Below are 528,761 nucleotides of genomic sequence, written 5' to 3'. Positions count from 1 at the left end.
TGTTTATCTTGGTGGTATATTTCTCCCCCTCTTTGCTTTGCTTTGTTTGAGAGAGGATCTCACTACGTAGCCCAGGCTGACCCTGAACTAGTGGCAATCCTCCTGCCTCAGCCTCCCGAGTGCTAGGGTTACAGGCGTGTGTCATCCCTGCGCCCTCTCCCCATCCCAAGCTCTTTCCTTCAGGAAAACATTTCCTGCCATCAGGAGGGCCCGAGGAACGGAGGACAGTGATTCCCAATCCCTGCCGCACACAAAGCACCTCCTCACCTGGCCCTGTGAGCTTGCCTGTAGGCAGGAGGCTGAGGCAGGAGAACTGATGGACCACGGGAGTTTGAGGGCAGCTTAAACAATGGAGTGAGACTCTTCTCAAGAAAACAAACCCTAAACCACATCAAACCCACCTGCTTCTCACATGCTTCCTGTAGAAGGACTCTGCCTCCCAGTCAAAGGGTCCTGACCCCTACTTCTCCAGGGTGATGGGACCCGCCCAGCTGCGGCACCCAGCCCAGCCACTGGCCTCCGTCCAGGACAGGAAGTGAGGGGGATCTGTCCATGCAGGGGGCAGCAGCTAGGGTGGGCCGGGCACCAGCTGGAGGAGAGCTGGGCTGGTGAGCCCCATGCTTGGACCCAGTGTGCAGGCGACCAGAAGGGCGCTGGGGCGGGGACTGGGGGCAAGCCTTAGGGAGGGGATAGCACTGCGCTGGGAGTCTGGACACCGGAGCTCCAGGTGAGCTTCCTGCTCGCTCACTGCATGCCTCGGGTTAGCTGCTCCCCACCTCTGGCCTCGGTTTCCCCACTTGAAACCTGGAATTCGCACTGCGCTCTCTGTGCGGAGACTTCTGGCCAATCAATGCACTGGAGCAGTCTGCACCACATGTGTAAGCTGGGGGGTTGGGGGGTCTACAGAGAGCGAGGGGTCCCTGGTGGCTGCACTGAGCTGGTGACAGAAGGGGAGGGAACGAGGGAAAGGAAAACAATTTCCCCTGCAATCCATTTTAAATCATAAATATAGCTCAGCGGCCCAGCACCTACCCAGGAAGCACAAGGTCTTGAGTTCAATTCCTGGTACCCCCCCAAAAAAGTCAAAATTCAGGTCTAGAAAGTACATGAGAAACAAAATGCCAACATTTTGTTTATTTATTTGGGGAGTATTGAGACAGGGTCTCACTACGTAGTCCAGGCAGGCTTTAAACTCACTATGTAGCTTTAAACTCATGATGATCCTCTTGCCTCAGCCTCCTAAGTGCTAGGGTTACAGGGCGGCAATGACACACCTGGCCACCAAATAAAGCTTTCTTTACAAAACACAAAGCTGGCCCACCAAACTAGTTTGCTTACTTGGTTCTTAAAATACTGCCTTAAAACAGATGCAGGGGCACACACCTGTAATGCCTGCTCTGTGGGAGGTGAGGCAGGAGGACTGCAAATTCCAGGCCAGCCTGGGCACCTTAGTAAGTTAAAAGGGCAGAGGATATAGCTCAGTAGTAGAGAACTTGCCTACTATGTGCGAGGGAGTGGGTTCAATCCTAAAAAAAAGAAAAAAAAATGCCTTAAAATAGTATGTACCTGACATGGATGCAACTTGAGACCATACTCATAAGTGAACTAAATCAGACACATGTGTAAACATTGTATTGTCTCACTAGTGTGAGAAGTTGAAAGAAACAACATATGTGTGTATATTATACACACACACACAATATGCAATGTATATACCATTGTTACTCCTTAATTTTTTGGTACCAGGGATCGATTTTTTGGTATCACGACCTCATGCTTGCCAGGCAGACTTTTATGCCACTGAGCTACATCCCTGGCTCACCCCCTAATTATTTTGAAATTTTTTTCTCTTTAAAATAGATTTGAAAAAAATAAAGTTATTAGAAGAGTCAAAAAAATAATAACATGTATCTGGGCACCCTCTAAAGTGATCACACAGTCAAGTGCTTCAATGAATCTTTTGGGGTACACACTGGATGCCCCAGTGGTCGTCCCTCCTGAGGCTCAGGGGCAGCGGGATCTTCCTCAAGACACACAGACTCGGTTCCATGCAAGGACCATGGCCCCTGCCCCCATCTTGAGATGCAGATTCTAACAAGAGCTGGTTTTTAAAACACTTTTATCCGAGTAGGACAGGACCCCAAACCGTGTAGCACCTCGGAGGTAACCCTGGCACACCCAGGGAAGCAGCGTGCAGAGTCAATCTGAAAGCAGTTCCCTTCGCCACCCAAGCAGACTTTAGTCCTGGGCTGGCTCCGAGGGTTTCTGAGATTCCACAGGCGACTTGAGACCCAGCCAGGGTTTAGGGGTCCAGGACTGAGCCTGCGAAGCTAAGGACGAGGGCTCGGAGCCGAGATCTGGGTCCCGGGCGGGCGGCCTGGCTCTGCAGGGCGGACGCAGGGAGGAGCGAGGCCCAGCCCGGGCCAGGTGAGGATGCGGCGGCCGCCAGGCCCGCATGGGCGCGTCCAGGTGACTCAGCCCGGCCGGGAAGGGGTGCGAGCACAGGCTCCCCAGCGTCCCCAGACCCAGGCCTGGTCCAGAGCGGGCTCCCGGGCACCAGGCCAGACCCCCGCGGAGCCTCAGAGCGGGACCCCTGCTCTCTGCCTGCCCGGCTCCTCTGGACGCCACCACCGACGTCGGAGACGTGGGGGCCCGGGGCGACAGGGCTGTGGAGGCCACGCGGGGCCCGGGCCCAGCCGCACCCCAGGACCCGGCGAGCGCTGTAAGTAGCCACTTCGAGGACTGAGGTGGGGGGAGCCCCGAGTTCCCGGCCGGCCCCGCCCCCTCCACCTTGGCTGTAGCGCGGGACCCGGAGAGGTGGCCGGGCATCGCCAAGCACCCTGCGGTGGAGACGGAGGCCAGTGCGACCTCCTCGAGACAAGGGTGGCCCGCACTGTCCTCTCCCCACCGGGCCACCCGACCTGCGAGCATCCATGGGCCGACCTGGCCCACTCGGCAGCCACAGGTCCGCGTCCTCCTCGGTTCTCAGGACCTGGTCGCGAGGTTACCCGAGGGTTCCCGAACCCCACCCCCGCAGCTCCAGTCCCGGCGTGGACGCCCCTGTTAGCCTTCTGCTCGCACCTCCATTGTAGGAGCTCTGCGTCTCTGCCTGGCTCCAAAGCTGGGGCGCGAACTGCCTTCCCACGCTGTGGGTGGGTGGGGACCCGGGCGTTCAGCGTTACGCACAGGATGGGGGGGGTGCTGGGGAGTCGGGGGTCAGGTTTCCCAGAGCCACGACTTCTGCGGGCTGGGTTCTGAGGGTCACAGAGCACCAGGCCCCAAGGACCCAGTTTAGGACCCAGATGGAGACGGGGGATGTGCAAAGGGTACCCGAGAAGCCAGACTGCCCCGTCTTTGGAGCGAGATTTGGGGGTGCGGTTGCTCCCACCGTTGGCCGGGTGTTTTTTTCTCTGTGTTCTCTGACTCTGCAAACTTTTAACACAGTTTTAGACAAAGGGAAAAATGTAGCCCCTGCACAGTCCGCGGAGCTTGGGCCTGGGGCGGGGACTGGGGGAACCGGGGCCCCGCTCGGGGCGCGCGCGGAGGAAACGCGCCGGACTGGCTTCCTGTGGGGGCGCGGGCCTCGGCGCCCCGCGGACAGACGTGTCCGGCCCGGGGGGAGGGGACGTGGAGGCGGGGAGCCGAGGAGGGGCGGGGACAGGGTGGGGGGCGGGAGGGGAGGAGCCGGGGGCCGGGGCGCGGGGATCGAGGAAGGGGCGCGCGGCGGGTGAGCGAGAGGAGGGGGCGCGGGCGGCACCGGGCTGTGGCGCTCGGCGGGGCGCGCAACGAGGGAGTCCAGCCGGGTACAGGGCACGAGCCCCCGCCACCCGCTGAGCCTCGTCCCATACAGGTCCCGGGCCGATGTCCCAGGTGAGCAGCCAAAGCCACTCTCGCCACGACGCGCCCCATGGAGCCCCCGGCGCAGCCCCGGAGCCAGGTAGGAGCGGGAAGGAGCGCGAGGGGCGGCCGGTTCGGTCTCTGCACCGGAGGAGCGAGGAGACGGCCTAGGAGCGCGGCGGGGTTGGGGCGAGAAGTCCGGGTGTCAGGGACCCGGTCCAGGAGTAGTGGAGGGCAGGGTGGGAAGGCCTGGCCAGAACCGAGGCGGCCGCGCCAAGTTGGCTCCGACTCCCCCCAGCCCATAGGCGCACACGCAGCGGACACACAGACGTAGCACACCCACAGCACGCACACACATGCGCACGCACGCACGCGTGCACACACAGCAGACACAAAGCAGCACACAGCAGACACACAGACGTAGCACACCCACGGCAGACACACTCCGAGGCGTCTCTGTCCTGGTGTGTCCCCACCGTTTCTGCCCAGTGTGTAAATATTTACGGGGTCTTTGGGCTGGCCGGAGTGGGGGAATCTTGGTCTCCCTCTCCTTCCCTTCCCCCAGCCCTGGGAGAGACCGGCGCTTCCCGAAAACTTTTGTCTGCCCGGGGCTGCTGCGGCGGGCCCTCCCCTCCTCCTGCCCTCCCTTCCCTGCTTTCTGTCCTGCCTGAGCCCCACTGCCCCGGCCTGCAGACCTGGTAAACAGCCCCTTCCCCACCTCGGAACCCAAGCTCCCGGATGTCCATCAGGAGGACTCTCCAGACCAAGTCAGGTCGCCATCCCACAGGGTCTGTCTTGGAGTCCCAGCCCCTCACTGTCCCTAGGTACACCTTAGGCTTCTGGGGGATGTCGGGAGCTCTAGGATTTGTGCAGGAGATGGGTGCAGAGTGTTGCTCTGGGTCACCCAGGCTCTGCCGCCCTGCACCCCTCTTTCCCCTCTGCCTCCACTTCTCTGTTCCCCCTCTCCCAGCCTCCAAGTCTGGCTGGGGAAGTGGCTCAGCTCCTGTCTTCCCGAGATGGACCCCCCTAGACTGTGGTGCTGCCGGAGTCTTCTACACCAGAGTGGGGACAGAAGGACACCGACTGGGTGACAGCCAGCACACAGATGAGACCAGTGTACCTGTCCCCACCTCTATTCCCCCAGGGTCCCTGCTCCTTCTGCAGAAGGAGCCTGTCCAGTATCAGGGGCCCCCAGGCTGCAAGGACAGCTGGGCGGGGCTGCGAGCCTTCTCCTTCCTTGGCCACCTCCCTCCCCCCACTTCCCTCCTCTCCCACCCCCATACTTTTTTCTCCTTTATCTACTTTCTCCTCCTCCTCCTCCTACCTCCTCCTCCTCCAAGACCCACCCTTATGTGACCTGTGCCCAGTGCAGTGTGCTCCAGGCAGGGCCACTTCCTGGGCAGTACCCTGAGGCCCCCAGTACCCCAGCGTGCCCCCTCCCCATGGCAGCCCAAGCCAGACAATGCGGCTTTCATAACACAGGCCTCTTTCTGCCTTTCTGCCATGGCCTTGGGAGTCTGAGCCTGCTGCCCAGGAAGCCCAAACCACAAGCGACCCAGCCAAAACCCCACAGACGCCTGAAGCTGAGACGGAGTCCCCCACATTCCCACGGGCCAGGACAGGACGGCAAGGCCAGGGACCCTTCCTTAGCCACCCAAGATGTGGAGGGGACACAGGGAACTCAGAGCAAGCCTAGCCAGGGCAGGTGGCCAAGCCCACACCCTTGGCTCCCCCAGTGGCCGCCTCCTTACCCATCCCCAGAGCCCCAGGAGCCTGGCTCCCAACCCGGCACACAGATTTCTGCCCAGCGCTTTGGCGTCACATTCCTGCACCAGATTCTAAATCGAATTTCCTGGGGATCAGAGCCTTCAGACCTAAAATAAAACCAAGGCGACCCCGCCTAGCTGAGAGCTTAGTTTGGTGGCCTAGGACTACATGTCCATCAAAGGAGTCCACTCTCTCCAGCCTCCTTGGGGCTCAAGGCCAGAGGTCAGTCCTAAGACTCAACCCTCTCTATCTCTCTCTCTCCCCTGACCTGAGGCACCCCAAACTCCAGGACTCAGCACTCACCCAGACCTGTGTTGAGCGCCCTCCAGCATGTGGCAAATTCAGCTGCCCTGGCGGAGGGCAAGGACAGGGCTACAGTCCCCTCAAACAGCCAGGTGTCCAGGCTATGACCAGCAAGGGGGCCACAGGCACTAAGTCCCCAGCTGCTGAACCGCCTGGAGGAGGCACTGCGGGCCCGGGGTCAGCTTTCTGGAGGAAGAGAGGTTCCAGCTGGGTCAGGAAGGATGGGCTGGGTTTGGACAGTGGTCAAGAGGCACCATGTAAGCCCTGGTAGACTGCTCAGCAGGCTGGTGATGGCCAAGAGCCATGGGGAGGCCTGTCCGCCTGGAGCCCAGGACCTTTATACGCTGACTCCATTAAAGATGTTGGCAAGAATGTGATGCAGGGCCAAGCAGAGACAGTGCAGGGTTCTGGATCAGAAGAGTCCTGGCTTTCTCTTCAGAGCAGATCAGAGCTCCAAGGGGAAGCGCAGGCCACTGTCCACAGAGCCAGGAGGGGCTGGATTTGAGGGACCAGGCACTGGGGCTCTGGAGCTCAAACTCCTCCCAAGCCACTGCTCACGGGCGTGGAGGGAAGAAAAGCCACAGGGCAGGGTCCACAGGGCTGCAGGCCCCGGGTTTCTGCTCCAAGGTGCCACAGGCATGCTGGTGCCACCCGGCCAGATGAGAAGGGACAGCCCCAGCCCCACCCATCAGCCCCTGAGCACTTCACCCCACCCTCCAGCCGCTCTGCACACACCCCCTCCAGGAGACGCTCCTCAGAGAGCTCTGCAGGTCTCTCTGGGACAGTGGTGTCCCTGTTCGCAAAGGGACAGCTAGTCCTGTGGCCTTTCGGTGTGTGTGCCGGTCACACCGCCTCATGTCTGGCTTTCCTGCCCTTCCTTTGCCAAGGGCTGTCCTCTCCATGTTGGGGTGTCTCTGGGGTGACAGCCCTTCCAGCCCAGGTTTCTCTACTGCTGCTGCTTCTCTTCCCTCTGATTCTTTTGTCTTTATTTTTTGTTATTGTGTTTTTGTGGGGTTTTTTGTTTGTTTTGAGACAAGGTCCCACTGTGTAGCTCAGGCTGGCCTGCAACTCTTGGTGATTCTCCTGCCTCAGCCTCCCTAGTGCTGGGGTGACAGGTGTACACCACCGTACCCCACTTTCCCTCTGATTCTGATGCCTGTCCCCGAGCATGTGATTGGTCCTATCTGCTCTTGGTTCTTGGTTGTGCTAAGTCCCCATTGGGACCTCTGCTGCCCTGTGTGTCCAGGTCCAGACCACAAACTGCTTTCTGTCCTGCCTCGCTTTCCCTAGGTCTGAGGCTCTGGTGAATGCCCAGCTGCTGCAGGCCCCCACTCTGGGCTTCCTAATCCAGAGGGGTGGAGAGGAGGGGCCCGGACAGGCGGGACTTCTGCCTCCTCCAGTCCTTCTCACCTTCCTCCTCTCTAACCCTGGGCACCAGGAGGGCAGAAATCTGGGCCCTGTCTACTTCAGTACTGACAGTGTCTCCCTGTGCACCCCAAGGCCTCGGGACAGAGCCTCAAGGTGTCCAACTGGAAGACCTGCTGCGCTCCTGGAAACCCTGGGGGCCCGGCCTTCCAATCCCCTTTGCACACAAGCTGACCGCACTGAGGGGACCTGCCCCAGCTTGTGGCCCGTGGGGAACAGGACTTGGTGCTCCTCTCTGCCGGTAGGAGAGGCAGCCCCCAGGGTCAGATCCTGGGGCCATGGCAGCTTCCCTTGAAGTCGGGGGTGGGGCTGGCAGGCCCCCACCCCCGGGAATTAGGATGGGGCTCGAAGCTCCTGGGCTGCCCGCACGTCTGCTGTCTCCCTCTGTCCTGCTGGGACCTTCCCAAATCTGCCTGACCTGTCCGTGGTCAGTCCTGGTGGCAAGGACAGTTCTGGACAGGCCCCAGGTGCCGGCGGGGGTGGGGCAGGAGTGGCTGTGGACAGGAAGGGCCCCCAGTGGAGACCCAGGCGCCACGCCCTTCCCACCCTGCCCCCACTCCGGGCTCCAGCAGGATCTGTGGTTTACCCTGGGCAAGTCACGGCCTGCCCACCGGGGCTGTTATACTCTGTGCCACTCACATAGGTCCCTCGGGCCCCGAGGGGCCAGGGTATTTGGGACAAGAATTTCCCAGGTTCAAGGCTCAGGGTCAGCCTGTGTCCAGCCCCACCGAGTCCTGGAGTCCTGCGTGCGCAGCCTCAGCTGGTCCCTCCCTGTCCCCTCCTCTGTCCTCACACCCGCCTGCCCTCTTGCTGGTGACAGACCCATGCGGAAGCCCTCAGCTCTCCAAGCCAGGCTGCCGTTCCACCTCCATCCGGTCTCTGTCCCTGCACCCCTCTGCCATCTGCAGTATGTGTGTGGCGGGGGTCTGTCTTCACCCTTGGGTTGGACTGCTGTCTCCCTGTCTTCCTCCCCCCCTCCGTGTGGCCATGTCACCCTTGGGTGTCTCAATCTCCGCTCCCTGCATCGTGTGTGGCGTGGTGCCAGAGGCAGGGGTGTGCTCCAGGTGTGGGGTCCCACCGTGACTGCCCCGGGCAGCCTGGCCCAGGCTGTGACCTGAGCTTCCTCTGTTTTGCCCTCTGTCCCCAGAGCCCCTGCCCTGTCACCTTGGACTGTGGCTTTGGAGATGGCTCTGTGTCTGCATCCTGCCCGCCCTGTGTGGACACTGTAATTACCACGAGGCTGCGGTTCGCCTCTCTCCCTGCCTCTCGGCCTAGCTGCTCCTGCCGGGCCAGGGTCCTGCTCTCTGACCCAGTTCCTGCGGTCCCTCCTCCCTGGCCTCTGCCGGTCTTCTCTGTCCCTCGCTGCCTGCTTTCATGCCATCAGTCTGACGCCTGTCCCTGTCTCTCCTGCCCCTTCTGCTGGGTACCGGGCCCTCCTCACACCACATGCATGCACACAGCACAAACGCCCTTGCGCACGCGCAGATGGGGATTAGGAACTGTGGGAGTCTGTAGCTGTGCCGGATAAGAAATGGGCTGCGTACCTGGCATAGGGCCAAGAGTGCAGCTCAGTGGGCACCCGAGCTGCAAGCTGAGGCCAGGCTGGGCAGTCGGGAAGGCACCCTGGAAATACACCTTGGCCCTCTGCTTTTTCCCCAGCCCAGACCGAGTGGCTCCTGCCTGAGCTGGAGGTAGGAGCAGTACCTGCTCGCCCAGTGGAGGCAGCGTCGGAGGCGGGCTCCCTGGAGGAGGTGGCACCTCCCATGCCCCAAGGCAATGACCCTGGGGCTCCAAAGGCCCTGGACAGTACTGACCTTGATGTCCCCACGGAAGCTGTGACGCGTGAGTTCCAGGGGACTACAGGCTGGGGTGGTAACATGTAGGGGTGGAAGGCCACTCAGATGAATTGACTCTCCTCTCAGCATGCGGAGGGCACCTGGCTTCCCACTTAGACAAGCCTGCCAGTGTGGACAGCCCTGAGAGCAGTGCTCGGGCCAGAGGGAGGCCAGCGCTGGTGAGACCGGAGCAGGGATGGCTGCATCTTCCTGTGGACCCAGGGTTATCTTTGGCCAAGCTCATTTTACAGACAGGAAAGTGAGGCTCAGAAACCAGTCACCCTGGTCCCTGCCCAGGCTGTGGGCTCTGTGCCATGCTGCCTGCCCAGCTGGCCAGGGCAGTAGAAGTCACCTCCAGCCAGGACCTCTGGAGCCAGGCCGGCTGGCACTACACCCGCAGCCACCACCAGACATACCGCTGCTGGCAGCGTGGAGAGGAGGTCAGCACAGCGGCCATGGAGCAGGACCCCCAGCGGGCGTGGGCCAGGCACTTCCATGTCTGTGGCCCCAGTGTTTGCTCTGTGACTCAGGCCCACACTGTTCCACAGCCAAGGCCACAGGCGGGCTCTTGTGCCTGAACCTCCCAGGCCCAGCTTACCACACACTCTGCCCCAGCTGCCCACTGTACCCGTGTTTAGGCAGCAGGGCAAGGGGCACCACAGCTGGCTAAGGCTTGGCCAGTCCCCGTCCATGGGGCCAGGAGGCAGGCAGAATGATTCAGGTCTGGCCACTTCTCCTGGCCTTGCCCCTGTTTACCCAGATGCAGGCCCAGCCACACCTTTGGCCAGAGGCTCCCCTCCTTTCTCCTCCTTGTCCTGGGCTCCTTTCTAACAAACACAAGGCCCTATCTCCTCCACTTCTGGGCTGATGGAACTTTAGCAAGTTTTGCCCTCTCTGGGTCTCAGTTTTTTCATCTGTGAAATGGGATTACTGAGCGATCTCTTGCAATGCTTAAAGAAGCAGCAACACGAAAAGCTCTTGATACTGTTCCTGGTGCAGAGTAACTACTCAGATTCATAAACTGCTCCAGCAATCCCAGCTGCTTGGGCGGCTGAGGCAGGCCTCGAAAGTTCAAGTCCTACCTGGGCACCTGTTTAAAATTAACAATAAGGAACACGTGTTAGCATAGTGGTAGCAACCTGGGATCTGATCCTCTGTGCCTTGCTTGCCTGTCTGCCTGCTAAGTGCCAGCTCCTAACCCAGGCTGGTTCCCTCTTCCGTGAAAAGCAGGGCTCCCCTGTGGAGAACTCAGTGTAAGAATACTCAGCAAGTGCCTAGGTGGGTGGCTGGTGTGCAGGAGGCTCTCGGTCAAGTGCTCTGTGCTAGCTCAGGCCCCTCCTCTCCATCCCTGTCTGTGCATTCCAGCGTCAGGGGTCTGCAACCCGGGACGAATAGGAGTACCTGGCATTTACAGAGGGCCTGGCCGGGTCTCTGGCTGGGGGGTCCCTGGCGCCCATGGCCCCTTCTGAGTCCCCATGCCTGCCGTCACTGCCACCCCGGCCAGCCTGAGTGAAGTCCAGGAAGAAACCCGGTGCTGGCTAGAGGTCAGCTTCTTGGACTTCAATGATAGGACTGAGGTTTGGTGCCCGGCCTGGGAGGGAGCCGGGGCCTCCCCATCAGCTCCCTCTCCTTCTCTCCCAGACTCCATGGCCCCCACTCCACTCTTTCTGCCGCCTGCCTTAGAGGTGGGGGCCAAGGCTTGAGCGGGAGCTTGGTGGGGAAGGAGCAGAGGCGGGGGCTGCCTGAGGAAACCCTGGGTTCCGGGCCCAGGCTGCATCTCCAAACAGATGTTTCCAATAAGTCACCCAGTGCACGGAGGGCAAAAACAGCTGGGGGCTTGGCAGCAGCGGAGGGAAGGTTAACTGCTTCGCTGCTGCCCCGTCCACCCCGTCCCCATAGTCCAAGTCCCAACGCCAAGAACAGGAGAGCGGGTTTCAGGTGGAGTAAGAAAGCGGGGTCTTAAACCAGATGTGGCGGTGCTGGGGAAACTGAGGCAGAAGAATCACTGCTAGATCAAGGCGAGCCTGATCTGGTGGTGAATTCAAAACCAGCTTGAGTTTAGGCATAAAGAGACCAGTTTCGGGGGCTGGGGATTTAGCTCAGCTGCATAAGCACCTGCCTTGCAAGCAGGCAGTCGTGAGTTCGATCCCTGGTACCGATTAAAAAAAAAAAAAAAACCAGTTTCAACCAAACCGGAAGTGGGGTCCTCTCTGAGCGCCCCTTGGCCTTGCACCTGTGTCTCTGTGGGATGGACACCGACTGGGAGTCAGGAGCTGGGATCCAGCCTGCTGCTATGTCACGGTGTGACTCTGGGCTTGTCCATCCTAGCAGTTTCCTCTCTGCAGAAGACAGTCTGGCTCGATGCCCTGTGGTGCATCAGGCAGAACTGGGAGTTGCCGGGGGCCTCCACACTTCCCCCCAACATCCTTTCTCTTCACCTCTCCAGGCCAGCCTCAGGGGAACCCCTTGGGCTGCACCCCACTACTGCCGAATGGCTCTAGCCACCCCTCAGAGCTGGGCAGTGCCAAGCCGGCGGGGAATGGTGCTCTTGGGGGTCCCAAGGCCCACCGGAAGCTGCAGACACACCCCTCTCTGGCCAGCCAGGGCAGCAAGAAGAGCAAGGCCAGCGCGAAGTCGGCCTCCTCCCAGATCCCCCTGCAGGCGCAGGAAGGTAAGCGCCCTGCATGGTTTCCAGGTGCTGGCCAGAAATGCAGAACCCCAGGCCTGAACTGCATGGGGCCCGGGGGCTGGGTTCCCAAAGCCCTTCACGCCCACTCAGATCCACCAGCCCTGCAGAGCGCACCTGTTGGGTAAATTGAGGATGCGCACATTCCTGAGGCTGAGCCCTTCGGCCCCTGCTCTCTGAGAAGAGCTGGACACCACCAAGACAACCATTCTATTGCTGGAATCAGGAATTCTCCTGGAGGGGGTGGGGGTGCGGCTCAGTGGTAGAGCTTGCCCCATGCAAAACCTGGGGTTCCCTGAGTTGGATCACCCGCACCAGAAACAGAAAAAGAAAGAAATTTTCCTAGAGGCGCGGACTATGTGGCTAGTGAAGGCAGAGCACTTGGCTGAATGTGATGCCGCTTAATGGGCTGGGGGTTCAAAGGACCCCGCAGTACCACCTGCTGTTCTCGAAACACAGGTCCCTGCCACCCAGCCCTAGTTCTACTGCCTGTGCTCAGGCCTGCCTGACCCCTAGCGCCTTCCATCTTGGGGGACCCTGGCCTGGATTCAGTGTGCACGACTGTAGGGAGCAGGTTGTGGTCCAGGTCGCATTCCCACCTGTGACAAGTGCCGAGAGAAAGAGGCTTGGAGTGACATGGGGACACCCCTGCCACCCACACTGGGCAGGGAAGGCCATAGGCTCTGCAGGCTTTGCCAATGGGAGGGCCCAGCCAGGGAGGTGACAGGTGCCACTCCAGGCAGTCAGGGGCTAGGGAGCGGCCAGGCGGACCTGCAGTGCATCTGGAGAGCCCCAAGGCAGTGACTTCCCAGGGTGCATGTGGGGGCCATGACCCAGCCAGGCCAGGAGTACCCTCCCCCTTCAGCTGGAAGGCAGGGGACGGGGGAGGGGGCTCTCCAGCCGAGGAAGACCCTGGGGTGACGCTGTGTAGGAGGAGGGGTGGGTAATGGGAGAGCAGGCTTGCGGGGTCCTGGGGATGGAGGAGGAGGTGTGTGGGTTTGCATTCCCCGGGGTTAAAGACTCCAGGCTGGGAGTCTAGGTGCCATTCCCGGTTCCTGAACCTCACACCTCAGTTCCTACATCTAGGGAGAGGGCACTCTGCAGCCCGAGCTCAGAATCACAGAGGCTCTAGACGAGATTACTCCCACACAGCAGCTGGGACAGTGGGTACCAGGGACCTGTCACCCCCAGAGTGTTTCTTAAGCCAGTAAACCAAGGGAGGCCAAGGCCTGCTCAGATGGGCTTGAGTCCCTGCACCTGGGGTCATCATTTGACCTAAATGTGCTGGCCTGGGCACCGAGCCTGGCCACCAGGGGTCCCCATAGTGGCCTCTCCTCTGCCCCCCACCCCACCCCAGACTGCTGCGTGCACTGCGTGCTGTCCTGCCTGTTCTGTGAGTTCCTGACCCTCTGCAACCTGGTTCTGGACTGCGCCACCTGCGGCTCCTGCGGCTCGGAGGACTCATGTCTGTGCTGCTGCTGCTGTGGCTCCGGCGAGTGCGCCGACTGCGACCTGCCCTGCGACCTGGACTGCGGCATCCTGGATGCCTGCTGCGAGTCGGCCGACTGCCTGGAGATCTGCATGGAGTGCTGTGGCCTCTGCTTCTCCTCCTGACCAGCGAGGGACACGTGGGGATGGACAGACACACGCCCGGGCCTGCCTGGCTTCTCCCAGCCCCCTCCCCGGGACTGGCCGGGTGGGGCTGCAGAACACTGTGACCACAGGGAGGGAAGGGACGGGTCTGCCGGCTTCTCTACCTCTCTCCCCGAGTCTCCTCTCCTGCTGCCCTGGCCAGAGGACAGCAAAATGTGAAAGAGCCTCTTCCCAGCCTGCCAAACCCAGCCAGTACTTCCCTGACCCGCGCAGTGACCTGGAGGCCAGGCCTGGGGCGGGACAGCATGGCACAGCACGGCAAAGCCTGGAAGGGCACAGGGCGGGCGCAGAGGGAGGGTCTTCTATTCGTCACTGTAAATAAAGATATTTGTTCATCTCCACGTCCTCCCACCTGCCCCAGCTGCAAACTCCACCTGTGACTGCACCCCGTGGGGATGGCCCCCCCAGACCTGGCCCCTCACCTCCTCCTTCCTCATTCATGTCCCCTACAAGGAAAGGAGGCAAGGAAGGGCTGCCACCTCCCCCTCCCCAGGGAAGGGCACCAAAGACCCGGAAGAGTTAACCTTGGCACACCGGGATTAATGAGAAGCACATGTGCTCAAGTTTTGATTGATTAATCCGCTGCTGCCTGCAGCCCTCCAGGGCGCCTCTGTGAAGTTACTCGAAGGCCCAGGACGCCGCCCATGTCATGGCACAGGCCTGGCAGGGGCCCAGTGTGTACCAGGCCTTGCTGGGAGGCCAGCTGGGCCCTGATTGGGAGTCATGCACCAGCCTCAGTTGCCCTGTCACCAGGGGCTGAGAAAGCAGGGCACCTCGTGGGCACTAGGGAAGCCCCTGAAGCCAGCTGTCCCGTGCCCGTGGGTGCAGGGAGGAGGGGAGACCTGAGTACGGAAAAGCTGGGTGGGGAGGTGTGGACCCCAGTGGGGGCAGGGTCAGTGCACACACTAGGCCTCCAGGAAGCCAGGAGTCAGAAGAGCAGAGATGTCGCAGGGGAGGGACTTGGGTGGCTCTGAGGGGGACCTTGGAGAGTGGGGCATTGCCCTCAGGGCTGATGTCAGCTGTGATTCAGGCAATGCTAAAGGGAAGAAGGGGACTCGGTAGGGGTCAGACTGCCCCAGAATGTCGCCAGGTGTGGCAGCCCGGGCCAAGGGCATGAGTTTCTGGGGAATACCCCGGGCCTCAGTTGGCCCACTTCAGGTCTTCTGACCCCTGGAACACACCCTAAACAGAGGACAGGAAGGGACCTGCCCCGGGTCACCCGCTCAGGACCCCACCTCGCTCCCTGTGTTCTTGTATTCCTCCCTCGAACACGGGGTGCAGAGTTCCCGGCCCCATCTGGGTGCATGTGTAGCACCTACACCAGCTTCCCCTTTATACAGTGCGAGGACAGTGCACACAGCATGGGCCACACCTCAGCTTTGTCAGCTCTCTGTGCATCTGGGGAACTTGAATATGACAAGCATGAGACCCGGTGTATGACTAGGTGGCCAGGCCGCTGCTCAGTGTGAAGGGCCCTGTCCCGCCCCCTGGTCCCAGTGCTGTGACACAGCCCGTCATGACCCAGCTGGCTCGGAGTGCACTTGGAGTTTCCCCTCCTCTTGGGGACCGAGGATGGGAAGGAGGCCGGGGCGACAGGGAGTGGGGTTCCTGGCACAGGTGGGCAGGAAGAGGCCCTCACGCAGTCCAAACACTGGCTTCCTGCCTCGGCTGCCTGAGGTGTTTGCTTTAGGACAGTGGCTGGAACCTGAGACCTGGGGTGCCGGGATGGGGGTAGTGGTGGCAGGATTTAGCAGGCCCCCAACACGCGTGCACTTATGCACACATGCATACACTCCATGCGGTCATGCATGTATATTTCACACAGCCACATGCGACCAGCCCACACACCATGTATGCACACCCTCCATATGTGCCCCTCACACATGGCACAAATATGTCAGGGCCCGGGCTGAACCACAGAGCCCCAGGCCTACCCTGGTGCCCCATGGCCGCCCTGCCTCCCAACCTCCTCACTTAGGCCCAGGAGAATGCCGAGGGGCTGCCCGTCCCCTGGTTGTCCATGCCAAGGAGGGCATTGACAGCACGGAGGGAAGATGAAGAGGAGTGAGGCCAAGCCAGGGCGCCCCCACCCCAGACAACAAGTCACCAAACCAGGAGACAGTGTGTGAGGGAGGCCAGCTCCATTCCCCCACAATCCCCACTGCCCTGCATTGTCAGGGACGTCCCCTGTTTCACTGCTGAAAGTGGGCAACACGGAGCCTCAGGATGCCACCTTCCTGGGACCCCAGAGGTACCAGCTTGGGGAAACTTTAAGCAGTCCACCAGTCCCACAGACACAAAGTTGGGGGATCAGGCATCCCCGAGGCTCAGGACAACCGCAGACATTCTGTGACAGCTAGGAAAGCAGTGTGGCTCCTTAGAATGGCCCTATGCTGAGGGACAGGAGCCCTGCATGAGAGTAGAGACAGTGGACCCAGCCCTGTCCACCATGTTGATGCTCCTCCCCATGCACGGCTTTCCTGCTGAGGAGGGCCACGAGCCACCACAGTAAAGGCCAGGGAAGGACTCAGCTTGGCTTGGGCTGAGTTACAGGCCCACCACTGGCCAATCACTGTGCCTGGGAATGGAGGGCTATGATTGGTCAGGCCAAAGTCAGGTGACATCACTGTGCCTGGGAATGGAGGGCTATGATTGGTCAGGCCAAAGTCAGGGAGGGTCAGTTACCTGGCTGCCCATTCAGAACCAGAATGCATAATTGGAGGGGAGGAGCTCCCCAAAGAAGTAGGGGGGCTGTATGTAACTTTAAAAGGGGGAAGATTGGCAGATTAAAACATCGGGAGCTGGCCAGGCGTGGTGGCCCATGCCTATAATCCCATTCTGGGAGGCTGAGGCAGGAGGATGGCAAATTCAATCTTTTTTTTTTTTTTTTTTTTTTTTTTGTATTTTTACCAGTACCAGGGATTGAACTCACAACTGCCTGCTTGCAAGGCAGGCGCTTATGCCGCTAAGCTAAATCTCCAGCCCAGCAAATTTAGTCTTAAGGAGAGCCCAAGAGAAGGGACTGCCACTGCCGGGGTATAGATGGAGTCCTTACCTGGATGTGACAGGTGGTCCCATGACTTACTCTAACTCAGATCTTCCTGCCTCAGTGGCATCCGATGAGAGGGAGGACACCTCAGCTTAGTAGACAGGGAAAGGAAGCAGAAGCAGCAACATGGCAAGGACAGGGCAGCCACAGTGGGCCCAGGAGACAGGACAGGCACTTGTCCCCCGCTCCTCCCAAGGTCACCCACAGTGGGCTGTGGGGGCAGCTGTGCCCTCAACTGGGGTCCCTCCCAGTCGTGGAGCCCCCGCAGAGCTGGGCAGCTCAGCATTAATTAGGGGCCCAGCTAATGGCTCGGAAGATTGGCCGGTTTCAAGGATGCTGATGGATAGAGGCCGCGGTGAGATTTATTCCTAATTATCTCATTTGTGTCTCCTCATTACTCTTTATGGCCGGGATTTATGGGGCCATTCAGGCCCGGCCAGACCAGCACGAAGGCCAGCCTTGAGACACTGCATAACATAACAATAATAACACACACCCGGCCCAGACAGAGGGGCGATTTGCCTTCCTCTACTCTGCCCTGGGCACCCTGGATACCTGCACCTCCCTGTCCCTTCTCTTCCCAGATCTGGCCCCCTCCACCTGTGGAGTGCAAGCCTGTGGCTCCTTCTGCCTGCACCCCAGCCCAAGCTGGGTGCCCAAGCCTCTCTTGCCCTCTCTGCTACTCCTAACTGGAGGCTCAGGAGCCAATTTCAGAGGACAAGGACCAGCAGGGTGTGGTGGCACACGCCTGTCATCTCAAAACTCTGTAGGCTGAGGCAAGAGGATAACCTTCGTCCCAAGGCTCTGCCATCCAGTGCCAGCAGCCCATGTGCCAGCTGGAGGGGGCTGCCCACTCTCAGGGGGTCCTATGCTGGGACCCTCACACATCGACACCAGGGAGTAAACTGGGCATGCACTGAAGTGACCCATGAGTGTCATGTGGCACAGGGGTTCCTGGCTAGGTTCGTACAAAAAGGCACAGGCAAGGGGCTGGGTGCAGCGCAGGGTCAGAGCCAAGCACCGGAAGACAAAATAGCACCGCCTGGAATTCACACAATGAAGCTCTGCCCCATGGCCCCAGATGCCCAGGGCCTGCTCAGATGCACCAGGCAGAGCGATTGATCTGTGACCGCACAGTGTCAGGGCTGACCTGACAACCCAGGTGCCCCTCACCTGCGCTGTGAGACTCTCAGTGTCGGTGTCACCCGCAGGAGCAGTGGTCTGCAGGGGGCGTGGGAGGGGGCAGGAAGGACTTCTGTTCCATTTGTTTATTTAGGATTTTGGGGAAAGGGTCTGGCTGTGTGTTCCAGGCTCACACGGCCGCAGGTTGCTCCCTGGGGTGCGGGTGTGGCCTCTGGCAGTGCAGCTCCCTGAAGGAGCACAGTCAGGGACGGACTGCTCTGGCCTGGCCGAAGTCCCACGCCAGGCAGCCCCAGTCAGTGTGCAAGAGACGCAAGGGGGTGACACCTGAGTAGGGAGTCAGATCGGGGGGCCACCTGCGAGCTGGCCCCAGGCTTACTGCTTTGTTTTCCTTTTCTTTTCTTTTTTTGAGTCAGGATCTTATTATGTAGCACAAGCTGGCCTTGAACTTATGTAGCCCAGGCTGGCCTGGAACTCACAGTGATCTTCTACCTCAGCCTCCCAAGTGCTAGGATTACAGGCATGTGCCACCACACCCAGCTGCTATGTTTATTTCAAACCAGATCTGTTCTTTTCTTTTTTCTTTTTTTTTTTTTTTTCTTTCTAGTGTTGAGTATTGAGCCAGAACCCCTGTACGGCACTATTTCGTCAGCCCTTCTTAAACTTTTATTTTGACAAGATCTCACCAAGTCACTATGTAGCTAGGCTCGAACTTGGAATCCTCCTGCCTCAGCCTCCCTACATACTGAGATTATAGGGGTGCACCACCACACTGGGCCCACAGCTTATTCATTCAATTTCACCCTCACCCGTTTGCTGTTAGACATTTGCATTAAGTTCTGTAATGTGCTATGCATACCTAGGCAGCTGGGTGGTGGGAGTCATTATACCCATTTCCTGGATGAAGAGACTGACTTGGATAGGCTGACTAACTTTGTCCAGTGGCATCTAACAAGGGTACTGTTCTGAGTCTGGGCCCTTTTTCCTGGCTTCCCCAGGGTACTGATCTAGGCTGTGGCTCCCCATGGTCCATTCCTTCGACTTGGTTGTCCAACTGCACCCATTAGGGTCAGGTCTACTCTGGGGCAAGTTGGAAGTGTGGACACAGAGGGACAGGTGCTGCCCCTGTCCCTGAGTCCCAGCACAGCGCAGCCCCATTCTCATGGTCCAGTGTGGGGCATCCACAATCCAGACAGCAGATGACAGCAGAGGGCTCCTGTCGGGGGCATTGAAGAAGATTCCGGAACTGGCTGACATCTGCTGACCTCCACTGCCCAGAACCTAGACTGCTAAGGAGGCTGGGGAGGTTAATCTTCATTCTGGGTGACCGTGTGCTCAACCAAGACTCCCATTATTATGGGAGAAATGAAGACTGATATTGGGGAACAGCTGCTCTACCCAAGAGTTACTCACCTCTTCATTTTTCTTAAGGGACCCCAGTAGATTCTGCACCCCTCCAGCCAGCCATGAACTCAACACCAGCAGGCCCCATTCCAGACCATGAATTGGGATTGGTTGAAGCCAGTCATGTGGCCTCGTAGATCTTGACAATGATTGGTTTAGTGAATGATCATGTGACATCACCTTGTCCAATGAGGACAGAAGATAAGTCTCCATTGCTTCTAGAAGTCGCATTTCCGCACTATCATTTCCGCCTTTTGTAGTTGTCTATCAGTGATTTAGAATGAGCCTCCTTGGACTATGAAGGGACCCCACCTAGGACATCAAGAGAAGTCCCCAAGGATTCCAGAGCAGGATAAAAAATCTGTTCCTTATGACATTTCCACCTGTGGACTAATCAACCCTGGAACCACCCTACCTCTGATATGCGATCATTCTTAAACCACTTTAATTAGATTTTCTACTTTTGTAGCTGAAAGCATCTGCCTGTCTTGACACCTGCATCTCTGTGAAAGGAACAGACATGTGACCCCCAAAGCCTCACTCTCCCAGTGAGGAATCCGGAGAGCTCGGTACCCACAGTGCCTGTGACAGAAATCCTGTGCAAACCAATTTAAGCAAAAGAGGAATTTATTGGCTCCCATAGCTGGAAGGAACATGCTGGTATTTGAAAAATTAAAGGAAGAGCTTCTGTAATCATGTTGGGAGCTGGGGAGCCGAGGCTACCAGGATTCTCTTTCCTGCCTTCTCTCTGTGAACCTCCTCTTTCGCGGCTCAGACTCAGTGTACACTGGTGAATCTTTCCACGTTGGTAGATGGGGTGGAAAGCAATCAGCCATGCCCCCGAGTCCACTGGGAAAATAGTCCATAGTTCATCAACCCCACGACAGGGAAAGGCAACAGCTCCCCAAGAGCAGGGGGTGAGGTTTCAAAAGAAGCAGAGGACAAAAGGAAATGGATGCTTAAGATGAACCCATCCCAGGGGATCCAAGTGAAATTTTTAAATCACCATGTATTGGGTGCTGTAGCTCAGTGGTAGAGTGCATGCCTAGCAGGAATGAGGCATAGGTTCCACGCCAGCACTTCGATAAATCAATCAACAGTTGCCACACATCTTGCCAGGACATTAAATGAAACCAAGCCAGCTATCTAGGGCCTGGTAGGGTTTTCCCACGGAAAGCCTCAGGGGCACCAATCACATTGCTTCTGAGAACGCTCTCATGGCTGCGCTGTATTGATCACACCCTGAATTTGGTTCACAAATAACTGTATGAACTGTGACAGAAGACAGGTACTTCTTAGGCTTAAAACCCCAGCCTGAACCATCGGGGTGCTGCATGCCTGTAGTCCCAGCCCTCTGGGCAAGTGAGGCAGGGAATTGTAAATCCCAGCATGGGCAACTTAGTGGCAGAAGACCCTGTCTCAAAATAAAAAATAAAAACTGGCCTGGGGTTGTAGCTCAGTGTGAAGGGCCTGGATTGAATCCCCACCTCCCCCTACACACCCACGTGCACACACACACACATGCATGTGTGTGTACAAAGGACTTAGCATAAGGGGACGCTCAGTTACACTGTCGGTGGGGATCAGTTTGGAAAATTCAAAATATTCCAGATTGTGGGCGGAGGATGGGAATGTTACAAGGAATGGACACAGGGCTGACGAAAGAGCAAAGGAGTCAACGGGGTGAACTGGTGCAAAGAGGCGTCCCCACTGGTCGCCCCATCAGAGGCAGAGCCCTCAAAGGGCTTAGCATCCATATGAGAGAAGAAAAGAGCTGGCTGTCCCTGCCGTCCACCAGGTGAGGGCAGGAGAGGTGGCCTTCTGTGAGCTGCAAGGGCTCCGTGCCCTGGGAGCCCAACTGGGAGCCTGGCCTCCCGGCATCCACTCTCTCAGGACTCGCTTCCATCCTGTGCAAGCCCCGGCCTGTGAGGATTTGTTACAGGGTCCGAGCTCACTGAGACTTGGGCCCATCCATTCCCCACTGGGGAGAATGAGGCCACCAGATCAGGTTCACGTCTGCCCGCGGAACCCCAGTTCTGGAAGCAGGGGGTCCTGAATCACGGACAACCTAACTGTGTCTGCACATTGCTGAAAGCCCCACGGTGACCTCTGAAAATCCTTGCTGGTCACCTTCTCAGTCCTGTAGCTCTGGGTGCCTGAGATGCTGCTTCTTATAGATCCAAGGGCAGTGACCAAGGCAGAGCATCTGAGTGTGCGGACAAGGAGGATGTACAGGAGATGGGTGTGTGTGTGTGTGTGTGTGGAGTGGGGTGCAGGCAGGGCGGAAGGAGGGCCCATACGGCTTCCTACCCTCCCCCACCACCACAGCCACAGGCCTAGAAATACTGTGGACACAGAGAAAATGAAAATACAATTTATAGAAGTTTGTAGACTGTTGCCTGCATGGTGGCACACACCCGTAATCCCAGAATTTGTGAGGCTGAGGCTGAGTTTGAGGTCCGCCTGGACTCCATAATGAGTTCAAGGCCAGCCTGAGCTACATGGCAAGACCCTGTCTCAAAAAAAATCTGTAGGATGCAGCTAACACAGAACTTAGAGGGAAATTTATACCATTAACACCTCTAGGGGCTGGGGATTTAGCGGCATAAGTGCCTGCTTTGCAAGTGCACGGTCGTGAGTTCGATCCCTGGTACAGATTTAAAAAAAAAAAAATAGATGATCACAAGTCAAAGATCACAACTGCTCCCGAGGGAACTAGAAAAGTGTAAGGAGAAGAAAAGAAATTAGAAAGCAGAAGCACAAACTGGAGAGACAAAGAGAAGCAACAGAGAATATGAATGATGATAAAAGCTGATTCTTTGCGGAAAACCAATCAAATCGAGAAACTTCTATTCAACCCAAATCACCAGTAACAAGTTTTACATTAGCATTGGAAACTGTGAGATGAATCTGACAAGACGTTTAAGACTGGTGCCCGGAAAAGATCAAAAGTCATCACTGAGAGAAATTCAAGGAAGAAAGATGCTCACGGAGGAGAAAACTCAGCGTTATTAAAATGTCAGTTCTGTCCGAAATTGATCCATGCAACACTGACTCTCAAGTCCCGTCAGAATTCCCACTGGCGCTGTGTGGAAATCAATCTGATTCTGTGCTTCCCACGAAAACACAAAAGACCTAAAGTCACCAGAATAACCCAAAACAGAACACATCTGGATAACGCGCACTTCCTGGTTACTAAAGCAACAGTAGTCGAGACAAACATGTCGCCAGACTGGACAGTCCTGAATTAGGCCTATCCATAAAGGATCAGCTCCCTGTGATAGGCACCAGGGTAATTCCAAGGGCCAGGAGGATCATCATAAATTCAAGGCCAGCCTGAGCTACATGATGAGACCCAGTCTGAAAAAAAAACACCCCCAAAACAGTATTTTAAAAATTGAATGGATAAACACATTCCATACAACGAAATCCACACAACAGAATATTACTCATCCCTGAAAAGAGATGAACTCCTGATGCATGCAACAGTGTAAAAGTCTCAGTACTCACCCTCACGTGGGTCTCGGGTGACTCTAATGATGCTTCCTGAAAGAAGCCAGAGAGGGAGGGTCCAGGGCTCTGACTCCATTTATGTACAAGTCAAGAGAGGGCAGGGAGCAAGTTCAGAGGACCCAAGTGTCACATGAGGACCTGCAGCAGGTCCTCGGAGACCACTGGGCGTCTTGGAGATGTGGCTCCAGGCACTTGCCCTCCTGGCTGTGGCCATAGCTTCAGGGTGGACACATATATGAACCCACAACCAGTCTCACATTCGAAACAAGTGCTAGCAATTCCTTAAAAAAGCCATTATAATAAATGGAGATGATTTGCCCGAGGGAAACTGAGGCAGGCAGCACCACTTGGTGGCAAGGTACGGGATAAGGTAGTGCCAGGGCCCCCGGCCTAGAGAGCCGCCGCCCTGGTGTCCTGCCCTGGCCATACTGGACGCCCTCCAAACACCTGTAGGTGAGTTCCCATCTGTTAACCCCTGCGAGGCTCAGTCTCCCCATCTGTCAAGCAGGAATGAGGGTGACTCCCCCTCCAGGGGCGGTGGGACTGAACAGGTCACGCGTGTCTGTGCAGTCTCGGGCAGTCACTCTGCGCTACTGGAGCTGGGCGACTAAAACCACAGATGTCCCTGTCATGGCCCCGTTGGCCACGGTTTCCATGGAGATGCCAGCCAGCTCGGGGTGAACAGGGGGCCCTGGAGCAGAGCAAACTGGGGAAGGGGGGTGCTGGGCAAGTTCCCTTACCCCCACCCTCAAAGACAAAACCTAAATATTGTGATAATTCGGTTCTTCCCCAAATTCCACGCCTTGGCCAGTAATTACCTAGCAAATGAGAAAATCTACCAGGACCCCAATTAGGTACCTGAGGACATAATTGGTCCCTAATTAGAAAAAGTTGTCAAACGGGAACAATTATCTGGCTCTCATTTCCTCCCCTCCTCCAGCCCAGAAAGCCTCTGCTTCCTGCCCACGTGGGCCTCCTGCTGGCCTGCTGGGGGAGGGGAGGCCAGGTCACCAGCACTGACGCTGGCACAGCCATGGAGGTGGCATCAGGGGCCCTGACAGGTCCCAGGAGCCCCTGGGCCACAGGTGTTCCCACGGGGCCCGCTGACTAACCCAGAGACCAGGGCTGTCTTTGTCCTGTCTCTGGCCTACACCAGGGCCTGGCATCCCGAAATGCTTAGAAACCACTGGTCCGCAGGGGTGACGGTGGCCGCCTCTTACCTACCGGGTGTGGGTGCGGCGTGACTTAACCTCTCCGGGTCCCAGGTTCCCCCTCCCGGCATGAAAGTCACCTGAAGGCAGACATAGGCATCAGGGCACAGCGGCTCCAGGTGCCGCCCATCAGGAGGAAAACTGGTGGCCAGGGAGCTCCCCCCAAGTCTCCAAGTCCAGGGCCCGTAGTGGGGTTCAGGGGGTACACTAAATCACTGACCCTAGAAAGGAGGGGACAGAAAGGGCCACACCCGACCTCCCTCCTCCCATGCCAGCAGCTTTGGTCTTCCAGGCTTCTCCGTGAGCGTACTAATTAAACCTTAATTGACACAGCACTAATTAACTTCTTAATTACATGGAACTGCGGCCCTGCCCGCAGACGCTGACCGTGTGAGGAAGCAGCCTGCTCTCCTGCCCCTTCCCAGGACCCCACCCACCCACCTACTCACCCAGTGAAGGGCCTGGCAGGTCTCATGGACAGCGGGGGACAGTGGGAGACATGACCCTGCCTGGCCCCCCAGAATCCACTGGCCTGGGGCAGTTGGATGAATACACTTGCCCAGCCTGGTGACATCCACTTAGGATGTGTTTGTTTTGAGGTGGCTCAAAGCATCCTGTGCTCAGGAGACGCTGTCCTGCACTGCCCTGTGTGTTGACTGAGTATTAGAATATGCTGCGTTTTGAATCTTGTCCCCTGCCGCTGGGTCCCTGACTCCCGCGCTGGCCAGAGACAGCCAGACCATGGCTGGGTACAGAGTGGGGCACAGAAGGCCTGGGAAGCAGAGGGGCAGGGTGCAGGGGATGGGGACAGAGGGGCAAGGGCAGGATGCTCTCGTTCTCCTCCCCAGCAAGTCCCAGAGGCCTTTGGGCCAGGATCAGTGTGCCACTCGTGGCTTTGTGCCTTTGTGGATTAGGACTCATTCTCATCCCGGAAATCCTCACCTAGAATTCGGGGTATCTTTCCCACTTCACAGAAATAGGCACAGAGAGGCTGATGGAAGCCCCCTGAGTTGCTGCCACTGAAAGGGGGTGTTGGCCCTCACCAGAGCGTGGGGAGCCCTGACCTCTGATGGGCCTATGGAACACCTTTTGTGCCAGTTCCAGGGTGCTTTGGGATGGACGCATATTCAGGGAGTGTATGTTGACTGAGTATTAGAACACGCTGCAAGTGGGAACAGCCCTCACAAATACACACAGTGCTGTAGCGGACAGAGCAGTTGGCCAGGCCCTGGGAAGTCTGCAGCCGAGTCCGCACCTCAGTCTCAGGGAGACCATGGGGTGTACCCTGCCAGGGATGGCGACATTGGCCTGCTGCCCCCTCACACTGCCTGCCCCCTGTCCTCTTCGGGGTCCTTCCAGAGCACCAGGCTGGGCTCTGTAGCCCCCAGCAGGGCCAGAAACCGCTCCTGGGGGAGGGGCAGCAGAGCAGGATAGGGGTGCCAGGCACCTCGCCCCAGGCCCTGGCACCCTCGAGAGCCAGCAGGCTGGGGAGCCCTCTGGTTCCCCGGTGCCTTCCCGGCCCATGCTGCTCCTTACACCTTTGTCCCTGGCTCTGCCTCGGCCTTCCTGTCCTCGCCCAGGTCACCTCTCTCTGTGCCCTCTCTCCTTGCCTGTGCCGTGGACACCCCGCAGTCCCCTCCGGAGCTGGCAAAGGCTCTCTGGAATGATTCCCTTTGCACAGAGCTCAGCATACGACAGGCACTCGGTGAGCACTGCCTGTGTCCTTCCCGGAGGCCGCCTCCTCCAGGAGGCTCTCCCTGACCACCCCCCGGGACGGGGACTGTCTCCCCGGGCTTCCACTGCCCTGTCCGCAGGGCCTGTCACACTCCAATGGCACTTTTGTCATCGCACACACTGTCTGCACACTCATCAGGCTTCCTGCGTGCGGGGACGCAGTGCTCCACGGCAGAACACCCACTCGATCCTCACCTCCATCTGGGTCGGGGCCACTTTACCGCCACCCTTTTCCAGAGGACAGAACTAAGGCCGGGGGTTAAGGACAGCAAACAGTGGTGGACCTGGGACCAAGAGCCCGGGAGGCCAAACTGTGCTGTCCCTGCTTTCGCCTCCTCTGTGTCTCGAGGAGGGTAGGTGAGCACCCTGGGCCAGGCCAGAGGCACAGGAGACAGGTGACCCCGGCTGAGGCCAGTTGGGGCCCATGGCAGCACCACACTGTGTGTCCACCATGCGTGCAGTGTGCACCTGTGTGCTCCACGTGTGTGTGAGGCTTCAGGGCTCTCGGGGACACACGTTACGCTCCTCAGTGCAGCTGTGACGCTGCTGTAACTCCAGCGAGGGCCGAGATGCAGCCGGGTGGTGGGCCACGGCTTCTTGTGAGCCAGGCCTGGGGTTCCACCCAGCAGCCAGAGCAGGGGTCTTCAGGCTTGTGTCCTGCAGTCCCCACGCACTGTCAGGCTCCTTTTCCTGCGCACAGCACGGGACGGTGTGACCTGGGCGTGCATCACACTTCCCAGCTGTGAGTGTGCACGTGGGTGTGTGTGTGTGTAAAATACCCACAGGTGCTTCTGTGTGCATTTCAGGTGCGCAGGGGGCACGTGTGACCTGCTGTGGTTAGCACATGAGTGTGGCGTTGTGTTCACATGGCGAGCTGCCGTGTTTATGCGGGCACACAGAAGGGGAAAGCAGGGACAGCACAGTTTGGCCTCCCGGGCTCTTGGTCCCAGGTCCACCACTGTTTGCTGTCCTTAACCCCCGGCCTTAGTTCTGTCCTCTGGGGAAGCCTGCAGAATCAAGCAGACCCCAATTCTGGTCCCAGCCCGGCTCTGCCAGCTGTGCGATCCAGGCAGTGTTGAGTACCGGGAGCTGCTTGTATACGGGGGACACATGAGCGTGCACATGTGAATCTGTGCATGCATGGTGTGTGTGCAGGCTGGCGGTCACACTCAGGGCACACATTTGGGGTGCGCACCATGGAGGGGCGGCTGTGCCCCAGAGGCCTACCCTGGGGGACCCTGGTCCAGAGCCCTGGCTGCGGGGAGGGGCTCTCTGGCTGTCAGGCCTGCGGTGAGTGAGGGGCGCCCCCCACCTGCGGTGATGGAGCCCGGCTCCCCCACCAGAGCTGCCAAAATAGGCCGAGACAGGGTGTAATTACCGGCACTTACCAGGGCCATTACCCCCCTTGCCGCTGCGCGTGACACACGACCCGTCAGCCTGGCGTTCGCACCATTAAGGGCCCTCATTAGCATCCCGGCTCAGAAGCAAAATTACCCTCACTGCTCATTTCAAGATGTCATCAATTTTAATTTAGGGCCCAAAGATAGCACAATGGGAAGGCCCTGCCTGCCGGGCAGGCGCTGCACAGAGCAGGGGGCGGGAGGCCGGGGGAGGGGAGACGCAGAGGAGGCCGGGGAGGGGGGCGAGGGGAACGTCCACCCAGGATCCTTTAACCCTGGGAGGTCCACATCGCCATCCCTCTTACAGCTGGAGAAACTGAGGCAGAGGGGCCCAAGCACACAGCATGCCCACATGAAGTACAGGTCTGGCTGGTTTTGCTGTTCTCCGCCCTCCTGGACCATGAGCTATGGCCCTGGGAAAAGAAAGAAGGGGCTCCCGGGTACCCTGGCTTGCACACTGCAACCCAGGCCAGCCCCAAAATTGGGCACTTCCAGCCTGGCTGGGCACTGCTACCCTCAGATTGAGGACTCTGTCTGGGCTCAGAGGGACCCTGAGAGACTTCGGTTGGACAGAGGCTCCAGTCGGCTATTTCAGTCAGTCTTCAAGAGCACAAGAGTGAGTGTGCCACGAATGTTTGTTGAGTGACTGCATGACTGAGTATATAAACAAACGAGCTGTGTCCGGACCCCTCCAGGAGCAGAAATCCAAGAGCTTTGCAACCCCCAGCAGCTGCATCCACACTCCCGGTGCATTCTGCACCCTGACACGGAGGGGAACTTCACAGGCCTCTGGCTGCGGGGGAGTTTGCAGACCTGGGGGGAGGGATGCCCCTCTCCAGTAGTGGATGGCACGGTCTTCCTCATCACCTCGGGATCTCCAGCCAGCCTGGCCAGTCTGTCCTAACTCACAGTGGGGTTCAAGCAAGACCCTGCATGCAGCCCACGGACCTCAGTTTCCCCAAATGTAAAGGAGGGGGCTTGTGACAGGCAAACTGGAAGAGGGCCAGGCCCAGGCTGGAAAGGGGGCACTGCCAGCCATGGAGCCGCCCTCGGCCTCCAGTCTGGTCTCCCAGCCACTGGGCAAGAAGACAGGGGGCTCCATCCCGAGCCAAGACGGGGGTCCTCACCAGCGCCAGGCGCCGCCGCTGGCCGCCCCAAAGACGGATGGCTCCCTTAATCACTCTGGAAAAGAACCCCAAGCCGCTATAATATTATAATTAATTAATTCACTAAAAAGGTATTAAATTCCTCTCCCCCCTGTGGATATTATCTGAATTCATTGACCTTTAGAAAAATCACACTCTAATTGTAACCAGGTCCAAAAGCATTTGCAGCCAGTCCCTTTTACATTAATAATATCTGCCCAGGCTCAGCTCCGGTGGCTTAAATATTGTATAAATTCCACTGGCCGTGGAAGAGAGAGCCAAGGAAGCAGCCCGGGCTGGGAAGCAGAGATGGAGACAGGCCAGAGGAGGGGGCCGGCGTCGGGGGCTCTGAGCAGCCATGGCCCACTGGGGGCCCCAGGGCAGCGGGAGCGGTGAAGCTGGGGTGGGTTTTAGGAGGCCGGCTGTGGCAGGAGCACCCAGGCACAGACAGAGGCAGACAGACAGAGAGAAGGACAGAGAGACTGAGAGAGAAAGGAGCAGAGGCTTGCAATGGGAAAGGGTCCGCTCCAGGGAGAGGAGGGGGAAGGGAGGAGAGAGGAACCACCACTGTGTGACTTGTGAGCCAGCTCCCAGGGGTGAGTGCAGGGACCACGTGCTGCAAACACAGGCTAATAAAAATAAAAACGGGGGGCGGGGGGAGGGCTGGGATTTAGCTCAGCGGCATAAGTGCCTGACTGGCAAGCAGGTCTTGAGTTCGATCCCCGGTACCAAGAAGTAAAAAATTAAATTAAAAACCAGGTCAGGGATTTAGCTCAGCGACATGAGCGCCTGGCAAGCGCTAGGTCGTGAGTTCAATCCCCGGTACCAATAAATAAAAAAATAAATAAAAATTCTTAAAGTCTCCATCTCAAAAACAAATAAAAAATAAAACACCGTGGCATGGAGGGACCAATGAAGCTCTGAGCGGGGTGATCTGAGGTCTCCTGTCCATTGTGGGGCAGACACAAGGGAATCCGGACCCCCTGCCAGGAAATGGGTCCTAAGTGAGTAACAGTGCAGACAGACAGACAGACAGACCCAGGACCCAGAGCCCAGCACAGTGAGGCCAGGGGGAACTCTGCCTCCTCCACCTCCTTCCCCCAGACCCTGGCTCCTGCACGGGGGGAGGGGGACATACAGGCTTGTCCCCCTGCATCTCACCTGGACCCCTCTCCCACCCCCACTCCTACCTGTGCCTCAGTCTATCCTGGAGGCCTAGAGCCGGGGGTTTCCTCACTGAAAGAAAGGGCCCTGGCAGGACGCCCGCTTCTCAGCCTTTTACTCCCATTTCACCTTTTTAAAAGGAGTCTCAGGTGGGTGGACAGTGGACGACAGTCCTCAGTCCCAGCCTCTGGGTGGCTGAGGCAGGAAGGTTGCCAATCAGAGCCCAGCCTGGGCAATTTGCCAAGACCTTGTCTAAAATGAAAAGGAAAAGGTCTGGGGGTGCGGCTGGGTTCAGTCCTCTAGGTGAGGAAGAAAAGCCAAAGAGAAGCAGAAAGTGAGGCAGGGGGCGGGCGGGCACCCCCCAGGGACCATCTGGAAAGGTGCCTCCCTCCCAAGGCCAGAGCGTCATGGAGGACGCATCCACCATGTGACTGACTGGGACTTCTCTCCAGCCAAGGTGAGGGTCTCTCGGTCGGCCAGCCGCCACCGACACATCTCTGGGTGCTAAGCGCTGGAAGGAGCCCTAGGGTCATCCTGATACAGCTTGGCAGGACCCAGAACCCGCAGGGTGGACCCCACCAGGCACAGCCCAAGGTTTGGGGAAGCGGTGCCCCTCCACACCTCCAGCCGGCCTGGCCTCCTGGCCCTGGCCTGGGGCGCCCTCTTGTGGACAGGACTCCACTCATGTCCTGAGTCCCGGCCACAGCGGGTCCCACTGAGGACAAGGGAGCCAGTCAGCAGTTGGCGGTGGGGTGAGGCCCCGAGTGGCCTGGGGGGACCTCAGGGTGAAGAAGCCCAGCAAGGCAGGGAGAGATCTCTGCACACCTGGAGGACCCTACCCCTCGCCCCACCACAGGGAGCCACACGTGGGCATCTGGGGCCCCAGGCCTCCATCCAGGGCTGCTCAGTGACTGGGGGTGGGGGACCGGCGGCCCGAAGAGGGTGCCAGCATCCGGGCTGGCTCAGGCGTGCAAGGTCATCCTCGGCTCCATCTGACCTTGACACTAATCCTGAGTCCTCGGCAGCCGGCCGCCCTGGCGCCCACATCCCCAGGCCCAGTCCTTCTCTCCCCTTGCTCGCTCGTTAATTGCTTGACGTTGATCTGATCTCTGGGCCGCACAGAGGAAATTGCCCTCTAGGCCACTTTCAGTTGGGATCTTTCTTTTTTAATTAGGTTTCTTTGGCCTCCCAGGTCCCTGCAAGGTGAAGTCACTTTGGTGAAAGTCAGTGGGACAGGTGAAGCCCACAAGACTGCTGCCTCCATCCTCCTTGGGGCTCAGGTGGCTCCATGGGACACTTTCCTGCCTAGGCCCAGGTCCCCCCATCCTGGGCGGGGCCCTGACCCCCATTTCCCAGCCAGGTCCCAGGCAAGTGAGCGGCCCACAGCCCACAAGAGCAAAGGATCCGCCGGCAGTGGCGGGGAGGCTCTGCCACCAGACAGAGCCCAGCAGCCACCACGCCCTGCCCTCCTAACCCTCCGAAGCTCCCGTGGATCCCTTCCCGGCACAGGCGCCAGGCCACATTACAGCACAGGGACCACACGGAAGGAGCTGGAGTTCCAGGACAGAGGCAGCTGGCCGAGGCGTCCCGGAGAGGCCATAGGTACAGTGGGGCTGGCTCCGGAGCAAGGCGGTCCCTGCCTTCCTCTGGCCCGCCAGGCTCAGGCCACAGTGGGAGGTGTGGGACCAGCGTGGTGGCAGCGCCACCTTGTGGCCTCGAGGAGGGACAATGCCCTGGTTGGCACCTGAATCTGTCACTTCTCTTGCTGAAGAGCTGTGGGGTTCTGGGGGACCTCCGTGTTTGTCTCATCCTCTGTACCCACTAACACTCCAGGAAGCACCCAAGGTCTTCAAGCTGGACATCTGAATCCCTGCCACCTGCCCTAGGCCAGCGCTGAAGAGACAGGACCAGAAGGTACAAAGCACAGTGTTTACTAAAGGCACAAAGTGGGGGTCCGGAGAGAGGGGAGCTGCTCTGCTGGCAGCGATCCCACTCAGCTCCGAACCCAGCCCGCTCTTCCAGCCACACCACCCTCACCCCATAGGGAGAGCTGTTAGCACCAAAGGCGGGTAGGTGCCCACCTGCGGGGTGACCAGGCTGGGGGCTGGCTTATGGCCAGGGAGGCCCCAGAAAGTGAGCCTGAGTGCCCCGGCAGATGCCGCTACACAGAAGCCCCCCGAACCTCCCTGCTGCCCAGCACCTGGCACCCAGGGCCGGGACAGGGCTGTTGCTACCCAGGCCGCTCCGTCTCTCCTCCCCACCCCTCTAGTCCAGTGACAGGGCTGCCCCTGGGGGTGCTGTGTCCGGACCCCTGGGCTGCCGGGTGGGCACGAAGTCCAAAGAGGGGCCACGGGGGCACAGTGGGCAGGCAAGCGGCTGCTTCACACAGGAGTGCGGCCGGGTAAGAAGGGAAGGAGGGAGGGACAAGGCCCGTCCCCCACCATGTGCGGGGCCACTGGGGTCACAGCACATCGCCCTCCTCCATGCTGAAGCTGCTGCGGCGGCTGCTGGCCTTGGAGGCCTCGGGGGACATGGTGGAGAACAGGGGGTCGGAGGCCAGCGGCAGCAGGGAGTCGTCGAGCAGCATGAGGTCCAGATCCTTCTTGGACAGGTTGGGGAAGCCATGCTCGGGCCCCAGGGGGTCGGGGTAGCCCGAGGGGCCCTCATCACCCCCGTCCCCAAAGCTCAGGCTGTGGCTAAAGTCCAGGTGATGGAACGGGGACGGGGGCTCGGCGGGAGGGGGCAGCGGGGCCTGGGGAGGCAGCGACGGCAGTGGCTCGGGCTCGGGCACCTCGGCCCCCAGCATCAGCGTCTCCCCAGGGGCCTCCTCGCCGGGCAGCTCCTGCTTCACCACCTGCTGGGCCAGCTCGGCCATGTTCACGCCCGACGGCGAGGTGGTGGGGAGACCGTGCACCCGCGCCTGCATCTCCAGCTCCTGTGGGCCGGGACAGGGGACAGAGGGCTGGGCACAGCTGTGGGGCGCTCTCCCCGGGCCCACACGGCATCCCCCAGCCCCCCAGCCCTGGACAGCTGCGCTGGCGTCCAGACCAGACTATGGCTGGTTCAGGCTACAAGTTGCAGCTCATTAGCGGTTGGGAAACCGCGCTGGGTCTTGGAGCTTGACTGGCTCTCTCACGCTCACATTGAAAGAGACGTGTCTAGACTGGACTCGAATAGAAATGATCACAATGCGCTGCCCCGATTCAGGGTAGGTTTCGTTTCAGGATACTGGGATGTTTCACTGGGAGCCTGGCCCAGTGTGCTGGGCGCTAACGGGAATTGTAGCATCTCCCGTGAGTTAAAAAGCTGCGGTCCAGGTGCCCTCCGCATAGAGGACCAGCCCGGGGCCCACGGTAACAAGCGGCCCTCTGACTCAAACCAGAGCCCAGGGGTGGGGCTGACACTCGGAAGTCTGGTACTTTGGTTGAGCCCCGCCTTGGCATCTTAGGGGGACTGTGGGATCACCTGTCACTGAAGCCCCACGCCCTGCCTCCTCTCTCCACTGCAGGGGTGTGGGCCCCGCGCTGGGGTCTGCGTCCGCCCGCTACCCAGGAAGCCCCGGCAGAGGGCCGGACCTGGATGCGCAGCCAGAGCTGCTTGTTGGTCATCTCCAGGCGCCGCGAGTGGCTCTCCAGCTCCCGAGACTTCTGCAGGTCTTTCTGCATCCGCCGGATGTAGTCCACGGACGCCTTGAGGATGGTGCCCTTGTTCCAGCGCACGTCCCTGCGGCGAGGCCAGCCGGGCAGTCAGCGGTCAATGCCCAGACCTGAGTCCTCGCACCCCGCCTCCTCCAGGAAGCCCCTGGGACCCGGCCTGGCTTCCCCACACAGCCTGTGGGTCCTGACTTGGGAAGCAGGCGGGCCCCTGGAAGGGTCCCTCTCCCGGTACCCGTCCCTACCCCCAGCCCACTCACAGGTCGTTGGCCTTGGGAATCAGCATTCCTAGCTCCTTGATGCGGTCATTGATGTTGAACCTCCGCCTCCTTTCAACTACAGGTGGCAGATTCCAGAGGCAGCAGTTAGCGGGTGGGGATCCCCTTTGGGCAGCCCCAGCCCAGGGAGAGGAAGGGGGGACCCGGCAGACTGGGACTCCCCAGGGTCTAGGGCTCAGGGTTCAGGCCAGTCACAATGAGAGCACTGCAAGCAGCAGCAGCTCCAGACAGCTGCCAGCCCAGCCCTGTGCCTGCAGTAAACTCCTACCCCTCCCTCAATAGCCCCAGGGTCTTCGCTCTGAAGGTCACTATGAATAAATGGGATTTCAGGAACAGCCAGCCTCCCAGCCCTTCCTAAAAAGGACCAGGCTTCGAAGAGGGCAGGATGGGGTTCCCCACAGGGAGAGCAGAGGCAGCTACAAGGGTTTGGAGCTAGGGAAGGACCCGAGTGTGGCCCTTACGGGTGACGGCGTGGGAGGGCAGGACTCACTGAGGTTGTGATTGTCCTTCTTCTGCCGCTCCTTGGCCAGCGCCCGGCTCTCAGCATCTGGAGGCCACGGTAGGAGAGGAGAGAACTGTGGGATCGTGGGATGGACAGGGAAAACCAGGGCACGAGATAGGAGGTGGGGACACGGTACCTGTGAGCTCCTGCTTCTGGGTCAGGTCAGCGGGGCAGGAGCTGCTGGTGACCCCCACCAGGGAGGCTGTGACCTGGGGGTCGCTGCTGTACACGTTCAGGTGGCTGCTGGACAGGGGCAGCTGTGGGGCAGAGCCAGGGGGGCCTCGGTGAGCCATGGGGCGTCCCCTCCAGGCCCGGGGTCCCAGGAGCTGCCCAGAGGAAGCCCTAGGCCCCTTCCCCGGAAGTGCAGCCCTGCCCTCCGGAGCCAGGATGGGAGAGGGAGGGGCCTGGCTGACCCCGAAGGCTCCAGGTTTCCTGGAGGGCATGGAGTCCCACTGAGTCCTGAACAGGGAGGAGGGAGGGCAGCGTGCGAGCAGCCCGGGTGCGGGTGCCAGCAGCTCAGGGCCAAGTTGCTGGGATGACGGGCGAGGCAGGGACACGGGAGGCAGCCCGCTCCTGGAGCGATGTGGTCTGTTTTTGTTTTTGTTGTTTTGTGACAGGGTCTTGCTATGCAGTCCAGGCTGACCTTGAACTTGCTGCAATCCTCCTGCCTCAGCTTCCCGAATACTGGGATCCCAGGCATGTGCCATCATGCCTGGTTTATGTTTTGGTTTTTCGTTTTGTAGTACTGGGGACTGAACCCAGGGCCTCCACATGCAGCTACCCCCTCAAGTCTTTATAACATCTTTTTATTCTGAGACAGGGTCAAGCTAAAACACTAATTTGCCCAGTATGGTCTTCAATTTGTAATCCTCCTGCCTCAGTCTCCCAGAGTGCTGGGATGACAGCCATGTGCTACCAAGCCAGGGTATTAACAAGGGCAGCCAGCAAAGGTTTAGGCAGAGGCAAATCTGGGAAGACCTCCCCAGCTCCAGCCATGGAGACAAATCCGGGCAGCGACACTCAGCACAATGCATGTAGCTACTCTGGGGATTGGTCGAGCACTTCCCCCCACCTCCCTTGGCCCCTGCCAGCTGCAGCTCTGGCCCAGCCGGTCCTGGCCAGCTCTCCCCAAGCCACTGGCATAGTCACCAGGGCTGTGGGGCCTGGGGCCTGATTCCTGGGCAGGATGGGGAGAAGGTCCTGGCAGAAGCAGCTGGGCCTTCACCATGAGGGGGCTCTGCACCTCAGGCACCTCAGCCTTTGGTTTCTCGCTCATCTGCTGTGGGCAGATGCCCCACTCTGCAGCTGAGGACACTAGGACCTCTGGATCCCAAGCCCAGCCTCTCCCCACCATCACCCTTCCCTGTCTGGGAGACCCCAAGTGTCGCATGGCCAGGGTGCAGCCAGAGGAGGGGTCCTGGGCCTGGGGACACCCACCCCCCGTAGTGAGAGACACAACGCTGGCCCTTGGTGTCTAGGCCCTGACTTGGTGGGGTGTGGAACTCCAGATCGGCACAAGGGCTTCCTGCGGACTCGCTGTGGCGACTCGCTGTGGCCCTGATTGTGCCCAGTCTGGTCACCCTCGGCCTGGCTCTCCTACTCCATCAGGTACCCAGAGCAGCCTGGGTGGCAGGGACTCTGGTCTCCACAGACAGATGCCAGTGGGCCCCGTCAGCTTTGTCACTCAGCTACTGGGGTTGCCCATGCCCGGTGCCCACCCGGCCTGTCCACGGGTACCGTGTTGGGCATCTGGAGCTCCGGGTTCATGTAGCCCAGCACGTTGTCCAGCCGCATGATGTTGTCGATGACGTCATCAAACTGGAAAAGGGGAAAGGTGTCTGGAGGGGATCCGGAAAGGGGACGGGGATGGGGACAGCAGGGACAGCGCTCCCCTGAGGGGCCAGGAGCCCTGGGCCCAACCGCTCACCTACAAGAGGACCCCAAGTGGCACCTGACCCCAGGCCAAGTAGGGCCCTTTCTTAGGAACCGACCTGCCCAGGAGGCCACTCAATCCCACACCAGAGCTCAGCGAGCACAGTGGTCCCCGTGAGCCTGCCGGGGCGGCCCCAGCAGGGTGGTGCACACCGAGGATGGAATTGTTTCTCCACACTGAGGCAGGGCTGCAGCCCTCCACCCTGGGCTCCTGGGCACCCCGTACTCTGCCTCCCCACCATGCTCACCTCCTTCTCGGGGTTGGAGCCTATGTGGAGCATGGCCATGGGGCTGTTGGGTGCACTGTTGCCAGCCGAGGTGGACAGCACATGCCCAGCATGCACCCCTGGGGAGGCGGCAGGCGGGGGCTTTGGGGAACCCTGGGCCGGGCTGATCCGGGCTGCGAACTTGTTCCCGTAGGTCTCGGACAGGTACTCTCGCACCTTCTGATGCTGGGACTGCTGCAGGTGGTAGGAGGTGGGGTTCTCCAGATAGGACTGCACCTGGGGGAGGCGACAGCTGCTGTGGGGCCGCTGTGAGGGGCGGGAGGCTGGGCCCGGGGGCCTGTGTGGGGCCGGGTGGGAGGACCTACCTTGAGCACCTCACCGGGCACAGGTGGCGGCGCCTGGAAGGGCACAGGGGTGCTGATGGCGGGCGAGGGGGAGGCCCCGAGCTGCTGCTGCTGCAGGAACTGGACCATGGCCGCCTGCTGCTGCCGCTCACGCTGCTCCTCCTGCTGCGCCTGCTCCCGCATGAGCTGCATACGCAGCCCGATACGCGATGCCATGGTGGCCGGCGGCTCCCTGAGGACGCAGGGACAGGATCCAGTGAGGCACGGCTGCCCCTCGCAGTCCAGGGGCTCCTCCAGGAGCTGGTACATGTGTGGGGACTCCCATGGCCCCGGAGGGGACACAGAGCCTTCAGAGGGCAAGGGCCCTGGCCACAGCCACGGGGCCGGCTGGCTGCTGAGCTGGGCCATCCACACCGAGACCTGAGCACTCTGCTGCACTGGGTCCGGTGTCAGCTTTGACTCCTCTGGGTCTGTCCCTATCCTGAGAGCTCTGGCCGCGCCCAGGTCCCCAGGGCCTGGTGGGCGTGGCCCTGCCGCCTTCTCCAAGCCCTCACAGCTCCCCTCCCACTGTTCAGTGACTCCACAGAGGTTGTCTAAATCCAAGCCAGCTCCTGCCCTGCTCTCTGCCCTGAACCTTCCATGGCTCCCACTTGCCCCAGTATCATCACCAAAGTCCTCACCATGGTCACAACAGCCTTCTGGGATCTGCTTCCGCCCATGCTACCCCATCCTCACCACCTGGTTCCCTCCACCATCCCCAGTACCTCCTAGCATGTCCCCGCCGTGGGCCTCTGCACTTGTGGCTCCTGTAGCCAGAAATGGCCAGGAATGCTCTCCCCCTGATACCATCACGGCTCCCTCCTTCACCTCCTCCAAGGCACAAACGTTACCTTACCACACTGATCAATGCTCCCTGGGTGAACTGCACCCCCACCCAGCACCCCACACACCCTCGGCCCTCGGTTTCCCCTATCGCTCTCTGCCATCTGAAATGCTATGCGTTTGGCAGAGTGATCCCCTGCGCAGTCCCCAGAGGAATGCACACGTCCCCAGGCGAAGGCATGCTGTGTTCCCTGCTCCGCCTCCGGCCCACAGCCCAGGTCGGATGGAGACGTGAGGGCCACTCAGAAGAGAATGCACATCATTCATTAGACAGGAACTGGGGAGCAAGTCTAGCGCCAGGAGGCAAGGTAGGGCCGTGGGAAGCACAGCCCTGAGCTGGGGCTGCATTGCAGGGGGAGGGCACCAGGGCCGGGCCACCTCCCCCACCTAGCTCAACTCAGCTCCAGCTTGGATGGGGCAGGGGTGATAGAGGCCCCCAAGCCTGGCTGGGAGGGGAGGGCGGGGCGGAGGACCCACAGCTGGGCGTAGCTGACACTGCTCACTCCGACCCTGGGCAAGTCCCTCCCCCTTGAGGAGCCTCCAGGGCCTGCGCACAGAACAGGAGCTGGGCGCAGGGTTCCTGGGGCCCTGTCCAGCGGGGATGGGTGGAGACAGCACAGGGTCCCTGGGTGGAGTGGCCAGAGGGTCTTGTTCTCGCAACCTCACGTTGAGCAAAGCCTCTGTTGTTGTTGTTGTTATTGTTGTTGTTATTGTCTGAGACAGGGTCTCACTATGTACGTCAGGCTGGCCTAGAACTCACTATGGAGCCCAGGCTGCCCTCGAACATGGGGTGATCCTCCCGCTTCAGCCTCCTGAGCACTGGGATTACAGGCACGCACCACTATGCCCAGCATGAGTGAGGGCTTTCCAACAGGACAGATATGGGCTTGAATCTCGGGTCTGCCATTTCTTTGCTGTGTGCCCTTGAGCAAAGTCACTTAACCTTTCTGAACCTGTTTCCTCTCCTAAAAACAGTTCCACTTAAGATAAGAATCTAGTGAAAATAATGTCCCACATGGTGGGGGGCTCTGGGCCGCTGCATGAGTGACACCCGAATAAGTACCAGCCTGCAGGGACCAAAGCGGGCAACAGCACAGGTGTGGACTTATTTGAATACCTACTGTGGGTCAGGGCCGGTTCCCAGGACTTGCACATCTGAGGCCCTGGGAAGAGCTGAACGTAGTGCACACCCATAATCCCAGCACTCAGGAGGCTGAGGCAGGAGGATGGCAGAGAGTTAAAGGCCAGCCTGGGCAACATAGCAAGACTATCACAAAACGGAGGGACAGAGCCCGGGATGGCACCCCCCCCCGCCCCTGCTCTGCACCCTACAGTGGGGCGCCCTGTCCGCACAGCCCGCTGACCACAGCTGCACCAGGCAGCCCTCCTGGGACAGGCCAGCTTCAGTAGCCAGGCGGGGGCTGCGGGGCTGGCTGTGCCAGCCGGCTTGGGCGGACGGGCGGGCGGGGGAGAAGGAGGCCCTTGTTTCCTGGACAAAGGGCTAGGCGCCTTGTCGGGTCTGCTGGGGCGGCTGCCACTACACAGGACGTCCCCACTCCTGCACTACGTGCCCAGCCTGGGATGGCAGGTGGCAGGGCAGAAGGACCCTGGCCCGGCCCCAGCCTGGGCCTTGGTACGCAGGAACGTGCAGGGTGAAGGCTGGGACACAGGGACCTGGGGCGGACAGCATGGTCCGTGGGAAACCCAAGCACATGAACCCCACCTTCGACCCCACGGGTTCACCCCCTAAGCCCACATCTAGTGCTCCAAGCCTAGAAAGTGACCACTGAGCATGCTCAGGACCGACTATCTGCCACCAGGGCGGACCTCTCCCCAGGCAGCACCTCCTTCAACAGGACGGGGCCTGTCCATCCCTCCCAGAGCCACGGCAGGGAGACACAGAGGATGCCTGGAACTCACTGGGGGGTGGTCCTGGTCTCTTCAGTCAGGGTCAGAGTTGGTTTCCCCCACTCCGTGTATGCATTGCCCCATCAGTCATTTATACCTTAGTAAAAACAAGCTGACCAGAACCTTCCCTAAAGTAAGTGGACAGAGTAGTTGGAAGCTGAGGAGAAATCACTGGACTGCAGGAGGGCAAAAGAGGACCCTGGAACAGGAAAGTCTCAGCAAGAGGAAGGGGTAGGAAAGAAGCTATCAAAGACACAGGGTGAAAATGAAATACACAGCCTGGGCCCTTTTGGCAGAAAGCAGGTTCACAGTAGAGGCAAGAACCAGGACTCCAGGGCTTTACCAAACACAAATTCACTTATTCTTCACCTCAACCCCACAAGGAGAGGACAGGCAGTGCCCCCATTTTCTAGTGGGGAAACTAAGCCACAAAGAGCTGAAGTAACTTGTCCCAGATGCTGCCGCTGACCGTAACGGCCAGTTCCTGGTCACTCTTTGGGGCTCCCAGCACCTCCCAGTGTCTGCTCTGGGTCTGGGGTTCCTGAATACCTTATCTTTCCACTTAGGAAGCAGCTGACTCCCCACCACCGATGTGTGTGGCTGTTTCCTGTACTGGGGATTTGCACCGAGTCAAATCCCTGGCCCTTTTAGACAGGTGCTTAGCAATAAACTGCCCAGACTGGATTCAAAAGTATGATCCTCCTGCCTCAGCCTCCCAGAGGGCTGGGATTACAGATGCATGCTTGGGTTGGGAGGTGCCTCTGCAGGGGAAGGGACCCCAGCGCTCATGCCTGGTTCCCATTCTGCTCTGCTCCACACCATGGTCACCAGGCCCCCTGAGGACCCTGGGTGAGGACACGACACAGCCACCAATCTGGGTCAGCAACTCGCACCCACCCGTGGGAACCGGCAGCCCAAGACCCACGAGGGGACACAGCTCGGCGCTCAGCGCCCTCAGGTGGCGGGGCCTGACCCATCCTGAGGGCTTTCCTGCCTTCCAGGTAGGGGACCTTCGGAAACGGGAGCAGGAAGCCGAGGCTCAGCTGCACCGTGACCCCGTGCCGGTGCTCCCACATCGAGGCAGGGCTGGCGTGCTCACCACCGGGCGTCCAGCAGACCGTGCCCGGAAGGCGGCGGCCTGGGTGAGAGCCCCAACCGGGAACCGCCCAGATGGCCAGGGAGGAGAGAGGAGAGAAGTGGCCCAGGATGGAATGCAACTCGGCCAGGAGCGCAGCCAGCTGCAGCCGCAGCGGACACGACAGAAGCCAGACGCAGAGGGGCCCGCACAGGCGGCTCAGAACCGGGCCAGACAAACCCACTGTGTGGGGAGGCGGGACCAGGCGAGCCCTGGGGACACCCAGAGGGCTGAGGACTGGGGAGCTGCTCTGTGACCAGCGCAGGTGTTGGCGAGGTGATTATCCTGTTTGTGGCTGTTCATCCAGCTGCTCCCTCCACGTTTTCTTTTTTATTTTTTTTAAAAAAAATCACATGAGAGAGAGGAGGGGGGAGGGAAAGGGGTGCAAAAAGGATTAAGATGTGGCATGCACAGGTAGCAGCTGCCCACAGGGCATGTGAGCATCACGTTGGCCAAACGTGTCCCAGAAAGCATAATGTTATTTTTCAAGAATCATACAAGAATGAAGACATATGTTAAAGAGTTTAAATGGGAGTGAAGCAAGTGGCCTCCCGGGCCGCCCCTCCCCGGGTGTATGCGAGACTTTCAAAGCTCCCACCTCGACTCTCAGTCACTACCTTGGTGTCACTTCTTGGAAAAATCAGCTTGGCGTTAGGCATCCAAGTCTTAAAAAATACTCACAGCCCGAGACTCTAAATGCAAAAAGCATCTGTGCACTGAAAGACACGCTCTACCCGACACAGAGAAAGGTAAACACTGGCCTTGAGTCCAGCAATGGGAGAGTTCAGTGAGTGACAGCGGCCCGCCCCCGGTGGCAGGAGGCTGTTTACAGTAAACACCGCGGGGACAAAGAGAAGGACACACAGGGAGATTAATACAGAATCTACGCAACTCCATGTGAAAAATTAGGTGATAGGAAACACCACTGACTTCTGGGTGGCGACCAGGAGCGCGTTCATCTCCGGGACCGTGGCTCACCCTCTGCGCCCGTGCGTGGCTCTCTCTCTCTCCTAGCGCACACTGACGGCTTGGCCCGAGTCTTGGCACCGGGTACTGTTCAGAGCACCTTACATTCACCGTTTCTTTTGCCACCCGAGTACCATTGTTGTCCCCACCTCCCAGACATGGAAGGCAGGCCCAGAGAGGCCACAGCTCTGTATGTAAAGGTCACACAGCTAATGTGTAGGAGGCCGGATCTGGTTCCTGGCCTGGACCCCGGGGCTAAGATTTCAGCCCCGCTCCTGTACTTGGGCCCAGGGCTGCCAGGCTTTTAATTTCAGGGTTCCCCTCGAAGAAGTCTTTCAGCACCTGATCCCTTTCATCCAGCAGTGATGAAACTGCTTACAATCCCCATGCTCAGGAGGAGAAAAACAAACAAACAAACAAAAAGCCCACAAAGCTCAAAGAGGAGGGACATTTCCTGCATTCCCAGGAAAGCACATGGCCGGCGGCTGGAACCACAGCCAGAGCGTGCCGGCGGCAGGACGGGTGCCTGCTGAAGCCATTTGCTGGGTCCCGTGCCTCCACAGGCAGAAGAATTCCTCAGATGGAGTTTGCTGCCTCTGAACCTGGTGAGGAACCGGCCACCAAAGGAGGTCCAAGCAGGCACTGGACAGGGACAACCCCGAGCCTCAGACAGCCTCTGTACCTCGGGAGGGGAAACCAGGTTTGGGGTCCACCCTGCCTTCTCTGAGTCCCCTCTGCAGAGAAGCAGAGCCTGCAAGGCTAGGAAACAGGACAGGAATGTCCATGTCATCCCTGTGCCTCAGGACAAGGCCTCTCCACATTACCAAAGCAGCCACAGGTCCTCAAGAGTTACTGGGGAGCCGGCCTCACCCCAAAAGACACTGGGAGTGAGGTGGTGTCGTGTGACCTCCCCCCCCCCCCAGGGCCCGGCAGCCACCCCTGAGGAAAGGACAGAAAGACCTGCCTGGCTGAGGTCCCCACCTCGAGCCGGACTCTGTGGCTGGTGTGGCCTCAGTCTCCGTATCTGATGGCCGCTTTCTCTCACAGAGCTGTGACCCCTAGGTGGGCAAGGTGGGGGTCCCCATTCCAGGCACAGTGCACTGTCACTGCAGGCCCACTGAGGACCTCCCTGCACGAGCCCTCTCTTTCTGCACTTCTAACTTCCTTTGGGGAAAGGGGCCCTTCGAGCTACCCTCCCCCACTCACCCCTCCATCAGAGGCAGATGGTCAGAGCCCCTCCCCCCTCCTTGCAGCACACACGCAGGCAGGCCTGGGCTACACAGTGAGCTCGAAGCCAGCCCAGGCACGGGCACTCATCTGCAGGCCCGGCACCGCAGTGGCGAGGGGGCGCCCTCAGTGCGCGCTGACCGGACCTGCTTGCAACAAGTACAGCCAGGAAACGGCAGGAAAATCCTGTGCAGCGGAGACTCGGACCCAGGACGCCGCACGCTCTGCCCCCCCAGCGCAGGAGGCTGCAGAGTTGAGCGGGACTCAGGGCCTGTGTTCCAACCGGAGCATCACAGCAGGTGGGGCAAGGGGAGGCTCCAGTTCCCTCAGCCCAGGTCCCAGCTTGGGTCCCCCAGGAATGGGTGGGCAGTGAGGGAAAAGGTACGGCTTCGGCAGGCATGGGGGGCAGAGGCAGAAAGGCCTGGGGGCGTCCGGCCCCGCCACACGCTGGACTGCTGTCTCTCCCCTCCTGGGCCCTCTGTCCCCTGCAGGGTCGTGCCTGTGTCCACTCTGCTTTGCTTTCTAGCTGTTTCCTGGACACTGACCAGCCCCTTGGCTTCAAGGAGATGACACTGTAGGAGAGCACAGGGAGCCTTAGAAGGGTGACTTCACACGCCACAGTCACACCGTGGGAGCACAGGGCCGGGCACTCCAGCCTGGGGTTTCCAGATGACCAACAGCAGCCCTGGCTGGGACAGGAAAGCTGGGGACACAGGAAGATCCCACATCACTCCACCCTTGCAGAGAGGCCTATGCACCCCCTGGCCCTCCTAGATACCCCAGGACTTGAGGCGACCTCATTCTCCTGCTAAACAGCCACATGGATCTGGGCCTCAGAGCCCAGGGACCACAGAACTATGGATCCACTGGACAGAGGACTGGTGCTGGCCCAGTGTGGTAGTGGAGTGCAGAGTAGCCCAGGCCGGAGAGCTCCCTGGTCTTCCTCTTGCAGAAGGGGCCACTCCTGTGGACCTGCGCAGCCCTGCCTGACAGGCCACCCTGTGGTCACAGAGCCTACTCCGCAGAGAAGATAAGGCCGAAGACCCCCACAGAGCACTCAGCTCCTTTGGAATAAGCCTGTCCCCAGGGTCTTGCGCTGCCTCCTCAGCAGGAACACCTGCCCACAGCTGGAGTGCGCTTAGGGGACCCGCATTGGTGGGGCCTCCGCCAACCTTAGGCCACAGGACTGCAAAGGTGCAGGTCCCTTCCAGCCCTGTCTGAGGGGCCGAGAGGCTCTGGTACATGGTCCCACGCTCAGTGCAAGCTTTCATCAGGAAGCCCTAGGGCTGTGGGGACTTTGGGGCCTCAGGTTGTTTCCCCCACCCTCAGGCAGGAGAGTCTGCATCCAAGCCTCTTGTGCCCCAAACCCAGCCTCAGGCCCAGATCTCCCTGTCTGTCACCCTGAGTCAGCTGCTGACTACCTCAGGGTCCCAGTACCTCTGTGACCCCACCTGTCCCTCCCTGGCCGGGGAACAGAGCACCCCTGGTCCCACCAGCGCCTGCCTCCCTCTCCTGCTCCTGGGGCTCCTCCACCTTCGCTTCCCACTGACCCTGTGCCTGCCCAGCCTCCGCCCCGTGTCCCCGGACCTCGGTCACCGCCTAGCTCCATCATGCAGAATCTCTGCGACCTCCATACTGGAGACAGGATGGCCTCCTGACCGCAGTGTGAAAGAGGGACCGGAGGACAGAAAGAACATAAAGTTCACAGTCCTCTCTCAGACTTGAACCAACAGCCTCAACTCACACTCCTGGCTGGGGCCCCAGCCCCTGGGAGCCTGCTCACCCTGGCCTGAGGAGGCCGAGGTGTCTCAAGCCCAGCAGAAAGGAGGAAGGATCCCAGCCCACCCAGCACAGCCACCTCCCGGCTCCTCTCCCTTCTGTCCCTCCTCCTCTGCTTCCTCCTCTGAGGCCTCAGTCCCACCCACGAGCCAGCCAGGACCACGCCCCGAGGCCCCTGACCTCAGCATTTGACCCCCAACACTTGCTGCCTCATGTTTCTGAGTCTGGAACACAGTGGGGTTCAGCGTTACATACAAACCTCTGGACCCCAATATCCCGAGCTCGGATGCGGCTTTGCCTCTTACCGGTTATCGTGTGACTGCGAGCAGGTGCTCAACCTCTCTGAGCCTCGGTTTCCCCACGGGGCCACAGTGGCAGTAGTGCCCACCCTTCCATGTAGAGGTGGGGAGGTGCTGTGCCCAGACTCAGCAGGTGCCTAGAGCGTCAGTTCCTGTGGGTTCCCGCCGACCCTGTCCATCCGGGCCGCGGGAGATGAAAGGGGCCTTTTAAGGCTCCGCTGCTCAGAGCACAAGCCCGCCACGAACCCAGCTGCTGGTTAGAACTGCAGACTCTTGGGCCCCAGCCCGGAGCCAGGGAGCCAGAGACGCCCTTTCGAGAGTCACCCTGGGAGACTTGTGGGCACAGCAAAGGAACTTGTAGCCTCCTGGGGACTCGGTCACCAAGTTGCAAGCATGAAATTGGTGACAGGTGGGGGGGGGGCGGCAGGGAGGAGAGAGACTTTAAACCACCTCGACTTGAGAAGTGGCCCTGACTTTTCAGCCGGACCAGAGAGGGACCAGATTGTGGGGTGTAGGGTGGGAGAAGGGTCAGCATCCCATGCAGAAGACTCTTGGGCCTGGCACAGGGGCACAGTCAGAAACTGAGATGCTGCCCCTGGGAAAATAAGCTCAGCTGGACCTGAGAGACACACCCACCCCTGCACACACACACTCAGGCACACACGCACTTCTCAGCACACTCGTGCTGTCCAGCAGCCAGAGCACCTTCAGCTGGGAGCTGGCCACCTTGAGGACACACGTGCCTGGCCACGCGGGAGGCTGGCTCACGGGGCCCACTCTCCCCCCATGCCTGCCCTCTCCCTCCTGAGTAATGATGAACCTGCATCCCTCGTCCAAGCCTGGGGAGGACCCAACTTTTCATCAGTCACCTGCCTGAGGACTCCAGCACCGGACACAAACATTCACCACATGGGTGCTGACATTGGGGTCCCCAAGACACAGCCACATGCAGTAGACGCTACACCTAACTCCCAGGTGCACATACAGGTCTGCAGCAAAACCCCTGGTCACCAACCACACAGCTTCAGGAGAGGAAGGGACCCTGGTCCACTCCATCGTGGACAAGTGACGCTCTTCCCTCTACCCTCTCTCCAGCTCACGCCCCACTGACCTCCGTCCCCACTGCCAGGGGGCTGCCGGCCACCAGAGAGACCCTGAGGTGTGGACTGAACCCCAAACAGCCCAAGATGCCCGAGAAGGAGTCCTTTGTTGGGGCCCTGTGGGGCTGTGGGAGGGTGTGTGATTTCACGGGTTCTGGAAAGGCCCTTGTCCCGAAATATCTTCCTCCGGGCCCGGAAATCCCTCCCAGCCTCGGGATTCACTGCCGGGAGAGGTCCCACCTGAATACAGCCCTGGGGACAGCTGACAGCTGGCCTGAGAGTGGCGAAAGATGGGCAGGGAGAGGGTGGTGCTTGGGCCAGGGCACAATGCTGGGAGCCCGCGGGCATCTGCCAGGGCTCCTGCCTGCCAGCTCCCACTGGGTGGAGGCTGGGCCCCCTACACTCACCCAGGGAGACCCCGAGAAAAGAGGGAGAGGAGTCCAGCGAGGGGCGACATCAGTGTCCCCTGCACACTCTGCTGGGAGACGTGGGGTCCCATCCCGGCTGTCCCTTGAGGAAGGCAGGGTGGAAGACTAAGGGGGGTGGGGTGGGAGCCCAGAGACAGAGGAGGTGGAGGGGAATTAACCGGGTTCCAAAATAGCACAGGCGGTTCTGCCTCACCTCACCCGGCGAGGAGCCCAGCAGCTTCTGCTTTCGATCTGACTCATGCCGGGTGGGGGCAGGACCAGTGGGCTCTCGGCCGAGCCCTGGACACCACAGCAGCGGTCCAGAACTGCTGTGACCTGAGCTGGAGGCTGCTCTCCCTCCTCCTGGCCCACCCTCCTGCTGGCCCAGGAGCTGACTTCGGGAAGGTCCAGGTGGCACTTGGCCCAGGGAGCCCCTGGTGATGTCACTGCTCCGACCCGGAGCCCAGCTTTGCTCCCGCCATCCTCGGACCCCTTGGCACTCACTGGGGAGGCTGGACACACTGGCCCTGAAAGCCACCCTGGAAATGACCTGCAGAGCTCCCGCTGCATCCCCCCAGGCCACACGCAGGAATGAGAGCAAGACCAGGATTTGTGCAAAATCCCCATAAACACTTCCACCCCCTCTCCATCCTTTAACATCACAAGAAGCCCATGACAGAGAGGAATGCCACCCCGGGCCACGTGCTCACAGGGCAGGGTGTCCCTGCCTCTGTCTCCCTGTCCCTCTGCCCAAAGCTCCAAGGCTTCCTGCACAGGTGAAACCCGGCCACAGGTGCCCAGCCCTCCTCCCTGGACCGCAGATGCTGAGGGGGAAGCCCCACCTTACACACGGATGGAGCCTCCCACCCCACATCTGTACCTGCAGGGAAAGTGTGGCCACTTTCGATGCAGATGGGGTTCGGGGAGGTGGGGTGGGGCTCACTCTGACCCCCAGAGGGAACGGATGCTCCTAGCACAGGGGAGAAGGTCGGAGGTGACAGGCTTGGCCGGCCCAGGCACACACACTTCCGCCCTACCGCCTTGGCCCGCTCACTCTTTTTGGAAGTGAAAGCCAGGGGGTGGAGGGGCTGCAGGCACAGGTCCCCAGAGAGACGTCAGAGCCTCTGGGATGCGGCGTGGCTGCGGCTGCGGCTGCGGGGCCCAGTGATTTCCAGCAGGAACGCACAGCCAGGCCCGCCCTGCCCAGCCCCTCGAAGGGCCCAACCTCACACCACTTCCCTCTTCTAACCCCTGCCATTGCCTTGAAGGGCCCCGGGGGCCACGCGGGGGTCAGGGGCCTGCACGGCCTTTGCTGAGGGTGTCCCTGTCTGCACAACTTGCCCCCTGGAGCCCGAGAACTGCACGCTTCTCTGATGGAGGTGGGGTGGGGGGAGGGCGGCACCAGGAAGTCAGTCCGTGACCAATGGGCAGCCACGTGGCAGCCACAGGACCAGAGAAGAGGAGGGGGAAAAGGAAGTCAGCCACTGCCGCAATCACAGCCCGGGGTGCCGGGGTGGGGCGGAGCCATGCCCGGGCCACGTGCCACCCGGCACATCCAGGAGCAGAGGCAGGCGAGGCCGGCAGCACATCCAGGGACCACGACCGACTGCCGCACCTCTCCTCAGGCTCCTGAGTGTCTGCTGGACAGCGGGGCTGTCAGCTCCTCCCTCTGCCTGCCCACAACCCCCCACAACAGTATCCTGGTCCCCTCCCAGTAGGCACCCACACTGGAGTCCCTGCATCAGCCAACAGGGCCGGGGAGATGGTCTGGCCTGAAGTCGGGCAGCCAAGTGTACGGCTTAGGCAGAGCCCCAAAAGGGCCGGCGTGAAGGCAGCTGCCCCTCAGCCCCCGGCAGGCGTCTGGAGTCTCTCTGGGGAGACAGGGGAGGGGACAAAGGAGAAGCTGGAACTTCTTCCCATGGGAAGCAGCAGAGCCATGAAGCCAGTGATGAGGATCCCAAGTGGAAGAGAACCCCATGCCTGGGGTGGAGGTGCGGATGGCATCAGGACTAGGGGCAGCTCTGTCTCCCATGCCAGGCTGCCGCTACAGGAGGACCCCCGAGCTCGGTACCCTGGGCACTGGGGTGCTGTTCCACTTGGGAAGGCATGGGGACAGCAGGGGGGCTGTGAGATCCAGCATTAAGAGCATGTGTCTGGGGGCAGGTCCCTCGCTTCCTGGCTGTGTGGCCCTCATCAATATACATAACTGCCTGGGGTCTTAAGTGTCCTCCTGGGTAAGAGGAGGATAACGTCCACCTTGGAGTTTCAAGAAGGATCACATGTAAAGGATCTAGTCCAGTGCCTGGCACAGGATGGACCCAATAAATATTTAGGAGATAAATGTAATGGACGCATGGATGGATGGATGGATGGATGGATGGATGGATGGATGGTTGGATGGCCAAACAGACAGACGGATGGGTGGATGGGCACAATCAGTGGACGGATAGGTGGCTATGAATAATGGATAGACGAGGGAATGAGGGAGGGTCACATGGATGGAACCAGTGGATAGATGGATGGCTGTATGTAATGACGGATGGATGATGGGTAGATGAATGGACCGGAGAGGTGGACGGCTTGGTGGACATTTGGAAGGAGAAAAAAGAGACACAACAGTTGCCTGTGGTCTGGTTTCCCTCAGGTCAACGTCCCTTCCCACTAAGTTTACAAACAAGAAAACGAGACAGCACCACTTCCTGATTTATCGCTTATGCAACCTGTATTTCCATTTGTCATCCTGAGAGCTGCAAAGTGAGATCCTTCTCATGAGCATGACAGGGCTGCAAGAGCAAGGGTGGCCCCTCTGCCACCACACCAGTTCCTTCCGAGTGGTGGTCACAGCACGCCAGGACCCCTCTCCCCTCACACCGGCTCCACCAGCTCCTACTGTGGGAAGCCAGTCCAGAGCCGGAGAGAGGAAGGGAAGCCAGATGAAAACAGCGGGATGCCCGGGGCACGGTCATGCACACTATCCTGTCAGCACTCAGGAGGCTGAAGCAGGAGGATCGAGGCCAACCTGGGCTACTGAGCACGACACTGTCTCAAACAAACAAGCAAACACGGACCAGGATGTCAGGGAGTGGAATCTGAAAGAGTGTGGGTACCGGGGTGCAGACGGCTGAGGGGACAGTCCGCTTTAAACAGAAGAACACAGATGCGCAGGGAGGATTTGCTGCCTCTGAGAAGTGGGGGAAAGAAATGGCACCAAAAGAGCAAAGAGCAGAAACAAGACACCAAGTAACCAGGAGAGGTCACTTCCATGGCTCCAGTGCCATCCCGATCAAGGCCACACTACGGGCCCCAAGGTGCCACCAGCAACCTCCCCTCCAAGCAAGTAGTCCTGGGCGCAGCCCAGGGGTCCCTCACTCCACCCCAGCCGGCCTCAGCCTCCAGCCATTCCGGGTCCTCCGCCCAGCGGGGCCTGCCTCCTCTCTCTCTCTCTCTCTCTCTGTCTCTGTCTCTGTCTCTCTCTCTCTGTCTCTCTCTCTCTCTCTCTCTCTCTCTCTCTCTCTCTCTGTCTCTCTCTCTCTCTCTGTCTCTGTCTCTCTCTCAGCAGCCACCCTGCACCACCACTGAGAACATCTTCTAATCTGCTTGGGTCCAGGCTGACAAAGCCACAGGGCATGAGTGTGGGAAGCCATCACTAACTGATGTCACCTACTGTGTGTGCTCTTTCCACAACTGAGACGCCCCCACAATTGCCACCAAAGCTGGTACGGGGGACTGTCATGCATTCACTCATGTGACCCCCTCAGTGTGACAGGAAGTGGGGGGTTAAGTGAGAGGACCCACTTTGCAAATGAGAAACAGAGGCACTAAGAGGTGCCTGCCTGCTCTCCTGGCTAGGAGGGGGCTCCCCCAGGGCTGTCCCGGGCCTTTTCTTCCTAGGAACCCCCAAGTAGCAGATGCTCAGAAGGGACTTCCTGGCTCACACCCTGGGCTAGGCATGACCCCGCTGTGCCCTCAAGCAAAGGTGGCTCACTGCTGGTGGGGAGGGTGTGAACCAGGAGGAGAGGCCCAGCAGTGCGGGACCAGTCGAGGCTCGAGCAGGGTAAGAGGGGCGAGCCTCGGTATCCACTTCCGGCCAGCCCTGAGGTCTCACATCGTGGTGGCCCCAGAAGGCCCTTTCTGTTGCTAAGAGGACCGAGAGTATACAAGAAGGAGCAGGATTCTGTGTGGGCCAGGCTGGGCAGGGGGGCATCGAGGGGTGAGGGAGGAGCGGACTCCCGCTGACCCCAGGACCAGGGCTGTTGAGGGAAGTTGAACCAGAAAGCCAGTAGCAGGACAGACCCCACGGGGTCACGCCTGGGCACCCTCGCCTTGGGCATGAGACACAGGCAGGATGTCCCAGCCAGAACTCAGCTGCCCCCAGCAGGCTCGCCAGGCCCCAGGCAACCTGAGGAGAGAGCAGCACAGGCCAAATGCTCGGAATAGGAGCACAGAGAGGCCTGAACCGGGTGTGATGGTACACACCTGCAGTCCAGCCCCCTGGCTGCGGGCAGGAGGATCACAAATTCTATTCCCACCTAGAGAACATAGAAGTTCTTGTCTCAATGTAAACAGTAAACGGGCCGGGGGCAGTAGCTCAGTGTGAAGGCCTGGGTTCAGCCCCCATATGGAAAAGGAAGGAAGGAAGGAGGGAAGGGAAAAGAGGCCTCTCCGGGTCTTGGGCTGGCACAGGGCGCTCCCAGCCAGGCTCTGGCATTCAGGAGAGGGGTCCCAGCCCCAACCTAGGCCACACCCATCGCTCCATTGCTGTCCCCTTCCCGAAGGCACAGGGCAATTTTATGCAAGTACAGCACAGAAACTGAGGCACACAACCGCCCTTCCAGCTTTGCAGCCCCGCTCTGCCTGCCCAGTCCCCAACATAGCCCCTGAGCATCACCCCACTCTACCTAAGGACACAGGGACCCGCCCTGAGTGCTGGGTCCCCTGGACTCCGAGGAGGACCTGCACTCTGCAGAGGGAAGCCTGTCCCGCTTTCCCAGCCAGGCTGCAGAAAGGAGCCCAGTGTTTCCTGCAGCCCTGGTGTGGGGTGATGGAGGGCCCCAAGGCTCAGCTTCCCCTCTGAGAAGGGGGGGTCTCCTGCCACCAGCAGCCCCTCCCCCAGCCATCTCTCCCTTGCTCAGGCCCGGTGGGGGCTGCTGAGGAGTCCGTGGAGCCACGGCTGCTGGTAGAGCCAGTGCCAGGCCCGCAGTGGGCACGGAGCCCAGGCACACAATGGGCTGTGTGTGCACCCCTCGCTTCCCCAGAGCAGAGCTGGGCAGCCGGCATCTGGGGTCAGGCCAAGAATTCATGTCCCAGGAGAGAACCTGGCCTCCCCCGTCCCGGGCAGCAGCCAGCACAGGGTGACCATGAAGTGCCAGTGCCTGAGAAGAGCAGGCCAGGGTGGGAGTGATGGGGCTCCCCAGTCCAGGTCTGGCCAGGTGGCCCCCTGAGAGCATGGTGTACCATTAGTGGCCAGGCCCACAGGAAGGAAGCTGCAGGAGAAGGTGCAGGGGTCTGAGCTCAACCGCTTCCCCCGCGCTTCCCTCCTCCATGTAGCAGGGCCAGGGCTCAGCACAGGTCTCCTGAGAACCAGGGCCTGGGGTGCCCAGGAGAGGTGCTGGCTCCCACCCCAGGGATGAGTCACCGGCCGGCAGGATGGTGGCAGGTGGAGGTGTCCTGTTCACCCTGGGCAGGTCGACTCCCAATGGGCCTCAGCCGCCTCGGTGGGCCACTCTCTGCAGGCAGGGACTGGCTGGCCCCAGCATCTGGGATGGGGCTGCCCAGCCCCCAGAAGAGTGTGGGTGCTCTGGCCTGCAGGAGGGAAGCAGGGGCTGAGGTCAGGGAGAGACGAGAAAGGACACTAGGGCACCTGTGGGCAGCAGGGAAAGCTGGGCATCCACACCTCAGCTGGTGGCCGAGTCATTTCCACCCCTTCAGAGCCGGGGCACTGTCCGTGGCTGGTCACACAACCCCTCCCAGGCATACCTAGCACGTGCCCCACCACCACCCTTGCTCCCCAAAGGCCACACACAAGTCACAGTGGCGGCCCCACCCCAGGGCACACAGTTGGATGGCCTCTGTCCCCAGACACCCACAGACCTCCAGGCTCCCCGCACAGCAATAGGCCACCCTGGCTCTGAGGACTCAGCCTGGGGACCCACCAGGCTAGGAGCCCTTCCCCAGGCCCAGCACGCCCACCTCCCCACTGAGAAACCCCTGCACCCTGGGAACGGCTGTCACCCCTGTCTCAGGAGGGGCAAGCTGAGGCTTGGGCCGGGAGGTGTCCCTGTGCAAGGTTCCCAGCAAGGCCGAGTCCAGCCCCAAGGCTCTGGCTTAGGCTAATTCCACTGTGCAGAGGACAGGAAAGGGGCACGGCAGGGACAAGAGGGCAGAGGAGGGAGGACACAAAGGCCTCACTACGTGAGAGGTTCCGTCTCATTCATTTCCAACATTCCTGAGCGCCAGGTCCTGCCAGTGCCACACGGGGAATGGCTGCCCGCAGTGCCCCTCCTCCCATGAGCATGCGTCCAGGCTACTGTCCCCAGCATGCCTGGTCCTCAAGGGCCATACTCACAGGGGCCACATCCGGGCCCTGAACCCAGTGGCTGGCACAGCAGAGCCTGGCAGAAAGGGCACTGCATTTAGGATGACAGCACCCCAGTTGACGCTCAGAGCCAACAAGACCATGGTTTCAGACAAAACACAGGAGGAACCAAGGGCCAGGCCCCCCGCTCACTGGCCAGGGTCCAGGGGCTCAGGGAGTGGAGGAGGCCTCCTCCAGTCATAGCCCTGGCCAAGCAGGTGAGGGCCTGGGGATGCAGGCCAAGCTGTCCTCCAGGACACTGAATCCCGGCCCACATGGTGCCACACTCACATCATGCCCCACGGCCCAGGCAGTACCACCTCCACACGTAAGGGAAAGGACACTCAGCCTGTGAGCAGTGCGGCCCAGATTCCCACCCACCTGTGGCTTTTGCTTCAGGGGTTTTGCTGTTTTGTTTTCTTTTGTTTGCTAGGACTGGAGACTGAACCCAGGGCCTCTGCACTGAGACCTATCCCCAGCCCCTCTTTATTTTTTGTTTTGAGAAAAGGTCTCACTAAGTCACTCAATTGCCCAGGCTCCCCTCAAACTTGAGATCTCCCTGCCTCAGCATCCCACGGTACTGGGATTACAAGTGCTCAACCCCAGGCAGCCGCTTTGTGCAAATTTCCACTGTGTCTATTCCAGAGAAGAGCTGAGAAGTCTCCTGCCCAGCTTACCCTGCCACAGACAGGGCCTTCCTTAATAATGATACTGCTCCTGAAGCCACCACCTCCAGACCCCAGGGCACCTGCTGCCTAGATGTTTTAATTCCCACAACGTTGCCCTCCCATCACACAGATGACGAAACAGAGATACAGAGGCGGATATCAGAGGCCCGGTGTCAGCTGCCCCAGATGTTGGCAGCACTTAGAAACACGGCTAAAAACAGCCTTGCTCTGGAGTCAGCGCTAAGAATACCACGGGCACAGCCGGGGCAGGCGCTGCCAGGGGCCTCGACCTCCTCTCCCTACCCGTCCTCGGGGCCTGGTGGGCAGCAGCGGGCCGGGATCCTGCCCCTGGGACCGCTGGGCACTCAGCCCTCCTGGCAACAGCTGTATGTGCAGCACTGCGACTCGAGGGCATGGCAGGCAGGAGCCAGGGAAGACCAACCCGGCCTCCTGGGCAGAGCTGGCCCAGATGCTTTTTTTTTTTCCAGACACTTTTTAAAAATTTTGCCCAATCTTTTTTTATTTTTGGGTAGAGGGCTGTACGACGAATCGAACCCAGGGCCTTCGTTTTGAGCTCCATCCCCAGCCCCTTTTTACTTTTCATTTTGACACAGGGTCTCATGAATTTGCTAAGTTCCCTAGCTTGGGCACAGACTTCCAATCCTCCTGCCTCCGCCTCCCAGAGTGCTGGAACACCAGGTCATGCCTCTCCCCACTCCTATAGGACATCTCGGCAGGAAGCGAGGCAAACCTCAGCATAGCTCCCCTGGAGCCCCATCTGGGAAGTGGGACCCCAGAGTCGGTGGTGACCCAGAACAGACAGCGCAGAGGGGCATCGACATACTAAAGGGCAGAGCCACACGCGGGGCAAAGGGGACCCACAGCAGGAGTCTCCCAGGAATCATAAAAATATCAGGCTCATGGACACCTGGATGGGGATTGGACACCAACAGCACGTTCTCACAGGGCCAGGGCTACACTTCCCAGCCCAGCAGACACACACTGACCAGACAGGGGCCAGAAAACAACTACCTCGAGGGCCCCTGGGCTGGAGGAGTCAGCCTCCAGGGTCTCCCAGAGCCATTGCCAGCACTGCCCGAGGGACCAGGACATTCATACGGGAGCTGGAAGAGGAGCCTTCGGGAAATGGGGCAGCTGCACAAGGCGCCCGGAGAACTGGGGCTCTGCTATGAGAAGCCGCCCAATCTAAGAAAACCTTTTCTTAGGATCCCCTGCAGGCCTCAGTTTCTCCATCTGGAAATGGGACTGTAAGCCTCAGTTCTTTGAGACCCTTGGGGCAGCACACTGGAGATGGAGGAACGAATATTAGCAAATCAAAGGCTCAACCAGTGCTGCTGCGGAGACAAGATGCCTATTTTGGTGTGTTTACTTTTCTTCTTGGTACTGAGGATGGAACCCAGGAACTTACGCGCACCAGGCAATTACCCTCCTCCTGGGCTACACCCCAGCCTGCACTGTGCTTCACAAAAAAATAGTTGTAAATCCAGTGCAGTCATGGTTGTCTGTAATCCAAACACTCCAGGAGGCTGAGGCAGGATTACACATTCTGAGCCCAGGATGAGCACTTAAGCAAAATCCTGCCTCAAAAAAAAAAGTTGTATAGCTGTGTATATTTATGCGCTACAAATGTTATGATCTACAGACACAATGTGGAATATGTAATTAAATCAAGATAACACACCGGTCACCTCAAATGCTTATGGATTCTGGTGTGAGAACATTCAAAATGTACTAGCTTAGCAATTTTGAAATGTACAACACAACAGTATTCACTATATTTACAATGTCATGCAACACATTTTAAAAACCCCACAACGGGCTGGGTGTGGTGGTACCCACTTGTAATCCTGGCACACAAGAGGCTGAGGCAAGAGGATCACAGAAAATCTGAGGTCAGTCTGGGCTCCATAGTGAGTTCAAGGCCAGCCTGAAACACACAGGAAAACCCTGTCTCAGAAAACCTAACAGAAGAAAAAGAAGAGGAGAAGGAGGAGGAGGAGAAGAAAGAAAGAAAGAAAGAAAGAAAGAAAGAAAGAAAGAAAGAAAGAAAGAAAGGAAGAGAGAGTAGCCAGATGGTGCCTCACACCTGTAATCCCAGCACTCAGGAAGCTGAGGCAGGAGGATTATTACGAGTTCGAGACCAGCCTGGGCTACTAAGTGAGCTCAAGGCCAGCCTGAACTGCACAGAGAGACCCTGCTTCAAAAAGACAAAACAAAAAACATGAAATAAACAAACAAAAAACCCCCGAAAACCACGAAACAGTATCCACGTGTCCAACCAAGGCTTCGCACATTGGGATTTTTATCTCCCACTCACCTATTTTAGTTCAGGCTTGGTTTTATCCCCACTCTCCCATACATGTGACCCTGCCATAGATTTGGGGTCACCAGTTAGAATCCTTGAGGCATCAACAGGAGACAGGGAAACAGGAAGCAGTGCAAACCGCGGCAGTTGCATCCTGGGGTGACCTGACTCCACCTGATCCTCACCAGAGGGGGGGCAGCTCATCTCCCAGTGTCACACAGCTGGGGCCAGGCCCTAGAAGCCCCCAAAATCAGCCCAGGCCATGGGTGCGGGCAGGATGACACAGGGGCTCACTGTGCCCAAAGTGCTTCCCAGCCACACGCTCCTCACGGAGCAAGACCAAGGGCCGGAGAAACTGTCTAGCAGCCCACAGCTCGGAAGCGTGCCACCCCTATCTGAACCCCGGCAGACAGAATCCAGAACCCAGGTCTGCTCCTGGCTCTGCCAGTCACAAGCTGGGTAACCCTGGGGACAGACTCAGCCTCTCTGGGCCTCTGCTGACCTATGTGTTAGGTTTCTGTGAAGATTAAGTTTGCAAATACACAAAGTCTCGGCACAGAGCTGGCACACAGTAGGCGCTCCCGCTATGTGAGCTCCCCTTCCGTCATGAGAGGTAACATTTTAGCCACTGGGCTGTGTGCTCTGCAGGCTGGAAGCCACCTGCAACTTCCTGGAATTGGCCTCTTGAATCAGTCCCTCCTCTTGCCTTCCTGCACCCAACTTGGAGGTCACAGGGAATGTGTGTGACCCCAGCCCCAGCCTCCATGCAAGCATCCCACACGCAGCTAAGCATTCACCTGGACAGGGCCTCACCGTGGGCTCTGATCCAAGCGCAGCTGGAGTTTAGCTTTCTAATCCTCACAATGAGCCCACTAGGTGCACACACACTTGTCAACCCCATTTTACAGATGGAGAAACTGAGGCAAGTGGCTTGCCAGGCCCACACAGTTAGGGGGATGCAGGGTTGGGCTGAGACCCTGATAGGGAGGCTCTCAGCCCTTGATGTTAATGGGCTTCTGGGAGACTCTGCCAACTCCTGACTCTCGGGTCCTATGCTTTCTTCGGGAGTCCTGAGCGTCTTCCCTCAGTCCCGCACCCCCTCTTGCCTCCCCACCTGAGACCCTGCTCACACCTGCGCATGCACACACACTTGCGCAGGGGGCGGAGCTGGGCTTGGGCCGGGCCACGACGCCACCAGTGTTTCCTCATCTTCCCCAGCCCTGCTTCTCACCCAGCCCGCCCACCTCGGTGGAGAGGAAGTTACACAATCCCTCGGGGGCTGCAAATGTGGCCGGAGGATTCACACCCACCCACAGCCCGCCTGAGGCTCGCCAGCCCGGTGTCCCAGCCACCAACCAACCAGACGGGCCTTCTCCCCGCTGCCCAGGGCCTGAGACACCAGGAAGTGCCTACGAGCAGCATGGATGTCACCAGAAAAGAGTCCTCTAGCCCAGTGGGACCTAACCCACACTCAGGTCTCCTCCAGCCCCTTGGCGAACCCCACCATTACCCGCTTCCTGACACCTGCCCTTGGCATCAGGCTTCAGGCACCTGTTCCACAATCTCACTGCAGCGCCCTCCAAATGGGGGAGCACATGTCACCTGGGGCCTCTGCGCAGGTTCAGGCCACTGTGACCTGGCTACCTGTGCACGCCACACAGGTCCCCAGCCACCACGATGCTTCTCCCCCAGTCTGGGTGGGAGGCACTGGGTTTAAGCATCTTTTCCAGCACCTCTGATCCACTAGGTAAGCACCTCTGCTCCAGAAAGGCAGGCAGGCGACGCAGCCCTCCCAGGGATTACTGGGTTTACTGGGCCTCTCCAGGGAACCTGTTTCAGGAAGGAAGGGTGCGTGCAGAGGAGGTCAGTCTCATGGCTCCTGGAGAAACGCAGAGGCCAAGGAGGGGGCATCAGCCCTGGACCATGAAGGCAAAGAGGCCTGGACTCCAGCCCAGCCTGTGCGGTCCCCGGGACAGAGACTGGAGGGGCACGAAGGGCGGGGGAGGCCCAGCGCCGACCTCCAGCTCCCAGCCTGCTGTCCTGACCTGCAGTGGGGCCTAGGATAAGGGCCCGATAAGCACCTCTTATCACCCCACAAACCTTGGACTCACATCCAGCTCAGGACAAAGTCAGAGGTGGCTCTGCCTGGGCCCCAGGGCGCTTGGGGCTGGCTATCGGGGAGCCCTTGATTTCTGCAGCCCTCATCAAAAGGCGCTGCCTTAGGGAGCAGAAGGACCAAGGAGGGGGCTGAGACCTCCAGTTCAGGAGGGGACAGGGAAACCAAGCAGGAGGAAGCCCGCCACCCTGGACAGCACTCCAGGGCTCTCTGCAAACACTTGGCTCCCGCCCTGCCCCGCTGTGCCCTGAAGCTCACACTAGGACGGTGGATCATGGTCAGCTCATGGCCAATCTCACCCTCCCGCCTCATTTTCTACATCAGCTTCTCAATCTCCACGCCACACACACCTGGGCCAGATAGCTCGTTGTGGTGCTGACTACACTGTGTGTTTTAGGGTGCTTATTGGTACCCCCAGCCAACCCTCAGGCTCTGTCAGATGTCCCTTGGGGGAAGTAAGTCACCACTCGATGAGAACTACCACCCTGGAAAGCAGCTTAAAGCTAGGCGCCTGCCTGCCAAACTAACAGGCGCTCGGCTAAGAGTTCCAGACGTTCCGGGCAGGAGGCCTGCAGGCTGGGGGCTGCTCTGTGGGTGCTGTGCCCTCTGGGAAGAGGCTGCACCCCTGCCCAGCACCATCACTCGGGTTTCCTCCCAGTATCACCCGGTCACTCTAAGGTGACATGCCAGCCATTCTCTCACATTTAATATTACAGTGGTTTTTCAACTACTTTAATCATGAACTCTTATCAGTAAAAATTTTTCAGCACTCCCAATATATACCTCTTTCTTCAGAAATTGGGGGAGCAATCAGGGCTTGATATTTCCAGAGGATGGGTTCTAGGGCTCCTTGTGGACACTGAAATCCGTGGGTGCCTACATCCCTCATATAAAATGGCGTAGTATTTGCATATTATCCGTGTGCTTTCTCCCATACACTTCACATTATGGCTAGGTGACTGACAATACCTGGTACAACTGTAACTCTGTATCCTTCAGAATAGAAAGTGGTTACACTGCATGGCTGTTACACTGTATCAGTAGGACATGAATTTGTTACACTGTATTGCTACATTGTATCATTTGGGACACAAAGAAAAAGTCAGTGTTAATAAGATGTAACTTTGTTTTCAATCTGAAATTGGTTGAATCCTAGACCCAGAGACCATGGGCAAAGAGGGTCAACTGAGTACACTAACACACAAATGCTTTATGCAGGTTTGCGAATACATACAAAAATACATCTCTTAAAAAGATAAGAATGGAAAAGGAAATTACATCCATGATGAGATACTGCTTCTCACCAGCATAGCAGAAATTAAATAGACTAACAACACCCAGTGCTGACAAGGATCTAGGGCAAGCGTCACCAGGGAGGAGCAAATTGGTACAACCACTTAAAATATTTCCTGATACTGAGCTATGCATGCCTTGTGCCTGAGCAATTCCACAGCTAATTATATACACTCAGAAAGGAATCTAATGCACTGGGAAGCCCATGCGAGCACACACACACACACACACACACACACACACACACAAATGTCAAAGCTACACTAGTGAGTGGAGAAGGCATAATCCTGGTATGAACACATCCTGTGTCTTTCATCTACATTAAATTCAAAGTCAATCCCAGCACAACCAAAATGGAGACACAGCTGGCGGGGTGATAAGGAGCACCAGGGAGTTGATTACTGTAAAGATAAGGATACTGGTTACCTCTGTTCCCACGATAGAGATGTCCTGAGCCCGATTATCACAGAAGTCAGGATAGTGGTTATTGCTGGGGAGGGCACACATATTGTTAGAGATCAAAATACATCCTGCTTCTTCATCTGGGAGGTGGTTATCTGGGGGTTCACTTTTATGCACATATATTTAGGCTCTTTTCAGCAACTATGCTAGATTTCACACACACAAAAAAGAGGAGATGTAAACATACAGAAGCTCTAATATTTTCTTCCCACACCTGGCTTTGAAAAACACTGTAATTAGGCCCAAAAGGCTGGATGATAACCTATAATTAGTCACAGGTATGGAGAATGTGGGGATGCTCGGGGCTCTGTGGAGGCCTCCTCCCCCGCTGCTGGCCCTGTTCCTCAGTAAGAGTTGGAAATTGATTCCCGGAAGGCCCCTCAGGCATCCCCTACACACAACAAAAGCAGGAGAGGGACAGAAAAAGAAAAAGGAGGATGGTGAGAAGACAGAGAGCAGGAAGAAGACACAAACATGCGCTGGAGGCTGGGGAATCCGAGGCCGCAGGACCCAGGGCCGTCCCCTGTGGCTGCCCAGGGTTCTGCACCCAGGGCCAGGCGCTGTGTGTTTCTGCTCCGTGTGTCATTCCTCTCTGTCCCTGCCGCTTGGTGTCTCTGTCCTCTGCAGAGTCCCTGGCTGGGCTGAGCCCTGCGATTATTCCCACCCGCCCTGCTTGGCTAGCAGAGCTCTGTGTGCCCGCAAGGCCAGGGGGACATGCCTGCTGACTGGAGTGCTGCCGAGGACCACAGGTCTCTGGGTTGCTGGGTCCCTAGGCCTGGGCACCACCCTCCTCTCCCTGCTCCGGACAGCACAGGCAGGTGGCCAAAAGTCCCAGCTCCACCACTCCAAGCCACCCGGGGAGAGCCAGCCCACGCCGCCCAGCCCTGGCAGGCAGCTGAGCACACCTGGCTAGAGCCAGGAGGGGACTTGAGACGTGGGGGTGGACAGTATAGGGTGTCACCTCCTGGGCACTGCACACCCTTCAGGGACTCCAGGGGGCTGAGCAGGTGCTGTCCCCGGACTAATTCTAAACAAGGCTGAGGACAGGCTGTGACTTCCCTTAGCAAGCAGGCGCAAACATGCCGGGCCCCACCCTGCAGACCCGGAGTGGGGGGTGGGGTGCTGGCAACCTTGCCTCGGGAGGAAGGGACTGAGCCCACGATGCCACCAGCAGAGGCCAGGCTTACATCATGAGGTGGGTAGGGGGCTGGGTGGGGACAGCAGGAGGCTGGGGGCCGGGCCTCTGCTGAGCTCTGTGTGAGGTCCTGGGCAGTAATTCGACTGCGATGCCCTCAAAGGGAGCCTGGGGAGCTCTTCGTGCCCTCCGTGCTGGGTGCACCAGGGGGCCATCTTCACCTACTCACTGCAAAAAGACTAGCGCATGTGCTGTATTTGAGGCTCTTTTTGGACCAAAAACAACCAATCCCCGCATGGAGGGCACATACTAGAGAGCACACGGTCTCCCCGCTGTACCCCAAGGTGGAAAGACCACTCCCCTCCCTTCCTCACCTCCTACCGTGCTTCTCCCCGACTCCTCCAGGCTTCCCGGGTCAGATGGGACTCCAGGTTTCCCAGCCAGTCAGTGCCCTCAAGGCCCAGGACCACTGGTGGGTGATGAAGATGGGGGGGCGCCCTGGGGGACCCCCTGCCTGCCCTCACAGCACCTAACTGGGCAGGGACAGGAGAGGATCGCTTCTCTCCTTGGGTAACAAGAATCGGGATTCACACAGCGATCCAGCTCTGGCCCTCGACAGGGCAGGGGAAAAACCACGAAGGACGGACGCCTAATCGCTTCACTGGCTCAAGTCAAGGCCACCCCAGGCCCGCCCTCCCACTGCAGCTCGGTTCTTGTGGGTCCTCCACCCCGCTGTCCTCCGCTGGACTCAAGCAGCCCTTCTTTCCTTCTTCCTTTCTTCCTCTTGCTCCCTTCGCCTGGGGACTGAAACTGATCCTCTGCACTGAGCTACATCCTCAGCTCCCCTCGTGTTTTATTTTAGAACAAGGTCTTGCTAAGTCTCACAGGTTGGGCTCACACTTGTGATCCTCCTGCCTCAGCCTCCCAGCTTCAGACAGGCTCTACTGCACCCAGCTAAGCAGGACAGTCCCTTAAGCACTGTCTCCAAGAGAGGGCCCAAGAACCATCCAACTCCACAACCATCAGCGTCACAGGAGACTGCAGTCAGGAATCAGTTTGAGCATCCCAAGGTTCCATTTTGACTTTTATTTATTTATTTTGTCTTTTTGAAACAGGGTCTCACTATGCAGTTCAAACTGGCCTTGAACTCACTTTGTAGCCCAGGCTGGCCTTGAAGTCAGTGATCCTCCTGCCTCAGCCCCCTGAGCACAGGGATTACCACACCTGACCCTATGTTGATTTTTGATCCCCACTGTGAGGGCGAGGGGTACAGTTCAGCAGCACAGTGCCTGCCTGGCAAGCAAGTAGGTCCTGAGTTTGATTCCCAGTATCAAAAAAAAGATCCCCACCAAGAGATATTATGAGGGTAGAAACTTTTCCCCACCATGGCATTCAGTGATGACTGACACAGACAAGGTCCTCAGGGTAGGATCCTATGACTGAATACTAGTGGCTTCTAAGAAAAAAATGGGCCAGGAGTGGGGTACATGCCTGTAGTCTCAGTACTCTGGAGGCTGAGGCAGGAGGATCACTGTGAATTGACTTTTTTGAGGCAACTCTGGTCTATAAAGATCTTTTCTAAAACAAAGAAAGAAAAGGGGAGGAGGAGAAGGTGACGGGGAGACACCAGAGGGACACACATACTCCTGTCTCTGGCCAGGTGAAGCCCCACACCATCTCAGGACTCTGCCAGCAAGATGTCTGTCCCCAGATATGGCCTCTTGCTTTCCAATCACAACTGTGAGCTAAAACAAACCTTACTTTATAAATGTTTCTGCTTCTGGTATTTTGTTACAGCAATACAAAACAGACTAACCCACAGAACTGTAGGCAGAAGCTGGAGGGGGACCCTAATGGCCTCAGAAGAGGGCCTTTCCCCGAAGGCAAAAGGCCTGACAGGACGCCAGCAATCTAAGACACCACCATGCCAGGGCGCTCGGGTAACTGTGGGTGGCTGTCCTGGGGCGGGCTGCATTCTGGACCCAGCAAGTGCAGATCCCAGCCTTGTGGACCAGCAGGAGCCTTCGTGGGGCCCACTCTGCACCAGGCAGCTCCCCACTCATGAGAACCATGCTCTGCAGAACTGGCATTGGGTTGCCCGGCTTTGCCTTTAGACACCAATGCCAGGGGCTGGGGTGCGAACGCGTTTTGTAAGATTCCCAGGAGGAAGGGGGAAGGACAGCGCCATGGGCCCCTGGAAGGCAGGGCCTCGGTGGGGAGACTGAGCCGCGGGGCTGCCGCACTGAGGCGTCTGTGTGAGCAAGGGGCAGGGAGCGGACACACTATGGGTGAGTCGGACTCCAGGGTCACCACACATCACGCCCCATTTGGGACCTCAGTCATCTGCACAATAGCTGACAGAGCAGCCCCCAGAAAGTGGACAGGGCAGACGACTGGGCATGTTTCCTTCCCTTCGTGCCCAGGGCCAGCAGGGCACAGGCTGGTGCTGTGACCCTGCACGCTGCTCCTGCCCTCTGACCTTACCCACAGCCTGGCCGCCCCACAGCAAAGCATTTCCTGTGGGTGAGATAATTCTCAAATCCTCCCTATCGGAGAGATTTCATCTGCCCGGTGACATCACGGCTGAGAAGATGGTATCTCTCAGGAGGAGGAGGGGCGGGGGACAGCCACAGCTGGGAGGGGGTGGCAAGTGGCCAGGCCAGATACTCCCCAAGGGAAGCTGGGGTCAAGGTAGGGCACTGGAAATGCCCCAAGCATCACCAAGTGTCCAGAGGCATCTCATGAGACCAGGGCACCCAGCCAGGGTCGGGGACAGGGAGCTGGGGTGGGATGTGAGGACGGCGGCCGTTGAGTCAGCAGCGCGGTAGACGGTGCTGCTCTCCAGGACTTCAGGCTCAAGCCCGCAGCGCCTCACCCTTCCCTCTCTTGACCACAGGAAACGCAGGTATCAGTGGGCTGCAAGCTGGCGGGAACACACCTGGCTCTCACCGCAGCACTGCGTGGCGGGCCGCAAGGACCCACGCTTGGCAGGGATAGAAACTGAGGCAGGTGGGTGAAGCAGCTTACCCAGCTCACACAGTGCTGGGCAGCAGAGCTGAAGTTCCCAGCAGCCTGCCCCCAAAGCCCACAGGGTCAGCCTCGCACCCTGACTGGGTTACACTCGGCTCGGTACACAGAGCCTTTCGGTCCCAAGAAAAACTCCTCAGGGGCTCCGTCAGCTGAAGGTACATTCCACAGACTCCAGCAGCACCCCCAAAAGCCCCCCGACCCACATCTTCCCCGTGCTGAAGCCCGGAGCTTGTCCTGGTGCCCCAGGGAAAGGTCAGTAGAAGGTCTGCACTGGAGGAGGCCCTGTGAACGATCAGGGTTCATAGATTCAGGAACTGAGGCCAGGCAGAGGGACCTGCCCGGGCACAGAGCTGGCCAAGGCAGCATGAGGCCGTCCTGACTTTGCTGGTCCCCTTTCTTACCCTAAGATGCCACATCTGACTAAGTAAGTGTCTACTGGCACCATCACCATAGGTTACCTGACATGGGAACATGGCACAAAGCTAGGTACCCCCAAGTTCTCAGCAAGGGATGCATTTTGCCTCCTGGGCTGTTTGGGCTCCAAAGAGGCCCTGAAAGCTCTCTCTGAACCCAATCCCTCCCTGGACAGGCAGGACCATGGTCTCACCAGGCTCTTCAGTCCCCTGTGTCAGCAGCTGCAAAGAGAGGCCAGAAGCCAGGTGTGGCTTTGGACCGAGAAAAGAAGGCCCCACCCACCTCTTACAGTGGTCCTTGCTAGGGACACTAAGGGCATCCATGGCCTTCAAAGTCAGCTGGACTTGGGTTAAGAATCCCATTCCTGGGGCTGGGGATTTAGCTCAGCGGCATAAGCGTCTGCCTTGCAAGCAGGCGGTCGTGAGTTCGATCCCTGGTACCGACAAAAACCGAAAAAGACAAAAAAAAAAAAAGAATCCCATTCCTGCCACTTCCCGCTGTGTGGATCGGCTATAACAAAAACAGGCATTCCTATCTTGACTTAAACAGTATTCTGTTAATACAATACCGGGTCACTGTTCATTCCCAGAGATACACATCTATCTACACAAAGAGACCTAGGTATCAACCATCTCTTAATCACACAACAAACTAGCACCACCATGGCGGTCACCACCTACCTGGCGCTGCCACCCTGAATCCTCACTACAGTCTGGGAGGCCAACACACTCCATTCCCTCCTTCCAGACAGGACACAAGGTCCACCAGCAGGGCCCACTGCCTGCTGGCTCCCTGACACTTCTGCAGCTCCAGGAATCTGAACTCCCTCCCTGTCCCCGCCAGGGAGGTCACCTCCCAGGCAGCCCCCACCTGGCCCTAAGCCCCAAGCCCTCCATCCCGGGGACAAAGGCCCAACCTAGTATCCAGGCCAGTTGTGTTGGGGAACCCCTGCTGCCTACAAAAATCAGTTGACTTTGAAAAGGAAGAGACAGAAGCTGGGGGGCTGGGCCACTCCCTTGGGGGCAGGTGCTAAGTAACTCTATAAACTCTGGCTAATAATGCAATTAGGGCCATAAACAGAGCCCCGGGAGAGACCAGGGGCAGGTGCGAGACCCCTGCCCCAGGCTTCCAGGAAACAGGCTGAGCAGGCAGGTGGGCTTCTGCCTCCCTGGCCCCTGGGACTGTGCATCCCCAGGCCTTCAGCCCTCCAAAGCCCTTCTGGCTCTCCTAGGATTCAGGGTCTGTCCCCAGCTCCATCCCCTCACCCTTCCAAGGCACCCGGAACCAAGACTGGGTCTGCGTTTGGCTCCAGCTCCAGGTCTGGTTAGGGACAAAACAACTCGCAGCTGTGGGCTGTATACACTATGCAAGCTGGCTCCCCTCCGGGAAACGGCTTTACACACTCACCCCAAAGAGCCGGCCCTGCCAAGCCCTCTTCTGAGTCCCAGCCCTCCTGCTTCAGCAGCCAGCAGGCAGCAGAAAGAAGGCTCCCAGTGAGTCACTAGCTTCCCCCAGGGACGGGGAGACTGAGGCATGGGAGCCCCTCCGACTACCAGGCAGTGCCCCCAAGGCGGCCCACTCTCCCCTTCACGCCTCTGCGGGCCAGCAGCAAGGCTGGCTGTCACTCCGCAGACGAGCTCCCCCCGGGCAGGGCCCGGGGTGCGTCCCGCCCTGACCCTGGGTCTGTCTGGAGGGGCTGGGCCAAAGAGCCGGGCCTGCGCCCGCCGCCCTGGAGGACACCAGGGCCTGCCCCTCCTCACCCCAACGATCCGGGAGTGGGGCCTGGGTAGCTGGAATCCGGCCGGGCGGGTGCAGGGGCCCGGGGCCGCGCCCCAGAGGCCTTGTCCCCGGCCGGATCGAGCGCGCCCTGTGGAGCGGGAGCCGCAGGTCATGAGCCGACACTTCGCGGGGAGCAAGCGTGACGCCGGAGCGCAGCGCTCAAGTTTAGTCCAGAAACTGTCGGCGCGGAACCAAGCCCGGCACGGACCGGCGCGGACGGCGGGGCCCGGCAGGGCGGGGCCGGGCCGGGGCGGGGCCCGGACCCCCCTTCCTCCGGGCCGCGCAAGGCGGCTGCGGCGCGAACCTGCTCGCGCAGCCCGGGGCGGCTCGGGGCAGCCGTGCGTAAACCCGGGCCCGGGCGGGAAGGGGGAGGCGGGGACCCAGGCGGCCTCGGCCCGATCCGGGGAGGAACCGCGGCCCGGCGAGAGCTCCGAGGTCGCCAGGGGGGCGCGGTGGGGGCGCCCGGGTGGACGGCGCGGCTCGGGCCCTGGAGGGGGCGCGCTTTGCTGGACTCAGGGTCGCGATCGAGGGGCTTGAGTGGGATGGGGGGCCGGGAGCCCCGACAGAGGTCAGAAGAGGGGCGCGCGGAGGGTGCGCTCCGGGGCCGGGGCTCCTGAGGTCCCGGGAGCCCCGAGGGGGAGAAAAGTCCGCGCCGGGGCGCAGGGCTGGGGGGGCCTCTCGGAGTTGGGACCGGTAGGGGGTCCCCAGCCCGCCCCGGGGCGTGGCCATCCAGCCCCGAGCCCCGCGGCCCGCGCGCTCCCTGTCCCCTCCCACGCGCCGCCCTCGCGGGTTACATAAGGGCGCGCGGCCGCCCCCGGCCCGGCCCGCAGGGGGAGGACAAGGCGGAGGCGAGAAGGGAGGAGGAGGGGCGCCGGCCGGGCGGATGCGGGGCGGCGGCGCGCTCCGCGCCCCCTCCACCCGCGCCCCCCCACCTGTCCCCGGGGCCGCGCACGGTGGCCGGGCCCGGCCTGGGGGGTCCTGGGCCCGGCGCGCGCCCTGGCCCAGCCCGCTCACCTCGCTCTGAAGGTCAATCCGTCCGCCGCCTGCGCCCCGTGGTTCCGGCAACTTCTCCCAAGTTCGGGTGCCCGACCCGCACACTGCGCGCGCCGCCCGTTCCCGGGCTTCTGGGGCTCCGCGCCACCAGAGAGGCCCAATCCCGGCAGCACGCCCTTCCCTTCCCGCTGCCGTCGGCGCCGCCGCTCCCTGTGTCCCGCCCGCCGCCGCCGCCGCCTCGGCTGTCACCTAGCCCCGCGCCGGGCGCCGGGCCTCCGGCTGTCACTGCGCGCCTACTTCCCGCCGCGCCCGGCAGAGGGCAGCACCCGCCCAGCGGCCCGCCCCGCCCACACCCGCGGTGCACGCAGGGGAGTGTAGTCCTCTCCGCCCTGCGCTAGGCACGTCGGGATTTGTAGTCCCATCCTGTGGCCCATGGGCTACAGAGACTGCGTTTGACTAAGAGGTTCTGTTCCACTTCTGCTCTTTTACAAGTTTTCTCTCTTCTCATTCAGTAATGTCGTGAACCACGACTCTGTTACCACCCATGGCCTGTCTGATCCCCAAGCAGGGACTTGCATGCCTCAGCATACCTTGTTTATCAGTGCTTAGGCTGGCGGTAAACCTGAGTTCCTCCTCTGGTTTCGGGGAAAAGTGCGGGACCCGGTGTCCTTTATCCCTGCCTTTTCATATAAGAGGTCAGGCTGTGAAATATAAATGCAGATAGAGCCTGCCACCCGCACACACAGGCCCTGCTGTGGGATCTTCACACACACACACACACACACACACACAGTTTCCTGGTGCCCCACTGCCATGTTCCTGGTCGAAATTTTTCTGATCGCCTTTCCTGTCACCTTCCCTTGTTGGAAAACAAGAATGCAAAGCCATAACCTCTGTTTCTGTTCCTTCTCTTTGTCTTTCCTCCCCTCCTCCTCCTCATCATTCTCCTCCTCCCTAGTATGCTGCTCCTGGTTTCTGAGGTTTTGAGAAGAAGCTCCTAAGGAGGACCTGAGCAGGACTCTTGCTGAGTCAGTTAGAACAAGAGATTTCTGTATGAATGCAAATCTCTCTCATTGCCTCTGTCTCCGTCTGTCTCTGTCTCTTTCTCTCCCTCTGCTATCCACAGATGAGGGCCAGACATCCTTGAAACACAAGTCCTTGGACCTAGGTGTCTGGGTCAGAGTGCAGTGAGCCTCCCTCAGCCCTGGCCTTCTGAAGCTCTCCTGCACCTGGTTTCTGGCAACATCTTTCCTCTCCAAAGACCCTGTGTCTGTGCCAAACACATAAAGGCACGTAGCATTCTTCAGGAAATCCCAGCCCAAACTGGTGACTAGTGAGGGTACAGACTCTTGTCTCCAGTGCTCTATAAGTGGACACAAATGTCCTGGTGGAGTCTGACAGAGTAGGTGGGCAGAGCATTTCAGTTAAGTGGGGTCCTTTTCCACCACAACCCCCCTGCCATGCTATTACCCTGCCTTGCCTTTCCGCAGGGGAGCAGAGAGCACACACCAAGCTCTAAGAGGTACGGGGCCACCCCGACACTGTGCCCACCACAGGGAAACTCCCAGCCACGAGAATTGTCCTGACTCTCACCAACCCTGTCCCCGGGCCCCTAACTCCCCTCCAAAAACTATACACTGGTCAACCAATGTGGAGAACTATTTATTAAGAGAGAAAGTTCAGGGTCCAGGAAAGGTGGGGGCTGAACCCAGGAAGGAGAGCCGCACAAGCTGGGGGCCCACGGGGGAAGGTATCCGGGGTCCAGGCAGCTCGTCTAGGCAGCAGTGGCGAAGCCCACCCTGTTGTTGGCCAAGTCGTAGACAGAGTAGTAGGACCTCAGGAAGACGTCTCCAAGGATCCAGACGGGCTCGCCACCCCCAGGGGACACATAGGTGCTCTCGAGCCCCACCATGCAGTAGTTTTCACCCTGCTCAACAGAAAGGCAGCTCTTGGTCACTGGCTGCCTCTCGAACTGGGCAGGGAACAAGTTCCGGGCTGGGAGGGCTGTGGGCCAGCTGATAGCCAGCACCCTGGCTGGGAGCAGATTTATTCTGCAGATGTTTGCAGGCTGCAGTGACCCTCGGCCACTCCCCACATGGGAACCTTCTCTTCCCCGCGTGTCCCCTCCTGATGGTCAGGCTTGGAGTCAGACCAACCTGCATTCCAACTTCAGCTTTGCCCAGAGGAGCTGTGCCGGGGGGCTCAGTTACTTCACCTCTCTGAAGCCCTGGGGTTTCATCTGCACCCTCTTCCCACCCCAGGGGCCGGGACTTACACTGAGGATGTAGGCTGATGGCGACAGAGGGAACTCCACGCCACTGATGACGAAGGTCAGGGTGGGGAGGTCCTGGATGCTGCTGCAGCTCACGAAATACTGCAGGGAAGAACAGGCCCAGGTCACTTTATAGACCCAGGAGCACCCACCAAGCCCACCTCAGCACCCCAACCCAAGCCCTGATTGTGCATGGTGCCTTGAGGACAATCCTACACAGATAACCTGGATACACAAGTGGGGTTCTGTACAGGGGCATGGAATGAGGGGAGCCCTGAGGATCTGCTCCGCCCCAAAATGTTCCTGAATTTCTCCTCTGAGAGGCTGAATCACTGTACAGAACTGAAGCCAGTGTTCTGGTGCACACCCGTAATCCCAGCACTTTTGAGGCCGAGGCAGGAGGACCACCATTTTGGTAGCCTGGATATATATTGAGTTCAAGGCCAGACTGGACCACACAGCAAGACCTCCTCTCAAAAACAAACAAAGCAAAACAAAAGTACTGTACAGATCTGAGCTGGGTATCGTGGTGCATACCTGTAATCTCAGCACTCAGGAGGCTGAGGCAGGAAGATCGCCAGCCTGAGCTACATAGTCAGTTCAAGGGTAGCTTAAACTACATAGCAAAACCCTATCTTTAAAAAAAAATAAATTGGGGCTGGGGATTTAGCTCAGCGGCATAAGCATCTGCCTTGCAAGCAGGCAGTCGTGAGTTCGATCCCCGGTACCGACAAAAAGGAAAAAGACAAAATAAATAAATAAAAAATAAACTGCAGATCTGGCCGGCCATGATGGCATTCGCCTGTCATCCCAGTGCTCAGGAGGCTGAGGCAGGAGTTTAAGCCCAGCCTGGGCTGCAAAATGAGTTCAAGTCCAGTCTGAACTACATAGTGAAACTTTATCTCAAGAAAGACAAAAAAAAAAAAAAAAAAAAAAAAAAAAAACAACCAAATGGCCCATGGCTCCCCTAAAGTGGGTGGGGGTTGCAGTAAGGGAGCAGATGCCTGCTCTGTGGGACTCGGGGGCAGGTGTGGGTCTGTGGAGGTGTTGGGGAGGTGTGGGGGAGGGGGGAACATGTTAAGAGGTGTGTCCCACGTCACTCACCTCCTGCACCCCACATTTCCGCTACTTTGCCTTCACCCCAAAGTCCAGCAACATTCATTCAGCACCAAGGTGCCTGGCAGGAGCCTCTTGTGCCCCAATACTAGCATCTGGCCCACCCCAACAGGGACCCGGTACCCCAGGTTCCCCCATCTCCAGAGCACGGGTACCTGGGACCACCAGCGTGAAGAATGAGGCTGCTCTTGTGTCCCCAGCAGAAACCCTAAATGCCTCTGAGCGCCCCCTGCCCCCTCCCCCACAAAACAGGTCATCCCCAGACGCACCTCTCCGTATTCGTTCTCCTCGGCCCCTATGGCCTGGACCAGGGTGCTCAGGTAGTCCGAGGGCACGGTGAGCAGGGAGGTGCCTGTGTCCACAATACCCTGGCAGCCTCGGGAGCACCAGCCGGAGGCTGAGCCGTCAATGAGGAAGCTGGATGGAGGGCAGACGGCAGCCTCAGGTCCACCTGCCAGGGCGGCGGGGCAGGCAGCCCACCACCAAGAGCCCCGGCTCCAGCCCCAGCTAGGGGGGCTAGGATCCTGCACAGACCATCCCCCTGGCCCTGTCTCAAGTCCCGGAGGCTACCGAGGCCACCTAGAGTTAGTTTTCAAAAGTGGGCCAGGCTTGGGGGCACTCACTGTCATCCCAGCCCTCAGGAGGCTGAGGCAGGAGGATCAGGCCAACCCTGGGCTACGTAGTGTGTTCAAAACCAGCCTTACTACATAGTGAGACTACACAGTGAGACCCTGTCTCCGAAGACAACACAACGCAAAACCCCAGAAAACAAAAGCTTCAAGCTGCAAACCAACGCCTCCGATTCATTATAAGACCTTGAACAAATCAGTCCCCCAACTTTCAGCTTCTCACGTGGGCCCGGTGCCCTAGCGGCACCACATCACCCCTGCCCACCCCATCCTCCCAGCCAAGCTGGGCTCTGGGGCTCCCCTCTGTGTCCCTGCGAGTCCTCTGTATCCTCTATGCCCTCCCCGTCCCCAGCAGTGCCGATGCCCACTCCAAGGAGGACCGCGTCCCAGCCACTGCAGACTCACCCCTCAATGCCAATCTGCCAGTACAGCTCCTGGGTGACGGGTGTCCAGTAGATGTCCCCTGTGTACAGGCTCTCGTCCACACCGCCCAAGATGAGCTGGCCCTCATCAGAACCCTGCTGGCTGCAGGGACAGGGTGGGGCAGTCAGGGAGAGGCAGTCATGTGCAAGGGACTCAGGGCTCCTTCCCGCTTCCCAGGGGGTCCCCATGGGGGACTGTGCCCCCTCAGACTGGGGCTGCCTGTCCAGGCCTCTCAGCACTCCAGTGCTCCAGGCTCCTGAATGTCACTGCTTCTGGGGAGCTGAAGGCGGGGACACTGTGCATCCTGGGGTCCCCACCCCACATCCTGTGCCTGTCATTTCATGCTGCTGTGAGCCCCTCAGTTCAGGAGGAGACAGAGCTAGCTCTGTGGGAGGGGAGGGAAGGCATTGGCATCTCTGTGCCCCGGGCAGCACTCCTACAGGTTAGGAGCAGGGCCACTGCAAACAGAGGCACGGGTGACAATGTTGAGAGTCCCTCCAGGAGGAGAGGAGGCCGGCTGGTGGCTACCTCTGAAGAGGAAGAAAGAAAGCGAGTCCCTTGGCACCGTGCGACCCGGCCTGCCTGTGTTCTCCAGCCCGGGCACTGGTGAGGGCTCAGTCCCCGACGTGGCCCTGGAGACTCCAGGACTGCGGGGGCCACAGATCAAAGGAGATGAAGCCGCAGATTACCACACAGAGAGGCAGGTGGCGGCGGGCGCGGCCAGAGCCGGCCCAGGAGCGCTGGGCCAGGGCAGGCTCAAAGTACAGAGGAAGTGGGGACCGGCCCAGGGCTGAGTGGCCGGACACCGCGTGGGGCGGGGCGGGACCACGTGCCACTGCTGGGAGGCCCGGGCCCCCAGCCCCAGCCTCCACCCCGGGGTGACTGGCACGTGGGTCGGGCGCTGGGGACACAGGGCGGCCGCTCACCTGCCCAGGTAGACGCTGAAGAGGGATTGGGAGAGGGCGCCCTCTCGCAGCAGCCCCTGCATGGCGGTGGTGGCGCCCCCTTCCGACAGGCCGGGGTAGCCCAGGCCGAGGATGCCGTCGAACTCAGCGTACACAAAATCGCTGCCTGGCTCTGTCTCACTGAGGCCAAACTCCTGCTTGGGGACCTGGATGTCTTGGATCTGGGGGTGGGGGGCACATGACAGAGGAGGTGACAAGCCTGATGGCACCCACCCCCTCCAGCCCATCTGGCAGAGCCCCTTCCAAGGCTGTTCTTCCTCTCCGTGGCGCAGCCCATTCTGTCTGTCTGTCTGTCTGTCTGTCTGTCTGCTGTTTTCTTGAGACAGGGTCTCGCTATGCAGTTCAGGCTGGCCTTGAGCTCACTATGTGGCCCAAGCTGGCCTCAGACTCACAGCAGTCCTGCTCTTGAGTGCTGGGACAGCGGGGCATACCGCCATGCCCCATCTGGTTATTTTCGGAGACAGGTCCCACTGTGTAGCCCACGCTCGGATTCTCCATCCTCCTGCCTCAGCCTCCTGAGTGCTGCCCTTACAGGTGATGCCACACCTGGCAGCCCCGCCCTTTCTTAAGGGAGCTCCCTCTTCCACCTGGCCTTCCCTGCCTGCCTCAGGGCCATGCCTCCGTCTCCTTCCCCCCGGAACCTCCAGATTCAAGCTTGTGAAAGGAAACGACCACATCAGCCACTTCTTCACGGTGTCCCCAGGGCCAGGCCCAAAGTGGCCCTCAGAGTGTGAGAGCAGTGTGGCCTTGTCACACCATCTTCCTGTCCATGGCATTTCAGGGGCTCCCTGAGGCCCAGTCCCCACGCAGCCCTGTCGCACTCACGGTCATGGTATCATAGCCAAAGACGCCGGTGAGGCTCCCAGTGCCGTACTCCAGGGAGAAGGACTGGTCAGTGGCGACGTAGGTGGAGGAATCTCTGGGGTTGAAGCGGGTGTGAGTGGCTGTGGGCAGCGGGGTATAAGTTCAGGTGCTGGCGCTCTCAGGCATGCTGGTGTCCCCTCCTTCTCCTCAGTGGTCCCTCCCGGGCTACCAAGTCAGGGGGTAGCTGGGGTTCCCACATCAGATGAGGGGCCAGGCCGGCTTACAGAGCCTGGGACTCTTGGGCTGGATGCCCTGGACTCAGGGCCTGTGTCCCTGACCCCAGCAGACTCCTGATAAACTGCGCACACCCTGAAGGAGGGATCGGGCCTCAGGGTGTCCCCTCACCCCCCACTCTGCATCCAGCAAGAAGCTGGGTCCCCATATTTCATGGGCTGTGCCCAAGGAGGGGCCTTATACCAGAGATGTCAGAACCCAGACCCCAAGGCCCTGCAGGGGCAGCACAGAAGCGGCCACCATCTGTCTTGAAAGCCACAACAGGACAGGACCAGTGCTGTTCTGTTCTCTGAAGACACTCAGGGAATTAAGCAGAGGCATGGAATGGGTGGCTGCCTCAGGGGCACAGCAGAGTGGCACAGAAATTATCTACAAGGAACCAAGTGGCCTCGTGGGTGGATGAGGTGGCCGGCATCCATACCGGGATCCATAGTGGTCAGCACACGTCCCAGTCCTCCTGGGAGTGGGACCCCGCCCAGCATACCCACGGGGTACTCACTGCAGGCCAGGCTGCTGCAGTAGACAGATGGCACCCACAGGTTGGAGGAGCCGGTGTCGAACAGGACCTGGAAGCTCTGGGGTGGTGTCCCGAGGCTGATCTGGCCAAAGTAGGCAGCCTGGGAACCACAGAGTGGCTGTCAGCTCCTGAGCAACCCGGGACCCAGGCAGCTTCGCAGGTGGAACAATTGAGGGAGCCTGCATGAAACCTGGGTCCCCCCTGAGTCTCCCTCTGCACCCACTGGGGATGGCCATGGGGGCTCTGGGGGTTCGGCCACAGGCAGCCAGAGAGCGGCCACAAGCTGCGGGCTGGAAGGCAGAGACAGGGACACCCGGGAGGGTGAGGACTCACATCCATGTAGGACATGGGCTCATACAACACGCTGAAGTCCCCAGTCTTGGCCAAGCGGTTCCTGAAGAACTTGCGGGCATGCTGCGGCTTGTGGTTCTTCAGGAAGTCCCCCAGCAGGCCCTTCTCCCGCAGGACTTCCCGGATAGACTTGATCTTCTTCAGGGGGACCCTGCGGCGGCGGCCATGTGTCAGGGCGCCCCTCCCCTTCCTTTTCTCTGTGTCCATCTCCAGCCATGGGCTGCCACCTCTCTGCCACTCCGTGCCCTCTGCCTCTCTTTCCTCCCCTCTCCTCTCACTTGCAAAGATCTCTGTGATGGCTCCAAGATTTAGAAGATTTAGAGAGCCGTGTCCTTCTCCTGTGCCTACCTTGCCCCATCCCCAGCCCCCCGCATCCTCTGATACCCTATAAGTTCCTTCCCAGAAGGGGTTTTGGACATTCTGCAGCTTTTCAGAATAAATATCTTTTCTTCTTCTTCTTCTTCTTTTTTGGTACTGGGGTTCGAACTCTTGACCTTGCAGTTGCCAGGCAGGTGCTTACACTGCTAAGCTAAATCCTCAGCATTATCTTATTTATGTATTTACTTATTTATTTTGAGACAAGGCCTTGCCATGTAGCCCAGGCCAAGCTCAAACTTATGGCAATCCTCCTGCCTCAGCCTCCTGAGGGCTGGGATTACAGGCATGGACTGCCACATCCAGCTCAGGATAAGTGTGTTTTTCTATGTTTTTTTTTTTTTTTTTTTTTTTTTTTTTTTTTTTTTTTTTTTTGTCTTTATCAGTACCAGCGATCGAACTCACGACTGCCTGCTTGCAAGGCAGGCGCTTATGACACTGAGCTAAATCCCCAGCCCCAGGATAAGTGTGTTTTGTTTTGTTTTGTTTTGTTTTGTTTTTTGAGACAGAGTCTCACTCTGTAGCCAGACTGGCTTCAAACTAGCAATCCTCCTGCCTCGGCCTCCTGAATGCTAAGATGACAGGCATGTCCAGCTACCAGGAAAAGTGTGCATTTGAAAAAAAAAAAAACAATTCTCAAAGATGGCAAAGTTCACCCCCAAAGATTGCCCCTTGCTCCTGTGGCCTCTGGCACTGGTGCCAGCTAATGTGACCTGGGCTGGAGTAAGGGGGACAGCACTTGTTCTGTCCCTGCTGTGAACCTATGGCCTGGGACTGTTGCTTCGCTTCTCAGGCTGCCGTGTCCACTGGGAAGGTGGCCTGGGAGCTCCAGAGTGGCCACCTTTGAGTCCTGGCCTCTGCCCATGTCCCCGAGGGCTCCGTCTCCGGAGGCTGGTCTCCCTCCCAGCCCAGTGGCTGTCATCACCCGGCCCTACTCCAGGACCCATGATTCTCCATGCTTTTTATCTTCGCCCACCGTACTCCAGATTCTCCCACAGGTTCCAACAGTTTTAAGCTAAACCCTTCCCTCAAGCTGTGAAGACTGCGACTGGCTTGGTGCCAGCCACTTCTGCCGAATTTGCCTAGCAGGTGACATTTCTGCCGGCAGCCGGTTGTTCAGCTAAGGAATCGCCACCTTTCCTGGGTGTCTGTGGGTCCCATGAGCCCCTACAGGTGCCAAGATCTGGATGCTCAAGGTGGCAGATGTGCCCAGCTGTGTCATCCGTGCCCTCCCACACCTGTGCATACTGGGAGTCAACTCTAGGTTAAACACCCGCTACAGTCCCAGCCCTCGGAAGTACTCATGACCCTCCAGGCACGGTGGTGCATGCCTGTAATCCCAGGGCTCAGGAGGCTGAGGCAGAAAGCTCGCCCATGAGTTTGAAGCAAGCCAGTTTGAGGACTGCCTAAACTACATAGCAAGACCTTGTCTCAAAAAAACCCAAAAAATGAAAACAAAAAATACCACTCCTAACATTGCATTGTTTAGGGGATAATGACCCCAAAGTGTGTACATGTTCAATGACATGCCAGCTTTTTTCAGTCTGAGGCTGACTGTGTGGCTGGAGGCAGAACCCACAGATACCAGAGGCCATGGTGGAGCAGGAGGCAGGTGGCAGGAGCCCTCCTGATGGCCCAGCCATGCCAGCTCAGGTATCTGCCTGACACTTCACAACGTGGAGATGCACATTGGCTTGTGGTTCTGCCTACATAATTTGGGCATTTGCTGGTAATTTGAGGCCTCTAGAAAATTTTTTGTCTCTGTGGGGTGGCACACATCTGTCTCTGGGAGGCTGAGGCAGGAGGATCACAAGATTGAGCCCAGCCTAGGCAATTTAGCAACTTAGAGAGTTTTGAAACAAAACATTTAAAGGGGCTGGGGATGTAGTAAGTTGTGACAGCCCTGGGTTCTGTTCCCACTACCACACAAAGGGGAAAAAAAGAAAGAACATTTTAGAAAAGACTATCTTGCTCCTTATCCAAAAAAGGATACGAATAAACTACAGTCACCATTCAGGGGTGGCTTAGGCGGGTGTCACCTCTCTTCCGTTTCAGATCCCTTTTCCTCAGCTTGGGGCACCGTTCTGTCCCGTGGCTAGCAGCTTTCTGGTGGCAGGGCCACTTTGCCCCCACCCCTCGGATCTCCACAAGCCCGGCTAAGCGAGCCCTCCATCCCCGGGAACTTGGGAGCAGAGCCGGGGGCCCTGGCCCTGCGCCCCTGCGGGCTGGGCTCCCACCCTCGCTCCTGCACCGGTCCAGGCCCCAGACTTACTTGATCTGCGTCGCCTCCAAGAGCGGCAGGCAGAGCAGGACCACTACCATCCACTTCATGATGCCGGTTCCCAGACGGTCAGAGAAACCACCCGAATCCCACAGCGACTGTGCAGTGCAGACCGAGTCCAAGTCCTTTATACCCCAGGGCCCAGCCCAGGCCCCACCCCCTGTCCTGTGCAAGCGTGACCCTGTACCTGGGGGTCCGCGGGGCGCCCGTATCAGCGGTTTCTGTGTGTCTTTCCCTCTGGAGCGTGGCCACCAATAGACTTTTCATCTTATTGACTTTCAATTCAAGCAACTGGAGGCCAGGAGGCCCAGCGATAAGAGGGAACAAAGTGGCCGTAGGCCCGAGCAGCAGAGATTGCTTTTCTTCCAGGAACTTCTCGTCCACTGTACGGAGCCATGAATTGGGCGTTTTGGGGAAAGGGCCAGACAGAGATAGGCAGAGCCAGAGAGAGGGGCGTTGGGTCATCTGACATCTGGGGACAGAGGATGCTTTGTCCTGGGCACTGTCCATGTGCTGTGGACTCTAGGCAGCATCACTGGTCCAGAGCAGCCCCCAGGGTGTCGCAACCGTAAGCATCTCCAGGTGTTGCCTGTTGTCCCCTAACAGGTACGAAGTTGTTGAGAGCAGCTGGTCCATAGGTGACACCCTCACAGGGCTGACTCAAGTCCTGGGCCCCAGCACCCCACGCTCTTGGGATGCCTGGGGATGGTGGGTACAGCAATGGTGGCGGTGAGGGCAGTGCTGATGATGACAGCAGTGGTCCTGCTGCCCCCTGAGGGGTACAGCTGGTGGGAAGACGGCAGAGGGCAGAGGCTGAAGTCAGAGGTTTGGGGGCAGCTTTGGAGACTTCCGAGGTCAAACGGGGTATTGGGGTGATCCCTGTTCCAACCCAGCCCACATGCAACACACACAGTCAGCCACGCTGGCTTCAGTTAGGCCTGGAGCAGAGGCCTGAAGAGACACTGTCACCTCGCCTCCTTCTCCCCCTCCTCCTCCCCAGATCCCTCCCCACCCTGCCACCCATGCCTGGGGTGACCTGGAGCGGGGGCCACCAACTTGGCCAGCAACGTCTCCATTTTGGGGGTAGTAGAAAAAGTGTCCCGCCAGCACCTTGTGTGCCATCTTATGCCCACATCCAGATTTATCATTCCCTCGGGCCCCAGGCAGAGAGCCAGGACCAGACCTGCCAGCCACCTCGCTCCTCTGGCCAGTGGGGGATTTTCCACTCTGGCCACGCTGCCCCTGTCCAGCCAGGGCACTGGAGCCTCCTGGGCCCTAGGATGGGCAGGGAGGGAGGATCTAAAGTTGCCTGGGCTTGACATGGTGAGAGAGGTCCCTGCCTGTCAGGTCTCTGCTGTCCCCAGAAACACAGTGAAGTCTGGGGATGGGGGAGAGGTAGAAGGTGTCTTCCTGGGAGTGGGGGACCCCAGATTGGAATAGCAAGAAAAAGAAAATTACATAATTCTTGGAATCTTCCACAGAACCCATAAGTCATGGGACTTCTAGGGGCCAGGTTAGCTGTCCCCAGACCCACGTCCCGCCCTGCCCCAGCCCTTGCCCACCTGACCTGACCTTCTAACAACTCGAGCAGGTTCCTCAGAGACCCCAGACTTCCCAAGTTCTCTCCCACTGTCCCTACCCCTCTCCCCCACATATCTAGGACACCCGCTTTCCTACTTGTCAAGAATCTGAAGAGCCTGGGGAACCTTGGAAGTCATCCAGGGCCACCTACTACCTGATATAGGAGTTCCCTGAAGCCTAGCTGTCTGGCTTTCATCCAAGGTCATCTTCTCCTCCGACACAGACACCGGGCCTCACACTGTTCAGTTGCTTCCCTGGGGTATTTGCTTCCTCCTTGGACCACAACCCCAGGGGACACAGACCAAGGTTCTGTACCCCTATGCCTGGCCTTGAGCTTCAGAAATCATGAGTGGCCGATGGAGCCCTTCGGGCTCTCAGAGGGGGCCTGGCTGTACCCCCACCCCATTATGCCAGCCCTCGGATTTCCACCCTGTATCACAAGGGACCTCTTGGGAGACCCCTGACAGGAAGGACCTCAGGCTCTGTCTCATTCTCTCTGAGCTTCACCTTCGCGGAGACTCGAAGGCTCCTGGGAGCAAGTGGATAAATCCAAGCGTATCTAGGATACACTTTAGTTGGTCTCTTCAGCATTTCCATGCTCACCTTGCACCACTAGCCTGTGCTGGCGCCTTGCTTTGTCCCGGGGGACAAGGTCCTCCATTGTCTATGTCTTTATCCAGGCCACACCCACTATCTGAAGGACCTTTCCAAGCATGTTCACCCCAGACCACACCACTGCCCTCCAGTGTGGAGAACTCTGACCTTCTTCCCTTAATGGTATTGTATATCTCTATCCCAGTGATTTGCCCAAGATCCTACAACTTATAATTTAAAGAAGAGATGTCTTCTTGATCTTTAAATAGCACAAAGACTTCTTTCAGAGGGTTCACAGAGTGACACTGGGAAGTGGAACTGACAGCAGCATAGCACATTACTCCACTCATGGCAGACATCACTAGTTTATCCTGTCACTCTTTCCTACCTTCCACCCATGGCAGACATAACTAATCTATCTTGTTGCTCTTTCCCACCCTCCACTCATGGCACACAGACATCACAAGTCTATTCTGTCAATCTTTCCCACAATGCTCAAATGGGGCTCTGGAATCTGTCCCAACCCAGCACCATTTACAGCCTTCCCCAGTCCATGAGGAAATGGTCATCTCTCATTTCTTCAGTGTAGGATTTTTTAAAATTTCTGGATGCTAAATTTTATTTAAAATTCTAAAGTCAGGCATGATGGCACACTCCTGTTATCCCACCATTTGGGAGGCTGAGGCAGGAAGATCACTGCAAGTTTGAGGCCAGCCTGGGCTCCATAGTAAGTTCAACAACACACTGTAATATATGATGAAACCCTGTCTCAAGAAAACAATGACCAGACATGGTGGTGCATGCTTATAATCCCAGCACTGAGGAGGCTGAGGCAGGAAGATTGCCTTGAGTTCGAGGCCAATTTGCACTACAAAGTGAGCTCAAAGACAGCCTGAACTATGTAGTGAGACCCTGTTTCAAAAAGACCAAAAAAAAAAAAAAATCTATACAGATTGCATTTCAAAAAAATCAAGGTGGGGTTGGGTTGGGAATGTAACTCAGTGGTAGAGTGTTTGCCTAGCATGTGTGAGGTCCCAGGTTTGATCTCCAGTACTACAAAAAAAAAAAAAAAAAAATCAATGCAAACTTGAAAGCATAGCTGTTTGCACTTCCCAAATTATCTTCCAGCCGGTACCATACGCACTTCGATTTTAAGGTAACCGTGACCTATGTGTAAATGCAACTTCTGTTCTGCTCTTATCGTGTGAAGTACGGTGCACACACTTTTCCATGCATTAAGATAGGCGCCTTCTTATCACGGTCCAGGTTATGTGGGGAGCCATCATCTTGGTATCTAGGTCTACTTGGCCCGATTCATTTGGGTTATTTCCAGTTTCTCACCGCTATCAGTAGCACCAGGGCTCAAAAATGAAAACTCACCTCAAGGAGCAGAGTAGCACCCCTCCCGTGACCAGGATGGTGGGCAGAGCACTTTCCGAGGAATCCTGGGCAGGGGGTCTCTTGCAGGAGGTGTGAGATGGGGCCAGCAAGTGTGTGCTTTCTGTGTGTTCTAAGCCCTGAGCGCGTCAGCTCTGGTGACAAGTACTCCATGAACCTGAAGTCTTTGGCAGGTGTCATTAGGAATCTTTAGTTATGGTTTCAGCTATTTTTTTCTGAGCCAGGGTCTTGCTATGTAGCCCAAGCTGGCCTCCAACTCATGGCAACCCTCCTGCCTCAGCTTCCCGAGTGCTGGGATTACAGATGCGCACTACCACACCTGGCTGAGATTTACTTTTACAAATTCAAGAGATTATGCTGGGTTTTTTTTTTTTAAAGTTTGACACATGATCTGGGGATTGTGTTTCCTGATCTTTGTTAGTTTCCTTCTCTTCATTTTTGGAGTCATTCTGTCTTTTAATTTCTCAGGGAAAGATATGGGCGTGTTTTGTCACTTTCTTCCTTTCTGATAGATGTACTTGGTGTTGAAAAGATAAATAAAATAAACAAACAAATAAGTAAATAAATGTTGACCTAACTGTAGACTTCCAGAGAAGTCTCATAGTACAGAGGCTAACGTCTCAAATAACCATGGGAAATGGTCAAACCCAGGAAATCAACCTTGACACTGTTAAGAGACCCACAAACTTCACTTAAATGTCACCAACTGCCACACTAATGCCCTTTCTTCTGGTCCAGGGTCCGAGCAAGGCTCTCACATTGCATTTAGCTTTCATTCCCATTTCTTCCCCTCTGAGACCACTCCTTATTTCCATGGCCTTGCTTTTTTTTATTTTTGATAGTGGGGATTGAACCCAGCACCTTTGCACTGAACTACATCTTCAACCCTTTTATTTCTTTTGAGACAGAGCCTCCCTAAATTGTTAAGCTGCTCAGACTGAGCTTCAGCTTGCAACCTTCCCGCCTCAGCCTCCCAGAGTCCTGGGATACAGGCGTGCACCACCAAGCCTAGAATTCCGTTTTTTTTTTAAAGTATTTTGAGAGAGTGCCTACCCATGTAGTTCAGCAGGCCTGGACTGACTATGTAGTCCAGGCTGGCCTCGAACTCCTGGCAATCCTCCTGCCTCAGTTTCCAGAGTGCTGGGGTTACAGGTGTGCACCACCACACCCAGCTAACATTTCTACTTCTAAACCATCCTAGCCAGTTACTTTGTAGCCTGCAGCTGACTTCATTCATGCTGATGTTGTCACGTGGCCAGCGAGCCAGCGTGCATCCTGGGGAGCAGTATGCAGAGGCGAGGTGCCTGTCTCAGTGCCCTGGTCAGCACGTAGCACCGTGGATGCGTTTTATTACCAGTGATCTAACCTGGATCCCTCGGTTAAGGTGAGGCCCACCAGGTTCCCGTTGTCGTTGGTAACTAGTCAGTATCTTCCTGGACCATCGATTGGGATTGTGCGGGTCCCTGGTTCTTGTCCTTCTGCCCACTGATTTCAACACTGCAATGTGTCTGCGGGCAGCGGCCTCTGCATGACGTCTGCCTTGCTTCTGTTATTCCTCTGTGCCTGTGGGCTGGGGTCTACTGTGGGGAAGCCTGGGCTTGAGGCTTTAAAACGAGCTCTTCCTCCCCTGCCCACCACCCCGTTACAGGGCGGTCACGTGGTGCCCTGCAGGACAACTCCCAGGCAGGCTGTCCTGTCCCCTCCTGCAGAGAAGTGCGTTTATTCGTGTGTGTCTCAGACTTCTGGAAATCCACAGGTGTAAAGGGTAAGAAGTGAGAAGCTTGCTTCTTCTCTGGTCTATTGACCAACCTACCCTTGCTTGGGGTGCATGTGTCGTGTTCTGGGCAAGGGTGAGAGGGAGTGTGGTACAGAGCAGCCAGCTGCAGGAAGAGGTGGAATGGGGGGCACCTCAGGATCAAACAGACCCAGTCAAACACTCCGAGGACCCTTTCTCTGCTTCTCAAAACTGGCCAGCGGCGGCTGAGTTGTGCATTCCCAGAGGAAGAATGAAATCGGTGTTCCTAGGATTGCTCTCAGATTGGCCCACCTTGGGTCAGGTTCCCACTCCGGGGCCCAGCCAGCTGTGGCCAGAGGTAGGATGGGGTGCGTGTTGAACAGTTGGGCAAAAGTAAGTCCCCAGGAGGCCAGGGTGTTTCTGGACACGCCCCGTCAGTGATGGACACATCAGTTTGTTTCTGGTGACACATGGGCCTTCTATCTAGCTCTTCATCCACCAACCTTTGCTCATATAAGTAGGTGGCATGTGACACACAAGTCACTTGACTATGGGACACCGATGTCCACCGCTACTTGGGTTGGTTTTTTTGTTTTGCAGTATGAGGACTGAACCCAGGGCCTTTGCACTGAGCTACACCCCAACACTTTTTATTTTTTACTTTGAGACAGGGTCTCACTAAGTTGTTAAATGGCCCATGTTGGACTTGAACTTTCGATCCTCCTGCCTCAGCCTCCAACACCACTGAGATTACACGTGTCCTCATGCCCAGAACGGAGGCACTTTGATCTCAACAGCGCATTTCCCTTCCTGAGTGTAAGTTTTCTCTGTAAATGGAGACATAATCCCTGTCCCGCCACTGTGCTATGTAATTCAGTCTTTTCCACAGTTCCAGAATTGTCAACGCAGAGCTGGCAGAGTCTGAATCGTATTCTTTATACTGGGCTGAGGGCAACATGACACAGGACCTGTGGGGAGTGCCAATGCTGTTCCTTGATCCAAGCGCTGGTGACAGCGACACAGGCTGCTCAGTTTGTGGGACGTCAGTGAACCGAGTTTCTGCTAGGTGCACCTAGTTGTATATTTGACTTCCATAAAGAGTTGCACACAATCGCAGTTTTCACAGAAGTACTGGATGTGGTGGCACACACCTGTGATCGCAGCGCTCTGGGAGGCTGAGGCAGAAAGATGGCAAATTCAAGCCCAGCCTGGGCAAGTTAGCAATGTAGTGAAACCCTGTCTCAAAAGGAAGACTGTTTAAAAAGGGTGGGAGGTTGGGGCTGGGGATTTAGCTCAGCGGCATAAGCGCCTGCCTTGCAAGCAGGTAGTCGTGAGTTCGATCCCCGGTACCGATAAAAAATGAAAAAGACAAAAAAAAAAAGGGGTGGGAGGTGGAGGGCAGTGCTGAGTTCCATCCCAGGAGGAGGAGAAAAACGGAAGACAGAGAGGAAAAGACACAGCACAGCTGCCCCCCAAAATCTCCAAAGCGAGGGGAGAAGGCAGCAGCCGCCTCACCCAACGATGCAGCCGCAGGGTCAGTGCCTTGGAGACTGGCGCAAGGGTGGACTTGTGATCCCCAGTAACCGCAGGCATCTCACGCTGCCCTTGGCACAGATGCACACCGAGGGGCACATCCGGGGTTTCACGGATGCCGTGGGGCAAGATCAGGGCTGGGCTCCTCCCTGAGGAGCTGCACCCTGAAACCCTAGGCAGACACCACAGGGACAGGCTAAGCCTGCAGTGACCGCGACCTGGCAGCCTCTTCTTCCTCCTCCTCGTCCTCTTCCTCTCCAGCCCTGGGCTCCTCAGGAAGCCAGGACCACCAGCCTGTCCTCAACAAGACACTGACCATGGGGGATCCTGTCCCGTTGACCAGCAGGATGGCTGTGAGCACAAGTCCATTGATGCCCTCCCAGATGCCCTCCCAGCACTGAAAAGTGGTATTTGGTCAAATTTGGGCCCCGACCTATACAGAGTGGACGTGCATATGCAGCTGACCTGAGCCCCTGTTCAGCAGCCTGCTCTGAGCCCACAGAACCATCTCATTGCACCCCCAGATCTCTGGCCCCAGCAACAGGATGTGGCTGGCATGAATGACAGATAGAGCCCAGCTTCTGGGGAACCCAGAATGGAAGGCACAGGCCATGTTTGTTGGTTTATTTTGAGATAGGGTCTTGCTGTATAGTTTGGGTTGGCCTTGAACTCACTATGTAGCCCAGGCTGGTTTTAAATTCACAAGGATCTTCCTGCCTTGGCCTCCAGAGTGCTGAGATTACAGGTGAGCACCATCACACTCAATTTAAATTTTATTTTGACACAGGTTTTTCTTAAATCCTTAGGTTGCCTAGACTGGGCTTGAACTTACAATCTTCCTGCCTCAGCCTCCCAGAGTGCTGTGACTGGTTTACTGTGTTCCCTCTGCTCCTTCCTCTCCTTCGTTCCTCCTCCCCTGCCGAGGACACTGGGTTGCTCAGGCCTCTGCCTCCTCAGATGACAGCCCAGAATCTCCTCCCACCACAGGGACAGACATAGGAAAGCACGGTGACTGCATTTCTGGGGTGGGTAGGGGATATGAGGACAAGTGGCCTGAGTTGAGCACAAGACAGGTGACATCAGGCCACCCTGGCTCACAGTGGCTACATATGGCTCCCACTGTTACTCTTCGGGGAGCCAAGTGGCAGTGGAGGCTGATGTGTGGGGACCCCCTTCTGTTCGTGGCCAGCGTCCCGCTTAAAGCCCAGGATCCAGATTCTATACCCTGTGTCCCCCAGGCCTGCCAGGGCTCCGTGGAGCAGCAGGAGGCCACATAAGCAACAGAGGCCACGGGAAGGAATGGGGATGGAGCTGGCCCTGGCCCAGCCTGGGTCTCCCTGGGTGGGGGAAGGGGGCTGAGGTTTGGGGATTGGGTGGCAGGGAGGGGAGGGCCCCTTGTCAGGCTGCGACACATCAAAGAACAAAGAATCTAATCACCAGGACCTGGATAAGGAGCAGGATCCAGGCCTGGTCCAGAGCCCCGAACCAAACACTGATAATGAACCCAAGAGGCTCTGGGCCCAGCCTTCCCCTGCCCCCGTGACCCCTCATTGTGCCTGGGTGGATGTGGTCACTGTCCCGGGCCCAGGGCCCCCCAAGCTACCTCAGGGTCTGGAGAGGCAGCTCATACGCAGGGCATGCGGTCTGCAAGGGATCTCCCAGGGGACACCTCGGGAGGTGGGCTCTGGACTGAGAGCTGTGGATGGGCAGCTGCTCACTCTCACCACAGTCGGGAGGCCCGGACGTCTCATTCCGCGCTCACTGGGCAGTGGGAAGCAGGCCTGGAGCAGCAGAGGACCCACACCCAGGACCTCTGAGCATTCTGTGGTGTAGGGAAAAGGGAGGGGCCGAGGCCTTGGAAGACGCCCAGGGATTTGCTGTAGGAAACACCTTGAACTTGTCCAGATCCTGGGGGTCTCTGGAGATGCTGACCAACTGTGGCTGTACTTTCTTTTTTTTTTTTACACTTTTTTTTTGTCTTTTTCGTTTTTATCGGTACCAGGGATCGAACTCATGACTGCCTGCTTGCAAGGCAGGCGCTTATGCCGCTGAGCTAAATCCCCAGCCCCTTGTGGCTGTACTTTCTGCCAAATCCAGGCACCCTCTAGCCCTTCACAGTTCCCAGGAAGCTGAGATGGTGGTCCCAAGAGTCTGCGAGGAGCTCTGCGGGTCTCATGTTTGTCCCTTTGCAGGAGAATTTGCTGCTACCACACACAGGGTGTAGCAAACGCTACAGTGAATGCTTGTGCTTTAAATAAAGTTATTACCATAAAAGACACACTGCTAGGAATCCCTCCACACTCTCCCTTGCTTCAAACACACCCGTTGTCCTTGCCATCCACGGCAGGGTGCTGGACCTTCCTTCCCGGGTCTGTAGTTTTGGTGCTCTGACTGCCTCAATGTCCTGAATTGATTCAAAATGTCTCCGTGTCCTGGTCGTTTTGACTTTTAGGAGAGAGCTAGAAGTCACAGAATGCCAGATACAGTGAATAAGGTGACTGAAGACACAGTGTCATGTTTTTATAATTTATTGACTTATTATTTATCTGTGTGTTGTTGGTACCAGGGATTGAACGCATGACCTCGAGTTTGCCAACCAGGCACTTAAGCTGCTGAGCTAAACCCCCGGCCCTGCTTAGTTTTTCTGAGACAGGGTCTTGCTATGTAGCTCAGGCCAGACTTGAACTCACTATGCAGCCTAGGCTGGTTTCAAACTCACAGTGAGACTCCTGCCTCAGCCTCCTGAGTGCTGGGATTAGCGGCGTGCGCCACCACACCCAGCCAGCTAGTGTCACATTTTTAGGCCCCTGCCTTTCTGGTACCTGGCACTGGGCACAGTCTTCACTGTATTTTTGATCATGTCGTGAAGACGCTCAGGAAGCAGGACTTCAGAGCTGCTGCCGAAAGCAGTGTGAGCCGTGGGACTCGTGTGTGGGGATCGAGGGGGGATATGGAGGGCAGTTCGAGGCAATGTCCCTTCCTGTGGTCCACACTCGCTGCACATCTTGGCCGCACCTTTCTTGCAGCACCAGATCCAAGGTCCTCATGGCTTTGTCTCGCCTGGGCTGGGCCCTGTCCACACTGGTGACCCCAGGTGCCCTCCTAATGAGAGCCCAGCCTCCAGCTGGAATCTGTCCCCTCCCATTTCGGCGGTCACCTTTCCTCCACTCGTGAGCCTCAGACCCCACAGCCTCCTCAGTCCCTCATTTGCTGTCCCACATTCATTGCCAACACCCTAAAAATGCAAATCAAATCTGGGGGTGCAGACGATAAAGCCATCTCCTGTAGTTCTGGAGGCCAAGGCGCTGGCAGCTGGAGTCGGGAAGGCTCCCTGTGGTAGGCAGCAGAAGGGGTCTCCCTGCCCCCTTTGGGGGCTCTGTCCAGTGACTGGCTCCGTAGGGTGGTGGCCACATCTGTCCCCATCTCCGCCTGGTCCCTGGACCTGCTCTTCCCTCTGCCCACAGTGGGCCCTGCTCACCTAGGGGACATGGCTTCCATCTTCCCACCCATCCTGGGTTACTTATTGTTTTCCATTTCTGGGAGCTGAACCCAGGGCCTCCGCATGGGGTTAAGCTATATCCCCAGCCCTTTTTTACTTTTATTTTTTTTATCGGTACCGGGGATCGAACTCACGACTGCCTGCTTGCAAGGCAGATGCTTATGCGCTGAGCTAAATCCCCAGCCCCTACTTTTTTTATTTTGAGACAGGGTCTTGCTAAGTTGCTGCGTTGTTCAGGCTGGGTTCAACCTTGGGATCCTCCTGTCTCAGCCTCCCAGGGGGCTGGGGTGACAGGTGTGCACTCCCAAGCTCAGCTCTCAGCCTACTCCTGCCATCCCTGTCCCTAGCTGCTCCTCAGTCCTCTCCCTTTCAAAAGGTTAATAGCTTCTCCTGCTCCTAACCCTCCTCACAGTCCGCCTCCTGCAGGAAGCGTCCCAAAACTGCTGCCAGGGCTGTGTCAACTGTCAGATTAAGTGCACACCAAGCGTTCTATGTAATGGGGTAAATATCCTTAATCCCCTTACTAGACAGACAAGGAGACCAGTTCCGAGAGGTGAAGCCACCTGCCTGAGGTCACCTGGCATCAAACGGGAGAAGCCCCCATCCCGTGATCCTGCCTGCTGGCAGCCTGACCACCTGGGGTGTGGGGCTTGGTCGGGACCTGACTGGGCCACCAGACCTTGTGCCTGGAACATCTGTGCCGTGTTTTCTGGGAAACCAAGGCCCCGGTGCCTGTGTACACTGACCCTCCCCACCCTGGGTATCGGAGCACTGATATGGCCCTCAGTGAGGGTGACCAGGAACTTCCAAGAACACCTGGCACCTCTGTGTGCCCCAGGTGCCACCACCACTCCCGAGAATGGTCAGGAGGAGGCAGATTTGACTGGCTTCTACCCCTTCTCCCCAGAGTCACAGCCAAGGCCCCATCCTTCACTCACGCTCTTTTGGGGGCTTCCCAGCCCTGGGGACACCAGCCTGAGTGCCAGACGGCAGCTGCACCCTTGTGACCGTTGCGGTGGTGGGAACCTTCCTCTCAGCCCCTTCTCCAAGATCCCCTTCCCCACCCTCCCATCACCTCCTGTCCCCACCAAGAGCTGGCACTTCTGAAGACCAGGGCAGACCCTGTGTGCCAAGAAGAACTGTTGCCAGGATGAATGAACCATTCGGATTTGAACTTAACAAGCCAAAGGAGCTGGGCGTGGGGAATCCCAGCGCTTTGGAAGGCTGAGGCAGGAGGATCACAAGATCAAGCCCAACCTGGGCGACAGCCAGGCCCAGTCGCTAAATGCATACACACATGCACGCACACACCAAGCCAGAGACTGCAGTGTTGGAGGGCTGTGGCAAGGAAGCTGAGGGTGTTTATGTGGCACAGATGCTGTCATTTTAGGGCAGGTTTAAGACCCCAGGAGCGGACAGGGTAAACACTCACACGGGTCACGTCAGAGAGGCATGATGTTCAGAAGGAGGAGGGCACTAGCTGGAAGGAGCTGAGGGTCAGGTCAGGCCTGGGCGCTGCCCTAAGGATGCTGGGAGGAGCCTGGTGCAGGTGCGAATAGCAGTGGACCCTTACAACCTGTCCACAGGTGGCATCGTGCATGCCCTGTGTGGGAGGCACAGTGGCTGCATGGCTGGGAGATGCCAGTGTGTCCTGCACCCTGGCCGTGTTGGGCACCAGGAAAGCATGGGGGTTTCTAGGAACCAAGCAGAGGGTGGGCTTCTCAGGTAGTGAGTCCCCCGGCCCTGGCAGTGTGTGAGTAGACTAGATCAGCATTTCCTGGAACTGCGGCAGGGATTCCTGAGTCGGTCCTGGCTTTGCGGACCAACAGGACCTAAGTGTCCCTCCTAGACTCTGCCACCATCCACAGGACCTGCCGCCCCAGCCCAGTTTCTCCTCCAAGTCTCTTCCCATGGCTTTCCTAGAGGCTCAGGGACTCTGGTCTCCAGCCCATCTGCCTCAGAGAAGTGTTCTGCTCAGGGCTCGGAGACCTGACCCTGCCTGACCTGGGAGGCCGGAAGAGACAGGCTAGGAGAGGACAGGGCTTGACAGGCCAAGCCTCCTTCTGCAGCCAGAGGGGAACTGCAGAGCCAGTTGCTTCTTAGGCTTCAAGCTGCAAAGAGGCAGGACAGGTGGGCATCGGGCAGCCTGGATCAGGGCTACCCCCATAGTTAGCAGCTTGGAATTCAGAAGGATTCCTGAGGAGGAAGAGCTGGAATGTGGCTCTGCTGGCACCCAACCGACCCACTTGGGTAGGGGGAGCCCCACAGTCTTCATGGCCCCCTGTCCAGGGCAGCGGGTGCCCGCAGGCCGGGCCCAGAGCTGGCGGGGGGCAGACACGCCTGGCATCCAGCCCCAGTGCAAGCTGCTCATTAACTCCTGGCCTCAGGCAGGCCACTTCCCCTCCTGGCCCACTTCCTCTTCTGTGCAGGGGTGATAACAATCCTGTCCAGGGAGGCCGGGTGGAGATAAATGGTCTACACCTCTGTGAAAAGCCGCCTGCGTCCATATCCTGCAAAGTGCTGCAGTTACCCAGGCGTGGGCTCAGGAGGCCGACAGGTCACCCCATACAGGATGCTGGGCCTGTCCTTTCCCAAGCGCTGCCCAGGGTGTGGGCAGGGTCCTGCTCTAAACTGGAACAGAGAGTACCGGGCAAACACACTCTGATGTTGGTGGCTGATTCCATCTACACGCAGGCAGGGCAGGCTCTCTTGCAGGGGCGGCCATCGCCCCATGGGCACCTCAACCACCCCCCTCTACCCACCAGGAAAGCTGTCTGCTCTCCCCTGCCCTTCCTGAGGGAGGAAAATCCCTGCTGGGCCAGGGGAGGGGACAGAAGGTTGGCTGCTGACTGTGGCGATGACAACGTGGTGTGGGGTGCCCTGGGATCAGAGTCAGCTCCATGACCTGGAGAATGAGGGCAATGGCTTTGCAAGCCTGAGGCCTGGGCCCTGAGGACAGCCGGCTGGGCCTGTCCTGACACGGCTGACACCAGGGCGCACGGAGGAAGTACATGCTTGTGACAGCAAGAGTGGGGTGTCGGCTAGTGCCTGTCTCTGACTTCCGCCAGCCCCAGGCTGGCCATGGCCACCATTGTCCCTCAGCAAGGTGAAGCCCTTGCATGGCTGCCTGCGGGCTGGGACCATGCAGGCCACAGGGAGGAACAGGGTGTCAGAGGGCTGGGAGCTGAGGAGGCCACCACTGCCTGGCTTCCAGGACGTGGGACAGGCACTGAGTCCCACTGTGGTGACCGATCCATCAGGGCTGGCAAGGGGAGACGGGCTGGTGGCGGCTACAGCCGTGGGACTCAGCGTGGGGCCTCTTGGTCCTGCTGTGAGCAATCCTCCCTGACAACGTGGGGACTGCCACCCACTGCTGGGAGGCTGCAGCCGTGCCCTGACTGCTGCTGTGGGGAGCAACAAGACACAGAGCAGGAACTGGGCACAAACGGGGCTGAGGAAGGCTTGTCCCCAAGTGGAGGACGAAGGCCAGCCTTACTCCTTTCCTGCGCCCCGCGGTCATCACACTGAATTCTCCCACATTAACCTCACGGCTTCAATGGCAATGGCCCCGCGGAGGCCAGGCAGACAGGAGGGAAGCAGCAGGAAGAGCAGCGCAGGAGAGAGAAGGGGCTGCTGGGCATGCTAGGGTGTGGGGCCCCGCTGGCCAGTCTCCAGGAAAGCCACTCTGCAAGGCCGGCGCTGGGTGACACGGTACACTGTGTTCTCTTAAGTCCTGTTTAAGGGTCTCATCAAGACTCAACCATGTTGGTGTGCTTAAAGATGCCCCATGGCTACCTCAGAGCCAGGGCCTCAGAGGATCGTAGTGGCCCCTGCCACTCGCCAGGCAGGGGGGTCAGGGAGGGCTCCCTCCTGGAGACACCGCACAGGCCAGCCTCGGCCTCAGGGGTCAGTCTTACCCTGGGGCGGTCACCCTCCCAAGTCCTCTCTGTCACTTACTTCAATAAGTTCTGTTCTGGACCAGGGCTCGTTGAAGGACACGAACAAACGATCACAGACTTGTCACAAAAGCCACAGCCACCCCAGACTCCTGTCCCCTCCCAGAGAAGACTCCATAAGATGACTCCACCCGCTGGGCCAGAATTTAAAAATAATTATATTAATAATAAATATGTTAAATTACATTTAAAACAATAAATAGAAAAATAAACTGATAAATAAAATCAACAGGTACAAAATGTTTCAAAATTCCAACCAAAAAAAACACACACAAATGGATGGATGGACAGACAGCCAACAAGACGCATGGACGGAAGGGGACTGAGGGAAACGCAATCACGAGGACCTTCACAGTTGGCGTGGTGGCTCCCTCCTCAGCTGGCCACCCTTTCCCGCCTCGGCCTGGGGAGCCCGCAGTGCCCCAAGCCTCCCACAGCAGGCCCGGTGGTGGCCACAGACAGCAGAGGTGACTGCGAGGTGCACCTAGAGAGGCAGGTCGGTGCTGTTGTGCCGCGTCTTGCGGGCAGTGCCATCGTCACGGGGTAGTGCCCGCTGCAGGCTGGACATGGCCGCAGTCTTCTTAAGGTCGATCACGGCATAGGAGTCCGAGCTGGGCCCTGTGGCCCGGGGCGTTGAGGGGGTCTGGGCCCCCTTGGGCCGCTCCCCACCCCAGCCCTTGAGTTCCACCTGAATGTAATTGAGCTGCCGTGGGGGCTCAGGGCCCGGGCGGCGGAAGTCGAAGCTGAAGACCCTCGGGGAGCCTCGGCGGCGGGTCAGTGGCACGGGGAAGCTGCCATGGCTGCGGGCAGAGGCTCGGGAGCCTGTGGGCTTCTGCAGCGGGGTCTCGTCCTCCTCCCCCTCAGGGAAGCCATTGGAGGAGGGCGTGAGCCCATCCCTCAGGTCCCCGTCATCACCAGGCTCCCCGGCCCGCAGCTGCCCGTGGCTCTCCCACACTGGGGGCAGTGGGGGCAGGTTCTCATAGTGCAGCAGCGCAGCACGGCGGTAGGCCAGGCTGCCCCAACCCGGCTCCTTGGGGCTCAGTTTCCAACTGGGGCTGCGCCGCAACCCCCCGCCCACATTCTCGTAGGTGCACTTGGGCTGCTCGGGGCACTCAGAGGGGCCCTCGTTGTTGTTGTTGTGGGGGGGCGCGTCCTGAAGGCTCTGGCATTTGAGCACGTGCCGCCGGGCGGGTGTGGGGCCCAGCACGAACTTCACCTGGCCCGGCTGCAGGAAGACCTGCGGGTCCCTGGGGCCAGGCTCCCGGGCCTGCGAGGGGAAGGGCGTCCGCGCCTCGGGCAGTGGCTGCAGGCAGTGCCGGGTTCTGCGCTGGTCAACCTCGCTGGCCGGAGTGTTGACATAGGTGTGTGACTGCAGGACGGTCCACGTGGGGCAGGGCCCGGAGGAAGGAAGAGCAGGAGGGAGAAGGCAGGACAGAGGCTCAGGGGCAAAAAGCCACAGCTCCCCCTCCTCCCCAGCCTCCAACTCTTCCTGACATCTCCCTTCTCTTCCTTTTCCCATGATCCTTCTTGGCAGGAGGTGGCCGTGGTCCCAAACCCTGTCCCCACCCAGACACTGGTGGGCCTGCTGCTGCTCACCTGCTCATCAGGGGCAATGAGGGCACTCGTGGACTCCTCCCCGAGCGAGGGGTGTCGCAGGCTGCTTGAGGATGGCCGCCGGGGAGCGGAGAGCCGTGGGCCTTCTCCAGGGCAGCTGGGGAAGCCATTGGAGAAGCTGGACACGGTGTACCCTAGAGCTGGGCCAGGAGACAGGCGAGGTGACAGGCGTTTAAACCAGCAACTGCAGGCGAGGACCCTTCCAATGTGGGGGACACTCAGTGCTGAGCTTCTTCCTGCCCTTCCCTCCTCCCCGCCGTCTGAGCTCAGTCCGAGCCAGTGCCCCACTCCCTCTAGGAGGGCCTTCCTTGGCCACCCTCAGCACCCTGGTCACCCTCCACTGCCAGTGAGCCCCAAGAGAGCGCCTCAAAAGCGAACCCTTTGGTTCCATCCTCTGTCCCTGACAGGCCTGAGAGCACCGAGCAGTGGCTGCACGTGGCCAGCAGCTGTGGCTCCCCTGTGGCCGAGCATTGGCGGAGACAACAGAGCTGGCTCCAGGAAAGGTGTGTGTGACCCAGCACACGGAAGGAAGGAGGCAGGAAGCTCCAGACTGCCGTTTCCATGGAAACCCAACATCTTCCTGCCAACCATGAGTGGATCCAAGGCCCAGAATGCCACAGCCTCAGCCAAGTCACCTGACCAGCCCAGCACAGGCCCCAGCTACCCTCAGGGCGGCTCTGACAAAGGTGACTATCCCGGAAGGCTGGCTCCTAGCGCTCTCCACTCCCCACTCGTCTGTGCCTCCAGTCCATGCTGGTGTCCTCACTGGGTGCCCAGGGTGGGGGGCGCCTCACCGTTGGGCTGCTGGGGCGTCCGAGGGAGGTCGAGCTCAGCAGGGTGGCTGCTGCGGGTGACGATGACTGGCTCTTCTGTCACGTTGATGCTGTTGCATTGCATCAGATCCTGAAGGAGGCTGAAGATTTCCTCAGCCCTGGAGCACTTGAACGCAAAGATCCCTGGATAAGGAGAGGAGGAGATGGGCACCCTGCATGCCAGGCCCGTGCAGAGGGCCATGGAGCTGGACAAGTGTGCATGTGCAGATGTCGGCGAGCCACAAGCCTGCGCCTCCTCATCCTCCCACCCTCCAGGGACACTCCAGAAGCCTGAGTAACTGCAGCAGCTGGGCCCGGGGGTCGCCCCCACAGCCACGCTCTCTGGCATTTTTCAGGTTGCTGGGGCCCAAGGCCTTGTACATGGTAGGTAAGGGCTCTGCCCATGGGCTGCCCCCCAGTCCAACCGTATCTACTACCTCAGGCCCAAAACATCCTGCAGCTATATCCTGTCTGAGACACTGTCACGGACACTGATGGCACAAGATGAGTGAATGTGTCACTGCACAGCCCGTGCTGCTTTTTCCTGCTGGCCACCCCTGTTCCCCAGAAAAACAAGCCCTACCAGTCCCCAGCCTTTAGCCCAATGCATCTGCCCAGCAGCGTGGCCACAGCAGGAGTGTCTGTGTTCTTCACGGCTGTCACTGGACACACAGCCTGGCCAGAGGGAGGGCTGCCTCCACATGGGTCCCTGGCTCCTGGAGCATGAACTCGGGCAGGAAGGAGGAAGGACAGGCACAGCTGAAGGCCAATCTGGCAGGGCAGGCAAGGGCCTAGGTGCCTCACTTTGCTGCCCTTCCATCTCCAGCTTGGCCACTCAGTGTCCCAGGAGTGGCAGGACTGGGCCTAGAGCACACTGGACTCAGGACCATAAGATGTCCCTGGCATGGGCACACCTGCAATTGTGCCATGATGGGACCTGGGATTTGGGGAGGCCATGGGGGGCGCATCTGGGGAGACAGCCCAGGCTGGAGATCGGGCAACAATTACAATATTAAACGCCATGTCGCAGACAGTACGGACCAGTGTGGTTTGCAAGAACAGGATGGGAGGGAAAAAAGAAAGCAGAGGTGGGGAGACCCAGCAGAGGCCTGAAATTTGGAAGAGGCCTGTGCTGAGGCTTGGGGAGCCAGGCACAGATGACACTGCCCTCGGGACAGGGACGAGGCAGCCTCTTCTCCCCTCTGCTCAGCCAGCATCACTGCTCTGCCCATGAGCTCCCAGGCCGGGCACGTGGAGGGGGCAATGTGACCTCTGGGTCTGTTTCCCTACATGTCCCTCTGCAGTCACAGTGCCCTTCTGGGCAGGGCACCCTCTGCAGGGCTTACCCCTGCAACCTCACAGTCAAGACCAGAGCTGGGGCAGCTGGGGCCCTGACCCCGCAGAACAGCCACCAGCCCATGGCTGGCCGCAAGGAGGGAAGGGGGGCACTGCACGGTGCTGGCCCCCTCAGTCATGGGCAAAGGCGAACTCCTGAGGGTTCTCCTGCCCCATGGAGACCCAGATGCTCCCCCATCTCACTCCCCAGAGCCAGTGTCCCTCGTCTGCTCTGTCCACCTCCTTACTCACAGGTTCAGGTCACAGGTCCTAGAAGTTCAGGAAAGTGTACTCCCACTGGGGGTGGGGGGTAGCAAGGACCTTGGGAGCTGGGCCAACAGGGCAAGAGCCATGTGTGGTTGGGGCAAGGCCTGGCCTAGGAACAACCACTTGGTCCTGGGTCCTGCCAGGCTGTGCCACTCAGGGACCCAGCTGGAGCGCCTGTGAGTGAAAGGACCAAGAGCCCTGGCCTGGGAGTCCATGAAGTCTTGCAGTACCAGGCCGTGTGCCCTGGGCCAGGACCCCTGTCCCTGGGCAACACCTGCCAAGTCTAGGGCTGGGCTGAGTGTGGAGCCCACTGCCACGTCCTTGTCAAACTACCCAGCCCAGCCCGGCCCGGATGGCACACTCACCCTGGCCGGTCTGGCAGCGGCGGCCACTCTCAAAGGAGAAGAGGTTGGAGTCGTAGCCATAGCGCCGCAGGCAGAGGTAGGGCCAGCGCACTGCCTCGCGCCGCTGTAAGTGCAGCACCAGCTCGTTCTGGGTCAGCTCCATTATCCCCACTCCCAGCTCTACCCCCTCGTCGTCCACGTTCGTCACCTGAGGAGACAGGGGTCACGGACGAGACCTGAGCCCCCCGAAGGCAGCACCACATGGGGCTGGGCTGGACGCTGACGCTCACGTGCCCACCCGGACACCATGAACTCCTGCCAGATCCACCCGAGTTCTCCGGGCAAATCCTCCTCTGGGCCTCAATCTCATCATCTGGGTACAGAGGGAAGAGGCAGACAGCTGACTTCCACGGCCAGGCCATTAGATGATCAATGTTAAGCGACCTGTGACAGCCCAGGGCTTAGTATCTGAGGACCAGATGTTAATGAGGAAGGGAATCAACCGTAAATACACAACTGTGCCGAGTCTGGTGGTACAAGCCTGTAATCCCAGCACACTGGGAGGCTGAAGCAGGAGAATCACAAGTTCCAGCTCCACTCTGTAATTTAGTGATCTTGTAAAACCTTGTCATAAAACTTCAAAAAGTTATCTGAGTCTGGTGGCACATGCCTGGCTGAAGCAGGAGCCTGGTTAACTATCTAGTCTCAAACACTTTTAAAAAAAATCAAAAAGGCTGGGGATACTCAGCGCAAAGGTCCTGGGTTCAACCCCCAGTACCCTGTTCTTTCCCTTTCGGAACAAGTCAAAATTAAACGCTGTGTGAAATCACAACCAATACATACTGCTGCCACTTCCCACAAGGCTGCGCTCCTGAGGACCCCCTCTTCTGGTGGGCAAGACAACTACAACTCAACACAGCCAACGTAGTGGGGTGGTGCCCCCTACAGGACAGGCCCTGCCTCCGCTTCCCAAAGCAAACCATGCACAGAGACAGGACTCGCTAAGCACTGAACCAAGCACAACTGAGAACACCCAGTGCACCGGAACTGACAAATATATATTTTTGTTCTTTTTCTCCAAAAAAGAGGTGTACACAGAGTGACAAAACGCAGGCAGGAGTGAACATTCTAAAAGCACCATTGTGTTGCGCGGTGCAGCATTTCCTTTTGGTGCCAATGAGAAGTAAAAAGTGGCAGTGGCTCGGGCCTCTCTTGCCCAGGCCACCATCCTATGCTCTGGCCTGTCCTCTAACTTTCCCCAGAGAAGCTGTGGTACTCGGGGGCCTGGTACCTTGAACTTGGTGGGGTGGTTGTCTGGGACGCTGTCTCTATTCAGGCAGCCGCAACAGCTCCCCATGGTGTCAGAGCAGCCAGCCCACCCTAGGAGGAAACGGAACGAGCAGGTTACCGTAGCTCCAAGAAGCCCTGCTCCCGCGATCCATCACAGACTCTGTCCGGCAGACTGGAAGACACGGACCCTCTGTCAAACAATTCACCCTTGTCCGGGGCAGACACTTTGGCTAAACATTAATTCAAGCTGGATGGTGCTGAGCGTTCTGGTGGGTGGATGGACAAGCCTTCTCAGAAGCATCCATCTGGACCTTGGAAAGTATGCAGGACTCTGACCCACACGATGGGAGGGAGAGGCGCCCAGAAGTGACCAGGCCCTCACTCAGACTGGGCTAAGACACTGTCACTTGCGAGTCCCAGATACTCTGGCCTGTACCCTTCCCCCTAACCCATTTCTCCATCTTGGTTCTCTCTTTTCTTCCTTTATCATCATGGCCAACATCTACCTCGAATCTTTTTGATGTCTTCTTCAAATGAACTGTTACAGTACGACTGTAAAGACATATTTAAAAGACTGAACACTTAAAACAGCACATTTTATAACCACGATTACCAGGGGCTGATTAAACTCCTGGGTTTCCTGCTGGAGGGGGGGGTATAGCGAGGAATAGAGAAAGACAAAGAGAAATCTGCATGTTCAGGGGGGCCAGGAGGCCACGGCCTCAGACTGGGCTGGTCTACTCTTATTAGCCAGTGAGAGAAGTGGAGGGCACAGAACCTGCTTTTCCTGGAACAGCTACAGTAAGAACCAGGCAGCAGAATGAGGAACAAGTTTGGCATCACAAAGGCAACAAGTTAAGGTCTTTCCCCACATCTGGGTATTTGCCTTTTTATCCTCAGCAGATGTTACCCTGCCTCAGCAGCGAAGGGGTTAGGGTTATGGGTTAAGCCCTACCCAGCTGGGAAGTCTGCAGCCTTTGGCAAAAACTTCCCCATTTCTGAAGCACTTCTGCCTCCTGATGGCAGGGTGGCAGGGCTGTCTTTCACACAGCCTGGGCCCCAACACATGACTGGATTAAAAAAGAATATAGGCTGGGACTGAGAAACAGCTCAGGAATAGTGCATGCACCTTGTATGCACGAGGCCCAGGGTTGGATCCCCAGCACCAAGAAACACAAAAAGTCTAGGTATGCTGGGGGGGGTGGTGACACACGCCTGTAATTCAAGCATTCGGGAGGCTGAGGCAGAAAAGCTCCAGCAAGGTCTACATGGTAAAACCCTATCTCAAAACAAAAACAAAGGGCCAGGGATATGGCTCAGGGGCACAGCGCCTGCCTGGCAAGCTCGAGGTCCTGAGTTCGATGCCTGATACCAAAACAAACAAAAAACCCACGAAAACAAAATGCTGGCTTTGCTCCCCACTGACCAAAGGGGAGACTACAGGCCTATTTCGCTCCTCCCTCCAGGCCTGTGGCACATAGATTACATCACAACAATCAAGGTGGTGCCCAAGATGGACAGGACACCAGGTGGGCCTGAGTGACAGACAGGAACAAGAAACCCATGGACGCAGCCAGGCACAGTGGTGTGTGTCTGTCATCCTGGCATTCAGGAGGCTGAGGCAGGGGGGCCACAAGTTTGGGGCTGGCCTGGGCTGCACAGGGAGCTCCTCTCCCAAAAAAGAGAAAAGAGAAACACATCTTTCAGCCAGAACCGCCATCTTCCGGTCATTTGCCAAAATGATGAACACCAAGGGAAAGAGGAGGGAACCTATGTACGTTCTCTAGGTCTCTCAGAAGACAGGGGGTTGGTCCTTTGGCCGCAGACATGCGACCCTAACCCTGTCTGATATTGCAGACATCAAGGGAATGGGCTCTGTGCAAAAAAAGAATCTTACACAAATGTTACCACGGCAAACCAGGAAAAGTCTACAGTGTTACCCAGCACGCTGCTGGCACTGCTGTAAACTAGCAAGTTAGGGGCAAGATGCTCGCCACGAGGATTAATGCGTGTATTGGGCATATTAAGTACTCAAAGGGTCACAATAGCTTCCTGAAACGAAGGGAAGGAAAATGATGAGAAAATGAAGGAGGTCAAAGAGAAAGGTACCTGGGTTCAACCAGAGCACCATCCGGCCCTGCCCAGAGAAGCGCACTCCAGTGAGGGGACCAATGGAAAGGAAGGCCTAAGTAGGTGGAGTCTGTTCCCTATGAACTCATGGCACAGGTCTTACTTAAAAATAAAAAAATGGTCAACTCAGATGTGGTGGCACACGCCTGTGATCCCAGAGAAGCTGAGGCAGAAGGATCTTTGCAAGCATGAGACCACCTTGGGCTACAAAGTGAGCTCAAGGTCAGCTTGAACTGCAGAGTGAGACCCTGCCTCCAAAAGACAAAAATAAATAAATAAATAAATGAATATTAAAAAATTGTCCTGTGTTGTAAAGATGGTTTCCTTAATTGAACAGGTATATGGTACCTTTACCTCACAGAAACAAATATTTGTGCAGATTCTCACTGTACCTAGTTAACCGTGTTAGGTCTTTCCTTGTAAGTGCTTTTCTTGCCGAAAGATGCGAGGTATTGTGCAGGTGTACACTCACATGGCCAAATATCTGTCTATAAAGTATCTATTTTGGCTTGAAGATCTGTAAATCACCATGGGGGAAAGAGGCATCAAAATAAATGGAAATCAGTGTATGGCACTTCAGTTAAAGAAATTGTTTAAAGCACCCCAGAGAGAGAGAGAGAGATAAGAGAGAGAGAGAGAGAGAGAGAGAGAGAGAGAGAGAGAGAGAGAGAGAGACAGAGACAGAGACAGAGACAGAGAGAGACTGAGAGACGGGGAAAAAGGGAAACACATGGACTGGCTCTAATCTACGGTTTTAAAGGGTTAACTTGCTGTGAAATGAGTCAGTGGGCTGAGCTGTCTCTAACATTTCTGCTGAGTGTAGAAAGGCTGAGCAATCCAATGACTCCTACCCTCCATGCCTCCCAACTCAAGACACCTCAGAAAACATGCCAACGTGCAGCTCTCACCTTACCCAGGCCATCGGGGACCTGACCATGGGAAGGGCATGGAGAAGGGTGTCCACTTTATCCCCCACGTCCTTGGCGGGGTGTCATGGCAAACAATCTGTAGAGAAGTCACCTGGATCCCTCTGGGGCACACCTGGGGCTCACCTAGTACAGGAGACAGAGACCACAGATTAACAGAAACCTTCTGGCCACACTCCCAACTGTTAGTGAAACTGACCTGCTGACCTTTCATCTCCCCACCCCAGGATATCTGTTCTGGGTTCAACAATGAAGAAAGTAAGATCAGGGACAAAGAGACCACAGATTTCAAGGTATCTCCCTAACTCTCCAGCATCAATAAAAACCCAAGATCTACCAAGTCTCCTTCATATCCTGTCTGAATCCTGTTACACAAGCAACGATCAAAATACCACCCTACCTTTGCAAAAATTTTAACTACAAGCTTTCTCAAAAGGATACTGGAATGAACTAGATATTCAGGACACCAGCATTTGTGTTTCTGCTTGTTTGTTTTTGTTTCAGGCAGGGTCTCCCTGTCACCACCACTCCCAATTGGACACCAATATTCTATTCTACGTTGTTGCCCCTTAGTATCTGGGAGACTCTGGTGTCAATCTCTCCCACCATGCCTGATTCCCCTTAGAGGAACCTAAGGCCTTCGTCTTTTAAGGGAAACATCTATATACCGACGGACTTCTAGCTAAAGTAACTGCCAGAAGTAGATATGGAAGACCAACATTACAAAAAAACTCCCAAAACACAGTTTCCTTTTCCAGAATTGGCTCTTTCAATCTTAAATGTGGAGGCTGGACAGACCCTCTGTTCCCCAAGCTTGGAGAGGCCCAATTTTAACATAAACATTACTAACAAAGCCACATTTTGAGGGCATCGAGTCCCAGATAGACGAGTCAATACAACGGGCTCTGGAAACCCTTTAAAAAATCCAACTTCCTGCTCTGGAAAAATAATCCCCAGGGACCCCAGTACCTTGCACCCTTGCACAACTCCCAAGTAAAAGGATCACCACTCTTGTGGTCTGACTTGTTCTTTAGAGGGAGCAGGTTCTTTAGAAAGTGCAGTCTAAAGCTGGGTGCCTACGAAAACGCGGGGGCTTAAGCTGCCTGGCAATGAATGGGATGCGAACCTAGAACTACCGGGTAGGCTTGGGGAGGGGTCACCCGTCGAATCTCCAACTCTTTTTCTGTAAGATATGGGGTCACATCTTCAGATAACCCCTCGAAGAGGATTATGCTGGACAGGAGAAAGAGAGGAGAGCGCTGACCTGGGACAGGTACGGACTGGGGACGGGAAGCACAGACCCTTAGAGGAACTGAAAATGTGTTCGATGGCTTCGGAGGAAGGAATGTGGGCAAGAATTTTGGATTTAGGTATAGTGCAAAGACAGCGGTGGGGGAGGATCAAAAGGGACCCCAGGAATTCCAGGACGGTGGAGGCACCTGGGAGGCACCCCAGAGAGTGTGGGCGTCCCGGGTCTGCGGAGGCTCCTGGGTGGGGGAGGGAGGGGTCTGGGCGGAGAAGCTGCTCGGGTTCGGGGCTGTAGGAGGTGGTTTTCTGGACGCCCGCAGGGAACGGGAAAGTCGGGGCCGCGCATCCAGCCTGGATCCCCGCCCCCAGGCCCGGGGCTCCGCCGCCCGCCCGCCCGGGCTTCCTAGGGAAAGAGCGGAGACTGCGGCGCGGCGCGACGCGGTCTCGCTGGAGCCGCCTCGTCCCCGCCCCGCCGCGCCCTGACTCACATCGCCCCGCGGCCCGGGCGGCGCCGGGCCCCGCACCCGGGTCCCGCTGCAGCAGCCGCCACCGCCCGCCCGGAGCTGAGGCCTCCCCGCCCCGCCCCGCAGTCGCGGGGTCGGAGGTCACCGGCAGCACCAACGAGACGCTGCGGGCGGGCGGACCCAAGCGGGGGCGGCCGGCGCGTTGCCTAGAAGGTCCCCTTGGAGGACTTTCCAGTCGGGTACAGGGAGCATGCGCAGACGCCAGAGGGCGCTCCCGGGCAGTGGCTTGGACTCCAGGCGGGAGTGGGCGGGGCGGGGTTCTGGTGGAGGGGCGGGGCCGCGGGAAGGAGTAGAGGGCGGTCGGGGAGCCAGAAAGGAAAGTGAAAGCTTTGGGGAGAGGGTCTGGGGGGACAGAGGGTAGGATCCACGTCCCAGGGGTGGGCTGAGGAGAGGGGTCCCGGGGAGGGTCCAGCCGAGCCTAGGGAAAGAACGGACGAGCAACCTAAAGTGGGTCTGTCCCGAACTCAGGGACAGAACTCAGGGCTGCGGGGACCCAGTGGAGACCCGGTCCTGTCCCCTGGATCCACAACCGGACGGCGCCCCGAGAACTGAGACCACGCCTATCCCCACCGCCAGGTGCGTCCTGCGCACTCCGGGAAGACGTGGGCACCGGGGACCATGCTCCTCCTGCCCCTCCCTTCTGCTGTCCTGGGAAATCTTCCTGCCTCTTAGTGTCCAGGCTACTGAAGGGAAGGGAGGCGCCCCCGAGCTTGCGCGGGGTTGGGGGGGGGTTCCATCGGCTCCCCACCTGGCAGGGAGGAAGGAGTTGGGGAGCAATTGAACAGATTAGTAAGGTGGAGGTGGAGTGAAATGAGGGGCTGTCAGACTAGCTAGAGTTGACCTGGGAGAAGGTACCAGTCCCCCTTTAGGGGCTCCAGATCACCTCTCCTTCCTTACTGCCTGGAGCAGGGACCCAGATGTTAGAGGGAGTGGCTGCTCTTGGCCCTGAGGCTGAACAGCCCATCCTGGCCACCTTCCACAGGAAACCTGACCTGGGGGACAGAACAGGAAGGAAATAGGTGGGTGTGGGGCTGGGAAGGAGGAAGGGTGGCACAGGACATCTCAAGGGAGGGTGGTGAGGGTGCAGGGCTGGGCAGCACCATAACTGTTAGGGGCCAAACCTGGGCCCAAATAAGAGCTGGGCCAGAGGTTTGGTGATCACTCTCTTTTGCCAACTGACCCAACTCTAAGGCCTCCTCTTAAAGCTTCCTGTAGCCTTCTGGTGTGATCTTGGGTGAGTTAATTAATCAAGCTCAACTGTAAAACGGGATAATGGACACTTTCATAAGATCATTCTAAGCAATGAACCATATGATCTAAGACTCTAGAATAGTCTCTGACAGAGTAAACAAGTTTGCTGTGATTAATTTTCCCCCAACCGTGTGTGTGTATTTGCTCAGAGCTTGGCTCTGTCCTGTCTGGTTTCTTGTCTTCCACTAGCCTATGAGCTCCTGGAGTGCACTGCTCATCTCTTCTCTGATCTGGCAGTCACTTGCCCTCCTGAGGCTACTATAGTCCCATCAGGATTTAAGGAGAGGAAAGCTTTAGAAACCAAGGTTATCCTGTGAAACTGCACCATAAGGGCTGAGGACATAGTTCACAGTAGTGCTCACCTAACATGTGCAGGGTCCTGAGGTTATTGCCAGCACAGCAAAGGAGAAGAAATGCTCTTGGCAGAAGCCAGAACCTTTCTGTCTTTGGGGAGCTTGTGGGATAAGGGAGGAGCTGGGAGAGATTCAGAGCAGAGGAAGAACAGGTGTGAAATCTTGGGCACTGGTTGTTCCTGTGGGGCTCAGGGGAACCAGAACTAGTGTGGGTCAGACAGTCTGCAAAGGATCCTGGGGAGAGGGGCCTGAAGCAGCATTGTTGGGGTGGGGTATACAGAGGAATGGTGCCTTCCGGGTTGAAGGCTGGTGAGGTAAGGAGGAAAGGTAGCTCCTCAAAGCCTCACCAGAAAGGCAGAACATCCTAGCTGCCTCCCTTAGGGCCCAATTTTGGGAGACTCCAGTCTTTGAATTTTAGGAACTGTAGCTAAGAGGCCCAGCTTTGACATCTGGCTCTGCCACTTACTGTTTGACCTTGGGTTTGCCATTTGTATGCATAGAGCCTCAGCTTGGCCATCAGTAAAATGGGGACAGTGGCACCCAAGTCCCTGGCTGTTGGCAGGCCTGAGACAATACTGTAAAACACTTTGCGGTGCCTAGCACACTGGGACACCCCATGAATGGAGGTGTTTGTACTGCTTCGGGCTGATTTTGCCGACAGTGCTGGCGTTGGTCCCTGGCTGGCTTGACCCAGAGGAGAGTCCAAGGAGCTGGGCCCACCAGTGCACTCAGTGACTGAGGCCAGCTGCCAGAGCAGGACCCTGTGGATATAACTGCTCAGGTAGTAAGCGTGCTACCCTCCGGCCGGTGACCTGCCTCCCTTCCCCATCTGCAAGTAGTTTGCCTTGTATCTAAGTTCTTGTGGCCCTTTTCTGGATTGCCTGTCCCCAAAGACATGCTTTAAACTCATTCATATGAATCTACTTTACCTCTCCTAAGGGGTCTTTGTTGTTAAAACACAGGGAGGGGGTTTGGCTCCAGGAGAGAAGGGAATAGACTCACATATAAAGTTTGGGGGTTCCCTCCAGGTGTACCACAGATGCAGAAGTCCACCTACTGCCCTTGACCTCGGTGTGGATCTGGAAGGAATATGGTATCTACCTTCTAAGCAGAGGGGCTGAGAAATTGCTCTAGATTGGAGGAGCGGGCGGCGATGAGGGAGTAAAGGAGAAGGAATAGGAAACCGTAGCTCCTCTTCCCCTTCTGCCATCTCTCTTCAGGTTCCTGCAGCTCCACGCATGTACCCATCTCTCCAGGACACCAGCCTGCCCGCCAGCTGGCCTGGGGTTTGGACCCTCTTGCAGCAGCTCCCTCCGCAGGACAGTGATGTGCGCCTCCCTGCCCAGCTTCCCTCTGTCCTTCTTTCTGTACAATGAGAAGGGCCTTGGTCCCAGTTAGGTGACATGGATTTAAGGACTAGCTCTGCCACTAGCTGGGGGAAGTCACTCCTCTCAGCCGAGTTCTCACATCTATATGATGGGCCCAGTACCATCTGGTCTGCCTATCAAAGCTTTCTTCACGAGCCAATGAGAAATGGAGGACTGAAATCAATAATGGAATGGACAAATGTAAAGCATGGTTGCTTCATATTTATTGAGGCCCTGTGTGTCCCAGCCTAAAGGCAAACAGTTCAGTTGGGGTGGAAGACAGGAGCATGAGAGATTAAACAAACACCTAGGCAGAAAGTAACAGGGCAGTGCCGTGGGCTATCAGGGCTCTGAGGGGCTGTTGGGGGGGACTGAGGCTGGCTTTACTGCACCCCTCTCCTGTGTCTATGCTATTTTCTCCCATGTTCCTCCACCTCCACCGAGCAGCTAAGTCTTTCAGAATTCTCCAGCCAACTTTTCTGCCTTGCCTGTGGGACTGTCTCTGTCACAGCGGAAGCCTCTTTTTGCAGGAGCGCTACTACCTGGCCCTGGGGGAGGAGGAGCTGGTGGAGCTGCGACTCTTCTGTGCCCAGCGGAAGCAGAAGGCCCTGGGACAGGGGGTGGCCCATTTAGTACCCCCTGAGCTTAAAGGAGACACCTGTGAGAAGGTGTGTGGTCCCCTGTCCACCAAGCCTGCCCTTTCCCCTATTCCTTGACCTCTCACCTCTACCAAAGGGGCAGTTCCTAGGGCTCTGAGGATTTGGCAAATGTCAAGTTTGGGAGTCTTGGTGGAGACTGCAGTGGCAATGGGCCTCCACAGTACCAGAGAACAAGGTGGGGTTGCTAGGAAGGAACTGGGAGGGTGGTCAGGACTCAGACCAGTCCCACACCTGGCTCAGCAGTGCAGGCAGCAGCTGAAGCCAGGAGAAGTTGGAGTGTTTGCCACCCCTGAGGGCAAGCAGCGCTGTTGGCACCCGCACTGCTTTGCCTGCCAGGCCTGCAGCCAGGTCCTGATGCACCTCATCTACTTCTACCACGATGGGCATCTCTACTGTGGCCGTCATCATGCTGAATTGCTGCGGCCGCGCTGCCCAGCTTGTGATCAGGTAGAGAGCCCCAAGGAGGAGGGCAGGGAGGTTTGCCTAGGGCCCACTGTGGGAAGTGGCAGGCCATCACCCTCCTGAGCTAGTTTCTCCCACTAAATGGGGAAAGGAGCATAGGAACCAGCCAGGATAATCTTGTTCCCTGTCTCCTGACTGAGCACTGGGCATGTGGGTATTGCTGCATTTTATCTGTGCCATCCCCAACCACAAGCAAAACCCCTCACATTTCTTAGGTCTGGAGCTGGGGTTCTTGGACAGAGTTCACCTTAGTATGCTGAAAGCTATGTGTGGTGCCTGCACATGCTGGAAAGACCCTTAAGGTCTGCATGGGAGGTAGAACGGAGCTTTGGATTCAAGAGCAGGTCGGGACTTTGACTTCTGGCTGTGTCACCTGCTAGTCCAGGGAACCTAAGCCACTAGGGAGGTTCCTGTGGATGAGCTTCTGCGTTAACTGGTTGCAAGGCAGGGTATCTGTTGGATAAATGAGGGAATGAATGAATGAACCAAAACACTTCCTGTCCTTCTCCCAGCTGATTTTCTCTCAGCGCTACACCGAGGCAGAGGGAAGACACTGGCATGAGAATCACTTCTGCTGCCAAGACTGCTCCGGGCCTTTGTCTGGGGGGCGCTATGCCCTGACCGGGGGCAGTCCTTGCTGCCCCAGGTGTTTCAAGAGTCGCTATCCAGACACGGGCTCTAGCCCACAGAGGGCACCCGAGGGGTGGGCATCCCCAGGTAAGGAAGCAGAAGCTGCGGATTGAGGCGTGATGAGTGGCGGCTGGAGCGGGGCTTAAGGGGCTTATTCTGAGTACGGGCCCGATCCCTGTCCCTTGCCGGCTCACCCCTCCAACAGGGTCCCTGACCTCGCGAACCTAACCTCGCACCTCGGGAGCCCGCAGCTCTCACCGTTCCGAGGGTGATGCTGTCGGGTGGCGGCGCCGGGGAGCACCGGGGGTGCGCGGGAGGCAGGGAAGCGCACGGGAGTTGGGGACTCAAACCTGCGTTTCTGTCCCCGGTCCGGTACAGGGGCGCCCGGACCCGACCGCAGCAGAGGAAGCGCCCAAGCCCTTGGGAGAGCCGTGGCTCAAGTCCCCCGCAGCAGCCCGGACATCCTGAGAGGGCGAGTCCGCCCGAATGCGTCCCGGGACCCCGAGGAGCGCACCCCCTGTCCCACCTGCTCCTCGTCCTCAGATTCAGAACCCGAGGGCTTCTTCCTAGGCCGGCGCCTTCTCCGGCCCCGGAAGATCCCGGAGGACAGCGCCGCCTCTGAGAAGCGCTGCTCTGTGTGCTAGCGGCGCGGCGCAGCCTGACAGTGCGGGCGGCGTGTGGCCGACCGAGTCTAAACGCAACCGGGCACCCTGGGGGAAGCGGCCAGGTGGCAAGCGTTAGCACTGCGCGCCCTGTGACTTCTGGAGACTTTTCGGGAAGCCCAGTTCCCTGAAGATGCGCTTCCCTGCGGGACAGCCCACCTCCACAGGCTCCCTGGTCCGGAGCCAATGTAATGATTTTACTCAGCGTGGGTGACGGCGGGCGGCGGCGGAACCGGCGGCCTGGAGGTACCCGCAGGTGGACCAGCGGCAGGGGACTGGAAAGCCGGATTGCGCTCCTCTCCTCGCGGAGCTCGTGGGCGCGCAGACGGCCCGGCCCTCTCTGCTGAGCACCTCTAGGCCGGTGGCGGAAGTGCTCACCGGAAGTGCGTCATCCGAGCGCGCCGCCGTGGGGCGTCGCGTGAACCGGTGCGGAGGTCTGAGGTGCTGGTATGGCTTCCAGCGGGGTCCCGGTGGGCGCTGCTAGCTCTGCAAACGAAACCCCCGAAATTCCGGACAACGTGGGAGATTGGCTCCGGGGCGTCTACCGTTTTGCCACCGATAGGAATGACTTCCGGAGGTAAATGAGCCCAGGAGCTTGGTCCCGCTGGGCCTCGTGTGGATCCCCCCAGTATTCTCCTTCGTAGAGTGAGTGCGCGTGTGGTACCAATAGAGTGGCCTCTTTCTGGCTCTTATGCTTTGCTGAGGTTCCTGACCGGGAAAATTCCCTTGTGGCAAAGTCGGTGTGATGTGCCTTTGTCTGTATAAGAACGTCGCCGGAACCTGGGAGCCCCGGGAGGAGGAGGCCCCAACACAAATAGGCCTTTCAGCTCCGCACGAATCCTTAGCGGGCATTGGCGTTGGATTCTACCCTTATTAGTTGGAGTTAACTCCAAATTCCCATGCGAGTACTGGGTAACATGCCCCGTAACCATTATGGTCGCCTCAGAAGTAATAGGTGGTGATGGGAAGCGTTTTCCTAGTTTTTTCATTAAATATACAAGTAACTCGGTGACCACGAGGTTAATGAAATACATTCTGTGCCCAGGAACTTGATCCTCAATTTGGGACTGTTCGCTGCAGGAGTTTGGCTGGCCAGGAACTTGAGTGACATTGATCTAATGGCACCTCAGCCAGGGGTGTAGCCCTCTAGGTAAGCACTTAACCACTGATCTGCCTGTCTCAGCAGTTCCGGGGGCTGAGAGAAGCCATGATTTATGTCAGCTATTCCATGAAACAGCAAAGAGACTCGATGTAAAAACTCTTGGTTCTCTTATATTTCTATATGTTCAGGTGATTTAATTTTGTAGCATTTTTTTTCCCATTCCTAATGCCAGCTGTTTTCATCTGATTGCAGCCAGTGAAATTCTTACACTGTACCCAAACCTTCCAAAACCAGAACCTACCGTCTGTGACCAGCACGAGATATGCTCTAATGGCAGCTGAAGTTGATTCACAGGGGCCCTTCCTCTTCTCCTCCCTCCTTGAACTGTGTTCTCTGCGTAGCAGCTAGTGCTGCCTCTGTTCTGTAACGTTCTGTACATAGCCTGTTTGTGTAGGGGGCAATCACTGCTGTGTCCTAAGGAGCACTAATGGTGCTTTAACAAATATTTGAAATAAAGACTGTACACAAAGACGGCATTTTATTCTTTTAATAAGAAACTTCTGCATACAAAACAAGGTGTAAAAAAGTCAAGATTTACAAAAATCATAAAAACATGATTTATATTTCACACTGGAAAGACAGGAACAAGTGCCAACATGGATTGTAATGGAGGTGGCTTGCCTCATTTTAAACGAAAAACAAGTAAACACTGGGACCACGCACACTACACTGACACAGACATAACAGGAAGCTTATTATTAAGAAATGTGTATTGTTGACCAGTAAAGAGGGAGAAGCCATTTGGTGTTGCATAGCATTTTAAGTGCACCAGGTGGGTTTTCCAGGCACCAGAGAGGCATTGTTGGAAAAGAATGAGGCTTGGTGGCAGAAAGAGCACGATGGTGTGTAGGTGGAACAAGCCAGAAGTAAGCATGGTGTAGACACTAAAGTGATACTGCTCAGGAAGCCGCTCCTTCACAAGGAGAAATGTTTTGTGACCTTAAAATCTATAGTCATGCCACCAGACAAGAGCGTGGGGCTCTTTGGAACTGGAATATTTAAAGAACTGACATGGAAAGCTCATGTGGCCATACAAAGAGGGGGAAATATAAAAGGTTCTTCACAATAATTTTTCTTTAGTCAATTTCTTAGCATTTAGAAATATATTGCTTTTATGGGCCAAGTCTATGGGCTGTGTAGCATTAAGGACATGAATCTGAAAGGTGATCAGTGTAACTGGACCTTAATGACTTAACTGTCACAGTTGACAGGTGTTGCCTGACAATTTATTCACTAATGGTAAACAGGGCAGAACAGTCTTGGTCCTTCAGGCATAAGTCTGATTAAGAAAGCTGATTGAGGGCTGAGGATTTAACTCTGAGGCATAAGTGCTGAATTCGATCCCTGGTACCAAAAAAGGAAAAAAAGCTGACTGAGGGTGGGGTGTTGTTCAGTGATAGTGAATGCTCTCCATGCCCAAGGCCCTGGGTTTCACTCCAGCACCAGAAGACAGTAGAAGCTCTTTAAGAGTGATTCTTTTTATATGTTTTTTTTTTTAAAGCACCATTCTTTTGTAAATTGTTCTTACTTTTTTGAGACAGGGTTTTACTGTGTAATTTAGGCTGGCCTTGAACTCACTATGTAGGGAGTGCAGACTGGCCTGCAAACTCTCAGCCATTCTCCTGTCTCAGCTTCCTGAGTGCTAGGATTACAAGTATGTGCCACCACGCCCCATTCTCTTTGGAATGTCAAAAGATAGATCCTGTCCACAAGAGCAACAAATTGACAAGAGGTTGGCTTAATATGAAAACCAGGACCCTTCAGAGTCTGTGTTCTGGGATCACAGCTTCTCTGCAAGGTTTATGTCTTAACTGATTATCAAGATGAAGAATGGTGACATGCGAGAGAGCAGGGCTTAGGTCTGAAACCATCACAGCCACGCAGTGACCAGGAAGAGATATTTTTAAGCCTTTCCTTAGGTGCTAAACCCCATCTGGCTGACATCAGGGCAATGCTAAGACAAAAAAAATACCAGCACCTGATCCTTACAGGAATGAGTTATATCCTTAATTTCCTACCTGATGTCACCATTGTGTGTGGTTCTATTTGATTAAAAATTTCCAAAGTTGAAAATCAAAATCCAGCAAGAATTAACACATGGCAGTTTCTAAACATAATTTAAATTTCATTCAAATTTTATTTCATTTTATTTTCTTGAGACAGGGTCTCACTATGTAGTCCAGGTTGGTCTTGAACTTAAAGTGATTTTCCTGCCTCAGCCTCCTGTGTGCTAGGATGTCAGGCATGTGCCACCATGCCCAGCTTTCTACTTAAAATTTAATGTTTCGTTTCAAGTACTTGTATTTATTGTTGGGTAGTTTTTAAAGCCATAATGCTGGTTAGGTAAAGTTTCATTTAAACTGGCTTACTTCCTCAGAGTGGTAACAACTTAGTAAATAAAACCACCACATCTACAATTTCAAAATAAATTTTTTAAGTTTATATATATATTTTTGGAGACAGGGTTTTACTCTGTAGCCCAGGCAAACCTCAGTCTTATGATCCTTTTCCTGCCTCAGCCTCCTGAGTTACTGGAGGATAGTAATTCTGTGAAAATGCTGGCTTTCCTCTTTGTCGTACACTGGATTTTAAATGAAACACACCAACATGTAAGTATGGAAAGAGCCCACAAAGATGCCAGCTTGCTTTAATGCCAGAGCAGCTATGCTGCATTAAGAATATAAGTTGATGGCCAGGGATTTAGCTCAGTGGTATAACAGCTTGTGTGGCAAGTGTGAGGTCATGAGTTTGATACCTGGTATCAAAAAAAAAAAAAAATATATATATATATATATATATATAGGTTGGAGTACATGAAGGATAAAGCCACAGCCCTAGACCAAGGAATGGCTGCTACATGTGTAAGACACAAACTGACTTCACAGTCCTATTAGAAGGCGCTTCCTTAGTGCTGATTTTAATCTGCACCAATCTTACTGGGTAAAAAATTAAGTGGCAATGAGAAGTTTTATCCCAGAGGCAGAGCTGTCTGCTTAGTGAGTCCAGAAACCAGGCCGAGAGAGCCAGTTATCAAGTGTGCTTAGAAAAGTGACCTTTGGTGAAGTCTCATGAGCCAGTGGAAACTTTACGTGTGGATGGATAAGAGAACGGGCTGTGCACAGCCCTGCAGTGAGCCGCCTGGGCCTTAGGCTTCCTCCGGACACTCAGGCCAGCCCAGTCAGTGCCTGCCCTGGGAAGGGGCACGGAGAGCTGGTGAAGGGCTTCTCTTTTCTGCCTTGCCCTCTGCATATTACACAGTGCACTGGCTGGCCTTATGACAGGAAGGTTCACAGAGGGGCTTGTTTTCACACTGCTTCCTGGGGTCTTGTGCAAAAGAACTTAAAACCAATGAAGGGACCATTTTGTTTGACTTCTACTGTAAGTTGCCCAGCATCAGTTGTTTTGATAAAAACTAAAAGGCCTTTTTGATCATTTGTGCTCTCCAACTGGCTGGAAAAGCAACCCTTCCACTCCTAACTATAACCCTAGACAGGGACACGGTAGGGGCCGCCTTCCGGCCTGATGTGAAAAGGCCAGCGTTCATGCTTGTAACACACAGGGGAGGGAACAGCAAGGACAGTCTGCCTTGAAAGGCGGCATTTGACGAGCAATCACAGACAGACAATTTGGACACTACAGTAATATTTCAGAACTTGCTGGTAAGAATAATTTGCACTCACACAAGATATGAAATGCTTTAAAAAGTCTGATACCATGTCCTTTAAACACTACATAGACCCATTGGCAACTTGGAATGACAAGAAGGAATCCTTTCCCTTAATCTTCAATCTCATGCAAACCATAACTGAATACAAGGCACCAAATTTTATGAATTGTATAAAATTAGTTCACAAAGCTTTATCAATAAACTCCATTTCTCCCTCCCTGGCTCACCCCCACCCCAGCCCCACCTACCCCCCACCCCAACCAAGTTTTCCTTCCAAGCTACTGTCACCTCTCTTGGGCTCATGCTAGGGGACACCCCACTGCCAGCCAAGCCACCGCATGGGTCCTTCCTTTGTACTTGGATGGAGCTGCGAGCTCTGCCAGAGCAGGGAACTGATACAATCATTGACTCTAGAAGCCTCGCAGTTAACAGCAAAAATAAACTCTGCTATTGAGTCCATAGGACACATTAACACTTGCACAGTCTCTACTTTTACTCGTGACACTTGAAGAGATGTCTCTAAGTTCTTTACAGTGTGTGGCACTGCCCCCGCCCCAGCCCGGGAGGGGCTGGACCAAAGCTGGTCCACCGAGGCCGAGCACTTTGCTGCCACTGCTGAGGGTATCCCTAACAGCTTTCGTGCTAGTGCAGGTGCTGCTGTCAGGCAAACACTTGCCTGAGGGCAGGCTGGACTGAGGTAAGAAATCTTTTCTGAGGGCCAGGGTGCGCTCATCTGGCTGGCTGGAGCAGCAGGTAAACACGGCAGCCAGTGGCCAGGGTTCCTGGAGCGGGACTTTCACTGCTCACCCTGGGAGAGAGGCAGGCCCCTGAGGAAGGTTCACAAGGAGATCCTGGGCTTCACTTGCAGCAGCTATTCAACTTCTACCTGCTCTGGTTTTTCTTCTTTTTAGAATGTTTCAACATAAGACGCAACAGACATTCATCTACTTCAATGTGTAAGTAAAGGCAGCAGGACATTTCCCTCCCAAAGCCACTGGCTGAAGCAGCAGTCAACTGTGCTGTTATACCAATCTCCCTAAGCGCTCACCCAACAGCAAAGTCCAGCACTGCTGCTTCTCGTACCTGAGGGTTGGGTTGCAGGAGCCGCCTTCACAAGGGCATAGTCAGGGATCTGATGTTGGTTTCTGTTCCAACTCATTGTAAATGGTTTTGTCAGTTTCATAAGGGGTGCTCAGCTGTGTTAAGCACTTACTTTACAAAATCAACCTGCTTAATAATCCTATCTAGTATTTGGTATAAGACTTTTAAAATTAGATTTGGAGGGCTGGGGATAGCTCAATGGCACAGCGCCTGCCAGGCAAGCAAAGGTTGTGAGTTTGATTCCTGGTACCAAAAAACAAAACAAAAATTAAATTGGAAGATCTTTTAATTATGTTTTTACGATAATAAGTATTTCTCTCTGGGCAGCTGCAGGGGCAAGGTAGGTGCTCTATTAGTTCTTACCTAGCTTGGAGGTTCTCTTTCTAGAATTATAGACAGCATTCAAGATGAGGCACGATTTGTGCTTCCCTTTCTACTTTCATGTTCATGGCTCTCCTAGCCCGATTCACTGCCAGCCAGATTAACCTAGAAACGTGGTTCGAGTACAGCTTTGCACCCAGCCTCTGGCTGTGCAGCAGCTGTGACACTTTAAAACAGTGTCCAGAAGAGGGCAACCCTAGGTAGCACTTACACAAAGAAGCCTGCGGCAAACAGTCTAAACCCAACAGCATAAAAATGCCATACGCTATCGCTTCCAAATAAAAGCTAATATTACAGAAACCTCACAGTGTTGGGGAAAGCAAGTTTAATTTAAAACACAGTCACTCCTTCCCCATCAGGGTGAGCCATTTTCTGTCTGAATTTCCTCCATGCCTCAGTGCTGCTAGCAGGTCCCATGGTAGAGTTTGTCACAAAAGAGGTCAACAGCAAATGCTATGATCTGTTAGGGAAATGCGGCTCAGTAGCACCGCCAGAGCTATAACCTTGTAGCCTTGCTTTCCCACTTCCTGGCCCTTCCGAGTCTCTCATGCCTGCCTCCATCTGAATTCAGACATTAAGGTGATACATACACCTTTCCGCTGGAGTCGGCCTCACCATCCCCTGCGAGGCTGAGTGAGAAGGGAGAGTGCAGCCTGGCAGCAAGGAAGGTTTTCTTCACTCTATTCAGAATGGACCAATTTAAAAGAGAGAAGTACAGGGTGGGCACTTTGTTTTTTTTTCTGAGGCACTGAGGACAGGTGGGCATAGCACAGTAGGAGCAGGAGCTTCAGGACGGAGCCAGTGCTATCAGCAGTAAGGTGGACACCTATGGGTAGATTCGTAAGCAATTTCCCCTGGAGGCAAAGCTCCTAAATCTTACAGCACCAGTGTTCTTGCTCTCAGGTACAAGCAGGACCTGCTGTGCTAGAGAAAAATAAGCTGGGAACAGATGTGGAGAGGGCCTGGCCCACCCTTCGCACTCTCTGAAAGCCTCAGACAGTGGACCCCCAGGTAGGTGTAAATGCAACCACAAGCATGCCCTAGACCTGAGCCAGGGACCCGCTGCCGAGCTGGAACAGCCACTGGTGGCTTGGCTCAGCGTACAATGGAGAACACACTCTAGCCCTTCAGTTCCTTCTATGAACTGTCTCAAGTGTGGAGCAACTGATGACAGCAGCAGCGGGCAGGGTATAACACTGAAACCCGCACTCTGCACCCTCCCTCCACTCCACTGCCAGCCCCAAGAGAACTACCCTGCAAGTTTTCAACGCTGGAAGGGTACTACTTTTGGGAATAAACCCTTAGACTTTGCCTCCCACTTTGGAACCAACCCCCTCCAGCACCCGCCTGGCTGGCCCCAGCTCGAGGGCACTCCTCCCATGCTGTAGGCGGGGCCTGCATAGCAGGAGACTCTCAGAAGGGAGAGAAGCCCTGCTCTCTTCCTGGCTGGACCATCAACTTACCCCTCTTCTCTCCTCCCGGATCCCTCTCTACTCAGAAGCAACTGATGAAACACTCTTCACCTCACTGAAGTCACTCCTTTTGTTTCAGGCAAGGAGGACATTTCCAAACACATTCAAAAGCAAGTGACTCCAAGTGTTCTGGCAGGACACAAGACACCTGGCACCTCCTACTCTAGACCCAGTATGGCAAACCTAGCAATCTGTTCCTGCATAACCCTTCTGTCCTGTGCAAGGACAGATGAACGGACACCAACAGATGGACAGCCAGCCAGTCTACGATGCTGCCTTGGCTCAGGGGAGGCTCTGAGGTTGGCCTTCATCCTTGGTGCTGGGCTGCACCTGAGCTTGGAGTTGGGTTTCTGAGATTCTTGAATTGCCCTGCACTGTTCTTTGAGTGTAAAAAAGAATGTAGGCCTGGGTTTTGCACACCTCCTCCACACTGCATACATTCAGCTTTGAGTCATTGCAGTGGACCCAAAAACCTAGGAGACCAAAGGAGAGAGAGAGAAAATGACTACCCAATGCACATTTCCAGTCCGACACAGAACCAGGAGCACAAAAAGGCACAGAGGCCCCTTTGATTCCTGGTGGCGAGGGAAGGGACAGGTGAATGGCACCAGGCTTCCTTGCAACCATGGGCTTTAATTCCACACACCCAACACCAATACTGATGGGCTAATTTTTGTCTCATTTTACTAAGGCACTTTCATTATCCATTAGTGTCTTCTGCAGAGCCAGTCAGGATATTGGGCACTAAGCAGTGGGAAAAGGAAAAAAGGAACAGAAACAGAAAGGAAGAATACAAGAAACATTCTACAGATGCAAGAGTCTGTTCACAAGCTGAGGGGCTCAAAATGGGGCCTGGCTGAAACCACATCTGCTGCCCTCTGTCAGAGAGCAGTAGCTGGAGGGCCTACCTGGGGACCCTTGCATCCCACACTTTCCTGGGTACAAGGTAGTGAGGACACACAAAGTGCTCAGACATTTCCCCAGGTTTATTATAAGTGAGGCTGGTAAGAGTCACAGGATAGCTGCATGAGGTTACACAGGTCCCACTATTTGTGCATAACCAAGAAGGAACTTGGGGTCTGCAGAAGGAGCATTGCCAGAGCAACCATAGCAACACTGCCAGTACCCAGCACCATGGATAACACTGTAATAACCCCATACTAGCCAAGCAAGCACAGTGTGCTCGGCACTGCCCCAGCCTTCTATGTGTGTCAGTTCCTTTGCATTCTTAGAACAAGCTCATGTTGGTAGGTGGCATAGATCCCAAATGTGAAGCCAACTTCCTAATTCTTTCCACGGAGCTTTACTGTATGTAATTCCCCCCCAGGTGGCCCATGGATGGAAATAAAAGGAAAGCAATCGAATGTGGACAGGCCAACCCTCTTCCGTGTCCCCACCCCGCAGAGCAAAGCGCACGCACCTCCCTCTGTGTTGTAGCAATAGGCTGTGTAGTGTCCTGAGCCAAACCCTTTCCCGTGATGCATGACCACTGCGGAGAGATCATAGGCAAAGGTCTCTTTGTCAAGAGAGGAGAGCATGTCCCTGCAGCAGTAAGGTTCCATGGTTAATACCTGCTCAAAGGCGACATGGACCCCAATCTTCTCACGGTGATTACGGCCAGACCACCTAGAACATGGGCACAAACTTCTTACTATTGAAAACTGGCACGCACGGTCACAGAAGAGAGAGGCATAAAGGAGAGCTGCTGGCTTTGCTTTCCCGTTAAAAACTGGCACTCAGGGGCTGGGGATTTAGCTCAGTGGCATAAGCACCTGCCTTGCAAGCAGGCGGTCGTGAGTTCGATCCCCGGTACCGATAAAAAGGAAAAAAACTAAACAAAACTGGCACTCATCAGCGTCCACACAGATTCACTGTGACTTTGAACCTAAAAATGGCTTAAAGGCAACTCAGGCACCAGTCTTTTCAGAGTTTGCTGCTGCCCTTTTTTTCACATTATTTTATACTTCATCCTGAAGAAGGGTCCACGTGAATGCAAGCAAACTTGGAGGGTTTGCAAGCAGACAGCAGTGCAGGCCAGACAGAGATGGCTGCAGAACAGGAGCTGACTTGCCTTGATGGACCGGAACCATTTACCCTCTCGGAGATGGGCTTCTCCTCCCAACACAGAAGACACCTGCCCTCACCAAGCCTTCAAGGCCACCACCCCACAGCTCCCAGCCCAGGCCCTCCCTCCCAGAACATGCTCACCTGAATCTCTTAAGGTGCAGCCGGAGGACCTGAGGTAGTGTGTAGATCATTAACTGCTTCCTAGCTTCGCTCAGAACAAGGGGTTTGGGGTTGGATTTTCGCCGCTTGCCTATATGGTTTGGGAGGCATAAGACAGAGGTTGAGAGTAGTCTCATTCTTTCTCCGAGATGGCAGCCAGTGACTTGCCACTAAGTATACATCCCCTCATGTCTCAAGACTTGACTCAGAATGTTACTGGGGGCAGCAATGTGACCCAGTTAGTTTCACAGGCCTGCGTGGTGTGGCTCTGAGCTTTCGGTAGGATGAAAGGTATGACTGTGTGACTCTTGGGATGGCTGCTGAAAGAGACAGCTGACTCAGGGATATAGCAGATGGTCACTGCAACAGTGTGACAGAGTTGTCCCTTGTCCTCCCCAGTTTGACATGATTCCTGTGGGACCCTGAAGTCACCTTGATGGAATCCTGCACCACTTTAACAGAAGAAAGGAGCTTGCATTCCTGATGACCATGTGGCTACTGGGCCAGCATCTGACTTCTTTTATATAACAGAAAAAAAAAATGTCACTTCTTTTTAAGCCGTTGGTACTTGGATTAATATCACAAGCTACCAGACCTAACCTGGATATATCTCTGTTCAAATTTTTTTATTTTTTTATTTTTTGGCTTTTTCCTTTTTATTGGTACCAGGGATCGAATTCATGACTGCCTGCTTGCAAGACAGGCGCTTATGTCGCTGAGCTAAATCCCCAGCCCCTCTGTTCAAATTTTTGCCAACAGCAACTCCACGACTGGTATGACTCTAGGATGGCAAATTCCAGCTGCCAAGGATTTACTGATGTCATATAACAGACCGTCACTACAACAGCTTGACAGTGTTGACTATGCCAAGGTTGCATGCGTTCCTACACTGATAAGGGAAACTGTGATGCACTGTAACTTTAAAAGGCTTTTTGTTTCCACTAGATACGTCTAACTCCATTTCCTGCTCCCAGCAGGTTGTGTGCTAAACAAGTTCAGAGGAACTGAACCTCAGTTTCCTCATTAGTAAAATGGGGAACAATGCATATACTTGAGACTTAGGAAAAAGATAGAAAGGATGACTAGCACAGCACAAAATATTGAACAGATGTTGTCAGCATGATTTGTGCATGGCATGTACTAAGTATAAAATAAGCTTTACTGGTTCTGTGATTTTAGCCATACCTAGTTTTGAAACATAGCTCGTGGATAGATGCACAGGACCAGCCACCAGGACAAAGGTGGGAGGCCAGCTAAGGTCAGCCAGCCCAACACACCATCAGTGCTCTGGCTCTTAGTTTGTTTCCAAAGCTGAATTATGGAGGAAACACAGTTCTAAATTTTTAGCACATCAGCAATGGAAAGAAAGTCCTCTAATTTTCACTAGAAGCCTTCTGGAGTGTCTGCTGAGATTACAAAGGCACAGGGACGCAAATACAAAGAGAGGGCCTGCTAACTGCCTCTGAGCTGTGGCTGTCCTGGACTCAGGGGATGCAAAGCTTTCCAGCTGGTTCCAAAGCCGCTCTGCAGCACTCAAGGAAGGTGGCAACGCACAGCTGAGTGACGGTTCACAGCTTTCTGTGACAATAGGCTGTGGAGGTGTAACCACTCATGATGGACAGCATTAGGACGAATGTGCCCAGTGGCAGCTTTCACAGTGGTCAAGGCACGTGGGGCAGGAGCAGAAATGGCATTCAGAACAGAAGCTGAGCCCTATTTCCATCCTGTTCCCAGATTTTTGAAATTACTGCAGCTCTGCTTGGCACCCTCAGCAAAGGGAGGATGTGAGCTAAGTAAAGACAAAGGAGAGTCCAACTTTGTTTCTCTACAATGAAATTAACAAAGAAAAAGAAATTATGATTCAACTGAGATCACCAGTTCTACCTCCATTTGATGGAGATGGCTACACATTGAAGGAGAGGGCTTGCAATTCTGAAGCCTCACAAGCAACCGATCAGTGCATCTCACCCCCTCACCTCAGCTTTCCTTCCCTGCCACCATGTGTGCCTGCCTGGAGAAATCCTGATAAGCTGGCACATCTGGCAGTCAGAAAAAGCAACTGTTTCTGGCAAAAATAAATGGAAGTATTGCTTGTCTCTCCCACCATATCCAGAATGGTAGCATTAAAGCTGTTCATACTCTTTTGTTCCTTACAAGTAAAAAGCTTTATGGGTCACCATTTAAGAAATAAACGAAAACAGATACTACTCTAATAAAACAATTTAACTCACCTATCTCTATAGGGTAAAATTAAACAGCCAAGCACAATATTTCAAATTTGAAAATGGCAAAAATGCTATCAAGTATGATTTTTTACTTTTGTCCTGATTCTTCAACAAGCAGATGAGGTTTCCACAACTTGCCATTTTAAAAGACCGTGGCCCAGGCTGGGGATGCAGCTCAGGGGTAGAGCACTTGCCTGGGATGTATGAGTTCCTGAGTTCAGTCCTCAGTATCACAACAATGTTTTCAACACTTTCACAGTCTCAACTACTACCTGGCTGCAAACTGATTTCTAGGTCTTTGTACAGTCCATGAATGATATTCTTTCAGTGGAGTTTTTTTGTTTTGTTTTGTTTTTGTTTTTTGAGAGAGGGTATCGCTATGCACTTCAGGATGGCCTTGAACTTACTTAGTAGCTCACACTGGCCTTGCACTTGCAGTAATCCTCCTGTCTTGGGAGGCTGTGATTACAGGTGTGAGCCACCACACCCGGCTGTACTTTTAGTTTTTAAATCTTTATGAGCTTCCCTATATATTTGCTCTGCATTTCCTATGTACCTGCTGAGTTGACAGAAGCATTATCTGTCAGTGTGGCAAGATATAAGATGTCCATATTGCCAAATGGAAAAAGCCCTAATTTAGAATGAAAGAAATTATACAAAGACACTTTCTTGTGACTTCTTTGAAATGTGAACCTTTCAAGCATATGAAGAAACAACTGCTGAAAATAGGAAGTTGCCACTGGGCACCTTTACACATGCTATCTTCGTCTTTAGCATCACTGCTGACAGATTTAAACCTACCAATTAGGCACAAAAACAATGCTGTTGTGATATGATAGCTCTTAAAGAGGCTATGCCACCTGAATTTAGATTACAAAAGAACTGCCACACTCTACCAGGACATTCATGAATTTAAGTAGGGCCCCTGTAGTTCTCTGAAGCTAAGTACTAACATCCCCAGAGCTCCTTTTTTAGGATCCACTTCCAAATACATCAAGATGACAAAGTCAACTGTGAGGAATAAAAGGCACACCATGTAGGCCTTTATTTTTAATACCAAAAGTCCATATTGCTTATCCTCAGAAACATAAGAAAGGGATGGATAAATGATTGATTAGGACCACTCACTATCATCAGTGTTATTTTGACCAAAGGGCCAAAAGAAGTACCTTAAACTGCTTTCCCATGTTACCCTCCCGAGCCCTCCACAGAGCACTCACCGTTACACTGGTCACAAGCATAGATTCTTCCTTCCAGAGCCTCTGTCTCAGTGAACTTGGCCAGCATCTCCGTAAGCAGGCACTCTGTCTGATTCAAAGGGACAAATCCCTTCTCGATGCAGTGATAGCGTTCAGGGAATTCCAGGGACAGATCCCAAAAGGGCTCAATGGTATTGGATTTGTAATTACATGATATACATGTGACCTGGGAGGAAAAGATTACAGATTATATAAATTTTCAAGGTTCCCACATACATTTTTTTCTTGTTCTGTACAACCTAACTACCAAGACCAAGTATAAATTTTCAAAAAATAAAATTTTAAAAAACCACAGAAGTTTAACGACAGCAACTAGAACAGATGACATTTGGTAACATTTCTGATTACTATGTGGTACACAGCTGAACTATGTGTTATGCTATGTGTCACAAAGCTCAACTCCAGAGCAGACATTCCCCTAGCGCTGTCCCGCCCGCTCTCGCAGCAGCTTTGCCACCTAACGCCCAGCACTCTGCTGCAGGTTAGTGTGGAGCCATCCAAGCTGTCAATCTAAACAGAGAATTTGCAACTGTTGTCTGCATCTCGCACCTCATATCTCTCCTTCTGACTTTGGTTCTTTCGTGCAGCCACCTTCCCGCTCTTTTGCCCTGTTTCTTGGTCCCCCTCTACCCAGATCATCTGTCCACACAGCCTCAGAGTACTGATCGGATGTTCTCTCCCACTTTCCCTTCCAGTGCATTTCCTATGCTTTCAAAAAGCCTCAGTGATGTCTTCCCCCTTCTCACTAACAGTCTTTCAAAACCCTGAAGATAGGGACACAAAACCTCAGTAGTTCACAGCTTTTGCCTGAATCTGCTAAATCTCCTCATCTGAAAATTCTTTCTGCATGTTCTTACAAGGCCTCATCTATGAACCTTTGCTTAGGTCCCTATACAGCTAAAGACTGGGAAAATAAAAAGCCATGAGGAAAAAGGCTTGCCTAGGTCTTCTGCATGCTCCCAGGCATCTCTCCTTCCTCCAGATAAAGGAGGAAGAATGCTCTTTCAAACTACTATGCAACCAGGGTTATGCACAGACCTATTCAGTTTCCCACAAGTGATCAAAGAATGGAATAGCAGTCATGCATACTTAATGATAACAAAGAACATACTGGGTTACCCAGGTCTTCACTGACAGTAATCTGACCAGAGAGTGGACAAGCTTTCCAGCAAGGCCAGCACCGTGAACAACACGACGACAGGCACGAGGGCCACCCTCACTTCTGGCCCTGGGTGGCACATCCCTACCTGGCTGAGCAGCTGCCCGTGGAAGATGGTGTTCACCACCTTTAAGACCTGCTTGGTGAGCTTCCTCTGGGAGAAGGGGATGAGGATCCGGCGCGTAGAACCCTCGGCCTCAAGCTCCTGCTGCACCTTGTGTAGCAGCTCACACAGGAACTCCTGCGCATCCTGCTGGTCGTAGCCACGGAAGGCGGGGATCAGGCTCCACACGGAGTGCAGCATGGCAAAGGGCGACACCAGGGCCCACCTCCCAGACCACATGACTCGGAAGAGTGTGTGCAGCTCATGGCAAAGCGAGATGTGCCTGGAGCTGGGCTCCTTGTTCTGGATGAGTTCCAGGCTCCTGCTGAGAGAGGCCCCGCCGGTCCAGCAGAGGTCGTGGCGCCTGCAAGCCTCAGCTCTGTCGCTGCTGGCCTGTGGCTCCGTGGCTGAGAGCCGGGCCTTCCGGTGTGCGAACAAGTGCTCTGTGGTGCAGGGGTCGAGCTTCAGGAAGCACTCTCGGAACTTGCGGAGGTGGCTGAGCACCTGCAGGATGGAGTTCATGTAGCAAGTGTTGCCCAGGTTACGTAGGCCCGTGACACCCGGGGCCACGGCGGGCTGGCGACGCAACTTGAGAGCGGCAGGCGTGGGCGCGGGGGGCCGTGGCGTGTGCAGCAGCAAGCGTGCACTCTTGCGCGGCGGTGCGCTTGCCACCTCCTCCAGCAGCCGCTGCTTTTCCTCCCGCCGCCGCGCCCGTGCTGCCTCCCTGCTGCGCTCTCGGGCCTCCTCGCGCCGCCGCTGCTCCAGCTTCGCCCGGCCCCGAGAGCTGCGCTCAAACCACAGCCGCAACGTCCTGGCCAGCAGGCGCTGGCGCCGGTGCCACAGCGCCGCGAGCATTTGCGGCTGCCCCCGGGGCGCGTGCAGCGGTAGGGCGGCGTCCTCACCTGGGGCGGTGGCCGGGGTGGTAGCAGTGGAGCGCAGCGTGCGCCCGCGCCGCGCCGGCTGGTCCTGCTGCTGGCCACGCACAGCCAGCAGCGAGCTCCGAAGCAGCTTCAGGTCCCCCTCGGGGTTGTCATTGAGCACATAGTCCTGGCACAGGTAGCAGAACACGTAGAGATCCCGGACTTCCATTGCCAGCGGGTGTCCGGTCTCCACAAAGTGCTCCCGGGCGTGGTCTTCGATGTAGCGGCCGCAGGCCACGTGTGAGCACTTAAGGCAGGCCCACACCGACTCGGTGGTGGCGCACTCCAGGCAGCGCCACTTCTGGGGGTTCAGGATGGAGTGGTCCTGGGCCAGCCGCAAGCGCCCTACATGCTTGCATCTATCCATGTCTCAGCGCAGTGGCCACTCCCTCAACCTGCACCGCCGGCCCAAGCGGAGGGAGGCGGGTAGAGAGAAAGAAAACGCCTTTGAGCAGTCTTTCAAAGGATGACCTCGCAACTGGCGTTTCAACTCGACTCCCTCATTTTCAGTTCAAAACTGGTTCCTTTGGAAGTTCCAACTTCGTAACATATCAGTTGCCAAGGGGCCGATGAAGAGTCTCAAATAAAAAGGAAATCTCAGGTTGATTTCAATGCAGAGGTACAGCATTAGGTAAAGGTAAGAGACAGAAAGTGTACTCTTAGGAGGCTGAGGTAGAAGGACTGAGATCCAGGCTGACCTGGCTATAGAGTGAGACCCTGTCCCAAAAACAGGAAAGGAAAGAGGAGGGGAGAAAAGAGAAAAAGGAATAGAAAAAGGAAAGGAAGAATCTTATACAAAGCATCCTTAGTGATACACAAAGAGGCTTCAACTTCAATGATGTTTTACATGGTTTTTTTTTTTTTTGTACTAGAAATCAAACTGAGGACCTTGCCCCGCAGGAGCTGTGCCTGAGATACATCTCCCGCCCCTATATGTATCTTTTTAAAAACAACATTGATACCTTGTAGAAAGGGTGGGGAAACTTCCACTTACTGCTCTGGAAAGGTTGTGTAATAGAGAATCAGATCAATCTGATTTCGGAGAGGCTGCCCGGCTGCTGGAAGGACAGCATTTAACTCAACCTCTGAGACAAAAGAAATACAACAATAAATCTGCCAGACAATGGATATGGACATACTGTGCTAATGAACCAAGCACATCTCTCCTTCTCATACTGCTTCTTCCATATTGCTCACAGAAGCCTAAAGGTAACTTCTCCAAGGAAAGAAGCTGATTGACTATCCTGCAAGAAAATAATTACACCCCACTCCCTGATTTTCAATTCCTAAAGACAGTTCCTCTTATAAACTACCTTCACCTCCTTTTCTTTTCTATTTTGCATTTCTGTGAGCGACAGTCCTAGCTGATAGGGCCAGCCCAGAAAAGCCCTAAGTCCAGCACACTCTGAGCAGTCCCTTTAGCTTTCTGCGTGCCCTTTTGGCCTAGTTGCTTTGTCATAACTGAGGAATAAATAAGTATACCTAAAGACCAGCTTAGTGATCCTTCCCTTTCTTAACTGTCCATTCCAGATGGCAGAGGCTAGGTCATCACATAAGAAACCCTCAGCTTGTACCAGGCACACAAGCTAAAAGCTCCTCAGCTGTACCAGGTCTTACTTTTTCTTTGATTACTGTCAGGATTTAGATTCTGCTGTACTATTTTTCTAGTTATTACTTATTTTTTCTTTCTGATTATTATTATTTTCCTGGTTTACTGCTGGTGTCCTTTAAGTCATTTCCCTGGCTGAGTCTGTCTGTTTTCTAATTCAATAACTAGTCTCTAGAAGAGATCATATGTTATTTTTCCTTTTCACTTCTTTATAATGACAAGATCTAGAAAGAAAAGAAGAAAAAAGAAGGAAAAAATAACAAAGCTTTTGTAAATGGGGAAGGGAGGAGGGGTTAAAGGGAGGATGGGGAATGGAAAAAAAAGAATCAAGTTATATCATGTACAAGTACAAATTCTCTATGATGAATGTGTGTATCTAAAATGTACCAATAACATCTGATTTAAAAAGTATAATGACAAGGTCTGAGTGCTTAGCTCTTAGTGGTCTAAAATGCTGTCAGAATTCCCCTCCCAGGAGCTGGAAGTACAGCCTATGGATGCCTGCTTACCATGTGTGGGGCCCTGGATTTGTTCCCCAACACTCCATACCACCACTACCACCACCACCACCACCAAAGGATGAAGAGTCTGGGAGCCTCAACCAGAAGAAAGGGAAAGTCAAGCCCAGCTGGAGAACTTAGTGGCTTAACAAAGCTATGTCTCAAAATTAAAAAAAAAAAAAAGTGCTGGGGATGTAACTCAGTGTGTAGGCGCTGAGTTTAATCCCCAGTACTGGGGAAAAAATTAAAGGGTAAATAAAGGAATTTGTTTTTTGCTAACTAATACAAATTGAGAATACAAGTTGGGTACACATGATTCTCTCAACCAGTTTACTAAGGGCACAAAGGAGTTCATGATTAAAGAATGAAGGAAGAAAATATCAAGAGACAAGCAATTCCAAATTTTTTCACTATTTTTCAAAATGTAGTCCCTGAACTACCTACCAGCATCCAAATTCCCTAGGCAACTTCCTGTTTCCTCCTCCAGATCTGATGAATCGAAATTTGGGAAGGGGTCTCAAGTCTCCATTTTAAACAAACTCTAGAGATGAGTCTTTTGCACATTAAAGCCCTAGATCCTACATTAATCTAATAAATTATATGGGGATGAAGAATTCATAGAAATCAAAGTCTTTTACTCAGACCCACATGGTCTAATAGGACACTTAGCAGTCCCAGAATATTCTCTCTGTGCTATGCAACATGCAGTAACTAGTTATATGTGACTGCCGACTGCTGGAAATGTGGCAGGTGAGACCAGGGAACTGCATGTTAAATTAATTACAACTGAAATAATCCTATGAGATTAGTGGCTGCAGTATTAGGACAGCACACAGGTTTGAACATATCAGGACAAACTAGCTTTACCCTGCTTTTCTTTCTTTTGAAAGATAAGTAATTGCTGAATCTCTCTCTCTCTCTCTCTCTCTCTCTCTCTCTCTCTCTCTCTCTCTCTCTCTCTCTCTTTTTGTACTGGGGCTCCAACTCATGACCTTGCACTTGCAAGACAGGTGCTGTGCCACTGAGCTAAATCTCCAGCCCCCTGAGTCGTATTTGAATAGCTTTCTCTTACAACCAAAAATCTGGTACATGGCCAACCCCATTTTTGCCTAGATGTCTTCAGGAATTTAATTACCACCAAGATCTTACCCTATGAAACAGCATAGCTTCACACCCTCCAGAGAGGGAGCATGTCCATAAGCAGAAGTTCAGCAGCGCAACAGCCAGTAACACTGATGCCTCACTCCTGTGCTAGGAAAAAATATAATGGAAAACCAAAAGCCAAAACCGAAATCTACCAAAAACCACTTCACATCCTTACTCTGCAGAACACTTGTCAAATGGCAAAGGCACTTGGGAAATTCTCTTCTCCTTTCATTTTCTGACCTATAAATCACATACATCCCCTTCTCCACAGCCCTCTTCCCATTACAAGTTCGTTGTGGTGGCTCATTCATCTGCCATAGGGCAGGCAGAACCCATTCTGAAACACAGTGCCACTTTGCACCTCAGAGAAGCAGACTGCCTTCTCCAGAGGAAGCCGTATCTGATCAGGAAATGGCATCTCCCAGACGGGACTCAAAACAAACATGCACCCTTATCCAGCATATAACAGAGAATAAAAAGAACACAACTGCAGGCAGGCCTCACCCAAGCACGACTGTCCAATCCACCTGCCGTACCATCCTGCTTTGCTTCAGAACCAAGCTTCATGCCCTCTGCTAGAAAGAAGGATTCTGTTTTATGCTTTTCTGCAGCGAACAGCTTTCCTTTCATATTCTCAGAGGTCACAATAATTCTAACATTTCCATGTAAAATATACATCATCCAGTGTGACAGACCGTCAATATCTAAAACAGGCAAAGCTGCTGTATAACTGAAAAGAACGTGAAACACCGGACCGGACCTACATCGTTGAGTGTATCAGCCACATGATAAATGCCCCGCACAACCTGGACCCATCTGCACACAGGGAAAGGCAGCCTGGAAAACACTGGTGATTGCTTTTTTTTTTTTTTAATCGGTACCGGGGATTGAACTCATGACTGCCTGCTTGCAAGGCAGGCGCTTATGCCACTGAGCTAAATCCCCAACCCTGGCGATTGCTTTTTAAAATTACTGTCGTTTTATTTCAAAAATTGAAATCAAGTGAGCTTAACCTCATAATCAATACTTTACATAATTCCATAGGTAAATGTCACTAAGTAGAAAATTACAAGACTAAATCTAACTTTTGCCTTTTTTTCTAATGAGAAACTTCTAGATTTATCAAATTTTTTTAAAGTCTCCATAAGAGAGATGACAGCACATTATAATCACAGTCATCTTTCAAAAAAATCTACACCTTGAAAATATTATGTCTTTTAATTGGACTATTCCAATGATTTTCAGAAATGTCTTAACAGATCTCAAATGCATAATTGCATCACTAGAAAACAATTTTTGAGGGTGAAAGAAACCAATAAAAATGAAATGGGAGAAAACAGGAATCTATGTTAGGGAAGCTGCCCCATAATACTGATGTTTCCCCCTCTATTCTTAACTAAAATCCGTGGAATAATCCTGGTTGGTCTTGGTGAGACAGAGTGGCATAAATTCCAGTTTCAGAGCGAGGAGACACTATGGTAACATGCTGACAGCCTTCATTTACATAAAAGAATACTAATTACGTGGTATCATCAACATCTGCGATTGTGCTCACAGCCATATGCGACAGTGCCGGGTATTTTAACCCTTCCACTCACTGACTGTACCCAGACTTGCACCCACCATAAAACCCACAGAGACTGCCTGAGGAGACATGTGGAAGGCATGTTAATAAATAAAGTGTTAAAAATGAATCTTACCTTTTGCTAACATTTCATTTCTAAGAGATATGAAAAATCTAATTTATTATCAATAGATAGCTAAGAAAACAGGTTTTAAAAAAAAGCAAAGTGGAAATCACAGTAAGATCCAATAAAAACAACCCAGCAAGGAAGAGGGCCACATTCTCAAGTATTACTGTGGGCTTAAAGGGCTATGTGTGCAGTGATACCAGCCTTTTGGATTTTTATATTTATGGCTAAACCAAGAACTACAAAGTATGGGCAGACCCTGGGAGGGGTGGGCCTTGGGAGTTCGATGGCACATGGAGGGGCAGGGGCAGCATGAGCAGGTGGGGGCCAGCAGGTTGCTCTGCTTCCCTACCCCAGCACCAGTCCTGGTGGGAGTGGCCAGGTAAATGACAAGGTCTCCTCTACATCAGAGCATGGCTCAGAGACCCTGCAGGGGCTAAACTGTCTGTGAGAGTCAGGAGCTCACAGACCTCGTGTGCTGAGTGGGCTGGAGCCTTCACAAGATGTGTTATTGCTGGTTGCTGTCAGTAGTCAGGAGCTGATGTTCAAGGTCGGGTTTGTCTAACCCCAGGTAACAGTGGGCTTATAAGCTTCTGTCAGCCTTGATCTAATGTCTCCTTTGTATTAGATCTGCTTTCTTCAGTGGCAAAGGAAGATCCTCCAGATAAGGATCCCATGGGAAGCAGTCATCCAGGCCGCTGTGCCGGAAAATGACAGAGATGGATGCTTCGGCATCTGTCACCAATGACAATACAAATACTTTGCTCCACTCCAAGCACTGTCTTCTCCAGGCACAGTGAGAGAGCTGGGTCTTCGCCCTCCTTCACTTTCATATCTGCTCTTCTGTTTGCCCCTTTTCCTCCTTTGTCAAATGGTGAAACCCACGATGATGCCACTGAGAAAGTTGGAATTTGCCCTCCAAGAATCTAATCAAAGGAATCATCGTTTGTCCCTGCAGCACTCTTGTCATACACCATATCCTCTACAGCACTGGACAGTCAACATAAACATGTATATGCACATCCATACCCATGCTGGCGTGTAAGTATGTCAATCCTTCTTGAATTATACCCTTTAATACGTACAGCTTGTTGGATGTAAATTACTTTCCTATAAAGCTGTTAAAAATCACACACACACACGCACATACAATTTATCCCTAATGAAATAACAGATTTAGACAGTAATGCTTTAAATTATTCAGTGAAATTTAACATGATTTTTCTTTAAAGTTTTTTGAGACAAGGTCTTCCCCTGTAGTTCAAGCTGGCCCCCAACTTGTGGCAATCCTCCTGCCTTGGCCTCCCTAGTGCCAGGATTACAGATGTGAGCCGCCACATTTGGCCTTTTAACAGCAAGTTTTATAACTGGTGAATAAATTGATGACCACTCTGACCAAGTTTACAGTAGGCTACTCTAGACACAGTCAGAAATCACAGCAGCACCACTTACCAGATCCTCTTACTAAAAGAATAAGGCTAAGGCAGGAAAGCCTTGAGGTTATCTAGTTATGGGATACACTGGAAGTAGGAGCTGCTACCACTGAGCACATCACCAAGAAAGCATGTGGCAAGCTAGGCATGGTGACACATGCCCATAATCCCAGAACTCTGGGAGGCTGAGGCAGGAAGATCACAAGTTTGAGCCCACCCTGGGCAATTCAGCCTGTCTCAGAATAATGGGCTTGGTTGGGCAAGGCATGGTGGCACACACCTGTAATCCCAGCACTCGGGAGCTGAGGCAGGATGATCACTGTAATTTTGAGGCCAGCCTAGGCTATAGAGTGAGTTCAAGCCTGCCTGAACTGCATAGAGACCCTGCCTCAAAACGATTAAAAGAAAAAAAAAAAGAAAAAAGGCCAGGCTTGGTGATGTAGCTCATTTACGGGGTATTTGTCTTGTATGACTGAGGTCTTGGGTTCAACTGTCAGTTCCACCGATATACAAAGTGTGTGTGCTATGTATACAACATAACGGGGAACAATGTTTCTAGCTACACTAGTTTTTAAACTGAAATGTGACACAGAATGAAGTGAGTAGCTGACCTATACAATCTGGTGCATTCTGACATATGGTACATACTCATGCTTGTGAAATCACTACAATTAAAATAATGAACATGGCTAACGACTCACAAGTTTCCCTCTGCCCCTTGCAGCCCCTTTCTCAGCTTCCCTCCTAATGCCCCTAGTCCACAACTAGAGACACTAAAACATAGAGTCCACAGGACGAATTCATTTATTCGTTGGATGTGATATTGGTACAATGATCCCATTTTTAAGATCCTTATGTGGTTAGTATACCTCTAAATTATTTATAGTAAAATATTATGACCTTTAGAAGTTGTTTTAAAATATCTATTGGAGGTGGCAGAAAAACAGACAAGATTTTAATTGTGAATAATTGGGCTGGTTGATGGTTATATAGAATTCATTATATCATTCTCTTTATTTTGGGGCATGTTTGAAAAGTTCATATACATATATATATATATATATATATATATATATATATATATATATAATTTTGGTGGGGTTTTTTTGAAGACAGAATCTTGTTATGTAGCCCAGACTAGCCTCAAACTTCTGGCAATCCTCCTGCCTCAGCCTCCTGAGTGCCGGGCTTAGAGGTGTATAAATTTTATTTTTTTTTTCACACAGGGTCTCATTATATAGTTCTGGCTATCTTTAAACTCATTATCTTTTTTTTTTGTCTTTTTCGTTTTTACTGGTACCAGGGATCGAACTCACGACTGCCTGCTTCCAAGGCAGGCACTTATGCCGCTGAGCTAAATCCCCAGCCCCAAACTCATTATCTTTTTAAAAAGTCAAATATTTTTTCTCACAGTCAGATTACCATTACCTCCAGTCTATGTAATGCTTTGTTTGATAAAACAAAATTTGGCCACGAATCCAACACAATATTCACAAGCACCAACCAACAGGCTTTTTTGTGCTGAGCTCTGGAATATACTTTCCCACAGAAACAATGTTATAAACAACATTTGGTCTATTTAAATCCCTTGGGTCCCAGTGTAGCGGTAACAGCAAGGGAACACCAGTGCTGCCAATGGAAGCGGACTATCAAGTGTTTCTTCTGAGAAAATGAATTTGAACTTGCAGCTCAAGAGGCTGGGAGCTCCCCCACCCCACCTGCAGCTGCATCCCCAGGAGTAGAACCGGGAACCTCCCTGCTTCCACATGCTCCACAAGGCGGCAGGGGCTCTCGCAGGGCTGTGTGCACAGGAGGCCAGCCGCCTGCAGAGGAGGACAGGAGTAGGTTCTAAGAGAACAGAATCTGACCAGTTTCCAGGTTCGCCTACTGAAAAGGTTCTGAGGATATTCTTCAAAACAGTACATGTATACTAAATACTAATGACCTGCACACTTGAAAATGATTATGATGGTAAATTTTATTAATTAATTTATTGTATTTTAATTAATTAATTGTTATTGATTAATTTATTGTATTTTTCCAAAATACAAATGAGAAAGCATTAAAACGAACCCATGGCTTGATACTGATAACTATATACCCAGCTCTTCTTATATTGCATTTCATATGTTTTTAAATTTTATTTTTTAATTATTTGAGACAGGGTCTTGGTAAGTTGCCCTGGGTGAGCTTGAACTTGTGACCTTCCTGCTTAGCATCCCAGAGTGCTGGAATTATAGGGACGTGTGCCAGGTCCAGCTGCATTAAAACATTTGTGCAACACAAATAACACATGACCTGAAAAAAAAAAGATATAAAGTCCAGCATGGTGCCTCACGCCTGTAATCCCAGCACTTGGGAGGCTGAGGCAGGAGGATTGTTGCAAGTTCGAGACCAGCCTGAACTACAAAGTGAGCTCAAGGCCAACCTGCTCTGCATACAGAGACCCTGTCTCAGAGACAAAAAAAAAAAACAAAAAACAAAAAAAAAAAAAACCAGGTGACCTTAGCAGTTACAATCTCATATGGAGGACGAAACATAAAAACAGAGATTCTGGGTGGGTGGAGAAGGCCATCTCAGAGTGCCAAGGCAGGCTCAGATAGTCTTACCAGGAAGCTGGGTAGGCTCAGATTGCCCACTATGTCCCTGAACATGCGTCTGACCAACAGCACGGTGTTACACTTGGGGGGTCACTCATTTCCAAGGTGATTTATCCCAACCCAGAATAGAATCTAATCCAACAGTTCAGATGAATGACTTCTCTAACAACCAAACTTCAGGCTAATAATCTCACTGGTATATGATTCCTATCTCTTTTGTTCTTGAAAAACACTGGTTCTTTTTGAGAGATCATATGTCTCCAACATTCTTATGAAAAAGACAGGCAGACTGAAGTATAAATTGGGGTGTGTTTGTGTATGCACACATATATTTTAAAGCTCTATGAAGTCAAAAATATCTGGAAACAACTGTTTCAGGTCAAGTCCTCTTAAAAAAAGACTCAGCTTTTCCATCTTAATGGTTCTATGATTCTAAACATCATGATCTTGTAGGCAGGGGCTTCCCATAGTAATTGCCAGCATTAGTATTGGGCTCTTCTGCTTCATGAAAGTACTTTCCTTTCATTCCTTACTGAAAGACCTTTTAGTATTCATTCTGTGCTCTCTACAACTCTGTAAAATGTTATGGTAGACAGCCTGGCATTGATGATGCATGCCTATGATCCCAGCATTTGCAAAGCTGAGGCAGGAAGATCATCAAGATCAGCCTGAGGTACATAATGAGTTCAAGGTCAGCATAAATTACATGGTCAGACCCTGTCTCTAAACACACACACAAAAAAAAGTTATGGTAGAAATCTTTAATCTCTCATTTACAAGTAAAATGGGTGACAGTGTAGCATAGTGGTTACAAAGTCAAACCAAGCTGCCTGCATTGGAATTTGAATTCTCTTCTTTTTTTTTTTGGTACCGGGGATCGAACTCACGACCTCATGCTTAGTAGGCAAGCACATGAGCCACTGAGCTAAATCTGTGGCAGAATTCTCTTCTTATTAGCTGTAGATGATGGGCAAATGGTCTCACAGGATCTCAGTTTCCATAAACCACAGACTATAATATTTCTTCTACACAGAGTGGTTGTAAGGATCCAACTAGCTAATACATGTAAAATGCCAAAGCAATGCCCGCCCCAGAGGGTCACCACAGACCCTTGGGATCACAGGGTGGTAATGCTAACAGAGCTGATGAAGTTGAGGTCATAACCTTTCTCCTTGCTGAGATCCTTACAGACTCTCCTTGCTGATATCAAATACTATACAGGGAATTCCTGGGCTCCTGTCACTTCAGATAAAACCAACTGCTTAGTTCCACACTCTGATTCTATGGCTTGAACACTACATCTTGGTGAGTTAAAACTACCCTCTCTCAGAAGCTTTTCTTGCTTGTACAACTGGAACCTTAGCACATTCAAGACTTTAGGAGTTTGTGATAGTGTAAGTTCCAATACTGTAGCATCTTCTCTCTCAAGCATGCTTTCTGCAAATCCTGCTCTGCATTCCCAAATAGCTGCTGGGCAGTAGGTGAACAGAGATGAATCAAGCAGAATTTGCAAAAGAAACACTTTGAAGGGATTAAAGGTGCAACTTCCAACAATGCAACACCACTGGGGACTCAGAGAATCACAGGAGCAGATGCAGCCGGGGGCCTGATGGGTACCTGGAGGTACCTCTTCTGAGGACAGGATGGCAGGTATTTATGCCAGCTCAGTACAGGGTCTGCAGCACAATCAGACCAGGGTGTGTGGCTGGTGGGGCTCTGCCTCTCAGCAGTAAGTGCTGGCCAGTGATTGTCACCCTCACCTACAAAGGGTAAGGCACAGCTCTCTACACCTGCATTCTCCAGCTAATTGTTTATCTCAGTGCAGCAGAGACAGCTGACCTCAAGGCACATCTGCCTATGCCTAAAAATTAAAAACTGAAAGAATCAAACACAAGAGGAAAACACCCAAAGGGCTGGAAGAGAAACTTGTACCTTGCCACCTGCCACCAGCCATCTTTGCACCTCAATATACAAAGGTTCCTTAAATCCAAACACTCTGGTTGCAAAGTGGAGTCTTGAAAGAGTCTGAGAGCAGGAACCCCTCCTCCTCCTCCTGCACAGGCCGTGGGCCAGCAGCAACCTCTGGTGGGTCCCAAGAAAGCCAAGGCCATCTCAACGTGCTTCCACCTAGTTCTGCCTGGCTGCAGTCACCCATCCACGGAGGCCCTGATGTGCCTCTGGCTTGCCAAGCAGGGAAGGAAGGACAAGATCTATGACATCAAAGGCTGTTGACATCACAGGAGTTAATTGTTCTGGTTCTTTGTAGGCTACATAATTTTTGAATGTTGTGTATTTTTTACATACAAGTCTTGGCCAGGCATGGTAGCACACAACTATAATCCTAGCACTTGGAAGGCTGAGGCAGGCAGACTGCTACAAGTTTGAGGCCAACCTGGACTACACAGTAAGTTCGAGGCCAGCTTAAACTACTTAGCAAGAGTCTGTCTTAACACACACACACACACACACACACACACACACACATCAAAGGAATGATTTTAAATGAAGAATCAACCAGTTGCATTCACGTCACAGGTCCTACCAACCCTTGGATGTGACTTGAATCTCAGCTCTGTATTAGAACTGAGCAGAGCTTGCTCCGGCTTCGATGAGCACTACCTAGTGGCCACGCGGACTGGCCGTGACTGGTCTCACAGTCATTCAATCCTCAAGTCCTGGGGGACACTGCTCAGGAGTGGGCTCTGAGCTCAGAAGCTGCTTCATGGTGTTTCCTTCCTCTCCCCATTTTCTCCTGGGTACTTTTTACTTCCCTGGGACACCCCTGTCCTATCTACCATGCCAAAAGCTGGAGCCTTAGTTCCCTCACTTTAAAACAGGAGCCCCAGGCCCTGGTCTAGATGATTCATTCCAATGATTCATCTAAGAGGATGGATGTAACTGTCCCTCTCCAGCAGCACCTCACCGCCTTCTTGAACCTATACACCCTCATTTCCATCACTTCCCTGGCCCTGAATCTGAGCCTACCTTAGTACTGCTCTACCTGCTAGCTGATCTCCATGCCTTCTACCTTTCTGGATCTGTTATAGTGAATCATAAGTATTCATTAAAATGGAACACAGTTATGTATGTGACTTACAGAGCTGATGTAATGATATGTAATAATACCCATGGCAGCTCTGAGCATTTAGAAGGTGCTCAAAACATTAGGTGAATAACACTAACATGAATGTACTTTCCAAAACTCCACAGAATTTGAAAGGATTCACTTTTTCAGAAGGGGTCCTGCTGGGTAGTCCAGGCAGGTCTCAATTCTTGAACTCAAGGGATTCTCCTGTCTCAGCTTCCTGAGTAGCTGGGACTGTAAGCATGTGTCACTGCGAAGAGATTTTTAAATTAAAGGAAAAACGAAGTGTTTAATACAATTCCTGCATGTTGCATGTATGTTAAACCTTGGGCTATCAGTAAAACACAGCAGGACATATATTGCACATGTTTACTTTCTCTCTCTCTCTGTCTCTGTCTGTCTGTATGTCTGTCTGTCTCTCTCTCTTTCCTTTTTGAGACAGGATTTCATTATACAGTTTAGGCTGGCCTTAAACTCTTTTTGTAGCCCAGGCCACCCTCAATTCGTAGAGGTGGTCCTGCCATGGCTGCCTGAGTACTGGGATTATAGGTGGGTATCACTCGGCCCAACCTTCTCTGCCTCTTTAAACACTAGCAAAATCAGAATAAAGTAGTAAAAGGGGGGGGGGCATAAATTCATAAAAACCAAAAGTATGAAAGCGGTCGTGGTGGCACATGCCTGCAATTCTAGCACTCAGGAGGCTGGGGTAGGAGGAAGACTGCCAAGAGTTCAAGGCCAGCCTGAGCTACATAGTGAGTTCAAAGCCACACCTAAACCTCACAGTGAGATGCTGTATAATAAAAAGGATGGGAGAAGTAAGGCAAGGTGGCACACACCTGTAATCTTGGCTGCTACTCAGAAGCTGGAGGAGGATTAAAACAAAAAATAAAAAAGAATGAAGACAGCCCAGTGGTAGAACAATGGCCTAGCAGGCACAACTCCTGGGTTCAAACCCAGGCACGAAGAAAGCAAAAAGAAAAAATGAAAGGAGATGAAATAACAGATGAGCGTTCCATGAAAATTTTGGAAATCAGCAAGTAAATAGGACTGGAAACTATACCAGATACGAGGGCATGGAGCAACTTACACACTGGATCGACCACGGAAGTAAGCAGCAAAACAAGCTGGTTACAGCCCCAAACCTGAGAAGGCTCCGGAGCAGGAGGGTCCACCTATCTCTGAAAGTGGGGATGAGGCAGGGGAAGGGGGAAAAACCCCAAAACCACAGAGAGTGGGTGAAGCCCTGCCTGAGGATCCCTGGCACCTCCCCCTACTCCCTTTGCAGGCAAATGATGGCACCTCTCTCACTCAGGAGGAAAGAGGGCTTATGTGTGTGGGGGGGAGGTCCTTGGGCATCCCAGTCTACACCAGGCTTGGCTGAAGGCATCAGCCATTTGATCTTTCTGATTAAAAAGTTCCTCTCATACTTCAAGCAAAGGAAGTCCAGAATGACCATTATAAAAAAAAAAACAAACAGTTATAGGCTGGTCTGATGGCAGTGGGTTATCAGAACTTACTAACATTAGTGTCACTAAAGTTAGTATACCACCCCCCCCACCGCTAAGTTTGACTGGCTTTAAAAAAAAAAAGTTATAAAAAACATTATAAAAAAAAAAACAGTTGCTGTGCCACATGGTGGCACATGGCTACAGTCCCAGCACTCAGAAGGCTGAGGTAGGAGGATTGTTGTAAGTTCAAGACCAGCCTGTGCTACAAAGTGAGCTCAGAGCCAGCCCGAACTGCATAGTGAGATCCTGTCTCAAAAAGCCAAGAAAAAAAAAACAATTGCTATGAAAGTGTATCTTAAGATTATTCTCTTTTTTTTGTCTTTTTCCTTTTTATCGGTACTGGGGATTGAACTCACGACTGCCTGCTTGCAAGGCAGGCACTTATGCCACTGAGCTAAATCCCCAGTCCCCTTTAAGATTATTCTTTAGAGAATATTCTTGGCCATTCAGAGTCTGCAGGTCACTTCAGCTCCATTACTAGTCTCACAGTGTCCCCACTGTCTGTCCTGCATTTGGAAGTGGCTGGGGTGAGCATGTGATAGGGAGACAGCCAGCCAGGCAGCAGTAACAGTTAACCTTCTCATCAGGAGACTCAATCTAATGAGCCAAGTGAGCACTTTCTATACTGAAGTCATTCTAACAAACTACAGGCTCATGGGAACAGCTCACAGGAAAAGAAAACCTCACACAATACAAAGATTTTTTTCTTTATATAATAATATAATAAAAACAATCAAATTTAAAATCAGTTCGTATTTTTCTATGAAGTCAAAATTTCTTGACAGAACTGCACTAACCTTAAAAATGAAACCAGGTTAAATCCACCACAATGACTGGGTAGATCCATTTTTAGTGCTACACTGTGGCATGTAAGGTAGAAAAAAAATCTCTATCATTCAATGCCTTTTTAGTATTTTTGTTTGTTTCATTTCCTTGAGATAGTGACCTGGTTGGCCTCAAACTCACAGTGATCCTCCTGCCTCAGCCTCCCCAAGTGCTGGAATTAAAGGTGTGTGCCACCATGCCCAACTCTGGTGTCTTATTAAAAAAAATCAGAAATCACAAAATGTCAAAGTATGGTGCCAAGAGCTCACAGCTACTGGGAAACACAAATCAGTGCCCAGGACCAACCACAGCCATCAACTCTGAGGGTCCCCTGTAGAAGGTGCTCTACAACAGGTACGGGATGGCAGGGAAGCAAGGGCCTGAGCTGCAGGAAGGCAGACATTGTTTGCTTTCTTTCTGCTCTCTGCCTTGTGTGCATCCCCTTGAGCTGGGCTGGCACATAACACTTCAGTTAGCACTGTAAAATAAATATAGCTCACTGGCCTAAGTGCCTGCCTGGCAAGTGTGAGGCCGTGGTGCCAAGCAAACAAACAAATAAAATAAAAATGCAGGGAACAAACCATTGTAATGTCCTGATACAGAAACAAACCACAGCGATGGTCAAGTCAAATTCGGGAAGACGAGTGGCCTTATTTTACGTTTTCACTTTTACTTTTTTTTGGAGGCAGGTTCTCAGTATGCACGCAGCTCAGGCTGGCCTCGGAGTCCACATTGAAGCCCAAGCTGCTCTCAGACTCACAGTGATCCTCCTGCCTCAGCCTCCCAAGACCTGGGATTTCAAGTTTGTGCCTTCATGACTAGTGCAACCGTTTTAATGTCCAATATTAATTAAGAAAGACAGCTGGATTCCCTATCTGCTTTGGCATCCAGTCAGTTTCCCACTAAACAGCTTTTGGCCACTCCAGAGTGAATAAGCGGCAGCCAATCAAGTTGTGGTATTGTTATGAAAATAGTTTTGACCTCATCAGCCTCTCAAAGCCTTTGCACTGCCTGGACTGCCCTTGAAGACATTGTTTTGAAAAGATACGTATTCTAAGACTCATAACTTTGATCAGCATTTGAAAGGGATTCTCAAACGAGGGAAAGGAGTAAAAAATGGTGGAAATAGGAAAACACCACCAATGCCATGCAGCTACATTCATGGGAGGCTAAAACATCTGCTCCTTTAAATATCACCTGCTCTTTGTACTTCAACATTAATTTCAACAGGAAGCGAAGTGCTATTTGAAGAAAAGAATAGTCAGTGCTTCTCCTTGACATGGTCACCAGAACAAAAAATATGTATTCGGACTCCTTCTAGTTCACGTATAAATGTCAACCATCAGTGTACATTTACTTTTTAGACAATCACTTATAAGTGACATTCTAATTATAAGACCCATAAGTCACCTTTCTCCTGGCTTTTCTTCTCTTGCACAACTTTCTGCTGACTGTCATTCAAATACTATTTAACTGGACAAAAGAGCAATTTCTCATTACCAATCAGTGCCAAGCTGCCGCATGTTTCTGTGAATACCAGCAAGAAGGTAATCTACAAACCAGCCGTTCCCATCCTGTCTAAACAGGTGCTGCTCCCCAGGTAGGCAGCTGCGTGTACCATTACAAACAATTCTCATTCTAATTCTAAATTCTCACCTCCTCATTTTTCTCACACTGAGAAGACATATGGTTTTAAACATTCATCCCACAGATAGACAAAAACAGAATGGTGACAGTAAATTTCCCAGGAGATAGCTGGGTTTTGTGTCTTATTTAAATTCATACCCCTTAGCGGACCTTAAAGAATTTATTAACGAGGCTAGGATGTCCCTGGTCAATAACACAGGCCTACACTAGAATTCTGCAGGTGATTTTTGGAATATAGCTTCAGACATGTTACTTAATCTGTACCTTGCTTTTCTATCTTTAAAATGAAATAAACCAAGCATGGTGGCACACACCTTTAATGCCAGCACCAGGCAGCTGAGGCAGGAGGATCACATGAGTTTGAGGTCAGCCTGGGCTACATAGTGAGTTCAAGGCCAGCTACATAGTGAGACCCTGTCTCAAAATAACATAAAATAAACATAAATAGATAAAATATAAATAATAACAATTATCTATTCCTTAAGTAGGAATGGTGTTCACTGAGATAATGAGTTTGAAAAGTACTTCCAACTCTGCATGACAACATGCAATACTCAGCACCTGCTGACTTCAGTTTTTGTGTAAGGTCTATTAAAACAGCGTCACCCTAATCACAGTGGATCCCAGAGTTTATAATAATCAGACAAGCCCCAGGGACACACAAAAGGGAAGTGCTAAGAAAGAGATGTTTACTACAATGTCCTTCTCTCTCAACACAGGCAAGTGTCTGTGTCCCCTAAGAAAGTGCTGGATAAGCCATGAGCAAGGCATTGACGGCATTTTCAGTGCTGCTATGATAGTGTGCTGCTAACAAGAAGAAGAGAAACTCCAGACTTGTCCTTCCAAACAGACTGACAGACACTCAACAGAAAGCTTGCCATGGCTCTCTGGGCACAAAAGAACTGTGCTTCCTGCTTCAAAACAGATATTTTTGCAGGCACAGTAAAACCAGTCTGGCTCCAAAGCCACGTTTCTAACCACTAGACAGAGAGACAGGCTGCATAAATACACATTATACTTATTGATCATGTAAGGGAACTAAGATTCAGGAAGAGGAACTTGCTTATCTGTGATAGTTAAATCTTAACAATAAGAATGTATAGACTTGAGTAAATGTTTTTGTATCTCATAAACTTAGTCACACTCTTTATGGGGGCCTGTGTGGAATTCTATTTGCTTACCACCTGACACACATCTCAACTTGCTCAAGTGCACAAGCTCCCCCATGGCGAGACTACACTTGCAGCAGCTGGCAGCATCTGGAGAGAAAGAAGGGTGGATAAAGACTCCTGACTGTCAGGACAGACACAAGCTCCATCCACCCACCAGCAAACTCCGAGACCTACTTGATTTAATACGTTTGCTGACCTCTATGCCCCATTTTATCTTCACATATGACTCTGCCCCCTTAGCTTAAATTAATTCATCATACTAAAAATTTTACAAGGTTAAGATGGAAGCAGTACTCAAAGTACGAACAGGAAGAAGACAAAGGTTGTGATTAATTCCTTATCTTAGCAGGCTTTTAATATTACAACTGGCCATACATAATACTCTTATGAATAGTTTTTACAAAGAAGGTTTCTTTTATTTCTTACCCATTAAACAAGCTCTTCCCATCTTCTTCCATATTACTCCACAATAATTGGTTAGGTTTCCTCTTCTTTATTACCTATGAGGGGGAACAATCTGTAAGTCTAGGCTAATGCATAACGAGAAAAAAATAAATTTTCATGAATCTCACCTATAAATTCAGAAGATGATCAGTTTACAACATAGTGAACTCCCTACAAATCCTCAAAACTGACATAAAATTGAAAAAAAATCTGATCCTTCTTTTAGCAAAGATAAAGATTCAGTGACTTTATGGGTACATTGATCCATAAATAGAAATATTAAAGTTCTACTTCCTGGGGAAAAATGCACTTTCACACTGTTTTAGATTTTAAGAATTACAATTTGTCTGCATACAAGATGAAAGGGAAAAAAAGTATGCTGGCACACACCTGTATTCCCAGATGCATGGGAGGCCGAGGCAGAGGATCGAGAGTGAGAGGGCAGCCTGCGCGACTCAGTAAGACTGTGGCTCAAATCACAGAGAAGGGCTGATGACACAGCACACAGCACTTGCCTAGTGTGCCCGAAGCCCTGGGTTCCAACCCTACTACCAAAAAAATTTAAAAAAAAAAAAAAAGAAGAAGAAGGAAAGAAATAAAGAGTGAAATAAAAAAGTTGTCCCTTGGGGGGGGGGGCTGTCCTCAGAGGGAAAAAAAAGTAAAATATAATAATGCAAGATGACATGAAGAGACTCGTGTTAATTCGATTTGTGACCTTTATGGAAGCAGCATGCTTCTTTAAAAGCAGAATATATTCCCAAGGACATTATCCTAACCAAAAATTGAAGTTTATGATTTGGACAAAATATTTATATAGTAATTTTTCACATTTCTAATACTTCATTTGAGTCTTAACTCAATTAATCTTGAGATTGGTATTCTTGGCTACCATGTGACAGGATGGAATATTCTCTATTTTGTCACCCTAACGGCTAACACAAGAATTCCTCTTGGAAGAAACTTCTTTTGTGAAAATGTCTTCCCTCAGTATGGCCCCCTGCCTCTCCTGTCCAGTCCCCTGGAGTGGGTGGCCCTCTACAGAATGGCTGTCAAGATCCCAGAATGGTTGTCAAGAAAGGGAAATTGCTCTGCATTAGACAAGGGGCAGAATGTGTTGTTTTATCTCTGAAGCGAATGGGGAGAAGAATAATGAGGAGAATGAAAGGGAGAGAAGAAAAGAAGCGTCAGAATAATGGAGCAAAGCTGGGATTAGGTAGGGGTGAAGCACTCAGGTCAAGGGAGCTCTGAAAACATTTTAAGAATGGGAGGCCTTACTAGGAAAGTGGTCTGCCTTCCTGCAGAGCAAGGCTCACCCATCTCTATTTCCCCACCTTCAGTTTAGTCTACAAAATCTGCAAACGCTGCGGTTAGGGCCTCCCGAAATCAGAGACAAGTCTGGTACACTGTGGTAAAAACCAGTGGCACAGGCAAGAAAGAGTGGTCCGGAAGGCAGAAGACGCCCTGTGATCATGAAGTGCAGGAGACACACAAAGAGAGCTCAGCTCTTCCACATTCTAGGTTGAGAGGTCTCGGGCAAACTCTAGGAAAACTGAACTGGCGCTGTACAAATGGAAAACTTTCCTATCCAAACAATCTCACTTTCAATGTAAGAGCACCAAAGTAAGTTGAAAGTTAATTTAATTGTACTTAAAACTAAGTTACGTTATACGTTACTTATTTTTGAGATAGGGTCGTGCTATGTAGCCCAGGCTGGCCTTGAACTCTTGATCCTCCTGCCTCAACCTCCCAAGTACTGGAATTACAGGTGTGCACCATCATGCCTGGTAAAAATCAATTTTTGAAATCTAATCTGACGTGGCTGGGGATTTAGCTCAGTGGTATAAGCGCCTGCCTTGTAAGCAGGCAGTCGTGAGTTCGATCCCTGGTACCGATAAAAATGAAAAAGAAGAAAAAAAAAGAAATCTAATCTGACTAAATTTTATCTCACAAATAATAGCAATCACAACAATTATTAAGATGGCCATCAACAACTCACAGCCTTTAATGTATGGCAGGCATTCATCTCAGTGCTTTATAGATTTTAGCTCATTTAATCCTTACAACTATAACGTAGGTATTGTTATTTTCCATTGTGCCGACACGGAGACTGAGGCACAAATAAGTCCCATAGAACCCATACGTGGCAGAGCTACAATTCAAGTCTGGGTTTCTGCTCTGAAGAAAGGCAAGCCCCAAGGCCTGGTGTCAGCAGTAATCCACCTCCTTTGATCACTCACTGTGTTAATGGAGGCAGACAGGGCATGTTCAGATGGCTAACCAAGTAGAAGAGGTGTTATCTTTAAAATACATATAATCTGTATCTTAAAATGTGGCTTAAATATTTCAAAATATATATCTCAAAAGACTTTAATATATTTTATATTTCTGAGGAGGGATCTCAACTTGTAATTAATAGGAAAGTTAAATGTAATACTCCTCAAGAAAACTGTAAATTGCATGTACTGCAAACAAGTACTAATTTTTAAAAAAGTTTAAAAAATAATATATTTTTGAGTGGGTTTTTGTTTTGTTTTTTGTTTTTTGTTTTTTTTTTTTTTTGGTACCGAGGACTGAACTCACAACCTCACATTTGCCAGGCAGGTGCTTACACCACTGAGCTAAATCTATGGCCCTATTACTATATTTTTAAAAGTTCAAAAAGTTAACTGAGCCAGATGTGGTGGTGCATGGCTGTAATCCTAGCACTTGAAAGGCTGAGGAAGGAGGGTCATTGCAAGTTTGAGGCCACCCTGGGCTACAAAGTGAGCTCAAGGCCAGTCGGAACTGCATAGTGAAACCTTGCCTCAGAAGACAAAAAAAAACGTTAACTGGGAATATTAATAAATTTAAATCAGAAAATAAATTTGACCAACATGTACCTTTTTCAACAAACTCAGTTACGTGGCACATTTCAAAATACAAATATTATGCCATGTTCAATGTGTGGCTGCCTTCTCCTTTCAGCTCCTAGTGGTCAGCAACAGCTCCTTGTCTTATTGAGCATCTGTGATGTCTAAAAAATGCCTGAATCAATCCTGATGAAGGACTGCAGAGGCTGGAGAAACACAAAAACATCTGAAGTCCACCTGCTATTTCCATTCACATTCTAAGGCTCTAAGACACCAGGCTTACTTCCCACCACTCAATCACTTTCTGATTTTATCAGCGGGGCCTTGTAGGACTGAAGCACGTCCTCGGTCCAGCCACACAGTCTACCTATCCCAATCTGTAAGTGCAAATAGTAGAAAGCCTTATGACAAACGGTCAAAGAAGACTGGCATGTAAGCATGAATGTATTACTATAGTACTGTACACACATCTGTTGGGCATCTCAGGCCAGCCCCAAGAGTGAGTGAGGCAGGGTGACAATCTAGGGAGCTGTATCTAATGCTGTATGTTTTGGAGTCACTACCAAAGAGGCAAAGGCTCAAAATTCAAGTTAGGATTAGATGCTTTTTCTGCATTTGGTTAGAAAGTTTACAAGAATGACATATTTTAAATTAACATTATGAATTAATTTATATCATAAATGATTTGGGCATATCTTATCCAAATTAAAACTGGTCAAAAATCTTGGACAATACAAAGGTAAAGGAAATTCAGACAGTTAAGTAGAGGAAGAAAGTTCACATAACTAAACAAAGAAAAAATTTACATTTACCCATATTAGACAAGGAAACTTCATATGAAAATTTAAGGAGACCACAGTCAGAAACCAATGTCTCTGGGCTGCCTAGTTAAAGCCCCACTGTAGCTTGCGGGGAAAAGAACTAGTATTAGGCAGCCTGGAGTTCAGTCCACACACACTGCCCCGATGAGCTGCATCATCTCTAGGGCAACTCAAATTTTTAAATTCTAAGACTTTGTTCTTATCACACGCAGAGTAAATAATGCGAAAAGAAATACGTAATGCTTTACATTTCAGTGTGCACCAGGACAGCATGAAGAGAGAGTCACAACCTTCTGGTTTCACTGTTCTAAGATTCAGAGTTATTAGTTTGTCCCATAGGTTTAAGTTCAGGTCTTCTGCATAGAAACTGCAAAACAGAGACTGATAGATTTCTGTAAAATACAAAGGATGCTAGGATGTACTCACACGCTCTGATGGAGTGTGGAATAACCTAGGTGGGAACACTGCAGCTCATTTCTCTAATATGTTGATTTCTTTTATACTCTTTGTTAAATTGCTTCCTTACATGAAACAGAAATGTGGCCCATGGGTTTGGGAAGCTGTGCTATACTACACACCAGCCTAGCCTTCCCAGGGCAGGGCTTCTTATTCACAATTGCATCCTGTTGACACAGCACACCACCAAAACAAAGGACATATTAATGTATTGCTGGGCAAATGAGTTACTGGTAGAGGACTCCATTTTTTTATATGTGTCTTAAATTTCATTCCTCATGCAAAATGCTTTCTCATATTTATAAAGTATTTATCGTCAATTTAAAATGTCACATATTTGGGCCAGGGATTTAGCTCAGTGGCTCAAGAGCTTGCCTGGTAAGTGCAAGGTTGTAAGTTTGATCCCTGGTACCAAAATAAAATAAAATGTCACACATTCTCGTACCATTGCAAATTTGAACTTTATCACCTCTGTATAAGCACACTGTTGTATCAGAACAAAACATTTCATATTGGTTTGGCCTCTCTAAGCAAAAACCATCTGGAATCAATACAGTGATATGGTAAGAGAGCCGGAGTCTCAGACTGAAATATGGTCACGCTCCACATTAGAAGTTTTGCCCAAATGTTACAGAGCAGATTAGGATCAAAAAGGCTTTAGGAACCTACCTGCCCTGCCAACTTCAGGTTCAATACAACACTAGAAGATGGAACCCAAGAACATGGGAGAGTAAAAAGGCCTGAACTTTAGAATCCAACTTGAAGGCTTGAGTCTAAGACCCAGCTTATTCGCAGTGCAACTTGGGGAACTCAGTAACACCTTCAGACCCCTACTTCTGAGCTTGTAGACAGACAGAACATCAGTTCTACCCCTTTCAAGGGTGCTGCAAAGGTTAGAGGAAAACGTGTGCACGTGTGTTATAAACTGTCAACAGCTGTACATGTGCTAGTTAGTTGTCTTCTGCTACCAAAGAAAGGAAAGATTTTAGATCACTGTTCTGCCAAGAAGAGAGACCAATACACAAACCTGCCAGGGGAGCTGAGGGAAGTGAGGATAAAACAGCCAGACGAGCCAGGCAGAATTTAAAGAATACTAAACTGCCTCTGGCTTCCGGTTCTCTATTTCAGTTAAATAACATCTAGTCTGAACTGACAGCTTAATAAGGATGCAGGGCATTAGCTCTCAGCCAGACTGCGAATCCCTTCTCACCACAAACAAAGTGACCTGGGAGCCATGGCCTCACGCGCCTGCTCGGTGCCCACTCGGCCAGCTAAGAGCAAACAAAAGCAACACCAAATCCGCTTTAGTTTGAACAGCAGCAGTGTCAGGCACAAAATCAAAGAGCGTCTAGCAGAGCTGCTCTTTCAATGCACAGGTCAACTCCAATCTTGACTGTAACGCATTCTGTATCTAACAGATATTAGTTGCTAAGATTCAACTGCCCGCATACATCATACATTCAAACCATTGTGAAACAGGAACACCATCACTGCCGAGAACTTCCTACAAATGCTACCCAACAGTTTCGTCTGTACAGGGTAGCAACTTTAATGGAGAGGACGTTTGTAAACATTTATTCTCCTCCTACTACACGAGCACACATGCGCTTGCTCAATTCATTCTCACGGGAGAAGGATGTCGGCGGTGCTTTACAGATGAAGGATGAAGAGTCCTACTGGGTGGCAGAGGACTGGCCCAGGATCACCCCACCACGCACATGGCAGCCTGCACACCTGAGACTGCTCTGTGCTGGTCTAGACCCAGTAATCCCACATCAGTGACTGACGGCGAGGTTCAGTCATTGTCTGCCCATGGTAAACTTAGCTGGCGATGGGCCTTTTTTTCAGTACTGGGAATCAAACGCACGACCTCGCATTTACCAGACAAGCAGTTGAGTCAAGGAGCTAAGCCACTGTCCTGACTCTGTACTTCCTTCACAAAAAAGATTTCTAACCCAATTTCCCCCATATTGGATATTGAACCCAAGGCTTTCTCACTGAACTCCCTCCACCCTGTCTCTTATCTTTGAGACAGGGGTTCCTAAATTGCCAAGGCTAGGTTTGAACTTGCAGTGTTCCTGCCTCACCCTCCCAGAGTGCTGGCATTATAGGCATGCACCACCGCACTCTCCTCTAACTTTAGAATTTAAACATAAAGACTTGTCAGGGCAGCTAATTGTTTTCACAGAAAACTCTGAAAAGAATCAGTAGTTGTTTTATAAAGATTATTTCTTGGGGCTGGGGATTTAGTTCAGTGGTTCAAGTGCATGCCTGGTAAGTGTGAGGTCATAAGTTTGATCCCTGGTACCAAAAAAAAAAAGGATTATCCTTTGGAATCCTTTTTTTTTTTGGTGCTGGGGATCGAACTCACGACCTCGCACTTGCCAGACAAGCGCTTATGCCATTGAGCTAAATCCCCATTCCTAGAATCATTTCTAAATAACTTAGAAAATTACTTGTGTCTCACAAATAGGAAATTTTGGGCCGGGGATTTAGCTCAGTGGCATAAGCACCTGCCTGGCAAGTTCGTGGTTGTGAGTTCAATCCCCAGTACCCCCTGCCATAAAAAAGAACAAAAACAAACAAAAAATAAACCCCAAACAGGAAAAAAATTTTTTGGTCTTTTTGAGACAGGGCTTCACTATGTAGTTCAGGCTGGCCTTGAACTCACTGTGTAACCCAGGCTGACCTCACTTGCAGTGATCCTCCTGCCTCAGCCTCCTGAGTACTGGTATTTCAGGTGTGTACCACCCCACCCAATTGAAAATATTTCAAATAAAAACTTTAAGCACTGCATTTTTAATATGTTTCTAATATTCCTGCCTGAGGCAGGAGTACCACACTTCCTTTACAATTAAATAAGTTAACTCTAACCTAACCTAAATATCACTATTCACTATAGTATAAGTATAAATTGTTTTCCCCTGAAAATCTCCATTAAAAACCATCCTAGTACTGGTAAAATTGAAATGGATAACTCTAAAGTTATTATAGCATTTAGATAAAATGCTGAAGTACCTACCTGAGCCAGGGAAGTCAGGAGTATTTAGACAAGACCTATAATCTGTAGAAGCCAGGCATGGTGGCACATGCATGTAATGTCAGCACTTTAGGAGGCTGAAGCAGGAAGATCACAAGTTTGAGCCCAGTCTGGGATGTTACTAGGGATGCAGCTCAGTGTGAAGACCCACTGTTTGATCTCTAGTACTTAAGAGTCTGTGGAGCTCTCCAAGTCACCTATGCTAGGAAAAACAATATCATGCCTAACAGCTACACTGCTGGCTGGGGATTTAGCTCAGCTACCAATCGCGTGCCTGGCAAGTGCAGATCCTGAGTTCGATTTCCAGTACAAAAAAATAAAATTTTGGGCTGAGAATGTAGCCTAGCAGCACAGCATCTGCCAAGCATGCATGAGGCCAAGGGTTCAATATCCAGCAATGCAGGGAGAAAAGACAGAGCATACAACTACATTTTAGGGGCAATGTTTAAGAGGTATGGTTAGAGAGAAGCTGGGAGCACCGCTCAGTGACAGAGCACTTGAGTGGCATGCATGAAGCTCTGGGTCAGATGCCTAGCACCAAATAAATAAATAATACATATAAATATGGGTTTGTTTTGAAATTCTGTGTCACACTGGTTTGTTTTGATTGGCATTATTTTGTTTTATTTTGCTTAGTTTTATTTTCAATAAAATAACATAAATAAAATAAAATATGGGTTTATGGTGGTATGGTAGCATATGCCTATAAACCCAGTACTGAGCCTGAGGCAGGAGGGTTGCCAGCTTAGGCTACATAGTGAGTTTCAGGCCACCCTAAACTACATAGCAAGCCCTCATCTCAAAAAAAAAAAAAAGGATGGGGCAGAGGTGGCTTTTATTTCCAATTAGTGTAATGAGAAGATGGAGATATACTGGTAAGGTGAAGAATACTAGAGAAGATAAGTTTTTAGTGGCTTACTCCTGAACATAAGACATTCAAAACTATGTAGATAAGGAAATTCCTAAATGAAATACACACATACAGAATAAAAGTGTTTTAAGGAAACCAAGATGGTAAAGGAAGCTGAATAAATTATTTTGTTTAAAAAAAAAGTATAACTAAGAAGAACTATTCCATCTATGAAACAAAAAAATAGAAAACTATTAAAAAGCAATATTCAAAGGAAAAAGTTCTTTTTGTTGCTGTTGTTTTGTTTGAACAACATGATTTATTATCTCGCAATTCTGGAGGCCAAAGACCGAGGCAGGCTGCACCAGACTAAAACTAAGGCGGCTCCGGAGAAGCCAGGCCAGAGCAGCCCTTGCTTTCCCCTCCCCTGAGAGCGCTGCTCTGGCCTTGGCTCATGGCCCCTTCCTGCGTCTCCAGCAAGGGCAGGCTGGGTCCTTCTCACACCAAACCACTTTTCTGTCAAAACAGTTCTTAAAATTAAAACTATGTCAGCAGAAATATAAAACTAATTAGGATATTCTGGAGATGAAGACTAAGACACTTTTCAAGATCAGAAAGACAAAAAGAAGAAAAATAACAAAAATGAAAAAAATTAAAGGGCCACCTGTCTGAAACTTTTAACAAAAGTAGTAAGAGTCTTAGAGAAAACTGAGGGCATGAGGGTAGACGTAAAGGTTGGGAAGAATTTTAAAAGTTGGTTAAAATATTTAAAAATTAAAAAACTCTCAGAACTTAAAAATGTATTTCCAAATTGAAAAGGCCTCCATAGAGGTTGGCACAAAAAATACAACAAGGCCAAAAGTGAGGCAGATTATTGTAAAATTTCAGCATATCTCAAAGGAGGAAAAAAGAACTGAGAATCCAAAGCTGGTGGTACATGCTTATAATCCCAGCACTCTGAAGGCTGAGGCAGGAGTATTGAAAATTCCAACCTACCCAGAGGACTTCAGGGACTTAGCAAGACCCTGTCCCAGTATAAAAATGGGTTGGGGGTGAAAGGGGCAGGGATGTAACTCAGTGGCACAACACCTGCCTGGCCAAGTGCAAGGTTATGAATTTGATTCCCAGTATTTAAAAAAATAAAAATGGGATGGGGATACTGCTCGGTTAAAAACACAGTACTGATAAAATAAAATAAAATAACAGCATAACATCAACAGAATTAGACTTCTTGCCAGGTTTGGTGGTGCATACCTGTAATCCCAGCACTCAGTAGGCTGATGGATTGCTATGAATTTGAAGCCAGACTGGGATTCATAATGAGGCCAGCATGAAATACAGTGGAGGGCTGGGGATTTACCTCAGCGGCATAAGCGCCTGCCTTGTAAGCAGGCAGTCGTGAGTTTGATTCCCGGTACCAATAAAAAGGAAAAAGACCAAAATAATAATAATAATAATATTGGGTAAAATAAAGCCAAAAGAAGAAGCCCTGAGGAGATGATCTGGGAGACTCATGTCTAAGAAGTGCTAATAAGGCAAATATAATGTGTTAGTGATTTTTTAAAAAATTATAGATCTGAGCTGAGCATGGGGGCACACATCTGTGATCCCAGCAGTTGGTAAGCTGAGGCAGGAGGCTCACTGAGTTCACTATACAAGCCCAGATATACAAGTAGTTCGAGACCAGCCTGAACTACATACTGAGACCCTGTCTCAAAACAAACAAACAAACAAAAACAAAACCATTAGATCTATGTAAAAATCAAGCATTTGTGTTCAGTAAAGACCACTACAGATAGCCAGGTTCAGTAGCATACATTTGTAATTCTAACTACTTAGGAGGCTGTGGGAGGAGAATCACATGTTCCAGGCCAGCCTGAGCAACTCAGTGACACCTTGTCTCAAACCAAAGTAAAATTTTATTTATCAAAACGAAATGTAGCTCAGTGATACAGCACTTGCTCAGCATGCATGAGGCTCTGAGTTCAATCCCCAGTCCTGGAGGGAGTAGGGAAACACACAAAAAAAATAATAGGTGATTTCCCAGGAGATGATATTAGTACGGTTCAAAACCAAACAGGAACAAACGTGTGTGTGTGTGTGTGTGTGTGTGTGTGTACTGATTTTTGATTTCTATAAATCAAGAAAAATACAGGAAACAAAGGATATGAAAAGGTAATTCACAGAAGGAAAACAGCTAACCAGAATATGAAGAAATGCTAAAACTTACTAGTAATTAGAAATGTAAATTAAAATGAGACATCATCAAATGGCAACAATTAGAAATGTGGACAAGAGCGCTGGGGGAGGTTCCAGGAACACAGTGCTGATGGGGAGATGGTGGCACAGCTGTCCAGCACTGAACAGCACTCGTTCTACTTCGGCACTCCTGGATCTGGATTCTAGAAACTCTCAAACATGTCCAAGATGGTGGCATTGTTTGTAGTAGCCTAGGTGCCCAGCGCTATGGGAATGATACACACGATGGGATCCTATGCTGCACATAGGAGCCATTAGCTGGATCTACATCCAGCCTTAATTTTAAAATACAGTGCTGAGTGAAAAAAGCAAAACCAGATTGAGATCCATAGTATTCTGACAGGAGATGCGTACAGTCAAATGCTACAGCAGTGTGATATGATAAGCTATTATCTAATTAAAGATACCTATACAAAAAAAATCATCAAACATTTTATAAAAATACACATAGAATCAAGACACATCAGACACAGTAGAGAGCTGGCTGTGGGTGTGAGGGCTGACTGAAGGCCTTTGTGCACCAGTGTTAGACTGCCCAGGTCACAGGGAGAAAGGTGGACTAATGCTTTTTATTCATGCATACATTAATTTACATAATTTACAATGTATTAAATACTTACAAGGTGCCAAGAACTGGGTTTAAACAGAAATTTTCCTTATTTACGCAGGTGTGTTTTTACAACCTCAGAAAATACTCTTCTTGTTTTGTTTTGTTTTTTGAGACAGGTTTCACCATGCAGTGCAGGGTGGCCTTGAACTCATTTTGTAGCCCAGGCTGGCTCCAACCTCACAGTGATCCTCCTGCCTCAGGCTCCTGAGTGTTGGGATTATAGGCGTGTGCCACCACACTTGGCCTTACACCTTCAGATTCTTTGAAGGACAAGCCCCAGTATTAAAAAAGCACTAACAGCTCTACATAAATAACACGGGCATGTCTCAGTCCTTGGCTCACACACCTCTTCTCAGAGCTTTCAGTGGTGAAACAATTACTTTATGAAAGAGAATTTTTTTGGCTTCATTTGTTCTATTAAATACCCACTGCAACAAGATATTTTAACTGCTTAGGAACCTTCTCACCAGATTTCAGTTTTCTAAAAGATTTCACAAACAAAATGCTGGCTGCCAATCTAGGTGTTGTACTAATGTGCTCATTACACCACACTGCTAACAAAACACATGTTCCGTGCAAAGCAACGCATCTACCTCACATCCCCTGAGCACAGAAAATGACATTTAAGAAAGGTTTCCTTTCTTTTTTAAATGTCTCATAATGAAATGACATAAAACTCAGATGCTAACTGGCATACATAATAATACTGGCAAAGGAAACTAACGGGACATGTAGGACCTTATATGCCTAATTTTGCTTTAAAATTGCAATACTTTAGTATTTCAGCGTTTGACACTAAGTGCCTGTAGGTGGAAGGATGAAGAAACAGTGTGATGTCTGTGGGTTCTGTGAAATCATCACTGTGTTAGCAAGAGCAATCGCAGTAGTCCAGAGAGGCTAATAGAAGACAGTGTGCACCTCACTCAGTGATGAAGGCTAACTCTGGGCGTTCGCCATGTGCCGCAATGCTCCGTACGCTGTAAGCGCACTACCTGGTTTAGCCGTGAGGAGACACTTCTGCTGTCCCAGCTCACAAAACAAATGCAGGCTCTGCATCACTGCCTCAGTCTCAACCTCCACGCTATGCTCTTCCTGCCAGTCCAGTCCTCACTTCTCACTCGAAACCTTGAGGAGCGCGGCTCATAGCAACGGAACAGTTCTTATCTTTGCCGACCTCTTTTCCTTCCCCACTACAGGATAATTCTCAGAAATAGGTTCTCAGCACCCAAAGTGTACAGATTAAAAATTAAATATCTCCCCCACCCCAAAAAAAACTCCAGTCCTTGCGTTTTACAAAAGTATAGTCTATAGTGACCTATAATGAGACTTTATAACGTAACAATGAACACCTAACATATTTCCACAGGAGCAAACAGAGACCTATGCTTGCTTGCTTGTTTGTTTGGTTGTTTGCTTTTCGGAGACAGGGTCTTGCTATGTAGTTCAGCTTGGCCTTGAACTATGTAGCCCAGGCTAGCCTCAAACTCCTAGCAATCCTCCTGCTTCCAAGTGCTGGGATACAGGTATGTGTCATCACACCTGGCACGAGCTGTGCGTTTTGACAGCTAAGCATTATTCTATGGTGTGGACTCATCACCACACATTAGCTAATCAGCCTCTGACAGGTGTCATTTTCCCCATAACAAACAATGCTGGGAAGAAAAACTCTTCTCAGATTTTTCATGCAAGAATATGACTATCTATTGGACAAATTGCTAGAAGTGGATACAAACATTTTACACTCCAACAGAAACCCTCAAATTACCTCAAAAAAACCTGACATGCCTGCCAATGGTCTATGAGACTCCAACTTTCCCGAATCTCCATCCATGACTGCTTATCATCAGCTTTTTACATCTCTGTCAGTCTGGTAAGTAAAAAAGTGGTAATTACATGTTTCACTGTATATTTATTCAAACAATGAAGATTACAGAATCTAGAGTTTAGGTACATTTTGAGTTTACTATTAGTTCTAGACTAAACTGAACTACTTCTGGAGAAAAACATTTAAGAATCACACTAGCTGTGTAAGTAGGGACACTGGTCATGTTTATCTGATTGGCCAGTTCAACCACATTGCAAGGACAATGACATGCATAAAGGACAGTGACCTCTTCGCTCTCTACAGCATACTCACCTTTTGCTTACAGTACATTGTTACAGGCTCTTCCCGCCATACTACACATTTTAGAAACATCGAGAATATATTCAATTCCATAATCATATGTACTTTCTCATCTTTGTATCATCTCTTTGATCAGTTCACTTTGGCAATATTTTACCTTTTTATATGCAGCATTAGTAATCTGATCTTTGACTCCTTTAGGATTCATAAGGTCAAAATGAAGATGGAAGTGGCTGTAGCCAGGGATAGCCGTGAATGTAATCTCAACACAGGGAGGTTGAGGCTGAAGCATTACAAGTCTGAAGCCAACCGGGGCCGCAATGGTGGATTCAAAGCCAGTGTGGACTACACAGTAAGACACTGCCTCAAAAACCAATAAAGAAACAGGAGCTGCAGCACAGCTGCAATCTCAGAGACTCGGCAGGCTGCGGTAGTAGGGTCACAATTTCCCAACCAGTTTGGGATTATTCCTGTCTTAGAATTAAAAGTGATGGGGATGTAGCTCAGTGTTTTTTTCAACCCTGGGCTCAAGGGTTGAAAAAAAAAAGATACAGGGGCTGGGGACTTAGCTCAGTGGCTAAAGCACATGCCTAGTAAGCATGAAGTTGTGAATTTGATCCCTGGTACAAAAAAAAAAAAAGGCTGCTTCTATTAGAACAGAGAAAAAGAAGAGTAACAAGAAAGATTGGCAGTGGCCATCCAGAGGGATGTTCCAGGGACTCTGGTTTATAAAACTGAAACAGTTGGACAAGGGCATATGTAAATGAGATGCAGGAGCCTGAGCAGGGTGGCAACACTCAGGAGGCCAAGGCAAGAGGATCACTGTGAGTTCAAGACCGGTCTCGGCTACAAAGTGAATTCAAGGCCAGCCTGAACTGTACAGTGAAACCCTGTTGAAGAAAAGAGAAAGAAATACATACGTGAGATGACCTGTGGTCTTGAGTGCTAATCGGCTGTCAATATCTCAAGGTCTATGACTGTAATGTCACTGTCAGTGATGCCTAAGCTGAGCTATTCATAAATTTTTCATATATGATTTTCTTTGTGCCGCCCCCCCCCCAGGTAACAATTTTTGCCAAAGAGAGTCTAATTATTTCTGACAGGGACCTTGACCTTATTATCTTAATAAATTAGTGTCCATAACTGCGAAATAAGTACCACAAATTATCTGGCATTTTGGAAAGGTTTTGGTTCAAATCATTTATCTCTACATGTCCTTTCTTTAATTTTCAACTAAAATTTGTATTCATAAAACAAACTGATCCAAAATGATTTCAGAGTCACACACTTGCTGCTGTAACACATCCACATGGCCTATCCAAATGAACACAGGACAGGTCCTGCAGGTCTTTCCCATGTCAGAGACTAAAGAAAGACAGCAAGGGGCCGGAAAGAGCAAAACAGTCATGTGACAAAATGCTCAAACCAAGCCATGAAGTCTCTTTTGGTCCCTCTTGGCTGCCTTTTGAAAAGGCTACTACAAAGCTAAGGCTGTCCTTCCTTTGGAGAGAAGAGAGCATCATGTCAAAGCATCTTCCTTGTCTCACAGTGCTGCCCCCTCCCGCCCCCACCCACCTGCCCAGCAGCACCACTGGGTGGGTTCTAGGGGCCATGCCCTGAAGCTCCGGATTCAGAAGATGGGTGGACGGAGGCTCTCTGGGCTCTGCCCTGCCAGACTGCGGGCTAATCCTCCCCAAATCCCACATTGCAGGAAGGGGGATTTGGTACCAGAAGAGAAAATCCCACACTGAATCAAGGGCAGTAGTTCTAAGCTACAGAAGATCCTAACGTTCCTATTATATGAAGGGGTTGTGCAGAGCAGGAAAGATACATACAAAAGCCTTTAAAAATATGACATGAAAAAATGGATTTCAGCCCTGATCCTTCTGATGTTCTCACCAACATCTGCCCCAATCGTTCGCCAGCCTGGCTGCATGGAAGGCTCGGAGTGGCAGGCATTTTCACACAGTGAGGCTGGGAAAGATGCTACTAGAGTGTAAATTACTAATTAGCTCCAGAGAAGACAAAGAGAGAAAATACCTGTCAAGGAATGCTGTTTACAACTTGACATATAATAAAAACAACCCCGAACATTTCCGAAGAGTGCCTTACTTTCCAGATTTCTATTAACATGTGAATGTAAAAGAACAGTATTGTAGTCTTTCAAAACTGCCCATGTCTCAGAAACAATAAGGCATGACTAGAAACAATGCTTTCCAAATAATTTGTAATTTTCTCATCCTTAAGAAAGGGAAGTGTTTTTAATTATTATAATCAGCTTTAATAAGAAGCCATATTTCATAGTTTTGATAACGGCTTAAAAGTGGGGGAAGGAGAAGCAGCCCACAAGTCCTATATCTTACATTTGTCAGAATATAGCTAATATTCTTCTCTCCTAAATTGGACAGGCGTTTTTACAGGTTTTGCCTTTATCAAATGGATATGCTAATCATTTTAATGAAGACTGGAGACAACTGGGGATGGAAGGGGCTCATGTAATTTCCCTTTATGACAATGATCAAAATTAGGTTTACTTTGGGGGAGGTAATGAAATGTTAATGTTTCCATTGATCTTTTTAGCATAAGGCATATTTGTTTGTATTAGTCCTAACCAACATTCTTTTTGGTAAAGCAATTGGCGTCATTATTAACAAATAAAATACACATAGTTTTAGAACCAGCAAATTTATGAATTCATGTTACACAGATTCCTGTTAATATGTATATAGGTCTAACCAACATTCTTAAAGCACTTTGAATCTTTCAGCTCCTTGAAGCCACATCAAGATCTTCAAATCACATATTCCACCTGAACATCTTGGCTGTGGCGTGGAAAGGCCCCATGTCTCCTGTTTTTCACAATGGTCACCCATACATCAATGGCCAGCATGTCCTGAGGATGTACCACACTGGTGGGGAGGTTTCCAGCAGAAGCTAAGCGACAATACAATTTTTGCTGATGAGGGTGGTCCACCCACTCTCAGGGGTGGACAACAGGGGAAAGACTCTTTCTCAGAATATACTAAAGAGAAAAGACCACAACAGAAAAATCCACTCTAATCTTGACATTCCCTAGTGTTAAGCTGTCTGACTAAAATCAAATATCACTAACCCAGACACACAGCACTCAAATATCCTTCCTTTTTCTTTTTAAAAATTGAGGGCTTCATACACATTTTTTCCAATTTTACATATTTAAATATGTACAAGTAAAAGAAAACGATAAAGCAAATGAATCACAATGAAAATTGGTAATTTTGAGTAAGTATAGCAGTTCATTTGTGCAGATTTTCTAAAGTTTAAAACGTTGTAATAAGATCATGTGATCAAGAGATAGTACTAGGGGTTGGGGACTTAGCCTAGTGGCATAAGCACCTGCCTGGCAAGTGTGAGGTCCTGAGTTTGGATCCTGGGAATCAAAAAAAAAAAAAAAAAAAAGAGAAAAAGAGAAACAGAGAGAGAGAGAGAGAGAGAGAGAGAGAGAGAGAGAACGAACATAGTACTAATAACAGAAGCTCCCTTTTAGGGTTGTTTTCCATTTCAAACAATTGACACACTTAGCTAATTTGAACATTTAGGGAAAAAAAATTGTTTGGTGTCCCAGGAATCAAACTCATGACCTTGTGCTTGCCAGGCAGATGCTGTTAGATTTTTTTTTTTAAAGACTAGACTGATTTCAAACTAAATCAAATTAAAGCATGAGTAAATATGCAGTGCCATAAATTACTTAGGCACACAGAAAAACAAAACAGTAAAAAACTCAGTAAGGGTCTGAGTGAACTTTGCTTATGGACACCTGCTCTGAAATCTAAGCTCCGTTTCACTTCAATGGCAATACTCTTTCAACTGCAGCCCTATCAGAAAATGTGCAGAGCTTCAAGAGTAGGCAGGCAATGTACACACAGTAAGGCATTTTTAAATTGATTGAAGTTTGTTTTATAAATACAATTTTGGAGAAAAAAATAAAAGCATGTAATCTGTGCACTATACATGACCCTCAGATATTTGTCCAGGCTCCCAATTTACACAGGGAAAAGATTAAGATCACAACTGCAGTGATAATTTAAAAGCTGGAAAAAACACCCATTAATTGCCCGGGGATTTACTCAGTGGCATAAATGCCTGCTTGGCAAGCACAAAGTCCTGAGTTCAATCCCTGGCACAAAAAACAAACAAACACCCATTAAGAAATGAACTAAACTAGCACTACTGACCCTGGAGAGGACCAGGGATGGCCCCAGTGGTCAGGTGGAGAGGACCCCAGAAAACAGACTGGGCCAGGAGAAGGCCAAGGCTGGGCGCCCAGCCCCACCACATGGCGAAGTCCAGTTTTAAACTAAAATAAAGATTAACAGGTTAGGGATGTAGCTGTGTAGTAGGCCACATGCTCAGCAGATATAAGGCCCTGGATTTCATCCTCAGCACCACAGTAAAATAAAATCAATACTGACCATATCACTGATACTTGACACCAATAGAGTTTACATAAAAAGACCATTAACTTGTGAACAAGCAGTAGTAGACATGTCAGAGGTATAACCTTGGGCAAGTCATTTAATCTCCAGGACTCTATCCCATCACAAAGTAACAGCATCCACTTTGTAGGACCGGTGGGGGAAATAATGAGTTACAACTTGTAAAGTGCTTATAATAGGGCCTCCCATTAAAGCAGTATACAAAAAAAAAAAAAAAATGCATTATACAAAGGTTAGCTATTAGCATTCAGAGTATCAAGAACTTAGGTGTTACAAATACTAAGTAAAAAGTAAGCAGACTTCTATCATCAAAATTTGACAATAGGGAAATTGGGAAAAGGAAACAAATACAAATATAGCATTAAGTGTTGCTGGTTAGACAGAAGACACACTATTCTGATAGGGAAAAATAATTAAGTGCGGAACAGATTATCTACAAGGGTTGCCACATTGCCATTTTAGATTTAAGATTATAACTAAAATAAAGTCAAGTAAACTTCTATTTGACAGGGCCAGGGATTCAGCTCAGCGGCATAAGTGCCTGCCTTGCAAACGCAGTTGTGAGTTTGATCCCTGGTACAAAAAAAAATTCTATTTGACAAACAAAAGAAAATATAGCTCATATTATAACTTGTATTACCTAGATGAAAAGAATGTCGATTTCCACTGTTAGAAAAGTCAAGTAAGACGTAAGTATTCAATATTAATCAGTGGTTTAGCACAGTATAGTAGCACACAAAAAAAACAATGAACTTTCTCTGGGGTAGACTTTTTTTTTCCATTGTGATTGATCTTACAGTTTGTTTTCTTCTTTGCTGATATCAAATAAGCCTTAAAATATTTAAAACAGGCTGGTCTGATGGCAGTGGGTTATCAGAACTTATTAATATTAGTGTCACTAAAGTTGGTATACCACCCCCCCCACTGCTAAATTTGACTGGCTTAAAAAAAATATTTAAAACAATGTTTTAAAAATACTAATACCATACAGAGAGTCCAACCTACTAATGCTAAGCCCACACATCTACAAAGGAAGGAAACACTCACATACAACTCATACAAACAGGGGCCCTGTACCAAAGCTAGTCTTCATCTTAACAGTTAACATCTTCAGATGAATTGTCTTAAAACTTAGCAGCAAAAATAGTACCTTTTTTTTTGTTTGTTTTTTTGTACTGGAGATTGAACTCATGACCTTGCACTTGCCAGGTAGGCAAAAGTAGTACCTTATAAAAATCTTCTCTAGTGGGGGTATAACCCCAGTGGCACAAGCACCTGCCTGACAAGCACAAGGTCCTGAGTTCAATCCGAGTATCAAAAATAAATAAATACATACATACATACATAAAAAAACTTCTCTAGCCAGCATGGTGGTACATGCCTATAATCCCAGCACTCAGGAGGCTGAGGCAGGAGGATCACTGCAAGTTCCAGACCAGCTTCTACTACGAAGTGAATTCAAGGCCAGTCTGAACTGCATAGTGAAACCCTATCTCAAAAAAACCTTAAAAGGGGCTGGGGATTTAGCTCAGCGGCATAAGTGCCTGCCTTGCAAGCAGGCAGTTGTGAGTTCCATCCCGGTACCGATGAAAAAGACCCCCCCCCAAAAAAAAAAACCTGAAAAAAAAAACATTAAAAAAAAAAAAGCCTAATACTAACTCTTACAAAGACCATAATTTAATTTTCAGTATTTTTGCAAATAGCCACAAAACAGTAGCAATCCAAAAGTTACATAACTTTGTAATAAAGCTTTACTTTGCATCATTTGATTTTTAAAAATTTCTAAACATTTCATTTCATTTCTTGGCATTTTTGGTTTGTTTTTGTCTTGTGGTGCCAGGAATCAAACCAAAGCCTTATCCTAGGCACATGCTCTGCCAATGGGCTACTCTCACTGCTCCTATACACCCTGGGGAAATTTACCTTTGTATATCTGAATGTATATTAATGAAGTAACACCAAATAAGATTCCAAAAACAGTTTGCATTCTTTCTTAAGTAAATTACACACTATCCTTTGGCACCACTAAAACAAATATTCACACATTTTCTTAGCTAAATGTAAAAGGTTCAGGACAAAAATGACTAAGTATAATCTGAATTTTGTCCCAAATTTCTTATCTTCCTTTTAATTTCCAAAAGTGTTTTCAAATCTAGAAGATTAACGTTAACATGACCTTCTTTACTCAGTCATAAAGCAAGGGAGAACGTGGAGCTGTCCAAGACTTCAGTTCAATGTTATCTACAGATATTATATGAGAAATTACTCAAAAATCCATTATTTAATCTAAAAGTTAGGTCCACCACTCTAAAGTGCTCCATAGAGCTACAATCTTCCCTTTCTTTATTTCACTTCATTAAACTGGAGATTTATTTACTACACTATGAAAGTCCTATACAAAGCTAAAGACAGCCTAAATTTAAGTTTAAATCAGAGCCCTGATTTAAATCTCCCTCCCAATAAACTTCCCTGGCTGTTTATTTATCTTTACGTGAAATGCAGTCACTGAAAACCACTAAGCAGAAATCTAGTTGAAACAAAAAGACTCTCCTCTTCAACCTAACAAAAGTGGACCATACGTTAAAAATGAAAACGCTGGCCATTAAAAACCCTGCCCCCTGCGCAACACCAGCACCCCACAACCATCACAACTCTCACATTTCACAGGTACTTAAATAAACACCACCCGTTCCCCGTTATCTCCGCATCAGTAAAATGCAGGTTCTCAGAACCGGCCCTGCAGCCTTCACCCGTGCCCGAAGCCAAGTCAAAGTGGACAGAAAGTCGAACGCAAAGCAATGAAAGGTGGAAGCGGGGTTCAAGATTCCTTGAAGACAGAAAGAGGTTTCTGCAATTTCCTACTTTGGGGGACAAAAGGACTCACAGTTTCTACACGCATTTCTCTTCCAACAAAGAATTCCCTTGCAGCGTCCCCGCCTCGGCCCCTACTTTGCAGTTTCCACCCCTGTCCGGGACCCCTTGTACTCACCATAGCTCCCGCTGGTCCGCACCACAGGCCCGTGCCCCGGGTCCTCGGCTACCGCGGCGGTGCGGTTGCCCTGCGGCCTCCTGGAGCTCCGTCCCCGGCGCAGGCTGGCCCGGCCCCGCGCCCAACCCTGCACCCAGCATCCCCGGCCTCACATCCCGGGCCCGCCGCTCCCTGCCTGGCCCCGTCTCTTCGCCTCGCTGCTCTCCCTTTGGATCCAGCAGAGCCGCCTCAGCGAGCACCGCTCACCGGCGCCCGTGTCCCGGCTCGCCATCCTCCCTTCCGCCCCGCGCCGCACTCGCTCCGGCTCCACCTGGAGGGGCGAGGGTCTCTCCCCGCTTTCCGGGTCCGCCCCGCCGCCCCGCTATTCGCACCCTCGTCACGTCTGCGCCCACCGCGCTCCCCTCCGACTCTAGCCGGGGACCCTGCCTGCCGCCGGTCTCCGCCGCGCCCCACGCCCACCCGGCTGCCCCTCGCACCGCACCGCCCGCCAGCTCCTCCCTTCCCGCTAACCTGGCCTCCCCCTCAGCGCCTCCGCGCCCCGGGCCCGCCGCCCTCGGCGCCCCGCGCGGCCCCGCCCCCCCGCCTCCCGCCCGCCCGGCTCGCGCCGCCTTTGTCGCCCCTCACCCGGGTGCGAAGAGTCCGGCTTCTTTAAAGGGGAGGGCTCCAGCGCCGGGGCCTGCCCGTCCCCGCCTCCGGGCCTCGGAGCGGGTTCCCGGCCGCCGTGGCTGCCGAGCCCCGGTATCCCACCCTGGGCGGCCCTCAGCGGCCTCAGCCTCCGCCCCCGCCCGGCCCCCCTCTATTTACCGCCATTCTCCGCACGCGCGAGCTGTCACCGGGGCGCGAGCTCGCCCGGTCGGCCCCTCCTCCTGCAAGCCCACTGGCCCGTCCCCCGGCCATGCCCCGCCCTCCACCCGCCCATTGGCCCGCCCCCCGAAGCTCCGCCCTCGGTCCCGCATTGCGCCAACAGCGCGGCGCGGGCTAGCGACCCTGGCCCTAGCGAGTTCCTCGCGGGTTTGTGTCACGGGCACCGTCTCGGGTCCGCAGTCGTCGCGCGGTCCCCTGGAGCCTGGATCGAGAGACAGCAGCGTAGAGGCACACCAAGAATCCCTGGTCGAAGTTTGGTTGACGCACGTGAGGGTAAATAAGGTGTCCAGACAAAGAGACTTAAAGGTACAGACTCTCGGGTCTGTCCCTCCTCCTTAAAGGGCCAGGGACTCCCCGCCCTCGCCGCCCTTCTCCCAATGCACACCTCCCCGGACCCGGGGAGTTTAGGTTGAGTTCCTTGTAGTCCTGAAGGTTCATCTTCGACTTCGCTGCCCACTGCGAAGAGGCAGTTTTCTCACTCTCGGTCTCTGTTTTTGTTGTTTTCCTTATCGTGCCGTTCCTAAAGCAACAGCAGCCTGGCTTCGGAGGCAGCGTTCGCAGAAGTTACTCGGCTCTCAGAACCTGGCATGCAGCTGACTAGGACACGGATGGCCCAGGCGGGAACAGCGGCCACCCTGGACTGAAGAGGCTCGGCACGTGGGAGCCTTAAGGGCCCGGGCGATGGCGGGGGCGGGGATCTGGACAAGAAAGCCGCCTGAGCGGGGTCCTGGGCATACTGTCCTGACCTAACAGGTTGGCTTTACCTCATATTCTCCAACCAAAACAACATATTGTAGTAGATTGAATTCAAAAGCAGGTAGGAAAAGCCGAATGTCTATTACACCAGCCCTTCGAGGGTTTTGCAGAAAGAAGAAAGTGACACTTAACAAAAGTTTGTTTGGAACATATTTTTCATTGAAAACTTTTAGGTTAACATGTGCTGAGTGTACACTCATTTAAAATGAGCTAATTATTTACTATATTTATTTATAGTGCTAGGCATGCAATCCAGGCATTTTGCACTAAGCTACATCCCCAGACCTTTTTATTTTGAGACAGTCACACTAAATCTCTTAAGTTGAACAGGTTGGACTCAAAATCCTCCTGCCTCAGCTTCCCAGAGTGCTGGGATTATAAGGGTTTGCCACCATGCCTGGCAAATTGTTAACTATTCCAATTTTTTTAAAGTTAATAAGGTAGACATCAGTAGCCGGGGTATGTACACCTTACATAAACACAGCTTTTTAAGGTTCTCGATACTATTTAAGAATGTCATGGGTCCTGAGATAAAAAGGTTTAAAAATTATTAAGAGGAAAGAATAGCAAGGCTATTGTAAGTAATTCAAATCGGACAAGTCTGGGGCTTATTAATAATTTTATTGTCACCTCAGAGTTAAGAGACTAAGCAGGGCATGGTGGTGCACATGGTAGTGGTAATCTCAGCCCTGGAGAGGCTAAGGTAGGATCACTGCAAGTATGAGGCCAGCTTGGACCACATAGTTTGAGGTCACCCTGAATGAACAGCAAGACTCTGTCTCAAAAAATAAGTTAAAATAAATAAATAGGGCTGGGAACTGTAGCTTACTTAGTAGGAAGGCCATAGTTCAATCCCCAGTTTAAAAAAAAAAAAGTTTATCAAACAGAAATAAGAAACAAGAGCACACTTTAAAAATACAACTGATTAACAGTCATACTTGTGTTTAAAAACACTCAGGGACAGGTACAACTCAGGCTGAAGGGCTGAGGAGAAATAAAGGATTTACTTTACACATAAAGCTATCACATTTCTACTTTTTGTGTAGTCCAGCCCTTTAGGATGAATGTCATACCTATGGATAAAAATGTATTTCCAGCTGGGGATTTAGCTCAGTGACACAGCACCTGCCTGGCAAGTGTGAGGTCCTGAGTTCAGTTCCCAGTAACCAAAAATAAATAAAGTAAAAACATATTTCCTGTTGGGCATGGTGGTACATACCTGTAATCCCGGCATTCTGGAGGATGAGGCAGGAGGGTACTGAGTTTCAGGCCAGCCTGGACTACACAGTGAGTTCAATGTCAGCGTGAACTACATAGTGAGACCTTGCCTCAAAAAAAAAAACCCAAAACATTATTTTTCTTTTTTTTTTTTTTTATTTTTCTTTTTTTTATCGGTACCGGGGCATCGAACTCACGACTGCCTGCTTGCAAGGCAGGTGCTTATGCCGCTGAGCTAAATCTCTAGCCCTTTTTTTTTTAAAAACTTTTTTTTTAACATTATTTTTCATAACCCAGCAATGGTCATGCAGCTGTGCCACTGGTTACAGAAAACACACTGGTGCAACAAACAGTTCCTCGAGGCTCTGTACACCGCTGTCACAAAAGTCTTTGTGTTGCAGATTACAGCCTAGTTCCAGGAAGCCTTACGTCTGCAACCTCTTAAACATGCTCACCATACTCCAGTGTCCTCAGTGCCGTGAAGACAAGCAGGGACAAGGCACCCTTGCCTACAGTGCTCTTCCTAGCCATTCTCTGAACTGCTCAACAACTCAAATCGGGAAAGCGGACACCAGTATCCCACTGTGGAGATGGGACCCAGAGACCTGGGCCTAACTTCCTTCATCTGGTACCTGAGGGCCAGTGCTCTGGCTAGCACCCAGCCATCTGTCAAAGGCCGCGGTCACAGAAGGCCACTTGTCACCTCCACATCTCCAGCCTTGCCTTCCCTGTACAGATTTCCAATACTCAATTTTGGCTTCAGGACGACTTAGGCTCCATACCGTGAGATCCCTAAACGCTTTTCCAAAGCTTCCACAGGAAATTCAGAATTTATTATTAACCTTAAAAACACCTATGCTATGGGACCAGAAGGTATGTGTTGGAACTGAAACATAAATTGCAGAATTACAGGAATCTGCCCTGATGATTCCAACATATTTGTTTGATTTTGGTTTTGTTTTGCAATGTTGGAGACTTAGCGTAGGATCTTGCACATGCTAGGCAAGAGCTCTTATCACTGAGGTACTGCGCAGTTATTTTTTTACTAGCTAATTTCATCATAGAGGGTAGAAACTATTTCTGTCTCATCAACCACATCATACTGTAAAACAAAAAAATATATATATTGTGAGCGGGCTAAGTCTGCTCCACATGCATTCACCATTCACTCCTGCTGATTTCTTAACTTTTTTTTTTTTTTCCTTTTTATCGGTACTGAGGATGGAACTCATGACTGCCTGCTTGCAAGGCAGGCGCTTATACTGCTGAGCTAAATCCCTAGCCCCACTCCTGCTAATTTCTAAAAGGAAGGAGAAACTTACAGTAAGGAAAACAAATGAACAGCACACCTTCCCACTCCCTGAGTGGCCTGCAGGACTGAAGTCAAGTGGATGACTACAGTGAGGAGCCCAGATGTGGGGTTCAAATGGCAGGGGAGGCAGCGGTAACAAAGCACTGGTTGGACCTATCTGATACGTGCTTCACTCTGCATGCTGTTTCCCGTTGGGGATCTGTTTCCCCTTTAGAGACTCCTGGTTCTATTTTAATTACAGATATTTCAGATAGCCTAGTGAAACATATATCCTATTCCAAAAAGAAGGAACACAGGTCCACAAAATTCTTTCGAGTTTCAGGACATCTTAGTCATCTTGAAACTCCAATGTGAAACAGCTGGACCATTAAGAACCATGGTCCAGCCAGGAACAGTGACACATGCCTGTAGTCCCAGCTTCTCAGGCGGTTAATGCAGGAGAATCGCTGAAGCCCAGGAGTTCAGGGCCAACCTGGACAGGGGGAAAAAAAGGAAGCCTTGCTGCAGAGTCAAGTGCCGCTCAATGGCAGCTTGAGCACACATAGAATGGGCACTGAACACAAATACGTCCGTGCACACACACACACACCTTTAGAGTCGCCATCCTCTCACCCTCCGGGAGGACCTAACAAATTCTCTCTTTAAGCACAGTCCAGTCCTGTGATCTGGGGCACTTAGGACAGGTGTGGTGGGTGTTTGTCTCTGAGATGACAAAAGAATTAAATACAAGGCAAAGGATGTCCCTAGATAAGGCAACTCAAGATCAGTGGGCTCAGTGGAGGGCACAGGGAGACTTAAGTAAGCATCAGAGACTGACTTGGGATGCTCCATGCGGTGGTAGAAAGTCCTGATGGGGGAAATGTCCCCCTCTTGAGAAGTGAGGCTCCAAGGCAAAGACACCAAACCCCGGACTTGTCACTCAAGTGGTGTCCACTGTGCCACAGGCAGTAGTGATTAGAGTCCACAGCCTACAGTGGCCAGTTACAGATGCAGAGAGCTCAGCTGTGAGGGGGCACTGTAGAGTAACAGGCATTGCCTTGGAGAAGGGGCCTGGACACCCGTCCTGCCTGCTTCTACAGCAACCGAAGGGCTTCAAAATGTCCTGCCCTTTGGCTCCCGACCTATTGTACCTGTACTTCAAGTGTGACTTTACACCCAAAACATGTGCAGAGCCAGGAATTTCCTACCATAAGTCTCATGCTTGAGGACTGGGAGAGAGAAAAACGTGGCCACCTCCCTTCCCACTGCAGCCTCAAGACACATAGGTGGGGCAAGCTCTGGTGACAGGAAGGCAGGGCCAGGCTCTAACAATTATCCTTCAGGCAGCACTGACACCAGTAGGTGGCAGGAGCACCGTGATGGCTTGGTGCACAGTATCTGAGGACACCAGCAGGAGGCAGCATGGGCAGGGACAGTGACAGCAGCAGCAACAGTGACAGTGAATGGAACAGCAGGAGGCTCTAAGGGACACACACAACCAGCATCTGCCTTCCACAGCGACACATTCTGGAGTCTCCATGCACTGCCTGTCCCGAAGCCAGAGATCCCTTTAAAATGACTTAAAAATGAGCCTCCTCCTGCGGAATAAAGTACTGGGTGGTTAGAATGAGACCCTGAGCTAGTCTAAAATGTGGCCAATTCCACCTAACAGTACCCAGCCCCCCAGTGGTCCAGGCGCCACTCGTGGCCCTGCTGGCAGCCAGGGGTCCTGAGCAGAAAGAAGCCGGGCTCTGCCTCCACCATCATTCACTGAGACCTCCGGGAGGCACAGCCCCCAAGAGGAGCTCAAAGCTGCCTGCTCGGCACTTCCGCCAAGGCTGGCAATGTCCCCACCAACTCCACATGAGAGGAGAAGTTTCTGATCCTGCTCTCTAGGGTACTGCAGGTGGGGAGAGGCTGCAGCATCTCCAAACAGAGGATGGAGGGGTGGGAAGGAAGTGGAAAAGGAGGGGCCCCAGAGGTGAAGCAAAAATACAGCATTTTCATGTATTGAGTTTAGGATTTTTTATTTATAAAATGGGTGTAACTATCCTCTTCCCCCCTTAAATTTATACAAACAGCACCCAATTTTCATTAAACCTAAACTTTCAGAAATGACACACTGACAACTGTCCCCTAAACTACTCATGAAAGCCCCTTTCAGACTTTCCCACCAATCATGAGTTCACCTGGCAACCTCGGGTGGAACCACTCTCAGTGCACATGGAAAATGGAACAATTCACATCTTTTAGTACATTTCCTTTCATTGACACAAAACGACAAAGACAGACAAAAGTACCCACATGCTAGTTCAAACTTCACTTGTCAGTCTCTGGCTTCAAGGCTGGCCAAACGTGCTCCAGAGTGTGGCATGCCTGAGATCCTAGTGCTTGGGAGACCGAGGCAGTAACCACAGCAAGTTCAAGGCCAGCCTGAACTACACAGCAAGACCCTCAAAAACAGAAAACAAAACGGAAAACATGTATGTGCTTAAACACAAGCAAACAAGAGTCAAAAAAGCTGGACATGTGTAAATAAAGACTATGCCTAAAAAGCAAAATACAAACAATTTTATATTGTGCATATTTTTCAGTTGCAGGGAACCAAGCCTCTTCTTATAGTAAGTACCTTATTTCCCACATTCAATTTGTAAGAACATGTAGCTCACAAAATCCAGCCTCCCCAGTGTCTCAAGTCTTGAGGCTCCCTAAAGTAAAAAACAAATAGACCTGGACAAGAGCAAATATAAATCAGAAGACTAAAAACATAAAATTGGAGCATTTGTTGTATACAAATGATGCCTAAAACATACCTCAAGATTTAAAGAGTAAAGACAAAATAACAAAAACAGGGAAGGGACAAAAAAGGCAAATAACAGATCCTGCAATGAGGAAGAGGAACTGAGCTTCCTGCCAAAGCGAGACGGGAAACATGACCAGTGCCTGACTCGGGTCCCAGGTATGTGCCCTGAAAACAATTTCTCTTCAGATGCCTGCAAGGATGGATGGTATCCTTGATAACGACTGCACCAGGTACATCAACAATTTTGCAATGGGCGTGGTGGCGTGTGACTATAATTCCAGCCACCTGGGAGGCTGAAGCAGGAGGGTGGCAAAATTCAAACCCAGCCTGGGCAACTTAGCAAGGTTCTGTCTAAAACTACAAAAGGGCTAAGGCTTGATCCCCAGAACTGTGTAAGACAAACAACCCCTAACCCATGAAAAAAGCTTTGACAAGACCATTTGTATATTCCAAATGTTTGGCCAGACATTTCTGCAGCAGGAGACAAGGAGATGAGCATGGAAGCCAAGGGAGTCGTTTGGAGGCTCAAAGGACGCCTGCAGAAAGAACCCAAGAAACCACAAATCCTGGTGCAGGGGTCAAGCTCAGCCACTCTTCTGAGCTGTGAGGGCTGCAGAGAGCTTAGGCTGGGTGCAGAGCCAACTCCCCACTGTGACTAATCCTGCTAAGCTCACAGTGGCTCTGGGCTCGGTCCTTATCCCAGCCCGGCTAACAAGACTGCAGAATGGCTGCCAATGCATTCCTGGGTGTGTCTGCTGAGTTCCACGGAGCAGAGGTCACTCACTGGGCCTCCGTTCCTAGAGTCTCATCTTTTTTGTTGTTGCTGAGACAAGGTCTCATTATGCACTTTAAGCTGGCCTCAAACTTGCAGCCATCCTCCTGCCTCAGCCTCCCCAATGCTGGGATTACAAGCCTGCATCACCACACCCTGCTTGTCCTTCATCTTTTAGTCACAGCACCCCTCAAGTTTCACCTGGCACATGGCTGCCCAGACCAGGGCATACCTTTCACCAAAGTGTGGCCACAATGATTTGAGCACTCTAGGTCACACGCCATTAGAAAAGAAATGCTAGCTGGGTACACTGAAATCCAGCACTTTGAGGGTCAAGCCCAGCCTGGGCAACTTAACAGTTTAGCAAGACCCTGTCCCAAAATAAAAATATTTAAAAAGGGCTGGGGATGTAGCTCAGTGGGAAGGTCTTGGTTTCAATCTCTAGCATGAGAAGAAGGGAAGGGAGGAGTGGAACAGGGGCAGAAGTGAGCTTTTCTATTTCTGCAGTGGAATGCGGACATGGAACTTGTATGCCTGCTCTGGCTTTGTGCGTAAGGCCAGTGTCCTAGGGGAGGTTGAGTAAGAAAACAGAGCACCTGATAACCGTGCAGAATTAAATTTACCTTGGCCTCTTGCTAACCTCTGAACTGTCAACAAGAGAAGCTAAACTGGGCACATTGTTAACAGGCATGGTGACACACACATGTAATCCCTGCACTCTGGAGGCTGCAGCAGAGGGATCACTGCAAATTCAGAGACTAGCCTGGGCTACAAAGTGAGCTCAAGGCTGGCCTGAACTGCGCTGTCTCAAAAAGACATTTAAAAAAAAGAGAGAGGGGGGAAAGCTAAACTTCTATCTAGTGAGAAGCCACTTTCTTCTGATTCTGTTACGATAATTTAGCCTGTGGATTCACATAATTCAAAACCACAGGGAAAGGTATCAGGAGAGCTCAAAGAACTCAGGCCACACCTCTGGAAAGTCAGTTCCCCCAATCACTGCAGCAAGCAGGTCACAAAATGAGAACCACCCTATCAGTTGGGCCCCCCTCTACCTCCAGGAGGGGCTCAGCACAGCACGGCCACACACGTAGTGGAGCACAGCGCAGCCCCGGGCCCAGGCCAAACCCTCCAAGCTGGGGCAGGGAGGTCCTGTCCTACCTTTCCCCTAAAGCAGCAAAGGGCCAAGTGTCTCCACACCTTCTAATTACTATTCTTGAGGACAGGCCAAATCCCATTCAGCAGCTGCTGGAGGCTTTGGGGAAGCGCCCAAGGGGAGGGAGGCTGTGCAGAGCCCATAACATAGCCCAGGCTGGGGCACAGAGGGAGAGGAGGTCCCGCATCTCTCTGGTCCTGGGCCCTGGGCCCTGAGGGAGGCCTCGGCTCCTCGGTAGGACCCTGGCATGGCTCAGCTGGCACTGCCAGTCACTACCGAATCCCAGCTACCGGCACCTGCTGCTGCTTGCGGATCTTGTTGAAGAGCTCCATGTACTGCACCATGGTGTCTGCTGGGCCATAGACAGCGTCATGTTTGTTCCCAAACACGGCAGGAGCCGCTGGCGTGTGGCTGCCTAGAAAGCTCTGCAGGAACTCGAGCAGCAGGCTCCAGCAGTCACTGGCCACCACACAGGGGCCATACTCCACCTGGGACCAAGGAGACAGAGGGAAGGTGAGCCAGGGCAAGGATCAGGGCTGCTTCTCCTCTATTTTTGCCAACTTCTCCAGTCCTGGTCGAAGACATGCCTCCAGAAGTAGGTGTGGTAGTGAAGTCTATAATCCCTGCACTTGAGAGGTTGAGGCAGGAGGATACATAGTGAAACCAAGGCCAGCCTGAAGGATATAGGAAAACTCTGTCTCAAAAAGAACCTAAAAGGGCCAGGGATGTAGGTCAGTGGCACAGTGCCTCAGGGCAAGCGTGAGGCCCCGAGCTCCACTCCTGTATCAAAAATGAAAACAACAAAAAACCCAAAAACACCAAAGTAAAAAAAGAAAAGACACCCCTTCTAACCCAGTGTTGGCCAGGGAAAATACTCAACTGCCCCAGCCCACAGCCTTCCCACTGGCATCTGATGTTCTCCTCCTGCAGCTGGGCCTGGCCACAGCCCCAGAGGTGGACCCTGGACTGAGCATCCTGGGTGACATCTGAGGAGAGCCCAGGGGAATGCTGAGAGAACAGAAGAGGAAGGAAAAGCAAGGAAGAGAGAAGGAAGGAGTGGGGAAGGAAAGAGGAGGAGGGAGGGAGGGAGGAAGGAAAGGGAGGAAGGAGGAAAGGAAACTAAACGTGGAGTAAGACTCCTATGGGTCCCCAAGGCCATGCTCAAGACTCGAGGGCCACCCAGGCTCGGCTCCAACCCTGAGAATGAGTGTCCCAGCCCATGTGGCAGAGGCCGAAGGACACATGCTTAGGTTTTCACAGTCTAATTTCCTTGAGAGCAGCCACAAGGAAACGTAAGGAAGAAACCCGGGGTGTGTATTACCACCAGCTGGAAACTCGGAGGCTGACGGGAACCCCGGGGCTCAGCATGTCCAGGCACACCATAACTGACATGGCTTGGGAAGTCTCGGCTCTGAAATTCCTGAGCGGAAACTCCCCCAGGCTCCTTCTGGCTCCTCCACTCATCTTCTCTAGGTCTCTTATGGCTTAAGCCCCTGCCTAACATGGAAGCTTCCCAACCAGTCAGCAGGGCTCTTGCCAGCTGAATTCCCAGAACCACTGTGCCCCTTTTATGGTGTTTCTTAGACTAACTTCAAACACTGCGTGGTGCTAGGCGCACTTGTCATCCCAGCATACCGGGAGGCAGAAGCAGGAGGATCGCTTGGGCGATTCAGTGAATTACTGAGACTCTGTCTCAAAGTAAAAAGTTAAAAGGATGTAGCCCAGTGTGAAGGCCCCGGGTTCAAGCTCCAATACTGGAAAAAAAAGAAATCGCTCTTGTGTTTCAGTCTTAATCTTATGCTAACTGATTTTTCAAAACAAGCCTTGTAAGATTACTTCTGTAAGTCTCTCCTCCAGTGCTGAGCGTGTGGCAGGGTGTGGACTGTCACTGACCCCGACATCAGCTACTGCCCATCTCCCTCTTTGCCTCTCACACAAGAGGAAGCAGACAGCATACCAAGAGGCAAGACACATTTCTTCTTCACACCCACGATGTGCGGACACACGCGGCAGAAAGCGTGCCTCGAGTCCTCCTCGGAAGGGCTGGCTAGTCCTTCGTGCCTAAGTTCCTCTTCTGGACGACCCAACCCTTCTCCAGCGATCCAGGCTTCCCACACGTTCTACCTGGTGTGGCCACTTCCCCTTCCAATCCCGGGTGAGAAGAAGGATTAAAGAAAAGATAAAAGATCCTGGCAGGGAAGCACAGGTCCTCGGGAGAAAGGGACCAGGCATGCACCCATCCAGGCCAGGCTGAACTGGGCAAGACTGGGGAACATTTTGGGGCCTTTCTGTGGTATGAGGATTTGAACTGGGGTGCTCTACCACTGAGCTACATCGTCAGCACCCACCTTTCTTTTGAGTCTGGACCTTACTAACTTGCTTTTGGAGCCTCCTGCCTCAGCCTCTCTCAGTATAGGAATTACAGGCCTGGGCTGCCATACCCCCTGCTGGGGTCAGATCTTCAGAGCCCTCTGCTAAGCCGAACCCTGCGCACCCTGCTCTAGCTCCCCAAGGTCTTACCTCCACGGAGATGCCCCGTGCACTGGGCCCCATCGTGACTGTCCCCACCTTCACCAGGAAGTCACAGTACTGGTAGCGGGTACCCCGGGTCTCGATCTTGCTGGCCTTGGCGCTCTGGAAGAAGCCCTTGAGCTTCACCATGAGCACATCAAAATTGGTGTCAGCGGTGAGGCAAGGGCCGTTTTCAAAGAGGGCGAAGCAGCTCAGTGGGTACTCAGAGTTGTGCATCACATACATCAGCTTCCCAGCCTGACCTGCGGGGACAGAGCCCTACGCGTTACAGGGCTGTCACGGGCACACCCCACAACAGTCATGGGCAGAGAGGACAGCCAGAGGGCAAATGTGTCACCTTGGCAGTGTGAGAGGGAAGACTTTGCAATTAAAGGCCTTTTCCAGAAGGGCAGTAGAGGTCAGTGGGGTGGGGCACCTGGAACTCTGAGCGGGTTGATGACTGCTTCACTGTTAAACTGTATGGGGAGCTTGGAGACAGATGCCTAATTCTGATCATCACTAGCACACATTTTAGTAATTGTCACATATGCGCTGATAAGTAAAATCACAGCATGTAGGCAGGTCAGTGAGGCAGCTGCACCCCCTCCTACCTTGGCTCTTCCCCTTAGATATCCGGGACAAAGTCCTGGAGCAGCAGGGAGAAAAAGCGGAGAATGCCAGCACGGGACTATGAGGCAGGCCAGGGCCAACCTGTGATGAAGCCTGTGCGCCAGGCCTCTGGAAGGTGAGGTCTCATCTGAAGGCAAGCGGGGACCCCTAGAGTATTCTAAGAAGGCCTGCAGATCTAAGCAGCAACCGGCACTCTACAGCAGAGGGAACCAGGATCTAGGATAATAAGACCCAGTTCAAAGCTGCAGCTCAGTCCTTTTAGTTTCTGAGAAAGGACTTTTTTGTTCGTTCTTTCCTTTCTATAGGTTTTTTTGCAAGGAATAAAAGTTATGTCAATGGAAAGTAAGATTCCTTTAATAAACCGTAAGAGGTAATGGACAGGCTGTCACAATCGCAAGTGTTTGGTGTGTTCTTAAACCTCCCCATACCGTGCCAGGCCTCAAAGACCTCCCTGGAGACAACTTAGTCCCCAGACTAAAGAAGCTGACAATCTCATGGAGGGTCAGGGGTGAAATGTTCTGAGAGAAGGCCAAAAGAGCACAAAGTAAAACAAGTCATCAGCTGGGAAACATAGAAGTCGCTAAAAGGACAGAAAGCCACAGGCTAGGAAGAGACAGAAGTGGGAAAGAGTCAGCAGGGGAACAGGCCGTGCAGGGGGATATGAAGAGGGACACAGCCACATGCAGCCACATCCAGGGAAGGGTGACACTCAGGGCAGGAAGAAGCACGCGGCAAGGGAGCTGGGAGAGGACAGCAGGCCTAGGGCCCAGCAGGGCTGAGGGACTTTCCTGGACTGCAGAGCTCAGCTCTGCTGCCACCTCCTGACACACGGCAGGCCCTGCAGACAGCCTGCAGCCCATCTCCTGCACGCAGACCTCCAAACCACACCCTGCCCTTCCTCCAGAACCAGTTCAAAACACCCCTAAGAAAAGCCCCTCAAACTGGTGCACATCTGTCCTCAGGGCCCCTCCCTGTAGTCATGCACTTAATCCATGCTGTGTGGCATGATGGTCTTGGAAGTACTTTAAAAGCAATTAAAGCGATTTTTCAATGAAAAGGCATTTCACACTTTTTTTAAAAATCGCAACAGCCAGGTATGGTGACCATGCCTATAACCCCAGCATTTGACAGCCTGACCCAGGAGGACTGATGTGAGTTCGAGGCCATTCTGGACTACATAGTGAGTTCAGGGCTAGCCTGGACTGCAGGACCAGACCCTGTTCCAAAAAACAAAAAACAAACAAACAAAAAAGAAAAACAGAGCCATGCCAGAGTTTCAGTAGAAGCAATTATTTAGGAAACAAAAACAGGGTTAAGAGAATAGAAAGCCCAACAGGATGATGAAGTAACACAAAGATTAGTAACACAGGAAGTCACTCCACCCTTAGGCCTGGAAGGAGAAAGAAAAGATGAGCCAGGAAGGAGGGCTACTGAGCAGGGGCCAGAACCACATAGACGATGCAGCGTGGCCGGTGGCACTGCCCAAAGCAGAGACAGGAATACAGTGGTTACCCCTCCCGCCATGCACCAGTCTTCCCCAATGCCTCCCACGCCTGAAGGGAGCGAGGAGGGCAAGTGCAGGGAGTGACCAAGGGCAACAGCCACACACAGGCATTGGGACCTGCCTACTGCTGAAGTTAGTATGCAGGGCTCCAGCCCCCTGGCCTCTGCCCCATGAACAAGGGCTCTCTGTATTACGACACTGTCCTAGGCCGTTACTGTAGAGCCGAGGCTAAGAAAACCAGGTTCCCTAACTCACATGCAAAGATTCTCTTTCCCTTTTTGTCATCACAAGCACCATCTACACCCGTCTCATCACTCTAGCCCAAAAACCCAAAACTTGACTCATCTGTCAAGATCATGCTAATGAGGTGGCCAAGAACACCGGCCAGTTGGGGGAAACAGGAAGCCTTTACATAGATCTACAGACTCTACAGCTCAGAGTCAGATACAAAGATTCTTGGCTCTAAGAGGAATGTGGGGGTGCACACCCATAATCTCAGCACTTGGGAGGCTGAGATGGGGGAACTGCTGTAAGTCTGAGGCCAGCCAGCGCTAATTAGTGAGTTCAAGGCCAGTCTGACCTACACAGCAAAACCCTGTCTCCAAAAACAAAAATATTGCACACCTGTAATCTCAGCATCTGGGAGGCTGAGGCAAGAGGATCACTGCAAGTTGAAGACCAGCCTGGGCTACAAAGTGAGTTCAAGGCCAGCCTGAACTGCATAGCGAGACCCTGTCTCAAAAAGACAATAAATAAATAAATATAGAGGGCCTAAATAAAATCTTGAAACTTCAGAGCATATAAGGATTATCTGGGGAGTTTAAAATATGCATTATGACATCTAGAGTCACCTGGTAAGCAGGGACAGAAAGATACATCATTAGGAGTAACCTAGGTATTTCTGATGCAGTTTTTTAACAATTCTTCAAAAACCACTGTTTTTCGGGGGTTTTGTTTGTTTGGTTTGGTTTTGTTTTTGGTACCAGGGATCGAACTCATGACCTCACAACCTCACGTTTGCTAGGCAGGTGCTTATGCCACTGAGCCAAATCCCCAGCCCCTTGTTTTTGAGACAGGGTCTTACTATGTAGTAAGTCCTGGGATTATAGGTATATACCAACACTGTCGGCAAAAACCCTGCTTTAAGAATTCAAACCGTACAAAAGAAAACCTGCAGAACTTTTTTGATATGATGGGTTTATTGTCTGGGTTCTGATGATGGCATCATAGATCTGTCCCTATGTCGTATGAAGTTTAGAGTCAACTCAAGATGCATTAAATGTGTATGACTGTTTATACTTTAGTTATGCCTCCATAAAGCTTTAAAAAAAAAAAGTTTCAGCTGTAAAAAGATCACAATAGGCCAGGTCTAAAAGACAAATTCTTTCATTACTAAGAAGTAATGAATTCAGAAGTCTTGCCAGACAGCCAGCCATGTGCGGTGGTGCATGCCTGTAAACCCAGCACTCTGGAAGCCCGAGTGAAGGATTACAATGAGTTCAAAGGCCAGCCTGGGCTACACAGTGAGACCCATCTCAAAACGAAGCAAAACAAACAAAACAAAACCCCAACCTAGCCACATGTTCAAAACACCACCCTTAGCAGAAAGGACAAAGTCAATGGACACGAATGTCCATGAAGACCATTCCCATAGCCACCCCACAGGCCCATCTCACTGACCTTGGCTGCCGAGAGTGGAGGCAGCCGTGTGGTATGTCTCACAGTCCACACAGAACGTCCCCTGCTTCTCTGCCCCCAGCATCTCCAGTTTCCGGGTGAGGAGCTCCACTGTCTGCTGGACACTCTTGCCCTCAGCCACAGGCATCTGGGACACACTGGAAAGGAGAGCACCAAGTCATGGGTGTCCAGAGACACTTGCACTGGCTGAGCCACTTACCTGTGCCCTGAATGTGAATGACGGCTCAGCAGGGACGTGTACCTGGACCCAGCTCCTTAAGGACAAAAAAGTAGAGACCCTGTCCCTGGGAGTCCCTCTGAGAACCAAAGCACAGATCTCAGGCCTCACCAAGGCAATGAACTCCCTAACACACTAGCACCTCTCAGGTATGGGATGTATAATGAAGCTCAAGTAAAGTTCCACGTGATATACTTTTATAACAAAGCGTCATAAAATAGGAAAGGGAAGCCAGGTGTGGTGGCTCATGCCTATAACATGGGAAGCTGAGGCAGAAGGGTCATAAGTTCAAACACAGCCAGACAAGTTGGCAAGACCCTGTTCAAAATTTTTAAAATAACTTCTTTTCCCCAGTACCAGGAATGGAACTCATGATCTCATCCTTGCCAGGAAGGTGCTTATGCCACTGACCTACACAGTCGGCCACTAAAATAACTTTTAAAAAGGCTGGGAATGTGGCTCTGTGGGAAGGCCCTGGTTGAATCCCCAGTAACACCTAAATGGCGTTACTTGTAAGCCGTCCCCTTGCAATCCGTTCAGTTCTGTCTGTATTAGGGAGAATGCTGCTTGGGGTTAGCATGTCTTTACTAACCCTCAGAACCTGAGGTTTCCAGTACAGCAGCCACAAGCCACATGGGGCTGGCAGATAACATACTGGGTAATGTTGATATGGAACATTTCTATCACAGAAAGTCCCGTTCCATGGCCTAGGAACAAAGAGAAAAGAGGCTCAGATTTACAATCTTGGGGAAAGAGAAGCCTCAATATTTACAAGAATTTAATTAAAATAATGGAACAAAGAATTGCCAAGATTTCCTTCTCATTGTGTGGCTCCCCCTTAAAAGTAGGTAACAACCACCAAACGTCAAATATCTGAAAAGCAGGGTGCTAAGGCCTTTAGAGGAACTAACTCTGAGTCTTTACAACAGCCCCACGAAAGGTACTGTTTATCTATAAACATTATAAAAGGGAACACTGAAATACAGAAAAGCTTTACAAACTCGCATAAGAGCACAAAGTTAATGTGAGGTGTAACCAAGACTCGAAGCCAGGCAACCAGACTTCAGGTCCATGCTCTTATCTACTCCATTATACTGTCTCTCAGAGATGTGTTTGCTTGTTAAGACAGATTTTTTTTTCTTTTTCATTTTTATCGGTACCGGAGATCGAACTCACGACCGCCTGCTTGCAAGGCAGGTGCTTATGCCGTTGAGCTAAATCCCCAGCTCCGTTAAGACGGATTAAAAATAAGGAAAAACTGGGCGTGGAGGCGAATGCCTCTAACATAATTTACGTACACGTTTCGTTCCTGTTCCCTTAGCCTCTCTGGCCCTGTCTGCTGGTAGGTCCTGGTGAGGAGATTGTGTATTCTCAAGTGCCACTCCCGAGGAGTATTTTGAGGTCTCAGGGCAGGAAAATGTTCCACAAAAGGGAAAAAAAGATACTAAACAATGATTAGATCCTGGGATAAAATCTCTCTGGCGCCTTCTAAAAAAAAGGGACACATGTTCCAGGAAAAAGGGGGGAAAGCCTCCTATCCACGCAAGCCGAGAACATCTTGCTCAGCTCCTGGGGGACAGCAGACCTCGGTCCCCAATCTCCTCCCGGGCTTAGTGCGGCCTCCAAAGATGCTCACAACTCCAGGCCCCACCCCACAAGGCCCCTGAAATCCTACCAAGTCACTCCCATGGCGCTAGGCTCAAAGGCTGGCACTATCAGATCGCTGATCGAGGATACAGTTATAGCACCCACAAGCACTGAAGCCCCCCGCAACACAGAGCACTGGCGTAGAAGCTCCGGAAATACGTCAAAACCGAGCGCCGGAACGTGAGCGCACAAGGAACGGGGCGTGTCTCCTTCGGTGACGTATCCAGCGACGCCGACGCTCAGGCCCCGCCCCCTAGCTTTGCAACTCTGGAAATGGCGATTTGCCTGAGCACCTAAGCTTAGCTTCAAGAGGCTTGAGAAACACGGCTATGAACTGCATCAGCTAAAGAATTCAACTTTAAAGGCGATGAATTTATCTGGGAATCCCAATTCTCGTTCTAGGACCCAGAGCTCTTGGAGAGGTGGGACCGTCCTAGTACGTTTCCGACCTCCGAACGCTGGGGGCGCTGTGAAGTTGAGTAGCCTCTTGCACGCTTAGGAGTTCATCGCACAAGCGCACTCAGTGCTTTTCGGCGTACCCACGTGTAAACCTTCTCGGCAACTTTTCGGAGTAAAATGCCCAAGTTTAAGCCGGCCCGTGGGGCCGGGAGTCAAGAAAAGCATGCACCCCTGGCCGAGCAGATCTTGGCTGGAGATGCGGTGCGGGCAGGGGCCCGGGAAAAGCGCCGGGGTCGCGGAACCGAAGAGGAGGAAGAGTACGTGGGGCCGCGGCTCAGCCGGCGGATTCTACAGCAAGCCCGGCAGCAACAGGAGGAGCTCGAGGCGGAGCACGGGAGTGGGGACCGACCCGCCAGGCCACGGGATCGCGCCACGCAACTGGGTGAGCTCGGGGCCCCTGGGCGAGCGAGGGGGAAGTGAGTTGCGTTTGGGTGGTGCTTTAAAAGGAGCCCAGCCCCAGAATCGCTTGGAATGTGAGGGGTCTACATTACACTCTTGGAGTAAGTGGGAGCTGGGCCCTGGCCAGAGCCTTTCACGCCCACTCCAAGGTTCCGGCATCCCACAGTCAAGCCAACCGAAAGTGAGCGCTGGCGCCCCTGAGTTCTAGCATTGTGTCCATTGGCTTACTGTTTATGGAATTCCTGCCTGCATAGCACTTCGCACCGTGCTGGGAGTTTAGATGGTTTTGATACAGAAACCAGCAAGATAGACGTGTGTGGATTTAAGGCCTGAAGTCTAGCCCAGGAGAAAACAAATGGACTATTTCATTCAGAAAAATCAGTGTTGTTTCAGGGACAAGGAGGAGTAGAGATTAGTTGAATGACGTTCGCTGTCTTTAGGGAGGGAGTGTTTTTCTCATCCTCCAACCTCATCTTACTTGTCCTGAAATCAGTGTTGTACTCAGTTGAGTGCACCCTTTTGGTTAGTGTCTCTTTGCTTTCTGAGACGACACACACCTGTCTCACAGTCACCTAACCTCTTAGTGTCTTTTGTTCACTCTTCTTTTGTCCTTGGCCTTTTTGTTTGTTTCTGTTTTGTTTTTTATGTTTGTTTTTTGAGATCAGGTCTTACTATGTAGTTCAGGCTGGCCTTGAACTCCCTACATAGCCCAGGCTGGTCTCTAACTGAGGAATCCTCTTCCCGCAGCCTCTCAATTGCTGAATTACAGGCGTTCACTAGCACCACAGGCGGCTGGTCCTGCACTGGGGAGGCTGAGACAGGAGGCTCATCTGGAGTTTGAGGCCAGCCTGCACTACAAAGTGAGACCCTGTCTCAAAAAGAATGACCACAAAATTGAGTCTTTGGGGCTTGCTTAGATACATTGTGTTCTCTGTTGCTGTCATCAAATTTCATGGTGTAAATAGCAGCTGTTTGCTGTACTATATATTCCAGACCTCATCTCTTCATGAAAGCCAAATTATATATTCAGGTACCTATATGGTGTTTCCAGTTTGAAGTCTATTATTTATTCCAAACTTAACACATCAAAACAGAAATCCTAAGGGCCAGGGATTTAGGTCAGTGGCATAACCGCATGCCTGGCAATCGGGAAGTCATGAGTTCCATCCCCAGTACCAGAAAAAAAGAAATCCTGACCTTTTCCACAAACCTAATCCTTCTCCTGTCTTTCCCCTATCTCTAGGCAGAACCCTGGAACTCCTTTCTTTCTCACTCCGTATCTATCTGTGCAAAAATCCTGAGGGCGTTACCTCCAAAATCGGTCCACCATCAGACCACTTCTCACCACCTTGAACGGTGTTCAAGCTACTGTGATCCCGAACTTGGATTATTCCAGTAGCTTCCTAATTAGTGTACTGTAAACTTTACCATCCACTCAGCAGCTGGAGATTGCTGCAGTGTCCTATGACATTCCTCCAGTGTGACCTCTTGTCCGAGTCCACCTATATAGACTTCCTTGTTGCTCAAACATGGAAGGTCAGGGTCTTCACGGGGGCTTGTCCTTCTGCCTGGGGTAGTCTATTCTCACACACCTGTAGGTTTGCTTCCTCAGCTTTTCACCTTCTTAGAGCGGCCTGCCCTGACCATGCCATTTATTTTTTTTAAAGCAGAAATGCTTTACTTATACAAACACACACAAACTATAAAGCACTAAGAAATTTAAGTATTCTGTCATAACAAGCAGATAGAAATTCAACCTCCAGGATAGAAAGAATGCCTCTATGAGACCACAGCAGATCAGCTTCCCATGGGGAATGCATCTTCACAGGTGAAGAGGGCCCACAGCAGCAGCCTTTGGAGCCCTCTTCCCCTGGGCATCATGAAGGCAGCTCTGCTCTGGTGCTGCCCATCCAGGTCCAAGCTTGCAAAATCTAGAGGATCAAAGGGAAAGAATTTTTGTCTTTCTGGATCATCAGAGGCAGGGACAGAGCTTGTTGCTAGGTCTCTCAGTCATCTTTTTTGGCAGGAAAATTTGATTTTTGATTGAGGGATCCATTATTCTTTACTGACTTTTCTGTAGCTCTGTTGAGTTCCCAAAACCTATCTGGCAATTTTAGGTAAGGCTGGTGGAACATTGAACATTTCACTGATGTGCAGTAATGAAACCTGAGCTCTCCCATCTAAAACTGACAGGCCTAGACATCAGCCTCAGCGTCACCTGAGGCGCCACAAGGGCACCTGGTTCTCCATTTTCCTTGTTCACAAAGATCAGAATTGTCATCCTGGACTGCACTGAGACACTGTCCAACCATGCCATTTAAAATTGCAGTACCCTACCTGTCTCCATATGCCTGTCGGGCATAGTTTCTCATAGCACTTCCATATGTTACTGCTCCCCAGCACTGTGCAAAGAAAATAAGAGTTAAAAGGCTGGAACACCATGTCTCTCTCTGTTCATCAGAATGTAGACTCTCCAAGGGCAGAACGTTTTATATTCCCGTATAGCGCTCCTGGCGGTGCCTCACACAGAGCAGGCGCGCAGTGTTTGCAGCAGGGATGGATCTTTGGGTGGTGGCGAGGAGGGTAGGAGTCAAGTCTCAGAGCCTCGCCGGGGTGTAAAGCCAACCTCACAGTAGTGGGAAACTATCGGAGAGTTTTGAGGATGGACCAGATGGCACGGGTGTTTCTGGAAGCTTATTCTGGATGGTGATGCAGGCTTTGCTGAAGCTGTGAAGGATATTTGAAACACTGGACCAGCAGAGTCAAATGGGACGTAGTAGTTGATTGGCTGTTGAAGGCAGGTGCAGAGGACAAGGTAGGACTGCTTCCCAGGGTGGGCGTTGGATGGATGAGCCAGGAGATGGGGCAAGTAGACCCAGGAGGGGAGGAGAATGAGGTTAGCTGATAACACGTAAAGCTGGAAGTGCCTGTGGGCTCATTCAGGAGCAGTGACCCAAGAGGCCTCCGGAATTAGGGTCTGGAGCTAAGAAGGGAAATCACCTTCAACATACATTCAAGCTGGTAGTGGCATGTGGAGGCTAAATGCCCAACCCCTCTCCCTCTTTTAGCCTTTGTTACACTCTGCCTCAAAGTGTTGGTGTTCTTCGTCTAGTGTTTGGTGTGCTGGGACTCGAATCCAGGGCCTCACACATGCTAAGCGTGTGCCTTGCTGAGCTGCACCCCCAGCACACCTCTGTCCTAAATGACCCCCGCTGAGTGTGTGACTAGCAGAGAAGGACACAGTGAAACCTGGTCTGCCTTGGGGCCAATCACTTTGCAGAGCTTCAGGGTGCTTCTTCACAGCTGGGGATAGTACCAGCATCTCCTTGTTTATCGGAGTTAACCAAGTAATGCACACGTACAAAACAGAGCAGTTCTTGCTGCCAAATGGAGGGTGATGTGTTCACCATTATTTACTGACATTGCTATCTCACTGTTTCACGTGTTGTGCTGTTTTTTTTTTTTTTAAAGCAAGATTGCAAGCCCTGAAGAGGAAGATAGCATGCGCCCCATCTGTGTCTATGCGTACATCCGTATCTGCCCCCAGCACACCAGTCCTGCACCACTGGTTAAAGTTCAATTGACTCTGAATCCTTTGGCCTCTCCTTCCTGCTCATCCCTTAATCTGCCCTCTTTTAGGCCCAGGAGCACCACAGGATGGATCAGATGATGAGGACGAGGAGTGGCCCAGCCTGGAAAAGGCCGCCAAAATGACAGGGGTGAGCCACCATGCAGAGGTGGTTGTGGACCCTGAAGATGAACGTGCCATTGAAATGTTCATGAACAAGAACCCTCCTGCCAGGTAGCGCTGCGGCTTCGGGGAGCAGACCCTGTGGAAAGCATTGCAGAGAAGCAAGTGCCCAGGTCCTGTGCCTCAGGGAAGGGCCTGAGGTTGCTAGTTGTGGGGGATCATCTTGGCCAAAGTGGCCCAAACTCCAGATTCCTCTCCCCTTCTGTCCCTTGCATCAGGGTAGACCCCTCACTCCATTGCCTTAGGTCATGGTGTGTTCAGCGATCTCTTCGAGCAATCTCTTTCACACCTACAGTATAGTTAACCCAGGACTTTGGTCCTCAGCCTTAGTGGCATTTGAGGCTAAGTAACTCTAAACACATGGATATTTAGCAGCAGTCTGTGACACATACCCTCTACTATCAGTAGCTATATTCCCTCTAGTTGTGATAACCAAAAGTGAGCCCAGACAATGCCAAATGTCTCCGGGTGGCTTAGGGCTCAGAGTGGGGAGTTGCCTCCAGTTAAGAGTTTGGTTTTGGTCTTGGTTTTGGTTTTGGAGACAAAACCTTGCTATATAGTCTAGGCTGGCCTTGAACTGGAGATTCTCAAGTCTCAGTCTCCTTGAATGTGGGATTACAAGAGTGCACCATTCCTGGCTTACTCCTACCTATAGAAATGCCAGCTCCAGAGTGCATGTGATCAGATTCCAGGCAGGGACTGTAGGGCAAGGGCCTTGGGCCAGTTTGTTCTACTCTGCAATGGTGGTGACACACTGTTGTCCTCTGGTCTTTGGGGTAGTTTGGGTTAGTGCATCTCGTTGCTGTGACACCATGAAAAGATAGGAGGGGGTGACCCATACAGCTAAAGAGCACAGGGGGGACACCTCCCTCCCCCATACACTGATGCCCAGTGGTGGCTGCAGGTGTCACAGAGTGCACATTCAGGGTGTGGGCTTGTCCCTGGCCTCAGTCCCGCCCACTGCCTCATGACACCTGCTCCATAGATGACCCTCATTAGCTTAGCAGGAAAAAAGGGATGAGCTACTAGGAGCAGGACTCCTGGCACTCTGCAAGAAAGCAAGACTAGAGCTACAGAGCTCAGCAATCACTGGGGTCTGGGGACACACTGGAGGAGACTGTAAAACCCGGAGCTTTAGAATTTAATTAATAAGTTTGAGATGCTGGGGTTGGAGCCCAGGCCCTGCACATGCCAGGCAAGTGTTGTCCCACCAAGCTGCACCCCAGTTACACATGTGAGGAGGCGCTGAAGATAACTGTCATACCACAGCCCCCAGACAGAATAGGGGACTGTGCTTGCGCAGTGGCCCTGCCGTGGCCCAGTACTCTTAAGCCTTGCATCCAGAAGTCTGAGCCAAGAGGATGTGAGTTGAATTCAAGGCCAGCCTAGAGTGCCTATCAAGACTTTCCTCCGGGGATAGGGAGGGTTATGTTTGATATCCTTTGTTTAGGGAAGCTGAGGAGAATGGGGAGAATATACTCAGTCTTGGCAATATAGAATATTCTATAGATTTTTTTTTTTCTATAATACTGGGGATTGAACCCAGGGCCTTCCCATTGAACTGAATCACCATGGCTTAAACTTCTTGAGATAGGATCTGGCTCAGTTGCTGAGACTGACCCCTAAACTTAGAAAATTCAAATAGGGAAAAGTTCGTATCATAATCTCTCTCTGGTGATCATGGCAGCCTATAATCTCAGCAGGTAATCACGATGTGTGTGACAGTAAAGAGGTCAGGCGGAGAGCTGGTGTTAGCAGCGTCCCCAGTTTTGCCAGCACATGATGGGTGTATTTGAAGCGTCACACTTGCTAGGTACTAGCAGTCCCACGCAGCATGTGTGTGTGCAGGCCTGTAGTCCTCGGGTTTCACACAGCAGGACCGTCACTACCTCTGTTTCACTGCAGAGGAAACCGTCATAGAGGGGCAGAGTGATGTGCCCACAGTCATTTGGGGCTGAAGAGCCAGGACGGAAGCCTGAGCAGTTTGCCCTGCCAGCCTTGTCTGGTGGTGGAAGGGCTTCCGTCCCCTCACTGTGCAGGAATTTGTGGTAGGTGGTGCAGAGGGAGACTAGGCCTCACTGTCCTGCAGGATCCCTGTTTATGGGTGCTCACAGGGACCGTGAGAGGGCTCTGGAGCTCCAGGACAGTGACCCCAGCTCTCCCTTCGCCTCCGCAGACGCACTCTGGCCGACATCATCATGGAGAAACTAACGGAGAAGCAGACTGAGGTCGAGACGGTCATGTCAGAGGTGTCAGGCTTCCCTGTGCCACAGCTGGACCCCCGAGTGCTGGGCGTCTACAGAGGCGTCCGGGAGGTAAAAGCTGGGAGGGTAGCTGCGGTGCCTCAGCCTCAGCCTCATGCAGATGGGGTGGAGGACACCTTGAGTGTCTCCAGTGGTGCGTGGTAGCCAAGAGCAGGCTCACAGCAGATGTGGGTTCAGGTTTCCACTCCAGGCACGGAGGCAAGGGTGTGGTAAAGGGCCTCCTTGCAGAGCTGGCACTGGGATCACACGTAACCACATGGGAAGGCACCCTGCTGAGGCCTTGGCACATGGCACATGCCATGGGTCTTAACAGAGATGGTGACTTTGCCCCCTGACCCCAGGTGTTATCTAAGTACCGCAGTGGAAAGCTGCCCAAGGCCTTTAAAATCATCCCTGCACTCTCCAACTGGGAACAGATCCTCTACGTCACGGAGCCTGAAGCCTGGACTGCGGCTGCCATGTACCAGGCCACCAGGTAGTGCAGCAGGATGGGGTGGCCACGTCTGCATGCGGGTGAGGACCAGGGCAGAAGGTGGCAGCTGTCCCTGCCATGGCTATTACTCTGGGGCTCTGTCCCTTGCTGCCTTGTCACTTCTTTCCTAGCTTTTCCTCTTGCATTTTGGGGGTCAAGGCCCAGCTTGACTGTCCCAAAGACTGGGCTAGGGATGTTGTTCGGGGGTAGGGCACTTGCCTAGGTTGCATGCATGAGGACCTAGGTTCGATTCCCCAGCAATGCACAAAGAAAAACAAGGCAGTCAGTGCACACTTTGTTTCGGGTACATCTTGCTGCCCTCGTGTCCCTTCTAAGCTCACCTGTGGGTTGCATGCACATGGCCCCCACACACCCCTCTCTGAAAGGCTGGATCCTCTTACACGCTCACGTGCACACAGTGATGTCTGAAGGCCCAGGGCCAGGCTGTCCCGTGACCTGGGGACCTGGGAACTCCCGCCCCACTAGGATCTTCGCCTCTAACCTGAAGGAACGCATGGCCCAGCGCTTCTACAACCTCGTCCTGCTGCCCCGGGTGCGTGATGACATCGCAGAGTACAAACGACTCAACTTCCACCTCTACATGGCCCTGAAGAAGGCCCTGTTCAAGCCTGGGGCCTGGTTCAAAGGTAGGTAGCCCAGCACTGGGTGCTTCCCACTGTAACCCCTCTCGCTCACCCCACTACAACTGCCCGCCCTCTGCTCTCCAGGGATCCTGATCCCGCTGTGCGAGTCGGGCACTTGTACGCTCCGGGAAGCCATCATCGTGGGCAGCATCATAACCAAGTGCTCCATCCCCGTGCTGCACTCCAGGTAACGGTGGTGGCACGGTGGAGCAGGGCAGTCACTAGGCACTTGTGTCAGGAGGTTGCCAGGACCTGGGTGTGGGGCAGGCGTGGGAGGGAGCTGAGAACGCAGCCCTGGGTTTATGGCAGAAGCCAGTGAGTGATGGAGCCCACTGATAGGTCAGTGCTAGGGAACAAGACCCCAGGAAGCAGTCTGCAGGTGAGTGAGCACGTGAGGGGAAGAAGCTGGTCAGGTAGAGATGGTGACACATTTGGACACCGGGAGGCTTTCGGGCCAAGCCAGCACAGGGGTGTGGAGTGGCTGTGCGCAGAGGTGATACCTGGAGGCCAGGGATTCTAATAATGTGTACTTTTTTTTATCCCCTATTTGGTACTGGGAATTGAAGTCAGGACCTTGTGCCTGCCAGGCAGGTGCTTATACTGCTGAGCTATATCCTCAGCCCAGTAATAAGGTCGAGTCGGTGAGAAAGGGCCCGCTGCCTCTTGTGGCCCTTGGGAATACCATAGTTGGGGCCCCTAGAGGAGAAGGCTCCCCGGCCTCACTGACCCCTCCCCTCCCCCAGTGCCGCCATGCTGAAGATCGCCGAGATGGAGTACAGCGGGGCCAACAGCATCTTCCTGCGGCTGCTGCTGGATAAGAAGTACGCGCTGCCCTACAGGGTGCTGGATGCCCTGGTCTTCCACTTCCTGGGCTTCCGGACAGAGAAGCGGGAGCTGCCCGTGCTCTGGCACCAGTGCCTGCTGACCCTGGCCCAGCGCTACAAAGCTGACTTGGCCTCGGACCAGAAGGAGGCCCTCCTAGAACTGCTCCGGCTGCAGCCCCACCCACAGCTGTCCCCTGAGATCAGGCGCGAGCTTCAGAGTGCTGTCCCTCGAGATGTAGAAGATGTTCCCGCTGCCATGGAGTGAGGACAGCAGTTGCCTGGCCTAGTCCCCTCTTGGTGACTAAAGATGGCACTATTTATGGCTAAGGACGCCAGATGGAAGAGAACAGGGCACGGGTGTTTGTTGCTCCCAGTCCTGGGCAGGGAAGACTGAGACCTCTGGGTTCCCCTTACATTCTGAGCCTTCCTCCCTGCTCACTCAGCGGCGGGGGGAGGGGGGGTGTCAGTGTGGCCCACACAGCACTGGAACGCGGGTACAAACAAACGCAGGTATTTATTGAAACATTTGGTGTCACTGCTAGATCTTTCTCCTGCCCTCTGACCCCAGACGGGCATTAGGCTGTCCCACTCCTGTCTTGGGGTGGATTCTGACCCAGTCACTCAGGAGTCACCAACCCCTAATCTCCAGGGTTCCTCTCCTAGGCTGCTTGGAGCAGCCATGGATAGAGGACATCCACCATCGGAGGGCACCCCTCATCCGGGAAGGAGACCCAGAGGCAGGAAAGGGGAGCAGTTATATCCGGGTCAGCACCAAACAGGTTCTTCGGTTTCTTGGCCAATGACACTTCAGACCAGCTGTGGGCAGACTAGGGCCAAATAGCTGTTTTGTGGCCAATAAACCAAGAGTGATATTTTGTATTTTTAAGTGACTGGGAGAAAATAGTATTTTTGTGCTGTGTCCACAGCAAGCTGTTGGGCTGGCAGTGTCACTCAGTGGCAGAACTGTGCTTGTTGGGGCACAGTGGTACTCAGCTCCACCCTGGGCACTGCCCAAGGCTGGCAGTGGCACACACTCCCCCACTGCCTAACATGTGACTTTTGGAGGTTAACGCCACAACACAAGCTGTTTATCACAGCATTTAGGATCCTTAGCATTTTTCTAAACTGAGTCCCGTTTTGTCAGGTTTTGGTTTTCAGAGTATGGCTGTGTAGTCCAGGCTACCCTTGAACTCACTGCATAGTATGGATCTCAAACTCAAAGGAATCCTCCAGCCTTAGCCTGCTAAGTGCTGGGATCACGGGTGTGTACCACCGCACTCAGCTGTGCTAGCTTTCATCATTTTATAAATCTAAAGTGTCTTCTTGAGATGCTGGGGAAGCAGTCTGCCACTGAGCCACGTTATTAAACCCCGTTCTCCCATAAGCCTGAGGGGTCTGCTCTGCAGTTCTCAGCTGGCCCTTGTAGGAATGTCATGTCACACGGGGCATGGCTGCCAGGGCAGAGACCCTGCAGCCCATAAAGCCTTTTTTTTTTTTTTTGGCATCAGGAATGAAACTGACAAACTCACGCTGTGCTGCTGAGCTGTATCCTCAGCTAGGAATAGGCTTTTACCCACAGCACTGAGCATACCCAGAGGCCAAAAGCAGTCTTCTTCCAGAATCTTTATTAAGGCAGTGTGGTGGTCCCAGGCCACCAGCCTGAACCTTGTGGCGCTGGAAAGGCCTGTGTCTAGAGCTTGCCTCCCTCTCCAGTGGGGGCTTGGCCACTCTGGTGTCCTTCCTGCTGTAGGAAGGGACAGGGCACAAAGGGGAGAGGAGGGCACAGACCCGCCCCAGGCTGTAGCAGCTCCTGGGCCACAAAGCTCATGTAGTCGGCAGCAAAAGGGAAAGAAGCAGCAACCGCCAGGGTTACCACCTCCATGGGGCGGGCACGCCCACTGCACCCCTTACAGTTATACTCTAGCAATAATAAATTAACACGGCCACTTGAGCACCAAACTCCAGCACACAGGAGCAGCTGAGCAGGAAGCAAAGCGAGGAGGATGCCTGTGGCTGAAGCTAGGCCTTCTCTAGGAGCAGCAGACTGTATCCCTCTGTGTGCAGCAGGGTACCCGCAGCAACCATCCAAACGCAGTGGCCCCAGGTCGGAGCAGCATCTTAGAAGGCACAGGGCATTTTAGTTAAGAATGAGAGGGCCAGAGGTGCAGCCTCAAGAAGACGCTGGTGCAGAGACTCACCCGCTCCCATCCCATCTGAGCAGAGCGGCCCAAGCCAGGAAGGGGCCGAGCTGGTCAGACACAGGAGGGGGGCTGGACCCCATGCCGGCATGGCTGGACAGCCTTTAGTGCAGATAGGGAAAGGCAGGACCCAGCCCCTTGGGCTTGAGGACGTAGTACTTGTTCCAGAGGCAGGGAGGAGTGGTGGGGGCCCATCTGCTGCATGGTGGCCACTCGGGTCCTGTCAGGGCTACAGGTGGATGGCAGTGACCTCTGTGGGCGTGCTGGTCTGGCTGGGCCCTTGGCTGCTGGAGCCCCGGGGAGTTTTGAGCTCCGGGGTGGGGGTCGGCTGGGAGGCTTCCCGCAGGCTCTCTCTGAGCGCAGCTTCAATCTGCTCCTGGCAGGCCCGTAGACAGTCCTGGGGGCAACAGGATAGTGAGGCCCATTCTTCCCATGGCATAGGCAGCAGGTGCAGGGGATGGGTGCCTCCCTTGCCAGGGAAGGCCAGGGAGGTTAGGCCACAGCCCAGCCCCAGGAATTGGGGCTTCATTTCTCAGAAACTGGCGAGAGGATGTGGCAAAGAGGGTGTGACAGCAGCCTGCATCTGACACGGGGTCCGCCACCCCCACCACAACACACACTTGGCAAGCAAGGGCACCCTGGGCCAGTGCCCTTTACTCCACCCTGACACCCCCTCTTCACAGCAGGGCATGAGATAAAGGGCTTTGGGCCCACAGAGTGTAAAACATGGAGCTGGGCTTGGGGTGGGGACGCCCACCGCCCTCTACTGGAGGCTCTGGGAACAGTGCTGCCTGGTGACGGGCTCCCAGCACTCACCACATCGGTGCCAGTGATGCCGGCGAGCAGCTCAGTGAGCTCATCGCCGGATGTGGAGCAAGCGCCCAGGCCCTGCACTGCAGCCCCAATGCTGCCTGTTGCGATCATGGATGGTGGGTACATGGCGAAAGTATAATCTAGGAAAGGAGGCGAGGGAGCCATGAGAAGCCTGCAGGAGCACAGCCATCCTGGCCTTCCAGCCCTCAGACAGTGCAGGCAGGGACACACTGGGGACCCCACTGTGGGAGCAGTGAGACGTGGTTACGGGAGAGAAGCACGAAAGCCTTTTCTAGAGAGGACCAGCAGTTTTGGTTTGGTTTGGTTTTGGTTTTTTGCTGCACTAGAGATGGCATCAGGGCTCCTGTAGGGGATACACAAGCATGGTGCCTCGGGGTTACCCCACCCAGCCACGAGCATCAGCGTGAACAGGAAATTCCGCAGGGTGCGGGGTGGACCTGGCCAGGGACCAAAGTATTTGTGCAACCCCCTTGGTGTGGAAACCCAGCTGTCATCACCCCCCCCACAAGACACAGATCCCACACAGCTAGGATTAGCATCTGCTTTAGTCCTGCCACCAGGGGCTCCCAGGGGACAGCATTCTCAGCTTTCTGAGAGTGCCAACTGGAATTTCCTAGGCAGTTCTCACCCTTCCAAGTCTTCTGATTTCCCATTTGGGCAACATGTGTGCAGGGCACTTACCTGTGGCACAGAGGGCCAAAAAGGTCTGGGCGTGCTTTTTGACCAAGGCCTGTCGATCACTGGGCAGAGACAGCCGGTGCAGAATCAGGGCCAGGAAATCATGCGCGATCACAGCTGCCAGATCCCACTTGAGCTTCCCCAGGACCAGCACCTCCCATTCCTGGGGTGGGGAGACAGGGCATAGTCACTGGCTAGTGAGGGCAAGGTGGGGGAAACAGGGTGGAAGGAAGCCCAGCAAGATTCACAAGTTCAGGACCCACGCGTGCTGCTGGTCAGGGACTGGCGCTGCAGACTGGCTGCTCAGGTACCTGGGGCACCCAGTATCAGTCGCTAGGTGCTGCCACCATGTCCGCTACATGAATTATCCCTTTTGATTCTCATGCCACCACCACAAACTTCAGGTCCCTCTGAGATGAGGCAGATTTTTCCAAACCTCAAAGACAGGGAGACATCACTGCCAGCCGCCCCTCCGAGCCCTGTATCCCAAACTGCCACCTCTTGAAGGAGCAGCAGACATGGAACCACTCCTTATGACACAGCCACTGAGACTCTGAGGTTCCTCAAAGGGGAGGTTACCCAACCCAACCCACATCCCCTTGGTGGGACACCAGGGCTGGGTCCTGGGGTACAGCACCCACCCCATTCCAGTACCACCTACTTGGGGGAGGGGTGGGCCAAAGCGTGCACCCACATAACCTCAGAGGGGCCAAGCCCTGTCCCCCGACCTGTCGGGCCAACTCCAATGCTGGGTCTTATGGAGCCTCACCCCAGTCCACTTGACGGGGCTTCCCAGGCCTGGCCCCGTTTCCGAGTTGCACACTTGAGGATTTCTTCATTGTTTTATCTCAGGAAGGAACTAGTGGGTTTGACTCCTTACTGAGGCAGCCATGGTGGCCCCACCCTACTTCTTCCAGGCCCCAGCCACAGCTGTCCCTCTCTTGGTGCGCACCTTGGTGCAACCCCAAGCCTCTCCAGCACCCAGAGAGACAGGCTGGGATGCAGCCAGAAAGGAGCAAAGAACCAGCGTTCTGCGCTCAGAACCCTTCCCAAGCTCTTCACCCAGGGGTGCAGAGGAATCACTGAGGGTCCCAGAGAAGGCAAGTGGGGGTGGGAGGTGGAGATCCGGTGGAGAAGTGGATCCCAGCCACCTCTGAGAAGCCCAGCCCTGCTTGGTGGAGCACACTCCCTGGGAGGGAAGAGCTGCAGGGGCCACCACTCCCGGGCTGCAAGGCAACCTGGCCTCCCTCCTTTGCTGGGTGTTAACCTTCTCCCTGCCAAGGCTGACCTTCTAGGAACCATCTGTCTCCACCCCCAGCACAGCAAGGACTGAGCCTATTCTAAATGAAGAAAAAAAAACCCTCACGCAGAGGCGCATCCACCGCTCAATCTTGTCACCAAGAGGAAGTCCCTTTCTGCCTCCTAGCTCCAAACACTCCAAAAACTTGCTCCCTGGTCCTGGAAACCAGCTCCACTTTCAGATCCTACCAGATTCATCACAGAGCCTGGTGGGGCCTCCCAGATTCCCAACTCCGGCCTCCTACTCCCATCTCTGAGAGCTACTTGGCAGGAAGAGGAATCCAGTTCCTCCACTCCCAGCAGCTAGGGGCCCCAGTACCCTCATCCCCGCCAGCCAATCACAGCGCCCGCTTGCTGCCCTCCTCCCTGGGAGCTGGGCCCCAGCCGTCTCTGGGGTCAGGAGCAGGCTCAGCCACCACCGAGCAAGGTGAAGGGAGGTGCCAGCTCACCCACCCTCTCCCCAACCCTGGAAAAATGACGCATTTGCGCCCCGCCGCGTGCTCCTAGCGCCAGAGGGCTCCAGCCTCCCGGGGGACAGGCAGAACTGTGACTCTCCGGCCTGCCTGGAGGAACCCAGGCCCCAGTTCCCAGCAAGAGGCCCAAGGAGCCACTTCCCAAACCACAGGAGTGACGGCAGCTCCCCGCAGGGTTATGAAAGCCTTCGGTCAGAGTGGGCGGGCAGGGGGAGGGGGCGCTGTGCTCCCCAGCTCCAGCCAGGCTAAGGGTGAAAGGGACAGACCTGGGGCAGAGGCAGGAAAGGGGGTGCGTGTTGGAGATGGCAGGGAAAGGAGAGCAGTGGGTGGGTTGAAATACCTCTGCACTTCCGCAGGGCAATCGGGGCCGGGCTTTAACCTGCTAGGGAGCTTTTCCATCCCAAAGTCCACTCGCGGATACTTGGGGAGGGAGCCCCTCCCTCAGGGACGTGCATTCCACTCCCAATACGGCGGGGGTGTGCAGGCTTATGCCCTTCTGCTGCCAATAAATAACTCAGGGTAGCTGTGCAAACCCAGAGGCAAAGTACTGGTGAGTGTAGACAGGGCAGCTCGACTCGCTGCTGCTGGGGGAAAGACCAGGAAGGAGGGGCGTCACCAGAGGTCGTGGGTGGGGCTGAGTCCAGGCCTGCAGCTCTACGCTGACCACCACACCGCACTGCTCCATCTTTGTGCCATGAACAAGTCTCTTCCCCCTAAAAAACCCTTGGCTTTCTTGAATCCCTTCCCAGGAGGGCAGAAAGCCTCCGATGTCGTCGCTGTTTGCCTCTTCCCAGGAAGCAGGGAGCGGGTGCGCGGGGGTGGGGGCCAGCGTTACCCACGCACCCGCATCTGGCGGGGAGACACCGCGTGGTCCGTGTAGATGCAAAGTTTTTCGATGGTCAGGGGCGTGGTCTCGCGCAGTTTGGAGGCCAGCAGCATGCAGACCGCGCCCAAGAGCTGCAACTGCGCCTTTCGGGTGGGGACACAGGACAGGTAGCGATCCAGGTAGTTCATGGCCAGCGGGAAGACTTCCTCCTCGCAGCGCTGCTCCTCACACACCTGGGGAGGGCGCAAGGTCAGGGCTGGGGCTGGGGCAGGGACTCGGGGAGCAACAGCAGCGATGGAGGTGGAGGCATGAAATGGGGTGAAGACTTGGAGCTCCCTACAGGGACAAGACCCGACCACGGAGGAGGATGCGAACCCTCCAACTGGCCACTTCCTCTGCGCGGCCTCCCCACTGCCCTGCGCAGGGGCCCGGCCGAGATGCCTTCCCTGGGAGGATTCCAAGCCGAGGCTCCCCTCCTCCAGTTCGAGGAGCAAGGGTCTCCCTTGGCAGCCGAGGCGCAGGACCGCACCCCGGCCACCCCCCCCCCCCGCACACACCCAAGGGGAAGGGAGGAGCTGCGCTGCTGTCTCCCGCACTTTTCATTTCCCGGTCCACCGGAACCGCGCGCGCCGCCCCCACCCCCACCCCCACCCCCAGCTTCCTCGCCGGACCCCGCGACAGCACCCGAACCGTGACACTGGGGGGCGGGGGGGCCGGGATGGGAGCACCCGGGGCGTAAATGACAGGCGGCACCGATCGCGCCGAGGAGGGCAGGGGATCCCGCGGGGCGCGCGAGCGAGGCCGGGCCCGGTGCGGCAGGGCCGGGTCGGTACCTCCAGCATCCAGTAGGCCAGCATGCGCCGCATGTGCGGCTGGATCTCCTTCTGCACGCACTGGAAGTAGGAGGCGCGCGGCACGTAGCGCTCCTCCAGGCGCAGCAGGCTGCGCAGCACGCGCGCGTCGCCCAGCAGCCGCGGGTCGGGCCGGGCGCGGGGCGCGTGCCGGGGGCCCTCGCAGCACAGCAGCTCCATGCTCGGCCCGGGTGCGGCGCGGCGTGGCCTGGAGGCGCGGGCGGCGACGCGGCGGCCGGAGAGCGCGGGCGACTCTGGCGCGGTCGCAGTGCGCGCAGCCCGGTCTCCGCCCGCGCCCGCCGTGGCCCTGACAGCCGCGCGCCCCGCCCCGCGCGACACGGAGCAGCCGCGGACGCCGGCGGCACAGGGGCGGGGCGGGGCGGGCGGCGGAAGGGGCTGGAGCGCGCTCCTCCCTCCCCGCTGCGGCCCCAGGGTCGGCGGGCGGGGACCCACTGCTTCCGGGCTGAGGAGAAGCTTCTGGGAGCTGGGCCGTGTCCCCGTGTACAGCCCTTCCAGGTCCCCGCTTCTGGCTCTGTGACCACCCGAGAAAGGATATGCCCCCAGGACTGGATTCGTTCGTGTATTCACTCGTCAAACTTTAAAATGTACAACAAATATAGCGAAAATGCTATAGGCGCTGTCATAAAGGCTTTCTAGTGACTGCTGTTCTAATATGTAGAACTTGTAAAATCTTCACAAAACCCTTAAATTTTAGGTGTTATTCTTGTTTTACAAAAGAGGAAACTGAGGCCTGGAAACTAACAATCACTGAGTTGACAGACTGGGAAGTGTCTTCCAGAATCTGTGCTGTCTTGCATTGCTACTTTTCTTGGGGGTGGGGGTGGCTTTTTGAGACAGGGTCTATATAGCCCAGGCTGGCCTCAAACTCGCGGCCACCCTCGTGCCTGTCTCTGGCGTGCTGGGGTCTCAGGTGCGCACCAGCACCATCAGGCCCCATTGCTACTTAAACGGAGGCCCCAGACCAGGAAGCAAGAACATCGCCCTCCTCTCCCCTTCCTTGCCTTCCTGCCCCCTCCCTTACTACTCCCAACACGCCCCCCCCCCAAAAGAACTGGGGATTGAGCCAAAGGCTTCACAGTGCGCAGCATCCCCAGCCCTTCTTATTTGGAGGAAAGGTTTGAACCTGGAATCATCCTGCTTCAGCCTCCGGAGTATTTTTCTCATTTTCATTCCAGGAATAGCCACTTTTTAAATGGGTGTCCTCATAAATTTTCCACTAAAAAAAAAAAATACTCTGAACACTTTTCCGTGTAAATATTCTGTGGCTCCGTTTTCACTGGCTACACAGCATCCCACCAGTCAGTGTCACCAGGCATGCATTTTACTGAACCTGCAGCCACCTCCTTCCGTTAGGAAAATGTACTACGCGGCCCATGTACAGCATGATCTCTGCAAACTCGTGATTATTTCTAGAAGGGAATTAATTTCTCGAAGTGGAAATTCTCAATGGGAGATGACAAAACCACCTAAGGCTTGATTCAATTCTTAGGACCCAATTTTCCTGCTGATAGGCTGGATCAGCCAACAGCAGACAACCCTAGATACCTATTTTTAAAAACAATTCTGCCAAAAAGACTGACAATCATTTACTAATAACAACTTTCTTTTGGCGTAGTAGGAGACATTTGTGTAAATTAGCTACCCACATCTGCTCATTGACTTAGGAGATGCCTGTTTTAGTGACTTAGAATTGTGTGTGTGTTGCGAAGGATAAATCCAAAGTGCACTATCTGTAAGCTGTAGCTCCAGCTCAGTAACTGCCCAGAGCCAAGTATGCTGGCACATCCCTGATCCCAGCACTCGGGAGGCTGAGGCAGGAGGATCTTACAAATTTGAGGCCAGCCTGGGCTACACAGTGAGGTCAAGTCCAGCCTAAACTACATAGTAAAGCCTTGACTCCAAAAAAATGATAGGAATAATAAAAAGAGCTCAATATATTTTAAGAGTACTTATCGTTTTTTCATATTTTTACTTCGTCATATATTTTGCAAAAACAAAATTTTAGTTATTGTTTAGTCATTGTTAGACTTTTCTGATTCCTATTAGAGTTCTTGGTTTCAACAAATAGATTCTCTAAATAGATTTGTTTTTTTCTTTCTTGAGACAGCGTTTTGCTATGTAGTTCAGGCTGCCCTTCAATTCACTTTGCTGCCCAGGGTGGCCTCAAGCTCAAGGTAATCCTCCTGCCTCTGCCTCCGGAGTGCTGGGATTACCATGTGTGCCACCATGCCTGGCTTCTTAACAGACATTTTTTAATATTTATTTTTATATACCTTATTTTTATATACCTTCTTTATCAATATTTTCTTTTTTTTTTTTTCTGAGACAGGGTCTCTCTCTGCAGTTCAGGCTGACCTTGAGCTCACTTTGTAGCCCAGGCTGGTCTCAGATTTGCAAGGATCTTGCTGCTTCAGCCTCCCGAGTGCTGGGATTACAGGCGTGAGCCACCACACCCAGCATACCAATATTTTTGTAAATGATTTTTGCTCTTGTACCCTGCCCTCCCCATCCTAAACTGACACAAATGTTATAATAAAACATAAGAAAGATCTGGGTTTACACCACCCAGAGCAGCTGTGGAAATGAGGATTCCTTGGCCCTGACTTGGGGATTCTGATGTAGGATATATACATGTAGGTAAGGTGTGGTACATGCACGATGCATGAATGATGCATGTATGAAGTCTGAAACTGCATTTCCAGGAGTACAAACATAGTATTTTAGTTTTGGGGTTTTGTTTCTTGGTATTGGGAATTGAACTCAGGCCCTTCTACTTACCAGGCAGGGCACTGTGCCACTGAGCTAAATCTCCGGCCAACAGTGGTTTTTGTTTTGTTTTGTTTTGGGTTTTTTTTGTCTTTTTCATTTTTTATCGGTACCGGGGATCGAACTCACGACCGCCTGCTAGCAGGGCAGGTGCTTATACCGCTGAGCTAAATTCCCAGCCCCCAGTGTTTTTATTTTTATGTATTCATTTATTTTTGCTGTGCTGCATGGACCCAGGACTTTGAACAAACCCCAGACAAATGCTCTTCCCTGCCCTTACATATTTTTAAAAAGTGTAAATCATTTTTGTTTTTTTGAGGCAGTTCCTGGCAGTGCACATATCTGACAATGGTCAGTCACAACAATGTCGGAGAAAGATACTGTCCTCCCCCCACCTTTTTGAGACACAGTCTGAGTAACCTATGTTAGCCTCCAATTCACAATGATCCTCCTGCCTCAGCCTCCCGAGTGCTGGGATTACAGGCATGTGCCATCACACTGGGCTGGGCTATTTTGCCCCCTTGCAGGAAGGTGCCCAGTCCTGAAGAGTGGCTCAGTACCCACGATCACGATCACGATCACGATCACGATCACGATCTCATAGCTAGGAAATGTCCGAAGCAGACTCGACCCAACCCATCCCAGCTCTTAACTGCTTTGTTCTGCTACTTCTTGTGCTAGCCCATTTAATTTGTGGCACTGAGAATAGAACGAGAACTTTCACACTGATTCACAGCCCTAGCCCACCGCCCTTTTTAAATTTTGAGTCAGGGATTAAGTAAGTTGCCCAGGGACTTGCCATCCCCGAGTGCTGGAATGCTCCTGCCTCCGTCTCCTGAGTGTTAGGACTATAGACATGAACGACCAAGCCTAGCTGAATTCATTTATTAATTGTTGAATTGGGGCTGGGGATTTAGCTCAGCGGCATAAACGCCTGCCTTGTCAGCAGGCAGTCGTGAGTTCGATCCCCGGTACCGATAAAAAGGAAAAAGACCAAAAAAAAAAAAAATTTAAAAAATTAAAAAAAAAAAAAAAAAAAACTGTTGAATTGTTTGTTGAAGATGGAACACACAGAAACTGACCCTAGAAGCCAGAATGTGAGCCAGGGAGAGGGCCCCAGTGTGCAGTGCCTCCGAGAGCCAGTCCTGGGGCATGAGCCATTGGTTTACAGACTTCACCAATCACTTCTCCTCAAAGGAAGAGCGGTTCCCCTTGTTTATTCCTCAGTGAGTGGGAGGCCAGGTGTGGTAGTGCATATCTGTAATCCCAGCCCTCAGGAGGCTGAGGCAGGAGGACTGCCAGTGTGGACTTCATAGTGCCTCAAGGCCAGCCTGAACTACACAGCAAGAGCCTATTTCAAAAATAGAGAAAAGGGGCTGGGGATTTAGCTCAGCAGCATAAAGCATCTGCATGGCAAGCATGAGGTCGTACCAAAAAAACAAAAACAAAATAAAGAGAGAAAAGGGGGGGGATACCAAGAAAGAAAAAAAAACAAAGCAAACTGGGTATGGTGGTGCACGCCTATAATCCCACTATTCAGGAGGCTGAGGCAGGAGGATTGCTGCAAGTTTGAGACCAGCCCGAGCTACAAAGTTTAAATTCAAGGCCATCCTGAACTGCATAGCAAGACTCTGTCTCAAAAAGACCAAAAACAAACAAAAAAGGCAAAGCAAGGACCGGGGCTGGGCATGGCAGGCAAAAAAGTTACTGAGTGAAACGGCACTTGGCAGAGGGAGGGCAGGAGTGGACTGTCACGGCCAGGGGAACCCCAGAAGACTGAGACAGCCCTTACTCCGCACTGAGAAGTCCCCATCTGACAGCGAGAGAGTAACAGGTGACAGGTGACACCCCGCACCCCACAGTCCACCTCCGCTTTTTATCTGATACCACTTCAACACCGATTCGTTTTTCTCCTTATTTGTTTTCTTTTTTTCTTATCAGAATACGTTTGGGACACACACTGACCACATCTGTTTTGGGAACTGGCACATGGACAGATGGCCTCATGGTCACTGTCTGAAAGTCTGTGTTCTGTGGCTTCTGCCACTACAGAGACTCTAGGGAAGCCAGGCATGCTGGCATACTTGGGAGGCTGAGGCAGGAGGATCGCTGAGAATTCAAGGCCAGCCTGGGCTACATAGTGAGACCCTGTCTCAAAAAACAAGGGAGACTAAGGAGCACCAAGGTAAGGCTGGGGTGTGGGTCCCCAACACAGAGACTCTGTTTTCAGCCCAAAACCTGGCTCTGTGCCTTCGCACTGAGGAAATTACCAGAACCTCTGTTTCCTTTTTTTTTGTCCAATCAGGAAAACAACAGTCCTTACCCTATCCTGCGGGTATTCTGGGTACTCTGAGGACTCCATGGGCAGCGAACAGCTAGAGCAGAACAAACACTCAGAGACGGTAGTTTGTGTAATAATTATTCTATTTACTCTCTGCTTTGTTTTTGGAGACAAGGGTCTCACTACTACGTAGTTCAGGCTGGCCTTAAACTCACAGTGATCCTCTTGACTCTGCCTCATGAGGGCCAGGATTATGGGGTACACACCCCATGTCCAGACTAGAGGGCATCATCTCCTGCCTAGGTCCCAATGGTGTCCCCCATGGGCCCAGCCAGCCCTCCCCATGGTGGGCAGTGAGAGAGGGGAGCCACCCTCACGGACTCTCTGGGACACCCCAGTGACTGCTGGAAACCATGCGGCCTGCAGCCCCCTCCCCCCTACCTTCCCCTCTGCCCAAGTTCCGAGCCCTCTAGTCCTAGGTGCTCCCCTCGGCCTATGGGGCCAGCTCCTCGCTGCCTTCAGGGACCCAGAGCCCCCTCCTTCCTCCTTCTCCCAGCCTTTCCTGGCCCCTCCCCCGGGCCTCGATTTCTCCCTACCCCGACTTCTAAAACACGGCCGCCTTCCCGCGCATGTCTTGTTTTGCTGTACTGGGGACAGCCGTGGGCGCCGGCCCGTGCTAGGTGAGCTCCCTGCCACTTAGCTTCATCTCAGCCTCTCACTTACAGTCTCCCTAAATTGCTCAGGCTGACCTTGCATTTGTGATCCTCCTGCCTCAGCCTCTGGAGCAGCTGGGATCCCCACGGTCCCCTCTCTCACTGCAGGGCCACAATGGAGTGAGGCTCCTGGTTCACAGATGTTCCGTTAATCTAGTTTTTGGAGGCGGGGGCGGGGGACAGGATCTCTCTATGTGGACCAGGCTGGTGCTGATATCACTGTGTCACCCAGGCTGGCCTACATCTCACCACGCTCTTCCTGCCTCGGCCTCTCTCCAGGGATCACAGGGATACAGGGATCACAGGTGTGCACCCCACACCTGGATGAAATATTTATGAATATTTATTCAGTACAAATTAGATGACAAAGCCCACAGAAGTGGCTGCTGTGAGGGTGGCAGCTAAGTGACAACTGGAAACTGTTTTTTCTTGGCCTTTTTGAGTCAGGGTCTCCCTATACAGTTCAGGCCGATCTTGAACTCACTTTGTAGACCAGGCTGGTCTCAAACTCACAATGATCCTCCTGCCTCAGCCTCCCTGCGATTACTGGAAATTTTTGAGACAGAAATAACTCTTGTTTTGTTTTGTTTTGTTTTGTTTTTGAGTCTGAAGATTTCAGCCCAAGGCCAGGACTGGTGGGCTCCTGACTGTCCAGAGGAGACCACAGCGCAGGAGCCTCTGCACAGCCTGCTTCAGGGACCGTGTCCTATACTGGCAGAGGTAACAGAGTCCTGAGCACTAAGCACCACCCAGGAGCCCCACAGAGGACCAGGAGGATTGGGGACCCTGCTCTGCTGACCCCACTGAGCACACCTTCACCAGCCCAGCATTTTCCCTGTGAACAGAACAAGGTTGGGGCGGCCTTGAGTTTCACGGGAAGCCGAGATGCCCCAGCCCCAGGGGTGGATCGCTGCTCCTCCAAGCGGAGCCATAACAATTCCAAGGCTGGGCCAGGAATAGCCCAGGAGGTGTAAGAGCACAAGGGGCTTCTAGAGACAGGCACAAAAGAAACATGTTCTGCCTGGTGGTGCCTGCCTGTAACTCCAGCACTCAGAACACTGAGGCAGCAGGACTGCTGTGAGTTCAAGGCCAGCCTGGCATACAAAGCGAGACTGTGTCTCAAAAAACAAAAGAAAGAAAGAACGAATGAACAGTTTCTTTCCTGGCCTGCCTGAGGAAGGAGTAAGACAGGCTGATATTTATTGAATGCTTCATATGTTACAGGCACTATTCCAAGAGTTTCAAAAAGAAAACCTCATTTAATCCACACCATACCAAGCTCCTAAAGCACCCCACCAACTTTTTTGTAGAGCTACCAGTGAAGCCATTTACCCAACTGTCACATAGCTCTGGGCTTTCTGGCTAAATTGGGATGGCATTCATTCTTTCCCCTTCAAGGCTGGGATTGAGCCCATGGCCTCAGGCCATGCAAGGAAAGTGTGCTATGACCAAGCTACACCGAAAGTGCATTCTTCAGCACTGTGCTGTGATGCCTGGAGCAGCTGCAGCCACCTTGCAGTGATAAAGAGGCTGACACCTGAGAATGACTGGCCTGGCCTTCATTCCCTCCTCAGGGACATTGCTGGGCTACTGATTCATCAGTCCTGAGCCCACATCTGGACTTGTGTGACGTGCGAACGAACTATCTTCCTTAGCACTCAAGCTACAATCTTTCCTCAAATAAAAGTTTCTCTACTCTCACAGCAACTTTCAGCGGCGGACAGGGCACAGTCTTGTACAGTTTTGTACAAGCTCAGAGAGCATGAGAAGGGGTCACTTCTGCGCCCATTTTTAACATAACATTCAGGTCAGAACTCAGCAGGAACCATGAAAAATCTCATTTTTGAGCAGGGAGATAAACTTCTAAGCAAGAGATCAGCAAACTGATCCCCAGTAAGCTAGAAAATAACCCACTGCCATGAAGTTGGCTTTAGATCACATTGCCAGGCAAGTTTAGGACCTGGAAAAAAAAAAATCAGTATAATTCATCACACAGATTAAAGGAGGGATCACTTGGTCACAACAATGGATAACAAAAAAGCATTTGACAAAAGTCAGCATCCACTCATAAAACAAAACAAACAGACAAACAAAGAACCTCTTGCCAAGCCGAGCATGGTGGTACACAGCTGCAGTCCTGGCACTTGGGAGGCTGAGGCAGGAGGATGGCTGGGAGAGTTTGAGGGCAGCCTGGGCTGTATAGTGAGACCCTGTCTTAAGAACTAAAAACAAAAAAAACATGGTTTCAAGTATTTCTGCTTAAGGAACAGAAGATGGAGGGAAGTGGCCTGTAGCACTGGACCAGCAGGAGGAGCTCAGAGGAGGCTGAGCCCACACTGCAATTGCAAAAGCCTCCCGGGGGAGCAGGCCAGTGTCTTCACACGGGGCCAAGACAGATCCGAATCAGGGCCCACGGCCACCAGATTAATCTCCACCAGACACTACTTTCATCTCCAGGCCAAGGACCTGCTTATCAGGTCAAATTGAAAGTCAGGCAGCCTGGCTTTTAAAGTCCTCCATCCGGGCCCCAGCGGCCCTGTGGCTTTATCTCTGTCCACACGCCACCACCCCTATCTTGGGGCTGGTGCTGATGCTGGCATCCCTCTCACTCCTAACCCTGCCTCCCTGGGCCTTGCTCCTGCCTCCTTTGTCCCAAGCCCCCAGTTGTGGACAGCCAGTTAGTGGCTGACCTATCCTGAGCCGCGCTCAGGGTCTCCTGTGAGTAAACCCTCTCTCATCCTTCAAAGGCCAGAGTGGGCACCCATCTCTTCTGTCCTAGTGGGATTAGCGCCCCTGGGCGGGGCTTTGATTCTCCACTCCCTGCTTGGCTGAGCACCTGGCCATAAGGGACTTTTTTCTGCCTGGTTCCAGCCATCTGGACTTGCAAACTCCAGATCAAGATTCCTGACTGTCAACCTGGTGTGGGGCACATGCCTATCGTGCCAGCATTCAGAGGGCTGAGGCAGGAGGATCACCAATGAGTTCCAGGCCAGCTTGGGCTCCAGGGTGACTTCAGGACCAGCCTAAACTATATAGCGAGACCCTGTGTCCAAAAAAAAAAATTTTTTTTTAACCATTTCCCAGATCCCCATGGAGACCCTTCCCACAGAAGGCACTCCTGGAGCCACCAATCGTACCAAGGCAAAACAGCTCTTTTATCTTTTTTTTTTTTTTCCTCCAGTTGAGGTTTCAGTTTTGTCATCCAGGCTGACCTCAAACTCCTGAGCTCAAATGAGTTTATGGTGATCCTCCTGCTTCAGCCTCCAGTGCTAGGATTACAGGCATGTGCCGCTAACCCATTTTAAAACTGCTTTGAGAGAAGATTTTGGTTTGGAGGATAAACACAGTGGCCAGCTTCTCTCCCAGGAGGGACCTGCACTAACAGATCTGGGTTGAATCGCCTTTACCCTGATTCGTATATGCCCCGGAGGAAATTCTCTGGGCCTTTACCGCAAATTATGGTAGTAATGCCTGCCTCTGAGGTTGCTGTAATGAAAGATAAGGCATGAAATGTGCTGGGAGCCAGAGGAGGGCCTCGATGAGCCTCGCACTCTGGGAGGCTGAGGCAGGCTGACTGCAAGTTGGAGCTTGGTTTGGGAATTGAGCGACTTTGCAAGAACTTACTTCAAAAAAAAAAAAAAAAAAAAAAATGGCAGTAGCTCAGAGTGAGGGCTGCGGGTCCAAGCCCCAGCCAAAAAGGGAAAAGAAAGTGCCAGCAGCTCCCTAATGTTTGTGTTGAAAGTGATCAACTTTTAGACATTTACACCAGCAAAGCTCTGATACCAATGGACACAGTGAGCCTAAAGCAACTCAAGACTCAGAGAATAAATTATACCAAATCATTTTTTTTTCTTTGTACTGAGGATCGAACCCATGACCTCACACTTGCCAGCCAGGCGCTGTGCCGTTGAGCTAAATCCCCGGCCCTGTATCCCTTCCTTAAAACAAGATGTTTCCCTGGTGTGGTGGCGCACGCCTGTGATCCCAGCACTCAGGAAGTTGATGCAGGAGTATTGCTGTGATTTCAAGGCCAGGCCTGGCTACACAGTAAGACCCTGTCTCAAAAAACCAAAACAAAACAAAGCAACCCCTCTTCCAAGAAACAAAAGCAAAAGCCCGTTCTCCTTTGTAAACCCGCAGTTCAGTGGTAGCCTGCAGTGCGCGGGAGCTAAACATGCCTGGCTCTTTCTTCGTTAGCTTCCCCTTTGCCAACAGTGCCACATCAACCTCTAAGCCCTGTCACCAACCTTCCCCAGAGGCCCCCAGGACCTGGGCCCTCCTGTCCCTACCCCATGCTTGGGCCTTTGCAGTAGCCTCTCTCCCTTGTTCATTCCCTAACCTCTGCACCCCACTGCGCTGTGACCTGAGCAGCCTTTCAAAACCTTCGGGAATGGAATGCACATTCTTTGCTCCTTGAATCTTGAAACTCCTGTGTCTGCAGGATAAAATCCAGACATTTATCTGAAACTACAACAGGCAAAGTAAGCCATTATAAAAAACAAAAAGAGCTTGTAGTCCTAACGCTCCAGAGGCTGAGGCAGGAGGATCACTCTGAGTCTGAGGCCAGCCTGGGCTACACAGTGAGTTCAAAGCCAGCCTGAAATACCTAGTGGGACCCTAGCTCAAAAATAAATAAGTACATAAATAAAATTTTAAAAATAAAATGAGAAACTCTGAACTTGCTCAGCATGGTGACACACGTCTGCAATCCCATCATTCTGGGAGACTAAGGCAGGAGGAGCCCAAGTTTAAGCCCAAGCTGTGCAATTTAGCAAAACTCTGCCCCCAAAAAACTAAAACTGCACCTGTAAAGAGCTATGATGTCGGGGTTGGGGATTTAGCTCAGCAGCATAGCGCCTGCCTTGCAAGCAGGCAGTCGTGAATTCGATCCCTGGTACCGATAAAAATGAAAAAGACCAAAAAAAAAAAAAAGAGCTATGATGTCTCCTGCCCAAGTGTGAAGGGAGGTGTGAGAGCTCGAAGGGGACACAGGGGCCAACCCATGACTTCCTGACAATGGGGACCTGCCTTGGCCAAGTCCCCAGGGTCAGGAGCCGCTCTCAGGGTGCAGGAGAGGCACGCTTCTCACAGCTTCCTGAACTGTGGGCCAATCCGCCTGCCTACACTAAAGGCACAGAAACCGAGGCCCAAGCATCGGGCCAGCCGAACCTCTGAGCCAGCAAGAGCCCTGGACATGGGAAGCCAGACCAGCTCAGGCGGGGTTAGGTACAGAGCTAGCTGCTCCTCCAGGACAGAGTTTGGGCAGAGTGAGTGACTGCCAGGCTCCCCAGTCTGTGATGCTGGGTGACTTCCCCAGCCCTGGCATCCCTGTCCACCTGTGGGGCCAGGTCCAGCTGCCATCTCCCCTCCGCCCTGATGGTTCTGCCTCCGAGCTTCACGGGCCCTGCCTGGCCACATACACAGGGACGTCCCTGCTCCCGGCACCTCAGCTGTCCCATGCCGGTGCCCTCGCAGGGCCAAAAGAGGGAAGAGTCAATCACCACCCGTAGGACATAGGCGTGGGCCGCCCACCTCCCAGCTAGGTGCAGGTGAGGGCTGTTCTGGGCTCATGCTCGGGGGACACTGCCTTCCCAGAGTGGGGACACACATGGCCTCAGCAGGAGCCAGCCAGGGTGAGAAGTGCTATGAAAACAGACAAATGCTACAGGCCAAGGCACCTGCTCCAGCGTGAGTGTGAGAGTAAGTATATGTGTGTGTGCAGTGGGAAGCTGTAGCCCAGCAGGCAGCGGCAATGGGTGCCAGCAGGCTCAAGGTGCCCATCCATGCTGCCAGAGCAGATCGAGTAGGATGTCAGCCAGGAAGGCGGCCTCTGCAGCTGAACGCCCCCCAAGCCAGGAGGGCTGTTAAGGGCCTGCTTTTTCTTTTTCATTAAAATACGTTTTCTTTTTAGTATTAGGGAATGAACCGAGGGTCTTCATGCTGGGCTGCATCCCCAGCCTGCTTATTTTTATTCCAAGACAGGGTCTCACTAACATTGCCCGAACTGGATACAAACTTGTGATCCTCTTGCCTCAGTCTCCTGGGTGCTGGGATTACAGCACTTGGTGTGCGCCACCACACCATGCTCCACGGTGGCTCTGAAAGTGCCCAGGGACACCAGTGAAGCTCCACCCAGGTGGGCAGCTACACATACAGGCTCCACTTGCAGGGTCTGGCTGTATTCTTGGCTTGGCTGTAGTATCTCTTCGTCTTCCCAACGATGTGTGCCCATTTCACAGGCAAACAAACTGAGACCAAGAAACAAACTCCAGTGACTCCTGCGTCCACAGGCAGCCGGGACCTGGATGTGCATTACCCTGACTCAGGATAGCCGTGCTCCCCACTGGAACTAGGTGGGGGGTGGCAGTGCCATTGGGGGCCTGAGGAGAGTGAATGGAGGGGTGGGGAATAAGGGCACAGAAAGAGAAAAGCCAAGGAGGTCACAGAAGGTCTGAAGGTCACAAGGCCACCAGAGGTGTCCAGGTCAGTGTTAGATTCTCTGGGGGAACCAGCCCACCCCAAGTCATTTCTGTTTTGGAGACGCTAATAGAGATCAAAGGGCAAAGGTCAAGGCTTCTTGCTCTGAGGCTTTGGGGTCCAATGGGTCCCATTATGTCCAGAGCCCAGTCTGTAATTTACACTCGGTTTAGCATCTTAATGTCTGTTTCTGGGCCAAAAGAGGGAAGAGTCAGATTCCTCCAGGCTGACCTCCCAGAGTGGGACATGGCAAGATAAATATGGACTTAGACTCAGCACTAGATTACCAGAGGGGCTGGACTGGGTGGCCTCGGCTAGGCTCCCCAAACCTTGGCATTATTGTCTTATAAAGTGGGGGTAGAGCCAGGTACTGTACCACGACTTCTAGTCCCAGCAGGAAGACTGTGAGCTTGAGGCCTCGGAGAATGACCCTGTGTCAGACAAATGATGTACCAGAGGGGTCATCTCTCTGAGTGGTGCACATCTGTAATCCCTGCACCGGGAGGCCGAGACAGGAGGATCGCTATGAGTTTGAGGCCAGCCTGGGCTACAGTGAGTTCAAGTCCAGCCTGAGATACATTGAAAGACCCCCCTCCCCTCACCTCCCGCCAAAACCAGGAACAAACAGAGCTGCTGCACGCGCGGGGCAGTAAGGCCCTCTCCGGCTGCTGCTCTGGGCCAAGCCCGGGATTCCCCTCGGGCCGCAGCTATTCCCAATCAACAGTCCATTGAGCCAGACCTCCAGTTCCGAACAATAATCTCATTTTCAGAGGCCGAACCAAACCTCCTAATTCATTAATTTATTCCCCCCACGCCCTCCACAGTGTGAATAATCGAGAATTCACCAAAATCCTGGGGTGAATCTAAGAGCAAAGAAGGAGAGAGGTTCAGCACAAGTCCCTCCAGGGCTCCACCAGGTACTAACAACATGTACAGCTAGTTACAGTGAAGCCAGGCTGGGCGGTCACCTGCAATCCCCGCACTCTGGGAGGCTGAGGCAAGAGGATCCCGAGTTCCAGCTCAGCGTGAGCAACTGAGCAAGACCCTGAGTCGGAACAGGGGCTGGAGGTTATTGCAAAGGGCCCTGAGTGCAGTGCCTGGTACTGCAAATAAGTTAAATACTAAATCATATGGATGATAACCACAGCCGTTACAAACCATTGCATCAGGGGTGTCCTAATGCTTTATACAGAAGGATTATCTTCATCCTCAAATGTATCACTGTCCCCACGTTACAGAGGAGAAAACGAAGGCTCCAAGAGGGGAGGCGATGGCCAAGGTCCACCCCTAGGCAGCAGCGCCAGTACCTCCTATCTGGGCTGGGCTGCGCAGCCCCTGCAGCCTGGGCTCGGAGACCCCTGGAAGGAAGGCTCTGGGGTCCTCAGGCCCAGAGAGGTGCGGGCTGAGCCCTGGAACTGGGACCTGGCACTAGCTGACCACAGCCAAGACTTCCTGCATTCCCTGGCAGAGGGATGAATGACATGAAAGGGAAATTCCTCCAGGAAAAGAACGGCATTTTTGAGGGTTTTGGCCTGGGCTCTGATTTCAGGGCCGTGGCATCTCTGCTGAGTCACAGGACAGACGTCCGGGGATGGGGGTGGGGGGCTTGGCGAGTGTCAGCCCCATGGCTAGCACTGAGTCATACCCGCTTTTCTGTGTTTTGGTGCTGGGGGTGAACCCTGGGTATCTGCACTGAGCGACTTCCCAGGCCTTTGTTATTTTGTTCTTTCTTTGTGACAAGTTCTTCCCAAGAGGCTGTGTCGCCCTGGCTCAGTTTGAGCTTGCCACCCTCCTGCCTCAGCCTCCCAGAGTGCTGGAATTACAGGAGAGCACCACTACACCCACTTTGGAGCCCAGTTCTGAAGAGAGCAGGCCAAGCAGGAGCCACTCCCCTCCCTCAGCCAACTCCAAGTCTCCTCCCAGAGTACATGATATCCTTAGTGAGGGCTTGAATGAAGTTAAGCACATAAGTCATTCAACAAATATTTACTGAGCCTGGTTCAAGGCTTTGCAATCAGACACTCCTGGGTTTCATTCCAGCCGCACCACTTAGGAATCCAGGAATCGGAGAAGGGACAACACCTCTGTTTTGTCGTCTATAGAATGGGTGGATTTGTTTCAGATTGAAAGCCAGGGCAAGGCCACAGGCAGCGAGGGAGTGGGCACAAGGCTGGTATCAAAGAGACAGTGGTTCCTGTGTGCCAGGGAATCGAAAGACAGTCTGGCCCCTGGGGTTTACTGTCCCTTGGAGGGGGAAAATGAACCAACAAAGGCAATTCCAGTTCCCAAGGCCACAGACACAGAGGAAAACAACCCAAGTTCCCAACTGGAGCTGGGCCCATCAGAAGGTCCTGTGCCAGGCTTCTTCAAGACCTTGCAACCAACATAGATCTGTTAAAATGCAGGCTCCATGCCAGGTGTGGTGGCGCATGCCTCTAATCATGGCACACATGGGAGGCTGAGGCAGGAGGATTGCTGTGAGCTGGAGGCCAGCCTGGCCTACATAGTGAGACCTTGTCTCAACAAACAAACAATGTACAGAAAATGCAAACTGCCCTTCAACATTCTGGTGGGGCCTAAGAGCCATATGTATTTCTTTTTTTTTTTTTTTTTTTTGAGACAAGGTCTCACTATGGAACACAGAGGGGCCTTGAGCTCACAGCAACCCCTCCCCAGCTCAGCCTCCCCTGTGTATGATCCCAGCTGTGTGCCACCACGCCCGCAGGAGACCTGGTTTTGCTGGGTTTCACACGGAGCTCAGAGGAGGATGGTGCCAAAGGGTAACCCAGCAGAACCTGGTGATGGGACAGGACGCAGGTGCAGGATGGCAAGGTGACCAGACATGGGGGCCACTCAGACCAAGCCTGGGCTGATCCTGGCCTGGCTATGGGACCGTGGACAGAAGAGTCCTGCTGCTCTGAAACTCCCTCCCTCCCCTGCAGCATCCCATGATAGGAAGTCGTGAGGGTGATGGAGCCCAAGCCAGAAAGCACTGGGTCTCATGCCACGGCCCTGGGTGGTCAAGGCCATTGTGGCCACCACCAGGTGTCTGCAGCCCCGGCTGGGACACATCAAAGGGATACCAAGTTAGAGAGGCGGCGTGTGGGGCAGGCCATGTCTGGTGGGCAGCGTCTGTGAGGGCTCTGCAGGGATACAGTGTCTGCTGGCCTGGCACAGCTCCTGCAGCAGCGGTCAGGTCCCGGTGACACAAGGCCCACGCTGCACCGCCGCCGCCCATGATGCCCTCTGCTCAAGCAGCCCTGAAAGCTGATAAACCAGAGCCACACACACTGCCACTTATTTACAATAGTAAACACAAGTCCAGGGCTGGGGATTTAGCTCAGCAGCATAAGCACCTGCTTGGCAAGCACAAGGTCATAAGTTCAATGCCCCGCACCAAAAAACAAAAACAACAAACAAAAAAACAAGTCTAAGCATAAAGAACTGGGTAAGAAGGCACACACCTGTAACCCCAGCACTCAGGAGGCTGAGGCAGGAGGATTACAAGTTTGAGGCCGACCTGGGTTACAGAGTGAGTTCAGGCCTGCCTGGACTATATAGTGAGATCCTGTCTCAAAAAAAAATAAAAAACCAAACCAAAACCAAAAAAACAGAAACAAGCAAAAAAGAACATTAAATAGATTGTGGTCTTATAATGGAAAACACAACATAGAACACTGAAACAGTAATCATGACATACTGCATCTCCTCCTATGCTATAATAACATTATGTATTATTGAACATTAAAAGCAACACAAGCTGGGCCTGATGCTGAAAGCTGGGTGTGGTAGTGCTCGCCTGTAATTCCAGCTCACAGGAGGCCGAGGCAGGAAGATCGCCACAAGTTCAAGGCCAGCCTGGGTACATAGTGACACTTTGTCTCAAACAAACAAACAAACCACCCAAGGAGTGGTGGGGAATTCAGGGCTCATTTCTGGCGGGAAAACAGCCAGGTCTGCCCCATGAGCCCCGAGGCCCACAGCTTGAGGGGAAACTCACTGCTTCCGCCAGCAGGCTCCTGACGGGTCCCAGGCGCCCCCTTCCACTCAACGGCAGCTCTGGTCACAGACAGGCAGCCACCCGAGAACCACAGCACGCCTGGGCGCCCAGCCAGGTGAGGGCTGCACTGAATCCATTTAACCCTGAGACGGGGAGCAGGCTTTTCTCTTGGCCTGCCCATTTTTCACAGTCCTTGGTCATGGCACGATCAGGGTAACTCACACCACGGCCATCAGGATTCGCATGCCTATGACGCTCACCGTTTTATTACGATTATTTTACATGTTACAGGTAAGCTGTTGCCCCGGCTGGCCTTGAAATTCTGGGCTCAGGTGATCCTCTGCCTCAGCCTCCTAGGTAGCTGGTGTTACAGGCCGGGCCGGGCCCCACCTCGATGAGCTGTTTTTTTTAGAAGCACTTTCTCCTCACCACTGATTCCTCCTCCCGGGGACAGTGGCAGGTGCCAGCTGCAAAACTCACGTGAGGCTAATAGTACAAAGCGGAATAAACATCGCAGTGTATCAAAAACCGCACTTTTGACAACATACTACTGAATAAAGGAACTCAAACAAGGGCCAGCCGGGCCCTACCCAGGAGGCGGCTGGGTCCCCAGGGCTGGCGCGCTGTGAGGGAGGCACCTGAGGTTCTGAATCCACCCCTCTGCCCCACAGGCTCCGGACAGTGGGACGGGAGGACTCCGGTCCAGCTGCTAGGCTCTCATTTTGTTCATTTGTTGGTTTGGGTTTTCTGAGACACGATCTCTCTTTAGAGCCCAGGCTGGCCTGGAACTTGCGGCAACCCTCCTGCCTCAGCCTCTGGAGTGCTGGGATGTCAGCAAGCGTGTCTACCATGCGCGGCCTTCCATTCTGTCTCTCTGCAGTGACTCTGCACATCTCCACCCCAGCCATTCTGCATCAATTCTCTATTCCTCAAAGTGTGATGCAGAGGTGAGATCTGACGACGTAAACAGGTCAGATTTTGGGTTTTCAGATGAGGGACGCCCAGCCTGTATTTGCTGTTTTACGTATGAGGCGGCAGAGGCTCTGGGAAACTGTGAAGTGAGGCTATTCTGTGAGCAGGGTGTTGGGGCACACGTCAGTCATCCCAGTACTTGGGAGGCTGAGGCAGGAGGATCCCAAGTGTCAACCCATCCTGCACATTATATTCACTTAGCAAGATCCTGAGAACAGAAAGGACTGCAGGCAGAGCTCAATGTGAAGGCCCTGGATTCAACCCCAGAGCTGCAAAAACACAAAACAGAAGACCCGTTCGTGTCTGTGAAGGGCATCATATGCAAGGTGTGTCAGGGGTACCATCCCTCAGGTCCCCGGGTCACACCCTCCACAGCTCAGCCCGGGTGCTTCCCATCACGTGAGTGATAATTTGCATGTTCGTCAGAGCCCAGGGCTGCAGGCCCTAAGGCAGCCAGGAGGTTCATGCAAAGGGCCCGTCACCAGGCCATCGAACTCATGTTTATTGATGACTCACTGAGGGACAAGGACCCCGTTCAAGGCCCCATGAGGAAAGAATCTCAGGTACTGAACTCAGCTTGACTGAATTATTCACTTTCCCCACAACTCTAGTTCCCAGAAATGTACACTTCAGAGACCAATAAAATTTCCCCCGAAATTTTGGGGGCCAAAAACTGAGGGTGTTACCAAGTACGGTGACTAGGGAAAGAACCTAGAGTCTCCTCTGCTGCCTTTCATGAGTAGAGACTCCCTAAGCGCCACCCACGGGGAGGACACAGCCAAGGCTGTGCTCCGAGAGAAGGAACTGTCTTCCCTAAAAACCTGCATGCTGGGCTTGGCGGTGCAGGCCTGAGATCCCAGCACTCCGGAGGCTGAGGCGGGAGGACTGCAGCAAGTCTGAAGCCAGTGTGGGCTACATAGTGAGCTCAAGGTCAGCCTGAACTACAGAGGGACCTTACATCAAAAAAATAAATAATAAGTTGGGGACTGAGCTCAGTGGCATAAGTGCCTGCCTGGCAAGTGCAAGGTCCTGAGTTCAATACCCAGCACAAAAAAAAAAAAAAAAAAAAAAAAAAAAACCAGAAAATAAATAAGTAAAACAAATACATCTATATATACATATGGATATGTGTTGTGTACATCTCAGTACAAGAGAGTACAAATGTTTTTAAGCATACAAATTTACCGCATACTAGATCATAAAGCAAAATTTAAAAGTGTTTTCTTTTGAGGATTTGTTTTTTGAGACAGGGTTTTCCTATGTAATTCAGGCTGGCCTTGACCTCACTATGTAACCCAGCTTGGCCCTGAATTCAGGGCGATCCTCCTGCCTCAACCTCCTGAGTGCTGGGATAACAGGTGCGTGTGACCACACCCAGTTCGAAACACTTTTTTTAAAATAGTCAGTGTTGGCTGAGGGGTGGCTCAGTGGTAGAACCGATGCTTAGCATGCACAAAGCCCTGGGTTCCATTCCCAGCACACATACACCCACACCCACACACACACACACAACACACATGCACACACACACAGTGCAGTGTTGTAAACGCTACGCTATGTACGCGCTGGCCAAAATGTAAATTAAAAATAATCAGCAAAGCCCACACACTTGGAAATTTTAAAACATTCTTTTAACTAACTTACAAGTCAAACAAGGAAATCTTAATGGAAACTTTTTAAGAACTAGAACTAACTGGTAATGAAAATACCACACACTGAAACTTAGAAAATGGCTGGAAACCAGGGGTAAATGCACACACCTGTAATCCCAGCTCTCTGGAGGCTGAGGCAGGAGGATTGCCATAAATTTGAGGCCAATCTGGGCCACACAGTGAATTCAAGTGCTGGCTGGACTACTGAGTGACAGCCTGTCTCAAAAGAATACATAAACAAAATAAAAATAAATTTATGAGATGTCTTTTATTTATTTATGTCTTTTTTTCCTTTTTATCGGTACCGGGGATCAAACTCACGACTACCTGCTTACAAGGCAGGCGCTTATGCTGCTGAGCTAAATCCCCAGCCCCTGTCTTTTATTTATTTATTTTTGTCTTTTTGAAACAAGAGTTTCAGTAGGGAGTCCAGGCTGGCCTTGAACTCACAGGGATCCTCCTGCCTCAGCCTCTCCAGTGTTGGGATTACAGGCATGGAGAATCAGAAGAAAATGGACAGGAGGGTGACAGATGGCCCCTGGGCAGCCAAGAGGGTAAATGTCCATCTAGGTCGAGAGCCGGGACAAGGGCTTCACAAAGGCCTGAGAAGGTGGGACGCGGTGGAGGAGCGGTCACCTTCGGCGGGCAGGTCTCACAGCGGTGGCAAGGCGGCTAGAGCGAGGCCTAGGGCAGCGCCCAGAGGCTGACAATGGGACCTGGCCAGACAACCATGGGGCCATTCTTGGGGGAGGTGGCGCTGGGCCATGCTTGGCCAGGCTGAGCTCCGTGACGTCGATCTCCAGGCACAGAGGATGAAGGGGCACACGCTGCAGGGAGCGGGGAGCCCAGACCCCCCGGGGGGGGGAGGGCAGCGGCAGCAGACCCCGCATCAAAGCCTCCGGGGTTCTCTTTTGAGATGCTGGCGATTGACTGACAAAAACGTGCAATGTCTCTTTAAAATAAAAAGAGGGAGAAATGGAGCCCGCACAAGGCCACTGCAGGGACTTGACAGGGACAGGAAGGAGGGAGCAGCTGGGGGCGCCGAGGCCTGGGCAGCAGCTGGCAGCGGAGCCAGGGCTGGTGGCAGGGAACAGGGGCTGCCTGTTTCCCCGCGGCACCTAGATCGCTATCTTTTAAACGTTTTTTTTTTGTTTTGTTTTTTGGGGAGTTTTGGTGCTGAGGGTCGAGTCTTTGCACTCAGCTCCAACTCTAGCTCTTTTTTTTGGGTCACCAAGTCGCCCAGGATAGGGTCAAACTTCTGGGGCTCCTCCTGCCTCAGCCTTCTGAGTGCTGGAATTACAGGCGTGCACCGCAGTACCTGGGCCCATCTTTTTTTTTTTTTTTAAAGTAAGGGTGGGGCTGTAGCTCAACAGTGTGAGTGCCTGCCTGGCAAGCATGAGGTCCTGAATTCAAATCCCAGTAACAAAAATAAATTAAATTAAATCTAAAAAAGTTAAAAACGAGGAAAGGGGAAAGTCTCTCTTAGGAGGCAGAGACAGGAGGGTTTCCCCTGACTTCTCCTAGGCCCAGCACCCGCAGGCCAGGGGAGCCCAGAGCAGGCTGTACAGGGGTCTGGGTGGTAGAAGCTTCACCTCTGGGACGCGGCCTCCTGAGGCACCTGTCCTCCCGCAAGGTGCCAAGTGCTGGAGCTGCAGGACAGCAGTGTTGTCACCGGTGCTCCTGTTCCAGCAGGATGAATCAGAAATGCAGACAATGGGGCGATGGGCACCTGCTGGCCCGGAGCTGTGAGCTCAGTGCAGGACGCAGTGGTCAGGGCCTCCCCGGCCTCAAAGCTACAGAAACAGTTTGGCTCTGAGAACCTTGGTACTGGGCCCGGGCTGAGTCCAGTCCCCCCTGCCAGCTCTCATAATCACATATTCTCTCTCTCTGTCCCTCTCTCCTTCTCTCTGCATTCTGGGTACTGAACCCAGGCCCTCTGCACTGAGCTACATCCCCAAACCTTTTTGCTTTTGAGTCAGGGTCCCACTGAGTTGCCCAGACTGGGCTGGAACTTAGGATCCTCCTGCCTCAGCCTCTCGGAGCTGGAGTTCCAGGCCTGTACCACCAAGCCCATCTTCCTAGGGCACAGGAGCCCATCCCAAACCCCTTCAGATCCACCTGCTTTGTGCCACACAGGCTGCAGCCAGAGTCACTGCCCTGGGGAGCTGGGGACCACTTCTCCCACACCCCAGCCTGTGCTGTGTGAGCACCGGACGGTGGCAGTGGAACCCCAGGCCCCTCACTTTCCCTTTACCTCGTCCGCTCCTGGGGCAGGGGACAGGGGGAGGGGAGCGGCTGAGTGGGGGAGGAAATGGGATGTGGCTTCCGGGGGCGCAGAGGGAGGAGGCCACTGTCCTCATTTCACCCAGCTGCGCAGCACCTGGCCCCACCAGGGAGGGGCCCTGCCGCCCAGGCCGCCAGGCTAACGGACAGGAAAACTCTGGAGCTCAGGTGGCCAGGGCAGGGCAGGGGCAGCCGGGCTCCTGGAGCAGCGCGACTGTCCTTGGTCTTCCCAGCTCTCCATCCAGGCAAAAAGCTTCGTTTGAAGGTCAGGGACGTGCCTGTCCCTGTCCCTGTCCCCTTCAGCTATGAGTGGACATCAGCACCTGCAGCTCGAGGCCTCTTCCCCCCCCCCTGCTTCTCAGGGACTGTTTTTGTCATTTTGAGACAACGTCTTGCTGTGCAGTTCAGGCCGGCCTTGACTGAGCTCACTTTGTAGCCCAAGCTGGTCTCAAACTCACAACGATCCTCCTGCCTCAGCCTTCTGAGACCTGAGATTTGAAGTGTGCACCACCATGTCTGGCTCCACAAGAGATTTTGATTCCAGAGGTGTGGAGTGGGGCCCAAGACTGTATAGTTTTGACTCACCCCCCCCCCCCCGCCATCAGTAGAAACCTGACCCCGTTTCCCCACTCTGAGAAAGCCAGTGAGGTACAAAGTTCCAGCATCTGTTGCTGTGGTGGCCAGGGAGGAAGCAGGGGGATAAGGGACAGGAATTCTGTCCCCTAGAAATCAGGACATTAACGACAAAACCTGAAAGGATGACACCAAGCCCACCACCTAGAAAAGCAGATGGCCAGGGTATATCACGGGAAACTGAGGCAGTGGGCCAAGGGGCACTCAGAGCCACTGACAAGATCCCTCCGGTAACCTGCAGGGGTTATGGGGAGGGGACAGCTGAGGAGGTGTCACAAGCCCCACCAGCAGTGGTGAGCACTGGGGCCAGGCTGGGATGGCAAGGCAGGGTTCCGGGATCTGAACTGTGTCCCCCAGAAGAGACCCCGAGGCTCGAGGCCCTCATCGGATTCCAGCAGATGCCTTATCTGGAACAAGGCCCAGGCAGACCCAGCAGGGTGAGGCAGGCCTGGAGCAGCCTCATCTGATAGGGCCGGAGCCATCCAGACATAGCCTGGGGCCACCAGGCACCAGGCCACAGGGGGCACAGCGGGGGACAAGGCCAGGACGCCACCCGGGCTCCTGATGTCAGTGCTGTGGGTATGCGGGTCTTGGGCGACAAGGGACAGGAGTCTGCCGCACCTCTGATGGGGAAGTTCAGCTCAAGTCATGAAACCCTTGCCCGGTCTTTGCTAGTTTCTACAAAGATTCCTCAAAAGTTCTTTGCCTCTTCAAAAATTTCAAAACTACTCACTACGTAGTCTAGGGTGGCCTTGGAACTGGAGATTCTCCTGCCTCAGCCCCCAGAGTGCAGGGATTACCGGTGTGCCACCACCACACCCGGCTAATGTCCTAGTTTTTAATCACTGTGTTAGGATCCGATAAGAAAAAACCTGCTGCTTGTGGTGGCACATGCCTGTAATCTCAGCACACAGGAGGCTGGAGCAGGAGGGTCACTGTACATCCGAGGTCAGCCTGGGCTGCATAGCAAGACCCTCTTCTCAAAAAGTTGAAGGTTGGTGGGGAGCAGAGCCTCATCCTGTCCTGTGGTCCCCGATGAAGTTCCTTGGACCCCCTGAGGTTTCTGGAGCCCACATCTGGACACCGGGCTGAAGCAAGAGGTGAAGGAGTTCCAGGAACTTCTGGGCGCTGTGTGCCGGGATTCTGCATAGTGCCTGACGGCTGGCGGCTACACGTGTGGTTACTGTGGGGCCATGTGCGGCACCTGTTATTCGCAGAAAGGCCCTTTTCCCTCTCCTATAAGTGTGGGAACAGAGGAAGCCACACAGATCACTTAGTCTGGGCTCCTACCAGACTCCCATATCCCTGAGACCAGTGACAGGTGACTCAGGTCTCAGGTGACGGCTCCCCACTGCCCATCTGGGATTGAACCCAGGAGCATAGGCCCTCAGCCGTTTTCATAGCTGAGACAGCGTCTCATTGAACTGTGCGGGCTCCCTGGTTCCTCCTGCCTCAGCCTCCTGGGTAGCTAAGATCATGGGCATGCACGCCTCAAGCAGTCAGGTTTCCCTCTTAAATCCATCCTGAGAGGGGAAAGCTGCGCCCTCGAGTTCTCAAACATTCCCTGGCTCTTCCCAAACAGAGCTGTCCGTCTGGGGCCTTGGCCATCCACCCTGAGCCTGACTTCATAGTGTCACCCAGGCCAGAGGGCTCGGGATCCTCCTGAGTAGCTTCTGGGTGCGCTGAGCCTTGGGAGAGAAACACAGCCTCACGAAAGACACTGACCTCGAAGTCACACAGCCTACAATGGAGCGAAGACCTCAGGGACTTTGTCATAGCAGGCTTGGAATGAGCTGGGACCCACCCACAACCACGATGGACTTCAGGAACCATGGGGGCAGCAGCTGACCCCAAAAGGACAGCCTGGTTAGGTCTGTTTGCTCCTGAATCTGCATCACTCACACAGATGAGTCCTGGTGGATATTAAAACCTTTGATTTGCTGGGTGTGGCGAAGCAGCCCTAGAACCTGACCATTTGGAAGATGAAGCAAGAATATCGCCATGATTTGAGGCCAGTCTGATCTACACAGCGAGACTCATGCTGGCATTACAGGCATGAGGGCCCATGCCTGCTGTCCATTCTGTCTGTCTGCCTCTCTTTTTTTTTTCTTTTTGAGACACGGACTCACTGTGTAGCCCAGGCTGGCCTCAAACTTGGAGTGATCCTCCTGCTTCAGCCTCCCAAGTGATGGATTACAAATGTGTACCACCGTGCCTGGTTTAAAAAATATTTTAATGGCCTTGGAAAATGGGCATGCTCTTCACACTTACAAAAAAGTCAATGGGGAATACGAAACTTTACATAGCACATGGTCCCAGCTATAGGAAAAAGGCTACCTATAAAGAAAAACAGCAGTAAATACATATGGAAAATAATTCTTTTTGAGGTGGGGCTCACTCTGTAACTCACACTGGCCCTAAACTCACTGTGTAGCCCGCTGGCCTTGAACTCATGGCAATCTTCCTGCCTCAGCCTTCTGAGGCTGGAATTAGAGGTGTGTGCTACCATGCCTGGCATGAAAATATTAATAGTGACTGTGTCTGAATAATGGAATTATAGTTCCACTTCATATTTTTCAAAGTTTCTACAAGAAAAATTATTTCTCTGAGCAGGTGGAGCCTGCCTGTAACTCCAGCCCGCTGGGAGGCCAAGACAGGAATCCAGCTGGACAATTTAGCCAGACCCTGGTTTGTTTGGGTTAAGATTTTTTGTTTTCGGTACCGCGCACTTGCAAGGCAGGCACGTATGCCGCTGAGCTAAATCCCCAGTGAGATCCTGTTTTAAAATTTAAAAATTTAAAAAGGGCTGGGATGTAGCTCAGCGTGAAGGGCCTGGGTTTCATTCCCAGGACCATGAAGAGGAGGAGGAGGAGGAGCAGCAGCAGCAGGGAATCCTCTGCGTTCTGCCCAAGGCCGCTGAGGCCCCACCGGGCTGTGTGGCTCATGTCCTAGCCCTTCTGGCCTCTGGGTCATAGGCTGCTCTGAAGCCCCAGCTCATGCACGGAGCATCAGGTGACAAAAGGGCCTCAGAGGCCCCTGGCGCATCCGCGTCCAGCGCACGGAACACAGGGCTCTCTGCGCCCGGACTCCACAGCTCCCCAGCCGCCATCGAACCCTGGCAGGGCACGACACGGGCCCAGGGCAGGTGCCCCTCAGGGGCCTGGAGGTCCGTGTCCCCCTGCTGGGCGGGCCTAGGGCGAGGCTGCGCCCTCCATAGGCGCCGCCCCTGCTCCTCTCCAGGGCCGGGCTGTCCCCCGCCCGCCCCACCCCTCAGCCGGTCCCTGTCACCTAATCAGAGCACCGCAGCCTCTCCAGCAGGGAATGGGCGCCCCTGACGCAGGGCGGGGAGCCCCCTGATAAACAGACCTCTGACACTTCTGCAGTGCTCCAGCCTCCATCTTCTGTCCTGCTGACCTTCAAGGTCCCACACAAAGGCATCTGCGGTCCACCAGGCCTCCTGTGCGTACCCCAGTTCCCACGCTGCCACTGCACCCAGATAGGACCCACTACTGCCATGCATTATGGGAAATGGCCACTGCATTAGGTGTTGGGATATTTGGGGTTCCAAGCAACCACAAAGCTCACAGCCAGAAACAAGTTATCACGTTTTGGAGCCCAGCACAGACCTTAAATAAAACTGGGGGCCTGGCATAGCGCTGCATGTCTGTAACCCTAGCACTTGGCAGGAAGATTCTCAAGAGTCTGTGGTCAGCCTGGGCTACATAGTGATCTCAGGCCAGCCTGCAATAAATAGTGAGACCCTGTCTCAAACAAAACAAGACAAAATAAAACAAAGGACTAGAAAATACCTGTAGAAATTGTGCAATGATAGAGAAAGCTCTATGTGGACACAAGTGTTACAAATTCCGTATATTGACAGAAAAAAATAAATTTTCTTTTATCAGTACCGGAGATCGAACTCACAACCACCTGCTTGCAAGGCAGGTGCTTATGCCGCTGAGCCCCGTAATTTTTGCTTTTAAGAATAGAAACCTTGGGGCTGGGGATTTAGCTTAATGGCATAAGTGCCTGCCTGGCAAGCGTGAGGTCATGAATTCGATCCCCGGTACCAAAATAAAAAAGAATAGAAACATTGGCCAGGGATATAGCTCAGTGGCATAAGTGCCTGCTTAGCATACACAAGGTCATGAGTTCGATTCCAGATATATACATATACAAAAACAAAACAGGAAAATTTCCTGGGGAATTGGAATCTCTCCTGAGAGACAAGGGGGTCCCAAACAGGTTGCTCTATTTTTGTTTCCTTGAGACAGGGTCTTGCTATGTAGTACAGGCCAGCTTGGAACTGGTTTATCTAGCCCAGGTGGCCTTGAACTCATGGAGATCCTCCTGTTTCATCCTCCCGAGTGCTGGGATTACAAGCATGAGCCACCATACCTGATGAGAAGAGTTTGTTAAAGTATTGTGTAGACAGAATGCAAAACCTTAGATTTTTTTCAAGCATCAGCATTTTATGTTTTTGCAATAAAATGTTCACTTGAGAAGCCACTTTCATGTCACTCAAGACATCTAAGGGTGACACCGCTTTCCTTTGCCCCTCTACGTTGCAAGGTTCGAACAGGCAGCTCTTCCCCTGCTCTCGGTTCTCTTGCTCGTTCCGTCCCACCTTACGTGTTAAAGTCTGCAAACCACTGTGACTGATTCCTGCGACGCTTCAGTCATGCTCTCAAATGCGCAAATTAGATATTCTTGTGTCTTTAGGCAAATCGTGACACATTTTTAAATTCACTACAAACTGCAGTCTATCATGGCCAATGGACCAGTGGTATGGACCCATCTTGGAAAACAACAAATACTTAAGTAAATTTGCATAGCACAAAAAGTTATGTTAAAAAAAAGACAGAAATGACCTTGAACATATACAATGATCCTAATTTAGAGGGAAAAAATGAGCCAGGCATGGTGATGCATGCCTGTAATTCCAGCACTCAGGGAGGCTGAGGCAGGAGGATTGCCTCAAATTCAAGGCCAGCCTGAACTACTTACTTAGCATAGCCCTGACTCAAAAAATCCAAACAAACAAATAAAAAAAATTTTTTTAAAGATGTAAGACCGAGGGCCAGGGATTTAGCTCAATGGCATAAGCTCCTGCCTGGCAAGCATGTGGTCATGAGCTCAATCCCCAATACCAAAAAAAAAAAAGATGTAAGACTAGAAGGAAATTATAAAAAGCAGTCAGTCCTATTTTTGGATGATAGTAAGTATAAGAGAGGTTCTTTTATTTTTTTTCTTGGTAGTGAACTCACAACCTTGCACTTGCCAGGCAACCACCTAATGACACTGAGCTGGTTTTTCCCACTTTTTTTTTTAAGAGTCTGAATTTCTTGAATGAGTAGGTACTTGGGGTTTTGGGGGGTTTTCTTCCCCTTTGTGCTGGGGATAGAACCCAGGACCTTGAGCTTGGTAGGCCAGCTCTCTACCACTGAGCTAGATCCCTAATCCCTGATTTGATGACTTCTTAAAGACAATGGGCATGTGGTACACATATGTAATCCCAGTGCCCTGGGAGGCTGAGATAGAAGGATCGCAAGTTCAAGACCAGCCTGGGTAATACAAGGAGACCCTTGCCTGCCATCCCTCCAGATGCTACCTGCATACCCCAAAGAACACCTGCACCCCACTCCAACCTCGGAAGGCCACAGTAAACGGGCCACACCCAGGACACCTCACATCCGTTGTGTCTGTCCCTGGTGGCTGGGGTCCGTTTTCTAAGAGCACCAAAGGACCACACAAGAGGCCGCAGGCGTGGGGCCACACTGGATCCCGGGACCCTCCTGCCCTTGGAGAGAGGGTAAAGGCTGGCTGCCTTTGTGGTCCAGATCCCAGGAGACTGATGAGGACGACAGGAGCAGCTGAACTCAGCACTGCAGAGGCCGTGGAGCCTCCGAGCCCTGAGCAGCAGGTGCCTGGGAGTCCAAGCCCGAGCTTCCAGCTGCAGTAGGCGGTGGCACAGGCAGGGTTAGGGTTAGGGGCAGGGAAACTGCCAGCCTTGCTCTCTCCTTACTATCTTTCGAGGAGGAGGTGCCGGGAATTGAACCCAGCACCTCCGGTGTGCTAAGCGCGTACTCCACTACAGAGCTGTATCCCTGGTTCCCTGCCATTCTATTTATGTATGTTTTTTAAGGTTTGGTTTGTTCTGTTGTTGCAACCGTTGTTGTTCTCACTGTTCTCTGTTGTTATTGTCACTGAGTTACAACCCCATCCCTTTTTAAAATTTTCAGACAAGGTCTCACTAAGCCATTCAGCTGTCCACGGTGGGCTTGCGAGAACTTGTGACCCTCCTGCCTCAGCCTCCCGAGAGCTGGGATCACAGGCATGAGCCACCACACCTGGCTGCCTATGGTCACCTCATTAGGAAGCAGTCCCAGGGAACCCGAAGCCCTCTCATCTTCCGAGTCTGGCAGCACCCAGCACCACAAGGGCACCGTCCACACCGCCCTGTGTGGGTGAAGAAATGAACGAACACAGGATTGGCTCCCAGGCTGCCAAGAAAACCTCTGGGCATGCAGGAAGGGCCCGAGGAGCAGGAGCGTGAGGCTGAGTGGAAAATAAAACAGCAATCGTTGTGTCACCACTTCCTCCGGGCCGCCATGGTTCCAACGTGCGAGTGAGCTGCACCGGGCGTCTGGTGCCCACCTGTCCGCAGGAACCCACCACGAACTATTTATTTACTTCCTCTGTGAGAGGTAAATAAAGCTCAGCCAAAACAGGCTCCCCCAAACCGCTGGGGTCTCCCCCAGGTGTTGATGAGGCGCTGGGCTCAGGGAGGTCACAGGTGGCCGGCTGCCTGCTCCTGTTGTCCCCACCCTCTTCATGCATGTGTGGGTCACAGGAGGCCCTGTGCAGGAGGAGTGGGCAGGGCTTCCTTCCCCTCCCCGGGGGCCCAGAGAGTGGCACCCCACCCACCTGTGCCCTGCCCTGCCCCGCCCCACCCCATGGGAGCCTTGCAAATAGGCCCATGGGAGTAGAGGGCTGGGTAGTGCTGCTGGGCCCCCTGCTGGGTTGCTGATTGGTGACAGGGTAGAACCAACTAATGGGGCATCTCTGGGCAGCAGGTGGGTGGACAGGTAGCCCTCAGCTGTCAGATATTTTGGGGGGGGGGTCTTTTGAGACAGGGTCTCACTATGCAGTTTGGGCTGGCCTTGAAATCACTTTGTAGCCCAGGATGGTCTTGAATTCATAAGGATCCTCCTGCCTCAGCCTCCCAAACACTGGGATTACTGGCATGTGCCACTGTGCCCAACAGTAGTCAGATCTTGTTAGAATTTACTTGCAACCCCAGATCAATACAGTACTTGTGAGGCTGGGCATGGTGGTACATACCTATGAGCCTAGCACTCAGGAGGCTGAGGCAGGAGGTCCCTGTGAGTTCCAGTCCAGCCTGAACTGCACAGTAAGACCCTGCTGCAAAATAACAAAAGAAATGCAGCTTCGGGCCCCTCCCTGTCTTCTCTCTGCCGCCTCACCCCACCTTGGAGTAGTGGTTTTGCTTCCCTCTCACACCAGACATAGGAATGGATTTTCTTTGTGGGGAGGTTTGTAACCTCCGACAGGCCTGAGGAGGTGCCTTCTGTCACCCTCTTAACCCTCACTCTGTCCCTCAGGTGTCTACGACCCACAGCCCCAGGGCACCAGCTGTGCACCAGAGGTTCCAGGAAGAGCTACCAGGGAGGTTGCAGTCTACACTCCATAAGGCACTGGTGATCACCTCAAACAGTGCCCCAGCCCTGAGTGTGGGACTCATTTTAAACAGGAAAATTCACCGGCATAGTGGCTCTCTCCTGTGATCCCAGCATTTGGGAGGCTGAGGCAGGAGAGTCGTTTGCAAGTTCAAGACCACCTGAGCTACAAAGTGAGCCCAAGGCCAGCCTGAACTGCATATGGAGACCCTGTCTCAAAGAGACAAAAGAAAAGAAAAAAACACAAAGAGATAAACAGGAAAATCCCCAGGTGGGGTGGCACATAGTAGATGCTCACTAAGTCACATCCAGCATGACCTGGGATACGGAGGGCGTGGCTAGAAGACACCAGTGGCCTCCTAGTGAGAGCTGGGCAAAGGACCAATCGGAAGATGGGAGAGAAAACTGGACATCAGAAGGCAGGGACAGAGGGAGGTGGCATGGGGACAGCTGTGGCATCAGCCAGCTACCTGAAGCCCATTGCCACCCCTTTCCCACATTCTGCCTGCATTGCCACCTGCACCATGACGACTATGGCTGCTCATGGCCACCTACTGTCCCTGGCCTCTTGGTCCTCCCGCCCTAGATGGCAGCAAATGGGAAGCCGCCGCCCTGCCCAGTGCCTCTGCCTGCCAGGGGCTGGCGCTGCCCAGAGGGTGGCCAGTGCTCAGGCTGCGGCCATGGGAGCCTCAGAGCTGGGGATCCTAACAAAGGGGCGACCCGTGTCCCGCCCACACAGTGGGGACAGGCGGCCAAGGCACACAGCACCACGCCATGGTCAGACTTGGACGCGGGGAGGTCCTGGCAGTGACGGCACTCGGGGTTTCCGATGCTGGCGGCAGAGGCCACACACACAGGGGCGGGGGGCGCTGTCCAGCCACAGATTAGAGCGGGCGTGGGGCATCAATGAACTCTGGGGGTGCCAGGGAGTCGCTGAAGTGCCCTGATGCTGGGTCACGCAGGGGACACCCGAAGGACGAGCGGCCCTGTCTCCACTGCCTGGGCCCCGCCCTGCTGCTGGGGGTAGGGACACAGTATCTGGCGGCAGCTGGTGCTGCCACAGCAGTAGGCACAGAGGGTCCACCGAGGCTCAGGCGAGGTGGCCCTGGGCAGCCAGCAAGTGGTGGCAGAGGAGGGGTCAGCTCCAGGGTGGCCCGGGCGGCCTTGGAAAGTGTCTGACACCTGAAACCAGGCAGGGGTGAGGACAGTGAGAGCTCATGGTTATACGGGCCCTCGTGTGAACCCAGGAGCCATGAGTCTTGCAGGGAATGGGCAGGGGGTTGGCCTTAGATGCCATGCTGTACAGCTGTGTGCAAACCGGCCCCAGCACTACTGCAATCCTGGCCCGGCCCGGCCCGTCTTGTCTCGGCTTCCCAGACTGGCCCCACAGCCTGGCTCTTCCTGGACAGCCTCAGAGAGTCTGAGGGTGGCCTCTCTCTAGCCACCTGTCCTGAGTGCTCACTGGACCCAGACAGCTGGGGACAGCCGGAGCCTGGGCAAAGCGAGAGAGCCTGGTCCTGGGAGAGGGCCCGCGGTGGTGGGGAGGGGGGGGAGGGGGGCCTGCATGCGCATGCGCGGAAGGGGGGCTGGGCCAGGGGAGCGGGTGCGACAGGCCGCAATGTAGCGCTCACTCCCCTTCATGCACTGCTGTTTATTGATCTCCCCTGGCAGCTGCAACTCACCCCTTATCTTGGGGCTCAATCCAGACTCCACCCCTTTGCTGTTGCCAAGCCAGAGAGGCAGACAGGCCCTGCTTCCTGCTCAGGCGGCCTCAGTCTCCCCCACTGCGGCTCAGAGGGACCAAAGGAGCCTCAAGAAGAAAGGCCCCAGCTGGGCGGAAGCTGAGGCAGGAGAATTACCTAGAGATCAAGGCTAGCCTGGGCCACGTAGCAAGACCCTGCCCCAGACAAATAAACGGCCCTGCCACTGGAGACCAACTTTGTGTGCCCCTCTGTGGGTGACTGGGGTTTGGCCCCCTCATGAGTCCCCGGACCAGTGCAGTGACACCCCAAGCTGCTCACTCCAGAGCTCCTTACATGCATCACAGTTCCAACTGCAGCTGTAACCCCCCCCAGGCACCCCAAATCTTTTAGCACCTAGAAAAACACTTGCTCACCATGAGGTCCACTCATGATTAAACCCATTTGTCCCTTGACTCTTTTTTGGGGGGTGGGGCACTGAGGATCCAACCCAGAGCTTTCGCACTGAGCTACATCCCAAGCCCTTTGTATTTTCTTATTTTGAGCCAGTGTCTCACTAAATAAGCTGCGTAGGCTGGGCTGGAACTTGAGATTCTCCTGCCTCAGCCTCCCAGAGCTCAGTCTGGAGTGTGTTCTTCCCAGGACTCGGGAACAGTGCATGGCGTGGGGTGGATGCGACAGTGGGCGTGGCATCTCCTGCCCTAGAAGTCCTCACTTCTTTTTGCTGATGACTAAGTCCTTGGGCCTCCATCCTTTGCCAGGTGTCCCCTCCCTTCCATTCCCACTGTGTCACCGTCCTTTCAGTCCCCTGTGTGGTGTGTGCCACGTCCCTGGCCAATGCCATTGGCTACTTCCTCCCCAGAGCGCCCCCCACTGAAGCTCTGGTCTAGGTGCTTCCTCCCTCCAAAGCCTTCCATGGCTCCCTCTTACCCCCAACATCAAGTCCAGACCCCTGACGAGGCTTCCTCAACACTGCCCTGATGTCCCTGTCACCTCAACTGCCACCACACTGTGTGTCCACACGGCCCCCTCCCACTGCCACATCTGCAGGGCCAGGTCTTTGCAACCACCAACAAAGTCTGCTGAAGTCACAACAGACACCAGCAGAGACCCTCGGAAATGGATGCCCGCAGCGGCTTCTCACTAGGTTATGGTTCTGGAAGACACAGTTACCACTTTATAAAAATATAACCCTAGGTTACCATGTGCTGAGTCTCCCGTTATCTTAAAGGAATAAATATTTTGGAAATATCGCATATTCAAAATTCTTTTCAATCCTGGAGATTGGACCTGGGGAGCTCAGAGCCACAGCCCGGCCCGCTGTTATTTTTTGTTTGAGCTCTGCAGGCTTCTGGGCCACTCCTCAGGGTTCTGCCCTTGAAAAGCGCATCTGCTGGGGCCTGGTATTTGACAGCGGGCCCTTAGGGAAAGCTGAAAGCTGACCTTGAGCTTGCTGTTTTCCTGTCTCAGCCTCCTGAGTACTGGGATTACAGGCGTGCACCACCACGGCCGGCCATAATGAGCTTTGTATCAGAAATTCAATATTCACATCTATGGCCCATAAAGAAGAGAAAGGTCTTTAAGAATCTCAGTAACCTCGCAGGTGTGAAGTGTCGTTGGGACTGGAAGGTTTGGCACTGGCTATGTCCGGATGCCCTGGTCTGCAGCATGCTTTTCTCACCCTGCTCCCCTTTTCTGTTTTCCCTGTTTGTTGCTGGGAAAGTAACTTCTTAATTAAAAAGCAAGAGAGTGCCAGGGATGTAGCTCAGTGGTATAAGCGCCTGCCTGGCGTTGCTGGTGAGCGCAGCACACGGTTGTGAGTTCGATCACTGTTACCAAAAAAAAAAAGGCAAGAGATTGCATTGTAATGATCATTATAAAACAGTGACTAGCTCCAACTTTCAACCCTCCTGCCTCAGCCTCACAGAGCGCTAGGGTTACAGGCGTGTGCCATCATGCCCAGCTGAGAAATGAATGAACAAATATACATATTTATTAGAAGTTTATTTACAATTGGCACACAGCACAGCAAGGCACAACACATGAAAGTGTGCAAAGATTTGCTCTTACACCAATCAGATTGTGCCCACATGTCCGGAAACCTCACGGGGAAGATGGAGGTGGTCGGGGCAGGAGGTGCGGCCAGTGCTGGGAAGGCAGGGGAGGAAGGGATGGGGCCAGGGCAGCCGGAGCGTCCCAGGTCTGCCACTGGGGCGATGCGGGGCACAGCCCAGGGCCTGCTCTCAGGGTCACAGACTCAGCATTAGAGGACTCGACTCACACTGCCCAGGAGGACTGGCCAGAGCCTGCTGCTGGGAGGGGACAGCACTGTCACCCACAGAGAGGGGACAGACCCTGTTCGGTCCCATCCACAACTGATGTCCCCCAGAGGGAGCCAGTAAATCAGAACGCAGGAAGGATTTGGCGAGGGCCATGAGGACGCCTTCTTGGCCCTGACTCCGTCGACCTCTGCCCTATGGCTGCAGCCCCCAGGACCCAGGGAGCCCAGGGAGAGAGAGACGGGACCTGATGGGGCCAGGGACACCAGGGCTAGGCTTGGAGCTCCCAGACATTCCACATCTTCAAGGGTTGCACCCCGCCTTAAGAACCCCAGCCAGCAGGGAGGCCGAGGAAAGCAGGAAGCCAGGGCTTGCAGGGTGTTTTCAGTACTAGAGACTGAACCCAGCGCCTCAGCACTGAACTGCATCCCACCTGTCTTTTTTGAAACAGGGTCCCACTAAGTCACTAAATTGCCCAGGATGGACTCCCAACTTGGAATCCTTCTGCCTCAGCTTCCCAGAGTAGTGGGATGATGCCCATGCACCACCACAGCCAGTCCTTGGGGTAGTGGACTGTCCCCACGGCTGCCCCAGGGGCAAGTCTGAGAGACAGTTATGCCACTGTTACAAAGCTGTGACAGATGTCATTTATAAGGACTTATGTTCTGCCTGGAAGTTAACTACTCAGGCAGAATGTACTTGCTACCACCCCATACCTCAGTTTCCCTGTCTATAAGGGCATCAGAAGGAGGCCTCTCTTGCTGTGGGGATAGATCAGAGACAGAGAGCTTGCCTGGCGAGCATAGCCCTGAGTTCCATTCCTGGCAGGCAAAAAACCAAAAACAACAAACAACAACAAAACCCTTATAAGGATCTGGTCAGCTGGGCTCAGTGGCACACGCCTATAATCCCAGCACTAGGGAGGCTGAGGCAGGAGGATCACTGCAAATTCAAGATCACCCTGGGCTACAAAGTGAGCTCAAGCCCAGCCTGAACTGCACAGCGAGCCCCTGTCTCAAAGCAAAACAAAAACAAACAAACAAAAAAACCAATAAAAGTCAAAGGCCAAGGAAAATCAGGAAGGGAAAAGAGTAAGGGGGTAGGGGCTGGGGGTTTAGCTCAGCGGCATAAGCACCTGCCTTGCAAGCAGGTGGTTGTGAGTTCGATCCCCGGTACCGATAAAAATGAAAAAGACAAAAAAAAAAAAAAAAAGAGTAAGGGGGTGATGCATGTGGCTGCCCTGGGAGAGGAGCCTGTCCCATTGGCCGAGTGCGCAACCTCCGGCTGGAGCCACAGTGTACATTTTATGGAGGCTCTCAGAGTCCAAAGCAGCTCTCAGTGCTCCTGTGCTAACAGCTGGGGACGGGTCCAGGCGGCCGCAGAGGACCAGGTGGCAGCCTTACCCAGCCAGCACCGGAGACGCGCTGAGCAACAGCGCCACCTGGTGGACGACTTGGCGACCTCGGGAGGAGGTAGGGCAGGTGGCTCGTCACAGAGCAGGGACTTCGAGCCACTTCCGAAGCCCACTCCGGGCACCTCTAGACGCCCCTGCACCGCACTGCCTCCTGCAGGCGTGATCAGGCAGCTGTTTAACAGAAAGTTCAGCCAGATGCATTGATTGATTGATCTCCTGATTGACTGAAGGAACGCAGGCGTTTGCACTGAGCTACATCCCCGGGCTTTTTTTTAAAATTTTAGACAGGGTTTCAAAGTCGCTAAATTGCCTAGGCTGGGCTCCAATTTAAGATATTCCTGCCTCAGCCTCCCAGAGTGTTGGGATTACTGAAATGCATGGCCACCATGTTGAGGAGTTCTTCTTCATTTTAGAACTCTGACTCCAGAGGTTCTCCCCATCTTCTTCCTCAACCTTTCACCTAAGACTTTTTTTTTTCCTTTTGTCTTTTTGAGACGGGGTCTCACTATGCAGTTCTGGCTGGCCTTGAGCTCACTTTGTAGCCCAGGTTGGTCTCGAACTTGCAACACTCCTCCTGCCTCAGCCTCCCATGTGCTGGGAGGGATTACAGGCGTGAGCCACCATGTCTGGCTTCTTTTCCATCCTTGATTTCACTTCCTTTTTAAAAATACATTCACGCCGGGCATGGTGGCTCATGCCTGTAATCCCAGCACTTGGGAGGCTGAGGCAAGAGGATCTTTGGGAGTTCAAGACCAGCCTGGGCTACAAAGTGAGCTCAAGACCGGCCTGAACTGCATAGTGAGACCCTGTCTCAAAAAGACAAAAAAATAAATAAATAAAAATACATTCACTTCCAGAAACTGCGCATGGTGGGATACACCTATAATCCCAGCACTGAGAAGGCTCAGGCAGGAGAATCTTAGAGGGCTCTAAACCAGTTTGAGAGGTTGAGGGAAGAGGATGGGTTGCAAGTTGGAGACCAGCCTGGGCTGCAAAGTGAGCTCAAGGACAGCCTGAACTGCGTAGCAAGACCCTGTCTCAAAAAGACAAAAAACCAAAATAACAAAACACTGGGCTACACAGTGAGTTCAAGGCCAGCCTGCACTCAGTGAGACACTCTCTCAAAAAACAGACAACCTGGGGCTAGGATTTAGCTCAGCGGCATAAGCGCCTGCCTTGCAAGCAGGCAGTCGTGAGTTTGATCCCTGGTACCGATAAAAAGGAAAAAGACCAAAAAAAAAAAAAAAAAAAAAAACAGACAACCCCCAAAACAAAAACAGAAACCAAAAACTTTAGATCTCAGCCTCCATTACTGGTTCATTTTGAAGATCACAGGCACGCCTTGAAACCAGACACCGCCTCATTGCGGCCACATGGTCTGGGCAGGTCTCCACCTCCCCGAATCCGTAAGCTGGGGCTGGAGGTCTTCACCACCTGGAGTTCTGGTCAGCACCAGGTGAGGCAGTGCAGGCCAAAGCCCAGGACAGCGCCTGTGATATCACTGGGCTCCTAAGTGGTCACCAAAGCCACGTTCCTTTCCAGGGAGTGCTTAGACAGAGACCGGAAGGGGTGAGGAGAGGAGGCAGCAGGATGAGCCTTTATCACCCCCCACACACCAGGGGGAGGGCAGGAGAGGACAGAGGGACCAGCTCCTGGAAACTGGAGGCTTTAACATTTAAATGGCTTCCCAGGCGAGATAAACAGAGTCCCAGTGCCCAGCAAGGAAACAGGACTTGGCAAGGGCCCCAGAACTTTCTCCACCCCAGCCCTCCCTAGATTTCCTCTTGTGGTTTCTCAAAAGTACAACCTGTTCTTCACACACTCAAGAGACAGGACCGCAGGGGAGGGGACAGCAGGGGGCAGGGTCGCTGAGAGGGAGGGGGAGGGGCGGGGAACAGCCTGATTCGCTCTTAAAGTCAAGTCCTATCATCTGGCCCTGCCCTCTGCCCTGGAGTCCTGCCATGACACCCCTCCCCCTCACAACCCTCTTACAAGGTGGCTTGGCCCTTCCCCCCAGGCACAGGTCCCCCATGGAAAACTGAGGTTCCAGAAAGGAAGTGGAAAAATAGCCAGATCCAGGCTCACACCAGCGGCACTGCTCCAGCCCGCCCCAGGGAATGGGCTGCTTGGAAGTCGGAAAGCGAAGCTTTCAGTTGCCCACATTCCCAGATCCCAGCACCCGGCACCCCCTTGGAGCAATGCTTTCAAGCCGGGAGAAGTGGCCCATGGGTGTAATCCCAGCACTTGGGAGGCTGAGGCAGGAGGATCAAAGCAAGTCTGAGGACAACTAGGGCTACATAATAAGTTTGAGACTAACCTAAATTATATACTGAGACCCCTATCTCAAAAGATAAAAAAACCCAGGATTTTAGCTCAGCAGCACAAGCACCTGCCTGGCAAGCATGAGGTTATAAGTTCCATCCCTGGTACCAAAAAACAAAAAACAACAAAGTCATTCTTTCCCGCACTCACCCTTGTGTCATCTATGCCCCCCCCTTCCTCTGGAGGAGTGAACCTTACATGCCAACACACACAAACACATACCACCAGTTAGTTCTGTACCATCGTCGGAGTCCTGCTCCAGGCCAGCTGGGGCCCTGGGACCAGCTTGAGCCCCAAGCTGGGCTAACAGACAAAAGCTCACATCTCCACATCACCTGCGACAGGGCACTGTCCAAGACAGGGGCAGTGACCCTTCAAGACCCCAATGCCAGGCTCGCACACTCAGCCTGCCCAGGAGGCAGGTGGCTGGGTGCCCAGGAGCAGGGTCTCCTGAGTCATGTGACTCTGGGTTGGATCCCAGCTCTGCCACTGACTTCCACTCCCCCTTCAAGAAGACTGGTCCTCCCTCTGTCTGTGTTCCACAAGACAGCGATGTTCCCATGACTCTTCCTAGGACTGTGAGGAGGATCCCATGAGATGTGACATCGAAGCCATCAACTGAGACCTGACCAACTGTGCCATGTAACGGTCAGCTAGCATACATGTGGGACCACGGATGTCGTGGGCACAAGGAACCAGCACAGACAGGGACCCCCTGGACCAATCAGAATCTCCAACCCATCCACCACAACTACACAGACCATGCATGACCACAGTGAATGGTGTCAAACTAAGAAACCACTGTGCAAGTGACAAGTCTCAACTCAGAGCCAGCAGGGAAAGAAGAGGACACAGGACCCCACGCAACAGCCAGCCACTTCTCCACCCACGTCAGGTCCCAGAGGAAACGGGTGAGCCCTTGTTAGAGAAAGCAGTACCGGAGCCCTGGATGGGGGAGAGCCCCAGGATGGTGTGGAACTCTCGTTGAGCCCCGGGGGGACCACTGTCTGCCCCTGGAGAATAGGGGACTCTCAGGGCTGGTACATCTAGTTGGTCTCCTCCTCCCTTTCTCACCTGCATGGTGGGTGAAACAGCAGGATTGCTTTGGAATCACCATGTGGTGGACACTACAGCCAGGGTTCAGCCCAGTTCTGGGGGCCACAAAGACTGGCCCCCAGATCCCCTGCTTGGTGACTTGTTCTTCCTTTTCTGGGAAAGCCCACCCAGCCCCCTGGCCCCTCATCACTGCTGTGTGTGACCTGACAGACCAGAGGGGGACCACAGCTCTCCAAACCCTCAGCATCCGTACAAACTGAGGCACTTGATCCATCCAAAGAAATCAGTCCCTCCCTTAGGGACAGCAGCCAGCGTCTTCCACACTGACAGACACAGGCAGTGAGGGTGGCACCTGCGTGCCCACTGGGGGACACCACCGAGGGTCCCTCCTTGGCCTGGTACCAAGCTCACAAGCGCACCCAAGGACTCTATATATCCAGGGCCCCTGCTTTAGGAGACTTCTCTGTCCTCGTGGACAGGACGGCTCGTGGACAGAAAGCTGCGCTCTGGCGACCATCGGGGCGGTGATGAGGCGCGTGACACCTTCACCAGCTCCTGGCTCCCAGCTCCAGGTCCCCGTTGAGGCCCCGCTTGAGCGACACCCGGAGAGGGTCGCGGGGTCACGCACCTCGGCCCCAACCTACCTGGTCCCGGAGCCTGCGGTGGCCGCCGCAGTCGGGCCGGTCACTGGGGAGCGGGCGGCATCTCCCCGGGAGGGGGCGGCCTGCCCTCGCTCCCGGCGCCCAAACAACCCAGCGGGCTCCCCCGCGGGCGGACGTGTTTACACAGCCCGCGCAGCCCGGCAAGTTTGAAGCTGGGCAGGAAGTGGGGAACGGGGGAGGAGGGGGGCGCGGTCCTCAGGACGTAAACAACCACGCGGATTCCAACCCGCTGCGCCGCAGGCAGGGCAGGCCGCGTGCGCTCCTTGCCTTGCACCCAAAGGGAAAATTGAGGCAGGTGCGGCGAGGTGAAGTGTCCAGAGTCCCACAACCGGGGAGGAGTTGGGTTTAAACCCTTGTCTGAGACCCCAAGGGCCCCCGAGACCCAGGTACTGGGCGCTCCGAGACCCAGGAGGATAAGGGGGCGTGGCGTGGCTAGCACTCACCTGGGACGCGCCTCGCCTCCAGCGACGTCACGGGCCCAAAGCAGCCCCGCCCCTCGCCTCCGCCACATCGATCGCGACTACAAGTCCCATCCCGCCCCGCGCTGACGCTCACGACGCCACAGCAAGATGGCCGACACTGCGTCCACAACCGGGGCTGGCGGCTCTGGAACGGTAAGGGAAGGAAGCGCGGGGCCGGGACCTAGAGAATTTGGGTGTCCTCTAACTTCTCTGTGGCCTAGGCAATACGCTCTTCCCCAGAAGCCCAGCCCCACCATGAGCCCTGAGTGGAGGAGGGTCTTTCAGGTCGTACGTGCCCCCCTTCTTGGACTTGGCCAAGGCCTCCAGAGTTGATGGACCTACATCCTGATTGGCTCGTCCCTTTTGCGTGTGGGGGGTGGGAACCCGGAACACCTTGTGATTGGTCCAAAGAGGCCGCTTTTACCTTCTTATTGGCCAACCCAGGTTAGGAGGGATTCCCTTTTCAAAATATTTAGCTCCTCTACGTTTTTTGTGCCGTTACCCTTTGCCCTCTTCTAGACATCATGGATTATTTTAATTTTTTTTGTTAATGTAATGGTGTAGAGAAGGGAGGAACAAAAGAGAGTTCCTTTTTCTTGTGAAATAGATTTATTCAGTCCTATCAAGTGTGTTCAGCTATACGTTCTGCTAACCTGCTAAAGTAGAAAGTGAAAAACAGCCATTTTGTCCTGTGGGAATGTTTTAGATTATTAAAAAGTTTTCTCTGTATTTAGCTCATCCTCAGTGCTCAATTATTACTCAGTTGGCCAAGATCTATGAATCTAGACATTAGCCAGGCATGATGGTGCATGCATGTAATCCCAAGATTTAGGAGGCTGGGGCAGGAGAATCATTGTGAGTTCGAGGCCAACCTGGGTTAACTCAAGGCCAGCTAGAACTGGATTGCAAGACCCCGTCTCAAAAAAAAAAAAAAAAAAAAAAAAAAAAGAAAAAGAAAAAAAGTAAAGATCTGAACATTAAATACCCATAAGGTGGTATTTAGCAAGAGAACTTTTGGTAAACTATGTGATTGCATAGATTCCTGTGGTTGGAAAATCTGTCTCTTTGCCCTTCCTCCTCCTTGACAATTCACAGAGATCAGGAAGTAAACAGTCCACTAACCCTGCTGATAACTACTATCTGGCCCGGAGGAGAACCTTGCAAGTGGTGGTGAGCTCCTTGCTGACCGAGGCAGGATTTGAGAGTGCTGAGAAAGCTTCTGTGGAAACGCTGACTGAAATGCTGCAGAGCTGTGAGTACTGGGAAGCATCGAGCCTTTTTTAAGTCGATCCCAATGTTTGTACCCTGCCCTGCATGGTGATGGTGGTAGAGAGCATTTGAAGGGAAAACTGGGCACAGTGAGGTGATTTACAGACTTCAGAATCAGATGGATGTAAATATAAATCATCTTTCTGCCACTAGTAGTTTGGGTTGGTCACTAAATTGCAATTTTCTTGCTTGAAATGGAACAATAATTTGTTCCTGGGGGAGATGTGAGTATAAGTTAGAGGTATATGCAGAATGTTTAGTGCAGGGGAGATTGTAAACTCCTGATGATTGATAGATGCCCTTCTTACTGGTTTCCCCTCTATTCTCCAAGGACTTATACTTTTGCTAAGGAAGCAGGATTATGTAATCAGCTACTAGACTGTGACACAAAGAATGAGAATGGGTAAGTTTTAAGGAATGGAAAAAATTATATTTGAAAGAACAAGTCTTAGCCAGGCATAGTACCACATACTTAGAAGCCCAGCTATTCAGGAGGCTGAGGCAGAAATATCTTAAGTTTGAGCCAACCCTGGTCAACTTAGTGTGATGTTACTTCAAAATAAAATTAAAAAGTGTTGGAGAGCCTGGGATTTAGCTCAGTGGCCTAAGCATCTGCCTGCCAAGTGTGAGGTTGTGAGTTTGATCTCCGGTACCCCTCCAAAAAAAGTGTTGGGGGTACAGCTCAGTGATAGGGTGCACTGATGTTTTTGAGGGATTCTCTCTGAAAGTAAATAGGAGGAAGGTTCGGTTATAGAGAAATGTTTGATTGCACATCTGTGTTGTAGCAGTTTCTTTCCTTTTGGAGGAATGAAATCCTCTGTGTAGAATGGATAAATGTGTGTGTGTGTGTGTGTGTGTGTGTGTGTGTGTGTGTGTCTGTCTGTCTCCTTTCCAGGCGCCTTCAGTTCTTCCCACCTTTTCATTATTTTGAACAGTGCTGACCACAGCATTCAGGGGGGAGTCCATTTTCATTCCGTTTGGATATGGACCATTGCCGGGGCACTGTGGCAAATCCACATTTTGCTTTTGAGGAACTGTGACAGACCCTATGGCTTTAATCCCCCCACAGACATTTCCGAAATTGGAAGGAGCGCCAAGTCGTACTGCGAGCACACAGCCAGGACCCAGCCCACGCTGTCGGATATCGTGGTCACACTGGTTGAGATGGGTGAGTGCATCCCCACACCCCTCATGGTTCCCTGATCTGCATTTAGCTTCCGGTTATCACCAGAGGGCTCCTCTGTGCCCACATCAGAGGCTCCTGACCCCTCCCTTGGGGTTCATGCTGGCACTTTTTCCGAGGGCTCACACCGTGGTTGTTTTAGGAGTTGTAGCCCTTTCCGTGTTTACCGTCCAGTGGTCCAGGCAGGACTGTGTTTTCTCGTCTCGTAGGTTTCAACGTGGACACTCTGCCTGCATATGCAAAGCGGTCTCAGAGGATGGTCATCACTGCTCGTAAGTGACCCCATGGAATATTCAGGGAGCGCTCAGGGAACGCTTGTGAGGGAGCTAAGTGTTGAACTGGGGCGGGACTGCATTGGGAGCACTTCCTCCATTGCCAGCCCCCTTCCAATATCTGGGGCCGCCCTTAGCCTGCTCTTCCTCTGGGCTCATGGGATTAGCACGTGGAGTTCAGTCCCCACTGTGGAAAGCCATCCCGAGACACTGCCCTGAGCTTTAGCCCAGAAGTGTGAAGGGTGCTGGGTGAAGAAAGAGGACGTTCATGTTGCTCCTTAGATCAGGGCCGCTGAACAGTGGCCCCCAGGCCCATTGCTGCCCACTGCCCGCTTTGTTTGTTTGTTTTGTTTTGTGTTTTTGTTTTTTGAGACAGAGTCTCACTATACAGTCCTGGCTAACCTTGAACTCACTGTGTAGCCCCCGCTGGCCTCAAACTTGCAGTGATCCTGCTGCCTCAGCCTCCTGAGTGCTGGGATCATATAGCATGTGCCATCACATCCGACCTAAAGTCACTTCTTCCTTCCTTCCTTCTTTCCTTCCTTCCTTCATATTCAGTAATTCTTCTCAAAGTAGCAGTGCAGGATGCTGTTTTCCTTTTGGCTTGTTTTTGAGACAGGGTCTCACTGTGTAGTTCAGACTGGTCATGAACTCACTATATTGCCTAGGCTGGCCTTGAACTCTTGGGGATCCTCCTGCCTCTGCCTCTTGAGTGCTAGGATTATAAGTGTGCACCACCACACTTGGCAGAGGATGCTATTTTCCTGTCCCTCTTGTAATCTTTAAACCCACACTTGCTTTCCCCAGCTCCACACACACCTTTGTAATTTGGAGCCTGAACATTTTGGGGGTGCAATGATTGAGCCCAGGGTCTTTTTGGTAACTAGTGTGCTGTACTGTTGAGCCACACCACCAGTCCTGGGGTCTCTGGACAGAGAATCTGAAGCCTCCTAACTTCTGTAGTTCTGCACACTCTTTCCTGTAACTGCTTTGGTTACAGCCACACACCTAGCAACCTGACAGGTTTTCGGCATGTCGTCACAGATGGGAAGGTCAGCTGAGGCCACAGGGCAGGCTCTACAGACACGGCCTTCTCTAGTCCTTAAGACCTCGAAGGCCCCTACCCTTTTTTTTTTTTTTTTTTTAACTAAGGATGAACTCATGCCCTCGAACTTGCCAGGCAGGTGCTGAGCTGCTGAGCTACATCCCCTGCCCTCAAAGGCCTTTTATTGATAGACATACGAAGTGCCTGCTGTGTAGAAAACTGTGGTCTAGGTGGGGGATGTAGCTCACTGGTGCAGAGCCTGCCCAGCAAGTGTGAGGTCCTGAGTTCGATTCCCAGTACCAAAAGAAAAAATAGAACACTGTGGTCTAGTGAGAGGAGAGGGATTTAGACCGACAGCAGGAACAGGGCAATGCTGGAGGAGTGACCAGCTGTGATTCTCTTGCAGCTCCGGTGACCAATCAGCCAGTGACCCCCAAGGCCCTCACAGCGGGGCAGAACCGACCCCACCCGCCGCACATCCCCAGCCACTTCCCAGAGTTCCCGGACCCCCACACCTACATCAAAACCCCGGTGAGTGGCGGAGCCAGGCTGCACTGCCCAGTTGCTTCTGTTGGCTGTTGCTGGCCAGGAGCCCAGGGCCAGAGGTGGTCAGGGGAGGAGGGCTTTAGGTCCACAATGCCTCTGCCCACCCACAGCAAGGCAGCACGGCAAGTGAAAAATATGTCAAAAGCTGCCACCGAGGAAGTGGAGGCCAGAAATTTGCCTGTCCCACCTAAACACAAAAGATCTTAGCCACATAGCAGCAAAGCCAGAAGGATATCCCACAGAGGCAATGTGTGTGCTGACGCCAGGGAGAGCAGAGGCAGTTCCGGTCATTCCGTGTGTACTTGTCTGGGTTTTCACATTTTCTATTGTAGCAAAGTTATTTTCTATCTATTGGTTAATTTTTTGTGGTCAGTACTGAGGGTGGAGCTGAAGGCCTTCACTCTGAGCTGCATCCCTAGCCCTTTTTGGGTTTCTTTCTTTGAGTGGGATCTCTCTTGAGTCGCTAAATTATCCAGGTGGGGTTCAATTCACAGTCCTCCTGTCTCAGCCTCTCAAAGTGCTAGGGGTTACAGGTATAGCACACCTGGTTGTTTTTTTGGTGACGTGGTCTCCGTACGTAGTCCAGATCAGCCTTGAGCTCAGTGTATAGCCCAAGCTGGCTTCAAATTTGTGACCTTTCTGCCTCAGCCTCCTGAGTGCTGGAATGACGCATTTTTCTTAATTTTTAAGATTAAAAATAAAGACAGCTGTATTTCCACCATTTTCTTTCTGCCTTTTCAGTGCGTTCTGGAGAGCTCAGCTCGGAAGGGTGATGGAGGCCAGCATAGGAGGTGGAGACCTTGTGGCAGCAGGGCAGGGACCGGGGAGAGCAGGGAACATCGCTCACTGGGCGTCCTCACCGCTGTCTTTGCAGACATACCGGGAGCCCGTGTCCGACTACCAGGTCCTGCGGGAGAAGGCTGCGTCCCAAAGGCGTGACGTGGAGCGGGCGCTCACCCGCTTCATGGCCAAGACAGGCGAGACCCAGAGCCTTTTCAAAGACGATGTCAGCACCTTCCCATGTGAGCGCCACCCCCTGAAGCCCCAGATTGTCATTGGCGATCACCACCCCGCTTCCGCTGCTCTCAGCTCGGGCAAAAGAATAAGGTTCCGTCCCTGCTGCAGCATATTCTTCTGGTTTTAGGCCCCTTTCCCAGTCAGTCTCTGAGCCTGCAGGATTGGCTGCTAGGGACAGGTCAGATTCCGCTCACCACAAGGATGGCTGAGCCCAGGGCAGAGACTCACACAGAAGTGGTGGCCCGTGGAGCCACCGGTGGGTGCTGGTGCCGAGGCTGGCTGCTGTCACAAGGTCCCTCCCTGGTGCCATCTCTGAACCGTGCGTCTCTGTGCCATCTGGCCAGTGTGGCCCAGGTCTCTCCTCTCCATAGCAGTCTTGGTCCTGTGGTCACCAAATGCCAGACCCCTGCTGCTGGCTTCCCACCTGCTGTGGTCCTCTGTGAGTCTGTGAGTGAGGACTGTCATTGTCACCTTTGGGGGAAACAAGGCTCACAGAGCAACGAGGTCACCGGCCCAGGGTCACAGGCTGCATGGTACATTCAGGCCTCGATCCTCCTGGTGCCCGAGCCTGCCTCAATCCACAGTGAAGATGATCCAGTTGTCTCCTGAGACCAGAGTCTCCAGAGAGGAACGTGCAGATGTGTTTCCCTTTGTAAGACAGGGTCTTACAAAGCAAGACCCTGTCTCAAAAAACAAAACATTTTATAAAAGAGGAGAAACAAAGCGAAATGGATATCTCAGCAGCAGAGCAGTTGTTAGTACACAGGAGGCCCTGGGTTCCATCCCACCTGATAGGTATTGCACCGAAGGAAAGGAAGGGAGAAAAGTGGGAGGAGGAGGAGGGAGGAGAGAGAGAGAAATGAAGCCTTGAGGGGCTGACTGGCCTTGGGAGAGAGGTCACACAGCTACTGCATCCCTGCATTCCAGCTGTCGCCCGATCATCCTGTGTGAGCAGTCTCTCTTGCTGAACATGGGGCTGGTGTGTCATTACCCATGTTCGAAACCCTCTCTGCCGTTTCCTGTGTGCTTGAGAAGCTTGCTGACCACTGTGCCCCACGCCCCTTGTCTGTGTGTGGGGTGACACCTGCATCACTGAGCAGGGTGGGTGAGGGCCGGGGGTGGCGCGTGGGGAGCTGGGGACCATGCCTGGCCCGCCGTGCTGTGCGGGAGTTCTGGTGCTGAGCGCTGCCTGCTGCAATGCTCAGTGCAGCCATGAGGACCTGCAGCAGTCCCCGTGCCTCCCTTCCCGTCCCCAGTGATCGCCGCCCGGCCCTTCACCATCCCCTACCTGACTGCCCTTCTGCCCTCGGAGCTGGAGATGCAGCAGATGGAGGAGACAGACTCCTCGGAGCAGGAAGAGCAGCCGGACGCGGAGAACCTGGCCCTGCACATCAGCACGGTGGGTCCCTTCCCACGCCTGGGGACAGAAGTCCTGCCCCAGTGTGCAGGGGAGCAGTGATGATGATCTGATTGGGACCGGCCTGGCGCCCAGCATGGGTGACATCCAGGTCCCGGGGAGTCTCCCATTCATTCCCCTAATGATGCTGCCAGGAACGGGCACAGCACCAGGGGCGGGAACAGGTGGGAGGGGAGGGAAGGAGGAGTAAGAGGTTAGAAGAGCCGGGTGTAGTGGTGAACACCTGTAATCCCAGCACTCAGGAGGCTGAGGCAGGAGGGCCACTGTGACTTTGAGGCCAGCCTAGGCTACAAAGTGAGTTTGTGGTCAACCTGAACTACATAGTAAGACCCTGCTCAAAAAAACAAAAAATAAACCAAAAAAAAAAAAAAGTCAGGAGAAAGGGAGGCAGAAATGAGGATGGGAGGGCTGGGGAATAGAAGGTGACATTTGTGCAGTCCTGTATCCCCCACAACAGCCTCTTCTAGTCGACTTCAGCGAGGGCTTCTCTTGCTGATAGCTGTAAAACACGAATCTCAGTGACCTTCCTCCGCTCACCCAGTCCCAGTCCCAAGCCTGAGCTCTTGGGTGACATTTTTGGGGTTGTGATCCCCCCCACCTCTGTACCCTCTGCTCACTTTAAAGCACTTAGAAAGTAGAGGAAAATATCAGCAAGCAAGGGGCTGGGGATTTAGCTGAGTGGCATAAGCACCTTCCTTGCAAGCAGGCAGTCATGAGTTTGATCCCTGGTACCTATAAAAAAATTTTTAAAAAAAGAAAATATCAGCAAGCAAAGAGAATCACATATTCCAGGGCAGATTTTAAAATCCCAATGCGTTGCTTTTTTCCTAAGTCCACACAACTGTGATATTTTTAAAAATTTTAATTGTGATCACACTGAATATATATGAACTAAAGATTTCTCCAGAATCACATTGTCCTCAGATAAACAGTAGAAGTCCCAAGGTCACAGGTAGGTGGTACTGGCCGTGGGAACACGGTGGTCCCTGCATGTGAGCTGGGCCATGTGCAGACCCCAGGATCCCAGAAGTTTCCAGCTGTGCTGAAATATGATCATTGTTACCGTCCTGCAAGCACAGGAAGTTGGAGAATCTGGGGCAGATGTGTTCTGAGTGGTTAGGTTTGGCCTAGATGACCCCTGAGGACTTGGTCTGCTCCAGCGTGTTTTCTGGTGTCACGAGACACCTGCTGTTCCTGATCCCATACTGGACCGGGCTCCCCCGGCAAGCGTCTGAATTGTGGCCTCTGCTCCCTGCTGAGCCGGACGCGGGGCCCTGTCCTGGTGCTGCACTGTGACAGCCGGAGTCCCGTGCTCTTGCAGCAGCTGCCGCCTGCACAAGCCCAAAACAGCGCTGTGACGCATGAGACTCCCAGCTCCTCCTCTCCCAGTGCAGGCCGCCCATGGCCATTCTGGGTATGGGCGTCGTCTCCTTCTCAGAGGTTGATACTTTGCTTTGTCTTCTGCTCAAAGGACGAGTCTGGGGCAGAGAAGGAGAACACATCCGTCCTGCAGCAGAACCCTTCCCTGACAGGCAGCCGAAACGGGGAGGAGACCGTCATCGACAACCCCTACCTGCGCCCCGTGAAGAAACCCAAGATCCGCAGGAAGAAGTGAGTGGGGGCCGGGCTCCCGGGCGCCCCTGTGGCCCACCGGGCTGCTCCTCCTGGGGGAGAGTGGGCTTGGGCCCGGGGACCACCCCTCACGCCCCACTGGCTTCCCCTCAAGGGCTGCTGCTGCTGCTTCTCTGCAGGTCTCTGTCCTGAGCTGACAAGAAAGCCTGGCTCACAGAGGGACACAGATGCAACCTTCCCAGGAGAGTTGAAGCCACTCGGGGAAGAAGCGGGTGACCTGGTGACTGAGCAGAGGCAGGGTGTGATTGCGCAAGATTTTAATAGCAAACCACATCAGGATCACTGGTTTGCAAGCGCAAGGTCCTGAGTTCAATTCCCAGTACCAAAAAAAAAAAAAAAAACCAAGCTGGGCGTGGTGGCTCATGCCTATAATCTCAGCGCTCGGGAGGCTGAGGTGGGAGGATTGTTTCGAGTTTGAGACCAGCCTGGGCTACAAAGTGAACTCAAGGCCAGCCTGAACTGCATAGTGAGACCCCATCTCAAAAAAGACAAAAAAAAACCACAAAAAACACTGGCTTTCACCACCGGTCTGAATGGAGGAGGAAGTGATGGGAATGACGAGACTTCCCACATCAGCTGGCCTCGGAGCTGTGTGCTGGGCCCAGGGATAGCTGGGACTTCGTTTAGCATCACAGGCCTGGATTCCGTGGAAAGCCCAGGAGGACTGTGCTGGGGCTGTGCTTTCCTCCAGCAAGTCTGTGCCCGGTGTGGGTTCCGGGCTCAGGGACCCCCTCTCACTGACTCACAAACAGTTGTGGCACCAGTGTGACCACCAGAACCTCATGCTTGTTTTCCTCCCTGCTCTGAGCTGCAAGAGCCCTGTGAAGCTGCTGGAAAAGTCCCTTGTCCCTTGTCATGTTGGGCGCAGGAAATCCTATGTCATAGCTTTGGCCTGGCACTGGCTGGCATCCGGCCCCACGGGCAGAAGTGTTAAGGTGGGGGACAGAGATGGCAGGGCAGCGCTCTTCCAGGTAGGGGCAGCCTGAGAAAGTGTCATTTGCTGTCCTACCATGGAATGTGTACTTGGGAACCACCGGGACCTCCCCCTCCAGAGATTTCCCCAGCCTGGCACAGTGGACATGTGGTGCTGTGACTCTCTCAGAAGGGAGCAGCTGAAGGTTTTAAAGAAGACACAAAGTAGTCAGAGGTCAGGCTGGCGTTCTGCAGACTGGGCCTGACTTTGTGTTCGGAAGCCCAGAAGCCTGGCTGCTCTGCGCAGGGCTGGAGTGGGCAGGAGCTGCGGGGCAGGGGATGACCAGAGCCCTGGGCCGAGCCAGGGTTTCTCCACAAAGCAGGTCCCTCTTGGGTGAGGGTACATTCATCCCTGATGTACCCTGCACACCGGAAACCAAGGGTTTAAGGGCGCTGTCAGGCTCGCTGATGTCCCTTGACTGGGATGGGAAGAAGAGATTTTAAAATGGGGTCCATGCAGAAAGAGTGCCGTGGTGACCAGAAGTGAGCGTGGTTAGACGGCTTTGCTCCTGGGTTGGGCTCCTGCCGGTCTTGTTATCAGAGCTGCCCCCCGCTGTCATTTCCCTGTGTGGACACTTGCCAACATCTGCCCAGTGACCGTCGTGAAGGAACTGCATAGTTCTCCATGTGTATTTATAACTTTTTTTTGGTACCGGGGATCAAACTCATGACCTCGCGCTTGCCAGAGGCAGGCACTTGTGCCACTGAGCTACATCCCCAGCCCTCCATGTGTATTTATAAATTTCTATTTTTGTAACTTTTGGAGGTCTTCTTAGAGGAAGGGAATATAACGTGTGATTTATGCTGGGCATGGTGTCGCTCGCCTATAATCCCAGCACTCAGGAGGCTGAGGCAGGTGGATCCTCATGAATTCCAGGCCAGCCTGGACTGCTTAGTGAGACCCTGTCTCAAAAAAAAAAAAAAAGAGGGGGCTGGGGATTTAGCTCAGTGGCGTAAGTGTCTGCCTTGCAAGCAGGCAATTGTGAGTTCCATCCCTGGTACCGATAAAAAAGGAAAAAGACAAAAAAAAAAAAAAAGATTTATGAAAGACCCATAATAGAAATTGATAACTTTGGAAACAAAGTTATAGTAAACACTTTAAGCAGAGCTGTTAAGCGTTAAACTTAATTTGTTTTTGTAACAGCATTTGTGTGAGGCTGTGCTCAAGCACAGGCACAGGAGTGTGTGGCCTTCCCAATGGGCAACGTGTTCTGGGCTCAGCTGGGCACAGGGAACCCTGTGTCTCCCTCGATCCACTGCAGTACAACATCCGGGCATTTCTATTACATCGCTCTTTTCCATTGTTTTCTTCCTAGAATAGTCTCCTTTCTTTGCTTTTTTTTTAGTGGGAGGATATTTTTGAGGCAGGGTTTCCCTTTGTAGTACTGGCCAGCCTTGGAAAGATCTTCCTGCCTCAGCCTCAAGAGTGCTGGGATTACAGGTGTTTACCACCATACCTGGCCTCTTTGCCTTTTCTTTTGGTGCAAGGATCAAATGAGAGGCCTGTGCATCTGAGCGGTGCTGTACCCACTGGAGTATACTTTGGTAGCATTTTTTGAGACAGGGTCCTGCTATGTAGGAAAAGAAACAATCAAACTGCTCCGTTGTGTGTCCTTTGGGCTGGGACCTGCACACTGATCTTGCCTCCCAGCCTCTGGATGGGAGGGATACTCCGGGTCATCCAGGTCACCCAGAACCCTGCGCTGTCCTGTCCCTGTCTGGAGCCACTTCACCCTGTGCTTGTGGCAGCTACTCTGTCCTGTTCCCCGGCCCCCCACCAGCCTCCTCATCCTCGAAGCCCTGATTGGCCGATTCTGCCCTCAGCAGTGGGATTTCCAGGTCCATCCCCCCCGCCCCCCGGGTTGGCTCGGCTGCCATGGTTTCTGCCTGCTCACTGTCTTGGGTCACTTGCTTTCCTTTACTCTTTTACTTGTTTTGTTTGTTTGTTTGTTTGTTTGTTTGTCTTTTTGATTTTTATCGGTACCAGGGATCAAACTCACGACTGCCTGCTTGCAAGGCAGGCGCTACCAGGGATCAAACTCACAACCTCATACTTGCCAGGCAGGCAGTTGTGCCACTGAGCTAAAGCCCCAGTCCAGAGTCACTTGCTTTCTATCCGCTCCACAAGTAAGGCCCGAGCTTCTATGTAAGCCCGGCACCCTGCCAGCCTAGGAGACTGTGCTGAAGGGGCCGGGTGTGGTCCCTGCCTTGGGGAACTCATTCTAAGGGGAAGATTTACAAAGAAAACAAAAACAAAACCAGACGGGGAGGCGGGATCACTTTGGTTCCTCAGCCAGATGACAGCCAACTGCGGCCTTCTGGAAAGTAAGTCCTTCCACCACCCTGGAGGATGTGGCCTCCTTGGGGGGGGCCAGGCCCACAGCCATGTCCCCTGAAGTCCACCTCCCAGAGCACCCATGGGGCAGGCATGGCCTCACTCTCAGCTGTCCTCAGGCTTCACCGAATGCCTTGGAACTGAGCCTGTCACAGGGAGCCTGCGTCTCTCCCAAGCTCTTAGCTGTACCCAGGGGCCAGTCCTGGGGCCTCTCCCGGACAGGACCCACGGACCGTGTCATACTTAATCCAACCCCACACACCTGACTCAGTCCTCCCTCTGTCTGTCCCTAAAACATAAACTTTGCATGATCTTTGAGGCATAAGAGTTTTGCTGTGTAAGGTCACTATGTAGCCCAGGCTGGCATCACACTCATGTCGATCTTCTGAGTGCTGGAATTTCAGAGTGAGAACATACATCTACGTAGCACTTGCCATGTGCTGTGGAGGGCCCCTGGACAACTCACTAAACACAGAGCAAGCATCTCCACTGGCTAAACCTGGCCCTGTCTCCATGTACTGATGGGTACAGAGCTGGCCTTCTCCCTTCAGTGGGCTGCAGGCAACATAAACAGGCCTGGCTGAGGTTGGTGACGGTCACTGTTTCCTGCCCCGGTGTCTCCCTAAACATGGTTGGTGGAAGGGACAGATGAAGAGCCAGGGCTTCAGGGATCAACCTCGAGCTAAGAGGCTGTGACTTCCCAGGGCAGAGAAACTTTGCCCATCAGAAGGGCTGCTGTGGCTATGTATGTACACGCTTTTCTCACGGATGGCAGAGGGGCTTTCAGGCCTCCCACCCAGCCCGGCTCACAGCGCTCACACACTTCCTGCCATTCTCATGGCCGCTCATCCTCAAGCCCCTCCCTTCTCCATGGATTAATAAGATCTGGGCCTTCGTTCCCGTGAACCGCTGTCTTGCTGGACCTAGGACCCCTTGGCTCCCCATAACTATAAATATATCTTAGTGTCTCTGTTCTCGTCATGGGTTGCACAGGAAGTGGTAGATTGGAATTAACTTATTGGGATTCCAATAACTTTCTCCTGGGATTACAAATATAAATCTCCTGGATCCGAACAAGTTTGGGGAAGACCACTCGATAATGTGTCAGGTATTATTTTAAACCTTTATGTCAACTCTCATAATAAGTAGACACTGTACCAAGAGCTCAGACGACACAGAAGGATAAACAGCAGTAACTTGGACCCCCCTCCCACCCTGTTTCTTTAGTCACCCCTCCCTACCCGAGACAGCTCTTCCTGGTCCCCTGGGCACCCTTCAGAGCTGTCGCCAAGCACAGGTGAGTGGTCCTGTTCACTGTCCTCACACAGGTTGTGGCCTGGAAACGCCACTGCCCATGTCTGTGCGTGAGCCCCGGGCTGGTGGTAGAGCCCAGTGAGCCCTCCCCACTGAGCTGTACTGAGCCTCCCCTGTTTTGGGGACCCTCTCTTCCTGCTCTCTCTGTTCCCTCCCCCAAGACTCCGACACTTATCCCCACCTGGCCCCAGTGCGGAGTCCCATGACAATGAGAGGAGACAGCTGGGGATTGATCGGCTGCCTCGGAGCCTGGTGGCTGCAGCCAGGCCCCGGCTGCCACCCTGTGAGCTACAAGTCACTAGATTGCGGGGAGTCAGAGCCACACCATGCAGCGAGTTTGTGATGTCTCCACAGTGTCACTGAGTAGTGTGGCAATAGAGACCTGTCACACTCGCAGTTGGTGATAATCTTACTCAAAGAGGGTCTGCTTCCTTCCCCAGAGATGCAGTCACCTGCAGCGACAGCCAGGGAGCAGGAGGTGTGCAGGGACCCAGGGCCACCCTCTGCCCTGTCTCACACAACTGTCTAGGCAGAAGGGCTATCCCTGGGCCTTGCTTCAGGCCAAGGCTCTGTCCTCTGGGAGCTCCAACCCCAGGTCAGGACCCCAGGCCCTCTCTGAGGGGCCCAAGGCCACCACACAGGGGCCACACCCCAGGGCCCCTCCTCCTCCTGCCACCTGCAGCCCAGCCTGCCCCAGGCCCAGCAGGCATCTCTCAGCCCCATCCCTCTGTCTCTTCCTGCAGCCATCTATCTCCACACTCTGCAGCTTCCTCCTCGACACAGTGGTCAGAAGCTGTCAAAGCTGGGCACGGTGCACACCTGTAATCCCACCCCTCAAGAGGCTGAGGCAGGATGGGGCTGGGGATTTAGCTCAGCAGCATAAGCACCTGCCTTGAAAGCAGGCAGTCGTGAGTTCGATCCCTGGTACCGATAAAAACGAAAAAAAGCCAAAAAAAAAAAAAAAAAAAAAAAAAAGAGGCTGAGGCAGGAAGATGGCTGTGAGTTTGAGGCCAACCTGGACTACAGAGTGAGCTCAGCTTCTGGGGCTGCCAGCAGCTGTGTGACCTTCTCATGAGGCACCCTTGAATAAGACATCCCCCCTAGGTGTGCCAACCAATGTCCCCAGATGTTGCCAGCTGTCCCCCTGGGAGTGGGGTTGGCCGGATGAGAAGCACTGAGTGGGACTGCAGTGACTTTTCCCCTCCAGCCGGAACGCCTGTCACCGGTTCCCCTCTCCAGTCCAGGAACGTTCTGGAAGGTGGCATCCAGCGCACCACAGAGCCTGAGGCTGACCACCTGCTAGGAGGTCCAGGCTGCTCTGTGATGTGGGGGGAGGTCCCCAGCCTCCTGGGACTGTGGGTGTCACAGAGACTAATCGCAGAATGAACGGGGGACACTGGAGACACCCGGGCCCCGCCTGAGTGGGCATCTGTGGGAAAAAGGAGGGCCCGAGAGCAGGGCCCCGAGACGCCACCCTGCCAGGTTCTGAGTGAGCAGGCGGCCCTCAGGGAGGATTGGCTGCCACAACCTCCGCAAGGCGGCTACTGAGCAGGACGGGCCCACGGAAGGGCTTGGCTGAGCGCCATCAGGTGCCCTGTCCCAGGCACGGGTGTGTGTGTGTGTGTATGTGTGTGACAGCCCCGGCCTGGCCAGGAGGGGTCGCAGCTACCAAGCAAGTGCTCAGGGCGTTGGTGTGGGGCAGACTTTAAAGGCAGCAGAGCAGGCTCAGGAGTCCCTCCCAGATTTACAGTGGCCCTGCAGCCATTTCCACGGTATCCCAGGCTTGTTGTCTCTTCTGTCCTTCTCAGAGCAGGAATCCAAGAGGCCTGCACACCACCCCCAGTCTGGGGGCATAGGCTTTAGTTTAGAGAAAACAACTCCCACGTTAACTTTTTTTTTAAAAAAAAAGAAAAACAAATAGCACAAATTTGACACCACTGCCCTAGAGCCCTGTCTAAGCACCAGACATCTGGGTGTGGTGGGGCACACTGTAATCCCAGTACTCAGGAGGCTGCAGTAGGAGGATTCTCCCAAGTTCAAGGCCAGCCTGAACTGCATAGCAAGAGATCCTCTCTCGAAAAATAATAAAAGTGTTAGGGATGTAGCTCAGCGAGAAGGCCCCAGGTTCAATTCCCCGTATCACAAAAACAACAGGAAAAACAAAAACCTCTGATGCCCTCGCCTGGTACCATCTATTCCTACCTCTTAGGTCTCCATCGGAGGGCACTGGATTCTGGTCCCCCAGGCAGGAGTCCGACGTCCAGGCACCCTGATGCCTTTGTGATGAAACCTTAGGAACCTACCCTTAAAACTGTGCTTTTAGGGGCTGGGGATTTAGCTCAATGGCATAAGCGCCTGCCTTGCAAGCAGGCAGTCGTGAGTTCGATCTCTGGTACCAATAAAAATGAAAAAAACAAAAACAAAAAAAAACCCAAAAAACAAAAAACTGTGCTTTTAGCTGGGGACTTAGCTCAATGGCACAGCACCTGCCTGGTAACTGCGAGGTTGAGAGTTAGATTCTTAGTACCAAAAACAAAAAACTGCTTTCATGCCACCTACAAATTCAGCAGTAGATGAGGTGACACACATATGGAAACTGCAGGGTAGGGACTGGGGATTTAGCTCAGCGACAGAAGCGCCTGCCCTGCAAGCCTGTGGTCATGAGTTCCATGCCTGGTACCGATAAAAATATATATATAAAAAAAAGAAACTGCAGGGTCAGATGTTCACAGGTCACTGGGAGACAGACCTGTACAGCTCCTGAAGTGTGCTTGACAATAATTAAGCACTAACATGCATTAGCCAGGGATGGTGGCAAACGCTGCAACTGAAGCTTCCCAGGAGGCTGAGGCAGGAGGATCGCAAATTCCAGGCTATGCTGGGGAAATTACTTAAGAACCAATCACAAAATAAAAAGCAGCTGGCAATGCAGTTCAGAATTAAAAAGTTTGCTCGTTATGGCTGTGTAAACCTGTAATTCCAGCACTGGAGAGGCTAAGACAAGAGGATCACTGTGAGTTCAAGGCCAGCCTGAGCTACATAATCACTTTAAGGCCAACCTGAACTACATAGCAAGTCCCTGTCTTTAAAAAAAAAAAAAAAAAAATCCTGTAATCCCAGCACTTGGGAGACTGAGAGACAAGAGAATCATTTGCAAGACAGCCTGGGCTACAAAGTGAGCCCAAGGCCAGCCTGAACTATATCATGAGACCCTGTCTTGTTGCCTTTTTTTTTTTTTTTATCAGTACCAGGGATCGAACTCAGAACATGCTTGCAAGGCAGGCACTTATGCCACTGAGCTAAATCCCCAGCCCAAGACCCTGTCTTAAAAAGACTAAAAAAAAAAAAAAAAAAGTTTTGTTTAGTGTGTGTAAGGTCTGGGTTTAATTTCCAGTACCATCACCACCAAAACAAAGTACTAACAGGCATTCAGTCGACAAACATGTTGAGTATCTGCTTGGGCCAGGAACAGCTCTAAGCATTAGAGGAGGGGGACAAGGAGCCCCTGAGTTGTGATGCATATAAATTGCTGTGGAGACAGCAGTGTCACATCAGTGCATGGGGCACAGCAGGAGCCTCTCACAGGCGCTGTGGGTCCATCAGGCAAGGGATTCTGCTGCTGAGCACAGGTCAGAGGTGTGACGGGACTGGGAGAGCCGGGAGCCAGACAGCCAGGTGGGCGCTCAGGGATTCCCTGGCTGCACAGGAAGACGGGAGGGAAGGGCCCCAACCTGAGCCTAGGGCTGAGCTACACCCTGGCCCTTTCTTTCTGTGAGGCTAGGTCTCCTAAATGGCTGAAGTTTCAAGCAGCGAGAAGGGCCAGTCAGCAGTGCCAAACCGGAAGCCCACAGGACCGAGATTGCCTGTGGGATTGATCTCAGGCAGACTAGGTGTTCTTGGAGGACAGGCGCACCATGGACCACCCCAGGCAGGTCTGCAGCCCCAGACATCCTTGGGCCCCAGGGGGAAGCCAGGTAGGCTGGACACCGCCCCGGTGGTCACGTCCCTCATGACTAATGATGGGACGTGGAGATGAAAGAGTAGAGGGTGGGGCCAGCAGGTCAGGGCCAGCCTGACAGCACAGCTCTGCAGTCACCCTGCCCTGCGGCTGCACCTGGCAGGGAGCCCAGGGCCGGCCTTCAGTGGGGACACTCCGGGAGCGACCAACGGGCCCTTTCCATGTGGCTGTCTGGGTGCAGCTTTGGGCTGGGCCAGGTCCAGCCAGAGGGTGGGGGTTCTGGCCTGTGGGGTTGGGCCCACCCGGGAGGCTGCAGAAACCAGGGTGCAGCCAGGTGTGGTAGTGCCACCCAGGAATTCCCAGGCGGCCCAGCAGTCTCCACCGTCCCTGCCCTGAAGTCTGGGCCGTCCAACCGGGACGGGGCAAATGCGTGCAGGGCAGCGTAGGATCAGTGGACTCTTCTGAACCTCAGCGCCCTCCTGGGGCTTACACCCTTCTTCCCCAACGACACGGACTCGGTGCTGAGATCACAGGCAGCACCAGCTTCACTTGTGATGCTGCCATCCCATCTTTTTATTCTCTCCTCCACTATTGCTGAGACAGGAGCCAGGTCTGTGCCATGGCCAGTGTCCGGTGCCCAGCAGCCACCGAATCCTCGTCAGGAGTGTGCCACCGTCGTCTCCCATCCTCACAGCCTTCGGAGGTGAACTTGGCTGTCGGGTCCGGAAGAAACGAGGCTTCCCACAGTCCAAGAGCCTCGCTGAAGGACACGGTTGTTATACCCACCCTTTGGCTCTCCTTATTTGGAGAACAGGGAAACCTGGGGTGAGAGACAGCACAACTGACTGCATCTCCCACACCCAGGAGCTCTGATCAGCACTCAGCCGCAGAGCGGGAGGCCAGTCTCAACTGGCTCATGTTTCCCAAGTGAGAGCAAGCCTCCCCGCGCCCACCCCAGGGCGACCTGGAGTTGGGCGGCCACACCTCTCTCCTCAAGTCCCAACAGAGCAGATGAATTAGTGAACTCTTTTATGAAATGCAGGCATATTCTACAGCAAGGGCCAGCACTGGGTCGAGCTGCCTGCTGTCCTCTCCCTGGCTGGCCGGAGCCACTCAGGCGCTTTCTCCCCAGAAGTGGCTCATCTACTGTCTGTCTCTGCAGCCCACGACCTTGGCTAAAGCACCCACGTCTTGCTCCAAGGGAAGCTGCTGCCTGGCTGCCCCTGTGACAGGCCACTCCTCGCCCTTCCTCCTGATCCCTGGTCCCCAACCTGGAGATGACACTGGGAGCAAACATGATTGTTCCTGATGTCAGGCCAAGCTGGACTTCATAAGTGGTTCTAATTCACTGGAAAACAGGCATCAGCCTGGGCTTTCAGGGCAAAGGACAAGTGTTCACCACACAGATAGGTCACCTTTGCTCTGAACGGGCCAGTCCTGCCACTCGTGACTTCCCGAAATGCCTTCCCTGCCAGCAGCGACCTCTCTGCCTATCTTCTGAGGCTGGCCAGCATCGTGGCCTGCACAAGTAACACTGGGGCCTGGAAGGAAGGTTACTCAGGCTTCGGTGGTCAGGCCCCAGCCCTCCTGGCTCCTTGGGCCCAATCCCAAGTGCTGCTCGGGTCTAAACAGCAAAGCAGCCTTCATGCTCAGTCTCCTGTCTGTGCACACCAAGTCTCCTACCCTGGGCCTCCATGGAGCTAGAGGTTGGGAATTGATCCCTGTCATGCCCGGCACCCCATTGTTCAGTAGGCCAGCTCCAAGAACTGTTCTCAGTGACTCTGACTCACTATAGCAAACAGTACCAGAGTGGAAGCTCAGGGCCAGCAGGACTTGTCCTCTCCTCCCTCTGCACCCTCCCCACCCCTATCTGCAGGATCCACAGCTGCACCCACACCGAGCTTTGAGAAGCGCAGCCCTCCAGCTGCCTTGTCGTCCTGTCGTCTGACTGTCTTCAGAATGAAGACTTGTCTGTGTCTGGATCAGGCTGTCTGACACCTGCTTGGACCCTCCCACCCCCCAACAGCGACAGATTCCCAGGCCCAACCCCTCAGAGTGGAGCCCAGAGCCAAAGGCTCAGGACATGGCTTTCCGGTGGGCGCAGGGGTAGGCATAGGAGATGGGATGGCGCGTCCCAGGCCTCACGGTGAACGTGTTGACGTGCGACCTGGAGGGAGGGGAGAGAGCTGTGAGGTTCATGTGCTGCCATGTGCCCCAGGGCACCAGCCCAGGTGCCCTCCTGTCCCTCTGGACTTAGAGGCCGATGGCCTGAAGCATTGCCTCCCCAGTCCTCCCACCCTGCCCCTGCCAGCCTAGCCCCAGCTTACCTGCCTGTGGCGGGTGCCAGGGGGTGCTCTCCTGCTGTGTCCCCAGGTACTCTGTACTTGGCATCACTGGTGCCACGTGCCACAGTGCCCTCCAGAGACACCCGCGGCCGGCCGTGGATTGCAGCAGGGTGTGGGCACCCGCCCGAGGGGATGCGGCGTGGTGCTGGGCCGTTGGGGGTGCCCTGGATGCGGCCAGGCCCAGGGGCACGGGGTGCCTCACCCACATACAACCGCTTCTTGATGAGTGAGCGGCCCCCAGGCGAGCTGCGCTCTGGGACACGGGGGAAGGCCAGAGCGCGTGGGAAGGCCAGAGCCGGCGGGTGCCCCGGGTCTCTGGGCGGTGAGGGAACGGGGTCGTTGCTGAACTCAGGAGGCGGTGGAATGACCTCGAAAGTGAACTCCTCCTCGCTCTCATCCTGCCTCCTGCAGAAAGGGGAAGGCGGGGATGACAGAGACCGGGGAAACAAGGGGTCCTGCGGGAGGCTGGAGGGGACAGGTCTGTCCCAGGTCTCCCGGGAGGCACGGGGCTGCATGGCTGTCCACCGAGGCGGTGAGGTTGGCTCTGTGCTCTCCGGGGGCTTTGGCTCACTGGGCACCTCAGGCCGTGCTGACGTGGGCAACAGGATGGCCTTCTCCGCCACCCTCGGCGACTTGGGGACCACTGTGAACGAGTGGGGCTTGCAGTCTGTGTAGAAGATGCTGTCTGACCTGGGCTCTGGTGGGCCAATGTGTCCTCGAAGGCTCCCGGGCAAGGAGGATCGACCCTGGGCCAGCCCGCCAGGCCGCCCCTTCTGGGCCCTCTGCCTGGCTGCCAGGAGCAGGGCCATTGGGGACCCACGCTCCACCACCTCCCCAGTCACCGGGTGCCGAAGCAGCTGGTCAGCAGGTCGGAGTGGGCCTTGGGATGCGGCTGGCCGGTCCTGAGGTTCCCTCAACTCTGCAGGCCCTGCTGGACCTGTGACCGTTCCTCCGGCCGGCGTGGGCATCTCTGTGGCAACCTCGCGGCTGGGGCTGCTCTGGTGGCTGTGGGGCTTGTAGAGGAGTGGCACTTCTTCCTGACCTGGGGACATCTTGGGTGCTGGTGGCCCGGTGGTGACCAATACTGTAGGCTGGTCTGCCCCTGGCTGGGAGGGCGCTTCACCTTCCTGAGGTTCTGGCTGTGCCCGCTGCCCACCTCGCTCAGCTGGGCCTGGCTCTTTCTCTGCTGTCAGGCGGGATGTTATGGTGGGCTTCGAAGTGCTCGTGCATGACATGGCTGACCCAGGGGTCCCCTTGGGGGCAGTGGCTGGCCCAGGGGTGGCCGTGGACTGCAGTGGTGTGGCCCGCTGAGGGGTGGTAGACAGAGGTAGTGGCTCCTTGGCCACAGGCCTGGGGAATTTGCCATGATCGGTCCCATTGGTCAAGCTGCGCCCCACTTCCAGCCGAGGTTTGGGAGGCAGAGAGCCCACACCCAGCTTGGTGTCCTTCTCTGCAGATGCAGACAGCCGAGCCTCCAGCTCCTTCCGGATCTGTTGGACGCTGGGCATGGGGGTGTCCTGAGGGTCATAGTCTACTGGGGGCAGAGGCAGGCTGAGACCCTTGTCAGGGCCACCCAGGAGTGTCTTGTCAGGCAGGCTCCGGGAGGTCGCCTCTGCTGGGGCACTTGGGTCCTTCTTGGCCTCCTTGTCCTGAGTGACCCCCGCAGGGCCTGGCCTGGGACCGAGGGCTCTGTCCTCCCTCTTGGGCCCGCAGAGATAGGCAGCCAGCTGGCTCCGCAGCTGCTCCAGCTGCCCGGGATCGCGCCAGTCTTTGGGCTCTGAGGAGGCCACAGGCTCTGGAGTTGGGAGTTTAGGTTTGGATTTGGGGGTGGGTTTGAGAGGTGGGAAGCTAGATTTGGGGTGCTTTGGCAGTCCGGTGGCTGGAGGGACTGCCTGCTCAGCAGAAGGCAGTGGAGGGGGAAGCGGGGGTGCAGGTGGGGGGAGTGCAGGAGGGGATGGGGGAGGGGCAGGGGGCGGAGGCCCAGGTGGTTCATTTGTGGGGGACTCCGCCTGCCTGAGGCTTGGGCTGGGTGGAGCCCTGGGCTGGGACTCCCTAGAATGGTCTGGCTCAGGGTCTCTGTCAGAGTACACCTGGGATGCAGGGCAGATATGGAAGCTGGGGGGCAGTGGGAGGCGGCTGGGGGCCTTCTTGATGGCTCCCTCTTCCTCTGGGGGAGCCCACTGGGCTTCCAGAGCTGGGATAGATGAAGTCCGCACTGGGGCCGGGGGAGGCACCTTGGATGAACGGGGGACAGTGAGGTGGGTCTCAGGGTGCTGTCTCTTCGGCTCGGCAGGGCTCCTGGGGGGGCTGGTTCTGGGGGTCTCAGGCTGTCTGCCATTCAAGGCCACCTCTGATGTCCACTTGGTGACCCCCCCAGAGGGGAAGAGGTTAGTCTCCTGTGTCTGTGTTTGAGGAGACGCGGGGACTGGGGGGGGTGGGGCTGGCACAGAGGGTGGTGGTGGGGTCAGAGTCACTGAGGGAGGTGCGGGAGGGATGAAGTCGGGCAAGCTGGGTGTGGACGGTGGGGAGAGGGTGTCCAGGCCAGGGGGTGGCGGGGGTGCCATGGTGGGTGGTGGTGGTGGCAGAGGTTCCACCAGCAGCGGGGGAGGTGGGGGAGCTGTGGAAGGGGGTGGTGGTGGCGAGGACTCCTCTGCAGGCTGTGGCAAGTCCTGGGGTGGCCTTGGGGCCGGGCCTGGGGGAGGAGGGGGGATGAGAGTGTCCTGGCCATAGGGCTCGGGCCTCAGGTCCCCCACAGAGCTGTAGAGCCGAAGGCTGCCATTGACCAGCGAGCTGCCACCTGAAAGAAGAGAGAGAGGCAGTAATGGGAGGGGAGGCAGCACCATCCCTGTCAGCAGCTCACATGGGTCCCCTCCCTCGGCCTGGGGCCTAGCAGAGCGAGGATCTGAGGAAGGGCTGCTGCTGACAGCCACAGGGAACCCAGACTGTTGGATGCTGAGTTAGGAGCTGGGATATAGCAGTACACAAAGCACCAGCTGGGCACGGCGGTATACACCTTTGACCCAGCACTCAGGAAGCTGAGGCAGGACGATCCCCTTGAGTTGGAGGCCAGGTTGGGCTACACAGTGAGACTGTGTCAAAAACAAACAAAATGGAAACAAAACAAAACAAAAAGACAGTAACAAAGCACCAGACAAGATGAAATGCTGGCACTCTCTCAAGTGGATGCCTTCAGGGGACGATGAGACGCAGACCCGTTAGAAATGATCACCACGAGGGTGTGTGCTGCAGGAAGACCGACAGGACAGACGGGAGCCAGAGCATTCGGGGATCCCTGACAGGGACACAGGGAGGGAGGGAGGGAATGACAAGGTGTCCAGCGGAGCCTTCTGGGCAGAGGTAGCAGGCCAACTCCTGGAGCACCTTAAGGGTGCTGAGGGACAGGGTCAGACCCTGGGGCCCTCACAAGGCCTTTCCTGTGAGTGACACGGGAAGTTCCCAGCCAGTCCTGAGCAGCTGTGTGACTTACATTCCCTCCAATATTCACTGATGCCCCAAAAGGAAACAGAGCCGTGAGGGTTTGGGGGACTTGCCCAGGAAAGCAGAGCCCAGGTGGGGGGCGCTGGGCTCAAAGCCAGGATTGTCTAGTGACACTGGTTCTGTCACTGAACTTTTTTTTTTTTTGGTCTTTTTCGTTTTTATCGGTACCAGGGATCGAACTCACAATTGCCTGCTTGCAAGGCAGGCGCTTATGCCGCTGAGCTAAATCCCCAGCCCCTTGTCACTGAACTTTTAAAAAACATTTTTCACTTTTTATTTTGAGACAGATTCTGTATCACTAAGTTGCCTAGGCTAGGCTTACATTAGGGATCCTCCTGCCTCAGCCTCCCAGAGCGCATGCTGGGGTTACAGGTATACATCACCACGCGCAACTCCATGCTTGGCTTTTGAATTCGGAGCCAAAGGAGGAAAGAAAGATGGGACGAGCCCCAGCCCCAGAGTCCTCTTACCTGTCACATATTTACCTGCAAAGTCTTCAGGGACAGAGGGTGTGGGCACAGCCAGTCCATGGTTCTCCTGGGCATTCTGAAAGGGACCAGAGAGAGAACAGGGACAAGGAGAGGACAGATAATTAATTTCTAAGTCACTGCATTGGGGCCACCAATGCCTGAAGCTCACAGGGTGTCGCGGGTGTAATCTCGGTCTCAAGCTCACTGAAACCAGAACAGGTGGCTTGGAGAAGGTGGATATGGGGCACGGTGGACTTCGTCCCTCCTGGTGGCCCTGCTCTGCAGGCTGCAGCCAGTGTGGGGCCCCTGCCCTTCAGAGGGACACAGGGCAGCGCTCCCAGTGCATAACCGGGTCTCGTGCTTGTGTTTAAAGACAGACACGGCGTCCTGCTTGACCCCACTGAGGACACGTCCACCCCATCCACTAGGCCAGCCTGCGGGCACGGGGTCTGCAAGCGGCGAAGGACCCTACCTCAACTAAGCGTGCACACAGAGGCACCCACCATCGTGAAAGGTGCCAGCCCCTCAGCACCTCCTCCCCCTGCCAGTTTTCATTAGGTTTTCACAGAACAGATGATGAAATCCAGCTGGGCCGGGTGCCACCCCTGCCACAGAGCCCCTGGCTCTCTAACGGCAGTGCCCGGCCCACACACTTTGCATCCCACTGCTCCCCAGATGGACGTCTCCATGCCACTGAGGTCCGCACACCTGGCCCTGTGGGGAGTGGCAGTGCCTTTCCTGGCTCTCGATGACCAGACCTCCGGTCCCAGCCAGCGCGTCTCCCTCGGACACCTGTCACATCCACCTTGCGCTCCAGCCTGGCCTCTCCCTTGGTGTAGCACTGGATTCTGCAAGCACCAGACCCATTTCTGGTTCCTGGCTTCTGACCTACATCCCCAGCCCTTCTTAAACGTCCCTGTCCTTATTTTAGTTCATTTTGTTTTGGTGAGGTTTGGTGCGACTGGGTCTCCCTGGGTAGCTCAGACATCCTCCCGCCTCAGCCTCCTGAGTGTTGGGATTACAGATGCACACCTCCTTGCTCAACCCTTTCCTTTCTTTTGTCTTTTTCCTTTTTATCGGTACCAGGGATTGAACTCACGACTGCCTGCTTGGCAAGGCAGGTGCTTATGCTGCTGAGCTAAATCCCCAGCCCCCTCCCTTTCCTTTCTTAAACAACCCTGGAGCCTGGATGGCCTCGCTCCATCACCTCATCCTTCTGTGCCTCTGCTTGTCCCACCCAGGAGCAGAGCACAGGGCCTGTGCCATCCAAAACCCCAATGCCACAGGCATGCAGGTCACCACTGAGTGACCCTCACGGGGCCTTGTGTCCTGGTTCTGACCTGAAGCAAACTGGGCCTTCAGGATCCGGATGGGGATGGTGACGTCAGAAACAGTCATGTGTGTGCCATGTGCCAGCACAACCCAACAGCTTGACCGATGTCGCCTCATCTCTCCTGTGTGCCCCTCACCAGTTGCCCACCCCCCTTGTGAAAACAGAACAGGGCATGGTGATCCCAGCGCTTGAAAGGCTGAGGCAGGAGGATCACTTTGAGTTCAAGGCCAGCCTGGGCTACATAGCAAGACCCTGTCTCGAAAAACCAAAACATAAGAATAGAGACGCAATTAGGGACAAACAACCTAACATCTCCAGCCCAGGAGCAGGGTCAGTCCATCAATTTTTTTTTTAAATATATTTGAGACAGGTTCTCGCTACGCAATTCAAGCTGGCCTTGAGCTACTTGGTAGCCCAGGCTGGCCTGGAACTCGGTGCGATCCTCCTGCCTCAGCCTCCACACCCAGCTCATCAACTCTTTGTACTCTGTCCCCTAGAAGGTTGAGATCCTAGCATCAAAGCTAGGATCCTGAACCCTAAAAGGCCCTCCCTGGCTCCCGGCAGTAATTATGTGCCCAGGAAGGTGTGGGAGGAGCTCACAGCCCATGCAGACTTTCCTCTCTTTTGATTTTGTTTTCCTTGCTTGTTTCTGCAGAGCTGAGGGTTGAACCCAGCCTGCTCTCCCGCCGAGTTACAATCCTCATCCCCGCCTTTTACATCTTGAGATAGGGCCTCAACACACTGCCCAGGCTGGCTTCCAACTCAAGATCCTCCTGCCTCAGCTTTCTGAGCAGCTGGGATTGTACCACCTCCCCTAGCCTTGACTGATGGTTTTGTTTTTATTCATGGTGTGCTGGGGATGGGGCCCAGGACCTTGCACGTGCTTGATCTTAAAGCACTCTGCAAACACAGGACGGAAGTCTGGCTCTAAGTGGCTGTCATCAGCGCAGGCAGAGCTCTGGCATTTTAGGTGACTCAACCCACAAGAGGGGCCCCAGGCCATACCCAGCATCGCACTCAGAACCTCTGGGAAGCTCTGTGGCCCCTAGCAGCCCCTTCTGTGGGGAACGGGAGGCAAACACCAAGGCCTTTAAGCCTTCCTCTCAGAAAAACTTTGGGAAGCAGGTGGCATCCAGTGGGCCAGCCTGGGAGCGACACAGTAGATGTGACAGTGGTATCCACAGGTGCCGAAATTCCTGCCCTTCGCCTTTAGCTCCAAGAACCCAAGAGAAACCTCATTAAGAGGCCTTGGCCAGCGAGTTCAAGGCCAGCCTCCGCTCCACAGCTCTGTGTTAAAAACAGCAATTTAAAAAAGAAAAACAGCACTAAATAACACTAAACTAAGAGGAGGATTTTCCCAGGTGTGGTGGCACATGCCTGTGACCCCAGCACTCAAGAGGCCGAGGCAGGAGGACCACTGTTATATGGATGTCAGCCTAACTAAATGGGGAAAAACCAAAAACGGTAAAGAGGGCTCTGTGGGGTACGGGTGTACCAGGAAGGGCATTCCTGCGGCAACTGGCAATAATGAACATAAACAGTACCTCAGGTAACCACGCTGTTGTATCAACACTAACTTCCAGAATGTTCCAGATCTCCAATCCTACAGAATGGAAATAGCCCCTAAACTATGGGGAATGAAGGGACACAGTGTCTCAACTTGCTCTTCAACAGCTCAGAAAGAAACAAAATGTAGGGGCTGGAGATTTAGCTCAGCGGCATAAGCACCTGCCTTGCAAGCAGGCGGTCGTGAGTTCCATTCCCGGTACCAGGAAAAAAAAAAAGAAACAAAATGTATATACACACACACACACAAAGAGAAGGAAGAAAGAAAAAATTTAACAAAATGTGGTCATAATCCCCCCAGGCTCCTAGGGGATTCCGGAAGAAAGAAAAAATTTAACAAAATGTGGTCATAATCCCCCCAGGCTCCTAGGGGATTCCTTGTAACTCTGCTGCAAGGTTTCTGCATACTAGGGTTTGTCAGAAAGGAAGTTACACACTTAATGCCATTTTAAAATGCTTCAAATGATACATTTGATGGATGTGGTGACCCATGCCTTAGGAGGCTGAGGTAGGAGGATCTCCATGGGTTCAAGGTCAGCCTGGGCTGCACAGTGAGCTCAAGGTCAGACTGAACTACATAATAACTGAATTTCCCTGTCTAAAAAAAAAAAAAAGATAAATTTTACATGTTTTATAGTTTTTTAAAAACTGGGGTGGGGCTGTAGCTGAATGGTAGAGCACTTGCCTAGTATGTGTAAGGCCCTGAACTCAGCCCCCAGCACTCTAAGATGCTGAGGCAGGAAGATCCTAAGTCTGAACCCAACCTGAGCAGCTTAGCAACTTAGAGATGCTGCCCAAAATGAAACAAAGGGCTGGGGATGTAGCTCAGTGCAAAAGCCCTGGGTTCAATCCCCAGGGCAGAAAAGCAAAAATAAAAAAGTAAAAAGTTAAGAACATCCACAGGAAAACTGTGAGGCACTCAGGCAGGTGTGGCCTCTGAGGGTGGCGGCCACGTCAAGAGCAGGTGGACCCTAATCAGGACAGCAGAGCACAGGGCAGGGGATGAGCACTGAGTGGCCACTGTCAGGGCCGCTTCGCCCTCTGTGCTGGCCCAGGGGACAGAGCCTGGCGACACTGGGCCTCAGCACTTCCTGGTCCCCACACCCAGAAGATGCCCAGAGCTAAGGTGGCCACACGGGGTTCACATGCAAATCTCCCACGGCGGACATAAGCTCAATCTCTGTCTGGTCCTCAACACTGAAGAATTCCACTCATCATCTAAAGAAAAACCACCCAGTGCAGTTATAATTTTTTAAAATTTTGGGTGGCTGAATGGGAAGACGTGCATTTCAGAGTTAGTCGCTGGCCTTGTTCTCCAGGGGTGCTCTGTCCGTGTCTGCCTGGCTGGCCTGAGCAGATGGGCGTCTCCAGGGCCTCTGCATCAGTAAGGTTTTCAGGCTGAGAGGAGGGTGGGGCAAAGCACTGGCCTGTGGGGGAGGGGCTCATCTTCCTGGTGTAATGGATGGGGGTGGAGCCTGCTGTTCATCCCACTGGGAGCTGGGGGCGGGGTCACACCCCCATGGTCCCTGCATACCCTGCTGGCCTCCTCACACACACATCCTCATGCCTGCGATTCCTTGGAGCCCAGCCAAGCCGAGAAGGGCCGGAGCAGTTGGGCGCTGAGATAGCTGCACATCACAGAATACAGACCTCCCTCCCATCGGGGCCAGAGCCAGGCTGTAGTCTGGGGAGGGGCCTTCAATTCCCCTACCTCCCCACCCCGAACCCCAGGTCTTCAGCTGGTGCAGCCTACAGAGAAGGGCTGTGCTCCCCAGGGAGCTCCTAGGAAGTGTTTTTTAATTAAAGAACCCCAGGGCCCCCAAGCCTCCCTGGTTCTTCAGCCGCATTGGATCCTCGCAAGGTGCCATGCTTCTGCCATGCAGAGGGACCCTCAGACCCAGGCTCCTGGGACCCCTGCTAGGTCCTGTGCTGTGGGGCCCAGCCATGCCCTTCTCCAGTGCAGGAGCCAGAAGGATCAAGGGAGATGACCTTGGAGACCCGCCCCTTCTAGCCTGGACTCCAGAAGTCCCTGTTCAAACCCTCCAGACCCTTTTGGGGCTCCCTCCCTGGTCCTCACCTCAGAGCTCCCTGGGGTCCTCGCTTGAGCCCCAGGGTGGCCAAGGGGCAGCTGTTTGTAGGCTAGGACAGGGGTGCAGATGGCCTGGGAGGCTCAGACTGAAGCCTCACTGTAAGGGGCCAGGCAAAGGGGCTGGGGCCCGATGCATGCTCTTAGGCAGGCCTCTGGACTGCTGTAACCCACAACCCCTCCTCCAACACCAACCACCCAGATCAGCCAAAAGCCTACAGACACAGTCTCATAGCCGGGCACACACCTCTGATTTCAGCACTCGGGAGGCTGAGGCAGGAGGATTGCCAAGTTTGATGCCACCCTGGGCTACACAGTAAATTCAAGGTTGTTCTGAGCTACACAGTGAGACACTGTCTCAAAAAAAAAAAAAAGGAATAAAATAAAATCACGTCCTTGCCTGGTTCACCCGGAAGGATGGGAGGAGGAAGGGAGGTGCTGACTTAAACTTGTGCTCTAACTCCTTGGCAGTGGGGGGGGGGGAGGGAGACTCCCTGGGCAGAGCCAGAGCCAGGCTCAGCTGACTCAGAGGGTGGGGTGACCCAGGGAACTCTCATGGCCCCGGGCACCCTGGGGACCCGTCTAGCCAGTTTCCCTATCTGCCACATGGGTATTTAGCTTGCAACTCCTAGCTGGGTCCTGACAGGGGAGCCCCAGAAAGAGAAGATGGTGACACAGGCCAGGTCCCCTCCCCCAGCTGCTCCCACCCTGGGCCTGTGTCCACCAGCTCTCAAGCCTGGGGATGCAGGAAGGTGGGTGGCCTTTGTGGGGGGAAGGGCGCCAGGCCGAGTCAACAGGGCTTCCCCCCTTTTCAACAGGGAGTTGCTGCTGGGGACTGTGGAGGACCCTCTGGTGCACCCCATGATGGCCTGGTCCTCGGTTACCCCAAAATCACAGGCCGAGCTGGGGAGGGGTCGCATCTTCCAGAGGGCTGATGCTTCCATGGCTACTACTATGCTCCGAGGGGGAATGAAATTCATGGGGTCATTCTGTGGCACAGTTTTGGCATCTCTGGAACCACAGTTAGAGGCCCACTACGCCTCCTGGTGTTGGGATTCTTTTGTTTTCTTTTGTTTGTTTGCTGTTTGGAGACAGGTTCTTGTTAGGAAGCCCAGGCTGGCAGTGAACTCACAGGGATCCTCCTTCCCCAGCCTCCAAAGGGCAGGAATGGCAGGTGTGTGTCACGGTACCCTGCGTGGTGTTGTACTTCTATACTGGTCCATAACGTCCAGGAGTTGCTTTGTAAGCAGAAAATACAGGGTTTCGAGTTTTACCCCCCAGGGCCCTGGGGGAAGTGGAGGTGCGGCCAAAGTCACACTTGGTCAGCCTCGTGTGGAATCTTGGCTTCCGGCGGGCAGTGATGGGCAGTGGTGAGACGGCTGTGTCCTGCAGTGTTGGGCACAATGTGTGACTCCTGGGCTCCAAGTGTCGCCACTGTGAGGTCCACCAGGTGCCCTGTACTCAGCGGCACTGCTGTCCTCCAAGCCTAGGCCTGGGACACCTGCGAGGCTGACTGTCCACACTGCAGTCTGGGCCCCCTACAAGGCAGTCCCTGGCCCCATAGGGCCACTCGTGGGTCATGCAATGTGCTATCCAGGCAGTGGTCTGGATTATGAAGACACAGGATAAAAAGAGAATGTAAATCTATCTCTTGACTCTTTTATATTGGCTGAATCCTGAAATGATAATCCTTTAAATCTATTGGGTTAATAAGTAAGATGTATGATTAAAGTTAATTTCAGCTAGGTATGGTGGCATTCTGGGAGGCTGAGGCAGGAGGATCACAAGTTGGAGTCCAACCTGGGCAACCTATTTCTTTTTCTCTTTTTTTTAACTTTTTATTTTTTTTATTATCAGTACCGGGGATCGAACTCACGACCGTGCGCTTGCAAGGCAAGCACTTATGCCTGCTGAGCTAAATCCCCAGCCCCCTATTTCTTTTTCTTATTTATTTAATTTTGTGTGCTAGGGTCAGAAGCCAGGGCCTAACACAGGCAGGACAAGTGTCCTGCCACTGAGTGACCACAGCAATTGCCCCTCAGCTATGTCTTTTAACTTTTTAACAAAGCCACTAGGAAATGTGGAGGTGTCCCACAGTTTCTGCTCACGCCCCATCTAGGGAACTCTGCACACTTTAACTAGAAGCTGTCACAGGGTATCTGTCTTGGTCTTTTTTATCCAGAACCAAAGCCTTGCCCTGTCTCTCCCCTCACCTCTCATTTCCTGTGATTTTAGACCCACAGAGATAATTTGTTTCAAATGCCCCTCCCTAAGGTTCACTGCTGTGTGGCAGCTCAGATGCCCCCTCTTCCAAGAAGTCCTCCAGGACCACCTCACAGCTACGTTAGCCGCCCTGCTGGCCCATCTCTAACGGTGTCCCTCGCCCACCTTTGCCACAGGCTGGGACGCCAGGCTCAGTCAGCACCCATGCAGGGCCCGGCAGGCTCAGGTGCCATCCCTGGGGTTCCACCAGGGAGGAGCTGTCACCCCAATTCCAGCCTTCTTCCTGGGAGAGCCACCTAATTGGTATCAGGGAGGGAGAGAGGGCCACAGGGGGCATCCGGGGCCCAGGCCAGGTTAAGAGCCTCTTTACTCACCAGCGGAAGGAAGGTGAGCAGGGGCCGCACACGTGGCCGGGCCTTCAGCGTGGCAGTTCCTGACTCACTGACGGTGTCGAAGCGGGCGTCTCCGTAACAGATCCCATCTGTTGGGCAGAGCAAGGGGACTCCGTGAGCCACAGGACAAAGCAGGCCTCTGGTCACTAACTGAATCCATCCTGCAGTCCGCAGCAAGAAAGCCAGACCCCACGGACCCCCACCCCCGATCCGCTGAGCCCCTCTGACACAGGAAGGTTCTATGGATGGAGCCGGGTGTGGTCGTCCTAGCACTTGGAAGGCTGAGGCAGGAGGATCCCAGAGAGTTCGAGGCCAGCCTGGGCTCCCTTGTGAGACTGTCTCTCACACACAAAAAGGGTCCTACGGAGGGTATGTGTGCAAACAGGGCCGCTGGAGTGCACTGTGGGAGGGACATGGGGTTCTTCCTGGGGTCACCTCCAGAGTCCTGGGGCTTCCAGAACCAGCAGCCACCTCCCTCCTGACCTCCCTAGACAGGTCGGAGCCTGCTTCCCTTGGCAAACTGGCCTGGGGGAGCCAGAGCTGAGGCTTATCTCAGATAGGGAGGAAAGGAGCAGAACAGCCGCAGGCCTGGTGGTCCCTAACCCTAAACACCCCTCCCCGTGGGCGCGAGACAGGAGGAGACTTCAGAGGGCCCCTCTGGGTGGGAGTAGGGGGTGGCCACGGCAGGCAGCAGGGACAGGACTGCAAGGGCAGGGGAGGAGGGAGGGGAAGAGGAGGGAGGCGGTGGACTGGGAGGAGGGGAAGAACAAAGGGGGTGGGAGTAGGGGGGAGGGGAGGGGAGGCCGAGGGCTTTCTTCCCCAAGGGACTTTCTCCTCTGCAGCCAGGGCAGATCCTGAGCCCAGAGGAACCACCCAGATGTGCCCCCTTCCGGAAACTGTGAGGAAACCATAGAACTCCTCACCCAAGAGATGGGCTTGACCTGGTTTTCCTGAGCCTCCGGCCCTGCCCTTGGGAGGAACGGAGTCTGGGATGTGACTGGAGGCTCTGAGGAGCACCCAGTGTGAGATGCAGGGCCCTTGGGTGCTGCCTCCCAAGGGACATCAGGGCGCCACCTCTACAAAGGCCGTGCAGCAGGCTGTGGGAGCACCACCAAGGCTGGCCTGAGTCTGGACTGGACTGGACGGGAGGGGAGGGGAAGGGGAGGGGATGGGTTAGGCCTGATCAGAAAAAAGGATCCCAGAGAGGAGTGTCCTCCAGGACAGGTCAGATCTGAGGACACACGTGGGCTGGGTGGGGTCGTGGCAGGGACAGCATCGAGATGGCCTGGGCACTGGCAGGCCATCCGCCTGTCTCTTCTCATCTCAGTGTCTGCAGGGGCCTGGTCCTCCCGCCTGCTGCTGAGTTACAGCCATGCCGATGCCCACTACCTAGGACCTAGGACCCCCGGAAAGCCACACAGCTGAGCAACCCAGCAAGGAGGAGACGCTAAGGAAATAATGAGCCATTCCAGGCAGAGGAAACCGCCTGGGATTCTGGCACTCGGGAGGCTGAGGCGAGAGGGTCGCCATGAGTTTAAGGCCGCTGTAGGCTACATAGTGAGACCCTGTCTCAAAAAACAAAGAACACCAGGTGTGGTGGTGCATGCCTGTAATCCCAGCGCTTGGGAGGCTGAGGCAGGAGGCTTGCTGTGATTTTGAGGCCAGCCTGGGCTACAAAGTGAGTTCAAGGCTAAACTGAACTGCAGAGTGAAACCCTGTCTCATAAAACCAACAAAACAAAAGCCCTGGGCTGGGGATTTAACACCTGCCAGACAAGCACAAGGTCATGAGTTCGATTTCCAATACCAAAAACCAACAACAACAACAAAAAAAACGCCAAATCACACAACTCCAGGCCCTGATGCCAACAGATCAGACCCACTAATAATGCGGATACAACAGGTAAACCCAGCTCTGCGCCCAGCTGCCCAAACCTGAAAAAACAGCGCCAGTCTCCGCCCCCACCAGGACCCCACACCACAGGACCTGCGAAGGGCGCTCAGGTGTTCCTAAAACTCTCCGCCAAACCCTACAGGAAGATTTTCACTTACCACCCTCAGGGACCAGGGCTGGCAGAAATGTCACCCAACATCCAAACAGATCTGCTTCCAAAGTAATTGTGGGTCCCCAGCAAGAGGTTGTCACCTCCGGTTTCCACCTGGAGAGCACAGCTCCCCCCTGCCCTGGGGACTGGAGAGGATAGGGAGGACTTGGGGTCCCAGCTCTCGGGGGCCACTAGGAGGCCACTTAGGTCCCTGTCTCTGCTCTGTCACTTAGCCCTGTACCCCGGGAGTGCTCCCAGGGGTCTGAGCCCGCTTCCGCATCTCTGTCATCGTGATCGTGGTCCCAGTGGGTGTACAGCTGTGGGATGATGAGACAAACCCCAGAGTATGTTAGCAATGCCCCTGGCAGACACTGGTGCTCGGCAATGGCAGGTGGCTTTTGTCATTGTCATCCATGTCCTCATTGCTGTCTTGCCACACCCTGCCTCCCTCCCAGGGTTTGGGCTTCTGGCTTGAATCAGCTTATGCCACTTGCAAATTATGAGGAACACCTACCCATACTCATAGTGACAGCCACAGGGATCATCCTGAATCCTTACACAGGGGACACAGAGGCTCAAAGGGGGAGGGGCTGGACCTCCGCCCCAGCTCCTCTCCTGGACAAGCAGATCCAGTTCTTTAAGAGCCCATGTAAATAGCCCAGGATGGGTTTGGACTTGCAATCTTCCTGCTTCAGCCTCCTGTGTGTCTGGGATTACAAGCACGCACCACCGTGCCCAGCAGGGAAATAGCATTTTCATTCCCAATGTACAGATAAGGAAATCGAGGCACAGAGAGGTTTTGCAGCCTACCCAAGCGATCTGACTCTAGAATTCAATTCCCTGCGGACACAGCTTGCACAGCAAGGGGACAAGGGAGCCCATCTCTTCCCTATCTCCTGTGATTGCAGCATGAACCCGCAGAGGGAGGTGAGGGTCTCGGGTTTCTACCAGCGCACACCCGATCCTGTCTGCAGAGCCTGGCAAGCGTGGGCTCTCTTTCAGGCTTGGTTTCCCCACCTGCAAAGCGGGCCAATCACCCCCTACTATGCAAGAGAGGAAAGGAAGCCAGCTGGGCAGAAGGTGGAAGTCAGGGTGGGGAACACTGCCTCACCAGGGACCCCCAAACACCAGCCTCAGGTCTTACTGGATTTCGAGGGTTGAGAGGCAGAGGCCTCACTCAGTGTGGGGGTCCGATATCCTGATCAGGAGGAACCCAGGACCCCGCAGAGACTGGCTCCTGCTCCTCCCTCACCGTGGTCCATGCAGAAGGGCAAGGCCGGGGTACCAAGGGGGAGCCCCTTCTGCACTGCATGCAGAGGAGCAGCAGGGTGGCCCGTGTGAATGTAACCCAAAAATGACCTTAATGAGGCCCTTCCTTGCTAATTAGCAGGTCCACAGGGTGAGACCGGCAAAGGCCAGTTTGTACCAGCAAGCCCTGGCAGGCCTGACCCAAGCTCAGAGAGAGGCCTTTGTCTAAGGGCAGAGGGGACACTGAAGATTGGGCGGGGGTGCCAAGGTGGGTCTAGGGGGAGGAGGGGAGGACAGCAAGAGAGGAGGCCCGAGGTGGGCAGCTGAAAGGGCCCTGTGTGGGGTGGACAGTAGGGGCACAGCACACTGGCCCCTGCTTCCTGGCTAGGCCTGCTGTCCAGTGTCCAGGGCATCGGGACGACTGCCTCATGCCCAATCTGCCAATCGGATCTTTGCAGGAGAGCCTGACATGTTGGCGTATGTCCGTGGGAGGCTGAGGCAGTCACTGTGAGTTTGAGGTCAGTCTGGATGAGCCACCAAGATCCCGTCTCAAAAAACAAAAGTCAAACAATCCCAGAAGAGGGGCTAGGGGACATGCAGCTGAGTGGCAGAGTCCTGGCCTAGCAGAGGTAGGTGCTGGGTTCCAGCCCCCGTTCTGTGAAAAAAAAAAAAAAAAAAAAGTTGGGGGAGGGGAGGGTGGTGGCCAGGCTTGGGGGACACTTAAATAAATGTAGAGCCACCATTGGCTCAGGTGACTTTGAGCCACTTAATGCTTCTGAGCTTTCAGAGCTTTCCATGGTTACAGCCCGAGGCTGCATGCACAGAGGCCACAGATTCGCCCCAAGGTCCTAGGTGGTCTTTAGCACAGGGCCTAGGTCACGAAATGGTAAACACTAATAATGATACTGTTGTCGTTATTTTATTGGCAGCGTGAGAACGGGCAGCTCAAGCTGGTCTGCAGGGTGAAGCAGGTGACCACAGCGAGACTGGCACTTACATAATGGGCCGCGGGAGGGCGTGTGCGCATGCGTGTACCCCAGTGGCCAAGAAGCACCTCCCCCGGCCAGGAGTAAACCGGGGTCACCTTCCTGCCCCTCCAAAGCACGGGTCCGCTGCTTGCCAGGCGGAAGTGGGTGGTCAGCTCTGGGCTTCACGGTTTCCTAGGCTTTTGCTGGGCTTGCGACGCGGGAAGGGGAACCCTGGGACTGGAACAGCAGAACCAGCGCCCACCTCTGAGAGAACCGGGTTTTCCTGGTGAGGAGCTGTCGCTTTCCCTACCCTGCTGTTTTCAGGGTGTCCGCATTGTCCTTACAGGAGTGTGTTCCCAGTGCCCCGGTGCCACTGGGGAAGGAAACCCAGGACTGTCCACCCTGGCTTCACAACGAATCTCCCCTGCAGTTGGGTGGACTCTCAGGGCCTGGGCCCTGACTTGTGGGCCTGAGGAGGGACTCCTGAAACCTGCATTTTATTTTATTTTATTTTTGTCTTTTTCCTTTTTATCGGTACCAGGGATCGAACTCATGACTGCCTGCTTGCAAGGCAGGCGCTTATGCTGCTGAGCTAAATCCCCAGCCAAGGAACCTGCATTTTAAAGAAGTATCCTAGATGGGTGTGGTGGGTCCCAGCACTCAGGAGGCCAAGGCAGGATTGCCACACACTTTCGAGGCCAGCCTGGGCTACACAGTGAGTTCCATAGGAAATCCTGTCTCAAATCAGAGCAAAACAAAGCAAAACAATTGTCATGAGCTAGGTTTGATGCCCTAAGCCTATATAACCCCAGTACTTGAGAGGCTGAGGCAGAAGGATCTCAAATTCAAGGCCGGCCAGGCTGTACAGCAAGACTTTGTTTTTTTAAAAAAAAAAAAAAGAAGCCCTAAGTGGTTGTGAGGAAACCACTTTGACTGGAGAGGCACAGAGGGGCAGGCCCAGTGCTCCAGCCAATAAGAGCATCCCCAGGAAGGGGCCAGGAGGAGCCCCCATCTGGCCACAGCCCAGCAGCTTATCAGAGATTCTCAGAGATCCACATCTCTGCTTTCCCAGGCATTTGCAGCACAATTATGTGCCTCTACGGAGCCCCGTTTGGTTTGTGGGAGGAAGAAAGCTTCATCTGGACGGTGCCTGCGTTCATGAGGCCTCCTCATCCCTTCAGTGCATGCGGAAGAGATGCTTCACTTTTTCCGAGACAAAGTCCCACTAGTCCAGGCTGGCCTGGAATGCCGACAGTCCTCCCACCCCAGCCCCTCAAGGCCCCAGAATTCAGGTGAACCAGGCCTGGCTGCGAAATTCTTTGAAGGAAGCTTCCCTGGCACCACCTTCGCACCTCACCTGCTGTTGGAAGCCCATCCTGGGCAGAGACCATTACAGGGCCGCAGCACAGGGCTCCCACTTACTCTAACCCCCGACGTGCCCCTGTCTGATGCCCCCGTTCCCCCCACAGCCTGTTTTCCAAGACCCGCCAGCATCTCATCCCACAATGTCACAGACTCCAGGGCCCCTGGGAACCCAGATCCCCACCCCTCTGAATCTGTAGAGGCTCCTCACACAAGGCCATGGTGGTAGAGAAGCACCAGGGCTGGGGCGGGGGACCCAACCCACTCTCCCTGAGGGCCGGGCGGGGACATGTCCAGGGCTGTTGTGCCAGTCTCTCCCTGCTCCTTGATGGCGCCAGGTGGACACCATCCCCATAGAACAGAAGCAGCGGCCCTGAGGTACAGACAGACAGGACCCCAAGGCGGGTGTACCTCTCCAGCCCAAACTCCCTGAGTGGTGGCCTCTGCCCTGCCCACTGGCACCCCAGGGAACACCCAACTGGTCTGAGTGTCCACACCCCTGTCCATGTGCAGGCTCAGCGGCTGAGTCAGCTGAAGCCCAGCCTTGCCTGGGGGTCCGGCGGGGGGAGGGGAGGTCCACCCTGGGCTGCAGCCTGTCCGACTGGTGACAGGGCACAGAGTCTGTCTTCTCTCACTGGGGCACTGAATCCAGCAGTAAAACAGAGGAAGGACAGGGCAGCTGGCTGGAGCCCCTCCCCCCAGGCAGGCACCCCACCAGGCACCCTTGTGTCACTGCCCCCGCAAAACTCGGCTAGGAGCTGGGCCCCTGCCTCAGTTCGGATGGGGGCCTCTGGGGTCACCACTTGTCCTCAGGTTGCGTTACAATGACTGCACGGCTCCACTAGTCTCCTAAAACCACTGAGCTGTGCAGGGGTGATGGGAAACACAGAGCCTGCTTACATTTAAAAAGTTTTAAATTCCTCCCCCTGGCTTCGAACTCAGGCATCCCACAGCTCTTGCAGCCTCCTGCAGTCACTTCTCTGAGGTCCTCTTCATCACTAGTGTTTTGTGGTTCGCTGCTGTGGCTGCTTTGATGCCCTAAATTGATTTCTGTTTCACGATCATCTTGACTTTGGGGAACAGACACAAGTCACACCATGCCAGAGCCCATGAACAAGGTGGGTGAGGACAGAGTGTCGTGTGTTTGCCAGCCTGCCTTTCTATTGGGTGGCACCTGGCATGATAACACTATTTTTTTTTTTTTTTGGTCCTGGGAATTGAACTTAGGCTCCTATGCTTGCCAGGCAGGCGCTGTGCCACCGAGCTGTACCCCTTCTAACGACACTTAGGAAAAAGAACTTCCACACCCACTTCAGAAAGTGACAAGGATGGGGATAGCCAGGTGGCGGCAAATGCCTGTAATCCCAGAGCTCAGGAGGCTGAGGCAGGAGGATCAATCTGAGCTCAAGGCCAGCCTGGGCTACATAGCAAGAACTCTCTCAAAAAAGCCAACAAAAACAGCAACAACCAATGAATGAGCTAAGTGTGTTCAAAGCCAGACGCAGTATCTGAGGGGGGCTCCTGGCGATGTCTTTTACTGCAGTGAACTATTTTAAACATAAATACACACTGCATTGCTGGCTGGGGACATCCTCTGACACACCTCGCGCTCTGGGGAAGGCCCTGCCTCAGCCATTTAAAGTCTGTGCCGTGGGGTTGTCACTTAACCGCCCTGAGCCTGCTTCTCCTCCTTCTTCAAATAAAAACTAATAAGAATGCCAGACTCTAGATAAAGATTCCTAAATCAACAGCACAAAGATTTGAGAGTGGAACCTTGCACCCAGGAGCACTACCTGGGTGTTTGCTGTGTGACGTTTCCTTTCTGCCTGGGGAGGTGACCGGGCCTTGCTGTGAGGCCCTGCACATTCCCAGCTCGGCTTGTCCCAGTACTGCCGGCTTGTCCCAGTACTGCCGTCCCACCAGGGTGGCCTTGCCCTCCTCTGGCCCTGGTGCTCCGAAGATCGCTCGAACAGGGGCTGGGAAGGCGCACAGCCACCGAGTATCCCTGCTGGGCAGGGGTGGGGGTGGAGTCCTCCTGGTTCCGCGTGCTCTTGTCCCTGTGCCCCTACTTGACTGCAACCCGTGTGCCAAGGCCGACGTTTGCCACCACTCCACCCCTCAACCACGAGCCACACACCAGGAGTGAATTCCTGTCCCCACCCCTCCTGGAGTGCAACTGCAGAAATACACAGGGGCCTGGTGACCCCAGCCAGACCCAGGCAGGACGGGTGTGTGCTCAGGCGCCTGCTGGGACACTCGCTACCTTCTGGGGCCTGCAGCAGCCGGGGTCACAGGGGGGACACCTCGGCCAAAGCTGTCCCATCTGCAGCCCCTCAGATGGCGCTGGGCGGGGTGCTGCATGAGCGGGGTCACAGCAGGCTGGGAACCCTTCTGCAGGGGCTCCTCCTGACTTTGCCCAGGTCTGATCAGTTGGTAGCCAAAGGTGGGGTGCCGGGGATCCCCAGTCTCTGCCCTGGGAGATTCCAGCCGGGGAGCCAGGCACCCTGGCCTTAGACCTGGGGCGCAGCCCTGACCCAGCAGCGTGCGGACTTGCCCGGGAGGCTGAGGGCGCAGCAGTGTCGGGGAGCAGAGGCCGGCGGGGACGGGGGACAGCTCGGGGCCCAGGAGCCGAGCGAGTGTGGGCGGCGGCTCCTCCCCGCCCGGCCGCGGCCGCGCTCACCGAAGTCCCGGGTGTCCTGGTCGGGGGCCTCCTGGGTGAAGATCCAGGGCGGGTTGGTGGCGTAGAGGGACGTGGAGGTGGAGCTGGGGTGCTTCCTCCCGAAGAGCTTGCTGAGGGTGCCGGGCACCGCCGGGCTCTTCTTCATGGTGCCGCGGGGCGCCGGCTCGCCCTACCCGGCCATGTCGCTGTCCCTGTGCCTGTGCCTGTCCCCGCCCGGCCGCGCTCCCGGGAAATGCGAGCCACCTGGCCAGGTGAGGGCGGCGCCTGCCCAGCCCCGCCCGCCGCCCGACTCCCCGGGCCGCATTCCTCCGAGCCTTCCCACTGCAGGCCTTTGTGGCACCAGGCCGGGACCTCGCCCAGCCCTGGCCCTGCCCCTGCCCCTGCCCTGCCCTGGGAAGCCGCCCCTCCCCCAGGTTCCCGCCCCTACCCCTGGGCCCCGGCAGGCCGGGGACTCCCCTCCCGCAGGCGGTTCGAGACCAGGTCCATCTGAGCGCTTGGGAAACTACCGGTACGCCAGCTCCAGGACAGGCCTGGCCAGAGCTGCCCAGCGTGGGCTGGGCTCAGGCCTGTAACCCCAGCACTCTGGGAGGCCCAGGACGGTCCCAGCAGGATCACAAGTTCCAGCCCGCTAGGGGCAGTTTAGCTATTTAGCAAGAACCAGTCTCAAAATAAAAAATGAAGGTTAGGTGTGGTGGCACACGCCTGTGAGCCTGGCACACAGGAGGCTGAGACAGGAGGGTTGCCAGGAGTTCAGGGCCAACCTGGACTATGTTGTGAGTTCAAGACCACCAGCTTGAATCACGAGACCCTGTAAATATAAAGAGTTGAGCATGAAGTTCAGTGTGAAGGCCCTGGTCTGGTCCAGCCCAGTACAGAAAAAAAAAAAAAAAAAAAAAAAAGCCAAGAGGAAATGCCCATAGGGAAAAAGAACCAACAGTGACATAGCAAACTGCTGACGGTGAAGGTGGGGACTCCCCTCCCTGAGAGGCCTGGAGAGGACGCAGGGTGACTAACTTGGCATTTTGCGGTCATCTAAAACCAGAAAGGGCGTGGTAGTGCACTCCTGTAATCCCGGCACTTGGAAGCTGAGGCCGGAGGATCACCACGAGTGAGAGGCCAACATGGGTTCCAAAGTGAGTTCAGGACCAGACTGAACTACCTAGTAAAACCCTGTCACAAAAAAGGGAAAAAAGCAGAGACGGGGAGGGCCCACGGAGGGTCAGGTGGTGCTCCAGAAAGACGCCCAGTGTTCTACAGGTGGCCAAGCCAGGTCCCAGAACTCTGGGAGGCTGAGGCAGGAGGATCTCTATTTCCAGCCCAGCCTAGACAACTCGGTGACTTAGTGAGATCTTGATAATCCTTACCCTAATTTTTCTACACAGAGCGTTTTGGGGTCTCACCAGGAAGCTGGGGTACATAGGAATGGGGTAGCAGACTACAAATGACTAAACCATCGTCAGTGCACCCCACAGAAAGTAAGAGGAGGGGAGACAGGAGGAGTCCAGCGAGGCTTCTGGGAAGGAGCCAGGACTGGAGGTGACCCATGAAGAGGGTGGTCAGAGAGGCTTCTAGAACCAGTCCGTCCATCTTCTCTATGATCTCTGGAGGACGCAGGGATGCCCTATGATACCTGGGCACCAGCTACCCATGCCCTAGGCATTCGCTGCTCTTTCCATGGGGTACGGGGCAGCTCCTGGTGCAGCGCTGCCCAGCACTGTGGGCAGCAGAGGCCCCGGTCACCAGCAGCCCCCCACTCAGTGTGGACAGGACCCCAGAAGTTCAACACTAGGTTCCCAGTGCCTACGTGGCCAGCGGAGTCACAGACCTGGTCCTCGAGTCCCAGTCACCACAGTCTGTCTGGGAAGACAAGGCAGGGACATCTGCGGGGGTTTGAGATGGTGGCAGCGACTGGGGGACCCTGCACAGCAAGGCGGGGCCAAGCATGGAGGCCTGAGAGCAACAGCTGGGAAAGTCAGGGAGGACTAAGTGTCCCTAGGGGTTGGCGGGGACACAATGGTGAGGTGTCCTCATGCTGAGTCTGACACTGCTCTGAGCAGGACCGCGCCACCATCCACCCAGCCATTTCCAAGATGAACTGATAGGCAGGGACCCAAGCCTCATGGCAGCATCCTGAGTCCTGGGCGAAGCCGGGCTGGTAACTATGGTCTCACTTGTTTGTTTTGTTACAGAGAGTCATTAAAAAGTTAATGAAAGTGCTTACTGGAGGGATGTGGAGAGATAAAGAGGTGAAAAATAAAACTCCTTTTTTTTTTTATGGCACTGGGGACTGAACCCAGGGCCTTTGCACTGACTGAAACGCACCTGCTTCCCTTTTAAATTAGGACACAGCATCTCACTCAGTCCATGAATCACTAATTTGAATTTGAGATCCTCCTGCCTCAGCCCCCTCCCAGGCTATAGGATCACAGATATGTGCCATCACACCCTTTTACAGTATCAAATAATGTAAATATATTTAAGATGAAAGAAATACGCAGGCAGGAGAGTTTGGCACAGACCCCTGCTGCCTAGTGCAGTCCCTGACCAGTGTGTATTGAGTTCTGTCCTACACAGCTGGTGGGAGGGCCAGTGGGCAGAGGAAGGGCTGGGGGAAGGGAAGCCTCAATTTATTTTTCCAGGCAGGGTCTTACTCTGTAGCCAGGCTGGCCTTGAACTCATGGTGATATTCCTGCCTCAGCTTCCCAGATGCTGGGATTACAGGTGTGCATCACAGTGCCCAGCTGGAAGCTTCTTGATTACTCATTAATCATCTGATTGGTTGATCCAGCAGGAGAGGAAGGGACCAGGACTTGTTGCTCAAACTGGAACCAGACAGCTCTGTTGGCGTGGTGACTGTGTCTTAGAGACACAGAGGGGCTTGGGAATGAGTGGGAGCGGAGAGGGTCCTCAGGGTGCCTTTGTCTGTGTGTGGCACAAGGCTGCCAGCAACAACCTCTCCTGGCTCCTCATGAAGAATTAGTAAGCTAGTGGAGGCTGAGGCAGGAGGATTGCTGTGAGCTCAAGGCCAAGCCTCGCCTTACACAGTAAGACCCTGTGTCAAAAAGGCAACTCACACAAACAAAGTAAGATAAGAAATGTAAGGACTGGAGATTTAGCTCAGCAACATAAGCACCTGCCTTGCAAGCACGTGGCCATGATTTGGATCCTCAGTACCAAAGACAAAAACCCAAAACAAAACAAAAAGTGTAAAGCATCCAGCCCAGAGGGCTGCAGGGGAGGTGGGCTCAGCAGGGAGCACCCCTACGAGCCCCTCCAGTTTCTGCCTATGTGGCAGGTTTAGGGGTCCTATCTCCCTGGGGCCCCAGGAATGAGGGCCCCAAGAGCTGGCACTGCCTCACCAAGACCTGTCACCTAACCACACCTGCTCCTCCAGGAAAGGAAACAGCAAAATGGCAGAGAGCCTGGGCCTGTAATTAATTACATCCCGCTCAGCAGTGACTCAGGGGCCTGGTCAGTTCCGGAATGTGGGTGGGCCGGGCCCTGTCAGCACACCTTCCCCTCCCCCCGGAGCCCAGGCCAGGCTCTGAATGGGGACACCTTTGTCCCCACAAGGGTATCTGCAGCTGGGGACACGAGTGACAGGCTGTGAACCCACCCCGCAGATGACGATGACGTTGGCTTCTGACACCTTGATCCACGTCCTGTGCCTGCCCGGGCCAGCAGGCAGGGGTCCCAGTGCCCACCGCTCTGCTGCTCTTGATGCTGTCCTGAAGGGGCTGGGCGGCTCGCCTAAGGGCCTCACATCTGAGGTGAGCCTGGCTGGGGACTGCTGTGTCTAGTGGGCTGGACACCTGGAGGACACTGTATTTTCCTCTCAGGTTCTTCTCTTGTGGTGGGGATGGTTTGAGACAGGGTCTCACTATGCAGTTCAGGCTGACCTTGAACTCACAGCCATCCTCCTGCCTCAGCCTCCCAAGTGCTGGGACCAGAGCTGTGCACCATCAGTGAGACTGTGGGCCCGATTCCTGGCTCTGCCCATTCCGAGTATGTGACCTTGGCCACAGTTTCCCTACCCCAAGCCCCGCCTTGCAGGCTGGGCTGCTGGACGAGGTTGTTAGGGGCTCTGTGAGGGTGAGAACTAGGCAGCCCACAGAGGGGTTGGCACAGGCAGTGCCCAGTTCTGAGCCCCCTCCCCTCCCCTGCGCAACTCTGGCAGTGCTGAGCTGAGGCCAGGTTGCCAGAGGCTGCAGGAGGCCAGCAGGATCTGCCAAGGACTCCTGACAGAGAGGTCCAGGCACCAAGCGGGTGCCTAAAAGTCACCTTGGCTCCAGCACGAAATACTCCGTTCTGAGATGCACCCCACATTGTGGAACAGTACTGGACTTGCATACATTTTTTAAAAATACATTGTTATATCCAGAAAGCAAAACTAAAACATCTAAACTGGGTGTGGTGCGTTACACCCACAGTCCCCAGCCACTCAGGGAGGCTGAGGCAGGAGGATTACAAATTTGAGCCCAGCCTGGACAATTTAGTGACTTATCAAGAACCCCTCTCAAAAAAAAAAAAAAAAAAACGAGCAGACACTTTTCAGACAGTTTCTGTTATGCATTTTAGGTTGACCTTGAACTCACTTTGTAGCCCGGGCTGGCCTTGAACTCACAGTTATCCTCCTGCCTCAGCCTTCCCAGTGCTAGGATTACAAGGTATATGATACCATGGCCAGAAAAAAAATTTTTTTAAAGGGCTGGTGTATAACCACTGCAAGGGTCTTGGGCTTGATTTCCAGTATGAAAAAGAAAGAAAAAATCTAAGGAATATATGTAGCTCAGTGGTAGCCCACTTACCTAGTATTCCTGAGGCCCTTAGTTCCATCCAGCAATGAAAAATGTAGTTTGAAAGAGCCATGACCCCTTTCAAGCATGGCATCATGAGACTGAGGCAGGAGTATCACTTTGAGCCCAGGAGTTTGAGGCCAGTTTTGGCAATCCAGGAAGAAGCTGTCTTCAAAATAAAGGGGTGGGGGGGGGACCACAAAGACCTGGCCATGAGGCCCCGGAGCATGGTTTGTGGGGACAGGAAGTCGGAGCACTTGGGGCCCATCCCAGGGAGCAGAGAGGTAAGACAGAGACCCCGTCTGGAGGGCAAGGTGATGGTCCAGCAGAAACCGGAAGTTCGCCCAGGTCCGCGGACACGGAACAATCTTCCAAAAACAGGGATGGAACCTTCAAGAAAAAGCCTGAGCAATGGAAGGAAATCAAGGCGCTGGAAAGCATGCCGGCCACGGTGCCCGTGCCAGCCACCCAGAAGCTGCTCCTTGCCTGGCTGGGATGCGGCTGAGCACGGAGGCCACAGGGGCGAGGTGGAGGTAGCTGATCTTCCCGTGCCGCGGCTGCCAGAGGCACGCTGGTCCCCTCATCCTGAGCCCTGCAGTATGGACCAAGCCTCTCTCTTGTTTTTCGGGGTGCAGGGACTGAACCTACTGAGCTGCAACCTCACTAAATCGCTAAATTTTATTTTTTACTTTGAGACAGAGTCTCACTAAATCGCCAAATTACCCAGGCTGGACTTGAATTTGTCATCTTCCTGCCTCAGCCTGTCAGAGTGCTGGGGTTCCAGGCGTGTGCCACCACAGGCAGCTCTCAGCTGCAGTCTCCATCTTCCAGGAGCTTCGTGGACCGGGAAAATAAGGTGGGACGAGCGGCTTCCCAGGCGGCTGCACTGAAGCAGCGCTGTCCGGATTTCAGACCCGGCACTGCTGTAACTCCCGGCCCTCCCGCAGCAGTTCCTCCATGGAAGCCGGCAGCAGAGCCTGGGCTGTCCTCACGCCCTCACTCGTCACAGAGGGTGGAGACTCAGAGCGCTGAAATCGCTTGTGTACTGGCACAGCTGAGAAGCAGCAGCAGCTCTGGGATTTGTTCTCTGTTTCTGTTTTGTTTTGTCATGTGACAGCGTCTCCCAACGTAGCCCAGGCTGGCCTCAAATCCATGACAGTCCTCCTGCCTCAGCCTCCTAAATGCAAGCATTACAGGTCTGCACTGCTCCATCTGGCTCAGAGCTGAGATCTGAACCAAAGTTCAGTGAGGTCAAAGGTGAGAACCTCAACGCACTTTATAAATGAAATAAGGTAAGGATCACCAGGCCAGGATTTCCTACCTGCTCTGGGGTCCCTGCAGTGAGGGAGGCGTGGTCTGCACGTGGGTGGGGGAGGATACTGCTGGCAGGACCTCTAAGGTGGAGGACCCAGGATCCTCGTGGCCCTGTGCTGACACAGACAGGACCAGTGTGAGGTCTCCGGGCCTCGGGCCCCCAGCCCAGACTCACCCCTACTTGTGCTCCCTGCCTGGTTCCTCCCCGCCTCCCAGAAATGAGGGGTCACTGCCCTCAGGCGCAGTAGGAACTGTGGGCCCCTCAGCTGCAGCTCCCAGTGTGCCTGTCACCTGCAGTCCCATCCTGCTGATGCGGCATCAGGAAGGAAGCAAATAAGGCCCAGGCAGAGCTGGCACAGTGCAGGGCAGCGCCCCTCCCCCGCCTCCAGCTGCCACCCCCTGCTCTGTCCTTCCTCCCTACACGGGGTGGATACACGGTCCGGGAAGGTACCCGCCAAGAACTCTGTTGGGGACCGTGGGGCATAGGGGGCTGGATTTTGAAGATGGTGACACCAATCCATGCCACTACCCAGCCACACCTGGAAACTCGAGGTGGGGCACACGCCCTGGTCACCAGAGGCCTGGCAGGGGTGGGAAGGGTACATTAGGGCTTTCGGGTTACAGCAATAGCTAGGAGCTCGCCCTCTACCTTCCTGCTGCCCACAGTTTGGGGGTCCTCCGGTGTGTCGGAGGCTGGGACAGCAGAGCAGGTGAGTGTCAAAATTAAAGACACTCACAGAGCTGGGTGTGGTGACATGTATTCGTAATCCCAGCGTTTGGGAGCCTGGAGCAGCAGGATCATTTCAAGTTTCAGGCCAGTTTGGGCTACATAATGAGTTCAAGGTCAGCCTGAACTATGTAACAAAACCCCGTGTTCAAAAACAATACAAAATAATACATCTCAAAACCTCAATAAAACAGAAAAACAGACAAAACTCCCGTCATGGTCCTGACCTTGTGTCCCCTTAGGAAGAGAGAGGGGACCATGCTGTGAGGAGACGTCACAATGCCTCACCTTGCAAGTGCCCCTCACCTGCCCCCCCCAAGAGGTCTGGGAGCCTCTGCCCCCACAGAGTTTCATCTCAGTATCACGGAGGCCCTTTCCAGGATGATCAAGGTGGGTGACGTCACAGGGATCGACCAGCAGCCTGAGGTCTCAGGACGGTGGTAGAGGCCACTGTGGTTGGCGCCAGGCCGCTGTGAAAGGCTCAGGGGCTGGGGTCATGGCCACCAGCGAACTCTGGACCCCGTGATCTTCCTCCTCAGCTGCTTCCTGAGCCCCTCAGGAGGTTGATCTAGTCTTTCCAGAGCGATCTCACTGCAAGGGTTATTAAATGCTAGGTAGGGATTATTTGGGGGGAGTGTATGCTAAGGATGGGACCCAGGACCACTCCCAGACCTTTTTAAAGTTTTATTTTTGAGACAAGGTTGCCCAGAGTGGGTATCAGCATTCCATCCTCCTGCCTCAGCCTCCCAGAGCAGCAGAGACACAGACAGGTGTAGTCCCCCACCCAGCCATGAGGAGGTAGTGTACTGAGCGTTTAAATCGAGGTAGTTTACAGAGACAGCTATTGGGTCCTCGATGAAATACCAGGAGAGTCTTCCTCTGTTTTTCCCACTTTCTAGATGGGGAAACTGAGGTACATGGTATAGTTTACCCAAAGATTTAGCAGCCAGTGAGGAGACACTCGGGCAGACTCACTCTCCCACAGGTCCCGGCGAGCCGTGCAAGGCCCCTGAGGACTTGTGCTCCCTGTCCCCATCTTCACAAGCCTGTGGGTCCGGAAGCCTTGTCACCCCGTTTTGCAGAGGAGGCTTCGAGGTGTAAAGGCGTCCAAGGTGGCCTGACCAGAAGGTGGGGCAGTGCAGAGGGCAGCCCCTCAGACCCCCTGTAGCCTCCCCAGCTGCCCAGGCCCATGGAGTTTCACAAGCAGCCTGGGTGTCACGGCAGCGGCTGGCTGCGTCCAGTCGAGGTGGCCCGTACTAATGCTGCCCATGCACGGCAGCTCTCTGGGCACCCTCCAACCGCGTGGAGTCCTGGAAGAAGGGACAAACATGCTTTGGCCTGTGTGTGGATCCCTTGAACTGGGTGTGGTGGTGCACACCTGTAATCCCAGCTACCTAGGAGGCTGAGGCTGGAAGACTGGAAGTTGGAAAGCAGCCTGGGCAATGTGGAGAGAGCCTGCCTCTAAAAAGGCCTGCGCAAGTCGCTTAGTCATGCAGCAAGCCCTCTGGGTTGATCCCCATTACTGGGGAAGACAGCTGTTGGGCTTGGGAGGATAAGCACGATTTTGAAATGTGCTGTGCAAACATCATACTGCTCTTGCCTGAACTAAGATGGCTACAAAAGGTGGTGTCACAGAGGAATCTTACTGGGTTTCTCCTTGAATGCTGTGATTGTGCAGTGCACAAGAACCACAGGGGCAAAGACGGCTGCCTTGCAGGGGGTGGGCGTGAGGGAAACCCTGGCAAGGTTGGACTGGACAAATGGTTTGCAAATCAAATGCAAGTGAGGTGTCTTAGGCCAGGAGCCCCTGGGCCTTCTTTTGTAAGTGGGCAGAGATTCCCCAGGGGTAGGCAGAGAGGAACAGGGTTCCTTCCCGCTGGGGCAGAAACCTGGGGGAATGGAGTGGAGCTGGCCCGGTCACTTGCAGCTGGATGGCCACAGTCAGGCCCGGGGCCCTCATACAATGACATCCAGTACCTGGGAGATGGGGTTGAGCTCAGAGTGACTAGACAGTCGTTCACAGGTCTGTCCAGAGGGCCTGACAGAGCAGGAGGTAAGTGTCAGGGGCAATGGGGCCCACAGGGGAGTGGACAGCAAGGCGGGGGAGGGACATGAAGTCACAATGACCGGTGTTCTAAAGTGGAATGGTGGGTGGAGGACGGCCAGGCACTGGGACGGGAACCCCGGTGAGCCCACACTTGGAGGGCACCCCTCTCTCAATGCCTCGGTGTGCTAGGCCGCTATGTCCAGGGTAAGGAGAGGGTGCTGACTGTGTCCCTGGGAGACTCGGTGTCCCCAATGAGCTAGAGAAGGGTGACGGGGATGCTTTGGGCTCCCCTTTATGGGTTGCAGGGAGCAGAAGAGCTTGGGAGAGGAACAGGTCCAAGGGCTGGGTCCATTTATACAGGAAGATTAGCCAGGTGTTAGGGTGCAGGCCTGTTATCCCAGCAGGAGGCTGAGGCAGGAAGATCAGAAATTCCAGGCCAGCCTGGGGGTATTTAGTGACTTTATGAGATCTATCTGAAAATTTAAAAGGCTGAGGACATAGCTCAGTGGGAAGGCCCTGGGTTCAATCTCCAGTGTGGCATAAAAAAAGAAAAGAAAAGAAAGAGATAGATAGATAGATAGATAGATAGATAGTCAGACAGACAGACAGACAGACAGACAGACAGGTGATAAATAGATAAACTGGAGTAAGCAGAAAGGCAAGCCAGGAAGGCAAGAGACTGAAGGGAGGAGGAGACCTGCTAGGAAGGGGGGTGACAGGAAGAGGGGTGAGGGGCAGGGAAGCAGAGGCTACTACTCCCCAGCAGTAGGGGTCAGGCAGAGGGCCGCTGCAGGGTGGGCGGTGGACACCCAGCCTCCCTGTGCTGCTTGTGCAGGCCGGGGGGTCTGCAGCCTGGGACAGCCAGGGGACCCCAGGCCGGGCGGCCTGTGCTGGGGGAGGAGGGCTCCTGTCCCCGCCTAACCCTGCGGGACCCAACTGCGGCTTCTGTCCTGCCCCAGAATCCCTCCACGCCCGCCCATGGATCGAAGACGCCGTCGGGCTGGAAGGTGAAGCCCCCGAGTGCCCCGCTGGCCCGGGCCTGGATGCGGGAGCGGGAGCAGTCGCTGGCGGCCGCCTACGTACCCGTGGCCATGGATGCCCAGGGGCAGCCCCTGGGCCCGCTGCGGGCCTCCTTCTACACGGCCCAGTACTCCAACTCCCTGAGCCCCTTCTACACCTTGCAGAAGCCCACCTGCGGCTACCTGTACCGCAGGGACACCGACCACACCCGCAAGCGCTTCGACGTGCCCCCTGCCAACGTGGCCCTGTGGCAGTCCTAGACGGCGGCCTCGCCTGTGCCCAGCACGCTGTCTCCCCTCAGCAGCGATTAAACGTTGTCCTCCTCTGCCCTGGCGTCCGAGTGGGTGGCTGCGGGTGGGTAAACTGAGGCCCTGGCTGTGTCTGGAGGCCTGGACGGATAGGTCCCCAGGCGCCCCCTGGAGGCGTACCTAGGTAGTGCTGCTTGCTCTGTAGGAAGCGCTCGCGTGTCCCCCTGGACAGGGACAGAGTGGGGTCGCGAAACACGAGGCAAAAGAGCCTGCCTGAGCCCCGTGGTGTTGCTGGGGGTGAGCGGACAGCCAGTGGTCCTGGAGGAGGAGCCAGGCTACGGTCACAGCCCACTACACCCACTCCCTACCCTGGGTCCTCCCACCCCAGTGTTCTGCTCTGGTGTCCAGCCCGGGAGGGGACCCTGCAGCCAGGCATCCGCGGAGGCCGCAGGACCTCTCCCGCAGGCTCCTCCTGGGGATCCACACTCCCGCCCTCCATGGGTACCGAGGCTGGGTTGGACCTCCGCCTCTCTGACCTGGCCTCCTGGAGGTCCACCCCCCAGGCCCTCTCAGGAGCTGGGCTTTGGTGCCAACACCTAGAAGTGGTGTGAACTGGGGCTGGGGATCCTTATTCTGCTACAATTCTTGTATCTCATGTAGAGTGGGGTGAGCCCCGCACATGGGACTGGGGAGGCCCCTTGTGTGACCCCATCCCACTGCTCTGTCTTGGCCCTGGTGGGAGACCACAGGATTCTGCCACACCTTCCCTTGGGCACTGTGTTATGATGTTCAAGCCCCCATCAGCCAAATGATCTCTCTCTCTCTCTCCCCTCTCCCTGCAGTCCCGGGGACTGAACCCAGGGCCTTCACACTGAGCTGCGTCCCTTGGCTTTTTCTTATTTTTTATTTTGAAATGAGGCTTTGCAAAGTTGTCCAGACTGTGCTTTAACTCATACTTCTCCTGCTTCAGCCTCCCAGGATCCTGGGATCACATGCATGCACCACCATGCCCATTGTGAGTGGTTGATGAGCTGTGAGACTCGGCCAATTAGAGACTCAATGGACCAGGAAGGCACGTAACTGTGAGGTCACAGGAGGCTGCAGGAAAGGGCTCTGCCACCTGCCACAGTGAGCAGGGAGAGTTTCTCCCTTGGCTGAGGGTCCAGACACAAATGCTGCTCAGGAGATGCCATGGAGGCAGCTGTAGGAGTCTCTGGCCAGGAAGACATGAGGTGACAAGTGTCTGGGTCTAAGCAGCTGGCCCAGGTCACTGGTTTCGTGGGACGCAGAACCAGTACAACTGGTATACAATGAAGCTGTGTGGAGGAGAGAGACAGGGGGCTTCCTGGGGAGAGGCAATGCTCCGGAAGAGGGCTGGGGTAACCAGAGGGGGACTGAGCAGGAGCTGCCCCCAGACCCTCTTACATCTGGAACCTGGGAGGGCTCCATAGGGGACAAGCCACAGCTAGGCCCAGGCAAGTCCCTCAATGTGGGTCCCAGCTCCGGCCCTGGAATCCTACATCCATGTCCAGGAGAGTACAGGTGAAACAGCCCTGGATGGTTTCTTTTTCAAAAATTCTCCTCTCTGATTATATGAGCAATGTATGTTGTTTAGGAACCACTAAAAAATAACTTTTTGGGGCTAGGGATTTAGCTCAGCGGCATAAGCACCTGCCTTGCAAGCAGGCAGTTGTGAGTTCGATCCCTGGTACTGATAAAAAGGAAAAAGAAAAAAAAAAATTAAAAAATAACTTTTTTTTTTGAGACAGATGTAGTTTTTTTTTTTTTTTTTTTTTTTTTTACCAGTACCAGGGATTGAACTCATGACCACACGCTTGCAAGGCAGGCGCTTATGTGTCTGAGCTACATCCCCAGCCCCAACAGATGTAGTTTTATCTGGCTTTGAGCTCACAATGTAACCCAGGCTGGCTTCAAACTCACAGTGATCCTTCTGCCTCAGCCTTCCAAATGCTGGTATTATAGACATGTGCTACTTTATCTGACAATTTTTTTTGTGGGGAGAGACAAGGTCTCATGTTGCAGTTCAGGCTGGTCTTCAACTCACTAAGTAACCCAGGTTGGCCTTGAACTGGCAGGGATCCTCCTGCCTTAGCCTCCCAAGTGTTGGAATTACAAGCGTGTGCCACCATGCTTGGCTGTAAGCAGATCTATCTACTGCATCTGGGAGTAGGATCAGAAACATCATGAACCCAAAAAACAGGATAATCAGGGCACAGAGGCCACAGGATCAGAGCTGCTGCTGGCTGGCCACCCATGGGCGCTAAGTAGGATTAGGAGATCTCCATCTGGGTGGGGAAAGCTGCTCACCTAGCTCAAGGCCATAATCCCAGGAGCTGCTGCTCCAGATATAGACCCTGCTGCCAGGGCTTAGCGGAGACTTTTAACACTGGGCCCTGGTGTCACCTGACTCGGGCGCGAGCCACCCCTCTCCTCTGGTGGCTCCTTTGGTCCTCTGAGTGCAGAGGTCCCGGCCACGCCACCCTCAAGCGGCCACCTCTGTCCACCTTGGGCACCAGCCTCCGAGGCCAGGCCATGGGCAACGTGGTGGAGGGCAAGTCGGTGGAGGAGCTGAGTAGCACTGAGTGTCACCAGTGGTACAAGAAGTTCATGACCGAGTGCCCCTCGGGCCAGCTCACCTTCTATGAGTTCCGCCAGTTCTTCGGCCTCAAGAACCTGAGCCCCTCGGCCACGGAGTACGTGGAGCAGATGTTCGAGACCTTTGACTTCAACAAGGTGTGGTGAGGAAGAGCTTCTGAAGAGCAGCTCTGGACCCGGTCCCCCATCCTTCCTTCTTTCCTTTCTTCCTTCCTTCCTTCCTTCCTTCCTTCCTTCTTTCTTTCCAGTACTAGGGATTGAACCTGAGGTCTTTTGACACTAGATTTACTAAGTCATTAAGATGCACAGGCAGGGCGAAACTCGCAATCCTCCTGCCTCAGCCTCCCAGACGGCTGAGATTACAGGAGTTCAACACCACCCTTGGCTAGGTAGGCTGACTTTGGAAGGCAGGGATTTGATTTATCCAATGTTCGTGGAGCGATTGCTCTGCTCAGCAAAGAATCAGACCCTAGCCCTGCCCTTGATTCTAGGGGGGGACAGAGAGACCCACAAAGCGGATGGATCGGGGGCTGAACTCAGGGGGCTCCCCTTCCCCTTCCACAAGGTGTGTGTCCAGATCTTTCTGAAACAAGTGTGACTCTTCCATGGGGATTGCTGAGCCCTGGTGCTGGTGCAAAGGCCCAGCAGCTCTAGAGGGTGGAGGAGGAGGGCAGAGAGCCATGCTGGGCCGGCCTGGGCAGGGTCACCTTACCTGGGTCACCTACGACATTCTATGGATGCTAAGACTGGGAGTGCACGGGGTTGCATGGTCACTGAGGAGCAGGACACCCAAGTGCAAACACCTAGGGTCCTCATGGGAGTCTGAAGCCACACAGCGGGCAGGCTGTGTGACCCCGTCATGTTGGGTGTGTTGTCTTGAGGAGCTGGAGGGGATAGGCCAGGGGAGTTTGAACCCCTGTCCTCTCTCAGTCACAGTTTAGTGCCCAGGGTCTACCCTGGGTGGTGGCACATAGATTATGAAACTGAGTTTCAGTAACAAATGTTCCATTTACTTGGAGCAATTTGGGCAGATACTGTGGCAAAAGAATCCTTATCCACAAGCCCAGTTCCCAACCTGCTGCCGCCTCACCTGGAAGCTGACACCAAGTGGTACCTGGCCTTGTGCCTCTGGGGACAGCTGGGGGCCACATAGCTATTTAAAACTCTCTAATATGTGGGGCTTAGGAGCCAAAGCAGATTATGGGTTTGGAGGTTTGGAGTCCTCACTTCAAGGGCAGCATCCGGGTCCCCAGGGCTTTCCTGAAGGGGAGCAGGGCGGGCAGAGACCCGGAGGGGTAGTGTCACCATTTTGGATGCCAGTGCCCTCGAAGGAACACATGCCTCTAATCCTAGCTACTCTGGAGGCTGAGGCAGGAGGACTGCAAGTTCAAAGCCAGTCAGGGCAACATGGTGAGGCCATCTCAAAACAACAAAAAGCACTGGGCCTGTAGCTCAGTGTAGGGATCCCTCATGTCACAGACAACAAGAGGTAGGTCTGGTCCCTACCTCTGCATTTCTTTCTCTCCCCAACCTCCAAAACTTCTCATCTTCTGCTTCTATATGTTCTTTAAAAATTTTTTTGCAGTCCAAACTCAGTCACCATGCAGTCCAAACTCAGCTGACTACATAGCTCAGGCTGGCCCGAAATCTGTGGTGATCCTCTTGCCTCAGCCTCCCGAGTATTGTGATTAAAAACATGTGCCACCATGCCTGGTCTGATAGCAGATTTTAAGTGACAGTTAACTTTTATGGTCATAATCTGCCTTCCCTTGGGAGGACTGGGAGTCCCACCAAGACAGGGATTTTTATTTTTGCTCCACCACACATGACAACCATGCAGTCATTACAAAGCAGAGCATCCTCTTGACTCCCTTTGCAGTGACACTGATTTGACTTGTTGACATCAGCCCTGGGACCCGTGGTGCAGAGTTAAGAGACAGGCTGGGTGCCAGGCCCCGGCAGTGGCCTCTGAGCACAGGTGTGCGGTTCCCGAGAACAGAGATCCCCACCTGCTGGGAGGAGCTGCCAGATTCAGCAAAGACAGTGTGCAAAAGCACAGAAGAAGGCCGCCTGCCTGGGATGGCCACTGGATCTAAAAGCGTGGACTGATGGCCCCGATTCAGAGCTGACAGTGTGGAGGCTCAAGGAGGCCTCGTGATGGGCCAAAGTCAAGCCTCTCCTCAAAGGTTTAGGTCTTTTTGGTGCAAAACTCCTTAATTTTACCATTACCACCTTGCAGTCATTACTTTTTTAGTTAGAAAAATAATACAGCTCGTTAAAACTCTCAGCACTCTAGGGAGATAAAAAAGACAGGTGAAAGCAATCACCCTGCGTCCCCTGCCTGAGCGGGACTGTCCTGGCAGTTTCCTTGCTTTTCCAACCCTTTTGGAAGCCCTTGACCATGGGAAACCCACACGGATACGCTCACTGGGACCCACATCAGGCACTCTCGGAGGCCGGCCAGCCCTGGCCCCGCCACCTCCCTGCCAACCTCTGCTTGTGTGCGTTCGGTGACAGGGAGGCTCCACCTCCCTGTTATGAAAGGGCCTTTCCTATGGGCTCCAAACAGGCCTCGTGGTGACCTCCTGTTTGTCTCGGTGCCAAGCGCTTTGTATACCAGGACCCACATCCCACAGCAGCGTGACCCTTAGGACTACTGCACATGAGAGAGTTCAGGACAGAGTGTCCTTTGCCCCAGATCCTACAGCTTAGAAGGGTGGAGCCAGGATTCAAACTGCACCCTAACACTACCGACCCAGGGCCTCACGGCCAGCCCCAGGCTTCCGGCATGGCAAGCAGGAGAAAGAGACAGTGGCTCCTTGCTCCGCCATCAGCCTCCTGCCCCTCCCACTCCTGCCAGCACCCACCCAAAGTGCCCCACCGACATAGCCCGTATACACCCCCCCCCCTCCCGCGTCCCTAACCAGAAGGGCTGGAGCTGAGACTGGCAGAGAAGCAACCATGACAGACCCCCAAAGCCTGCCAAGGGACAGCGCCCTCGGCTCACACGCACTAGGGGTAGTTTACTGGACCTCACGAAGCCTGGTGTGCAGGGGCTGAGCTATGCAGGACATCCAGGAGGACAGATAGGGGTGGCACCAAAGGGGAGAGGATCACAGGAGGACTCCAGGAGTCCCCGCCTCTCATAAGAATAAGGGGGATCAGGACGCAAGGGCGTGGCCTGGACGGGGCGTGGCCTGGGTGGGGGCGTAGCCCTGGATGATAGTGGTTGAGCCTGCAGGCCAGGACTGGGGTGGACATGGCCAGGACTGAAAGGGGTGGCCGGCAGTGTTTGATGTGACCGGGTAGGCGTGAACTTGATAGGTGGGCGTGGTCCGGGATGACCATGACCTGGATGAACCCTGACTGGGGCTGGATGGGTGAAGGCAGGACCAGAGTGGGCGTGCCCTGCGGGTGTGGGTGTGGCTTGTGGTGGGCGTGGCCAGACTCAAACCCCGCCCACAGGATGGCTACATAGACTTCATGGAGTACGTGGCGGCGCTCAGCCTGGTCCTCAAGGGCAAGGTGGAGCAGAAGCTACGCTGGTACTTCAAGCTCTACGACGTCGATGGCAATGGCTGCATCGACCGGGAGGAGCTGCTCACCATCATCCAGGTAACTCCAGGTGCAGAAGGCCAGCGGGGCGGGGCCACCTTGGGGAGGAGATGGGAACCGCGGTGTGAGCCCTCCTCATGGCCTCAGTGTCCCTGCTGGACTGTGTCCTTCACTCTGCTCTTCTCCCCAGGCCATCCGCACCATCAACCCCTGGAGCGACTCGGGCATGAGCGCTGAGGAGTTCACGAACACCGTGTTTGCCAAGATCGACGTCAATGGGGACGGTGAGGACACAGAGACGGGGCTGGGAGGTGATGGGACACAGGACAGGTCAGCGGAGGTGGGAGGGGAGGAGGCACAGGGCAGGGTCAGCAGCGGTGGAGGTCACGGCGAGCGTGCAGGACCCACTACTGGTCACTGGCCCACCCATTCCTGCCCCCGCCCTCTTCACCCATCTGTGTGCGCTGGATGGCAGGTATGACCCCGGCCCGCGGGCCCTCTTTACTCCAGGGGAGCTCTCGTTGGAGGAGTTCATCGAGGGAGTCCAGAAGGACCAGATGCTGCTGGACACGCTGACCCGCAGCCTGGACCTCACTCGCATCGTGCGCAGGCTGCAGAACGGCGAGCAGGACGAGGCTCCGGGCGAGGGAGCAGGGGCAGCGGGCTGAGCCAGCTCCTGTGTGGGGTGGAACAGAGGCCCAGGCGGTGCCCGGTGTCACTTCTTAATATTACAGAGGACCCACAGGCTCACAGGCTCAGCTCGCCTCTTTGGGGCCCATGGGGGCAGCAGCGGACCTGGAGCTGGAGTCCAGGGTGGGTGCTGTAGGAAGGATCCTGGGGCCTCCAGGGCCTTGTTCTGCATCCCTGCGCCACGGGACTCCCCACCCCAGCCCCTTCTAGACTTGGGCCTCTCTGGGTCTCTGGAGAGTCCTGCAGAGCTGCAGCCGAAACCTCAACCGAGGGGTAGCAGCACATTCTCCCCTGACCTGGAGCCTACCTGTGCAGTTGGCATTGATTTATCCTCCCTGAAACAAGCATTTATTGAACACCTGCTGTGTACAATGCAGATGTCAGTAGACAAAAAAGATAGCTCTGCTGCTATCATTTTTGGATACCCAAGGAACCCAGAATTCAGTGGGAAGGATACCCACTGAACCCAGATTCAGTGGGAAGAGCCATTCTGATAGAATATCTGGAGGGAAGTTGTGAAGTTAGGGCTCTGTATAAGAAGCAGCCTCACAGCAGTGACCTTTGACCTGGAAATGGTTGAAGGTTTCTCTCCAAGCCTTGGGAGCATTCTCCGTGATGTGAGCATCACATGGGGGTGCTGTGTGGTGCAGCAGGAGAAGTTCTAGGTGCAAGAGGGAAGGATTCCTTTGGATTTCAGTTTTACTAAGCCAGGTGTGGTGGCACATGCCTGTCATCCCAGCACTTGGGAGGTTGAGGCAGGAGGACTGCCATGAGTTCAAGGCCAGCCTAAACTACAATAGGGAGACTCTGTCTCAAAAAATAAAATGGTTTTTCAGGGTTGGAGATTTAACTCAGTGGCTCAAGCACTTGCCTGGTAAGCACAAGGTCGTGAATTTGACCCCTGCTAACAACAAAAAAATCTTTTCAGTTTTACCAAATTTGAAACAATAGGAGTCATCATGTTCAATTGTAGGAGCTCCTCCTAGGGACTGCTAGGAAAAACCCACATCTCTGAGAAATGTGTGACCCTACCAGGGAAACAAGGATGGGTATCTGGAGGGCAGTGCAGCTCTGGGGGGGGGGTACGGAGAGCACTGTGGGGTGTGTGTGTGTGTGTGTGTGTTTACACGCATGGGCACCCAGACACACACCGAGCGTTTGCTCCAGTTTGGCATCGTCCTCAAGTGAAAGCAGATAGGAGGCTCCCACTGATTCCAGAGGTTCCTGCGTCCACTCTTGGTGGCCTGCAGTGCCACATGGGCACCGTGGGTCAGCAGCCCATTGCTCATTCCACATAACCTGGTGCCCCCTCTCTGACCTAAATCTCATGCCACGGTGACACCGCACACTCCCAGGGAAGCAGGACAGCCCACTGCAGCTGGGTGCTGAGCCAGGGCCCTGCACAGCTCAGCCCAAGGCCAGGCTTATCGGCTCCACCCAGTTACAGCCGCCTGGCTGCCAGGGGAGCGTCCAGGTAGTGTGGGCTGGAGCGGCTGTGATCCTGTTTGTAGAAATGTCCTTTCTTCTGGGCTTCAGACTAGGAAGGCAGGGAAGTGAATACAAACCCAGGGCTGAGGGGGCTGGGGATTTAGCTCAGCGGCATAAGCGCCTGCCTTCAAGCAGGCAGTCGTGAGTTCAATCCCTGGTACCGATAAAAAAAATGAAAAAAAAAAAAAAAAAAAAAAGAAAAAAAATGAAAAAACCCAGGGCTGGGAGAGCAGGAGAGGGGAGCAGAATGCAGCTCAGTGAGTGCCCTGAGAGGGGACAAGCAGGTGGCTGCCCAGGACAGGATGTCAGCCGGGCCCAGGGGGCAGGGAGCTGAGCTGTTGGGTCCTTCTCTTACTGTGGCCTCGTGGGAACTCCTAGGGCTCAGAGTTGAGAGGGTGTCCGCCTGTCCCCAGAGCAGCAGCCCCCAGCCCCATCTGCAGGCTACCTGCATGGTTCGGGGCATATTTCTGTCCCACCTGGCATAGAATTAGCATTTGTGTATGTGTGTGTGTGTTTTTTACAGTTTTATTGGTACATTTTATATACACATAATGGTAACACTCATAGGGGACTTGCACCTGTACATGGTATAACTTGCTTCTCCTCCTCCTCCTCCTCCTTCTCCTCCTCCTCCTCCTCCTCCTTCACCATTCTGCTCCCCTGCTTTCAACCCCTTCCGTTAGAATTAGTTTTCATATTTTTCCCTTTATTTTATTGTCTTTTTGAGACGGGGTTTCATTCTGAAGCTCAGGCTGGTCTTGAACTCACTTTGTAGCCCAGGCTGGCCTCAAATTTGCAGTGATTTTCCTGCCTCAGCCTCCCGAGTGTTAGGATTATAGGCGTGCACACCACATCTGGCCTAGAATTAGTATTTTAATCATTTTCAATCTACAATTGATGTCTAAATGAAGATCATAAGAAAATCATATCTATGAGGCCTTGGGTTCTATACACAAGTTTTATATTTATGCTTTAATATAAAAATGTATCTAGGCTGGGGATTTAGCTCAGCGGCACAGCACCTGCCTGGCAAGCATGATGATGTCCTGAGTTTTATTTCTGGTACCAAGGAAAAAACTATCTGTGTTGAAGGAAAGCAAACACTATTCCAGATCCCACAGGAAACTGGGGTAACCCTGATTTCTACTTCCTGGCTGGGAGGGGTCTGAATGTCTCAGCCCCCCTTCAGGTGGAAGGGATTTCTTTTAATCTGGTTTTTATATTGGGATTGCACAAAATAGTTTGTATAACAACAACAAAGAAGCCCACACCTAAAAGCAATCATTTAAAAGCTGCTCATGGAGTCCAATCTGCAAAATCCAGGGGAACGATGGCGGGGGGGAGGGGTCCCACAGCCACTGGAGGCAAAGCCTGGTTCTGAACCCAGGTCAACAGACCCCTGACTTCCTCCATCCTTCAAGGGAGGGGCGAAGGTCCCTGGCTGAAGTGGAGGGGCTGGCAGGCGGTGGTGGGAGCCACGGGAAGGCGGAGCTGACAGCCCCCTTCGCAGAGCCTCCCTGCTCAGACATCCCAGCTGTCTTGCTTTAGCATCCCCTTGGTGACACCTCCAGGAAGCTGCCTCGAGGGGAGCCGGGAGGGTCCTCCCCATGGGCACTGCTGCGGAGACTGGGGGTTTGTGACTGTGACCCCCCAGTGTACCCCCTATCTTCAGCACTTCCAGCCCCTGCTTCCTGGGTCTTTGCTTCCCAAAACCTGAGCGCTCACTTTGCTGATCCAGCTTAGGGACCCCATTTCCCCAGCTGGGCCCTACTTTCCACAGAGGACTAGAATTGTGCAGGACCCTGTGTCCTCCAGCAAGGCACAGTTCTCCTGGGAGCAGCTTAGGGACGGAGCAGTCAACTCCTGTTTGGACCCCAGCAGGCCCTGCATGGGGACTGAACCCCCTGATCGGCTTGGGGACTCGATGCGGGGTGTGGGGATCAGAACATGGCACTTTTCCGCCTCTGCTGGGTGATCCAGCTGCCAGGGTTCACGTCTATCTGCAACATCTTCATCACCCACTGGTCACGACGGGCACCTTTGATGAACTCATCCAGGGACAGCTGGCCTGGGGGAGGGGGAGATGGTCACAGGTGCTGGGAAGACCTGAGGTGGGGGTGGGGGCGGGGGCGGGGGCAGAGACCTCTCCTGGGACCAGTCGGCAGTCTCAGCCTTAAGGTTGTGGTTGGTCGGACTTCCCAGGAGTCCCTGAAGCCTTGGGACTTCTTGTTACCCACAAGACCTCTGAAATGGAGCTAGGGATTTAGCTCAGCAGCATAAGTGCCTGCCTTGCAAGTGTGCGGTTGTGAGTTTGATCCCCAATCCTGATTAAAAAAAAAAAAAAGAACCAAGCAAAAGACCTCTGAAATGCTGAGACTCCCCAGAAGGCTTAAAGGTGGTCTCTGTTTTGTTTTTTTTTTTTTTTTTTGGTCTTTTTATCGGTACCGGGGATCAAACTCACGACTGCCTGCTTGCAAGGCAGGTGCTTATGCCGCTGAGCTAAATCCCCTGCCCCTCTCTGTTTTTTTTTTTTTTTTTTTTTTTTAAACACTGGGGATTGAACCCAGGGCCTTTGCACTGACCTACAGTCCCAGCCTTTATTTAAAAAAAATATATTGTTTGGGGCTGGGGATATAGCTCAGTGGCATAAATGCCTGCCTTGCAAACCTGTGGTTGTGAGTTTGATCCCTGGTACCAGTAAAAATACTATATTCCATATATATATATATATATATATTTTGTTTGAGACAGGGTCTCACTATGTAGCCCAGGCTGGCCTCACACTTCAGTTGATCTCCTGCCTCAGCCTCTCTAGTGCGAGGGTTACAGGTCTATATTACCACACCTGCTTTGTTCCTGAATACACCCCCATCAGTCCTTTCGGCCACTCTCGTCATCCCCACCTTCCCAGTGGGCACAGGGGACACAGAGAACAGGCTGAGGCCAAAAATCGTCCCTGTTTTCTCCTTGCAGCCCGACCCCAGTGGCTGCCTGGGCGCCCTTGCTATTTCTTTCTTTCTTTCTTTTTTTTTTTTAAAGCCAGTCAAATTTAGCAGTGTGTGGGGGGGTGGTATACCAACTTTAGTGACACTAATGTTAGTAAGTTCTGACAACCCACTGCCATCGGACCAGCCTGCCCCTCCTCTGGGTCAGCGGTAGGAAGGAAGGTGGGGGCCGGGGGTGCCGTGGCTCAGACAGCCCGCCCTACCCCTCCCGCTCACCATCCCCGTTCTCGTCCACCAGGAGGAAGATCCTGTCCACCACCTCCTCGGGGCTGAGCAGCTGCCCGTCCTTGGCCATGTCCGTCTCCATCCGGCAGGCTTTCTTCAGCCTGTAAATGGACTGCGAGAGGGGGACCGGCTGTCCTGAGCCGCCAGCCCCATCCCGCTCGCCCCAAGGCCGGTCCCCCGGGGCCTCTCCCAGGCCCGGCCGCCAGCCACCCAGATCCGAGTCCTCACAAGCAAGCGTCCTGCGGCGGCCGGACGCCCTGCCCTGCCCTGCCCAGCCGCGCCCACCTCCACGATGTCCAGCAGCTCCGCGCGGTCGATGCAGCCGTTGCGGTCCTTGTCGTAGATCTTGAAGGTCCAGCGGAGCTTGTGCTCCAGCGAGCCCCGCAGCACGAGGTTCAGGGCCGCCACGTACTCCAGGAAGTCGATGGTATTGTCCTGCGTGGGGTGAGGTGGGCTGAGGGCTGGCGCACGCGAGCCCCCGTGCAGCCGCGCACAGAGCCTGTGAGCCGGGCCGCCTCTGCGGCCCAGCGGAAACTTCCGATCCCTGCTCAAGTCTATTTCTCTCCTTCCTTTCCTCCTCCCCTCTTCTGTTCCTTGTCTTTCTTTTCTTTTCTTTTCTTTTCTTTTCTTTTCTTTTCTTTCTTTCTTTCTTTCTTTCTTTCTTTCTTTCTTTCTTTCTTTCTTTCTTTCTTTTTCTAGGTCTCACTATATACTTCAGGCTAACCTTGAATTCACTATGCAGCCTAGGCTGACCTTGCAGTGAGCCTCCTGCCTCAGCCTCCCGAGTGCTGGGATTGCAAGTGTGTTCCACCCACCTAGAGCTACAAACTTGTCCAAAAATGAAACTCCCTGCTACAAAGATTGCATCCAAGTGAGGAGTGGGGAGGGTGTGGGTTTGGAGATGTCTAAATTGGAGAGAGAAAGCTCAGTGGCTGGCACAGGATGGAACACCTTCCGAAGCTTTTCCTTACCGCAGATTGCTGGCTAAAGGACAGAGAGGGTGGTGGCATTAGAGGACTATCAAATTTGGAGCCGGGCGCAGTGGTGCACCCCTGTAATCCTAGCACTCAGGAGGTTGAGGCAGAAGGATTGCTGTGAGTTCAAGGCCAGCCTGGGCTGCATAGTAAGTTCATTGCCAGCCTGCACTACATGGAGAGACCCTGCCTCAAACACAAACAAAGAAAAAAATTAAAAAATCATTTTTTAGATCTCGACTGCCCCTGCCTCACCTTCTAAGGTAGGAGCACCTGAGTATACGGCTTTGGGCAAATCAATTTCGTTTGTTTTGCCCTGGCTTTTGCTGCCCTGTCTCGCGATGGGCTGCAGCCTGGGGAGGGGCCGAGGAGAGGAAAAGGGGGGCTCTGAGCCCTGGAGGTCCATCTCCATGGGCGATTCTGCGTGGTTCTGCGGCACTGAAGACATCGGCTGCCCTTCCTCCCTGACTGGGACCAGGACAGACACAGACCCCAGTGGTATTCCAAGTTCTCCAGCTTGACTCTCAGGGTCCAACCCATGCCCTCAAAGCAGCAGGCAGACAAAGAAGTTGGAGATAAACCTAAAGGCCTCGGCTGGATAAACCAGGATAGCCAAGGGGTTTTCACTGAGTTGAATTTACACATTTCCCCAGAAATTAGTATCTGCTTTTTCTCTTTCTTTCTTTTCTTCCTTCCTTTCTTTCTTTCTTTTTTCAAGTCAGGGTCTTGCTCTATAGCTCAGGCTGACTTTAAACTCATGAGGATCTTCCTGCCTCAGCCTCTGGAGCACTGGATTATAGGCTTATACCACCACGCTGGGCCAGAAATTAGTATCTTTTTAGCTATGGGTGTCATTGAAAGGTTTCAGGAAACCCTGCTCAATTTTATGAAAGCCTGAGTGGAAAAGCATCCCTGCAGCCATCCACCCACTGTGCTCCTCTGGAACCTGCAGCAGGAACAGCTGGCCCATCTGTTGGAAGGACCGAGACCCCCTCTGCTTGGAGTGACCGGTGGGTGTGAAAGCCAGGTCCTTGGGCTGCACAGTCTGGGCCAAAAATCCCCATAGAGAAGCTAGGCCTGCTTGCCGCCACCTCCAGCCATGGAGAAGAAGGGTAGGGACCTCTCAGTGACAACGCTAGGACAGAGGGACAGGATGAAGGGAGGACAGGAGGGCAGGATGAGAGGGGAGTTTGGGGAAGGAGCGGCGTAGGGATGAGGTGGGATGTGTGCGCACTGGGTGGCCTGGCTGTAGGTCCCCCTGGCAAGCCTTACCCCGTTCTTGTCGAAGGCCCGGAACATGCCCTCCACGTACTGGCTGGCATCGTCGTCGCCTGTGACCTTGAAAAGGCGCTTGAACTCGTGCATGAAGAGCGTGCCGCTGGGACACTCCATCAGAAACCGCTTGTACCACTCCTGGAGCTCGGCCACGTCCATCTCGCAGGCCCGCCCCTCCTCCCAGCTGAACTGCTGTCCCATCTCCGCCTGGATGTCGGCAGTGGTCTCCTTGGGGGCCTCTGCTCGCTGGTTCCTTGGACCAAGGCTCTGTGCCTCTCTCCTCTGCTGGCCCAGCCTCTGCGTGGTGCCCCGGAGACAATGCTGTGGGCAATGTGAACGGGGACAGGGAGGCGCGTGTCCCCACACCTAAGCTGCTCTAAGGCCATTAGAAGAATCTCCTGCAGGGCTGAGCTCCCCCGCAGGTCACGCTCTCCCCTGAGCACCCTGCCTGCCCCATCCCAAGATGGTGAAGGGGAAAGCAGTGAGACACAGGCAGAGGAGCAGAGTGAGGGTCGCGGGGATGACAGCTGTGCCACTGCCCCTCACCTTGCCCTGCAGTGGGCACCGGGCATCTCCACAGAAGCCCATCCTGAGATGCAGATTTGGACCTAGAGAGGAAGGAGACTGAGTCCTGGGGTGCACAGTAGAATCTGGGGTCACCCGGGCCTCAGCCTGCATCTAGTGAGACAGGCGGGGTCTCTGGTGGGAAGCAGGTCCTGGAGCCGCTGGAGCCCTGGCCTGTGTCAGAAGCTCCCTGTTTTTCAGTTTCAAACATAAGTGAGGGGCTTGTTTCTCCTGCTGCCCTCTGTCCTGGGCAGCCTGCACTGACCCCTTTTGCATGGGGTGTTTCCACTTGCATGCAGACTGGCTTTAATGTTGCCTGTGTTTTTTTTTTTTTTTTAATTTTTTTTATGGGTTTTTTGTTTTTCAGGTTTGGTGCTGAGGACCGAACCCAGGGCTTCCAGCTTGCTAGGCAAGTGTTCTACCACTGAGCCAAATCCCCAGCCCCATGTTGCCTGTATTAAAACAGAACAAGTTCGGGTAATCCCAACACTCAGGAGGCTGAGGCAGGAGGATTGAAGGTTTGAGCCCTGGGTGACTGGGGTTTAGTGAGACCTTGTCTCAGAATAAAAAGTTTGTAAAGGACTGGAGGATGTAGCGGAATGTAAAAGCCCTGGGTTTAATCTTTAGGGCTGATAAAACAAAACAAAACAAAACAAAAAAACCAAACAAAGGGATAGGTTTCTGCCTGCCTGTCTCAGGACCTCCTGGGAACACAGGCTCTGGGTATGAGAAGGAGCACCATAGAGCCCCTGCAGCTGACACCAGGCAGAGTGGGCACAGTCTCCTGAGGGTCCTGCAGAGCTGTGTGTGCAGGGTGGACGTTGTCACTGTTTTAGGCCACTAGGCAGCACTCCCAAACCTCCCTGTGTCCTCCGTTACCTGGCCTTCTCCTCAGCCTGCTGGCAGTGCTGTGCTGCCCCGTCCCTCCTGTGGCCTTCTCCTCTTACACTCCTGGCTTCCAGGTCTGCCACCCTGGCCGCACCAATGGCCCCTGTCCTCTGCTGGCCTCTCTTTCCATCAGTCTCTGAGAGCTCAGGGTCCCCACTTGTCCTGAGTCTTCCTGTCTACCTCGCTCTGTCCCTTACATCGCATTCACTGTCATGGCGATACAGGACACTGAGAGGCTGAGCAGTGCACCCCCAGGCTGGCCTGCTGCCCAGCACCCCCTGTGCCCAGCTGTGGAGTGACGAGGCCGAAGCCTAACTAGTCCACTTCCAAGGTCCTCCAGAAGGCTCTCCCAGGCCGCGGTGGGGTCACCATTTCTGTAACTGCTTAGGCTCCAGGTAGGGGTCAACCTTGACATCACTCTTCCCTCCACCTATTAGCACGCCACCCCGCCCTCCCTCCGCGCCACACTCAGAGCCCAGCTGCGGCTCATCAGCTGACTGTCACCACTCCGGCCCGCCGGCACTCTCTCTCTGACCGTTCAGCAGGTCCCCTGTGTCACTCTCCTCTCTTGCCCAGCTGCCAGAGCAGCAGGTTCTTAAATCAGATCTTGCTGCTGTGTTGCTCCAAACCTCTAGCTCCTTGTCTGTGCTGAGAATGGAATCCACCCACCTTCCTGGGCCTGCCACGCATGACATGATCCCAACCTTGCCCACTTCCGGCTTCACGGCCCCCGGGTCTCCTCTGTGGGCACCATGCTTGTTCTCAGAGTCTTGGCATCCATTACTCCTCCTGCTTGGACTGCCCTTCACCTCACACCCTCACTGGCTGCTTCCTCCTTGGTGCTCGCCTCTCCCCAAGGTAGACACTCTGACATCACCCAGTTTTGTTTTCTTTGTAGCGTCCCCCTCCATCGGGAACTACCTTATTTCCCCCTATTTGTTCTGTGTTCCACACTTATTTGCAGTCTCTGAGCACAGGAACTCCACCATGTCCACTACAGAAGCCCCAGCGCTGACATCAGGGCTTGGCATGACTGAGTCAGTGCTGACAGAGGGGCCACATCAGGCCTTGACTTTACAACACTGCCAGTCCCAGACGAGCAGGCATTTGTTGACGTGAGACAGCAGTGGGATTTCAGAACCAGAAGACCCCGTGGCCTTCCCGCGGCCCACTGCTGCTTTAGTCTTTCTCCTCCTCAGCCCCCCAAGATGATGCTGCCCACGAGCAGCCATGGCTGTCTGTGCCCAGCGTCCCGCTGCTCCACGGGAGGATACGGCTGTCCCTGGCCATGTCTTGCATTATTGATATTTCAGCACACTGAGGAGTGATTAAAGGACGGTACTTGTGCTCAGGAAATTCTATGGATGAAATGGAACTTGATTTAGCATCTGGCTGAGCAACTCAAAGGTCGGCTTTTCAAGGAGGTCAGTTGCCCGTGACCTGCCCTATACATATCGCTGAGCTATTGAGGTATAAATATATCGTTTTAAAGAGGATTAAGAACCCAGAGAGAGAAATAATAGCTTGGAGGGAATAACAATAGTAAGGATTTAACGAAGGCCGGGTTAGGAACTGAGAAGGGATTTGCAGGGAGCTCTGGGGCTGCAGGCGGTCACCCCCGGGCCTGGCTGCCGGGGCAGCATCTGCAAGTCCTGCTGCTCGCCACCCCCATGCCAGGCTCCGGGGACCCAGGAGGTTCTGCCTTGCTGAAGCCCACACTGCCGAGCCGCCCCTTAATCACTCAGGACTGCTGTCGTGGGGCCACTAGGGCACACACTGTGTTCTGCTTCCTGCAGTCCATCTCTCGTTCTCTGACAGTCCTCTGATCTTTTTACTTCTAAGTGTTAAAGGAAATGGAATAATTTGTTGAAGAAAAAGAGAAAATAAATCTGGCATTTGGGTTGGGGTATTGTTTTTAATACGTGGACATCTGAGTTCCTCTCAGCTCCCCAAATGGGTTCTGGGAATGTACCTGTCACTAACACTGAAAAGGTCCACAATTTCTCTTCTCCCTCCCCGCCCCTCCTTTTTCTCCTCTTTCTCCTCCTTCTCTGGCTTCAGCATCACCCTTAAGCTGAGAGGGTGACTGAGAGGGCAGATCACAGCTTTTACTCCTTGGCTTTCTCTCTTGGAAAGCAGATGGTTTTAGCGACACCACCAAGCTGATGGGGAGCGAGCTGGAAATCCATCCCCGTGACACTCAGCCTGCTGCATGCTCTCTGTAACGAGCAGCGCGTTTCCATCTGAGGAAGCCCCACGGCCACCCCGAGGTACTGGCTTGCGGGGTGAGACACAACCTGGGCTCCCTCTTCACCGGCTCCTCCACAGCACTGTCAGCCTGGCCCCGCTGCGTTAATGCTGTCAACTGTGAAGTATCTCTGCACGCCAGGTGCATCCTCACTGCTAGCATCCCAATCTTAGTACGCAGGCATTACTGGTACATTTTATGAATAACTAAGGCACTGACAGGGTTGGTATCTTGCCTGCACTTACAGCAGCTTGTGGGTCTGTTTCCCTCCAAAGCTCAGACTTGACTGTCTGCTCTGCTCCTGATTAATGGTGGAGTGAAACTAACTTAGTATCACGGAGGGAAGCAATGATCGCTGACATGTGATGTTGTTACGGGCCTGTGCTGGCTGCTTATGATTATTCCTTTATGTCTTTACTGCGACGTTTGTATTTTAAAGGATGAGAGGTTTAATCGGGCTCACACTTTCAGAGGATTCAGTCCATGCATGGCTGGCTCCGAGGCAGAAACAAGATGGTGGGAGGGCTGGAGGGAGGAGAGCTGCCCGCCTGTGGCAGCCAGGAAACATTCAGGAAGAGCACACCCTTCCGGGTGACACTCCCGAGGCCCCCAGTTCTGGCCAGGCCCCAGCTCCTGACACAGTAATCCACTCAACAATGGATTCTCCCCCAGGATGTAGCCCAGGCTGGCCTCAAACTTGCAGTGATCTCTTGCCTCAGCCTCCTGAGCACTGGGATTACAGAAGTGTGAGCCACACCCGGCAACCTTTTATTTTACAAAGGAGGAATAAGGAGCCAGAAAGGAGTGGGACCAAAACAACTGTGAACGTAGCACAGGCAGCAGCAGCTAGATTTGAGCTCCAAAGAGCCAGCCAGCCCCGCCCCAGGGCCCTGGAGGCTGAGCTCACAGCCCCTCCTGGGCGGGCTCCAGTCCCGGGGCAGCATGCTAAGTGGCCAAAAGAATGTGTCATTCTCTTTGAAATAACTGAAACTTGGCACTGAACCTCTTTGTCTTAGCAGAGATCTGCTGTGAGACCAGAAACTTCAGACAGCCCAGAACAACATTCTAGTTAATCTGAAGAAACACGCTTTGGGTGAGAGCAGCCCAAACACTGCTGCACCCCAGTGAAAACCTGTCCCCTTCCTCCCTGCCTTCTGTTCACCAGCTGCCAGATCCAGGTCTCTCACCTCCTCTCCTATTTTTGCTACTTAAAACCCTTCTTGGGGAAAAAAAGTTTAGTTTATGTGAAGAAGTTTCAGAATGCCAAGTCCTTTTGCCAAAGAAACATTGCTAGCTGTTGCTGTGTGTGGTTTGTGCATTTATCTTCAAACAAGGTTTCAACACACAGCCTGAAGCGTCAGGCTAAACAGCCTCCTGCGGTTACTCAGAGGACGGCTGAGAACGGAAGCAGCTGACAGGGCTCAGGAGAATCCCTGCAGTGGGAGACACGCGTCCGTCACATCACGTCACTTCCCTAGCTTAGCGGTAACCCAGGCTGGCCCTGAACCCGTGACCCTTGTCCCTCAGCCTCCAGGGAGCTGGAATTACAAGTGTGTGCCAGGATGCCTGGCCCACGATCTACACTTCCCGCTTTCCACGCGGATGTTTTTTTTTTTTTAAAAACAGGAACGTATCACACATTGTGTTTTGCTGGCACAGCCACCACTACGTGGCCTGTTTGCCTGACTGCTTCTTTGTCCCGAGGTTCACAGCTGGGATAAGCAAGCTTTACGCATCTGCAAATGACAGGGTGACACCTGCACTCAGGGGTGCACGAGGTGCAGGGCTGTAATTCTTACGCTAGTGAGTCATGTAAGTGTAGCGACAGAACCCGCGTGGACTCAGGACACTGACAGCTGGAGGGCTGGCACTGCAGCCCGGGGCGGAGATGGGAAGTCACCACTGCAGAGGTGGGAAGGTCACAGAAGACACTGACCGCGTTCTGCCGTGGGAAGAAAACGTATATTCCCCCGTGGCTGCCATGCCAGCTGCCCGGCCACGGCAGCCACCTCTCAGGGCTTTAGTCCCATGGAAAAGTAGGCAGCCCCCAACACCGCGGAACTGCCTACCAAAAGGGGTCTTCTTATCAGGTAGGGACCAGAGCCAGGGCTCAGTGCGAAGCTCCGGGATGAATGAAATGACACGGTCACTAATGTCTGTCTGTATCCTCCTCCTTGCCCGTCTTTCTCTTCTGTACTGGGGATTGAACCCCAACAGTGCTGACCTATATCCCCAGGCCTTTTCACTTTTACACTTTGAGGTAGGGTCCCATAACTTGCCCAGGCTGGCCTGGGACTTGTCATCCTCCTGCCTCAGCCTCTGGGTAGCTGAGAGTATAAGCATGGGCCCCTGTACCCAACAGTTAACAGTAGTAACTTTTTTGGTACCAGGATTCGAACTCACTTGCCAGGCAGGCGCTTTGCAGCAGAGATACACACATCTGTGGTGCAACTTTCTTTTTGAGACAGAGTTTCGCTGTGCAGCTCAGGCCGGCCTCAAACTTGCAGCAATTCTTCTGCCTCAGCCCCCCAGGTGGTGAGACTGCAGATGTGCATCGCCACACCTGGCCCAACAGTAGTAACTTATTTTTTATTTTTCTGGTACTGGGGATTGAACTTTCCACCTCATGCTTGCCACCGCTAAGCTAAATCCCCGGCCGGACAGTAGTAATTTGGTAAGAGCAGATATTACACCAGTGACCCTTGGAGGCAGTGCCGTGAGGGTCCGGGCTGTGAGAGCTCTGTGCGTGTCACAAACACAGCCATGTATAGCAGGGGCTCCCTTTCCAGAAACCAAAGGCCGAGCTCAGAAGCTGGCTGGTCATCGCCAGGGGCACGCCTGCCAGCTGCACTGAGGCCAGGGGCAAAGCCTGGACCAGGTGTTCTGCTAGGAGTTTAAAAGCCCCCTGAAAAATACTTCAAACCCTCATTTCTGAAGAATACACTGATAAAAACCAAATTGGTACGAATAACTGAATCACGGTGGGACAGACTATAAATTCAACTCTTTAGGCCTGAATGTTTAAGTGGTTTGCTCATGCTGTTCAAAGTCACGACACAAACAATGACACAGGTAGACAAACAGCATGATCCTCTTGCGACAGTTGCGTCTGTCACTGAAGCTCCAACGTTCTGCGCTCAGCTGCAGGGCCAGCGAACCCTGGGAGGATCAGCAAGGACTCGGTCCCTCTCCTGGGAACACAGTGGCGGCCGCGCTCCTCTCCCCACAGGAGTGAGGCCTCAGGACCTGCTCGCTTCTTCTGTCTCAGCTGCTGTGTGCCAGATGGGCTCCTTGATGTGCTCCGGTAGCTGTTTTAACTGGGTCTAGAAGAGGACAGGAAGCTGTCACACAGTGGGCCCACAGGGCTCTGACAGGAGCTGAACTCCGTCATCTGTCAACTCCTCTTCACCACTTACAGACGGGACGGAGCGAGGGACAGCCCAGGGCCACAGTGACAACCCTGTTCCTGGGAAGCTCTGGGTCCTCCTGTCATGGGACTCAGGCCGGGGCTGCAACAGCAGGACAGGGAGGAACCGCAGCGGGTGGAGACCCAAGTCATACCTTGGTTACTTCCATGGCGACCCCTTCGGGTAAGTTCCGCTGAATGTACTCCAAGTAGACTCGCGCCGTGCACCCGGTCAGGTGTTCCAACTGAAAGCCCAAGCGAAAACGGTCAGCAATCGTGTGTGTGTGTGTGTGTGTGTGTGTGTGTGTGTGCATGCGCGTGTGTGTGTCAGTGCTGGGACTGAAGCCAGGGCCTCTTGTGTGTGTGTGTCAGTGTTGGGACGGAAGCCAGGGCCTCTTGTGTGTGTGTGTGTGTGTGTGTGTGTGTGTGTGTGTGTGTGTGTGTGTCAGTGCTGGGAGTGAAGCCAGGGCCTCTTGTGTGTGTGTGTGTGCATGCACGTGCGTGTGTGTCAGTGCTGGGACTGAAGCCGGGGCCCCCTACACATCAAGCGCGCACTGTATCACTGAGCCGCACCCAGCCCTTATTTTACACTGGGACAGGATCTCGGTCAATCACACAGGGTGCCTTGAACTTGGAATCCTCCTGATTCAGCCTGCAGAGCAGCTGAGATTACAGGCAAGCCCCATGTGCCTGGCTTACAGCAGAAACCTTCAGCATTTTATTTCCGGTAACGTGGTGGGGCCTGATCTTCTCACACTCCATCTGAGTGCGCAGAGGGCCACTGGTGGGACCACGTGGGAAGTGTGACCTCGACGCTCCTTCCCAGCCGCCGAGAGCTGGACTCAGAGAAGGAACCCTGGTAGCAAGCACAACCCAAGCAGGACTCAGAAGAGTTCCCCAAACAACTCAAGACGACAGGAAGCAGGAAGGCAGATTTTATGGTAAAGTGAGTCTAAGAGTTTCGTACGCTTCATGGCAAAATGACTGACAGACATGGGTGGATGAAATTTTTGGGTTTCCTTTTTCAATAAAGTAGGCTGTTAAGAGGCATACATGTAATTTCTAAAAGACCTCATCTAATCCAAGTCCTTGTCCCCTGGCCCCTGTGGACACACGAGTGACTGATAACACGACAGTGGAACCCTACAACTGCAAAAGAACTTAACGGGACCTGCCCGGCATTTCTAGGGCACACACCCTAAGGATGGTGTTGTGCCTGCCTTCCTATCACCAGCTTCCGTAAATGTAAGACTCGCACGGCTTTCAGGAGTCACCTGCATCTCGGCCGGTGTTGGGGAAGGTCAGGACGGTGCTAGCACGGAGCCTGCGTGGTTCCGAAGCACCCGCGCAGCTGCCACACCCACCTCCAAGCATCTGTACAGCGTCCTCACTTCATACTGCACTCGGTGCTTCTTGAAAATATGCACGGATTTGAGAAGCGTAAACCGCTCTATCTTCCTTGGCGGCTCGTGTCTGAAACGAATGGACAAACAAGTTTAATCTGCTGCTGCTGAGACCTGAGTCACTGACAGGAAGGCTGATTCCAGCTTGGGAGGCCAGGCGCACAAATTACAGGCATTAGCTACCATTTAATGCCTTCATCAGTCAAGACCGTCACCTCTAACAAGCTGTTCAGCAGGCCAAAATAAACACCTCAACAGGGACAGGCGCCTCCTCCCACGGGCCCCAAACAAGCACTACAATGCATGTGAGGGAGCACATGGGCACATGCATGTGCACGCACGCACACGCACACTCGTGCTGCTGCTTTATCCTCTGAGACACACACAGTGTGCAGGTGGTAAGGGCACATCACACACAGCTGTAACGCCTGCCACGTAAGTGTTGTTTCAAGAAAATTTACAGATCGACAATCAGAAATCTGGTCTGCTCTGGAAAACACTGGATGCACTGGCCAAAGACTATCAGTCAAGAGTCCAGGGTGCCTGTGCCCCTGTTCGGCCACTGCCTCTTGGAGACTCAGACGTGTGGCTGCCCGTTCCTCCTCAGGACAGTGGAGTTTCCAAACACTTCTCTCACTGCCTGTCACCTTCCAATTCTAACGGACAGGCATGGACAGGCCTGTGCAGAGTAACACATGACCACAGGCAGCTCTACCATCCCGACTTCCAGTTCATGTCAGCAGCCTGGACCCAGCCAGGACAGGCGCCTGATTCCTGATGGGTCACTTGACAGCAGTCCCCCCGGTCCTGTGGGGGAAGGGACACTTACACCTTAACAGAGAGCCCGAGTTCTTTGGCGGCAAGCACGGCAAAATATTCGTAACTGTCCAGCACAGCCTTGTCGTGGGCTTTTACTAAAACCGACAGGCGTTTGTACAGTGTGTCCGGCTCATCAGAAACGGTTATCTAAAATCAAAAAGAAAAGTTCCAGTTTTGATTACTTTTATATTTGTAACTGGGAAATCCAGCACATAACCTTAACTGGCGAATCTCAGAGGAGCACAGGGCCTGTCCTGTCACCTGTGGACATGCGGGATGACTTGGACTCCAACAATCCGGAGCAGAGCCAGTGGACCTCCTTGGCAACCTACGGAGCTCTCAGTGAAGCCTTCCAGCTTAGTAACTGCCGGACCCCAGATCCACAGTGAGGGACGTCAGGGGCAGTTAGGGAAGGCAGCCTGGTCAGAAGACCCGGATGCGAATTCAATGCTCCGCACAGCCCTGGAGGCAACATACAAGTCCCAGACTATTGCTGCCTGAGCTCCTCATGGGAGGGCAGTGATACCTGTACTACAGGTCCCAGAGTCTCTGTGAGGAAAGAATACGCAATGACATTAAAGCACCTATAAACTGTTAAACCCTGTTGGATAAAGTATAATATCTTTTTTATTAGGTTTTATCTGTACGTTTTGCAGCCTAAATGCATGAATTACTAATATCTCACGAAAGTGACACTGACTGTACCCTAACTCCTCCCCCTCCTACCCTGACCCTAAAGACCTCAGGAATAATGGGTTTGACACTTCTGACTTCCCTCCAAGAGGCGAATTATCTTCATTTCATTCACTCATTAGACCTGGAGATTATATCACTAATCCAATGATTCAGGGTTAAATTACTCTGCCGTGAAAAGAGACTTACTTACTAACCAGGAAGCTGGGCCTCTACTCTCAATTACCGTTGTTGGGAAAACAGAACAGACTAATAGTCGATGTCAAAAGTTGGGCTGGACCAGGGAAAAGGAGCCCCCAAATGTGTGCTGCCTGAGCTCTGCATGATTTCATTATTTACTTATATTTCTTTGGGTGTTTGACACAGGGTCTTACTATATAGTGGCTCTGAAATCAGTACAGAGCCCAGGCTGCTCTCAAACTTCCGGCGATCCTCCTGCCTCAACCTCCCGAGGGCTGGGATCACAGGCCTTGGTCACCACACTCAGCTTGTTTTTATTTTTCATAGCAGTGGGGACAGAACCCAGAGCTTTGGACATGCCAAGCAAGAGCTGTACCACAGTGACATCCTGGACATCCTTATGGGACTGCCCAGGGTCTACTGTGGCCAGTGTGTCACCGGGCCTGTTCTGCTACCTCTTCTTGGGGCCCTGCGGGGTGGAGACCAGGGTTTTCGTGCACCTCTTGGAGACACACCCAGCGCTATTAGGGAGGGAAAGGCAGGGGCCTGCCCTGTGTGGAATACTGCTCCCTGTCAGTGTGTGCACAATGGACAAAGCTCTAGAAGGGCTCATACCTAGGGGGCAAAGGGGATTTTCCTGAAGGCCGGAAACAGGATTCAGGCTGATGGAATCAGGGCTTTCTAAGGTGGTTACACTGCCACCCCTGCTCTCCTGGGATTCGTGCAAATGCCTTTCTCACTGTGACAGTGCAGTAATAGGCAGGCCCGGGCTCAACACTTAAAATGAAAACAAGACATGCAGGCTGGTAGAAAAATATTTTTCCACAACACAACACCCAGCATTCCGCATTGTTAATCGTTACACCTTCTCAGTTACGCTGAGCTAAACGCAGGAGACTGCTCATTACTCTTGGGTAATTTATCCTTTAGGGCTCAGCTGGATGCCCAGACAACACCCAGACGCTCGGCCCACCAGACAATGTGCGTGCGGGGCATCTTCCGGCTTCCCAGGGAAACGTGTCCATCCTTCCAGGGCTGGGGAAGGAGCCCACGTGAAACAGTAACAAAAAGCGATTTCACTTCTGCAAGAAGTTAGGACCACGTACCGTAGGTTTGGCCACATCCTTCAGAACATCGACGTGTAGGCTTGAAAACTGAGCCCACTTCACATTGGTGCTGCTGTGTGGGAAGAAGAAAGCTAAGAAAGATGTGTGAGGCCACGTTCAGGCTCTGCTCAGCTTGGCCGCTTGCATACTTACAGGAGAGAGCCACCGCGCGCGGTTGTGCTGCTCTGAGAGCGGGGTGCAGACAGACTCCTCAAGCCCTTGAAAAGAGGAGGGAAGGGGACATGGATCCGAATTACAGTCAATTCCCAAACCACTCGGTTTCCACTGAAAATCAAAAGATTGTGATGCCGAGAATAAAGACTATCTGGTCCTTTTAGATGAAGACATTGAGAGAATTAAAAGAATCAGATTAGATTTCTTTAAAAAGGACAACAGTGGGCCGGAGATTTAGCTCAGTGGCACAAGTACCTGCCTGGCAAGGCCCTCTCAAAAAAGACAAAAAAAAAAAAAAAAAAATCAATAAAATGACAATAATAAACTTGGGAATGAAAGGCACTCCTAAAACACTAGAGAATTGCAATTCTCAAAAAGCTTTTTTTTGTCTTTTTGAGATGGGGTCTCACTGTGCAGTTCAGGCTGGCCTTGAGCTTACTTTGTAGCCCAGGCTGGTCTCGAACTCGCAACGATCCTCCTGCCTCAGCCTCCCGAGTGCTGGGATTACAGGTGTGCTCCACCACAACTGGCAAAGCTATGATTTAAATATGTGAACATCAAGAAAAAAAAAAATACCTCTGTGCAGATTAACTGTATTTCAATATAGTATTTACTCTGCCCAACTTTCCAGGACTTTCTCACTGAGCTACATCTCAACGTTTCTTGTTTATTATTTATTTTTAAATTTCGAGACAGGGTCTTGCTAAGTCACTGAGTTGTTCACATTGGGCTCTCACTTGTCATCTTCCTGCCTCAGCCTCCTAGAGTGCTAGGATTGCACCCCCAGCCCTGGCTACTTTGCCTGATAATTTTTAAGCAATTAAAATCATGCATCTTTACAACTTCATTTATTTTATTTTATTTTTTTGTCTTTTTCCTTTTTATTGGTATCAGGGATCGAACTCACGACTGCCTGCTTGCAAGGCAGGCGCTTATGCCCCTGAGCCAAATCCCCAGCCCACAACTTCATTTATTAAGTACAGGAATAAGCACACTTCTTTTTTTTTTTTTTTTTTTAAGACTAGTCAAGTGCAGTAGTGAGAAGGGGGGAAAGAGTAGAACAAGGAGTTCAATCTGTACTGACTGTGAACAATCAACTGAAATAACTCACTACCTTCGGACCAGCCATAAGCACACTTCTTTTGAAACTTTCATACATCTTTTCAAGCATATGTACTCATTGGCTTGGCTAATTAGCTTATAAATTAACTAAAATACAACACATTGGAATTTATACCCCTTGTGGATCATGCCACCTGCCAGGGCAACCCAGAATCGCTAAATCCTTTCTCACGAGCGTCCCCTGGTGGAACAAAACTTTTTTGTTTTGGGAAAGTTAAACAGTACTACTGTACATTCAATGTATGTAGTTATCAACCCGTTTTTCCTTTACCCTTTCCTGAGACTTAAAAGTGTAACTTGAGAAAGTGAAAGTATGACAGAATCCTTAAAGATACAATGAAGATGAAAGTAACAGGTTAGCACAAGTGAAGCTTAATTAAAATAACTGCTGGTCACCTAAATGTTTTAAGCCTGTTTTTTTTTTTTTTTTTTTTATTGATACCGGGGATCGAACTCATGACCACATACTTGCAAGGCAGGTGCTTATGCCATTGAGCTAAATCCCCAGCCCCAAGCCTGTTTTTATTTTACTGTCTTCTTCCTTTCTCTATGCCTGTTGGAGACAAAAAGTTTCATATTCTGCCTTGGCCCTGGATGAATAAAACAAAAGGAGGAAATCCGACACAATTCAAAGTAGCATGAGGTATCTGCTGTTCTACACAGAAGACTCCATGCCATTTATGCCAGTGACCCCACAATGCAGTTGGGAGGGGGGGGGACACAAATCTAAGGAATATGACACCTACCAGTCCTATCTTCCTCTATAAGTGTGTAATTTTAATAGATGCGTAAACTGTTATTACATCCACAAGTCAATCTTAAGGTATTCTTAAAATTTTTTTTCTCTCCTTTCAATTTTTTGAAGGTGTGTGTATGCATAAGGGAAGTTTGTGTAGGTAAGTCTGCTTTAGTTAAGATTTTCAACTTCATTTGGTTTTCCTTAAGAACAATGGTTCTCAAAGTGTGGCCTGAGGGTCTCCGAGACACTTCTGGTGGGCTGAGATATGAGATATGAAATATGAAAATCCGGGGGCTGGAGGTTTAGCTCAGCGGCATAAGTGCCTGCCTTGCAAGCAGGCAGTCGTGAGTTCAATCCCCGGTACCGATAAAAAGAAAAAAGACAAAAAAAAAAAAAAAAAAAAAGAAATACGAAAATCGACCTGTCTTCTATCAAGCCAGATTTTAAATTTGCAAAAGTGTAAACCATTGCTACTCACTATATTAGCATTTGCTTTTTTAAAAAATGTAGTTATTTTCCATAAAATGCTAATTCCATTAACCATGTAACAAACTTATTAGTACTTGTCTGTTTTGAGACAGGGGTCTCTCCATGAAGCCCAGGCTGGCCTCGAACTCAGGGAAATCCTCCTGCCTCAGCTTCTTGAGTGCAGAGATTACTGGCTTTACACGAGTATTTTTACGATTCTCAGTTCTGTTTTCAGAAAACTAAACATAAGACCCTCGTGTCCTATCGGAGTTCAAGGCAGCCTGGGGGATGCCGAGTCTATTCTGCGGGAAGAACCTGAGATCTGGGAACAGTTTAGCACCCGATTTTCGCGAGAATCCAGTCTTCTCTGAGCCTCGGGGTTTCGGTTTTGTTTTGCAAAGGTGAAAGGAGGGGCCTGGGAACGTCTGATGCTAAGAGACCGTGCTCACTGATCTTCCCAGCTCTGACATCAATTCTTATTCCCGCCTTCGTCCCGATTTGCTCACTCTCGTGTAATGCAACGAGAGAATCTGAGATAAAACCAGCCCGCTTCGTCCTACGATCGGCCCAAGGTGAGCAATAAATATCAGGAAGGCTCCTGATGGGCGGAACAGTAGTGGCATGAGACTCGGTCACAATTGTGCCGGTTCACTTGCTCCTTACCTGCCACAGGTTCCCCCTCATTGCCCCAAGCGCACTCCGCGCCGCCATCTTGCCGCCCAACCTATCAGGATCGCTTCCGGGTCACGGTGCCTTGGTCGACCATAGAGTTCAACGAAAGAGAGAGTGTATGCTCGTTTTCCGGCTCCGGAAGAACCATAGAGATGTGATTCCTTGGTTTTTGTGGAGGTGCAATGGGGGTTCACCTAATTGAACGCTTCAGCTAATATTTAATAGTTACTAAGTCTTTTGCTTGTTCCTAAAAAACATAGTGCTTTATTTGTATCTACGGAGCCATCCGTGGTTTGGTTTTGTTGGTAAATAAAACATATGCTTGGAAAAAAATTACCACCAATACTGCATCCAAATCTTAACCCTTTATCTTCTCCGAGTCGTCTTTTAGTGGTGATAAATTTACTCCCCCCCCCCATCGATCGGAGCCCTGGTGTTCCAGCTAACTTGAACACCATTGTCCTTCTGATCTGAAAATAGTTCATTTCCTTGTGTTACTGCAGTGTTTTTTTTTTTTTTTTTTTTTTGGGTCTTTTTCGTTTTTACCGGTACCGGGGATCGAACTCACGACTGCCTGCTTGCAAGGCAGGTGCTTTTGCCGCTGAGCTAAATCCCCAGTCCCCGTTACTGCAGTGTTTGAGAGTCTACAATAACTGCCTTTACCTACTGGGACAACCCCATGACAGTCCAGTTGCTAATTTTCGCCGTAGTTTAATTCCAAGTGAAAAATCTTTTTGCTGTCATAAAAATATCTCTTGTTTGTGCAAATTTCTGTCTCTCTTTCTTTCTCAGTATTTGGGATTGAACCTTAAAGCCATTTCTTAATTTTTATTATTTTTGAGACAGGGTCTTCTTAATCACTAAATGGCGCTGGCTGGGCTCAATTTTCAGTCGTCCTGCCTCAGCTGCAGAGAGTGTTGGGATTGCAGATGTGTACCCCGATGCCCATCTCAGTTTTCTCGTACATCAAATAGAAATGATAATATAGATCCTGCCTCAAGTAGTTGGCTGTGAGGATCCTGGAGGAAATGAGATGGTGGTATAGGGCATTGTTTAGGACCATACCAGAAGCATAAGTAAGCGTCACCCACTATCTGTAACGCGGGGCTTCTACCTCCGCCGGTTTACAAGGTTGTAGGGAAGGTTAAAAGGAAAAAGATCAGGTAGTTTATTCGAATGCCTTGTAGATATAAATAAAGTACCGAGTAAGTTGCTGTTCTTCCCCACAAGTTCTACCCTGTGTTGCAGAGAAGAGAGCCAAGAAGGGGCTGGGATGATTTGTTAAATACATTGGGAAAATCCTGGAGCACAAGTCGGTTTTCCTGTCCCCAATCTGGCCTCTCTGTACCAGGACGCAGTACAAGTGGAGCCTCGGCCCACACACCCAGTGCGTGCCATGGTTCTTGTGTGTGACCTCTGCTGGACATGGCTGTGGCCGCTTTGGCAGGTGGGCCCTCCCCAGAATGAAGCTCTCTCTAAGTTGTGACACTCAAGGTGACCTCTCTGTCAGTGGGTTTTCAAGGTCATAAGGTGAGTTGGTCACAGCTGAGCCAATAACCATCTTCCAGATCCCACTTCAGGGTCCTTTCACCCCTGCAGGGGGCTGCTCCTGGTTCTCTGATGAGGACCAGCTCTAAGAATCTTGGATGAGAGGAGATACCCTCTCCTTAGGAGCACAGACTGACTGACAGATGGTACAAGAAAGTCTTCAGATTAGACACCTGGGCGCCTGGAAGTTGACTTGTATCGTACAACACTGGCTAAATGCATACCGCTACTAAAAGAATCCTTACTGTATTTGATTTAGGACCATCTAAAATAGATGATTAACCAGGTGTGGTGGCGCACACCTGAATCCCAGCAGTAGGGAGGGTGAGGCCAGCCTGGGCTATATAGGGAATTCAAGGCCAACTTCAACTATATAGCAAGACCCTGTCTGAGAAAGACCAAACAAACAAAAACCCTGAAGAACAAACTACTAAAATAGATGGTTAAAAGCAAAGTTTTAAACAAACAGAACCTAGATTAAGATCTTGTACAGGAGTATCCTCCTTAGGGCAGAAAACTCTGTGTAAAATCCAGAGTTTCATATTTCTTTTACAGTTCACTGTTGACTATTTAAAAAAGTAAAGCACAGGAAAATCTGGAAATTCAGACTGACAACCTACCTACACCAGGCGGAACACACAATGTAGACAGCTTCCTTAAGACCCCTCTTAGAGTGAGAGAGGGGTGTGAGTGGCGTGGTGTACGGGGCTGTCTTTAAACAGCTCACCTTCCACATAAGGGCAAGGAGCGTGTCCAGGCTTCTGGGGTGTGTGTCGGGGGCAATTTAATGAGATTTAAGTTTGATTAAGCAAACCTCCTGTTGTGTACAGGAATCGATACCAGGCAAATGGGCCTTGATCCAGCACCAGGATGTCAGTTCAGTGGCTAGAAAAAAAGGAATATTTAAACCAGGCGAAACTCAAAATTAAGATTTTATTTTTCAGAGCAGCTGATGCAATATTGAATCAGGTTTTCACAAATAAATATGACAGTGTGTATTTGGTTACATTTCTCTCTGAAGAATGCCCCGCCTATAGGAACTGTAATCAATTTCTGAGAAGCCGTATAACTGGAACCTAACTAAAATTCTGATTTCCTTCTTGAAAAAAGTATTATGATAATTTTTAAACATCCTTAACATCCAGGATGGGAAACAATCTAGAATGCCCCAGTTTTTCTTTTTTTGTTCTTTAAGGAATGCGCCTTTTTAGGACAAGTCTATAAAACATCTTTATTTATTTGTTACATATGGTGTTTAAATATAACTTTGCTTTCAAGCCTCAAACTTTTTCAAACCCCTTGTAAAATAAGACTTTTGGTTCACCTTAACAAAAACTGACCTAGGAAGAAACATTTTTAGCAAAATGTTATTATAAAATTCACTAGAAAATACTTTTTTTTTTGCCAAAATGTTACATAAAATCCTTATTAAAAATACACACATTACAAAAGAAAAATTATGAATATGCTATACATAGTGCTTTGATATGGACCAAGGGACCTGCATTCCAGGAAAATACAGTTAAGCACACTAGATATTATGATGTCAACTTACATAATAGTGCAAACCTGAATAAATTACATCCCAATATGGAAGGCATGCGAATCATCTGCTGAGAATAGAACATAACGAAGCCAGAACAGGAAGGAATCACAACCGCTATTTAAAAATGTTTTCCTTTTTATTACATTAATTTTTTTCAAAAATACTTTTCTTTACAATAGAACTCCTAGAAAATATTTACAACCTTCCTCTAATAAAATATAACAGCAGTTAAATATATTTGAAAATAAGATGGGTTTTTCCATAAAATATATCTGTTAACTTTTTTATGTACAAGCTTTCTCGAAGAGGTCTAAATTCACGAATGAAAAACCATCTGATCGTAAACAGTAACCATGGTGAAGACGTGGACAGTCAGGAAGGGAAGTTCTGCGGGGCGGACTGTGGGGAGAGCTTTGCAACACAACACAGACATGCAGGCAGAATTGCTTCGGGAACAGCAAGTGCAACGTATCGTGGGAAGTCAATTTTTAAAGTTGATAGTTGAGAAATACTAATTCAGGTAATTCGAACTGTCTCATTATGGAGGAGTTCTTTGGTTATTTCAAGTAGAGAGCCTTACACTATACTGCATGGAAAATTAAAATCAAACTGAGAATCTTATTTTTGCTGTGACAACTCAACGTATCTCTAATGCTTACAACTGGAAGAACTGGCCAAATTTCCCAATGAGAGGAAATGTGCTTTCTCAGCATTTGCTGGGCATCTGCTGCTGTGCCAGTCGTCAGGACTCGGCCTCAGACACCGCAGGGAGGAGGCTGGTCAGCAGCCACTGACCTGGCAGCTGGAAAGGTTCTGGGATAGTTTTGCCAGAAGCTGGCGCAGGGCGCCCGGGTAGTTCCTAACCAAAAACTTGAAAACAAGACAGAGCAACCCGTTGAAATGGCAGCAAATTACTATTTTTTTCCTAGAGGGAAGATGAAAGAAATCCCCAAGACAACTTCTCGGATAACAAAAGAACGGAAATGGAGTGAATCTATCTTTCTGTTGTCTGTGGCTTCCCTGAGATTCAGGAACCACTGCCTGGGGGCTGCATGCTAAATGCTCTTGCAGAGCTGAATTAAAGGATGTCCAGGTCCTACCTTTGCCTCTGCCGAGAGTCTAAGGTTGTCATTGTGCCAGCCCAGTGACCCAGGGTGACAGCACCACTGCCATGGGGCCAGGAACAAGTCTACTTCAGGAGCACAGCGCCTGCGAGCAGGGGCTACGCAGCATTAACACTGACAGGGAGCCAACAGCGGGGGCCTCTCTGCGTGGGGCTGTGCCCAGGCTGACTTGCACCCACAGTGGGACAGGCGGGTGGGACCCAGGTCAGAAGCCCGGGCAATGACGGTTTAGAAGGATGACAGGTTTATTGCCTTCAAGTACCAACAGCGGCCCTGCTGCGGAGGCAGGGGGTGGCAGAGCAGTTGTGTAGCTTAGCAGCTGAGCAAAGTCTAGAAATGCTTTGGCAAGTGACTGGGAGAGAATACATTCATGGTTTGAATGCAAGATAGTAGCTAACGTGTATCTGAAACCACTTCTGTCGGCCTCAATGCAATTTCCCTTGTATTTGCCGTCCTTGTGTCCTAGTTTTAAAACTCTCATCCTTCATGGCTGGCCTCTAGATAAACGTCACTCTAGGGGTGAACGACAGCCAAGTCCAGCGAAGGAGGGTTCAGAGGACATCCAAGTGGCACAAAGTAATCTTAGATCTCCACCGGGCAGAACAAAGGAACAGGCTCTTCTGAGCTATTCTGTTGGGAAAAGGAACAGTGCCTGGTGGGTCAGAACAGAAAAAACTTAACTCCAGGTGGAGAAGCTGACCCTGGGCCCCAGCATGAAGAAGGTGCCTGCCTCACGTATACACACGGACACACTCTCTCCCAGCAAGCTTTGCGATGGAAGGCAACCAGGACGGTTGACATCTGAGAGCAACTTGGAACATGAATATCAGGGTCACTCCCCAGGGGGAATGACAATTGTTTCATGAGGGCGTAGCCCAGATGAAACACCTCTTAAAGACAGTTGTGCCAATTACTCATTCCCCCCAAGCCCCAACAAAAACAATTTAAGAAACTAAAAGGAGAAGAAACTGGATTTTTTTCCTAAACCTGAATAAAATGACCACTTTTTAAACAGGTAGTTTAAAAGGGTTTACAAAACAAATGGGCAGTCCAGGTTTCCTGATTCGTGAGGAGGGAGGCTGTGAGTTCTAGCCACCGTCGTCTGGAAGCAGCCACGAGGCGTTAGAGTTCCGTGTCACCGTGAAGTAAGACCGAGTCCTGGTCGTCCAAGAGCAGATTGGTGTCCACGACCTCGGCCTCTTCCATGACGCCTCCTAACTGCTGGACCACATCGTCGTCCAGGATGTCCACGTCCTTGATGGGTTTGATCAAGCCGAGCTGGCCCAGGGGCAGCAGCCTCTGCGGCCCTGCTGGCTCCGTAGTCCTCTCAATGGTGGCCGCCATTTCCACCGCGAAGGCTGCCTTCTGGGCCTTCTGCCTCTGCTGCTCCTCCTGCTGCCTGTGGGTCTTCATGTGCGCATTTCGGCTCTTGATCTTGAAGAAGACCCTAAAAAGGAAGAAAGCAGCAAGTGATGGAGTCCCTGAAAATCCTAGTGTCCTACAGGGCAGGGGGTGCAGGCTGGATGGTAGTTTGGGATGTCTAACAGAATCCCAGGACCACCTCCTGCTGTGACCTGTCACCTCTTCTAAGCATTACGAAGAAGAGGGGTGGGGACCCTGGGACTGGTGTGGCAATGGCAGAGTCCCTCTCAAAGGCCTTCTTGTCCCTCTGGAGTCTGGAGCTCTCCATCTTCCTCCTCCTCCAGCCCCCGCCCTCTGCCCACCTTCCCCATCTGCTCTCCACCGGAGCATCCCCAGAAATGCTAAGAACTCTGATAGGCCGTGTATGCAGCAAGCCAGCCGCGCCCTGGCCCTAGCCCTGTTCCTCTGTGGAGGGTGCAGGAGGATGTGCCTGCACACACTGTGGCGTCCCCTTTTCTCCCAGCTTGTCAGCCTCTTTTTCCCTCCACTTCAATCCCAGAACCCTCCTTGAGGTCACTGATAATCTTACATGGCCAACGCCAACGGTCACTCTCTGTTTTTCTTTTTTGTGGTGTTAGGGATTGACTTACATCCCCATTTTAAAGTTCTGAGACAGGGTCAGGGCTCACTAAATCTCTAAGGTGCTCAGGCTGGATTTAGACATTCGATCCTCCTGTCTCAGCTTCCCAGAGTACTGCAAAAGCAGGTGTGCAAGGCTGTGGCCTGCTCCTGTCTCTTGTCTTTATTGGGCTGGACTCCTGAGCTGCACCCACCCTTCTTGTTGCAGAAGGCAGCTTGCTGTGAGCCATAATATTATCATAGTTTCCTTCTCTGGGCCTCAGAATGGAAGTAGGTCTTAGCTCTGCGTGGGCATACCCTCACGAAGGATGTCTGCCAATGTCGGGGGACAGTTTTGGTGGTCTCGGCTGAGTGAGGGAGATGTCCTTCTGATACTAAGTGGGGTCAGGGATGCTGTTATATGCCCCACTTACAGTACGGTTCCTCTTCCCCAGACTAGGAATTATTAAGCCTAAAATGTAACAGTGCTGAGATTAAACAATGCTGGGAAAAAAGATGCCATATTTTGGGGGTTTTTTTGATCAGGTTCCTGTAAACTTTGGTTTGTGGATCAAATCTAGACTTTTTTTTGTACTGGGAATCAAACTTGGGGTCTTACGCTTGCCAGGCAGGCGCTTACGTGGCTAAGCTACATCCCCAGCCCCTCTCGCCCGTTCTTTGTGAAGAAAACGCTACTGGGACACGGTCCTATCTGTCTCTTTGCACACTGTGACAGCCACTTCTGCACTACAGTGTGGGATGAGTAGTTCAGACAGAGGCAGCAGGCCCACCACGCTTCTCATATTTACTCTCTGGCTATTTTCAGAACTAGTCTGCCCAGATGTGAGACTGAGACTGTACTTAAGGGAGGAGGTGTTTGCATAAATATTCCACATTGACTTCCTAGCTCAGAAAGAAAAACAGAATGAACAAACTGAAAAAATATCAAGACCTGATTTCTAAGGCCCAGGTCAACAGGGGTGATGAACTGCTTATGTAATAAATGTACCAGCAGCCGCAGGAGACACTCTGTGAACACCTGCTGGGTGTTAGAACCACGTACAGCGTTCTACTTTACCTTGGATACTAACGGAACTTCTGGTAGAAAAAGAACCCAAGCAGCATAAAAATAAAAATAAAAAAAATACTACACACATACTTCTCAACTCATGCTTTCCTCTCAGTATGAAATACAGGCTGAGGCTCCCTTACCGAAGTGCCTCAGATTTCAGAATATTTGCACGTATATAACAGGTACCTCGAGGCTGGCACCCAGGCCTAAACATGACATTCATCTGATTCATATAACTTTATATAAGGCAATTTTATGTGATAGCTCTCTTTATTTATTTATTTATTTTGGTCTTTCTCGTTTTTTATCGGTACCAGGGATCGAACTCACGACTGCCTGCTTGTAAGGCAGGTGCTTACGCCGCTGAGCTAAATCCCCAGCCCCCCTCTTTTTTAATTTTTATTTATTTATTTATTTTTATTTTTTTGGTACCAGGGATCAAACTCATGACTGTGTACTTGCAAGGCAGGTGCTTATGCCGCTGAGCTAAATCCCCACCCCCTTGTGATAGCTCATAATAATTTTGCCCACGAGGCAAAGTTTTAGGGAGTGGATTTTCCACTTGTGGCACTGTGTTGATGCGCCAGGAGTTTCCAATTTTGGAGCATTTCAGGTTTCAGAGTTTCAAGTGCCTGACCTGTTCGCACTTGTGTAAAAATATCTTCTGTCCCCACCTGGTGGAATAAACTTGTAGCCTGCGTGACCTGAAGGGGAAGGCACCTGCCCTGCTCCTCCGGGACAGCAGGTGGGAGGGAGTGTGGCTGCATTGCTGCCGCTAGTAAAACGGCCTAGAGCAAGCAGTGCCCCTTCCTTCCATGCTTCCCCAACAGGTAGTGGGGGGTGACGTCAAGATGCTGTGGTGTCCAGGCTCTGAGTGACTGCGGGGCACAGAGTGGGAGACTTACACTAATCTCTCTATCCCTGCGCTCAAGAAGGGAGGACAGCTCTGGGCCTGAGGCACCCACTGCAGGGGCCACCTCTGACCTGCATTAGGGAACTGCAGCGGCTGTTGTCAAGTGGTCCAGTCGAGTCCCTAAGGATGTGGAGGCACAGCTCTCACACCTTCCGGGGGGAAGGCCTGGGCCTCCCCCGATAACGGTCTTGTACATCTGAAGCACTGAGGTTATGGGAGCAAAGGTCCCACAGGGGGGCCCATGGGATCTGAGGGCCTCCAGGGCAGGCGACCCAGAGAGGGAAATGGAATTCTCTCCTGGAAGCCAGGCATCGCACCACCCCTATCTCCTTCCTAAAGTGAGTAAACCAAGCAAACTGAGAGGACAGGGCAACAGGAACCAAAGCTGGGTTTAAAACTCCTTTCCACTGGCAGTGTGCCCAGGGGCAAGGCACTTCACCTGACTTTATGTCTTTCCTTTTCTTTCTTTTTTTTTTGAGTTGAAATGAGCCTTTCATCCTTTAACTTTTTTTTAAATTTTATTTTTTATCTTTCCTTTCCTTCAGCACTTGGACACTGGGAATTGAACCCAGGTCCGTCACACTGAGCCGCCTCCAAGCCTTTTCTTGTTTTCATTTGAGACAGGGTTTCTCTAAGTTGCCCAGGTTGAGCATTTCAGAGCGCTGGGATCTCAGATGTGCACCACCACCTGGCTCCTCGCTCTTTTTTGTAAGCCGGCAGACACCACATGGGAGTTTCTGTGTGAGGATCAATGCGTTCACGCACACACAGCAGCAGCACAGGGAGTGCTCAGGAACTTGGACTGCTATTACTGCCACCTGTCGCCAGCGCCCTCCCTATTTAACCCTGACTTAAGAGGGCAGGGAGACCTCACGAGTGCACCCTACCAGCCGGCTGACACAGGAGAGGGTAAAATAGGCACGGGGCTTTCTCAAAGCAAACCCTGAGAGGGTTATGATACAGAGGGTCTGTGGCTCTGTCTTAAGGCCACCGCAGAGTGCAGTGGCTGATTAGTGCTCTCTGCAGGACGCAGGGCTGAGCAGCGAGGCTGGGTGCCCAGCTTAAGTGTCTCTGCTCCAGAGCACTCCTGGTCAGGGCTCTAGGGCCACCTGACATCACTCAGGAAGGACACAGAGTGACACCAGTGTCCCATTCTGAGGCGTAGGGCAGTGCCCTTCCAGACCCCAAGGACACCAGGAAGGGGAGCCTGGGAGCTGGAGTCCTCCTCTAGCTCCCCAGCCCCAGCAGAGGCCCAGGCCCTGAGCTTGCACCCTGGCCCTGGCGCGCGTCACCTACTTGCCACATTCCTTGCAGGGGAAGATGGTGGTGGGGTCTGTCTCGCCGCTGGTGGTGCTGTGGGAGGGTGAGCTCTTCACTGAGCAGTACCCACTCTGGGCGCCGCTGGGCTTCTGCTTCCCAGAGGGGACGTTTCCGCGGGTTTTGGCCACCTGGTTGGTGCCACCGTGGATGCGGGCGTGGCCGTTCAGTGCCTGTCGGGAGCTGAACACCTGGGGGAGAAAGGGAGTGACATGACATCTACAGTCCTGAAAAGGAAATTAGGGTTATTAGTCACTTGGTTGTGAAACAGGGACATATACAACAGTGTAAACACGGGCACGGTTTTATCAAAGCGACTCTGGCAGGTACCACAGAGGGTGAAGATTAAATACGCAACCTTCCATCTTGTCCTTTAGTTTGTTTTATGAGACAGGGTCTCATGATGTAGTTCAGGGCGGCCTTGAACTCACGGTGATCCTCCTGTCTCAGCCTCCCAAGCGCTGGGATTACAGGTGTGCGCCACCACACCCAGCTCTGCCTTGCCATTTGAAGTCAGCAGACAAGGCGTCCAGTGCCTGCTTTCCTGTGCCTAAGGGGGAGGCTGTTAGCTACTTCCCCCACTGTTTGCCATCTGCACAGTAAGAGGGGATGGACTAGCTTTCAAAACGCCTGTTTTTTTTTCCTGTATCTTTGCCAACACAGCACCCCTCTGGGGGCAGGCACACACACACTGCATCCCACCCAGCCTTCCTTTCCTTTCCCCTCCCTGCCCTCATCTCCTCATTCCCAGATCCCCCTCTATCTCCTTGTTCCCACCATTTTGCTCTTTAAGTCATTCATATTTTAGGGTTCTCATGTAACAGAAACGATGTGATATTTAACCATCTATGCGTGGCACAGCTCATCTTAGCATTGTGGGCAAGGTGCACTCATTTTCCAATGAATGACTGAAGTTTGTCCGTCTTTACGTCACAGTAGGAGCCCAATACGTGACATTTTCTTTCTCTATTCTCCTGTGAATGGGCACATAGGACACTTCCAAAGTTTAGCTATTGCCAACTGTTATGCTGTAAACGCTGCTGTGCATCGATCACTGTATCGAAGTTTGTTTAAAGCTGCAAACCCATTCCTTCCCTCCCTGCCTGTGACTTTAGTAACAAATTCGGTCTAGTCAGAACTCAGGTCACAAGCAGAGGTTCCCCAGCTGAAAAGGAGGCCAAGTGCAGCAAGGAGCACGGACTACATGCTCTGAGGTAGGCTGCATGCTACGGACTCTATCATGGCCCACTGTTTTTACCCTGTCTTTCTTTCCTTTTTGTGGAACCCACAGCTTCCTGCACGCTGGGGAAGTGCTTACTACTCAACTATACCGATAGCCCAGCAGCCCACTGTTAAGGTAGCGCTCAGGACCCCCATATTGTATTTTTAGTACTGGGACTCGAACTCAGGACACTGTGCTTGCCAGGCAGGCATCTGTGCTGCTGAGCTCAATCCCCAGCCCTTCCCACATTTTAATAAAGTGGTAAAAGGGGAAGGGCCTGGGCAGGGTTTTGAAGACCGCCACACAGTACCATCTCCAGCCTCAGCACTTGGTGCTGGGCCGTTCTCTGTAGTGGGGATTGTCATGTGTGCTGCAGGGTGTCTGACACTGTCTCCGACCTCTGCCTACCAGATGGCACCTCTGCAGCCCTCCCAACAATGTCTCCACACACTGCCAAATGCTCTTGGGAGAACAAAGCTCTCTAGGTCAGAACCACTGCACTTCACACCCCGGATCCCCAGAGCAACCAGCTCCTTAACCTTGTAGGCCGAGGGGCTGGCCCACAAACTGCCAGGCTGGAAAGGTGCTCTGTGCTCAGCTCATAAGCTGTCTCTTGTTTTACAGAGAAAAAAATTCTATCATTAATTTAGCAACCATCAACTTCAATGTTACATGAGAAACAAAACACATGATTTCTTTCTTTCCTTTTTTTTTTTTTTTGGTACCGGGAATTGAACTCAGGACCTTGTGCTTGCCAGGCAGGTGCTGTGCCACTGAGCTAAATTCCTAGCCCCAGCATGATTTTAAAAGTCTTTAAAACTGATCTACTTCTCTGAGCATTTCTGATTGGGCAAGGTAAAAGGTAATTTTCTGCCCAGCAAAAAAATTTAGTATATGTTACAACTGTGTATTGGGAAAGCATTCAGTTTCTGAACAAATTTACCACGAAATGTTGTCATTTAAAGTCACATTTTAAGCTAGGCATGGCGGCACATGCCTGTAATCCCAGTACTCGGTAGGCCAAGGCAGGAGGCTCATTGCAAATTCGAGACCAGCTTGGGCTACAAAGTGAGCCCAAGGCCAGCCTGAACTACATAGTGAGACCTTGTCTCAAAAAGACAAAAAGAAAGTCACATCTTAATCATCCCTAACGTGCCCTATGCAAGATGGCACTACAGAGTGAAGGGCCAGGCCACTAAACACCCGGGATGGAAACCAGCTAGAGACTACTTAGATTCTCTTCAGAGGTGACACATCTTTATACAAAGGTACACGTCTTTTTTTTGCCGTTTTCAATTTTTTCTTAAATGTATATAAAGAGAATTTCTGCTTTAAGATATAAATATTTGCTTTTCCATTTTTTCAATATTAGACTAAGCCCAAGGGCTTCGAACTGAGAGGCATGTGCCACCACACCTGGCAAGGATATGGATATTTTACAGATGCTTGCTGTCTTCATCTGTGTGACAGGGTCAATAAGCAGCATTCAACACACGCCACATTATACAAGCAAAGACAAGAGAGGCGCTTGAGGAAGCGGGGCCTCCTGCGAGAACAGTAGCACCCCATTAGGGAGTGCTGGAGAGTTTGTCTATGCAGATGTGCCCAGCTTTAAGAAACCAATCCAGATTAGCAGGCAAGAGGGGGTGTCCTGGGAGCCCAGTGGAAGCCACTTTGATCACATTCTGTACCATGTACAGGCCCTGAGCCTTTGGAAGGCTCCCTCCAGGGCTGACGGGTTCTCTCAGGCTACCGACATGTTCGGTTTCCTTAGTACATCTTTTCAGCCCACAGAGGACAAACTTGAGTTAACCTTTGTAACAACTTTCTCAAATTTCAAATCAGTGACATCTGAGTTAGTCACACTTTTATGCAAAACTTTCCAGGCAGGCAAACTTCAGGCAGTGGGGTGGGGGTCTCATGATGCTCCTGTCTCTGGGCTCCCTGGGTGCATTTTAACACACGTCCACAGGGTGTGACCTTGGGGGACGCCCAGCCAGGTGTGCAATATAGAGCCATCAGTGCTGACGTGCATCCTTTCAGAAATGCGTCATCGCTCGCAAATGCGTCATCGCTTGCAGCTTGGCACATGTGCATAGCCCTCACTCATCCCTGAGCCCCGGAAGACACACACACACTTACAGCCCCACAGTTGGGCATTTCACAGACGAAGGCGCCCGAGGGCTGGCCAGGGGCCTGCAGGGATAGCCCCTCGGTGGGAGCCGCGAGAGGCACTGGCGGAGGCTCCGGGGACTTCTGTACTTCACTCTCCTCTTCTTTTGTGGATTTCCTATCTTCTTCCGGGTCCTCCTCTTCCTCCTCAAACTCTTCTTCCTCTTCACTTGTCTAATGTTAATAAAAGCAAGAATGGGGAAATCCCCAGAGAGCATTTTTAGTGGAGACAAAACTCTTCAGCTCCTAGAACTGAGAGTGGTGCTGTGTCACTTTCTTTCTGCCTAAGAACTCCTGGCAGCCTGCAGGGCTCAGTTTCTTAAAGGCTGGTCTGGGACACTTAGACTTTGAAGTCAAGAAGTCCTCCTGCCATACTTTGGATCCCCTCATCCCTTGTCCTAAAACAATGCTAATGAGAGAGGGGGAAGTTTGGTTTTGTTTTTGTACTGGGGACTTATTTTTTATTTTGAGACAGGGTCTCACTGAGTCTCTCAGTTGCTCAGACTGGCCTGGAACTTGTGATCTTCCTGCTGCCTCAGCCTCTCACAACGCTTGTGCCACCAAGCTCGACTACAGGACAGATTTCTGTAGGTAGATTCTCTGCTGTGGGCCAGGGATCTAGCTCAGTGGTACAACACCTGCCTGGGAAGTGCAAGGTCCTGAGTTTGATTTCTGGGACTGGAAAAAAAAAAAAGATTCTCTGCCTTGTTCAAGACTATTAGACCATACAAATGACTAACCCTTGGCCAGGCCACAGGTCCCAGCAGTGTGTGTGTGTGTGTGTGTGTGCGTGTGTGTGTGTGTGTGTGTGTGTTCATGCCTCTCAAGCAGTGACAGTGCTGGAAGTCCCCTCTGGGGAGAAACCTGAGGCACATTATGGTCTGGCTGGCAGGCTTTTTGTTTTGTTTTGCTTTTTTATACAGCATCTTACTATGCAATTCAGACTGGTCTTGAACTCACTTTGAAGCCTTGAACTCAATCCCTCCAGTGATGGGGTTACTGGGGTGCACTATCAGTCTGGCTGGTTCAGAGGCTTAAGAATATATCCCCGGGCACGATGCCTGATGTGCCCCATGGTTTAAGTCCCTACTCTGCTGTTCTTGGAAAGAAGCAGGGAAAGGAGGGAAGTTTCCCTTTAACTTACCACAAGCACTTTGTTTTGTCTCTGACCACAGATTTGGAGAAAGTCTAGTCTATGTTTCTATATTCATATTCTCCCCCTAGAGGCATTTTGGAAAAAAAGACAAGAAACCCACTGCTCTCTCAATGACTTTCTCTATGGCAGCAAGGGAACCTTGAGCAGAATGGAGCAGAAGGTCCCACCCCTCTCTTGGGGATAATCCAGTGCAAGGGACAGGACAGAGCATGGAGTGGGGTTGGGGAGGCCTGGACAAGTGCAGGATGGAAGAGCCTCACCCACCTCTCCTTACCCACGGAGCTCTCTGCTGTCCTTAGGCCCTGGAAAGGCTGAGGACTGGGAAGGGACCCTGCAGCATACTCTCTGGGTGGCAGCTCGTATTTTATGCTTACAAAACGCTTTCACACTCACTGTGTCACTGAACAAGGCTGTATACAACCCTCCCATTTTACAAAGGAGCAAACACTAGGTGTACCCACTGCCTCTGCTGTGACAGGTCATGTGGCTTTCTCCCCCATTTCGGCTTGGGGTGTATACGTGAGAGAGACAATGCCAGTCAGTGTAGGGTACCTGGCACTTCACACAGATCCGGTGCTATCAGCCATGACATCACACACATACACTTAAATCTGCAAGGCAGATTTAAGAAATGGTTCTGTTTTCCAGTAGGTTAATTAGCCATGATCCTGTTTACAGTGGTGTATCACGTACGTGCAGACTTCTTTGCATATATAGCATGTGGGCTGATTCCAGTTCGATGGCTTTATGACTACAGGAATACTCCATCTTTCAGACCAAGAGGTTCGGGCAAAACCAAGTCACATCAAATTCTGAAAGCTTTTCCCATTTCTTTAAAAAGCTGGGTCATGCTAGGCATGCTGGCACACGTCAATAATCCCAGCATCTGGGAAGCTGAGGCAGGAGGATCACCATGAGTTCAAAGCCAGCCTGGGCTACATAGTGAGATCCTGTCTCAAAAATAAATAAAAATAAAAACTGGGATATTGTGGTCTCAGATATTAAGTAGACCATGATCTATAGCTCTGCACTGAAAATGAATTAAATTTATTAATTTACTTATTTTGTCTTTTTGAGACAGATTCTCACTATGCAGTTCAGGCTTGTCTCAAGCTCACTTTGTAGTCCAAGCTGGTCTCAAACTTGTAATGATCCTCCTGCCTCGCCTCCTGAGTGTTGGAGTTGCAGGCCAGGTTTGAAAATGAACTAAATTTAAATGACCATACTCTTTGTTTCATGGTACTTTTATAATTTTCTTATAATGCCATTCTTGGGGTTAAAAACTTAAAAGAAACATTTCCTGTACCCACAAAATTGTAGATTATTCTGTACTGAATATGCATATCTTGGGAATTTAGATAGGTTGTATTTCAACTGGCAATCTCTACACATTCACAAAATGATTTATCATCAAGCCATATGGCTCACAAAATGACTAAGAGATACAAAGATAGGAGGACAAAAATCCTAACATGTAGAGCTTTGTATCAACAAGTTGTTCATTTTATGATGTGCTGTAAAATGAAACGTTTAGTAATATCCCAAAATCAGTACAAAGTGGGTAAATACAAGGCAGGAAGGAGGCTGTGTATATAACACAGTGCCCAAACATCTAGTGTCCACAGACTTTCTTGAGGGGGATGACATTTTATTTCTCAGGCATGCAAATGTAATTTACACTATGAGAAACTAACGTGAGAAACTAGAATGAACATTTAACAACTCTAATCTGCTCAAAGACAAATTTGACAGCACTCAGGAGGCTGAGGCAGGAGGATCATTGTGAATTTGAGACCGGCCTGTGCTACAAAATGAGATCAAGGCCAGCCTGAACTACACAGCGAGACCTTGTTTCCAAAAACAAACAAAAAACAAACAAACAAACAAAATGCCAACAAAATCCAAAAAACAGAAAACGAATTTGAGCATTACAGACAACAGTGTACTAAATAAATGGTATGAAGGAGGCAATGTACAAGCGCACATGCACGCACACACATGTACACACACATGTACACACGTACACACACCCCTAGTTCTTACAACCACCCTGTACAAATGAGGAGATCGGGCAGAGAAAGCTTTCTCATGTTCACACAGTTGGTAGAGTCACAGCCTGCCTGGTCTGACGCTAAGCTAAGCCTTCAGCCTTTTGTACTCCTTGCCCCTGTCTTGAATGTGCTGGGATAACAGGGGTGCACCCCCATGCCTGCCTTCACTGCCCTTTAGAATCCTTTTTTGCCTTGGCTGCTGAGAATTAAACTCAGGACCTCATACTACTCTGCACCACTGAAGTAAATCCCCAGGCCCTCAGCTGCCCTTTAATACAGCATCAAGGACAGTGATCAGGAGAGCTGTCTCAGCTGTCCCGGGCTGGCCCAGGGGACAGCGAGCAGGACCTCGTCCCTTCTGCACCTTCCTAGATGTCCCAATGTTCATCTTGACTGGACACAGAACGCCCAGTGGCTGACAGTGTGCACAGTGCCCAGGAGGAGGCAGGAGCTCCTGGCTGGCCTTCGTCCATCAAGACCTCCTTGTTTCTGCGGGCTAAGTCATCTCTGCACAGAAGCTTCCTGCACTCCTAAGCTCACCAGTGACGAGGGTGTGGATCCTCCTGATGCCACTCAATGCTGGCTCCTGGACAGCGAGCCCAGAAGGTGTGGCCTTGGCCATCACCTTCACCTCCTGTCCTTGGAGGCTACACACTGGTCTGGGCCTTTCTGAAACCCACCAACCAAGATGTCTCTGCTCATGTGACAGCATCTCCCGAGCGGCCTCCGGCTCTGCATTCCCTGTTCATTCCATCTCTCCCCAGTGAGTTCAGAGATGAGATGCTCTTAATAACCAGACTGACCCCCTGCTGATAAAGATGTCCACCCACTCATGACCAGACACTGGCAGAGTTATGCCAAGCATTGTCCTAGGCACTTGGTGACAACCATGCCAGAGAGGTACAAAATGGCCTTAGACCTTATCTTCTGTTTCTGCCCTGTTGCAAACATGGCATGGATAGGGCCCAGAGCATTCAGAATTGGGAGGGGTTTTTTGAACCCCCAAAGTCATCTGCCCCACTGTATGGTTCTGCAGGCCCAGGGCACGGCGCTCTCTCCTCCACTGGCCGAGCTGCATCTATCTGCCCAGCAATGCTCTGTGAGCCCAGGCAAGCCTGTGCCCCTCTGGGCCTCAGGCTGCGTCCGCCCGTGAAATGGTGGAACTGATGAGTGACCCTAAGCTGTCTAGGACTTCCTGTTTCTCATACTGCTCTCAGATGCTCTTGGGGTTCAAGGGTAAGTTGTTACTTGTATCCCATTGTCCTAACTAGATATATCCTCTGGGTGGCAGGGGGCAAGAAGGCAGAGACCACCTAACATCCTTGCTGTTTATATCCATTACAAATTGCTGTTTACATTGTGGGAACACAAGCGCTTTTAGCTGACTGAACCTGAGGGGGCCATGCTGTTCTTTTAAATATTAGGCCACCCATGAGCAAAAGGTTACTCTGATATAAACGGCTGATACTTGAAGCCCGGTCACAGGCGTCCTCCATACAGAATATAGAATACAGCCATCTTTGATTTTAACAAATAGCAATGCCATTCTACCCTGCAACTTTCTATTCTAACACTTGAGTTCAAATGTAAAAATACACTGTGCATATTTGAAGCTGGGACTGATGCTGAGCTGAGAGCTCAGGCTTTGAGGCAGGAATGAGTCCATGTGCTTTTACACTTCTCCCAGTGAATTTGCATTTTGATTGCTCTGCAGTACAACAGAAGAATCGGGCTCAGGCAGCACACTCCCCAGCTGTGTGGCTGTGGCCAGCTTACTCAGGCTTAGGCTCTGTCTCAGTTTCCTACTTTGGGGGAACTGGCATTCAATGCATTGCGGTGGATTAGATGAGTCAGTGGTTATAAGCTGCCCAGACAATGGTGGCACTTAGCAGGTACTACTTAAGTATCTGCTAAAGAAAATAACCTATGTGCTAACATCATGCAGGGAATGACACCATAAATGCAAATATTCATGAATGTGAACACTTCTGTAGGTGGGGCAGAGGGCAGAGTTCAGTAATTAGTTGTAGGCAATGATGTCTACCCTGAATGTCCAGAATGTTTCTCACAAAGTGTGACAAGGACACTTCTCTTCGGATACAGAGAGGAGGGAGAGGAGGACAAGGCTAACCATGAGTGACAATAATTACTAAAACCATACCAGAACTATCAGAGACTATTTCCATCTTAGGGTTTTAGTGTGCACTTCACATGCAGGTAACTTGTGATCGTCTGCTACCGCAGGAAGTTAAGATGGGCTGCCTGGGGATGCAGGCCCTGGGGATATCTGCATGCCGCTCACCAAGTCCTCAGGGACTGAGGTCCTATTGTTCAAGTTTTAGAGAGACTTTAGCACCCCTAGGGTGCCAGGTGTGACGGTACATGCCTCTAATCCCAGTACTCAGGAAGCTGAGGCAGGAGGACTGCCATGAGTTCAAGGCCAGCCTGGACTACGTAGTGGGTTCAAGGCCAGCCTGAATTATAAAGCAAGACGCTGTCTCAAAACCAAAACCAAACTCAAAACCAAATCCAATAAATACAAAAAACCCTCAGATGCCTGTATCTTTCTAAGGGATGCTGTGATCACCAGAATCTATTCCAAGCATCAGGTCACCTGCTTAAAAATCAACCAAGTAGAGTCTGGGACCATCCTGATTTCACTCTCCTGGCTCCCATCTGCCATTTGTCACGTGTGTCACTAATCACTGTGCTACAAGTCTAACCCAAGTACACTTCCACTTGCAACAGGAAGTCAAGACTTGAGTCCTACAGGGAGCAGGACTTCAGTCCTCCTCACATCAGCCACCTGGCTACCTCTAGCAAAGCCAAATCAAAACTAGCCAATCACTAACCCAGGTGTGGTGGGGTGGAGCCAGCACAAGCAAAAAGTCAGTGGCTGCACTCACCATGCAGTCTTCAATGATTTCTGCCAGGCGTGTGCGGTGTTTCCGCCCTAACCGCATAATCTTCTTCCACGTGTAGTAGTACTCCACGCACTGAGCCACTGTCTTGGACTTCACCTGTAGGAGAGGCTCGCAGGATTAGCTCTGGCAGTAGGCAGAGTAAGCTCCTTGGAATATTTAATTTTCAACAGTGGTAACAGGTGTGTAAACTGTCTGTTAAAAAGGGGGTACAATAAAAAGCCTCCATCCCACCTCGTTCTCACTCTTTATAGCTCCACCTATTAATTCTTTGGGTATCATTCCTTTTGTGTGTATGTTACTGGGAATTAAACTCAGGATCTTTGCTTGGAATACATCCTCAGCTCTTTTTTTGAGATAGGGTCTCACTAAATTGCTAAACCGCCTGGCTGGACTTGAATTTACATTTCTCCTGTTTCAACTTCGTAAGTGCTGGATTACGGGCATGCACCACCGTGCCCAGCTGCAGAATTTCTTTAGGCGCATATCAGCATGCACAAATCTCTACTTCTCCTCACACCATCTTTCTTCACAAGCTGCAGCAAGTACACAATAGTTTTGCAACTTGATTTTTTGTCATGATTGAGCTGGAGTTTTGTTTGTCACCAACCCACAGAGCACTTCCTCAGTTTTTAATTCCCGAAAGCAGCTGCCTTTTCATTTGTTGTGTTTGCCTGTGCTTGGCTTTCTGATGTCACCTACAGAATCTATTTATGAGCAGTGTTCCTCAGTAATAGAACAGGAATATAAGGCAAAAGTTACAGTGCCAGGGCTTACTTAGCTTTTGCAGAAAACAAGCCTTGTTCATCCCCAAAGAGGCAAAGATAGCACTTCAAAAGTGTTTCAGATGCGGGATATTTTTGGGTTTTGGAATATCTATACAGACTGTACTGGCTGAGCAACTCTAATCTGAAAAGCTCCAAAATCTTTGGAGCATTTTGGATGCTAGGTTTTGGGTTAGGGATGTACATTCCTTTGTTTAGTTCCTGTATCCCTGCTCAGGAGAGGTTTCTATTGGTTCCCTGGGGGCCGAAATGTGGTCATCTTCCTGGCAAGATGAGAAGGGAACCACCAGAAGTCCTGCCTTCTGTAGTACCCCCAACACCTGGAATTTTTACACCAGATTTACCCTAGGAGTGAGGACGTTGCCCCAGAGTGCCCTTGCTCAGACATCTGCATTGCCTGGAACATGACTTTATCATGGCCCCCAGGTGTTGGGCCTTCAAGGCATGAGGTGGGGAGCAGGTGGTTGGATGTGGTTTGTTCTCCAAAGGTCCATTAGCCTGATCTTTGGGGGTGCTAGGAGAAGGTGTGGAGATCTTCAGGTCACTGAGGACACTGCCCTGGGAGGGACTAAGGTGGCTCTCCAGACAGCAGTTTGTTTTGAGAGTGAGCCAGGTCCCTGAAGAGCTCTGTCTCAGGGTACAACCTCTCACTTCTGCATATTCTCCTGCCACTGGGCCCTCATTAGAGGCTGCAGCAAAGACTGCCTGATCAAACTGTGAGCCAAAGAAACCTTTTTCTTTACAAAGTTACCCAGCCTTGAGTATGATATTGCGTTAATGAAAAGTTGATAAACACACCAGGTTGAGCCTGGGGAAAAGGTGACTCAAGTAAGGTCAGCATTGCTGGGTGTGGAGGGCACAGAGACAGGGAAAGGCAGGAGCAGAGGCAGGGCTACAGGTGGAGGCAAGTCAGATCCACCGATTTCTGCTGCTCATCTGGGCTAGGCCTTGGATTAGCAGCAGGAGACACACTGCCCTGGAACACCACTGGGGACCAACCGGCTGCCATGGAAGTTGTCCCTATGACTGTTCTTCATATACTGCACATTCTGAATTATCCTTCATAATCGATATGGTGCCATCATGTATCAGCTTGGTGAGATACTCTGAGTATTTTAACTTTTTAGTCTACACCACCTCTCAGCCAATTAAAGCCTATTAATTTTATTATTTCCCATACACAGTATGGTTTATCTATAGGAAAGTTTTATTTTGTAGCAAAATGCTATACACAAAAGAAAGTGTTCATATTATTACTGTCATTATGATTAGGGGCCTAATTCTAGAAACCTTGCTATAGGATGGGGGGAGGTCATGCGTCCTCCCCTTCACAATTTCCCAGAAAAGTTCTGTCAAAAACATGATCGATCTGTCAAATATACATGATATAAATTATGCAAATTATGAACTAGAAGCCCCAGCTTTAGCTCTTCTAAAGCTCTAGTTATTCTGACAGAATTATGAATTATACATTTTTATTAAGATAGAAATCCCCAACACTATAGCATCCAAATAATCTATGTCTTCTTTGCCTCCCTCATTTCCCCCTACCCCCAGACACTGGGGCCACTCCCATAACAACCACGACCCTTCACCAGTGAGGGCAGAGAAAGCCTTTTGGTGAGGATGTGAAACTAAGTCCCAAGACTTTCAAGATACACAATTTTTCAAATTTAACTTCAAGTGAGCAATAGGAGAAATCATACTTACCATCTTCTGTACAAAAATAAAGTCTTTGTTGTAAGTGGCTAGTGCTTTATTAAACAGTTTTCTTTCTAAGGAGGTCCACTTGTCCGAACCTACAATGAAACACAAACTTCATAAGAACAGCTCCCCACACCTAATTGCTGATTTGTTTAGTTAAAGCCACAAAATACAACTTGTCTAGCAAGCGATGGAAGAGAACTTTGGGGTGAGAAACAAGCAAGTGCAAAGAATCAAGAAAGACATGATGCTCCTTACACACTCATTCATTCAACACATTTCCACTAGGAGTCTACTATAGGCAAGAGCTAGGCCAGGAAAGAGCTCACATTTGAAGTGCTCCCTATACGTCACATTCTAAGAGATTTAGGTTCTACTAAACAACCTTGTAAGACTGGTACTGTAATTTCCCATTTTATAGTGCATGGTGGTCTTCTAAGAACAAAGTCCAGGTTGGCTCAGATACAGGGTTTCAGCAGAAGGAAGCAAATGAGTCTGGAAGGTACTTTTGTAGTCTCCCCCGTCCCCAATACTAAAGATTGAGTCCAGGGCTCTTGCACGGAGGTTCTACCCCATTCCCTCTTAACTTTCTTATTCTGAAACAAGGTCTAAGTTGGTAAACTGCCCAGGGTGGGCTTGAATTTGTGATCTTCCTGCCTCAGATTTCTAACGTGCCGGGATTACAGGCATGCTGGGGGGATCAGTTTTTAACAGATGTGCACACTGATGAGGGGAGAGGTTCTGCACCACTGGGATAGCGTGTCTACTGTTCTGGTGAAATGATATTCATGTGTCTTCCCTCCATACAAGGAAGAAGGACACCCAGGAGACAAATGCCAGGGCTTATATGGAGCAAGACACATCTGCATCTAAAGGGCACCTATAATTGGGATATGATCTGAATGGATCCTCTTAGCCCTCTCGTATTAGAAGTGCAGTCCAACATGGCAATACTAAGTGAAAAAACTTTTAAGAGGTGGGGCCCAATCAGAGATCACAACTGGCCCTCTTCAGTCACTCTGCGGCTTCCTATCTCCTCTGATTTCTCCCTTTTGCATTCACTTCCACCAGGACTCCACTGCTATGTTGTGATGCAGCCAAGGTTTCCTGCCAGAGGCCAGCTTCCTCGACAGAGCAGAGTCTCGGACTTTCGGCATCCAAAACTATGAGCTACGTAAACCTCTCTTTATAAAGCCCCAAGACTTGGCTATTTCATGATAGCAATACAAAACTAATGCAGGGCTCCTATTTTAAGGTTCAGCTACTGTGAGCTCAAAAATCTAAGCTCCACTCTTGTAGCTTGCTGAACTCTGCACATCTGATTCCTCAGATGGCACATGGCCGGGCCTTGGCATTCACCAGCTTCTCAGAGATTGAGCCCTGATCCACAGCATCTTCTCTCCTCTCCAGGGCAGGTCTGAGGTTTCCATTTCACCACAGTCAGGCGAAGGGCTGAAGTACAGGGAACCTAAGTGGCTCTTCCCTTGGCAGATTCAGGTAGACATCAGTAAAATCCGTCTGTAGAGGGACAGAGCTCCTGAAGCTGCTGGCAGACATCCTAGCATCCATGACAGAGTATGTAGTTCAGTGATGTAAACTCAGATTTCTGAGTTTTTATTTGCAAGTTTATCTTTTTTTAAAAGTCTTTTTTTTTTTTTTGGTACCAAACTCACGACTTTGCATTTGCCAGGCAGGCACTTATATCACTGAGCTAATACCACTTATGCCACTGCGGCTCTAAAAGTCCTTTTTATTTTTAGAAGAAATGCAGCTTTGCAGAGAATGCTCAGCAGAAGGAAGCATCTTCCACAAGTCTGGAGGGCTGGCCTCTGGCAGAACAAACCACAGCAGGGGGGATGAGGGGCTGGGAGTTTGGAGTGGCCCTCAGTTATAGCTCAGATGGGACATCAGAAGACACTGTGTGACAAAAACCTTCCACTAGATCACTGAGTATTCTTTCCAACTTTCCCCAGACTGTGTCTCCTATATTGGTGCAGCTTTATAGGGCTACCTTATCTCTTCCTTCCAACCATGCCAGGCTTGCCACCTGACTGCTGGCCCAAAGAGTAGCTCAGTCAAGTTCCAGGGTCTGCCAACTTCGTGCAGGTACATCCCTTTGTCATTTCCATGTGGTTCACCAGCCATAACCATACAGAAAGTGAATTAACTTGCTGGCCTAGATGTATGGAAGATTCTCAAATCTCATGGGGGAAGGAGACTTGTGGTGGTTTTGGGGTGCTGCTCTGATGGCATCTTCCGCTTCCCAGGGTGTGTTCTCTGCACACCTTCAGAGGGGTGGGCAGCACATTCCCCATCCACTCTGTGCCGTCCTCTCTCTCTGAGGCTGCAGGCCTGGTACACAGAGCTCGTGCTGGAGAGGAAGAGATCACCCTCTGTGGAGTTCTGCAGGCTTTGCATGACAAGTGACAACACTCTGTTCAGGTGTGTCCAACAGAGTCCATGGAGTGAAAGGTAGATGCTAGGTGAGATGCTAGATCTTTCTCACTCTCCCTGGAGCTGGCCTCCTGTCTCAGGCTGCTCATAGGAGCTGAGACCCCACCCTTGGGCTGCTGGACTCAATTCTTTTTTTTTTTTTTTGGTACCGGGGTTTGAACTCATGACCTCATGCTTGCCAGGCAGGCGCTTATGCCGCTGAGCTAAATCCCCGGCCCCTGGACTCAATTCTTAAGCTGGATCCTAGCACAGATCAGTGACATTGGAATGTGCCTTCCCACTGTACTATGATAAAAGGGTGATGGGAGTCAGGTGACCTTAGGCTGTGAATGTGGTTCTCCCATCTACACCTTCTGTGACTGCAGGCAAGTCACATCTCTGAGTTTCCTCACCTGTAACACAGAGACAGTGGCTCAGCAGATGCTCTGGATCTTTTCTGGCCACTTGGACAGCCAATCCCAAATCAGTCCAGGGCTTTGGACCACACACTGCCCCTCTGATGTGAGCCCAGCAGCCCCTGTGAAGCCAGCTGGCTCATGCGCCTGCTCTCAGTTTCAACCCCTCGGCGACTCCAGTGCCAAGGACATTCTCAGGCGCCTCTTTCCTGAAGGCTGTCAGACAGGGCACTCACTTCTCCCACTCTCAGACAAGCTTCTACCCCAGCTCTCTGGTTCTGCATCTTGGACAAAATCCAGCATAAAATGCAAAACCAAGGCAGGGGGTGGGCACAAATCCTCCCCTCTCCTTCTGTCCTCCCTCTGCCCTTCCTTTCTGGGTAAGATCCCTGCTGCCCACTCAGCAGGCATGCGGGGTCGGTGGGCTGACAGCCCCCCAGCCTCATTTGTTCCACCTGGGATTCCTGGCTATTGGGCTATTATCAGCAGGGGCCCCTAACAAGCCGATTAAGGCTAATGACAAAGAGCCTAATTAACTGGATGAAACTGGTGCTGGAACAGTATCCAGAGGAAAAATGCTCTGTGCTTCAGTTGCTGGGAAACAGGCTCCGGACTGTGGCTAATTTGGGGGCAATCTACAGTGAACTCAAGCAATTAAAAAGAGACATGGAAGGGGGACAGAAAAGTTTGGGCACAATATCTTTTAAAAAACCTTTCTGTGCTCTTTTCAGAATTACAAAAAAAAAAAAAAAAACCTCAAACTTTTATTAATGTTACTGTTGTAGTTACCCCAGAAAGACAGGTTCATTACAGAAAAATGAGGGCTGCTTCTGAACCAGATCTTCATTTCCAAAGAGGATTTTCCAGAGTGGGTGGAAGTTGAGTAAGTCTTTTGGAGGTGCAGAGTGAAACAGGTTGCTACCAAACTTACCTCTGGGCAGAAAGAGGGGAGGCCTAAATCTAAGGTCGTATTTTGAGCTCGTCTACTAAATTTTTTTTTAAACAAGAGCTATGTCAAGCAAGGCAAGAGAGCAACAAACCAGTGTCTAGCTAAAGCGGGGCCACGAGTGACTAGAAAGTGAAAGCATAGCTGTGCTCCTTGCCAAGTACTCTCGAGTATGGAGCTCGGTCCCCTCATCATACCAGGGCAGCTTCCAAGGCAGAGACCAGGCCTCCCCCATGGAATAGGTGCTTGCTTTAGGGTCTCCTCAGCTCCAAGACTTTAGGGCGGCATTTCAGGACCCACTGAGAGCCTTGGCTGTCTCTGCTGAGCCCTTGCCAAGAAGCCAGGGTCAAATCTAACACCCCTCACTTTGTGCCCACCTGCAGAATGATCAGTTCAGAAACCGAGGTTGCCAAAAGTTGTCCAATCACAAGGAGGAACGTCCCCACCCTGACCACCCTTGCTCTACCCTTCCCCAGTCAGTGCAGGTGCGAGCCAGGACTCATGGCAGGGAACCACAAGCCACACAGGGGCAAGAGAACCGAGTGCAGGGAGCCACCGAGGCAGCACCCTTCTCTGATTTGTACAGGGCCCACAGGGCCTGGACAAGCAGCCCTCAGATCTGGAAGTTGCCCATGCACTGATCCTTCATCCCCCTAGCATGTCTCTTCTGGGTCCCAACATCTGTCACTTTCCTTTTCCTGTGGAATTGCTTGGGCTGCAGTGAGGAGGTAATGAGTACAAGGAGGTGGCTCCTAGAGGCCTGGGTCTCTGTCCCATCATGCCTCAGTCCCTCTCCCTGAGCCCAGTCTGCTACCCTTGCTCCAGGGCAGAGATATGCCCAGCAGATCTGACCTCTTTTTCTAGGCAACTGGCAGCATAAGGTGCCATCTCAGGGCCATGAGGTGGCAGTGATACCAGCCACAGCCACAGAACCAGAAGCCCAAGGAGTCTCAGAAGTCACATTACAGTGAGGTTGGAACTGAGTGGACGGTCCTACTGGAGCTCCTGTTGGATCCTAACAGAGTGACCAAGGCAGGCTGGGGCCATGACAGGTGGGGTTCACTGACACCCAGGATCCTAATAAGTGAGTCAGGGGGCAATAGCTGATGGCCTGGACTCGCGCCGGGGTAAACTGTTGCCTTCCCTGTAGCTTGGAGGGGATCTGTTAAGAGCATGAAGTTGGGCCAGACTTTGAGACCAGTGACCTCTGTCCTTTCTGCTCACAATTCTAGAAGATTCTTGGGAACCTTATCTGGACTTGCTTTTTGGAGAAGGCAAAATGACTGGAAGGCATATGTGAACATTCTTTTCCTGGAGGTGCTAACTCCACATCTCAGCTCTACCTCTGATCTCCCAGGGCTGAAATGATTCCAGAAAGCAAGAGTCTTTCTCTTGCCTGGGAGGAAGAGGGCCAGAGATGGGCAAGGGATTAGCTAAGAATGCTGAACCTCCAAAGACCAACTGACCTCTTTTTGGTTTTTTGAGACAGGGTCTCGAGATCCTCCTGTTCCTGAGTGCTACGATTACAGGCATGCACCACCATGCCTGGCCAATTTACTTTAGCACAGTTTAGGATCGTCTTGTTTCAAAGTTCTTGGCAATAGATTGGTGTTTCTGTTTTGCTTCTAATCCATAGCTCTTCAGTCCTATTCATATTATAAAGCAAATAAAAATAATCTACTTGTTTGGTACAATGAAAGAACTAAGGAAAATGGTCCCAGATGAAGCTGTTCATAGCTGGGTGTGACTAGCCCCAAGGTTCTGGCCACTCCAGCCACCCCATCACATAGGCCACGGTTGCAATGTTGCTTTTTGCCAACTCACTGTCCTGACCACTATGCAAAACACTTGGGGTGGGGATGGGCAGCTGGTCAGATTTAATGGGCAGCAGATGATGCTGGGAATTGAGAGAGGATGCAAATGCATCCATGGCAGATTAAAGAGAGCTCCCACATCTTCCTACTCACTCTTGGGACAAACCCAAGCAGGAAACAATGGAGAGACTACGTTACATAACTGTTGCCTCCTTTAGGACATGGTCCAAAGGTTGATTTTTTATTCCATTGTCCATTCTGTGCTTGCCTAGTTCTAGTTACTGAAAGTGACCCAAAGATAGACAGCCCTGGGTGTGCTATGCTTGTTGAGTGGCTTCAAGGCCTTTTTACTGGTGGTGACAGGCAGGAAAACTCACTTCTGAGTGAAGAGGAGCATGCTGAATGAGGCAAGGGGTGATCTATAAAGAAGCTCTCACCTTTGGCCACATCTAACACCTACACAGGGAGCAGATCCAGCACCTACCTAGGCAGGATCTGCCTAAGGCACCAAAGAAACCCTCCAGTGATTAAAAGTCAAGGGGCACTGAAGGATTCAGCTCCTCTGAAACAGAGAACCCAGCAGGACTCGGAATGGACAGCTCAGTAGAGTTAATGGAAATGAAACAGTGACCTCGGCTGCATTTGTCCCTTCTCAGGCTCCCCAACCTGCTTCCTTCTCTCTTCACACTTCTTACTCTTCTCAAACCTCAAAGATGCCTTCCGCTTCCCTCTTACTGGTACTGCTACCATAATCTACATGCTCACCAGATCCTCATATGTGAAGTCTTTCTCCTGCTCTCAGAATGAGTCACCATTTAATAATTGCATCTGTAGACTACAAGTTGCAGGCAGAATACTGTCCAGGTCCATATAGCCACTGCTACAGCTCAATGGTAAAGTATTTGCTTTGTATACACAACTGGATAGATGAATACCAATAGCTGGCAGGATGTGCCATGCATTGGGCTCCATATGCTACCTATCATCTTCACAAAATCCCTGAAATCGATGGGATACAAGCCTTATTTCACAGTGAAAAAAAAAAGTAAAATCAAGGCTACAGAAGGCCAGTAGGTGTAGTCAAGACCCAAACCCGCCTCTACCGTTGCCAGAGACATGGGAGCTGCTCACTGCTGTCACGGTGTTGTACCCTGTGTGCTTTCCTCAGTGTGCAGGTCTCGCCACCGCTTCCCCAGGCACATCCGCTATCACCCAGGCCTTGGCACACCCATGAGGGCAGGAGCTCCCCAGACAAATGCCCAACCGTCATACAGCAATGGACAGGAATGTGCCCACCAGCTATGTCCTCCCTTAAGTGGCTTTGGTCACAAGTGATGATTAGGACCGAACCCGTGTTGTCTGTTATTGAGAAGAAACACAGCCATACATACAAGCAGCCTGCCCTCAAGTAACAAGCATAAGGACACCTGGCAACCTACCGGCATAGTGGTAATTTGCTAAAGGATGACACTTTAACCTGACTGGTTTCTCCAGCAGCAGCATTTCCAGAGTTGCCTATAGATCCAGAAGAGAGAAAAAAAAAAGTGTCAGTAAGAGGGCTGTGTGTCCTAGGGAGACCATCGATCCAAAGGGGAAATCCTGGGGGCTGAGGCACTGGGAAGAAAGCCAGATGGAGATTTAGGTCCTAATTTAGGCTTCCTTTCAGTTCAGCACACCCTCCCTAGCCCATGCCTGAAGTCAGGTGATTAGGTCAGTGAAAAACGCAGGTGGTGACTGAGATCTGACTCCTTGTAAGGGTCACTCCTGACTGTCAGCCTGACTGGATGGAAAACAAACACCTAGAAAAGTAGTAAAGGACAATTTCGGTTGTGTCTTTGAGGGTGGTCTCAGAGATGACTGGCACATGGGACAGCAAGTGGATGGGGAAGAGCTGCCTTAAATGTGGGTGGCACCATCCAATAGAGTGAGGGCCTAGATGGAACAAAAGCAGGAGAAAGCTCATAGGACAGGCTCTCTGGTCTTCCTCTGCTTCCAGTGGTCATGAGTGAGCGGCTTTGCCCTCTGGCACCTTTCCACCATGATCACCTCATCTCAGGCCCAGAAAGGCTACAGTCAGCTGACCAGGACCTGGAACTTCACACTGAGCCAAAGTAAATCTTTCTTCCTTTAGGTTCAACTGTTCTGTAACAGTGGTGACTCTTAACACCCTCCTTCCTTGACGAGGGCTCACCAGCCACAGACAGAGGTGCAGCCTCCTCTGAGTGGAGGCTGAGTCCTTGGGGAAGGAATCCAAGGAACGACTGGGTGATTCAGAACTGTTTTACAGAAAAATTATGTCTCATTACAATTGAATGTAAACAGCTGTGTTAGTAATAACTCCACCACACCCTGTCCTTCCACACAGCCCAAATTAACCCTTTCATATATGCCTCCTTCAGCTACCCTGGATTTTTTTTTTGTCTTTTTCGTTTTTATCGGTACCAGGGATCGAACTCACGACTGCCTGCTTGCACGGCAGGCACTTATGCCACTGAGCTAAATTCCCAGCCCCTACCCTGGATTTTTAAAAAATGCTCCAGATAAAAGTTCAGCAGTAGGCTGGGGATATAGCTCAGTGGCACAAGTGCCTGCCTGACAAGCATGAGATCCTAAATTCAATCCTCTGTACAGAAAAAAAAAAAAAAAAAAAAAAGAATTGAGCAGTAGACTGTTTGGAGACACAGCAAGGCCAAGAATCTAATCTGGCTACTTCAACTGTGGTCCACAGACCTGTAGAGCCAGCATCCCCCGGGAGCCAATTAGAAATGTAGATTCTTTTTTTTTTTTTTGGTCTTTTTCCTTTTTATCAGTACCAGGGATCGAACCCACGACTGCCTGCTTGCAAGGCAGGCGCTTATGCCGCTGAGCTAAATCCCCAGCCCCCTAGAAATGTAGATTCTTAAAGACAGAAAACAAAATGGATGGTCAGGGACATAGCTCAACAGCACAGCAAGTGCCTGTCTGGCAAGCGTGAGGTCATAAGTTTGATCCCTAGTACAAAAAAAAAAAAAGTAGATTCTTGATCCCACCCACATCTGCTGAATTTGAAGGAGTCTTTGTAACAGATCTCCTAGCTGACTGTGCACATTAAAAGTCTGAGAAATGCTATTCTGCAACAGTGATTTCCAACACTTCAGAGATGTTCTGTAACATTCTGGATGATATCTGAAGAATACTGAAGTATTGGACCGACTGTTTATCTTCACAAAATCTAAAAACAGGAAGCTGGATCTAGTACCAGCACAAAGGGGAAACTGAGATTAGTCATGGAGTGATCTGGCCAGAAGTTCAGGCTAAGCAGGCCAAATGGTTAGCTGCTGTGGTTCTGCAAAGATGGTACCAAGGCTCTGGTTTGGGGACATTTGCAGAACTGTGTTAAAATGGAACCAGAGATAAATACTTCATCTGCGTTAGACGAGCTCTATAGACACCCAGCTCCGGTTTATTTCCATAGTGGGGCGAACCATTAGTAGTGTGCTAAGCTACTTTAGGCCAACTGTTGTTTCAGGAAAGCCTTCTACCTCCATCACTGGACACTCAAAAGAAAAAGAACTAATTTACTGGGACAGGTATGTCCACAGTTGTAACTCAGGACAAGGTAAGTAAAGATGAGTCCAACTGGAGATGCCTTTCTGTAGGCTGCTAAGTCTTGACCTACATGTTAAAATGATCAAAAACATGGCAGGTCCTGACCAGTCCTGGACTTCAGGAATTGGCTGAATGGTGCATGGATTGGTACAGACACTTGGGAATCCATTGTACTGGATTCTGGAGTGAAGAGTATGGACCCACCAGGAAGCTTCCTTTTCGGGGTTCCTTACCATCACATCACCTCTGGCCTCGAAGAGAGAGTGCAAAGCAAATTCAAAATTGGTTCCTCCACCTGGCAATGCACTTGAACAGCACAAATTTAGAAGATTCTCCACTGTTGGGAACAAGGAGAAGCCACTGCATCAGAAAGAGCTTGGAATAATGGAAAACAACACTCGTCCTGGAGCCAGAGGTCCCAGGGAGAGAAGCAAATCTTGTCCATCTACCTTCTCCCGTGTGCCAATACCTTGTTGCTGGAGGTCTTGATTTTCCAGCTCTGGTAAAGGTTTCCATACTAGTGTGGCTTTGTGTGTGTCCTGGGCCAGAGCAGAGGCATCCTGGAGTTCTGGGATCTCTGCTTGGAATCGCAAGCCAATGTTGATGCGTCTTTAAAACAAAAAGAAAAACAACTGAGTGATCTCCAATTTGATTGCCTAGGCCAAGGGCAACTGTCAGGAACTTGCAAAAGGAGGAAAATAGTTCCTTCTTAAGAACACAGGGGCATTTCCTCACAGTGTGACCCTAAGATTCCAGGCACAGGATTTTCACTTAGATAAGGAATCACTCTAAGTCTGGGGGAAATGTTGCGGGGAGCAGCCTGCTTGGGCCTTTCTGTAGCCGGTGTGGACAGCTGGCTAATTCCAGAAGAACAGCTGTCCAGAGCAGGGCCCCGTAAAGTGGAGGAGGACAAGTATGAAGTGTTTACTTTTATCCTTTCACATACATTATCCCATCAGTTTCACAAAGATCTATGATGTAAAGAAGGTAGCAAATTATTCCCATTTAACAGGAGTCAACTAAAGTCCAGAAGATTAGCTCAATAGAGATAAAAAATAAGATGGTTTCACAGTTCAGGTCTTCTGATTCCCACCCTTTTTCAGACAGTCTCACTATGTAGTGCAGACGGGCCTCTAACTTGTGGTAATGCTCCTGCTTCAGCCTCCCAAAGGCAGGAGTTACACGTATGTACCACTATGCCTGGAATAGTTTTCTGACTCATGAATCAGTATACACAGCACTCTGCCACACAGCCCTTTTTTTGTCCTTCTCCATGAAGAGAACCACTTTTTGCTTCCCCAACACAGCAGTGACTCCTTATCTGCAATTCTGCTTTCTATGGTTTTAGTTGTCTATGGTCAAATGAGGTGCATCAGGGCATGGTGGTACACACCTGTAATCCCAGCACTTGGGAGACAAGAGGCAGGAGGATTGTCAGGAGTTTGAGACCAGTCTGGGCTACATAGTGAGCTCAAGGTCAGCCTCAACTACATAGTGAGATCCTACCTCAAAAAACAAAAACAAAACAAAACAAAACAAAAAAAGCAAAAAAAGAGGTCCAAAAAATGTAAAACTCCATAAATAAACAATTCATGCATTTTAAATTGTATATCATCCTGGCTAGCATAATGATATCTCAGGTGAACCAGCTCTGTCCTGCACAAGTTGTGAATCATCTCTTTGTCCGAAGCATCCATGGGTATATGATGCCCATCTGTTATCACTTGGTGGATCTCTTGGTTATCAGATAAGTCTATGGGGGCACTGTCTGCTTGTATACAGGGTTTGGCACTACTGGAGCGTCTACGCTTCCACTGAAAGTCTTGTACATTTCCCTCATCCAAAACGGGGACTACTGTCCCTCCTACAACTCACTCAAAAGTCAAGAAAAGTCTGGACAAGAATCTGACAATGGATGGGATGAGGAAACAAGGGCATTCAGAGGAGCCTTCTTTGTTTGTTGGGTTTTTTTTGAGACAGGGTCTCACTGTGTGCCCCACGCTGGCCTTGAACTCTTGAAAATCCTTCTACCTCAGCCTCCCATGTGCTGGAATTACAGGCATGTACCACCATCCCTGGCCAGGAGCCTTTTACAGTTGGGCAACCCAAAAGAAACAACTTAGTGCCACAGGGGATGTGAATGCACATGGCACACTCGGGCTAGCCTGTGGGACAAGAGAAGGAGATGCCAGGTTGTCTGCATCCAGGTTTTTACTATGTATTTAGACTTTGGCCAAGACTTTGAAATATAAAGCACAGAGAAAATAAAAGTACTCAAGAAACATGGTGACCCTACAATTTCTCTCCCAGTGCTCACTATAAGTAAGGGAGAACTGACTGACTTTTGCAAAGTTCCCAATCCCATCCCCAGCTGAGGTTTGGGTTTTCCTTACGGTTCAACATCCACAGTCTGCTCTCCAGGCCCTGGGGTGACCGTCACGTTGTTGCCATCAATGCTGTCTGAAACACAAAAACCAGAGGTCACTGGCCAACAGGGAAGGGGTGCTGAAAAAACTAAAGCAAACAGGCAGTGGGCTAAGCAGTTCTGGGTCTCCTCTTCTCCCCAACCTATCTTGGTCCCCAGAGAGGGATGCAACCCACTGCTAAATGGCTTAGGCCACCCATTTTTCGCACAAGGCGAGGAGAAGCCAGTCCCCCCACGCTGGTCTGCCAGGCTGTATTGTTTCTATGCAGAAAGATACTGGATACAGGTCCCTCATAATATTTATTTTTTATTTTAAGATGAGGTCTTGAGCCATGTGTAGCAGTATACATCTGTAATCCCAGCATTCGGAAGGCTGAGACAGGAGGATTGCTGTGAGTTTGAGGCCAGCCTGAATTATGCTTTTTAAACTGAACTTTTAAAACCCTGTTTAAAAAGAAAAAAACGAAAAACAAAAGAGCGATGGGGGTTTTAAGTTGCTTAGATTGGCCTTGAACTTGAAATTCTTCTGCCTTAACCTCCCAAGTAGAGGGAACTACACTGTGTATGTGCTCACAGTTCAATTTTTACGATTTTCAGTTTATTTTTGGAGGTGCTGGAGACTGGTCCAGGGGCGTTTACACTAAGTTCTACCCCCAGCTCTCTTATTGTTTTTTTTTGTTTGTTTGTTTTGTACCGGGATCCAATGCATTTGCCAGGCACTGGAGATCCTCCCGCCTCAGCCTCCTGCCAGCTGGACATAGACTCCAGCACCACTAGGCCCAAATTTCACCCTGGAGTTTCAGGAAGCACGCTAAAACACCAAGGTTTGCATACAGCCCCTAAGCTAGCTCTTCCTCTTCCGTCGGCTAAATGCATTTCTTGGGGAGTGTCTTGCGCCACTACTCACACATTTTTAGATGGAGAGCTGGCTCCACTCTGACCCCGAGGTTTCTTGAGGGCAAGAACCACACCTGCGCCGCTGCGCAGCGATCTGCAACTGCTCCCCCAGACACCTCGAGCAAGCCGACCTGGCCCCCACCCTGCCCCGGCGTCCCGGCCACTCACTGAGTCGGCACAGCAGCACGCGCGGCGTGGGCGTGAGCGGGGTGCGCGGCAGGGCCGGGGGCGCGCACGGGCCGCCCAGGTGGCCCCCCAGGAGCACGCTGCTGAAGAGCCCCGAGCCCTGGCGCGCCGGGCTCAGCATGGGCGGCGGCGTGTAGGGCAGCGGTTCGCGGTCGCGCGCGGGGTCCAGGAGCAGCGGGTCTCCGAGCACGCGCGGCGAGCGCAGCTGGCTCTGGAACAGTGTGGCCGCGGCGCCCCCGGCGGGCCCTGGGGCGCAGGCGGGCGGTGGCGGGATGAAGAGCGGCTCCGGCCGCGGCCGCGGCTTCCTCCTCTCGCCGGCGCGGGGCGGCCTCCGGGGCTGGTCCTGTGGGGAGAGCGCGGGTTCTACGCTGCCGCTGGCCCCGGGGTGCGGGTGGGCAGGGGAACCCGGGATGTGGAGCGGGGCTGGGCTCGGGGCGACAGGGGCGCGGCTTCGTGTGCCTCTGCTGTCAGCACACCTGCGTGACAGGAACCTCGTCAAGGGCACCCGCGCCCTTGGGACAGGGACCCTACGCTGGGATTGCCGTCTCGCGACCCTCAGAGGAGCGGGGACCCTGCCTCAGCTGCCTGCCACCTTGTCAGCACCTGGTCTGGTGACACCTGCCCTGAGGGTAACAGACACCAAGAGGGGCAGGCGCGGGAGTGTGCGCCCTGCAGAGGCCACAGGACAGGGGGTCAAGGTGCTGCTCAGCTGGGGGCGACGGGAAGGGCGGCCACGTGAGGAGCGAGCCTACCCCAATGAAGCTCCCAGCTGTGGTGGAGGAAGAGGCTGAGGCGTGGAGGGAGGGGCTGAGGTGGAGGGCATGGCTTAGGTATGGAGGGCGGAACTGAGGCGTGGAGGGAGGGGCTGTGGTGGAGGGCGTGGCTTAGGTATGGAGGGCGGGACTGAGGCGTGGAGGGAGGGGCTGAGGTGGAGGGCGTGGCTTAGGTATGGCGGGCGGGACTGAGGCGTGGAGGGAGGGGCTGAGGTGGAGGGCATGGCTTAGGTATGGCGGGCGGGACTGAGGTGTGGAGGGAGGGGCTGAGGTGGAGGGGGCGGGGCTTAGGTATGGAGGGCGGGACTGAGGCATGGAGGGAGGGGCTGAGGTGGAGGGCGTGGCTTAGGTATGGAGGGCGGGACTGAGGCGTGGAGGGAGGGGCTGAAGTGGAGGGCATGGCTTAGGTATGGAGGGCGGAACTGAGGCGTGGAGGGAGGGGCTGTGGTGGAGGGCGTGGCTTAGGTATGGAGGGCGGGACTGAGGCGTGGAGGGAGGGGCTGAGGTGGAGGGCGTGGCTTAGGTATGGAGGGCGGGACTGAGGCGTGGAGGGAGGGGCTGAGGTGGAGGGCGTGGCTTAGGCATGGAGGGCGGGACTGAGGCGTGGAGGGAGGGGCTGAGGTGTGGAGGGAAGAGCTGAGTGGTGGAGAGGGAGGGGCTCAAGTGTGAGGAGAGGGGCTGAGGTGTGAGGGCGGGGCTGAGGTGTGGAGGGCGGGGCCGAGGTGTGGAGGGCGGGGCCGAGGTGTGGAGGGAAGAGCTGAGTGGTGGAGAGGGAGGGGCTGAGGACACCATGACCCACACCCAGCAGGCTGGGCGCAGGTGACTCCCAGGCTCCTAACTGTGCTACAACCCTGACTACTAAACTGAGGGCCACAGCCCCTGTGGGGTTCCGCCTGGACCTGAATGTCCTGTTCCTCTACCTCCACATCAGATTTCAGGATTCCACAGGCCAGCCTGTGAGCCCGCTGGGCAGTGAAGCTACCCTGACTGTACCCAGCGGACAGATGGCATCACAGTGTCCCCTAGCAGGCATCTGGACTCAGCTGTCTTTCGCCCACCCGGCTAGAAATTGAACTGGGATTAGAATGCAGGGCTTCTCCCTAGACACTGTCTGTCTCTCTGGTTTCTCCTACCATCTCAAGTGAGTGGGGCAGGCTGCCCGGCCGTGACCCCGTGTGACGGGGACTCCTGACTGAGTCCTCTGGGGCAGATCATGTCCCTGGGCTGAGGGGCCTGGCCACATGGACTCCTCTGCCTGTCGCTGGTTTCCTCCCGTGCTCCTGGGAGGCCTCCTCCTGAGGCTCCCATCCGTCTCTCCCCTTCTGAGGCCTTGACAGCACCAGGAACATACACCGTTCCTCCTGGCTGCTCGTGGACTGTTCTGGTCCTCTTACTCTGCCTGGCCCCCAGCTCCCCTCACACCTCCTCCTCTCGAAGGCCACTCAGGTACTCTGGGCAGGATGAGTCTGACATAGCCCAGCACACAGGCGCAGGCTTGGTGTGAGGTGGGGGGTCAGGGAAGAAAGAAAACTTTAAGGGAGGGATAAACAGATGGCTTTGACAGGGTGACCTCTTTGGTGCCATGTCTGAGGTGGCCTGGAGGTCGGGTGCCCTGAGTAGTGGCTACTTGTGTCCACATCTGAATTAACTGGTGTGGCCGAATTGGTGACAGTCAGCTGAGCTATCAACTGTCCTAACCTGGGGACCCCTTGAGCTGTCCAGAATCCAAGCTAAGCTATCATCAGATAGTTGCAAGAGTAATCAGCGTTCAGCGGGCAGTGGGCAGGGGCTGGGGATGCTCTGCCACAGTGGGCAGGGGGCCAGGGGTGCTCTGCCACATCTGAGTTCAGGCCAGTGGCTCTGGAAGAGCTGTCTCTATCTCTGAGAAAGCAAAGGGACATCCCCACCCCAGGCAGGGGGCAGAGCAGCGACTCACAGCGGGAGCACGGGGGGCAGCCCCTTGGGGAGAGTGTGGGGGAGAGAGGGTCATCCTCACGAGCACGGGCATCTCGTCGTCCGACACGGAGCTGGCTGGCTTGTCTCTGGCGGAGGGGGCGGCAGCAACGCTGTTGGTGAACCCCTGAGAGCTGGGCTTGGGCGGGAGAAGCTTGACAGGGACAGACACGGGCATGACCATAGGCGTGAGGCTTTCTGCCTCGGGAGGGAGCTGCGGTGGCGGTGGCGGCGGAGGCGGAGGCGGCAGTGGCTGCTGGGGCTGAGGCGGCAGGGCCTTCTCTCCTTCCTCCTACACAGACAATGAGAGCTTTGGTCCTGGGCTGAATACTGCTCTCCCAAAGGGATGCGATTTGTTTTTTTAAAAAGGTTCCAGGACATCTAGTGTGGGTGGAGGGTTGTAGACAAGGCTGTGTGTTCTGTGTTCTCACTGAAGCATCCTGACCATGTATCAAGTTGTATATAAAAGTATTTTAAAAACTGGGGTAGGGGAGTTGTCATCGCTTTTAAAGAAAAGGCCTTGGACTTGTCATCTGCCAAAACATAATGTGTGATCTAATGTGGGGCTTTCTAATTCAGTAGGCCTCAGGTCATGCATGCATCAAATAGAATTAGGCATTCCATCGTATTTTTTATTTTCAGGATTGAACTCAGGACTTTTACACTGAGCTATATCCCCAGTCCTTTTTATTTTGAGATAGGGTCTCATTAAGTCACTAAATTACAGGTTAGGCTTTAATTTGCAGTCTTCCTGCCTCAGCCTCCCAGAGTGCTGGGATTACAGGTTTATACTACCCACCCTGGATTGTATCTTTAAATTTATCCAGGCTAGGAAACTACACTGAAAATACAAAACACGTTTGTTTTTAAAAAATGAAGACAAAGCTCCTCAATCTGGCATGGCCAGGAAATGGAGCAATCCAGGTAATCCAAGATTTTGATTGACAGAATTAATTCCTTAGATTTGGATTAGGATCAACTATGTGCAAAGAGTTCTGAGAATTCTAATCTAACTCAAAAGCTCATGGACTGTTTGCTACCCGGATAGCTGTCCTGGATAACCCAGTGTGTCTAAGGGGTTCTGGAGTGCTAGAGGCAAACACCCACTGCAGCAGTGAGCAGATTGTGGCTCAGAGGCTGACAGTTACGTAAGCTTTCCTTGGTTACTGACTGCTGACCTTGGAGGCCCAAGGACCATGGCCTGGGGGGTTCAAGCAGTAGAAGTTAGAGTACTGCATTTACATGTTAGCCTGTCTTTTCTGGGAGGTAGACTGGGATCCCTAAAAGGATTTCTAGCATCTGTTTCTGACTTTCGTCCACAAGGCCAGGGAAGAGGGGCTTACTGACCTGGCCTCTGGTCTTATGTCCCTCTGTCCTCCGTGTCTGATATTGGCAAAGCAAAGCAAGCAACACATGGCCTGGGAAGCGTGGGGGACGGCGCCTGCTAACCTGTTTGAGGCTGGGGGAGGCCCTCATCCCGCCGTGGGACCGCATGTGGCCATTCAGTGCGGGCAGGCTCTTGAATTCCTTCAGGCAGATGGGGCACGTCAGCTTGCCCTTGGCATCGAACGGCTCCCCAAATACTCCTTTGGGTTGGCCACTGTTTAGGGGAGGGCCAGGTGGAGAGGACAGACACAGTGACAAGGGGGAAACATGGTCCAAACACCCCAAGGAACACATTTCGTTCATTTAGTGCCTCCTTCCACGGTCCTCCATTTTCAGATGGAAAACCAAGCTCAGAGTGGGAAAGAAAGGGCTTTCTAAACATCACACAAGCTGCCCAACACACATAATGCCCTCCTTCCCTCCAGGCCTTTAGGAGCGGCTCATTGCCCTTTTGGGGTCAGCCGGAGCGCAGCTCCTCGAGAGGTACTGCTGAGACACAAGTGTGTCTTGTGTCCCCTGGACCCTGTGTTCCAGCAGTTCGGCTTCTGCCTACATCTTTTTTTTTTGTCTTTTTCCTTTTTATCGGTACTGGGGATTGAACTCTTGACTGCCTGCTTTACAAGGCAGGCCCTTATGCCGCTGAGCTAAATCCCCAGCACCTTTCTGCCTACATCTTTAATCATTTACCTTACTCATGAAGGAGGCGGCGAGGCCACTATGCCCTGCTGCATGCAATAGCAGGCACTTAATAAACCCTCGTTAACTGAATCAGTGGACAGTGGACAGTGGGCTTTGAAGTCAGTGCTAACGCTGTTTTGAACTCAATGCTTGCTTGATATAAAACTTGAAGCTGTCTGAGCCTCAGTTCCTTCCTCTCCCCTCCCCTCTTTCATACCGGGAATCGAACCCAGGGCTTTCACACTGAGCAGCATCACCAACCCTTTTTGCTTTTCAGTTTGAGACAGCTTCTTTCCAAGTCACGAAGTTGCCCACACTGGGTTTGAACTTGCGATTCTCCTGTCTCCACCACCTACAGTTCTGGGATTACAGGTGCGTGCCGCTGTGCACAGCTTTGAATTCCAGTTTTGTCTTTTGTAAGATGGTAACAGCAATAGCTAACAGTTGTTGAGTGCTCTCAGTTTCTGATTTTTTTAGGTGCTGGGGAAGGAACCCCAGACGAGTGCTGTGCCCTTGACCACACCCCCAACCCCGTGCACCTGCTATGGTCAGGCACACAGTGATCCTGTCACCCTCATGGTGCCCTAATACAGCACTATTCCTGTTACCCTACACACTTGGAGAAGCTGCTGTGAATTTAGAATTGAAAGTGAGCCGCAACCCGGGAAAACCCTCAGTGTCCCCAAACCCACCAAGCACCCACTCATCCTACCTTGACTCGGGGGAGGCTGGCTGGGCTCTCCCATCAGGTAGGTGCATCTAGTTTTGAGCCAAACCGGACCCCGAAGAGAAGACGAAAGCAAGAAAAAAACAGAACAGCGATTCTGAGAGAGGGGTTTCAGGCATACTGGGTGCCCCTGCTTGTGCCCACTGTGCCCCATCTCTGCCCCTGGCTCCTTTCACCTAACTGCCCCTGAGGCAGGATGACTACCCCTCACCCAGAGCTGCCACCAGCCATGGGCCCTCAGGACACAGGCTCCACCCACCCTGCACAGACAGGCCCTGTCCCATGCAGGACACGGAGAGGAAAGCTGGGTGACACAACATCTCATTCATATATTCACAAAGGCTCACAAGCAGGCCAAGGGGAAGTTCTTCTGCATCCTCAAACTCCTTTAGCATCCTCCTCTCCACCATCTGCTTGCCATTTCGGGTCCCCTCTGCCCAAAGCCTTGTTGTCACATGAGCGTGGTCCCTGACTATGCCAAGGCATGAACCACCCCCAGCACGTACTGTAGTATGCTCCTTTGTAGCCAAATGCTTTGGGAAACCAACCAATCAAGAGTTAATAACCATGGACCCCAGGCCAGGCTCACTGTGGCTAGCAGTCGTGTTTTGTCTGGCTGGATTGATTTTAAACATCTTGAATGAAATGGGACCCCAATCTCTGCCACTCCCTAGCATCTTGTACCAGACCCTTGCCAATTTACTTTGTAGCCTGGATCCTGTGGCAGCTAAGATTTTCTTTCTCTGCAGCTATAGGCAGCATCCTCTTTGAGGAATTCACAAGGCACAATGGTCTATCAAAGGCCCACGGGGTCCACTTTAAGAATCTCCAAATTTATGCACAACTTGCTGGCTTTCAGCAATATCCATTAATATTGTGCAGAACCGCTATTCAGGGCAATATACTTTGAGAAATAGTGTCATTAACAGTCCCAAAGGGAGACCCATTTCCCAGGAAATACCCTGAGGATACCAGATACAATGGGCAGCTAAGACACCCACCTAACTGTGGGGTTCCCTGGAATCTGATTCAAGATCTAGATCACCGTGTGACTCCTCTGGGATAGAACTCAGTCTTTGATCATCTCCTTCCTGAGATCAAAGGACTCAATCAAAGTTGATTCTGATTTCCAAGTGCCTGGCATAGACAGTGTCTGGCACCGGCAGCTTAACATTTATGAATGTGTGAAGCTGGTGGGAGGGGGGATTAGGATTGGGCCTGCCACCCCCCAAGACTGGAGAGAAACCCCATGGCAATAATACCTGAGGCCACATGGCACTGGGAGACGGCTGCGGATGCTGAGGGCCTGTGTTGTTGAGGTGAATCCCACTTGTGGGGGACAGGATTGGCCGGTGGGGGAGAGCGCTGCTGACCCGGGTCAGGTCTGAGCTGGCCGGGTCTCCCATTCCCGTATCAGAAGGCGTCGGGTCCCCCTGGGAACCCAGCAGGGCCGGGGCCTGCCTGTCACTGGAATAAGTCTTCAGCTGACTATCCTCCCGCAGCTGGTGCTGGGGCAGGTGGCTCTGCTGGTACAGCGGGTGGCTGTAGGCCTGCTGGGGCTCCTGGTAGTAGTAGGGGGCCATGGAGCCCAGCTGAATCAGCTGCACGGCATGTGCCTGCTCCGGGGTGTACTGGTGGGGGTCCCTGTGGTAGTAAGGGGGCTGCAGGTGCATCGACGTCTGTTGCTGCTCTTGCAAGTGCTGCATGGGCTGGGGCTGATAATACTGAGGTATCTGCATCGGACCTTGCCGAGGCTGCTGCTGGGGCTGAGGCGCGCGCGGCTGCTGCTGCTGTGGAGGCTGCACCTGCATTTCCTGCATGGAGAGACGCTGCTGTCCCGCGTGGTGCTGGGGATAATACTGATGCTGCGTCTGTGGCACGGGCTGGGACAGCACCGGGGGGCCCTGCAGCGGCTGTCCTCCCTGCATCGGCAGCTGGGCCAGGGGCTGCTGGTAGTCATAATACAGGTGCCCTTGGGCAGGGTGCTGCCCCACCTGCAGGGCCGGCTTGGACAGCCCACCTGTGAAACCAGGGGGAGGCTGCTGCGGCACCTGCTGGTACCGGGATGGCAAAGCTGCTGCCGGGGTCTCCATGGGCTTCTGAGACAGCAACTGGCGGAGGGCACTGTCAGGGGCTCCATCCATCACTGCCGACTGGGTGTGCAGCACCTGGGCCATGTTGTTGACCTGGATTCGCAGGTTTTGGTTGGCAAACACCTGGGTGAAGGAGTCCAGCTTATGTAAGACGCCGCTGGTGAGCTTCTGGGTTCGGATCTCGCTGGCCTGGGAGTAGGTGTACTGATAGCCATCAGCGGGCTCCACTTGGGCGGGAGGCCCCCACATCATGTTGGAATTGGTCAGGTTGCCGCGGAGCTGGACATGGTTGCCAGGCCCTGTGTGGTCTCCCCAGCCTCCCTGTCTCGAGGTATCTATCTGACCAAGGTTTTTGGAGCCAATAGGCAAGTTCAGACCATCCCGAGTATCTTGGGGGAAGTGGGGGGAGATGGGCGAAGCTTGAGGGGCGTCCATTCCGCCGCCTGCGGCTGAACTCCCATAGCTGTGGTTCAGCCCGCCGTGAACACCAAGGGGTGGCTGTTGGTAGAAGAGGTTCTCACCACCGTGGGCCACATGGTTGCTCTTGTACAACTGCTGATCCCCCATGGTGCCTGTGACTTGGTTGTCAACGTCCAGCCACAAAACCATAAAAAAAGGTAAATGAAGAAAACCCGAAAAGACTGAAACCCTGAGAAGCTGAGAGGAGGTGTCCGCGCTACTCCACGGCTGACATGGCTGTGAGGGTGGCTGGGGCTGGGGGTTCCTGCCGGCCGGGACCACGCGTGTGCAGAGCGGGGGGCTTTACATCCTCACCCGGGCTGAGGTACAGTGCAGACACCACCACGGTGAGAAGAGGCTGCACACACCTGCAACACAAGAGACAAAGCCCGAGGCACAATTTACATGGACGTTCTGTGATGAGTGCTTATGTCTACAAAGACCAGTTACAACAAGGAACGTTAAGCTGTGTGTCCACTCCACATCCTTTACAATTCCACAGATCCGGATCCTCCCACAAATTGTGGACTCTGACTTTCAAGCCTTTGCCCACTGGCTCATTAGGTCATTGATTTTCTATTTTCCTCTTTGCTCACTGATTAATTCACCTATTCTTCTGAGACCCGGCTACTGAATGCCAGCACCATTCTAGGACCCGGGAGGGTTATCAGGAAACTTACCTTAGGCAATTGGCCTGGTATTTACCAGACTCCTGCTAAGTGTAAGGCACAGCGCTAGGGAACGGGCACCTGTCCTGAGCCCCTTGAGGAGCTTATAGTTGTAAAGGTGATGGTCACATGAAACATACAATGAGCAAAGTGGGAAAGAGGAGGACTCAGAGACTGGGAAGCTTATGGGCTTCAAGCTGGGCTTTGGACTGCTGGGTTCAGAGGAGGACTTTCTGAGCACTGGACGCACAGCTTGAGTTTTAAGAGATTCAGTTTCCCGATCTTCAGCTTCTACACAAACTGCTAGAACTGGGGTTGAGAGGGGGGTGAGCTGTCCTTCTCCACCTGCTCTTTTGTAATCTCCCCCCTCCTTGCACAAAGAAAGCAAAGCCCCTTACCATCCCACCCCAGATCTTAATTGGGCTTCACTGACCCAGAGACAATCCCCTTTCCCCTCCCATGACCATCGTCAGTGACCACACAAGAGGGCACCTTGCAAATCAAGAAGCAAGCAGGAAGCAGTGAAACTCTCTCTCTTCCTCCCTGCTTCCAGGAGAGAGAAGTTTCTCATTCCTTTTTTTAAAACTAGGAAATCCTAATAGAAAAACTAGAATGTAATTCTTGGTGACAGATTACTACATAGCTCAGAAGGAAGTCAAAGAACAGAGTGACCCTGTTTAAACAAACCTTCTATTCCCATCCAATTCATGTAAATTAAGTTTTTGGTACTTCTTTCTATATAAATGAAAAATGGAAATACAATCGATGCGGATTCTTGTCTCATGCCAGCAATAAGTACAATTCTTTCACAGGTAAGTAAGCCAACTACACACATGGTCCAGTGCCAGCAATATTTTACTCCTGGGTGTACCTGCACGGGCTCCTGTATGCCGTGACCTGGGCAGGGATGGGTGTGCCTGTCATATACCAACAAAAAAATCTATTTCCAAAACTCATGCAGTATCACCATCTTATTATGGGAGACATCAATTTACTTTTCATGTTTATTAATTACTTACCCAAATTAGTATTTTTTGATAATTGTATCCTATTCTTAATTATAATGATAACTCTAGCCGGAAGAAAATGTTAATACTCAGAGCTTTGTGCTTCTAGGAAAAATTTCAAGAATTTCCAATTTTACAGAAGGTTGTTTTAGAGAAACACAGTAGGAACACAAATGAAAAAGCATTCTAAGCATAAGCATATGTTACATTATTACATTAGGATAAAATTCCAAGGGGAAAGCACAATAGAAATAAAATTTCCAGGAGAAAAAAAGAACAGACTATTAAAGAAGACTGAGTTGGTGCATTTTGAAAATGGGTGATGGTGGGCATCAAATTGCTATGGTATTGAGAGTCCACTGGATAAATTTTAAACTGTGATGCAATAGTTTCCTTAAAAATTCAGCTGGGTATGCCAGCACACTCCTGTATCTCAGCACTCAGGAAGCTGAGGTAGGAGGATCCCTGCAAGTCCAAGGCCAGCCTATACGGTGAGAATGTATTTTTAAAAAATTCATGTCTAGGGTAGACTGGAAATCACATTGACTGCAAACAGATGATGTCAAATGAAGATGCAGTCTTTAAGATGGATGGAGGGGGAAAGAGTTTTACAAAATTCTTTCAGCAAGGACTTTAAGCGGGAAAGTCTGGAGATCTCTGGAGCTGTGCTCTCCACCTGCAAGCTGAGCTGGGGCTCTGTGCCTCTCCCGCAGGAGAAAGGGCCAGGGAGGCTGGGAGCCAGGGTCTGGGGGTGGGGATGAAGCGCGGCTGGAAGGAAGCCGGTAGAGGAGGCAGAGGCTGCCCAGAGATGCCAGCCTGAACCTTGGACTTGAAGCCAACTTGAGCAATGGATGTCACTGGAGACTTCGGAGCCGAGGCGCCATGCTATGGGGCTTCAGAAGCAGGGAGACCAGGTCCCCTTGCCAAGGTGGCTCCTGTCACCAGATCCATCCCATCCCCCCAAAGGCTTCCAGTGCACCAAATACCTGAAAACCAGCAGAATAGAGCTGAATCCACGAAGATGCAAATCAGACCTGAACCCATGGTGACAATCAGCAGGGAAAGGGAGGAATGAGGGAAATATCCAGACAGAAAGTGACCACCTTTCCTGGAAATGCTCTCTCCTTCAGGGCTTGTGACACAGTCCCAGCAGACACTCCTTCCGCAGCCTCCCCAATCCTTGCTCACCCCCAATGGCTCCCCCTGGTTCAATGGTCAGAGTGCTGGCCCTGTTGGGTGTTACCTTAGAGTCCACCACAGTTTACCCACCCCACAGAGGCTACCTGTGAGTCCCTGACGGGGGACACATTCAAGTATGCTTAGTATTATATCCCCCAACCCCAGTGCTGTACCATGAGCCCCTTCCTGGAACACACCATGCTTCTTTTTTCCCAGCACAGGACCTTTGCACATGCTGTTCTAGCATGTGCAGAGATCTTCCCCTTCTCACTTTCTCTTCATCTAACTGAGTTCTGAGCATCTTTCAAACCTCTACAGCAGATCCCTCTCTCTATGTTCTTATAAACCCTACTCCTCTCCTTCGGAGTGCTCTTTTCAGCCTGTGACTGGAAACCCACCGCTGCAGTTACTTGATTAATAAATTGTTCTCTATTGGACCAGGAGTCAGTTTTAACCTAAGATTCTATTTCCAAAGCCTATTATGATGCCCAGTATCTCAAAGACCCTCTGTTAAGGATTTGTTAAAGGAAGGATAATATTTGTTGAATGAATGAATCAATGAGCAAAAATAAAGATCAAGTCTCCCCCTGAATTGAGAGACAGAGAAAGATCCCAGTAGAGGTGGGGCAGATGTTAGTTCTCAAGAGAATACCCGTATTTCACTGTGGTCCTCAGGGACAAGTGAGACTTTAAGAGGTTGGGGGAGGGGGCAGATGGGAAACAGCATGAATACAGCCCTGGAGTTGGGTGCAGGTGTTCCTGCAGGGCATGGTGTCCCCTGGCAGGGACTCACAGGTGGGCTCTGTGGGGTGGGTAAACTGTGGTGGACTCTAAGGTGACATCCAACAGCATCCTCTTCCCGTGGGCATTAGTGGTGACTGACAAATGCCTTCCTGGCTTCGGTCATTCTATTTAACCTTCCTTGAAAGCCCTGCAAAATATCTCTTCCCCCAGGAGAATGACATTTTGTGACTGACCAGGTTTAGACCCTTGTGTGAGTTTATGGAGGTGAGATCTTTTAATTTCTGTAGACGTGTCTGTCTGATGAAGTCCTCTCAGCTCTTGGGGAGGCATACTCTGTATTCTGTCTAGAGGATCCTTGCCTTTATTTGCTGATATTTCTACAACAGGATTGTGGTTTGTTTATTAGCACAGACCCAGATGGAACCGTAGGTGGGGTCCCAAAGAGGGGTTCCTGGGCTGCAGTGTCAGCATCATGGGAACCAGTCACACCTGCTAATTCTTAGGCCCCACCTGGGCCATTGTGCTGGGACTCTGGGGAGTCTACCATGCCCTCAAGTTGAGGGCCTTAGCATCTAGTTTACTGATGTCTTAGTCACTTCCTTATTGCTGAGACTCAATATGTGACGTTAACACATTAAAGGAGGAGAGATTTATTTTGGCTCACACTTCAGTCCATAGTTGGCTGGTTCTGTGGCACAACGGCAAGGTTCAGGGTCCTGGCAGATGGCAGCTGCTGACCCAGTGGCAGCCTGGAAGTGGGTCGAGGGAGAGCCATGAAGGGAGATTCGCCTGGCCAGACCATGCCCCTGGTGACCTGCCTCTGCCAAACAGACCCCACCTCCTAAGAGCAAGCCAGCTGCACCCCCATAATCCAGTCATATTTCAAAAGCCCCACCTTTAAGCACATGAGGTTTTGGGGAGGGAGGAGGGACATCCAGACACAAACCATAACACTCAACAATACAGACAAAGAATGCAAGGTCCAGCAACGTGTCTTCCAGGCCCAGAACAGTGCCTGGCTCATGGTGGGCCATCAAGAATCATGTACTCAGTAAAGGAGAGAGAAAATTGCTCATGCACCACAACATAGGAGATAATAGCAAAACTCTCTATTTTACATGAAATTTGTGTAGTTTGAATAAGTACTGTATTCAGTACCTCTAAACTCAAAATTAGAAAAGATATACCAATGGATAAAACTGATCCCAAACAAACGCTTGAAAATAAAGTGAAAAATCACAGCAAAACCTTTTTTTTTTTTTTAAAGAGGTTAATATGAAAAGCCTCCCATCTCCGCAGACCTCCCCCACTACAGGCAGCCGGCACCCAGCCCGGCACAACCAATCATATTTCTCCCTATACTGCCCCACGGGAATAGCTGCCACAGCGCCTCCTGCAGGAAGATAATGTCTTAGACCTGTAGTCCAGCCTCTGCCAATCGGCTACTTGAAACGTACCATTTAAAATCTGGAAGGTGTTCTGGGTGGATTAGTCAATCTACAGAATTGCTGTACCACCAACCCAGGGCCCACATCTTTATTTTTCCAAGAAGGCAACTGCTGTACTGTATAGGTATAATATTTCCTATTGGGTAAGCGGTACCAGGAGGGTTTTCATCTACAAACTAAGGAACAGAACTATACTTTCACATGTGTTCAGTTCATTCCTCCTCAGAGCACGGCCCAGGACCCCACAGTGGGCTCAACAAATAAATGTGCCCTGAGAGTGCAAGGACCTCACTCACACCCCCCACAGCCCTGTGACCCCTTCTCCCACCACACTGACGACAGCACGCTCCCACCACCTGCGTCTGCATCTGTCTCCCTACGGGCTGCCCCAGTCACCCAGAGGCAGGGACAGCAGGCAACTGCCTTGTGTTCCCAGTCAGTGACCGAGACCCAGTAGATGCTCAGAAAACACTCTCTGAACTGAAACAGGGAGCCAAGAAATGGGAGCGAGAGCGGGTTTCATGCATCTGACACAGGTCAGGGACAGAGCTTACTGCTGCTTTCTCTGGTTCAAGACTGCACGCCCTGCTCTGGTCCAGGGAGGGCCGTATCAAAACCAGGCTCTATAGCAGCCTGCCCATGCAGCCGTCGGCACAGGTACGGAGCAGTTAGTGAACATTTCTAGCTTTGGGGACTGTGGTCTCTGTCACAGCTCTGCCTTTGTAATATGAGATCAACCACAGACAAGACAAAAAGGGGTGGCTGTGACTGTTCAGTGTCACAGACGGACACTGAAATTTGAATTCCCCTTTTTCGTTGTTGTTATCAGGAATTGAACTCAGGACCTCACACTTGGCTGTTGTGCCACTGAGTTACATCTCTGGCTCTCACCTAGTTTTCATACAGCGACCGATGCTGCTTTTCTTTGCATATTTCTTCAGACAGTTAAAGCGGCCAGAACCCACGCTCACCGGCTGTCCAAGAACAGGTGTGAGCCGAACTTGTACAGGCCTTGGCCCGAGCCACAATTTTCCAAACTGCTGTTCTACCTGAGCATCAAAGTCCCCCTCGGCCTCTCAGCCAGGGAACCAGGGGACGGGGACACAGTCTGCAAGAGGATGTCTGTCCCAAGGCCATCCTTTGAACCAGGGACACAGCGAAGGAGACATCAGGAGAGGAAGTTGACTTTGGCGGAGATGGAAGGGGCAACACCCGCCTCCTGCCTGACCACCACCACTTGTATGAGGAAGAAAAAGCAAAGACTTTTCCTTCTCCCGACTGGGCAGTCGTTCAGAGACTGTGTGTACACAGCTCCCAGATGCCCTGGCCTATGCAGCAGCCAAGCCTTCCTCCCGGCTCCAAAGGAAGCGGAAGTCAGATCCCCAGGGACTCGTCTTCCCCGAGCCAGGAGCCGTCGGCTGCCCTCCAAGATGTGGGCTCGTGGCTTGTGGCTCCCTTCTAAGCAATGTTGTTACTCTAAATGCTTTCTGATTAGTCTTTCAGAGAAAGCTGGCGGGTGTTTTTTAAAGCCAGTAAACTGATTACCATGACGAGCTCTGCCAGTGCCGGCGGTGAGCACCGAGCTCTCCCCCAGCTCGGCGTCTGGCTGGCTCCCTTCCTTCCTGGCCTGGGCTTTGGGCTGACTCCTAGCTGTGGGAGGGTTTCCTCGGCGGCTGGGGCTCCACGGGACATTAACTTCCCCATTTTAGCGGCACTGATGCCTTCTCCCAAGTTCTAGGAATCATCTGGCTTTCGCACTGATGGTTTGTACTTTGCGTCCTGTGGGCTCTCTTGGCCTGGGACACAGAGTCCAGAACTCGTCCACCTTTTGGTTTGGAGCCTGTTGGTCCTCTGTCACCATCATTTTTCCTCTGGACTAGCAGGGACTTCAGCATCGTCCCCCTCCCCACACCGTGGCAGCCACATGCCACCTCTTCTCTCTCCCTAGCTGGTGTGGGTGGGAGGGGAGATCTGAGGATAAAAGGGGTGGCCTGGGGCCAAGTAGTCTAGAGCAGCTTCCTGGGGGAGGCGGGCATGGGCTGCAGTCTGGCTGACATGCACCTGGGCACATTTTCCTAACGGCCATCCTCCAAAAATGGTTAGGACCAGGTGGCAAGATCAGGATAGGAGACCAATTCTGACCGTGGGGTTCTAGAAGGGAACTGGGCCAGCACCGAGGAGCCCTGGGCTTTGGTTCTGCTGTTTCTGTGACCCTGGGAAAGTCCTTTGCCTTGTCTGGACCTCAGCTATGTTCTGTTTGTTTGTTTTTTGGTTTTCTGATTTTTTGTTGTTGTTGGAGCGAGGTCTCACTATATAGCGCAGGCTGGCCTTGAACTCACTTACGTACCCCAGCCTGGCCTTAAACGCACAGTGATCCTCCTGCCTCAGTCTTCCAAGCGCTGAGATTACAGGTGTGCACCAGCACGCTGGGCCCAGCCGTGTTTTATATATCCATACAGTTGAAATATTAGGGAAATATCTAGAGGGAACGTGAGTAAAATCCACACAATCTTTTGTGGAACTGCAGAAACTCAAATCCAGGGTTCTGTGCCCAGTCGGTGTTTACCAGAGAGAGCTGAGAGCTGTGTGTGGCACACATGCATAGAACACAGAGGCCACCAGGTGGTGTTGACCTGTCCTCTAGAGCCACGGAAGTCAGACAGGGGAGTGAGTGTTAGGTGGATGTAACTGATGTGACCAGGCGCTTTCTGTATGACACAGGGCTCTGGGAAGCTGGCGGGGGGCATGTTCCAACACGGCTACTGGGATTAACGTCCTCTGCTGACTGACAAAGTCAGTACGGCCTTGGGTTCCAAGGAAAAGGAAGCAGGAAGCAAATGTGGAGAACGTAGAACAAACTCTCATCCCAAGCTAGGGGCATCTTGTAGCACCAGGGACAAGGACCACGCGGCCTGGCCAGCTCCTCAAACACCTGGCAATGGTGTGGCTGCCAGCAAGAGGTCTGCAGAGCCCGTCACCATGGTCAGCAGCCCTGCAGGAGTCCGAATGTAGGCCACCCCCTAACCTCGAGTTTCCCTCAAGGGCTGCCAGGAGATTTTCAGAACCGAGTAGCAACCACCCCCAAGACCTACTCTGTGCCAGGAGATACGGGCAGGTCAACAACATGAGCGCACACTGAGGTCCTTCTCTGCCAGGACTCTGCTATAACAGACAAAACCCCTCCACAACTGTGTGCTTCCACAAGGATTCCCTGGGATTTCACAAGGAGGAGGCAGAGAGGGGTGACCTGCAATCCCAGCTCGAAGGCTGGAAGCCCCAGTATGAGACTTAGGCCTCGAGGGATGGCTCTTGCAGCTGGGGACTCAGGAGGTTCCTGCAGGGTAGAGGCATTGGGGGCCATGGCTCAAAGACAGGATCTTCTATTCCTGCCCTGGAGCACTCAGGACACAGAGACTTCTGGGCCAGTTCTGGAACATGGCCAGAAAAAGGCTTCCCACCTCCAAAGCTGGGCAGGGCAGGTTAGGGCAGGGCAGGGCAGGGCAGGGCAGGCAGGGCAGGGCAGGAAGGAGCCCCAGGGATTGTGGGAGGTTAAGATGGAGGAGAAGGGGAAAAGGAAGGGAACTCAACCTGCCCAGCCCCACCTGTGCCTCAGAGTGAATTATTAATCTACAAAAACTGTCAAGCACCCAAGGGCTCCATTGCTATTATGCAAGTCCCACGCCCGACATCCTGGGAGCCAAAGTGCCAAGAGTGCCCAGCAGGTGGGCAGTGCAGCCCTGGCTTCCCTGTAGGAAAAAGGCAGGAAGGCGTGGCAAGCACCCTCCTTGTCCGGGCTACAGAGAGTGGATGCCCCTGTGTACAGTCACAGGCACTAGTGGCTTGGGATGGGGTTTGCTGGGCTCCCTGGCTCTGCGTTTCAGACAGGAAACCCCTTGGCAGAGGGCCCAGGCCCACTGGCTGTGATGCCAGCGCCACACTTGGGCCTTCTGTAAATAGTGACAGAGCCACACAGAGCCACATCCTGGCCCAGGCCACAGCCCTAAGGCTCTTGGTTTGTTTTGGCTCAGAGTTGAGAGGTCTTCGGAGCGTTCTGGGAGTCACCTCAGGCATCTGGCTGCAGTGCTTCCCAAGTGTCCCTTCTTCCAGGGCCCCAGCTCTCGGGCATGGCTCCCCATGGGCATGGGCAACCCGGGCAGGTGGAGACCCCTCCTGCTCCTCTCTATGCCAGGCTGCATCTCTGCTGGTACTGTGTGTACCTGGCAGGCATAAACTCCCTGACACCAGGCCGAGGACTCAAAGCTCACCGCAGGCAGTCCCAGAGACGCAGCATTCCCCCACCTGCCGCTTGGCTGACCCTGGCGAAGCCTCCTTGGTCCTTCACTGTGTTATGGCAACCTGGTTACCACTGGCAAAAGAGGCTCCACATTGAGGGGACCAAGAGAAGTCCTGCCCCTGATGGCACCTTGTACGGGCTCTCAGGACCCTTGCAAAGCAGGGCATGACAGACCACAGAGGTGAGGGAGGGGCATCCTGGGAGGGACAAGCCATGGAGGCTGCTGAGGACAGACGGTAAGGAGGACCTTGCCCTAGACTGCTGAGTCACAGCATGACAAGGTTCAGAAAACTGCACAGCGAAGTTGACAGATGCCTCCAGAGTCTGGTGGTACAGACCAGGGGGGAGGTGAGAATTCTTCCTCTGCCCTCACCTGGGTCTCCCACCGTGTTGACTTCTGGGTGCTCATGGCAGAGGGACCACAGCCCGGCTTCTGGTATGGCAAGGCCTCAGGGATACAGGGCATGTCTTACTCTTTCTGGGTTTGCTGCCTCCCCTGGCAATTTTCATATCTCCCAGGAGCCCTCAAAAGGCTCCACCAGGCTCAGGCATCTTAGGGTCCCATTTTTCAACCAATATCCGATTTTAAGTTCCCTGAGTGTTTCTGTGTCTCTTCCTCTCTCTTTCCTCAAGGCCTGGAGCAGCACTGCCCCAAAGCCGATCTCTCAGTGTTTATGGACTGCCCCGGAATCTGTCGGAATCTTGTGCACTGCCTACAGAGCAGGTAATGATGGAGCCAGTTCCTTCCTGGGGCTAAGGGGTCCAGCGTTCAGCCTGGGAAGCCTTCAGGAAGCACCCAGCTCCTCAGGTCTCCCTCAGCAGCAGAAGGATGAGCTACAGACAGAAAACCAGCAGGAGACACGCTTCTCTACCTGGGTGACCTCCCACTGACACCAACATTTCCAGATGATCCCATGAACTACAGTGAGAATTTCTTTGAGCTCTACACCCACAAGGGAGGAAGGGAGGGACAGCTTTTGTATTTTTGTGAGATCAAAGTTTTGTTACATTGTCTAGACTGGCCTCAATCTCCTCATCTCAAAATGATCCTCCTGCCGCATGTGGTGGTGCACGCTTGGAATCCCAGCACTTGGGAGGCTGAGGCAGGAGGAGGATCACCACAAGTTGGAGGACAGCCTGGGTTATATAGTGAGTTCAAGGCCAGCTGAACTACAAAGTGAGACCCTACCTCAAAAACAAACTCCTGTCTCAGCCTCCTGAGTAGCTGAGACCTTAGGTGTGTGTTACCACACCCGGCTACTGTGTGTGTTTGGCTAGACTGAACTACTGGCCTCAGAATTTGCTGTCTTGCCGGGCGTGGTGGTTCACACCTGTAATCCCAGCACTCCGGAGGCTGAGGCAGGAGGATAGCTGCGAGTTAGAGACCAGCCTGGGCTACAAAGTGAGCGCAAGGCCAGCCTGAACTGCATAGCAAGACCTTGTTTTAAAAGAAAAAAAAAAAAAAAAGAATTTGCTGTCTTGAAAGCAGGTTAAAGGAGAGACTCGCAAGGAATGATACACATAAGCAAAGGACCTTTGTAGACAGGGGAGTCCAATGCAGTGTGTTTTGAATAACTAAAGGCTAAAAACCACTCCTAGATAAGGGATCAATTAAAGAGCATGTGGGAATAACTACACGATGAATGGTATGCAGCCAGTAAAAGAACCAGAAACTCCATGAAGTGATGTACAAGGAGCCCCAAAGTTCAGTTAAAAAGAAAGATACAGACTCATGTGTTAAAGGTGTTCTTTTACATAAAAATGGTTAAAACAGAATATATATAACTATGCGTGTGTCTATATGTGTACAGACAGATGGCTGTCGCCACGAATATGGGGCCAGTGAATCAGCCCAGCTGGTTCCCACGGGTTCCTCCAATGACCCACTCAGACTCACCCCAAGCCCGGATCTGTGGCTCTGCGGGGTTTCCATATGCCTACCCTCCACTCAAAATCTTTCTCCCATTTTTCCATCTTCCCTACCAGTTCCCGCTCAGGCCGACAGTGGTATAAGACCCTCTCTGACCCTCAGGCTTCCACAATGTGCCAGACACAGTGGATTCAGTGGGGGTGGAAAGAGCTTCAGCTCTCGAGGAACCTGGGGTGACTTTTGATAGAGACAGAGGCCATTTTATGACACAATGAGTGGCTCTAACAGAGACCTGTGACCTCAGCAAAAAAGCCAGGGAAGGAGCAGAGGGTGTGGGAAACTGTATTCCAAATGGAACTAAAGATAGCATGGACAAAGGCCCTGTGGCAGGTGGGCACCAACAACCACAGAATAGCCAGCATGGACGATCAGGGACCACAGTCTTTAAGTGCACAGGTAGCTGTGAAATCCTCTCTAGCTGTGTGTGAGGAAACCTGGGGGTCGATGTTCCAAAGTTCTCTCCCGTGGACTTAGCAAAATTTTACCGCAAAATTATTCCTGGTTTTGCAGCCAAGCCATGAAATAGAAGCTGCTGCATACACACTCAAATAATAAGAGAGAAAACCCAATTGCTACACATTTTGGAGGAGGCTCAAAATGTGGTAATAATAGTCAAGTTTAATTTCTCATAGTACAAATCTATCGTGAGAAGGACGGAATTGTTTGGGGGGAGAGTTCCACTTTACTTGACTGGGGTTTGAAGAAGTGCTCCCACATTGTCAAGCGCTCATCTGGGTCAATTACAGCTTACAGCTCCCGAGTTCGACAAAATCTAGCAGGAGCTACACTGGGCCATGAGCTTCAGCTGTCACCCTGGTGTGGAGAAAGTGCCAGGGATGGTAGGCGTGGACACTAGAGACCTTGTTTCTTGCTTTAAGACAGAGCTGGGCTCAAATTTACAGTGATTGCCCCATCTCAGCCTCTCCAGTGCTGGGATTACAGATGTGCACCATCAGTGCCAGGGTGATGCTGAGAGATGCTCTGGGGTGAACCAGGCAGGGGCAGGTGGTGAAATGGAGGTGCAGGATGGGGAGTGTCAAGGTGACTCTTGGACATCAGGGCCACACAGACAAAGACTGGGGCATGGGACAAGCTCAGTGCTACTTTGAGACCCAGCCCGTGCCACTTCCAGCCACAACACACGCCTGCCCTGTCTACTTCCCCCGTCAGTCCCCATCCCTAGGGTTCGCCTTTGTCCCTGCACCCATTGGGTGCTACAGGGAGGAGAGGCAGGGGGTGGAGCAGGGGAAGGAGCTCCGCTGTGCACAGCGGACTCTTGGCCCCTCCATGCCCGCTCCCCACGGCTCTGCTTCTGACGGGGTCACAGGACTCTGCATCACCCTAACCTGCAGGTGCATGTACACACACATTCGCACATGCCGCTCCTCCCAGCCAGCCCTGGGAATGTGATTTGTGATGATAGTGTGTTGACTACACACCTATCACTTGTCAGCTCAACACGTCTAAATATTATGTCCCGTTACCCACAATAGCACATTTTTTTTTAATTTAAAAAAAGGCAATTCTACTCACAATGTGGCAGCTGTGGCGCGGGGGGGGGGGGGGTTCGCAACGTAAAGAAAATGAATCCTTCCTCTTCCTTTCTTCCAATGGAAGCACGAAGCCCTTTTAATGACCTCGAGAGGTGCAGCTCACTGCTGGGATGGCAACAGCCTGCTCAGGTGGCTGGAGTTTGCCTGACATCAGTGAAGTCCAAGAAAGACGGAGCCTCCCTGGGTCATGGCCTCGACTCGGCTGACCTGCCCGAGGCTCTGACAGGGACCCCAAGCAGCCTGCGAGGTGTGTGTGTCCTCGAGGCCTACAGCAATATTCTAACAGCATTGTATCAAACACCAACATACGACGAGGTACAACCAGAGATTATGGTGGATACTTATATTTTAAAAAGGATCCCAGTAAAGACACAGTGCCATGAACCCCCCTCAAAATATTCTCCCCCTCCATTTAAAGTCTCTCATGTCACCATTCTGACCACTTTCTGAGGCAACTCTGGAAGCCCTCTTTCGTGAGTTTCTTAAATCGTGCTGCCACTATGCCTTGATGTTCTGAATGGATTCAAAATGTTTCCATTTCATGGTCATTTTGATTTTGGAGATGAGCCTGAAGTTATTTGATCCCAGTTCTTTTTTTCTTTTTTTTTGTCTTTTTCATTTTTATCAGTACCAGGGATCGAACTCACGACCACCTGCTTGCAAGGCAGGTGCTTATGCCGCTGAGCTAAATCCCCAGCCCTTGATCCCAGTTCTGATGAACAGTATGGGTGAGGATGGACCATTTTTTTAGAAACCTGCCCTTCCGTTGGATGGCTCTGGGCAGCAGCATTCACTGTATTTCTGATCACACCTCTCAAGGACATTCACGAAAGGGGACTTCCAGAGCTGCTTCAGAGAGACAGACAAGCACACAAGGCAAGGGTTTTCCGAACAGAACCCCAGTTGCACAGGAAAAAGCAACAAGAATCAAGAAATGGAACCAGGCCAGATGAAAAGGCTTCAGAGAAAGAACCAACAGAATGAAGAGACAACTTACAGAATGGGGGAAAACCTGCTGGCTGTTCTTGGATGACTAACATCTAGAATACACAAAGAAAACACACAAAAAATTAGAGTGCCCCCAACTAAAAGACTCAGTTAAAAATGGGTAACAAAAATGAATATTCTCTTTGCAGAAGAGGAACAAGTGGCCGACAGAAACACTAATGTCTGGCCTCACTGAGCTTAGAGTACTGCAAATCAAAACAACCCTGAGATTCTGTCTGACCTCAGAAAGAACGGTCATCATCAGAAACCAAACGATAAAGCCAGTGGGGATGTGGGGGAAACAGGACCCTTCTACACTGTTGCTGAGCATGCAAACTAGCACAGCCACTAGAGATCAGCATAGAGACCCCTTAAAAATCTAGAAGTGTCCAGGCGTGGTGGTGCATGCCTGTAATCCTAGCACTCAAGAGGCTGAGGCAGGAGGATTATTTGAGTTTGAGGCCAGCCTGGGCTATCCAGTGAGTTCAAAGTCAGCCTGAACTATATAGTGAGACCCTCATCTCACAAGCAAAACCAAAAAACAACAGAAAACTAAAACAAGAAGTTCTATGTGACCCAGCTATTCCTCTTCTAGGTATCTTCCAGAACAAGGGGAAGACATCAAGTTACAGCACTCGTGTTTACACTCGTATACTCATGTTTATAGCAGCTTAATTATAGCTGAATCTTAGAAGCAGCCTATACGTCCTCCCTCAGATGAATGGACAAAGAAAATGTGTTTTTACACACCCCAGAGCAGCAGCCTGGGCCCCCTGCTATAAGGACTAATGAGCCCACCTGCCCTAACACCCACAAAAGCACGGGAGCTGTGTGCATTTCATTTGCAGCCAGCACATGGGTCCAAAGACATGGCAGAAACCTGACTCCATTCCCTAGGCACGGCAGTCGCCAACATAAGCTCCCATGGTACCCATGGGTCATCGTAATCCAGGGGTGTACGAGAGGGCCTCAGACAGTTCCTGGGTCAGGCTGAGATCTTCATCGTCAGTAAGGAAAGAAAGTGTTCTGTACTCAGGGTCCAGCTCTCAGGCTGTACAAGTTCCCACAAAAAGAAAAGTCCTTATTCAGCAGCCAGCTACGTGCAATGACAGCCAGGCTCACCATTCATGAAAAAGTCCACAGGGATGCAGTCATGCCCTGGAGCTGGGCAGAGGTCACACCCTACTTTTCCCTGAGTCCAGAGCCAAGCAGGCCGGCAGCACACACCCTGTGTCTTTCCTTACCTTTTTGGTGGCAGCCTGTCTCTGCTGAGACAACGACCTTTCTGGGGGACACGGAATACCCTGTTGGCCAGGGCCAAGCCAGGGAAGCAGGTGTGGGACGGCCCCAGTAGCGCCCATGGGCTTCTGATCTGATGGGCAATTCCCTCAGAGCTCATGCCAGCCTCCTGGAGCTCAGAAAAGAGAAACTGAGGCCACTCTAATCCCTACCACTTGGGGGGCACCTCACCCATCATCTCCAGGAGGCAAACCCGCAGGACATGCGTCCTTACCCTGAGCTAAGTGATGGGGGATCCAGGGGATACATGTGCTGGAAGAAGGGAGCAGAAGCCAGAGGCCCCCAAGGACCACGTGCCACTGTTCCCAGCCCCGGAGTGCAGCGCCTCTGTGGGTGGCACTTTCTCCCCTGGGAAGCCAGGAAGCAAACTCGATTTGTTCCCAGTTCATCGCTCAGAATGTCCCAGCTTTCTAGGAGTCAGTCCTACTGGCTCCCTCTTACCCCGCCTCCATTCTTGGCCTTCTGGGTCTAACCAAGTCTCCCCTCTCCTCTTGATGACTGCTCACAGATTATCTCCCTGCACAGGAAATTTAAACATTCTTTTAAGCCCACTTCCCCTGCCTGCCTCCCCCCACCCACCCAGCTGCTGCGTACTCAGGAAATGCAGCCCCGAATCAAGATAACCCGGACTGAGCAGAAAGGGGACCAGCCCTGTGACCCGCTGGGCAATGACTTCCCTCCCTGCATCTCTGACTCTACTTCTGTGGAACGAAGATTGGGGGATGTGGTGAGCTCCCCTGTGCCCTGCCTGTGATCTTCAGAGGGTCAGTGTGATGAGCCTCCCAAGGCCCTGTTGCAGGATGCCCCCAAATCTTGAGCTGGCTGGGCATGGTGGCACAATGCTTGTAATCCCAGCGCTCTGGGAGGTGAGTCTGGAGGATCGTGAGTTTGAGCCCAGCATGGGTAACTTGGTGGACTCTGTCTTAAAATAAAAGGGGTTGCTCAGTATGAAGGCCCTGGGTTCAGTCCCCAGTACTAGGGAAAAGACAAAAGCAAAACCTAGGACCAGAATATTAGATAGAAGGATCTCCTACCACTGGTACCCTAGCTGGCCTCTGAAGATCTAGCCTGTGGGCAAAGATGCTGGACAGTGAACCTGGGTGGGGGGGATCGGAGGAGACTAAGCTCAAGCCGTAATGTTGTCTTTGCAAATATGGAATAACGCACATGACCCGAGCAGTTGATATTATTATTATTATCTCTATTTTGTCTTTTTGAGACAGGGTCTCTCTATGCAGTTTGGGCTGACCCTCAGCTCACTTTATAGCCCAGGCTGGTCTCAAACTCACAATGAAACTCCTGCCTCAACCTCCCAAGTGCTGGGATTTACAGGAATGTGCCACCACACCCAGTTATGGTCAAGATTATCAAGTTATTTTCCAGACGTCCATTCCACAGAGAGAAGGAGCTGATGGTCCCTCGCCCAGGAGACAACTGATGGCTCCATTCACAATATATTTCCATCAACTGCTGTGACTATCAAAGCACGGCTGCCCTTTGCCTGGGTGCCTCCCATCACTACCCACCCGAACCCTGGCATCCCAGGCTGCTCAGGTGGTCCCAGACATGACAGTCTGCTCTGGATCTAGAAACGGTCTCATCTGTACCCTGCTTCACACTCAGGGCTCAACCAACACAATTCATCCTGGGACTCCCGGTGGAGAACAAGGAATCCACCAGTTGCCTGCCCGCGGGCAAGGCCGGTTGTACTCTGCAATCATCAAACCTAGCTCCCAGCTCTGAGTAGCTGGTGGGAAGGCGGTGTGTACCTTCACCCATTAGCAGATGGGGAGCTTTGCTGGTGGGGCTGGAAGGCGGGTGGGGAAGGAGGACTTCAGGACATGCCTGGGAGCTTTGGGAGCACCAAGAAGTCCCTTGCTGACTCCACCACCTCCATGTCCTGCCGCCTAGCAACCTTCACGAGATGTCATCACACTTAGGGAGCAGGGGGCGACACAGGCAAAGGGGAACTGCAGGACTCCTGGGGCTTTCCATATGCCAAGGGGAGGTGGCAGCTATTGAGGGGCTGAACGGCTGGGTCTTGTGGCCTTAAGAGAAGGCAGCTCTAACCCTCAGGCCCCACTACCTCTGCCTGGGATGCGGAGGCCCCTCGAAGCCACCTCGTACCACCTGACCCCTGGGCCAGCCCCAGCCTCTCCTCCAGTCTCCCCAGGGGCTGCCACCACCACCAAGGAAGGGCACAGGGCCCCCCATGGAATGTGCTCTGATGGTCGCATAAGGATATTTTATGCTTTATGCACTCTTTGGTTACAAGGAGTTTGAAACTATGACTCGTTTTTAGGGACTGGCAGCTCTGCACACTTTTTAGCCCATGCTAAAAAGCACCCACCATCCAGAGCCCTGCATCGGTGGGAACAGCAGGCACGGTGATAAACGCTGTTGTCTGATCCCTATCAAATCAGAAGCGATCTGCTACCGATCTAGAGGTAATTGAAAGCCACTTCCTAGGAGGTGAAGTAGAAAGTCTCATGCTGGCTGCGAGGACGGAGGCAGGTGGACACTGAAGCCCCTTACTCCCTGCCCTGTCACTGCTGAGACTGTGCCCACCAGTCTGGGGTGCATGGTGAGAGGCACAGTGTGGCTCCAGCACGGCTCTGAACAAGGTCCAGATGCGGACTGAGGGGCCCTGCCTCAGCTCCTGCCTCCGTTCTGTCTCCATTCTGGGCCTGCGTTCTGTCTCATATAGGTTATTTTATTTATTTTTAAGACAGAGTCTTGCTTTGTTGTCCAGGCTGTCCTTGAGCTCATGGGCTCAAGGGACCCTCCTGCATCAGCCTCCTGCTAGCTGGAACTACAGATGCACAGCACTAGGATTATTTTTAAAAACACGCAGTTCAAGGAATGTTATAGTGAAGCCAGTACGCGTGCATGGCGGGCATGGGGTGGGCGGATCCACATTCACACCTAATGTCTGCCTCCACTTCTGTCCCATTTTAAGCAACCATTCAAAAGCATCACTGACACTGTCGGTCACAGTGTCCTGATCGAGTGTGGAGAGCTACTTCCAAAAAAGCAGGTGACCGATGGAGAAACTGAGGCTCCAGAGATGAGAAGCTGACAAGTGCTGGCTCTGGGGTCCAGTTCAGCTGTTGCTCCCTGGCCCCAAATTCAAATCAGTGTGGCCTGAGGACTCGCCTGCCCCTGCTGCAGGAAGGAGGGATGGGCAGAGAAGAAAGGAGGAGACAGGAAGCCGTGGCCTGCGTGGGGTCCAGGAGCCCCTTGCGGGGTGGAACGAAGCAGGCAAGTCGCTGGTGAGCCCCGGGGAGTGAGCCAAATATATGCAGAAGCCATTTCCTCTCGCAAGGAAGATAAACAATAGATTCATAAACAAATTTCACAAAGCTTTCCAGCTATTTAAAGCACCCTGGTACAAACTCACATCCTTTGTGAGCATAAAGCTGATCGCCCAGTGATCCACAGCTTTCCTGGGGTGAGGGAAGATGGGGAAGAGGCCAGGAGAGGGGAAAAGCCCATTCTCAATCCTTCCCCTGCCAGCCAGGTCTTGGTGGGGGTCAGCTGCAGACCCTCTCTGAGCTCAGTTTGTTCTTCTGTAAAAAAGGAACAGAAATTCCCATCCAAAAGGGTTACTGTGGAAATTCGGAAGCCAAGGCAAACTTTCTGGCAGTATCACAGGCCCGACGCCCTCCCTGGCCTTCCTACAAATGCCCTGGATAAATCTCACATTGCTGAACTGTGATACAGTGAGAGATTCCTTAAAGACCAAACACTCCCCAGAAGCCAGGGGCTTAGCAGAAAAGCTGGCTTTTACCCCCAGACTTTGCATTGAACCCTGGAGGTTCCTTGTTTCCCAGGTACATCTGCACAGGTTTCAAAGCCTGGGGAGATGTCTCCCCCAACAAGGTGGGGGTTCCGATGGGCTCCATTCATGGGGACCAAGAAATAAGCACACAGACAAAAAGGGGACTGAAGGGAGATTTCATTTTGGGCTGGGAAAAAGTCTCTCCTGAAATTGTGTGACCATATCCTGGACTTCTCATAGGTGTGCAGTCTGAATTACGTTGCGTGTGTGGCCAGAAAGCCTTAGGTAGAGAATGAATTCTAAGCATTTTGGGGTCAGTAGCCACCCCCATCCCCACCCTGCATTCCATAAAAACAACTGCAACACACACATCAAATGATTCTCAAGAACAGTTCCAAGGAGAATGAGCAGCTGGATTGGAACAAGGCGGCGAAAGCAACCAGCGCCAGAACCAGACCTGCAAAGCATCCAGATCCTGCAATCACCAGGCGTGAGATTTATAAGATCTCCAAATAGTGAATTTACTATTTTATAGCAATTACCACCTTCAAAGATGAGCAAGAAATGAGGGACCTGGAAAGTCACCAAGCAATCTGCAAAATAACACAGTAGAACATCTAGAAATGACTAATAAAGGGAATGAAAAAATTCAATGGATGCAGTAAGCAGCGCTGAAAACACAGATTGAGTGAGCTAAAGAGAAAATAGACCAAAGAAACAGAGAGACAGGTGAAGGGTATAAAGCAGAGAGAAAAGTGGGCAGCTCGAATTGCGGCGCTGAGGCCCCAGCAGCAGGCAGAGGAGGGGGACAAATGAGGGGGGAGAGTTTCCCAAACCGTTGCAAGACAGGACTCTCTAGCTCCAGGAGAAACCCAAGCAGAAGCGAGACAGAAACGTACACCTAGACACATCGTGATTCTGCAGGACACCAAAAAACACCCAATCAGACAGAAGCGCCAGCCTACAGGAACAGGTGCCAGCCACACTGCCAGCCAACTTCTCAATTCAGGGCTGGAGGCTGGAGGCCAATGACCAAGCCACCAACACATCCAGGAAAGCCACCTTGCAGCACCAAGAGCAAAATAAAGACATTTCCAAACCAACAAAAAATAAAACCCAAACGGGAAGAGCCTGAGAATCTGCCATCAACAGAGCCTCACTAAAGGATAATCCCAAAGGATTTCTTTCCGGCAGAAGGAAAATGACTCCCCTGCTCATGAAAGAATAATGAGAAAAATATTGACAAGTGGGTAAATTTATAGTAAGTGTATAAAATAAGGGTGTCTAATTTGTAGGGGAAAATAGGACTGGGTGAGAACGCAGGTAAGCTGGGAGTCGTATAGTAAGTCAGGAGAGGTCGCGGGTAGAGGAAGCCAGCATAGCACTGCCAGGGAGATTGTAACGCATTTCTCTTAAGAATCAACCCACCCGTCAGACACCAGCAGAGAAGGAGATGCAGCCCTGGGATAGATCAGAGGCCCCCAAGCTTTCTGGCACCAGGGTCAGCTTCTGTGAAAGATGATGCTCCCAAGGAGGGGGTTGGGGGAGTTAGAGTTCCAGGACTCGTCCAGAGGACACCCGACTCACAGTTCCCAGTCGGGTCTGCGCTCGTCTCACGCTGCTGATCTGACAGGAGACAGAGCTCAGGTGGTGACACACACAGAGGACGCTGCCCTGCACCTCTTGCCACCATGCAGTACCAGTCCCCTCCCCGGAGTTGGGGAGCCCCGGGAGAGATGACCTGAACAGCCAGAGGACTAACTTACTTCCGTGACTGCATACAGAAAACTAAATGCGACAAAGAAACCAGTTTTCAAGTCATTAGGGAACATGTAAGAAAAGAAAAGTGGAAGGAGAGAAAATGTAAAGAAGGAATATACAAAAGCAGCACGGCGTGCATCTGCAACATCTCCAAGAAGCGAATCAGTTTTGGTTTTTCAAAGCAGAGCCACGTGTGCCTGTAATCTCAGCACTCTGGGAGGCTGAGGCAGGAGGACGGTAAGTTCAAATCCCATCTAGGGGAACTAGACAGAGCAAGGATCAGCAACAGGAAGTAGACTGTGTCCCCATGTTTGGAGGGGGTTTTCCAATACCAACCTGCCCAGCACTGGTTAGCAATGGGCCTGGCCGATCGCCCAAGGGCCCAGCATGGGACAGGGTTCTCTCGGGCCCATCCTGGGAGGCCAGCTCTGCGATCAGCAGTGTTTCCAATACCGTCCTCACCCGGAGATTCTTCCATCCAAACTGCCCCGAAGACCTGACCCAGGTCCCAGAAGCAGGTGGTGGCAGAGGAGTCCCAAGGGCCCAGCTCAGACATGCGACCTGCAGCCCCGGTCTCTGCCTGTCTGGTACAGTTCCAAGGTCCCCTGCATCCCGGGACACCCTGTTCTTCCTGCACACGCAAGGGACTACACAAGCACACTCTGCTGGGATGAGACACCGTTGCCTCCTGCAGAAGGGAGCAGGCTCACCTGGACTGGGGCAGCAGGCGGCTGAGCGGGGGGCCTGGCTCTAGGGACCTCTCCTGCGGCCGCCGGGTCATGCTGCTGTCATGTGGGGAGAGGAGACCTGCGGGGAAAACGAGAAGGAGGGGTCACTTCCTCATCTTGTTTTTGGTTTTGTTTTGTCTTTGTGATGCTGGGGATCGAACCCAGGGCCACATCCTCATTCCCCAGCTGTCTGTTTTTAAATTTGATTTTGAGACAAGGTCCCACTGTGTAGCCCAGACCAACTTCAAAGTCGAGATCCTCCTGCCTCAGCCTCCTGAATAGCTGGGGTAAGGGGTGGTATCATCAGACTGAGCTACTTCCTCATCTTCTGCTCACAGCTCACCATCACCACCCCCCACTGGACATGACCAGAAAGCTCAGGAAGTTTCCAACGCCACCCACACACCCTCTCACACTGACAGGAGGACAGGCATTCACTCAGCAAACTGTCCAAAGCCATAAAACCTACAATGGCGAGGAACTGAGGCCACTGAGATGAATTAAATGCAGTCCCTGACTTCAGAAATGGGGTGTTTCTCCTCAACGTAATTTGCGAAGTGCTATGATTTCCCAAAATTCACCCATTGTCCTTTGTTTGGGCAGGGACAAGAAAGTTGTGGCAACTTTTAAAACTAAACAACTTAAGACAATTGCAGTGTGTATTTAAATTTAAAAATTACAGTAACTTTAAAAATTACTGCCATGAGTTTCCCTCAAAATACTTCTCCTTGCTTTGGGGGCTGGATACTGGGAATCGAACTCATGACCTCACACCTGCCAGGCAGGCACTGTGCCACCGAGCTGTCTCCCCAGCCCCTTGCTTTCCACTCTCTGAAGCAGTTCTGGACGTTCCCTTTCATATCTTTCTGTAAGGCGATCAAAAATCTGTTGTCAAGTGCCAAGAGACAGAAAGGTGGTGCACAAAAACGGGACCCGCAAGCACTTTACTCCCTGGACCTGGCACCACGCGAGAATCCTGGCTCTTCTAAACATCAACACGACCACGCCAGGTGACCATTTTGAATGGATTCAGTACGCAGAGGCAGCCACGAGAGCACAGCTACAGACGCCCTGGAAAGAGGACTCCAGAGCTGCTGCAAAGAGCAGCAGGAACGACGGACAGGACGAGCGTTCAGACGGAGGGATGGTGCTCCGTGGGGAATTCGTGGTAGCCTGGCTTTCACTGCACTGAGTTTTAAACGCGTAAACACGCACTGTATTTTTGATCACACCTTGCACAGCGCTTCTAAACTCCTTCTGATGAATGCTTCTTTTTGTTACTTTAATTTCTAAACCATCACAGATGAATATGTTTATGAGACACACTAAAAAGGACCGCTGAAAAATCTAATGGAAAGAAACTCTACAAAGCACGAGGCCATTTGTGGACAATGGAACCAGACTGTGCTCTCACTTTCTGCGCTTCTCTCGGGGACAGGGGACCATGACACAGCCAGGCACAGGGCTCCGGGAACACTTCTGCCGTGCATGCGGCCTGAGCTACCTGGGGCTGGCGGGTGGCTGGGCTCAGAGAGGGACGCCAGGAGTAACGATCTTAGAGTCGCTCTCGGGCCTGCGGTGAGTTAGTCCTGTAGCGGTCTCTCGGGGAAGCAGAATAGTGGTGGGACTTTGGGAAAGCGTGGCTTTGGTTGTCTGATGCTGGCACCAACCTTCCGCATTCAGGCGACAGCTGTGAGGCTCACAGAGAGCCCGTCCTGCACCACCTGGGGCTTCGCTGCTCTCACGTCAGGGGCCTGAGCTCAGGCTGCCTCCTAAGGAGCTCTCTACTAAAATGAACTGGGAGGTGTGGCTGCTGGCACATGCTCATCATCCCAGCACTCTGGGAAACTGAGGCAGGAGGGCCCCAGATTCAGGTTCCGCCTGGGGAACTTAGCAACTTAGTGAGACCTTCTCTCCAAAATAAAAAATAAAAAAGGACTGGAACGTAGCTCAGTGTGAAGAGCCTGGGTTCAATTCTCAGTACTAGGAACAAACAAACAAACAACTGGAATGTTTCAGAAAGATAACTTTCCAAATGGTAAAAAGGTCGCTGAATTTATTCTTGTATAGAGTGCTACAAAAGTGATTTTTTCCCCCCAAAATTGAGAAATCCTTTGTCTGTGGCCGTCAGCTCCAGGAGCCTTTGCCTACCCACAGCCTCACCCATCTGAACGTCTAGGGAAAAAAATTGCTGCTCGCCCTAAATGCCCGCTTTTAAGTAGTTCTTATCTTCGACTTTAGGAAACAACTCCACACAAGAAAACTTCCCTTTTCAAAGGCTTGTTTTGTTTTTCTTTAATGCAAGATCACACATACACTCTTGCTCCCCGCTTCAAAAGCCCAATCATCTGCAATTTGGAGCTTGCTGCTCACGAAATCCTAGCAATAAGCACATCACAAACACTCCTATAGCAATGGAACGGCTTTGAAGCGCTGACTGTAATGTTACAAAGATTGTATATCATTATCTCCGGGTGTTGGTGAAGAGAAGCTGATGGGGGAAAACTGTTTATATACAAATAAGTCACTGTGGGCACTGGCAACTGAGCTGCGGACCTGACTGGGGCGCCCAGTCACGGGATGGGTAAGAACCAGGAATACACTTAGTGTGGCCCGTGGGAGGCCGAGGCAGGAGGATCACCACAAGACTGAGGCCAGCCTGGACTACATAGTGATTTCAAGACCAGTAAAAATCAAAAGCAACCAACCAAAAGGAACACAGTTTCTAATAATAATTTACTCTCTGTAGCCCCAATATGTTAAAAGAACTCTTTGGCCTCCTGGAACCACCCCAAGCTCTTGTAACCCTCAGCCTTTAGTGCGTGCCTATAGGGCTGGATTCTAATTTCTCCCCTCCCCTCCCCTGCTCCCCAGCCCCTCGATTTTTGAGGCAGTCTTGCTATGTAGTCCAGGCTGCCTTCAAACTTGTGGTGATCTCCTTGCCTCAGCCTCCCAAACGCTCCCCTAAGTGTATTCCTGATTCTACCTCCTGGGTGCTGGAATGACAGCTGTGTGCCACCATACCTGTGGGTCCTCTGCCGAAGAGGCTCAAGGGAGATTTATAAACGTAATTATAATCCTCTTTCCTGCTCAATGGAGATTACGACCCTCGCCGAGGGGAAGGAAACGGGCTCATCCATCACCCACGCAGTGGGCAGGATTAGTATGTGTTAGCAAGCATAAGGTGCCAGGCATACGAGACCCACTTGAGACCAGTGTGTTCCCTGCCTTCAGGGGCTCACAGTCCAGCAAGGGAAGCCAACACCACCAAATTAGAAACAACTACAACCGTGATGCCTTGAATAAGCATGGCTACTTCTCCTAACAGCATACAGGGTAGCCAGGGAGGGTCAGCAGTGCTTTCCTAAGGAATTAAGTCTTTGATATGAACCCTAAGAGTAAATTAGTACAGTGGAGTAGGAAGGGTAAGGAGGAAAGGGTGCGGTAAGCACAAAGGAGCCTGTGCAAAAGTCCTGCGGCAGGAAGCAGTAAGACACACTCTAGCTGTGAAAGGAGCCGCTTAGCAGGGTCATTCTGGTTTCTACTTTTGTTTTTCTTTTTTAAAGACAGGGTCTTGCTATATAGTTCAGGCTGTCTTTCAACTCACTGTATGGCCTAGGCTGGCCTAGAAATGGCAGCCATTCTCCTACCTCTGGCTCCTGAGTGTTGGGATTACAGGTGTGTGCCACCATGGCCAGCAGTCATTCTGATTCCTAATCTGACCCATGCCCTGGTCACTGTGGCAGTCAAGACAGGAATTAAAGATGTGAGGTTTTTCCTGAAAGGTTTTTCAAGAAGTTACCTAAGCAAATCTGCTAAGTTTTCACTCTTCTGAAGCTGGCACTACACACTGAAAGCAGGAGCCACCACGCCCGCCCTCCCGACTGTCTTATCTCACTTCTTCCCACACAGCAGCCACTTGGGTGAAATCAGTGTGACCAGTGGTAACATTAGGTAATGGTGGCGAAAGGTTGACCAGTGTGGCTTGGAGTTGTGGATGAGCATCGTCACTGAAGTCTCTGTGGCCGTCACTCAGGGAAGGTCACACGATTTCATGCCCAGAGCTCAGCAGCTCCGCATCCCGAGCTGACCTTCACTGGCGGCACAGCCTGGCTCTTCTTCTGGAGAACGACAGGGCTTCCTCCTTGGGGTCTCAGGGGCATCCACGACAACCTAGATCCACACTGAGCTCGCTGCCTGGCTCCCACGGGGCCCTGGATAAAGGACACCAACACCATCACCCCCACCATTGGGTGGGGACAGCCGCCTGTCCTTCCACACAAAAGTCAACAGGTGTCCACAGGAACTGTCCAGCCCACCCAGGGGTCCCAATGATTCACAGTCTCTCAATCCGTGCCCTTCAGGGTCCCCAGCCCCTGTGCTGAGAGAACCCAGAGCCGTCGAGATGCCACCTGGAGGCTTTCCAGATCACCCTACCCAGGAGCAGGGCTAAAAGCTCCCGGACTGGGATCCTTGAGTCCGTACCCCAGTTCCACACCAATGACCCAGGGAGGAAGTAACAGCTAACCCATCCCTGGGCCTGGCTCAGGATGGGTACGGCACTGGCACTACCCAGGCAGCTCCTGTGGGAGTTAGGACAGCCCTGTAGTATGTCAACTTCACCACTGACATAGAAGGGGGAAACTGAGGCCCAGAACTGAGCGGTGGAGCCATGGTGTGGAGTGCAAAGCCCACGGCCACCCCTCCCACGGGGCTGGACGTCTTACCATTTTCCTTGCTCTGTAAGCACTGAGGAGACGCCTGGAAGGCAGCGTGGCTTTCTAAGGCCCTGTGCCACACCACTGCCCGAGAGAAGGGGAGGAACAGTCAGAGGGCTCTGGGGAAGGGAAAAGTGAGTAAGAAGAAACGAACACTGAAAGATGGGCAGGGAGAGGCCAAGCCACTGAGGAAGGGCTCCCCTCGGCCAGAGGAGCGGGAACGACAGAAACCGCCCACAGAGAGCGGAAGGACATAGGATGGGACCCAGGACTCCTCACATGGGCAGCGGGACCGAATGAGGTGTGAGGAACTCCCTCCACACCACCCACAAGATATTAGAAATTAGAAATTGGCACAGATTTTGAAAAGAAAAAGGAGTGGAAGGGGAAGAGGAGGAGGAATGGTTTATGGTGAGACCGGATCGCTTCAACATCTATGAGGCAGTGGGGGAGGAATCATAGACCCCGGGCTCTGGGGGACAGTCATTCTCTCATGGGAGTTCTCCTCTGGGGAGATGATGGGAAGGGTCCAGTTTTCGAGGAAGATCTAGGGCCTTCACACTAGCTACCACCTCAGCCCTTTTTATTTGACATGAAGTCTCAATAAGTCACTGAACTGCTCAAGCTGGGCTTGAATTTGGGATCCTCCTGCCTCGGCCTCCCAGAGTGCTGAGGTTACAGGAATGCATCACCACACCCAGCCTGGAAGCTTTTCATATGTGAAACAAACTCCATGTTCTCCCCAGACATGCGTCTTCTTCTGATGCCACATCCTGTGCCATCCCACAGAGGCTGAGAAAAGCAGGAATAGAAGAATAGGAATAGGAGAAGAGGCAGGGTCCTGCCCAAGGTGTCAGGAGACACAGGCAGCCCACTCCATCCCAGCCCACTCCATCCAGGGCAAAAAGGATCCTGTTCCAGACCACAGACGCTTGGGTCTTTCGCATCAATGCTGGAGCAGCTCGAGAGGACTCATCACTGCCGCCAGTGGACAGCCAGCTGCCTCCTGTCCAGCTCAGGCCTCCCACCGCCTTGCTCACAGCTCCAACGGGCTGGTCTCTGTCCCTCAGACACCTGAAGCTCTCTCTTACTGCAGGCCCTTAGCATGTGCTGGCCGCTCTCCTGAGACACTCTTTCCCCAGCTCACCTGTCTACCTGTCTTTCAGGCCACAGTTTCTTTCTTTCTTTCTTTCTTTAATCGGTACCAGGGATCAAACTCATGACTGCTTGCTTGCAAGGCAGGTACTTATGCCGCTGAGCTAAATCCCCAGCCCTAGGCCATAGTTTCATGGAGATGCTTCCATCCTCCAGCACAGGCAGTAAGTAGCACTGAGCAGAGTGGGAGTTAATGACCAATATGATTCACAAGCAGCCTCTGCTCAGATTGTCCAGTCTGCCCAGCAGTGGCCTGTGTCGGTCTTTCTCATCCCTGTGTCTGACCTCCTCCCACAGGGGGTCTCAACACTGGTGCTGCTTCAGGACCTCCTGGGGTGGCCGGGCTCCTCCACCAACCTACTAACAAGGGTGTGAAGCCTGGCCGGAAGTCAGCCCTGGGACCAACGCTGGCTGAAGGCAGAGGCCCTGGCTATGTCCTAGAGCAGGTCTGGGGTGGTGCAGGGAGTGACAGTGGGGCCTGGATCCCTCCTTGGCCTGTGCAGAAACAATGTATCACTTCAAGGTTGTTTTCTACCCTAGAGATTACTTTGTAGAAATTCCAGAAGATGCAAACAAATTCTTATTGTTAACAAAGAAAACCATTCCTTTCATGAGCCCCATCCCCTGACACTCCTCTGTCCCTTCACTCTGGGGATCACAAGCGTCGACTGATATGTGCCTGATACACTGAAATATTTGGAGCATTATCTCTGCTTTTTCATTAAAATGGATCTGGTTCTAACCATGCAGTAAAATTTCACATTAAGGTGCATGAAAACAGGAGAGCTCCAGACCCACTCCAGGCCAGCCCAGGAGGACAGCGAGGGAGCGGCAGTGGCCCTGGGGTGGGGAGGTCACTCACAGGGATGACCACCTATGCTGACCTGGCCTTTCCAGGACGAGCCGAGACCAAACTGTCCCTGCCCACCCTCCAAAGGGGAAGGCGAGAGGTATGTGAAAAAAAGTCCGACCTCTAATGAAACAGTACATGCAGGAACACCTTCGGCCTCTCCGTGGGGCTCCAGCCCACCAAAGCCTGGCCGGAGGGAGGCCTGGGACCCAGAAGCCTCTCTCCTAACTCCAGACGGACAAGCGCTTCTTAAAGTCTCATGGCTCCAACTTCAGCACCCACAGGGCCGCCCCAGAAGTAGTCAAGAGCAAGGAACAAGCTCCCCTCCCACCCTCCAGGTTGCCCATAACCCAAACATCAAACATCGAGCTGGCATGGAGGCGGAGAAACCGGGACCCTTGTGCATGGCGAGGAGGAACGAGAGACGGTGTCGCCACTGTGGGGAACATTTTGGGGCCCTCAAATTTTAAACATAGGATTCTCACGTGACCCAGCAGTGCTGCTCCTAAGCAGCCACCCCAAAGAACTGAAAACAAACACCCAAGCACCAACTTGCTCCCAAATGTGCCCGGCAGCATTAGCATCAGTAGCCAAACAGATAAAATGACCCCTGCAGACGTCTTCTCTTCAGAGGCATCAGTTAACAGCAGGCATTACTGACTGAGTGTCCAGTATATACCAGGCTCTGCTATCCCCAAATTCTGCTTCAAGGCAGCAATGGCCTCTATCCTTAACAGATGAGGAGACTGAGGATCAGAGATGTTCAGTGTATCACCAAGGGCACACAGCTGATGAACGACACCACGCCCTTTCCATGTCCCACAACCTGCTGCCCCGTAAAAAGCTCTTCCAGTCGGTGGCAAAAATGTCATTTCTGTATTACACAGGCTGAGCACCAAACATCCGAAATGTTCCAAACTCTAAAACTTTCTCAGTCCCGACCAGAGACCACCGGTGGAAAATTCCACACTATCAAATTTTGTTTCATCCACAAAATTACTAAAATACTGTACGAAATTACCAGCAGGTGATATGTGTAAGATGTGTGTGAAACCAAGTGAATTTAGACTTGGGTCCCCTCCTCAAGCTGTCTCATCATGAATCTGCAAATATTGCAAAATCCAGCCCTGAGCATTTCAGGGGAGGGAGACTCCGCCTCGTGTGTGCAAAACGCTCCTCCTGGCTTAGGGCAGAGGCTGGAGTCCCTGGTGCTCAAGTGTAGTTTGAGGTTCTGTAGCCTCATTGTCCCCGAGAATTGATAGACCCTCGGTCCTCATCTCCAGTCTGCTAGTGTGATTTAGCAGACACTTGCAAAGTCTGGAAACTTCTGGTTGCCACAGGTGGGGGTTGGGGGTGTTCCACTAACATCTAACGGGCCAGGCCAGGGATGCCATTAACCACCCTGAAATGCACAGAGCACCCCTGTAAGGATGACCTTCCTGGTCTAACCCATCCGTCAGGCTGAGGTTAACAACCCTGCCCCAGAGGCATCAGTAAAACTGGTACCAGGAAACTAATGAGACCAAAGTGTCCCCAGCCTCTGCGAAAATCAGAACCCCAAGAAACCACCAAAGCAAAGAGACATCTGTGTTGGTCAAGAACACAACTAACAAGTCCTGCTTTCCACAAAATCCATGGCCTCATTACTAAAATGAAGTCCCCCGTACCTCAAACCCCAAGGGTTAGGGAAGAAGGAAAGTTGTTTTGGGCACTGATATTTGGCACCTGGCTGCCTTCTGTATAGAAACCAGGCCCTGCCTCGAGGTAGGAACAGACACAGCACTCACCCATGGCTCATGCACTGTTCATTTAATGGTATTTATTGTGCACCTGCTACATGCTGGGTGCTCTGGAAACACAGCTGTGAATACAGCTGTGAATGCAGGCTGCTGATGTTTTTGTGGAGATCGTCAACAGCACACAAGTAAACAATGGCAGGTGCCCCCTAAGTGTTAGGAAAGAAATCAAAACAGGTGAGGGCAGGGAGAAGAAGAAGGGTGGATGGGTGCCATCTATCCAAGGTAACCTGGAGAGGTGACATCTGGGCAGAGACAGAACCAGATAACTCGGGAGGGAGCAGAGGAAACCCAGATGCTGAGCCTTTGCGTGGAGCGGGTTACGGGGCCGGCTGTCTGTCGGGTGAGGTCACTGAGGCGGGCACAGCTGGGTTACGGGAACAGGGACCCACTGCACGGCTCTGAGCCGTTAGATTAACTTTCCATGGCAATAAACTAGAGGGGGACAGTTATGGAAAGGGGAGGCCAGCTATGACACTCCCGCAACACAGGGGTTGGTTTCTTATTAATTAATCGGCTAAATCATTAATACTGAGAGTCATTCTCAACCCAGCCAGTGCTATTAATAGTCTATTTCAGACAGATCATGAGGACGCGGAGCCTCGTGTTTGAGCTACTTCTGTGGGAAATCTCACCCGGAACCTCAAATGATCGTTGGGAAACCTCATCCGCTGGCCCCTGTTTTGACTTGGAGATGGCGTGGATGGCGGAAAAGGGAGCTGAGGGCTGGGACAGACAACTGGAGGAAGAGTGCGCACCCCCAGTCACAGAGAAAGAAGCACGTCTGTGCCCCCCATGACACGCATGACACTGGGCATGTCACCCACACTCCCCTGGAAAGTGGAAGCCGTCCCCTGCCTCCCACGGTGGTCACAATGGGCCGTGAGACTACAGCTGAGTTCAGTTCGATGTCAACTGGGCCTCGTGGGAAAGTCTGGACGTGCGCTCCTGCAGGACAGACATGGAGCCCAACTTTGCTCCTGGCACTTGAATATGCGTTCTGCTCACACTGCACGTGGAAAGGGGCTTCAACTTCGTGACATTCATTTGCTGGGTTCAGTGGGGGCATGGAGTGGGGGACCCAGGCACGAAGCAAGTACCACTAATCCTCCTTCCCCCCTGCCTAGAGGTCACTACACAAATAGCTTTCTTGCTTTTGAACTACAGCCACCACGCTCTGGGTACCCTCTTATCTACACCCCATGAGAGCAGCCTGGTGGGTTCTGCCAAGCAGAAAAAGATGGAGCCACAAAACAGGGCTGGCAGGATAGGGAGAGAGCGGGAGGAGGGTCTGCTTTCAGTGAGGCCTTCCTTCTAGCTTCCTCCTCCCAGCTCCACGGTTCCAAGATGGGAAGAAACCCAGGAGCATCCAGAGCTGGCCCCTCAACCCCCAAGCCTGAGACTGCCTGGGACCTGGGTCTCTCGGTGCGCCCTAGGTGCCATCTTCAATGGCAGGTCAGCCCTGAGTCATCTGGAGCACAGGGGAGCTGTAAAAATAACTCCAAGGATGCTGTGCCTTTATGCGTACCATTCACGACACGCGGAACAAAAGGCAGGGCAGGAAGCAGGAGGAGAGAAAGTGTCACTCACATCAGGTCTCATGCTCACTTGCTGGCCCCTCCCCTTGCGTGATTATGTAAGAGAAGAGAGGGTCTTTTCTACCACCCGTTCCCGCACCCCACACCTTCTCTTTCTGTCCGTCCTAACCCTGCCAGGACAAACAGCCTCATTTCTTGGATGTTTGCCTCAAACAGGAAATTAATTCCTCGAAGACCTAAGAGCCTGCACCGAGCCCTGGATAGGATGCCTGGCTCTCTGACCACCAGAGGGATGTTGGCAGGTTGCCCAGGTTCCGGGAGGCCTATGTGGTCCTTCCAAGAAGGACCGGGGTTGGAAATGTTAGGAAAGCTGGGCTCCATGGCCTTGGATATGCCAGTCACACTCAGTGCTGCCTGGGTGCCAGAAGGGAGGTGAGGCCCACTCAGCCCTCTGCTTTCCGGGAGACGTGGTCTTCATGGGCCAATCAAAGAACAGCCATGAGCAAATCCATCCCTCGTAAACCCCTCTGAATAAGAAAACATGGGAGAACGCAGGATTTCTCCCCAGTGGCAAACTTCACCCATGTCAGTCCCTGGTTTCCTGGCAGCCAGGTCCACCCCGTACTTTGCAGTGTCCTCACATGTGCTTGGGCAGAGGTCACGGCAAGGCTTGCAGCATAAAGCTCTGGCATTCAAAGAAAGTTTGTTGAGTGCCTGTTCCAGGCCAGACACACAATAGAAGACAAAATTCTTTGGTCTCATGGAGGGTTCTCTGCTTTGTTTTGTTTTTTGGCACTGGGGATACTGGAGACTGAACTCAGGGCCTTTGCATGGAGCTATACTCCCAGCTCTTTAAAGCATTTTTTTATTTTGAGAAAGTCTCACTAAATTGGACTCAAATATGATCCTCCTGCCCTCTCAGAGGGCAAGGACTGCAGGCCTGGGCCCTGCACCAACAAAAAGTCATTTAACAGGGAGAAACAAGAAAAGCACAGTGTTCTCTGGGTATCAGTGGGAGACGGGTTTCACAGTTCCCTTCAGATACCAAAACCAAGTCCCTCCCTTGAAACGGCGGGGCAGTGCATTGGCACAGAGCCCGAATGCACATCCTCCACAGGCTCTGGGTCACTTCTGAAGCACCAAAAGGGCCCAGAGCCATAGAACAGCTGTTTATGCAGCATGTCTATCATACTGGGCACTGGCTGGGAACCACACCAACGAAAAAATCTGGATAGGCTCAATCCAGACACAGTTCTTGTTCCTGAATATTTATGACCTGTGACTGGCTGAAGGAAGGTTGGAGAGTGGACTACAGTTCATAGCTAATACGCATAGCGTGTGAGACGGTTAGAGGTGTGATGTGGAGTTAAGGCCAGGGGAGCAGTCATGGACGCCACATCGCTCCAAGAGGGCCACATCCTAGCGAAGGCGCGGGGGGGGGGGGGCAGCAACCCAGGAAGAGGGCAAACGGGGGCTCCGAGGTGGTCAGAAGCCACCTGCCTCCCAAAGTCAGTGCTCCTCCACCCTTACACAAGAATTGCCACTTAAAAGCAGTTGTTGTCCAGGGGCCACGTCCTCTCACTCTGCTTGCAGCACAGCGGGACTCCCGTAACTAACTCTCTTCAGAGGAACGTGCACCAGGGGATGGGAAGCGGGCCGCCCTCCTCTCCATGCCCTTTCCCTCCCACCTAAAGGCAGAGCACCCGAGGCCGCAGCAGAGGTCGTGGTTACGGCCTTCCCAAGTGAAACGCCAGTGCACAGAGCTGTCCTGTATCCGCTCAGGTACCGCGTCTAAGGCTAGAGTTTGAACATCAAGTTTGTAAGAGTACAGCCCCATGACTTCTGCCTCCTTAGGGTGACGCTGTTCCCTCTGAAGATGCATCATCCAAGGGACAGTGAAGTCAAAGACACGGGGTACTCAGGTCGCTTGGTGAGCTCGGGGAGGCAAACCAGTCACAACCACGTAAAACACCTGCATTGTACGTGAGCAAGACATGAATTTCTCTGTTCAATTCCTGGCAGGCAGAAACAACATAGCAGTTAATGTCTTCCTAACCAATACAAGACCTAAATTTGATCATTAAAGGAAGCACAGATTTGATAGGCATTTTTTACAAATAGCAAACGCTAAGCGTGATAAACATAGGTGTTAGAGCCCCTGGGGAGTTCAGCACTTGAGCTGAGACAGGCTAAAATGGAAATGGATGCCAAGGGGCTGGGATCAATTCGAGAGTGCCGCTCATCAAAGCCGGACAACAGCCCCACCCTGTTGGCTGACATCCTCTCCCTCCAGATGTGTCCACACCGCGGGAAGATGCGGTCAGCTTTTGCTGGGACAATTTTAAACGATGAAGGGTAAAAATGAGGGCTACCCAGGACAGAGGTTGGGGCCACTTGTTGGAAAACAGACAGAGAAGGGAGATTAGAAACTGATGGGATGCAGCCAGGCAGCCTGAGCCCAGAGCAGGCCAAGACTGGGGCTGCACAGGCGTGCGGTGCGAGAGGCTCACGGCTCAGAGGCCACAGCGATGCAGGGCCGGGGTCAGAGGAGGCTGGCGAGGGGGAATGAGACGGAATCCGAGTCTCTGAGCCCAGGTGTCCATGCGTAGCTCATGAGGCAGCCAGCAACCTACTCTTCAAAACAACCCTGGGGTTTTCTTCTAGTGAGAAATGGAATGGATCCCCTGAAAGAGACGAGATCCTAGAAGCGACCTAGTGACAGAGTCCAGGAGATCCGAGGGGACAGCACTGCAGCAGACCCAGGACAGCCAGGTCGAACTCCAGACCAGATTGTCCCTGGGAAGAGGGGAATTCTAGACGGGGGCACCCAATGGGATGGGGAGTCGGAGAGGAAAGCGTGAGACACGGTGACGGCACATGGCAAAGAAAATGGAAGAAAGAAGAGGGGAAGGAAGGAAAAAGGTAAAAAGAGAAAGGAGGGAAGATAGGGAAAGGAAAGAATTAGAGAGGAAGGAAGAGGCAGAAGAAAAAGAAAGGAAAAAGAAAATACCAGATGTGAATGGCACATGCCTATCATCCCAGCACTCGGGAGGCTGAGGCAGGAGGACTGCCATGACTTGGGGGCCAGCCTGGGCTACATAGTGAGTTACAGGCCAGCCTGAATTACATCTCAAAAAAAACAAAAGGGAAAGAAAGAAAATGAGAAACTCTTGGAAAAACAAAAAGCTCTTTTAAAAAAGGATTCACACTATTCCTTGCCTCCAAAGAGAATAACACCAGGCATCAGCTCCACAAACTCAAGCGCCTTGAGCATCAGGAAAGTGAGGGACTGAACAGGCAGCTCACAGACAGGGCCACTGGGTCACACCGCAGTGATGGGGGCGCAGCAAACCGGAGCGGGGAGTCTCGGTGGTCTTAAAGGGGGCAGTTCAGCCCAGGAGTGTCACACGGGGAGTCAAACTGCATACGCCTGATGGTTTGAGTTTTAAAACAGAAGCCTGCTCTCTCAATTGTCTATGAAAGCTCTGCCAAATTTAAAGCCCAGGTAAAAGCCTTAAAAAAAAAATCAGCAGGCAAATCGAGTATGTTGGACAGTGGACGGCCAAGGTGTGACCTGTTGTTTATATATTTACAGCAACTTTAACCCCCCCTGCCAACATTTTAGGTCTTAAAATCAACCTGCAGGTAAAGTACAGAAGCCTGAAAGGGAGTGAGAGGGACACAAAGTCAATGTTAGTAAGCTTACTGCAAAAGCAAAACCAGAAACGTCAGAGGGGCAAGCGGGAAGCAGACTGGAGGAGCGCGTTAACGCTGTCACCTCACAGAACTCGGGAGGCGCTGCTGTCAGCTGGGCGTGGTGGTGCACCCCTGTAACCCTGCACTCAGGAGGCTGAGGCAGGGGGATCTCAGCGAGTTCAGGGCCAGGATGAGTTACACAGGGAGTTCACACCCAGCCTGTATACATGGTGGGGCACTGTTAAGGAGCATGGGGGCTGCGAGCAAGCATCTTACCTGTAAAGCTAACGCAGTAGAAGAGCTCTAAATGATGGTAAAACTACGAGGTGAGCGTGTGGGGAGGGGCGGGGGCAGGGGTATAAATAAGCTAAATTGTCTCCTAGCAGAACAGGAAGTCAGGTGATAATTGCTAGACTAGGAGTGAAATTAAAGTGTATTATTTAAGATACAGGAGAAATGACAGAAAAAATAATGGATAGAACTAACAGTAACTGTCTCAAGGGAGTGGAACTGAATTAGGAAAGAAAGGAGTTTACTATGAACTCTTCCCCCAAAATCATCCACAACATCAAAACAATCACCAAACAATCATCAAAAACAAAAACAGAGATCAATTCAAGGGTTGGCAGGCTGGGACAGATAAAGAAGCCTGCAAGGTGGGCCGCTGTGGGAAACTACTGCAGGACTCAAAGGCTGATTTCATGAATGGAGCGGGCCCAGATTGGGAGGAGGCAGGCAGCCAGCACTCCACGCTGACAGCAGCAGGAGGCTGTTAGCACCCCAAAGTCTGAGCCAGGGGATGGGACAGTGGCCCAGGGACCCCTGGAGCCTGGAGGGCTGGGCGCAGCCTCTATGCAGAGGCGGAGGGACAGAGGGAGGCTGCTCCTTCCTCCTGTACTCTGCTGTCCTGGGCCAAACCCAACTGGGCCAGAAGCCGATGAGAGCAGCAGAGCCTGGAGGATGCGGCCCCTGGGGGCTGACATCCCAGGTCAAAGCAGGGCACAGTCAGCCGGGCGTGGCACATGAGAAGCATCAGTGCTGACTCTCTCTCCATCACCCGGCCTGGCCCTGTGCCCTCCTGCATGTGGAAAGATCGAGTAAACCAAGCACACATTTGCCCGGTAGCAATTTCCCCAACTTCATTAGTAAATACAGCCGGGGTGGCTGCCAGGGGTGAGCCCTGCATTATTATGGTAGAGAAATCAGATACACAGGGAAGCCAGGATCCCACTGACTGGACAGCCGAGGAGATGAGCTGGACCCCAGAGAAAGACAATTTAGGGTGATGAGTACCCAGTGCCAAGTGCAATCCCTCAAGTCCCTGAGCCCCAAACCAGGAAGAAGCAAGGCTCCCCAGATTTTGTGGCATGAAGGTGGCACAGCCAAGTGTCTGAAGACTGCATGCCTGAGACAGAGACAAAATGGGAAGCAGCTTGTCAGATATCACAGAGGGGCAGTGTGGTGCGGAGGAGGGGGTGTCCCCAAGATTGGGAGTTGAAACTTTATTTGAGATAGGGCTTAAACTATGCAGTTCAAGCTGGCCTTGAACTCACTTTGTAGCCCAGGCTGGCCTCAAACTCACAGTGACCCTCCAGTCTCAGTTTCCCGAGTGTTGAAATTACAGGTATGCACCACACACTCTGCAAGATTTTAGTTTTAGAATAGGTTATTGTCAAGGTTTTCCAGGGAGTGACCTGTCTGAGGCAACAAAAATTCAGAGGAGCCTGGCAACTGTTGATCACAGAGAGAGGAGGTAGAGACCTACGGTGGGTGAAAGACTTGTCTGAGGTGTTTAATATCCACGGAAGGACGGGAGGGAGGGAGGCTGCCTGGGCACGGGTTGGCACCTAACCCTGGAGATCTAGCAACCAGGTCATTTCCATTGGTCTTTCCTGGCAGAACCCTTCCTTTCCTGGCAGTGGGACAATGAAACTCCAGGAAGCCCGGCCTGGAACACTTTGCTAAATGCGTGTGTCCTGGCATGCAGGGACGGTGACTTACTCATTTTCATACCCGAGGTCCTAGCGCAATCTGGTCCGTGATGACTGCTCAGATCTAAGCGCTCTGCTGGCATCGTGACCGTAGTGGCAGCAATGCAAAGAGTTGAGTGTAACAGCAGAATCAAGAGGATCCAAGCCTGGATCCTTCCCAGGGAGAGCAGATCTGACGCTCGTCTTTCTTGGAAAGAGAGATTGTGCACAATTGCTGTATCACACTGCAAATATTCTCCAGCTTGCAAGGGCATGTTTGGTTACTAACAGATTATGCATCAAATCAGACCCAGGAAACAAACTTTGAGTGGTAGAACGGAGTGCGGAGCCCAGGGCAAGAACCGAAGACCGAAGCCCCTCTTGTGAGTTACTTAGGAGCACGAGCAGACACATTAACCTACTTCAAAGTGCTAGTGTTCTTGAGGGTAACCCTGACAGAGACTCTGTTTCACTGGCTGTCTCCCCACCACGCATCAACATATCATCTATTACCATGGGTTTGTTTTTAACTAATGGTACTGGCAAAAAAAAAAAGAAAGAAAGCAAAACAGAACACTTGCATTAGGTTCCAATATAACAACAGCTGTTACAATTAAACAGCCAGGCTGATCCTTCAAAAGATGTCAGTAGTAGACTAAAGTTGGTTTTCCCTGACGTACGTGGCAACCAAGTGCTCTACCCATGAGCTGCGTCCTCAGCTGCTAGACTGGGAATGTTTGAGTGGTCGCCTCCCTAAACACCAACTGTGACCTCTGCCAATCAGGAAGAACTGCTGCCTCGGATACCAGAATCCTACTGGCCAGGTGCAACAGCACACAGCATCTCTTACATCCATGGAGCAAATACTGTTCTTGAGATTCTACGCAGAATCCTTGAGCCATTTAAAAATCCTTTGATGCTATAAAATGAGGGAGGTATCTGACAAACTAGTAACTACCAGGACAGAGATGACAGTGGCTGATTCTTTGCTTTTTCTCCACCCAGGCAGGAAGACAGATTGACTATGTGTTGTTTCCTGGACCAGGATGAGGACCAGTGCATCTGTGTCCCACCGCACACACCCCGAAGAGGTTTCACCGGTGCATCTCCCAAGAAGCAACCTGAGGGATAGCAGAGCAGAGGCCCCTTTGCGACCCTCCCATGAAGGGAAATCAATGCACAGATATCTATGGAATCAACGAACCCAGGGGCTCAGAGAGGAGTGAGTAATCCAGCCTGGTCTCCTGGTGGCCCAATGCATGCATGATGGGGTTTTGGGCGATACTAAGGATTGGACCCAGGACTTCAAGTGTGCTAGGCAAGCAATCTACCGCTTGCTGAGCTACACCCCCAGTCCTCTGAATTTTATTCTGAGATGGAGTATTGTACATCACCCAGGCTGACCTCCAGCTTGCAATCCTCCTGCCCAGGCCTCCCGAGTAGCTGAGATTACAGGTGTGCACCACCATACTTGGCTGACTCGCTCAGCTTTGAATCTCTATATTTTAGGATTGAGCTTGGTCCTAAGAAGCACTCAATAAATATTTACAGCATGGATGTCTCCTGGGGCCAAGCTGATATCTTAACCTCTATCAGGACTCAGTTTCTCTAATAAGGCTCTGTTAATGAAGGTGAAAGGCACCCCGCAAATCAAGCTGTTATAGAGCTGTCTGGTGCTCGATACGCAGCCACTGCTAATATTACAGAGGCTGTAACTGCTTGGGGAACAAGAACGAGACAGCAGGAAAGAGATCGGGCATCAGGCAAATCCTCAGCCAGGAGAAAAGTGAAGAAAAGCGGTCAGCTGTGCTGGACATGGGGGAGCCCAGGGCAGCCAGGAGGCTCAACATGGCAGGCGCCTGGGGGTGGGCATGAGCCTGGCATGTCTGAGAACTAGAAGGGGCAGTTGTGTGTGCCTCACCATCCACGTAATGGCTTTAGTTTTATTTATTACCTTTGTTTTGTTATTTATTTATTTATTTATTTGTAGTACTGGAGGTTGAACTCCGGGCCTTGACACTGAGCTACATGCCCAACGCTTTTCATTTTTCATTTTAAGAAACAGTATCACTCACTAAGTTCTCCAGGCTGGGCTCAAATTTGTAATCCTCCTGCCTCAGCCTCCCAGAGGGCTGGGATTACAGACATGCACCACCACACTTGGCCTTTATTACGGTTTTTACACCTCGTTTTCCATCCCTCAGTTTTAGGAGTAATTGTGGAGTATGCATCTGAACAGCAAGCGAATTCTAGGCAGAGTCGTAAGGTTGCTCTGATCAGAGGATCTCAAATAGATCTGCCTTCGTGAAAGCTAGAAAGAAAAAAACAATCGCCGTGGCACTGTTCACACATTTTACAAACCGATTTTTTTCTAGGTTGGGGCAACCAACTGGGTTAAATGAGGCTCCAATTCACCCCAATTCTGGAAGTCCCCGGCTTACACTCAGCAGGGCAGCTGAGAGCCATTTCCTGGCACCAGGCCTCATGGCATCCTACCAGGTGGTCAATAGGGTAAATGCAGAGGAACAGAGGCAGTCGGTGTAGACTGCAAGGCTGAGGGAGAAACACAACTAGGAAGATGGGCCCTCGATCCCGGAGGCTTCCTGCGCGGTGATCACCGAGAGGCAGAGCTGGGCCACAAGCTCGGTCCTGTCTCACCCTCACTCTCGCCTCAGCCAGATGTGCCCGGAGGATCTCGGCCAGCACAGCCTGGACACTCACTCCCCTCCTGTGGCTCTCACAGCCAACACTGCTCCCTGAGGCCTGCTGCTGGTGGCAGGAAGGACTCTGGCGGCAGCATCCATGTCACACCCACTCCTGTGACATTCACACCCCAATGTGGTGGCACCCGGGTCACTCAGGCTGAGTCCCGGGCAGGGATGGCCTCTTCCCAGAACCACCCTCCCACCCTCCAGCTCCTCCCCCGGCACAGCCACACTGCCGCCTGTCTTTGGAAGGAACAGAGGACCACAGCCTGGAACTCGGTCTCACACGTGTGCAGCCTGCCGGTTCCCAGGGCCCAGCAAGCAAAGAAATAAAGGGAACCTGGGTGATTCTGGAAGCAGACATTGCAAAGGCAAAAGATGGCTAGGTCCAGTTTAAAAGGCATTAATCCTACACGTGAGCAAAAGGTGGGACATAAAATGAAATATCAATAAAATGAAAAAATAATTTCCTATATGCATGTTAATATCTTTAATGTACAAAGAAAGCTTAAAAATCAATAAAATGCTAAAGACACAAGGCAAGAATGAGTCATAGGCTTGCCACAAAACAAGAAATACAAATGGCACTAACATGTAAAAAATAGTCAACCTCAGGAGAAATCAATAAGATGTAGATTAAAATAACCTAGCACACGGGAAAAGTCGCACCCCAGTCACACTGCAGCGTTAGCTGGCAATGATGCAGCACACGAAGTGTGCTCCTAGACTGACAGTGGAGAAAAGCTGGTAAACCGAGTGGACCCGCCAAAACCTCACTGTGCACGGAGCCCGACCCAGGAATCAGTCCTGCAGGAGGCTCGCACGCACACAAATGAAAAGGCTCCTGAGCAACGTTCTGAGACGCCCACCGTGGACAGAGCTGTGGATATGCAGGTGCGTGCGCTGCTGGTGGGAATGAAATTAACATCCTGACCCTAGAAACTAGCACCAGACCCTGGGGCCAGGAGAGTCCCTCTCAGGTCCCCTCTGCCTCCAGCCTTTCCCCTGCCAAAGAGCCGGGGCAGGCAAGTTTGCCCCCAGGAAGTAAAACACAAGTGAGTCATTAGCCATTCTTTTCCAGAAAAGTCAAGAAATGTACAGGGCCAGGTGTGGCACTGGCTGATTGAATGCCCCCACCCAAACCGGTGTTGACACTTAATCCGCGCTGAGAGAGGGGGAGGTGGGGCCAGGCGGCCAACCCGGTCATGAACTGATAGAGGAGTGAGTTATCCAGGGAGTGGCTTTTAGGAGCGAGCTGTCCGGGCGCTTATTCCGCCTCACCACTTATGGCAACTTCCACCCGGGACTCTTCAAAGGGCGCCTGCCAGCAGCAAGTCTTCACCTCTCCCCACCAAAGTTTGTTTGTTTTTTGTCTTTTTGAGACAGGGTCTCCCTATGCAATAAAGGCTGGCCTTGAGCTCCTTTGCTGGTCTTGAACTCGAAACCATCCACTTGCCTCAGCCTCCCAAGTGCTGAGATTGCAGGCATACGCCACCATGCCCGACTTCACCCAACTTTTTATTTGAAAACAAGCTTGCTATATTTTCGGGCTGTAAGAATTTTCGATTTTAAAAGCAGGATCCAAAGCAAAAAAAAATCACCTCTCCTTCTGTAGGGGGCTTCATGTCAGAATAGTGGGAGTCACAGAAGACATCATCCTCCCTGGTTCATAGGAAACAATGGTCTCAACTCCAACAGTGGGGTTGGTCCCCTCTAAAGGCACACAGAAAATCCCGGCTTCTCTCCTAAGGCCTCACCCCCATCACTGCAAACCTTGCCTCTATCCCTGTGCTCAGAGAGTCGAGGTGCCCAGAGGTCCTCAAAGGAAAGCGCCTTCCACAGGTTTCTTCAAGACTCTTCTGATTTCCCCATCATGGCGCCAGCTCTTCTTGAGAATTCCACAAGCCGTGTGGCCCAACGGTTACCAAAGTTGAAGTAAAGAAAGGAAACTGTTCCCACTGGGTGAGATGGGGCTTTCCGCAAGGCATTTCTGGCTGGGAGGACACTGTCCTACTTTTAAAAACCTAGTCCTCTGTGGTCATCCAACAAATAACCACGAACACCCATGACATCCCGGGACTGCTAAAAGGCAAGGGAACAAATCTTTGCCCCTATCATGATGCCAGTGGGTGATGCTGGAAATCAGGAGGCTGGATGTGAGGGGTGAGCAGTAGAGACCAGCAGCCAGCACTCAAGCACACGCTCCCAGGAGGGTCTGGTCCTTTGATACCCATCATCCTTTGCTGGTTGAGGTCAACCAAGATGGCTCCTGCTTAAGATCAACAGTAAAGAAAATGTATCTCATTTTGATGAAGCTCATTTCACACCCCTGGCTTTTGCTCTTTTGGGATCTCATGTCAGTGAGGAACTGTGTTTCAGGAAGCACACAACTGCTGTCAATGTTGGGGAGCCTTCTTTGATGGCAGTGTTGTCATGAGGTGACTTGGACATCGAAGGGCATGGTTCCCAGCTTCCCAAGGTCCTGTGTTATTGTCGCATTGCGGGATCGACTGAGGGGATGGTGCCAGCACCCCAGTGGTTGCCCTTCCTTGACATGCAGCCTGGAAAGCTGTTTCTTCTTTCCTGGAGAAGAAGCCACTTTGATCTCCAAACAAGGACCCTGGCAGGGACAGAGACCCATCCCCCATTCCAACGGGCACGAGGTCCATTGGAGGCCCCAACAGCGACTTCAGCCTGCACAGGACAAAGACGTGGGAGCCTCCACAGCACAGGGGCCCTCTGGTGCTTACTTAACTCAGAGAGGAAATTGCTACACAGATACCCATCAACGGACATGAGACGCCAGGCCAAGGGCAGTGACAAATCCCAACGGCCACATCCGACCAACTTCTAGGCACAGAGAAATGGAAAATTTCAAGGATGCGGCAAAGAGTTCTGTTCTCTGACGTTATCTGTTCCAGGTGAGCTTGCAGCTGCGGATACCAAGGAAGAAAAATAACCTACACGTAACACACAGGCACACATAGATATCTCTGCATAGAAACACACACAGATGTGCGTGTGTGTTATATACAAGTCAAGAACTCTTAGAGGGTTGAACATGGAAAATCTAAAAAAAAAACAAAAACAAAAACCCAAATTGAAAACAAACAGAAAACTGCTTTTGACAGCAAGTGGAGCCTAATGAGTGACAGAGTCACAGCCAGCTAAAGACAAGAAGGCCAGGACACCTACCAGGAGCCATTGCTGACATGCTCCTCCATCCTCAGTACCTGCTACCTCCCCGCACAATCTCCCAGGGACAACCAAGTCCCAACTCTAACACTGTCAACAACTCTGTCACCTGCTGGGCGTGGTGACACACACCTGGGATTCCAATACTTGGAGGGCTAAGACAGGACCTTGCTGTGAGTTCAAGATCAGCCTGGGTTACATAGCAAGGTCCTGTCTCAAAAAGCTAAACTGAACTGAACTGTGGGGACTTCAGGGGACAGTAAGGACCAGGGCAGCATGGGTGGGAGCACTGGATGCCAGAATTTAGGGCTCACCTGGTCAGAAGCCCTGAGCCCAGGAGCCCTATCCCCAGGTGCTGGGCACATGGACCACATACTGGGGTTGGCTGCCAGAAGGGCGTCCCCCAGCTGATTGGACAGGGACACTGGAGGACAGTGACAGCAGCAGCCAACACTTAATAGCTATCACACACAATAACTATCATCTATGTGTTATTATGCCCACTTTACAGATGAGAAGATAGAGGCAGTGAGCTTGTAAGGAAGTGGATTGGAGCTGACGCAGTCTGGAGCCAGTCTGTGCTCGCCAGGGACAGCAGGGCTGTGGGTGGTACGTGCCCCTCTCTGAGAGCCTGGAGGTGCCCTGAATCGAGGTGCTTTCCATGCACTACTTGGGGGTGCGCTGCCTTCTAATCTCTCCTTGCCAGTCCAGCCCACCTGCTCAACACCTGTGCCCACCATCGCTCCCGGCAGGGCACTGTCTCTGCCAGCCTAACTGCTTCACCTTCCCCTTGCTTTCCCCAGCTGGACCGTTGTGGCTTCTGTTTCCTTACATGTTTCTCAGCCCTCTAGACTCCTTAGACCCCTAGAAGTCTGCCACAATGGGGATATTTTACCTCATATATGCACACAGCCTGGAGCCCCTGGTCCCTGTTGAGTGCTGGAAATGTGGCCACAGTATTGGATAACACAGGCCTAATCCCCGGAGAACCTGTTTTGGCGGGGAGTCTCAGAGACTGGCAGGATGGAACACACATGTGCGGAAGGACGCGTGAATGGATGCCAAAGAGGCGTGAGTGAGTTAGCAAGTGAGGGGAGCTACTGAGAGAGAAAGCAGGAGGATCTGTGAGGCACCAAACTCCTCTCTGTCCCCTCTGTGCTCCCCAAGGAGACCTGCTTTGAGTCAACATGCCTGCCATGTGACCCATCCCCCGAGTCTAGAGAGGCCACCTGGAGGGGCTCCCTCTAATCCAGCCTGTGGTCTATCTCTGGGCTCAGGAGTAACTTCACTCATTCTTGGCTCTTGAGCCTCCATTTGGAGATGCATGAGTTGAGGAAGCCATCACGGTCTCCTGGGAGAGCCAACTGTGCACAAGTCACAGACTGTGCAACACGGGGTCTGTGTGACACGAGAAAGAGACAGTGATGCGGACGGGAGGGCTGCAGGTGGCTTTACAGGGACGAGGTCTCTAAGCAGAGCCTCGAAGGATGCCTAGCACTACAATAGGTAGCTCAGGCTGTGCAGAGGGGTGACGGGGCAATGGTACTTACGGGAGGGAGAGCCCAGCTCGGAGAGCCCAAGAAAGGATCTGGAATAAAACCATCTAGTGGCTTCTCAAACAACTGGCCCCAAGCCCATTCAAGCAGGGATTCTGATGCCACTGCTCTGAGGTAAGATCCAAACCCCAGGATATAATAAAAGGCCCCCACATTGGAGGCCGAGGCCCTGGCTACCTGCACCGGAAATGGTATCACCTCCATACCTCTCAGCCCCGCAGCATCCCAGGCAGCACCCTGACTCTCAAGTCAGAAGCTATGTTTTAACAAGAGCCCCAGGGCATCTGTACAAGATTGAAGTTTGAGAAGATCCTACTCAGCACTATCAGGAGAGTGAGCACTGTGCTGACACCAGCCAGCTTGAAGTCTGCTGATGACAGGCACCGGCTCAGCCCTGTGATCTGTTGGTCACTGATGCCCAAAAGCAGCATCAGCCCAAGTCATAGACCTGGCTTTTACTGGGCCTCATAGAAAAGGGGACACAAGGACAAGGACAGGAGAACAGGAAGAAAGAAACGTAGGGTGCAGAGTAGGGAGGGTGGTGCATGTGCAATGAATTCTGGGACAAGACAGAGGTTCTCTGAGGTTGGGTAAAGGCAAAGCCCCACCTGAGCCACGAGGGTGTGACAGATGTCACACACATTCAGAGATAGAATTCAAAGTGGTGCTGACGACGTGTGAGGCTTTGGAAGCCACTGTCGGAAGCCTCAGGTCCTACACTGAATGCACCTGTTCAAACGGCATTTATAATGAAATTAATCATGACTTTACTATTAACTTCTACAAAGCAGCTAACTGGCTTCTGAGACTCAGGAGCTGAAAGTGGGGGTGGCGCCCTCCTTACACAGCAGCCTGAGGGTTTCATCAGGTTTTACCCTGGCTCCCCCGCCTTGCTTCTGGCACCCAGACCAGGGCAGGAATCAACCAGGACACTGGCACAGAACCTAAAAGAGGCCCCTGCATGCCATATTCCCTGGGTCTCCACACGCAGTCCACTGAGGAACTCCCGGGAATACCAGATTTCTGGGGTGATGAGGCAACATATTTTTGTCTTTATTTATAATTTGACAACAGGTCTGTACCGGGCAGTTGGCAGGAAAACTTGCCATCCATCCCCAGGTCTCCTGCCTACCTCTACCACATTGGCTAAAAGAGTTACATCACAACTTTTCCCGCCTCCCTTGCAGCTAAGTGCAACCACGTGCTAGTCCTGGAACCATCAAAACAAGAGGTACTGGTTAAAAAAAACAAAACAAAACAAAACAAAAAACATCAAGAAGGGCAAAACAAAAAGCCAGAAAAAACCCCAGCCTGGCCTCAATGTCACCAAACTGCAGGTCAGTACCAGATGACCACCACCTCCACTCAACTGCATGTCCCACGAGAAAATGTACACATTTCTCAGCCTACCATTCACTCATCGGCTTTACAGCCAGAAGCACGCACCCTGTTGCTGTCTGCTTCACCTCCCTGCCCGTGACTATTGCCATCTCGTTTATGCAGCAGCCTCCAGCTGCTCCCTTTCTTCTATTTCCTATTCATCTTCTTCACCCCTGACTCCCAAACCAACATCAGTCAGACACTCAGGCCCTGCTTCTAAAATCTCAAGTTTAACATCCAAACCTCGGTCCTCCAGGAGCAAGGTTTCTGAGCCCTGCAGGCATTACTGCAGCCACTCAGTGCACTCACATTCATGAAGGACAACCAGCAAATTCCACGATTGTTTTGCTTTCCTTCTTGGACTACAATGAGCGATTATAAGCACAGGATATCTCTCTAATGTATTTATATTTAACGGACCTCAAATTTCACAGCAGTGTCAGGACTCGGCCACTCGTTCAGCCTGACACACAAAGGCCTGGGATAAATAGCTACCCCTGATAACAGTTTGGCAAACAGAAACACAACTTTTAAGAATTAGTCCAGAGCTCTTCCCAGTGTCAGCTGATGGAATCTGGACACCACCTGGCTGGGCCCAGAAGCCGCCAGAATTTAATTGGGTATGTGATTTTTAAAAACTGTATTTTTATCAACCCATCCCGGTCTCCTTCAGGTTGCAAAGCAGCCAAGGGCAAGAATGGTGTCCAAGCGACACCCTGTCCTTCCACACTGCACCCACCAGCGCCAGCACCCCAGCACTCCAGCACCCCACCCCAGCACCACTGTCCCCCAATCGGGAGCAACCAAGTCAAAATTCGAAACTGTGCAGCGGTTGCCAGTCACAACCAAACACACTTCATACCTGTGCGTGCTCCAGAAATTAGTCACATTTTCAGGGTTCCTTCATTTCAAGAATGATTCACATTTTTTTGTGTGCAACTCAGACACGGCAACAAATTCCTGCTCTAGCTCATAAAGCCTGTGGAGGGACAGCTTTGTGGGACAGACAGACAGCCCAAGCTTGCCTTGGGGGTAGGCAGGGAGACCGTGAGAGGGACCCGAGTGTTTTGGGACTGTCCACCATGGCCAGCATCCACTCAGCCTTCATTTTTTTTACATCGCTCTGTCAACTCGGGCTCTTCATCACACACCACACACCAAGCCGCAAAGGGTCATCTTCCCAACCGGTAACGATGAGCAAAAAGAAAACACTTTTATCAGATTGCATTAAATTAACCTCCTCAGAGGACTTTCCAGAAAGGATCAATTTTTCTCCCCAGAACTTTCTCTGGCGGGTACATCTCACTGCTCCGGAGCACCTTAACTGACTGAATTTTATATGGAGTGATTCTTGATGCACCCACCATCTGCCTGTGGGTTCTGGGATCTGTCCAGATCCAGTCTCCCCAAAGCCCTGGCAGCCCTGAGGTCACTGATAGCGCAGTTCTTTTTGAGAGCTCCTAGCTCCCCCACCCGTACAGCCGTGGCCCCGCCCGATGTCTGTCCCTCTCCCCCTTCCCAAACCGGGTGTGTGATTTTCATGACCTCAAATCATTTACCAGCAGGGCAAGGAGTAAAATCACCCGGGGACTTTAGACTTGTTCTGGTTTTGAGCCCTGCTTGGTGTGAGCCTAAGCTTAGGGCTTGAACTTCTCCAAACCTGGCTTTTCTTGTCTCATGTAAGTTAACTGCAGGAGCGTCAAAAAGATGGGAAACGGGACAGGGAGCGCTGGCCTGGAAAAGCTGCTCAGTCCTAGTCAATTCTCAATAATCTCCTTGCTGTGAGCACAGGGGACCTTGCCAACACACATGCAGCCCTGCCAGCAGTCACCCAAGCGCGGCACCATGTGTGGGCCATATGGCGGGTTGTCCTCTCTCGTGTGTACAGGCATGGCCTCTCCAGGTCTCCCTAAGTCCCCAGGGCCAGGAGGAAACGGGTGTAGGGCACAGCCTTAGATGATGCAACCGAGGAAGGAGTATTTCCTTCACACACAAGCCTTATTTTTGCCCTGAGAGGTCTGATTCACCCTCACCAGCCCAAGATGAGCAAAATATCTGAACTATGCCAACCCCTAGATCTAACCCTGACAAGACGCCCTTGTCATCCAAGTCACGGAGCTGTTTCAGGGAGAAAGTGATCACTGGTCACAAAGGGTAAAGGATCACAGTCCATCAGCACTACCAGAAGAAAACTAAAAACTACAGGTATGGGGTATATGTTTGTAATCTCACCTCTCCGGAGGCAGAGGCAGGAGGGTTGCTGTAAACTTGAGGCTACATACTGACTTCAAGGCCATCTTGAACTATGTGGTGAGACCCTGTCTCACGAAACTAAAACTGAAACCCACCAACCAACCAAACAAACCAAGAGAGCAGAGGAAAACTAAAAGCTGCTTCATCTCTGCTATGAAAGTGTAGGAGTGTCACTTTATTTGCAGGAAGGACAGCACATGAATGTTCAATATCAAGTTACACACAGTCTCCCCTCCCACCCTCCCAGGCTTTGGTAATTATTAGGAGAGCCATCTGCTCAGCCTAATGAAATGTACAATCTCCAGTACATATAATTAGTGAAATCATTTTAATTAATTAAACTAATTAATTAATTGCAAGGAATTGCAACCATTTCCCAGGAACTGCATGCAAGTCATCAATCTGCATGTGTCTGCTGGGTTCCTACTGAGAGCAGAGGCCTGCGCTAGGGCTCAGAGGAGCATCATCTGCAGAAACCATAGCCCAATATGGACTTGCTGATGACCAGGTCTTTCTAGTATTCCTGGGACTGGATTTTAAAATTCCAAGTCCAGGCTGGGGATTTAGTTCAGCGGCATAAGCGCCTGCCTGGCAAGCACAAGATGGTAAGTTGGCTCTCTGATACCCCCTAAAAAATTAAAAATAAAATAAAATTGCAAGTCCACATTTTAGAAACCACTTCCCCTCAGTCTCAGGCCAACTGGGATGGCTGATCACACTATTTTCTGTTTTCTGAGACAGGCTATCGCTATGTGGTTCAGGCTGGCCTGGAACTCACTATGTAGCTTAGGTTGGCCTTGAACTTATGGTGATCCTCCTGCCCCAGGCTCCCAAGTACTGGGATTACAGGCGTGTACCTCCTTGACTGGCTTGTTCACCGCGACCCAAGTTAAAGTTCATCATCAGCCAACCACCATTGTAAAGGAGATGGCAAAGCTCCACCACCTGTGGCCTCCGCCTCTGCTCAGGACAGACATTGCTAATCAATCACAGAACTCCATTTGCTAAGTTCAGACCAACCCAGCCTTTATACGTGGCCATCCTGCTTCCTCTTGTATACCTGTCAAGACAGGACACTCACTATGTCTTCCTATCCTTAAAAGATTTGCTGTTAAACTTTTTCCTTTAAATTCCTGCAATGCCTCTCTCAGCAGTCTTTTATGGGGAACCATTTGACGTTGCTCTAAACCCTAACTACACATAGTTACTAAACTCCTCTCTAGTCTTCTCTTTACCAGGGCTTGGTTCATTCATGTGAAACTGAGGTGCTTGCCCTGGTCTCCTAAGGCTCGTGGGGGTTTCTGCTCAGGAATGGCCTCCATGCCAGTTGGATTCTCTACTGCAGCCTCTGGCAGCCCGCTGCACTCCTTTCTGATCATGCAGCTGCCACCTGCCCCAGGACCTCCCAAAAGCTCGTGGTCTGGTTGGAGTCCTGGGAGGCCAGAAACCCACAAGACACTAAAACAAACACAATATGAATCACAGACCACCAATTTCTCAGCTATAATCAGCTTGGTCTAAAGGTTACCTTCAAAGTAATTCCTTTATAATGCTGACAGCCTGTAGCCATGAGAAACCCTATTTAAAATGATGGTTAGGCTCCCAGGCTAGCCCACAAAACCCTTATGAACTTAATACAGTACTTGCGCATAAACCTAACACTGCTATTTTAACCACACACGGCTACCATCTATTGTGGTGGTCTCCATGGTGACATATGCCCTGTATTGCATGTCAGAGATTGAGGCACAAGTACACCTGGGCTGCATCAAGCCATTGCTGCGGGACAGATGACCACAGAGATGAACTGACTGGGACACTGGGCCCCAGCCCACGCAGGCCCACGGGTCCCTTTGAATGCACCATGCTACCGCTCCTGCCTCCGTGCAGGAGAGCGCCTTAGGACTCAGAGAGTCAGCACAGCCAGAAGAACTTTCGGAAGGACACGAGTGACAATGACTAAGGGACTCAGTTGTTTGTCTTTGGGGCTGCTGTTTTCCAACACCCACTGTGGACACCAGGACCAGAGTGTTTCTCCAACGGAAATGGGGAGCCAGAAAAATCACTTAGTTCTTCTGACAGTCCTCAGGTGACATCTTTACCAGTCGGGGTCAGGGACAGAAGATGCAGAGCCACCTGCCTGAGTCTGGGCAGGAATTCAGGATCTTGTCCCCCTGGGCAGCCACCCAAGCAGGAGCAGGAGCCCTGCTCACCCAGAGCAAGGCAGGCGCTCCTGGTCCCACACTGCTTGGTACCTGAAGGCCACAGGCTGAGACCTACAGCTCTACCACCCACTGCCCTGGGACCTCCTCATCCTAACACTGAGCGCACGGTCCCCCTTGAAGGACTGATGGGGTAGTGATCAACAAAAGGTAACAATAATGACAGTGGAATTCTCTGAGCTCACCCCCACCCTGTCCTATACCCCGACATGGATTAACTCCTTCAAGTGTGCAAAAATCTTACTCATTCATAAATGGGGGGAATGAGGTCCAGAGGAGAGGACCATTTACCCCAATGGTTCCGTCAGCTGCGGGGCCAGAATCATAAAAATGTCATATTATGTGACACTGTCCATGTCATATCAATAAAGGTCATTGTCAGTGGGCAACATAGGACAATGCTCAAGTGCTTAAATCTGAGCCAATATTTTTGCTTTGTTTTGTTTTTTTGAGAGAGGTTCTCGCTGTGTTGCCCACACTGGTCTTGAACTCGAAGTTTCAACCGATCTTTCTACCTCAGCATGGCAAGAGGCTGCGGCTTCGGGTGAGCAGCACTTTTAAGGCTCTGAGGATGGCTCCAACTTAGCACCAGACAAAAACTGCAAAGCAGACCCCTCTATCTTCATCTCCGTTCCCCCAAACACATAACATGGTCCAACTTGCTCCCCATTGCTGCTTCTCCCCTAACCAGGGTTTCATGAGGGCTGGAGACACATGTTCTTTTTTTTCTGACAGAGGGTCTCACTGTGTAGTCCAGGCCAATCTTGAACTCACTATCTAGTCCAGATTGGACTCGAACTGGTGACAATTCCCCTGCCTCAGCTTCTTGAGTGCTGGATTGCAGGTGTGTGCTTCCATGGCGGCCAGCAGTGCTCATTCAAAGCTATGTCCGTAGCAGCCAGGATAGTGCCAGACAGTGAGAGGCGTTCGGTATGTATTTGCTGAGTGAATGAACAGACTGATCTATACTGACATGGAGAAAATGTCTACAGTGCGACATCAGGCCAAGGACAGCAGGCCCCTCCATTGCACATGTATAGTGAGCTCGTCTGAGTAACCATGATTGTGCCTCAGTGTATGCTTGAGTAGCACAGGTAAAAAAAAAAATCTGGGAAGTACAAATGAAAACGTCCCTTGTGGTTGTTTCTAAGAGGTTAAGAGCAAAGACAATTTTCTTCTCTTTTTGGTACCAGAAATCGAACTCATGATTTTGCGCTTGCCAGGCAGGTGCTTGTGCCACTAAGCTAAATCCCCGGTCCCTAATAATTTTAGATTTTTTACAAAAACTGTGCATTATTGCTGTAAGTGTGTGTGTGTGTGTGTGTGTGTGTGTGTGTGTGTTACTGAAGACTGAACCAAGGGCCTTGCTCACACCAGGCAGGTGTTTACCACCGAGCTACATCCCCAGCCCGTTTTATTTTGTTGTGAGTCAGCTTGCTAAGCTTATGCCTGTGTGCGGACACACACACACACAGTAGAGCAAGGGCTCAGGACTAGCAGTAGCAGCCTCCCCTTCACCCTCGGCCAGCAATGCAGAGGAAACAACCCAATCAGGTCTCTGGAGACCAAGCCTCAGTCCGCCCCCTTTAGAACTCTTCAAAAAATGGAAAACTAGAAAAATCCAAAGCTGCTTCATTGTCTCTCCAGAGCAGTCTCAGAGTTTTATAACCTTGCGATTAAAAAAAAAAAAAAAACTTACATTAGAATATAAAGTTAACCTACTACTGTCAGTGCAGTCGTTTGCAAGGAAAAGTCCTCGCTGTACACCAGCCTCGTCCTCCCTTGCAGTGGTGGAGCAGAGGCGGGCTCTCTGAATCCCACCCAAGACCCAGGGCCTGCTCAGGTGCACCCTGGGTTCCTGCCCCTCCTCTGCTAGGCTGACAGCCATGAAGCAGCCCCGTGATGTAATGTCCTGTTACCAATAAAGCCTCAGGAGGAGACCAGGTGCCAAAGGCAAGGAAAGGAAGGCGAAGGTGAAGCTGGCTTCAAAGTCCTCATACCCAGAAACCCCGAGGGGAACAGCTGCCCTCCCTCAACAGCCCAGCACGGACTGCCGTGTAACAGGAGTTCTGAGAACCGAGGTAAGTGTGAGCAAGGAGGCTTCAAGGAAGAGCGCGGGCAGAGCAGAGAGGAGCTGGGGCTGGGCTGAGGCTGCCCTGGGGGGGGACTTCAGGGTCAGTCACCTGGGGAGGTGGGCAGAGCTGCCCCAGCTTATGCCGACCACCCTGCCTCAACCTTTCTGGCAGGCAGAGGGTGCTTATCTGCCTGGTGAGTCACCTGTCCACTGTGTGAGCACCGAGTGTCTACAAATAGGCAGATGCACCTGCGGGACAAGGCTTTCCCATCTTGGTGGACCTGAGGAGCCGCCCAGAGCCAGGGAGGGTGAAGCACCTGCAGCCTTGTCCAGCTCCAAGACTTCTGGTTCGGGCCCAGTGATTCACTCCTGTCGGTCCCCAGCGACCCAGAAGGCCAGTATGCAAAGGCGGAAGCAGCAGCAGCAGCAGAAACTCAAGCCAGGCTATGAGAGGGAACAGAGGAGCCGGAAAGAAGAGAAGGGGAAAGGTCAAGTCAAGGGCACTGCATAGGACAAAGGAATTGGAAAAGAAGGCAGGGCAGGAGAAGGCCATCTAAAGGGAACCACTGAGCCAGGTGTGGGGGCGCACTCCTGCAACCCCAGCACTCTAGGAGGCTGAGGCAGGAGGATGGAAAGTTTGAATCCAGCCTGGACAATGATGACTTGGCTAGATGCCATCTCCAGAAGGGGTGAGGATGTAGCTCAGTGCAAAGACCGTGGGTTCAATCCCAGTACTCCCCTCAAACAACTGTCCCAGGACTCAGGACTTGCGGTACTAAAACTAGAGACAGTGCCAGGCTAGCTGGGTAGCTGGCCTGCCTGGTGGTGCTGCATTCAGGGATACAGGAGGTGCCTGGTCCCGGGGGTCTCTCTTCCTTCTCATGGCTCTGCCACTGCTCATTAACAGCCCTAGGGATAACAGGATGGCAGAAGGGCCACCTAGTGAGGTGACAAGGGGAGGCAGCATCCTCTCGTCTCAGCCACAAAGGTTTCCAAAGGGGCTCAAGCAAAAGAGACAATTTTTTAATGATGGTTTAAAATAAAACCTAGAATGGGAGCCGCTACCTTTGGCCCAGTGGTCTCTCAGACTCGAGCTCAGCAGCCTGCAACCTAAGGCAGCACCTCATCCATGCTGGGAAACAGAAGAAACAAGCCCAGGCTGACCGAGTCCCCATCCTGGCCCTCTCTCCTCTCAGTGCCCCATCCTGCTTGCAAAGGCGAGTCCTTGGGGCGTGTGGGTGGCTTCTCTCCGCCCCCCGATGGATGCATCCATCCATCGAACGAGGGTTTCTTGGGCATTGACTGCGGCGGACTCCACACAAGTTTGGCCCTGTCCAGAACACAAAGCATCCGCTGTGGGCTACAGTTGCAAAGGGTCGATCATGCAGTTAGGGGAGGGTGAGGGGCTCCAGTGGGAGGCACGGACAGCAAGAATCACGCAAAATTTCAACCCGTTTCCTGTCCCATGAACTGCCAAGAACAGTATCAGGGGGTGTGTGCGAGTGACCAGATGACTGCAAACCATGTCTGAGGACAATGACAGTCACCTGGGGGCCTCCGAAGGGGCACCTGCTGCGTCACTGACCCAGGTACCAGGCACTCACTTTTCCTTAGCAGGGCAGCAAGGGCTGCGGAGGACTAAAACAGAACAAAGAAGTGTTAAGACCACTCCTCAAAGAGTTAACCAAGAAGATAAAACCTTACAAAGGAAAACAGTTAGCGAGCTACCCAAGCGCAGGGTGAGGAGCAGACAGGTCAGCGGGCGGCAGACCTTCAGCCAGCACAAGGAGACCCAGCCAGGCAAAGTTCTAGAACGTGGCAGAGGGAGCAGAAACAAAACAGGACAGGCAACATGGACAGGGAGGGTTTTCCAGGCAGGAAGAAAGCAACAGGCATCTGATTTTCCCCCTCAAAATGCAAGGCAAACGTAGTCACTACTGGTCCAAATGCACACCTGTTCACGGATCTTGAGTCAGTAAGGACCTCGATAACAGTGACCGTCACAATTGCAAGGGAGACTGATGTGCAAAGATGGTATCCAGCGTAATTTCAGTTCTTTGCAGTATGAAGGTGTAGAATCAAAGCACAGTTAGTCATGTAATGCAGGGCCTTGTACAAACCTGTGCACACGCACGCATGCAACACACTTCCCTGAGCTCTGCTTTACCCACCAGCAACCTAAAGCCCATCCTTCTGTTAGAAACCCCCCATAAGTCAGGGAAAGAGGGATTGAGTCCGGATTAATCCCTGGAAATCAAGCACATTGGTCTTGCTCTGATGATATTCACAAACTGTGAGCAGAATGGCCCCCGTTTGGCCTGCTGGTACAGTGGTCAGTCAGTAACAAGTCAACAACTATTGGCTGACGGTACTTAGTAAAAAAAGCCAGTGCTGGGGTTCAGGAAATGCCAAAGACAGGGCAGGGGAGGGGCCAGGAGAAAGAAGGCAGAACGGTCGGGGAGCAGCAGGAGACTGCGAGGCACTGCGTCTTGTCTTAGCGCCACACTAAATGTGTGGGTAAGCTGACCCCAGAGAGGGCTCCACTTCTGGTCCACAAGCAGGTCCTGCCTTGCCCTGGGTCACCTATAGTTCCCGTGTGAACACATGCCAAGTGCCTGGCAAGCAGAAGGTTCCGTACCATGAACTCCTGTCCACTCCCTGCCTACTCTTCCAACAGGCACCTGCCCTGCATCTCCACCAACTGTCCCAGCCCTTCTGCAGCGAGAGCCTGGACTCCAGACCTTTGGTGGACCCGACTTCTCTTCTCCCATTGGATGAAAATCAGGCAAAACGCAGGTCCAGCAGTGAGGCAGGAGGACAGTCCCGGCCCTGAATGCAGGCCCATGGGGTGCCAAGATCCACCCACCCCTTGGCTGCTTAATCACACGAGCCAATCCATTTGCTTGCTTTGCTTCAACGAGTCTAGGTTGGTTCTCAGGTAATCGATCAACTGACAGAGGAGAGAAAATATGGTTACAGTATAATGCTATAAAGGCGCCTCAGCTCCTTCCAGATCCCCATGGCTCCCTAACTCAGTCTCCTAAAAGGGGAAGGAGCTGGTAAGGGGCTTACCACAGGGCAGAGAAGAAAGGCCGTGAGTCCTGGGCCTGCCCTGGGTTGCTTCTGTCCCCAAGGCCAGTGAGGGTCACGGTGCTGGGAGGAGCGGACCACAGCAACCCTTAAAGAGAAGCTGGGAACAGCTGCCTGTCAGCTCCACTTCTGCAGGATTTCTCCAGTTTACCTACTGCCTTTTACCACAACAGCCGACGGGCCCAGGGCCAAACTATCCAATATCCCACTGATTTATTTTATATCTCAAAAAATTACGCAGGGCCTGCAGTCCTGAGCTCATGTTCAAATTAAGTTTGCTGGAAATCCAATTGGGGATGAGTAATTTAATTTGGTTACTACAATTAAAAGTGGTGCCGTATTTGTGTTTTAAAGGAAAACCATATTGGATTCGTTTAATCTCATTAGGTGAGTATCCTATTTAGATCGCATTGTGTCTGGAGCAGACAGACACCAAGTTGATTTCTTACCTAACTCTCTTGGGAGACCAAAGAGACTGACCTCCTGCTTCTTGCCCAACAAAGGAAGGGACAGAGGTCAATGCTGGTGATGAATGATGGTGATTCTCAAAGGAGCCAGCACATCACTACAGCAACCCCTAACATTTTGCAGACAGGTAAACGAGGCCTTGAGTGGACAAGGGACTGGCTTTGGATCATACACAAGGTCAGTGGTACGCCCAGGACTACAAGTGAGCTCCCTACTCTGGGGTGTCTCTGCCACAGTAGTGCAGGTGTTCTCTATACGACGTCACGTGAAAGACAGCCACAAGACTCCAAGACCCCGCTGCCACTCACTTATCTCAGCCATGGAGCCATCGGACACCATCCTTCCAGGAAAGGTAAAGAGTGTTATGGAGCTGACCTCACTATCTCTATTGATAACCCAGATCAGCGCCCCAACCCCTCTGCCAAGTCCATTTTCCCCCTGACAACTTTAAGCTCTCTCATTCCCAGATCATCCAAATTTATATGAAGAACATTCAAAGGATATGATGGGCTAAGGTTGGGGAGCAGTCTCTCTTGCTTTTTAAAATGCTATTAATCAGCCAGGCATGGTGAGAAACACCTGTAATCCCAGCAGTTTGGGAAGCTGAGGCAGGAGAATTGCAAGTGTGAGCCCAGTTTAGTGAGGCCTTGTCTCCAAATAAAAAATATAATTATAAAAGGCCTGGGGATGTAGTTGAGCATGGAGGCCCTAATACTGGGGAAATAAAATAGTACTGGGAAAATAAAAATAAAGAAAGCAAGCTATTAATATCTGGAGTGCTGCTCACTAGGCAGATTCGGTGGGGGTGATGTCACACATCAAGGTCTCAGCTGAAGAGTTTAAGAAAATTAGGTTGTGGAGCAAAATCAAAGAAGCTAGATAAAAATATTTACATCACATGACAAGTGGAAATATTGCATTGGAAATGACTGGGAGAAAGAGCACTGCAAAATAAAAATGAGATGGGACGGAAAGAGGCAATTTACACACACACACACACACACACACACACACACATACAGATTACTGAGAGCCTCGTGAAAAAATGGCCATTAGTGAGAAAAGTGTCCATTAGTAAGAAAAGCCCACAAGTCAAAACAATACAATACAGTTTTCAGCGCTCAAATTGGCAAAACCCAAAACAACTGTAACGTCCAAGACAGGCCAGCGTAGTTGGAAGTTGGTAGCCTCAGACACTACACACTGAAGAGAGTGTAAATCAGTCCACATTTCTGAAGGGCCACATTTCTGCTGAGAGGTATGAGCCATCTTAATACTGAGCAAGTTCACTCCCATGATTTTCCCCGAGGGATTAATCAGGGGCTACCAGAGGAATAGCAATCATGAAGACATTTACAGCCGAAATAGTCATAACAATAAAAATTTGGAAAACCTAACTGTACTATAATATAAACATGATTAAATTATGATACACCCATACAAGGGATAATGTACAGACATTAAAACTCACGTTCTTGACAAACATTTAAAGAAGGAAAATGCTCACAAAACAATGCTAAAAATTCAAAGCTCTGGGTTAAATTATTCCTTTTTGCAAATAAGCCATCTGCCTCATACATTATAAATATATAGCTGGGGCAGTTTTAGCTCAATGTCAACAAATATTCATGCTTCTCTTTCCAGAATGCAGGTGTTTTGGCTGAAAAAATAGCTGCTCAACCAGGGACTACATTTCCCAGCATCCCATGTGCCTAGGTGGTACCATATGCATCTAAAAGCACAGGAGGACTACAGGAAGAAAGTGACGGGGGCATGATCAGGTAGAACTGGTGTCTTTCTGTGTTCTCTTCCTTCATTTGTCAAGTGAATGAGGAGGTTTCCAAGGCTCTAGGGAATGGAAGAGCCATGGGATGGAAGGAGCGTGTGGACCACTGCATTGGAGTGGCCACCAATTAGGGACACCTACACTGCATCAAGGGACTAGTGAATCCGTATTATGTTAAGCCACAATTTGCAGTTTTACTTGTTTTTAAGGCGAGCATTAGCCTAATGTACACACAAAGAACCTACTGAAAAGAGCACTAGCAAATTGCATCTGATAATACAATGAATGATAGCCAAATTGTCAGTGAACTTTAAAACAGTGTAACTTTTCCACCACAAACATGACTGACTTATCTGAAAAACCAAACAAGGCATTAAAGTGAAGACTCTAGATAGCCATACTATAGGTAAAACACTAAATAAAGTTACACACATCAAATTATAAAAAAATTGTAAGAGCTCAAAGAAATACTCGAGGTTTTCGGGGGACTGACTAAAACAATTCCAGGATGCAGCTTGGTGTGAGAGCACTTGCCTAGCATGAGCGAGACCCCTGCATCCTTCCTTAACACAATGCAAAAATAATAATTTTAAAATAAAAGAATTCTAGGCAAATCCTGTTCAAAAACACTGCAAGGTTCAAAGACAATAAGCTAGGAACAAAAGCTGCAATTTATGCATGAAATGTTGGACTCCTTTAATGTCTATAAAGAGTCTTTATGAGTCAATTCAATGAAAGATAAATATGGAAATTGAGGGAAAAAATATAAGCATCTAATTACAAAATAAGAAATACACATGACTATATACATAAGATACTTCTAAAAAAAGAACCTCGCTGGTAATCAAATAAACGCAAATTAAAATGAGACCATCTATCTGATTGGTGAACTTTTAAAGTATTATAAATATAGGGCCCAATGCCAGAAATTATGATGAAATGGGGTAATGTTATACACTGCAAAAACTGGCTCAAAATTCTGTCACATTTCCAATGAGCAATTTGGCACAAGAAGGAAAAACATTCTTTAAAATGCCTGCTAGGTATTTGTGAAAAGAAATAAACAAATATTCAGCAGAGTTGTTTGAAAAGGAATAAAAAGAAATTAGTGAGATATCCATCTATAAGGGACTGGTTAAATACGTGACAGAGTGTGTGTTTGTGTGTGTGTTCATATACTGAGATGAAAATACAGCCATTAAAATTGTGCTTAAGATATAAATGTATTAAAGCATGTAAGTACTCATTATGTAAAACAGGCAGTTTAATTTCTTTTTTGTTTAAAATGTATGTGTGCTGTAAGTGCATGTGTTAAAATGCATAAGGGAAAAATGCTGGAAGGATTTTTGTTCAAGTATTAATAGCAGCTATCTCACGCCCCTATAAGTAACTTTCATTTCCTTCTTTATATTTTATGTAAGCTTTCAACTGTGAACATGTATTACTGTTATTTTATAGTCTATTTACTACAAAAAATTCAAACAAGCACAAAAGTAACCAACACTCAGCTTCAATCCTACTTGATCTGGGCCTAATGGCACACAAGTGTAATCCTAGCATTCTGGGAGGCTGAGGCAGGAGGATCACAAGTTTGAGCCCACCTTGGGTAACTTGGTAAGACCTAATCTCAAAATAGGAAGGGCTGGGAGGTTGCTCAGTGTGAAGGTCTTAGTTCAATCCCCATTACAAAAAAAAAAAAAAAAAAAAAAAAAAGGAAAGGAAAGGAAAAAAGCATACCTTGCTGGTCTGTATCTTTATGCTCCATACACCTGCATATACTATAGCTCTATCCACTTGGCTGTCTGTCTATCTATCTATCTATCTATCTATCTATCTATCTATCCATCCATCTTTCCCATCTACGTACCTCCCGATCTATGGACTTTTTTACCTAACATATCCAAACTCTCTATTGGATTATTTTAAAATAAATACCTAGTACCTCATTTATCCATAAATACTGCAATATCTATCTTATAATATCTCACCTGAAATTAATATTTTTGGTATTATCAAATACCCAGTTCCCCAGTTAGCTTATAAATACCTTTTTGTAATTATTTTATTTTACTTTATTTATTTTTGGTTTTTTGAGAAAGGGTCTTGCTGTGTATTTCGGGCTGGCCTTGAACTTATTACATAGCCCAGGCTGGCCTCGTATTCATGGTGCTCCTCCTGCCTCAGCTTCCTTAGTGCTGGGATTACAGGAGTGAACCACCAGGTCTGCAATCCAAATAAATTTTATTACAGCCCATCTCTTGAGTCTCTTTAAATTTATTACCTACTGTTCTCCCCACTCTTTTCTGTGACATTGATTTACTAAAAAAACACATAGATCATGCATCTCACAAAATTTCCTGGTCCCACTCCAGTTGTATTTTGTCTTTTGTTTTGTTTTTTGTTTTTGTAATGCTGGTGACTGAACCTAGGGCCTCAAAATCTGCTAGGCAAGCTCTCTGCTACTGAGCTATACTCCCAGCCACTTTTAGTTTATCTATTTATTTAAGCTCCCAAGGCTGCACTCAAATTTACAACCCTCCTGCCTCAGCTTCCCAGAGACCTGGGATCACAGGCGTGTACCACCATGTGTAGCTCTGATGGCATCCTTTAATGTGGCCTACAGTAGCCTGTAGCATTTCCTTTAGCATAAATAAGCTTTAGTTCTAGTGTTGTGTAGTCAGCTTCTGGTTCTGCTATTCTTCATAACAGTATTACAAATCAGTCATACTTAGATATAAGTAGGCAAAACAAATAAAGTTTAAAACAGAAAAGGAACCACAGAAATGCGTGTCCTCCTAATTCATCCACTCCAGCAGTTCATTGAAAGTCGGTGTCCAAAGTTTTCCTGCAGACAGCCTGGATCCAAGCCTCCTCATCGACTGGTTAGGGACAAATTTATTTTTCCAAATGCCTTCCTGCTGACTGTTAAACCCAACTTCCCTCTTCCAGGGTGGGGAGCCTCTGGCTGTCTGAGCAATGGAATTCTTTACCAGGACTCCAGACTCCCTAGGCCATCGATGCTGAAGCTGCCCCATTTTCTTTTCTTTTAAAGATGTGATGCAAGGCCTTAACAGACAGCCCAAAAGTGGGGTAACAGGACAGAACAAATCATGTCACCTCCGGGCTGGGGATTTAGCTCAGCAGCATAAGCACCTGCCTTGCCAGCACAGAGTCGTGAGTTCGATCCCCGGTACCGATTAAAAAAAAATCATGTCATGTCACTCCTGGAACATAGTCCTTGCCTGCTTTATTAGAGATGCACATTTCCTGCATAACTGTAAGTCAGTGAATATGAGTTTTAGTATTCGTGTGTGTGTGTGTGTGTGTGTGTGTGTGTGTGTGATTTTTTTGAGACAGGGTCTCCCAGTACAGTTCCAGCTGGCCTGGAGCTCACTTTGTAGCCTAGGAACTTGCAAGAATCCTCCTGCCTCAATCTCCGGAGTGCTGGGATTACAGGCATGCGCCTCAATGTCTGGCTAAATTTTAATATTCTTTTAGTTAACACAAATACATTAAAACATTTTATCACACAGGAAGGGTATAAAAATACCAACAGCATATACACATATGCCCAGACTACAGCTTAAGGGGAGGGAATCCTACCAATCCGCGTGATACCATCCTTCCCTGCGGTCTCCTTTCCTCCCCGTCCATCCCGAGTCTTTAGCTACTCCTTGGTCCTCTTCTAGGTTGTGACATGCCCAGTGGATGTGCAAGCATCCTATTGTTAGCTTTGCACACATCTGAACTTTAGAGAACTGGAATCACATAGCGCATAGCCCGGATTGCTTCACGCCTTCCCTGCTTCCTGTTCTATTCCTGGGATTCTTCAGTGTCGTCTGCAGCTCAATCATCGGGACAGCACAACCACACAGCAACACTCTACAGCGGACACTCACACAATCCGTGCCATCACCTCTGTGCATCGAGCAACACTGTAAATGCCTCGTCACACTGCTACATGTCGTCAAAATAATTACTAATTATTTTAGAGAACTGTGCTCAGAGAACTAATATTTTATAGTTACTCAACTGTCAGACATTATTATGTGTGTGTGTTTGCTTCATAAATAATGCATTAAACAAGGAGCTTTGTCTAAACTGTTTATTAAATATTTTGTTTTATTTCCTTCATGGGGGATGGAGAAGATCCATCAAAATGGCATTATTGGATCAAAATGTACGAATAAATAATAGGACTCTTTAATATATTATAAAATTGCTTTGCAATCTTGCACAAAAACCCCACCAGAATGGGAAATTATCATTTTAAAAAATGATAATTTTTGGCTCATACATTAAAATAATACTTTATCATTTTAATCTGTGTTAGCCCTCAATTTGAATTTGAGTATTTTCCAGTTATTTGCTTAGTGTTGTATTTAGTTGTCTGGTCAAGGTCTTGCACTTTTCTTTTTAATGGAAGCCATTCACATCATAAAGATATTACTTCTGCGGCTACTTCCAATCTTTTCCTGGTCTTTGTGTCCCCATCCATATTTTTATATGAAGAAATCTTTCATTTTCTGTAATTTCATTAACCGCCCTTTCCTTTTCAATGTTTCTCTTTTGTTTCTCAGCAATATTCAATTCCATAGATTTCCTATGCCCCTGCATTTTGCATTTTAATTGTTTAATCCATTTGTGACTCATTTTGATGACGCCAAAACTTCTTCCAAATTGCTAATGAGGCATCAGAATTACTTATTGAATAATTTTCCCTTCCTCATTGATTTGCGATGGCTGCTTTATGATTTATTAAATTATTTATGCCGGAGTCTATTTCCGAATCAGCCCAGTTCACTTATCTGCTTCCTCCTCTTCTGACAGCAACACAGTGGTTTTAAATACAAAGGCCTGATATCACATTTTCATATCTGGTAATGCTATATATTTTGAGCTCCATTAGATCTAGTTCCTTTCCCCCAAAATCATTTGCAGAATTTTCTCTCATGTTCCCATCTGCTTATTTTTCCAAAAAGACTTACAGCCATCTTGTGAAATTTAAAACATTCTAATGCTACTTTCAGAATAGCATAAGATTCAGGAACTAACTTCAGAAAAATTCAAATACTTAATTTTCATCTTAGCACTTAGAAACAGAGTTTTCAATTAAGGTCTTTAAATCTTCCTGATCAACAACTAGGCAGTTTATTTACTTTTGTTTGTTTCTTTGGAGACAAGATCTCACTTTATAGCCAGGCTGGTGTTAAACCTTCTGGCCTCAGCCTGCTGAGTATCACCACACTTACTTATAACTAGAGTTAATGATAACTTTATTTTCTTTACAATATTTATTCTCCTAGTTATTATCTGATGACTTTCCATATTGGCTAAAACAGTGTTCTTGTGCCTGCCTTGTTTTGATCTTATTGGCATCTTTATGGTTTATATCTAGATCTTCCCCCCCCAAAAAAACCTTATCCCTTCAAAAGTGGGGTTTTAGGGAGGTGGTTGGATGGCGGGGGATGATACTCATCAGTGGATCAGCCCATTGAGGAGTATAACTAACCTTGAAGTTGGAAGGCAACGCCTTGACGTCACGGGGGCGTGGCCTGGAAGGGTCTCTCCCCCTCCTCCTCCCTTGATCCCTCTCTGCTTCCCGCCACCATGCGGTGGGCTGTTTCCCCTATGCCAGGCTTCTCTGCCATGCCACCCTGCCTTACAGACAGCCATGGACTAAATCCTCCACAAACTGTGAGCTAAAATAAACCTCTCCTCTTCACAGTTGTGGGTGTCAGTGATGAGCTTTGGGCCAGTGATGAGAAAAGACAGAGACCAATGACACCTTCAGTGTCTCACTGGTCAGTGTGCCACCAGTGGGCTGTGTCAACTGCACCTTCCTTATCACATTAAAAATGGTTATTATATACAATTCCTAAGCAGGTTGCAAAAAATCAGAAGTGTACTGATTGAATACACTTTTGAAATTAATGTTATTATGTTTTTTTTACTTTATCAATGCATGTGAGTAAATTTATGCTGAAACACCCATATATTTTATTTTTTTATGAGCGTGTGTTTGTCACACACACACACACACACACACACACACACCACATCTTAACCATTTTTACTTCCCCTTCCTTTCCGTATAGTTTACTGTTTAAATCTATTTGCTAGAATTTTATCTAAAATTTTTACATTCCTAAATTAGCCTGGTGGAGAGACTCCCTTTGGGGACCTGCCAGCTTTGATATCAAGGTCATGTTGGCTTGAAAGAACCATCTGGAAGTTTTCTATCTTTTATCTAAATCTTCGAAGCATTTATATTATGGGAACTATCTGCTTCTTCTTAAGAGTTTAAAGGACTGTCTTATTATGAAGTATTCCACCTGGCACCGGGGCATGTGTGTGTCCCTGTGTGGACACAATCATGTCTGCACACATTTAAAAACACATGCAAGATATTCATCTTTAGTGAAACAGCTTTGCATTAATTTACTGCCTTCTTTTCTTCATCAAAAGGGAGTAAATGCCTGAGACAATAAAGAGTTAAGAAGAAATTATTTCCAGGCTTCGGTTCCTTTTTGGAAGCTGTAAAGGAGACTGGAAGGTGGTCAGGAAATGTCCAGTGCTGTACCATCTACATTTCACTGAAGGTGACCAAGTCTGGCAACCACAACTTTAACACTAAGGCCTGGGCAGACAAAGGCATCAGCTGGCAGGCTCTCAGTCTCCTGTAGATCTGCGTGAGGGTCTTTTAATATTACAGTCACTAGGGCATCTCAGCTTTAAAAATTCTTTTTTCCACAGCAATAAAAACTCATCCCACTAAGCTGTTTAGAGCCCCAGGAGGCACTGCAAGGGGACCACAAATAAAGACTTGGAGCCATTTCAGACTCACTGTTTATGTCCCTCCAAATTCATATGTTGACGTTTTGACCTCTAACAGGAGTATTAGAAGGTTTAGATGCCACGACAAGCCCCACTGAGAAAAGCAAGAGATTCCAGAGATTCTGGTCTTCAAGAGCACCCAAGGAAGGGGCCACGGAATCACACAACAAGATGGTGGCCACCCATGTGCCACGAGAAGAGGCCTCGGGATGAAACCATTCATGCGGGGCATCTTGGCCTTCCCAGTTTCTATAACTGTGAAGAATCAATTCCCACAATTTCCATTACTTAAGCACCCCCTTTGTGGCATTACGTGATGGCAACCCAAGCTGACTAAGGCAAGAATGTTCTGGTAATGTCTGTCACGACGCAGCCCTGCCAATCTCAGGATTGGAGTGAGATTTCTGTGGAGTGACAGACATGTTGATAAAGACAAGGAGTCTGAACAAATCAGGACTGTCTTCTAGAACACTCAAGAACTGTCCCAAACAAGGACAAGAGCCGGGAACACAGGAAATAGGACGATGCCTGAAGAATCAGGTGTGCCACAGAGGGCCTGTTCTTTTCTGGAGCGGACACCTCTGGCTTAGGTCCTTGTTCATTAGGATTGGTACAACTTTGCCAGTCAAGCATTGCGACGGTCTGGCAGGAACACAAGGCCCTCAAACCCCACCTTGGCTCCAGGACCCCATGATTTCACTGGGACCCCTGGCAGATGTGCAAGGAATCGTCTCTCTTCCCAGAAACAAGGACAAAGGAGTTTCCATTGCCCCAGTCATAGTGTGACTCGGAAGTTTAACCCCCTGACTGGACGGCAAGGTGTGTCTATGGCAAAGCCAAGCAGGCCTGTGCAGCCCAGCAATGCCCTGCTGGGCCTACGGCGGGGCAGGCAGGCAGCATCATGGAGCTTTTATAATGACTCCAAAAGTATTTTGGCAGCTCCAAGAAGCAACTTTGCTACACGCACTAACACCTGCGACGCTGATGTGCGGGCTGCGCCCCGTTTTGGGGGCTCTCAGAAACCCAGGGTCTAGGCGTGCACATGAGCACTGCTGCCCTGCAGAGGCCTACAGACTGCTGAAGGCTGAGGAGATCGAAGGGACTTGTCATCTTCAGTGTGAACGTGGGCAGAGGGGAGGACGGCCGACCTGCCTTTTAATTTGAACTGCTTAGGCCTCACGCGAGTCTCCTCCTTCCTGCTGGTAGAAAATTAAACCAGCAAGCCTGTTAATAACTGGTGAGTAAATGGTTCTTTCTCTGCATAGTGAGTTGGATGCACAAGGTTCGCATTAGACTGAATTCTCTCCCAACTGTAACCCTTAAATCCAATTGAAAGCTACACTTTTCCTGACAGCTGCTGGTTACACACACAAAACTCCCCGTCTTCCATTGCTCCCCCACGCCTCTGATGTGTGGGGACAGGGCCATGCTGCTAACCTGATGTTATTTTCAGAGGTGACATCAAAAAAACAAAAACAGCAGAGTAAATTATCCTTTCTTTCAAGACAGGATTTCACTATGCAGTTGAGACTGGTCTTCAGTTCATTTTGTAGCCCAGGCTGGCCTTGGACTCTCAGTGATCCTCCTGTCTCAGCCTCCCAAGTGCTGGGATTACAGGCACACACCACCATGCTGGGCCAGTAAATTAATCTTAAAGCTGAGTGTTTTCAATTCAAAGACTTAGGTTTAGTTCTTAGACTATGTCCTTCCTTCCCATTAGTGGGCATTAAAGGACATTTCGACTAAGAACACAATAACTCATTGCTGTGAGATGCTAAAATCCTTTTTTGTCAGGCATTCTAACTACTTTTAACTTAATGGTATGCTATTTAAGCTTTTCTTTATTTAGGTTTTCCCCTAAATGAAGTCTAATAAAAAACACCTCAATAAAAAGAATAAATCCATAAATATTTTAATACGCTTATTTACCTCATCCCTAATGGAGCTAATCAGTGGTAGACAATATATTTGTTCTGAAGAGAGTTAATTTCCCAGATTAAAATACACATACACACATAAAACTGACAGTATTTTGAGATATATGACGCTAATAAAGGTAACATTTATTGGGCCAGCCACTGGGCTGAGCACTTTATTGGACTACCTCAGTTAACCCTCATGGCAAACCTATAAAGTGGGTGCTATTCTTACCCCATTTTATAGGATTGGTTATAAATGAGGAGCCTCATTACTGTAATTTAATCTCCACCAGCCCAGAATTTGAGTTCAGTGTTTACTCGGGCTATAAAAAGGTTGAATAAGCAAATTAGAAATTAAAGAGGATGGGCATTGTAAAGCTATCAGAAGATCCTGTGTCTTAGGAGATACTCGGAACATCCTCGGAATGCTCTGGGAAGACCCTGCTGGACACCTTTAAAATTCAGACTCTTACTCATGACGAGTGGGTCTCCCCTCAGCATCCCTCCTGAGATTAGCCCAAATTAGTATCTAGTTTCTACAGACAATGCAGGATGGTGGGCATCGAATGCAGTCCTCAGTAGCTCTAGAGTTCTGTACCCCATTGTGTACCCTTGCCTCCCCATTTCCATGCAGAAGCCAGCCTGAGGGAGAACCGGCCCAGGAAACAGGAAGTGGAGGAGAGGCGGAAAGGAACTGGACAATTCAGGGTACCACTGAGCTGCTGGATCACCCTCTCCCTGCAGTCCACCTACCCCTGGACACCCTGGTTACCATGCTCATTAACCCCCAGTGCTCTCTGAGAGCCCTTAGGTTTGCTGTTCTGGTTTCATGCCTCAAGGCATCCCAAATGATAAGTGGCAAACAAGAGCCAGCTCGTCTGAAATGTACAGTCTGAAATCCTAACCCGGAAGGCGATGCGATTGGGAGTGGGGGCTTGAAGTGGTGATGAGGAAGCAAAGTTAGTATTCTTATAAAGAGGCCTGGGAGCCAGCCTGGCGGCGCATGCCTGTAATCCCAGCACTGAGGAAGCGGAGGCAGGAGGGTTACCAGGACTTCAAGGCCAGCTGGATTACACAGTGAAACCCTGTCTAAGAAAGAAAGAAAGAAAGAAAGAAAGAAAGAAAGAAAGAAAGAAAGAAAGAAAGAAAGAAAGAAAGAAAACAAAAAGAAGAGGCCTGAGTGAGACATCCTTGTCCCCTTCTGCCTCATGAAGACAGTTCAAGGTGATGGTCTGCACCCCAGAACCTGAGCTTGCGTGCTCAGTTGTCCCTGCCCCAGCACCATCCACACCCTTCCCGGCATTTCCCGATGCTTCTCAGCTGTCTGAATGTTTGGGGGGGGGACACAAAGGTCACTGGCTTTCAAAACACTTCACTGAACAATTGCGTGGGTGTGGGCAAGCCCCTGACCCCAGTCTAAGCATGGAAAGCAGGAGGGTTTGGGGTGTCTCCTCCAGCCACCAGGTTGTGTCCCTGACCTCCACCTGTGTGCAGCTCACGCATTCCAACGCGAAGGCGCTTTGCCCCACCTGTAACTGGTCCCCTCTTCCTTTTGGGATATGCATGGTGATCGGCACCTGTCACTGACAGTCAGGATATCAGTGCTGGGCTGGCTTCCCTCAGCCCTACCTACAGCAGAATCTAGAGCCCCTTCAGAGCCAGAGGCAGGGTGCACACTGGCCATCGCAGCACACTGGGAGACAGAGGCAGGAACATTGTTCCTTGGGCTACTTAGGCCCTGTCTCAAAAAAGAGTGGACCAGGGCATGTGCTGAGTCCCTACCCTTGCTGCCCCCCTCTGCCACTCAGAGTGTGGAACAGACCTGCTTCTTGCTTGGGCAGGGTTTACAACTAAAGAAAAAACTTAAAATCCCATTTCCAACTAAAGGTACTGACCCTCCTGCAGGCATATGTGTGGGTCCTGAGAGAGGAGTCCTGGCTGTGTGCCCATTTCCTAGAGAGGCAAACTGAGCCCACAACCTCTCACAGGACAAGAGGTGACAGACACACTAGGAAGCCCCAGGGCCAGTGGGAGCTCCTCATGCAGGGTTGGGGCCTAGTGAACTCTGTGGATTCTCAGTGCCTCCCTGCCTCGATTCTCCAGAGACCTAGCCATCTCGAATTCCTTCTCAACACACCGGGGCTCCATCCTCTGACAGCCTTTGTATTCCCTTTGATGTTGTTTTGAGACAAGGTCTCTCATGTAGCCCAGGCCAGCCTCAAACTCACGGCCATCCTCCTGCCTCTTTGTCTCCTGAGTGCCGGGATTACTGGTGGATACAGTGCCACCACCTCGGATTATGGATTCTTGACTATTTCCAACAGCTCTGCAGAGAGGGACAAGACAGGATGTCCTCTGCCCCATCCCGACGACACGGAACAGCTATGTGCCAATCCAGGGAAAGGTTTCTGGAAATCCAGGGTGTCCAGGCCTGGAATGGCCCTCTTTCTTTTCCTGGGCATTTCCCAAACCCCAAGCAAACGATGCTCGCCCCTTTGCCCCCCACCATTCTAGTGCCAGAACCCCGGGAAGCTACCTGTTGCAGGAGGCGAGAGTGATGCATTCAGGGCTGGGCTGCTCCAGGGCCTTCCTCCGTCCGCATCCTCCGGAGCCGGGGCCTGCGGGAGGGACCGAAAAATGCATGGTCAGGAGACTCGGTGACACAAGGGGACAGAACAATCGGGGAGGGCTGCCTGGGGAGGCCCAACTCCAGGCCACCCCGAGAAAATCCCGCATCTGAGCAGTCAGGGTTCCCTTCGTGCTCCTCACCAGCAAATGCTCTCGGCTTTTGCTTCAAGTTGTGTTCGGGGCTGCCACCCTTTCTCTGGGCCTCCACCACTTCCACTGGGGTCCAGGCTGGCAGTGCCCCATGTGTCACAGCAGTAACCTAATCTTAGCCTCTCCTACCCGAGTCTAGCTGAACTGGTCTCCCCAGTACTCTCTGCTGAAGCCTTAACCTCTAGCATCTCACAAGCACATAGATGGGGAGGGGTCACTGTGGATGCGATGACTTAGAATGAGGTCGTCCTGATACAGGGTGGGGACCCTAATCCCATAGGACTGGGGTCCTCATAAAACGAAAAACTGAGGACACAGAGAGACGTGTGCAAAGGACACCACAGGAAGACCGGCATCACCCTGTCACACGCCAAGGGACGTAGAAGTCTCGAAAGGGGCCTGTCACTAATCCTTCAGTCCTCGCAGGGAGAGGACCCAGCGACACCTGGACCTCCACGCTTCCGGCCACCTGTCCTGCAACCCCCAGCGGAGGCCCAGTTCCTGGGCTCCCTCTGGCTCCCCAGCTCCCAGCTGGCTGGAGCGCCAGCTGCTTGTGCGCAGTGCAGATCCCTGGGGAACGCAGACAGCTGTGCTGAGGACGCCGCACCTGTCCCCGGCTCCCCCGGGGCCTCTGCAGTCACCATGCTGGGCCACAGAACAAGCCTGGTGCCCAGGCAACAGAACTGGAAAGAGATTTCAGGATGCCTAAAGAACTAGGACAGGGAGCGGGGGGCACGGCCCCCCGGAAGCCGAGGGAGTTCACCTGCTCTTCGCCTGCAGGAAGTGAGGGCTCTGACAGCTTTACTTTTTAATTTTTATTTTTAGTGAGAATTGGTGCGTGTACATGACACACTGATATTCATTTTATGTCCCCTTTCCCTCCCGTCTCCTGACTCCCTTCCCACTTGAGAAAGATCTGTGTCCCTACTTCTTCCTGTTGCAGTGGTGCCTCAGGTCACAAACTTCATTCGTTCCCCATAAAGTCAACATGGAACCTAACCACTGACTTGATTCAGTTCTCGTCCTGTTTGGTTGGCGACCAGAATCTCAGGAAGAATTAAGGTCGTGAGCCACGGTACCACTGCCTGCTTTTATTTTGCGCTTTATTTATATTTGTGTCATGTAAGAAAAACCATGTAACATTTAAGCTTGTGCGCCTAATTTATTCCACTTAACATTATGGACTTGGGCTGCATCCATTTTCCCACACTGACTCGAGATTATCTTTCTTTATGACAGAGTAATGCTCCACCGTGTGTAAATACACCCACTTATTTGTGGACGGACATATAAACCACTTCCAAGACGTAGCAAAAGATGTGCTCAGAGCTGGGCTGCTGAGGAGGAGGAGGAGGAGCAGGAGGAGGAGGAGGAGCAGGAGGAGGAGGAGCAGGAGGAGGAGAAGGAGCAGGAAGAGGAGGAGCAGGAGCAGGAGGAGCAGGAGGAGGAGAAGCAGGAGGAGGAGGAGCAGGAGGAGGAGGAGCAGGAGGAGCAGGAGGAAGAGGAACAGGAGGAGGAGGAGGAGCAGGAGGAGGAAGAGGAGGAAGAGGAGGGGGAGGAGGAGGAGCAGGAGGAGGAGGATGAGGAGCAGGAGGAGGAGGAGCAGGAGGAGAAGGAGCAGGAGGAGGAGGAGCAGGAGGAGGAGGAGCAGGAGCAGGAGGAGCAGGAGGAGGAGGAGCAGGAAGAGGAGGAGGAGCAGGAGGAGGAGGAGCAGGAGAAGGAGGAACAGGAGAAGGAGGAGGAGCAGGAGGAGGAGGAGGAGCAGGAGGAAGAGGAGGGGGAGGAGGAGGAGGAGCAGGAGGAGGAGGAGCAGGAGGAGGAGGAGGAGCAGGAGGAGGAGGAGCAGGAGGAGGAGGATGAGGAGCAGGAGGAGGAGGAGGAGGAGCAGGAGGAGGAGGAGGAGCAGGAACAGCAGGAGGAGGAGGAGCAGGAGGAACAGAAGCAGGAGGAGGAGGAGCAGGAGGAGGAGGAGCAGGAGGAGCAGGAGCAGGAGGAGCAGGAGGAGGAGGAGCAGGAGGAGGAGGACCAGGAGGAGCAGGAGGAGGAGGAGCAGGAGGAGCAGGAGGAGGACAGCTGGACCGGGCGTTCCCGCATCGCACACCTGCAGATTCAGGGTCTCAGGGTCCTTGCTCAGCTCCTCTTTCACATGAGATCAAGGACAGCCAGTCTGACTTTTTCCTTCAGGGAAGGGCTCACCGTGAGTGGGAGGCCTTATGTTCACCCTAAGAGTCAGAACTGGCTCCAGAAGTGAGAAAAAGCCCCATTTCTGGGAGATCAGATTTGATCATCTTGGACCATCACCCAACCAGTCTGGAGTTCCCAGGGCCTCAGGGGAAGACGAGGGGAGATGCCAGCTGGGACAGAGAGCTGTACCCACATCGGGGGCCAGAGAGGCAGCGAGTCCTCATGACTGAGAGTCCAGGGTGAGCCCTGACCTTGGCCCCAGCAGCTGTTCAGCCTGGCACTGAACTCCTGACTTCTCTGGCTCTGGCTGATTCAAGGCCTAAATAAAACCAGAAGTGAGGGGAAAGGTCCGGCACAGCCTTGGCATTATACAAGGGCCCACTTTATGTCCCTTCCCTCCCTCCTTCCGGCCTCAGGACCTCCCAGCTCTCTTGGGCCTCACTAAGGGGGATGGGCCCAGAAGGGACACAGCATTTCCCATGAGACAGTTTGCAAAGAAGCAAAATAAATGTCGGCAAGGCAGGAGGATCACAAGTTTGAAGCCGGGGCTGGGGATTTAGCTCAGCGGCATAAGCACCTGCCTTGCAAGCAGGCAGTCGTGAGTTCGATCCCCGGTACCGATAAAAAGGAAAAAGACCAAAAAAAAAAAAAAAAGAATAATTAACAAGTTTGAAGCCAGCCTGGGCTACACAGTGAGACCCTGTCTTAAAAAAAACCCCTAAAAATCCCCTAGGAGCAGCAATGGAACAGACAGGCCAAGCCACGGCTGGTTCGAGGGGAGCCTGGACCTCAGGCCCTGCCCAACAGGAAGTCGGTGACAAACTTGGAAAACATCACTGCAGCAGGCCACACTCTGCCCTGTGTGTTCTCCAAGGCCACCATGTGTTACCCTTCCTGTTCTTCCTCGGGCACCAAGGGCAAGGGAGTCAACAGCCGCGGGGGCCAGAGTGACAAGGTGCACGGGGTCCCTTTCCAGCTGGGAGGCCTCAGATAGAAAGAGGAAGTGACCTACAGAGGTCCCCAGGGTCCTGCTTCCCTCTCTGCAGTGGTGGCCCAGTCCTTCTGCGCTCCATGGGGCAACGTCAGCCTAGCACTGTCTTCCCCTCTGACTGCGGCCCCCCACCCCCGCTAGCATCACTTGTGTAATTCACACGAGGCAGTACGTGGTTGGCTTATTTCTGAGAGCAGCCATCTAGGGACACCAATCTATGTCGGCTGTCCTCAACTTGAGAGGAAACTACAAGTCCTCTTCTGGGGCCACTATCTCCGTAGCACCTGGGGACTGAGATGGCGGATGGGTGTCAGAAGTGTTTGGTAATGAATAAACATCAAGCCAGGCATGGGGGTGGGGTGAGGGTGTGCAAGCCTGGAATCCCTCCCAGCACTCTGGGAGGCTGAGGCAGAACTGCAAATGTGATCTCAGCTGCGGTGACAGCGCCTTAGTAGGACCCTGTCTCAAAGTAAATAAACCAAAAGGGCTGGGGGTTCAGCTGAGTGCAAATGTCACAGGTTCAGTCCCCATGCCACCAAAATCACTAAGTAAATAAATAGCACCAATGCCATTTCTACTCCTCCTCCACCCCAGCAGGTCCTGTCCTGTCTCCTCCTTGCTTTGACCCCAACCCCAGCAAAGACAGGTCAAGTTCTGAGGTCCACGCCCCCAGCACTGCCTGCCCCCTCCCGCAGTGGCTTCCCCACTCCCTCTCCAAGCCATGTTCCTTTTTTAAGAAAATGACTCATTTAGGAAGAGATGAAAAACCAAAAACTTCAATGGTAGAGATAAAACACACCAAGCCTCTTTTAACTCCTCCCACTGCAGGCAGAGCTGAGATCCGATAAGCCTCCCCCAAGCCGGCCTGCTCATTGGAGCTTTCGCGATGCTTCTAGCAAAACACTTCCAGTAACGTTTGCACTCTTGAACATTTGAGTAGAAGACGGGGTGAGGGTGGAGGTGGGGGAAGGCAGGGAGGGGAGATGGCTCCAGGCCTACACGCAGTTTTGCAAAACCAGAGAAAGAGAAATTTAAGATTAAAGCCCAGGCCTTCAACTGGGTCAAAAATGATATGACGCCTTACTACATTCATGACTCTGATTTATTGATGCAGGATGTTGATATTAGGTCATGAGCCTGATGAAAATTATGGGATATTTCTCATTAAAAAAACACAAAACCATCTTGGTATGTGAACTGTTTATAATATTTGTACACAGTATTTACCAGGAACATGATTATATAATACAGGACACAGAATTGTTAGAGCAGCACCAAGCCTAAATAAAACCAGGCTAAAATAAGCCACCAGGATGATTCAAATCCAGGGATTCTCAACATTGGTCAAAAGAAAAAGAATTCCTAGGTTCCAGCCCCCAAAATTCTGATACATTTGATCTGGAGTGGGATCCTGGATTCAGGTTTTTTGTTGTTGTTTTTTAAATTTCCCAATGATTGGAATGTGCATTGAGGGTTGAGAACCACTGATCTACAGATGAGAAAAGTGAGATCTAAAAATTGAGGAAGCCGCTCATGGTGGCTCACGCCTGTAATCCCAGCACTCAGGAGGCTGAGGCAGGAGGATCGTTGTGAGTTCGAGACCAGCCTGGGCTACAAAGTGAGCTCAAGGCCAGCCTGAGCTGCATAGTGAGACCCGGTCTCAAAAAGACAATAAATAAATAAATAAATAAATAAAAATTAAGGAAGGCCAGGAGCAGTGGTGCACACTTGTAATCTCAGCACTTCGGGAGGCTGAGGCGGGAAGATTGCAAGTTAAATCCTTCCTTGGCAAGATCCTGCTATCTCAAAAAAATTAAAAATAAATAAAAAAATAAGGGCTAGGCATGTGGCCCTGGGTTCAATTCCTAATGTAAAAAGCAGGGGAAAAAACCCTCAGTGCTAGCCCACTTCCCTAGCATGCACAAGCCCTTCGGTTTGACTTCCATCACTACAACAATAATTGTAAATAAATAAGTTAATAAAATAAAGGAGCAGCCCAAGAATGCAGTCAGAAACAAAACCAGAACCAACTCTGACAACGACAATTCCTAATCCAGTTCTGCAATTTTGTTCAGATTTTTTTTTTTTTTAACACAAAGGAAAGGGACTCACGGTTACCAAGTTGTAGTTGAGCCAGGTAAAGGTACTAAAGTACTCTGCCAACTCTTCAGGGCTCTGGTCCAACCGCCCTCCTGCTGTGCCCTCCACCCAGTCCCCAGCTCCACCTCTCCTTAGGATGAATCCAACCAATCCCAGTCTCAGGGCTTCTCCCCCTCCTCCCTTTCCTCACTCCACAGACCCTCATCTCTGAAGGCGCCTACTGTACCCCACAAACTGCTTGGGGTCCCTCCAAGCCCACCCTTCACCTTCCCCACGCTCAGCCCACGGCGCCATCTGTGTAAGTCACACCCCCGAGCATTCACGATCTACCACCGCGCACTGGTGATCCCACACATCTCCGTAGCTGGGGACGCCCCGGCAACTATAAAGGGGGTGACCTCTGAGGATGCTTCGCTTGAATTCGGGGTGGGCCTGTATTTCCTTCAGTGGACAAAACACACACCCGCAGGCTGCGCGTGGCCGCTTTGCCTCCCCTCCGTCCATACAGATCACTGGACGCTCCCGCGCCCACGGTCCACCTGCGCGTGCTCCCTGACTGCTGAGCCTGCAGGGGACATTCACGTCACCCCCCTTTCCTCTTTGTCATCTTCATTGCTTCACCCAGGTAACAAAGGGGCAAATGTGAGCCTAAAACCTAAAGCAAAGCCTCAGCTGACCCCTGAAAGTGCCGTAGTACAGGGACCTGCAGGCCCAGGTCGCAGACTGGACACAGGATCCCTCCCCAGCCGGCCCACTTGGCCTCCGTACTCGCGTGGACCTCTGACCCTGCGCCATCCTTGAGCCATGGGGTCCCCAAGAAAAGATGTGGAAGAGACGTCCCGGCAAGATCAAGCCTCGCCTCCCTGGGTCGTGGTCCCCGAAGCGATACAAACCCGCAGCGGTCTCCATGTGTGTCCCTGATTCCTGCCTGCTTTGCCCGAGCAGTGGCTCCCACGCCCCGGGAGTCCCTGCCAAAGCAAGCGCCCCCAAAGGGGCAGGCAAATGCACAGTGTGAGGTCAGCAGCCCAGACACTCTAAAGATGGGGTGTGCACTATGGGGCTCGCCCAAGTCCCCAGGTCCCGAATGTCTCCCAGGATAAACCCTGGAGAGGGGGGCGCTTTTGGGAATGAGAACAGAGCTCAGACTCAGAGCCTGGGCTCAGAGGCTGGGGAGGAGATGGACCAGGGGAACCGGCATTCAGGACGCTGGAGCAAGGGGAGAGGGAAATCCCGAGACACGTGACCAGCAGGAGCCACCAAGGCAGCCAAGAGCTTGTGGGCAGCTCCCAAGCTCCTCAACTGCTTCCTCCCAACCCAGGGCACAGAGGACGTAGCCCAACAGAGGTGGGCGGGAACATAGGAATACAGAACAAAGAAACGAGATTAAGCAACCCCACACCCAGGCAGGCTGGGGGGCTTTTTCCTAAATGGTCTGGGGTGACCCCTGGGAAGGGGCGACTTAATAAACCCCTTCTCGGCTACCTCCCCAAAAGTGAAGGACATTTGTCAACTGTCCACACTGCTGAGATCCTCCAGGCAAATTTTCAACAACTCTGAAACTTCAGAAGTTCCAGACTGGCTGTGCCCAACCCAGGACCGTCTGTGGCCTGCAAGGGGCCCACGCTGTGTGTTTTGTCGCTGTTGTGGCCACCACCAGCTATGATGCTGGGTGTGGAGCCCAGGGCCCCTCCTGCCTGCTAGGTGGGTACCTATCCCGCCACAGCCCAGAGCCTTCTGGGAAATCATCACAGACACTCCCAGCCTATTAGCGGCTCCCGTCCCCCAAAGAGGAACGCTTGACTCTTTTGGGGTCCTGAGTGTTCCCTCCACAGTGGCAGTTTAGCGATGCTAAACTCATCTGTGCAGGACTCACTGCTGCACACGGTGAGAGTTTATTAGGATCCGAGCCTGTCTTCCTGCCCCTAAACATTCCAGAACCCCCCGCGTGGCTCCCAGCCGGTGCCTGCTCCTGCGTTCTCCTCTCCAGACTCCTCCCTGTGTGCTCAGGGATTGTTTCCTGACCCATCTCAGACCCAGCAGCTTCTATCCAAGGCCCCTCTGCAGTGACGGACGCCTCGGACCATGGAGTGGCAGCGGCTTCCCCCAGTTCCCTTAACCTCTGGCTTCATAAACCCCTCACTGTCGTCTCTTCTAGGAAACCTTCTGAGTGAGCAAAGAGTTCAAATAAAACCAGAGACCCAAGATCTGTCTGAGGGGGTACTGGGGGCGCCGCGCTGCACACGCTCAGAGGAGCTGGGTGAGGTCGGGGGCACGGAAAGGTCACCCATCACCTGTCGCCAAGGGAACAATGTGGGAGGCAGGAGTGGCTGGAGAAGGTCTCCGAGAGGAAGTGAGACCTGAGCTGGCCCCCACCCCACGCAGGTTCAACTGGGTCAAGTGCAGGGAAGTAGGAAAGGCACCCCGAGCCCGAGGCCAGCCTGCGGGCATGGAGCCCAGGGCGGGCGGGTTCCGCAGGGTCACGCTACCCTCCGCCTCACGTCCCATCCCTGGGATGCTGGTGGCCGCTGCCAGTGAGGTTGCTGGAGAGACATAAAGAAGATGCAGGTAAAACCCAGTCCTAGCTCAGGGCCTGTCGTCAATAAACGCCACCTGTCCTCACTATGGTCAAAACTCCCTGGTGTCCATCTGGCCCTTTCTTCTTTACAACACCCTGGATGCCAGGAAGGAGTATCTCTGTGCCCAGAAAGTGAAGTCAGAAAGTCAGAAAGTGAAATATGATGAATGGGGACTCTCCAGGAGTGGAAGGTGCCATAGAGTCTGGAAGGCTGGGACTGTGATCCTGGGGAGGGGCAGGGGCGACTGGGGTGGAGCTGAACCCCAAAGAGCAGCACAGCACCAGCGGGAGCTTTGTCTCCAGCTGGGATCCCAGCGTCAAGACCCAGGTAGGGTCCAGGGGGCAAACAGAAATGAAGACAATCAGGTTCCCCCCAGCAGCTTCCCAAATCAAAATGCCACCTGCAGAAAGAGGCAGAGTGGCAGGGAGGGGCCACACTGCCAGGGCCTTCCAGTCTCAAGTTCCCCAGATCTGGCGGAAAGGGGTCCGTCTGGCTTCCCTGGAACCCCGGAGCCACTGAGAACACACCCACCCTCGAGAAACACGAACCTTTCCTGCACGCCCTCACTCACCTGGAATTCTAAAATTAAACACTTAGCCCTCTCCCAGAAAGCGGTCTCCTCTTAAAGCTGACAGGCAACGCTTTGGGGAGGTCAAGTCCCGCAGCCACGTGTGCGCTAACCAGGACTTCCAGTGACCTCCCCTAGGTAATGGTGCCCGACAGCTCATCGGCCAGCAGAGGGGAGAAATGGAGGAGGGGGGACCCCGGCCAGACGGGAGCTGCTCCTGCAGCCACTCCACCCACACCACCGAGGGCAAAAGGGACCACCTGAGCACCTCAGAGACTTTCCTTTTCCAGCCCTTTCTGGCCATCCAGTGCAAACAGAACCACAGGCTATGTGGCCTCTGGTGCCTGGTGGTGTTGTTCACCTGGCCCCATGTTTTCATGCATTTGTAGTAGGCATCTATGCCAAATCCCTTTTCATGACTAAATAATATTTGACTGTGAGGATAGACAACATTCGCCTTATCCATCAGAAGACTTTTAAAGGGCAAAACAAATGCTGCCCCTCCCCTAATAAAAGTCCCCAGGTCCCCTCCAGGACTCTCAGAGAACACAATGTGCACAAATCACCCTTCCCTCTCACCAGTACCCACGGATGCCGTCCAAACCCTTCCTTCTCAGGAGGGTGACTCTCCAAACACACACAGCAGCTCAGGCCGGCTGCCCCAAATCACACTGAGCAAGCAGATTCCTCCAGGGGGAGTTTTTAATAACCCTGAAAATGTGTTTTATGCAGTTCCTGACCCCGTAAGACAGCAGCACAAAATGCAAGCCTTGTCCTTACAGGGCCTCGGGCAACTGTCACTGTCTTGAAAGTCTTAATAATTTTTAAACAAGGGGCCCCACCTGTTGCAAAGCTGATTCCGAACAAGAGGTAAGGATGTGGGAAGGGGAGGATCTGACCATCTTCCCAAGCCAGTTTCTACCTTCTGCCCCAGATGGGGGGAGGCACAGATAGGAGAGGCAGGGGAGCCAGGTCTATACTGACACCAAAAACCCAGCTTCCAAACTGCCGAGACCGCATCTTCCGACCCGGGTTGATAAGACCTCTTTGAAACAGCCGGACGAGCTGAGAATCAACGTGATGCATGGAGGCAATACAGACTGTAAAGCGGGGAACTCAAACTGAAACTCATTTGATCTTGTGATCACTTACAGGTTAAGACCAAGAAGAAAGGCCAGAAGAAAAAAAAAACCCACATTAACTAAAGTAACCGGCACTGAGAAAATTTTTAAAACATTTCCTTTTTTAAAAAACTGTCATCTTTATTTCCAAAGTATGAAGGAAGTCAGAGTTTTATCAAAAAAAAAAAAAAAACACCTTGATATTTAACACAAAGAGTACAAGGAGTTTAAAGCACAGACATCCATCAGGATTTCAGCGCCAGAAGGGGCCTTTGCAACCATTTGGGTCACTGGCTCTGGTCGCTTTGGGTCAAGGTCCCCTGACCACTTGCATGGAACCCCAAGAACTCGGACTCCCACCCAGGCCCGTCCAAGGCTCACTTTACAGATGAGGAAGCTGAGGCTGTGAGAGCAGAAGTGGGCGGACAAGGCCACCACAGAGGGGAGGACCAGAACCCGGAAGCTCCAAGCTTCCCCTCCAGCCTCCAGCTTCAAAGAGTCACCAGTCACACGCCAGTGTGTGGCCCCCACCGCCCACCCCACCCCGGACACACGGGCCCGGCCTTCTCCTGGCTCCTCCGCTCTGGCCTGCTAGTGCCCATCTCTGTATCTCAGCAATAGAATGTGGGGTGCAGAGACCTTTAAGGCTGATAAGGCTAGAGGGAGGCAGTTTGCCTCCCATGAGGCACCATCTCTATCCCAGCAGGGACTCGGGGCAGGGACACTCTAGGTCCACGGCGAGTATCGCCTTTCCTCACAAGAGTGACAGTCAGTTACAGGCGAGAATCACACAAGGCAGAGGACAGAGCCCAGGCCGACAGGAAGTGTCGCTAGCCTAGGACACCAGAGAAAGCCAGCAGGTGGCCCGGGGACTGGGAAGCAGTGGAGTTTCCGGCACTCATCACAGTTTGATTCTGTCCTCTTTCTATTCTGTTACGTGTTTTTTGTTTGATTGTTTTGTCTTGAGACAGGATCTCACTGTGCAGCCCAGGCTGGCCTTGAACTTGCAGTGATCCTCCTGCCTCAGCTCGGGAGTGCTGGGACTGCAGTAGCTGCGCACCACCATGCCCAGTCCTCTCTGTCTATCTCTGTTTCTTTTTTATTGTTTCGTTTTGCAGTGCTGGACAGGAACCCAGGGCCTCAATCAAGCTAGGCAAGCGCTCTACCACTGAGCCACCCCTGCATCCCTTTTTTAAAACGTTAACTTAGACAAGGCCTTGCTAAGCTGCCTAGTCTGGCCTTGAACTTGAATCTTCCTGCTTCAGCCTCCCAAATAGCTGAGGTCACAGCAGGTACCACCACCTCATGGGCAGATTCTTTTTTTCTCTACAGAATAGACTAACCAAATCAAACCACCTCTAACACCAGGTCCCTGGGCTTCTTTTAGTTCAATTTGTGTTTATCTTTCCTCTCTCCATGCCACTTTCTTTTTTTTGTTCCCTGGAACCAACAGGTACTGAGTGCTTACTATGTACCAGGCATGTTCTAGCTGCTATCAATGCAGACTGAACAAAACAGAATGAGGGAGGAAACAAAGAAAGTGATAAATACATGAATCTATACAATGTGATAAATTCTCTGGAGGAAAATAAAGCTGGTTGTGAGGTCTGGAGAGCGGTGGAGGAGGAGGGCATTTTATGTAGGATGGTCAGGGCAGGGGTCTTGGAAGGAGGTAAAGAATTAGCCATGCAAGTATCTGGGAGAAAATATTCCAGGCAGAAGAACTGGCCAGTGCAAAGGCCCTGAGGTAGAAATGTCAGGAATCACCAGGAGTCCAGTGTAGTGTGAATGAGGAAGAGGAGACAAGATAGAGATGCTGGGAGGGGTGTGGGGGGCCAGGGGCCTCCAAGCAGCCTGATGCATTCTCTGGACAGGGGAGTAATTGACCTGACCTAGCTGGGCTCAGGACCATTGTTATTATCAGGGAGCCTGGCTGGGTTCATCTAGGAGGGAAGGGGATTCAGGAGCAGGCCCTGAGCTGGGCCCAGCCTCTAAACCCTGTGTGCCGCTGAGAAAAGCCCTTCCCTTCTCTGCCCCTCATACTTTCCTCTGAAGCCCAAGGCCAAGCTAGAAGCCGGCTCACATTCCTAGGGCTGAAAGTTACCCTCTGAGCCCGGATAAGGCCCCCAAGCACCCTACTGCCCACCCGCCCCCACAGCGCAGGCTCCGTTCTCGGGGGAGAAGGTTGGGCCCAGGAAACAGCCGCGCATCCTCCAAAGCAAATGAAGGGTGCTGGCTAAAGATAGCACAGGTGGGGTGTGGCTGGCTGTCCAGCCAGGGGGGCGCTCCCAAGCCCGCCTCCCCCAGGCTGGGTCCTCTCAGCCTCCTCCTCCTGGAGGCAGAAAGTCAGGTGTGACAACTGCCCTGAGGGACCCACCTGTGTCACACACCCTCAAACTGTCTTCTCCACCAGACTGGGGCTCCCTGGTGACAGGGACTCCGCTCCTGGATATAGAGATTCTGTGTTCCCGAGCAGACAGAGTCCCTGGTGGCAGAAACTGTGCCACCCCCACTGGCCCAGAAGCTCCCTAGGGACGAGGTTAATCTGTACTGCTCCCTCCACCGCCTCACCCCAGTCCACGAATCTTCTCTGTGTATATATCGGCTTCTTAAAGTACTGTGTCGGCTACTTGCAGCAGTACATGCCTGCAATCTCAGCTACTCAGGAGGCTGAGGCAGGAGGATGGCCAGTTTGAGAACCCTCTGTGCAACTTAGCAAGAGCCTGTCTCAAAATAAAATAAATAAAATAAAAAAGAGGCAGGACTGTAGCTTTGTGGCTGGGGACCAAGAGCAGAGTTGATGGGGACTCTGCGGGCCCAGGCATAATCACACTCTGAGCTTCCTTCAAGGGACAAGCAGGGGTTCCTCCCAGAGAGGCAGGTCAGGTGGGGATGGGTGGGTGGGTACTGAGCTCAGGACCACAGAGTAGGGCCACAGAGGCTGGAGCTTCCTCCTGGGAGAAGCAACCCTTGTCATCCTCACACACAGGTGTGTTCTGAGTCCTTCCAGGCAGTGATCAGCTGCTCCTCCAACAGTGTCCAGAGCGCCGCCCTTTCACAGCACGGGCTGGCAGAGACGGACGAAAAGCTCATGGCTCCCTTGAGCGTGCCTGGCCGTCACCTGCTCCAAACCCCAAGGGGAAAATCCTCGAGAATTTCTGCTCGTTCTCAGAGCCCCACAGCTGCACGTGGAGGCCACCCGGCCCCAGCACCCCAAGCACGTGGGAGACTGGGTGGCCCAGGTGGGGCCCTGGGCATACGGAGATGCCACCCTGATGTCCTTTTACTGATGCTCCTACCAAAGGCAGATGGAGAGAGTGGAGAGAGGGGCAGGGAAGGGAAAGAGAGCCGTGAAGGATGGGGATGAGGAGGAGCCAGCGGCCACCGCCGGGCCTGTATTCTCACTGGCCCCGGTCAGGACACATTGTGCAGACATTTTAAACACAGCGCTGGGTGCCTTTCCAGCTAAAAGTCTCCACCCTCCTCACCCGCACGCAAACCCACGGGTGCTCGGGTGACATGAAGACTGTCCCCAGGGTCCCAAGGCTGCGGGACAGCTCCCTCGGACTTTGCTCAGACTGACAACGGGGCACACTGCTGGACCACGACGTCCTGTGCCCGTGCAGCACCAGCAGTGCTCTGGGCTGACTCGGACACTGTCATATGCGTGATATGACAAAGCTGGTGACATCCTTAGCCACCGCCCACGCCAGGCCACCGCCTTCCTCTGGGGGAGGGGAAAATGACTCCCTAGTGAGAACCACTACTTTAAAAATGCTTCTAAAAATGCTTGAAATTAGGTGGAGAAGCGTACGGAGCGTAATACCGACATGTATCAATGGTGTCTAAGAATGAGCGGATTCTGTTTCTCCTGATTCCTTGGACACCATAAATTTGCAGATTCCCCATGTAGCTGCCACAGCTGTTTTCTGGAATGTGCCCAAATGTGCCTGTTTCCTTCCTGACTTGTCCTCCCCAGCCCAGTCTCATCCAGGTTCTGAACCAGCGGTTCTCATGAGCCCTGTGAGCCCAGCACCCTCTTTGGTACTGGCTGTGCATTTGCTCAGGTGGCTCCCAGCTCCAAAAGAGCAACGCGGGTACAGAGCCGGGAACCCCTAGGTAGGGGGCTCCAATGGCCTGAAGGGCAGCCTCGGCCAGACCTGAAGGCCAAACAGCTGAACTGCTGCAGTCTCCAAAGCAGAATCCGAATGCACAGCCAGCCTCAGAGCCACTAGTGGCAGTGCAGAGCTAGGTCACAGAGATGCTGAATCTAAGGCGGCGAAGACCAATGATCAGAGAGAAGGTGCATACACATCTCAAGAAACAGAAATACCAACGGATCTTGAACTTTCAGTGGGGTGTTCCACCTCACTCATGAAAGAGATGCAAATTAAATTTGCAAATTAACTGAGACACTAATTTTCATCCATTAAGATGGGCAAAGATCAAGCAACGATAACTTGCTGTGTTGGTAAGGATGCCTCATTCATCAGTGGGGCAAACTGCTACGGCCTCCTAAAACGGACAATGGGGTACCAATATGACAAACACCTATGACTCCGGATTGAGGAGTCTAGCCCACGGACACACCTACACCGGTGATGGTGTGTTCCCCAAGGTACTCCCTGCAGGGTGATGTGTAATCAAAAAGAAGGGGGGCTCTCAATCCCCGCCACTGGGACGGTGCTCCAATACAGGATGATTCTCCCTTAAAACTGGGATACACACAGCATACCGGGGATTTAGCTCAGTAGCTTAAGCACCTGCCTGGCAAGTGCAAGGTCGTGAGTTCGATCCCTGCTACCAAAAAAATAAATAAATAAAAATAAAAATAAAGAAGAGCACACTCTCTGTACTATATGGGATCCTTTTCAAGTTATACTGGAGGGCAAGACAAGCAAGGCACAGAAAGATATGAACAGTATGCCACGAGTTATTGAAAAATATTATATATTTATATGTGGGGTGATCCTCAAAAAGATACCCCAAAAGATTTTCACAGTAGCCACTGCTAGAGAAGAGAACTGAGCAGCAGAGGGCAGGAAAAATTATTTACCCTACTTCTGATCCTTTGCAACATGCAGATTTTATACCCTATGCACACACTAACTATTCAATTAATCAATAAGTCAGTAACCAGCAAAGAGAAAAAGACCTTAAGTAACTGATCAGGCTCCACCGCGTCAGTTCTAGGTGAGTTTCCATTTTTAAACTCTCTCTTCCTACAAGTACCCTTGCCTGTCAGTTCAGGTGTCGCAGGGTTTTTGGTTCAAATGCTGGATGATCCAGAACACAAAAGAAACTCACAGCTTCCTTCCTCACCCCGATCTTCAAAGTGCACAGCCTCAAAAGGACCTGCCCCTTATCTGAAGAATGTACAGTGGCTGACATCCAGGAACACTGTTGCCCTGAAGCTACATGGACAGGCAAGCGGAATCCTCTCCACTGCAGAATCAGGGACCCGGAGGCACCCACACTTCTAATAATGCCTCAAAGCAGGAACTATGCATCACAAATCAGGTAGCGGCCTGGGCCCCCAAACCTCTTGGGGGTGGCAGGAGCCCCCAGCAGCCACCCGCGGCTCCTCCCTCCAGCTCTCCCTGTGGCGATGTTTTAATGGTGCATTGCTCAAAAGTGCCACCGACATCACTTTTAAACCCACCCTGCTGGTGCTGCCACCTCGTCATAAAATAACCCTTATATTTTAAGCAGTAAATCAGCGTTTGTCAAATTCTAAATTGGGCTACAGCAATATTTATTCATCAAAGGATAAATCTTTCCTGCACAGTCATAAAACTGCCTAATAATTTAATATGCTATCATTCTTACCTGAAACTTGTCAAAAAGTGGCCTGGAAGAGGCATGTGCTTTATAGTTGACTGGCACTGTCTATCGTTTATTAAATAGTTCATATTTTTAATTCTCTCTAAGGGCAGCGGATGGCACAAAAAACGAGACCAACCCAGAGTTGCAACTCGGAGACGGCTGGTGCCCGGATAGGGGTAGAGAGAAGTAGGCCACAGACTCTGCCAGTGAGAGAGGAGGCAGCACAGAATGAGCGGCAGCCAGGCCCCAGCTCCAGGCTTCTCCCCCTGGGTGGCTCCCACACTTGTAGCTGATGGTGTTTTTGTTGTTGTTGTTGTTGTTAGTGTCTTTTTGAGACGGGGTCTCGCTATGCAGTTTAGGCTGGCCTTGAGCTCACTTTCTAGCCCAGGCTGGTCTTGAACTTGCAATGATCCTCCTGCCTCAGCCTCCCAAGTGCTGGGATTACAGGCATGAGCCTCCACGCCCGGCTGCTGATGGTGTTTTGTTGTGGGGTGCTTTCTGTGCATTAAGATGCTCAGCAGTACGCCCAGTAATCCCTCCTCCACACACACCCCAACCATGACAACCAAAAATGTCCCCAGACACTGCCCAATGTCCTTGATCAGCCAACATCATCCCCACTCAAGAATGGCAGCTCCAGATCAATTAAATCTAGAAGTGGGCGCTGGGGTAAATCCACCCCACTCCAGCAGGCACAATGCAGTCTTGATGCCGCCTTTTCCTGAACTGCAAATACGAATCCGAGGGAATGCAGGAACCAGAGGCTGAGGCCCACCCCAGGCCAGAGCAGCCGGCAGACTGGGCCGTCCTCGGTCCTCTATTCTGCAGCCCTACCCATCAGTCTTTCCCCTTCACTGCTGCATCCCCCTCCCTCATTTCCTTTATGTTCTTCCACAGCCTTGCGGTTTGCTGTGGCCAAGAGCAAGCTTCAGGCTGGCAGGCATCAGTGGTTAGTGACCAAGTGGGTTCCTAAGCCACAAACACATTAACTGACCGTTCAATTGTATTCTCCCTGTGCAGGTCAGGAGAGAGAGAGGCCTCTTCCCCCGATGCTGAACGTTGAACTCTGGATTCCTTTCACTACTTAATCAAAGATAGTGAGGTGCTCTTTAATTAAAAAAAAAAAAGCCAAGTTCTACATTCACATTTGATGTCACATTTCCCACAAGAATTTTCACAGTCAGCAGATGGAGATGTGACATGCAGCCAGCAAGATTGAGCTGTCCGGGTCTCAAGGCACTAAAACCAACTGGGAGATAAAAGAACTCCAACTGGGCTCAAATAAATGTTAAAAGTTTCAACTTTGCAAGGTTTCAAAAAAAACCACCCAGTAACTTTATTAAGGCAGTATGGGGACAGAGTGGGAACTATCAAAGTGACATTAGTTCAGGATGATCTTTCCCGTCTATGCTCATCTATCAGGTGGCTAGAAGGTAGCCAACTCCCCAGGGGAGCAGGGGGCCCGACCACCCACACACCTCGCTTATCGAGTCCACGTGGCAGCCGCCAACCACAGTCAGGCAGGTACAACTTCCAGTCATGCAAACCAACTTCTGTGCATTCTCAATTCATAAAAAACTGCAAATCAGACTGCGGTGAGCTCACCTCAAAGCTCTGCCTACTTCCCGCAAGTTTCGTCCAACTTGACAAATGCCACCCCTCACTTCTACCACCTCAAACTTTCAAACAGCCTGCTGGCACTGCCAGGGGAAGAGGGAGGGATTGCGCTCCCCTAGAAGGGGTGTGGAGCTCCCCACGTTGGCCCACAAAGGTCAAGCAGGCACCGATGCTTGGTTTGGAAAACTGTTCCCGTTTCCTGAGCCTTGTCACTGTGCAGGACTTTACTGAATTAACTAAGAGTCCAGCAGGAGCCTCCACCAAACTGCACCAGACAAAAACGAAGGCCTAGGGAGCAGAGAAGCACCCAAGTCATGTGCCCTGTGCAACCTAACAGGCCGCCAGCCAGAGGGACCCCACATCTCTCTGCCACACAGCACCCCCACTGGATTCATTCCAGAACTCAATTTAAAAAAGAAAAATCATTTGTATAGGTCTTTAATCTTTTCTTAAAACAGGCTCTCGCTGTGTAGTTCAGGTTAGCTATGAACTCTCTACATAGCCCAATGTGGTCTCAAACTTGTAGTGACTCTCCTGCCTCAGCCTCCTGAGTTAGGGATTATAGATGTGCACCATCATGTCCAGCTTTTTTTCTTTAGAATAATCTCTCCCTCATGCATTTCTGATAAAACACAGTGGACTCTGAATCTGCAAGGCTGCAGCACAGTGGGAACAAAGGATGTCTGTGTATGAGGGGCCAGACTGTCCACCTAGCCATTAGGGTCATGGTCAGGCAGTTTGGTTTGGTGAGCTGGATCTAGAGAAGCTCTAATGCAAATACAGATACACCCAACCCAACCATCTCAGAATTTGGCACCAGTGGACACCAGCGGCTGTGACCAAAGCCACACACTGCGACATGAGGGACGGAAAGGGCAGACACCCACTCCATCATCTGGTGTCACTGAGCTGACTGCACTAAGCCTCCACTGCTCTCTTGGGGTGAAATAAAATCACCCCTGGGGTCCCAAGAACATGCCCAGCAAGACCAACTCACCACCCTCGGTGCACAGTTCCATTCCAAACACTACCTGGGCATCATTCCTCAGCATCCATAAAGCTTCCAAAGCTTGCTGGGAAGGTAAAGGCAGGCAGTGCGGTGGGGTCCGCACACATCTACATCTTACGCGAACCCGGGCCTCTCCATGAGTTCAGAGCCACCCCAAGTCCCTCCCAGCCTCTGCAGCCGAGTTAATCCGGCCAGTCATCAAAACGGGGCCGCCCAGGACCACAGCTGCTCTGCGAATGAAAAGCCAGTTGCCTCAGTTGCCCTTGCCCGACCTGGCCAGGCAGAGAGTTGTCCCTGGTCGTGGGACATGTGTCCTTCCAGGCTGGGGGCATGCATGACAGTTCTCACGGGGTCTGCTGGGGTCTTGTTAACAATGTGGCGCCTTCCCAGTCCTGGAAACTAATTCTCCACCTCTCTCCCTCCCCTGTCCCCTCTTCATTCCCTCAAGCCATTGGGAGGCCAAGAAAAACTGAGGAGCCCAACTAGACATGGCGTGGGGAAGGAGCCACAGAACTGCACTTTCCTGCTTGCTGGCCCAGGAGAGCTAAGTGTGGGCCTGCACAGGAAGGTCTCCTAAGAGGCGCCTTCAACCAATGCTCCCCGGCGTTCGCCCTCCTCGCCCTCCCCATAGATCTCTGAAGAAGCTGAGCGGTTTTAAACATGTAAAAGCATCTACTCCACTATTTAAGAGAGCTACACGATGTTAAAAAGAAAAAAAGGTCACCAGCGCTCTGGGTACATATCGGCCTCCTCTGCGCTTCCCCACTTCCTGTTCCTCCCTCAACTCACAACTTTTTTATTTTTGAAGCTGGTATCACTGTACGGTTTCGGTGGGAGATCGCTGGAGGACAGAAATCACAACCGCCCGACCATCAGGAAAGTACACCCAAAATTTCACCGCCTCCCCTCCATAGTGGGCGTGCTAGGAAAACACTTGTGGGCGAGCTGTGTTTGTGGGGAGCATCCTGTGTGGGCGACGGCCACTTAACCACCAGCTAATACCAGGTGGCTTAGAACTGGGAGCCACGTGGAAAAAGTATCTGGCACCCACAGACCAAGAAACACCCGGGGAGGCACATATTCCAGATCTTGGGGTTACTCAGACCTCTTCAAAGCCTTCCCCCTCACCCGGCACTCCAGACAGTGGCTGTCCATTGCAAGAGGGGCTCTGTGATGTACACATTTTGTGAGGGGGACCTAGCCTCATCTTCAGCCTCAAAGACCAGAGCAGAAGGGACAGCACAAGGGACACCACTTGGCCAGGCTCTCCTGTGACAGACGAGGAAACTGAGGCCAAGGTCAGCTAGAGCTCTTAACTGCAGAGCAAGAATTGATCCTGGTTCCCTGAGCTCCCAAGGCTTTTAAAGATCTTATCAAATGAACAAGACATTCAGTTTGGCTGGTCCACCAAAGATGGGGTGAGGAGACAACCCTAACATACTGTCTGTCTATGGGGTACGAGAAAGCCCCATCTTCTGCCAACAGGTTTTAAGGGGAAGAACAGCCTCTGGTTCCAAACGTGCACATTCTCTTTCAGCCCTGACCTCCCCGGGGTCCCCCTCCCCCCCCCTTATTCTCCTCTTCCTCCTCCTCCTCCTCCTCTTCCTCCTCTGTCCTCTTTCAAGCCCAGGCCTCCCTTGCACCCCACCTGCCCAGGTCCTTGGAGCTCGGATCAGTCTGCGGGAGGCTCCGTGCACATGGGTCCCTGAGCAGGCTGCTGTGGGCCTTGGTGTGTCTTCCTGCCTTTTCCTCATGGAAAAAAGCTCTGCTCTCTCTGCTTCAAAATATCAAAAATGTGACAAGAGCTGGTGATGTGCAAGGTGATCAGCTAGGTACAGGACGGGCTTTGGTGCCAAAGGAATGAATGAATGACAGCACAGAAGGGCTCTGAAGCCAAGTGAATGAACTAATAAATGGATGAATGAACAGCCAGATGACCCTCAATCATCTCCCATTTTCCTCCTCTACTTAAAAAAGGATAATACTAATGTGTTTCTTATTCGGCGGAAGCAAGGAATAAATAGGAAAGCCTCTGTAAAAGCTTTCAGGACGTACCTGGCACACAGCAATCAATAAATGTTAGCTATTTCTCGTTAGCCACTATTATTAGAGCCGCTGATGGAAACACAGGGAAATAAAGCCCCTTTATGATACCCTGGGCAGTTTTTAGGCTAAATAACTAAAAATCTGTGTATGTAAGACCCATCAATAAAGGATCATTAAGAGAGGACTGGGCTGGGGGCCTATGTAGCTACTGTAGGTTCCCCTAAGTGTGGCTCAGCATAGAATTTTCCATGCAAACTCATGGGCTCATTTGCATAAATGCTGCTCTGTGGGTCTCCATGGCAGCCACAATAAAAGCAATTAGGGGCTTCAGCTTCCCAACTCCTGCCCTCAGGAGCTTATACTCCAGCAGAGGGAAAAGGAGACCTCAGCATATGAAAGGAGAACTATAAATTCAAACTCAAAATCACTGCGTCTAACGTCGGACAAGAGCGCTAGAAACTAGCAGCCAGATAGCAAACACTTAACATGCAATTCTCCAACAACACAAACGTGAGTATTACATTCTTCAATAATTTCCACAATATAAATACTTCTGTAATGGTCAATTTCAAGCTGCCAGTGTGAGAGCCACTGAACACAGGCTTGGGAAGAAATGTGCACAACGGATTCTCACATCCCTAGCACAACCCCAGGGGCAGGTAATCAGCCTCCCTCAGAGGCCAAGGACGGAGAGCCAGAGACTAGCATGAAGAACTGCTGCCTTAACGGTACCCCAAGTTACCGCGCCCACCTGAGGCCACAAGTGCATTTCACCCTTACCTTTGGCTCAGACAGGCATCTCGACCTTCACTTTGCAGAAAGGAGAAGTGGGGGTCAGCAAAGCACCACCCGTCTTTCACGGTTCCCACTGCCCCTTAGAAGGAAGGCTTCCTAAGGAAGGGCGGAGAACAAAGCACAGGACGGGGAGGCAGGGCACAAACGGGCGGTGCGGTGTGCATCTGGACGCCAGACTCAAATGGGTCTGTGCCCGCGAGGCACAGTGAGCCCCCAAACTTCCAAAGCCGGTCAGTTCTGAGTGTTTCAGTGGAGAACTGCTCTCCTTCCACTGTGAGTGTTACTACTATTAAAACCCATATTAAGTGTAAGAAGCCACAGAAAAGGAAAAGCATTTACATGATGAACCATGCAGTGTAGGAGACAACCCCAGTGACTCCCCTTGAGTGCAAAACAATTACTGCGACTTTGATTATTTGGAGACTCATTTCCTTATACTGATACTTTGAGAGCTGGCTAGGGTATTTTATTCTCTCCTCAACTGGCTCTAAGCATGCAAATAAGCCTAGCCGAGGTACTGGTGTGTAATCTCTAACGCCAGCAGACAGTCCTGTTCCCTCCATACAGGATATGAGCACAGCGGGATGTTAGAGCCAACAGCTCAGGGAATGTCAACTGGGTAGAGCCTCGAGGTAAAGAGGCTGTGACTCCCCAGGGCACAAGAGTTTACATATCAAAAACCAAAGCAACAGCCTCCCTAAACAATTCTGTTGCTACCTTAATGATTATGTGAATTGATCCTTCTGAGTATCTCTTTCTCCCACCTGGCCAGCCAGCTCAAGTTACATAATTCCCTCCATCCTCACTGTCACTCATTCCTACCCACCCCCCTTCTTCACATGACAATAAATTCTGGGAGAGGCCTAGGATCAAGGCCTTTGTCCACATGGCCTCACGAGGATTAGATTTAAGACCCCTTGGCTGCTCTTAACTTGGAATATGTCTTGGTGTCTTTACTCGAGCCGTGGGTTACATTGGTGATGGTAGATTGGAATTAACTTGCTTGGATTACAGTAACGTCTCAGTGGGATTACAAATACAACCTTTTGGATTGTGAGAAAACCAGAAAGAGGATTGCAATACCTGGATGACTGTACACAGTATTTGGGATTACAGTAATGCAGGACTGGTGAAACACTTCAAGGAACATCTGAACGACTAAATAGGGTGCCGTGGCCCAAAGCCACATTAACAGCCTGTGCTCCTGACGCAGGGTCTCCAGGGTGTGCTACACAACAGCACGTGCAGTGTGACTCTGGTTCTGTACAAATGAGCAGGCCAGCAAACACCCCACCCTGAGGATGCACTGATAAAGGCATAAAGGGACGCGGGCCTCAAACTCCTCACACTGGGTACCTCCCAGAAGGTTGAATTATGGGTGACTTCACTCTCTCCTCTGTGATTTTTTATATGCTCCAACTTTTCTGTTATGTGTTGCTTTATCACCATTAAGCAAGAGACCAGAGTTTTTACACCTGGGTTTTCACAGGCTAAAAGACTGCAAAGAACCAGAGAGAGGAAACCAGGAAGAGAATCCACTGAGGCGGGAGCCTGGCTGCCTCTAATATTTTTTTCTATGTCCTCCAAAGAAAGGAGCAATTTCCCCCGAATCTACTTCTACACACATGCACACGCACACAGCCATGTGCACACATACGGGCACACTCAAGTGCACACTTCAGTACCAGCCCCTCACCCTCACCTTCTGCACAGTCATCTCAACCCAGTGTCCTGCTCTGTCCTGGGCTGCTGGGGACAAAGTACGGGAGGCTCAGCAGAGAAGGGCCCGCCAGGTGTCACACTGCGTGCAGGGCTTCACACCAGTGACTGCAGCCCTACGTGATCCCCAGTGAGTCCTGGAATTGGGAAGGGAACCCGAGTGTAACCAGAATTGTCAGAGGACGCTCAGGACAGCGTCCTGCCCAGCGACTGGACTCACCATCAGTGAGATTGATACAGAACAACAATGGCCTGACGCAACCGATTTTAATTTATACTTAGGTTGAAAGCGAAACACACCCCCAGTTCTGATTTGAGAATATAAAAATATAGGTATCTAATCATTAAAAAAAAGAAGTAAGAAAAGGAAAGGGGAAGAAAAAAAGCGTTAGCTCTGCGCTCAACCCTCATTCAGTGAAGTAAAAATAAAAACCGAGCCTTCCCCCAACACATTGTGCTTTAATGAAAGCGCCCAGCCGATCTTCTGCACTCCCACCCACCCCAGCCCACTTCGTTTAAATTTAGGCAACCACCAGGCACACTGTACCCAGGCGCGTTCCCTGCGATGGAGCCGTGGGGGCCTCATTTGTAACACCAGCTCCGGCTCCAGGGAAAACGGGACAGGCAGGGCCAGCCGGCAGGGCTGCACAGCACGGACTGCGTGACATCGCCATGGCCAACTTCCCCTCTCTGGGTCCAGGCAGCCAGCCCTCTGCAACAGCAGCGGCCTGAGGAAGGGATCACGCAGGCTCCTTAGTGCAGGGCGGGGGGAAGGCTGCTGGGACCCTGGTGTGCAGAGGGGGAGCCTGTGGGGCCAAGCCCCACCCCCAACACCCGGAGGCTGGACAGCAACCCAGGATGCGGGCAGATCAGGGCTGCAGGCCTCAGGCTCCCCATAAATGTTTGTAAACAGGAGACAGACAGGGGCATACCCACAAGATGGTGGCAGAAGGGGTACCCTAGAGAGAGACTGTACCCCCAAGACTGACCACCCCTGAGTCCCTACTCCTTTCTTGCCCACTGGAGAAGGGAGGCACCCCTGGCCAGCTAAGGAAACCTCTCCCAGCTGCCTGGATACACCAGGCTCTGGGTCCACAAGCCCCCCGGATGTTTCTTGCCCTGGCCCAGGCCATCCGTCCTGCCACTGTCTCCTGCTGTGTCTTCCCTTACGGTGGGTCCATGCCCACCCCGGAGCAGAGGTGTGGGACACCCTGACACACAACAGTAAGAGTCATAATACCAGCTCGAGGAGGAGCCCAGCCCCAACCCTTGCGTAACCCCAGCTGTGTCCGAGGCTCCCTGAATCCTGCTGCCCTTGGCGAGACCCCAGAGTTGACCACACTGATTCAGCAGCCTGTGACAGTGATCCCTGCAGGGGTCCGGGGCAGTCCGACCTCATCCTGGTCAGGCACAGCGGCCTGTCTTTTTCTTCTGCCCGCCCCCCAAGCAGGTCAGGTCTGTCCTTGAGACCCGCAACAGAAAGCCGGAAAGACTTCTCCCCCAAGGCCAGCCGACCCCTAAAACATGGAAAGCCCAACCCTTCGAGGACAGCACTGCCGGGGTGTGTATCACCCCATGCTGGAAGTGTTACACTAGCTGGGCTCCACCCGCGCCAGGGGGAAGAGACGGAGAATTAATGAATACTTTTGATCGTAGGTACGGAAAACCATGAACTCTTGATTTTAGATCTTCATCCAAACCTGGGCTCTTTCCCTTCGGAGCTGTGTGACCTCAGCCAAGTTACTAAGCCCCTCCAAACTTCTTGTCTGAAATGAGTGTGACAGGCGAGAACATTACAGAGCCTAGGATTTAGGCCTCAGTTTCCCCTAGGAAGCCCACATCGTTCTCATTAACAACCTGGACGATGGCAGGAGAATTCTGAGCCCCCCAAGAACGGGAAGGCCCGTTTGCATTTGGGAGCACTTGGGCCCCTTCCTCTACCTAGGCCTGCAGCAGGAGCTGTGGCCGTCACCCCCAGCCCCCAGCCGCCTTTGCAGGCAAGCACTGCACAAATGCTCTCGGCATCTGATTTTCCTTTTTTCTTTTTTTAAGCAGCAGAAGCACAGACCTCAATATAGGGAACACAGATAAAAGGCAAGATGCTGGTGGATTCTAAGATTAACTGAACCACAGCCCTGGGAGAATCTTGGGAACTAAAATTACACTGCAATGGAGGAAGACTAAAGAGGAAGAAGAGGAAAGAGACAGAGGGCATCCTGGAAGGCAAAGGGTGACAGGAAAGCAGATGGGAGGGCCAAGGATTTAGCTCGGCGGTGTAAGTGCTTGCCTGGCAAGCATGAGGTCATGAGTTCAATCCCTGGTACAAAAAAAAAGAAAAAAGAAAAAAGAAAGCAGGTGCGTGACAGCTGGGACCTCATGGAGACCACGGCTCATTCATGTGACAATTGATAGCCTCAGTTCCCTTCCCCACACAGTACTGACTCTCTCAAGCACTGTCAGCGGGGGCAAAGCACAGGACAGAGGTGCCAGGGAGGGGCCCTGGGATGACAGTGCTATGCCAGTATTACCAAATATTGGCGAGAGTCAAACATCCCTGAATGGCATTCGCCTCTTAAGACACCCCCCGCAGGATCAAAATCCCGATCAAACTGCCTACTGCCTCATCGCAGGAAATGACACCTCCTCCTAAGCCAGGACCTCTCACCTTGTTCCTCTTCAGTTTCACGAACAGTATGTATTTTACCGTCCAATGAAACATCACCCCACCAAACAGAAGCCGAGGTGACCAATTCTGCCTGCTCCACGCCTGTCACCATTAGAAAGGCAGCAACCACTCAGGTCAGGGGTCAGAGGACGCTGACTCCCCTGAAGATGAGACAGCAACCGTCTGACAAACCAGGCAAAGAGCAGCAGGACAGAAGAGAGACATCGCGGAGAGTACTCCAAAAAGAATGACCAAAACCACATTTCCTCCACTCAATAAAGACAGTGTAGATGCTCAAAATGAAGACAATGGAGTGTCTTCCCCAGCATTCCCTCTACCCCGACCTGAATCCTACTGCTGGATGGCTGTTCAGAATCCTTGACCCTCCAGAAGGAACCAAGGCACCAGGAGAAGGAGAGCAGGGGCTCTTACAGTCAGAGTCCTCAGTTCGAATCCCACCTTAGCCCTGGCTAACGAGTGCCGGGACACGACGATGTCTGTCAACTGAATTCACACACAGAACACTCGGGAGGCTCCTGGTCTCCCTGGTGCCATCCTCCTGTCTTCAACCAGAACCCGGGGGGACGCAGCTCTAAGCACTTTGCTAAGCCTTTATCACGCCAGCACACTTAGACCCAGGGTAGAACTACCTCGGTTTTTATACGGCAAGGGACAGGTAGGTATCCCTTTTCCAAAAAGCTTGGGACCCAAGTGTTTTCCAAATTCTTCCCATGTTGGGGTACTTGCACAGACCTTAATAAATGAACATCCCCACCCTAAAAACCTAAAATCTGAAATGCTCTGAAACCCAAGAAGTTCTAGACTTGGCAGCACTGTGGATTTGGGGTTTTGGATTAGCTTGCATGAAAGGTCCTGAGTGGAGCCACAAGGGTCTCGTGGTCCGTGGTCAACATGGCTCTTGTCAGAGTTCTCTCAGTAACAGAATTCTGCTCAGCCTTCAACCTCAGCTCCGGGCCAGAGCACTCAGGTGAGAGGAAGAAAAACAGGGATGCAAGGAGAGGAAGAATGAGCAGCTGTTTCCTAACACCGCGATCTTCTGTACACAAAATCCTAAGGACCCCAAACACTGATGGAACTGAGAGACGAATTCAACAAACACAAGCAAACAGAATCAACTTACAAAGACCAGTGGTTTTTCTATGCTAACAATGAAACATCCGAAGATTAAGGAAACAATACCATAGACGATGGCATAAAAAGAGCATCTAGGAGTAAATTTAACAAAGGATGTGAAAGATGGGTGTACTGAACACTAAATACTGCTGAAAGGAAAAGAAGATTAAATAGTAAATAGTCATTGTCATAAATGAGAAGCATGAACATTTTTAAAATGTTCATACTATCCAATAGCAATTGTTATGAAAATTCTACTGTCATTACACACACACACACACACACACACACACACACGTGTGTGTGTGTGTGTGCGTTACATTCTTATGGAACTGCACAGGACACCCATAGCCAAAGCAGTCCGGATCAAAAAGAATAAATCGAGAAGAGTACAACCATATTTTGAAATATATTACAAAGCCATACTAATCAAAATAGCACAGAACCATCATCCAAACAGACACGGCAGACAAGAGAATGGGATGCAGACCACAGAAATAAACACATCCTTAGTCAACTTGTGTTCAGCAAACATGCCTTGAACAAACAACAGGGAAAAAATGGTGTCTTCAGTAAGTGATGTTGGAGAAGCTGTCTATTCACACACGGATGGATGGAGATGGATCCTTACCTCAGCTCTTACACAAAAATCAGCTCAACTGGGTACCCTGGCACATGCCTGTAATCACAGCACTCAAGAAGCTGAGGCAGGAGGATCACCATGAGTTTAAGGACAGTCTACACTACTACATAGTGAGACTCTGCCTCTAAAAAGCAAAACAAGACAATTAACTCAAACTGTTTCGAAGATTTAAACATAAAACCTGAAGGAATAAAACTACTAGAAAAACAGGTAAAGCTCTACAACATTGATCTTGGCAGATATTTCTTGGATATGAGCCCCATTGCACAGGCAATGAAAACAAAAATAAACAAACAGATTATATCAACTACTAAGCGTTTGCACAACAAAGAAAACAATTAAGAACCCACATATGGGGAGAAAATATCTACAAACCATACATCAGATAAAGAACTAATACCCAATATACACAAGCAACCCCAAGTCCTCAAGAACTGGAAAACAATGCTATCAAAAAAGGCAAACAACACGAATAGACCTTTCTCAGTAGAAAATATCCAATGGTCAGCAGATAGATGGAGAGTGCTCAATGCTTTTATCAGACAAATACAAATCAAAACCACAAAGAGCTATCACCTCACACCTGTTAAACTGGCTACTAAGATAACAAGTGTTAGAGAGGATGTAGAGAAAAAGGAAATGCTTGTACATCATTGGTGCTACTGTAAGTTAGAATCATTTTGGAAAACAGAACAGTGGTTCTTGGAATTGGCAAAAATAGAACTATATGATCTGGCAAAACCACTCCTGGTTAAATGTACCCACTAGAACCGAGATCTGAGTGTGTGGTGGCATAATCACAAAGCCAAGCTACAGACACCACCTTAAATGTTCATCAGTGAACGAGTGGATTTCTAAAATGCGGTATATGTGGTATACATTAAATTCAGTCTGAAGCAGGAAGTTCAGACTGAACACAGGTGAATGTACAAAACTCTCCACTGAGTGAAATACATACTCAGAAAGGTGCAAAAAGACAAATCCTGTATCATCTCACTTACATGTGGCAGTTCTGTTTTGTTTTTGAGATAGGGTGGCCCAGGCTGGCCTCAAACTCACAGCAATCCTCCTGCCTCAGCCTCCAAAGTGCAGGGATCACAGATGTGTGCCACCACATCTGAATAATATGTGGAATTTTAAAAAACTGCATTCACCAAAGAAGAGAGTGGCGTGGTGGTTTTCAGAGGCTGAGTGGACAGAGAAATAGAACCCACTAAGCATCAGGTGCTGAAAGGGAAAATCTTCGGTGTCTTGTGGTGGAGCCCAGCAGCTAGCACTAATGTCAAATGCCCTGTACTTCAAAACAGCTAAGAGAGGACTATAAGGGCTGTCACCTCAAATAAGTGGGTAACACTTGAGGTGAAGACTATGGCAGCTAATAATATGATTATACACGTTATTGTTTAACAATTAGAAACAAAACTTAAAAAGAAAACACTCTGGGGTAAAGCTTTTCAAGGCAAAGAAGGAGAACCTCGGTAGGACAGCACCCCCAGTCCAGCTCCCAAGAGGCCTCCGCCTACCCAGGGCCACGGAGTCCCTGTCCCCTTCCCTCAGGCCTCCAGCCCTGTCCGCACACAGAGCCTGACCAGAGGGTGGGGGGAAGGCACAGCGCAGAGAAATGGCCGCGTGTTTTCCAGGGTCCAGGTTTGTTTTCCAGCTGTTGTGTTGTGTTTTTTTTTTTTTTTTCCACAATAGGCTGTTGGTGACTTTTGAAAAAGAAAAGTCCAGAGGAAGAGAAATGAAACAGACGTACAGCATTTGCAAAAATAAAGCGAAAATGAAGAGGAAGTGGGTCCCTCTCATAGGTTTCTCATTAACCCAAGTCAAATTTTAGTAATCAGCTTGTGTGATGGTTTCCATTACAGACAAGAGCACATTAATCAAAAAGAAAGTAAGAGGCCCCTCGACAACTGAACTCCACTCCAGAGCTCCCCACCAATGAGATCTTCTGTTGTGAAGTGGGGGCCCTGAGTTTCCTGGGGACATCACTGCAGGACAGCCAGGAAGGAGGCACCGTGTGGTGGAAGTTAAGAACCAATGCCAACGTACAACCGGAAAAGGGCCCACACCTCTGAGTGGCCAGGTGCTGGGGCCCCTGACTGACGCAGCCCAGATGCCATTTCATATTAAAACACTGGGACAAGCAAGATCATCCACATTCAAAGCTTTAGAAAATTAATATGCATTGCTGTGGTCCATGGCGGGCTATGCCTACACGAAGTGACCAGAATGTGACAAAGGAGGAGGAAGAACTCAAGAAAGTCACACTGAAACCAGAACAATGGAGTCCTGGACATGTCAGGTGGGAATCAAGAGATGCCGGAGGGGCCACCCTAAATGCCGCGTGCTCGGGGACTTACGGGGCTCAGCATGTGTGGCTCAGATGACAGCTACGCAGCCCATACACAGATACCTGCAAAGGAGACTGAAGGGTCCTAATACCCTCTGCTTCAGCTGAAAGGGGCCACAGTTGCACCCTGTCTCACTGCGGGGTGCTTTCACCGGGCACTTTATGCCCCCAGCTCACTGGACCTTGGATACATGGATGGAGGCCCTGTACCAAGGACTGTTTCCCAAGGAGGCCAGAAAACCCCAGGTTGGAGAGGCAAAATAATATCACTGGGTTGGAGACGGCTGTGTTCTCCATTCTAGACCTCACCCTGTGAGATTTGAGGGGTCTCTGACGGTGGATGGGACCTGGGGTGCTTCCATCTTCAGGGATGAATTGGGCTGGACCCCAAAAGCTGAGGAGGCAAGAAGATGAGGACTCAAGGAGACACTGAGGAAGGAAAGGGACAGAGCAAAGGATGTCACCCTGACGCTGGGGTCCTCTGTGAGCTAACATCCAGCCACGGGAACCATTATCCTGAACACCCCCAAAGCTCTGATGTTGAACACCCTGCAGCTACATCCTGCCTCTGTGCACACTTTAGTCCCGAATCCAGAATGGATGTCCCTGATGGCCTCTTGCCTGCTTCTGGGGGACACACAAAAGTCGCTGGGAGATCCAAATCATGCCCGGGGCGTTAGAAAAGACACAGCTTGCCACCTCCTGTGCCCACCTGGCCAGAGCAAGGCTAGAGGGTACGCAGGCCCCGTGCCATCCTACAAATACCTGGGAAAGACATGGCTGAGCTGAAGCAGCTGGGGCCAGGGTGGAGCAGCCCCAGAGGAAGTCCTGGCATGGGTAGGGCAGAGGGGCTCCACGCAAGTCAACAATAAATGCCAAGGCAGAGAGGCAGAAACTAGTCTACAACGCCCACTTTCTGAGCCCTGCCATACATGGGCCTGAACGGGGTTCCGTAAATAGCAAAGCCTAAAACCACTCGATGGGAAGGAACTATCTCTAACCCTTTTCACAGATGCAGAAACTAAGGTCTGGAGACCACTTAACCTCCCTAAGGCCCGGGGCACAGACAAGCACACAGGACCCCCTCAGCAGCGTTGAATCTGTCCAAACAGACTCCACCTTCCACAAGTGCCCCAGCCTGTCTCAAGCCTGCTCCTAGGGCACCTCTGGGGTGCCTCTCCAGCCACCCTCAGCCTGTCCCACCTACAGGAGGGTTCTCACTGGGCCTGAGAGTCTCATTGTTCAACCAAATTCATCTCCAAAGATGGAAGCACCCCAAGTCCGGTCCACCATCAGAGACCACGCGAATCGCACAGGGTTAGTTTTAGCATGGGAAACAGCCATTATCAGGTGGCAGAGAAAACCAGACATTTCTACTTAAAAGGAACAAGGGTCTCTGGCTTTGAAACATTGGTCTCCGAGATCCACAGTGAAGAAATAAAAGTGGATCCTCTTTGACAAGACAAAAAAAACAACAACAAAAAAAAACTAAACTAAACTAATAGTCATGCAAAAAAAACAAAAAACAAAAAACAAAAACCAGACACTAGCATAAACCTCCAGCCTAGAAGCAGGCAAACGCAAGCCCACACAGACCTCTAACTCACTTTAACTCATGCCTACTCGAGATATAAATAAAATAAACTTTCAGTAGCAAAACCAGGAGGGGCCGAGGAGGCCAGGCAGCCTCCCCCGAGGGCTCCCCCCACAGAGACCACAGAACTCTTGTTGACACTGAGGCCAGGACAGAGCCCTGTCCCTCCCAAATGGCACGTCTGCCGGGCATCTGAAAGCTTTACAGTAAATGTGACTCACGCAGTAGCCACCGTAGGTGCTGCGAACGAGCGAAGTGAGTTTGTTCCATCCACATGAAAGACAAGCGCCAGGTGCAGTGCTGCGACCTTGACTCAAACTGAGACCCCTGTACACCGCCACTCGTCAGCAGCGAGCCCAGGCGCAAACCGTAGTCACCTGGCTCCTGGGGATGGCGGGCAGGGAGAGGGGGTGCTGAGGATGGGTTCCGGCCAAGTGCTCAGACTAAGCCTCCCCGGGCAAGTTCTTTGAGCTTTTTTGTTTTTGTTTTGAGACCGGGTCTTGCAATGGATGTAGCTCATGCTAGCTTTGAAGTTGTAATCCTCCTGCCTCAGCCTCCCAGGGGCTGGGATCACAAGTGTGAGCCACTATGCCTGACTTCCCTGTGCAATTCATTCTCTCCCAAGTATCACACACACCAAGGCCAACACCAAACAACGCTACTGCTCTCTCAGAAATCCCAAGACCGGCTGTTCCACAGGCTTTTATTTTCATGTAACTTACTAAATTTTCACTTAAGGGCACAGTCTTTTTTCTTTTTTCTTATCGGTACCAGGGATCGAACTCACAACCGCACACTTGCAAGGCAGATGCTTATGCCACTGAGCTAAATCCCCAGCCCCGGCACTGTCTTACAGGTAGGGAGATGGAGACAGAGGGCCATTAGGAAGGTCAGCCAGGATCACACAAAGTACTAAGTGGGACACCAGGAATCATACCCACCCCTGCAAGTCTGTGAAGCCAGGCTAGGCAGAGCAGTAAACTAGGCCTGTTCCCAGGATGCTCGGGGGCCAGAGTGCACAGGAACGGTCAAGAGAGCCCTGGGTATTCTCAGAGAGGGAGACACTCTCCAGAGGCAGGCAGTGAGAATAAGGAGTCAGGCCAAGGAACAGGCAAACATGAGACCTGCGCTTGGTTAGTCTCACACAGAACCTCAGAACATGAGCTTATGTAGGAACATGAGCTCTGCAGACATGAGTTGTCCACGTTCAGTTCACCTAAGCAAATGCCAAGCTAAACAGCAATGTGTGCGCACAAACACACACACAGACACACACAGAGGCATGCACATGGCCATGTAGCAGAGGCAGAGACCGGAGCTGTGCATCTCCAAGCTGAGCTGCACCCAGCAGGGCCAGCAGCCAGCAGGAGCCAGCAGAAGGCCGGAGCGCATTCACCCTCGGAACCTGGGGAAGCAGCTGACCTCTCGGCACCTTGATTCCAGAGGCAGCTCCGAAATGCATGGGGATAACTCTGCTGGGTTACTTGCAGGCCTGTGGCTCCGTCAGGCAGGGCTAGGAGGTGCAGAGGACTTTGCCCTGCAGGGGTCCATCCAGGTTGTTTTATAACCAGCATGCACAGCCTCCAAATCCCTGGACTGCAGTCCTGTAACTGGCAGTGTCCTCCCAGGCCGCACGGTCTGTCTGCATTTCCTGCCCACATTTTCCACACTGGTGGCTTTAGGAGCCAAGCAGAACATCTGTTGCTGGTGGTGCCACACGTCCACCTGCAGCTGTCAAACTCACCGTGTCCGAAGGTAAGCTCAACTCAACCTCTCCCCCACCCTGTCCCTCCTGGGCTCGCTCTTATTTCTGCTTCCAGGGTCCCACTGAGCAGCCTTATGTGAAACGGTGGGGTCACTCTACATTCTCCCCCGCCAGGCATCCCCAGAGCGCCTCTCCACTCGGGTCCCACCTTCCCAGTCTGTGCCCAAGTGCATCATGTGCTGTCCAGCCCCTGGAAGGACCTGCCTTCCTCCTGTACCCTATCAGCCAGGGCTCAGTGACAGCAGCCCAGTGCCAGCCCTGCTGCACCCAGCCACCGGCCCTGGTGATTCACCGGCTCTACTGGAGTGGGAGCGCCACCCAACTCATTTCCCTGTCCTGTGCCTGCCAATCCCACCCTCCTCCCACAGCTGTCCCCAAGGAGCACCCGGTGTCAAAGGCGCCTGGCAGTGAGAGAGCTGCTTCCTTCCCGCTCTCTCTGAATTAATTCACCAGGAGCGGCGAGGACCCACAGCGAAGCTTTGACCTAGCATGTGCTAAGGCCCTGAGTTCAACCTCCAGCAATGCAAGTAGATAAAAGAGCAGAGACCAGCTCACACTGGCAGGATACAGAATCCCTCTGGCTTGGGACATATGCAGGTGGCTGGGGGACACTAAAGCTTTTACATATTTACTGGAGACCGTGAGACCCACTCCAAGCTGATGACAGGCAACAGATCTGTTCCCTGGGGGCCACCATAGCAGACCCAGGCAACATCCGCCACTGCTGTGTATGAGCCCCAAAGATTTCAGTGTCCCCTGAGTCACCTTCACAATAACCTCCAGAGTAAGTGCTGTTACCCCCACCACTTCCCAGAGGGAAAGGCAGAGGCAGGACCATCCCAGCTGTGTCCCACGAGGTCACCTTCTAGGGACAGGGGGACTTGGTTCACACACAGCACCCTGCTGCTGCATTGCTGAGGACAGAGACAAGGCTCGGATTTCCTCTCCTGGTACTGCCTAGGCCTCCGCATCCTCCCTGGAAGACACTAACCAACCCCATCTCGGCCAAAGTCTCAAGAAGACATGGGCGAGATAATGCATGCAAATCACAGAGCAAATCGCAGCCCTGGCAAGTGACAGAGGAGGGGAGCTGCTGTCCTGAACACAGGGGTGCTGGGGCTCTGCACTGCATAGACAGCTGCATGCACGAGGCCTTGGGTTTCAGCTCCCCAAAAAGAAAGCAGAGAGGAGGCCCAGGAAGACTGGAAGAGGCAGAGAAGCACCCGGTTGTGCTGGCGAGGACCCGGCAGGGCTGTGGACCTCGGGGAACAAAGCCAACAATACAAAAGCAAGATGCGAACCTTACGGGTAGCAAACATGGCGAGGGCAGTATCGAACCTGAAGGAAGACTGCCGTGTCCACATGGGTTCCCTGCTACATCTTCCCACACTCCTCACACTCCTCGGAGGCCAACTGGTAGTTCCCACACGACTGAGGGGACACTGAGGCTCAGGGAATTCGACCGATTCGGTCATGATCACTGTCATGGTTGTAATCATGGCAGCCGGCGCTGGTGTAGAGGAACCCTCACCCCCGGGCACTTCCGGTCCCACAGACTGTCACTGCCTCCCCAAATCAGCCAGAGCCTTCAGGAGCTTCACCCTCTCTCTGGGTTTTTCCTGTGCTTCATCCTCTCCTCTTCAAGGAGAAAGGTTGACTCTCACGGGGACAGGAGGTGAGTGGCTTCCACCCTGGGCCCAGGTTACCCCAGAGGAGCCCCAAAGAGCCTAAACCACTCGGTCTCTGCGAATCCCAGGATCCCCAGCTCACAGGCTGCCGGCAGACACGCAAGTGCTGGCCATGAGTATGTTCAGTGCATCCTGAGCTGCTACACAAATCTGCCTCAGCTAGGGCTTCTAGAACATTCTGCCTCAGATACCCACCCCCACTTCGTCTAGACACCAGCTCTTTCCCCACCCATCCTACCAATGCCACCCTGATTTTTCTGCCTTCCCTGGATGCTTACCCTTTAGGGATTTGTCTAATGGTCCCTCTGGGCTGTTTAGGCTCCCCAAGGACAGAGTCAGTGCTTAGACAGCCTTGGGTTCTCATGGCGTCCAACACTGTGCCTGTGTGACATCCATCCAGGGAAAACTTGCACCAACAGTGAATGGAAGGAGGCACGAGAGTATTTATGTGTTATCATTCCCCACAAACTAGGGAGACACAGACGTCACCCCCATTTCAGGGAGGAGGAAACTGGGTCCTGGGTTAAAAAGCTCAAGATCACCCCAGCTTTCCAAGTAGAGGACCTTGACACAAAAGGTCTGAGGCCTCAGAGTGTCCCAGACATGGCAGGGAAGTAACTGGCTTTCTTCTCTTCCCGCCTCATCCACAAACCAGCCTCAGCAAAAGATTCGGCTCCCGGGTACCTGCCCTGCCCAATAGATGGTCCTCTCTCTGGGGTGGCACGGAAGGGGCCCATTTTTCCTTGCTTAACATTTTCAGGGGCCACAGGTTCCTCTCAGTGGCGCTGCCAGTTGCCTTCTGTGGGGTGAAGCCACCTGCCCCTCCCTGTACCCCTCTAGCAGAGGATCCTGCCCACGTTCTGCAGAGCCCTGAAGACACGGTGGAAATCAAGGCCTCTAGTGCTCGGCAAAGCTGACTTAATGTGGAGTACTTGCTCAAAAGCTGAGAACTCCTCTGATCTAACTTGTGGGCGCACCCCATACCCCCTTTGGGGTGGACACAAGGGGGTACAGAAAAGAGGTCCGTGATATGCCCCAAACTACATGGCAGTGGGTGAGTGAAATGCAGCCCGGTGCAGACAGCCTGCCCAGTGCCCCTCGACACCACAGCACACTGCCCACGTTTCCTCTTTTTACTATCAGAATTTCCCCTCCTTTCTTCTAAAATTCTGTATTACAAAACACATCAGAAATGTGTTTTGTAATTGTACAGGGAAAAGAAACTAACCAAAAGGACATCAAAGAAGCCGGGCTTTTCTAGGTTCTTATTAACGTGTGCCGTAGCAAAGGGAAGCGGTCCCTAGTAAACCCCATTCTTGGTCCTACCACGCATCACGCAGGTAGGCAGCCACGTATTACCGCACGATTCTCCTAACAGTATTTTCTGCTGCTGGGACAAAATACCTGACACCCGCAGCTTAAAAGAGAAAGAGATTTATTTTGGCTCACGTTTCCAGAGGGTTAAGTCTGTGGTCACTGCCTTCCGGCAGAAGACAAGGTGGAGAAAGGTGCTCAGTTCACGCCAGCCAGGAAGCCCAGCAGAGCAGACAGTCTCCAGCACTCTCCCCGGCACACCCAGACCTGTGCTTTGTCGTCTCCAGGGCAGTCTCCAGCCCAGCGGGTTGATAATCAAGAGTAACCGTCACACTGACCTCCCTGATTACCTGCATTCAGGGCACTCCCCCATCCTATTTTGGTTTTCTTCTGGTTTAGGGTTATCCCATGGGACTTATTCCACAAGGGAAAATAGTGGTCAAAGATAAGAAATGTCCTTGTCCAAGGTCATGATACTGTCCAGCAGCATAGTGGTGTCCTGCTTTCTGCCCCACGGGGCTCAACAGAGGGTTTTACAAGTTTGACCCATCTGTGACCGATATTAGAGGCCCAGCCTTCCCTGTAGACCCTCTGCACAGCCCACCTCACCATCAGGGCTGCACAAGGTCTGTATCAATGCTACGTAATGCTTTCTTTTTTTCTTTCTCTCTTTCCTTCTTTCCACCCAAGACTGAACCCAGGATCTTCTCACTAAGCTACATACCCAGATCTCTTTTTTTAAAAAAGTGGGTTTTTTTTTCTGTTACCGGGGATCAAACTCATGACCTCATGTTTGCCAGTCAGGTGCTTATGCCACTAAGCTAAATCCCTAGTCCTCAAGAAATTTTTTTATTTTGAGACAGAGATACCCCAGGCTGAGCTCAAATTTGCAATCCTCCTGCCTCAGCCTCCCATGGTGCTGGGATTAGAGGCATGCACCACAGTGCTCAGCTTGTATGCAGTTATGACAACCCGCCCTTACCCATCAGCTTATCACGACTGTTCTCTCCACTATCTTCCCCTTTAACAGAATTTTATTCTTTTTATCCTACAGGTTTTATTCCTTTACAGTAGAACACAGCCCACTCTGTTAATGATCACTTTTATAGAATTTTCAAACACATGTGCTCATCACGGCAAGGAAAACATTCCATCTGCTTTTTCTGGGTTTTAAGAGTTTAAAACTAACTTTTTAATACATCCAGAACTTATGGTGTAGAATATGAGATATGAATCTGAATTCATTTTCTCTGCATTCCTGAGCCATTTGCTTTAAAGATCATTCCTTTCTTTACTGTTTGTCTACAAATCTGCCATCTATGCATTTACTGAGACCCTGTACCAATCTTCCTTTCTGCTCTCTCCTGCCATGTCCACTTTTGGGGAGTGGAAGGCACTGGGACTTGAACTCAGGACCTTGCACTTGCCAGGCAGGTGCTTATGCCACTGAGCTAAATCCCTGGCCCCTTATGATCCACTTTTCATAACTACTGCATACCTGTCTGATGTGCTTCCAGGTGTCCTGCTACCAAAAGATTTCCAAAACACCCTCAGATATGTGTGTCACCAGTTTCTTCCGATTAGTGTTACTGGGGGAGGGGCTTTTTGAAACGGGGTCTCACTATGCAGTTCAGGCTGGCCTTGAGCTCACTTTGTTGCCCAGGCTGGTCTCAAACACAACAGCCCTCCTGCCTGAGCCTCCCGAGTGCTGGGGTTACAGGCGTGCCCACCGTCTCCTGATTAATATTACTATTATTCTTTTTCATGCCTTATAAAGTATCTCAAAGGAATTTTCACTGCCAGGCATGAAATCAAAACGTACAAACTTTGGAATATCAACTGTTTAAATACTTTAACTTGTGTTCAGAAGCAGCCACTAAGGATTTTGTAATTTTCTCTGAATAGAAATTGTGTCATTTGCAAACAGCGGTATTTTTATCTCTTCCTTCCCTATACCAATCCCTCCAGTTTCTTTTTGTTCCTATATTGTTATGACAAGCATCTGTTAAACTTTGTTAAATAAGAGTGGAGATAAGGCGCATTGGTTTGGTTCCTGTTTTTCAGAGCCGGCTTCTAATACTTCTCCACTTCCAATCTGCAGCCCCTGCCAAGGCCACCTCAAGGTCACACCACACAGGCCTCTCAGCCTTCTTAGAAGAAAATTTAGATGCACAGGTTTTTATCTTTGTGATGCTTTACAATACATATAATTTTTAGACCGAGTCTCACTTTGTAGCCCAGGCTGGCCTCAGACTCACAGGCATCCTCCTGTCTCAGCCTCCTGAGTACTGGGATTGCAGGTGTGCACCACCATGCCCATCTCAAGCCTCACTTTCCTAAAGAGCTTGTTAAGTGATGTTAAATTCATCTGGAGAAACTAATAGGAAAATTGAGGTAGGACTCTCGATGCCCCAGTTCACATGTCACCTCCTCCAAGCCTGCCCAACCCTCACCTTTCTGGAGGAGGTTCTGAGGGTCCTTCCTCTGGGACCCCACAGAGTGAGCCTAGAACTGACTGAGGGAGCCAGGACATGTGGCTGTCAGTAACACAGGCAGAGGGACATCAATCGGAGGCTGCCATGGCCCCAGGTGGCCAGCCAGGCAGGACTCTACTCTAGCCCTGAGAGCAGGACTGGTATTCTGCCCACTAATAATCAACATCAGAGATCCAGCCAGGCTGTGTCAGTCACCCAGAGTCCCTCAGCCAGGCAGTGGACAAAGGAGACCCAAACTGCCAGCCTCCTACCACAGCATGCTATCCCAAGCAGAGGGACAGGCCAAGGCCTCGATCCTGGGACAGGACCTGGGTACCAAGCACAGCAGCAGCACAGGAACCCACCCAGAGGTCCTGGGAAGAGCTGAGCCACAGAGGGGGAAACAGGACTCAGGAACGAGGCAGGAGGGAGCCTCTGCTACTGCGCCTCTGCCCTGGGCAGAAGGGACCTGGACTTCCATTTCCTCAGACCAGGCACAACAGTCAGAGCTGCAGATGGACTGAGCCAGAGGAAGGAGGTGACAAGGCTGGAGGCCCCGGGGCCCAGCGTCAGGTGAGCAGGCTTCCCACTGCCTGGGGCATCACAGGGCATGGCTCGGTCTTGGGCCTCCTCAAGAGTGATGGGCGCCTCACTCTTGCACGATCAGTGGTCATGCCTGGCACACCAGCGTGGACTCACACTTGGCCACCTCAGCCAACTGCACCCAGGGGAACCCTGCAGCCCTCTCTGGAAAGTGTGCAGGCACCAAGAAAGCCCGAACAAGGAAGAGGAAGGAGCCCTGGGCCTTCACCACACGGAGGGACAGCAGTGTGGCCCCTGTGGCCTCAGGCTTCTAACAGCTGGCAGGTTGGCTGGACCCTCAATAAGTGGACTGAGGAGTGGGAGAAGGGACCAGTGCTATTTCCTCCCCACCTGCAGGTGGATGGAAACCCAGCAACAGCAGGACCCGAATCTGCATGTCAACAAGGTCTTGGGAGCCAAGGAGGCCTGAGGAGGCCGGGCTGGGCGCGCAGGGATGTAGGCATAGGCATGAAAACACAAAGGAGAAAAGAAAAACTTAACACCAAAGTAGAAATAATAAATAAGCACACAAGTGCTGAGGAACAGACAGCTGACTCTTTGAGGGGAAAAAATCTCATGGAATTAATAAGCCAGGTGTCCCAGTAACTTTTCAAAAGAGTGAACTGACTGGGTGTAGTGGCACACACCTGTAATCTCAGCACTCAGGAGGCTGAGGCAGGAGGATCCCCGTGGGTGCTAAGCCAGCCCGAGCTACGCCATGAGTTCAAGGCTGCAAGACCATAAGCGTCTGCCTTGCAAGCAGGCAGTCGTGAGTACGATCCCTGGTACCGATAAAAAGGAAAACAACAACAAAAAAAAAAAATCAAAAAACAATACAAACAAAAATGATTGTACTGACATTAGAAAAACCCAAAGACTCAATAAAGGAGCCTTTGTTACATGTTTAAGGAACTGAATTTTAAACTACTAACCTTGAAAAACACAGTTAGCAGGGTGACATTTACACATTCACAAGATTTGCTAAATGCAGAAGGAGAGACACACAGAGCGACCACGGAGGAGGAATTAGACAAGCCAAGAACAACCCAGCAGAAAGCGCCCAGCCCCGGCAGGCTGCAGAGTCTTTCCATAATGTGCAAACATTTCTAATCACTCCCATGAACAAGCAAAACATTCACACTTTTGTTTTGAGAAACTCAACATGTTTGCACAGAGCACAGGTTTCTCTCAACACTCCAGACCCGAAGGGCCCTCTTTCTCGGGCCTCTTTTGTCTGGGTGCCTGATCCCAGTAAAACCACAACACGGCACTGGCAGCGCGACCATGTGTTAGGAGTCACTAATTTTTCAAAAACAGTGTCGCCTCGCACACACGGTTCTGCACCTTGGTTCCCCCCAGTACACTATCACCTTCCTGCGCACTGTTTCTGTGCCCAGGTAGCAGTCCGACAGGTCCCTTTTAACTACTGTATTCCTTTACTTAACTTTATTTTTTATCAGTGCATGTTTATCACACACAGTGAAAGAATTCATCACAGAGCGCTGGTACACGTACATGTGGTGACCTGGTCCATTTCACATCTGCTTCCCTCCCTCCTCCCCCTCCATCCCTAAATCCCCTCGCCATTCTTAGTGTCTTCCAAAATTTCCACCTGAGTCTCACTGTCAGAAACACGTTCTGAACTGTGAGCCGGTTCACATCTGTGAATTACACAAAAGCGAAACAAAAGCTCACCGAATATTTCACCCACAGGACAGGCGAGCCACTGCCTGATTGTCTATTCTTTGTTTCACACTACATCATGATGCACTAAGTTGATTTATGGAACCACTAAGGGTCTGAACATCCAGGATTTATTTAACCCTCCTCCCACCCACGGACATTTACAATCCCATCTCCAGTTTTCCACGATCACCGCAACGTGCGCCCTGCACCCATGGGAGTTTTTCCCTAGGGCACAAGCAGAGCTGCTGCCCCCACCATATGTGATTTATAATTTAGATAAATATCACAAATATCCCTCCAAAGCAACTGGATCCATTTACGCTCACCGCGATGTACAAAAGTACTTTTCCCTTATATCCTTACCAACCTGTGTATGATCCAATGTTTGGATCTTTCCTGACCCGATAGGCTATGAATGCTGTCCTGTAACAGTTCCCATTGCATTTTAATCGTTAGACGGCTATGTCTCTTTTCATAGATTTAACAGCCACTCACATTTTTGTCTTGTGAATTTATGTCCATGGTCTTTTGCTTCACTTTCCATTGAGTTAATGACCTTTTTTATTTATTTCCAAGAGCTCTTTGTATAATAAGAAAATTAGCTCCTTTTATCACATGCGTTATAAATATATTTTTCTCAGGTTATTATTTATCTTTTGATTTTGTTTCTGGTGTTTTTCTAAGGCAATGGTTTTCATTTTTCATATTGTCAACTTTTTATTTGCTGCCTGCTAAGATTTGTGTCAAACTCAGAAAGGTCTCTCCGTCCCCAAATGACAGAAAAATTCTTCTAGTGTTTTGCTATCTTAACACTTTTGTTCAATCTCTGATAGACTTATTTTAGCCCGAGACACAAATTAGGGCCCTTGCTGTCTTCTCTTCCTCTCAGAGAGCTATCCAGTTTTGAGGGCCCTTTATTTCCCCAAACAGTGAAAATGCAGCCTCTATCACAAATCATACACATATTCCCACCAATCATCTCAGGGCTCCCTACCCTGTTCCACTCCCTGATCAGCCAATCAGCTCCAAATTATTTTCATTGTTCTGGCTTTTAAAACGCTTACTGGTTGTCAGAGAAGGAACTCTTCCTCTCTCCATTTCTTTTTCATATTTTTCATGCATGTCAATTTTTACCGTATAAACTTAGAATCGGCTTTTCTATTCCCAAAATAATCCGGCTAGTAATTTCATTGCCATCACACTTTCACTGTATAGGAAAAGTGACATTTTTATCACACTGACTGCCTCGTCAAGGTTACATTATCTTTCTAAGTAATTTATGCCCTTTTGTAGCATCGACACTATACACAAATATAATTTTATTAAGCTTATAATTAGGTATTTTATCTCTTTAGTTGCTTACACAAGTGGCATTTTTTTGGCCCTTCGTCTTTTCTAGGTTGTGAGAGAATTGTTGACCTTGGGCATTAATACCCAGCCAACCACCTGGCTGGATCCTCCCCTTGATTCTGTAATTTTGCCACCTCCTTCTGGCTTTTATTCCTCTAACTTCTCGCTTATCTATGATGCCAGCTTTTCCCTCCAGAACGAGGTTATATAATTACCAATCTTAACTGGGTTCTTAATGAGTATACATCTGGCATTTTTTTTTTCACTGCTTTAATCCTAAGCAAAAACTTTGACCACTGGCTTCGCAAAGCTGTATTTTCCCATCGTGAGGGGATAGCTACTTATTTCTATTAGGAGTTTTCTTTTTTAATTAGGAACAGATGTTTATTAATTTTTCATAAACCATTTTGGCATCTTATTTTTTCCTTAGATCCTTTAATACGGTGGGTTTTTATTAATAGAAATCCTAAAATTAACCCAAGCCCACATTCCCATTCAGAAACCCATGTGGCCGTGATGTGCGTGGGGGCTGGCAGGTCCCACCTGCTCCTCCTCAGGGTCCTGCGCCTCAGTCTGAACCGAGCCCCCCGGGGAGTTTCGGGTCCACTCTGCCTTTCTTATCCCAAGTTACACTCGCTTCCTAAAAAGAATTCCAGCATTCTGTCTGTGCTCCAGGACAATTTAAACAGCAGTGGGAATCAGCTTCAATATTTGAAGAGATGTACCTGGGAAACCATCTGATGCTAGCAGTATTTTAAGGAGCAGCTCTGGCAACTTTTCCAATGTCTTCTTGGTAATTGGTCTGTTTACACTGTAATCTATTCTGGTCTTTTTTTTTTTTTTAAAGAACACATACTTTCACATTACATAAACAACGTCTAAACATAGAAAAAGATCCTGCCAGCCTTGCTATAAGAAGCACACGTAGCCTCCACCCCAAACCTCACTGAACACCACCCATCGGGCTGGGTCCACATTTCTGCATGGGTCACTCGTGCCCCTCCAGGTCCCAGCTCTTCTCAGCCCTAGAGCTACACACACACAAGATGAACCAATCGGAACCAGCCAGAAACATGTTCCAAAGCCCCACGGGCCGGCCCTGGCCTCACAGAGGGCAGCCCTATCCTGTGGCCCACATCCAGCAAGCTCCTATCCCCCTGCGAGGCCCTTTTGTTCTCCTCCCAGCCTCTCTCCTGAGCAGCCTCCTCTTCTCCTTCCCCCAAGTCCTCTGCCCCTCAATGCCCAGGACGAAGGAACCAGTTACCAGGCAGGGCTGCCTGGCGTACAAGGGTCAGGACCTGCCCACAGGAACAAAAGTCCCCCAGTCAACAGCCTTATGAGCAGGAACTAGAGAGCCTCGGAGGCACCTCCAGCCAGAACTCTCCAGACACAGCAGGGACCCTGGAGCCCCAGCCAGAGGTGCATGCATGACACAGCAGGCAAGAGGGCCCATGGGTCCCGCGGGGAGGGGACAGGAAGAAAGTGGTGTTTTGGTCACACCCTCCACAGGCTTCGACGCCAGACTTGCATTCAAGGAAATGGCTCGCTGTGCCAAGAACTCAGTAGGCTGGGTACTTAAACCACAATCCCACACTGATGCCACAAGTGCGATGGAAACACACACACACACACACACACACACACACACACACTATTCCAGACCTTAAAGACAGGAGTGCACTGGAGTCACACAGCTGCTTTTTACACTACTACCAATAAAAACCACATGGTTTTTACTGTTTCACCGATCACTAAACTCGGGGGCATCTGGCGCACCTGATCGCCTGAGGGTGCTGTCCAAAGCACACATCCTAAAGTGGGCATTGATGGTGCTTGTCTGAAATCCTAGCAGTCTAGGAAGCTGAGGCAGGAGGATCACAAGATTGTGCCCAGCTTAGCGAGATCCTATCTTAAAATAAAAAGTAAAAAGTGCTTGAGGTGTAACTCGGTGTAAAGTCCCCGGCTTCAATCCCCAGTAGCAGTACCAATAATAATAAACAATAACCAGAGGTCCCGCTTTTGATAGCTCTGGGCTCTGGGGGTTCACTAACTCAGGCAGCCGAGAACTGGGGCTGCCCAGGGTCCACGACAGAGCCATAAGCAAAGAGCCGTGCTGTAGCTCTAGCAGCGAAAGCTAGGCGGCGGGCAGATGCCCCATTAGTAAGTGGAACCACCCCCTGCATTTCACAACTTGGGTCTAATTACTCTCCTGTAACCTCACAGCTAATCTTTTAAGTAATGGTGCCACTAATCAAGCCATAAAGCCTCAAAGTGTCATATTATTAGCATTGATAACAGCGCAAAACAAACCTTCAACAACCCCCCATTGGCCTTCCCTCCCAGGGGAGGCCAGCCATCCACCTGGGGTTCACCTTACACCTCCAGTAACTCCACAAACCTACACCCAGGCAGGGTCCTGCCAGATTGGTAGCTTTTTAAATCAACCACCCAAAGGCAGCCTGTGACCCCTGTAGTCAGGAGGCTGAGGCAGGAGGGTTACAACAGGTTCAAGGCCAGCCTAGGCTACACCGTGAGTTCAAGGCCAGCCTGAACTACAAAGTGAGACCCTATTTCAAAATAGACAAAACAAAACAAGTACAACAACAAAAGAGAATCAATGAGTGCACCACTCTGTAGAGAAGAGAGAAAAGCTCTCCTAGGCCATGGGCCCTGCCTTGTCCTGCTCTGGGTGGGCAGGCCGGGCATGGCCAGGCCAGGGACCTGATAAGGAGCAGGCACCCACCAGAGATGAGCCCCAGCCGCCTCCCCAGCCCACGGGAGAGGAGGAACCACCACCTCCAGCTGCCTCTCGGAAACTTGCCAGCAAGAATTCTTGATTGAAGGTTTATCTTGCTTCGCAGTACTATTTTCCTTATAATGACTTTTTAAAATTACGTGAATTATAAAAGTAATTCATGTTCATTACAAAAAAATCAGAAAACATTTCATTTTTAATAACCTGGTAAAGCTGTAAAGCAAATGTATCTAAGTTAACAAATAAAGCAGGAAACTTATGAAAAGAAAGTCCCACGAGTAAACAAATCTTAATCTATTTATTAATTAAATCCAGAATCAAAGAAAGCCAAGGGTTAGAACTGACCTTCCAGCAACCGAGCAGGTGCAGTCCTGGCCTACGTCACGTTGTGTCGGTGGGGGCAGCTGTGGCCACCCCGCTTCTGCTCCAACACTTCCCATGTTTCCTGTCCTTTTCCCGACAGCCTGGGCCATTCTGGGGACAGCTCTGCCAGGGGCCCTCTCTGCAGTCGAGGGTAGTTTCATATGAACAGGCTTTTGTGGGCTCAACTGAGGTTCAGCTCCTGGCTAAGCCTGTTCCGTGGCCCCTGGCCCTGGGGAAGTGACTTCTGCCCTTGGGACCTGGCTTCACAGGCTCCTTATGAGATTTGGGGGAAGGGGGTGTACCAGGAATTGAACTCAGGACCTTGTGCTTACGAGGCAGGCTCTGTGCCGCTGAGCCGTATCCCCAGCCCTCCTCAAGAGACTTAAATGAGAAAATGGCCCTGCAACTCTTAACAAAGTGCCTAGCACGGTCTAAGTACTTGATAAACAGCAAGAATGATTATTAAAAGAAAATGTATCATAATCAATGGCCTTCAAACTTTCTCCACTCTCATTTCCCTGAGAAATTGTCATTTATGTCATGACAGTACACAGATCTATACATTCATATAAATATATAAATATTTTCAAGAAACTGGTGACCTACATACATCTAAGCCTACTCTTTCTATTCTATTTTTATGTTTCCTTTTCTTTCCTTGTTGTTTTGTTTTGAGGCAGTCTTACTGAATCGCCCAGGCTGGCCTTGAACTCATGATGATCCTCAGCTTCGGCCTCCCAAGTGCCACAACGCCTATTTTATTTTATATTTTTAACTGCTAACATTGATCACTAGATTGACTATACAACCTACGAAGCAACTGCTAATTGCAGCCTGAAAAACACTGACTTCGAGTCCGTCCCAGTATCTCCTACAGCTTCCACCTCTCAATAATACACCTTTACCTGCTAGAACCACACGGAGAAAAGCCCCGTCCGCCCTCCGCGTGTTGGAGTTTGCGTGAGGCGGGTCGCTGCTCGGACTGACTTTGCAAGCCCTTTCGTGCCATCTCTGCTGGGCGCCCTCCTGCCTGCCTGTGCTGTGCAGACCTTTTGGTGGTCCCTTTGTGGCGTCGGATCACGGAGCATCTTTCGAGCCTCGGCCGGACTCTTTATCCCTCCCCGGCGCCTCGCTGGGTCCCCAGCCAGTCCCTGACTTCTCTCCGGACGCCACAGCTTGCACACTAAAGGCCCCGGCACAGTCGCCCTTGCACAATTCAGGTAGAAGGCGCCAAGGCTCATCAGACAAGAGCGAAAGTGAGGAAGACTTTCGTTATGCAAATACCAGCCCAAATCTTCAACCAGAAAGTGTCTCCTTATTCATCTCTGAAAAGGCTCTGCCTCCCGGGGCTGGGGCCACCCGGAGAAGGCCCTGCCCTGCACCTCTCGGTCCCCTCGGCGACGAGGACTCACACCTGGCTGCAAGCACAGCTCGCCGGAGCCGGAGCCGACGTCGCCAAGCACCACCTCGCACTGGCAGGAAATGATCGATATCAAATGCAGCCGCGTCTCCCGTGGCCTATCTGCGTTTGTGGTCATTAAAAAAAAAAATGCGTTCGTGGTAATTAAGTAAATGCACATACATGCAGCCAGTGGCAGTGCTCCGAGGGGGAAGGTTTTGTAAATTGGGTTTAGAAAAAAAAAAAAAGCTTCCAAAGCAATGACCAAAAAAAGACAAACAAAAACTCCTTTCAGCCTCCAAAACCTGAGCTGACTCCCGCGGCTCAAGTGTGTATCCCTGCTCCAGGATCCTCCCAGAGTCCACTGAGATACCATGCTGGCTGCCTGGGAACCCAGCACTCCAGAGGCTGAGGCAGGAGGACTGCCATGAGTTCTAGGCCAGCCTGGGCTACATAGTCAGTCCAATGCCGTCCTGAACTACAAGGGGAGGCCTTGTCTCAGCAAATAAAAAAGAAAGACAGAAAGAGAGAGAGCGAGACCATGCTGAGGCCTAGCCTCGTGTGCCACCTAGTACATAGCTTGCTAATTCTATGCATCCTTAAATGAGGCTTTTTTTTTTTCTTTTATGATCTTTTTGAGACAGAGTCTCCCTATATTGTTCAAACTGGCCTTGAACTCACTTTGTAGCCCTGGCTGGCCTTGAATTTGCAGGGATTCCCCTGCCTCAGCCTCCTGAGTGCTGGGATTACAGGTATGTACCACCATGCCTGGCTAATGACGAGCTTTTGAGTTTGAGTTGACTCTGAAATTTAACTTTAAAAAGCTCCCACTTTATGGAACATTCAGGGTCTTTCTTTCTCAGATTCACACTTACATTACTAAGATTCACTCCCACCCTTGCACACAGACGTTTCCCAGGTATTCTGGGGCTGGAGGAGAATCGTGCTGTGACCACAGTGTGTTTATTCATTCCCAGCTTGTTGAGCATCTGGGTTTCTGGTTTTGCTAATGCAGCCCAGTGCTGTTAGGAACATCCTCAGTAGCCACCCGCTGATGCCCACAGGCACGGCTTTCTCACAATCATTACTTGCTCGGGAGTGGAAACACCAGGACACACTGTACACAAACACGCAGGAAATGCCAAAGGGTTTTTCAAAGTGGTTGCATCAGTGAACACCCCACCAGCAGCCCACAGACAGAGGCTGCCAATGACCTATATCCTCTCCGGCATTTGCCGATGCACAGCAGCATCTGAACATTGCCCGTCGCGTGGGAATAAGAGAAGTGCGGTGTCACCAGTAGTCGGTAATGGCACGCACAAAGCAGTGCTGTTAGTTGACTGAATGCATGATTAACTGGTAATGAGCCAATCCAGCTAGTCTCCAGCTCTGGTCTTTAGGAGAAGCCTGAGCTCAGGACTCAGGATCTGAGTTAACGGGCGTGTGGAAGCGAGGGGGGTGAACCTCAGCTCTCGGACTGACGGGAGGACCGGGGCTAGACTGAGAACAGAGACTCCTGCTGCCTCCGTCATAACAGTCATAAGAAAAGCAAAGCCACCCTTGTGAACGCACCCCAATGCCAGCCACACTGCACACTGAAAACAGCTCCTGTCTACGCAGCACATGCCCACCGGCTGGATTATTCATCAGGTCCTTACAGCACTGCCGTGGAACCGATATGAATGGCACCCTACCTTCATCTTGCAGCAAAGAACGGAAAGCTCAGAGACGCTAAGAAAAGCACTCTCACACAGCTCACACGAGGCAAAAGCCAAGGCGGACAAGGCGAGCAGGGCTCCAGCGCTCCACCCGCGGGCGCTGCAGCCGCCATGAGCTTCCTTTCCCGGCTCTAGGCTGCTTTTCCTGCCCTCTGCCTCACACACTTCTGCAGACTCCACACCCACTAAGCCCCTCCCTGCACCTGCACCCCACGTAGAAGTTCACCCCACCGTCTGCCCCTCACATTTGCTCTTACCCCGGCTGCCGGATGCTGGGTGTCACTCAGGAGGCTGACAAGGGGACCTCGCTCAGGCCCCAGCTCACCCAGACGCTCCCAAGCCAACCGGCTCGGAGCAGCTTCTTCCTGCAACTGGAAGAGACCTCTTGCAAGCAAAGGCTCACACCTGAGGCCCCTGACCTGCTGGGACTCCACAACAAATACTATGTAGCTACAACCCTATACAATCACGAGCAATGCATGGAAATATGCACGTGGGGCGGACAAAAAGAAACTCCAAACAGTACCTCCCTGCCAAATGTAAGTACAAATGGTATCCCAAACCACCAGGATAACAGTAACAGAACTGTACTGGCGCCATAGAACTTTCTTCTAAAAAGTTACTTAGACCCGCCATGCCCCCTACAGAGGTATTGGTCAGCAACAGAGAACACACCTGCTTCCAAAGCAATGCAGCTAACAGTAGCCAAGAATGACCTGCACCCAGGATAGCACTCGATGAAGGTCACAGCCAACCATGCCTCTGTGTTCATAGCTGTGTGTGTACCATGCCAGGGGACACCAGCAACCACGGCCACCAGCCCCTCTAGCCCACTGCCCAGTTTTGCAAAACAAGCCTGGCTGAACACAGCCTTAGCAAGGAACAAGTGAGCAGCCCAGGGATGCTCGGAGGGCCAGCTGGACAGTCAGAACACGCACAGACCCAGGAAGTTGAAAATATTTATTCTTAAGCCCTGTACAGAGACTTTGCCAACCCTGCTGGCTGCCTGGCCTGGGATACTGCGTCCTGTGAACGACACCGATGTGATGCCTTGCTTCACAAAAGCTCCTGTTGACAAACAATCTGGTCCCGAAACAAAAGGGTTCAGCAAAATTTTGCTTCTGCTTGTAAACTCCACATTGGGTGAGGAACACAGCCACCACCATCTTCTCCATACAAACACAAATGCAGCCATGTTCCCCAAAATTGTAAGACAAATTAAGTTCATAAACTGAGGTACCACTATAAAGTCAATGAGCAAACTTAGTCTATAAACTTATTATATAAACTTCACACACACACACATATTTATTACTGAGGTTACTCATTTCAAATAAAACTAAGCCAAGGTAATATGTTAGAAAAAAGATCTAAGCCTAGAGTAGCATGAACACCTGTAATCCCAGCACTCAGGAGGCTGAGGCAGGAGGATTGTTGCAAGTTCTCAAGACCACCCTGAGCTATGAAGTGAGCTCAAGAGCAGCCTAAACTGTATAGTAAGACCTTGTCTCAAAAAAAAACCAGAAAGAAAGAAAGAAAGAAAGAAAGAAAGAACACATGCACACCTAAATCTTAGCAGTCTGGGAGACTGAGGCAGGACAATCACAAGTTCAAGCCCAGCCTGGACAACTCAGTCACTTAGCAAGACTGTGTCTCAAAAACAGAAGGGCTGGTGTACACGCCTGTGATCCTGGCCCTCAGGAGGCCGAGGGGCAGCGGTGCTGTGAGGTCAAGGCAAGCCCAGGCAGCTTCAACCCAGCTCAAGATCCTTCTGAATTACATAGTGAGATCCTGTCTCAAAAATCCAAAAACAGGGCCGGGGATGGAGTTCAGTGCAAACACTGAAGCTCAATTTCCCGTACCAGAAAAAAAAGACTATTTTATTTGGGATGCTTAATAATCAAATGCCTAGTCAATAAAATCTATTCTCTTTTACAAATGTAATTTTTCTGTTTTAGGGCCAGCTTTTGGAGGGGAGGAGAGGGTCACAGAGTAGCGATACAGTGTCCTTCAGTTCCTGAGTGTAGCAGGGGACAACAGGTCAGGGCTCGGGAGGCCACCGAGGGCCAGATGCAGAGTCCAGCCTGGGTGACCTGTCAGGATGCCGCAATGTCCCCCAGCGGACCTCAGAGCAGGACCAGGCCTCCTAACCTTACACTCTGAACAGCTAAGCATTTGGCCCAGAACCAAGGTGGGTGTGTTTGCCTCATCTCTTCCCTGTGTAACTTCTAGGAGGGACAATTCATTCACAGATGACTGTAGGCCACGTGATTGTCCCTTTAATGTATCAGACAGAGCATCTGTGGGGCTGGCCATTCGGCAGGGGGCTGCCTGGAACTCATTAAGGCCCTACGACAGGATGACAGGAGAAGGGAGATGAGACGAATGAGACTCTAATCAGCTGGCACTGCCACCCCGTTAGCAGTTGAGACTTGGAGATCAGGGCGGAGGGTGGGCGGCGAGTGGCCCAGATCCCCGGCCGAGGCTGTCCTCAGACATCCCTGTCGCAGTCCGGCATCTCTGCACACCAGTCATGTGCTGTCCCAGCCTAACGCTGCCACAGGCTGCCCATCCGAGAACCCCCCAGCTCCTGGGGGCGACCACCACTCCAAGGGGATCAAGAACCTTGGGCCGCTGGGACAGGGACAGGCCCAGCTGCCTCTGGAGTGCCCAAGATGGACCTCACTAGGGAGATGTTTAGACGGGAGCCCTGGGAGGAGGCCAAGGCCACTCCTCACCCACTGCCGCCTCCTCCCTCCCTCCCACCCAGCGGAACCAGGGCAGAGGAGGCCAGCGGCTGGCTTGGAGCCACTGGGTCACACCTAGGTCCCCTGGGAGTAGCTGAGAGCTGACTGGAGGTCCGTGCCCCCGGCCCCCCCACACACACCTGCACACAGCGGGCACTAGGTGAGTGCCGCTGAGCCAAGGAGCAAGTTCTGCTGATTGGAGGTAAAAACTCCAAGCCCCCCAGAGAAGGGCCGTACTCCTGGTTTCTCGGGTGACAAGGTGCCAACGCATGTCCCGCTCCCTTCCCACAGCCTCCTCCCTGTCCTCTCTCTGTGCCTGGGGACCCTCCACTGCGGGGAGGCCTGTGCTTGCTCTCTCTCCTGGTGATGGCCTGTGCCCATCGTGGTCCCAAGTGGGTCGCACACGTGGCCGCACCCGGGCGGGGCTGGAAGGCAGCGCCTGCCGCCTCCTCTCCCTTTCACCAGGGCCTCTGCTCCGTCAGATTTCGCAGCATAATGAGTTTTGTTTCATAACAGTTTTAAATGAACTGGAAGGGGGGAGGGGGAGACAATGACAAAAATCTTAATTAAAATAATTCCTACAGGCAGAGATTTTCCAGAGGCTGAAACGTGATAAATCTCTGGAATCCCCAAGGACAAAGCATCCAGCACCCAGTTTTTGGGGTCCTACTGCCTGCCTGGTCCACTCTGGGTGCACAAGCAACAGAGACCAGGGACTCAAGCTGGGATGTTAGCAGGCTGGGTGCTGAACCAGGAAAGAGGTGACGAATTCAGACAAGAGGCAAGATGCCCTGGTTCACAGAGGGGTGAGGTGGCCTTGTTGGGACAGAGACATGACTCAGGGAAGGCTTAAAGGAAGGGAGGGGTGAGCAACAGTAGAAAGATCTGGGCTCCACCAAACTAAAGCAAACAGAGGAGACTGAGTGGTTGTGCAAAGGTCCTGGGGCAATGACATGGCTATGTCCAGAGAAGAAACAGAAAGTATCAATTAATAATCCAAGACACTGTAATTCCAGTTACATGGAAGGCTGAAGTAGGAAGATCACAAATTTGGGGCCAGCCTGGACCACTCATCAAGAGCCTCTCAAAAAGAAAAGAAAACAGGAGCTGGAGGTATCCCAGAGTGCTTGCCTAACATGGGTTTGACCTCCAGTATTAAAAAACAAAAACAAAATCAAAAGACAAGGGGAAAGTAATTTTGTTCAACAATTTATTTTTGCTACGGAACAGTAAAATTTTAACGGCTTGTTTTTAGACTAAAAGCAGAAAGCAGAATTTATTGAATCGATAGAATATGATCTTAAAACACTGGATGCTTAAAATTCATGTAATGCGCTGAACAGAAGAGAGAAAGGCTGAAGGTGCAGGATGGGGGGTCCAGGAAACCGGACAGAGATGGAAAAGAAGGGGTGCAGGAGGGGGAGAAGGCAGCTGCACAGAGGGCCAGAGGGCCCGAGAGCACCGCCACCTCCTGGATCTTAAGTACTGAGGAAGGAGACAGTGAGACACTTGTACTCACTAAACTTCAGAGGAAGGCGGTGGCCCAGCTCGTACTGGCCAGTCCACGGGGAGGCGAAAGCCGAAATTCCCTCGTCAAGCTAGACATGGTGGCGCACACCCGTAATTCGAGCACTTGGGAGGCTGAGGCAGGAGGATCGCTGCGAGTTCAAGGCCAGCCTGCACTACACAGCAGGAAGGCTGCGTCTCAGAAAACCAAAGAGAAATCTCCTTGTCATTAAACACCTACCAGGGACTCACAAGATATCGGGCAAGATGCTGAGCAGGGCTTAAGGTAAGCGGCCACATCTGTCCGCAGCACCAACAACTCTCATCAATAAACCGCCATTAACCCTCGTTCCCATCTCCCCATACTGCGAGGGAAAACTAAAGTCCAAGAAAAAGAATATTGGAGCCAGGCACAGGGACACATTCCTGGAATTCCAACACTTGGGAGGCTGAGGCAGGAGGATTGCCTTGAATTCAAGGCCAATCTGAGTTATATAATGAGTTTAAGACCTGCCAGGACTACAGAGTGAGACTTTGCCTCAAAAAAGAAAGAAAGAAAGAAAGAAAGAAAGAAAGAAAGAAAGAAAGAAAGCAAGCAAGCAAGCAAGCAAGCTGTGATGGGGTGAAACAAGCTAAAAGTGGCAGAAAGGAAGGAATGATAAACTGAACAGGTAGTTCCAAGCTACTTGGTAGTACCAGTGCTAAACTGGCTGGCTCAGTCCTGATACTGAGCGGCTGTATGGCCTTGGGCCAGTGGCCTGCCAGCTCTGTGCCTCAGACGCCCCCACCCCCATCTTAAAGTGGATCATTAATTATGTTTATGTCCTAGGGATCTGAAGATAACTGCATGCACAGCAATGCCAGGCACAGGGTGAGATCTGCATGAATATTTTTAAAGAAATAAAAACAGCTGGGTTTTGTGGTGCACTCCTATAATCCTAGCACTCTGGGAGGCTGAGGCAGAAAAATCACAAGTTCAAGCCCAGGTTGAGCAATTTAGTATAAATCAAGACTTGTCTCAAAAGTTTAAAGGTAGTAAACAGGCTGGGGTCAGGCATGGTGGTGTACTCCTGTAATCCCAGCACTTGAGAGGCTGAGGCAGGAGGAATGCTACAAGTTTGAGACCAGCCTGGGCTACAAGGCGAGCTCAAGGCCACCCTGAACTACATAGCAAGACCCTTACTCAAAAAACAGGCTGCGGATGCAGCTCAATGCGCAGGTCCTCAGTTCAATTCCTAGTAGAGGAGGAGGAGGAGGAGGAGGAGAGGACAATGATAACAACAAAGAAGTAGGAGGAAGAGGGTGGAGACAGAAGGAGAAATAAAAACGTTTTTTGTTTTTTGAGACAAGGTCTTGCTTTGTAGTCAGGCTGGTCTCAGACTCAGGGCAGTCCTCCTGCCTCAGCCTCCCAAGTGCTGGGATTACAGGCATGTGCCACCACACCCAGCCAAAGACACTTTTAAAAGAAAAAAAAAAAAAAGCTTCCTTCAAAGCCACCTGAGAGAGAAATGGCCATAGTTTTATTTTGGAATGTGGTATGTGCATAACAACAATCACACTGATTAATATTTTCAACTCTGATCATTTCTATTTGATGCCTTTAAAATGTGAATAAAATGCTTTGGCAAAGATATACTCATTGCACCATTATTTCCAAAACAAAATTATGTGAAATAACCTGAGATCTGACAACAGGAGGGGAGAACAGGTTCAAAAGCCCTGTGCTCAGATGAAAAATCACATAACAAGGCATTTTTTCATGCGGTACTGGAGATTGAACCCAGGGACTTGTGTGTGCTACCACTGAGTTACTTTCCCAGCCCTTCTCTCTTCTTTTCTTTCTTTCTTTCTTTCTTTCTTTTTTTGTTTTGTGATGGTGTACTACACATTGAACCTAGTAATTACAGCACTCCGGGAGGCTGAGACAGAAAGATCCCAACTTCAAATTCAGCTTAGTGACCTAACAAGATCCTGTTTCAAAATAAAAAATAAAAAGGGGAGAAGGAGAATAAATCAGTCCAAAGGCCTAGCTTCAATCTGCAGCACTGCAAGTCAGAAAACAGAAAAGAAAAAGAAAGAAGACTAGAAGAAAGGCTTGATGACTTGGAAGACAGTCCAGTAAGAAAATTCATACTGAAGCACAAAACGCACAGAAATGAGCTTCAGAGGTTTGTGAGGCACCATGAGAGCGTCTGATGTGTGTGTAGACTCTGAGAACAGGGGGGAGATGATGGGGCAAGTAGTATTTGAAGAGAACATCCCAAGGATTTTTCTAAAACTGACCCCAAACTTCAAGTCATGGCTGGACACTCTCCAAACTCCGTGAGTGATACACACTAAGAGATCACAGTCATGCGCGTCATACTAAAGTCGTTTTAAAAAATCAAGGGCGGGGGGCTGGGGATTTAGCTCAGCAGCATAAGCGCCTGCCTTGCAAACAGGCGGTAGGTAGTGAGTTCGATCCCCGGTACTGATTTAAAAAAAAGAAAAAAAATCAAGGGGGGAAAATTAATTAACTGGCTTTCAAAGAAGCCAGTTAACACCAACAGATGATTTTTTTACACAAAAACAAGCCAGAAAAACTGGAATCACATCTAAAAAGGCATAGTCTTAAATCACTTTCCTTGCTGCTGGGACAAAATATGCAACACCCACAGCTTGGAAGAGAAATTAATTTGAAGTTTCAGTCCTGCATGGTCAGTGGTAGAAGCGCCTTGAGTGGAGGAAAACGGCTCACCTTACACAGACAGAAAGTAGAATGTCAAGGGAGAAGCCAGGGAGGGAAATACTTAACCCTTCTTAGCCACGCCCACAAACACACCTCCTCCTAACAACCAATCAGCTATCAGCCCTCATCATCCAATCACTTTTCAAACCCCTGAGGCTTTGGGATGAGTTTAAATCTAAATCCTAACAAGAGTGAAAAGAAGATAAGCAAAAAGGTATCCTACACACACACACACACACACACACACACACACACACACACACGCACACACACACACACACACACACACCCCTCAAAGGGAGTTCTTCAAAGGAAATCAATCAGAGAGAAATGAAAAATATTGAAAAGACGAATCTATGGGTTAATCCATTTTGATTGGTTAAAACAATGCCTTCATTATATATAGGCAGAATTAAAATATGTACATCCTCAAACAATATACAGGAGATAAAAGAAATCTAAATGCTAACAATGCCTGCATTGTCCAGTAATGGTTAAAATATTATTTTAAGGGAGGCACTTAAAACACGACGTAAAGCCTAATACAAAGCATTCAACTATGCAAAAATAAATGTTTTTTTTTTTTTTTTACTTTTTTTTTTTTTTTTTTGTCTTTTTCCTTTTTATCGGTACCGGGGATCGAACTCACGACTGCCTGCTTGCAAGGCAGGCGCATATGCCGCTGAGCTAAATCTCCAGCCCCTCAAAAATAAATGTATTAAAAACATACTAGAAGGAAGCACGTCGTGTTTCTATTAAAGAATTTCTCCCTAGATGTCGGGATGATGACTGCTTCGCATTGTCTCCACACTACAGCATATGCAGTACGACACCTTTTTGCTCAATACTTTTTCATAGAAAAGCCAATAATTATCCTTTCTGGTATTTGTGAGAAGTGATAATAGCCTTCGTTTTCGTGTCAAACTTCAAAAAGAACAAATTCTTTGAAAATTGGACTCAGACTCTATATTTCATCTAGCTTTTAGCGACTTAGTTCGTGTGGTGTTTGGAATGATGTTGATCTGCCGATACAGACCGGAGCCCTGACATTCTGGAGTCTTCCTCTCAGGGCACTAGAAAGTCTCATCCAGCGTAAAGCATCACTTTTGATAACAATTCAGAGAACTCCAGTGTCCATTGTTTAGGGAACAATCCGAGAGACTTGAGAACTCCCATTCCCTGAAAAACCATAGCATGGAGGCTGCAGCTCAGCGGGGGTTCTCCTTGGCTAGAGGAGCAAATGAAAAATACCATATTACTGAATTTCTGTTGGACCAATAAACCGAGAAGGGTTTGTCCTGTCACTGTTTGACTATCTAGCCACTTTTTATGCTTTGATTTTGTGACTTTGGCAACTACTTTTAAGATGACAATGGGTAATGTATCAACTAGAGATTTTAGGATGTTAATTTTTTTTTTCAATTTGGTATTAGTCTACCATTTTTCTTTTTCTATTTTTTTAAATTTTCTTTTCTTTCTTTGAAAAAAAGAGAATATCCAATATAACAACCATTGTTAAGTTTCCTTCATTCTGTTTTGTAAACCTGTATTGTTATTGTTTTGGCTTTGTTGTTGTTGTTTATGTCTTTTGCTTTTTGTTTTTCTTTTCTTTTTTTCTTTTTTAAATAAAAAAAATGGCAAAAAAAAAAAAAAACCTTTCTGAAGAACAACAAGGAAATAGAATCACAAATGATTGCTTTTAACATAGCAACTCTAAATTCTAGGAATTTATCCTAAAAAAACAATCTGAGTTACTCTTAAAGATTTATGTACAGAGATATCCATCAAAACATTATTCATAATAGTTAAAAATCATTAAAAGGCTATATTTCCAATATAGAGACTACTTAAATAAATTATGGGACCCAGTGCCAGGTATACAGTACATGGTCCATAGATATTTGTTCAACAAGCTAGGCATGGTGGTGCACATCTATAATCCCAGCACTCCGGGAAGCTGAGGCAGGAGGATCACAGGTTCAAGTGCAGCCTAGGCAAGTTAGTAGCATAGCAAGAAATGCCCTGTTTTAAATTAAAAAATAAAAGGGTTGGGGTGTAGCTCAATGTGATGGCCCTGGGTTTATTCCACGGTGCTGCCAAAAAAAAAAAAAAAAAAAAAAAAAAATCCATGGGGTCAGGGAGTTAGCTCAGTGGTGTAAGCGCCTGCCTGGCAAGCTTGAGGTCGTGAGTTCGATCCCTGGTACCAAAAAAAAAAAAAAAAAAAAAAAAAAAATCCAGTACATTTAATGAGTAAGATATTAAATAACTCCAATGCTATTCTAAATCACAATCTCATGGCCACCATTTATTAACTCATTATCTGCTAGGCACAGTCAAGCGTTTTACAAGCAGTACGCCAAGGCATCTCACTCAACCCCCGAGGTCTCTGTTCTTGACAGTGAGTTAAAGATTCTGGATTCAAATCCAGACAGTCTGATTCTAGAATAAACTTTTCATCCCAGATTACGTGAGACCAGAAATACTGAGAGGAAATACATTACAATGCTAACAGAGAAATTAAAGACAATTAATTTCTGCCTCATCCTCATCAACATTTTCCAAGTTCTCTATAATCACCAGGCGTAATACATAGTCTCCCTTTACCTGGTTCACCAAAAACTTTTACAGGCCAGGTATGGTGGCACAGCCTGTAATCCCAGTACTCACAAGGCTGAGGCAGGAAGACTGCTGGGAGTTCCAGGCCAGCCTGGACTACAGAGCGAGATCCTGTCTCAAAAAAAATATTTTTTTAATTTAAAAACTACTTTAGATTATCATTTATATAATTTCAAGGAGCCTTTCATGGTAATTAAGCTTTAAATCATGTCGTCTCTGACCTTAAAAGCAGGAGATTGTTTCATAAATCAGATGTACAACATCCTGACCAAGGAGAGCAGGTAGGCCAAGGGCCCAGTGTGGGGACTGTGGTGCCTAAGACTGTGTGCCCTGCCACAAACACACCACGACTGTCTGACCGTCAGTTCATCCCCCCAGGAACGCATCCAAACAGACGTGACCATCTCAGAACACGGAAGCTTAGGAAGATGAAGTAACCTTCCCAAGGTCACACAGGGTACTCCAGCTGGTGCCGAAGGCCCATCTACCTGAGCAGCCATCAAAGATTCCCCCCAGGTAAACTGGCACACACCTGTGATCCCAGGGCTCTGGGAGGCTGAGACAGGAAGATCGCAAGTTCAAACCCAGCCAGAGCAGCGTAGAGACTTACCAAGACCCTGTCTCAAAATAAAAAGCATATAGCTCGGTGCCAAGGCCCTGGTACAAAAATAAATAAATAGATAAAAGATTCCCCCAAGTCACACAAACCAAAAGTCACACACACACTGAGAGTTAACAGAATTGTGTCACACACTCAGCACTCCCAGAGGCTGAGCAATGATTATTTGGAAGAGGAGAAAGCAGAGTTGTACAGCTCTTCAAGCGCTCTTGCATCCTTTAATCTCATTTTACGCCCAAACCTTGTCAGTCGGGAGGGCAAAGGTGCTGAGGACAGGGACCCCGAGGCCCTGGCTCCCTCGCAGCAGGATCTGGAGGCGGAGGAGTCACCTGCTCCTACAGTCGTCACCCAGGTGTGGGGGCCTGGCATCCAGTCTGCCTTTCCCAGCCTCCACTTCCCACCGAGGTAGTGAGGATAGTAACGCCCTCCTCCCGGACTTGCTGTAGGGCCAAACGAGCCAACAGAACTAAAATGAAAAACTAAAACTAAAAATTCCATTCGACCCAGCTATTCCTTTCCTAGGTATCTTCCCAAAAGAATTAAAAGCACCATGCCACAGTGATCTACGCCTTCCTATGTTTATATTGAGAGCAGCACAATTCGTGACAGCTGAATTCTGGAAGCAGCCTACCTACCCAATCAGCAGATGAATGTACAAAGAAAATGTATTGGCATGTTATGGAGTATTACTCTGCCCTGAAGAAGGATAAGCCGAGTCATTTGTAGAAAATGTTAAGTGAAATAAATCAGACACACATGCTTCAGTATGACCTGGTTTCTCTTGTATGTGAAACCCAAAAGATAAGCAATTTAAAGAGCAAAATAAAAGAGATGAAACAGGTCTTTTGGAAAATGGAGGGAGAGAGGACGGGAGAGAAAGAGAGGGAAAAAGAAGTAAGTTGTGTTATGTACAGGTACCAGCTCCCCCTGGGGACTGGAATAGCTATGTACTGCAAACGTGTGCTAATGAAAATACGTTTAAGTGGGCGTGGTGGTGCACATCTGTAATCAATCCCAGCACTGGAGGGGAGACTAAGGCAGGAGAATTGACACAAATTTAAGGCCAGCCTAAACTTACAGTGAGACCTTGTGTCAAAAAAAAAAAAGGTTTTTTTAAGAAATAGAACTAAAATGACGACACACAGCTGCACTTAGTAGGTTGCCGGTCTCATCAGAACGTGCATAGTGAGGACGCAGTGGCCAGAGCACACAGCCTGGTCTTCCTAAAGAAAAGAAGCCCCTGATGCCAGTGTCACCCTTTGAGTCCCGGCATCCTGGCTCCTCCTCGTCACTTCCGGGGTGGGGGGGCAGCCCGAGTGACCTCGGTCACCTCCCAGTCTCCTCTGAACTCCGTCTGAGCCTTTTGTTTCCAGCCCCGAAAGTGTCCTCACCGGGCGTGGAATGAAGAGGAGGCTGAAGGCCGCTCTGCTCAGGCCCAGCAGAGGCCTCAGACCAGACGAGGCGGCATGAGACACGCCCCAAGGGACGAGGACAGTGCGCACAGGGTGGGACAGGAGAGGGAAGGAGGCTGCCCGCCCAGAAGCGAGAGAGTGGAAAGGGACGGGAGAGGACAGAGCGAGGACGCAGCATGGACCGATGCAGCGCCCCTCCCTGGACGTCCTTGCCGCAGCCAGGTCCTCTCCCGGAGCGCGCTCCTGACCCCGAGTCGCCAACACCTCCTGAGCCCTGCGGTGGCTGCAGGCTCAGCCCTCCACAGCGTGGATCTGGAGACTCCCCAAGGCCTGAGTGCCGAAGCTTGGTCCCTAGCTCGGTGCTGTGGGAGGTGGTAGGACCTCAATGGAAGGCCTTGGGGTGCCTGGGGCGCACCTTTCAAGGAGACAGGGGGACCCAGCCCCTCCCTCCCTGTGTTCCACCCCAGCCCGGAGGTGAGTGGCTTTGCCCTGCACTTGTGCTGCCTCGCTGCAGGTCTAAAAGGAGGGGGGCAACAGTCCTGGACTGGACCTTCCAGAACCATGAGACCAAACAAACCTCTGCTCTCAGAGCGCATCACAGTTAACTGTGGGACCATCGAGCAGCCTGCTCTCCACGCCTCCCAGGGAGGATTTTCTAACACAAATCTGACCCCTCCTCGCCCTCAACCCCGCAGTGTTGCCCACTCTGCCCTCGGGGTCAAAGCCAGCTCTGCACACCGGCATCTGGTCCTCCTGCCTGGACCTAGCTTCCTCTTCCGGTTCATCACCCAGCGACTGTCACTCCGACTGTGTGTACCAGGCTCCGAGCTCAGCCCTGGGGGCAAAAGACAATGAAGACATGGTCCAGCCCTGAAGAAGCAAGGAGCCCGGAGGGGGGGGGGTGCACAAGGATCAGTGCAGTCCCTGTGGAGTGGACGGCAGCTTTTAGGGACAGCGTCTGTGGGAAACAGGAGTGGGGCAGGCAAGGGACAGAGGAGAAATGTCCCATGCAGAAGAGACTGTGAAGTCCTGGGACCACTGGCTAGCAGGATGAGGTGCACTAATGCACCCTAGTGTTCTGTCTACACCGGCCCTGAGGGTCACCGCCAGCTACATGTGGCTGCTGAACATTGGACATGTGGCTGGTGCAACTGGGGAACTGGATTTTTTAACTTTATTAATATTTTTACTAACTTGACATTAAATAGCCATGTGTAGCTAATGGCTCCCATACGGGACAGCACAGGTCTAGAGCATTAGCTGAAATGGAGTAAAAATGAAGTCAGATAGTTTTATAGACTGAAAGTGTCTCCAAAATTTGTATGTAGAAACCTAACCCCTGCTCTGGTGGTATTAGGAGGGGGGAGGCTGGGGGGTATGTCAGTCATGAGAGTAAAAACTTAGGAATGGACTTAATTTTAAAAATAAAATAAAATAAAAACCCTGGCTGAGTAGGGCGGTGCATGCCTGTAACCCTAGCGCTCTGGGAGGGCGGCAAAATTGAAAAAACCAGCCTGGACAATTTAGTAACATAGGGAGACCCTGTCTCAAAAATAAAGCCAGGTGCATGCCTATAATCGCAGCATTTGGGAGGCAGAGGCAGGATGATCACCACAAGTCCCAGGCCAGCCTGGGCTGCATAGTGAGTTCAAGGCCAGCCTGAACTACAGAGTGAGATTCTATGTCAAAAAAAGAAGAATCTAGAGATCTGCACAGAGTGCATGCCTAATGAATTTTTAAAGGCACCGTAGCCTAAGAATCAAGAACCTTGTGAGCCTTAAACAAACCACTTGATGCCCTGAGCCTCAGTTGCCCCAAATGTAAGTCAGGCACCACATCTGCCTCTTCCAATGGTAAGAGGAGGAAATGACTAAAATGTCCCACAAGGCCGGGGGCGTGGAAAACTCACTACAACAGCGGCACCCTATTAAAGTGACCTGGACCCCTCCTTCCAATACCCCAGGGTCAAGGCTCACCCCGCGCCCCTCCGCAGCCGCCTCTTGGTATTCCCTGACTACCATCCAAGCTCTCAGTCACCAAGCGTGGCCAAAATTCTCTTCGATTTCCCAAGAGGAAAATTTATTTTAATTCCAACTTTAAAAATTACACAGTCCTCTCCACTGCATTTTGGGGTGGCGAGGATGAGGGGAGAAACCACGAAATCCATCAAGCAGCTTTTAAAAGGTGGCACGCTGATTGGAGAGAGCGAGGGAAGGCAGCTGGAGGGGGGTCGGGGGGGGGGGTTGGAGACAATCCCCGGAGTTTCTGCTATTATTGAACACCCCGACTCGCGGCGCAGCCCGCCGCCCCCTCCTGCACGTGGGCCGGGCTGCGTTAATGAGAAAGCCGAGCTCTGCCTACATTACCACAATAATGATTTCCCTGTTGCATTTTTACATGCCTGCCTCTTTATCATCGCAGAAGTAGACATATATTTTCAATAAATCCCTTCCCTGCCGGCCCCTCCCCAACTCCAGCTCTCCCCGGAAATGCTGCTCCCCTGGGCGCCCCCAGCCCAGCCCACCCCACCCCACCTCGCACAACACAACGCAATCCCAACCCTGCAACACAATGAGTTCCACTAATCAAAACAGAAAGAAAAAGAAAAATGGGGAAAAAAATCACAGCTGCTTAAAAACAGCATTCGCTACAAGTCAAAGCGATGCTCATTTTTGTTTTCTTTTTCTTTTTTTCTCCCCCCCCCCCGCCCCCCGCAAGCGGCATTTACTCCTCAAGGACGCAGGAGCCCTCCCCGCTCAGAATCCTGCACAGGGCTGCTGGCAGGCGAAGGAGGAGGGCGGCGGTGGAGAAATCTAATATTCCTTCTTTCCTATTTTGACTAAGCCAGCACAGACAGAAATATAGATAAGGCCTTGAATAACTGATTTAACAAAATGTCACTTATTAAAAGGGCTGGGGGAAGGGCCTGCATTTGCATTCGGGAGCTCAGTTAAAACCACCCGGCTAAAGGCTGCAGGGCCTCCGTGGCCAGGCGAGGAGGGAAGGAAATATTTCTCGGCTCTGGACTCCCCCGGGGGCTGCGAGGACTGGGCCTGGAGAAGCCAGTCCTGATTTCTACCTTCCACAAGATCTAGTGGGGAGAGAAGAACCACAGGCAACCCCAAAACAAAATAAAAAATTTTCAACCAGCTGATTGTTATGTAAGTAAGCATTTATACAGCACGAGCTAGCGCCAGGCTCCATGCTAAATGCTTGGGGGCGGGGGTCAGAAATGAGAAGTGGCCGGGTTCTTTGCTCCCCAAGCTCCCAGTGCAGGAGGGGTGGGAGACACGCGCCGGGCAAGGGTGACAACATAGCCCTGGAAGCCCATCACAGCAGGGACCAAGGCAGCAGCCGGCCTCTGGTGCACTCACAGCCCCAGCCAGGACCAGGCACCAGAGCCACGGGAAAGCCCTCAGGAAGGGGCTGTCTGGACGGCTTGTAAAAATATCAGATGTTTCAGAAGGAAAGAGGCGCCTGAAATGCCCTTACCCATGGCCCCATAGCTCCTCCTGAAAGCCCCCAGCTCCCACGTCTTCACCCAAAGGAAAAAGGGCCATGAATGGGCGGCAAGAGTTCAGAATCGGCCTCCTCATGTTAAATTTTAAGGGAGCTTGGCGTGGCCTGTGGGGATGGAACCAAGAGATCCTGCCAAACCTCTTCCTTGGGCATCAAGTCTCCTTTTCTGTTTTAAAAATCTTTCAAAGGAAAAAAAAAATCTTTCAAAGGAGTTAGATGGGGGGAGGAAATCCCCAAAGACCAAGAAGGGCTTCTTTTCCAACAGGAACCCCTGAGAACTCTCAGAAGAGGTTCTTTCCCAGGTAGCAAATTGTTCTGGGCCCTGTGATACCCCAAGTCAGAGGCCAGAGGCCAGGCCATCCCCAAGTGAGGGGGGCCCTGCAGAAGGCAGGGCAGAGGGTGAGCAGCCGGTGGGCGGACTGTTAACGCCCAGTCTTGGCCTTAATTCCAGGGCAGCCAGAAAGCCATGCGGGGCACACAGATCAAGGCAATTCAAATTTAAAAAAATGTACTGCCCCAGACACGTTTAAATCATCCAGGTATTTCCACCCAAGGTCACTGGGGTGGTAAACCCAAAAACTCAGATGACCTTCCTGATTGCCACACTCTTTTGTGTATATTCTGTAACACATTCTCATTTTTAATAGTACACGGCATTATCTACTTGAGAGGGCGCAAAATTGGTGGGCCATTCAAATTCTGCCATTAACATTTTTGGGTGGGTCACAGGACTCTGGGTTAGTCACTCCCACCCCCCATTTTACTTCTTATGCCTCAGTTTCTCGGCTATGTGATGAGAATCTGCCTACCTTCTACAATGATGCACATTTATCAGTAAAACCTGCTGAAAGCCTTTGGAATTTTAAAATACTAGGTACCTCCGACTAGTTATTTCAGTAACAGCATCCATTTCTTCCTTCTCTGATTTTTCTTTGATTATTTTCCCCTGTCTATGAAATCAAACTGATACAGATTCCCCTGGTGTTTCAAAACCAACATTTATTTACTATACAAATACAGGAAGCCTCATCTATGGGTGTGGCAAAATCTAACTGTAAAATCTAAGCAGTGAGCTTACAGGAGGTCATTTACCAGTCTATCTGCCTTTGCTGTGGTTAATGTTTTCTCATCATGGAAATAATTTCAAAATAAACAAATCAATGCTCACTCTTAGGCAGAAGATGGGAATCCAGCTAGTGAAAAGCACTGGATGATTTTTAAAACCAAAAATTATTCTCCAGCATACACAGTAGTGAGCTAGACAAGGAGGGTAGCAGACTGATTTTAAGAAGACTTGGCTTTATAGTAATATCTTCAAATGCCATGTGTGAATGCAGATTGCTAAGATCAGAGGCCCACAGCCAGTGTCTTGGGTTAAGGCCCTCCTGCAGCCAGTTTACAGTTCCTAGGGAATAGTCCAAGTTTATTGGACCTTTTGAGCAGATGCTATCAACTTGGTTTTGGGGAAGGATGCCAGGAATCAAACTCAGGACCTTGTACTTGCCAGGCAGGCGTCATGCCACTGAGCTATGTTCCAGGTCCCTCATCTTCCTAATATGCAATCAGACTGAAGCTATCCTAGCTGGTACTTCGCAGCTAGCATTTCTGATGCCAGCCTTCGTTTTCCTGAAGAGATCTCAGGGAATTTGAAAAGTCCAAATATGAAAGTGGTTGAGGGGCTGGGGATTTAGCTCAGCGGCATAAGCACCTGCCTTGCAAGCAGATGGTCGTGAGTTCAATCCCCGTTACCGATAAAAATGAAAAAAAAAAAAGTGGTTGGGAGGGAAGTGCAGTGGGAGGGGACACTGTGAACAGAGTTTTAGGAGAAGCTCTGGATAATTATGCACTTGTCAGATTTTAATCTGCAAAGAGATCGGCTAAAGATCAAGGCACCTGCCGCAGCCTGGGTGAGATTCTTACAGTTTGCATAGCGCTTTCCATGCACAGGGCTCTGAGAGGGAGGCGACAGACACCACTGACCTTGTCACGAGGTTAAGGGCTCAGAGACTTGTCTGGGCCCTCAGAGCTCAATCCGAATCTCCAGAGTCCATCTGCACCTGAGACATCTCCCATGCAAACCCCACACCGGAGGCTACTGAGGCCAGCAGAGCCCGCAGGGTATTTCTGGGAAAAGCAGCTAAACCCAAGGCAGATTTCTGTCCAGTTTTTTAGCTTCTTGCTCTAAACATATGACACAGTGCCTACCAAATTTTGAATGCAGCTGAAAAATTAAAGAAGCCTTTTTCTGATCCTAGTTTGCAAGAGAATCTAATGTGAAGCACAAATGACTTTAACTGAGGACTCTGCTCCCCAAGCAAAAGAACCTCTCTGTCCTCCATGTGGGTCAGTGATGCAGCCCAAGGGTTTCAGAAAATGCAGTGCCATTTCTGATGCAGTCTTAACCCCTGCAGTCCAAATCCCCTCCCTGGAGAGGTGAGGCTTCTCCTGCCTTTCTCTAACCTGCAACCCTTGCTTCCTCTGGCCCCTCTTCTCTTTGGACTCCTCAAGAGCCTTTTGACTGACCCACCTAGCTTCCTATCAGCACACAAACACAGCAGCACCCTTTCCTCTATACAGAGGTCCTACCAGCTCCCACCCCACCTCTCTCCACTCCCGGCATGGTCAAATTTTGCCAAGAAATTGGCTGTATGTGCTCTTCAGAGCTCCTCAATCCACATTCCCCACCGGACCCTCTCTAGTCCCAATTATGCACCCCACTACTCTTCCCGAAGTCTCCAACAGGTTCATTTTGCCAAATCCAGCGGCATCTTTTCTGACCTTATCAACTTGGTGAAATATTCAATACACACACATCCCTGACAGGCACCCCACCCCCCACCCAGCTACCCCCAGCTCTAGAGATTGAACCAAGGCTCTTCCTATTGAGCTATATCCTCAGGCTTCTTAATTTATTCATTTTTATTTGGAGACAGGACCTGTCTCAGTTGCCCAGGTTGGGCTTGAACTTGTGATCCTCCTGCCTCAGCCTCCCAAAATGCTGCAATTACAAGCATATACCACTATGCTCGGCCAGTGCCTGTATTTTTATCTCTTGCCCGGTTGCCCCACTTCTTTGGAACCAGATGCTGCATCAAACTGTGGACTTGACAGCTCCATTTCACGTCTGTAGCCATCTCAAGTTTAGTTGTGCCCAAACAAGAAATAGCTTGATTGTGCCCCTCGCTGCAATCTTCCTCCCTCTCAACAAAGAGTGTCACTCTCTACCCAAGACTGCTCACTCCAGACACGCTGTGGTCAGCCTACAACCCTTGCCCTTGCGCTCCAGCCAACCCATCCTGAGCCTGACCATTCTCCCCACCTGCCCCTCCTTCCTCTGCTCTCGTGACCTCTTTCCTGTGTCCCCCAGCTCCACACCTGCCCCCTCCACTCTCCTCCACCAATACGCACTCCTTCACATGAGTTAGAGCCTGGTGCTTCGCCCTGCGAACTGTCAGCGGCTTCCCGCTATGCTGCATGCGAAACCCAGCCTTTCGGAGGCTCGAAGCACCGCTACCTGCATGCCCGGTCCGTGTTTAGCTCCCTCAAAGTCAGAGCTGTGCTGCTCCGGCCTCTCCCCTCTGGTGTGCCCTGCCTTCTCGCAGCCCACTCCTAGGAATCACTCCTTGTGGCCTCCTGGAAGCATTGGCCACACTTCGCAATGCACCCTACTCCGCGGATGCCTGGCTGCTGAGCTGTGCGGATGGAGCCTCAGGGCAGAGGTAGTGGGCACGAGCTCGTAAGTCTCAGATTCCCGGCCCTTAACGTGACAACTGGCAAACAGGGGGTGCTCAAAAAGCAGCTGCCAATGTATGAATGCATAAACCAGATTCTTTTATTTCCTTTTTATAATTAAACCGGAGCTTCTTACAGCGTGAAAATATCTGTTACTTCGTTCTGCGACCCCACAATTAGCACTGTCACTTTGGGTTCTTTTTCTCTCCCTCTGCTATAAAAAAATTTTTTTTTCTTATTGTTGCTAAACCAACTGCCTAACAGCTAAGCATATCCCAACCCACTCCCAGCTTATTGTCTTCCATGAGAAAAAAAAAATCCAAAAATTACTCACTTCCTAAGTAAAGCCAAATTACTATGAGCAGCTATTTTTTTAAGGCAGGGTTTTGATTTGTAGTTTAGCCTCCACTTGAACTCACTACGGGCTGGCCTTGAACTCATGGCAATCCTCCTGCCTCAGCCTCCTTAGTGCTGGGATTACAGGCATGCACCACTACGCCTGTCAATTAGCAGATGTTCTGAGCACTTAAAATTCTAGAAGCTATCAGAGGCTTTTTGTTGGGTATATTCTTTAACCGGGAAGAAAACATTTACTAAGAGAGTCATGGGATAGCTCGTATTAGGCAGACCATCCTATGTATTAGAGATGCCACTGCAGACTTGTAGAAAAGCAAACCAATAACCACAACCCAGCTGTTCCTATCTCCTGTCCATAAAAAAAGTCAACCACGTTGTAAGCCCTCCTTTAATTCCCAGGTCCCCCTCCAATCTGCAAATCTAAAACTACTATATCTTTAATCCACAACATCCCAGCAGGTTCAAATCCCCTCCCAGCCATGTGGTTTTGTGAAGTCAGAAATCAAATGAGCAGAATTCAACTGCCCTTGGAGCAGAAGAATTGAGACAAACCGCCTGGGGCCTGAGCCACCAGTCTGGGCCCTTACTTCCTGTATGATCAATGTCCAAAGTCAATAGAAACATCAAGAGCCTTCTCCAAAAATGCCCATGGTAAAATAGACAGTATCCTGACAGGGAGAAATGCAATGTCTTTATTGAACCCCATCACAACCACTCCACCAAACTCAAATTACGCACAGATGAATTCTCTGCAGAAAGCAGGCAAGCCACACTGGGTCTTCAGGTCCCCCCACCTTACTTCCCCAAAGCTACCTGTGCCTGAAAGTAATAGGTCAATTTTTGTTTTTGATCGGTACCAGGGATCGAACTCAGGACCGCACAGTTTTGAGGCAGGCACCTATGCCACTGAGCTAAATCCCCAGCCTAGTAACAGCTCAATCAACCTGAGACTTGACCAAGTACTAGGCCAGTGGGCCAGCTGGGTAGAGAGGAAACTTCCCAGATGAACTGGAATGATTTCTGGTGCCTGGGATTACTGCCCTCTACACACATACATCCGCCAGCATAGCTAGGAATTTTTTTTCCCCAAAATGGTGGCACTTTCACCAGTAATTCTTGGTGTTTGACAACCAGCCCTTAAGAGCTCCTTTTGGAATGCAGAGGTACAAAGCTACTTTCTCCAAGAAAAGCCAAAAACAGAAGTTGATCAACCCACCCAAGTCCATGAAGCAATGGACCGTTGGCTCAGGAAGACACCATCAAGATCTCAAGGATCCTCGTTCCACAAGACACACAATTTCAGAGGGAAGGGAACTCACACATCCAACCATGCATTTTTAAGGTTAAAAAAAATGTGAAGCCCCAAAATGGCTAGACATTGATACCTTCCCCATTTTTCGTTCTCATGACTTTCCCCCTGCCTTGAGCATCAACGACCTTACAAGTATTTTGTCACCTCACAAATACTGTAGACTTGAGGCAGCTACTGAATACAAGACACTTTAACACTTCTTAGGAATCAGCTTTGCAGAGAATCCTTATACTTTCCCCAAAACCAGTGCTTTCAGTTACTAAGACCAACCCACCCATCAAAGGAGGAGGGAAAGAAAATGGTAAAATCAGCTTTGTTTTTGGGTCCGAACATTTTATTATATAAGCAGCAATGAATCTGTCCACTCTACGGCTTAAGCTCCTAACTCCACGAAAAACCACAAGCCCGAACGAGTAAAAGGAGGCAAAACTGCGTACTTTCCACACAGTTCACAGAACAACTGTTTTCACAGCGAGTTCGCATCGACGCCGTGTGATGTTAACACACGCCTGCTATGTGGAAGCCTGCTCACCAAGCTGTGAAAAGACCCATGTTCACTGTGGAACTGCAGAATTAATCTTTGCAATGCTCATAAAGCTTAGGGGAAGCTCTCTTTCTGAGACATGGAGCTGGCATCTACACGATCCGCTGGCAAAAACGGACATGCCTAAAAGGGTGGGGCCCCAAGAGGTGTGTCACCCCGTATCAATTCCTATAAATCAAATCCTGACAATCACAATATTTTAAAAAGAGTGAATTATGATTCATGGGCCTTCAAACCCTTTATTGCCACGAGAACATTCTTGGTAGAAGGTGAGGGGAGTTACTGTGACTTGATTAATGACCAAAGCAAGACAATAAAATAAATCTCATAAATATAAGGAAAAACCCTGAATGACTTGCTCTTGGCTCCGAAGCTAGGCATGTAAATAATTCCACCCTAAGATAAACACACCTTAGGCTTTTATTTGTCCTCCCAGCATATTATACCAAGTAGACTCTGATTTTCACTGGTTAAAAATAATAGCTAATTTGTTTAACTGATGCCTACGTAGGAACATTTGATAAGTAACAATAATATTTAATTCCCAGCTAACTCAACTCTCAAACTGCCAAATTCCACCCCTCAATCTAGAAATTTGAGACAGGAGAAAGAAAAAGAAAAAAGAAAGAAGAAAAAGCACTGTCCATCGGGATCATGACTCTTTTTTTTTTAAAGTTCATTTTTCCCCCTTACAGATTTGGGGAAAGCTTAACCAACTCTAGTTCACCCCACTCCCTAACCCTACTGAACAACTCCGAGCTGCATCTCCTGGTGCTAAAATTATCCTGGTAAAGTTAAACTCCCAGCACCATCAAGGCACCCGGACAGCCAAGACCTACAACCCTTCTGCAGAAACCAGTAGGCCGAAGGCCAAGAAATCAGAGGCCAGGCGAGGCAAGGACTGCTGGTTAACTGGTTAAGTGCTAAGCGCACTTCTTAGACACCCTTCCAGTGGGCAGCAAAACCACACGTTCCCTTGCCAAACCTCTTTCTTGAAAGGCTGAAGATGCACAAGGTTGGCACCAAGTGGAACAACTTAAAACCCCTGTCGTAAAGCTCACCCCCAGGGCCTGCATGGACCAAGCCAGCAGCCCGTCATTCCTAAACCTGGGTCACTCCCCCAAGACAGCCCAGGCCGTGCACAGTGAGCGGGGCTTCAGTGTCCTCCCTTGCCAAGCAGCGACTCATCCGGGGCAGAGTTTCCACGAAGCCGACTCCAACAGGCCGGTGGAAGGCACACAGAGGAACCAGAGGGTTTTTTGAACCCAAGGGTGGCAGGCGCACATGCTCAGCCCAGCGCTGGCCAGAGGCTGCCTGCCAGGTGCCCTACGCCTCCCCAGTGAATGGGTGGTTTTGTTTTGTTTGCAAAATCTATTTCTTCAGACCACCAGCAGTAACTTCCCAGTCTCCTATAGTGAAGTTGGGAAGCGGAGGGGAAAGTCTGTCCCCTTCCACATTCTCCCGGGGTGGCCACACTAACTTCTGGGGAGCGCCCAGCCCCCACAGCGCCTGCGGGCACATACACATGAACATATGCATCATGTCAAAAACCCCAAAAGGCACATCCCCAGGGTCCTGCGGTTTCTTAGCTGGAAGAATGAAGGTTTTATAACATCCCAGTCTTCCACGGCAAGCCCACCCTCGGCACCCTTGCAGGCGAGGTGCCAGTTACAGCGCCCACCTCCCCCTCCCCCTTTGCCGGGATGCTCTGCAGCCCCAAGAGGGAACCGCGAAGAAGGGAAGCAAGGGGGAAGGCCTTGCTCACACCCGGAAAGTAAAGGGGCGGCGGGAGACTTGTCCTGCCCGGTCCCCCGACTCTTCCCTCCCCACCCTACCCACCCTGTCTTCTCCCAGAGCATCCCCTCAACTAATATTTTTTTTAAATGAAACGTAATAAGCTTCCTGCCTACCTTGGCTGTTTCTGCAACAAGTGCATGGCAAAACGACAGGAAGCCCAGTCTCCGCTTGGGGGGTGCGCTGGGGGGCCGGTGGCGCTGATGGAGTAATTTCAATATTAATTTATGTCAGCCGCCTTCTCGCAGAGCTACTCACTCCCAGTACAGCCCTCAGCCTGTAAACAAATATCGCTCCGCCAGGAAACATACTCCCCAGATGCAAGCCCCTCTCCCCAGCAGGGAACCTGGCCCCTCGCACCCCACCCCACCCCCAACAGCGTGCTCCCCCTTTCCCAGCGTGAAACGCAGGGTTTGCAAAGCACCCACCCACCACCTCCGCCACCACCCCTGCAAGAAACTTACTCGGCCCGTCTACGCCTCCACCCTCCCTCCAGGAAATCTCTCCATATGCATTCAGCCTCCCCGCAGGAAATCTACTCCCCCTTCCCCCTTCTATATGCATGCACCCCTCCCTCTGTTGCTCCCCACACGCCCTCCCCCTCCAGAAACTTACGAGCTAGAGTGCAGGCTCTCCCGATCCTGGAAACTTACTCCCAGCTATAGCGCCCGCCAGCCCCCCGTTCCCGGCCCGGCTCCTCTCCTGCCCTCCGCCGCCAGCAACTCCAAACTCTCCGCATCCACCACTCTCCCTCCCCGGTGCAAATTCGCAGCGCCGGGCTGCGCGCGTGCAGCCGCCCGCCCCTTCAGGAAACTTACTCCCCGTCTGCATGCACCGCCTCAGCCATCGCTGGGAGGGAAGGGGGTGTGCAGGGGAGCCCGAAATACATATGCATCTCTCGCCCCTCCCCCGGCCGCAGCCCACTCGGGGCCGAGCCGCTGCAACCTGGCCTTACCTTTTGCCTGGCTCCCCACCCTCGCCCCCTCCCTTGGCCGATCCTCGGCACCCCCTCCTTTTTCACCCATTACCCACCCCTAGCAACCGTTCCCAAGCTCCTCTCGGTCTTTTTTTTTTAAATCCAGGATGCAAATTCCTCCCCTGTCAGCAAATCGACTGTCAAATTATTTTCTTGCAAAAGGAGAAAGGCGGGGTGAGGTGGGGGAGCAAGAGCAAAAAAAGGGGGGAGGAGGGGGAAGGGAGGAGAGGGACAGAGGAGGGGAGAGATATCCCTCCGCAAAGCCGGGCTGGCCGCGGGCGGGGAAGCAGGAAGTAAGGTGTCCAGCGTCGCGCGCGGCCCACGGGTCCATCGCGCAGCCCCCGCCCGCGTCCCCTGGCCCCTGGCCCCGGGCGCGCCGCGCTCGGGCGGGCGCGGGCCGCCCGGCGCATTGTTCGCAGCCTTCCCGGCTGGGCATGTGTGCGCTCTGCGTGCGCGAGAGGTTGCACCTTTTGTAGGCTGGCGAGCCCCTGGACCAGGATGGGACGAGGCCCCAGTGACTGCCCCGCGCGGGACCTGTCAGTCCTGGGCTGCAGCGGACTCTCCGGCGAGGCCGGGAAATCGAGGCCTGGGAGAAGGCAGCGTGGCCGGGAAGCTGCCGCCTTACACCCGGACCCTTGCACGATTGCTTCCTGCGTAGCCGCCCCGGTTACTGTAGCGCGCGTTCCAATCTAAAGACTTGAGGTGGGGGGGTGCTTATTTATTTTTTTTTTGGGGGGGGGGGAAGCTTTTGCAAAGATGCCAAGGGCCAGGCGAGCTGAGCGAGGACGGGCTACGCCTGCCCCCACCGCACCCGGCCTCGGCGGGGCTGGGCGGGCCTGGGGCTCCGGGAAGGGCCGGGGTTCTCGCAGCGCGCGCTCCATCCCTCCGCCCCGTGGGGGCGGGGAGGGTCCGCGGAGCTCCGGGGAGGGGGCTGCGTCTCCGCAGCGCGCGGGCCGGGGAGGGAGGTTGCCTAGGAGAGGGGGCCCGGCCGGCGGCGGAGAGGGACCCGGGGAGGGGGCGCGGGTGCGGCCGCGCACCCGCCCCTCCTCGCCGCCCGCCCGCCCGCTCGCTCGCCCGCGCGCCATGACTGTGGGACGTGGTGCGGGGAGGAGGGACAGCAGCCGGGGGCCGCCCGGGGCTGCTCGGCATTGGTGCGGAAACCCGAGCCGGAGCGCTCGCTCGCGCTGTCTCCTCCTCCTGCTCTGCGGGGGAAACCGCTGCACCCAAACGGAGAGCAGCTGCGAGCCGGGGGGCAGGGCGCGCGCTGCCAGGCAGGCGGAGGGGGTTCGAACCTGGTGGCTCGGGGAATGGGACAGTGCCCAGGTCCTGCCCGGGCTGGGAGCCTGGAACCCAGCCCGCGACCCTGGCGTTTCCAAAGGGAGCCCAAGAGTTGAGCTGAACCGATGGCTCGCGCCGGTTGGAGGAGTCGATCGCCTGCAAGGCAGCGAGTATTTTTTTTTTTTTTTTTTGCAAGAGAGAAAGTTACACCATTCTGTTTTCGGGGTGCGAGATCGTTGCGCCCCTCACCCCCAAATCTCGCGCAGGATAAGAAGCTGCGCCGGCGCTCCAGATCGCCACCACTGTCCCCCACCTCACCCTGCCCCCACTCGGTCTCCGGGTGTGGACCGGGCGGGGGAAGGCGATACAGGAGCTTAGAGCATGAGGTCATGGGCGGAGGAGGCTGCAGCCCTCAGCGGCCAAGGAGGGGTTTCTGTGTTTTGAGGGGTACTGGCCCTCCATCTTCTCCAGGGGGAAGCCCTCCCGCCTACCCCTGCCAATTCTGGGGCGCCTGGACCAGAGAGCCTCCCGAAAGGGGGGGAGGGGTGTGCCGCACTACTTCGCTCAGTGAGGCTCTGACCGGCGCCCAGCCCTTGCCAGAGCCCTGCCCCATATCAAAGGAAGCTGCAAATCCTCGGTCATCTTCTGAAGCAGCCTCCAGAGGGTCTTTCTGCCACCTAATTGCTCACCTTTAATCCCCCAAGCCCTCTCCGTGCTCTTAGAATAAAGTGTGTCCGCTGCCCTGCGTGGATTCGCCTTTGCGGACCTCTGCACCGCTCCCCCTCGTGCGCTGCAAGCTTTCTTTGTTGGAAGAATTCGGGCTCCACACCCTTCCCCGGCCACCTCTCACGAACTCCTGCTGGACCTTAGGGGTGTGACTCAGCTGTCACTCCCAGAAGGCTTTCCGCGCGCACACCCTCATCTCTAACTCCCTTGGGGAGAAAGACCCACCCTCCAACTCCTGGCAGCGGGGCGGTGGCCAGAGTTGCCCTTTTCCAAACCGAGGAAGAAGGACCGAGTTTGAGCGCCACCTCTGCCCAAGGGCCTGACCTCCTGAAAGGGAGTTGGCTTAGCCAGGCCCTTCAAAGCCTTGTTTCCTCCAGGGACCAGGGGAACGCAGCCACCCCCTTCCCTCCCCCAGCACACACCCACACGCGCTAATGCCTAACTCGAGGAGAGGGCTTTTAATCTAGCTCCTCCCTGGGGCAGATAAGGACCCTGAGCAGATAAGGAATCTGAGGCTGGGGAGGAAGTCAATTGTCCAGGCCCAATGCAGAAATTTACATCCTGGTCGTTAGGGCGGCCAAACCGGAAGCTGCAGAGAAGGATTTGAGATTTGGTTCCCCAACTACAGTTGCTACACAGCCTGGGACACTCAGTCACCTTCAAAGCACCCCCTTCCCTACACGTATAGCCCCCGGGGTTCATTGCCAACAAAGAGGTAAGGTAAGTCAACCCATTAGCCACAGCCTCTGACCTTAGGCTGCTTAACTTGGCCTGGTTCAGTTTCTTTGCCTGTAAAATGGATTGGTGGTACCTACCAGATGATAGTGTTATTTGTGATGTTTCAATTGGTTAATATTTATAGGCCTTAGAGCAGGTAGGTAGGCCAGCTCTTGATTATTTGTGAATGGAGTCATGTGCCTCCCCACCCACTTCCCCAGGACTCCAGAAAATGAGGTGCTCAATGGATTTGAGCAAGAATTATCTAGGGCCTAAAAGCCTAGGACGTACTGATAAATGCACAGATAATATAGAGACCTCATTGAGCTAATAAAATCAACTCTCAACTCTGGGAGGCAATCCATAGCACGAGGAATGCACTTCTGTGCACGCTTGTTCTGAACATTTAGAAAAAGGGTCAAAGGGAGGATGGCTGACCGTAAAATATTACTTTGCATCTTTGAAACCAAGTCAGGTTGATAGGGTCCCAGTCCTGAAGCAAAGCCCACCCCACCGGGCTGCCACCTTCCTAGGGCTGTACAAAAATGTGGGTGTTTATTATCATCCTTAGATCTGGAGCTTTCCATTCCTGGTACCTTCCCTTCACTTAGCCCTTTTTAATAAAATTTTATTTTTATTCTGAGATACCATCTCGTCCCTGAATTGCCCAGGCTGGGCAGGGATTTGTGAAGCCTGTCAGCTTCCCGGAGCGATGGGATTACAGATGTGCCCCGCCACACACAGTCGGTAAAAGACTTCTTGAAAATATAATTTGATTTTTGGAATAGGCTTCATGCATTTATGTGGTTTCAGATTCAAATCAACAACCAAAAGCCTCCTCCCACTCTGTCTGCCACCCGCCCCGGGTTTTCCTCTATGGCGGCAGAGGATTAGCAGCCCAAGGCCGCTCTGCTCTTTGACCTGAGGCCTTGGGAGCCTCCCTGGATGCCTAGTTAACTCCTGTTCAAAACTCCGGTTCTGCACTGCAAGCGGAGCCCCCACCCTGCTCCTGCCCAAGTCCTCAGCCTCAGCTCTGGCAGGCTCCACTCACGAGGACGATCCCCCAGTGTCAAAGCAGATGGTTAAACACTTTTGCTTCCTTCTCCTCTGCACTAATAATCACTGACATCCGCTGAACCTGTTCCACGTGCCCGGCACGGTGCTGCACGCTAAACGCGGGCTGTCCTGTTCAATCTGCCTCCTAACGTCATCCTCCATGTTTCAGAGAGATTGCACAACATGCACCAGTTTGCAACCTGTCCTACCTGAACCCAAATCCTCTCTCTTAAATACATGGCAATCTTGTTTCTCTCTCTCTCCTCTCCTCTCTCTTATCTCTCCCTCCCTCTTTTCCGCTCTGTACTTCTTTTCAAAAGTACACAAGAGGGATCTTAAAGGCATGTCATGCTTCTGAAATGATTAGAGTAACTTGACATCTGTCCCCAAAACATCTAGGTCATATTTTACCAGCTTGAGACTAATTCAAGATGGATTTGAAAAGGTGAGTTTTTCTCCAGGTGTAAGTCATAAGATAAAAAAAGGTAAAGCCTCAGACTTGGTTTTATAGTAAGGAGAGAAAATGAAAGATCCTGTCTAGCAATCTACAGCCTTCCTCTCTCCTTTCCCTTTGACTCTTACTGGTTATGAGTCCGTAGGGTTAACTTTTTTTCTTTTTAATTTGCTTGGTTTGGTTTGGTTTGGTACTGGGGCTTGAGCTCATGACCTTGAGCGTGCCAGGCAGGCTCTTATGCCACTAAGCTATATGCTCACACTTGAGTACTTGAGCCTGTCACATTTCTGCAGCAAGGAAAAATCCTAGTAGGAGGCACAGGAAGTGCCCAGAACCAGAGTCAGAGGCCCTGGGTAAAATGTTCCTCCCCGAATCTTACCAGTTCTGCCCTGTCTCAAACTGTGACTCTTGGGTCCAGCCTTTGGCACGTTGGATGGGGGACTCTCGGGCCCCTTCCAGCTTCCAGCCTGGCCAGACCACTGTATTTCCTATCTCCGGAACAGATCAGAGCTGGATGGAAATGGAAATGTATCCAATTCATAACCAAAGGAAATGTTTGGGGCCCGGCGAGCATTCATGTATTGTTCTGGGTAATTTTTCTATGCACTGGATTTAAACAGAATTATTTTTACATGTGACCGACACCCTCACTTTAATTGGGGATTAAACCCTTGGCCTTCACACTGAGCTACATCCCCAGCCTTTTTTCTTTCTTTGAGACAAGGAATTACTAAGTCACGAAGTAGCCCAGGCTGGGCTTGACTTTTCTGTCCTCCTGCCTCAAACGCCCAGATCATTGGAATGAGCCTGTTTCAAAATGGAAATTTGTGCTCTAAGAGAAAAGTTACATTGCAGGGAAGATAAGCATGTATTTGGGAACTCTTGAAAGATGGACTCCCTTCTACACAATGTTTTTCTTTATACTACAGGTGAAGCTTTTGATTTTTACTTATTTATTTAAGTCCAGGGTCTTGGTTTTTAGTTCAGGCTGGCCTCAAACTCACTATGTAGCCCAAGGTGGTCTCACACTTGCAGAGATTCAGCTCCAGCCTCTCAAATGGTGGGAGTGTCGGCATTCACCACCGTGCCAGGCTGAACTTTTTAAATGCTAGAGAAAATGAGGCATAGAAAATAAAAAAGAAGAGAAAAATGTGCGTCCCTTCCACTGTACCTAAGGACCCTGGACCCGGGCCCATGTGGGGAGCAGAGAAAGCAAGTATCAGTCAGGCTGTGGGATGTTCCCCAGGCACTGGGTTCTTCACCATCCCTGAATCTGCAATGACCAAACCAACGAAAACAAAAATACAGCACATCCCCGTTTCAGAAACTGCATTTGAAAACCAGTAAGGTAGCATAACCTTGAGAGCTGGCCGTCCCCAAGTCTGTTAAGGATGGTGTGGGGAGAAGGCGTTGCTCAAGACAGGAGGCCTAACTGGTGTCATTTAGTAACACAAGAGATGGCTATCTCTGTCCCAAGCTGGTTTCTAGCCTGAGAAAAAGTAGGTTCTAGCTTAGGGGAAACCTCTCCGTTTAAGCCACGTTTCACACACAATTCGGAGAGTTGATAGATTCTATATTATGTGGTTAATGCCCATTCTTCCCTCTATAACCAACCACTAATCTTACCTCTTACTAGTTGTCTGAGATATTTCATATAAATGAAATCATACAGTATGTGATATTTTATGTCTCACATCAATACTTAGGATAATATTTTTCAAAGTTCAGCCATCTTAAAATATGTATTAGTACTTAGTCCTTTTGTGGCTAAATAATATTCCATTGCATGAATTGTAGAATACTTATCATTATGGATATAAGATATTTATCAGCTGATGGACATTTGAGTTGATATCTCTGGCAAATATGAATAGTACTGCTTTGAACATCATGTACAAATTTTTATTTGGATATATGTCTTCAATATTATTCTTCTTTTTTTTTTTTTTTTTTTTTTTGGTACTGGGGGGTCAAACTCACGACCTCACACTTGCCAGGCAGGTACATATACCACTGCCACTGAGCTAAATCCCCAATCTTATGTCTTTAATTTTAGGGGCTATATACCTATTGGAATTGGTGGGTTATGTTGTAATTTTATGCTTAACTTTTTGGAAAACTGTCAAACTGTTTACATATGGTCTTTCTAAAGAATCTCACTACTTGAAACCTTTTTAAAAGCATTCATTCACAACCAATTGACACTGTGTTCAGGTTATTAACCCATTCTTATTTGTAAAATAAAACAAACCCCAAAAAATGTCTATGTGAAAGATAGTCTAGTTAGCAATTGACTTCAGGAGTTTGGTTTGGTTTGGTTTGGTTTTTCAAGACCAGGCCTACCTTTGAACTGATCCCCCTGCCTCAGCTTCCTGAGTGCCAGGATTACAAACATATACCACCGCACCCCAGTTTGATTTAAATTCTTGAAATTTACTTTTCAGATTAATTTGTAAGGTAATGCATGCTCAGTGGGGAATTGTTTTTAAAACCCAGATGTCGAGCAAGCGAAGACATTCCCCATCGCTGTGAACCCCATACACGTACTTGTTTAAAGATTAAACAAAAATGGAGTCAGAGTGCTTAGTAAACCCAGCTTGATACAAAGTGAAGTTAAATTGATGACAGAACGCGATACACTAACGCTCTGCATACTAACCGTTTCTCATCAGGAAGCAGCCCCGTCTAGTTTTTGTCTTCCAGTTCTCCCTATTTCGCTAACAACTTGAAACAGGCCTTGGTTCACACTTCGTGGTGGAGCAGGATGACACTCCCTGCTCGGCCGCCTCTGCGTCCTGCCGCTCAGCCTGCTGCCTGCGTATCAGAATGTGCTTTGCGTTTTGCTTTTTCCTTTGGCGTCATTTTTTTAAAATCAATTTGCATAGCTTGAAAATATTGTGTTCTCCTCTAGAATTAAATAAGAAACACAATGTTTTGGCAGATTTTATTTTCCCAGTGAAATCAGGACCCCTACCTAGGTATGATCTTTCTTTTCTTTATTTTAAATGAACACGTAGTAAAACTCACATTTGGGTGTGTGGCTGCGTGGACAGGTTTTGTGTAAACGTCACGATCAGGTTACAAACACTCCTGTCACCTTCCCCAAAGTCCTCTGTTTCTGTGTTGATCCTGAACTCACTAGGTAGCCCAGGCCAGCCTCAGATTTACTGTGATCCGGCTGCCTCAGCCTCCCTAGTGCTGGGATTACAGGTACACCACCACACCACTAAATTTTTCCTTGTCTTTCTTTCTTTCTTTCTTTCTTTCTTTCTTTCTTTCTTTCAAATAATCTTTTTCTTTTTTGCTAATTTAAGCATTTTAATTCTAGAAGTTTCCCTTTAAGTACTTCTCTTGGTCTGCTCCTGCTGCTATAACAAAACAACTTTGACTGGATGGTTTATTTTACAAGAACCTGATTTCTTGCAGTCTCGCAGGCTAGCTGCAAGCCTAAAGTCAAGGCACTGGCAGATGTGATACCGAGGAAGGGCTCACTCTGCATACAAGGTGACAAAACGGTACCTGCTTGATGAGTTCTTGCTCAGAGGAAGGCAAAAGCGGAAGGGAGCGGTGAACTCACATCCTCGAACCTCCCACGCCCACCTCCATTTTGAAGACTGAAGCCAGCACTTTGGCACTGAGCTGCAGCCTTGGTCTTTAAAGTGTGTATCATTTTTGCAGCAGGACCAATTCTGTAATGGCACGAATCGCATCCACCGGAGCACAGAGCCCCGCTGGCCCCTCAGTACCATCTCCACGGGGTATCAGTCCCAACACAGGAATCTGGAGTCACACCGTCACCCTAACCAGAGCATCTTACCCTGGCCCCCCAAGTTCATGTCTTCCTTGCTACATAATGTGTTCATCCCATCCCACTAGCCCCAAAGGTCTTAATCCATACCAGCATCAATTTTAACTTGAAATCCAAAGTCTCCCTGAGATTTCATCTAAATTGGACACGACTGAGGCTCAAGGTAGGACCCTGGTGAGCCCGTGAAGCCCTGCATGTAATGAGCTCCCAAAATACAGGCCGGGTGCAGGCCGGCATTCCCATTGCAAAGACAGAACAGACGCGCAGAGAGAGCTAATGAAACACGGGTGTGCCGTGCGCAGGAACCTGAGCTCAACTAACGCAAATTTATATACCACCCCATGAGCTGAGATTAATAATCTCCACAGGAATGAAAAATGAGATACAGGAATTAGAGGGGGACGGAGGGAAGGGAAAGGCAGTTTTTTTGTTTTTGTCTTTTTCTTTTTTTTTTTATTGGTACTGGGGATCGAACTCATGACTGCCTGCTTGCAAGGCAGGCACTTATGCCGCTGAGCTAAATCCCCAGCCCCTGGGAAAGGCAGTTTAAGGAAACAAACAAGCCATGGTATGTTCAGGTCCCTAAGACGATTGTAAACTGCACAAACTGCAAACATGTACCAATAAAATAAAAAAGAAATGGGTGCCTAGGAAATCTGAAATGGTCAGGCCACATGATGTTAGATCTTAGGATTTAAGAATAATATCTGATTCCATGTGTTCTTGCCTTCGTGACCCAGCGGGGTGCGGACCAGGACCTCAAGGCTCATTCCATATGGCAGCTTTTGCCGGCCGATGTCACAGCATATTAACCCTCGTAGGATGGATCACACTTTGCTGGCATCGAGGTCCTTGAGTCTCTTTCTCTTTCTTTTCTTTAAGAAGCTATACTTAGGGGTCAGGGATTTAGCTCAGTGGCATGAGCACCTGCCTGCCAAGCACTAGGTCTTGAGTTCCATACCTGGTACAAAGCTAAAAAAATAAAAAATCTATACTTAGAGTTACTTATTGGTTGGTTTCGTTGTTGTTGTTTTCGAGACAGGGTCTTGCCATGTAATATAGGCTGGCCTTGAACTCACTTGTGTGGCCCAGGTTGGCTCTGAACTCATAGCAATCCTCCTGCCTCAGCCTCCCAAGTGCTGGGATTACAGGTGTGCACCACCATGCCAGGCAAGAAGCTATACTTAGAACTAGAAAGGTAGGCACAGGTGTTGGAAGACGGCCTGGTCAGCCAAGGAACTGTATTCACTTGGTAGGGTATCTGAGGAGCAGTTACAAATCTTTCAAGAGGAGGGAAACTTTCCCTCCATGGTCACTTCTGCTGCACAGGAATTTAAAAACTCTGCTAAAATAAAGAGAAATTGCTGGGTGTGGTAGTGCACGCCTGTAATCCCAGCATTTAGGAGACTGAGACAGGAAGATCACTGCAAATTTGAGATCAGCTTGGGTTACAAAGTGAACTCAAGGCCAGGCTGAACTGCATAGTGAGACCCTGTCTCAAAAAACCCTATAAATAAGTAAATAAATAAAATAAAGTAAAGAGAAGTTATCTGATGAGCAGTGTGAGAATATTTTTTAAGGGTACCTGTGCTTCCAAATATTTCTGTTCCTTAGTACTTTTTAAACAGCTTTATTGAAGTCTACCAGACACACAATAAACCATTCATGTTTGACGTACACAGCCTGACGAATTTTGAATTAATCACACACCTGTAAAAGTACCACGAAATCAAGGTAACAAATATTTCTATCAACCCCGAAGTCCACCTTCCCTCTGTGATCCTCCTGTCCTCCGAGCCCCTCCCTCCCCCCACTTTTTCATCTATTTTATGTGCTTGGCTGTTGGAAGGCAATCTAGAAAGTCAGTCTAGTTCTGCAATCCTGGGCTTTCCAGCCCAGAGGAAAACACTGATAGTGCAAACATAAAAGAAGAGAAGAGACGTCCAGGAGGGGCAGGACTTTGAGCAGAGAAACCTGCAGGCCGCGTTTCCCGGAGAGCGCCCCCATCCTCCCGACGGCCTGGGGCGCGGCCAACCCCAGCGTCCAGCGCGCAGAGGCGCCTTTCTCCGCACGCTCCCGGGCACACTTTCGCGGTCGTCCTCGGAGAAGGGCGGGCAGGCTTTCCTGCCATACTTGACTTGTCGGGAGCCCGCGGTGACATTAATTTTGGTTTCTGTTTGCCCTTCTGGCCGCAGTCTGTGCGTGCTTGCGCACGAGCCAAGTTTCTAAATGAATGCGGTCACCGTTCGGCCCGGTCCAGCGGCAGCACCTGCCCTGCCCGCGGGGCGCCACGGGGCTCACAGCGACCCTGGCGCGCCGCCTGCTCCTGTTTGGGGTGCGGGGCGAAGCTGGTCGGGGTGGGGGGCTGCGTTCCACCCTGGAAGCCTCCGTGGGGTCCCTGTTCATCGTGCGTTTCTTCACCTCGGCCCCCGGTGCTCAGCAGGTCAAAAAGAATTTGCTAAATAAAAAAGAAAAACGCCCCTGACAGATGCATCAAATTTTAAAATTATTTTATGATGGAATGGTACTCATCAGAATGCTTTATAAAAGAGATCATGAATACCTAATATATCCGGCACCGCATGTTAAACCCGGATATTTTGCCTCTGATTTTTTTTTTTAAAGAGAACCAAAGCTTGTCAAGAAACCGTGGACTTCCTGCAAACCCCCTTCCCAATGTCTCTCTTCTTTCTCCGTCTCCAGAAATAACCAAGATCGTGATGCTGGTATTAATCATTTTTATACATGCTTTATGCTATTACTCTGCCTTTGTGTATCCACAAACAATATATGATATTGTTTTGCAGACTTTTAAACTATTTAAATAGTCTTGCATGCTACACACGCTGCAATTAGTTTTTCTGCTTATTTTAAAGATTTATCACTATGTAGACACAAAGTTGTGGCTCATCATTGTAATTGTTGTGTAATATTCCTGCATCTGAATGCATGGTAATATATGAACCTGTTCTTCTATTGATGACACTTAAGGCTTTCCAGTTGATTTAGTTTTGCACTCTAAAAAGCAATGCTCTCACAAACCCACACATCTCTGGATGCGATCGCATGTGTTTCTCTAAAATGTAGTCTAGGAGCAGATTTCTGGGATTATAGGAGAAGAATGTTTCCAATTTTTTTTTTTTTTTTTTTGTCTTTTTCATTTTTACCGGTACCAGGGATCGAACTCATGACCGCCTGCTTACAAGGCAGGTGCTTATGCCGCTGAGCTAAATCCCCAGCCCCGAATGTTTCCAATTTTAACAGATAGAATCAAACTACTCCCCCAACTGGTTACACCAATTTCTCCACTTTTTCACCCCCATCATTTGATATTGTTGGACTTTACAATTTTCACCAAACTGGCGAGCAGGAAATGGGATCTCACCAAGATTATAGATTTTTCATTGGTTAATTTTTACTGAGGCCTTTTTTTAAAATGTTCTTCTAGGTCATTTGGGTTCTAGAGGCATAACATTAACTGGTATTTGTATCAAAAGACAAATACCTGCTATCTCCACTTCTGAAAGGAGGTTTGGATAGGGAGAAGTGAGACAAAAGTGTCCCGCAGAGAGGAGTGGGGGGCTTCAGAGGTCCCCTCCACAGCTGGCCCTGTGCTGGTCTCATCCACTCCATCCACGCTTAACCCGTGGCTGGGGAGTCCCGAGCCCTGGGTGGGGCGACAGTGAAATCTAGGCTGAGGAAAGCGTTTTCTGGTCCTGAGGTTTTGGGCTTTTTTGATTCAAGACTAGGAAACCAGCGGTTGTTATGAGACATGGACATCCCTACGAGGGTGTGTTTGGGAAATTTAGGGGGACTTTTCTGGCATCAAAATAAGTGAAGGGGTGACTTTCTGGCATGAGTGGGCCGGGGTGGGGATGTGCCCCTTCTTCTATCGTGTGGGCCCATCCTCATTGACGAAGAATGTCCCCGTCCACCTCCACACCAGTCCCAAGAGTCCAGCAGGACAGTCACATGGTGAAAAGCCTATTTGTAAGGACTGAACCTGAAACCGGACTCTGTATTCTGTATAATCAAAGAGGGCTTTGTCACAGGTATGCCCAGAATCATTAAGGGGTGGTTTAGGGAGTGTGTGTGCTTTGTTGTTTTTTCTTTTGTTTTGTTGCTTGTTTTTACAGTATTAGTGCTTGAACCCAGAGCCTTTGCACTGACCTACATCTCCAGCTCATTATTTTCTTTTATATCTTTTGAAACAGAGTTTTAGTAAGTCAATACATTTTTCTGAGTGCGTTTAAACTTGCTGTTCTTCTGCCTCAGCCTCCCAGAGTGCTGGGATTACAAATACATGTGGCCACATGTGCTCCGTGAGGTTTTCCTGGTGTTCTGCCAAGTATTTTATCAAGAGTAGGTCACTTGGGCCAAGTGTGATGCTACATGCCTATGGCCCCAGAACTCAGGAGGCAGAGGCAAGAGAATTGCCACAAGTTCAAGGCCAGCCCGAGCTGCCTAGTGAGTTCAGAACAGCCTGAACTCCATAGCGAGACTGCGTCACTTTCTGACAAATGTAGAAACCAGTCATCTCATGGTACTGGCCCTGGTATTTAAATCAGCAATACAAGTCATGTCCCATGCACAGTTGAAGCTGCCACCTTCCCGGTGATTCTGCATAGACACAAAAACATGTGGCAGCCTTAAGGGTTCTCACTATAGTTGAGCCTGAGCATTTTATATACCGTGGCCCACCCTTCTCCGCAAGGACTATGTCCCCAGACTCAGTAGATGCTGGAAATTGTGCATAGTACTAATCTGTAAGATACTGTTTTTCTAAAACATACATGTCTGTTGTGAAGCCTAATTTACAGGTTAGGCGCCATAAGATATTAACAACAGCTAATGAGAAAATAGAACAATTATACCAACTGTAAGGAAAAAAATTTTTTTTGTACCAGGGATCAAATTCACAACCTCGCACTTGCCAAGCAGGCACTTTATAAGGGAAATTTTGAGAATACAGTTCCCAGGGGCTGGGGATTTAGCTCAGTGGCATAAGCACCTGCTTTGCAAGTAGGCGGTCGTGAGTTCAATCCCCGGTACCAGAAAAAAAGAAAAAGAAAAAAAAAGAGAATGCAGCTCCCCTCCTTCTCTCTCTCCCCCACCACAAGGCAGGTAGTATATACAGGGTGGATACACTGAGTATCTCCCCAGGGGATCAAGTAGGAGGGTATGAGATTTTACCATGCTGCTTGGAATAATACACAATTTAAAATTTAGCCATTCATTATTTCTGCAATTTTCCATTAATATTTTTGGACTATAAGAACTGAAACCACAGAAAGTAAAACTAGATAAAGGGAGACTATTAGAATTTAATGATAGACAACTTTCTTTCTTTTTCCTCTTCTTTCTTTCTTCCTTTCTCTTGTTTCTTGTTTATACAAGGTCTCACTTTGTTGCCCAGGCTGGTCTTGAACACCTATGTTCAAGTAATCCTCCTACCTCAGCCTCCCAAGTACCTGGAACTACAGGCAGGTACCACTGTGCCTTGCATTCCTTATTATTTTGTTAAGTATCATTTTTTAAATTATAATTTTATAAATTTTTAAATTTAAATTTTATAATTTTCACTGTATCATCTTGGCCAGGAAATGGGAAATTATAAAATATTGATGACAAACCAGTGACCTTGATGAGGAAATTGATACCAAGAGAGTGAAAAACAAAACCCCGTTCCCTCAAGGCCACACAGCTGGGAGCTGAGCAGGAGGACCTGTGCACATGGATGACTGACATCAAGCCCGGACTTGCCGCGGAGACCCCTTCTTTCTTCAGCCCAGGCCCCACCTGAGTAACAGCAGCGACAGCTCACACCTGGTGCAGCTGCAGTGCCACACACCGTTGCTAAGGTCTGCATGTGTTCCCTTCAGTCCGGTGTTGCCGTGCGACAGTGCTGAGGGGTGGTGACTTTAGAAGGTGTTGAGGGCAGGGCAGCTTCTTCCTGTGAATGAGACGAGGGCACTGAAAAAGAGCAGTGTCTGAGTCCAGCTCTCCTGCGCCATCACCCTGTGCCCGTGAGGACCAGGATCTCCTCCTGTCCATGGCAGCGTCTTGGAAGCAGAGTCTGGGTCCCCATCAGACCTTGCACCTGCTGCACTTGACCTTGGACTTCCAGACCTGTGAAGAATAAAATCCTGTTCTTTATAAATCATGCACTCTCAGGTATTTTGTTATAGCAGCACAAAACAGACTGACATTTAAATGTGTTATATCCAGTAACTCTTTGACTCTCCCTACAAGGTGAGCCCTAATATGAGCCCCATTTGCAGATGAGAGAACTGATACCCAGAGGGGTCAGCGCCCTCTCCACAGGCACACAGTTACAGGGCAGCACAGCCAGGGTGGTCCCTGACAGCTGCTCCTTCATTACTTTCTGTGTCATGTCAGGACGGTGTTGAGGGGCCGGGCAAGCCCTGCTCGAGTGTTTGGGCTATAGAAATGAATAATAATGTTCCCTGATAGTTGCTGGGGCTACTTAGGTCCCCTGAAAATGTATGCAAATTGAGTATTTACATGGATATATTTGCACATTATTCTAGGGAATGAGTCCATGGGAGAGTCCAAAGACTCTCAATTGACCATGGGAAAGCTGGAGTCCCTGGTTCTCAGGACCTGATGACAGGCAGGAGGGAGGCTCTGAACCTGTCATCAGCACGAGGGTCTCCGGGCCTGGAATTCCCAGTGTCCTCCAGGCTGCATAGGCCCTCGATCTCACTGGCGTCTCCATCTCGGGCAGTCACTTAATTTCAGTTTGCTCGAAAGCAGGGCCAAACATCACAGTGCTGCACAGCGGGGTCTTCCCTTGCGTTCAGCTGTGTGCAGAGGCCTTGAAGTCACCAGCGTGGGGAGCACAGGCTGGAGACCATTGCAAGTGCAGGAAGGAGATCTGGGGGCTCTCGAGCTTTCTCTGCCATAACCATCTGTCTGGTTTGGAGGGGTTGTTTTGTTTTGTTTTGTTTTGCTTGCTCTGCTGAGACAAAAATACCTGACACCCACTACTTAAAGGAGAAAAGGTTTTATTTTGGCTCATTTGCTCGTAGAGGTTTCGGTCGGTAATTGGCTGGGGCTACTTAGGTCCCAGGACAGCACGGCAAGGGGTATCATGGAGGAGAAACAGCCCAGGGCAGGGTAGGCAGGAGGCAGCAAGCCCGCCTCCCTTCCTGAGGCGTAGAGTTTATCCGGGCTGCAATCCTATTGGTTGGTGCCGCCCACACCCGGGGTGGGGCTTCCATGGTCCACACCCACGCTGTGCTAACTCACTTTAGCGATCATACTTCCTTCACCTCAGAATCACATACCCGAGATGCAGTCGCCTGCCCAAAGCCTCAGCCGTGAGCACGTGAGTCTTCGGAAGGACCCTCTAAGGGGCCAGCATGGCACAGGCCACAGGGCCAAATCCAGATCTGCTGTGCCCTGGCAGTTTCTGAAGGAGACATTGTCCATGTCCTAACCTGTAGTCCCTGGTGGCCACCTCAAGCTTTGCTGGAAGCTCCTGCGCCTACCAGAACTGTGTATGTCAGGTACCTGCTGCTTCGCCTCTGAGCCTGCCCCTGCTTGGTTCCATGTCAGTCTGCAGCCCAGGTCAATCCTCAGTCCATGAGGGCAGGGTGTACCCCGCCTCCTTCCCTTGCCTGGGCAGGTCTGAGGTGTGCTTTATGGGGTCTGTAAGGGCCACCTCCTGAGCAGTAGCCGGGTGATGTGCCCTTTATCAACGTTTCCAGCATCCTTGTCTTTATTTCGGTACAGGGAACCGAACTCAGAACTTCCTGCTTGCCAGACAGATACTTATGCCTCTAAGCTAGATTCCCCACCCCTCCAATGTCCTTGTCTTAACCCCTGATCTTTCACTGTGTCTCCTGGGGTCCCTGCTGAAATAAACTACGCATGCCCAGGTCCTTGTGTGAAGGTTCTGTGTTAGGGAACTCCAAGCTCTGACAGCTTCTGGGGAGATGGCCATCCGGACGGCCTCTGGCGGACACTGTGTAGTGTCCTTCCAGATGCCGTGACCTTTATGGATAAATCTAACGTGTTTCTGAAACCTCCAGGAAGAGCACGAGTTCAAATCTGTAAATGGGGAATTCGATCTGTCACTGGAAAGGCTGCATCCAGCAAGATCTCAGCCAAGGGGGACTCAGGAGAAACATTCCAGAGAGTCGATTTCTGAATGGACTCAAAAGAACAAACTTGCAGAAGGTTGTAGTGTATATCATGCTCAAGGGAGAGAGTGGATTTGAATTCTGCTCCCCAAACCATGCGCCCATGTGAAACGCCTAGGCTTTAAATTTTTGTATAAAAGAGGTGCCTCACACACCTGCCCCCTCTCTGCTGGATCTCCACCACAACAAAAATGAGTTAGGCTTCATCTTCTGATCCAAAATTTCATTGCCAGCAATATATTCTTTATAACTGATCTTGAATAAAAGCAATCCGGAGGCCCCGGGCTGTTTGTTGTAATGGAATTTTCCTCATGTGAAAAAGTCAGCACGACTGCCGTATTATTAATGGACTTTTATCCTTTTTCCCACCAAGTTGACGGTTTTAGTGTCATGTTCATGTGATTTATTCCTCTAAATGATCAGAACACTCCGTGGCACATTTCTATCTTCCTCGTCGAAACTGCGCACGTTTGTGTCTTTGTTGTGTTTATCCAGCCTTTGATGAGATTTGAACTCGTCTGTGTCCTGTTGAATGTGACCAACACTCCCCACCACCCACCCCCGCTGCCAGGGTCTCCCCTCGAGTCTGTGTGCTCAGAGGGCCCTGGGTATTTGGGCAAATGGGTGGTTATCCTCAGCAATAAAAACGAGCACATGATTTGAAAGCACCCATACCTCAAAAAGCAGAGGGTGACCGCCATTTGACCTTGAGGTTGAAGCAGCAAAGAGAAAAGTTTCCCCAACAGACAAAACAAACTGCGGCCGGGCCGGGCAGCAGCAGGAGAAGATTGCTTACTTTCTGATTACTTTGTTTAAACCAACCTCCTCCTCCGGTTTATAATCCTTTATAGCAGCATATTAAGAAGGGGCAGCTTAAGGTCTGTTTAGATCAGAGAAGAATCATGAAATAAACAATTAATATTTACGATGAGGGACCGAGAACCCTCTACTCACAGGCCTCTTCCTCCCCCCAGTTGATGAATAATGGCCTTGGGCGTGGACCTAGGCTTCTCTTGCATTTATTTTTATCATCATCGTGGCCTATTCACGCGCTGCACTCTTGGGGACATTTGGGGCGATCCACTATTGGGGCGACTCACTGGATGAATTCTGCAGTCACTTATCTGATGTGAGTCAGTTAGTGAATACAGGAACGTCCCTTCCAGCAGAAAAGCAGCAAATTCAGGACTCATGTTTTATCCTGGCAGAGAGGACTTGGAAGTTTTATTTCAAGTGACTTCTTAAAATCAGTCAACAATCCTCCCTAAGGGCTGGGGATGTAGCTTAGTGGCATAAGCGCCTGACTGACAAGGGCAAGGTCCTGAGTTTGATTGCTGACACCCTCCCCCACCAAAAAAAAAGTATTCAGCAATCCGACCTGGCAGCCCAAGACTCTCCCAGCCCAGCCCACTGGATGGTCCAACTGATGGTCCAACTGATTGCTCTTTTGCCTGCCACGGCTGATCCTGACTCCCCTCACTGGGACCCTCCTCCAAAGCTACTTGTGTGCATGAATCCTGCTCACCCTCAAAGGGGAGTCCAAATCCTTGTTGATAGAAAACTTTCACAGACCCCTTCTTCCAAATGCCTCTGCACCCCACCACTTGGCACATCCCAAAATCCTACAATCTTCTCAAGCCTGCCGGCTCTTATTCCCCAGGGAGACTCTAAGTCCTTAAGGCAAAGGTTAGTATTTTTATTGCTGTATGTTTATGACATATAAAAATTTACACTGATCTTGGGGAATCAGTATATACACAAATCACATTTCAGGCATTTTTACTTCCCCGCCCCTCCCAGACTTCCCCTCTCCCCGCAACCCCAACCCCCTTCCATTTCCACAACATTTATCTCACCGTTTCCTATCCTCTCTCTTTTATTTTGCTCTTTATTTATATTTTGGGTTTCTCATACAAGAGGAGACCAGGAGGTATTTAACCTTCTGAGCCTGATTTGTTTCATTATGGTCTCTGGATGCATCCATTTTCCTACAAAAGACTGAAGCTTACCCTTTTTATGGTTGAGTATTATTCCATCGTAGTTGTATACTACATTTCTTATCCACCTTTACTGTGTGTAACAGAGCCCCAGTTAATTAGGGTGGTGATCAGTCACACAGAAACCACACGTCGCAGCTCGCTTGTCAAATATGGCAGTGTGGCTGAACGCTGATTAGTAAGACATCAAGAGAGATGCTTTCTGGAACCTACCCAGCTGGAAGCCTGCACACCTCGTCCTGTCTTCCCTCCACCTACTTTCTACCTGGGAAAGGGGGGACCATGGGAGGACCTTCAGCTAGGGACAATGGAGCAGCAAGGTAAAAGATGGTCAACATACAGAGACTCTGCAGCTGCTATAACATCCCTGAGCTACCGGCTCTAGATCTCTTTCCTGCTTAAAGAAAGAAAAGTTGTTAAAAAAAAAAAAAAAAAAGAGCCGGGTGTGGTGGCTCACGCCTGTAATCCCAGCACTCAGGGAGGCTGAGGCAGGAGGATTGTTGTGAGTTCGAGACCAGCGTAGGCTACAAACTGAGCTCAAGGCCAGCCTGAACCGCACAGAGAGACCCTGTCTCAAAACAAAGACAAAAGAAAAAAGAAAGAAAAAAATTTTTTTTTTTTTTTTTTTTTTTTTTTTTTTTTTTTTTACAGTACTGGCAGTTGAGCCCAGGTTGTTAACACCAAGGTATATCCCCAGCCCAGTTTCTTTACTTTTCATTTCTGAGACAAGGTCTCACTGAGTCCTAAACTGCCCAGGCTGGGCTCAGACTTGCAGTCCTCCTGCCTCAGCCTCCTAAAGTGCTGGGATTACAGGCATGTGCCATCCTACCTGACTAAAATCTTTTAAGTCTATGCCCTTGCTGTTTCACACGGTCAAACCCACATCTTCTCCCTGGCATGGCTTCCAGGGGGCAGATCAGCATCTTAATCATGGTATCCCCCACAGTGCCTGGCACGGTTCACGCTAAATTCTGAACAGCTAATTTGTTAAAGCTTGGAATGCTTCCCTCTGGCCCACGACAGCGCTCATCCTGATTAATAAGAGAGTTCCCCTCTTTAAAATCATGCCCATTGATCCTGTGTACCAATTGCAAAGGCTGATGATACTCCTTTACCTTCTCGAAGTCTAGAAAAAGGGACCCAGCTGTCCCATCGTGGTTCATTTTGAAAGAATCCCAAAGCTTCTGCCGCCCCAAGCAGGAGTAGAAGGAAATCAGCGCGTGGTCACGGCCCCTGAGGCACGGAGATGGCAGTGCGTGGTGATTCCCAGCCTCTCGGCTCCTACACATCTGCTCCTCAGTGAAGTCCAGGGTGAAGACTTCTGACTCCTTTGCTGTCCAGGTCTGTGAATGGTTTCCACGGCAGAAGCCTTCAGGAGACAGACTTGGCTGAGACAAGATTTGGAGAAGTGTGGTCCTTACACTTCCCACTAACATACGAGTTGGGGTTCCTCTCTGTCCAATCACAAAAGCAACCCTAATTCTCATTGGTATAAATCATGAGGAAAGGCGTTGGTTCTCATAGCTAAATTCTAAATCCGTTGTTGCCCTGCCCTTCTCTCAGTCCTAAGCTTAAAGCATTCTAGGTCTTTCCACGTTTCCAATTCCTGGAAAAGCCGTCTCCAGGCCCCAGAGGGATAGTATCATATCTGTGTCGCCCGCTATTCCTTATCGAGTGTAAAACCCACTGTGCCTTCTTATTCATCCACAAGTCCAGTGCGGGCAGTTCTGAAGGCCCGAGGGTTGCTCCTGACGTTGGATGCCTCCCAAACTGACCTGGACCTGATCGCTGTAAGACTGCCTACCATGCGTGTGTATTCCACTTACGGTGACAGCCACAAGCTCCTCCACAAAATAATTGTGTTTGATGACAGGGAATTTCCCCACCTCTCAAAGAGGCTGTTGTGCAATACTTGCAGAAAGGTTTCCTAAGATCATTAGGAAGGTGAGAAATTCCTGTCACCTTGTGACACTGCGTATCTTACCTGGTTGTGATGTTAATTTTTATTACCATATATACCATGCAGATCTTGTCCTCTTCTTGCCCTTGATTTCTTTTTCGTTTTGGTTTTGGTGGGTTTTACAAGAATAAGGTTTTTATTTGTAAGTGGCAGTCTTTCCTGTAACGCATTTGGTTGTTGGTGTATGAATGTGCTTTACTTTAGAAAATCTTTTTCTAACCCTTGGTTATAAACATTTGTCTATATTTTTTTCCATATGAGTGTGTGTGTGTGAGTGTGTGTGTGTGTGTTTTGCATTATAGGCTCTGCTCTTCTCAGTGGTTATAAATATTTGCCTGTATTTTCACTGAGTAATTTTATAGCTTTGGAGTTTTTAAGATTTATTCCTTTAATCCATCTGGAATTTATTTTGAGAATAACAAACGGTAGAGATGTAGCTTTATTTTTCCCTGGAATATAGTATTTGTTAATAAATTTCTAATACTAAATATTTAACAAATTAATTAATGCTATGTTAATAAGTAGTATTATCCCAACTCTACTGAGTGTGAAACTATGCTAACATTATATGCTAATAGTCCTGTTTATGAGCAGACCAACCTATTTCTATTGTCCTGATTCTACCCCCAAAAACTACTACCTATGCCAAAACCATGCAGTTTTAATTCCTAGTGTTATAAAATATTTTGATATTTGACATGGCAGTATCATGGTTATATGTGTTCCTAGCAATGGAGAAGACCAGTTTTCCTAATAATGTTCTTGCTGCAAACTATGGAAAACGCTAAGCAAAACAGATTTGTTTCCAATGTAAAAATGAAATTTTTAAATGAGTTGGCCTGAAGGTCACAAATCGTTACATAAGCAAAGGAGTGAAAGAAACCAATTAGAAAGGCACCTTTATGACCCTGAGTTTCCACTTCTGTGGTCCCACAAGACCAGGAGCAGAGAGCTTCTTCCAACTCGGGGAGAGAACAGGAGACTTCCGAAACAGCTAACACCCCGAAAGATGCAGTTGAAAAGTCCAGCCCTCAGAAAGTACAGTGAGAAAAAACACACCACCTTGTGCTTCAGTCTTGGTGGTGGTTAGGAGGCAAAATAAAAATATCGCCTGAAAATGTGGAACCACAAGCTGGGCTTCACACTGGTTGTGACCTAATTCACACAGCGCGTGTTTTCTGAGAAACCTCAGTCGGACCATTTATTTTTAAGTGATTCCAGAGCGAATGTAACATTTCTACCTAAGACCCATTAAGTTACACAAAGAAAAACTATAACCAGTCTGAGTTACAAATATCAGTGCAAAGACATCAAATCAAATGGTAACAGGTGGAATCAGTACATTGAAAATAGTAAGTGTGATCTTTATTTTGTGAATGAAAAGATGGTTCAATATTATTAGTAATCTGTCTATATTTACATGTCTGAGGAGAAAATTAATATGATCTCAAAGGATACAGATAACAATGTGGAAAGTATAAAAGCCCTTTTTTTGTTCTATTTTTTTTTTTGGTACCGGGGACTTTTTTGGTGGACTTGTCATCCATGGCTACAGAACTTCCCTGCCATGCAGGAAACTGTTCCAGCCAAGTCTCAGAGGCCCAGCGTGATGGTTTGGGACGCTAAGGACTCCTGGTAACCAGCACTGTGGAGCCGAACACCTAGCTACGTGGTAGGGCTCGGAGTTGGTGTGCTAACCCTTTTTTGATTTAAAAAAAATCTCATAAACCAGGCGTGGTGGCACATGCCTGCAATCCCAGTACTCAGGAGGCTGAGGCAGGAGGATCACTTTGAGTTCAAGGCTACATGGGCTATGTAGTGAGAACAAGGCCAGCCTGAATTGCACAGTGAGACTCTGTCTCAAAAAAACAAAACTGATACGATGTAAGTACACAAGAAGTTCCCTAACATCTGTTTATCAGTCCAACAACCAGAATCCCTCTTCATGGAGAAAAATGGAGTCGCTTGTGCAAAAATATGATGTAAGACAAAGATCCTGCCTCATTCACTTTCAGTATTGTCCCAAGGACATTAACAAATGCAGCTCAACGAGATACAGTACAAGAAGTTTTTTTTTTTTTTTTTTTTTTTTTGTCTTTTTCATTTTTATCGGTACCAGGGATCGAACTCACGACTGCCTGCTTGCAAGGCAGGCGCTTACGCCGCTGAGCTAAATCCCCAGCCCCAAGAAGTTTTTTTTTTTAAGTACAAGAATTATAAAAGATACCAGATACGGGGTGCACATTACAGCAGTTGGGAGGCTGAGACAAGAGGATTGCTGTGAGTTTGAGGCCAATCTGGGCTGTACAGTAGTGAATTCAAGGCAGGCCTGAACTACATAAGGGCCTTGTCTCAAAAAAAAAAAAAAATTGAAAAGGGATGGTAAAATTCTAAGTATTTTCCAAATAGAATTATTTTTATATTTAAAAGAATCAACTGAAAGTTACTATAAGTCATGAGAAGTTCCAGTAAACTGCAGTGTATGAAGTTAACATAGGGCAGTGAGTAACTTTCTTACACAAAACCACACTAGCCAAAATAACTCAGTGGAAAAGGAGCTCGCATTTGCAATAGCAGAGGCAACAACAACAAAGCAATAAACTGCTTAAGAATAAACTTAAGAAATTTCCATTCTCTTCACGGAGAGCAATTCAAAACACCTCTGCAGGACGCATGTCGCAGGCTGAGCACATGGACCCTGAAACACAACCGAAAAACACCCTATTGACCGATTTTTAAAAATTGCACAAAAACATCTGTTCTCTGTAAGTCAGCTTTAAAATTTAGCCTCATCTTAATAAAGATATTGTTTGCCCCCATACCAGAAACAGGGAAGGTGTTTCCAAATTTATTCAAAACATCAGTAAACAAAGGTAACCTGAAAAACCCTGAAAACAATGTTGCTGTGTGATACAGGCTTCCCAACTGGACAGTGAAACAGACCTGAGTTTCCATTCATTAACCCAGCACCATGATGGTGCCCAGGGGACGAGGAATTATAGAAAGAGATCCAACCACGTGCAGAAATTGGGGGGTGAAAAGGCGGCAGCTCTCATCAAGAGCAGAAAACAAAGGGTGTGAACTGGACCTGGGAAGAGTAAAATTGAATCTGTGGCTGTCTCCTGTACCACGCTGCAGGAAAATACATCTTAGAATCCTAGTATTTTTAAAAAGAGAAAGTTTGGAAAAATAAGAAAATTTCACCATGACTCAAAACACAGAAGATACATATAAAATGACTAGTCATTTTAACCACGTACAAAATTTAAATGCACGAAAAGTTATGGCACAGAAATGGGGAAAGATAAATGATCAACTGAGAAGCTGTATTGTCACCATTGGCAAAGCGCTGATTTTCCAAATACATAAATTATATATATTTGGGGGGGGGGTTGCTAACTGAAACTCAGGGCTTCCAGCTTGCTAGACCAGCATCCTACCACTGAGCTAAATCCCCAGCCCCAAATACATAAATTATAATAAATCAATTGGAAAAGGACCAATATTGATCCATAATTTTTAAAAAATGAGCAAAGTACTTGAAGAGAAAGGTCACAGAAAAAGCTGTTCAAAAGTCGTGTGTACATAAAAGGAAGCTAAGCTTCTCTCATAATAAGACAATTGCAAATTGAAACTAAACTGAGATACTTACTGGAGGAGGAAAAATCCAAGAACTGAACAGCACATTCTGTGAGAAAGGCTAAGGAAGCAGGTAACTCCTTGTATTTCTAGTAGGAGGAAAATTTGAAATAATCTTAATAGAAGGCAATAGGCCATATTTCCCACATTTACCATGCACTGAGCCTTTGGTCTGACATTTCACCTTTGGAGATTTTAGCTGTTTCTCCTCCAAATCAACAAAATAATGTAAGTACAGGGTAATTTGTCATTGCAATATTATCTGCAGTAGAAAAAGACTGGAAATAAAGTGCCCACCCATAAGTAACCGAGGCAATACACTATGCTATATTTAGAATACTGCTGTTAAAAAAAAATAAGAAGCTTTTTTTGGGGGGTACTGAAATAGAGTCTCAGGTTCTATTTTAAGTAACAAAAAGTGTAAAATAATAACAATTTTCTAACACTTAGGCAAATATGAGGTAAAGCAATCTAAATTGTTATTTATTTGTATCTGCATAAAGAAATACTAGAAGTGTTCAAAAGAAACTAACACAAGCTTAACTAACAGGAAGAGTGGTGACAAGAGAAGGGTGAAGATGTAACGCTGGATTGTATAGGACAGGCTTGGTTAGCCCGCAGTAACAAGCACACCCGCTTCTCAGCAGCCGAAGCACTGAACTGTTTTCTCGTCTCCACTCAATGCCCAGCTCTGGCCGACTGGAAGCCCATGACAGTGCTCAGCGGCAGGTGCATGCTCCAGTTCTGACCAATGAGATAGCAGAGGCTGTACTGGAATGCTCCTGGGAGCAGCTCCTTCCTCTGACGTCACTTCCGCTCCACAGGGTGCTGTCCTAAGGCAGCCATCTTGTTTCTTGAGGGACACTTTAGAGAAACGTGAAACTTGTCACGCCGGGGTGTCTACGTAGGAGTAAACTTAGAACATGGGTCCTTATTGATTTCAGGAAACCACCAAATTAGCCAATTCTAGAGACTTCCTGCCTCAGAATTTCTTATTTGAGGCTGTACAGCTTATTTATTGTATAGGCTATGTCAAACCACATTTTTCTGTTTAGTAGACAAAACCACCTACGTTTATAGATTTCTTATTTCGTATTCTTATTTTATTGCATTGACTAAGCCTCCCAATTTAATGTGTAGTAGTGTGAGGATAGACACGCTTTTCTTATTTCTGATTTAGTAGGATTACTTCTAAATCCACCAAATATTGTGATAGCTGTAAGTTTTGGTATCTCACTCTGTTAAGAAATTTCCCTTCTCTGGCAAGCTGGTTAGAGGCTTTTAAAAATCATTATTAAATGCTGAATTTTATTAATCATGTTTTAAGCATTTATTGGTATAATCTGTGCCTGTGGTAAATTACATAAACTTTCTCAAATTGATTCTTAAACTTCTCTAAATACTTCCCTTTGTCACTGTAAGTGACATCAGGGTGTCCTTGCTATGTCCTGATCTACTGTTGTATTTTACTTTGTGTCTTTGTGCTTAGAGTGAGGTAGGTCTTACTGGCTTCACACGTGGATTTCAGTGAGTAAGCTTTGTGACAATTTGAAAATTTTGCAACCATAATTTAAAGCCTAGAAATATAGAAAAAGTTAAGACAAATTTAGGTAAATCCCAAGTGTTTAAATATGTGTGGATGACAGTCTATTTTATCACTGACTACCATAAAATAGGCACAAAACTATTATAAAAGGTTAAAATTCATCAAAATTTATGTACACATCTACTTCAAGACCATAAATGGCATCATACAGTCAAGAGAAATGTAAACAAATATAAAGATGCAGGATTAACTGCATAAAATTAAGCACAAATCACACTATGCTAATGATCACGACTACTTCCTGTTGTTAGCTCAGGACATTGAATGTCAATGTCAATGTTACCAACCAGTTGAGGGTTCATTGGCTCAACACAGATGGAAATCACGAATTGGCAAAGTGCAGCTCCCGTAGCGGCTCCAGGCTCTGAGCACACGAATGATCCTCAGCTCTCAGCATGAGGGATCTGGGCCTCGATGCTGCTGGTGACACCACTGAATGCTGGGTAACATCAACTCTGCTTGTTTCTGTCTGCTGCTTTCAGCTGTCACCAGTCAATACTAGCTAAAGCAGCACCGCTGGACAACACCAGCCAATGCCACATGCCTCCAGCTGACCCTGCAGACGCTGGTCCCTGCTACTGATCATCTGCTGCTGAGCTCTCCATGGCTGACAGCCTCCAGGGTTTATTGCTTTTTGTCAAAACAACACGTCTGTCTGCACCATAAGAACCTAAGCAAATACTTAGGACTTTCTCAGCCCACGCTACGTGAGGTACCTGAAATCACGAGTGGATTTCCAGGACCACTAGAGTGATGCTCTGTTTGAACAGAGCCTCTACACAGCATGCAGGTGTCAGTCCACACGGGAAACACTCCTAAACCCACCCAGGAAGTGTGAGGAGGGCTTACACAGCAGCTGCAAGCCCGTGATCGGTCCAAATTGAATTCTGCTGATTGATCTAAACTGAGTTTACCTATTAGTCCAAACCGATCTAAACTCAACCCTTTCACTTCAAGTCTACTGATTGGTCCAAATTCAGTTCTGCTTGATTCAAATTCAAGCCTGCTTTGGCGTCACCCGGGGCGGGAACAGGGCATGCGGGACAGGGCAGTTTGCAGGAACATTAGGTCTCTGAAAAATGATAGGCAGCTGTTGGCAAAACCACACCCCCTCCTGACTCTAGGAGGAAAAGATCAGAATCAGAGGCTTCACCTTGTCACATACACATAGGTGTCACTTGATCGACACCAGGTGGGTGGTTCATCTCTCTGGTAAATTGTGCTCAGCAGTAAAAAGTGATCTTTTGAGGTCCCTGTATATTCTTCACCATACATAGTATATACAACATGCAAAATACATACTAATCAACTATTTGTATGATCAATAAGGAACTTGACAAACAGTAGATTGTTAGTACCAAACATTTTGAAAGTCCAAAAATTGTCCACAGTTCACTGTCTGTGATGGTCACATGTCTGTAATCCCAGAACTCTGGGAGGCTGAAGCAGGAAGATTAGAAGTTCAAACTTGGGTAAGTCACTGACTTACTGAGACCCCATCTCGAAATAAAAAATTAAAAAATAGGCTGAGGACGTGGCTCGATGCAAAGGCTCTGGGTTTAATCCTCAGTACTGCAAAAACTGTATTAAGGCAGATTTTTGGCCATATAAGGGGGTGGTCCCCATAATTCCTGAATGGCTCCAGTGGCCCTCAAATTCACTCTTGAATATTAGTTCAGACAGCTATAAACTTCTAGATTTGTAACCATGTTCTCTCAAAACATTGAGGATACTCTTCTATTGTCTTCTTGTATGCAAAATTATTTTCTACTATATTCTTTTCTTGTTTCCCTTGAGAATTCTGGCATCGGTCTTTGTAAAATTTTTAAAATTTTTGCATTCTTTTAGGATTCCACTTTCTAATTAGTTGTGTTAAATTTTCACTCTGTGTCTAGGAGTCATCATTTCTTATTCATTTTGGTCAGTTATCAACCTGAAGACTTGGGTCTTTATGTCACCTCACCGTGGGTCAGAGGGCGGCATGTGGCATTGGCTGGTGTTGTCCAGCGGTGCTGCTTTAGCTGGTATTGACTGGTGACAGCTGAAAGCAGCCAACAGCAAGCAGCAGAGTTGATGTTACCCAGCATTGATTGGTGTCACCAGCAGCATGGAGGCCCAGATCCCTCATCGAGGCCCAGATCCCTCATGCTGAGAGCTGAGGATCATTCCTGTGCTCAGAGCCTGGAGCTGCTAAGGGAGCTGCACTTTACCATTCGTGATTTCCGTCTGTATTTCTCTTTTTTTGAAACAAGGTCTTTCTACATAGGTCAGGCTGACGTTGAACTTACTGTCTGGCCCATGCTGACCTCAAACACATAGTGATCCTCCCGCCTCAGCCTCCCAAGTGCTGGGGTTATAGGCTCGCACCACCATGCCTGGCTCCCTGTCATCTTTTCCGCTTTTCTTCGGCAGTGGATGTAGAGAGAAGGGAGCTGCTAATTTTTCTTCTATTCTTGCCAACATCTTTCCACTTTTCTCTCTGTCACCCTGTACAATATTCTGAGAGAAGCTCTCCGCTATTACTCATTAAATGGCTCTTTCTTTATTCTGCTATCCTCTCCTCTTTCTGAGTCGTTTTAATTTCAAGATCTTACTTGATTTTTTCATAAATTCTTTCTTGTCTCATGAATTCAATGATCTTTCTTACCCTTATAAAGATTCTCATTGTAACACCCTTAAAATCACCTTCTGAGTGCTCTCCTCACTGACTCTCAAATATTCATCATTTGTTTTACTTGTATCTCTCTTGTGATGTGGGAGAGATGCGTGGCTCTGTGCTCACCTTCTTTGAGATTCCCTGTTACCCGGATTATGGGGGCTACTTATTACATTTTACTTCCAGCAAATACGGGAGGAAGTTGGGGCAGGGCTGTGTTTGTTCATTTGTTTGTTTGTTTTGTGGTACTAGGGACTGGGTCCAGGGTTTTCATACTGAGCCACCTCTCCATGCATTCGTATTTTGGGTCTCCTGAAATTGCCCAGGTGTGGTGAGAACTTTCAGTCCTCCTGCCTCAGCCTCCCAGAGTGCTGAGATTACAGGTATGCACCTCCACGGCCAGCTTGCTTCTTGGACGGGAAGATTTGTTCCTCACTCTCTTGGATCAGAGCCTGTTTTGGCTGCTTCATGGATACGAGGCAGGAGTGGAAAGGGCTGATCAGTCAGGCTCCTGCCACCCAATCATCCTGGGCTGAAAAGTGCTCTCCCCGAGGGCTCCCCACCCAGGACCTTATTTGGAAATACATAATATCTTAAAAGATAAAATCAGAGTAAGATGGTGTCATTCTGAATTGGGGTTGGCTCCATCACCAGTATGACCAAGTTAAGCAACGTCAAAGATGGCAGGAGCTACCAGCAACTGGAAGAGACAGGGAAAAATTCCTCCCAAAGAGCTTCAGAGAGAGCAGGGCCTGGGACTGCCGGCCTCCAAAACTAGGACAGAATACATTTCTCTTGCTTAAGCAAAGACACCCAGTAACTCTGCCAATCACCTTTCCAGTTTTTAACCATAGGACTGTCGAGCCCATGACATAACCCCTCTCTATGTCCCTTGTTGGGTGACAAGCTGACCCTCTCACCTCTCCTTTGGCCAAGAGAGAATTTCCCACAAGACCCCTTTCCTTCTCGATGGCCCTGCAGTGAAAATTCTGCATCTCCTCCAAGCCCTCAGCTCACGATGAGTCAACCTGCAAGCCTTAGGGTTACTCATCTAGAAAATAGGGAAGATAATGCCTCCTCCCCTGCAGAGCTGCTATGAAGATCAGAAAAGAAAGTGTGGCAGGCCTCCACATGGCCTAGGGCTTTATGCAAAGCGTCACAAAGAGAAGATCAGAGACTGTGACACATATCAGAAGTAATGCGAGTCATCCCAGCTTGTGGGCCAATACCCCTCATTCCGTGAATATACCTCAAAAAATAACACCTACTAGAGGACTATCTTTATACTTTAAAAATATCCACCACAAAAAAAAATATATCCACCACTTTTTTTAAAGCTGCAAATCTCATTGGTCAACTCATGAATAATCTTACAAAGTGTGTAGTATTTTTTTTTCAGTTCTTTTTTTTTTTTTTTTTTTTTGTCTTTTTATCGGTACCAGGGATCGAACTCATGACTGCCTGCTTACAAGGCAGGTGCTTATGCCGCTGAGCTAAATCCCCAGCCCTGAAAGTGTGTAGTATTTTTAAATATTACTTTATAGCTTTTTTTTCAGCACTGGGACTTTGCATGAAGCTATTTTCCTCAGTCCTTTTTAAATTTGTATTTTTTTCTTTTAGGTAGAAGACCTCATTAATTCACTTAGTTGTCCTGACCAGGCTCAGCCTCCTGCCTCAGCCTCCCAGGGTGCTGGACTTCAGGCCGGAGCCACCAGGCCTGGCTTAATTTTTGCATTCTTCTTACTTAACAAAGCTATATAATGCTTAATATGTATCAGACATTGTTGTAAGCACTATAAAAATGCTGTGTTTATAAATATTAGATTCTGTACATATTTTAACATTTTTCAAAATATTTTAATGGAGGGGCTGGGGATTTAGCTCAGCGGCATAAGCGTCTGCCTTGCAAGCAGGCAGTCGTGAGTTCGATCCCTGGTACCCATAAAAAAGAAAAAGACAAAAAAGGAAAAAAATATTTTAATGGAATAATATTTAAATTGCATGAAAGATTAACATAAGCCTCAATAACTTAGATAAAATTTAACTTCCATTTAACATATGACACATACACAAAGTTAAGTAGATAAGATAATTTATAATTTGTGATATACATTTTGAAAATGCGATGGCTTGCCAGGCATGGTGCCAACCATGCCGTGGCATCCCCGGACTTGGGAGGCTGAGGCAGGAGAATTGCCACAAATTCAAAACCAAACTGGACTACAAAGTGAGACCCTATTTCCAAAAAAAGTAACAAAATAAAATAATAATAAAAGAAAATAGAATAAGTTATTGTGTTTCTTTCAAGGGTCAAGCTTCTACTGTACTCAGTGTAGATCAAAAGCAACTTCATGCTGGGGCAGTAAAATGACTTAAAATTCTTGCATTTTAACTTGAAATATCAACTGCTTTATTTTTATAATTTCATATTTTGACTCAAGACAAAGAAATGAGAAATTCAGGCTTTCATTTTGCAAATACTTCTCTACAAACACATTTGGGAATAAAACTTGGGTTTGGACAATGATTATCTCTCGTGAACAAACTGCTCCTCCTCCCCCTTAAAACAGATTTTTAAATATCAGACATGTTTTGACATTTCCTATTAGGATTTTAAAATAAATATAACTCACACAGCTGGCAAGGACTGTCTCAAGGAAGATTTTTCAGAATATCAACTTTCATTCTGGTAAAATACACAAAACATAAAATTTACCATTGGCGACAGTACGTTCACGGTGTTGTATAACTGTTCCCTCTGCCTGGTTCCAGCATGTTTTCAGTGTCCCAGAGAAACCCAGAAGCCCAGCAGGCAGGCAACCCCAGTGCCCCCTGGTCCCTGGATGGCACCAATCCACTCAGTCACTGTGGATTAGTCTGTCTAGATATTTCATTAAGAGGGACTCACACAGCATCTGTGTCCCTGTGACTGGCTCTTTTTTAAAAAAAATTATTTAAAGAGAAAAAGAAAAAAAAAACAGGAAAAGGGGACAAGTAATACAGAATTTCAAAAAAAATAAACAGTAAGAAATCACTAGTTAATAGATTACATATTGTCGTCTTAGAAATAGTTATAAAAAAAGAAATAGTTGTTCAAGTTACAAAATTAAAGCATACAGAGTGGACATTCAAACAGTGAGACTGCAAACAGTTATATTCAATGATCCAACAAAAACTTAGTGATATGATTATCTATCTTACACACTTAAATATACGTGCAGTTATATCCTTTAGAGCACTTTCTTGTCCTCTCTTTTTTACAATAACAATTACACATTTGGGGTTTTATTATTCCCACAGTTCTTATTACTTTTTTTTTGAGAGAATAAAAACAAACGTGACAAAACAAGAGTCAGTCCAATCAAAAGGATGGACATAGTACATGATGTAAAAACAGAGTACCAGGTGATCAACAATGGTTACCATAATGCCTCTTGCTATCTTAAAAAAAAACCTGCTTATATCATCAGTTATAATAAAATTGAACAAAACAGTGACTGGCTCTTTTGACTTGGCATCCTGTATTTAGTGGGTGCCCACCCTGGAGCACATGTCGGTACAGAATTATAATTTTGTTTTCCCTATTAATGCAATGTATCTTAAGAACAGCATTCCATAGTCTATTTTTTTTTTTTTTTTTTTTTTTTTAGCCTGTAATCCATTATGAGTGTAGACCAAATAAGGCAGCAAAGGATAAAGACCGATTTATTCTCAAGGGCAGGGTCAGGGCCGTCATGTTGAGCAGGGTGTAGACCGAGGGAGCAGCTGGCTTCACTAATCCTGTGTGTGTTACATGCTGTAAAACAGAGGCACAGTGCATACACTGAAGGTACCAGGTCGCCTGTTGTCCTGTGGTGGGAAGGATGTTGCCAGAGCCCTCAGGAGGTGGAGCTCCAGCTTTAGCTGTGTACTCTTGGGTGAGTCAAACTCTTCTCTGAACTTTTTCTGGGTGTAGGAGTCCTGACTTGTATGGAACTCTAAGTGAGAAGTAAACGCTCAGTTCCTTTAGTGACTTCTGTATTTCTCAAAAGTCAGGATGCTCAGAAAAGCATCTAATTCTCGCTAAAGTAGAAAAGGCTACAAAGAAGGAAGGGGAAGGGTGATCAAAAAGGGTAACAATTTCTGGGAAGAGGGTGGAGTGAACTGCAGCGAAAGAGCTTCTTCAGATGTGCTGTGCAGACATGGAATTCTGCAGTGTGAGGACTAGGAGGAGGAAGTGGATCCCCAGGACCCGGCTAGGATCTGAACTGAGAAGTGAAGCCCGCAGGGAGAGCAGAGAGACTTCAGTGAAGAAGGGGGTGGCGCGCAGCTGTTTCTCCCTGAGCCCGCTCACTGCTCACTGCATGGGAGCAGGGCGTCAGCTCAAACCCGCAGACACATGGTGACTACCGGGGACCCCAGAGGGACCCACAGGAACCTGCGCCAGTGAACAGAGCCATGGACACAGCAGACTGCAGGGGCTGCTGTTTTGGTTGATACGTTCCCCAGGGGACGGCAGTTGGCCAGTAGCTATTTTGGAGAGCGGTCAACTGAGCTGAAAACTCAGAGCAGCTGTGTGCTGGATCCACCTAGCGGCTCCCAGTGCCGGGTGAGGTGCAGCTGAGTTCCAGCCAGCAGGAGCCCAAGGAGCCCTGCTCAGGTGGCAGGGGCCACACGGAGTGCTGGAGCTGAACAAGTCAGGTTCCAGCTCACAGCCAGAAACCACCCTGGACCTCGGCGGAACAAAAGGTGCAGGCTTGGTGGGACTGTCCGCTACCCTGCTGTAACGCTGCGGCTGGCTCCCTGGGATTAATCAGCACAGATCTGGGCTCTGCACGCTCACTTTGTTTACACTGACAGGAGAGACACTCCTTGAAGTGAACTTTTTTTTCTTATTTTATCCTTTATTTGGCTTTGTTTTGTTTTGTTTACTCTTTTCTTGATTGTTCTTATTTTTATAGGAGTGCGAACATTATTTCTAATTTTGTTGTTGTTGTTGTTCTGGTTTTTCTTTCCTCCTTATTTTCCCCTCCTGTCTTCTTTACTGGTGTCCCAAAATTTGATCTTACTTTGTCCTCCAGCCTTGCTTCTAATCTCCTCTTCTTCTATTTCTCTATTCCCCCCGCCCCCGCCTCCCTTATATATTTTTCTTCCCTGAGGGGAAAAGTCACTATACCGAGGACTTATTTACTATGTACAATATTCAGGTTTGTTCTAGATTTTGTTATATAACCATGAATTTAGTTCACATGGTTAAAGGTGGGAAACTAATAGTTACCACAGTTTGTCATTTTTGGACTGTGTTTGGTGCTACTGTTGCTGATTGTACTGTGTTTGCCAAGGTGATATAATTGCTCCAAACAGTTGTTCTTCCTCATATGCTAAGATTGAGATTTCCCTAGAGCCATAAAAATACTGTAGGCCAAATACATAGCAACTTCTAATCCCCAATAAATTGAAGAGGTGCGATCTTGCAACAGTCTCAAAACCCAAAAGCCAGCTAAACCTGGAAGTCATCCCTGAGAAGTTGTCATTTCCTAACTATTTTAGTAATAAAGCTACTTGCCCTGAGCAATTTATAAGCATCAACTCAGGAATTAAACTTTAAAAATATATAAAATGAGAAGACACTTCAATAAGATATAACCTCAGGCTTCCATCTCACCAAAGGCAAATACTGGGGGCAATGATGTGGGATAATTCCAGAGCTCCCCACCTGGACTTTCTGGAGTAGTAATAGCAAAAGTAACAAAGCAGATGAATGAGACTCTAGAAAAATATCAAGTCATGGGGCCTGGGGATTTAGCTCAGCGGCGTAAGCACCTGCCTTGCAAGCAGGCGGTCGTGAGTTCGATCCCTGGTACCGGAAAAAATGAAAAAGACAAAAAAAAAAAAAAAAAAAAAAAAAAAAAAAAAAAAAAAAATATCAAGTCAGAAAAATTCATCAGATAACTACAGAGACGGGACTATAATGAGAGACATGGTTCGTGACTCTAGAGAAGACACAAATTTTAAACATGAATAGAAGTTCAGGAGCATGATGGAAACTGTTGGGAGCCGCGTCTGTGATAGCTCGCCTTGCGCGGCGGACGTGCGGCCTGTGGTAAAGAGCAAAGCCTGAGGTAGATTACCCCTCCCATCGAATATGTTAGTTTCCTGCTTACCGCGTAAACAACCCGCTCAACAATATAGTCTGCCTGGCAACTGATGATGTTAGCCAATCAGCTTGCCTTGCTTACTTTAACATGATTGGACACTGTACCCGTATATATACCGGTGCCACCCCTGGGCGGAAGAAGAAGCCAGGAAGAAGCCCGGAAGTAAAAGCCCAAAAGGAGCCGCGGAGAGCGGACCGGTAGAGGCTTTGGGGCAGACTGAAGCACAAAAGGAGCCGCGGGGAGCGG

General features: G+C 51.7%; 16 protein-coding genes and 3 long non-coding RNA genes across 88 annotated transcripts; 9 read left to right on the top strand and 10 right to left on the bottom strand.

Annotated features, from left to right (window-relative positions):
* Positions 1-3,682: 3,682 nt before the first annotated feature.
* Mdfi (MyoD family inhibitor) lies at positions 3,683-13,847 on the top strand. The gene is made up of 5 exons (XM_063238908.1): positions 3,683-3,727; positions 3,851-3,937; positions 8,992-9,174; positions 11,614-11,838; positions 13,211-13,847. Exons 2-5 carry the CDS (start codon positions 3,862-3,864, stop codon positions 13,465-13,467), a joined length of 741 nt encoding a protein of 246 aa, XP_063094978.1. The 5' UTR covers positions 3,683-3,727; positions 3,851-3,861; the 3' UTR covers positions 13,468-13,847.
* A 17,334-nt stretch (positions 13,848-31,181) lies between these two features.
* Positions 31,182-66,982, bottom strand: Tfeb (transcription factor EB). Of its 2 annotated transcripts, none has more exons than XM_063238906.1 (9): positions 66,717-66,982; positions 36,224-36,434; positions 35,880-36,134; positions 35,437-35,517; positions 33,836-33,956; positions 33,688-33,744; positions 33,180-33,255; positions 32,842-32,989; positions 31,182-32,201 (listed from the first exon to the last, which is right to left on the bottom strand). In XM_063238906.1, the coding sequence occupies exons 2-9, from the start codon at positions 36,416-36,418 to the stop codon at positions 31,728-31,730; spliced, it is 1,407 nt and encodes a 468-aa protein (XP_063094976.1). In that variant the 5' UTR covers positions 36,419-36,434; positions 66,717-66,982; the 3' UTR covers positions 31,182-31,727. The 2 variants fall into 2 exon arrangements, with proteins under 2 accessions (XP_063094976.1, XP_063094977.1); XM_063238907.1 differs by lacking the exon at positions 66,717-66,982 and adding an exon at positions 65,684-65,830.
* Positions 66,983-68,345: 1,363 nt separating this feature from the next.
* Positions 68,346-76,813, bottom strand: Pgc (progastricsin). The gene is given in 9 exon segments (NM_001172999.1): positions 68,346-68,622; positions 68,971-69,069; positions 70,353-70,500; positions 71,118-71,237; positions 72,062-72,261; positions 72,926-73,044; positions 73,698-73,815; positions 74,049-74,217; positions 76,714-76,813. Coding segments are annotated over 9 exon segments (1,185 nt in total). The 5' UTR covers positions 76,773-76,813; the 3' UTR covers positions 68,346-68,469.
* A 14,345-nt stretch (positions 76,814-91,158) lies between these two features.
* Frs3 (fibroblast growth factor receptor substrate 3) lies at positions 91,159-101,612 on the bottom strand. Of its 3 annotated transcripts, none has more exons than XM_003473870.5 (7): positions 101,473-101,612; positions 99,719-99,862; positions 96,682-96,770; positions 95,412-95,598; positions 93,427-93,588; positions 92,615-92,772; positions 91,159-92,387 (listed from the first exon to the last, which is right to left on the bottom strand). In XM_003473870.5, the coding sequence occupies exons 3-7, from the start codon at positions 96,745-96,747 to the stop codon at positions 91,503-91,505; spliced, it is 1,458 nt and encodes a 485-aa protein (XP_003473918.1). In that variant the 5' UTR covers positions 96,748-96,770; positions 99,719-99,862; positions 101,473-101,612; the 3' UTR covers positions 91,159-91,502. The 3 variants fall into 3 exon arrangements, with proteins under 3 accessions (XP_003473918.1, XP_013012437.1, XP_013012436.1); XM_013156983.3 differs by having other exon boundaries at positions 99,724-99,862; XM_013156982.3 differs by lacking the exon at positions 101,473-101,612 and adding an exon at positions 100,863-101,253.
* Positions 101,613-101,799: 187 nt separating this feature from the next.
* LOC100719340 (mitochondrial import receptor subunit TOM6 homolog) lies at positions 101,800-108,523 on the top strand. 26 transcript variants are annotated; one of them, XM_063238895.1, is made up of 9 exons: positions 101,801-102,084; positions 102,491-102,527; positions 104,141-104,205; positions 104,333-104,440; positions 105,010-105,147; positions 105,382-105,585; positions 106,113-106,317; positions 106,609-107,469; positions 107,938-108,042. In XM_063238895.1, the coding sequence occupies exons 3-8, from the start codon at positions 104,203-104,205 to the stop codon at positions 106,872-106,874; spliced, it is 924 nt and encodes a 307-aa protein (XP_063094965.1). In that variant the 5' UTR covers positions 101,801-102,084; positions 102,491-102,527; positions 104,141-104,202; the 3' UTR covers positions 106,875-107,469; positions 107,938-108,042. The 26 variants fall into 26 exon arrangements, with proteins under 26 accessions (XP_063094969.1, XP_063094965.1, XP_013012374.1 ...); XM_013156914.3 differs by adding an exon at positions 103,774-103,893 and having other exon boundaries at positions 101,802-102,084; positions 104,333-105,147; XM_063238889.1 differs by adding an exon at positions 103,774-103,893 and having other exon boundaries at positions 101,802-102,084; positions 102,418-102,527; positions 104,333-105,147.
* A 3-nt stretch (positions 108,524-108,526) lies between these two features.
* Positions 108,527-161,546, bottom strand: Usp49 (ubiquitin specific peptidase 49). Of its 11 annotated transcripts, none has more exons than XM_063238884.1 (9): positions 160,702-161,102; positions 140,210-140,283; positions 139,793-139,870; positions 121,633-123,145; positions 120,347-120,551; positions 116,884-116,992; positions 116,247-116,301; positions 116,096-116,164; positions 108,527-115,148 (listed from the first exon to the last, which is right to left on the bottom strand). In XM_063238884.1, exons 4-9 carry the CDS (start codon positions 122,932-122,934, stop codon positions 115,116-115,118), a joined length of 1,773 nt encoding a protein of 590 aa, XP_063094954.1. In that variant the 5' UTR covers positions 122,935-123,145; positions 139,793-139,870; positions 140,210-140,283; positions 160,702-161,102; the 3' UTR covers positions 108,527-115,115. The 11 variants fall into 11 exon arrangements, with proteins under 11 accessions (XP_063094954.1, XP_063094951.1, XP_013012272.1 ...); XM_063238881.1 differs by adding an exon at positions 138,926-139,025 and having other exon boundaries at positions 116,096-116,301; positions 121,633-122,962; positions 160,702-161,100; XM_013156818.3 differs by lacking the exon at positions 160,702-161,102 and adding an exon at positions 161,506-161,546 and having other exon boundaries at positions 116,096-116,301.
* Positions 122,394-123,693, top strand: LOC111757934 (uncharacterized). The gene is made up of 2 exons (XR_002792185.2): positions 122,394-122,531; positions 123,440-123,693. It is a non-coding gene; the product is annotated as an uncharacterized LOC111757934 (long non-coding RNA).
* A 92-nt stretch (positions 161,547-161,638) lies between the features above and the next one.
* On the top strand, positions 161,639-164,450 carry LOC134473687 (uncharacterized). 2 transcript variants are annotated; one of them, XR_010044070.1, is made up of 2 exons: positions 161,639-161,838; positions 162,092-164,450. It is a non-coding gene; the product is annotated as an uncharacterized LOC134473687 (long non-coding RNA). The 2 variants fall into 2 exon arrangements; XR_010044069.1 differs by having other exon boundaries at positions 161,639-161,871.
* A 2,390-nt stretch (positions 164,451-166,840) lies between these two features.
* On the bottom strand, positions 166,841-177,993 carry Med20 (mediator complex subunit 20). 3 transcript variants are annotated; one of them, XM_013156910.3, is made up of 4 exons: positions 177,871-177,993; positions 175,884-176,038; positions 172,079-172,332; positions 166,841-170,046 (listed from the first exon to the last, which is right to left on the bottom strand). In XM_013156910.3, exons 2-4 carry the CDS (start codon positions 176,026-176,028, stop codon positions 169,831-169,833), a joined length of 615 nt encoding a protein of 204 aa, XP_013012364.1. In that variant the 5' UTR covers positions 176,029-176,038; positions 177,871-177,993; the 3' UTR covers positions 166,841-169,830. The 3 variants fall into 3 exon arrangements, with proteins under 3 accessions (XP_013012364.1, XP_005005442.1, XP_063094975.1); XM_005005385.4 differs by having other exon boundaries at positions 177,794-177,950; XM_063238905.1 differs by lacking the exon at positions 177,871-177,993 and adding an exon at positions 176,711-176,732.
* A 39-nt stretch (positions 177,994-178,032) lies between these two features.
* Positions 178,033-187,101, top strand: Bysl (bystin like). Its single transcript, XM_003473652.5, has 7 exons — positions 178,033-178,606; positions 182,263-182,425; positions 184,551-184,689; positions 184,980-185,113; positions 185,597-185,757; positions 185,839-185,941; positions 186,498-187,101. The coding sequence occupies exons 1-7, from the start codon at positions 178,342-178,344 to the stop codon at positions 186,841-186,843; spliced, it is 1,311 nt and encodes a 436-aa protein (XP_003473700.1). The 5' UTR covers positions 178,033-178,341; the 3' UTR covers positions 186,844-187,101.
* A 1,085-nt stretch (positions 187,102-188,186) lies between these two features.
* Positions 188,187-232,826, bottom strand: Ccnd3 (cyclin D3). 3 transcript variants are annotated; one of them, XM_003473651.5, is made up of 5 exons: positions 232,651-232,800; positions 192,904-193,119; positions 190,292-190,451; positions 189,593-189,729; positions 188,187-189,173 (listed from the first exon to the last, which is right to left on the bottom strand). In XM_003473651.5, the coding sequence occupies exons 2-5, from the start codon at positions 193,072-193,074 to the stop codon at positions 189,006-189,008; spliced, it is 636 nt and encodes a 211-aa protein (XP_003473699.2). In that variant the 5' UTR covers positions 193,075-193,119; positions 232,651-232,800; the 3' UTR covers positions 188,187-189,005. The 3 variants fall into 3 exon arrangements, with proteins under 3 accessions (XP_003473699.2, XP_063094974.1, XP_005005441.1); XM_063238904.1 differs by lacking the exon at positions 232,651-232,800 and adding an exon at positions 193,720-194,049; XM_005005384.4 differs by lacking the exon at positions 192,904-193,119 and having other exon boundaries at positions 232,651-232,826.
* Taf8 (TATA-box binding protein associated factor 8) lies at positions 231,843-243,239 on the top strand. Of its 2 annotated transcripts, XM_063238903.1 has the most exons (10): positions 231,843-231,861; positions 233,134-233,282; positions 234,225-234,381; positions 235,468-235,566; positions 235,791-235,853; positions 237,305-237,429; positions 238,319-238,466; positions 239,718-239,860; positions 241,350-241,489; positions 241,630-243,239. In XM_063238903.1, the coding sequence occupies exons 2-10, from the start codon at positions 233,238-233,240 to the stop codon at positions 241,640-241,642; spliced, it is 933 nt and encodes a 310-aa protein (XP_063094973.1). In that variant the 5' UTR covers positions 231,843-231,861; positions 233,134-233,237; the 3' UTR covers positions 241,643-243,239. The 2 variants fall into 2 exon arrangements, with proteins under 2 accessions (XP_063094973.1, XP_005005440.1); XM_005005383.3 differs by lacking the exon at positions 231,843-231,861 and having other exon boundaries at positions 233,094-233,282.
* A 7,394-nt stretch (positions 243,240-250,633) lies between these two features.
* On the bottom strand, positions 250,634-278,039 carry CUNH6orf132 (chromosome unknown C6orf132 homolog). 3 transcript variants are annotated; one of them, XM_063238874.1, is made up of 5 exons: positions 277,113-278,039; positions 263,985-264,091; positions 256,403-256,478; positions 252,417-255,231; positions 250,634-252,256 (listed from the first exon to the last, which is right to left on the bottom strand). In XM_063238874.1, the coding sequence occupies exons 1-5, from the start codon at positions 277,195-277,197 to the stop codon at positions 252,166-252,168; spliced, it is 3,174 nt and encodes a 1,057-aa protein (XP_063094944.1). In that variant the 5' UTR covers positions 277,198-278,039; the 3' UTR covers positions 250,634-252,165. The 3 variants fall into 3 exon arrangements, with proteins under 3 accessions (XP_063094944.1, XP_063094942.1, XP_063094943.1); XM_063238872.1 differs by lacking the exon at positions 277,113-278,039 and adding an exon at positions 272,305-272,647; XM_063238873.1 differs by lacking the exon at positions 277,113-278,039 and adding an exon at positions 272,305-272,646 and having other exon boundaries at positions 256,418-256,478.
* Positions 278,040-278,209: 170 nt separating this feature from the next.
* Positions 278,210-282,535, top strand: Cimip3 (ciliary microtubule inner protein 3). 3 transcript variants are annotated; one of them, XM_063238875.1, is made up of 3 exons: positions 278,210-278,392; positions 279,384-279,531; positions 282,148-282,535. In XM_063238875.1, the coding sequence occupies exons 2-3, from the start codon at positions 279,421-279,423 to the stop codon at positions 282,466-282,468; spliced, it is 432 nt and encodes a 143-aa protein (XP_063094945.1). In that variant the 5' UTR covers positions 278,210-278,392; positions 279,384-279,420; the 3' UTR covers positions 282,469-282,535. The 3 variants fall into 3 exon arrangements, with proteins under 3 accessions (XP_063094945.1, XP_063094946.1, XP_063094947.1); XM_063238876.1 differs by having other exon boundaries at positions 278,222-278,357; XM_063238877.1 differs by lacking the exons at positions 278,210-278,392; positions 279,384-279,531 and adding an exon at positions 281,242-281,392.
* Positions 282,536-284,823: 2,288 nt separating this feature from the next.
* Guca1a (guanylate cyclase activator 1A) lies at positions 284,824-290,167 on the top strand. Its single transcript, XM_003473865.3, has 4 exons — positions 284,824-285,210; positions 288,538-288,687; positions 288,818-288,911; positions 289,138-290,167. Exons 1-4 carry the CDS (start codon positions 285,010-285,012, stop codon positions 289,293-289,295), a joined length of 603 nt encoding a protein of 200 aa, XP_003473913.1. The 5' UTR covers positions 284,824-285,009; the 3' UTR covers positions 289,296-290,167.
* Positions 290,168-291,749: 1,582 nt separating this feature from the next.
* Positions 291,750-297,014, bottom strand: Guca1b (guanylate cyclase activator 1B). Its single transcript, XM_003473864.3, has 4 exons — positions 296,282-297,014; positions 294,321-294,470; positions 294,027-294,147; positions 291,750-292,873 (listed from the first exon to the last, which is right to left on the bottom strand). The coding sequence occupies exons 1-4, from the start codon at positions 296,483-296,485 to the stop codon at positions 292,746-292,748; spliced, it is 603 nt and encodes a 200-aa protein (XP_003473912.1). The 5' UTR covers positions 296,486-297,014; the 3' UTR covers positions 291,750-292,745.
* Positions 297,015-297,964: 950 nt separating this feature from the next.
* LOC134473686 (uncharacterized) lies at positions 297,965-299,655 on the top strand. The gene is made up of 2 exons (XR_010044067.1): positions 297,965-298,131; positions 298,701-299,655. It is a non-coding gene; the product is annotated as an uncharacterized LOC134473686 (long non-coding RNA).
* A 3,323-nt stretch (positions 299,656-302,978) lies between these two features.
* On the bottom strand, positions 302,979-310,869 carry Mrps10 (mitochondrial ribosomal protein S10). Of its 2 annotated transcripts, none has more exons than XM_003473863.5 (7): positions 310,758-310,869; positions 307,745-307,809; positions 307,592-307,664; positions 305,623-305,759; positions 304,755-304,863; positions 303,546-303,635; positions 302,979-303,307 (listed from the first exon to the last, which is right to left on the bottom strand). In XM_003473863.5, the coding sequence occupies exons 1-7, from the start codon at positions 310,803-310,805 to the stop codon at positions 303,224-303,226; spliced, it is 606 nt and encodes a 201-aa protein (XP_003473911.1). In that variant the 5' UTR covers positions 310,806-310,869; the 3' UTR covers positions 302,979-303,223. The 2 variants fall into 2 exon arrangements, with proteins under 2 accessions (XP_003473911.1, XP_023422479.1); XM_023566711.2 differs by having other exon boundaries at positions 307,592-307,661.
* Positions 310,870-313,228: 2,359 nt separating this feature from the next.
* Positions 313,229-496,918, bottom strand: Trerf1 (transcriptional regulating factor 1). 21 transcript variants are annotated; one of them, XM_063238854.1, is made up of 19 exons: positions 496,281-496,918; positions 494,781-495,747; positions 493,454-493,537; positions 422,175-422,256; positions 374,413-374,509; positions 351,762-353,419; positions 350,485-350,531; positions 349,158-349,308; positions 347,692-348,000; positions 344,965-345,325; positions 343,868-343,934; positions 341,944-342,083; positions 341,708-341,811; positions 339,326-339,401; positions 332,284-332,372; positions 329,774-329,887; positions 323,631-323,834; positions 320,246-320,493; positions 313,229-316,431 (listed from the first exon to the last, which is right to left on the bottom strand). In XM_063238854.1, exons 6-19 carry the CDS (start codon positions 353,199-353,201, stop codon positions 316,107-316,109), a joined length of 3,675 nt encoding a protein of 1,224 aa, XP_063094924.1. In that variant the 5' UTR covers positions 353,202-353,419; positions 374,413-374,509; positions 422,175-422,256; positions 493,454-493,537; positions 494,781-495,747; positions 496,281-496,918; the 3' UTR covers positions 313,229-316,106. The 21 variants fall into 21 exon arrangements, with proteins under 21 accessions (XP_063094924.1, XP_063094923.1, XP_063094927.1 ...); XM_063238853.1 differs by having other exon boundaries at positions 494,781-496,918; XM_063238857.1 differs by lacking the exon at positions 494,781-495,747.
* Positions 496,919-528,761: the final 31,843 nt, after the last annotated feature.

The sequence above is a fragment of the Cavia porcellus genome, unplaced genomic scaffold, assembly GCF_034190915.1.
Source record: "Cavia porcellus strain 051 isolate PalLab524CR breed Dunkin Hartley unplaced genomic scaffold, mCavPor4.1 scaffold_28, whole genome shotgun sequence".
NCBI classification, from domain to species: domain Eukaryota; kingdom Metazoa; phylum Chordata; class Mammalia; order Rodentia; family Caviidae; genus Cavia; species Cavia porcellus.
This window is presented reverse-complemented; position numbering and strand designations above follow the sequence as displayed.

What these genes read in the sequence shown, in the direction of transcription:
- Mdfi (XM_063238908.1), top strand. Translation starts at nt 3,862, where the DNA reads ATGTCCCAGGTGAGCAGCCAAAGCCACTCTCGCCACGACGCGCCCCAT. An exon ending in CGGCGCAGCCCCGGAGCCAG is followed by an intron (nt 3,938 to 8,991) that starts GTAGGAGCGGGA and finishes CTTTTTCCCCAG; the next exon opens with CCCAGACCGAGTGGCTCCTG. An exon ending in CCCCCTGCAGGCGCAGGAAG is followed by an intron (nt 11,839 to 13,210) that starts GTAAGCGCCCTG and finishes ACCCCACCCCAG; the next exon opens with ACTGCTGCGTGCACTGCGTG.
- Tfeb (XM_063238906.1), bottom strand. Translation starts at nt 36,418, where the DNA reads ATGGCATCGCGTATCGGGCTGCGTATGCAGCTCATGCGGGAGCAGGCG. An exon ending in TGCCCGGTGAGGTGCTCAAG is followed by an intron (nt 36,135 to 36,223) that starts GTAGGTCCTCCC and finishes CGCCTCCCCCAG; the next exon opens with GTGCAGTCCTATCTGGAGAA. An exon ending in AGCTCCAGATGCCCAACACG is followed by an intron (nt 33,957 to 35,436) that starts GTACCCGTGGAC and finishes TCTGCCCCACAG; the next exon opens with CTGCCCCTGTCCAGCAGCCA.
- Frs3 (XM_003473870.5), bottom strand. Translation starts at nt 96,747, where the DNA reads ATGGGGAGCTGTTGCGGCTGCCTGAATAGAGACAGCGTCCCAGACAAC. An exon ending in GACGCCCCAGCAGCCCAACG is followed by an intron (nt 92,773 to 93,426) that starts GTGAGGCGCCCC and finishes CTCCTGGCCCAG; the next exon opens with CTCTAGGGTACACCGTGTCC. An exon ending in TCATTGCCCCTGATGAGCAG is followed by an intron (nt 92,388 to 92,614) that starts GTGAGCAGCAGC and finishes ACCGTCCTGCAG; the next exon opens with TCACACACCTATGTCAACAC.
- LOC100719340 (XM_063238893.1), top strand. Translation starts at nt 104,887, where the DNA reads ATGCTATTTTCTCCCATGTTCCTCCACCTCCACCGAGCAGCTAAGTCT. An exon ending in AAGGAGACACCTGTGAGAAG is followed by an intron (nt 105,148 to 105,381) that starts GTGTGTGGTCCC and finishes CTGGCTCAGCAG; the next exon opens with TGCAGGCAGCAGCTGAAGCC. An exon ending in GCTGCCCAGCTTGTGATCAG is followed by an intron (nt 105,586 to 106,112) that starts GTAGAGAGCCCC and finishes TCCTTCTCCCAG; the next exon opens with CTGATTTTCTCTCAGCGCTA.
- Usp49 (XM_013156818.3), bottom strand. Translation starts at nt 122,934, where the DNA reads ATGGATAGATGCAAGCATGTAGGGCGCTTGCGGCTGGCCCAGGACCAC. An exon ending in ACGGGCAGCTGCTCAGCCAG is followed by an intron (nt 120,552 to 121,632) that starts GTAGGGATGTGC and finishes TTTTCCTCCCAG; the next exon opens with GTCACATGTATATCATGTAA. An exon ending in CTGCACCTTAAGAGATTCAG is followed by an intron (nt 116,302 to 116,883) that starts GTGAGCATGTTC and finishes CCCATGTTCTAG; the next exon opens with GTGGTCTGGCCGTAATCACC.
- Med20 (XM_005005385.4), bottom strand. An exon ending in CTCCACTCTCGGCAGCCAAG is followed by an intron (nt 172,333 to 175,883) that starts GTCAGTGAGATG and finishes CTGTCCCCGCAG; the next exon opens with GTCAGGCTGGGAAGCTGATG. An exon ending in CACGGGGCATCTCCGTGGAG is followed by an intron (nt 170,047 to 172,078) that starts GTAAGACCTTGG and finishes CCTTGGTCCCAG; the next exon opens with GTGGAGTATGGCCCCTGTGT.
- Bysl (XM_003473652.5), top strand. Translation starts at nt 178,342, where the DNA reads ATGCCCAAGTTTAAGCCGGCCCGTGGGGCCGGGAGTCAAGAAAAGCAT. An exon ending in AACAAGAACCCTCCTGCCAG is followed by an intron (nt 182,426 to 184,550) that starts GTAGCGCTGCGG and finishes TCGCCTCCGCAG; the next exon opens with ACGCACTCTGGCCGACATCA. An exon ending in TCTACAGAGGCGTCCGGGAG is followed by an intron (nt 184,690 to 184,979) that starts GTAAAAGCTGGG and finishes CCCTGACCCCAG; the next exon opens with GTGTTATCTAAGTACCGCAG.
- Ccnd3 (XM_063238904.1), bottom strand. Translation starts at nt 193,917, where the DNA reads ATGGAGCTGCTGTGCTGCGAGGGCCCCCGGCACGCGCCCCGCGCCCGG. An exon ending in TTTGGCCCTCTGTGCCACAG is followed by an intron (nt 189,730 to 190,291) that starts GTAAGTGCCCTG and finishes CTCCTTTCCTAG; the next exon opens with ATTATACTTTCGCCATGTAC. An exon ending in GCATCACTGGCACCGATGTG is followed by an intron (nt 189,174 to 189,592) that starts GTGAGTGCTGGG and finishes TGTTGCCCCCAG; the next exon opens with GACTGTCTACGGGCCTGCCA.
- Taf8 (XM_063238903.1), top strand. Translation starts at nt 233,238, where the DNA reads ATGGCCGACACTGCGTCCACAACCGGGGCTGGCGGCTCTGGAACG. An exon ending in GGGCTGGCGGCTCTGGAACG is followed by an intron (nt 233,283 to 234,224) that starts GTAAGGGAAGGA and finishes GACAATTCACAG; the next exon opens with AGATCAGGAAGTAAACAGTC. An exon ending in ACACCTACATCAAAACCCCG is followed by an intron (nt 237,430 to 238,318) that starts GTGAGTGGCGGA and finishes CTGTCTTTGCAG; the next exon opens with ACATACCGGGAGCCCGTGTC.
- CUNH6orf132 (XM_063238872.1), bottom strand. Translation starts at nt 272,449, where the DNA reads ATGAAGAAGAGCCCGGCGGTGCCCGGCACCCTCAGCAAGCTCTTCGGG. An exon ending in CCAGGACACCCGGGACTTCG is followed by an intron (nt 264,092 to 272,304) that starts GTGAGCGCGGCC and finishes TCTGCCCAACAG; the next exon opens with ATGGGATCTGTTACGGAGAC. An exon ending in TGCTCACCTTCCTTCCGCTG is followed by an intron (nt 256,479 to 263,984) that starts GTGAGTAAAGAG and finishes GGTCCCTTTCAG; the next exon opens with AATGCCCAGGAGAACCATGG.
- Cimip3 (XM_063238875.1), top strand. Translation starts at nt 279,421, where the DNA reads ATGCCTCACCTTGCAAGTGCCCCTCACCTGCCCCCCCCAAGAGGTCTG. An exon ending in CCCTTTCCAGGATGATCAAG is followed by an intron (nt 279,532 to 282,147) that starts GTGGGTGACGTC and finishes GTCCTGCCCCAG; the next exon opens with AATCCCTCCACGCCCGCCCA.
- Guca1a (XM_003473865.3), top strand. Translation starts at nt 285,010, where the DNA reads ATGGGCAACGTGGTGGAGGGCAAGTCGGTGGAGGAGCTGAGTAGCACT. An exon ending in AGCTGCTCACCATCATCCAG is followed by an intron (nt 288,688 to 288,817) that starts GTAACTCCAGGT and finishes TCTTCTCCCCAG; the next exon opens with GCCATCCGCACCATCAACCC. An exon ending in GATCGACGTCAATGGGGACG is followed by an intron (nt 288,912 to 289,137) that starts GTGAGGACACAG and finishes TCTTTACTCCAG; the next exon opens with GGGAGCTCTCGTTGGAGGAG.
- Guca1b (XM_003473864.3), bottom strand. Translation starts at nt 296,485, where the DNA reads ATGGGACAGCAGTTCAGCTGGGAGGAGGGGCGGGCCTGCGAGATGGAC. An exon ending in GGGCCTTCGACAAGAACGGG is followed by an intron (nt 294,471 to 296,281) that starts GTAAGGCTTGCC and finishes CACCCCACGCAG; the next exon opens with GACAATACCATCGACTTCCT. An exon ending in GGTGGACGAGAACGGGGATG is followed by an intron (nt 292,874 to 294,026) that starts GTGAGCGGGAGG and finishes CCCCTCCCCCAG; the next exon opens with GCCAGCTGTCCCTGGATGAG.
- Mrps10 (XM_003473863.5), bottom strand. Translation starts at nt 310,805, where the DNA reads ATGGCGGCGCGGAGTGCGCTTGGGGCAATGAGGGGGAACCTGTGGCAG. An exon ending in GCGCGCGGTGGCTCTCTCCT is followed by an intron (nt 307,665 to 307,744) that starts GTAAGTATGCAA and finishes CTTCCCACACAG; the next exon opens with CAGCACCAATGTGAAGTGGG. An exon ending in TCGCCATGGAAGTAACCAAG is followed by an intron (nt 303,308 to 303,545) that starts GTATGACTTGGG and finishes GTCCTCTTCTAG; the next exon opens with ACCCAGTTAAAACAGCTACC.
- Trerf1 (XM_063238853.1), bottom strand. Translation starts at nt 353,201, where the DNA reads ATGGTTTTGTGGCTGGACGTTGACAACCAAGTCACAGGCACCATGGGG. An exon ending in CGTGCTGCTGTGCCGACTCA is followed by an intron (nt 343,935 to 344,964) that starts GTGAGTGGCCGG and finishes TTTGTGTTTCAG; the next exon opens with ACAGCATTGATGGCAACAAC. An exon ending in TCAAGACCTCCAGCAACAAG is followed by an intron (nt 341,812 to 341,943) that starts GTATTGGCACAC and finishes TGTTCCCAACAG; the next exon opens with TGGAGAATCTTCTAAATTTG.